Raw genomic sequence first — 576,716 nt, 5'->3', positions numbered from 1 at the left:
GAACCTACAATCCTTTTGAAGGCTTGCCAAGTTCCTTTGCTTTAACTGTATTAGGGAGGGAATAAGAAGAACCAGTGGAATTTGCACCACCGGGGCCTCTTCCTGGAGGAGTCTGGTGATCTTGCCTGTTGGTTTGAAATAAATGCACACTGCAGAAACCTACAGCTGTTTCTCAAGTTTTCTTTTTACACAATCATCTAGGGAGGGTTTTAGACATGTAGGCACAATAGGCAATTTTTTTCTCTCTATGGGCTGGCACCATGAGGTGTGACTATTGGTTCCACCCTAGAACACTGGTTGGCACAGGAAGCATCAGGCCACTTTGAGCCAACAAAAAGAGCTTGATGAGCTTGTTTTTTAGATGAGTCTAGGTGAGCAGAACAGACTTTGGGCTTCAAAAGCTCATGGACAGAAAGTTAAATGAACTCTTTCAGGGTGCCAGGTTATCGGCAAGTCCTTTGAAAGAGGTGTTTTACAAAATGGTGCCCTGTGACAACAGGTTATTTATGCTCTCTGGGCGGAGTACTTTATACTTAGTATGATCCTGGCCTGAGCTCATCATAGAATCAAGTTCAATAATAATACCTATTACACTCTCCTGCAAGGGCTGTAACTCCTTCTACATTTTGTAGCATGCCTCATGTGTGGCAGGGCACAATAAACAGTCAATAATAATGTTCACTGTGATAATGATCTTCCAAATGTCTTTCATCTAAGGCTCTCAAAGTGTTTTGGAGATACTAATTAGTTAAACCTCACAGTAGCTGTCTGTTTTTATAAAAGACATCTTCCCATTTTACAGAATTTTAAATTGAGACCCAGCAAACATAAGTGGCTTGCCCAAAGTCCTATAGCATGTCTAAATGAATCTTAATGATGATGCTTTGCATTTACATAGCAGATGTTTTCTAAGGCAGTAAAAGTATGTTGCAAAGATAATTTTCATGCTATCCTGGAGGAAGGTGGGTAGCAAGTAGCTTTTGACTAGATTGGCTGAACTGTGGCAGAGAGGGCAAGGAACTCAGGAGGATTTGACTGAGGATGTAAGTCTATTCCTCTGACTCTCTAAACAGACTGTGGCATCCAGACAACCCTCAGTTCTCTTAACTGTGGGATGCATGGTTGCTTTCATGGTTGCAAAAAAGATAGGTAATATTTTTGGGAGCAGAGGCACGTTGCAGAACAGCAGCCATATTGACATCCAGAAATAGGTTTGTTCATATCCCCATTGAGGAAGGCAAAAGGGATGAGAGGAGTCACTTCAAGAAAGGATAGTTAGGACATAAAGGAATTGGGAAGTGGGGGTGCCAGCTCTGCTCTCTTGCAGAGCATCTTTCTAGCCCAGGTCCTGCCTGAACACAGGAGCCCTTGAGTTTCAGCCTCGCGACGGGACTTGGTCCAGAGCAGCTTGGAGGGTGGGCACAGACGATAGTCTGATGTTATAAGTCCCTGCAAAAGAATTCCAGAGAGACCCAGTATCTTAATGGCTGTCTCTTATGTACAACCAGCTCTCACCTCAATTCCCTGTGCCAGAAGGGCCCTGGGAATCCTCTATATTTCAAAAACTTGGTAGCTGTGGATCCATTCATCGCTACCTGTCCTTTGCAACACAGTCACATTGAGAAAGATGTAAACCACAACAAAAATATTCCAAGCTGATAAGGGAACTGCCTCCTCCCAGTGTGACACCGTTTCCTGAGTAAGTGATGATACTCCGCTGAAAGGCAGGTCAGACTTCTGCAAGGTGGGGAAGGGAAGAGATTGCTAGGTCTTAGGAATTCAAGGGGGATTTGCTGACCCAGAGATAGAGCTCTTTTCTCTACAAACAAGGCATGTTTGAGAACAATTTGCTTCCCCACCGCTACTCTGCCATTTCCAGACCTGTGGATTCTGATTGATGACTAGACCAGGGGTAGTGGAGGGACTTAAAAAGAGTTCCAAACCCTTTTCTGGAATGTGTCACTTACAAGCACAATGGCAATAAAAAGCCTACAGTGGAGAAATCAAGAGTGTACAGTGAAAAAATGTCCTGCTTCTTCCCACCCTCATTGTTGAATGTTTACACATGCCCCATGGGTGGTTTAAAGATGCAGTGAACCCAGGAAGTGGTAGCTCTTAGAAGGAAAATTTCGGAAAGTTGTTCCAAATGCGTATCACAAGCCACTCCTCACTCCTGAGTAAGGAAGCAGTCCTGCAAGACCCTCCCACACGTTATTCCTCTTCAGAGCAGGGAGATGTGGGACACTGCTGCCAGCATTTAGACTCTAACGCTTGCTCTAGGTAAGACTTCAAGGAATGTAGCTTTGATTTTCTAAGTATGCCAATGGCCCAAGCCACAGCTTTCCGTGTCCACTTTTTTACACTGACTCCAGGGGTGACAGTGCAAATAATTCTGCTGGACTCACAAGGACCATGTCCTTCTTTCCAGATGTGCCCTTACACATTATCCCACAACAAGGTTCATAGCCAGGTCAGATGAAGTCCTCGGGGTGTGCTTTCAGCGCTGGACAGAGCGATTCCCATTATCCAAACATGAAAAGCATTAATCTCCTGTGAGGCGTAACTGGGTCTGTTTGGTTTTTTAATTGCAGCCCCTGCTGTGTATCTTCTCTGTATTTCATTCATTTTGCAAAATGAGACACATCTGCAGAGCTCCTATACACAGCTGAAGTACTTCACAGCCCAGCCTTTGCTATCAATCAGTCCACCCACATAGATGCTTCCCTCCTGCACTATCTCCCGCGTCAAGTATCTTGATAGCTTGGAACAGATTATGAATGAGTATTGCCATAATAGCACTTTATGACTAGGGGTGGGAAGATGGATTTGGGTAAAATTCAAACAAAACCTGACATTTGGAAATTTCTGAGAGATCTCAAAAGCAACAAGCAGTTGGATTTGTTTTCTCTCTTTTGTTTCTCCCCACCCTCCGTGCATTTCCCAGGCACTAGTTTGGCCTCAGAACAGCAGAAGTGAAACACCAAAAATATAATCTAAAAGGCTTTCCTTGTTCTACTACTTTCTGGACGAGAGGAAAGGAGAACCTAGGAAGCTTTAATAGTTCTAAAGAGAATTCTTAGATGGATTAGATAGGCTCGGGTTTTCACTGTATTTGAGTAAAACGATCACTGCCCACAGAAACTTATCACTGGGAAATCAACAGCGGCACTCTGGAATGTAACTAAAAGAAGATAATCTCTAGCTCCTTGTATACACAAATCCAACCTCTATGTGGACATGATATTAGCAAATAAGATCTCTCTTACCCCATCCATGTGGATTCTGACATTAGGCACTAGCCGGAAAGGACTGGCCTGCAGACGTCTGGGGTTGGTCCTGCTTTTCCTGCCATCCTGCAAGGTCATCGTGCCAGGCCTGCGGAAGGAGCCCCCTCTCCCGGAGCTCTGCCCTGAGCGCACTCCATCCAGAAGGCGCACGAGCAGCAGGTTGGCCGGCAGCGCCTCAATGTTGGAAAACACAGGCGTCCTGCATTCGGGGCACCGCAGCTCTTTGTGGGCCTTGAAAACCCTCTGTAGACATGGTTTGCAGAAGGTGTGCTGGCAAGGGAGGACTTTGGCTGTGACATCGAGCTTCTCAAAGCACACAGGGCACTCCAGAAGATCAAGTAACGTCAAATCATCCATTTTATTTCAAAACTCCAGTTCCCACCTGGAGGAGCAGCGTCCACATGGTAGGGTCAGTTGAGCCACGGGGGCAGAGCTGGTCTCTTGAGAACGTCAGAATTTTTGCCTGCTTGAAGGAGGGAGAGGAGAGAAAAAAAATGTGACTGCTCCGAGAGGTATATCCCACCTACATTGAGGCAGTGTCTCATAAGGCAGTTTGCAAGTACTTTGTTCCGGCACCCAAGTTTCAAATGACTCATTCTGATTCAATGCTAGCAGGTATAAGACTCAACTCGTGCTTGCTGTGAGGATCAGAGGGAACATTCAGCACAAGACTGACTGCTTATTGCCTATGTGGACAGGAAAGCAGGGAAATAAACTGGCCTGCTGAAGTGGCCCCCCAACCCCTCTCTACCAGCCAGGGCGGGAAGAGGTCCTTTACCCCCTGCCCGGGGAAAGCTCCTGGACAGTCTCAATTCTTACAACAAAGCCCCCTTCGAACGCAATTTCTGTGAAGCTATCCCCTCCTCCTCCTTCCCCTAAATCTAAATGTATCTATTATCTGCACCACATGCAGATTAGTTTAGGTGGGTAAGTTTATCTGAATCTCATGCAGATGTAGAATTATTTCCTTCACAATATACCTTCCCACATGATTCTAGCAATGTACAAGAAAAATTTCCACTAGAAACCCATTTCCAAAAATTGTTTTGCCTTAACCACAGGTCAGGGTGCTTGGAAGCTTTGTTTCTTTTCTTTTTTCATCTTTTTTTTTTTTTCTCTCCTCATCCCGATTACCTTAGGCTCAGAGACAATATTCCTCCCACAAGGTAAAGTAGTGCAGCTTGTTTAGTTACTTTGACATTGTTCTCAATTTCAAATGAAGCAGATAGGAATTCTGGATTGTGGTCACGACCTGTAAAAACCGTACTGGGGCAGCATATACAGGTAGGGGTCGTGTGTGTGTGTGTGTGTGTGTGTGTGTGTGTGTGTGCTCTGAAAACAGTACTTGTTCCAGAAACAAGTTAGTTTCCTTTTGGATGTATGAAAAGAAGCCTCCAGTTTAGAAAAGTCTGGAAGAAGTCAGCTGTCCCTCACAAGTGCCAGGGCTTCGGTAAGCACCGATCCCAGAGGTTTGGCGAGAAGGCCAGTGGCCCCACTAGCGACTAGTAAGCAGGACAGACACGACGCGAGAATGAGCGATGGCGCCTCGCCTTCCTAAGCCTCCTCTCCAAAGATGTCAGCGCGGCAGCGGGCTGGGGAGGCGTGTGGGGGCCACTAACCTTGTGCGTGTAACTTCTGCTGAGTTCAGCTCAGCCCCCTCCTCCGCGCAGCAGGGGTGCGCTGCGCCCTCCAACCGGCTTCCTTTCCTCCAAGCGCCGCTGCTGCCACCGCTTTGAAAACTTTAACCACTCAGTCTTACTCATTTCAAGGGATCGCCTTACCCAGCCCTGTTAACGCTTTCACTGCCAGGGCGCTGCCTACTTACCACGCTTTTGTTGTTGCAGTTGTTAACTTTATGTCTTTCCTTCAGTTTACTGAATTGTTTCTGGGAAAAGATTGTAAGAGGTAAAATATAAGCCAGTCCCTAAGGCCAAGTATTTACAAAGTTCCTATTTTCACCTTTCCCGTTTTCTGTAGTATCCAAGGAGTCAGAACCTGCTCCATTATAAACATACCGAAGTGATTGTGTTTATTTTAAATCTTCATAAGGATTTCCTGGGAAGGTCAAAAGTAAAAATGGTCAAGCTATGAAAACAAGGATAAGTCGGACACCTAGAAAATATTGCTCTTTGAAAATCATAGTCAATCTCTGAATTTAGAGACAAGAGGGACTTTAGTGATCTTTTTGCTCAATCTGTTTAAATTAAAAAACTAGTGTCACGTATATACACATACGTGAAAAATCAAAGCACAGAGAAGCTTTTTCAAAAAAGGAAAAGCAGTGGCCTCCAAGCTCTCCTCCTGCCTGTTATCCACTGTAGTCTTTTCATATCCTCAGATTATGCCTATATTTCTATTTTTTGATTTATCGATAATACATTTCATGTAAAATTACAAAGGTATCCGATTAAGTGAATAATAACAATCTTACTTAATGCCAGGGTAGTCCTTATCTGTGTCAACCACTGTTCTAAATACCTTACCTGTGTTAGCCCTTTAACCCCTTAACAACCCAAGGAGACACTAAATTATTCTTTACTTTCATTTTGCAGATGAGGGAACTTGAGACACAGAGAGGATAAATAACTCATCTCGGGAGTCACAGCTAGCAGAAGGCAAGTGGGCTGTGCTCTTAACAATGTCATGGAGTGATATAACTTTAAGAGGCTGGCCAGGCGCAGTGGCTCATGCCTGTAATCCCAACACTTTGGGAGGCCGACGTGGGCAGATCACAAGGTCAGGAGATCAAGACCATCCTGGCCAACATGGTGAAACCTCATTTCTACTAAAAATACAAAAATTAGCTGGGCATGGTGGTGCGCACCTGAAGTCCCAGCTACTCAGAAGGCTGAGGCAGGAGAATCGCTTGAACCTGGGAGGCGGAGGTTGGAGTGAGCTGAGATCGTGCCACTGCACTCCAGCCAGGGCGACAAAAAAAAAAAAAAAAAAAGAAAGAAAGAAAGAAAAAAGAGGTGAAGAGGTGGTTCAAGGGAGCTAAGCCTCCCCTAAGAGGGCAAGAGGTCAAAAGATAATGGCCAAAACTGGCTACTCACTTTCTCTTACAGATGAGGCAGCTGTGCCCAGAAAGATCAAGGGATTCTTTGAAGTTGTCCAGTGAGTTAGGGGCAGAATTGGGACTAGAAACTAGGTGTTTGAGGCCAGGCGCGGTGACTCACGCCTGTAATCCCAGCACTTTGGAAGGCTGAGGTGTGGGTGGATTGCTTGAGGTCAGGAGTTTGAGACCAGCCTGGCCAACATGGTGAAGCCCGATCTCTACTAAAAATACAAAAATTAGCTGGGTGTGTTGGCTGGGAGTGCTTGGGAGGCTGAAGCACAAGAATCACTTGAACCTGGGAGGTGGAGGCTGCAGTGAGCTGAGATTGTGCCATTGCACTCCAGCCTGGGCGACTAAGACTCCGTCTCAAAAAAAAGAAAGAAAGAAACTGGGTGTTCTTTTTAAAATTATTGTTATTACTATATCTTCTCTCTAGACGTAAGGATGACAATTATTTATTATGCAGAGAGTGTTCAGACACAGCTCAATGGGAAAATCTTAAGAGGAGACCAGGAGGTCTGAAAACATTGTTTACATGTTTTTCCACGTTCTTTCATGTTAGTTCCAAAACATCAAACATGCATGCGGCCCAGAACTTTAGGATGGAGCAGATGGTTATCTATTTTCTGAGCACGGAGGCCTAATTTTGATGTAGGTCAATTTCCGAGACCACTTTCAACTATTACTTTTTTAACGTCACTTTTGAGCTTTGATAACATCACATCCCATTCTGCTTGCCTGTCCCCTTCTATTAATTTCTACTCTTGAGTCTGTGCCACTAAGGAAGCTCTTGAGGTTTACTGTCCTCTTACTCTGTTTCCCACTTAGTAAAGCTGAGTCAGTTTCCTTTGTGCCCTGCAGTGGTCTCACTCCGTAAAAAGGGCCACTCCTATGCTGGAACTCCTGTTGCAGAGATTGGCGATATTTTTCATTATTCTTTCTCTTGTTCTTAAACACACTCTATCTCCCTTACATACTCATATCTGCACCTATATGCAGATGCATGCATACACTTGTGTAAGGGTGCACACATACATAATCTTAATAATAGTAACACCTATGGAGCACTTGCTGTATGCCACTGACCAATCCTAAGATTTTAAACATATTATCTCATTGAATTCTCCCAACCACCCCGTAAGATACTGTAACTTTCCCAGGGTTACAAACCTTGTGATCTGAACTCAGGTTGGTCTAATCCCGGGGCCTGTGTTTCTTTTCATTTTATAAAGTCATGTACATATCATAAGTACACCCATGTATCTTTACTATTTAAATCTGCACATGTTTACACATATACCCATATTGTACACACCAGCTGATCTCAGAGCCAACCCAAGACAAAATATTGATGTCAGAAAAGGAGATTGGGCCCCTCTGGGTTGTAGTCTACCCATCTCATGGCCCCTCCACACCCCTGTATGGTCAATGGTCTTAAAAGCTTCAAACCTTCCCATCCCTGAGAAAATGCAGTCAAACCAGCTCAGTCCCAGGAAGGCAGACTAGATCCAGTGGGTTACTCTTGTAGCAAATCTGGCAATTGAAAATCCAGCCAAATAGAATCATGATGGTAGAATTTTAGGTTCTAATGGAGGACAGAGAAAAGGTACACTGAAGCGAGGGGTGGTCTTTCAGCACCTCTCAAATGACGCCCTGTAGGTGGTCCCCAACACCACCCACATGAGGTTAGTCTTGAAGAGAAAATTTCTTGAAACTTTTAAAGAAGAGCGAGAGTTTTAAATGGGGATTTGTTCTGGCTTACCCAAATACTACCTTGGCATCAAATCAGATGAACATGTAGTCTTTAAAAACAAACAAAAAGGTGAACTATGCATACCTCTTCAGACTCCAGGCCACCTCCCTTCTCCCGCTGTTCCCACCCCACCAACACTCCTGTTTCTATCTGTATAGTTATGGGGTGATGATTGGCTGCATTCTTTTAAAAAATCTGTATGACATGTCTGACCTTCTGCTGTGCATATTTATGAGTACATTTAGATTTATGTATGTAAAACACACAAACAAGCAAACCTGGTCTTATTGTTTCCCTAGTCAAAACTCTTCAGTAGGTTTCCATGACCTTAGGATAAAATCAAATCCTTCTTCCGAGCTGTCAGGCCCTGCGTGATCTGGCTCATGCCCACCTCTCCTGCTTCAACTTATACCCCCATCACCCCCTCACTCAGCACACTCTTGACCCACTGGGTTTCTCTTCACTCTTAGGATAGCGTTTTTGTCATCAAGTATTTGTTCATGATCTTCTTTCTGTCTTCAACACACCCTCTTCCCCTTCCTCTCTTCCTAGTTACTCTCTTCCTCCCTGCTTTGCTTTTTTAATGCCCTTCTCTGCAAATTTGAGCTTTAAAAAATGTCAGTTCCTCCAGGAAGACTTCTTTGATTTTCATGAGTAGAAAGTTTGTCATCCTACACTTCTCCTTTATAACAGCTATCACAGCTGTAACTCAGTAATTATTTTATAATGATTTATTTAATGCCCAACTCCCGCAAATAGACGGTAAACTCCAAGAGAGGAAGGACCTTATGTGTCTTGTTGCTCTTCTGTTCCCCTGTATCTAACACAGTGGCTGGCATGTGGTTGATACTCACTAAATGTTGAATGGGTTTATTGATGACTACATGAATGAATGATGTTTTTAAAAATTTGTGTTTGAGCAGGTGTACCCCAAATGGTTGATAATGGTTTTATATTAGACACCTCTTGAGTGTCACTTTGAATGTTCTCAACCACACCTCTTATTTAAGCTAAGAAGTTTTCCCAGATTCAGGCCACATGCAGAGATTCTACTTGGCAGTGTCTATCCTCAAGATCTAGCCACATACTTCTTGCCTCCTGCCTTGGAGCTTCTCTGATGTTGCAGCATGGGACACACATGAGAACTTGCTTCACACACACATGTACATGATCCAGAAGTGTGGACCGTCTTTGACTAATGGAAAGTCTGTGGATACATTTTCCCCTTTTATCCTCTGGGCAGGCAGTCTTGAGATGTTATAAAGTTCTTCAGAAGGTCTCGTGGGATGAGTACCTTTCATCCATAGGGGGCTAACACAATAATGCATCTTTGTGCTAGCTTTCTCTCATTCCGTTTCACTCCCCTATCCTAACTCCTGCTCCCGAATAAATCACTTTCAAGGAAACAAGCCTTTGTCTCAGGCTAAGACAATTTCTTTCCAATTAAAAATTAAATCACAAACAAGTGTGCAGATAAGTTTTGTCAATCAAATTTACTTATTGGAATTATGATTTTAGAGGTGTACTATTTTCATTTGACTGGCTCTTAGCCACTTGGTCGCAGGCTCTCTGCCATAAAGTTACTCATTTGTAAGGCACTCCTTAAATCCATCAAAGGAGTTGAGGTATTTGGAAATCTAAAGTTTTAGAGCTGCAGGGTCATGAAACCTCTCTTGACCATCACTGGACCCTTGTTGCTGAAGGCCATGTTTTGTACATCTTTGCTCTCTTCGCTTAGTACCTAGTATAAATCTAGATATGTTTTAAATATTTAAATAGACCTATGTTATCTGTTTCTGTGATGTTGACCTTGCTCATATGATTTGATTTTTCTAGTGATACTGAGAAACCTTTGGGACAATTCAAGAGGAGGCATGACTGGAGGACAGCAGTAGAAATGTGAAGAAAATCAGACTGACAGGGTTGAGTGGCTATTAACACTCTTTCTTTAAAGGATACAGACCCAGGATGAAGTCAGATGTGAGATATCCTCTCCAATTGAGGGGATGTTTGCAGGTGAGGAGTGTACTTTAAAATATTCTCATGCAATCACCAGGCCCACAGTAAAGTGACCCAGACTGCTGGCCAGGACAAAGAGGCATTATAAATTTTCTGGAGGTGACTTATTGTTCTTAAATTTAATAGGAAACAGTTGGAACCAGCAGTCAAGAGCATGGTTTTGGGCCAGGTGCAGTGGCTCATGCCTGTAATTCCAGCACTTTGGGAGGCTAAGGCAGGTGGATGGCTTGAGTTCAGGGGTTCAAGACCAGCCTGGGCAACATAGCAAAATCCTGTCTCTACAAAAAATACAAAAATTAACTGAGTATGGTGGCACATGCCTATAGTCCCAGCTACTAGGGAGGCTGAGGTGGGAGGATCACTTGAGCCCAGGAGGTTGAGGCTGCCGTGAACTGAGATCGCACCACCGCACTCCAGCCTGGGTGACAAAGTGAGACCCTGTCTAAAACAAAACAAAACAAACAGACAAAAAGCCCTATGGTTTTGGAGTCTAACAGACCCGGTTTGAATCCCAGCTCTGCCAGTTGCTAGATAGACAGATAGATCACTTAGGCGAATTACTCTCTTCCTCTGTTCCTTGGATTCCTCATGGATAAAGTGAGGATGCTAGTAGCACCTACTTCATTGAGATGTTCTGAAGAGTCAGTTGAGATGATGTATATAATAGTGCTTAATAGATGTAGGTTTCTTATCTTCTTTCTTCTTTTTCTGTAAGTAGATCTCATAAAAGAACCAGATGCCAGATGGTTCTCATTCTAACGCAGACTAATCCAAAGAAAAACATGCTAGGCCATGTGATTGCTCAGTTCTTTATTGATCAAAATGCTCTTACACAATGTATCCCTAACCTCCATCATTTGCATTTTATCTTTATGCCTTTTGCCATAATCATGTACTTTTTTAAAATGTCGAATCAGTTTTTAATTGAAATAATTTATTTTAAAGGGAAATTTAAAAAATACTACTATAAATGGGAAACCAGTTTCATTTGCTGCAATTTGAAGGTGAAAGTAAAGGCACATTTGATTAAAATAATAAAATATCACTGAATCCCAGTTAAATGCTATTGCCTGCCTAGATCTGAACTTGAGACCTGAGCAATTTGTGTTAAAAAGAGAGTAGTGGCTCATGCTTATAATCCTAGCACTTTGGGAGGCCAAGGTGGGCGAATCACTTGAGGCCGGGAGTTTGGGACCAGCCTGGGCAACGTGGCAAAACCTCATCTCTACTAAAAATACAAAGATTAGCTGGGTGTGGTGGCACATGCCTGTAATCCCAGCTACTTGGGAGGCTGAGGCAGGAGAATCAGTTGAATCCGGGAGGCAGAGGCTGCAGTGAGCTGAGATTGCACCACTGCACTCCAGCCTGGGTGACAAAGCAAGACTCTGTCTCAAAAAAAATTGTTTTTAAATAATAAATAAATAAATAAATAAAGACTAGCCCAAAACTGAGGCTTTCTCCTTGGTGTTATCAGAAAAGTGAAGGAAAAATGAAAAGAGAATAACTTTCTCCTGGTGTGATTCAGTGTTATTCCTTTTGGGTTAGGGTACCCCAGGCTATAGGAGACTCTGATCTAGTGTATCATAAAGAAACGGAAGTGATTGTGAAGAACCAAAAGACAGAAATCTCCCCATTTCTGTGCCATAAATGGGGATTTACCCACTCTACATCTGGTGAGAGATTCTTAAGTGCATTTCTTCCTCTTGATTGTCAATAAAAAAGAATAGTCTACCAAGCATGTTTGTATTCTTTCCTCTACAGATTAGAAGGAAGTTCTAAAGGCAGATTTGTGAGAGGGGAAAGTAGGAAAGTAAGAATGCATCTTTCCGTTCTATTATTACTAGAAAATAATTCTGCTGGTAAAATCCAAGTAACTGGTAAAATCCAAGTAATTGGTAAAACTGTAACTGTATTCTAGTTAATTGTATTGTGCCAAAGCCAGTTTCCTAGTTTTTATAATCTATTATGGTTATATGAAAACTTATGATTGGGGGAAGTTGTGTGACAGGTACAAGGGACTTCTCTGTAACATTTTTGCAATGTCTTATGAGTCTGTAATTATTTCAAAATGAAAAGTAAAAAAAAGTTTAAGTCTAAAGCCTTAAAAATATGGTCTCACTTCTCACCTTTTGATCCTAAAATACCACTTCTATAAATTTATGTAACATAACGGATACGTATCCAAGTGTGTTCCTTATAGCATTACTTATAAAAGTGAAAAGTTAAAGAAAAACAGCCTAATGTCCAAAAATAGGGGAGTGGGTAAATAAATGGTGATATATATATATATATATATATAGGGGGGAATATTATACAACTATTAAAAATGATAAGGAGATGCATATTTAATGATGTGAAGGATCATTCACAATTAAGTGAATATTGAAACTTAAGTTATATGAGTTCAGGTTATTTAAAAATGATACACACACATACATATATATAATATAAAGACTAGGAGAATGTATGCCAAAATGTTAGCAATGGTTATTTCTAGCCACTGGGCTTATTAGTTGATTTTTATTTTTAAAAATTTTGCTCATGTATGTTTGTAATTGTTCTATAATGAATGTATATTCTAGTGTAATACTTTTTTTATTATACTTTAAGTTTTAGGGTACATGTGCACAACATGTGCAGGTTAGTTACCTATGTATACATGTGCCATGTTGGTGTGCTGCACCCATTAACTTGTCATTTAACACTAGGTATATCTCCTAATGCTATCCTTCCCCCCTCCCCCCACCCCACAACAGGCCCCGGTGTGTGATGTTCCCCTTCCTGTGTCCATGTGTTCTCATTGTTCAATTCCCACCTGTGAGTGAGAACATGTGGTGTTTGGTTTTTTGTCCTTGCGATAGTTTGCTAAGAATGACGGTTTCCAGCTTCATCCGTGTCCTACAAAGGACATGAACTCATCATTTTTTATGGCTGCATAGTATTCCACAGTGTATATGTGCCACATTTTCTTAATCCAGTCTATCATTTTTGGACATTTGACTTGGTTCCAAGTCTTTGCTATTGTGAATAGTGCCGCAATAAACATACGTGTGCATGTGTCTTTATAGCAGCATGATTTATAATCCTTTGGGTATATACCCAGTAATGGGATGGCTGGGTCAAATGGTATTTCTAGTTCTAGATCCCTGAGGAATCACCACACTGACTTCCACAGTGGTTGAACTAGTTTACAGTCACACCGACAGTGTAAAAGTGTTCCTATTTCTCCACATCCTCTCCAGCACCTGTTGTTTCCTGACTTTTTAATGATTGCCATTCTAACTGGTGTGAGATGGTATCTCATTATGGTTTTGATTTGCATTTCTCTGATGGCCAGTGATGATGAGCATTTTTTCATGTGTTTGTTGGCTGCATAAATGTCTTCTTTTGAGAAGTGTCTGTTCATATCCTTTGCCCACTTTCTGATGGGGTTGTTTGTTTTTTTCTTGTAAATTTGTTTGAGTTCATTGTAGATTCTGGATATTAGCCCTTTGTCAGATGAGTAGATTGCAAAATTTTTCTCCCATTCTGTAGGTTGCCTGTTTACTCTGATGGTAGTTTCTTTTGCTGTGCAGAAGCTCTTTAGTTTAGTTAGATCCCATTTGTCACTTTTGGCTTTTGTTGCCATTGCTTTTGGTGTTTTAGACATGAAGTGCTTCCCCATGCCTATGTCCTGAATGGTATTGCCTAGGTTTTCTTCTAGGGTGTTTATGGTTTTAGGTCTAACATTTAAGAGGGAATCCTTCCTAACTCATTTTATGAGGCCAGCATCATCCTGATACCAAAGCCAGGCAGAGACACAACAAAAAAAGAGAATTTTAGACCAATATCCCTGATGAACATCAATGCAAAAATCCTCAATAAAATACTGCCAAAGCGAATCCAGCAGCACATCAAAGAGCTTATCTACCATGATCAAGTGGGCTTCATCCCTGAGATGCAAGGCTGGTTCAACATACGCAAATCAATAAACGTAATCCAGCATATAAACAGAACCAATGGCAAAAACCATATGATTATCTCAATAGACGCAGAAAAGGCCTTTGACAAAATTCAACAACCCTTCATGCTAAAAACTCTCAATAAATTAGTTATTGATGGGACATATCTCAAAATAATAAGAGCTATTTATGACAAACCCACAGCCAATATCATACTGAATGGGCAAAAACAGGAAGCATTCCCTTTGAAAACTGGCACAAGACAGGGATGCCCTCTCTCACCACTCCTATTCAACATAGTGTTGAAAGTTCTGGCCAGGGCAACTAGGCAGGAGAAGGAAATAAAGGGTATTCAATTAGGAAAAGAGGAAGTCAAATTGTCCCTGTTTGCAGATGACATGATTGTATATGTAGAAAACCCCATCGTCTCAGCTCAAAATCTCCTTAAGCTGATAGGCAACTTCAGCAAAGTCTCAGGATACAAAATCAATGTGCAGAAATCACAAGCATTCTTATACACCAATAACAGACAAACAGAGAGCCAAATCATGAGTGAACTCCCACTCACAATTGCTTCAAAGAGAATAAAATACCTAGGAATCCAACTTACAAGGGATGTGAAGGACCTCTTCAAGGAGAACTACAAACCACTGCTCAATGAAATAAAAGAGGATACAAACAAATGGAAGAATATTCCATGCTCATGGGTAGGAAGAATCAATATTGTGAAAATGGCCATACTTCCCAAGGTAATTTATAGATTCAATGGCATCCCCATCAAGCTACCAATGACTTTCTTCACCGAATTGCTAAAAACTACTTTGAAGTTCATATGGAACCAAAAAAGAGCCTGCATTGCCAAGTCAATCGTAAGCCAAAAGAACAAAGCTGGAGGCATCATGCTACCTGACTTCAAACTATGCTACAAGGCTACAGTAACCAAAACAGCATGGTACTGGTACCAAAACAGAGATATAGACCAATGGAACAGAACAGAGCCCTCGAAATAATGCCGCGTTTCTACAACCATCTGATCTTTGACAAACCTGACAAAGACAAGAAATGGGGAAACAATTCCCTATTTAATAAATGGTACTGGGAAAACTGGCTAGCCATATGTAGAAAGCTGAAACTGGATCCCTTCCTTACGCCTTATACAAAAATTAATTCAAGATGGATTAAAGTGTAATACATTTTTAAAAGATATTAAAAATGCTTAAATCATTACAGATTTACTAAAACATCTGCAACAGGGGGAGTTAAATCCTATAACCCTAATAGCTTATGCATTACAGTTGATAAGATAGCCATTAAAAAAATAATAAACTTCACAGCTCTGAAACTGCTGTAATTAGACGTTAATCCATGACAGATACTGTGCCTTACTAAAGAAAAGTAAGTGATAAATCATTTCACTCCTAACCTGTCTTTCTCCCTTTCTTTCACTGTTTCCTTTCTGATGAAATCAGTAAATGTTTTGATTCAAAACCAGGAGCAGGATGCAACCTTAATTCTTATTAAACTCAGGGCAAGTCTGTGCAAAAGCTGACAGTTTGCTCAGACAATTGGGTAACCACAATCTTGTTTTTTTTTTTTGTCACACAAGTGAGAAAGTTGCAAAATTCAGTAATTCCCCAAGTGCTCTGATTAGTGCAAGATGTCTCTTTTTATGAGTAGGCCTTCCAGGATAATGTGAAATACAGGAGAAATAAATTTTTTTTCCCTTATTAAAAAAGAATTAGAATGATTTTCTATAACTGACTGTAAATAACATCTGTCAAAGCAATTAGACATTTTTTAGGGTGCCATGTGATGGTGCTAATTATGTATTAGTTATATGATATTCATTATTTACTCACTTGTCCTTATAAATTGTGTCTCTCTTTCACACAATCTACATCCCATGGTGCAGGAACCATGTCTGTGTCATTAATTTGTGTCTGACACAAGTAGGTGCTTAAAAAATATTTGCTGAGTGATAAGGATGACTCATTTGTGTTTGGAATTCTTATTGCATTCCTAGGGAGAAAGCTTGCGACTTGGAACCTGGAGACATGCTTTAGAAACTTAGCTTCACCAGTAACAGCTCTGTGACCCTTTGTGTTCAAAAGCTCTAGGCCCCATCCATAAAAATGCAATCAGTAACAAGTACTTCCCAGGCTTGTCATAAGGAATAAATTTCCTAATACATGTTGGTAAAACAATGTCTGGTACATAGAAAGTGCTCAAAAGATATAGATATTAATTGACAATATCTGAATTCTTTCTGTTTTAGCTATAGTTTATCTTTTTCTGGCATCATTTCTAACTTATGGTAGTTATGAACATACACTCTGGAGTCAGATGGCCATTGCCATCTTATTAAATAAGAGTGTGACCTACAGCAAATTACTTAAACATGCTGTGCTTGGTTTTCTCGTCTGTGAGACCGGAATGGTAATAATAGCACTTGCTCCATAGGATTATTGTGAGCACACACTGAGAAGATGCTTGTAAATGCTTCAAAGAGTGTGACAGGAGTAAGTGCTCAGTAAAGGTTAGCCATTTTCTCCTTATCAGGCCTCTTATCTATTGTGTTGCATCTAAAGCACAGTTTAAAATTGAGCCCAACTGCTGGCTTCTCTTCCTGAAGCAGTTATTTATTCTGATTTGGCCATTTCATGACTGTCAACTCACAGAATGGCTGCCTGAAGGTTTATGTGGTCTGGGCATTGCCACACCCTGTAAAACTTTTAAGAGGGGGTGGGATTGGCTACTGTGCTAGAATAAATAATAACAATTAACATTGTTTTGTGCAAGATTCTGTGCAAAGAACCATAGCCCTTTAATTACCCCCATCTTACAGATGAGGAAACAGAGGGTGAGATAGGTTATGTATTATCCCAGCCAGTGCATGAGGAACTCGGAACTTACACTCAGGCAGGCTGTGCTCTTAATCTTCGTGTCATCCCATTTGCCACATTTATTAAATAAAAACGTCAATACTTTATTGCAACTTTGATCTTAGACTTTTATTTTTGGTTCCATTCAGTAGAGTTCAAAACTTGGCAACATACAGAGCCTTCTCACAGTAACATCAGGTTAATCTCCAAGAAACACAAAGGGAGATAAGCCTGAAACAGAAAGGGAGAGAGCATAGGGGGAATTAGTATTATTATTGAGATAAAATAGTGAGAGAAATGTCAACAAACCAGACATAAACATTTTGATAAAAATCCCTTTGGTTTTCAGTAACAAATGGAGACTTTTGTAATGTAACCAGAATTATCTCATTTCGTTTTTATGCTCAATTTATGATGATTAATTAACTGTTCAACTAGGATTCTAAAATAGATTTGCCTTGCTAGATCTAGCTCTGCCATTTGAGATATTGCCTTTGTGGCAATCAACTGTAGGTACACTAGGAGTACAGGAGTGTGGTTGCTGAAGAAGAGGCTCAGATCATGGGCAGTTCATCTCTCCATGCCACTCTCCAAACTCAACCATTCCTTGCCCCCTGCTTGGTACTAAACATGGCTTGTATCCTAACTAACTTCAGCATTTTGGCATTATCTATCAAAATTGTAAGTATCATTCCATTTCACTCAGTAATTCTACATCTAGAAGTTCATTCAAAAGAAATGCTCACAAAGTATGCAAAGGGATATATACAAGGACATTCACTGTTTTGTTGTTTGTAATGGAGAATAAATAGCACTAACTTAAATATCCACCAGGAAGGGATTGGTTATATATACTATAAGGTAATCATACAGAGGAATACCTAGGTAAATTAGTATATATCAATATGGATATAATGGAAAAAAGAAGATGGTAGGCAGTGCTCATAATACTCATAACATTATAGAAGGATTTTGTAAGGATACATACCAGTGATACACAAACTTAAGTGCATGCAGGGGATCAGATTTTGGCTTATTGAGTAGGGACTGTGACAACCTTGAGAGCATGCCTCATATTAAGCAACTAGCACCGCTCAATTTCAGCAAATCATTGCTAACCTGGTGGCAGGTCTTTGGATTTTCCAAGAAAAGCTGGGAGTCAAAGTACTTTTTATGCTGGTTTGTGGCATCTATTTACTTCTCTGTCACTTCCAAAGCTGGGAGCTCCATGAAAGTATTCCAGTCATGTGAAACCACTTGATTTTCATTTTGAGACAACAAATAAAAATATTTTAGAAATATGTTGCATATAGTCATCTGTTAGCTGCATTTTTTCTTGCAGGCTCATTGCTTATCACCCTCTAAAATACTCTTAGCAAGGGCTATCTCTGGAGAATCTTATTATAGGCCAATATCAGGGTATGACACTTATTATATGTAAAGTAGACAGTTCTCAAGTGTAGTCCCGGACCACCATATCAGTGTACCTGGAAACCAGTTAGAAGTGCATAGGCCCCATCCAGACTTATTGAATCAGAAACCCTGGGGATGGCACCAGCAATCTGTGTTTCCCCAGGTGCTTCAGGTGATTCTGATGCATTCTAAAATTTGAGATTGAGTGGGGCTTATGCATTTTCAACTAGTTTCCAGGTGGCACTGATGTGGTGATCCAGGGCCACCTTTTGAGAACTGTCTATTTTATACATTGCTTTATGTTTGAAGGTCCTGCAATGCTTGCACCGCTTTTATAATTGCAAACCCCACAGGTACACGGGACATACTTACACTGGCCTTACATTAGGCAGGTCGGAACTAAAGTGAGTTTCCAGACCATTACAGACTAGGGCTAGTTCTGGGAGTTTGGCCTAGCTTTGGTTTCGTTACCAGTCTTCTGGGCTCAGCTAGACTATGTTTTAGACTAAGGTTTCTGTAGCCTTGAAATGCTTCTGGCTATACTGGACCATATGAGTCCCTGGGTGTAGAAACAGCTTTTTAAGGGTGTTGAGAGAGAAAAATTACATCTCTCATTTCCATGGTATACCTGGAGCCTGTGGGGAAAATAAATACCTAGGTGATAACCATTCATTCTTTGATTCATTCACTCATTCATTCAACAACGATGTTGTGAGTGCTTACTATGTGCCTGGCATTGTGCTAAGCCTGATGACACTGAAATACCTTCATGGAGCTCCCAGCTTAGGAGGTGACACAGAAGTAAATAGACCATCATGAACCAGTGTTAAAAATAATGTAATGAGGGTCAGCACATGATGCCTTGGAAATCCCCACTGGATATGAGGGAAGACTTTCCTGAAGAGGTGGCATCTGGCTGAGGTTTGAGAGATGAGCAGGAGCAGAAGAGATGAGGAGGAGTCAGCTTGGTAAAGAAAGGGAGGGGATATTCCAGGCTGAGAGCCAAACAGATGCAGAGACACAAAGGGTGGGAGGACCCAGGACTTTCTGGGAAATGCCTGTACTCTGCCTAACCTGGGCAGAGGGTGTGTGGCAGGAGTGTCAGGCTTTGGGGCTGGAGTATGGGCAGCCGCATGATCACAAAATGCTTGGCAAAGCAGTCTGGGATGCCTGGGCTCCATCCAAAAAGCAACTGAGAGAGACAATGGCAAGCTGTAACTTAGGGAGTGACAGAGATTCCCTTTAGATTTGGGGGCTGTTTATATATTTTTGACAACAAATGTTTTCACCCAGAGTTTTTCATTTATCATTTTATGTCTCCTTGAATCTATAAATTAAGGTTTAAAAATACCATGCCTTTAAGTGAAAATAAATAGCAACTTATTTAAAAAAATAAAATCTACAAAATGATGGCTGGGAAACTTAATACAAACATGGATTTAAGTTTTGTACTTTCCTTTGCTACTTGGTTTTAGAGATGTTTCATGACATGTCATACACAGCTTGGGGGTTAATTAAGCTATTGATTTGGAAGGTTCCTGGTAAATCCCAAGCCAGTTTCAAGGGTGTGTATGTATTTTGGGTGAGGAGCTGGTTAAAGGCATTCATAACATTATTATAATCCTCATTGAATGTTGCTAGGTCTCCAACTGGCAATGCATCCCATTCCTGGCATCATTACCCACTAAGGGCTTTGCTTCTCCGGAAAGTTGGGTGAATACTCAGTTAATAGGAATTGAATCAACGTGTTCAGTTTGGTAAGAACTTGTCTTCCTTTATCTCACAGGGAGAAAGGGAAAAGTCAGTGGTTTTTCAAGAGGGAAGGAAGGAGGGGAGGGAGGAGCAGACTGGGGTGACTGGTGATGCTGTCAAAGTCCCACAATTGCTGTAGAGGTGGATTTTCAGCCCTGGAGCAGGGTGACCTCATTTGCTGCTACATGTGCATTCACCCTTGGTTTCCTGGCCTTTTTGCCATGAGCACATATATATCTGCTGAATGTGTAAATGTGCCCCAGAGAGGCTGTGAGGACTTTAAAGACAGACTAAACAGGATTTAAATACTACCCTGCAACTTACTGAGTGTTGACAGCTTAGAAAAATTGCTTACCTACCTGATATGTGATTCAGAATGCCTACCTGACATGGGTTTTTGTTGAGAATTAAATGAGATAAGATATTTATGCTTAGTGTCTTAGTCTGTTTGGGATGCTATAACAAATCCCCAACACTGGGTGGCTTATAAAGAACAGAAATTTATTGCTCATAGTTCTGGAGGCTGGGAAGTCCAAGATCAGCGGGCTGACAGATTTGGTGTCTGGTGAGGGCCTGCTCTCTGGTTCATAGATGGCATCTTTACCTTGTGTCCTCACATGACGAGAAGGGTGAGGGGTTTCTCTTGGGCCTTTTTTATAAGGTCTCTGCCCTCATGGCCTAATGGCTTCCCAAAGGCCCTGCCTCCTAATAACATCACCTTGGGGGTTAGTATTGCTACATATCAGTTTTAAGGAGACAGAAACATTCAGACCATAGCACATGGTGACTAACCTGTAACTGATGTTCAGCATGTCTTTCCTGACCTGGAACTGAAGCTACCTTTTCTGGTTTCCATAGGAACGATTGTTTGTCACCCCCACCCTCTGTCATGCTTGGTTTTCACCAGTAAGGAAACATGTTTGGGGAAGAGGGAACTTGAGTGGCAGAATGACCTGCATTCCAATCCTGGTATAAGTACTCATTTCAGACCATCACTCAATATTTTTGAGACTCAGGTTCCTTCTCTATAAAATGAAAACAATAATGCCCAATAATTTCCATACCTTCCACAGTCATTGTGAGTATTCAGTGAGGTAAGGCAAGGGTGCTCAAACTTTAGAGAGCATCAGAATCACCTGAAGGGCTGGTTAAGACACAGATTGCTGGGCCCATCCCCACAGTTTCTAGTTCAATCTGGGCAGGGCCTATGCATCTCTAACTAGTTTTCAGGCGATGCTGATGTGGATCCAGGACCACACGTTGAGGACAGTGCCTGGCAACAGTAAACACCAGGCAGATGTGAGTTACTATCACTTTTATATTTTGGAGCAGGAGTAATAGTGTAGACACCCCCACCTGGCTGCAATTCTAATTTTAGGGTCCTTATTTTGACTACATCAATAATTGCTTGATTTTCAATTTTTGTAGCACTACTCTAAACAGTGAGGAGGAGAGACTCAGTGTTCTAGGGGGTTAGGATCCACAAGTCATCGCTGCCGCACATCCAAGTGACCCAAGTACAGGAATCAGGGCCCTGGGTGCCTCGGTTTCAATGTAGTTTTGTCAGCCTAGAACAGACTAAAAAACAAATTTCTGGAACATTCTCCTACCTCACAAGACCCTGTACTATGTGTTGAGGACATGTTTTGGGGAGGTTGGGGCAGAAAACAAGTGACTTCCACAGCCCAGAGTCTTCTCCTCTGTTGCCTTCTTTGGTCCTGCCCTCCCTAGGGGTTTTAAGCATGCAAAGGATGGATCTTCCTCCTGCGGAAATCACAGGCCCTGACCCTTATTTTAGAAGGCGGATGACAAAGATAAGGGGCACGGTGACACCTCTGTCACCTAATGATCAGTCTGAATTACACATCTAAAATTAACAGGGCTTCTCCTCCTCCCTCCTACTCACCCGCCTACCCAATACTTAAACCCTTCTTTGTCATTGTTTCTCCGAGCAGTTGATTCGCAAGAAATACCACCTGGATCTGCAAACCCTTGAAACTCGGGGAGTGGGACTCAGCATTGCACTGGGGTTAAGAGTGGAGGGGCTGGGGTCATCTCCTCACTTGTTAGCTTGGAGAATGAGGCTACCATTTTCTTATGTAAATTGAAGGAAGTAAGGCTACTTGCATCACAGCGTTCTTGTGAGGGTTAATTAGATATGCATGCAAGGTCTCAATAAATAACAATTGTGGTTTCTATGGAGGATTTTTAAGAGTTCCTCATTGGGATCCTCTTCTGCATGCCCTCCCAGGGCTGTCACTTTTCCAGAATTATCCAGCAATGTTCAGTTGGTTTTGGGGGTCCAGATTCTCCACTTTCCCTGATTTGTCTATGTGACTTTGGACTGAAGGAGAAAGGAGGGGGCTTTGGAGTGGGACCTGGGGAAAGAAATGAGGAGACAGGGACAGTGCAAGCTCTAATGAGGAGTCTGCCCCCACTTGACCGCAAGAACAGATGCTCAGTCCCTGTGAAGCAGGAGCCATAAACTGGATGATCTGTTCTCCCTAGGTGATGCGGGAAACTTAGTAGCTCAGAGTCCAAGCGGACAAAATACAATGCAGCATTTGGGGAGGGGCTCACACACAGCACTAGGCATGCACTGAGCACAGAAGGGAACCGAGTCTGTTTGGCTTTTCCAGGGTGTGAGGTCCCAGGCACGAAGGTAGTGTTTTAATGGAGGCCATTGTATCACAGGGATGCCAAGGTAATTCCCATAAGGACTTGTAAATGGGCAGTAAATATTAATGGAGAGCATGAGGGGGCTTGTTCCTGAGCTTCTTCCTCTAGATGGGGGGAAATCCCTAAGTAATGGGGTGGGAGGGACTACAGTTACACAGGTGGGAGCAGGTGAAGTCAGGGACATTCAGGTGACACAGCTGAAGCCTGCTTGCAGCACAGTGCTGGGCATATGGGAAGCACCCAGGAACTGGTCATAATTACCAGCTTTTCCTGGACACTTTGACCTTTCCCCATGCCCACAGGACTGGGCAGTCTCTGCTGTGAGTATCGAAGGATGTGAGAACTCTCAGTCCTTCCTTCTGTGGAACTACAAAATATTTACTTTTAAGAGGAAAGAGTAACTTACGTCTAAGTTACTAGGGGATAGCAATGATCTTTGGCTGGCTTTGCTGAGCTGTAGACTTGGAGTCAAAAGACCCCGTTCACCTCCCAGCTATTTTGCCTTTGAGCTGTGAGACCACAGGCTAATTATTTAGCTTCCTCCTCTGTAAAGTGGGAATGAAATTGCCTGCCCTACTACCAGATCATAAACATGAAAATGTTTTGTAAGTTGTAAAGTTCTGTTAAAGGAGTTAGGGAAAGGGAGTTTGTCATGGCTGATAACGAGGTCTTCTAGGAATACCAGCATTCAACCGAAAAGTGGCAATCACGGGAACTGGCATTCCCTTCTTCTGAAATAATGAGGACTAATGAGTTCAGCCGGCCGGGCACAGTGGCTCACGCCTATAATCCCACCACTTTGGGAGGCCGAGGTGGGCAGATCACGAGGTCAGGAGATCAAGACCATCCTGGCCAACATGGTGAAGCCCCGTCTCTACTAGAAATACAAAAATTAGCTGTGCATGGTGGTGCGCACCTGTAGTCCCAGCTACTTGGGAGGCTGAGGCAGGAGAATCACTTGAACCCAGGAGGCGGAGGTTGCAGTGAGCCAAGATTGCACTACTGCCCTCCAGCCTGGTGACAAAGTGAGACTCCATCTCAAAACAGAACAAAACAAAACAGAGTTCAGCCATGGAGACAGGTGAGGGGTGGGGAGGTATTTGGGTTATTCCTGGGTGTTCACCACCTACTCTTGAGGCTGGTCCATGGCACCTGAACCTAATAATCTCATTAGAAGGTGTCAGTGGGACAATCTTGAGGATGTGACAGGTGCCGCTCCCTGCTCCACACCCCTGGGGTCATTCCTCACTGTCTTCCAGGCTGTGAACTTCTAGATGAAGGTCTGCATTCTCTTCTCCTTGTTGTCCAGCACTGAGCACAGGACCTGGCACTCAGCAGACATTCTGATGGTGTTTACAGAATGATTCAGTGAGTGGGAGGGTGTGTTTTCTTTTTTTGGATCATGGTCCTTGTCTATATTCTGCGCACTTACTCTCATTCTCACACTTCTTCTATTTCTGAAATGTCCTTACACTGATCCCCAACTGTGGGGAGACCAGAACATGAAAGTTCATATATTTGGGTCTAAAACACAGGAAAGCCTGAGAAAGAACAAGAATTGCTTTCCTTCCTGAGCCGTGTGTGCCTTTGGAATCCACTTTGGGGAAGAAAGAAGACTTGCAAATTAATCTCGGGGGGCGAGTGGGAGTAACAGGCAAATACTGTGGAGAACGTGTCCATCTTGACATAATGCTGTTTTGTATCTTAAAAGGAGATGTGGATTCTGGAGGTTTCCCACCCTGGAAATAACTGCTTTTTAAAAAAAAAAAAGATGCTTGGGAAATAAATCTGGCAATGGCTCCCATTGTTATTAGGGTTGAAATGCATGATCTGTATGTTTTCTGTATGTGGCTATGATTTTAAGTCAGGGAACTTCTTGATTTTAAGTTAGTTTCCACGCTTGCTCCTATAACCTCTTAGCTGTGTGACAACAATGACAATGACAAAAAAGGTGATGACAGTGGTCAAGGGCTTGCTCTAGACCACCATTCATGCTTGTTTCCTATCTCACAATGACCCTCTAAAGTTGATCATAATCTCAATTTTACTTTACAGATTGAGAGACTAAGGTTTTGAGGGTTCAGTGATTTCCTCAAGTTAATATAGGAAGTCACCTTAATTTGAACCTTGTTTGAATCCAGGCCTGATAGCTATGTCTATATCCTTCTTTGCCTCCTTTGAAAAGTATAAGGTTGAATTTATGATGAGATTATATAGATCTGTCTCTGAAGTATTTTCTAGGCAATTCAAATGAAACTCTTCAAAATACAAATTGCCCCCTGTGACAAGGAGGACTTTCCCTTCCCAATGCCTTCCTTCAAGAGCTTTTTCATAGACTCCCCTCAGGGTTCAGCCTGGGGCCTGGTGGAGAAAATGGGGCAACAGAACAATAAAACAAAAGAAAGCAGCAGACCCTAATGCCTGTAACTGATCATGAATGAAATAACACTTCCCCAGCCTGGAAAAATGTCAGTTTGATGTTCTTTGTTCTAAAAGCTCTGGTTCCACAGAGCATCAATTTCCCCTAATAATAAGCTTTTTTATTCCTCATCTAATGATGCAGCCTTGTCTTGAGGATTCTTATCATCTTTATTGCTCATCCACGATGACAGACACATGTACAGTCAGTTTGTCACTTCCCTTCTTTTCTTTTTCTTTCTCGTCACACATGATTTCCACCCCAGCAGAAGCAGGGGCTCTGAGCAGCGCCCCCACCTTCCTCCACCTCCTCGCCTCCCACACAACCATGCACAGCTCCTTGAATTCTCTGCAGAGCATCATCTGCTTCCCCATGAATAAGCTTGTCTTTCTTTTCTTCCCTCCCTGCATGGTGACTCTGTGTCAGCTGGGTGTGCATGGGTACCCTGCATTGTTGACCAGTTGTGCATTTGAGCTAATATTTACCATGCATTAATTCTGTTCCAGGCCCGTGCTGAAAGCTCTGAATAGGTTATCTCATTTGGTACCCATGAGCTGAGTCTTAGAGGTGAACCCACTGTGCAGATGAGAAAAACTGAGGCACAAGGAAATGTCCAAAGACACACAGCCGTCTAATGTGCAGATCCTAGAGCCTACCTTCTTCTTTTTTTTTTTTTTTTTTTTTTTGAGATGAAGTGTTGCTCTGTCACCCAGGCTGGAATGCAGTGGTATGATCTGGGCTCACTGCAACCTCCACCTCCTGGGTTCAAGTGATTTCAAGGTAATTTTTTTTATTTTTAGTAGAGTCGGGGTTTCACCATATTGGCCAGGCTGGTCTCGAACATCTGACCTCAAGTGATCCACCCACGTCGGCCTCCCAAAGTGTTAGGATTACAGGCGTGAGCCACTGTGCCCGGCCTGAGCCTACATTTGTAACCAGCAGGATTCAGTGGCTTGAGGTTGTTCTGGAATCTACCACATGAAAGTTGGAGAATGTGGAGAATAATCTCTGGGTTTTGAAGTTCTCAGCCCAAAGGGCCCTACAGAATCAAGGTGGACAATAGCCTCAGGAAAGGTCAGGCCAAGCAGGAACAATAACTAGAAGGGTTTGCAAAACATCCACAGACTGATTAACGCTACCCAAAAATAACCATTCTCTACCTGTAATGAGTGCACAGGAATGGCCTAATAGGACATGGCCCCCTGCACCTGCTCCATCCTTCACCTTCTGTAGAACCTTCTCCCAGATCATTTGCATATTCCCCACCCTTCACTCTCACCACAGCCATCCATAGATGGGTGGGGAGCCTGTGGGACAGCAGCTCTCAAGGTTTCAGGTAGGTTAAGATCACTTAACGGACTTACTTAAAGTACAGATGCTGGATATTCCACTTCAGGACGCCTGGAAGAGAGATCCAGGATTTTTCATTCTTACCAAGAACCTCTGGTGATCCTAATGCAAGTCCCAATGCCACTCTTTGAAAGTAACCTCTGCTTCTAAGACTATAGCATTAGGAAAAGGAAGTAAAAAGCTCCATTGTCGGGTGGCCTGACGTTGCCTCTGGCAGTCTCTCACAGATGCCCAAGGACATAATTCCACAACCCCAGCATTACTCAATTGCAGTGGCCTTTTTCTCTTGACCACTCTGCTGCTGGTGAGAAGGCAGTGGAGGTACTGCCCATCTTTATCTGCTGTGCTTATTGTAGAAACTCAATCAGATTTCTTTCTTTTTTTTTTTTTTTTTTTGAGATGGAGTCTTGTTCGATCACCCAGGCTGGAGTGCGATGACACCATCTCAGCTCACTGCAACCTTCACCTCCAGGGTTCAAGTGATTCTCCTGTCTCTGCCTCCTGAGTAGCTGAGATTATAAGCGCACACCACCATGCCTGGCTAATTTTTGTATTTTTAGTAGAGCCAGAGTTTCACCATGTTGGTCAGGCTGGTCTCAAACTCCTGACCTCAGGTGATCCACCTGCCTCGGCTTCCCAAAGTGCTGAGATTACAGACATGAGGTACCATGCCTGGCCAGATTTGTTATTTTTTTTTAATCTTCTTAATGAGGATCAAGATTTGTATCATTTGCCCTAAGATTTCCTACCAAAGGATCCCAACTTAGACCAAGTGAAATGATAAGGAAGAAGTAGGGAAGAGATACTACCATAAAGACAGCTGCTTGTTGAGGTGTAGACACAACTGAAGTTGCTCTGAAACTTGGTTTCCTCTGACTAAATTATACTGGAAGCCCCAACTTTGATAGGAGGCTTTTTTTCAATAAGAAGAGGAGTGGCCAGCCGTCCCATCCCAGGGATGATCTCCTGTGCAGCACTCCTTAATTGCTGCGCTCATCTTACAGCCAACACAGAAATGTTGAGTTGCCTTTACTCACCAGCTCCACCAGCTTTGTAACAAATCTCCTCTGCTATTAGACATTTGATTTTCTTTGGTCTGCAGCATGATTCTAAAATCAAAACTCCTGAGTGTGTTTCATAGTGTTTGACACATAGAAGGTGCTCAGTCAGTATTTGCTGATTAAGCAGTTGTAATTCTGCGAATCCACTTTTTATTTTATTTTTTTAAAGATTATTGTCCCCAGCTAGGCATGGTCTCATGCCTGCCTGTAATCCCAGCACTTTGGGAGGCTGAGGCAGACGGATCACTTGAGCCCAGGAGTTCCTAACCAGCCCGGGCGACATGATGAAACGGTGTCTCTATTTATTTAAAAAAATTTTTAAAATTAAATGAAAAGATCTTTGTCCCCAGAAAAGCTTCTGTGGGCTGGACCAATGTAAGTTCATATAAATTTTCATTCTTCTCAGAAAAAGGAGAAAATTTCCGGCAATGTATTAAGTTTTTCATAAAGCTAAATTTATCCAGCATAAAAGACTTTTATTTTGAGGCTGTTCTTTCTAATTTGGGGTATTAAAATACCTTTATTTTATAGTAATTGATGTGACTGTATAAACTAAATTGACTTCCCACCCCGTTTTTTTGAGTGGGCCCTCTCATCTCTTGCCTAGTTCCTGAGCCCACTCTTTCCCCCTTATCTATCAGGACTTTTAGTTACAAGAAAGAGAAGTGGATCCTAGATGATGCAGGCCTTTCCTCAAATATAGAAAAACTATTTGGAAGACCATGGGTCTAAATGCAATGTGCTGTCCTGAGTTGGATCCTGGAACCAAAAAAGGACATTAGTAGAAAAACAGGTGAAGTCCACAGTTTGTCTTTTGGTTGGTGGTAATCTACCCACGTTAATGTTGCAGTTATGATGAATGTACCATGTAGATGTTAACGATGGCAGAAATTGGGTGAGAGGCATGGGAAGTCTCTACTGTACTACTTTTGTCACTTTTCTGTAAATCTAAAATTACTCTGAAATAAAATTTTGTTAAAAAAGGATAGATGCTAACAATCTATGCACTCAACAATCCATTTGACCAGGGTTACAGTTTAAAAATGTAAATCAGAGCGTTTCCATATCCTTCTTAAAACCTTTCAATGGATTTCCATTGCACTGTGGATTAAATCCAAAACCTGTACCAGGCCCCCATGAGCTGGCCCTACTTCTGTCTCTGAGTTCATCTCTGCTTGTCCAAGCTGCCCTTGGTGAGTGACTGGTCACTTTACTCAGGTCACACTGGCCTTCCTACAGTTGACAAGGCCAGGCTGGTGCCACCTTAGGCCTTTCCACAGCACTCCGCCTCATACCTCCTCTTCATAGGCCTCATCTTGCTATTTAGAGCTCTTCTATGGCGTCTCCACTGCCCACCCACTCCACAGTAGCTCTCCTGCTCTGTCGCTCTCCTTCGCTTTGTTTTGTGTTCTTCAAAACACTTACCACCATCTATCAAATGGTTTACACTATTTATTTGCTTATTACGTATCTGTGTGTGGTCTTTCCCCTGTCCCTGGGATGTCAGCTCCACGAGGGCAGGGGTTTTGTTGCTCATTGCTGTAACTCCAGCACCCGGAGCAGTGTCTGGCACATAACAGGGGTACTGTAGTTATTTGCTGAATGAATGAAAGAGGGGTCATTTCATCCAGGAAGCCTTCCTGATCTCTGGTCAGGGCTAATAACCCCCTTTTTAGCTCTCATGGCCTCCCGAACCTCCCTCTCCCACAGCTCCTGCCCCACAAGCTGTAACTGCTGGTTGACCCACTGTATTCTCCACTGGACTCTGGGCTCTGTGGGGTGAAATGATATTATGACCTTTGTCCGCCCAGCACTGGCAGAACACCTGGAGCAAAGCTGGCATTCAGTGCCTGGGAACTCATCAGGGCTGCTGCCTGGACACTTGCTGATTGCCTTCTGGGTGTCAGGTGAACCTGAATTAATTAATTATTTTTGAGATAGGGTCTCACTCTGTCTCTCAGGATGGAGTGCAGTGGCACAATCACAGCTCACTGCAGCTTCAATCTCCTGGGCTCATGTAATCCTCTCACCTCAGCTACCTGAGTAGCTGTGACCACAGGGGTGTGCCACCATACTTGGCTAATTTTTTTGTTGTTGTATTTTTTGTACAGATGGGGTCTCACTATATTTCCCAGGCTAGTCTCGAACTTCTAGACTCAAGTGATCCTCCCAAATTGGCCTCCCAAACTGTTGGGATTACAGGTGTGAGCCACAGTGCCTGGTCAGGTGAACCTATTTAGAGGAGGCCAGTCACTGGCCACTTCATTCTCTTTGTGCTGTCAGTGCCAGGAGTAGAATACATTCTATGTGTCCCTTCTGAACGAATTAAAGGAGGAAATGGGAAAAGTAATCTGGCTATGGGATCTGAAGGGGATTTCAGAAATGGACTTTGAAATCTGACCAATATCTGAGTTCCACCTGCTCAGTGGACCCAAAGGAAGTGTGAATTTGGGGACTCAAGTTCATCTGTCTTGGCTTCGGGTCAGTTCTTCCAAAGTTTTCACCTCCTAGATATTTTCTTGGACCACTTGTCAGCCACATTTTCTACAAGTAGTGTTCTCGGCTTTGCTGCTTTCCTTTCATTTCAGTACCTTTCACCCCTTCTCCCTCTGTGGCAGAGCAAGAGCCTTTTCCACTCTGCAGACCCATAGCTGCAACTGCAGCTGCCCTGGGAACCTTGCTCAGCCATCACTGCAATGCACAGGGGACGCCAGACTGTGACACCTGACCTCTTTCTCTGACTAAGCACCAGTCCTCTATCTTCTCTGATTTAAGCAAGAAACAGCATAGAACTGTGGAAAGGGTGTGTAATTCAGAGTTTGACCAAACTAGTTCCTAAAATGTTAACTCGAGGTGCTGATAGATGTGTTCATTAATTTGTGGTGATCAGTACACAACATATACCAAATCATCACGCTGTACACCTTGAACATACAAAATTTTAATTCGCCAATTAAGTATTTTCAATAAAAATAATATAACCCCTTTTTAAAAATGAAAATAAAAGTAAATGACACATTTAAATTTGCTTCAAAAAAAAAAATACAAAAGAAGCCCTGCCTCATAACATGGGAGTGATCTTGGGCAAGAAATTTAACTTTTCAGGGCCTTGGTGTCCTCATCCACAGAGTGGGGATGTGCCTGTAGTTGTACACACATGTGCGTGCATGCACGGGTACACACACACACACACTTCACATAGTTCCCCTTCTTATCTACCCTTTGATTTTAGCTTAAATCTTATCTGCTTCATCTAAAGTAGATTTCCTCCTTCAGTCTCAACCCTGTATGAGTTTTCTTCATAGCACTTACCACAATGTATAATTAATTGATTTATATATCTTTTATGTTGTCTTCCCCATGAGACTGCAGATAGGAGGTACAGCTATGTGTCACTACTGTATCTCAGACATTGAAATAGTGGATAGTATGTAATCATGTGTACTACGAAAGTATATACAAAGTAGAAGTAGCTATACTTATACTATTATAAGTATATACTTATTCATTATAATTATGAATAATTTTAAAAGGTTAACAGTTGGTATATAATTATATTACTATTAATGCTCTCATTATTTTTATGAACAGTGGGGAAATTACTGAAAAGAAGGAAAAAGAAAGTCTCTGGGCAAGAAGGTCCCTTTTTGTTGGTTAATGGGGAAGGGTAATGCAGATTCGCAAAGGTCAAACTGGTCTTTGGTCCTGGCCAAGAGACTCTTAGCTTCCAATGAGAGGTGGCATGTGTTTCAGAGGTTGTCAGTTTATGACTGGACCCCGAGTTTCAGAAGTTAAAGTGTCTTAGAAATCTCTTCCATTTCAGCCTACTCATGTAGTTTCGATTTATTTTAGTAATGAATTCAGTTGGCATTTTCCCTCTGGAACCCTGGTATTAAAACAAACGTGACAGAGACTCTGCTTGCAGGTACAATAGCGTGGGAACAAAATGAACTTCGATGTACAATATGACTCCCAATATTGGTTCAGCCACAGCGTGACTGTTCCAATGAGTAAGAGCAATGGGAATCTCGTTAAGCCTCACAGTTTAGCGCCAGCCTTCAGGAGAGGAGAAATCATGTCTGATCGTACTGTCCTGTTAGCCTTGTAAATGTGCAGGAGAGAGGAATTGGGAAGCGAGGGGTGAGGGCGGGGGGTAGAATATATAAATCAAGAGAGCAGCAATATTTATCCCAACTTTTTGATTGTTTTCTGATGGATCTGAAGAAAGACTAATTGATTAAAAAGGATTTATAAGAGAAGTAAAATGAGGTCATGGTCAGAAGGCTCAGACAGGTGGTGAGAGAATTGTTACTAGTCAGTAATCATTCTATTATTGAACATCTACTATGTGCCAGGCACTGTTCTAGGCATTGATGAAGAAGCCAAAGTCCATGCTTATATTCTGGCAGGAGGAGACAGACCACAACCAAACAAGCAAGCTAATGGATACCTTCTGTAAAGAATATAAAACAGGGTAACATTACAGGCAGTTACACTGAGGGGGACAATAGAGACTGCTTTAGTTTGATGGTCAGGAAAGTCTTCTCTGAAAGTGTGACATGTGAGTGATAACTGGATACTTGGATAGAGGCAACTGCAGAGAGATGGAAGTTAATAGCATCTCAGCTGAGAAACAGAATGAGCAAAAGCTGAAATCAGCTCAACATTAGGGAAAAATAGAAAGATTGACGAATCCTTCTAAATACAAAAATACAAATAATTACCACTTCTACATTCTTTACTATTTACTAGTGATGTTTATTATTTACCAGCTAAGTGCTTGGGACAAGTTATTTGATCATTCTAACTCAACAGCTATAATATGGCAGTAGTAATGACTGCGCGCCTCATAGCCTGTTATGAATTACATATAATAGCAATAAATGCCAATAGCTGTTGAGTGAGTATGATGTGCTGTGTACTATGTTAAGTGCTTCACATATAATAGCTCATTTATTTTTTTGATAATGTCCTTAAGAAGACAAGAAGTGTTATAATCCCCATTTTGTGGATGAGGTGATTGAGTACAGAGAGGATGAATAATTTGCTTAAGCTCACCCAGCAAATGAGTGGCAGAGATGGGATTTGAACCCAGATCTTCTTCCAAAGTCCTCAACCTTAACCCGCATCTTCCAGATGCAGAAGTCTTGGGTCAGTGCCCATCAGTTACCTAGCCCGGTGCCTGCAGTGGTAGCCGTCAATGCTTTTAGCTCTATCATTACTACGTACATTGCCTTTCTTCTACCTCCCAGCAGCCTTGAGTAATCTTGGAATCTGCATTTTAGAATGTGACATTCAGAAGTCAATGATTGCCAAAGAACTGGAGCTGGAAGCCAGATCTTCTGATTCCAAATCCCCAGGGTCTTTTTCCTACAGTGAGCATCCCTGGAGTTTTTGCTTATTATAATTGAGCATATTTTGAAAGGAATCCTCAGAAATACACACTGAATTTGCTTCAGTAGATCCAGCTGTTTGCAAAACAATAGGTCCAATTTTCTTCCTTAATACTGCTTCTATTAACATTTAAAAGATCCCTCCATATTCATAGTTCCTATTTTAAGCCAGAAATAAAATTGTCAGAGCCTTTCAGTATTCATCAGCTGATGAAACCCACCAGGATTCTGAATCAACACCTCATCTGCCACCTGTCAGCCCCAGCATCACTCTCTTTGCCTGCCTTGCTCCTCCTTGTGTACATCCTAGGAATTTCCAGATTTTCTTGAGACTTCATAGGTAGGACTCTTTGTTCCTGGGGAGTTTGCTTTTATTTTCTTGTACATGGTCATTCCTGTTCTCTTGGATTCCTAGAGCTGAACTTTAAACTTGAAAACTGTTTTTTAAAAATAGTCTTTTTGGTTAGGATTGTCGGAATTTAGAATCGACTTCTGAGATTGGAGGAAAGTGCATCTCATCTCATTGTCTTACAAGGCAATTACAGTTGGAAATAGGACAAAGAAGACATGACATTGGGGAGGTAAAACAGCTAGAGCATCTTCCTCATAGAACTGATAAGGCTGGAGCTTCCTCTGATCTTTCTCTGAGGTTGGTGCAGACTTACAGCTGCAGTCCAGACCTTTTCTTTTAATGTGAGACTCTGATATTCAACCACCTACTCCGTGTCTCCACTTAGAAGTCTAGCAGGCACCTCAAATCTAACATGATAGAAACAAACACCGGAACTTCATCCTTAAATTTGCTCCTGTCTGTCTTCCCCACATCTGCTAATAACAACTCTATCCTTTGAGGCACTCAAGCAAAAATGTTGCTCAAGTAAAAAATGCCTAGCTCCTCCATCACTCTGTCCCCAGTACCTATTCTTCTTCCCCAACACTTCTCTCTTTCTTCCAGGACCCCGTGTCGGATTCACCAGGAACTCCTATTGGCTTTTACCTTCAAAACAGATCCAGAGGCTGACCATCTCTCCCACCACAGGCCGAGTCACCACCCTCTCTCTTGGTTTCTGTGGTCTCCCTTCTTTATGCTCGATGTGGCAGCCAGAGTGATCATTTTATTATTATTATTACTTTTTTTTTTTTGAGAGGGAGTCTCACTCCATCGCTCAGACTGGAGTGCAGTGGCACGATCTCAGCTCACTGCAACCTCCGCCTCCTGGGTTCCAGCGATTCTCCTGCTTTGGCCTCCCAAGCAGCTGGGCTTACAGTTGCCCGCCACCATGCCTGGCTAATTTTTGTATTTTTAGTAGAGATGGGGTTTCCCCATGTTGGCCAGGCTGGTCTCGAACTCCTGACCTCAAAATATCCTCCTGCCTTGGCCTCCCAAAGTGCTGGGATTACAGGTGTGAACCACTGCATTCTGCCAGGGCGATTGTTTTAAACCTGCATCAGTACATGCCCCTCCTCTGCTCAAAACTCTCCGATAGCTTCTGTATCTCAGGATGAAAGGCAAATTCTTAAAAAGGCTTCCAAGATCCCCACCTTCCCCTATTATCACTCTGATCTTATCTGACCTACCCCCTGTCCTCTATGCCTTAGCCACCCCGGCCTCCTTGCTGCTCCACGGACCTTCCAGGCACGGTCCTGCCTTGGCAACAGAAGTTCTCTTTGCTGGAAAGCTTTTCCTCTCCACAAGGCTGACCCCCTCACCAACTGCAAGTCCCTTCTCAGCCAAGCCTCCCATGATAACTTTATATAAAATTGCAAACTTGCTTCCAGCCCATGCTTCCAGTTCCCTCCCCTGTTTCATTTCGGATCACTATCTTGCATACTATACATTTAACTCACTGATTTTGTTTATTGTCTGTCCCCCACAACTTCAACTAAAATGTAGGCTCCATGAGGGAAGGAACTTTTGTCTATTTTTTCACTCTATTTCCAGTGCCCAGAAGAGTAGCTGGCAGCTGGCAGACACTGAAACATATTTATTAGGTGAGTGAATGACTGTTTAGGGATTAACACAGTGCCCAACTCTATCTAATCAGGAATCATTCCATGACAAAAAGGCAGAAAAGCAATTCAAGCCAGAAAGGAATGTGATTGGATTACTTCCAATGCTGTTGGAAATTCAGGGAAATGTTACTTTCAGGGCAGCTCTACCCAGGAACTCAAATGAAGCCATCAGTCAGGGACTTCCTTTCTCTGCTGTCTCTAATTTCTGCCCTGTTAGCTTCATTCTCAGGCAGGTTTTTATTGTCCCCATCAACTTCAGACATACATGCTATCGGATAAGCAATGCCAGTGAGGGAAGATAAGCACCCCCTTTTTTTTTTTAACATTTTCCCCTAAAGTCCAAGGACACCATCTCACTGGCCTGGCTCAAGTCAGGTGCCCATCCCTGGACCAATCCCTGTGATGCAGAGGAATGAAATACTCCCCTTGGCCAGTCGAATCATCTGATCATCCCCAGAGGAGAGTGAGAGAGTGGGGGTATCAGGCCCACCCACACTCCACAGACTGAGAAGGGAAGGAGGGATGCCTCTGTAGGGAGAAACATACATAGGTGCCATTACCAGGCTCATCCTGCGTTACCAACAGAGTGATTTCTGTAAAATATGGTTATGATCTTGTGACTGTTATGCTCCAGAATCCTCAATGGCTCCCGATTAAAATAAATGCTGAAATTCTTGGTCTGGCATTCAAAACTCATCATAATGTAGCCCCAATCTATTCCTCTGGTTTTCTCTCTCACCAAGCACTCCCACATTCTCTTTGCTATGGAAACGCTGGACTGTGTGCTATTCTTGGACCACTATTTGTTCATTCATTTATTTATTTATTCATACATCTATAACACTTATTAAGCACTTACTATATGCCTCCCAGCCTTTGTTCATTTAGTGACTGCTCTCCTGAATGCATTTCGCCTCCTCTATGCATATAAAAGCCAACACACTCTTTATGTCTCAGGTTAAGTGCCACATTCTTGAAGATGTCCTCATTCCTCTCCTACCCCCTCCATGCAACCCGGAATTATTTATTCCCTCCATCTCTCTCCATAATACTTTATTTCCTCTCTTGAAGCAGCATTTTTGAAGGTGCCTTGGTTTAATGTTATATATGTAAATACCAATTTCCTCTATTGGACTCTAAATTCTTTGAGGGCTTAGGCATCCCCTCTACACCATACAGGCAGTTAAAATATATTGTGTACATCGTACATCTCTAATTAAAATGAATGAATAACAAACCAAATTGCCTTAAACTTACAGTTTCTCTCTTCGTCACTGTGGTATGTTTATTTGTATAGCACACATTTGGATTTATAAAGTGTTTTCAGGCCTTACATGTTATTTACTTTTCAGAACAGTATTACTGGGTATTATCTCTATTTTAAGGATAAAGAAACAGAATCTCTGATAAGCGAGGCAACTTTTGGGCTGCATAGCTAATAAGTGGTAAGGATAAGAATTGAATTCAGATCCAATATTGACTCTATATCAGTCAAGGGTATTTTGGTGACTGTGTAAGCACAAAAAGTAATTTATTGGTGATTGGTGGTAGTCAAAGAACCATGCTTTTTGGTAATCACTCTCTTGGGTCGTTCCCTCTCTCAGTGGCTCTGAGCATGGATGTGTGACTTGTTTTGACCAATAGGACTTTAGCCAGCATGATGTAAGCAGAAGCTGGATAAGTCACGGTGCATGCGGACTTGCTTGTTTGGACTGCTTCCTTTTGGACCTAGCTGTTACACCCTAAAAAGCCCAAGCCACGGAGGGGAGAAGAACCTGTGCCCTTCAAGAGCCCCAGTTAAGTCCTCAGCTGCTACCAGCACCAACAGAGCATGTGAGGCTCATCCCATCTGGAGGCAACTGGTCCAGCCTCTAGATGGCTGAAACTCCAGCTGCAGAACCATGAGAGGGAATACAATGATTGTCATTTAAAGTCATTAGGTTTTAGAGCAGTGTGATACTCAAAAATAGGTAACAGAAACATCAGGCCAGCGTCTGACTTACTCTGTCCAACCCCGAACCAATCACTGTGGCTGTGACTGTGGGGTCTTCTGGCTCCTGCCAGGACCACACGGAGCAGGGGAAGAGATTCTCAAGGAAGGGGTATGAGGATTTGTGTGTGACAAATAAAACTGGTGGCTCCAGAGCCAAGTCCAGGCTGCAGGAAGGCAACCTACCTCCTCAGTGGGTTAGGAAGGTGTTCATCTCATTAAGGAACCGTAGATTGTCAGAGGTTAAAAACTTCAAGTCCAAGTCTTTCATTTTACAGATAGTAAAATTAAGGCCTAGGGAAAACCATTTCCAGGGACAAGATCCCATCAACCATCAGGCCAGATCCGGGTTACTGTGGGCCCTACTCTGGATCTACCATCCCATGTTTCCTCAGCGATGCTGGTTCTCAGGAGAGGGTGGAGGTGGGGTGTGAGGATGTACGTGTGTGCACATTTGTGTGTTTCCTAGTGTCTGCCCTGGGGTGGGATGGAGGATCCTTGGCGTGAGGGATGTCATCCTCCCAGAGCTCTGTTTTCACACCCTTCTGGGCAGAGACCCACATTCACACACAAATCTGGGGTTAGTCAGACCCCACTCAGCTCCATTTAGGAGTCCTCCTCAGCCTTTCCTGACACAACTGATTGTTAAACCACTTCAGGGCATGTCTCTAAAGTGTTGTGAAATTTTCATCAGAGAGGAGTATTTACAGTCAACATTTGGGACCTCAGGCTTCATGTAACACCCTGCTTGGTGTGAATTTGTGGCTCTTTAGATAATTCAAAAGCAATTTTTGTGAAATTTCCCAGAACATTTTGTTTCCTCAGGCAAAAAATGACTTTCACTGCATCAGCAACAGTTGTGTGCCTGCTCCAGAAAAAGACAATCAATTGTGGCCTCTGACACATCAATAAATATTGGTAGGGGCCAGATTCTTTGTCTTCACTGTATCCATCGTTCTCTTCCTTCCCATAACTTCCAGAGTTAGAGTTGTAGGATGTTCATCCTCGATACAGAATTCAGAGTTTATTTACTCAAACCCATGATTTTAGAGATGAAGAAACAGAGGCCCAGAGATGGCTAGAGGTTTGTTTTAGTCACACAGTAATTCTCATGAACTAAGTTGGGATCTGAGCTCTTTTTTTTTTTTTTTTGACTCTGAATCAAATCTTCTTTCCACAGCGCTGCAATGTTTTGGTGACTTCAGTGGCAGCTCTGATGAAGGATAGGGAGTAAGTTTTGAGGAAGACAGATAGGGAAGCAACTGAGTTTCAGAGGAAACTGCCTCTTAGCAGGGAGGCCCCAGAGAGTGAAGAGAATGATCTAGATGTCTCCAATAGAGACTGGGGACTGCACTACCCGTCTTCAGCCACCAGCAGGACACTTGGATATGACATCTTGAAGAAGTTTTTAAACAAGTCTCCATAGGAAACTAGCCGTGCTATGTCTCATTTTCTCAGGGCCCTGATATGTGTCTCTGAGATTCAGAGAGGTTAAGCACGTTACCCAAGATCACACAGCTAAAAGTTGATTTCAAAGCCTGTGACCTTTGCATTACCCTGTACTGTCTTTTAGGGGGCTAGGCACAATCTTTGCTGTCAATGCAACTGAAAGTATTTAGTCAGTGCTTATTTGTTCTAAGGCAAAAAATCATAGGGATATGTAGGAGTTGATTTTTATTTAAAAGCTGCATAATGCATCTGGTTGAGGATGTGAGCTCTATAAGGTTAGAGTGTCTAAGTGCAAATCCAAGTTCAGTCGCTTATGCCTTTGTGACCTTGGGGGCGCACTCAACCCCTCCAAGGTCTCCTTTTACTTCTTATCTATACAATGGACATAATTTTAGCATATGCCTTATAGTGTGGTCATGAGGGTAAAAGGGAGATAATGCTTACAAATCACTGAACATCATGCCTGACACTTAAATGCTCAAAAATGTTTGCTGTTATTTGATTTTGTAATGCACAGTGTAATTGGTGAGCAGGATGAATCAGGAAGGGAAAATGTAAAAGAGAAAAGACAACCTCTTCTTCATGTTTAACTTGGCGTCACTCACTGATTCCTTTGCATGTCTTGAGCACACATCTACCCCCTCTGGTTGGTTTGATTAGATCAGCTCAGTTCATTCATTCCAGAGGAGAGAGACAGGTGAAATTGTTTAGTGGGAAACCCAATCAGATGTGCACAAAGATGCATATAAGAGTATAGTTTTTGCAGAATTAGTCATAGTAGAGAAAACCCAGAGGTCATCTATATGTTAGTTTATAAAGAACTAGTTTGGCCGGGCACATTGGATCACATTCTATAATCTCAGCACTTTGGGAAATCAAGGCAGGAGAATCACTTGAGGCCAGGAGTTTGAGACCAGCCTGGAAAACATAGTGAGACACTGTATCTACAAAAAATAATGAATAAATAAAAATTAGACAGGTATGGTGGCATGCACCTGTAGTCCTAGCTACTTGGGAGGCTGAGGTGGGAGGATTGCTTGAGTCAGAGTTCAAGGCTGCAGAGAGCTATAATCACAGCACTGCACTCCAGCCTGAGTGATAGAGCAAGACCCTGTCTCTCTAAAAAAAAAGAAAACTGGTTATGTCAGCTATGGTGTATCTCAGTAATGCAGCACAGTGCTTTCAACTGTTAGGACAAAAACCTCCGAATCATCTTCAATTCTTTTCTTCTCTCACTCCCTCCATGAATACCATGAGTAAATCTTGTTGACTACCTGCAAAATGTGTTTAGAATCTGCCTACTTCTCATTACCTCCACAGCTCCCTTCCTGATCTTGAGACACTGTCGTTTCTGCAGCAGATGTTTGCAATCATCTTCCACCTGGTTCCCTTGTATCCACTCTTGCTCCTTCCAGCTACAGTGGCATCCTTGCTGTTCCATGAACCTATTAGTTACATTCCTGCCACAGGGCCTTTGTTCTTACTGTTCCTGCTGCCTGAAACATTCTTCCCTCCATGTTCTCCTAGATCCCTCCCTCATCTACTCAAGGGTGCTTCTCAGTGAGACCTGCTCTATCCACCTCATTTTTAGTTGCAATTTACCCCACTCTGAGTTTAGTACTCCCAATCCCCTTTACCCTGCTCTGTTTTTATGATTTATTTAACATATTGTGTTTCCCTCCACTAGAATATAAGCTCCACAAATGCAAGAATCTCTGCGTTTTTACCTCTGCTTTTGTTGTTTAGTGCTGTATTCCTAACACCTACCATAGTTTCAAGCACATAGTAGGTACTTAATAAATATTTTCTAAAAGTATAAATAAATGAATGAATTCTTTATAATGGGTTAGTAAACAAACCTTAAAATCAATGAAGGAGATCTATATATATTAACATGGAAAACTCTTCAAGACTTTTTTTTTTCATTTCAACTTTTTTAGATTCAGTGAGTACATGTGCATAATATACTTGGGTATATTATGTGATGCTGATGTCAGGGGTATAAATGATCCTGTCACCCAGGTACTGAACATAGTACACAATAGTTATTTTTTCAACTCTTGCCCCCCTCCCTCCTTCCCCCCTCTAGTAGTCCCCAGTGTCTGTTGTTGCCATCTTTATGCCCATGAATATCTGATATTTACCTTCCACTTACAAGTGAAAACATGTGGGATTTGGTTTTCTGTTTCTGTTTCTGTGTTAATTTGCTTAGGATAATGGCCACCAGCTGCATCCATATTGCTGCAAAGGACATGCTTTGGTTCTTTTTTATGGCTGCATAGTGTTCCACAGTATATATGTACCACCTTTAAAAAATACAATCCACCATTGATGGGCACCTAGGTTGAATCCATGACTTTGTTATTGTGAATAGCCCTGCACTGAGTGTGAGGAAGTGCATGTGTCTTTTGGTAGAATGATTTGTTTTCTTTTGGATATATACCCAGTGATGGGATTGCCAGGTCCAATGGCAGCTCTGATTTAAGTTCTTTGAGAAATCTCCAAACTGCTTTCCACAGTGGCTGAACTCATTTACATTCCCACCAACAGTGTATAAGCATTCCCTTTTCTCTGCAGCCTTGCCAATATCTGTTGTTATTTGACTTTTTAATAATTGCCATTCTGACTGGTGTGAGATGGCATCTCACTGTGGTTTTGATTTGCATTTCTCTCATGATTAGTGAGAATGAGCATTTTTTCACATGTTTGCTGGCTGCTTGTATGTCTTCTTTTGGGAAGTGTCTGTTTGTATCTGTATTAGTCTGTTTTCACATTGCTGTAAAGAACTACCTGAGATTGGGTACTTTATAAAGAAAAGAGGTTTAATTGGCTCACAGTTCCTCAGGCTGTACAGAAAGCATGACTGGGGAGACCTCAGGAAACTTACAATCATGGTGGAAGGCAAAGAGGAAACAGGCACATCTTACATGGCCAGAACAGGAGGAAGAGAGTGAATCAACACTTTTAATCAACCAGATCTTGTAAGAACTCACTATCAGGAGAACAGCAAGAGGGAAATCCGCCCCCATGATCCAATCACCTCCCACCAGACCCCCTCCTCCAACATTGGGGATTACAATTCAACATGAGATTAGGGCAGGGACACAAACCCAAACCATATCAATATCTGTTGCCCATTTTTAATGGGGTTGTTTTTTGCTTGCTCCATTGTTTAGGTTTCTTATAGATTCTGGTTGTTAAAACTTTGTCGGATGCAGAGTTTGTGAATATTTCCTCCCATTCTGTGGGGCTGTCTGTTTACTCTATTGATAGTTTCTTTGGCTGTTCAGAGCTGTTTAATTTAATTAGGTCCCATTTATCAGTTTTTGTTTTTGTTGCAATTGCTTTTGAGGATTTAGTCATAAATTCTTTCCCAAGGCCCATGTCCAGAATGGTGTTTCCTAGGTGTTCTTCTAGGATTCTTATAGTTTGAGGTTTTACATTTAAGTCTTCATCTTGAGTTAATTTTTGTATATGGTAAAAGGTAAAGGTCCAATTTCATTCTTCTGCATATGGCTAGCAAGCTATCCCAGCACTATTTATTGAATAGGGAGTCTTTTTCATGTTGCTTATTTTTGTCAACTTTGTTGAAGATTATTAGATGGCTGTAGACGCGCTGCTTTATTTCTGGGCTCTTTATTTTGTTCCATAGGTTTATGTATCTGTTTTTGTATCAGTACCTACTGTTTTGGTTACTGCAGCCTTATAGTATAGTTTGAAGTCAGGTGATGTGATGCCTCTGGCTTTGTTCTTTTTGCTTAGAATTGCTTTGGCTATTTGAGCTCTTTTTTTATTCCATATGAATTTTAGAATAGTTTTTTCCAATTCTGTGAAAAATTATGTTGGTAGTTTGTTATAAATAGTGTTGAATCTGTAGATTGCTTTGGGCAATAGGGTCATTTTAGTGATATTGATTTTTTCAATCCATGAGTATGGAATGTTTTTACACTTGCTTGTGTCATTTATGATTTCTCTTGGCAGTGTTTTTAGTTCTTTTTGCAGAGGTCTTTTACCTCCTAGGTTAGATGTATTCCTAGGTGTTTTATTTTTTGTGTGGCTATTGTAAATGGGATTGTGTTCTTAATTTGGCTCTCAGCATGAACATTACTGGTGCATAGAAATGCATAGTACTGACTTTTGTACATTGATTTTGTATCCTGAAACTTTGCTGAAGTCAGTTGCAAGAGCCTTTTGGTGGTGTCTTTAGGATTTTCAAGGTCTAGAATTGTATTGTCCACAAAAAGAGATAATTTGACTTTCTGTCTTCCTATTTCGATGCCTTTTATCTCTCTCTTTTGTCTGATTTCTCTGGCTAGGACTTCCAGTACTGTGTTGAATAGGAGTTGTGAGTGTGGACATCTTCCAGTTCAAGGGGAATGCTTCCAGTTTCTGCCTATTTAGTATGATATTGGCTGTGAGTTTGTCATAGATGGCTCTTATTATTTTGAGGTATGTTCCTATGATGCCTAGTTTCTTGAGAGTTTTTACCATGAAAAGATGTTGAATTTTATTGTCCTTCCTGTCTATTGAGATAATATGGTTTTTGTTTTTAATTTTTTTATGTGGTGAATTACATTTATTACTTGTGTATGTTGAACCAACCTTGCATCCCAGGAATGAAGCCTACTTGATCATGGTGGATTAACTTTTTAACATGTTAATGAATTTAGTTTGCTAGTATTTTTTAAACGATTTTTGTATGTATATTCATCAGGGATATTGGCCTATAGTTTTCTTTTGTCTGCCAGGTTTTTGTATCAGGGTGATCCTGGCTTTGTAGAATGCATTAAGGAAGAGTCCCTTCTCCTTGATGTTTTGAAATAGTTTCAGTAGAATTGATGTGGTGCCAGCTCTTCCTTGAACATTTGGTAGATTTGGCTGTGAATCCATCTGGTCCAGGGCTTTTCTTGGTTGGTAGGCTTTTTTTTTTTTTTTTTGATTACTGATTCAATTTCAGAACTGATTCAATCTTGGGAGATTGTGTGTTTCCAGGAATTTATCCCTTTGCTCTACATTTTCTAGTTTATGTGTGTAGAGGTGTTCATAATAGCCTCTGAGGATCTTTTGTATTTCTGTGAGATCAGTTGTAATGTCACCTTTGCCATTTCTGATTGTGCTTATTTGGATCTTCTCTCTCTTTCTCTCTGTCAACCTAGCTAGTAGTGTCTATCAGTCTTGTTTATCCTTTCAAAAAGCAAACTTTTGGTTTCCTTGATTCTTTGTAAGAATGTTTGGGTCTCAATTTCATTCAGTTCTGCTCTGATTTTAGTTTTTTCTTCCTCTACCTTTGGGGTTAGTTTTATCTTGTTTTTCTAATTCCTCTAGGTGTGATGTTAGATTGTTAATTTGAGATTTTTCTAACTTTTTGAGTAGGCATTTAGTGCTATAAACTTTCTTCTTAACACTGCCTTTGCTGCATCCCAGAGATTTTGGTATGTTATGTCTCTGTTTTCAGTTATTTCAAATAATTTTTTGATTTCTGCCTTGATTTTGTTGCTTACCAAAAGTAATTTACTAGCAAGTTGTTTAATTTCCATATTATTATGTGGTTTTGAGATATCTTCTTGGTATTGATTTGTATTTTTATTCCACTGTGGTCTGAGTGTATGGTTAGTATAATTGTGATTTTTTTGGAATTGATTGAGACTTGCTTTATGGCTGAGAATATGGTCAATCTTGAAGTATGTTCCATGAACAGATTAGAAGAATGTATATTCTGTGATTAATGGGTGAAGTATTCTGCAGATATCTATTGGGTCCAGTTGGTCAAGTGTTGAGCTTAAGTCCAGAATTTCTTTGTTAGTTTTTTGCCTTCATTATCTGTCTAATGCTGTCAGTGGTGTGTTATAGTTCTCCACTATTAAGTGTGGCTGTTTAAGTCTTTTAGGTTTTTTTTTATTATACTTTAAGTTTTAGGGTACATGTGCACAACGTTTGTATGTATGTATGTATGTATGTAACAAACAACAGGTTTGTTACATATGTATACGTGTGCCATGTTGGTGTGCTGCACCCATTAACTCATCATTTAACATTAGGTGTATCTCCTAATGCTGTCCCTCCCCCAACCCCACAACAGGCCCCAGTGTATGATGTTCCCCTTCCTGTGTCCATGTGTTCTCATTGTTCAATTCCCACCTATGAGTGAGAACATGTGGTGTTTGGTTTTTTGTCCTTGCGATAGTTTGCTGAGATTGATGGTTTCCAGCTCATCCATGTCCCTACAAAGGACATAAACTCATCCTTTTTTATGGCTGCATAGTATTCCATGGTGTATATGTGCCACATTTTCTGAATCCAGTCTATCATTCTTGGACATTTGGCTTGGTTCCAAGTCTTTGCTATTGTGAATAGTGCCACAATAAACATACGTGTGCATGTGTCTTTATAGCAGCGTGATTCATAATCCTTTGGGTATATAACCAGTAATGGGATTGCTGGGTCAAATGGTATTTCTAGTTCTAGATCCCTGAGGAATCGCCACACTGACTTCCACAAGGGTTGAACTAGTTTACAGTCCCACCAACAGTATAAAAGTGTTCCTATTTCTCCACATCCTCTCCAGCACCTGTTGTTTCCTGACTTTTTAATGTTTGCCATTCTAACTGCTGTGAGATGGTATCTCATTGTGGTTTTGATTTGCATTTCTCTGATGACCAGTGATGATGAGCATTTTTTCATGTGCCTTTTGGCTGCATAAATGTCTTCTTTTGAGAAGTGTCTGTTCATATCCTTCACCCGTTTTCTGATGGGGTTGTTTGTTTTTTTCTTGTAAATTTGTTTGAGTTCATTATAGATTCTGGATATTAGCCCTTTGTCAGATGAGTAGATTGCAAAAATTTTCTCCCATTCTGTAGGTTGCCTGTGCACTCTGATGGTAGTTTCCTTTGCTGTGCAGAAGCTCTTCAGTTTAATTAGATCCCATTTGTCAATTTTGGCTTTTGTTGCCATTGCTTTTGGTGTTTTAGACATGAAGTCCTTGCCCATGCCTGTGTCCTGAATGGTAATGCCTAGGTTTTCTTCTAGGGTTTTTATGGTTTTAGGTCTAACATTTAAGTCTTTAATCCATCTTGAATTAATTTTTGTATAAGGTGTAAGGAAGGGATCCAGTTTCAGCTTTCTACATATGGCTAGCCAGTTTTCCCAGCACCATTTATTAAATAGGGAATCATTTCCCCATTGCTTGTTTTTGTCGGGTTTGTCAAAGATCAGATGGTTGTAGATATGTGGCATTATTTCTGAGGGCTCTGTTCTGTTCCATTGGTCTATATCTCTGTATTGGTACAAGAACCATGCTGTTTTGGTTACTGTAGCCTTGTAGTATAGTTTGAAGTCAGGTAGCGTGATGCCTCCAGCTTTGTTCTTTTGGCTTACGATTGACTTGGCAATGCAGGCTCTTTTTTGGTTCCATATGAACTTTAAAGTAGTTTTTTCCAATTCTGTGAAGAAAGTCATTGGTAGCTTGATGGGGATGGCATTGAATCTATAAATTAGCTTGGGCAGTATGGCCATTTTGACGATACTGATTCTTCCTACCCATGAGCAGGGAATATTCTTCCATTTGTTTGTATCCTCTTTTATTTCATTGAGCAGTGGTTTGTAGTTCTCCTTGAAGAGGTCCTTCACGTCCCTTGTGAGTTGGATTCCTAGGTATTTTATTCTCTTTGAAGCAATTGTGAATGGGAGTTCACTCATGATTTGGCTCTCTGTCTGTTATTGGTGTTTAAGAATGCTTGTGATTTTTGCACATTGATTTTGTATCCTGAGACTTTGCTAAAGTTGCCTATCAGCTTATGGAGATTTTGGGCTGAGACAATGGGGTTTTCTACATATACAATCATGTCGTCTGCAAACAGGGACAATTTGACTTCCTCTTTTCCTAGTCAAATACTCTTTATTTCCTTCTCCTGCTTGATTGCCCTGGCCAGAACTTCCAACACTATATTGAATAGGAGTGGTGAGAGAGGGCATCCCTGTCTTGTGCCAATTTTCAAAGGGAATGCTTCCAGTTTTTGCCCATTCAGTATGATATTGTCTGTGGGTTTGTCATAGATAGCTCTTATGATTTTGAGATACGTCCCATCAATAACTAATTTATTGAGAGTTTTTAGCATGAAGCGTTGTTGAATTTTGTCAAAGGTTTTTCTGCATCTGTTGAGATAATCATGTGGTTTTTGTCGTTGGTTTTGTTTATTTGTTGGATTACATTTATTGATTTGTGTATGTTGAACCAGCCTTGCATCCCAGGGATGAAGCCGACTTGATCATGGTGAATAAGCTTTTTGGTGGGCTGCTGGATTCAGTTTGCCAGTATTTTATTGAGGATTTTTGCATCGATGTTCATCAGGGATATTGGTCTAAAGTTCTCTTTTTTTTTGTTGGGTCTCTGCCAGGCTTTGGTATGATGATGATGCTGTCCTCATAAAATGAGTTAGGGAGGATTCCCTCTTTTTCTATTGATTGGAATAGTTTCAGAAGGAATGGTACCAGCTCCTCCTTGTATTTCTGGTAGAATTCGGCTGTGAATCCATCTAGTCCTGGACTTTTTTTGGTTGGTAAGCTATTAATTATTGCCTCAATTTCAGAGCCTGTTATTGGGCTATTCAGAGATTGAACTTCTTCCTGGTTTAGTCTTGGGAGGGTGTATGTGTCCAGGAATTTATGCATTTCTTCTAGATTTTCTAGTTTATTTGCATAGAAATGTTTATAGTATTCTCTGATGGTAGTTTGTGTTTCTGTGGGATCATTGGTGATATCCCCTTTATCATTTTTCATTGCGTCTATTTGATTCTTCTCTCTTTTCTTCTTTATTAGTCTTGCTAGCGGTCTATCAATTTTGTTGATCTTTTCAAAAAACCAGCTCCTGGATTCATTGATTTTTTGAAGCGTTTTTGTGTCTCTATTTCCTTCAGTTCTGCTCTGATCTTAGTTATTTCTTGCCTTCTGCTAGCTTTTGAATGTGTTTGCTCTTGCTTCTCTAGTTCTTTTAATTGTGATGTTAGGGTGTCAATTTTGGATCTTTCCTGCTTTCTCTTGTGGGCATTGAGTGCTATAAATTTCCCTCCACACACTGCTTTGAATGTGTCCCAGAGATTCTGGTATGTTGTGTCTTTGTTCTCGTTGGTTTCAAAGAACATCTTTATTTCTGCCTTCATTTCATTATGTACCCAGTGGTCATTCAGGAGCAGATTGTTCAGTTTCCATGTAGTTGAGCGGTTTTGAGTGAGTTTCTTAATCCTGAGTTCTAGTTTGATTGCACTGTGGTCTGAGAGACAGTTTGTTATAATTTCTGTTCTTTTACATTTGCTGAGGAGTGCTTTACTTCCAACTATGTGGTCAGTTTTGGAATAGGTGTGGTGTGGTGCTGAAAAGAATGCATGTTCTCTTGATTTGGGGTGGAGAGTTCTATAGATGTCTGTTAGGTCCGCTTGGTGCAGAGCTGAGTTCAATTCCTGGATATTGTTGTTAACTTTCTGTCTGGTTGATCTGTCTAATGTTGACAGCGGGGTGTTAAAGTCTCCCATTATTATTGTGTGGGAGTCTAAGTCTCTTTGTAGGTCACTCAGGACTTGCTTTATGAATCTGGGTGCTCCTGTATTGGGTGCATATATATTTAGGATAGTTAGCTCTTCCTGTTGAATTGATCCCTTTACCATTATGTAATGGCCTTCTTTGTCTCTTTTGATCTTTGTTGGTTTAAAGTCTGTTTTATCAGAGACTAGGATTGCAACCCCTGTCTTTTTTTGTTTTCCATTTGCTTGGTAGTTCTTCCTCCATCCCTTTATTTTGAGCCTATGTGTGTCTCTGCACGTGAGATGGGTTTCCTGAATACAGCGCACTGATGGATCTTGACTCTTTATCCAATTTGCCAGTCTGTGTCTTTTAATTGGAGCATTTAGCCCATTTACATTTAAGATTAATATTGTTATGTGTGAATCTGATCCTGTCATTACGATTTTAGCTGGTTATTTTGCTCATTAGCTGATGCAGTTTCTTCCTAGCCTTGATGGTCTTTACAATTTGGCATGTTTTTTCAGTGGCTGGTACCGGTTGTTCCTTTCCACGTTTAGTGCTTCCTTCAGGAGCTCTTGTAGGGCAGGCCTGGTGGTGACAAAATCTCTCAGCATTTGCTTGTCTGTAAAGGATTTTATTTCTCCTTCACTTATGAAGCTTAGTTTGGCTGGATATGAAATTGTGGGCTGAAAATTCTTTTCTTTAAGAATGTTGAATATTGGCCCCCACTCTCTTCTGGCTTGTAGAGTTTCTGCTGAGAGATCTACTGTTAGTCTGATGCACTTCCCTTTGTGGATAAGCCAACCTTTCTCTCTGGCTGCCCTTAACATTTTTTCCTTCATTTTAACTTTGGTGAATCTGACAATTATGTGTCTTGGAGTTGCTCTTCTCGAGGAGTATCTTTGTGGCATTCTTTGTATTTCCTGAATGTGAATGTTGGCCTGCCTTGCTAGATTGGGGAAGTTTTCCTGGATAATATCCTGCAGAGTGTTTTCCAACTTGGTTCCATTCTCCCCATCACTTTCAGGTACACCAATCAGACGTAGATTTGGTCTTTTTACATAGTCCCATATTTCTTGGAGGCTTTGTTCATTTCTTTTTATTCTTTTTTCTCTAAACTTCTCTTCTCGCTTCATTTCATTCATTGTTCTTCCATCACTGATACCCTTTCTTCCAGTTGATTGAATCGGCTACTGAGACTTGTGCATTCGTCATGTAGTTCTCGTGCCACAGTTTTCAGCTCCATCAGGTCCTTTAAGGACTTCTCTGCATTGGTTATTCTAGTTAGCCATTCATCTAATTTTTTTTCAAGGTTTTTAACTTCTTTGCCATGGGTTCGAACTTCCTTCTTTAGCTCAGAGTAGTTTGATTGTCTGAAGCCTTCTTCTCTCAACTCGTTAAAGTCATTCTCCATGTAGCTTTGTTCTGTTGCTGGTGAGGAGCTGCGTTCCTTTGGAGGAGGAGAGGCGCCCTGATTTTTAGAGTTTCCAGTTTTTCTGCTCTGTTTTTTCCCTATCTTTGTGGTTTTATCTACCTTTGGTCTTTGATGATGGTGACGTACAGATGGGGTTTTGGTGTGGATGTCCTTTCTGTTTGTTAGTTTTCCTTCTAACAGTCAGGACCCTCAGCTGCAGGTCTGTTGGAGTTTGCTGGAGGTCCACTCCAGACCCTGTTTGCCTGGGTATCAGCAGCGGAGGCTGCAGAACAGTGGATATTGGTGAACAGCAAATGTTGCTGCCTCATTGTTCCTCTGGAAGTTTTGTCTCAGAGGAGTACCCGGCCATGTGAGGTGTCAATCTGCCCCTACTGTGGGATGCCTCCCAGTTAGGCTGCTCGGGGGTCAGGGACCAACTTGAGGAGGCAGTCTGTCCTTTCTCAGATCTCCAGCTGCGTGCTGGGAGAACCACCACTCTCTTCAAAGCTGTCAGACAGGGACATTTAGTTCTGCAGAGGTGTCTACTGCCTTTTGTTTGGCTATGCCCTGCCCCCAGAGTTGGAGTCTACAGAGGCAGGCAGGCCTCCTTGAGCTGCAGTGGGCTCCACCGAGTTCGAGCTTCCTGGCCGCTTTGTTTACCTACTCAAGCCTCAGCAATGGCGGGCGCCCCTCCCCCAGCCTTGCTGCTGCCTTGCAGTTTGATCTCAGACTGCTGTGCTAGCAGTGAGCAAGGCTCCGTGGGCGTAGGAGCCTCCGAGCCAGGCACAGGATATAATCTCCTGGTGTGCCGTTTGCTAAGATTGTTGGAAAAGCACAGTATTAGGGTGGGAGTGACCCAATTTTCCAGGTGCTGTCTGTCACCCCTTTCTTTGACTAGGAAAGGGAATTCCCTGACTCCTTGCACTTCCTGGGTGAGGCGATGCCTCACCCTGCTTTGGCTCATGCTCGGTGCGCTGAACCCACTGTCCTGCACCCACTGTCTGACATTCCCCAGTGAGTTGAACCTGGTACCTCAGTTGGAAATGCAGAAATCACCCATCTTCTGCATCGCTCACACTGGGAGCTCTAGACTGGAGCTGTTCCTATTCGGCCATCTTGGCTCCTCCCCCTTAAGTCTTTTCATAGGTCTGGAAGTACTTGTTTTATGAATCTGGGTGCTCTAATGTTGGGTGTGTATATATTTAGGGTAATTAAGTCTTCTTGTTGAATTGAACCCTTTGTCATTTACCCATTGTCCTGTTTTACTGTTGTTAGTTTAAAGTCTCTTTTATCTGCTATAAGAATAGTGACTCCTGCTTTTTCTTGATTTCTATTTGTGTGGCAGATCTTTTCTCAGCCCTTTATTTTGAGCCTATGGGTGTCATTATGTGTGAGATAGGTCTTTTGAAGACAGCAAGTCGATGAGTCTTTTTTTTTTTTTAATTCAACTTGCCCTTCTGTGACTTTTAAATGGGGTGTTTAGACCATCTGCATTCAAAATTAATATTAACATGTGAAATTTTGAGCATATCATGAAGTTGTTAGTTGTCTGCTTTGTATTTCTATGGTGTTTTTGCTCTACAGGGTCTGCAGGCTATGTGTTTAGCTGTGTTTTTGTGGTAACAGTTATCATTCTTTTGCTTCCATGTTTAAAACTCCCTTAAAGGTCTCTTATAAGACTGGTCTAGTGGTAACAAATTCCCTCAGTGCTTGCTTGACTGGAAAATATTTTATTTCTCCTTCACTTCTCTTGAATTATTTTTTCAAATATACTTTCCAGGTTGTTTTCTTTTTCTGCTTCTCTCTCAGGAATGCCAGTAATTTATAGATTTGGTGACTTCACATAATCCCATATTTCTCGAAGTCTTTGCTCATTTAAAAAAATTCCTGCCAGGTGCAGTGGCTCACACCTGTAATCTCAGCACTTTGGGAGGCTGAGGTGGGCAGATTACTTGAGGTCAGAAGTTCAAGACAAGCCTGGCCAACATGATGAAACTCCATCTCTACTAAAAATACAAAAATTAGCTAGGCATGGTGGCACGTGCCTGTAATCCCAGGTATTCAGGAGGTTGAGGGCAGGAGAAATGCTTGAACCTGGGAGGCAGAGGTTGTAGTGAGCCACAATTATGTCACTGCACTCCAGCCTGGCAACAGAACAAGACGCTGTCTTTTTAAAAAACAAACAAACAAACAAAACAAACAAACAAAAACTTTTGTCTTTATTTTTGTCAGATTGGTTTAGTTCAAAAGTCTGGTCTTTAATCTCTGAAATTATTTCTTCTGCTTAGTCCAGTCTATTGACAAAGCTTTCAATTGTATTTTGAAACTCCTTACATGAGTATTTTAATTCCAGAAGCTCAGATTGCTTTCTTTTTGAGATGTTTATCTCTTCCTTCATTTTCTGGACTGCTTTGGAAGTTTCTTTCTGTTGATTTTCAACCTTGTCTTGGATCTCAGTGAGCTTTCTTGCAATCCATGCTTTGAATTCTTTACCTGTCATTTCTGAGTTTCCATTTTGTGTAGGGACCATTGCTAGAAAGCTAATGCAATGCTTTGGTGGTATTGCCACATTCAGATTTTTCATGGTGGCAGAATTCTTGTGCCAGTTCCTTCTCATCTGGAGACACTGGTACTTCTAATTTTTGTATTTATTTTTCTATGGGTAGATTTTTTCCTCTTCTTTCTTTCCTTCAAAAAGTGAGTGATGTGGAGAGCAAAACATGCCCAGAAGTTCCCAAAAGCTTGGAGATGCAACAGCAGATGACAGCTGGGAGTTCTAAGACATATTTTTATTTTTATTTATGTACTGTATTTGCATAGGTTATTGGGGCACAGGTGGTATTTGGTTACATGAGCAAGTTCTTTAGTGGTGATTTGTGAGATTTTAGTGCACCCATCACCCAAGCAGTATACATTGTTCCCTATTTGTAGTCTTTTATCCCTTGCCCCCTGACCCCAACACTTCCCCCCAAGTCCCCAGAGTCCATTGCATAATTCTTTCTTTCTTTCTTTCTTTCTTTCTTTTTTTTGAGACAGAGTCTCGGTCTGTCACCCAGCTTAAGCTGGAGTGCAGTGGTGCGATCTCGGCTCACTGCAACCTCTGCCTCCACCTTCCAGGTTCAGGCGATTCTCCTGCCTCAGAATTACAGGCGCCTGCCACCACGCCCGGCTAGTTTTTATATTTTTAGTAGAGACGGGGTTTCACCACGTTGGCTAGGCTGGTCTCAAACTCCTGGCCTCAAGTGATCTGCCCACCTCGGCCTCCCAAAGTGCTGGGATTACAGGCGTGAGCCACTGCACCCGGCCCATTGTGTCATTCTTATGCCTTTGTGCCAAGACCTATTTTTCAATAAAAGGAAAAATGAAGTTGTAAAGCTATACACACACAGAGTGTATAACTTCACTTATGTTTTTAAGAAAAACCCAATAAAATTATTTGTGTCTTGCATACATATGTATATAAATGCATAAAATGTTGAGAAGGACGTATTCTAGATTTATAGTAATAGTTTTTTTTTTTTTTAGGAAAAATGAAGACTTTTTTGTTCTTTACCTGCATCTCTAGTTTTTGAATTTATACAAAACACTGTATTCGTGTATTACTTTTATATTTTTATGTAGATTTTCTAAGCTGGTGTAAATTTTGAAAAAAATTAAGCATATGTGCCAAAACCTTGACACCCTTGTTACATTCTCCTAGATCAAGTAACCTGCACAGGTTGTTAGCAGAGAGGTTTGAAATGGATTGAGGGTCTCTGACCAGTGGATTGTTCTCGCCCACTTGGCCCAATCCCTACTTCCCCAGACCCACGTATTTTTGTACGCTCCACCGTGAGCACCTCGGGAGAAGGCTTACATTGTTTGGGTTGCTGCTGTAGCCCTGTCTTCCAGGACCCCATGCTTTAGACTTAGTAGATACGAAGTATGTATTTGTTTAATTGAAACAGCTCTTTCCTGTCCTCTGGAGCCACACAATCACATCCTTTCCTAGTGCATTCCGTGATGCAGCCTGAGTTCCCTCTCCTCCCTGCAGGTGGCAGAGTCTTCATCAGCTTTAACTAGCCATGGTTACTAGAGCAGTGGCTCTTAATCCATCAGACATAATGCATGCTTTCAGTAACACTTACTTCCTAACCCTCTGCACTATTCTGGAATAAAATTAATAAATTAAACAATTACCTGCAAATATAACTTTAAAAAACCAATATAATGCCCTTGCTCGAATATAAAGAGAAATAAAAGGAAAGTAATTGATATAAAATACTACATATTTTAAAAACAAATGCTTGGATGTGATTTCCCTAGAAGTTATTGTAAAATAGGCGCTCTGTGTATGTCTAGGATTCCTGTGATTGGGATGGCTACAAACGCTTTCTGAAACAGTTATGATATTTCAACCAGTGAAATACTTTTACAAAATGGTGGACAACTCTTGGTAGAACTGAACAAGACAAAGTACAAAATGTCTTTAATTTATGTGCATTTTCAGTTCCCCCAAATGTGCTGTATATCAAAGCTAAGTTCCCCACTCCCACTAATAAAATAAAATAAATAGAGAAACAGCTATGTTCTAGGCACAGATAATTATAAACAGGTGTTTTATCTTCTCAGAAGTCTGAGGTGAGGGACAATTTTTGTTGTGTAGGATTGCTCTTCATGTTGGAGAATGTCTAACATCCCTAGCCTCTCACCCACGAAATATCTGTGGTGTTCATTCATTTTGAGTACAGTACTAAAAAATAAATGTTTCCACAAAGTTCTATAATGTCCTCTAGGGGGCACTACTGGCCTCATCAAGAACGTTTGACTAGCTGTCTAATAGGGTAGTGACAAGTAATAAGCGACTACTGGCCTTGAAATGTAGCTAGTGGGACTAAATAACTAGAATTTTAATTTAAACCTGGACAACAGGGAGACACTATGTCTATAAAAAAATTTTAAAAATAGCCAGGTTTAGTGGCAGACACCTGTGGTCCCATCTCCTCAGGAGGCTGAAGCAGGAGATTGCTTGAGCCTAGGAGTTCAGGGCTGCAAGTGAGCTACGATCGTGCTACTGCACTCCAGCCTGGACAACAGAGTGAGATCCTGTCTCAAAGAAAAAATTAAAATAAAATTTTGATTTGATTTACATATAAATTTTAAAATTGATGATCAGTTCAGTTATTGAAAAACTTTTAAATATGATTGGAACAACTTGGGCATGTGAATCTACTGTGTCAATATAAATTTTATGAAATCTGAATAGAGATCAAATACTTCTAACAGAAAGTCTAGTAAACGAATTGAGATGCTAAGTAAAATACACATAGGAATTAAAGGGTTTAGTAGGAAAAAAAGAACCTAAAATAGCTAATGAATATCTTATACTGGATTACATGTTGCGTTGATAACATTTTGGATATACTGGATTAGGTAAATATTAATAAAATTAATTTCTTCTGTATATTTTTGCTTTCTCAATGTTACTACTGGCAAATCTAAAAATACGTATGTGGCTTACGTTATAATATTATTGGAGAGTGCTGGAATAGAGAAAACTCAGGGCCATTTTTCAGCCTCTGAGATCTCTTTTTGCTTTTCTGTGTGATAGGAATGCATGGTAAGTTAGAAATGAAGGAGGAGTTAGAAAAATTTGTCCCTTGTTCTCTAGTGGGCAAACCAGGGGCCCCCAGGACAGGGTTTTTGAATAGTAGAATAATCTCAAGTGATGATTATTTTTTAATGAAGTCCCAGATTTTGGCCTGTGGTTTCTGGCAGGGTGGATGTTTTTCCACCACACTCCTCGTCTACCGGGTCCTCTGGTAACCTTCCCTTTACATTCCGACGTGGGGAGTTTGGCCTGTGATGCAAAGACCCCTGCCAGCTCTGCTCAGAGGCAGTGAGGAAAAGGCATTTCAAGGTACAAGGAAACTGGCCTATCTCTCCATTCTGGAGATTTACAGATATTCCAGGTGCTACCGTTCAAAGCAAACTATGGGTTATCCCCTGAGGCAGAGCTTAGAGAACCAACACCATGGGTAGCTAAGTGACACCCAGCCACCAAGAGGCTGCACTGCTGGTATATTCAGAAGCCTGTTATGGATTCTAGAATATGATGAAACTAGTTAAAATCATTTTCTGCCTCATTTTAAAAGAATTATCTTTTGTTTTCCAAGTGGTCAATTTCATGATGTGAGATAGAAGCATTAATGATGAGAAGCATGAACTTTGGGCTCAGATGACTGACATTTCATGACTGTGGGATGCCTGGCAGATAACTTAACCTCTCTGCACTTCGGTTTTCAGTTTTCCTGACTGTGAAATACCTTTTTCTTATGTAGAACATGCCCAGTAAGCAGTAGCTGTTTTTCATTATGAAGGGGTATGAATGGGAGGTGGAGGGAATTTTTAAAGAGGGAAGCCTTTCAGAACAGCATCTCCTAGACTATTTTCCTCAGAATACTGACCTCATGAAATCAAATTCCAAAAAGAAGAAAAGTTTTATGTGCACTGCATTTTGGAAATGGTGTATTCCTCAGTGGAGATTGACAAAGTAGATTAGTATCTTAAACATTCTAAGAAGTCCTGCAGTAAAGAAACCAGTTTAATGTGGCTTAACTCAGCATTTTCCAAACTTATATTATTAGCATTTTCACCCCAAAATAACTACTAGCTCTGTAAGTTGTACTTTGAGAAAATGTCTTACTTTCTAAGCAGAGCCCCTTGATCCTACACTTTAGATGGGCTGGACTCCTCATCAGAGGGAGAAACGTGGAACAAGCCAGCAGACTCTCTCCCATGACACCCAGGACCACAATGGAACACCCACTCTGGAGGGAGCTTAGACAACCTTGGGAGAAAAAAAAGTGGTGGTGAAATATAATAGTCTCTTGAAACGTTGCCCTAGAAATTTCTAAGTGGTGGTGGTGGAATAGAGGCAGACTATAAACTTAGATTTTGTTCTTCATATTTTAATAAAGTCCTATGAACTCTTACAGCTCTCTACAAATGATCAATAACTATAATAACCTTCTGCCATTTTCAAAGAAAAATGCCATGCTGGAGTTTAAATACACACAGACAGACAGACACACACACACACACACACACACAGACACAGACACACACACATGCTGTATGATAATGTATGAGCAGATTAAAAAGATATGTTTAATTTATAAGCCCTACTCTGATTAGAAATGTTAGATGTGGAAAGATCGCTGAAGGATAATGTTCATACTCAATTTGCAATAATTGCACATTTCTTTCATCAAGACACATATCTAATATAATCTCCTAAATCCCAAAATACACATAAAAATAACGTCCAGTAAATGACATCAGATAGATAGGATATAAATTCTACTCCTAAAAAGATTCAGAATACACTAGGGTCTAAGTGAAGATGCAAAAAAGCAAACCTAGGTGTCTGTGAATATTTTTTTTCCCAACTCCCAAGTGCTTGGAATGTAAATTTTTTAAAAGAGCATAATTTCTCTTCAATTTTTATTATAAACATTTCAAACATACAAAAATTGGAGGAATAGTCAAATAAGCAGCCATCAAGCATTGTGAACATTTTTTTTTCATTTTTACTTTGTGTATCATATATGCATACCTTATTTAAATAGGCATATATATTGAGGGGATAAACTTTTTAATAATAAATTACAGACATAGATATTTCACCTTAAATATTTCAGCATGTATGTCCTACAAAAGGACAGTCTCCCATATAATTACATAACATTATCTTGCCTAAGAAAACTAACAATAATTCTCTAGTTCCTTCTGATATTAATACCAACCCTAGAGTAAAATTTCCCCAGGAAGAAATCTAGGTTGATATACTGCACGTGGTTATGTTTCCTTATTCTCTTTAAATCTAGAATGCTTCTTCTATCTGCAACATTTTTTCATTGATATATTGACTTTTTGATGAGACCTGTGTCTTGTAGGATGTCCCACAGAGTGGTTTTGTGTGGTTGCTTCCTTCTGGGCCACTTAACCATTCCTCTATTCTCTATACTTCTTGTAAACCAAAACCTAAGCTTGCTTAAATATTGAAGATTTTTGTCCAGAATACTTCATAGGTGGGGTTTATTCCACTTTGCTTCCTGTCCTGCTGTAATTGTAAATAGCACCCCTCTCACCATCAAGATTTTTATGTGTTTGTAAATGAAGCATCACATCAGGAGACATAATACGTTTGTCCCACCATTAGTGATGTCAAGTTTAATCACTTGCTTAAATGTCCATCAGAGTTTTACAAAAGTATTGTGCTCCATACTGAGATTTTATGATGAGGGATTTTACTACTACATAAGCCAACTTTGGGTCTCACTCTGTCGCCCAGGCTGGAGTGCAGTGGTGCGATCTCGGCTGACTACAGCTGTGACCTCCTGGGCTCAGGTGATCCTTTCACTCCACCTCAGCCTCCTGAATAGCTGGGACTACAGGCATGATAGGCTAATTTTTATATTTTGCATAGAGATGGGGTTTTACCAACTTGCCCAGGCTGGTCTTGAACTCCTGGGCTCAAGCAAGCCACCTGCCTCGGCCTCCCAAAGTGCTAGGATTACAGGCATGAGCCACTGTGCCTGGCTGTCACCTCTACTTTCAATAACCCATTGAATTTTTTTGCAGCTGGGTACAATCCTGAGTAATCAGTTCCTCTATGAGTTTGGCTTAAGTTAAAGTCATTTCTTTTCGCATTAAAATGGCACCCAAAATATATCTTTTACAATAAAATTACATGATTTCCTATTATTGAATTCAGCCAAAGTAAAAATGCAAAATGTTGAGGATTTAAGTATTTCCCACCAATTGCATAAGTTTTAGGTACAGTTTACTTAACAAAAACCATTATTTTAATATTAAAATTAGTACTTGCTCATTATGGAAAATTTAGAAAAATACAGAAAAATGTGAAAAAGCATAAAAATCACCCCTAATCTCCCTTTTAAATAGAACCACTGTTAGCACTTCAGTATATTTACTTTTAGTCTCTTTTCTATACAGGTTTTTTTTCTTTTTCTTTTTTTTTTATTATACTTTAAGTTCTAGGGGACAAGTGCACAACATGCAGGTTTGATACATATGTATACATGTGCCATGTTGGCTTGCTGCACCCATTAACTCGTCATTTACACTAGGTATCTCTCCTAATGCTATCCCTCCCCCCTCCCCCTACCCCACAACAGGCCCTGGTGTGTGATGTTCCCCGCCCTGTGTCCAAATGTTCTCATTGTTCAATTCCCAACTATGAGTGAGAACATATGGTGTTTGGTTTTCTGTCTTTGTGATAGTTTGCTGAGAATGATGGTTTCCAGCTTCATCCATGTCCCTGCAAAGGACATGAACTCATCCCTTTTTATGGCTGCATAGTATTACATGGTGTATATGTGCCACATTTTCTTAATCCAGTCTATCACTGATGGACATTTGGGTTCGTTCCAAGTCTTAGCTATTGTGAATAGTGCCACAATAAACATACGTGTGCATGTGTCTTTACAGCAGCATGATTTATAATCCTTTGGGTATATACCCAGTAATGGGATGGCTGGGTCAAATGGTAATTCCAGTTCTAGATCCTTGAGGAATCGCCACACTGTCTTCCACAGTGGTTGAACTAATTTACAGTCCCACCAACAGTGTAAAAGTGTTCCTATTTCTCCACATCCTCTCCAGCATCTGTTGTTTCCTGACTTTTTCATGATCGCCATTCTAATTGGTGTGAGATGGTATCTCATTGTGGTTTTGATTTGCATTTCTCCAATGACCAGTGATGATGAGCATTCTTTCATGTGTCTGTTGGCTGCATAAATGTCTTCTTTTGAGAAGTGTCTGTTCATATCCTTAGCCCACTTTTTGATGGGGTTGTTTGTTTTTTTCTTGTACATTTGTTTGCGTTCTGTGTAGATTCTGGATATTAGCCCTTTGTCAGATGGGTAGATTGCAAAAATTTTCTCCCATTCTGTAGGTTGCCTGTTCACTCTGACAGTAGTTTCTTTTGCCGTGCAGGAGCTCTTTAGTTTAAATAGATCCCATTTGTCTATTTTGGCTTTCGTTGTCTTTGCTTTTGGTGTTTTAGTCATGAAGTCCTTGCCCATGCCTATGTCCTGAATGGTATTGCCTGGGTTTTCTTCTAGGGGTTTTATGGTTTTAAGTCTAACATTTAAGTCTTTAATCCAACTTGAATTAATTTTTGTATAAGGTGTAAGGAAGGGATCCAGTTTCAGTTTTCTAGATATGGCTAGCCAGTTTCCTCAGCACCATTTATGAAATAGGGAATCCTTTCCCCATTTCTTGTTTTTGTCAAGTTTGTCAAAGATCAGATGGTTGTAGATGTGTGGTGTTATTTCTGAGGCCTCTATTCTGTTCCATTGGTCTATATATCTCTTTAGGTACCAGTGCCATGCTGTTTTGGTTACTGTAGACTTGTAGTATAGTTTGAAGTCAGGTAGCATGATGCCTCCAGTTTTGTTCTTTTTGCTTACGATTGTCTTGACAATGTGGGGTCTTTTTTGGTTCCATATGAACTTTAAAGTAGTTTTTTCCAATTCTGTGAAGAAGGTCATTGGTAGCGGATGGCATTGAATCTATAAATTACCTTGGACAGCATGGCCATTTTCACAATATTGATTCTTCCTATCCATGAGCATGGAATGTTCTTCCATTTGTTTGTATCCTCTTTTATTTCGTTGAGCAATGGTTTGTAGTTCTCCTTGAAGAGGTCCTTCACATCCCTTGTAAGTTGGATTCCTAGGTATTTTATTCTCTTTGTAGGAATTGTGAATGGGAGTTCACTCATGATTTGGCTCTCTGTCTGTTGTTGGTGTATAAGAATGCTTGTGATTTTTGCATATTGATTTTGTATCCTGAGACTTTGCTGAAGTTGCTTATCAGCTTAAGGAGATTTTGGGCTGAGACAATAGGGTTTTCTAAATATACAATCACGTCATCTGCAAACAGGGACAATTTGACCTCCTCTTTTCCTAATTGAATACCCTTTATTTCTTTCTCTTGTCTGATTGCCCTGGCCAGAACTTCCAACACTATGTTGAATAGGAGTGGTGAGAGAGGGCATTCTTGGCTTGTGCCAGTATTCAAAGGGAATGCTTCCAGTTTTTGCCCATTCAGTATGATATTGGCTGTGGGTTTGTCATAAATAGCTCTTATTATTTTGAGATACATTGAATCCATACCTAGTTTATTGAGAGTTTTTAGCATGAAGTGCTGTTGAATTTTGTCAAAGGCCTTTCTTGCATCTATTGAGATAATCATGTATCTTTTGTCATTGGTTCTGTTTATGTGATGGATTACATTTATTGATTTGCATATGTTCAACCAGTCTTGTATCCCAGGGATGAAGCCGACTTGATCATGGTGGATAAGATTTTTGAGGTGCTACTGGATTTGGTTTGCCAGTATGTTATTGAGAATTTTCACTGTCATGTTCATCAGGGATATTGGTCTAAAATTCTCTTTTCTTGTTGTGTCTCTGCCAGCCTTTGATATCAGGATGATGCTGGCCTAATGAAGTTAGGGAGGATTCCCTCTTTTTCTATTGATTGGAATAGTTTCAGAAGGAATGGTACCAGCTCCTCCTTGTACCTCTGGTAGAATTCGGCTGTGAATCCTTCAGGTCCTGGACTTTTTTTGGTTGGTAGGCTATTAATTATTGCCTCAATTTCAGAGTCTGTTATTGGTCTATTCAGAGATTCTTCCGTCTTGGGAGGGTGAATGTGTCCAGAAATTTATCCATTTCTTCTAGATTTTCTAGTTTATTTGCATAGACGTGTTTATGGTATTCTCTGATGATAGCTTGTATTTCTGTGGGATTGGTGGTGACATCCCTTTTATCATTTTTTATTGCATCTATTTGATTCTTCTCCCTTTTCTTCTTTATTAGTCTTGCTAGCGGTCTATCAATTTTGTTGATCTTTTCGAAAAAACAGCTCCTGGATTCATTGATTTTTTGAAGGGTTTTTTTTGTGTCTCTATCTCTCTCAGTTCTGCTCTGATCTTAGTTATTTCTTGCCTTCTGGTAGCTTTTGAATTTGTTTGCTCTTTCTTCTCTAGTTCTTTCAATTGTGATGTAAGGGTGTTGATTTTAGATCTTTCCTGCTTTCTCTTGTGGGCATTGAGTGCTATAAATTTCCCTCTACACACTGCTTTAAATGTGTCCCAGAGATTCTGGTACGTTGTGTCTTTGCTCTCATTGATTTCAAAGAACATCTTTATTTCTGCCTTCATTTCGTTATTTACCCAGTAGTTGTTCAGGAGCAGGTTGTTCAGTTTCCATGTAGTTGTGCGGTTTTGAGTGAGTTTCTTAATCCTGAGTTCAAATTTGATTGCACTGTGATCTGAGAGACAGTTTGTGATTTCTGTTCTTTTATGTTTGCTGAGGAGTGCTTTAGTTATGTGGTCAATTTTAGAATAAGTGCAATGTGGTGCTGAGAAGAATGTATATTCTGTTGATTTGGGGTGGAGAGTTCTGTAGATGTCTATTAGGCCCGCTTGGTGCAGAGCTGAGTTCAAGTCCTGGATATCCTTGTTAACCTTCTGTCTCATTAATCTGTCTAATATTGACAGTGGGGTGTTAAAATCTCCCATTATTATTGTGTGGGAATCTAAGTCTCTTTGTAGGTCTCTAAGGACTTGCTTTATCAATCTGGTTGTTCCTGTATTGGGTGCATATATATTTAGGATAGTTAGCTCTTCTTGTTGAATTGATCCCTTTACCATTATGTAATGGCCTTCTTTGTCTCTTTTGATCTTTGTAGGTTTAAAGTCTATTTTGTCAGAGACTAGGATTGCAACCCCTGCTTTTTTTTTTTTGCTGTGCATTTGCTCGGTAGATCTTCCGCCATCCCTTTATTTTGAGCCTATGTGTGTCTCTGCACGTGAGATGGGTCTCCTGAATACAGCACACTGATGGGTCTTGACTCTTTATCGAATTTGCCAGTCTGTGTCTTTTAATTTGGGCATTTAGCCTATTTACATTTAAGGTTGATATTGTTTTGTGTGAATCTGATCCTGTCATTATGATGTTAGCTGGTTATTTTGCCTGTTAATTGATGCAGTTTCTTCATAGCATTGATGGTCTTTACAATTTGGCATGTTTTTGCAGTGGCTGGTACTGGTTATTTCTTTCCATGTTTAGTGCTTCCTTCTGGAGTTCTTGTAAGGCAGGCTTGGTAGTGACAAAATCTCTCAGCATTTGCTTGTCTGTAAAGATTTTATTTCTCCTTCACTTATGAAGCTTAGTTTGGCTGGATATGAAATTCTGGGTTGAAAATTTTCTTTAAGAATGTTGAATATTGGCCCCCACTCTCTTCTGGCTTGTAGGGTTTCTGCCAAGAGATCCACTGTTTGTCTGATGGGCTTCCCTTTATGGGTAACCTGACCTTTCTGTCTGGCTGCCCTTACCATTCTTTCCTTCATTTCTGCCTTGGTGTATCTGACAATTATGTGTTTTGAGGTTGCTCTTCTCGAGGAGTATCTTTGTGTTATTCTCTGTATTTCCTGAATTTGAATGTTGGCCTGCCTTGCTAGGTTGGGGAAGTTCTCCTGGATAATATCCTGCAGAGTGTTTTCCAACTTGGTTCTATTCTCCCCATCAATTTCAGGTACACCTATCAAATGTCGATTTGGTCTTTTCACATAGTCCCATATTTCTCGGAGGCTTTGTTCATTTCTTTCTACTCTTTTTTCTCTAACCTTGTCTTGTCACTTCTTTTCATTAATTTGATCTTCAATCACTGATACCCTTTCCTTCACTTGATTGAATCAAGTACTGAAGCTTGTGCATGTGTCATGAAGTTCTCATGCCATGGTTTTCAGCTCCATCAGGTCATTTAAGGTCTTCTCTACAGTGTTTATTCTAGTTAACCATTCGTCTAACCTTTTTTCAAGGTTTTTATCTTCCTTGCAATGGGTTTGAGCATGTTCCTTTAGCTCGGAGAAGTTTGTTATTACCAACCTTCTAAAGCCTACTTCTGTCAACTCATCAAAGTCATTCTCCATCCAGCTTTGATCCGTTGCTGGTGAGAAGGTGTGATCCTTTGGAGGAGAAGAGCACTGTGGTTTTTGGAATTTTCAGCTTTTCTGCTCTGGTTTCTCCCCATCTTTGTGGTTTTATCTACCTTTGGTCTTTGATGTTCGTGACCTACAGATGGGGTTTTGGTGTAGACGACGTCCTTTTTGTTGATGTTGGTGCTATTTCTTTCTGTTTGTTAGTTTTCCTTCTAACAGTCAGGTCTCTCAGCTGCAGGTCGGTTGGAGTTTGCTGGAGGTCCACTCCAGACCCTGTTTGCCTGGGTATCACCAGCAGATGCTGCAGAACAGCAAAGATTGCAGAACAGCAAATATTGCTGCCTGATCCTTCCTCTGGAAGCTTCATCCCAGAGGGGCACCCACCTATATGAGGTGTCTGTCGGCCCCTACTGGGAATGCCTCGCCCTGCTTTGGCTCACCCTCCATGGGCTGCACCCACTGTCCAGCCAGTCCCAATGAGATGAACCAGGTACCTCAGTTTGAAATGCAGAAATCACATGTCTTCTGCGTTGATCACTTTGGGAGCTGCAGACTGGAGCTGTTCCTATTCGGCCATCTTGGAACAGATCTCTTCTATACAGTTTTATAATATAAATTCTATGTCACAGAACATAAAATCTGTTATATCTTTTCCTACTTAATTTGTATCATAAATCTGTTTCCATATTATTTTCTTATTATTTCCATATGAGGCAGGAGAATCACTTTAACCTGGGAGGCAGAGGTTGCAGTGAGCCAAGATTGCACCACTGCATTCCAGCCTGGCAACAGGGTGAGACTCTGTCTGAAAAAAAAAAAAAGAATAGTGAAGAGGTAGTATCAGAAGATTTTTTTTTTAATCGACCTTTCTACTAAGGACAAGTGTCTCCTCTCCTTTTTTTTGTTAACCTTTTAAAAATGTCTACATAATTTTTCATATTGTGACATTCCTATTGTTGAACATTTAAGTTGTTTTCAATTTTTTTCCCAGTATGAATAATATTTAGGGGAGTATCTTTAAATAAATATCTTTCTTTCTTTAAAATGATTTTCTGAAGAGAAATAATTGGGTAGAAAACAATGGATTTTTTTCATTTATTTTATTCTTGCTTATCAAAGTAAGACAAACTTATCACAGACAAGTAAAATATGATTAAACTGGGAAAGAAAAAAAAAACACTCAAAATCCTCCACCCAGTTGCCAGAGTCAACTGATATTAGCATTTTGCCATGATTTCTTTGGATATATGGAGCTACAGTATTTTCTTTCTTAGGAGGTTTCAAGGATATAAATATTTTTAAGGCTTTTGATAATACTGCCAAAACTGCTTTCGATTTATCAATTTGTTCTTCTTCTTGAAGTGTATTTGTGACTATTCTGGAAACACCAACATCTGAAAATTTTCAGATGAACATGGTTGTTTCAAAACTTCCCATGATTTTAGGTTGGCTCACTGAAAATCTGTCTGTGAACATGGGAAATGGCATAAAAAAGTGTTGAAGAAATGTTACTTGGAAAACTCACCTCCAGCTTTGTTTTTGTTGTTGTTACTGACATTCATTTTGGGGCAATTGAAAATGTTTACTTGACAAGTAGTTGTGGAAGTCAGCTCACTGGTTTTTCTAGATGAAGATAGGCTATTGGTTATTTATTAATATTTGTTTCCTGGGAGAGATAGAAGAAAATATTCTTCTAGTTAGGAGTTCCCAATCTTTTTCATGGCATGGCACACATAGAAAATAATAATTGTTGCATGACTTGGTCTCAGCTACTCAGGAGGCTGAGGAGGGAGGATTGCTTGAGCCCAGGAGGCAGAGGTTGCAGTGAGCTAAGGTTGCACCACTGCACTCCAACCTGGGCGACAGAGCAAGACCCTGTCTCACACACAAAAAAAAGGAAAATAATAATTGTTACATTTATATGTGTGTGTTTGTGTGTGTGTGTGTGTGTGTGTATATATATATATATATATATATATACATACAATTTTTTAAGAGATAGGGTCTCACTTTGTCAACCAGGCTGGAGTGCAGTGGCATAATTGTAGCCAGCTTTAGCCTCAAACTCCTGGGCTCAAGCAATCCTCTTGCCTCAGCCTCCTGAGTAGCTGGGACTACAGACACACACCACCATGCCCAGATAATTTTTAAAAAACATTTTGTAGAGGCAAAGTCTCATTTTGTTGCCCAGGCTGGTCTCAAACTCTTTGGCTCAAGCAACCCATCTACCTCAGCCTCCTGAGTAGCTGGGATTACAGATGTGGGCCACCATGCCCAGCTTGATATTGTTCTATACAGTGAAGTAAATGAATAAGGCTAATGTAGTCCTGGGGGACACCTGGCTGCCATGAGGGCTGAGAGTTCAAGGTCTCAGTCTCCTGTGATTCATTGATGGTATGTCCCAGACAACTCTGCATCCTGGGGGAGTTACAATGTTATGAAAAGTGTATCTTTCTTTTTCTTTAAACATTGTTTCCCTAGTTCTTCTCTCCCACCTATTTCTGTACCAGTTACACAGGGAATTTACAACTGTGACACCTCTCCTTAGTAGAAAGGTAGATTAAAAAAAAAATTTTCTGATCCTACCTCTTCACTATTCTTTTTTTTTTTTTTTTGATGGAGTCTCGCTCTGTCACCAGGCTGGAGTGCAGTGGTGCAATCCTGGCTCACTGCAACCTCTGCCTCCTGGCTTCAAGTGATTCTCCTGCCCTAGCCTCCCGAGTAGCTGGGACTATAAGTGCCTGCCACCACGCCCGGCTAATTTTTGTATTTTTGGTAGAGATGAGGTTTCACTCTCTTGGCCAGGATGGTCTTGATCTCTTGACCTCGTGATCCACCTGCCTCGGCCCTTCCAAAGTGCTGGGATTACAGGCATGAGCCACCGCGCCCAGCCACCTCTTCACTATTCTATACAAAATATGCTCAATTCCTTTTTGAAAAGCTTTGTGTATTTGGTTTCTCTCACTTGAAGTCATTCATTCAACAATTACTGAGTTCTATTATGTACTGGGCACTTTGATAAACACTGGGAATAGACAGATGGTAAGGACAACTTCTGACTGCAAGATGTTCACAGTTGAATGGAGGGAAAAATAGGAAGGGCAAGGGAAAGTGAGAAGCACCTGAATGGCGGTAGGTCCGAAAGTCCCATGGCACTCTCCCTGGGGAAAGTGGGAAGGCTGCCCAGAAGCAGTGACATTTGAGGTGTGACTTGAAGGAGGAATGGAAGTTTGACACTCTAAATCAGGAGACAGAGTACTGGATAAGAGACAGAAACTTGTGGGTTTGAGAAATGGGTAAGCTTGTTGGTGTAACTGGAACACCAATCCCAGGCAGCCCCTGGAAGAGTGACAGAGGGCAAGGCTGGAAAGGAAGGAAGGTGAGGCTGGTTTTTGAGGGGCTTTGCCTGTCACATGGAACAGTTAAGACTTAAGCCCTGATGCACTAGAAAAGATTTTTCAGCAAGAGACTGACACCTGTGGATTTGTTGTTTTGGACTATTGCTCTCACATCAATATGGAGAATGGAATTGGGGGTGAGTAGGGAAGTCCTTGGGAGACAGCTGCAACTTTAAAAATCAAAGTGATGAGGGTTTGCCCTAGGGCCAGGGTGATAGGGGTAGAAGAAAGAAGGCAGTGGTGAAAGAATCCATGTGAATGGGCTGGGTGCGGTGGCTCATGCCTGTAGTCCCAGCACTTTGGGAGGTCAAGGCAAGCGGATCACGAGGTCAAGAGATTGAGACCATCCTGGCCAACATGGTGAAACTCCATCTCTACTAAAAATACAAAAATTAGCTGGGCATGGTGGCGTGTGCCTGTAGTCCCAGCTACTCGGGAGGCTGAGGCATGAGAATTGCTCGAACTCAGGAGGTGGAGGTTGCAGTGAGCCGAGATCGTACCACTGCACTCCAGCCTGGCAACAGAGTGAGACTCCGTCTCAAAAAAAAAAAAAAAAAAAGAATCCAAGCGAATGGCTGTAGGGGAATAGGAGGGGTCAATTTGGGTAACTCAGTAAATGGTGATGCTGGTAGCAAAGACAGGGAGAAAGGCTTTACTCCACTTTCAGCTCCTCACATCCAACCTACCATTTTCTACCCAGCCCAAGGGCCCTTTTCTTTACAAACCTTCTTCCATCCTTGTCTCCTTAGAGACCACTTCCTTCCCAGAGTGGCTATTCTGGGATTCAGCTGTGGGCAGTTTGCTCTCTAAGCATGAGGTTATTATTTCACCTGTGTTAGGTCTGTATGGGATTGTAGGACTGTTCTCAGGCCCAGGTCACACGCTTCTGTGCTATTCACCCCAGCCACTAGTTCAGTGTCAGGCATTTACGAAGTCCAACAGGCAATGGGGACTTGTGCTTGCAAATGAAATCTTAAATATAAAATACATACCAAGTGGAGGTGCTCTGGTTAGCGTAGGGGGAGAAGGCCCAGAATCCAGGACCCTCGGCCTTCTCCTGTTCTTAGCAGCAGCCCCCAAGAACCTCCACTGTATCTGGGACCTCATTCCCTCTTCTAGAACCAGAACTGGAAAACTTCTGGTTATGTGGGCTGATCTTGAGTTTTGGAGTCAGATAGATCTGGGTTCAAATCCCTGCTCTGTCACTTACTTAGGTGTAATAGAGCAGACAAATGATGAAGATAAATGACAAGTGGCTCTAAGCCTCACTTTCCCCTGTGTAAAACAAAGATAAGATTTTCTTTGTAGGGTTATTGTGAGGATGAAATAAAATAATGCATGTAACAATCTTTGGTACTTATGAAATGCTCACTAGATTTTAATTGTCATTGCTAACAATAAGAAGACACTTGTTAACTAATTGAGTGTCTGATCCTTATTGAATTGGCACATGTTCAGTCTAAATAAACTTCTTCATCCTCAGGTTAAGAAAGGTTAGGGTTGGGGTGAAGTCATGGTGAGCTTGGGATTATGAGAAGAATCAATCTTGTCTTATATTCCATCCACTCCATCAAACCAGAATCACCTGCCTTTTCATGAAGGTCTATCAATATTTAATGTATGGGTGTCAGTTGCTGTAAACTGACCATACCCCAGCAACAACTTGAATTAATTATATGCAGGAGGAGAGAAAATAAAATGCCTTTTTCTCAGAGGCCCAAGTTTCACCAGCTGCACGGAAGGCTGGAGACCACAGGGTCAACTTTCTGCTGATGGAGGACCCTGAGAAAAAGCTGAATCAGAAGAGTGATGGCAAACCCCGGAAAGTACGATTTAAAATCTCCTCCTCCTACAGCGGTCGAGTATTGAAGCAGGTCTTTGAGGATGGGCAGGAATTAGAGTCACCAAAGGAGGAATACCCTCACAGTTTTCTGCAAGAGTCTCTTGAACCAATGGATGGTGTTTATGGGTCTGGGGAAGTCCCCAGGCCCCAGCTGTGTTCCCCTAAGCTGACTGCTCAGAGGATCAGTGTGTTTAGAGAGGGTAATGCCTACACCTTGGCAGGCGGCCAGCCTCGGTTCAACGATTACAAGGCGAATGACCATAAGGTTGGTATTGTGCATGGCATATAGGCTTTAAGGGTAGGGCTTCCTAAACGTGTTTAGAGAAACTCCTAAATGGTTCAGATTTGTGTCTTGCTCCCCCTCCTGTACCAACCAGAACTGTTGGTGCACCAAATGGGAAGCTGTTATTAGACGAATATTTCTGGGGTAAAAATAACACGCTTGTTGACTACTAATTGCAAAGTGCAATGAGCATATATAGTATTCAAATTCCATCCAAGGTAATACATTGTAATTGGATCTTTGACTGAGTTTTCCTGGAATGTAAATTAAATAGAGGTGCAGTGGTTTTCAGGTTGTCAGACTGCGGTTTTAGACAATTATGCAGTCGTTTTGTTTCCTGAAAGAGCTGAGTATTTGAAAGTGCTCATTGTACTCCAGCCAACTACTCAGCTTGGAGTTTATCCATGTCTTGTTTTTTACCCCTATTGCCTTCCTCCTACTGCCTGCTTTGTCTATGTATTTTTCCTTTCCATTGCTCCTTAGCATAAGCTCTGGGTAGTTGGAGTCCTGGGAAGGGATGGTGAAACGCAAATCAGCCAGAGGATATGTTATGTGAGGAAGAAGTTTGAGCTAATGGTTTGATTGAAAAATGTGTTTAATCTATGAATTTCAATTACTTCCCAGTACCATGGATAATCAAAAGTCCATACATGATTTTCTTTTAAGGTGGAACCTGGAAAACATTCACTGGTATCCAAAAATTCATAGGAGATGTATATATGCTGTCAGTGGGACCATGAATGCCTTTTTAAAAAAGATAAAATACAATTATATAATGTATCCACGTTATTAATGAATAGCACACCAGGATGTGTTCTCATCTTTAAAGTGTGAAAGCCAGATAATTACTCTTGAATTATCTTTATTGTTAGTTTCCTAAGGGAATAGATAACACATCTATTGCAGACAAATGTATTACTGGCTTTACTGGCATTGGTAAAAGTATAATTATGGGCATGTTCACAATTACCAAAGATAACACTAGGCTTGTTTTTGATATTAAAAGGGGCTGTAATGAATGACCTCTTATCTTAATGGGGTGATGTATGCATTACAAAGTGTCCTCACATACTATCTCTGTCTATATCTATGGCATTGGGTCTTTACTATAACCTTGGGGAGAAAGGCCAAAGTATGGTCATTCCCATTTTGCAGAGAGAAAAATTGAGTGCCAAGTTGTTAAGGGATCCATCTGATACTACAGGGTTATTGGGTACAGAGTCAGAATAAGAATCCAGATCTTCTGATTCTACAAATGTTTTGCTTTAGGGCATGTTCCTTTTTTTAGAGAACCATATTATTACATAATAATAATAGCTACCATTTGTTGAGTGCTTATTAGGTCCTAGGCACTTGGCTAGTCTTGTACTTATACTATTTCTTTTTAACTATGTCTTATTTGTAGATTTAGAATTTACAAAGTCACAGTTCATGCAAACCTTATACAAGGCCACAGTAGATAAATTTTGGGTTGCTTGATCTTCATAAGTCATGTGCTAAATTTAGCATTTAGGAAAATGTATAATTTTTTTTTTTTTTTTAGAGACAGAGTCTCATCTGTCAACCAGGCTGGAGTGCAGTGGTATGATCATAACTCACAACAATCTCAAACTCCTGGGCTCAAGGGATCCTCCTGCCTCAGCCTCTCTGGTAGCTAGGACTATAGAATTTATATATCTAGGTAAATGAGTCTTCATGGCAGCATGGCTCAGTTGGTTAAAACACAGTACTCTATGTGTTTTAGAGGCCACGTTGAAGGTCTGATTCCTGCTTGGCCTCATTATCTCTGTTTTCTTTGTTTCCTGATCAAGTGCCCCATCCCAATCATAGCCAGCTTCTGAGCATGAGAGTGGCCAGGATGGATTCATGTAGCTGCACACCCTGGAATCATTTGTCAATGTGGTATTTATGAAAAAGAAGAAAATGAGAGCTAATGTCATGACTTTTCAATAACGAATCCAAATGTAAAACACTTCCTAGTAAATATTGGCTATGAGACCACATTGGGTAGCAATTAAGTGCAATAATTCAAAGCAAGGGCTCTGAACTCAAACAGACATATGTACAACATTGTTCATAGCAGCATTATTCTCAATTGCCTAAAGGTGGAAAGAACCCAAATGTCCATAGACTGACGAATGGATAAACAAGATGCGGTATGTACATACAACACAATATTATTCAGTCTTGAAAAGGAAGGCCATTTTGACACATGCACAACATGGTTGACCCTTGAAGACATTATACTAAATGAAATAAGCCAGTCACGAAAACACAAATACTGTATGATTGCACTTATTTGAGGTACCTAGAGTAGTCAAAATCATAGAGACAGCAAGTAGAATGGTGGTTGGCAGGGGCTGGGGGCAGGGGAGAAGAAGAGTCATTGTTTAATGGATACAGAGTTTCAATTTGGGAAGAAGAAAACGTTCTGGAGATGAATGGTGGTCATGGCTGCACAGTGATGTGAATGCACTTAATGTCACTGAGTTATACACTTAGAAAGGGTTAAAATGGTAAATTCTATGTTATGTACAGATTACCATGATAAGATATATATATCTTTTTAAAAAACAAGGACTTTGATACCTGTCAAACCTGAGCTTCATGTTCAGTCCTACCCATTTACTGCGTAAGCTCGAACAAGCTAGTTAACCCTGTTGACCTTCAACGTCATTGTGATATGAGGGTAATCAAAGGAGTTGCTTAAGAGTTGTTGTGATGATTTTGAAAGATAACACATAAGAAGCTCAGGCCAGGCACGGTGGCCCACACCTGTAATCCCAGCACTTGGGGAGACCGAGGAGGGCAGGTCACGAGGTCAGGAGATGGAGACCATCCTGGCTAACACGGTGAAACCCTGTCTCTACTAAAAATACAAAAAATTAGCCAGGTGTGGTGGCGGCCGCCTGTAGTCCCAGCTACTCGGGAGGCTGAGGCAGGAGAATGGCGTGAACCCGTGAGGCGGAGCTTGCAGTGAGCTGAGATTGCACCACTGCACTCCAGCCTGGGTGACAGAGCAAGACTCTGCCTCAAAAAAAAAAAAAAAAAAAAAAAAAGAGAGAGAGAGAAAAAGAAGCTCTTAGCATTGTGCCTGGCACATTTTATGTGCTTAGCGAATGTTACCCACCATTGTAATAACGAGCAGGTTCTTATCAAAGAAATGTTGAGTCTTTTAAATTTTATGTGATGGGTAGAGAAAAAGGTTATAAATAATAAAAATATTTTAAGCAATTAAAACTGAAGTTTATAAGGTTCAAAGAAAATGGAAGGGAAAAGGAAGGGAGGTAACATTTACTGAACACCTACTTTATACATATTGCATAATTTCATCTTCACAACATTTCTATGAGAGTTTTACAGATTGGAAAAACGGAAGTTCATAAGGATTAACTAACTTGCAAATCTCATACAGTCGTCAAACAACATTTTAATACAATCTGAACTCAGGTCTGTCTATCTCCAAAGCCCACTGAATTTCTAGTACCCAATAAGGCATTTCTGCATTTAAAAACAGAGCAGTGGAAAGATTTAATAGTGCCTGATCAATAATCTCTAGTCATGTTGCCACAGACAAAAGAGTATTTACAAGTGCTCAATCACACAGGTTGCCATTCTGTGCACTAGAAAGGAAATGAAAAATTCTTGGCTTTGTCCTGGCCCTCTATCATGTAAGAGTGGGTGTTCCCCATTGACATTTGATGTAACCGCATAACGTGAACTTTCATTACATCCAGAGAGTTTTCTTAGACACAAGGAAGAATTTGCCTATCAGGGTAACTAAAACTTAAACACACCTTAAAAGTGACTTGAGACCCTCCATCTTTGGGGTACATCAAAAAATAAACTTGCTATCTTGGGTGTCTCAGACATTGAGCAGCTCAGAAACAGGGGTTTGGAGTAGGTGATCTCAGATTCTCTTAGCATATTGAGAGTTTTGTTTTGAAAAAAATCAGCTCTAGAGATGAAAAGCTTCCTAGTAACTGAACCTCATTGGCTATTACTGGAAGTAGAAATGGAACCTTCGAAAAGTACCACCATCCTTATCTTCTGATATTCAGAAACTGATAGTCCAGAGTGTGAAATAAGAATCCAGCCTGCATAAAACAATAGGAAATGGAAGCTGCTACACGATCCCTTGAAGAAAGGGAGAGAAAATCGGGCCAGATAGGAAGCTTGTGGCTTAATAAATAATTATTGAAAACTCCATGGGTGTTTCAAGAAAGAGAGCCTGAATATTGAAGTCTTGCTCAAGCCAGGTTTTGGCTGAATATCTTTTAAATACAAGACTGCTTAACTGTAGCGTATAAATAGATTTGGTTTATACAGTCCTATAAGCAGGGCAGAATACTTCATGCTGAGGTATTGAGTTGTGTAGTATGATTGTGCATGCACTACCGAAGAATAATTTTAAATAATAACAATGGCAACAGTTCTCACAATCTGCATAGTGTGCAGATTGTGACAATCAACATATAAAATAAAAACACTATTTTATATGTTTTTCGTGGTACCTCCCACCCCCAGAAGTTGATATAATTAGCCTCAGGGATGAAAGTAAACATATTTAACCACAGGAACATTGCTCAATCAGCAGAGAAGCCAATAGAGTGTTGGAGAAGAGTACTGAGACTTGGGTCCCTAAGTATTAACTCTTACATCACTAGGTTTAGGGATGTTAGAGGCCCTGAAGGGAGGCTGGGGTAATTGGAGGGCACTCAGGAGTCTCAGGACAACACATGTTTACCACTCAGTATGGAAGCATTTCTGTATTTTAATCACTAGCTTGATTGTGGTGATGCCTACCAGCTGGATATCAGCCCCTTTGCAAATGAGCAAACTGAAGTTGAGAGGTTACATGACTTTCCCGTATGTCACAATCACACTACACAACTAAATATCTCAGCATGAAATACTCTGCCCTGCTTACAGAACTGTATAAACCAAATCTGTTTAGATGCTGCAGTCAGGCAGTCTTCTATTTAAAGTAATTTCTAAACAGTTACCCTCCAGTCCTCTCTACTGCATTGTGGTATTGTCCAGGTTTATTCCTGAGCAAATGATTAAGTAACACATGACAAATCCATGCAAGAGAACAAAAGCTATTAATAATGATGCTTTAGAAGTCTATTTATTGGCATAGATGATTTTCATATTATATAGCTAATGAAAAAATAGGTTGCAACAGAGTATATATTATGATCGTATTTTTTTAGGGGGGAAAATACTTTTAAATAGTGTGATATAGGTAGTAAAAATATGGGCTTTAGGGTGACAGACTTGGGTTCCAATTCTAGTTACAATGCCCGAGTAACTCTGTCACCTTGGTGGGGCACTTAACCCCACTGAGTCTCAGTCTCCTCACCTTAAAATGTGGAAACTATAGCATCTGCCTCATAGGGATGTTTGGGGAGAAACTGAGGCAATGTTGGTAAAATGCTTAGCATGATGCCTGAGACACAAATAGTGCTCAGTAAATGGTATCTACTAATATTATTATTTATGCTGATAAAAAATTGGAGAGATATTTATATAAAACGAAAAAGTGTCCCTCTGTATTTATTAAACACTCATTGTACCCAGCCCTGCATTGGCTGTTGGGGTATGCAGTACAAATAGAAGCTCTAGCCCCTGCCCTCCAGACTCTCATACTCTGAGTAGTTCAGCTTTGATTGGTCACCATCAACAGGAAGAAGGAAACTGGCTTTCATGGCTTTTAGAGAGAGCAAACAGACCAGGGAATGAACTGTGACTTTGGGGTCTGATGGGATCAAAAATGCTGGGTGGTAGAAGTTCCTTCTCTGCTGTTTCCTGGTATGTTGGACAGGTTCTGCAGCCCTCTACTTGGTGATTGGTGGTAAAGTTTCCATGCTCATTCTCCATTTCTCTAGCCCCTACCTATTATAGATTTTGGAAAGATAATCATCTACACTAATAACCTGAAAATCATTCGAACCCCAATGGACAAAAGAGATTTTGTGAGGAAAATTCTCCAGAAGGAAGAGGAGGCTGAGGAAGAGTCTCTGATGAACAAAGAAGAAAGCTATGGAGGCAGGGACCAGCACGACAGACCTTTGGTGGAGGCAGAAAGCACATTCCCCCAAAACCGGTATACACAGGTGCGTTGGGGAGCTTGACTGTCCTGCTCAGAGCTGGCCCTACAGCAATGGTCTCCAAGCTGGCTTGACTGTGCACTGCTTAAGTAAAACCTTTTGAATATGAATACTTAAGATACCTAAACTTGAAGATATGAGGAATTTTAACATTTGTTATATTTTAATGGTACATTGTTAGCAATAGCAGTTGTAAGTCCATATTTCAGATACTCTAAATTTTTAATTTTTTGGCTGACTTCTTTTTAGATCTGATTAAATATTTATTGTTTTCACTGTGCAGTGTGGTTTATGAACAGCTGGTTCTAGAGGTGGAAAAAAATATCAGCCCTATATTTTCTTTTTTCTTTCTTTCTTTTTTTTTTTTTTTGAGAAGGAGTTTCACTCTTTTTGCCTGGGCTGGATTGCAATGGCGTGATCTTGGCTCACTGCAACCTCTGTCTCCTGGATAAGTGATTCTCCTGCCTCAGCCTCCTGAGTAGCTGGGATTTCAGGCACCCACCACCATGCCTGTCTAATTTTTTTTTAATTTTTAATAGAGATGGGGTTTCATCATGTTGTCCAGGCTGGTCCCGAACTCCTGTCTTCAAGTGCTCCAACTGCCTCGGCCTCCCAAAGTGCTGGGATTACAAGCATGAGCCACCGTGCCTGGCCTGGCCCTATCTTTTCTTATGGGTTCACTTGTTCTTCTATTATTGGTGTTATCCTTGATCCATAGTCTCCTGGAAGACATCATGTAAAGTCATGATTCCATTTGGCAGATTAGTTTAGCTAAAACTAAGGAGTATCCTTTGTAAATCCACTAGACCAGGCACAAGTAAACTGCAACATGTTGCAATGTGCTGAAAGTGAACAAGTGAGCTGGACGCTATTGTCAGCAACATTTGAACATCACTCTTACTCCAGGGTCCCTTGGGTACCACACTTGTCTAGTGACTGCCTGACCTAATATGGCTGTTAGTGTCCACAAGTTTATTAAAAGTTAGTATAAAAATTCTTTTAAAAATGTTAATAAGGCTTAATATCTGCCTAATTGTAGATAAAAAGTAAATATAAATATTCCAATGTTTTCCTCTCATACCCCTTAGAAGTGTGCACACACCACCTTGGAAACCATAGCTCAGACATGCTCAGACCAGGGGGAGGAGGGCTGATATTCATTAATTCACAGTGTGAGGTTGGGGGTGGAGGAAGCAATTTTGATGCATTTAAGCCAAAAGATTAAAAGCTTGGGTAGCTGGATAAATGAATTTTCTCTCTCTTAGATTCCATCTCCTGGGACTTGATGTTTTCTGTGGGATTCACTGTAATCTCCTGGGATTGCTATGAAAAAATTGGTCAGAGGCTTTCTGGAACTTGAGTGATGTCTCTACTCTGGGAGGGTTCAATTGATGAGAACAAGAAGGTCATGACTGGGCTTTGAGTAATGGCCTTAGACAAGAGGCACCAAAGGCTCCTTCTTATCTCATTTCTCCCATATCATAAGTCTATCTACCTCTCTACAGTTTCTCTAAAATCTACTTTTTTCTCTCTTCCTTTCTACCTCTCCTTCCCTTCCCCTAGAGCATAAGCAACTGGGACTCTAGCAAAAGGTTCTGAAAGTTCCACTCACATCCATTCAGGTACCTTTCCAACCTGCCCCCACACTCAAAAAGATATTTTTAAATGTAATCTGATTAGGTCACCCCCTTTGTCACTGTATTAGTCCATTTTCACACTGCTCTAAAGATAGTACTTGAGACTGAGTAATACATAAACAAAGGAGGTTTAATTGACTCACAGTTCCAAATGGCTGGGGAGGCCTCAGGAAACTTACAATCTTGGTGGAAGGTGAAGGGGAAGCAAGGCACATCTTACATGGCAGCAGGGGAGAGAAAGAGAGAGAGAGAGCTTGAGAAAGTGCCATGCTTTAAAACCACCAGCTCTGGTGAGAACTCACTTATCACGAGAACAGCATGAGGGAAACCGCCCCCATGATCCAATCACCTTCCACCAGGTTCCCCCCTTGACACATGGAGATTACAATTCAAGATGAGATTTGGGTAGGGACACAGAGCCAAACCATATCAGTCACCCCCTCTAAGCTTTCAGTGTCTTTTCATTGCTTGGGATAAAACCGCAAACTCCTTACTTGTCCTAGAAAGCTCTGTGTAGCCTGGCCTCTGCTGGCCCCTCCAGCATCATCTCTTACACATCTTTTCTCATGCTCTTGGCCCCAGGCACACTGCCCATCTCCCTATCTCCATACCTCATATATTATTTTCTCTTTCCTACCAGAGGCCAATCCCCTCTGCCTGGAATGTCCCCAGACTCCCACCACCTTGCCTTCAGCTTCTGAGATCTCAGAGGAGGCATCACTTCCTCAGAGGGATCTTCCCTGGCTTCCATGAGGAAAAAAATCCTCTAGGATTGACCTGTCAGGGCACCTTACACCCCTCATCACAGTTGCAATCTTACTTTAATTTGTGTGATTATTTGGTTGGTGTTTGCTCTTACCAATTAGGTCTCCATGAGGTCAGGCCTGGCCATGTTTATGCTGGGTGCAACATTGTAGTTCCAGTATCAGAAAAATACAGCCTGGCATATAACAGGTAATCAGTGAATATTAGTTAAATGTTTGTGGAAAGAATACTGGAATTTGAGACCAAAGTGCCAGCTGGTAAGAAGTCTTTGGCCATTACCTTCTCTCATGTTCTATGCAGAACTATTAAGAACCTAGCCTGGGCCGGGTGTGGTAGTTCATGCTTGTAATCCCAGGCAGAGGAGGGAAGATCCCTTGAGCCCAGGAGCTCAAAACTAGCCTGGGCAACATAATGAGACCTGTCTTTACAAAAAAATTTTTAAAAAAGAACCTAACCTGGCAGCAGGCAGATGACCGAACATGTTGATCCAAAGCGCTACCTTCCCACTATAAAATTTTTTAATTCTATTATCTATCTTACTATATTGTAAGTTGTAGGAACATGTATTTTCAGAAGAGGACCAGAAATGATAAAAGGCAGGTCATACTGCAGGCCTGAATAAAAAAGCAAGAGTAAGCCTGATATGACAATTACCTTTAAGTTCAATTTGGAGAGATCTGCTAGGACAGAGGTGTGCAGCAGAAGTTTGCTGTGAAAGGTTATACTTCACTTGTCTGTCCTTTAAACTCTGTTTTAAATTGCTATTTGTTTGCCCAATCCCTCATGCAGTAAATGCCCAGACAAGTTTTATTTTAAAAGAGAAGGTCAAAGAACATCAAGGAGCCCCTTCTGACCAAGAGCCTCTTTGTTCTGTTAGATGGAACGGGGCAGCAGTGAGAATCTGATGAAAGAGTAGGGCAAGGCTGAAAGCCCGGCCAGGTTTGAGCTTCTGTATTAACTATCAAAGAAGTGGATAGGAATAATTGAATCGAGCCACAGCAAAAGGTGGAAAGGGAAAAATTTGGCTTTGTGCTCAGTGAATTTGAGGCCATAAATCATTTGGGCTTCTTTATGCTTTATGTGATCTCACTTTGAAATAATAGCAATAATCATCTCATCATAATCATAATCATAATAGCTGCCATTTATTGAGGACTCATGATAGCCAGGCACCATGACCAATGCTCCATGCAACAGTTCATTTAACTTTTTCAAGAACCCTGTGAGGTAGATATTATTAATAGTCACATTCTGCAGCTAGGGAAACTGAGGCTCAGGTTAAGTAACTTGCCAGAGATCATTAGAGCCAGTAGTCAAATCTAGGTCCATTTGTTGAACAGTCTCTTGACCATAACCACCCTATTATGCAGTCTCAATTGGCACTGGTTACCATCTTCAGGGCTCTACAAGCCTTGGAGTCTGCAGTAAAAGATCAGGCCCCTCTTCTTGGTCATGGAGCTAGTGGAGGTGGATTGGTGGGTCTGTTGGGTTCTAGAACCTAAGCTATGCTGTGCAACTATGTTCTATATCCTGCTAAATATTTTCTGAGAATAATTTTAAAAGATACAGAGAAAGGAAGAAAGAGGCTTATAGTATACAAGTCTTGTATAGAGTGGTGCTTATTAAATACTTGCTGAATTAGTTGAATGATTAAAAAGAGCATGTTGAGGGTACGTGGTCAGAGAGTGGTAACCCAGAATAAGAATGGAAACTCCAGTGAAACTTCTAACAATGTAGTGCACCCTAGAACTATATGACATTAGATATAATTTGATGGAAGACGTGTTCTTATTCTCTACAGAAGGCTTACTAGGTCATTTCATTAATCTTTCAATATCTGATCTGGCGTTTTATGCAAATGAATTTTTGGATCACATGTATAGCATTATGGTAGGATTTTACTGTACTTTCCCTCGCAGTGTGGACTTATGTTATTAAAATCTCACTGGGATGAAGTACAAAACATAAAACCTAATGGATTTGGCAGGAAATGAATCGTGGCAATTTGCTTTAAGAATATTTTTGCAAATATGTATTATTTTGAATACTTTAAGAAAACAAATTCTCCATTGTTAATATACTAAAATATGGTAGCAATCAATAAAATATTAACGAAAGGGTACATAGACCTGATTTGAGTTTTTGTCAATTGGGTAATTACTTTCATTCCTTAAATCTAGAATAAATAAAATTTAGTATCTTCTTAGGCAATTTGCAGCATGATGGAGCTATTTTCAAAACTTATGCCTCCCTTTTCAGGGATTATTTTTATTCTTAGGTTATAAAAGAAAGCTGAATGAGTTGGGTAGAGCTACCCAGTGGACTCCTGCTGTCTTGTTGGTCCCTAGAATTTAAGAAAAGGAAGGGTTCTCCAGATATTATTGTTCATTTGTTTATTCATTTGACATAAGTAGCATGCCAGGCACTGCACTAGATGTTTGGGAAGTGATCATGAAATGGTACAAGTCCAGAGAGCTCCCTGTCTAATCAACAGGAACTTTCATTGGAGTATGGGATACCTGTCATGCGAGGGGCAGTACAGGTGGCCATGGGGGTGGGGGAACTCCTGGTTCAGAGCTGTGGGTGGGCAAGCCTTCTTGGAGGAAGAGCTGCTAAGCTGACTTCTGGGGACAAGCAGGAGTTGGCTGCGTTGGGATTGGGGAAAGGTCCCTGGAGACCAAGTACAGAGAGGCCCATGAACAAGATCCTGATGAAAGAAGTGACAAAAAATTTAAATCGGCTAAGGAGACTGGGTTTTATCCTGAGGTTTTATCTGGAGGGCAAGTGTTCATTAAAAAGGTTTCCTGATTGCTTTCTATGTGACAATCACTACTGCAGGCAACTTAATAAGCTTGGCATCAGTGGGAAGAACATACCACAAGACCAGAGGCATGGGTCCACACTCAGTTCATGCCAGAGTCAGTGGGCAATTGGGCTGGGATTGCAGTTGTGGGATGAAGAAAGCAGGATGGATTTGAGATTTTCAGAAGCTGAAATGGCCAGGACTTGGTACTGAATTTAGCAGGTTTCCATCTAGTATCTCCCCTTATTTCTGGGAAGGTTCATAGTCTATAAGGAGTACCAAGATCACCAATTTCCTTAAGATAGCTTTAAGGGGGAGAGCAAGAAAATAGCCAAGGAACATTTTCTGAAGAGTGGGAGTCAAGAACTGGAGATTTGTTAGCAAGGCTTAGGAGAAGGTGCACCTATGATCTGACAGATAATATTGCATTACATATATTCTCTCATTTAATGTTCCAGCTACTCAGAAGGGTAAGCATTATTATTCAATTCTATAAATAAAGAAACAGATTGGGAGAGGCTAAGGGAACTATTCAAGTTGCACAGCTGATGGCAGACAATAGCCTCAGTCCTAGTCTATTAACTCCAAAGTACAGAGCTCTTAATCACTGGGCCTTAGCTCTCAAAGAGAATAAAGATATAAGTACTGCAAGCATTCAGAGCTAAGCTTTGAAGGATTGTAACATTTATCGATTCATTCATTTCTCCACTCAGTCTCTCAGTCACACAGAACAGTCTTGGGCATTTACTATGGACAACTACAATGAGGGGCTGTGTACATAGGCATTAGGAGCATGAATTCTGGTGCTCAAATCGCTGAGATGAGAACCCACCTCTTCCTTTTTCAAGCTGTGTGTGTGACCATTGGCAAACAACTTCTCAGTATCTCATTTTCCCATCTGCAACACAAGGATAATAATACTTACACTATCTCACTGGGATTTTGTGAGGATTAGATGGATGATATATAGGAAGCACTTAGAACAGCACCTGGCACCTATCAGGCATGCTACAAGGGTTCACTTGTAGTATTTGGCAATAAGGAAAATAAAGTCCTTGCCCTTTATGGAGCTTACAGAAAAAACAGGTCAGAGATAGTGACAAGGGCAATGAAGATCATGAAGTCTCGGAATGCGAAGTGTGGTGGCACTGGATGCTGTCTTAGAGGTGTCCACCAGGGGAATCCTCTCTGATAAAATTGCTGTGACTATTCTGGGTCCCAGATGATTCTCTCACTGACATTCGTGGGAAGCATTTTCCTCTATTGTGCCCCAGCCTTTGCTGTAGTCTAGTGCTGTTTTGACCTGCATGTGAACAACGGACTTGAACTGCTGCTTTGACTAAACCCTAACCTGTCTCTTGCAGGAAGGGGATATTCCCGAGGACAGCTGTTTTCACTGCCGAGGGTCGGGCAGTGCCACCTGCTCTCTGTGCCACGGCAGCAAGTTCTCGATGCTGGCCAACAGATTTAAGGAGTCCTATCGGGCCCTGAGGTGCCCTGCCTGCAATGAGAATGGCCTACAGCCTTGCCAGATTTGCAATCAATAGCCCATGGCTTTTGCATGTCCACTGTTATCTTACCCTCCCTAAAGTTATTTCTAATAAACCGCCCCCTTCTCCTCCTCCTGCCTCTCCCAACAAGGAGGCCACAGTGGCTGCAGTCACTCCCACTGCTGGCAAAACTCATTTATCTGATGACATTTTGTGAGGCCGGTAACATCTCTGTGTGGGTCTAAGTGGCAGGGGCATTTCTGAATTATAGTCTGCTTTGAAACTGGTTCTAAAGTTATCCTTCCAGGATGGTGTGAGTGTATCTCACTTGACTTAGCTCAGTTTTCTCCTTGCTTCAGTGAGCAAATACATGTACACTTCAGGCATCAGGTTGGGAGTTATTTTGCAAAATTATGTGGTGAGAAAGGAGTAAAAAAGGCAGGTTTCTGATGAACTGATTTCTTGTTGCTTATAATGCATCTCATGTGATTATTAGTCAAACTGAATTTCTGATTAAGCAGAAGAGGAAAGGGACAGCCAACGCTGAACGCACTAGCAGGCCACAGCAAGCAAAATGGGATGTTCACTGTGGAGACAGGCAAGCCAAGGAGCCTTCCCTTTCAAAGTCCTGAACCTCTTCCATGTGGTGTGTTTGGATAATATTTATGCAGACAGTGAGCAATACTATTTCTTAAGTCAAGATGAGATAAGACATTTTTGTGTGCCTCTAGCTACTGAGGTTATAAGCCAAGTCAAAGTTATTTATGATAAATTTGGTGCTCAAATATGTGTGTATGATATAACTTCTTCGAGCCCCTGAATTACTACCAAATAAATAAATCCACTTTAAGTCTAGAACCTAGCCATGATCTCTTCATAAAGGACTGCAGGTATTTTATAGATTACCTACTGGAAATCTCTAAAAGAAAAAAATTAACCAAGGCTGATTTTTAGCAGTAATGTTTCTACTATCCATGAATATGCATAGTAAGGATGATTCTTTCCTCTTGAGGTTGGTTATAAAATTAGAACATACTTTTGTTAATGAACTTTTATAGCTCTAACACCCACTCCCCAAGCCCCTTAAGAATAACACTGCAAAATTTATCTCTTGAGACCTGCTGCGTTCTGTGATAATAATTTTGATTTCATAACTTAATAATTTCTCAAGATTTGTTTGTTATTCTCTAATATTCAGTGTTTAACATAATTTAACAATGGAATGCTTTTCAGGCAATATAAATAATTCTAATAAAAAAGACTAAAATATTTTTGAAGCCATGATAGTTTTGCCTGTCCTTTCATACTCAGGAGTTACCATATTGCTCACCAGCTTTCTTTGCTTCTGTCCGTAACTGTTATACCTCCTGCCTCTGTTTATGTTTTCTCACAGCTGTTGGCTCTTCTGACTTTTCAGAATACTAGAGGAAGGAGGGATGTTGAGAGTGTATTCTGCTTTTTTTTTTTTTTTTTTTGTGGGAGACAGAGTCCGCTCTGTTGCTCAGGCTGGAGTGCAGTGGTGCAATCTTGGTTCATTGCAACCTCTGCCTCCCGGGTTCAAGTGATTCTCCTGCTTCCGCCTCCTGAGTAGCTGGGATCACAGGCACACGCCACCACTCCCAGCTAATTTTTGTGTTTTTAGTAGAGACGGGGTTTCGTCATGTTGGCCAGGCTGGTCTCCAACTCCTGACCTCAGGTGATCTGCCCATCTCGGCCTCCCAAAGTGCTGGGATTACAGGCATGAACCACCACGCCTGGCCCTATTCTGCTTTTCGACAGGAATATTCCATCACAAATATTGTTTGAGCCCCGCTGCATACAGGACAGTATTCCAAAGTGCTTGATGTATCATGTTACCCAGAGAGGCATCATCCCTTTGGTATCTCATGGAACTTAGTTTTAGAGGAGGAGATAGATACATAAATGGATAATTGCAATGCACTGTGACAAGTGCTGGGATAGGATAATTACAGGGAGCATTTGGAGCATGCAGAAGGGGCATCTAATTTAAGCCTTAGTGGGGTTATGCAGGTTGCCCAGAGGAAGAAGTGTGAGCAACCTCAGCTTCTGTAAAGAGCCTTTAATGTTTTTCATCACATAATAAATAACCTACTAATGATCACATTTATTGTGTTCATTTCACAAGTATTCATTTATTATTGTGGTAGGAACACTTAACATGAGAACTACCCTCTTAATGAATTTTTAAGTGTACAGTATGTTATTGTTGACTATCCACAAGTATTTATGGAGCACCTAGGACGTATCAGTAGACAAAACAAACTAAATGCTCCTACGAGCTTAAATTTTGGTGAAGGAATACAGACAACTAAATATATAGATTTATGGGAATAATATATATGTTTATGCAATAAATATAGCCTATAGAACAAAATATATACAATTATATATAGTAAGCTATATATATAACACATACATTACATATATACACACACATGTATGTAACGTATAGTGGTGTTAAAAAGGATAAAAGGCTGGGCGCGGTGGCTCGCACCGTAATCCCAGCACTTTGGGAGGCTGAGGCGGGCGGATCACCTAAGGTCGGGAGATCAAGACCAGCCTGATCAGCATGGTGAAACCCCCCTCTCTACTAAATACAAAAAATTAGCCAGACGTGGTGGCACATGCCTGTAATACCAGCTACTTGGGAGGCTGAGGCAGGAGAATCGCTTGAACCCGGGAGGCGGAGGTTGCAGTGAGCCAAGATTGTGCCACTGCACTCCAGCCTGGGCAACAAAAGCGAAACTCCGTGTAAAAAAAAAAAAATAGGTTGCAATTTTTAAATTAGCGTGCAGGGAGGCTCCTTGAAAAGGTGCCATTTATCAGCTTGAGACTGATGTCTAGGAATATAAATTAAAAATTAAGAAATAAGAAAAGGTGTCATTTAAAGAAAGGCCTAAAGGAGTTGAGGGAGTGAGCTGGGAAGGTGTCTGGAGTAAGACTATCCCAGGCAGAGGAAACAGCAAATGCTAGAGTCGGGAAGAAGAGCGCCTGCACCTTTGAAGAACAGGGAAGGAGCCCGCGTGGCTGGTCTGGGTGAGCATGAGGACAGCAGCGGGGATGACGTCTGAAGGGAAAGTTCGTTCTTGTGTGTCACGGCGGGGGCGCCTCCCTCAGATGCCACGATGAGAACTCGGGTTTTACTCTGAGTGAGGGCCTGCTGTGGATAGAGCCTGCTTTCTGTTACCGCCCTCCCCACTCCCTTTCAACCCCCCGCCCCCTTGCTGCTGGGGCAGGAGACGTGCAAACTACACTTTCCGGACCCCCGTGCCCGCTGGCTTCCTGTTAGGTGCGCCAGGACACTGGGAGAGGAGAGGGAGGAAGAGCCTTCCTTTTTCTGAATCGGGTTCCCGGCAGCCTTCCCATAGGGCAGCTGCAGGAGCAGCAGCAGCAGCAGCTAGGAATGCTGGCCGGCTGCTTGCTTCCACCAGTAGCTGCTTTACTGGCTCTGGTTGTGGGCTCGCTGAAACACCATTTTCCCTTTTGTTCCTCCTTCCTAGGGGTGGTAGTGGCTACCTGCAGTCACTAATCTTTGTAACCAATTCCCTATATTTCCTCTCTTGGAAATATCTGGAATGGTTTCTGTTTTCTTGATTGGGCACCGACTGGAACAGAGGAGGGTCATGGTCTGATGATTTATGTTTTAACAGGCCACTCGGGCTGCTGTGTTGAGAGGAGACACCACTGGCAAGGGCAGAAATGGGAGGCCAGCTAGGAGACTATTGCAATAATCTTGGTGGCAGCTAATAGTGCCAGTGTGGTATCAGTGGATGTGGTAAAAAGTGGTCAGACAATGGATGTATTGTGAAGATAGAACCACAAGCTCTATTTACCATCCTTTGAACTCAGGAATATTGCTATGACCCCTTGTATGCAAAACATACATACTTGAGTTATTTGCCTATTACTGGAGACAAGTTTGCACCAAAACATCCACTTCCTGATTTGTGAACTGTAAGTATTTGCCAGTGGGTTGGGCAGGGTTAGGAATAAGTTTAAACAAGGTTAGCCAACTGGTACTCCACTAAGACTACAAGAATCCCTTCAGAGCTAGAAACAAACACGAAGGTTAAAAAATATCATCATAATGATGCTGTGATTAAAATAATACTATATCCTTAGAAAGCTCAAAAAAGTTTTTAATAAATACATGTCTTAAAAATGTAACATTTATCCATTCATTTATTCATTGAATAATTTTTTGTTAGATTTCTAGTATGTTCTGGACATTCGTACTAGGTCCTCAGAAGACAAAGATGAAAAAGGATTTAGTATTTATCGTTAATGAAATTACAGTCTTGGGCCTCTAGTTCACATAGTAACTGAATTTCGGCCCACAGTTTGGGGAGGACACTATAGCTACCCTTTGCTACTTACTCTAGTAACTTTCATTTGTCTGCTTGAGGTCAAGTTAGATCGGCCTGGTTTGGGGGCTGTGTTTGTTAAAGAATGTTATGTATGCATTTATTTAAATTAACAAGCACATATTAGCCTTAACTGCACGTAAGGCATTGCTCTAAGCAGTTCACACTTAATCAGCTCCTAAATCGTCTTAAAGTTGAATTAATTCAGTTTATTGACCATCTCTTAGTCTCACTCATACTGTTCCTTTCCATGCCGTGCTCACCCAGAATAAATACACAGGCCCTTTCTGTGATCCTCACAAACATCTTGCCTTACTAGGCCTTTGTGGGTGCAACAAACTGTACTGAAACTGGGGATCTACCTAGGGGACTGACACTGCATCATAGTAATGAGAGGACTTCACAAGACTTCTGCAGACTGTGCCAGCCACTTAGCACCCTTCTGCTGGTTCCTCCTTCCCTCTCTGCCTTCCCATCCCAGCTGACCCTTATTCTTCTTACTCTGTTGCCAGAATGACTCATCTTTATGGCTCCTATTTCCAACTGTGGCTCAGCCTCAAGGCTTATCTACTCTTCACACACAAAGATCTGCAGAGACCAGGAAGCTTCTTTTTCACAGACTCCACCCTCCTTGAAGGACACTTGTGGTTTGAAATGGCAATATGTTCCCCTCCCTACCTGTCTAAGGGGCTCTGTGCAGCGGGAAGGGCAGAGTCCACAGGCCTTAAACCTTTGCCCCTATAGCAACTCTACTTTTTCTTCCTTGTTTTCATGTTGGTTTCCAGGTAAGATCCCTGCTAAAGAGCGCATAGTACATTTAAAAATTTTTGAAAACAGAGTTAACTATTTACTTTGTGATCCATACTTTACTTTTCCAAATTTAACTGGCCAAAGACATCATTTAAGCTTCAGTTCATAGGTAAGATGATATTTTCCTAGTCTAACTCTTCCACAAATATAAATTGCTCTGGTAATATATTCATTTAGATGAGTGCTGGCAACATTTATAAAAAAAATTCTGTGGTTCACTAGAGCTTATGCTAAATTTTATGCTAAAGTGGAGTGAATTTTATGCTAAAGGTAAATTTGAAAGAGATGTTCGCAGTTGTTTTTTAATCACCTGTCCTCATTAGTCGCATGTCCTCATTTTCTAATTAAACACAGTAATTATAGAGAGTCACATTCATGCAATTATGTGAGAGAGAAATGGAGTTATGTCAGTGTCAAAATTATGGCATATAATTATTGCGTGTGTTAAAGAACACATAAAACCAAGAGAAGAAAAGACCTAGAAACATAATACAGTAGAACTTCCTTATTGCTTGAGAGTTGGGGAAAGGAGGGAGGAAAGGGGCAGTTAAATCAGACCTTGACAAAATGAAAATCTATGTTTATCTCCTTTTACACTATGAGTTTCCTCTGTGTATAGTCCCCTTAGCATCCCTATTATCCAGCTCCCAGACACATTTTCCTCCATCAGTGATTATTTCCCAGAAGATTAGGGCCATTAATTCACACTAAGGCATAGATGACTAATAGATAATTGACCGTGCCTGCTTTCTTAGGTTCAAAGTGTTATAATTTTTGAAGGCCTCCTATGTGTCAGGCCATGTGTAAGTCACAAGCAGTCACACAGATGAAAGAGACATAGTATCTTCTCTCAAGGACATCATGGTCTCACAGGGAATTAGAGAATTAAACGAACATTTGCAAAATAAAATAATACATGCCATAGGAGGGGAAGAGAATAAAGATTGGTTAACTCTCCTTTCATTGTTGGTCTCCCTCATTCAGCTGTGAGCTTCTTGAGGGCAGGAACTGTGGCCATGCATCATTGTATCCCCAGCATCTACACTGTGCTTGGTGCATAGAAGGTGTTCTATAAATATGTGGTGGTTTGGTGTTTGCAGAGACATGATACTTAATTGCACATACAGAGCCCTCAGTGTATTGTTGTCTTATGGGCCAATGCCTTGTGAAAATTTCACCAGTGGGCAGCTTCTAAAATGCCTCCCAATGATCCCCACCTCCTGGTATTCCTGGCCTGTGTAATCCCTTCCCCTTGAGTGTGGACTGGACCAAGTGACTTACTTTTAACAATAGGCTATGGCAAAAGTGATGCGATGTCACTTCAAAGATGAGGTTGTCAAAGATCATGACTCTTTCTCTGGCTATTTGCTTGCTCACCTGTTGAGGCCAACTGCCATGTTGCAAGGTGCCTTATGGAGAGGTCCACGTGGCAAGGAGCAGAAGGTGGCTTCCAACCAACAGCCAGCAAGGAACTGAGGCCCTCAGTCAGCCGCCTGCTGGGAAGGGAATCCTGACAACAGCCACATGAGTGAGCTTGGAACAGGGTCTTTCCCAGTTGAGCTTGAGATGACTGCAACCACAGCTGACAACTTAATTGCAGCCCATCAGAGACCTAGAGTCAGAACCATTCAGCTAAGCTGTGCCCAAATCTCTGACCTGTGGGATACAAAACTGTGAGATAATATATGCTGTTTTGAGCCAATAAATTTTGGGATGATTTATTACATAAGAAAAGATAACCAGTACAAGGTAAGACCATCTTCGGTCCAGGTCTTTGTTGATGTAGCCTTATATATCTGAAGGTTTTTCTCTTGGAGAAGAATACTAGCAACCATTTGTTCTTTGTTTAATGCTCAGTTTATTAAGCTCATAAATCTAACACCAAAAACTAACAACCAATTTTTCTTGGGGCCTTTAAATACTGATCACAAATTTATTAAGCAAACCACTGTAAACAATTTAAACAAACTGCAATTATATATTTGGAATGGCTAACCCTTTTAAACACTTCAAAACCGTAATTCACAAATGTATAGAAACAAAGACTACAGAATATATTGCTATAGTTTCACATAAATCTACTTTAGGGCATCAATATCATGGGTTTGATGCTTTTCTTATTTCTGTGCTTGTTTTTCTATGCTTGTTTTGATATACCCTCAGGATTTCAGTATTGTTATTTTTATTTCTTTCTGGGGTCACACGATTGTTAGAAGGCCCAAAGGAAAGATTATCTTATCAGAACAGCCTAGATTGCAAGACTTGGTTTATTGACTGATTAATTCTTGGTTAGATTTGTTGCTTCTCCCAAGGTGATTCTAACCTAAACCACCTTTTTATAGTAAGCTTTTCTATAGTTCAATGATATCTGTTATGTCAGCAAGAGTATTTCAGGCCTTATCTTATGCCTAGGGTTTAATTTTGCAACCTACTATCTACCCCTGAAATTGTTTTTGTAATTATCACTTGGCTGTTCTTACATAACTGATTCTCCTGTCATAATCAAATATCGATTTGGTCTCTTAGCATTAAAAACTGACAACTTCCTTATTAGCACTGCGATTTAATCTCCTAGGAGTTGAGGATTGAGTGAGTAGTTAGCCTTCCTCTAGAGGTCGTCTGGTAATTCATTACATTGGCAAACACTGCAAAACCTTCTTTCTGGTGGGTTATTGTCAGTGTTCACTCCAACTGAATAGTCTTTTTGGCTTACAGTTCCCAACATTTATTCTCCTTAAACAGACATAGAGAGACAGATGACTATGTGTCATAAACACATAAAATTAATGGAAGAAATATCAAGCCCTCTTCATTGTTAAAATCAGTAAGAAAATAAGTATGCTCTATTATATTAACTGTTTTCTATTACAATGACCTTTTGCACAGACTTCATATTAACGTTTCTGTTTTGAGTTATTTTGAACTCATGGCCTTTGATAAGACTCACCTTTTTCCTATAATTCATGATGATGATGGTGGTGGTAATGATGATGGTGGTGGGAATAGTGATTTTGATGCTCACGTTGTAACTTAATCTTAAAAGGCGTATTATTGTTTTAAAAAAATTGGAGAGACTAAACTGCAGTGTTTAGGAGTGCACATTTGGGTGATAATACTATAAAAACGACAATGAAGTCATTACTATTTGAGTGACGATATGCAGAAAGAAATGGGGATGTGGTTGGGATGAGGCTCAGGGAAGGGGCTTATGGGGTGGGCAGCAAAGTTCTATATTTTTGACCTGGGCCTACATTTGACTTTTTTGGGGGCATATGTGCTTTCTTTTTATAATACAAATTTTATTTTTAAAAATTGTCACCATATAGTTAGTGAGGGGCCCTGTATGCTGGCTCCCTTTTTCTTTAACCATTGTCCCTGATGTTCTTGAAAACATTCTTGCTTTTTGGCAACAATAGAAGATTGAAGAAATGTTCTGATTTCTTTCCATCTTAAATAATGAAATTCGCTATTCTCCAAGGAATTCTTTTTCCTTTTAGCAGGAAATAATTGTAAAGTCCAGGAGCTGGGCTCTGGGAGTTGCACATGAGAATGTGTGCTGAGCCAGAATGCTATTGATGTGGCTGTTAGGCCACTCAGAGCTGAAAAAATACTTCTTAAGCTTATTATTTCACACTGATATTTCCAATTTAACTTACTATGTTGCTATTCCATACTTTTTTATACTTTATAAGGTTTCATCAACTACAGATCTTTCTCCTGAATTGACAATCTTTTCAGTATGATGAAACTCCTGGATTGAGCTAAGACATGACTTCTATCAATTCTCCTCTTTGGTATAGTAATTCATAAACTGCTGTCATTCACATAATTCATATTTTTTTGCCATATTTGCCAAATTTCTAATTTTGTACCACCTGTATTGTTGTTTTCTTAATATTTTTATTTAATCAATTAAATTGAACCTCTTAAAATACTTAGCTTCCTATTAAGCAATAATCTCTGTGAAATTGCAGGGTTTAATTAACTGGTCATATATTGTTCCAGTGCACATTAAGATGAATATATAAGTATTGAGATTTGAATAGACTCAATAAATGTTACTTTCCCTCACTCAAGCTCTGCACCATCTGACAGATAGATGAGAATCAGGAAGGTGGAGCTCAAAATAGTAGCTTCATTACTAGTGAAAGTTGGATTGGGGGATGCGGCTTAGGTGCTGGACAATTATGGGCTCCTTAAGAGTAAACCCCAGGTGTGGACAGACATGTACACCCGTAGGTCTTCCCTGAAGTGGAGTGCTATTGATTTCACAGCCAAGAACAGTGCGGAATTTGTTCTTCCTGAAGGAGATATAGAGTCAAAAAGTACAGGGAGTGAATGACTGACTACTATACTCAATTTTGTTATTATTATCAATTAATTAACTTATTTTAATTGTCAAATAAAAATGATATATGTTTATGGTGTACTATATGTTATTTTGAAATATGCATACGTGGTGGAATGGCTAAATCAAGCTAATTAACATATGTATTACCTCGTGTATTTATCATTTATTTGTGGTGGTGAACACTTAAAATCTATCCTCAGCAATTTTCAAGTATACAATACAGTGTTATTAACTACAGTCACCTTGTTGTACAATAGATCTCCTGAACTTATTTCTCTTGTTTAACTAAAATTTTGCATTAAAAAAAATTGAGACAGGATCTCACTCTGTTGCCATGGCTGGAGTACAGTGGTGGGATCATGGCTCACTACAACCTTGAGTTTCTTGGCTCAAGTGATCCTCTTGCCTCAGCCTCCCGAGTAGCTGGGACTACAGCCATGCACCACCATGCCAGGCTAATTTTAAAAATTTTTTGTAGAGATGGGGTTTTACCATGTTGCCAAATTTTGTACTTTTTGACCAACATCTCCCTAATCCTTACCTTCACTCCTAGCCCCTGCTAGCCACCATTCTACTCTGCTATGAATTCAACTTTTTTAGATTCCACATATAAGTGTGATCATGCAGCATTTATGTTCCTATCCCTGGATTGTTTCACTTAATATATTGTCCCCCAGTTTCATTTATGTTGTTGCAAATGACAGGATTTCCTTCTTTTTTTAAGGCTGAATAGTATTCCATTGTGTACATATACCACATTTTCTTTATCTATTCATCCACTGATGGCCACATCTAGTTATTCCTTCAAACTCACCAACTGGGCAGGTGTGACATTAAGCTAATGAACATTCCAGTAGTTAAAATGCAAAATCAGGGAATAACTACCAAGAATACATGTTTGTTCATTTATTGTGTCAAAACACCTCAAGCATACTTTTTGGGAATTTCTGCTATAGTGAACAGTGCTATGATAAAGTGCCTGTGAAGTTCACCTTGTCAAATATTGTTGGGTACCTTTTCTGCATCTCAGATTGCTATATATAGAGGAACAGATCTGATGTAGAAGAGTCTGTCTGAATCCAAGTCAGAGTGAGTCACATTGACAATGTGTCACATATACCATCTTGGCCATTTTCCAGACGCTTTTGTTAAAGAAACCACCACTACAAAATCATAATCAAAAGCTTCTAGTCCTCATGTCAGTGAGTGTTATTTTACTCTCTTCATTCACAAATTGACTAGACTATGGCAAGGTCTTGTGGGTTATCATTCCTGTATTTCCCTAATTGAGTCAGGAACATGTATCCCATTCAACTGTTTTGATGTGGTAGCTTCCTATGATTAGCCTCCATAGAATGTCAGTGCTTAAAGGAAAAGGAGAGACACCTCTAAAGTTGGGGGAGTTAAGTTCCCCCTTGCTCACAGAGCTGAAGAAGTGAAGGTCTGAGCAGGCAAAAGACTTGTCCAAGGTCACATCCTACTTATTAAGCAACTTAGTCCCAGAACTGGAGTCTCCTTATTCACAGCTTATGCCTTTTCCATTCTGCCCCCTGACCTTTTAACATAAAGTCAAAGTGAGAAACAATGGGTTTTGGCAGAGAAAAATAATTTCCTATCATTTTCTTTCTCTAAAATAAAATTTGAATCTATCCATTCTTTTCTATGTTTCCTAACACTATAGACATAATCAACACCACCTGGACCACTGCAATAGCCTCAAAACAGGTCTTCTCCATTTCAACCTCCAATTCCATTTCTTCCTCCAATTCAGTTGCTTCCCTTCACATAAGTTCTTCACTGGAATGCTTTCTCTTTTATTTTTCACCACTTTCCTTGTACTCATTATATGAGTTAGGGCTTTTTCTGCTTCAAAAGGCAGAAAAACAATTGAAACTGGTAAATATAAGTCAGGATGAGCTAGGTTATGTTGTGGTAAAGAACAACTCTAAAATGTCAGTGCTTTCATTTCTGCATCTTGGTTGATGGGGAACTCTGCTCCATGTCACGCTCAGTCAGGATCTTTAGGTTGACTGAATCCCCACCATTTGGAATCTATTTGATTGCCATGGCAGGGGTGGAAAACATGGTGGAGTGTGCCCCAGCTCTTAAAGGCTTCTGCCCCAAAGTGACACATATTACATCTGCTCACATTTCATTGGCCAAACCAAGTCCCACGTCTACCTTCAAGGACTGAGGAAGTGCAGTCCTACCATATGTCCAGAGGAGCAGAACCAGAAGAAAAAAAAAAAAATGACTAGCACTAATGACCACCATGCTTTACGCATAAGGGAATGTGTGGTGACTCATGACTGAACAGTTCATGGGTGGATATGGTCAGGCAGAACTTAAATCAGAGTTTAAATGATGGCAAGAGGATATATTTCTTGACTAAGGTGTCCTTCAGTTACATGTCATTCTTTTCTTTTAGTGTCAAGGTTGTATCTTTACAAGACTCAGTGCAGTGAAGAAGATAATCTGCTTCCCTGATAGATTAGATCAAAGATTCTAAATGGAACCTTGCTGCTGTTAGTGGCCTAACAGAGGTCATATGGTCATCCCTGAATCAACGGAATCATTACTGTGGCTAGGGAGAGGAAATACACTGATTGGCTGAGCCTAGGTCTTGGCCCCACCCTAGCAGCCAGAGATGGAAGAAATAGCTCCAAAACACTGAGGCTGAGAATGTGGTAGAGTATTTTCTCCAGGAAGACTTGGGCTATGGTTATAGAAGAATGTGAATGGCTGTTGGATAAGACAAAACACAAGACATCTATGGGTCTTTTTTTTCAAGTCTCTGTTTAGTGTCACTTCCTCAGGTGTCCTCCTTGGGCACACACGGAAACTGAATTAGATACACCTTTTATTCTCTCTCAGCATTCCTTTTATTTTTCTTTCAAGGCAAAATATGTAATTTTGTATTTACCTGTGTGATGATTTGTTTAGTGTCTGTTTCCCTCACTAGAAGGTAAGCTCCTTAAGGGCAATAACTCTACCTGTTTTGTTCATTGATGTTTGTTCAGCATCTAGAAAAATGCCTAGAAGGGGGTAGGCTCCCAGGAAATATTTATTGAAAGAAGCAACAGTAAATACTACCTATTTTGGATATCTACTGGTTTTAAGATAAAGATGGGAACATGTGATGGTTAATTTTATGTGTCAACTTAAATGGATTAAGAGATGCTCATAGCTGCAGATAGCAGGTCATTGGGCGTCTTGGCCTTCATAACCATATGAGCCTATTCCTAAAATAAATCCCTGTTATGTATCTCTCTATATATCCTACTAATTCTGTTTTTCTGGGGAACCCTGACTAATACAGATTTGAATATTGGGGGTTTTAGCTCAAAGATACATGGCATAGTATGTCTAGGTTAACAAGTAGATAAATTTTAGTAAGACAGTAAAGATAACAGATTCGGCTAATAAAAGTATGTATTATTAAATGCTTCTACAATAACCTTTAGACTGCAGCAAAATGAAAAAAATAGGTTTCCAAGAATCTATAAATCAACATGACATATTAAAATGTTGTAAAAAACTAAGCACATCTATATTTTTCACCCTCTTATTTTGTCTAGAAGATGAAACACAATCTTGTTTTGAACTGGCTTAAATAAGACCTACTGGTTGAGGCATGAGACTTTAAAATTCTATTTTTGTAAGTCATTAGTTATCTAACTACTGAGACCTTTTATCTTAAACAAGCAAACTGTTCTATATCTTAGTAAATGTGTTGTACCTCAGCTTCCCAACCTGTAAACTATGGATAATAACTATACCTGGCAATTGTGGTAAGAGTTAAATGAACTAATACACATAAATTACTCAAAGCAATTACACAAATAACAGTGCCTGCCACATATTAAGTGCCCAATAAATTTTAGCTGTTATTATTAAGAGCTTATTTCCTTTATTATTTTATTTGAGTAGCAGCTTCTACTGCCAGAACACTTACTTTCACATTATCTTATCTGAATTGCATGAGGTGTTAAGCATTTAGTATTTGTTGAGTGCTAGATATACAAAGAAACATGAGACCGAACAAAGAACATGAGACCGAGTTCCGTCTTTCAGAAATTTGCAACATAGTTCCAACAGTATTTCCTGCTATGGCTTGATTTTAGAAAATACATCTCCAGGGGAGCTAAATATAGACTGCTAGCTTTTTACCAATTAGCAAGTAACAGAATCCAACTCAAAGTAGCTTAAACAACAAAGTGGACTTGTTAGTATGGGGCAATGGAAAGAGTGTGTCTTTTAGGAATGGTGGGTCCAGGATCTCCACAGTGTTCACTGAAAGCCCAACTTTTCCCCAGCTATTGGCTTCTCTCATCATAGGGATGACATCAAACCAAGGCTATCTACCCATAGGATGTCTACTAGCCTCAGCTTGGGGCATTTCCTTGTTCATATCTAGGGGAGGGGAGCTAATTTCCAGAATCCCCCAGTAAACCTCTCTTCATGTCTCATTGGTCCAATCTGTGCCATATGCCTGTTCTATTGCCAGTTCCTAGGAGTGGAGATTATCCTTGGATCAATCAGGCCCACCTTGGAAACTGGGAGTGAGTCAACCTCCTTTCAGGTCCCTGTGCTAGTGCTTATTAGGGCTACGATAAAAACTTGAAGGCAGAATGAATGGTGACCAGATAATCAACAATTCCCAGTCTACTCTTTGAGGGGAGAATGATCTCTTACTTTTATGTTCTAACATGTTCTGAGCCAAGTGTACAGAAAATGCTTAATAAATACTACAGAAAGAGTGGAGAGTAAATAGACCTACCAAAGAATTATTTATCCACCTTACATAAGTCTCTGAATCCCAGAAATATTTGTCCTAGGAATTGGCACTACCAGTTTTTTTCTTGTTTAAGTGCCCTCTCTCTCAGCAACATGACCGTAGACTCCATCTAGTCCCAAGAGTGCTGGAGGGGCAGTTGGGATTGCCCTTTTCTTCTGGAGTCCCCCTTGTTGATTGATCATAAGCTGTGATATTTGTAATTCATTCCCAAGTCAAGGGGCACATTTTGGCTGCTTGGTATCATATGTTGTAGTAGATGAATGAATCTTTTAAGATTTGTGCCCAGAAAAATTGGCATTTAAGCTTTCTCTTTATTCCAGCTCCGAGGTTAGGGAAACAGCTATTGACGGACTAATTAGCATTTTAGGGGGACTAAGAATGATCTCCTATCCTTTAACAGTTGAATAAGCAGTTGTCTCAGGGAGATTCTTAGAGCATCACTGGAATATTATTTCATGCAGAACTACAGGCTGGCCTGACTCCTGGTCACCATATATAACACAATGGCAATAGCTATAGTAAAGAAAAGCAAGTTTGTCATGTCTGGTCATGGTAGGATGATAATGGTAGGGTGCATTTGACACAGGAAAGTTGTAACTTCTCAGAAGTTAACCCTTCGACTGTCATGCTCAGCATCTGTTTTTTCTCACTTCTAAGAGAGGGTCTATGTCTTAGGAGTAGATGCAGGAAAACCAAGTGCATACAATCAATGCATAATATCACACACAATAGCCATTCAGGATATTGGGAAGCTGAAGCAAAATCAGGAACCACTTTATTCATTCTGAGGCATTACTACTGTACCAATTACCAGTTAGCAACATTCTTATTGATAAGAACATTTGTTTTTGTGAGCTGACCAAGACAGGAATCAGGCGGTTGCTTGAGGTAAATCTTTAAAAAAAATTTTGTTTTATCTCAAGCTCCAAACGATGAATGAGGTTAATCTTATGTATTCACTTATTTGTTTTACTGCTCTGAAGGCACATCCGCATGGGTCAATCTTTTTTTTTTTTTAAGACATGGTCTCACTCTGTCGCCCAGGCTGGAGTGCAGTGGCACAGTCACAGCCACTGCAGCCTTGACCTCTCCAGGCCCAGGTGATCCTCCCACTTCAACCTCCTGAGTAGCTGGGACTACAGGTGCACACCACTATGTCTAGCTAATTTTTCTATTTTTTGTAGAGACCGGGTTTCACCATGTTGCCTAGGTCAGTATGAAACTCCCGAGTTCCTCTGCCCTCCTCAGTTTCCCAAAGTGCTAGGATTATGGGTGTGAGCCACCAAGCTCGCCTGGTTAATCTTTTATTATTATTATTATTTTAATTCTGGAACAGATTAAGATGAGAATGGCTTCATTAATCTTGATGTGACCATTTTAGGAAAATAATTTTTTTTTCAATGGGAAAATAATGAAAGTCCTTACCTGAATCTTCTATTTCTAGGTATAATTTCCCCAATATCCATGTTTACCTATTGAATGTTATTTTCCCATTATTTCATAGTGGCCAGCACCTCTCCTGACTGCCTTTTCTTTTTTAAGGAAACATCAGTGTCTTTAATCTGGATACTCTTGTGTGTTGTGGTTTCAAATAATTCCAGTTTTCATGTACTGACTTTGAATCTATTAGTTTACATCTTTGCAAATAAAAGTTTAGTGAAATGGGAGTCTATCCCTTTGGATGAGTTAATTAGCCCCTCCATGCTTCAGTTTATTCATCTGTGAACTGTGGATAATAATGGTAATGAATGTGGCAGTGCTTCACTAATGCCCCCTCTTTAGGGCCTGTGCTCCCCACCCTCCTCAAAGCTGTGCTCTTTTCTGAGGCTTGTCACCCAGCCTCCTTACCTCATTGGGGGCCACCCAGCTCCAGGGATTTCTATAGGATTGGTTGAGGACTCAACTGGCACCAAATTTTGGAGCAGATTGTCTTGTTGTCCAACACTCCATTCTTCACTTCCTCAGGGGTGTATCGCTCTAAAGTACCCCCATCCTCATCCCTGTATATAAATCCTTGTCTCATAGTCTGTTTCCAAGGAACCCAATCTGAGACAAATACCTGCTTCTTCAGATTGTTGTAAAGATTGAGTGTCTATATAAAGCCCTTCAGACAGCACTTGGGTTTGGGAATAATTTATCATTTGATAGCTGTCATTATTCTTGGGTTGTACTTCACTGATTGATAACATTACCATTTCTGCTTATCTCATCAATCAGATAGTCCTTTGGAAAAATAATGTAATAACTAGCCCAAGGAAAGTTGTTAAGTTTGCTATTTTTCTGTTAGTTTACTCTTCCTTTGCCCTGGGGCCCTTCATGGCTGCCGCCTTCCCTGCCCCTTCTCTCCTTTCCCCTTCTCCTACCCATTCCAACCCTTCAGTGTCTGCTCATGGCCTCCCCCACTGGAAAAATATGTAGGAAAGGAAAGGACTTGTTAAACTTACTCACATTGGAGTTTCAATGTGTTATCCCTTAACTTTCTAAGTTATACTTCATCTGAAATTCTCTCTGTATGCCTTTGATTTTATTATTACTATTATTATTATTATCTGCAGTACCACAACTGCCCTTCTGTAATTTTTGGCCTTCAGTCTGTTGTGAGATCATTTTTTAAAAATTGGTCTTCCCAGATAAGAAGCATCTTAAACAGATGCTTTTAAAATGCATGCCATTATGAGCTTCAAGTCAGTGAAATTTAAAAAAAAGAAATAAAATGCATGCCATTAAGATAAAATAAAATGCATGCCACTAATTGCTACCTGCTATTACAAAGAAAATTTCCCCTTTTGTACTCATATGGTGAGGTGAATTGGCCTTAAAGGATGCAATTTTACCAAACAAACAAGATGAATAAAATTCTTATTGGATTTCTAAACAATCAAGGTGAAGAGGGTAAATATGGAGAGTTGAAAACATCAATGTAAAAGGCAGCTCAACTTTCAAAGATCTCAAGAGCTGGGCTGATTTGGAGATGGAAAAAGAGTGGGCAATAAAGAATCTTTTTTCTTTCCTTTTCTCTTCTTTTTCTTTGGGCACATGAACTCAACAGCAGCTAAATTTTTCTTCCACATCATACTAGATAGGAGTCTCAGTTCAAAGTGCTAGAAAACTCAACTCAAATTAAGCTAAGCACAAAAGGAGATTGCCTGGAAGGATCCTGACCAAGTTCAGATAATCCAAGAAGGAGCTGCAGGAAACATGGCAATTCATGGGATTCAGGGACCAGAACTGGAGGTCCAGTGCCTCCAGAATCTCTCTTCATCTTTCGTCTCTGCTTGTGTCTGATATTATTGGTTAAATTGTGTCCTTCAAAAAGATGTTGAAGTCCTAACCCCCAGTGCCTATGAATGTGGTCTCATTTGGAAAGAAAGTTTTATCAGATGATCAAGTTAAAATGATGTATTAGCTTGCTAGGACTTCCATAACAAAGTACCACAGACTGTTTGGCTTAAATAACAGATATTCATTTCCTCACAGTTCTGGAGCCCAGAAGTCTGAGATGAAGGCATCAGCAGGATTGATTTCTCCTTGCCTTGTTGGTGGCCTTCGTCTCTCTCTTTCTTCACATGGTCTTCCCTCTGCGCATGTTTGTGTCCTAAGCTCTTCTTCTGATAAGGGCACCAATCATATGGGTTATTAGGGCCCCACAATATGACCTCATTTTATGTTAGTTACCTAGTTACCCTTTCAAAGCTCCTGTCTTTGAATACAGTCACATCCTGAGGTACAGGGTGTTAGTATTTCAACATATAAATTTTAGGGACACAATTTTGTGTATAACAGTTGAGGTCATTAGGGTGGCTCTTAATCTAAAGTTCTTATAAAAATTTGGACACAAAAACAGACAAGTGTAGAGAGAAGACAATGTGAAGTCACAAGAAGACCATCCACAAGCTAAGAAATGCCCGGGGCTATTAGAAGCTAGGGGAGAGGCATGGGACAGATTCTCCCTCTGAACCCTCAGAAGGAATCCATCTTGCCAACAACACCTTGATTTATGACTTCTGGAATCCAAAGCTGTGAGACAATAAATTTCTGTTTTTCAAGCCATCCATTTGTGGCACTTTGAAAATGAACACATCTGGCTTTATTTCCCTCTACAGTCAGACAGGCTTTCTCCAGATGGTGGCCAGACTGGGCCTTGGCTCTTCTTCTTCCCACTTCTGATCTTTCAGCACACCTTTCCAGCTCTACCTTCACAAGGGATCCAGAACCTAAAAACTGATCACCACCGATACCACTGTGGTCTCAGCCATCATTTCCTCTTATCTAGATTATGGCAATCACCTCTTGAGGGGAGAACAAGCTCAAATCATGTTTTTTTCCTGTGCTCTCACATCACAAAAATCATCAACACAGAAGACGTTCTATTTTTTGTAGAGACCAGGTTTCACCATGTTGCCTAGGTCAGTATGAAACTCCCGAGATCCTCTGCCCTCCTTCAGTAATGGCAATTGTGGTGAGAGTCAAATAAACTAATACATAATATTATTAATAATGTTATCTGCAGTACCATCACAACTGCAATTTTTGGCCCTCATGTATGATGAAATATCTTTGTAAGATATTTGCTATCTTAAAGACCAAATAAGGTCATGAAATTCTAAGGTTTGCCAGCACACATACAAATGTGTGTGTGGTTTCTCCCCACACAGCAAGCAAGCACTCAGGTCTGCAGTGGACACCAGCCAGGTGTCCTCCAATTCAATTCTGACACTACCTGGAGATAATTCAGATCCCACAAGTTGAGGACTCAGTCCCACAAGATCACTCCGCTGTCCCCACCATCCCCCATTCAGATGTTAGTTGCAAGTCTTGGCCTCCAGAACTTCTGACTGACCCACTTCAAGATGGGCTTCCCATGATCCTCTCTTTGGATTCAGTTAATTTACTAGAGCAGCTCATAGAACTCAGGGAAACACTTACTTCCATTTACCAGTTTATTATAAAGGATAGTACAAAGGATGTAGCTGAAGAGATGCATAGGGCAAGGTATAGGGGAAGAGGCATGGAGCTTCCATGCCCTCCCTGGGTGCACCATCCTCCAGGAATCTCCATATGTTTGGCTAGCTGGGAGCTCTCTGAACCCTGTTCTTTTGGGTCTCTTAGTAAGACTCCATTGGATAGACATGATTGAAGATAACCAGGTAGAAATACGATTAGGCAAAAAAGGATATGATATAATACTAACAGACGGAGTCAGGAAACCTAGTAAGGCCCGCCTGTCTAGATTCTTCTTGGCCTTCCTGTGCAGCATTTCTTCCTGCAGGGTATGGGGTGGGACACTCTCTGGAATGAGAAATCAATCAGAAAAGCCAGGGAAGATTAGAGTCCTGCCTTGGGCAGGTGAAGGGAAGTCAGGAGAAGGTCGGAGAGAGAAAAGCCTGCTTCTGAGGCCTAAAGTGTCCCAATATTATAGCAAAAGACTGTAGCAAGGGCTATGGGAGTTATCAGCCAGGAACCATGAATCTATATTTATACATGGAGGAGTGGAGTGTAGTGAGGAGTGGGAGTTGGGGAGGAAATTTTACATATATATATATGTAAAATATCATACCTCTTAATTGGTCTCTTTCTTTGCTTTGCCTCCCCATAGTCACTTCTCCAAACTGTAAGTAGCCAGAGTGATTCTGTTAAAATATACAGTTGAGATCATGTCTCTCCTCTGCTCAAAACTCTCAATGGCTTCCCATCTCATACAGATAAAGCCAACATTTTTACCATGGCCTGGAGGACCCTATGTGACCTAGATTCATGTTTTCTGACCTTATATCTCAGGAACTCTGCAACAGCCATACTGGCCTCCTTGTAGTTCTGAAATGTATCAGGAGAATGCCTGTTTCAGGTCTTGGAACCTGCCATTCCTTCTACCTGGAATGATCCTCCTCCAAATACGAGCATGACTTGACCTCCTCTTCTTGCGACTTTTCTACTTTAATGTCATTTTCTCAGAGAGGTCTTCCTTAGCTCTTTTAAAAAATTTTAACACTGCTCCTCTCTCCCCTGCCCTGCCATCACTTCTCATCCTTCTTCTCCAGTTTTTGTCTCCTTAGTACCCACACTTACTTATCATACATGATATTTTACATATTTGAATCTATTCTGATATTTTGCTTTGTTTTCCTTGCAAATTCTCATTCTGTACCCTGGTTTCAATAACTATATCCCTGTTCCCTGCCTTGGCTTGTGTCTCTAGCTCACATCTCAAATGTCAGGTTGCTGGATTTTAGAGACAGTCTTGGCCCACTCAGTTTCTGCCCCTGCATTTCAGTTTTTGTTGACGGAAAAACTGAGCTGCAGGGGCAGGAAGGATTTTGTTCAAGGTCATATTGTATATTAAGTACATTCGTGAGTTTATTCAACATATACTAGGTGCCAAGCATTTTACTAGGCACTGGATAGAGAGGAGTGAATAATATATGCAGTTCCTCCAGTCTTGAGAATGTCACAGTAACAGTGATTTATATATACAGATAATTATAAGACTGGATACAAAAAATCAGTGATAGAGAGATGGTCAGGATGGTCAGAAGAGGGAATTGAACCAACATGAAGAAGGTGAGAAAAGCAGAGAGACAGGGTCAGGGCTGGAGTTCTGTGTCACTTAAATCTTGCAGCATTTACAATCATTCATTCATTCATTCATTCAACCTAAATGTATTGGATGTCTACCATGTTTAAACTATTGTGCCTCCCTGTGAAGATACAAAAGGTATTTTATATCTTATGAAAGTTCTTTAGTAAGATATTTGGTATCTTAAAGACCAAATAAGGTCATGAACTTCTAAGGTTTGCCAGCAAATTTCCATCCTCAAGTCCCTGCCCAGTTAAGCCAACCAATTTCAAAGCAATGGAAATTTGTTTCAGTTCCTTCTCGCTCCCTCAGAGGACCCAGCAAGTAAGATTACTGTTGTGCAAACTGGCTGTGATTCAGAGCTACAAGATAATAGGCTCATGTTGTGAAGTCTGGCACACGTTTCAGAAAGCCCCAACGTCCTTGGAATGGGCAGGTCACATTTGTTCTTACACAAGTCACTCAGCCAACCAGCCCCAAGTAGAGGTTGCAGGTGGTGGGGCCTTTAATCTTTCAGGACACACCATTGGCCTTTCATGGTTACTTAATCCGGAGATTAAGCCCTGCTTAAAGATACACTCTGGGAGAAACTGATGGTCAGAGTGGATTGAGGATACAGGGCCCAGGACCTACGCTAGCAGGGGGTTTGTATGTCACATCTGGTCTCCAGCTACTCTGGTAAAAGAGGCAGATACAAAATACCATAAATTCTGCAGGTAATTGATCTCTCCTTTGTGGACCTGTGTAGTCTCCCTGGAAGACTGCTTTTTGTTTTCCTGTAAGGAGGGATTGGTGATATAGTGGAGTGGCTTTTAAACATGCATCCAACACATATAAGAGCGTTTGCATCTCATTCTCCTCTCCACTCCTCCTTCTGTATTTCAAGGAAATGCTGCTTACAGGCTTAGTAAGGTGGGGATTAAGAATTAATTATTGGATTTAGCAATTTGGTCATTGGTGACCTTGAAAACAGTCGTTTCAGTGAAGTGGTGGGGACAAATACTGATTGGAATGGGCTCAAGAGATTACAGGCAGCTCTTTTGAGGAGCATCAGTGGACCAGAGACTTGGAATACAGCTGGAGGAAGATAGGGGGTTAAGAGTTGTTTTTTTTGTATTGTTTTTGTTTTAGATGGAAGAAATTACAGTGTACTTGTTGTGCTGGCTGGAATGGCCCAGTAGAGACAAAAGCTGATGATACAGAAAGGAAGGGGGATATTGCTAGAGAGATGGCCTTGAACAAGAAAGAGGACAGGAACTTTTAGTGATGTACTAGAGCTGGCCATTCAACACAGCTATTATTAAAGTATATAAATTTACAATCACATATAAAAATTAATAAATATTTATTTATTTGAGATGGGTCTCACTCTGTGGCCCAGGCTGGAGTGCATGGCACGATCATAGTTCACTACAGCCTTGAACTTCTGGATTTAATAGAGCCTCTGGCCTTAGCCTCTCAAGTAGCTAGGACTACAGGTGTGCACTGCCACACCTGGCTAATTTTTTATTTTATTTTTTGTAGAGATGGGGTTTCACTATGTTGCCTACACTGGCCTCAAACTCTTGGCCTCAAGTGATCCTTCTGCCTTGGCCTCCCAAAGTGCTGAGGTTACAGGCATGAACCATAGGAGCCTGGCCAAAGAGTAATAAACATTGAAAACTCATCCCTTCCTGCTACATTTTCCATTATTTATGTTCTTGGTTCTTTATGGCTGTCGTATGTGGGTGGTGGAAATACTATGTGATGGTGTGCTTCTGTGCTTCCCTCCCCAACTCCCACTCCTCACTCAACTCCATGTTGCTAAATCCCCAACTTGTGTTTAGTGACATCGAGTTGGCATCTTTAAACATGGTAGGAGTATTTACACCACGGGAATCAGCAACCTTTGGAAATCAGGGCCTTGCTTGATTTATACTTTAAAGGACAGCTATTTGTTAAACATTTTTCAGTTCACCTCAGGATTCAGTGGACAAATGGAGACACTGGTGCTAAAACAAAGTGCTGACAGTTCACCCACAGGAACAAGAGTGAAGGTAAGGCATTTGGTCTGGTGGGTAGAGAGGTGGCAGAGCGATGTGACCTATTGACTAAGTGAAAATGGAAGTAAGGTAATGACTGGAGTATAAGGCTGGGAACAAAGGTGTCAGAGGTGTGGAGGAATGCGGGAGAGTAAGTGGATTTGAGAAATTCAGTACTCTCTGTCTTTTTTTTTTTTTTTTTTTTTGAGATGGAGTCTTGCTCTTGTCGCCTAGGCTGGAGTGCAATGGGCGATCTCTGCTCACTGCAACCTCCGTCTCCCGGGTTCAAGCGATTCTCCTGCCTCAGCCTCCTGAGTAGCTGGGACTACAGGCGCCCGCCATCACGCCTGGCTAATTTTTGTGTTTTTAGTAGGGACAGGGTTTCACCATGTTGGCCAGGCTGGTCTGGAACTCCGGACCTCAGGCGATCCGCCCACCTTGGCCTCCCAAAGTGCTGGGATTACAGGCGTGAGTCACCGCACCCAGCCAGAAATTCAGTACTTTCATAGTGTATTTGTCTGGCACCATTAAAAGGTGCCATAGGGTTAGTGGTTATGAACTTAAAAGATGCCTGTCACAGTGGGTGTGTATTTTCCTCCAGCCCCTTCTGGTGGCTTGGGTAGAGACAGTCAGAGGAGACCTAGATTTACACAAGGCTAGGGTTTTGCCAGACCAGTGTGACTGCGTATGGCAGGGGCGAGCGAGATGGCAAAATCGTAAAAGTCATCACCTCAGAGACCCTCCATAATCACCCTCACTAAAATCATGTCCGCGCCCGTGTCACTTTAACCGATTATTGTTTTTATTTTCCCAGCTTGTTGATTGGGTGTGAAATCAGCCGGCTCATCAGCAGAGCTGGTGTTTCCTCCCTGCGGAATCCGCCGTGCCCACTACAGCGCTGGGGCATAGGAGGCCTCAGAACCGTGCTGAATACACGGATTAACGTGCTGGTTCTCCTAACATCTGTTGGTTGCAGTAAATAATAATACTCGCAACTCTTTTGTATCCTCTAGTTCCTTGCTCCGTGGTGTTTAACCTTAGCGAGGAAAGGAACTTACCTGCAGGGTTTGGTGCACTAAAACGCGGTTCTTATTCCCGAGGCAATCTTTACCTTACACGAGGCCCAAACCCAAGCCTCAGAGGCAGCTGCCTGGTGGCATGAGTAATGCTGGCCTTTGTCACACCAGGCCTTCCTTATTAATACTTTTTTCCCGTGCTGCCAACCACGGCTTATTCTGTGACTCCAGGCGGTGATACCATAAACGCATAAGCCCAAGGTCCAGGTTTCCTGGGGCGGGGCGTGATGGCTCCCAGGCAGAGAAGCTTTTCTCGGCAGGCGCGGCCGCGGGAGGGCACCAGGGCCGCTCTGGCGCCGCCAGCGTGGAGACGGCGGGGCCCCGGGTGCTCTGGGAGCGCTCCAGGGCCTCCCGCGCTCTGTAACCCCAGGCCCCGGACTCTGGCAGTAGGGGCGTGGGCGTGGCCGACTGCGTGTTTCTCCGAGTGGCCAATAAAGTTTCGAAAGTTTGAAAAGCGGAGGAAAAAGGCCACGCCCATGTGGCTGTCCGAGTGTGGGCGCCTCCGGGCCTCTGCGGAGCCCTGGGCGGCTCTGAGCTCGCGGAGGCGTGGCCGGTGCGCGGGGCCCGCGGCGCGCGGGGATGGGGGTCTCGGTGGATGTGCACCAGGTGTACAAGTACCCCTTCGAGCAGGTGGTCGCCAGCTTTCTCCGAAAGGTACCGCCCCGCTTCCACCTTCCGTATCCCGCGCTGCCTCCGCTGCTTGCCCCTCTCTCCTCTCCTTCATCCACGCGGAAGCTGGCACCGCCAGTGTCTCTTTCCAGCTGCGGGCTTTGCTTCAGGGATGTGTGGGTCGAGAGGGATTTCCTCGAAGACTCCCCTTACAGGGAGCGGGAAAAGGAGCCGTGCTTGGCATCACGTTCACACCTGCCCCAGCTGAAAGAAGAGGCTTTCCTTTTAGGAAGAGCCTCCGGGAATCCCAGCTCGTGAGCTCCGTGGAGTTGCAGATGACCGACGTGTGGAGCTTTCCGGTTCATCACTGACCCCTTAAAAGCGAGGGGAGGCCATTGGGCAGTCATCCTGGTTTACTCAGCATGATGGTTCTGCTGCCCCATCCACTGCCCCTTATTAAACAGCTGTGGGACATCGTGCAGGTTGCTTACTCTCTTTGTGCCTTAGTTTGCTAATCTGTAAAATGGGGAAAATAATAGTACCGACTCATAGAGTTGTTGTGAGGATCCAAATGAGGTAACTTGTGTAAAGTGCTTAGCACAGTTGTGACCTAAATGAAGAAACTGAGGCAAAATCAATATAAAAAGAGAGTTCATTCGAGCCAAGTTTGAGGGCTGCATCCTGGGAGTGAAGGTGCCCTGAGTATACATTCTGATGAGCAGAAGTCGAAAGTGGGTTTTTAAAGGAGAATAAGAAGCACTTCCTAAGTTGTTTACCAAGAATTTATATTAAAATAACATAAACTATTGATTGTCTGTACATTGTTCTTTGTATCACAAATTCCAGGAACTTGAAGATAATGGGTAAGGCAGCTGGTCAGGAACAAAATGCCTTTAACCAGTTGCTCCCAGGAATGGGTTGGGTGAGGAGGGGACCACTAAAGTCCTATACTCTTGTCTCTCTGGGCTTGATTGATTTTGCATATTTCACTGTAACTCACACAATCTGCTCTGAGCTATTTTTCTTTTTCTCACTGCTACTGATGTTTAGTTAGGGCTCTAAAATGTTACTGTTGTTTGTATTACTACAACCGATTTCAATACAGATAATGAACTCTTCCTCAATACTGAGGGGCCCTGAATCCCAAAGACTGTTTCTAGGATTGTGGGTCCTGATAATAGGAAAATGGGAAATGTCTTTGAAAAATCGAAAGCGCCCAGGCCTGGGAGGCGGGACTCCTGGACTCTGATCTGGTTCTATGCGTGGTTAGTTCTCTGGGTGACCTTGGCTGAGGGTCTTTTCTCTAGGCCTTAGTTTCCACATCTATAAGATGAAGGGGTTGTACCAGATGATCTTTGAAGGTCCCCTTCGGTTTTCATAAGCAAAATTTGCAACAGTTGCAATTTGCCTTGGTTAGCAGCCACAGGACATTGAACTCCATATGCAACCCGGAAGCCAAACTAAGGGAGATGCTGGGAAGATGAAGGTCATTTGTTAAACGATAAGGTGTAGCCTCCGTTAGAGGAGGTGACATGGTGGCCCTGGTCACAGAGGAGTGAGGAGAACACTGGTTAACACTTTGTTGCTATAGGGGGCCTCTTTGGAAGGAATGTCAGCTTGCTGATATGTTCGTTGATTTTCAGTATCTAGACTAGTGCCTAGCACCTACTAGGTATTTAATAAAAACCTGAGCAATGAACAAATGAATGAAAGAATGATTTACAGACCTGTTGTAGACTTTGCCTTAGGCCAGGCTTCTGGGCCCAAAAAGTAACAGCCAACACCCAATTTTTTTGTTAGAACTGGCACTTTGGAGTCTGGGTACCCTTAAGCCACTGCTCCTTTGTAGTCTTTTTGGATTGTCATCATCAAGAGTCAGTTGATCTCCACCTTCTCAGAACTCACAGGGCACTCTGTCTAGGCGTTGCTGACCGTCTGCAGTGTCAGATGGTGACTTCTGTATGTGTTGTGTTTCCCGTTAGACTCTAAGGTTTTTAAAGGCGAGACTCACTCCTGCAGAAGCACATAACACAATGCCAAACTCTTATTTACAGAGGTCCTGGCGCATTGTGAGCTTTTGGTAAATGCTTTTCTTTTGTTGAATACTTATCTTCTGTGTGCCAAGCTTTGTGTTAAGTGCTAGAAAAATGTGGGAGGTCACCGCAGACCCTGTTCTCATGGAACTGATGGTGTGTAGTGGGTGAGATTAACATAAATAAATGATGCGCAAATGAACACAAAATTCAAATTGATGATGTGTACTTATGAAAGGAAAATACATGGTGCTTGAATATAGCAGGGAGGCCTGCTGAAGTCAGAGAGGGTGATCTTTAGGAAAGGCTTTCCTGAAGAAGTGGCACTTGTGAAATGATGGCTGAAGCATGAATAGAAGTTTCCTAGGAAGGCTGGGTGTGTGGTGTGTAGTGTGGTGTGTGTGGTGTGATGTGGTGCGTGTATGTGCGCTCATGTGTGCTTTCCATACTTTATCATGTTTACTGCTGCCAGCACCCTCAGGAAGTAGTTATGATTAATTTCCATTTTACAATATAGAGAAACTGAGGACCAGAGAAGTCCAAGTGCCTTCCTCAAGTTCCCACAGCTAGCAGGTAGGACAGCCAGGATTTTAACACATGGATCCGAAACTCACACCCTTAGCCACCCGGCTGTGCTGCATTGCATATAATAGGCACTTCAACGATTATTGAGGTAATACAGGGTTTCAGAATCAACTTTGCCGGCTGGGCACGGCAGCTCACTCCTGTAATCCCAGCACTTTGGGAGGCCGAGGCGGGCGGATCACTTGAGGTCAGGAGTTTAAGACCAGCCTGGCTAACATGGTGAAATACCATCTCTACCAAAAATACAAAAAATTAGCCAGGTGTGGTGCCCTATGCCTGTAATCCCAGCTACTCGGGAGGCTAAGATGAGAATCACTTGAACCCAAGAGATGGAGGTTGCAGTGAGCCGAGATCATGCCATTGCACTCCAGCCTGGGTGACAGAGCAAGACTTCATCTCAAAAACAAAAACAAACAAAAAAACCCAAAAAACTTTGCTGTGCTCAATCTGTTTTCTTTTGTTCACAGTCTTCTCTCAGGGTTTGCTCAGCTAAGTGGACCTGTTGACCCTGATATAAAGATATAACTTTGATGTGTGTTAGGGTGAGAACACAGAATGTTTAAGTTATCTATTGGTATGTAACAAACCACTCCAAAACGTAGTGACTTAAACCAATGACAGGCTTTTAATTTTCACAACTCTGTGAGTTGACTAAACTCATGTGGTTGATTTTTGTGTGCTGTGTGGTATAGCTGAGGTCACTTATGTAGCTGTATTCAGTTAGAACCTGTTGTAATTCTTATAAAATATTTAGCAAAGTACCTGGTACATAGTGAATAAGTACTATGAAAAGGCAGAACTGGGAAAGGCAGAACTGGGAAACAGAACTGGGTATGTCAGAACTGGGAAATGGAAGGCAGAACTGGGGAAATGAGAGACAAACATTTGGAGACTAAAGGTCTAGTGATGGGACAGTGTTAACATCATGCATGTCACTGTACTTCCTTTCTTTCTATTCATTCATAAAGGAATCCTTCAGAGATTCCTTGGGAGGAACTATGTGACTATTTCTAAGATGTCAGTAAACCCATTTGCTGGGTGAATTTTCCCCTTATGTTATTCAAAGCCATGAACTGGAAGTCAGTAGACCTGGATCTTGATCATTATGCTTTCACTGTTAGGTTGGGTGGCCATGGGAAACAATTTTCACCATCCTATACTGTGTCCTTGTGCAAATTAGAAAAGGCATCTTTTAGGGGTCCACTCCATAAGCTCACAGTTCATAGGGCTAGGGGAAAGCAAATGAGACTATTTATGCAAATTAGAAAAAGTTACTCCTTCCTTTAGGTGGATGCAGTCCTGTGCCCACAGGCCCACTTGACCAGGAGCCCTTGTGTAGTCAGCAGCATCACAACTGTGTAAGCCCTAGTTTCTCCTCTGTGAAAATGGTAATGCCACCTACCCCACCTACCTTCCAGGGTTGTTGTGAGGATGTCACATGTGTTAACAGTTTGAAAAGCATAAGCTTTTTTATAAGCCTAAGGTAGTAAGAATTATCTTTTTGGCAAAATACACTTTTATTTTTCTTTCAGTCTTTATGATTTTTTTTTTCAAAGGAAAGCACTTGGCAGAAGGGACAATCATATGAGGAACGCTGGGAAGCATTTAATCTGATTTTGCACAATGGTATGTTTGAAGCTGCTTTAGCACTGAGGAAGTTCTATTTTAAATCAGATCTACTGATCTATGGCTTTTGGTTTGTTAGGAGTTGCCTTCCAAGATATAATATACTACTGTTTTTAAAACCTGAAGAATGTTTGCTCTTCTTACATCTGCCTGTTGAATACCACAGGCAAAATATTAGCTGCATGCTTTCAAAGCTAAGTGACACTGTGAAAACAAACAATATGATACTCTTTGTTCGTAAAATACAGTATTTCTCAATAAACTCTTCATGGAGGAATGTTATGAAACCCAAAATAGTTTATTCATTGGATGCTGAACTGTATGTACTTTCCAAGAACTATAGTGTCAATGCACTTAACAGTTTTTTTTTGGTTTCTTTCTTTGTGTGATTCTTAGCTTTCTAGCTCTTATCACTTACCACTGTTTCCTTCCTTTTACTTAAAATCATCTACAAAGAGAACACAAAGTTGCATAGATGAATGTAGCAGTGTAGAAAATGGGTCTTCTCTGGAATCTCACTTAGACCTTTTTAATGGGCTTGCCTTTCATGAGCTGGATTCAGAGAACTTCTTAAATTTCATCTGCCTGAAATTTAAAGTCATTAAAAAGGATCCAGAGAGCTATTATATTGACTGGGTTTTCTTGTTTATATCTAAATGAGGCCAGAGAAGTAAAGATTTTTCTTACCTTCAGAAGGTTGACTTTCTTTTTATGCTGTGGTCAAAAGAGTCATAGTGAATAGAATATCACCTTCATAGGTGGTGATTTTTGTCATTTGTTTCTGATGTATCCCAATTACCCAAAGAGATCCTGGAACATAGTAGGTACTCAGCAAATCCTTGTTGAATGAATGAATGAACTGACTTTTGGGGATTAGCCCTGTGCAATTTTAGATTGAAGTCAGTATGGGATTCAGAAACATGTCCTTACTTTGGATACTGTAATAAAATGGACAGATTAAAATATTGATAATTTCTTTGCTTTGACAGAATGACCCTGGGTGTTATTTATTTTGGCTGGGAGCCTGGTGTGCTGAACAAAATGGTTTGAATGTTTACTCTTAAGCTCATAAAGGGGATTTATGAATGGCTATTTCCATTTAGAGTAGAAAGTTGATTGGGTAATTAATAATGTTTCCATTTCTGATCCTATCTTTTCTCCCTTGCAAATCTGACACTTACATGTTATCTTTTGTCACATGCTGTACTAGTCTTTCTTCACTTTTATCTTCCTGTCCTCAGTTCCACTAGAAGATTAGGCATGATGTAAAGGAGAATGGTGCAGATGTGCAGAACGTGGGCTCTGACATTGGATGGGGTGGGGAAGACAGGGATGGAGCGCTGTTAGCCCTGTGAGCTTGGACAGGTCAGTTCATTTTTCTGTGCCTCGATTTCCTCATCTGCAAAATGAGAATAATAATCACTGTCTTCTGGAGTTGTTGGAGAAATTAAATTGGATAGTGCTTACAGTTATATGTAATATACCTAGCTTAATTTCAGCACACAGCAGGCTCCTTTAAAGTACTTGTTGAATAATGATAACAACAACAATAATTTGTTGCATTTATTTCATGAGCCTGAAAATAAAAAGCTGAGAGAAGTGGCCTCAGAAATCATTACTAACTTAGAGTAATAAAGGAGAGAGTGAGCATGAATAAAGGTACACATTTGAATTAGGAATATTTTCTAAATGCCATTTGAACAATTGTAAAGTACACTTAGAAACTTATCTAATGGAGATTGTGGCTTAATCAGTGTATAAAAGACAGAAGATATTGGCCAGGCATGGTGGCTCATGCCTATAATCCAAGCACTTTGCAAGGCCTAGTTGGGTTGATCACTTGAGCCTAGGAGTTCAAGACCAGCCTGGGCAACAGGGCAAAAACCCCATCTCTACCACCACCACCACCACCACCACCACCACCACCACCACCACCACCACCAAAACCCCAAACCACACAGACACAAAAACAAAAAACCCCCAAAATTAGCCGGGGCATGGTGGCACACACCTGTAGTCCCAGGTACTCGGAAGGCTGAGTTAGGAGGATCGCTTGAGCCGGGAGGCAGAGGTTGCAGTGAGCTGTAATTGCATCACTGCACTCCAGCCTGGGTGACAAAGTGAGACCCAGTCTCAAAAAAAAAAAAAAAAAAAAAAAAAAGATTTTTTTCACTATCTAAGTACATGGACCTGTCTTCAAGGAGTTCACTGTCAAAAGGGACAGAGGAGGATATATTAATTTTCATGATAAAGGCTTTCTTGGGGGCATATGGCAGACATTACATTATAGTATGGGGCAAGATTTATATTTTAATTATAAATCCATGAAAGCATTTAAACTATTTAGAAACAGTTGTCTTTTTAAAAACAAGTAAATATTCTCTCCAGAACTCTTACTTCTCTGGTGCAGCCCTTTCCCTAATGCTAGTGTGGAGTGAAGTGTCAGGGAGGCCTTGTATCTTACACAAATTCCGAACTGGTAAAGCACGAGCTTGTGAGTTTTTTATTAGTCTAGGAAAATCAGATATATTATCTTCTAATCATTTTAAAATCATTGTGTAAGTATTTTTGGATTGCAGATAGATGCCAGCAATGTATTTAATGCCACACCACAGTAAATTGCAAGATAAAAACCAAAATCTTGAAACTTTTTAAGTTTTCAAAAGTGTTGATTCATTTGTTAGTAGCAAAACCAGCTACATTTATTTTCTACTTGCACAGTGCTAGGTATTATACTGTAATTAAATTGTTTCCTTTAATTCTTATAACAACTCTTTGAGGTAAGTATTTATTCTCATTTTACAGATGAAGAAACTAGGGCAGATTAAAGTGATTTGTCCAAGCTTCTCACAGATAGGATTCCAATTCAGATCTCTTGGGCTCTAAAATTCACTGTTTTCTAACATCGTGTCTTTAATTTTGTTTTTTATTTCTTTTCATTTATAAATAATTTGACTTATAAAACATTTCAAAAACAATATTGCAGAAACAAAGAATTCCCACATACTTTTTTCCAGCTTCCCCAAACCACAGTATACTTTTTAAAACCAGGAAATTAACACTGATACAATGCTATTAACTAACCTATAGACCCTATTTAGATTTTGTCAATTGTCCACTAATATCGTTTTTCCAGTCTAGCATCCAATTCAGGACCCCACATTGCATTTAGCTGCCAGTGTCCTGCAGTGTAGGACAGTTCCTCAGTCTTTCCTTGCATTTCCGGACCATGGTGATTTTGAAGAGTGCTGGGCAGTTATTTGTAGTGTATCTTTAGCTGCACTGGGTTTATGCATACATTTGATGTTGTGATAAGAGGATTTTCCTCTGTGTTACAATGAAAAACTGTCTTTTCAAAACCTTCACTATGTCATTGCTGATTATTGGGTCATTTTTGAAAGAAAGAGGCTGATGTGCTGTTGGTTGGCCTTTGTTTGGAACCATAGCTTTTCCTGGCCAGAAGGATCTTGGATGATCACCTGGTGGTTCATCACCCCGACCTCACAGATGGCAGCGTTGTAGTCTGCATGTCTTGGCTCGTTGCCCTTTGTCCTTTCTATTTCATCATCCTATTGAAAGACCAATGAACAGCCATTCCAAATACTTTTCAACTTAAGTATGTTTTGTCCTCGATCATTGAAATTTTGATTAATTTATAACTTGTTTCGTCTTGGTATAAAATCAACTTTGCTTTTCTTCTGAGATAGACTATGGTGTGGAGCTCTTAAAAGGAGTTTGGCATAGCTCATGGTGATTTCTTTCTGCTGCTAAACACCAAATCTCTTTTCAGCAGCCCCATCTCTTTGCATGTACATGTTTGGCAGCAGCCTAGATGACAGATTCCCTTAATGCTTATAACACGGGTATGTTAATATACCAGACTTACTGTAAGTCTTCTTTGCCTTCTTTGAAGGACTCTTCAGACAGATCTGTCACTCACCTGCTTCCTTGTACTCTCTCCGGTAACCTCATTTGTAAATTGGTAGACAGTGACTCCTTTGGATGTCATTGACTGTTTCTGAGAGGGGAAGCAAATGTTATTAAAAAAAGGCATTGGCTTTTGAGCTTTTTGGAAAGTTCATATTTTAATAACTCTTTTAAGAGTAGGCTTTCTGAAAGCTTATGGGTTTTTTTTTTCCCTCGGCAAATATGAATGCAAAATGTTATATCTTCATGAAGCTTCTCCCAGAAACATATTGAATATTCTGTAATTAGATGGGTTCAGTTTCTTGCCTCTAACTTTTTATATGTATGTGTTTGCTTTAATGCATATTCCCCCCCAATGTTATGGAGTTCTTGGCTTATCTTTTAATATGTAAAAAATAAAGCAAGCAGATACAACAGCTTTAGGCACGTCTACATTTTACCCTTGTTAGACTGTTACATACATATGATATATACAGTGGTATTTGTAATAGTTTCATGTCTTGGGGAAAGGAAAAGGAGTTAGTTTACACGTTCTGTGAAGAAATTAAAAATTATAAGGAAATGCAAAATGAAGTCAAATATACCTTTAAAAATCCCTTAAATCATCCATAAAGTAGTATAGCATACATGGCATATGTATGCAGCCTGTGGGATCGTTCTCATGCACACTGCAGTTTGTGATCAGCTAAGCCAGGCTCAAGAAAGACAAGGGCTTTTGGCAGATATCTGGGTCTTCAGATCACATTGCTTTCATGAGAGTCTCTAGTATGAAATGGGGATTGAAGAATCCCATGTGAACCTGCTTGTCTGCGGGCTTTACACTATTATATTTATAGCAGAAATACTCTGTATATTAATACTTGATAGGTTTCCACGCTTTGAGAAGGACTGAATGAGATCATGTGCATGGCAGCTTCTCTAGGATAGCACCCTGCATGAACACAGTAGCTGCTCAGTTCAGTCTTTGATGGGTGTGATCCTGATTTAGCTTGATCAATTCTGCAGTCATACTGGATTGTGTTTGAAAAGGTGTCCAGAAAAACCTGGCCATCTGCCTCCTGTCTTCCCAGGTAAGTGTTCCTGGTATTGACCTCTGAGAAGCCTTCCCTCTTTCAACTTTTTCTCATGGGAGTTTTGGTAAATTTTCATGAATTAAAACATGAATATTCAAGTTACCACAAGATGGCGTCAGATCATTTCAAGTAATGCCAGGTAGGGGGAGCCTCAGTTCAATAAATCTTTAAAGAGGTTGAAATATGTGCCTTTCATAGTATGGTAGTTAGCTATTGCAAATAAACCCCTACTTTCTTCTACTGTTCTTCTATGGAAACTTGAGGCTCTTGGCTGTTCAACTCCAAAAATTATGTAAGTGTGAAGTATTGGAGTTTATAATGTTTAAGAATTTCTCCGATAGCTTAGTGAAGTAATCAGAACTTGAAAAATTTGATCATCATGTCTCCCTGGTGATTACATTTTCAACGTCTTTTATAGTTTAGTTATCTTTCTACAACTTATGTTGAATTTATAATATTCAGTCAATATATATTTATGGGTATGTAATGAACAAACTAGAACTGTAGTAAACGAGATAAGCACATTTTACTTTAGTGTACAAGTTATAATTTATACACATATAATCACAATTCAGAGGACCTGTGTGAGTCTCAAATATCTCCCTTGCTTTAGGGGTACTGTGTAAGCGAAAGTCTCCTTTGCTGAGGAGCAGAGTATCTAAACCTGACCCTCTGTCATGGGCATGTAACTCGGAAGGGCTGAACTTCAAGAAAGCAATCACTGTAGTTCCAAGTATTGTTTTTTTTTTGAGACAGAGTCTCACTCTGTCACCGAGGCTGGAGTGCAGTGGCATGATCTCGGCTCACTGCAACCTCCGCCTCCCAGGTTCAAGCAATTCTCCTGCCTCAGCATCCTGAGTAGCTGGGACTACAGGCCTGCACCACCACATCTGGCTAATTTTTGTATTTTTAGTAGAGACAGGGTTTCACTATTTTGGGCAGGCTGGCCTCAAACTCCTAACCTCAAGTGATCCACCCGCCTCAGCCTCCCAAAGTGCTGGGATTACAGGCATGAACCTCCATGCCCAGCCAAGCATTTTTTTTTCTAGGACTAAAATGAATGAATGAATGAATATATAAATAAATAGATTTTTAAAAACCAAGTTTTTCATCAGTTATCAAGATTTCAGTTTCCAGGATGGAAGTGTGAATGACAGAGTTTACCAACATGAAACATGAAGAGATATTGAGGTTTCTGAAAGCTGAGCCACTGCTCTCTTCATAGATTGGTTTCTGACTGAAGGCAGGCTCAATTTCCAAATTGATCCCTGAGGTCATTGAGGTTTATATTCCCAATTTTTTATTTATCCAGAAAATATTGACTGAGTGCTTTTTATGTGCCAGGCATTATGCTGGCTGTTGGAGATACAGGAGTAACTGAAATAGACAGTATTCCTGCCCTCAGAGAGCCTGTGTTCTAATCTACTGTCTTTTTGGGTCATAGATATCTTTAAGAATGTGTTAAAATGATGAACCCCTTTCCCTGAAAAATCCATTAATAAATCAATATCACACACACACACACACACACACACACACACACACACACACACACACATATACACACGCCTGCTGTGGGTGGAGACCCACAGTCAGAGTTTCGTATTTCACTTCCTAGGGTTCGGAAAACTTAAAGCTCAAGTTTGCAAAGTGAGGGGCCTTTCTTCTTTCTCCCCTCAGCCTGCCTGCTGCTTTTGCCTTCTGCTCAGCACTTTGTGATGTCATGGATAAGACTTCCTGCCAATTTTCTTTTCAGATTTGATCACATGATACATTGGTAAACCTCAGGGAAGAGAGTCCAAGGGGGCTCAGTAGGCTCGGGTCAGCAGCTACCTTGTCCTGTGGCTTCTAGGAGGTCACTTCTGCTCCCAGTGTCTCTCTTTTCACATCTGAGTAGTGGGAAGGATTGTGTTAATTTAACTCTTAGGTGATTTGGTGGTAGGTTAGGTGGGCAGGCTTTGTAGGCTGGCAGAAAGTATCGGGGGTAAATTATGTCACCTCCCAGATACACTATTCATTAGCTGGACAACTTGAGCAAATTATCTAATTTGTCTAAGCCTTATTTTTCATATATGAAGTGGAAAAAATAACACATACCTTATAGAATGGTTTTGTGAATTAACTGAGCTAATGTATCTAAAGTATGAAAATTGCCTAAGAGAAAAGCAGTGGCTATTATCAACCTTGTCACAGCCAAATTGCTTTTCAGGGGAATTAAATTAACATGTTAAATATTTATTGAGTATTTACTATGTGCCTAGCAAAGCATACTTCTATGAGTATGCTACTGTGATGCTAACCCAGCCACCAGACAATGATATTAGACCACAGTGAAGAGGTCCACTCTGTATTAAACAGGCCTGGTTTAATTCCCTGGCTCCACCAGGAGCCAGCTGGGTGGCCCTAAGCAATCCAGTCTTCATTCAGTTTCCGTATCTGAAAGATGGGGATGGTGGTATCACATAAATCAGTTATAACAGAGAGGCTGTTGGATTTAGACAAGATTGTGCAAGGAAAGCATTTAGTACAGTGCCTAGCACAAAGAACACTCTTGATTTATGTTAGGCTGGTTCAATATTAATAGTATTATTATTTACTGATTAGCTTAACCTCATCCCCCTCAGGGCTAGTTGGATCTAAAGAAGGTTTTCCCCAGATTTCATGTAAGTCAAGATGATGATAGCATCTCACTTATCTAGGCCCAAGTTATAAAATTAAGATCCATGATTCAAAACTGGGCTTTGTTTAGAAGTTTCTTGGAAAATATTTGCTAGTCCTGCAAACAGCTGTGGTTACTTCTAAATAATTCACCTTGGTAGAAGATTAATGGTAATTCTTTTTTATATATTTTTGTTTAGTACCCCAACCCCATGGATAAAAATGTCATCTCAGTAAAAATCATGGAGGAAAAAAGAGGTAAGTTCTCTACAGTTTTTTCAGTAATGATCATTAAATGATAGTGATTTTTGTAAAGATGTGTGTATGTGTGTGTGTGGCCTATTAGGTTTTTTTTTTTTAAAATTGTTCACCTGCAGTTTCTTCCATTATTAGTTTTTAAACAGGTATATTTCTGTACTTGAGGTGACTTAGAAAGGTGTGGCAGGATTTATGATAGTAAAAGGCCTGCTGATGCTTTTTGTCACTTTCTAACTAATAATTGATGACAACACTGAGCTATATATAATTGTAACTGCTAACATTTTTGAGCACTTAATATGTGGCAGGTACTCTTACTTTTATTAATTCATTTAATATTCAGAACAATGTTTGGGATAGGTGTTAGACTACTCATTTAATGAATGGAGAAACTGAGATACAGAGAAGTTAAGTGACTTGCTCAAGGTCACATGGCTGTAGCCTATTATATCATTTTGTAGATGGCAAAATGCATATGATTAAATACGAGATATGACTATAAAGTGATGGTTTATGGAATCACAACTACTTGGCAGTGTGGTTTAGCATTGACTAAATCAGGAGTTGACAAGCTATGGCTCATGCTGCCTGTTTTAGTAAATAAAGTTTGACTGGAACATAGTCACATTTGTTTACATGTCATCTATGACTGCTTCCTTACTACAACAGCAGAGTTGACCAGTTGCCACAGAGACTTTATTGCCCACAAAACTTAAATTATTTAGCATCTCATTCTTTGCAGAAAATGTTTACTGATTCCTGGTCTAGAGCATAGGAATCTCTTCTGTTCTGTGTTATCCCCATCTCCAGCAAAAACCATTATCAGTGTCAGTGTTTAAACTTGAGAACTGGGCAATGCAGGAAGCTGTGACAATGCACATAGTCAATGTACAAAGCTTTGGGGACACTGGGGCCTAGGTCCAGCATGCTCTTTACCCTTCTTAGGAATCATGAGATGCTACTGTTCATTGTGTGTGACTCTGAAGCCCTCTCTGTGCTTGGTAAACATAACTGCCTTTTGCTTGTGTATGCATTTTCTGTAATTCTATAACCATATAGATATATTAAAAATATTTTCTTATGTACCTGCAGTGTGAGAGAAACTTGTTATTTGTCATGAGACAAACTGGATTCAAATCTTGATTTCATTACTACCTTGGTGACCTAACTTTTTGGAGCCTCAGTTTCTTCATCTGTCAAATGGGAAAATAATCTTGTTTTTAGGTTGTTATGAAGATCAAATGAGAGAACACTGTGCATATTCTAAATTGAAATGTTAATTATAATTTCTGTCATTGTCAGGGGCATCTTTGCCTTTGGGAGTGGCTAATCCATTTCGAGTATGTGTGCAGCAAACACCGGATGAGATGGCCAAAGGGAGGGCCAATGGGCAGAGGGGTTTGCACCCTATCAACAGCTTCTGGGCAGTCAGGGTTTTTACATCAAGGGTTGGGACTACTATAGCCAGAGCTTTGAGAAAACCTGTAACAGCATGGCTAAGTCACAGTGATTCACAAAGCAGAAGACTGCACTTCAGAGTTTATTCTTTTCTCTGCCTTTCTTTTTCTTAACTAACATTGTTTTTTTACATCCCTGGCTTAATTCTGGAAACTTTACCGCCGAACAAAATGGTTGCAGTCCTAGTGTTACAGTAGGTAGCTAGTCAGGTATGAGCAGGACAGAAGAGGGCTTACACACACACAAACACACACACAAACACGAGGGCTTACACACACATACACAGAAGAGGGCTTACACACACATACACACACAGAAGAGAGCTTAAACACACAGAAGAGGACTTACACACACATACACACAGAAGAGGGCTTACACACACATACACACAGAAGAGGACTTACACACACACACACACAGAAGAGGACTTACACACACACACACACGGAAGAGGACACACACACACACACACACACACACACACACACACACACCCAGGAGAGTTGGATGACCATCAGGTAATGGTCAGGCGGTTGTTAACTGTCTCTCTAAAGTAATAATTGGTCACAGCTGGCACCAGGCAAAGGCACGCTCCTAATAGATAGAAAACACCTGAAACTGATGATCAGCAGCTTCCTGATAAGATCTCAGGAGTTGGGAGACGTGATGTAAGATCCCGGATATATGCCAACGCGCGTAAAACCCCAAGTCGAAAGGTCAGACCACACGCTTGCCTTTCAGGTTGCCCGCTTGGCTATCTTCTAACTGGTACTTTCCTTCCTTTCATTCCCATTCTAAAGGAAGCAGAATAGCTTTTTCCTGTTTAGGAAAGTTTATAAAAAGAACAGGAATAGCCATTTCCTATTCTTTTTTAATAAACTTTCACTCCTGCTCTAAAACTTGTCTTGGTCCCTCCTTCTGCCTTATGCCCCTCAGTCGAATTCCTTCTTCTTCTGAGGAGGCCATAATTGAGGTTGCTGCAGAACCGTACAGGTTTGCTGCCGGTAACAATAGGAAGTCTACTCCCTTATGAGAGAGAAATGTGGCTAATATAATTAATTATGGGTTTAAATTTTGTAGCCAGAAATCTGTGCTTGAAAGTTTGCTACAAAAGGTAGCAGCATCAGGTTCTCCCCCTTTTTGTTGAAACATTCGCTTTGGAGTTGAGCAGGAGTCCCATTGGTCATCGTCATTGGAGTACTGACACGGATAGTCCAGAGCAGCGAAAGGTTGTGATTCTTTCATCCTTGACATTGGAGTGTGCATTCTGAGTTACTGTTGTACCTTTATTCCTTCATCCCAGATAAGGAATACCTGATTCGGCCCTGAAAAGTGTCAGGGAAACTGAATTTTGAGTTAAACATTTTCTGTAGGAATCTTGCAAATAGAAAATTGATACTGACTTTAAAAGATTCATTGCGGGAGGCTGAGGCAGGAGAATCCCTTGAACCCAGGAGGTAGAAGTTGCAGTGAGCCGAGACCGTGCCATTGCACTCCAGCCTGGGTGTCTCAAAAAAAAAAAACAAAAACAAAAACAAAAAAAACCTCACCCCCGCAAGATTTATTGACACTAAGAAAAGAACACATTTCTTTAATTTTTTTTGTGTAAAAAAATTTCTTTTTTAGATGAATCAACAGGGGTCATCTACAGAAAGAGGATTGCAATCTGTCAGAACGTGGTTCCAGAAATTTTAAGGAAGGTAAGTTCATTTTAAAATGTAATCACAGTTGTAACATTGAGTAATTTTTAATAGTCATGAAAAGGAACAGCATTTTCTGATGTAAAGGAGCATTAGAAACTTCCTACTCCTTTTACCTCAGAACCTTCTGAGGAAGAAAGCTCTTTCTTATCCAACCTGACTTTTAGCAGATGCCACTGGAGATACTTTGTCTCTCTGTCTTGTGAAGAACTCTTAATGGACATAGAGATATTGTGCAGTTACTTTAAAGATACTTTTGGCATTTTGCATGAAGTGACTATCCAATCTGTTCATGATTAGAAATTACTCTTAGGTGAGAATGATCAGAAATGGGAAGAATGTAAATATTTAGTCTCATCTTTAATAAGAAAGAGAAAAACTTCAGTTTCTAATTCACTATCAGAGATAACAGTTATTTCCCAGAGTATAATGTTCTCCACACCCTCTGTAAGTCTTTATGTGTATTTCTCTAAAGTAATATCATTGATGATGAAATCTTCATGATAGCAAATTGTTTTCTCTCTTTGAAGTCCTTAAGCACTCTGGTGATTCTTTGTTGGAAAAAGGTGAGTGGAAATTTTTAATCACATTGCTTGACCCATAGAGGGATTTTCAGTGGGAGTCCTTTTAGAGCTATGAGGAAGTCAGAGGAAAGCATCTGGATACGCCCTTTAAACAGGTCTCAGAGGGTAGTTTCAACCTGAGAGAGATTCTGTGTGTGATGTTGTGTTAGTCCCTTCTCAGGCTACTAATAAAGACATACCTGAGACTGAGTAATTTATAAATAAAAAGAGTTTTAATGGACTCACAGTTCCACATGGTTGGGGAGGCCTCACAATCATGGTGGAAGGTGAAGGAGGAGCCCAGACACATGCTACATGGCAGCAGGCAAGAGAGCGTGTGCAGGGGAACTGCCCTTTATAAAACCATCAGATCTGGTGAGACTTATTCACTATCATGGGAACAGCACAGGAAAACCCGCCCCCGTGATTCAATTACCTCCCACTGAGTCTCTCCCATGACGTGGGGATTATGGGAGCTACAATTCAAGATGAGATTTGGGAGGGGACACAGCCAAACCATATCAGATGTGGAACCCAGCTTGGCTCCTGCTGATTAGCTTGCAAATTGCTGTGCTGTATGTGGAACAAATGGCAGCTTCCATCACTTCCTTATCATGAATTAAAAGACTGTCACATTCTTCAGTGTAATAAAGCTGATATGACAATGAAAATGAACTTTCTTTTATTTTCCAGATGGTAAAACTTGTTGCAGTGTAGCAGCAAATTATTACTGGCTTTTTCCAGAGTGTGTACCCTGCCTTTGCCCTATATACTCACTCTGAATCTATTATTTAAAAAGGCATTCAACTTTGTCTTGTATCTCAATTCTTAAATAATTTAAGGACACCTCTGACTTGTACAATTCTGCCTTTGTAGTTTTCCATGTCTTCACCTAGGAAACCATACATTTCTAGGTATTGGACAGAGTTTAAAATGAAGAAAATATTTTACCTGATATTGTTCTGCATGTGAGCTTGTAAGTGGGCTCGATTAGAATCCATCAATTTAAGAAGGCCATAACCAGCCTTAGAGGAGACGCAAAGGAGGCTGATAATTTGCTTAGTGTTTAGCAGTTAGGTAAATTAGGCCAGAGACTGTATAGCCTACAGAAATCCTGGGTCATTTGCATGTCCTCACCAGCACTTAGTAAGGTCATAGTATGTTTGATTATCAAAAACGTACAGCCACTGGTGAGCCATCATCCATGTATCAGGATTATTTGTCCTCTTGGTTATCCAAGACTGAGAGTAACTCTGGATGCAGTCATTATGTTGCCTGCTCTTCCTAAATTGAAAAAGCCATTTTCTTTCTGTTGGACAGGTGAGCATTTTGAAAGTACCCAATATTCAATTAGAAGAGGAGTCATGGCTCAATCCTCGGGAAAGAAACATGGCCATACGGAGTCACTGCCTTACGTGGACACAGTATGCATCCATGAAGGAAGAGTCTGTCTTCCGGGAAAGTATGGAAAACCCAAATTGGTAAGACTCGTGTGTGTATGTGTGTGTGTTTTGGTTGCAGGGATGGACACATGAGTACATACATTAAAAATCTGTGGTTCTATACTTACGACCACTGTTTATAACTCATACAAATTCCACATTATTAATTTTTTAATCACAGTAATTAATGAATTTTTTGCAAGGGAGGTCAGGAAATGATAGAGTTCACCTTCTGTCTCACCATCTCCCCCAATCCTGTTGTCTTTTTCACCCTCTTGAGAAGTAGTGAGTGTTATCAGTTTGCTGAATATTCTTCCAGACCTTAAAGAGATACCTTTAGATCCTTATATATATACTCATAGAGGCTGTATAGTATGGTTTTGTATATATTTTAAAACATATATTGTAAGTTATAAATTAGTTTGTAAATTGTGAGTTTTTAAATTGTGCACTTCTTTTTTTTTACTTAATGGAATGTTTCTGAGCTTAAACCATGTGATATATATATATATATATATAAAACTAGCTTATTCCTTTATTGCATATAATTCAATCCTGTGACTATATGACATTTTATGTAGCTACTACTTTTTTGATAGACAGATGGTATCTAAGTTCTTTTTTACAAACAATATTACAATATTTGTGAAGCATATCTTCCTTGTATATGATCCTTTATGTTATATATGAGTTGTTTATCTAAAGTATATATATATACATTTTTTTTTTTTGAAATGCAGTCTTGCTCTGTCACCTAGGCTGGAGTGCAGTGGTGTAATCATGGCTCGGTGCAGCCTCAACCTCCTGGGCTCAAGTGATCCTCCCACCTCAGCCTCCTGAGAAGCAGGGACTACAGGCATGTGCTTCAGGAGATGAAGGTTTCAGGCATGTGTCACCATGCCTTGTTAATTAAAAAATTTGTTTTGTAGATACGGGGTCTCACTATGTTGCCCAGGCTGGTCTCAAACTCCTGGCTCAAGTGATTCTCCTATATCAGCCTCCCAAAGTGCTAGGATTCCAGGCGTGATCCACTGTGCCTGGCCTAGAGTAGAATTTTTTAATATCAGGTTTATTGAGATATTATTTGCATACAATAAAACTTACTTTTCTTAGTGTATAGTTCTTTGATTTTTGACAAATATATAGTTGTGCCACCACTGCCACAATTAAACTATAGAACATTTTAGATAGATTTAAAACAGTTAATATTACAAGACCAATCAATGGGGAAAGAATATTTCTTTCAACAAATGGTGCTGAGATAACTGGATATCCACATATGAAAGAATGAATTTAGATCCCTACTTCATGTAGAATACAAAATTAACTCAAAATAGATCAAATACCTAAATGAAAGAGTTAAAACTATAAGACACTTAGAAATAAACATGGGTATAAATCTTTGTCATCTTGGGTTAGGTAGTAATTTCTTAGATATGATAGCAAAAATTTAAGCAGCAAAATTAAAAATAGATAAAATTGATGTCATCAATTAGAAACTTTTGTGTTTCAAGGGACACTATCAAGAAGGTGAAAAACAGGCTGGGCGTGGTGGCTCATGCCTGTAATCCTAGCACTTTGGGAGGCCAAGGCGGGCTGATCACTTGAGTCCAGGAGTTTGAGACCACCCTAGTCACATGGCAAAATCCCGTCTCTAAAAATTACAATTAGCCGGGTGTGGTGGCGCACGCCTATGGTTTCAACTATATGGGTGGCTGAGGCACGAGAATAGCTTGAACCCAGGAGACGAAGGTTTCAGTGAGTCGAGATCGCACCACGGCACTCTAGCCTGGGCAACAGAGCGAGAGTGTCCCAAAAAAAAAAAAAAAAAAAAAAAAGACATACAATAACAAGGGTTGGTTGTGGATATGTGGAGAAATTAGAACCCTTACATGCTTCTTATGGGAATATAAAATGGTGCAGCTGCTTTGGAGAACAGTTTTTCAGATCCTCAAAAAGTTAAACGTAGAATTACCACTTGACCCAGCAATTTCACTCCTAGATACTACAAGAAAAATGAGAAAATATATGTCCACACAAAAACTTGTACAAAACTTTCATAGCATTATAATAGCCAGAATGTAGAAAAAAGCCAATGTCCATCAACTGATAAATATGTAGCCCAATGTAATGTATCCACAAAATGGAATATTATTTAGCTACAAAAAGGAATGGAGTGCTGATTCATGGTTAAACATGGACAAATTTTGAAAATATGCTAAATGAAAGAAGGCAGTTACAAAAGGCCACATATTGTATGGGTCCATTTATTTGAAAAGTCCAGAATGTGTAAATCCATAGCGACAGAATGTAGATTATTAGTTTCCATGGGTTACAGGGAGAGGAGAGTGATGAGTGACTGCCAGTGGGTACGGAGTTTCTTTTTTGGGGTGATGAAAATGTCCTGGAATTAGTGTTGATGGTTGCAGAACTCTGCGAATATACTAAACCTCACTGAATTGTGTACCTTAAAAGGGTGAATTTTATGGTAAGTGAATTATATCTCAATACAGAAAACGATATAGCTGATTCTCAAGACATGCATACTTTTATTAGTTTATATAGTGTTTTAGTTTGCCTGCTATAACAAGAATACCATAGACTGTGTGGTTTACACAGTAAACATTAATTTCTCACAGACCTGGAGGCTGGGAAATCCACCATCTAGGCACTGGCCTTTCCAGTGTCTGGTGAAGGCCATATTTTTGGTTTGCAGATGCTGCCTCCTCATCATTGCCTCACATGGTGGATAGAGTGAGTTCTAGTCTTGGTTTCTTTTTATAAGGACACCAATCCCAAAATGCAGTCTCTAACTCATGACCTCATGAAAACCTAATTACCTCCCAAAGTCTCAGTCTCCTAGTACCATCCCGTTGTAGGTTAAAGTTTCAGCACACGAATTGGGGGTGGCAGGGGAGGGCACCGACATGCAGTCGTAACGTACAGATTCTGTCACTTTGCCTTCCAATGTGTTAATATGCACATTTTACACTGATCAACAACGCATGAGCGTATTCATTCCCTTACAACAGCGTCAGCACTTATTCACATGCTTTTTAACTTTTGCCAGTATAATGGGTGAAAAATGATTAATTTTTTTGAGATACATTTAAAAACAAGTAAAATATAAGCACTAAATATTAATAGTGATTATTGCTGTGAACTGTGGTTGCTGTGAACTGGATAATTATCTGTGTTTTTTGTTATTATTCTGTGTGGTTTGAATTTTTTATTATATACGTATCATTTTATGGAAATAGTAAAGCCCTCAAGCCCAAACAACTATAAACCAAAAATTTAAAATCCATTCTTAAGCCCAAACCCTTGTCCAAATCATTACTGCTCTCCATAACTTTGGTCCTGTAGTGATAATTTTAGGATGCTGCAGCAGCCCGCTGAGTGGGTGTGAAAGCCATGTCTTATTGGCATCAGAGGTGGGCTTGCTCTGAACCACCCGCTAGTTTTTCTTTCTTAGTCTCTCTCATGATAAGAGTTTCACATAGGGCATAGATGTTTGGGATTAAGTGTAAAGGCTGTGGCCAGAGAATAGAGCTCCTTTCTTTGTATGTAGAAATAGCAAAAGGATGGAATTGGCTGATTTTGTGCAAAAAAAATCATTTCATCTACTTCGTGTTAGCCTTAATTTTTGCACATATTTGAGCTATTAGCTAGTCTTAAAAGGTGAACTAAACTTTCATCTGTGATACGTAAAATGACAATTAGCTCTGAAAATCCAGGGAGGACATCCTTTAGGAACAATTTTCCTTTGAGTGTTTTTCAAAAATTATTTTAAAATAGTCATTCTGATTCTAGAAACAATAATGCATGTGTCTTGTAAGAAAACCAGTTCTGAGAAAAAAAGGAAAATTAATCATACCTGGAGATATTGTTTGTTTACATGATTTTCTTGGTCTGTTCCTAATTGAAACTTAGGTTGTTTGTTTTTGCTCTTACAAACAGTGTTGTGATGAAAGTCTCTATGATTACATATTTTCCCACTTATTCTGTTACCATTTAAGGTAGATTGAGCAAAGTGAGATTTCTTGGTCAAAGGTTGTATGCATTTTATATTTTGGTACATATGACCAGACTTCTGTATAAGAAGGTTTGACCAGTTAAATTTTTTTTTTCTTTCTTTGGTTTGTTATGTTCCAGTCCTCTCCAAAACACTACCTTTTCTATCATTGACACAGCAGGCTAACATTTATTGATGCCTACTATGTCAAGGTCAAAGCTATATCCTTCATGTGTATTCTTTGGAGGCTTAGGTTAAATAACTTGCCCAAGGTGATACAGTCAGTAGATTGCTAAGCCAAGATACGAATGCAGATACTGTAGACTCCACCTTCAGCACAGTGGTGAGGCAGGAATATGAACATTTACAAAGGATGGGTTTATCTTGTTCTGTAGAGTGCTTTGGATCCCAGGTATGAAGAATGGGTTTTGTCCCTTCAGCAACAAGCAGCCACAAAAAGGTTTCTGATTAGGGGTTGATATGCTGAAAGCTGGGATCCACATTCCAGAGAACTTATGTTTCCTTAGCTCTTGACATGGATTTAGAAAGGCATTTAGGCAGACATTCTAAATAAATGGGTAATGGGATGGGGGGGGGAATCTAAGAAAGATTCATTATTACTTTAATTTCTTCCCTTTGCTAAGGAAATATGAGAGTAATGGCTAGCCACTGCACCCAGAATAGGGACAAGTTTTTTTTAAAGGGAATAAAAAAGCTGTCAGGGCTACTAAGTGTAAAATTAGACTTTCAAGCTGTGTGTTGGTTAGCAGGTGTGGGTGTGTGACTAGAAACCAGATGTCACTCTGTCCCTGTGCATGGCCTGTTGGCTCAATTCAGAGATGGGCTCAGAATAAGTTTCCTTTAGAAACTAAGCCTTGCTCTATGTCCTCTTTACATAGATCTGATTTTGGCTTCCCACTGACATCTCTACAGTTGTGGCATCTTCTTGGGTGAGAGAACTACATTGGGCTTTCCCCCATCTGTACTGTCACACAACTGGATAGCTCTAATATGCTTTCTTCCTTCACTGATTTTATCCGACATTGTCTTCCTGTAGTTTTTTATGGAATGGAATTTCTATTCTCTCCATAATAGGTATGGGAAGATAGGGTGATGTCCTGTTTCTCACTCATCTGACTCTCCCAGAACCCAGATTGGCACTCCATGCCTCAGGGAAGCCCTCCTGTACTTACTTTATCCCTCCTCCTGTATCAGTTAGGCTGCCTTGTGCTGCAAGTAGCAGAAACCCTGACTCAGACAATACCAGCCATCCCTTACATGTGTTTACTATGTGCAGGCTCTGCTCTAAGTGCTTGATGTATGTATGTATATGTGTGTGTGTAAATGTGTGTCTATATTTAATCCTCATAATAACCATGTGAGGTTGGAACTATTATCTTTGTTTTACAGACTGAGGCTAGAGATGTCAAGTGACTTGTATGAAGTAAGATGGCCAGTAAGTGGCAGCACCAGATTCAAACATGGGCTGATTAGCTTTAGAATCTGAGCGGTTGGCAGTGACACTGCCCTTCCTCTCACTAAGGAACTGAATTATCTCATAGCCAAGTGGGCAGTATTTCCATAGCTCTTATTTTTTTTGGCTCTACCTTTCTCTGTATGTCCACTTTTTTTTTTTTTCAAGTTTGGATTCCTCATGACTGTCAACATCATCTAGGATCAGCATACTAATTTGTCCACATTTAATGAGAGAAAGAGCTATGTAGAGGAGGGAACCTGTCTCCTAGCCGTGAGGAAAAAAGCCCTTCACCTGATGGTGATTGAGTCAACTTAGAACACCTGCTCCCCCAGACCAATCAGCGTGTTCAGAGGAATGATATAGGTGTATTGGCAGATCCAGTCAAGATCTGCCCTTGGAGCTGGGGATGAGGTCATCTCCCTCTGAAGCACATGGGCTGCATGGGGGATGGGTAGGCACCTGAACAGAAATAATTGGGACATAGTAGAAGGGGACTCAGCACACCTTTTTTCCTCTTCATGTTTTCTTGGCACTATGTTGCCCATTGTCTTTATTTTGCTTTGGAAGTAATGGAAACTCACTACTGCAGATGATTACAGGGATATTTCTGTACCAGTGATCAGGCCTCCTAAGGGATAGGAACCAGGAATTGGAAAGCCAGCAAGGCCTAAGGCAGCCTCATAGTCTCTTATTTTTCTGTGTCTGGCTATTTTGTCTAGTAATTTACAGATCTGCTTTATTTACACAGCCAACCTGACTCCCTCCAGGCCTGCACAGGGTCTCTCCTCTCATGTCCTATGCCACAGTAACTGAGTAGGCATCTGCGTTTAGAATCCTACCTCTGCTCCAGGCATGGCTCAATACCTATGATCCCCGTACTTTGGGAGGCCAAAGTGGGAGTATCTTGTGGCCAGGGGTTCGAGACCAGCCTGGTGACATACCAAGACTTTGTCTCTACAAATAATAAAATAATTAGCCGAGCATGGTGCCACATGCCCGTAGTCCAGCTACTCAGGAGGCTGAGGTAGGGGGATCGCTTGAGCCTGGGTGGTCAAGGTTACGGTGAACTGTGATCCTGCCATTGAATTCCAACCTGGGCAACAGAGCAAGACCCCTGATATGGTTTTGCTGTGTCCCCACCCAAATCTCATCTTGAGTTGTAGCTCACACAATTCCCATATGTCATGGAAAGGACCCAGTGGGAGGCAATTAAATCGTGGGGGCAGGTCTTTCCCATGCTGTTCTTGTGATAGTGAATAAGTTTCACGAGATCTGATGGTTTTATAAAGGGGGGTTCCCTGGCACAAGTTGTTTTTTTTTTTTTTTTTTTTTTTTGCCTGCTGCCATGTAAGACGTGCCTTTTGCCTTCCACCATGATTGTGAGGCCTCCTCAGCCGTGTGGAACTGTGAGTCCATTAAACTGCTTTCCTTTATAAATTACCCAGTCTCAGGTATGTCTTTATCAGCAGCATGAAAATGGACTAATACAACCTCTGTCTCAAACAAAAAAAGAGGAAAAAGAAGAATTCTGCCTCTGAAACTGTAACTATGTGCCCTTGTACAATTTGTGTCACTTCTCTACTCCTCGGTTTCTTCATCTGTATGATGGGAATGTTAACCCTTTCCCAGAGGGTGGTTGTATGAATTAAATGAAGTCGTACATAGAGAAAGCTTAAAATAGTGCCAGCCCATAGTGGTCAGCAGATATTAGTGTTTTGTATTGTTACTTTTACAGTTGTTATTTTCAAATAAAAATTCTGATAACTTTTGATTCTAATTCTCAGAATGTATTTAATATAGAAACAGTGTTTGTAATGATTTACTGTTACACTGCAGAAATATGTTCATTTTGGAGTTTTGCATTCCCTCAGTACACATCTTTGGGGCTATGAGTGCCTCAATTTGAGAGGCATGGGACTGGGAAACTTGTATTTTAGTTTCGGAGTGAAATTTAAGCTCTGGAGAGAATAGTATTCAGGGTCAATGCAAGCAATTGGCGTGGACTGAATCTGCTCACATTTCTGGTTTTCTTCTAGGTTCATGCAGTGATCTTGGCAGTTGTAGATTCAGGGGCATCACATAGGGTCCTCTGATGCACTGCTTGAATGTGTAGAATGAGAGATGCCATGCTCATGCTCTATTTTGCCTTAAGACACTTGGGCCAAATCAGAAAAAAGAAAAGTGAATCTTAAGCTGAAAAGAGGAAAAAATTAAAGTCAGCTTTTGTGGGAATATGCTTTATTATGTAGAGCAGGACACACGCATTTACTTTGGAAAATGGAGACTGAAGTGTATTGTTTTAGACTTTTCAGAAGGAAGAAAAAAGTCATGGTTTTTACCCTCCAAAACCTTATGTTCTGAGATAGGTTTGTTAATTTCTTATCTTGTGTTTGTGTCTGTTCTTTAAAATATATGTATTTGTGAGTTTCTGGTTCTTATTTATTACCCTTTTCCTCTTAATAGGTATTTGTTATGCCATGTGGGAATATAATTGACATGCATTTGATTTGGTTTTAGTAATTGACATTTGCTTTATCCGAGTACTGCAATGTAATTCTGGAAGATAATCACCTAGTAAAAGCATTTTCTTCAGCTTTACTCTTCCAGCATATGTGTTTTTATGCTAAGTAAAAACTTTCTGGTATCTTCAAGTTACTACCATCAATGGAGACCTATTCACGATGTTGTCAAACCGGGTTTTTCCTGCATTTGAGTAACAAGATTATTCTTCTACACTTAGCACAGCATCTCAATGGCCATGTCTTCAGCTTTCTATGTCTAAAAGCTTCTGCTTATCCTCTGCTGCTTATTTTTGACATTAAAAACGCTCAGCCAGGCTGGGCACAGTGGCTCATGCCTGTAATCCCAGCACTACGGGAGGCCGGGAAAGGTGGAAAAGCAAAAGCTCTCCCAGGGCCCTGCATAGGCCCATGGCCAGGTTGGAGGCTGGCTCTTTGTCTCCAGGTGCTTATAGCCTCATTGCATGAAAACCATTTTAGGGCCCCATTTGGCCCACCCTCTCCTGGGCAGAGTGGTCGGGCATAGCTGGGCCATGGCAGTGTGTCAAGACTTGATGAAGGGGCCGGGCACGGTGGCTCATGCCGGTAATCCTGGCACTTTGGGAGGCTAAGGCAGGCAGATTGCTTGAGCCCAGGAGTTCCAGACCAGCCTGGGCAACATGGAGAAACCCTGTCTCTACTAAAAATACAAAAATTAGCTGGGTGTGGTGGTGTGTGCCTGTGGTCCTAACTACTTGGTGGGGCTGACTGAGGTGGAAGAATTGCTTGAGCCTGGGAGGCGGAGATTACAGTGAACCCAGATCGCACCACTGCATACTCCAGCCTGGGTGACAGAGAGTAAGACCATGTCTCAAAAAAAAAAAAAAAAAAAAAAAAAAAAAAGCAAAAACAAGCTCAGCCTAGTGAAGTGTGTGTTAATAATTTGAATATATCCCTCGTGGAATATAGTAAAAAACAAGTCAAAATCAAACTTAAACACAGATTACATTAATAAGATGAGAAACTGTTCTTTTTTTTTTCTTTTCCTTTTTTTTTTAGACAGGGTCCCTCTGTTGCCCAGGCTGGAGTGCAGTAACACAATCACAGCTTACTGCAGCCTTGAACTTCGGGGCTCGAGCAATTCTGCCACCTCAGCCTCTGAGTAGCTGAGATATAGGTGTGTGCTACTATGCCTGGCTAATTTTTTTTTCTTTTTTGTAGAGACAGGGTGTCACTGTGTTGTCCAGCCGGTCTTGAACTCCTGGCCTCAAGTGACCCTCTTGCCTTGACCTCCTAAAGTGCTGGGATTCCTGGCGTGAGTCTCTGCGCCTGACCACCACTATTGTTGGGTCAATACATTTTCATTACTACTGAAATTACTCATGAATATTCTTCACTCTCTAATAGACATGGATACAACTTTTTAAATGTTTTATTTTTGAATTTCTGGATTAAAACATCCTAAGTCTCAAGTGTTCATCTGAAAAATCACAAATAGTATAATTTGCATGTGCTGAGGGCTAATTGGGCATATTTTTTGGTGTGTCCCATTTTTTCACCCTGCTCTAGAGTCTTTTTGGTTTTTTTTCCATGAGTAAATTTGGTAGTCTGGTGACTTCTGTGTGTTTTTAAGATTGGCACTGGCATTTTTGATTGACCTCCATACCTGCTTTTACTGAAGTATTAAAACACTCTGGCTCTGCTGACTTAGGAATTATTTCTAAGCCCAGTCCTGGAGCTAAAGGGCTTGAGGGTGTAGTTAACTAATAGCCTAAATAAATACTACTGTATTCGTCCCAAAACATGACTCCCTCTGCTCATATTGACCTTGATTTCCAGTGCACCAGTGGATAATCAAACAATTAGCAGAAAGCACCACCAATTATGAAGAGCCAAGCAGTGAGGCCTTTTCTATACAAATATAATGATCTGGGCTGGAGCTTTATTTTTGGCTTAATAAGACTGCCCTCCAAAAGATACTCATTTGCCATTTGATGTTTGTGTTCATATAATCAGAGTCTCCTCTGTTTTTGTATCCTGTACTAATTGTTTTGTGGTGGCTGTGCACTGAGGTCACAGTTTACCACTGTATCCCCTGTATGTAGCACAGTGCTTGGCTCCCAGAAGATGCTTCATCACCATCTGTCTAATGAATGATAAATGAAAATCTGTAAAGGGGATGCAGACAGTACTTGTGGGGTGAAATGGGAATGGCAGGGTCAGGGGGTTGTGGGTAGGAAAGGAAAAGAGAAGGAATTTGCTGCAGGGTAAGTGCAGGGGGGAAGCCCAGTAGGATTTGGTAGGAAATGCCATGTAGAGAGAATCTCTACATTGAGCCAGTAATATGGGAGCTTCTCTTCTTGTTTCTGCTTGGTCATTTTATGTGCTCTTTGACTCTGGGAAAAGGGATAAAGCTGGCCTGAGTTCCCTCACAGAGTGATGTGAAGACTTAATAAGATAAAAAATAGACATGCTCTGTGCATTTATGAAGCACCGAATAAATGTAAGTTGTTAGAACTAATGGGATTAAATGTTGTTTTCAAAGTGTGGTGACTGTTTAAAGTTACTAATTTTGAAAAGTAGAGTAAGCTGTTTTGTTGAAAAGGGAAATGATAATTGAGCTAGAAACAATCATGTTTAGCCAAGAGAGCATTCGATGACATAAGTAGGAGCTTTTGAGATACAGTCCGACACTGCCTACAACATTTCAGTCTATGGCAGACCGCATATATTAAGGTGGTACCATAAGATTATATTGGAGCTGAAAAAGTCCTGTTGGCTAGTAAAGTCATAGTCATCTTAATATCATAGCGTGATGCATTACTCATGTGTTTGTGGTGATGGCAGTGTAAACAAACCTACTGTGCTGCCAGTTGTGTAAATGTGTAGTGTATACAATACATAATACTTGATAATGGTGTATTAGTACATAATACTTGATAATGGTGTATTAGTCCATTTTCATACTGTTATCAAGAAATAACTGAGACAGGGTAATTTATAAAGGAAAGAGGTTTAGTTGACTCACAGTTCCACATGGCTGGGGAGGCCTCAGGAAACTTACAATTATGGCGGAAGGTGAAGAAGAAGCAAGCACCTTCTTCACAAGGTGGCAGGAGAGAGATAGAGTGCAGGGGAAACTGCCACTTTTAAAACCATCAGATCTCGTGAGAACTCTCTCACTGTCAGGAGAACAGCATGGGGGAAACCACTCCCATGATCCAATCACCTCCCACCAGGTCCCTCCCTTGACACATGGGAATTACAATTTGAGATGAGATTTGGTGGGGACACAGAGCCAAACCATATAAATGGTAATAAATGACTGTGTTACTGGTTTATGTAATTACAATACCATTTATTGTTGTTTTAAAGTGTACTCCTAACTTATAAAATATTTTAAAAAGTTAACTGTAAAACAGCCTTAGGCAGGTACTTTAAGTGGTATTCTGGAAAGCATTGTTATCATAGGAGATGGCAGCTTCATGTGTGTTATTGCCCCTGAAGACTTTCCAGTGGGATAAGATATGGAGGTGGGAGACAGTGATATTGATGATCATGACCCTGTGTAGTCCTAGGCTAATGTGTGTGTTTTTGTGTTTTTAACAAAAACATTTTAAAAGTAAAAAATTAAAAATTGAAAAAAGTTAATAGAATAAGAATATAAAAGACAATATTTTTGTACAGTTATGCAATGTGTTTGTGTTTTAAGCTAAGTGTGATTGCAAAAGAGTGAAAAAGTTAAAAATGAAAACTTTTGTAAAGTAGAAAAGTTACAATAAGCTAAGGTTAATTTATTATTGAAAAAAGAAAAATTTTAAAAATAAATTTAGTGTAGCCTAGGTGTACAGTATTTATAAAGTCTACAGCAGTGTACGGTAATATCCTAGACCTTTGCATTGACTCACCACTCACTCACTGACTTATGCAGAGTGACCTCAGTACTGCAGGCTCCATCATTCATGGTAACTGTGTATCATTTTGTATAAACATGGTATATATCTTTTATACTGTACTTTTACTGTTCCTTTTCTATGTCTAGATATGTTTAGATACACAAATACCACTGTTGAAGTTGCATACAGTATGCGGTATAGTGACATGATGTGCAGGTTTGTAGTCTAGGAACAATAGGCTATACCATCTAGCCTATGTGTGTAGTAAGCTATACCATCTAGGTTTATGCAAGTACACTCTATGATGTTTGCACAACGATGAAGTTGCCTAATAATGCATTTCTCAGAACATATCTTCATTGTTAGGTGATACACAATTGTATCTTAGTGGATGCCTGCTGACATTGTTTTTCATCCTCCTTTTCCTTTGAGTTGTTTTGAGTTGTATATTGGCCCAAGATTCAGGGGCGGAGTTAAAAATGTAGATTCACCTTGGTAATTCTAGTTTTGTATCCCTGGGCTGGCTCATGAAAATCGACATTTTTAAAGTTCTCCTGATGAATCTGTTGAGTAGCTAGATTTGGAATCCCTGATAAATAGTAAGTATCCCATGGTCCCAGCGGTAAGCAAACATACAGCTGGCAGCCCTTTTGGAACTTCATTTTTTGCAAAATTCTTGTTAATCTTATAAAGCATGATCGGTTAATATTCTGGCTATCTAGCAAACACTAAACACTTTTCAGTGGAAACACCTGCTGAAAAGTCAAAATTCATATGAAGGCTCTACTGAATTTATGCAAGAAGAATGGAAATAAGGGATGAGGAGGGGAGACTTCAGTAAGTATGATTAGTGTCAAAACTATATTGCATTTTCTGCTCTTAGGAAACACAGATGCCAGTTAAATTTTTTTCTTTTGTTTGGTTAGCTTTTGTAGCTATAGGAAATAAAGAATTTTGGTATTAAAAATTATGATACTTTATTAACCAGGCATTGAGATAATGCAGAATAACCTAAAGATCTCGAGACAATAGAGAGGAACCTGGTGACAATCTAGACTCAGGGTCTACCTCCTCCACTGGGCAGACAATCAGCACCAGCTGTGAGTGGGATGCATGCACTGTTGGGCCTGATATCCCAAGACAAGCCTCCACCTAAGCTAGTTTACAAACCATTGTGTAATTTGAAGCTTCGCCATCAACTCAGGATGCCCGTAAGCTTTCACTGAATAGACACTTTTCTAGGTAACAGGGTTGTGGGAAGGGACATGGGATCTGAGGTTAACTGTGTTAATAGTGGCCCTGTCACTTATTTTTATATGACCATAAGTAAGTTTGCCTCTTGGAACCTCAGTTTTTTTAATCTGTAAACTCGGGTTAATATTATATACCTTATAAGGCTGTTGTGAGAATTAACTGAAAAGCATGTATATAAAAAACTTAATACAATGCTTTACCAAAATAGGCTATGAAAATATGTTAACTGTTATTATTAATAATCAGTTCTTTTCTTTTTTGAGACAGGGTCTAGCTCTGCTGCCCAGACTGGAGTGCAATGGCGTGATCTCGGCTCACCACAACCTCCGCCTCCTGGGTTCAAGCAATTCTCCTGCCTCAGCCTCCCGAGTAGCTGGGTTTATAGGTGTATGCCACCACACCCAGCTAATTTTTTATATTTTTGGTAGACATGGGGTTTCATCATGTTGGCCAGGCTGGTCTCAAACTCCTGACCTCATGATATGCCTGCCTCAGCCTCCCAAAGTGCTGGGATTTCAGGCGTGAGGCATATTAATGATCAATTATTAAATACCATGTTTTAAGGGACAGAGCCAGACTGTCCTGAAATGTATACTTGTACTAACCTGCTGAGCCTCTGAGATTCTATAATTTATTTCTTAGTGTTATGGCATACCCTGTTGATACTCATTGTTAATAATTTAGGTAACAACCTGTTGGTTTCTGGGATGGGTTAGAAGAACAGCTCAGAGGGAAAGCGCTTAGGAGAGGAGGTCAGAGAAGGATGGTAGAATGTTTGGTTTCACAGTGCAGAGTGTGGGGTAGCAGGGTGGGACAGGAGTCTGGGAAGTTGGGAGGCTTCTGTTCCAAGAGCTTTGAATGTTAAAACTGGGGTGGGGAAGGGGTTCATTCCCTTAATTGCCAAGTGGTTTATGGTGATTGAGTTCCACCTAGAAGTTAATGAATTACAGAGTCTTGGAGTTGCCTCGGGCTGGATTTTCACAGTGGTTATTTGACTTCTCAGCCACTGTGCTTTTTGTTTTTTTTTTTACTTTAAATTGGAATAATAATGGTGGTTGTAGTAGAACAGCATAATTATTACTAATGTTAGTACTGTTTACTCACATTTGTTGAGTGCTTACACATAGTACTTTGAGTGCTTTCCGCATATTGCCTTATTCAACCTTGTGAGAACTCATGAAATAGGTATTATTAACCCCATTTTAGAGAAGAGCAAACTTCACAGAGCTTCAGGAACTTACTACGTGGGTGGGTAGGCAAGCTAAAACAAGATGTGAATGTAAATGGTCTAATTCCAGGAGCCGCGCCTTCGTTCCCTGTCTTAAAGGCATGTATATGTATATATAGTGTGTGTGTGTGTGTGATTTTACACGTATAAATACACATGTTCGTGTTAAGGCTGAAACTACATAGCGTGTATTGAGAGCTCTGCAAATTGCATTGGTTTTCTGTGGAGGCAGTTATGTAAATGGGTTCAGACAGACAGCATGGGAGAGACTACATAGTCTGCCATCCTGGAGCAGCAGTGAGTCAAGAAGTCTCTGCAGCAGCAGCAGAGCCAGGGAGTTGGTCAGGAGTGAGTGAGCAGTCTGACTTGAAGACCCCGTGTTTCCTTTGGGACCCTTATTTCTGTGTGCTTACAGGAGAATGCTAAAAACATGATTAGAACTGAGGTCATCACAACAAGAGTATCTGCGGAACCTTTTTATCCCCCTCAAAGACACTTTAATTAGATTCCCATCATGAAAACAATTAGGCAAGATTTGCCATACCTAACCAGTCAATAATTCAAGGACAGGATCTCATTAAGAGCTTTTGCTTTCCCGGAAACTGCCGTTTTGAGGATTCAGCACTGGTGACTGCGTGCTCTGGGGATTAATTCCTGATCCATATTTCCCCTGAACTTTTTTATTTTCTCAAATCCAGAAGAAAACAAATTTTTAAATGACTGTATAAGCTGCCCTTCATTTTCACAAAGGTGTTCTGGGATTTGAGTTGTGCTTGCTCTGTCACAGTTCCATTGGTTTTTGTCTTGAATTATACCCACTAAGTGGACAAAGCAAGAGATGGGACTCAGATACAGGCACTGCTTGAGTGGGTGAGCCTCACTCTCAGATTTTGTAGGTGGCTCATCCCACAGTCAGGTGAAGGTTGTCTTCTGTTGACCTGAGCCGGTGGAACTCCTATGATATCTGGTTCATTTTCCATGACACAAGTATTGAGATGTATTATATATTTCTTGCCTTTGCTTCTTCACTTTCTCTTCCCTATACTCCCTCCATCTCTTCATTCTTTCCTTCCTAAATGCATTATTGATTTCCTACCATGCGCTAGTCTTTGCAATTGAAATTGAGGATTCAATGAAGAAAAAATAGATACAACCATTTAGAAAAACATTTGGCCTGATCTGTTAAAGTTGAAACTGTGCATGTGCTATGGCCCAGGTAATTGACTGCTGGATACTCCAGAGATACTTGTGCACATATATATCTGGTTACATTATAAGCATTTTCATAACAGCACTGTTGATAATAGCCATAAACTGAGTCCATTCTAAATATCTTCTGTAGAGTGGATAATTTGGAGTGTTTTCAATCAGTAGAACACTATGTAGCAATGAAAATGAACAAACAACAACTACATGCAACATTGTGGATGAGTCTTATACACATAGGACTGAGCACATGGGCATTATTCACCCTGCCTTATTAGGCAGTGACATGATCAGTGTGTGCTTAGGAAGTTGACTTTTGTCAGTACGGAGTTTAGGGAATTCATGCTGGAGACAGGGACCCCATTGGGAGGCACTTTGCAATGGTCCTGGAGAGAGAAAATTCTATGCCAAGCCCAGGCAGTAGCAGTAGCAAGGAAGAGAGTAACATGGATTGTTGAGGGACATTACAAGCGAAATAAGCACAATCAGGTGACTTACTGGATGTTTAGATTGATTCTAGAGAGGGGACCATCTAACATGTTGCTAAGATTTCTAATCTCGTGGACTAGAAGAACAGTTGTGTCATTCACTAAGAACAGAGGAAGACTAGGATTTTGAGGTGATAGCTAATGAATCCTCATGACATTAAGCTATGTGACCTTGGGCAAATTATTTAACATCTCTTTACCATAGTTTCTTCATGTATAAAAGAGAGAAAATAATTTTCAAAGCATAGCAACCTCAGAAGGTAATACAATGTCTGATATAGAATGTACACTGTTACGATACGGGGTTTCCAGGAGTAAGTATGACCCTGAATTTGTAATATCATAAATGTGATGGAGAGTCCTCTCTGTAGGCTTCTCAGAGATGAAAGACAGGTGAAGGAAAACTTGAGTCATCCTTATATGTCTTGAGGATGATGAAACACTATGTACTTCAAGTACAGGGTGGGGAGAAAGTCTTAAGACACAAGCTACAAAGAAACGAGATTACATAACGTGGGAAAACGAAAGCCAAGAGGTGATTTAACAAGACTTTAAATGAAGAGCAAGCCAGAAGTTAGCAGGTACTGTTGCTGAAAATGGTTTAAAAGGCACAGCCATTTATAAAATGCTTTATTTATTTATATAAAAGTGATACTCAGGGTCTTATTACTCAATAGACTTTTTGGTGATGGCCAAAGGAATACATATTTTTTAAATAGAAAATTTATAAACCACTAAAAAGAACAAAGCAAGTAAATAACATATAATTCTAATGCCCTAATGTTAACATTTTAGCTCTGTTCACTTACTCATCTGTCCATCTGTCCGTCTGTTCATCCGTCCGTCTGTCCATCCATCCATCCATCCATCCGTCTTTTTTTTTTTTAAATTAAGCTGAAATTAAACCATGTGTTGTGTAAACTGCTGTGTTTTGCACAGAACTTAGATGGAGATTAATTCCAGTGTGAGGGATTTAGTTTAGCTGTTTGTAGTAAGAAGAGTGTCTGATGTGCTTTATCAATGAGTTATTGAGGGAAAGTGCAATATTTTCTTCTCTGGCACTCTTAAAATATAATAGGATAAACTCTCATCTCGTTGATGGCAAGGGCATGACCCTGCTTTACTGCTCTGTTATTCTCTGATATGTGGACAAAACCCAAGAGTGCTTTTCTGAGGACTTACTTCTCCCAAAAGTGGCAGAAAGAAATATTGGTTAGAATATGATGTAAGAGACTCTTATTAATCCCTCACCTACATTTGCCTTCAGGACTGAGGACTGAAGAGTTCATCTCTCCCAAGAGTGTGAGACTGCTCAACTTTTCATTTCTCAATATTAAAATCACTGTAAAATTCTATTCTGACTAATCCAGAATAAAGACAGGCAAGATTAGTGTCACCAGGATATAGTTTTACATGAGCAAATCATTTTAAATAGGCTTAAATCTAAGGGGTGAAAACTGCTTAGACGGAAGGTATTTATGTCAGAGTGGATGGGATAACTCGCTTGTGTGTGTGCGTGTGTGTGTGCGTGTGTGTGTGTGTGTGTAAGAGAAGGGGAGGAAAGGGAAGGGGGAGAGGGAGAGAGGAATTCTGAAGTCTTCCTTTTATTGTATGCATGATCTAAATATAGAGGCTACTGCTATTAGTGAGGTCTAATTAAGAGGTTTTAATAACCATTTTGACCAAAATGACAGTTTGTTGGATCCAGTATTTTCTCAGATTTTTTTGATTGTTTCAGTGCATGTGCTCATGTATGCATGTATATAAACACATGCCAACTATACATACAGGAGACGTGGCTCTCATTTCCTTTCCACAGAGATGTAAGGTTGAGAAAATGTTTTCTGTTTTGAATATTTTTTATTACAAAGAAATTGAATTAGTTCATTTAACAAATGCTCATTGAACTCATTCAGTGTAAGCACTATGGTGAAAATGGGGAATAGGAGATTGCCTAAAAGCATTAAGGAATGGCAATGAGCGTTTTAGTCAGTGGCACAGATGTGACTATTAATCTATACCGGGTACTTGGTGTCCTCAGAAGACAAGCCACCATTACCTTCAGGGGAAAGCCTAAACTTCTCAGCCTGAGGCCATTTGCAATCTTGTCTTCAATTATCCTTTCAGCCTCATACCCTAACATCTCCCACACCCACTTTATGCTCCAGTCATTCCTGTGGGAAGAATTTATCAAGCCCCATACCATGTACTGGGCATTTTTAGATAACTTGTGGCTCCTCAGACATCTCTCTTCCTTCACGCCTCCTTACCTGGGTCCTTGTGGTTTTCCTCTGATGGAATGCTTCACCTCCAATTGCTGACACTCTCCCACTTGCCTATGTGTCTTTTCCACCAGCCAGTGAGATCCTGGAGGAGAGAGACCATCTCCTTTTCTGTGGGCCTCTAGCAGTCAGTATGGCACTTAGCATATAGTAGCCATGCAGTCAGTGTGTTGAACAAATGAATGAATGAGGCAAAGTTAAGTGTAATCCAAATCTGTAGTGGTGATGAGCTGCCTTAGCTTTTGTTTATTTAGGAACATCTTAATTTCTCTTTCATTTTTGAAGGATAGTTTTGCTGGATGTAGTATTTATGTCTTGTAGGTTTTTTTTTTTTTAATTTTAGTATTTTGAACATGTCATTCCATTCACTTCTTGCCTGCAAAGTTTCTGCCAAGTAATCTACTGAAAATCTTATAGGAGCTTAATGTGATGAGTTGCTTTTCTCTTACTGCTTTCAAGATTCTCCCTTTTTCTGTGACTTTTGACGGTTTGATTATAATGTGTCTTGGTGTGAGTCTTTTATATATATATTTATATATTATTATACTTTAAGTTCTAGGGTACATGTGCACAACGTGCAGGTTTGATGCATAGGTATACATGTGCCATGTTGGTTTGCTGCACCCATCAACTCATCATTTACATTAGGTATTTCTCCTAATGCTATCCCTCCCCTAGGCCCCCACCCACTGACAGGCCCTGGTGTGTGATGTTCCCCACTCTGTGACCAAGTGATCTCATTGTTCAGTTCCCATCTATGAGTGAGAACATGTGGTGTTTGGTTTTCTGTCCTTATGATAGTTTGCTGAGAATGATGGTTTCCAGCTTCATCCATGTCCCTGCAAAGGACATGAACTAATCCTTTGTTATGGCTGCATACTATTCCATGGTGTATATGTGCCACATTTTCTGAATCCAGTCTATCATTGATGGACATTTGGGTTGGTTCCAGGTCTTTGCTATTGTGAATAGTGCTGCAATAAGCATATGTGTGCACATGTCTTTATAGTAGCATGATTTATAATCCTTTGGGTATATACCCAGTAATGGGATGGCTGGGTCAAATGGTAATTCTAGTTCTAGGTCCTTGAGGAATCACCACACTGTCTTCCACAATGGTTGAACTAATTTGCACAGATGTGAGTCTTTTTGTATTTATCCTAGTTGAAGTTCATTGAGCTTTCTCAATTTGTATGCCAATTTCCTCCCTCAAATTTGGGGAATTTTCAGCCATTATTTCTTCAAATAGGCATTCACTCTGCTTCTTTCTCACTCTCTTCTCATTCTGAGATTCCTATAATGTGGATAATGATCTGTTTGATGATGTCTTATAAGTCCCTTAGGCTCTCTTGACTTTTCTTTATTCTTTTTATTTATTTTTTGGTTCCTGACTCAATAATTTCAAATAACCTATCTTTAAGTTTGCTGATTCTTCTGCTTGATCAAGTTTGCTATTGAATGAGCCACTCTAGTGAATTGTGTTTTAGTTCCATTATTGTATTCTTCAACTCTGGAATTTCTGCTTGGTTCTCATTTTTCTCATAGTTTCTTTTTGTTGATAGTCTCATTTTATTCTTGCACTTTATTTTTCCTGATTCATTTAGTTGTCTATTTTAGTTCATGGAGCATTTTAAGATGGTTATTTCAAGTTCTTTGTGAGGTAATTCATAGATCTCTGTTTCTTTAGTGCTGGTTTCTAGAGATTAATTTTGTTTCTTTGATTGGGCCATGTTTCCTTGTTTCTTTGCATGCATTGTGATCTTTTGTTGAGGTTTGGGTATATAAAAAAACAGCCACTTCTCCCAGTCTTATGGACTGGCTTCATACAGGGAAGACCTTCACTAGTCAGCCTAGCTTGAGATTCTGGGGGCCTCTCAAACCTTTTTGAGGGATGCATCTTCTCTGGACTTGTGTGTAATTTCCCAGTCACAGAGGACTGCCCCTGTTCTCAAGAGCCCATGATCTTTTGTTACCCTTGTTGTCTGTCTGAGGTACTGCAGGCTCTCTAGTGTAACAAGCCACCATGCTTGCTTTTGAAAGTATATTGCCATTTCCTTTAGCACTCTGAGTCATGCCCCTCTTAAAGACAGGATGTTGGATGCACAGTTAGCACTTTTCTATCCCTACTGAGGGAGAAGCCAGAAGCTGGGAGTTTTTTCTTGACTGCGTTACATTATGCTGGGTGGGAGGGAGCTATCATAGGTAAAAGCAACAAAGTTTCTTATCTGCTTTGATGTGGCTCTTCTTGGCTTTGCACCTACCTGGGGTGCTGCTAATTCTTGAGGGAGTTCTCATAAAGGCAATTTGGTTTGTATATTGTTCTTAAGTCATTGTCTCTCAGGGTAATGAAGGCTTGGGACTTCCTATTCAGCCATCTTACTTCTATCACTCTTAAGTGTAATCTAGATCTCTGTTTTATGACATGAAGATAATTAATATTGATATAATTTTGGTAATTAAAATTGGTAGAGATGGTGACATATCTCTTCTGTCTCACCCCCTTCTCCAATCGAGGATTGAAAAAGTCATTCCAGGTGTTTGGCTTTCCAATCTTGTCTCTATCTGACTCTCTTTAGTAATAGTAGCTAACATTTAGTAAATGCTTATGTGTTAGGAACTCTTCATATTCCTGTGATGTGTGATAACTCATTTACTTGCCACAGTAGTTGTAAAAGAAAGATACTATGGTCGTTCCCATTTTACATGTGAGGAAACCGAGTTATAGAGAGTCTAAATAATTTACCTAAGGTCATATCATTGATAATTACCTCAGACTCAATTTTAAAAAGAGATTTTGCAGCATGAAATGAATATTCTTTAATTTGAATAAGACTGTTGTTAATATTATATAAACTATAAATTACTTTTAACAAAATCTTCTTATAACAGGTAGTTATTGAATTATTAAGGATATTATTTTTTATTGATTATAAGTGGTAATTATGCAGCTAGAAATGTCTGTCGTTTACATATCCAAGCATAGAATGACATCAAAGATGTGTTTTTTGTTTTTTTTGCAGGACAGAGTTCATTCAAAGAGGCAGGATTTCAATCACAGGAGTTGGATTTCTCAACTGTGTTTTAGAAACTTTTGCCAGCACATTCTTAAGACAGGGAGCCCAGAAGGTAACCATATTTCTGCTTTGAACCAACATTAATTTTAAAAAACAATAGGAGTTCCAATAGGGTTATTGAATAAGACTCATGAGCAGACATAATGAGAAAAACATATAGTTAATAAACAAATATATGCAAAAATAATCACCCTCAAAATTATTACATAAATTCAAATCAAAGTAAAACTAAAGTGGCATTTATGGCTCATTAAATTAAAAATATGCCAATGAAGAGTATGTGAAAATTTGGAGCATACTTATAATCTAATTAAAAGAAATAATCAGAATGAATAATAATGTATAGTATGATGACAACTATTTAATAAAGATAATGATAGTTAATATTTATTGAGCACTTACTATGTACAACTGACTGCTAAAAGAATTTGTATTATTAACTCATTGAATCCTCACAAACCTTTGCAGGAGCTGTTATTGTTGTCCTAATATTGTGGATGAGGAAAATACAGAGACCCCAATTGTCCATTCTTATAGTTTTCAAACTCTATTCTCAAGGGAGCTTAGGCTTCCATGAAAGTGATTCAGAAGCCACGTTGGAGTTCTAAGGTCCTGTGTGCTCTATTTTAAGTAGAGCTTTTCCATTTTAATCTGTCCTCTATGGTATTCCATATAACATTTATATCGTCTATTTTCTTTCTTAATAGCATTATTTTTAAAACTTCATGTCAAAACCCATTGCTTATGCATCTTTATGTGCTTATTGCAGTGCTCAGTATAAAGCAGTTGCTCCAAAGTGTTTTATTACTGTTATTAATTACGATGATAATTATACTCATTTATTTCCAGATTTTACTCAGGACTTTTTGTATAAGTTTACCTCATTTTGTTTTGTGGGATAGAATTAACCGCTGGTGTAAAGAACCATTGTTATGACCCTCAGAGACTTCCTGGCAATGGACCCTTGTTTTCATTTTTGCATGTCTAGGTTCAAGGATGAACCTGTACTAGGAGGTGTTCATCTGGGAGGCTGAGGGTGGTGAATGAATATTCAGTACTGTTCTGTACACCATAGACATACTGTTGTGATTGATGATGTGTTCTTGCTCCAGTTGAGGTGGTTCCTGGCATATATTCAGACTGGTCCAGCCTCTTTAAACCTGGACTTGAAGGGAGTAGTTGAACTTCCGGAAGATCTTATGTCACCTTTACTCACTCAGACATTATTGCAATTTTTTCTGCTATATTGCAATTTATGCATTTGTAAAAACTCCCATGTTCTGCAGCATTGCACTCTAAAAATAGTGGAACTGATGAGAAAAGTAATTTCATTGCCATGTTTCTTACTGAGTTGACTTCTTGTGCATCCTTTAAACTCTGTATGATGATAATAGTAATAATAAATTGAATTTTTTTATAATACAGGTATATTCACTAGAAGAATGGGATTTTTCTGAGGGAGAGGGATAACATTTAGGTGAAGCAGTGTTCAAAATTCATGTTCCCTATTATCAAATTGATTGCAAATGTTCATTTATAAAAACCATTCTTGCAGGCCATATAAATACAGGTGGTGGGCTGGATTTGGCTTGTAGGGTGTAGCTAACCCCTATTTCAGATAAATATTATTTCATTAACTGAGGTTGGTCTGTATTTGATGCATCGATTAATCTGATGAACCTAATAATGACTTTTAATCGCACAGTGGTTATGTGCATTCTGATCCTGTGAGACACATAAAGTGAAATTTTTATTCCCATTTTATTAATGAGAATGAGAATTCCCATTTCATTAATGAGAAATGACTTGACTTAAAAGATAAGCATACCCGATATGTGGTAACTGCTTTCCCTGCTTCCTTCCTCTTACAGATATATATTGAGTACCTGCTTTGCACTAGGCACTGTGCTAAGTGTAGGCTAAATGTGTTTCTTCAAGGTCACAGAACTAGCAAAGGGTGGAGTCTGGACTTAAATCCCTATCTTTTGCCAGTAAGAGTTCCCTCTTGCCACTTTACTGTGCAGCCCTCAGATGAATGAACTGAAATCCTTGCCTACCTAGCATCACGAACTTCACTAATACTTGTGTTCGTTAGATGAATTTGTGTTGTGGTCTTACTCCCTTTGGATTTATTAGTACTATTTGGTTGCAAGTAACAGAAACCACTTCAGGCTAGCTCATTCTAAGTGTACAAGGGTGGTGAGGCTGGCAGCCTTCAGAAAGGTCTTCACTGGGAACTGAACACTGCCAGGAACCAAGTGGTATTCCTTCTTCAGCTCTTGTCTGTAAGACTATGTGTCTATTTTATTCCACTCTTTCTGTGTAGTCTGGTTTTCTCTGCTCCCCAGGCTATATAATGGGACATGGGCCTCCACTGTCAAGCATACATATTATATATTAATAGAATTCTCACTAATAATAAAATAGCTTATTTCTTTTCTTTATTAATTCTTTGGGAGGGACTCTCGGCCTCCTATAGGTCAGGCACCACCAGGAAGGTGGAAGTCAAGTTGTCCAGTTATGGCTCATTCTCTGCCATGACCACATGGACCAGGGTTAGGGGCCACTTCTCAGGGAAAGGGGTTGTGGGGCGGATATATACTCCCCAAAGTTTCTATCATGATCCCACATTTGATTTTATGTTCCTTGATGGCAGAAGTGGTTTCATTCACCTTAATTCTTATTCCCTTCTCCCAACCTATAGTACCTTGGACAGTGTTCCATCCATTCGTGTGGGAATGAGTAGAAAGGAAATGCCCAGGGAGGTTCACAGTTGGTTTCTGATGAGTATTATCTGGAAATAATTAGGTGACTTCAACTTCTTAAAGTGATTCCTTTTTATTCTCATTTATTATGCTTAGAAGTAAGAATATATTTTTCCTGCTAGCTTTTGCCTTTTCTGACTTACTTTTTCTTTTTGAAGAGGCCACGTTTAATTAGCTTTTTGATTTTAGGAGCCATTTATGCTTGAGTGTCTTTTTTGTTTTATCCAAGTGGTCATTTTTTCTGGTATCAGCCTGACTTCCTGATAAACCTTCACAGCTGAGCCTGCATAAATGGTTTCTGTGGAAGTCACCATAAGAGTGTTTTAGGTGACTTTATTTTCACTTTAGGACTTATTGCTGAGTCTGTTTAGTAGTGGTAATGATGGGATCTGATATCTATTTTTTTCCAGAAAAATCAAAACTAGGTACTCACAAACTTTATATTTTTATGTTTGTAAATTAAAAGCTGGCTTTAGCCATGGATCCCCAAGCTGAGGTCATACGTATTCTGTGCCTCTGGGGACTGGCTCAATTGCTTTTTTCTCCTTCCTTCATCACTCTTAAAGGGACGTAACTTGGAATTTGGGAGCCTTTGTGTCACAAATGCTGACTTTTCACACACCAGTCAGACCCCTCCTTCCTCCTGGAGTGGAAATCTGTGGGCAGGAGAACTGGGATTTCCCTTTGGGAGTCAAGTTGACAGATGTATCCTTGAAACAGGAGTGGTTCTGAACTTACAGTCCTCTGGACTCGCTCTCCTCACCTTTGTGACCCAGCACAAATCACTTTGGCCCTCCCTATTCTCAGTTTAATTGTCTGCAAAATGGGGATTTTAATGTGTTCCCACAGGTACATGTGAAAACTAAGTTTGATAACTTTCTGTAACTTAGTAAACACAGGTCAAATATACAAAATATGTTTTAGTTTTCAAGAATTAAAAAAAATCACTGCCACATACTTCTTTAACATATTTTCTTTTTATGGTTATATGTTTTTTTTCTCTCCCTCAAATTCATGTAAACACATACAGTCTAGACAACTAGATTTTAAGTTCAATTCCACCAGCACTTTTTGGGTGTCACCTATGTGCCAGGCATTGGGTAGAATGCTGGAGACACAAGTAAGAATTAAGACATAATTCACAAGATAGAGATTGTGCCTTAAGCAGCTTTACTTCTGGGACATCTAGCTCAGGGTGGAAAGCAGGACAGACAATGAATAAACATCTGCTGATGCAGAAAATTTATTGAGCCTTGTTTGGTGTTCAGTGCCAGCACTATGATCAGTGCTGAGAAGCATATTAAAATAACAGCCAGTGCTTGCAAGAGCTTAGTAGATGCCAAGCACTGTCCTTGGCACGCATTACCTTATCTGATTTTCTGGACAACATAATGAAATAGGAATTGTTATTTTCATTTTATGCATAGGGAAACTGAGGTCCCAAGTGGCAAAGTAGTTTTCTCAAGGTCACAGAATTAGTAAATGGTGAACCGGGGATTTGAACCCAAGCTTGTCTGACCCCAGAGTGCTCTTGATTTCTGCATCACAGTGCTGCATCCATGATCTGTGCACTTAAGCCACTTGCGCGGGGCAAGCTGGGTGTTCTTGATATAACCAGAGTGAGGCGATGTGATACACGGTAATGATGGAGGAATGCAAACGTAGGGAGCTCAGTTACAAAAGAGGAGCTTGGAATGGGCCAGAGGAATGGGGCCATGCTACTTGAAACGGCCTATGAGGGGCAAGTGAATATCTTCCCTTCTGTTCAGAGGCCTCAGCATCTGTCGTCTACACTACAGCTGACCTAAACTCCACAGTGCCATGCAGGTTGACAGTGTGTTAGCTGACGTTTCTCCCATTTTTACTGTAATGACGTATCCTCTTTTCTGCTTTTCTGTGTACTGCAGATGTATTGTTATTTGCTTTGAAAATACCTTTGTATTAAAAATAATGTTAAAAGTTTGTTTTTTATTGTGGCAAAATATACGTAGCATAAAATTTACCATTTTAACCATTTTTAAGTGTACAGTTCAGTGGCATTAAGTACACTCACATTGTTGTGCAGCCATCACCATCATCCATCTCCAGAACTTTGTTTCTCTTCCCAAACAGGAACTCCTTAGCCATTAAACAATAACTTCCTATCCCATTCACCTCCTAGCCCCTGGCAACCACCATTCTACTTTTTGTCTCTATGAACTTGGCTAGTTTGGTTATGTCATATAAGTGGACTCATACAGTATTTGTCTTTTTGTGACTGGCATTATTTTACTGAGCATATGTTTTCAGTGTTCATCTGCATTGTAGCATGTGTCAGACTTACCTTTCTTTTTATGGCTAATATTTCATTGTTTGTATATATCACATTTTGTTTGTCTAGTCATCTGATATGGTTTGGCTATGTTCCCACCCAAATCTTACGTGAATTGTAATAATCCCCACGTGTCAAGGTGGGGCCAGGTGGAGATAATTGAATCATGGGGGCTGTTTCCTCCATCCTGTTCTCTTGGTAGTGATGGGAGTTCCCCTGCACAAGCTTTCTTGCCTGCCACCATGTAAGACGTGACTTGCTCCTCATTCGCCTTCTGCCATGATTGTGAGGCCTCCCTAGCCATGTGGAACTGTGAGTCAATTAAAACTCTTTCCTTTATAAATTACTCAGTGGCTGGTATGTCTTTATTAGCAGTGTGAAAACAGACATTATCCATTGGTGGATTCTTGGGTTGCTTCTGCCTTTTGGCTATTGTGAATAATACTGCTATAAACATGGGTATATAAATATCTGTTTGAGTCCCTGCTTTCAATTCTTTTTGGTATATATATATATATATATATATATATATATATATATATCCAGAAGTGAAATTGCTGGATTAATTATATGTTTAATATTTTGAGGACTCATTTAAAAGGTTTTTTAAATGTTTAAGTTAATTTTTTATTTTTAATTGACAAATTATAATTGTATATATTTACGGGATACAATGTGGCATTTTGATACATATATATATATATATATATACACACACACACACAATGTGGAATTATTAATTAATTCAAGCTTATTAAAATATCTATCACCTCACATATTTAACATTTTTTTTGGTGAGATCGTTTGGAGTTTACTCTTAGCAATTTTGAAATTTACAATATATTCTCATTAACTATAGTCAATATGCTATACAATAGATCTCAAAAACTTATTCCTCCTGTCTAACCGAAACTTTTTGCCTTTTCGCCAACATCTCCTTATTCTCTCCCACCTCCCCCAGCCTCAGATAACCACCATTCTACTCTCTACTTCTATGAATTTAACTTTTTTAGATTTTACATATGAGGTATTTGTCCTTCTGTGCCTTATTTCACTTAACATAATGTTCTCCAGGTTTATCCATGTTGTCATAAATGACAGAACTTGCTTCTTTTTAAGGCTGACTAGTACTCCACTGTGTACATATACCACATTTTCTTTGTCCATTCATCCATTGTTGAACACTTAGGTTGATTCTATATCTTGGCTACTGTGAATAATGCTGCAATGAACATGAGAGTTCAGTTGTCTCTTTGACATACTGCTTCCCAATTCTTTGGATAAATACCCAGAAGTGGAATTGCTGGATCATATGGTAGTTCTATTTTGTGTTTTTTGAGGAACTTTCATATAGTTTTCCATAATGGGTATACCAATTTACATTTCCACCAACAGTGTACAAGGGCATCCTTTTCTCCTCATTCTTGCCAACACTTTTTATCTTTCATCTTTTTGATATCAGCCATTGTAACAAGTATGAGGTGATATCTCATTGTGGTTTTAATTTACATTTCTCTAATGATTGGTGCTGTTGAGCCTTCTTTTTTTCATATACCTGTTGGCCATTTGTATATTTTCTTGTGGGAAATAGCTATCTGGTTCTTTGCCCATTTCTTAATTGGGTTATTTGTTTTCTTGCAATTGAGTTGTTTGAATCCCTTGTATATTTTGGATATTAACCCCATATCAGATGTGTGATTTGTAGATATTTTCTTCCAACTTGCAGGTTGTCTCTTCACTCCATTAATTGTTTCCTTTGCTGTGCATAAGCTGTTTAGTTTGATGCAATCTTATTTGTCTGTTTTTGTTCCCTGTGCTTTTGAGGCCAAATCCAAAAAATCATTGCCCAGACCAATGTCATGGATTTTTTCCCTTGTATTTCCTTCTAGTAATTTTATAGTTTCAGTTCTTATGTTTAAGTCTTTAGTTCATTTTGAGTTGATTTTTGTGTATGGTGTGAGATACAGGTCCAATTTTATTATTCTATGTGGATATTCAGTTTTCCCAGCACCATTTATTGAAGAGACTGTTTTTTTTCCCATTGTGTGTTCTTGGCATCTTCCGTGAAAATCAATTGACTGTAAATGCGCAGGTTCATTTCTGGTCTCTCTATTCTATTCCATTATTCAATGTGTCTGTTTTTATGCCAGTATTGTGCCATTTTGATTACTATAGGTTTGTAATGTATTTTGAAAAGAGGTAGTGTGATGCTTCCAGTTTTGTTCTTTTTACTCAAGATTACTGTGGTTATTTGAGGTCTTTTGTGGTTCCATGTGAATTTTAGAATTGCTTATTCTATTTTTGTGGAAAGTGTTGTTGGAATATTGATAGAGATTGCATTGAATCTGTAGATTGCTTTGGGTATTATGGATAAGTTAGCAATATTTATTCTTTCAAGCTATGATCGTGGGATGTCTTTCCATTTATTTGTGTCTTCAGTTTTGTCCATGTTTTATACTTTTCAGTGTAGAGATCTTTTACTGCGTTGGTTAAATTTATTCCTAAGTATTTCTTTGGTAACTACTATAAATGAGATTGATTTCTTAATTTTTTCGGATAGTCTGTTGTTAGTATATAGAAATGATACTGATTTTTGTATGTTGATTTTTGTATCCTGCAACTTAACTGAATTCATTTATCAGTTCCATTTTTTGGTGGTGTCTTTAGGGTTTTATATATATATATATAAAATCATGTTACCAGCAAACAGAGATGATTTTACTTCTTCCTTTTCTACATGGGTGCCTTTTATTTCTTTCTCTTGCCTAATTGCTCTAGCAAAACTCCCAGTATTATATTGAATAGAAGTGGTGAGAGTGGGCCACTTCTTTTGAGATAGTTGTCTATCTGTGTGCATGACAGCAATGGGGTATACCATTTCTGTGAATTTTTCTCAATTCTATACAGAAGAATGAATATATACCATCAGCCAGTGAGCACTGGTGGGTGTGCCATACAGTGTGTTCCTCAATCTGGGAGGCATTCACTCATCTCTTGACCGTGCCATAGTCTCTCTCAGCCTAGATTTCATGTGCTGGTGGACACTTTTGACCCATGGTGGCCAATAGAAGATAGTATGTTGGAAGTGCCAAAAACATGCTGAAGACAAGTATTTGCTTATCTCAAGTCATGCTAAAATATGTAGTTAGCTTTTAATAGGCCTTGAGATAAGTAAGTACATTCAGAAAGCTGATCAAAAAGATAGATCTGAAGGAAAATAGTGGTTGGTGGAAATCTGGGACACATGAAAGGCTTCATATACATTTCTACAGCCTTGGGAGATGGCCCAACCACTGTGTGAAGCAGAGCTGGAAGACACCCAGGCCAGAGTCAAGTCATGATCTCAGACCTCAGGGACCCAAAGAGGAGGAAACAGAGACATCACTGATGCTCTGCAGGTGCTCACCAGTTTGGGAGGGCTTTCCTTAGGTCAGTGTTTCTCAACCCTTTTTTCATTATTACTCCCTTCAGGAGCCTTTTTAGACAATTTCCCCCTAATTGCTCTTTTCACCATGAAATTTTAAGACCATAGATAGACTGATTATTTGTTCATATACTATATTATGTTCAATTTATACATAAAAAGTGAAGATATCAGGGTGTGGTGGCTCATGCCTGGAATCCCAGCACTTTGGGAGGCTGAAGTGGGAGGATCACTTGAGCTCAGGAGTTTGAGACCAGCATAGGCAACATAGGGAGATCTCGTCTCTACAGAAAACCAAAACAATTATCTGGGCATGTTGTTGCGTGCCTATAATCCCAGCTGCTCCGGGGGCTGAGGTGGGAGGATTGCTTGAGCTGGGAGGTAAAGGCTGCAGTGAACTGTGATGGCACCACTGCACCCTAGCCTGGGTGACAGTGAGACCCTATGTCAAAAAAAAAAAATTGTTGCCTCTTTTCAATATTGCCCTGTTGAGACAGCATGCCATTTACTATTTTGGGCATACTATTTAGGGAGCTTTTGTCTCTACTCCTCCAAATTGACATCTTCCGTGTGAAGTGAAAAAATTGCTAGCTTCCCACTCCCCAAAAATCTCAAACCAAAAATTTCCAAACGCAAAGCAAAAGAACGTTTTGGTGAACCCCCACATAGTTGCTTACAAATTCCACATTTTGCTTCTCTGGGGAGGCTTAGGAGATAACATGGGTGATAACAGTCTTGTTATGCAAGCATTCTTTTTTTAGCGTAGTTTTTCTGAATCTTTAGAGAGTACTACAAATGCTGTGGAAATGCAGAGCTCTCATTATGCAATCGCATAGACGTGTTTTTTGTTTTGTTTTGTTTTGTTTTTTGTTTTTGAGTTTGTGAAATACATTTTCAATGTGTGATGAAATAATTTGTTATTTCAGCCACTCTCCTGGCAAGGCCCCATTATTAGTTCCATCATTATTCTTATTGTGATCAGGAGGCTGAAGCAGAGAACGATTGAATTCAACAGTGTGTGAAATATTTGTCACTGAAACAATGCGGGCAAGTCAAACAATTTGAACATCGCTTTGAAGAAGGTCTGGCCTAGACATGCTACAGCTAAAGAAATCAGAATATGCGGTTTCCTTGGGGTGTATGCTTGTTATTTTAGCCTTATAGAAATCCATTTTAGTAGTGGGAGATAATTTCCTGGGACTCAAGAAAAAAGTGGAGATAGTACAAATGTAGTTCAAGTAGGCATTTGAAAAACCTTGAGACATTTGGTGGCATTATTTTTGTAAAGTAACTGTATTAGTTATTTATTGCTGTGTAACAAATTGCCCCAACTTTGCAGCTTGAAACAACACATATGTATTACCTCTGTTTCTGTAGATTAGGAGTCTAGGCACAGCTTAGTTGGATCTGTTTCAAGGTTTCACAGGGATGTAATCAAGGTTTTAGCTGGGGCTGCAAACTCATCTGAAGGCTCAGTGGGGAAGCTTCATCTCCAAACTCACATGGTTGCTGGTAGGATTCAGCGGGCCTCCCTTGGTTCCTTGCCACATGGGCCTCTGTATAGATGATCTCAGAATGTGGCAGTGAGCGTGAGAGCAAGAGAGTGCTACCAAGGTGAAATATCACAGTTTTTTATAAACTAATTGAAGTGACATCCTTTTATTTTCTGTATTCTTTTCATTAGAAGAAAGTCACAGCCCACACTAAAAAGAAGGAGATTACACAGGGGCATAAATACCAGGAGGCACAGGTCACTAGGAGCCACATCAGAAGCTGCCTGCCACACTGACCTTATCCAACCTGTATGCTGAGTTGTAGGCAGAAGTATTAAGTTCTTTTTGATATATACTGGGTATTGATTATAATGAGAGGTTGCTGAGGGTCAGCTGCATCCCAGAAACCTCATTAACAGTTTATGGAAATTTCTGTGACACATATATTGTGACATTTATTAGTTATTTATTTATAAGTAGGCACAAAATAGTTGACCTGTTCTGTAAGTTTGATTAAGTCCTCATCCTTTTGGGTGCTCAGGCCATGAATTGCATGAACAGCTCACTGAAGGCAGAGCAGACAATATTCCAAGGCAGGATTCAGCTATTTTATAGAGAGCATCAGGTAACCAGAATCTTCTGATGTAGTAGCTGGCCCTGGGACCATTTAGGCATAAACTGTGGATGCCATCCCTAAAGTTGGAGGGTGAAGGGCTTGCTAGATAGAGACTTACACCCTGATGGCACAAGGATGGGTGCTCATTTAGAATTTTGAGCTAATCCACGTATCTTAAGTTCCATTCATTGAGTTAATGACAGTCCATTTCTAATATCCATTATGCTAGTTAACAAGCCATTATTTTTACTGGTGAAAATTTGCAATTTTAACATTCCTTGTGCTAATAATCAAAGCCTTTGGTGTCTGACTGAAGTTTCTGGAGAGCGAGGTTGCTGATTAGAATGCTCACAGACAGCCTCTGGCATGTGAGGCCTGCATTAGGGCATCTAGCTGTACCTAGTGTATAACTTGAACTAACACTCATACTATCATAGTATACATTATGTGCTGAAGTATTTTAAAGCAAATTATAGACATCTTAACAATCGTATACCAAATATCAACTTCTGAACTAAAAGCATAGTATGCTGTGCCTTTAGAAAGATTGTTCAGTGTGAAACAAAGTTTTGTCTGTATGTTTAACATAGGGATTGTGTATGAAGCTTTAGAGAAAAGCTTCTTGGCCCTTGATTAGGCTTTCTCACTTCCCACAAGTCACACTTTTCTCTCTCAGACCCTAAACTTTCTCTCTCTAGAATGAAGTGATCATAAACCACATTTTACAGGATTTTTAAAGGATTAACTGAGGTTACATATGTGAAATATGCCTGGCACATAGTAAAACCTCAATCATTGTTAGCTTTAAGAGACATTCTCTGCTAAGAAGTATATTTTTATAGGTAATAGCCTTTTAAATACAAACATTTTAGATATACCATGGTACAGGGCAAGTTTGTGGTATTTCTTTTAAAAATGATATATTTTTATCATTTTCTTGAATTATAAAATTACTAAATATTCATTTTCAATTTTTAATTAAAGTGCAAGTAAGATAAAATCATTCATAATTCTAATACTCAGTGTATTCACATTTAACATTTTGACGTAGATCTTTTTATATGTCTGTTCATGTTTGCATATGTATGTATATGTATGTTTTTTTTAAAAAAAAAACCAAAGTTGGTATTATTTAGCCCAACTATTTCATTTGTGGACGTATTTATAAACATTTTTTTCTGTGTCATTACGTATTCCTTGAAAACATGATATTTGATGCCTGCATAATATTCCATCAGCATAATAGCTGTTATTGTTGGTTTCTATTTTTCTTCACTATTATGAATAATATTGGAATAAATTTTTGAATATAAATGCCATAGAAATATTTGTGTGCATTTCTTGTTGCTTTCTGAGCTAAGACCTTTCATGCTTATTGCCAAATTTTCTCCCAAGAGAATTCCTCAAATTTGGCACTGGATATCATCCATATTCTGGCTGTATAACTTGAATGAAAGACTTAACTTCTTAAAACTTCCATTTATCATTAATAAATTAGGCTAATCTCACTTCATAAAATTGTTGAGAAGAAAACAAAATTGTTAGGTCTTGTCTTCTGATATCTACTTTGAAGACTACTGAAAGTTAATGATTCTGCCATTAACTAGTTGTTTGACCTTAGTCCACCTCCATGAATTTTTTTTCCTTTTCTTTTCTTTTTTTTTTTTTTTTTAAGCTCACCACAACCTCTGCCTTTCAGATTCAAACAATTCTTGTGCCTCAACCTCCCAAGTAGCTGAGACTACAGGTGTGCACCACCATGCCTGGCTAATTTTTTTGTATTTTTAGTAAAGACCAGGTTTTGCCATGTTGGCCAGGCTGGTATCGGACCTGTGGCCTCAAGTGATCTGCCCACCTCAGCCTCCCAAAATGCTGGGATTACAGGTGTGAACCACCATGCCCCAGCCCCCCTCCAAGCTTTTCATATATCCTACCTTGGACCAGTTGCTCTGAGGTGCTCAATTCTTTATCTGTGAACTTACTGTTCAGGAAACACACATACACGGGTAGTCACAATTCTAAAAAACAGTGGATATTTCAAAATTCAGTAATTCCAAGACAGAGGAAAAGAGCATAAAACCGTCATTCAAAAGAATAAGGAGAAGTCACAAGTGTGATATAAGAACAGGGTGTGATAGTATACTGACTATATATCGGAGACTTGCATTTCCTGCTTGTTCATGTGAACCCTTTCAAGATTCTTTGTTACTTGAACCACATGAAAAAACTGATGAAATGTTTTTTCCCTATTCCAGAGGGTTTATTTCCCAGTTCAAATTTACCTCTGTTGACAATACTTTTTAATCCCACCCTTGAGTGCTCAGATAGATTGATTTAGTTGATATTTATTCATTAGCTGTCCTGAGAATATTACCAAGAATTCTGATTTTTAACAGCTTATTTCTAGACCAGGTATATCATAGTAGCTGCTGCATTCTTACACATCTCCTTCCCCATCAGCCCTGCTACTACTATTACCTCTAGAGTTTTCGTCTGATGAAACATAGCTTTTGCAGGGAAAACAGCTTTGTGGAAATGAGTATTCTGTAAGTGATACATTTTTTTGTTCCTTCTACTGAGTTTAAATCAATGCCTTTACCTTGACTGTGAAACCTGGGAATCCACAATCCCTTGATGGCTCATTTGAATTCATCCTGGTTGTAACAGACTTTGCTCAGTGGTAAAGCTTTTGGGAATTCTTGGTTGGTTTACCAGCTGAAATTCTGGGACGTTGCCTTCTATGAAACTAGATGAAATCTCGGAAGTCAAGCTCTTGCCTGAAATGAAGTAAGTGGTTTCCTGAGCTCCAGATGTGTTACAGCACAGTGATGGGAGAAAGGGCCTCTCCACACAGTGCGGTGAGGAGCCTGTCAACCCAGCCAGGAGTCAGGAGACTTGGGCTCTGGCCCTGTCTTGGCCGCTCTCTGAGGGCTGTGTTGCTTGAGCTAGTTGCTCTGAGCTTCACTAACATCTTCTGTAAAATCAGACTTAACTGGGTAGGTCATTTTCAATTAGGCAATTGTATGACTTTTTAAAAAAAATTCTCTCTCCCTTCCTTCAGTGTCTAACCAAGATTTTTCTGTCTGACAAATAGTCTTTAAGCCCTGCATCAAAATGCAGTAGTTTAAGCTAACTAGGGATTTAAGAGCATCAGAGGTAATTCAAACAAGTTTGTAGTCAAGGGTTGAGATGGCAATAAAATATTTAAAAATAAGAAACATAATTTTATAAAATGCTAATTAGCAGAAGCCATGGTAAGCATGTGGTAGGGTTGTTAAAATTTCATTTTATAATTCTATTAACATAAATATGTTGGCTTATTTTTAATCTATACCTTCTATAAACACAGCCTTTGGAAACTTTGGGGAAGACCAGATATAATATAATAGTAGCTGTAATTTATTGAGTGTTTACCATGAGCCAAGTGCTACACTGTTGTATGAACATTTAGTTTTCCCAGTTACCTTCTGGAACAGAGACTGTGGTTACTCCCACCTTTCTGTTTTACAGATGAGGAAATAGAAGCACACAAAGGTCCAATTCCTTGCACAAAGTCATCAGCCAGTAAGTGGTAGAGCTGGAATTTGAATCCAGGTGGTCTGACCTCAGAGCCCATCCTCTCAACCGCCATTCACTTTGATTCCCTGACAAGGGAGGTCAGAGTCCCAAAGAGTTCAGATGAAGGAGACAAGACAAATGCATGGCTTGTCTCTATCAGCACTGGGTGTACATATGACTTTGAAGTAGATACTTGTTAGACTATAGGGAAAAATGTCCTCATCTTCAAAACACTTAATACGAGACTTGCTTTCTTAGTGTTCCTCTACTCTCACACCCACTAGTTCCTCTAATCTCTCCAAAGAGATTTGGGAGCTGTGTTCTCTCCGCTGTGCTGGATGGAATTTCCAACCAATCTTAGTTTTCTGAACCTGTTCTCTCACTCTTTTGTGCTAAATTCAAAGACAAAGACAATGAGAAAATAGGAATTTGTGGCCACTATAAATCTTCATGTACCTCGTATAAACCTATGGCAGGCATAGAATTGAAAGCTGCTACAGCTCTGGCCAGGCTGCATTGAAATATCAAAAAACAAATTGTGTATTTGTATGTGTGTATATAGATATAGTGTGTGTGTATATATATATATAGTGTATATATATAGTATATATATAGTATATATATATAGTGTGTGTATATATATAGTATATATAGTGTATATATATAAGTGTATATATATAGTGTGTATATATAGTATATATATAGTGTGTATATATAGTATATATAGTATATATATAGTGTGTATATATATAGTATATATAGTGTGTATATAGATATATAGTATATCTGTATACACACACACATACATATATAAAAATATAAATATAGGGGCTGCATCTGCACATTGTGTGGACTAAGTGCCTTTAGGAACACATCTGTTGTAAATCAAGAAAAGGCATCATTACTTACAGGATTGGGCTTGGATTTTCCTAGGCTCTTTGTGTTGAATTAAGTTTTTTAGTTTGACTAAAAAGACCAGGAAAATGTCATTCAGACATATCAGCTGAGGGACTAATACAGAATTCTGGGCAGAGCTACTTGAATTGTAAATGTAATTTCATTTAAGGATACATCTACTAGTTTAGCAACAGCTGTGTCCTTCAGCCCTGCAGCATGCTACTTCAGTGCTCCTTGAGCTCTCTGAGGTGTCCAGCTGTTCCCCTGGAGCATTCTTCCTCCCTTTGTCTATTGTGATTTCTCATCCTGGCTCCCCACTCTAAGGTAGAATTTCATCCTTCCTGAAAGACCCCTTTGGTTGTAGCCACCCCTAATGGGCAGCAGGCAGTGACCCAGGAAGGCGGTGGGGAGGAGGCTGCAGTGTCTGCCTGTTGTTAGGAGAAAAGGAAGCATTGTGTCTAGTGAAGCGGGATTTGTTGGAGTGACATTTCTTTGTCACTTTCAGTTTTTTTGAATTCCATTTGCTGTCTGAGATTTGACTCCTTTTTCCTTGGCTAGCTTCTTTCCTTAGATTCCAGCTCACCATCTCTGAATTTCCAAAGGAAAATGGTGGCTTTTTGAGAGTTAAGTAACTCCTTTCTTATTGAGTCCCAATTTAAGTAGAATTTAAAGGCTATAATTAAAATTTCCTCAATCAGGGGCCTTTAGTGGAGTGTAGCTTTTGTTATTTTTAGACATTAACATTTGTTAAAACCTATTGGTTTTTCTATTATTCTCTGAACTTCCTGATACATTTGAAATAGTTCAAAATTTAAAAACTTATCATACTCCTCCTAAAAAGACTTTTAAAATCTTTAAACAAAATTAAAAAAACTTATTTAACAACGTTTTAAATAGGTACTACCTGCATGTAAATATTTTAAATTATATTTCCAGTAGAGCCATTTATGTTCTTTTTCCTCAGCTCCCTTTGAAGCCAGCAGAATACTCTACCCTGACCAGCTGTATGACCTTGGCTGAGCTATTTAATTTTCTGTGTCTCATGTTCCTCATCTATAAAAGGAGGACAATATTGGAACCTACTTTGTAGAGTATTGTGAGGAGTAAATGAGCTATATACATGAAGCTCTTAGGATAGGATGTGGCAACAACAAATGATCAGTTGTTATTGTTGTCGTTTTGAGGCGGAGTCTCACTTTGTTGCCCAGCTGGATCTTGGCTCACTGCAACCTCCACCTCCTGGGTTCAAGTGATTCTCCTGCCTCAGCCTCCTGAGTAGCTGAGATTACAGGCACCTGCCACCACACCTGGCTAATTTTTATATTTTTAGTAGAGATGGGGTTTTGCCATGATGGCCAGTCTGGTCTTGAACTCCGGACCTCAGGTGATCCACCTGCCTCGGCCTCCCAAAGTGCTGGGATTATGGGCGAGAGCCACCATGCCCGGCCCCTGTTGTTATTTTAAGAGACGAGGTCTCACCATGTTGCCCAGGCTGGTCTCGAACTCCTGGGCTCAAGCTAGTTGTTGTTATTAACATTACTTAAAAAGTAAAATGCAAGATAGTTAAAAACAATAACTTATTTTTCCCATTATGACATTATAAATAATTGTTTAGTGGTTATGATGAGCCTGTCTTTGGAATCAACCCAATGTGCATTTAAATCAGAGTGCCCTCCCTCATAGAGTATGGATGAACTTAACCTCTCTCTGGGTGAAATATGAATAATGCTATCTATCTTATGAGTATGAGAGTGAAGGAGATAGTATAAGGAAGTACTTAAAATACCTTGGCACACAATAAATACTTCATAAATGATAACTGTTTTCTTTTCATTATTACCCAAATTGGCGTATTTCCTTCTAGTCTCATACGCAAATTTTAAACACAGTCATAATTAAACAGTGTTAGTACAATTTCATTTCTTGCTTTTTTCAAGTAATATGTTATAATAAATCCCTTTCACAGTAACTACATAAACTTCAAATTCATCATTTTAATGATTATATAATATTTCATTAAATAGTTATATAATAATTTATATTGCCCTTTAGTATTGAACATTCAGGTTATTTCCACTTTTACCATTATAAATGACACCATGTGAAACAACTTTATACATATAACCTTTCATATTTTTGTACCATTGCCTTAGAAAAGATTCCCTGAAGCACTCTTAACTGTATGTGACTACTTTCATGATCCTTTGAATATGGTTTTTATCTCTCTCACTGAAAGATAGGCTTCTGTTTAAGGCTTACCACTTTATCCTTAGTACCTAGCACATCATCAATGCTCAATAAATATTTATTGAATTAATGAACAAATGAACATATTATAATATTATTTTCCAAAAGGGTTAGACTTTATGTTTTCATTCTATTATCTTTTAACAAAACTCTTAAAAACAGAGGCGCTTTCTATATGACACAGGAGTAATCAGAAAGGTAACAGTAACAGGTCGTATTTTTTGAGTACTTTTTATGCCCCAGACATCAATCATCCTGAGTATGTTGCATGTATTACCTCATCCAATTTGCTTAGCATCCACCATACAATTCACTATGGTGAGTACTATTGTTACAGGATCTTTGGGGTATCATTTTTCTGGCTGGAAACCTGTGGCTGGTGACACCTTTGCCTGAGTTTTACTTGGGCCTGCTGGGCTCATTCCACCCAGTCGGCCTGGCAGGCTGTGCTTAGTTCACACTACCGCCCTGGCTTCCACGCCTCCAAGGGAGACTGTGAGTCAGGCGTGGAGCAGCGAGGGGTGTGTGAGCAAGCGTGGAGTACAGCCACTAAGCAGTTGGACACACCAGCTGCTGCCGTGGGACAGGCAGCTCTAGGTGCTGGCATGGGTGCCAGTTCTCTGCAAAGCTGTGGCTGGGCCAGGCGCACTACAAGCAGCTTCCCCAGTTGGCACTGTTTGTGTTGTAGCTGTTTCAGCTTGGCGGGTACTGAGTTCTTGTTCTGTGATCAGGAAGATTGAGATGCATGGACAAATGGAGGATGAGTAAGACAAAAAGGAGCTTTACTGAGTGATAGAACAGCTCAGAGGGAACTCACAGTGTGTAGCCCCTTTCCACATCCAGGGTGTCCCGTAGAGTGTGCAGCCCCTAGCAGAGAGGAGACCCTGGAGTGAGAAGCTCCTCTCTGCAGGCAGGTCGTCCAGTCGTCCCTGTATCTCTCAGCAGAGAGGAGGCTCTGGAGTGGGTTGCTCCCCTCTGCAGCTGATAATCCTATTTCTAGAGCTGTCAGCAGAGAGGAGGCCCTGGAGTGGGTAGCTCTTCTCTGTGGCTGGTTGTCCCAACATCTGCTCAGCTCTGATTGAGCCTGGGTCTTTTATGGGCCTCAGAGGGGAGAAAGTGTGCACCAGTTGGGTGGCCATAGGCAGGCCCAGAAAAGGCACACAAATTCCCACTCTGGTGGGACTGGCAGCCCCGCCCCCAGCCTTCAGGCCCTCCCTGGCCTGAAGATGGGGCTTCGTCGAGGACCTGCTCCCTTCCATCCAGGAACCTGTCTGCCTCCTGCTGCCATTCATGGTGTCCAGATTCGGCCCTGATGTTGCTCTGAGTTTGGAGCAGTTCCTGACAGCTGAGAGAAGCCAGGCAGCAGGGACAGGCACTTCCAAGCCTGTGAGTGCACAGGGGCCCTTCCCACCCCCCGGCCCCCAAGAGTGTAGGGAAGCCTTGGTTTGCAGTGTGCTTTGGGCAGTTGCAGCTGTGCCCATGGGGGCAGGGTTTCTACCTGCTCCGTGGAGCAGGAGGCCTGGGTCTGCAGCTGCCGTTTGCATGGCTGTAGCTGCGCGCAGGCAGGCGGGGCTCCCACCTGCCCCTGGGCTCCTGCCAGCTTCATGGAGTGTGCAGCCCTGGCCTTGCCTCCCTGTTGCAGCCAGCAGTGATGGCAGTGGCAGGCCATTTGGAGCAGCTGCTGCCATCACTATCATTACCATTTTATAGTTGAGGAGGCATAGAGAAGTGAGTTGACTTGCCCAAGATCGCACAGGTGGTGAGTGGTAGAATCCAGATTTAAACTAGACAGTGGGACTCAGATTGAGCACATAATTACTAGGCTGCCTGGCTTTAAGGTACTGAAAATTTCCTCTCATGCTAGGTGCAGTGGCTCATGCATGCCTGTAATCCCACCTACTCAAGAGGCTAAGGTGGGAGGATTGCCTGAGCCCAGGAGTTCAAGGCCTCAGTGAGCTACAATTGAACTGCTGCACTCCAGCCTGGGCAACAGAGTGTGAGACCCCATCTCTAAAACAAAAAAGGAAATTCCCCCTCATTTTACTTTTCCAGCAGCTTACTTCTTTACTTTAGCCACTGTAACAAACTATTTTCTAGAGAACCTGAATTTGTTGGCCAAATTCCACATAAGATGTGAATCAGAGCTGTCCCTCAGTCTTGGGAATTTTGCATCAGTCTCCAAACAAGAGCCAGAATTGCTTTTACAGCACTTGGTCTTTTAAAACAATCCCACCCTTGCAGTTCGCCAAGTGAAGGATTTGTGAATTTTTTAAAAATACAAGCCTTAATTTTTTTATTGAAAGGAATAATTTTATTAGACTGTTTAACATTAAAGACAGATGGTAGATTTGGAACATCATCCATGTGGGAGATAATAATCCATGCAGGGATATCTCAACCAAATCATACAACGAATATCCTAGGGATTAACCAAGAACACTCCCCACTTAGTTAGCAACTGAAATAGTAGAGCAACTTTAAAGAAGTATCAACATTATGACATCTATTTCTTCAGTGTCTCCTTCCCCTTACCAGTTTATTACAGGGTTTAGGAGCTTGAAAGAGCATTTGTATATACAGTAGTCCCCCTTATCTTTGGTGGATATGTTCCAAGACCCCCAGTGGGTGCCTGAAATGGTGGATAGTATGGAACTCTACATACACTATGTACAAATTTCTTTTTCCTTCTTCACAGTTTCATGGATAGAAGACTTGTTCTTACCATAGATCTTAGCAACCTCAGCATATGATTTTTTTTCTTTCTTTCTTCATTTGAGAACTTTCACCTTTTCACTTACAGGAAACACATTGTGGCTTCTCTTCAACATAGCTGAATTGCCAGCATCACTACTTTTGCACTTTGGTGCCCTTATGAAGTAAAATAAGAGTTACTTGAACACAGGCACAGTGATACTGCAACGGTTGATCTGAGAGCTCAGAGGGCTACAGAGTGACTAATAGGCCAGCAGTGTCTACAGTGTGGATATTCTGGACAAAGAGATGATTCATGTGCCAGGACAGAAGATTTCATCACATGTCTCAGAATGTCATGCACTTAAAAACTTATGAATTTTTTATTTCTGGAATTTTCCACTTAATATTTTTGGACCACAGTTGACTGTGGGTAACTGAAACTGTGGAAAACAAAACTACAGATAAGGGGTGACTATAAGCACTGCAGGCATTTTTTTTCTTTGCAAATAGTTGACTTAAAAACAGCCCATGGTTTATTTTTAGGCTATTATCTGCATATAGATATTTTATTTTTTAATCATTTAGTAGCTTTCCTGTATGTAGCTTTTTTTTTTTCTGATTACTCTTTTTAATTTGTAATGTTAAGTGTGTGGAATTAAAACACAAACGTCACTTCCTAAACTTGCCATGGACTTACTGTTCCTTCACTCCACAGGCAGTGCAAAGGATGAGGAGTGAAGTCAAGCTATCATATTTATGTTGCTTTTGTTAATGACAGCACTCTGGCTAACCTTGTACTTCATTCACCCACTGTGGGTCTTGTCCCAAGAAATGATGACCTTGTTCAGTACTGAAAGGCTTTTAGTGGGAAGTGAAGGGCCCTCCATGTTGGCATTACACAATGGGCTTCTAATAGGCAGATATTGTGTTAAAGCAGAAATGCTTCCCTGTGGAATGTTTCTCTTCTGGCTTCTCCAGAGTGCACAAGGGAGCTTCACTTAGTGTCAGCTCAAAACAAAATTCATTTGCATACATGGGGAGGTGCTTTTTTTCTTATGGCAATTTCAAGAACTACATGTTCCCTGCCTCTTCTAAATTAATAAAATTAAAACCACGCAGATGTAGATGGAAATTATTTTTTGATTGTAGGAAGGAATGTGCCGAAGCTGACATGTCATTTTTTGGTAATTTGAGAAAACCCTATAAACACATCTTTTCAAGGAGATAGTATACGGAAGGCTCAGAGTCACAAAAATCAGGATGTGAAGCTGGATTATGCTACTTTTTCTTTTTTTTTTTTTTGAGATGGAGTCTCATTCTGTTGCTCAGGCTGGAGTGCAGTGGCTTGATTTCAGCTCACTGCAACCTCCACCTCTCAGGTTCAAGTGATTCTCCAACCTCAGCCTCCTGACTAGCTGGGGCCACAGGCGTACATCACCATGCCTGGCTAAGTTTTGTATTTTTTGTGGAGATGGGGTTTCACCATGTTGGCCAGGCTGGTCTCAAACTCCTGACTTCAAGTGATCCACCCACCTCAGCCTCCCAAAGTGCTGGGTTTATAGGTGTCAGCCATTGTGCCTGGCCTGATTTTGCCATTTATTAATTAAGTGTCTTTGGTCACCTTTTTTAACCTAGCTGAACTTCATTTTTCTTATGTAATTGACTTGTAGGTAGGATGTGAGGGTGAAGGCATGTAATGTGCTCAGCACAGACTAGTAGATAGAGGCCTTAGCTTGCTTGCTAATTAGTTCTTTCCCTGGAACTGGATCCTAGTTCTGTCTTTGATGACCACTATGACCTGAGGAAACCTGGTTTACCCTGCTGGGCCTAATAGTGTGAAACAGAAGTGTTAGTGACTCTTAGAGGTGATGTGAAGGGCGAGGAAAATGTGAGCAAGCATGAGGTGAGCCCCTGCTGGTATTTCCTATAGGTCATCAGCCTCTAGCTGAATGTGGGGAGGTGCCTCACTGCGGGAGGCCCATTATGAGGGGCTCCTAGTCAGATAGAGTCCATATATAAATCAGTAGCTACTTTTTAGGACATGGGAAGAATGGGAGGTAATGGTTAACAAAAGTCTGTTGTGTGCCAGTAGCTTTATATGTTGCCTCATTTAATCTTCAGGAGTGATCCTGCAGGGAAGTGTACTTATTCTCTTCCCTCTACACATTTTCAGGCACAGAAACACATTCAGTGAGGTAAGTAAGCACTCGTTGTGGAATGAGGTGGAGAAATCCAGATTTAAATCCTAGGTCTGCCACTTGCTAGCTACATGACTTTGAACAAGTCATTTACCTCTCCGAGGCTGAGTTTTCTTACCTGGAAATGGTGAGAGCAGAACTGTCTTACCTCACGGGACTATTGAGAGGGTTAAATGAGATAATGTAAGTAAAATGTCAGCATACAGTAACCCCATAATAAATTATCATTAGATTCAATATTGAGGTTTGGTGAGATTGGTTTTTGACTGAAATATGGCTTTGAAAAATTCTATTTTGTTGAAAGGAAACACCTGACTTTAAGACACAGTAGACTGACCTTTTATGTAAAGAAGATCATTGACTTATAGAATTGCATGAACCTGTGGGGAAGGAGAAGGGTAGAGATACAAGATAAAAGCAGAATTATCTGGGCAGCTGTTAGATTTATTTATTATTTGAGCGTCAATTGGATTCATTTATTCTGTTAAAGACAATTTGTTGATAAAATGTACAAGCATGCTGGTAACCACTTTATCTCAGAATAGGGAAGAAAAAAGGGAAAATTATGACTGAGCTTAAGTCTGATGAATAGTGAAAAAATGGCTGATAAAGGGGAAATAATAGGAACCTTGTTGCTTTTCACTTGGGCACAGTTGAGAGTACAGGAGTTGGTACTGGGATGCTCTGGTGCCAGCCACTAAAACAGTTCTTTACTCTTCAATGTGAGGAAGCACTGTCTCATAATTAAGCACAGATGGACTAAGGAACAGTATGCTTCCCATGAATGGAGGTTTCCAGCAGGTAACAGATGATCAACTGTTACAAATGTCATGGATGGACATGGCACTGGGGGAGAGGCCATATTTTGCATGAAGTGCAAGTGAGGAAAAATAAAATTATATGCAGGTCAAATTTTTAAAATTCAAAATGAAAATAGATTAATTGAGTCACATTGGAAGGTGGCGGAAGTAACTTTGTAAAATAGAAAAACACCAGCGACTTAAATCTTCATGTTAGGTTAGGGTTTATTTGAAAATCAGCAACATGATTTATTAATTGATCTTCTGTTATTTGATTGCAGGAAATCTCTTTAAATCAGATGGACCATTTTTGATTCTTTGCTTAGAGTTTCCTATCCAGACTAGAAAATAAAAGGTCCTTTCCAATTTTTAGACTTTATTATTTGAGGATATATTCTTTTCCATTATAAATTGTGAAAATTAAATATTCTCTTTAAGGAGAGAGAAAGCTTTATAATGTGAAGCAAAGACATCTGAATTATTGTATCAGTTTAATGTTCTGCAGTTACACCTAAAGATTTTGGGTTACTTATAAAAATAAAAATGAATCTTACTCAAGAGTTTATTAGCTACTATGGGAAAATTGTATTGAAGCCATACATTCTATCAGGCTATTTCTAATTGAAAAAACATTGTCTTTAAAACAGTTTGTAGATGGGATTAGATATTGATTCATATATTAAGATTCATGTTATTTTGTTTGGGAGCAGGACTAAAATACCTGACTTATTTATTAGGCTCTTTGAATACAGCCAATAAAGAAAGGAAGAAAAGCTCTTGCTATGTACCTGCTATGGTTTGCATGTGTCCCCCCAAGGCACGTGTTGGAAACTTAATCCTTGGTGCAATGGTGTTGGAAGTGACCTAATGAGAAGCGTTTAGATAGTGAGGGCTCCACTCCTTTGAATGGATTCATGCCAATTATAAAAGGGCTTGAAACTGTGAGTTCAGTCTCTTGGTTTCTTGTAATGCTCTCTTGCCAAGTAGTGCCTTCTGTCATGTTATAACACAGCAAGAAGGCCCTCACCAGATGCACTCCCTCAATCTTAGGCTTCCCAGCCTCCAGCACTGTAAGCCAAATAAACTTTTTTTTTGTTTACAGATCACTCAGCCTATAGTATTCTGTTACAGCAGCACAACACAGACTAGTTCCAACAGTGTGTTGGGGTTTTTCACTTTTGCATTCTCATTTAAACTTCCCATCCCCACAGTGTAGTAAGATTCAGGGTCCTGGATTCTTGAGCCTGATTGCCTCCTGTCAAATTGAGGTTTAGTTACTGTGTGATTTTGAACAGGTTGTTTAATTTCTCTGAGCCTTGGTATCATCCAAAAAAAAAAAAGGGGAGATGGGAGGGTAAAATAAGTGATTGCAGGCAAAGTGCTTGGCACACTGTATGTGCCAATGAATTTTAACTGTTTATTTTAGATTATTATTAGGTGTTATTCCACTTTCTAGATAAAGTTCTGCATCTAAAAGGATTAGACAGCATCAGATTAAAAGTTGCATAAAAGTTGCTTTATTGTGGTAGAAGATCTCTTCATGGAGAAGTGTCATGCAGTATTCTCTTACCTTTTGATGAGAAAACTGGATGTAGATCTCTTCCCCCTTTCCTCCCTTCATCTCTTCCTTCCTCCCATGCAGTTCCCACTCCCATCCATTTTCTTTCTTGCTTTTTTTTGAGATGGAGTCTTGCTCTTATTGCCCAGGCTGGAGTGCAGGGGCGCGATCTCGGCTCACCGCAATCTTCGCCTCCCACGTTCAAGCAATTCTCCTGCCTCAGCCTCCCAAGTAGCTGGGATTACAGGCATGTGTCACCACACCTGGCTAATTTTGTATTTTTAGTAGAGACGGCGTTTCTCCATGTTGGTCAGGCTGGTCTTGAACTCCTGACCTCAGGTGATCCACCTGCCTCAGCCTCCCAAAGTGCTGGGATTATAGGCATGAGCCACTGCGCCCGGCCACTCCCATCCATTTTCTTAAGCCTCCTTCTGCTTGGTCTTTCCCTTTATCTCAGTGTGTCATACTTACGACTAGACTTTGGGTCTTACTCAAATCCCTCTTCTTCAAGTGGCTTCTGCAAGTCCTTCCTTCCTGCAACATTAGTTTCTACTTCCTTTCTTCTATTATACAGTCACTTAGCAACAGGGATACATTCTGAGAAATATATTATTAGACGATTTTGTCATTGTACAAACCTCATAGAGTGCACATCCACAAACCTAGATGGTAGAGCCTACAACATACCCAGGCTATATGGTACAGCCAGTTGTTCCTAGGCTATAAATCTGTACTCATGTACTGTACTGAATACTGTAGGCAATTGTAACACGATAACTATTTGTGTATCCAAACATAGCTAAATATAGGAAACAGTAGAGTAAACATATGGTATAAAAGATTAAAAAAAGGGTATACCTGTATAGGACACTTACTGTGAATGAAACTTGCAGGACTGGAAGTTGCTCTGGGTGGGCGAGTCAGTAAGTGGTGAGTAGGAAGGCATGGGACTTTACTGGATATTACTGTGCATTACTACAGATTTATAAACCCTTTGCACTTAGGCTACACTACATTTATAAACAAATACTTTTGTTTCTTCAATAACAAAATAACCTTAGCTTGCTTTAACATTTTTTACTCTATAAAATTGTGAATTTTAACTTTTTGACTATTTTGTTATAACCCTTAGCTTAAAACGCAAACACATTGCACAGGTATGCAAAAGTATTTTTTCTTTATATCCTTATTCTAGAAACTTTTTTCTATTTAAAAAATTTTTAATTTTAATTTTTACTTTTTAAACTTTTTTGTTAAAAGCAAAGGCATATACATTCACACATTAGCCTAGGCCTACACAGAATCAGGATCATCAATCTCATTGTCTTTCACCTTCACATCTTGTCCCATTGGAAAGTCTTCAGGGGCAGTAACATGGAGCTGTCATCTGCTGTGATAACAATGCCTTCTTCTGGTATACCTCCTGAAGGACCTGCCTGAGGCTGTTTTACAGTTAACTTTTTTTTCAGAGACAGGGTCTCTCACTTTGTTGCCCAGGCTGTAGTGCAGTGGCATAATGGTGCAGTGGCATAATCATAGTTCACTGCAGCCTCAAACTCCTGAACTCAAGTGATCCTAAGTAGGTAAGACTACAGGCTCATGTCACTGCACTGGCTAATTAAATTTTTTTTTTTTAATAGAGAAGGGGTCTTACTATGTTGCCAAAGCTGATCTCGAACTCCTGGCCTTAAGCAATCCTCCCACCTCAGCCTCTCCCAAAGTGCCACCATGCCTGGCCCTATAGTTAATTTTTTTTCATAAGTAGAAGTACATTCTAAAATGATAAAAAGTACAACATAATAAATATGTAAACCAGTAGTATAGTCATTTACCATCGTTATCAAGTATTATGATATTATAATTATATGTGCTATACTTTTATACAACTGGCAGTGCAGTAGTTTTGTTCACACCAACGTCATCACAAACACATGAGGAATGTATTGGGCTATGACAGCTACAAGGTCACCAGGTGATAGGATTTTTTTAGCTCCTATACTGTCCTGTGGGACCACCATCATATATATCATCTGTCATTGACTGAAATGTCATCAAGCAGCACATTACTGAACTTTTTTCTTTTAAAAGTCATAGTGTTTTTCAGAGGCTGTGTTGCCTTTCAGTTATTTTTAATTCCTCTATTTCCTCTGAAGAGGCCAATGGTCCATTGAGTAGAGGCTTCTTGTCTTATCTGCATCCCTGTTCCACGTAGCTTCCCTGCCCTTCCTTACACACAGTGGGCGCATCAGTTCATGGCGTTTACTCCAAAGCCATGACCCACAAGAAAGCATTATTTCCAGTGGGGGTCTTTAACACCAATCTTTTATCACTGATAATTGAATGAGCAATTCTGTTTTGTTAAGAGCTCCCTGTGGATGCACCTTTTGAGAACTGCTTTAGAAAATTTTTGTTTGGTCTAATATTACTCTCTTCCAAGCCTCGTACATAAATCAGAGCTTCTTAAGGAAGGATCAGTTTTATAGTAAAGTAAATATACTGTTTGAATTTAGCCACCTTTAGTTTCAACTTATTCCTGCTCCTCTTAAGACAAGTTTGTGTTTTTAGTAATAATCAGCTATTTCTCAGAGACTCTTAGAGTGGAGAATTTGTGAAGTGTTTTGAATCTGACTCTGAGACTCCTTTGTGGGGATACATTTGGCCAGCACAGCTCTGGTATTAGGGAAATGAACCTGCGAGATAGCTCACTTATCTGTACATTGGCAAATAGAGAAAGATAGCCTTGTAATAGAGAAAAAAAAATCTCAGAGGGGAAAGAAATAATAAAATCAAGCTGGCTTATGGTTTGTCAGTCCAAAAAGCTTTTAAGCCTTATCTATAAAGGTAGATCCACTTAATGTTTGTTCTGCATTTCAGGCATCATTGTGTGATAAGTGGTATAAATTTAGCCCCTTTAAGCCTGATCTCCTGGGGGTTGAGATTTAAGCGTTGGAACTTTATTTGAAAGGACTCTATTGATTGGGCTTTGATTTGGTCCTTCTTTACCAAAGAGAGGTACTAAATCATGGCTTAGCTTCCCTGTTAGGTGTTTTTTTTCTTTTTTGTTTATTTTATAGGCCTCTCTCTCCCTGCCCCCATTCTCCATGTTCCATTTCTAACTGTTCTGCTTAAAAAGACTAAAGTGGTATGGGGGGGGCGGAAGGGAAAGAAAAATCAACTGTCACCCTGTGAACTTAATTGATTCAATAAATAACATCTTTCAATTCCCAAGGAAAACCTCAGTCTTCACTTATGTCAATTAGTGTTCAGTTCAATAAGTGGTGGAGGTCTTAATTTAGATGGATGGGAAAGTTTGCAGGTCCTCACCTCCTAGGGAAGGAGTGTGCTTTTCTTATTTTAAAGTCATACCGTCTGGATTTATGCTCTACTCTGTAAATAGAAGCTTGAAAGAGAATTAATGTGATAGTTTTTATTCTTCCTGAAAATAGAAAGAAGACATTTAATTATTGTCCAGAGATTTGTTAGAATAAAAAAGTGAAGTGAGGGAATGAAAATTTTCTGGAATCTACTAGACTGTAAACTCCATGGGGGCAGGAACTATCTTGTTCATTCACCATTTAATCCCCAGTGCACGTAGTAGGTGCATAGTACATATTTGTTAACTGGATCTGTTGTTAAGGGAATAAGAACAAAAAGGGGCACAATGCAGGTTTTCTGTTAAGAATTCAGTTAAATTTCATTTCACTGGTTGTTTCGTCCCTTGTCCCCAATCCTCTTTCCCCTAATTCTTTTTTTTTTTGAGACGGAGTCTCGCTCTATCACCAGGCTGGAGTGCAGTGGCGTGCTCTTGGCTCACTGCAACCTTTGCCTCCCTGGTTCAAGCAATTCTCCTGTCTTAGCCTCCTGAGTAGCTGGGACTACAGGCACCCACCACCACGCCCAAGCTAACTTTTGTATTTTTAGTAGAGACGGGGTTTCACCATGTTGGGCCAGGATGGTCTCCATGTCTTGACCTCGTGATGCACCTGCCTCGGCTTCCCAAAGTACTGGGATTACAGGCATGAGCCACTGTGCCTGGCCTCCCCTAATTCTTTAAATGGCAGGTACCTCTTAAGAGTGCAGTATATACTATATCTTCAGAAATGATTAAGGATAACCTGTTTCATCAATTCCAAGACTGTCAGAGTTGGAAGAGATGGTGTAAAGCTGCTATTTACAAGTTCTAGTAAATGAACTGGTTGTGTTTCAGAATCACATTGAAATGGGATAGTTCCCTGACCCCTTCCCATGACTTATGAAGGGGTTGCCTCATTTACTCAGCAAGCAGCTCTCAAACCCTTGCAAAAGGGGGAGCACACAGGTGAGCAGGTGCAGATGCCAGGATGAGTGCTTTTGGGCAACCAGCAGGAGCAGAACTCTGTGCGGGCCTATGGAAGCATCTAGAGGTTGCCTTTGACCCTCAGAACCCCAGAGAGTGTGTGTTACAGTGTGCTCTTTTAGCTTTGTCATTCGTAGATGGCTTAAGTGTTAAACAGCTCAGTGGAGGGTCAGTGTGACAGCCTCTTGCACTTGCACCCGGCTCCTTGTCCTGCATCCAGGAAGAATCAGGTGGCGTGAACGAACTGAAGGGTGGTGAATGTGGAGGATTTTACTGAGCAGTGGAAGTGGCTCTCAGCGGGATGGGGAGCTGGAAAGGGGATGGAGTGGAAAGGTGATTGTCCCCTGGAGTTTGGCTGTCCTTGGCTGAATTCCTCTCTGAGGTCCTGCCATCAAGCCATCCCTCTGAAGTCAAGCTGCTTCTCTCCAATGTTCAGCTGCTTCTTCTCCTCTCTCCTCTGCAGCTCTGCCACTCCACCAGTGGGGACTGGGGTTTTTATGGGTACAGGATGGGGGGTGGGGTGGGCCAGGGTGGTTTTGGAAAAGGCAACATTCATATGGGTAAACAGGAATGTATATTCTGACTTTGGGCCACAGGTCCAGGCTTGAGGGTGTGGCCCTCACCAGGGACTGCCCTTTTCTACCCAGTATTTTCCTGCCACCTGTCCTTATCAACATGAAGTATGTTACACACATACAGACTCAGGCCTGAGCCTTGAAATTTCTGACTGAGTCAAACACACTCTTGGGTAGACTCTTGGGAGTCTGTTTTCTTTTGTGACTCCCCTTAGTAATGCTAGAGTGCAGCTGGGTATAGAAAGCACTAATCCCATCTAGCTCTCAGTGCCCTGACCTCTGTGGTCTATGTTACTCCTTAGTAAAAGTGATCAGCCTGAGGTACCTAGCAGAATGATTGGTGGAGCTGTGACTAGAACTCAGGTCTCCTACCTCTGACAGTGGTGCTCCTGGTCCTGTGGTTTGCTGCTTTGGTTTAGCAAACACTCCTTACTACTCAGCATTCTCTCAAGATCCAGTAATACTTCTTCCTTCCAAGATAACGGTAGTATTTGTGGTGATGGCCAGGCAGAATCTGAAGGACCTTCTGAATCCTCAAGGAAACACTAACTTTAGTTTAGTCTACTTTGATGTTAAATATATTTTATTGTCTTCTCTAGCGATGCCTTTGATTACCCTCCGTCCCCATCCCTGGGCTTAGATCCCAAGTAGGAAGTCCCTGCCTTTTTCCTGCAGGCCCACGTGGTGTTCACAGCCCTGCATAATCATAAGAGGATCATATGGGTGCCTCTTAAGGGCATAGAGCTCTGGTGCCTGCTTGAGTCCCATTAAATCAGAATTTTCCTGGGAGGGGCCTGGGGATCTGTATTTTAAGTTCCCCTTATCATTATTCTTCTCTGCAATAATTCTCAGGCTCAGGTCTCTGAAAATAGCAGCTCCCTTTCCCATGGATCCAACTTTGATGTCCTGGAGACCTCAGTTTATAATTGCATCATAACCCTGTCTTCCCACTTGAAGGTTTATCCTCTGGTCTGTAAAACTTGTCCTTTAAGGAGGAAAGGAATTTATGCTTTCTTCTTTCTTCCAAGGTAGAATTTTTCTGGACAGGATGCCGAGTAGACAGGTGGGTATGGACAGTAGCAGAATGAACATTGCAAGAAGGTTCATGGAGGCCTTTGAAAAGGAAGAGGGTGCCTGTGCTGTTTCCCTGGCTTTATTATTTAATAGTTGTGTAACTTCGGGGAAATTATTTAAACCTCTTTGAGTTTCTGTTTCCTCGTCAGTAAAATGTGGGTAAGGATAGTACTTATTTGGAGGTTTTATGTGTATTAAGGTGTCCTAGGTCAGCTCTTGGGGCACAGACTTAGTTTGAGATTTGCCTGCAGGCGGTATTGGAGAGCGCACTCAGGAACAACTCTTGTCATGGGGTACGGGAAGGGATTTTTGAACTGCAATGCACTTGCAACAAAGGTCTTAGCTGATCCCTTGGGGAGCTGAGGGTTGGATGCTCCTCCGAGTTGTCCCAAATTAAGGGAAGGGGGCCAGGTCTTTATACCCCTGTACATACCAGTCATCCAATGATGTATGCTGCCCCTGGAGGGACATGACTTCAGGTAAGGCAGCTCCCTTTGGCAGAGGGTGGCTGTGTGCCAGCAGCAGCCTACAGTCTTGGTGGAAAGGGAAGGAGTGCTTTAGTTCTGGGAGGGGTCTCAGTGGTACTCCATAGCACTCGCTACCCCCAGGTAATGCACATAAAACCCCAGCAGTGAATCTAGCATATTTGTAAATGTTCAATGAATATTAACTACTGCCATTATCATTCTAGCTCTGGCAGGGCCACTTTCAAGAAGTTATTTAACTACTCTTGGGCTGTTTTCTTATGTTTAAAATGGAGATCATAAGCTCCGTTCTGCCTATGTCCCTGAGTAGTTCTGAGCACATGCGGAGATAATGTATGTGAAATTGCTGAGTAAAATATTATAAAAATGTCAGGTATGGCTATGAGCCTACTTTGTTGAAATGAATATATGGCCATGACCTGGATTCTTTGAAGGGAAAAGGTTGTGATAAATGTAAAAGTACTTGTCTGTGAAATAGGGCATTTTAATTTTTTTTTCCTTCTTTCTATAGGGAATTAGAATCATGGAGATGCTGCTAAAGGAACAGTGTGGTGCCCCCTTAGCTGAATAAAGAATCATCAGTGAGTACCAAAAGCAAAGTCAGAATTATTTACGCAAGCCATATTTTCATGCTTATCAGCCTGGTATTCTACAGCAGCCTCCCTGGGCTATTCGCGCTGCACATTTCCCAGTTATATGCACAGAATACTATTTCACAGGTGTTTTATCTCTTCAGTACTTTTATTTACTTGGCTCTTTGATTTTCAGAGCAGTTTTGTATTACATGCTGGGTTACAACTCTATTCAAATTGTTAAAACTGTTGCACAATCTACCATGATTGAGAGCCTCAAGGTGTCATAGATTTGTAAAGACTGCAGCTCAGATTAACTGAGGCTTAATGTTTTTGTTCTGAAAATAATCAAAGGAAGGCTTTAAAAGTGTAATTGGAGCAGGAAGAGAAACAAGGAAGGGGCATGTTGATTGGCCAGTGAAACAAATATCTCTTATTAGTCATATGTATTTCCACTGATTGTGGGTAACTGCCTGAAATGCTATTGAAAGGGATTCTGAAGTCTTGAGAGTAATTCCCAGGCTCTGGGTAAGAGTGCCTTGGTGGTTAACAGTGTCTGCCATGGGCACAGGATGGAAGGAGGACAGCACTCATGCTGAAGCACGTGCCACATCTAGTTTAGGGCAAATGGTATAGGGTTAACAGATAGTGGGGGATTGCAGAACTACTCAACTCCCTACCCCCACCTCCTAAATTTCTATTGTCTGAATCAGGGAGAATGGTCTTTATAGTGGAAAGGGCAGGGCAGAGTTATTTAAGAAAGAATCAAAGCCCAAAATAAATGAGTATGATATGTTTACATCTTACAGAATTTATAGGCCTTAGGTTTTTTTGTTTTTGTTTGTTTGAGATGGAGTCTTGCTCTGTTGCCCAGGCTGGAGTGCAGTGGTGTGATCTCGGCTCACTGCAGCCCCCACCTCCCTGCAACCTCCGCCTCCCGGGTTCAAGCCATTCTCCTGCTTCAGTCTCCCGAGAGGCAGGAACTACAGGTGTGCACCATCATGCCCGGCTAATTTTTGTATTTTTAGTAGAGATGGGGTTTCACCATGCTGGCCAGGCTGGTCTTGAACTCCTGACTTCATGATCCACCTGCCTCAGCCTCCCAAAGTGCTAGGATTACAGGTGTGAGCCACTGTGCCTGGTCAGGCCTTAGGTTTTTAACATCTGAGAGTTGAAACCTTTGAATAAAACAAACTTTACCTTGGGTAATGTAGAATTACCTCAGGTTTTCTTGTGTTGGTTTAAAAGTTGAGACACGTGGTCTTGTGTAAGCAACCTGGTATTCTAATTGTGATAAACAATAAAGTGTGAGAGCAGTTAACCAAAAAGAAGCAAAAGGAACATCATATACAAGCACCTTGGCGTGTAAAGCATGCTGTCCAGACCTGTGAATGAACATCATTTGGAGAATTGTAAAGTCTTTCTGCTTATTTGCAGGTTGGACTCCATTTTGATTAATATTAAACCTCTGTATACTTAATACATATTAATAGACTCCTTTATTACTGGAAAAGCTAAACAAGATAATTTCATTTAGCATAGGCATACACATAGCAGGTGCTCATAAATGTTGGAATTGAATCTAAATATGGTTTACTCCTACACCCACCCTGTTCCTTAAAAAATTATAGAGAACAACTTGGCCACATCTCCCTGTTTTTCTCGGCTAGCATATTTGTGAGGCTCACTAAGCACCTCTTGTACTTGCATGCTTAGGCACAGATCCCATCTTACTCTGGAGGGTGGGATCTCGAGTCAGCTCCAAGGTAAATGAGGGAATGAGGGGTCTCCATTTCCATGGGAAAGGTATACACCTATTGGTCTTCAAACTTCAAATTCGTGTTTTTGAAACTTTCTTGAGCATCAGAGTCATCTGGAGGATTTGTTAACACAGATTGGTGGGCCCCACTCCCCAAGTTCTGATTCAGTAGGTCTGAGATGGGGCCTGAGCATTTGTGTTTCTAACAGATTTCCAGGTGATGGTGATCCTGGTCCTGGGGCCACACTTTGAGAATGGCAGTTTTAAATGAGTTCACTTCTTTGGGTGGAGACAGATGAAATGCCAGGGCACTGAGAAAACTAATAGCTAAGAGTTAGATATTGTCATGTATTCGGTCAACTTTTGATTAATAGGAAGGATGATATTCTTTGTATGGCTTTTCCCTGATTTTAGCATCTCAGCTTCTTGTTTGCCCCCTTTTTTGTTGCTTAAATGTGGCCAGGCTCTACCCTGGAGCAAATGCAGTTGAAAAGAGGGGAAGTGAGATTCACATCAACTCGTACTTTAAATCAGTTTGCATTTAAATTGTTGGTAGTGAAGATGAGCAAATTAAACAAGTTTACAGCATTACCTATTGTCTTGTTACCCATGTTCTGTGTTTTGTTTTGTTTTATTTTGAGACAGGGTCTCACTGTTCTGTCGCCCAGGCTGGGGTGCAGTAGCGCAATCACAGCTCACCATAGCCTTGACCTCTGGGGTTCAAGCAATCCTCACACCTCAGCCCCCTTAGTAGCTGGGACCATAGGCGTGCACCACCACACCTGGCTAATTTTTTCCTTTTTTATAGAGGTGAAGTCTCCCTATGTTGCCCAGGCTGGTGTGTTTTTTATGTTTGTTTGTTTGTGTTTTTGTCCTGTGGTTGAGGGCTAAGCCATGAACTCAGGGCATCGTATTTGTGAAAAGCAACTTACTCTCCTCTCTTAAGTGAAATGGTCGAGGTCTGAATATAACCAGGAGTTTAGTACAGGACAGTTGCATTTAATGCATTCAATGCAATGAAATTTCCTGAAGGATTTATATAATTCAAACTCTCAAAATTCATGACCAGTTTTCTCAGAGGAGTAACTGTAAAGTAGGGGATATATGTATATGTATGTATGTACTCTTACCACATAAATCTACAATTTGATGTTGCATCGAATGCTGCCAGCTTATTCCTTTCCTTTTCTCCCATTTTCTTGACTATTTTTACAAAGTTTGTCAAGTTTGAAATATGCCTATTTTAATGGAACTTTTTAATTTCTCAGAATTAACTGTATGGAAAATGGAGGGGGTGGTTGTAGGTGGGGGTACTACTGTTTTCATTCGTTGTAAAATGCTACATTAAAAGAAGTGGGGGAAATTAGCTCTATAGCTATAATAAAGTAGAGGTCATAAAACTACAGCCTGTAAACCAAATTTAGCTGGCTGCCTGCTTTTATACACGAAGTTTTATTGGAACACAACTATGCTTCTAACTATGTTCAAAGCTACAACTGCAGAGTTGAATAGTTATAACAGTGACCTTATAGCTACAAAGCCTATAATATTTACTGTCTGGTCCTTGAAGAAAATTTTTGCCTACTGATTGAGTGTCCTAAATTAACATCAAGGAGTGTTGTGGTGCTTGTTTGGCCTTTCAAAATATAGTGTTTGATCACGTCTTACCCCTAAAGTTTATAGTTTGACAGTTTGTTTTTCTTGCATTAGCTCTAACGTCAACACTTTGTGAAGACTTGGCTGATTTTGTATTAAGACATAAAAAGGTATTAAAATGATAATAACAGGAAGTTAAAATACCAGCAACAGTGGTCACTAAAATTGCTCATAAAGTTCCAGTGCGCGTACACAATGGAGTAGACATATAGGCATTTAGTTTGGCACATAAAGTGGCACTGTGATGAGGCTAGAGGGTAGGTGCTATTTATAATTTACTCAATTTTTTCAGCTTTGGAATTTTGCAATTTTTAATACTTAAAAGACGTTTTGTGGGATTTGCAGAAATCTGCATAAGGAGACAGTATTTAATATTTTTATATCATACCACATTTTAAATTTGCATAATTTAAATTCACCTAGAAAGTGACTACGTTCTACATTGTACCTAACATTAAAGATACTTCACAGAACTCTCTGACCTGTATGTCCAAGTGGGCATTTGAAAATGAGAAAGCTTAGAAGGTGACTTTTGTCATGAGCCAAAATGGAGACACATAAATCTCACTAACCAATATGCTTGTGGCATTGCTGTTGACATATCCCTTTGATAGATTTTTGATTTCCTGTCATTTTTGAATAAAACAAATAACCCTGACAGCTGTCTGTTCTTGCCACTGGCAGTTGGGAGATCAGACTTGGTGAGATTTGACAACATAGCAGAGTTCTATCACACTGGAATGATTAAGACCTCAATTTTAGCTATATCTTAACTCTTCTCTGAACCAGCTCCTTTGGGTAGTTGGACTTAATAAAATGAGGTGCTTGCCTTGTTCGAAGATCATTAGGAGGGAGAAATGCAATTTCAAGAATTATCCGTAGTGATAGAATTCAAGTGGACTCTGAAGAGTTGCTTCAGAAAAGAGGGCAAATAAGTATTGATTGGTGAGACATGTTTATGAGGTGATAAAGCCTGTTTGCTTTCTCTTGCAGGAGAGCTGTATCCGTGTCTACTTTTTTATTTATTTTTATTTTTTTGAGAATCACTTCTTGGCCACAGCATATCACAGACACAGTTTCTGGAATACAGGTTTGAGGATACAGTGTTGGCAGCTTCAAGAAGAGAAGACCTTCTTGCCAGGACATAAAATGATACCCTCCTCTGGGAGCCTGCTTCGAATAGTGGGACTCAGGGAGATAAGACCTTCTTGCTGGATTTTTATGACACAATCTCTTTATAATTTTACAAATAAAGGAAAAAAGACCCATGTAAGATATGTGTGCCCTTCCTCAGGGTGTTCTGCTGGTTGTCTGGTGATGGTGTCAGGGCAGCTAAGGACAGGATAAAGGCCGGAGAGGGTGCTTGTGCCCTTATGTTATCAGCACCGTTGTTCATAGGATTTGTGAGGGGATTCTGGAACCAATAAGGGAGTTGAACTGGTACCTGATTCACGGGTGGACTGGAACAAACAGGAATCTACCAGACCTATGTTGAAGCTAAGCCGTATTTATAACAATGTTTAAGATTCTCAGAAATCAGGAGATTTTTATCCTATCCATAAGTAATATGTAACTGCCATAAGTATAGCTTTTAGAATGTAATATGTAAACTGTGATTTGGTCCTCTGAAAAAAAAAATGAAATGAAGAGTGGGAAGGCAGTTTCTTTTCTGCTAATTCGTTCTGTGATGGTGAGCAAGCAAATCATTAACCTCTCTGTTTTTTATTGGGCAAATGGGGATAATCAGGCACAGGTCTTTCCGCCAATGCGTTATGATGATTAAAGAAGGTAATTTTGTGCAGGGTTTTAAGTCAACAGACAGACCTGGGTTTGAATCCAAGTGCTGGCACCTACTTGCTCAGTGATCATGAACACAATTTTAAATCTTTCTGAATCTCATTTAAAAAAATTTGTGAAACAAGATGATAGAATTAATTTTGTGAGATTGTTGGACTGATTTGAGATCATGCCTATGAAGTACCTAGCACGCTGCCTAGTACATAGTAGAAGTCCAGGAAATGGAAGCCATTATTATGTAAAACATTTTGCAAAGGTACTTTTTAACTGTAACGTAAAGTGGTACTACTGTTTGAAACTTAGATGGCAGTAGTTTGCATTTCTCGTGATCAGAAGCCAAAATATAAATACATACTACCTAAAAAATCTTGAAGAGAGGTAATAATTTGAAATTCATCTTCTTAAGATAAAAATCAGGGCAGGGTGTGGTGGCTCATACCTGTAATCCCAGTACTTTGGGAGGCCGAGGCGGGTGGATCACAAGGTCAGGAGTTCGAGACCAGCCTGGCCAATATGGTGAAACCCCGTCTCTACTAAAAATACAAAAAAATTAGCTGGGCATGGTGGCGCATGCCTGTAATCCTAGCTACTTGGGAGTCTGAGGCAGGAGAATTGCTTGAACTCAGGAGGTGAAGGTTGCAGTAAGCCGAGATTGTGCCACTGCACCCCAGCCTGGGTGACAGAGCAAGACTCCATCACAAAAAAAAAAAAAAAAATTCAGGCCGTTACTGGAGAGTCTTTGGGAAATTTTTTTTAAAAATGTCTGAAAAATTTTCCACTTAATCCGTTGATGAATTTCAAAGCAATTATATTTTTTCATACAAGCCTGCCACTGTGAGTCTGTTCTTATTGTATCTGAGCTCTTCGTCCTGCCTGAATTTTGTCTCTTAATTTCTTTTCAGCTTCATAGTGTTTCATTCTTCAATTGTGTTGGAGGGAAAAATAATGGTAGAAACTAAAACACACTTTGACCTTTTTTTTCCAATTTGTAAGTGGCATTTGGTAGGCTTTTGGAGTAATAGCCTATTTCAAAAAATAAGGGGTGATGCAAATTATTGTGGAAGTGAGAGGCAAGAAATTTGTATTTGGAGGTTGACATTAGAGTAAGTTTAACCCTTCACACTCAACAACTCCCATCCTCTGAAGGCAGGAGTTCTCAACCTCGGCTGTCTGTTAGGATTGCTTGGGGAGCTTTCTGCAATTCTGATGCCTGGGTTGCTTCTCAGACCAAAAATCAGAATCTCAGGTAGTGGAACCAAGGCATCAGCTTTTAAAAAACCTCCTTTGGTAGTTCCAGTGGGCAGCTAAGAACACTACAGTGACTTTTAGGTATTTGCAGACATTATCTAATTTTTTTCTTAATATCTCTGTGGTTGGAAAGGATCTTTGTAGCAGGAATTTTTTTTATTAGAAATAGACTGAGGCACAGAGAGGTTGAATTTCTGCCTTGTGTGCCCGGTTCCAGCACAGTGCGGTTGTGTCGTTGGTCTTTTTTAGTATTTCCTATTTCCAATTTTCTAAGAAAAGACAGAATTAAAAAAAAAAATCTCCTAGTTTTTTATTGGCAACCAATTCAGAATTGTTTAAAACATTGTGCTGGCCAAAACAAAAAACATGTTTGCCAGCCAGTAGTTTTTAGCCTCTGCTTCCAGAGTGTTAAGGACAGGCCTGAACATCCTGGCCAAGCTTTAATAGATTTGCATTTTTGTACTCTGGATGTACGTTGTATTCTGCCTCTCCTCTAAGACTACCTTTAGATGTATCTTCCTCCTCATTCCTAAATAATCCTCAGGGATTACTTTTCCTCACTCAGTAATTTTCCCCCTGCAGGCAGCTATTGCTTCCAGCTTCACATACATGGCTTAGAAATTTTATGGTCTTTTTTTTTTTTCATTTACTTTTTTTTGAGATAGGGTCTCACTATGTTGATCAGGCTGGTCTTGAACTTCTGGCCTCAAATGATCCTCCTGCCTCTGCCTCCCAAAGTGCTGGGATTACAGGCTTGAGCCACTGTGTCTGTCCTCTTTTTGGAATTAATTAGGGCTTGTTAATTTTTTTTAATTATATGTTTTGTGATAGAACATTTAGAAGTCCATGTTTTTTATTCTGTACTGTGTAGCTTAAGAAATGTCAAAACCAGGAGTACAGCCTTATTGGGCACACTAGAAACAAGAGTGGGAAAGGGTTAATTCACAGACCTGGCTAGTCTCCTCCTGTCTTCAAGGCGATGATTTACCCTGTGATTCTCAGACTTCACATGTACCAGAAATCTTTAGGGCAATGTGCTAACGTGCAGGTTCTCAGTCCCTTTCCCCAGCGATTCTGATTCGTGGAATTTCAGTTGATCATTCAGGACACAGTATAAAGTTCTTATGCAGAGAGAAGCTGACTTGAACTATCCCTATATGATTGAGGTGCTTTTACCAGGAAGGGGCTTTTATAGTTTCAGTCATATATGGATGAAAAAGGTGCTGTATTCTTTTTCTATGAACTACTTTGTGTATTTTATAAGCAGTATATATGTACTGATACTCGTTTATCAGACATTGTGCGGTGCATGGTGTAGAAAACTCAAGGTTATTCTTTTAACTTGCACATCTTTTTTACTTTATTTCAATCATTTACATCAAACTATTTCTTAATTTAGTATACATTTCTCTGCTTTTGCAAACACAGTCTACTGGGGATAATTAAATCTTTTCAGAGTCGTCATATATGTTTTTAATTCTTTCAGGTCCTACTTAGTTTTGTTAAAGTCCCTACACTGAAGGCTCCAGATACATTTGCTCTTTGAGTTCTACCATGGTTTTTAGAGTTTTTCTTTTCCCTCACTTTTATCTGTCATTTATCTCTCCCATTACTGTGCCTACCTCTAGGAAGCTTTCTCTAATTTGCCCTGGGGTTGGGAAATTGTGTAACTGCATACTATATGTTGAATAAGAGTAGAGAGGATTTGAATGAGGTTTTGAGAGGCTGTTCTAGCAATAAAAATGAATGTACTTTGCTACATTGACTTGGTGACATTATTTCAGTGGCTCAACTCTCTTCCTCTAACTTACTTCTTTATCCTCATCTGCAGTTGTCATATTTGTGACCTCGCGGCAAGTGAGATATTGCTAGAAATAATTTCTCTTGATCAATAAACCATTGTCTCCCCCAGCTGTGTTAGTGTTTTTGTGTATTCAGTTCTATAATGTGAAACTTTAGAGGATTAAAACTCAAAAAATGATCAGGCCAAATTTTTATGTGGGATGAAGTGTTTCTGATTCAGTGTTATTGTGATATAGAGCTATAAATTAGTTGTTTACCTATGAAATTCCTTCCTGCAGTCATTCTGAAATAAAGTTGTTACAGCTGATATTTATGTGTGCATTCTAATTTTGGGGGGTATCCCATCTCTCAGCCAAGCTTGTGGTTATCGTTTATAGTAATAATCCTAGTCCTTTTCAGCTGGCCCAGATGAGGGTGTTATCCTGACCATACGATGTTAGCTCCCTGCCTTCCCTCAAGGTGAGACATTAGAGTTTCTTCCAGAAATAAGCAGAGGCCACCATTATTGAGTAACCTGGGTGGGCCAGGTGCTAATGGAACGAAGGACCAGGACCTGCAGAGGGAGAAGTAATGAAGCCCAACATGGACAAACAGAATGAAGCCAGGTGTTTCCAAAGGGTGAAGGAGAGAGAGTGTAGCTTCTTGTTGGCCTGTGAGGCTCAGCTCTATTTTCTGTACTTTGTTTCTATGTTTCGTATTTATCCTTTCATTGGTCCTCATTTTACTTGAATGTGTTTGGGTGGGTTTCTGTGCCTTGTTACCAGAATGTCTTGTCCACACCCTGTTAATGCCCTTCCTTTGCTAGAGCCCAGGTATGGTGATGATCCTTCCTTTAGGGGTAGAGCCCTAAGTTCAGCCAGCATTTATTGAGCATCTGCTGTGTGCAGGAATACGGCAGGATTTGTTTTCTCTTTTGACTTGATCCAGTGTGTCACTAGAAGGCATGTATCATTATATGAGGGAGCTTTAAAAAGTTCATAGGAAAATGGGATTAAAAGATAAAAATATAAACTTTATTTCTCAGAATAAGTTCTATCAAATTCAAGAGACTTTTTAAAGCAATGATACCAGCCATTTAGTCCATCCCTAAAGAACTGAGGGTCTTGGGAATTTAACCAGGTCAATGCAGTCTTTTTTACATTATTAACTGAAGAAAAATTGGTTGCCTTTAAAGGTTTCTTTTAAGATTAGAAAACAAAAAAAGTCAGAAGGATCCAAGTCAGGACTGTAAGGTAGATGCCTAATGATTTCCCATGAAAAATCTCACAAAATTGTTTTTAATGAGAGGAATGAGCAGGAGCATTATTGTGGAGAAGGCCTCTGAGGAAGCTTTCCTGTGTGTCTTTCTGCTAAAGCTTTGGCTGACTTTCTCAAAATACCCTCATAATAAGCAGATGTTGTTGTTTGCCCTCCAGAAAGTCAACAAGCAAAATGCCCTGAGCATCCCAAAACACGGTTGCCATGACCTTTGCTCTGGACCAGTCGGCTTGTGCTTTGACTGGACCACTTCTACCTCTTGGTAGCCATTGGTATGATTGTAGTTTGTCTTCAAGATTGTACTAATAAAGCCATGTTTCATCTCCTTGTGCAATTCTTTGAAGAAATGCTTCAGGATCTTGATCTTACCTGTTTAAAATTTCCATAGAAAGCTCCACTCTTGTCTGCACCTGATCTGGGTGCAATGATTTTTACACTTATTGAGTGTAGAGTTTGTTCAACATTAATTTTTCAGTCAGAATTGTATAAGTTAAACCAACTGAGATGTCTGTGGTGTTGGTTATTGCTTCTGCTAATTGCCATCCTCTTCAACTGGGGCACAAACAAGATTAATTTTTTTCTTAGAAATTGACGTGGATGGCCTGCCACTGTAGGGTTCATCTTCAGCATCATCTGGTCCCTTCTTAAAATGAGCTATGCATTTGTAAACTGCTGATTTCTTTGCAGAATTGTAAGACATCAATGATTTCATCATTCATCCCAAGCTTCACCATAGATTTGATGTTTTTGTTTCAATCTTAGCAAAATTTATGTTGTTCTGGTAGGGGCTCTTTTCAAACTAATGTTTTAGCTTCCTTAGTACCTCAAACCAGATCCTGTTTAGACATATTATAACAACTTAGTATGAGTTTATTTTGGTGAAAAAAATTGAAATTCATGCATAGTTTTTCATCATATGCATTTTCCATGAATTTTTAAAAGATTCCGTGCACTGACAGATGGCAGTAGTGGGAACCAATTGATGGTAAGACCAGACACAGTTACCTCTTGGGTATATCAAACAATGATTACTTATTTAAAGGATGCAGAAGAAAAATTAGCATAGGATGCACAGTGGAGAGATCAGCAGAAACACATAGGTTTGTGGCCCCAAAGCTCACCAGCAAATGCACGGTTGTGAATGATAATGTCTGAGTGAGAGAAGGGCATGTTATACCTTTGGTGAGATAATAGCTTCTCTCTAGCCCAGCCTTATATACAGAAGGGTGGAGCTGGCTGCATGAGACCACCTCATCTGAGTCAGGTAGGAGCTCTGCAGTACACAAATTGCAAGGTACAGGACATTGAGGTGTAAATGTTTACCTTCAAGCTGTTCTGATGGTTACAGCCTGGTTTGAGGACATCCTTGAATTCAGGCTGCAGTGTCAGCACAGTGTTTCCCTGATGTCTCAGGGCAGGAGGGTAGCATGCTGACTTGTGTGGGCTAGTCCTGCGAGCCTGAGAACCTCAACACAAGCCTTGGAAAGACTGAGGAAGGTGGAAAGGGAGAGTCCTAAGAATGGCAAAGTCACTGTGGTAGCGACTCAGGACAGAAGTTAACTGAAAGAAGCTTAACTTACAGAATTTTGAAATGCTGTCTTCAAAATTTTAAATGCAGTATTTTATACCTTAGCTGCCAATTGGTAAAACCTGGGGAACTTTAAAAAACACCGATGCCAGGGTCTCACCCTCAGAGATTCTTTCTGGTTTATTGGTCAGTGTTGCTGGCCCGATGCAGGCCCCAGCATCAGGGTTGCATGTAGCTCCCAAGGTGATCCTGAAGCCATGGGCAGTTATTCCTACCAAAGCCAGAAGTCATGATGTTCTCTTATCAGTAGTAACCTTTAGGAAGCTTGCTGGAGAAGGAAGTTTGAGACAAAAGATCTCTCCTTTCTAGTGTTTTACCTCAAGTCCTTCAGAAAAATACAATTCACTGTCCTAGAAAAAAGTGCCTCAGTGCCTCTTAAATGCTAATAGAAGAAAAGAGATTCTAAAAATACTACTTCGTGCACAGCCTGTTTGGTTATGATCAAAAGTTTAAGTTGCATTTGTTGGAACAACCCCTTGCAGAAAAAGGATCCCACAGTAACTCCAGACACTTGATTGTCTTGAAGGGTTAACCTGAGTAACTGCAGGGCCGGACCTTAAGATGTAGCTGTGGACTGCATGCTGTGCCAGAGGCAGCAGAGAGAAAATAGCGGCCACTATCCTGTTAAATTAAACTCCACGGAGCTATTCTCCAGCATTCTCAGAGAAGGTTAGAGCCATTTCGTGCCTGCCATCTGTTAGGCTGCTGATGGAATCATTACTTCTTTGTGCCGGTGCCAGGATAAACTTTTAGATCCGATGACAAAGGAGAAAATGCGAACTTGTCCAGTTGCATGTTTTTGTTTTTCCATTTTAAGTTTAGGTGTCTCCCTACATTTGAAAACTCATCAATTGTTTAAACTTTAAAATTACTGCACTGCCAGTTTCTTCAGTGGTTTGTAGGGAAATTATTTTCTGGGCTGAAGCCCCTTCTTTCATTTGTGTTTATTTAAGAAGGTAGTCATTAGTCTTGCAGAAACCAAAGTCATTCTTGTCAATCAGAGAAAAAAATCCAAAAAACAAAAAACAATTCCCTGGGCCCCAGGACAGGAGGCTTACAGAAAGCAGGCAGGAAGGGTTTAATGAATGAATCACCCCAAAATATAGTTATTGTAAATGGCGACAGGATGTGGGGTGAGGAGAGGAAGAAAGAAACTAAGAACCCTACCAAGGTCATAGCTGTCACTGACTAGATGAGGGTGATGGAGGAAAACCTCTATTGTCTGATATTTTCTTTCACAAATGACATTTTGGAGAATTGGAAGATGTAGCATGGAGGTCTATAGTGTTCAATTCAATCCGTCTCCCGAACCCTGCCCCCAACATATCTTTAGGTATGGCAAGAAAGTTTAATGACGCTTTTCTGCTAGTTTCTTGGTGATTGGACATAAAGACCTTAAAAATCTTGGAGTCGCATTGGTGGCACTAGATGGCCACAATTTTATGGTTTCAGATTGCATTAAACAGTATGCATCAGATTACTATTGGAGCTATTCCAGTATGGAAAGTAGTCTTTCTGTACGTGTCAACTCAGAAGCCAGCATTGTAACTTGTTTCTTTAGGTGTTAATTGTTCTGTCAAGTGCTATGAGAACCATTTCTTCTTGGAAAAATAAATGGTAACAATGTTTTTTTGAGCCTTATTAAAGGAAAGGGTTTTGCAGAGAAGTATTGGGGAAGAGCGAGGAGTCAGCTAGACATTTAGTTTTCTGCTGGTCTACCTCTGAAACCTCCTTCTGGGGGGTATTGCATGCAATTCTCAAAACAGGATATTTGTTCTCTTAGGGATCTGCAGTCATCTCTGTGAGGGGTGTGTTAAGCTACAGCATAGGCCAACAAAAACTTTTCTTTTTTGAGATGCAGTTTCACTCTTGTCACCCAGGCTGGAGAGCAATGGCACGATCTCAGCTCACTGCAACCTCTGCTTCCTGGGTTCAAGCAATTTTCCTGCCTCAGCCTCCCGCGTAGCTGGGATTACAGGCACCCGCCACCACGCCTAGCTAATTTTTGTATTTTTAGTAGAGACGGGGTTTCACCATGTTGGCCAGGCTGGTTTTAAACTCCTGACCTCAGGTGATCCACCCGCCTTGGCCTCCCAAAGTGCTGGGATTACAGGCGTGAGCCACCGTGCCTGGCCCAAAAACTCTTCTTTTGGAGCATTAATTTTTCTCAAAGCTTTGTGGAAAAATGGTATTTTTATATTACAACAGGCAAATAACTTTGTAGAAAGTAAAATTGGAATGGATTGTTAATTTTTAAAAAGTGAGACTTAATTGTGTTTGGGGCACTGGAAATGCTTGGAATGCTGCCTAACACACAGTAAGTGTTATAGTTGGTTGAATGTAACGGAGATACCAAAGAATGGCAATTGCATATGGTTCAGCCTAATACAATTACTTGCGATCAGTACATTGCCAAATGCTCCAGAGCCCTGTTCTGCTGGTAGGGATCTGGGGTCTCTTGGAAAAGTTAGAGAAGCCGTGATTGAGGCCACCCCCAATCACTGGAACTCCTAGAATTTCCATGTTCTGCAGAATCAGCCTATGTTCTTGCAGCATATCCGGGAAGCCTGGGTAAGCCTTGCCATCAGCAGCATCATGGGTTATTTTGAATACTGAGTTAATATAGAGCTCTTAGTTACTAAAGCTCTTAGTTGAGAAAGAAGTCCTATATATCAATATAATGAGCATTTATCGAACATTAAATTCTAGATGATTTTCCCTGTAGTGTATGTGTTTGGGAAACGCTGTTTCCTCTTTTGTTTTCCTGGTCAGAAAAAAATGTAATTTGTCAATATAATGCTTGTAACATACCAGTTTTTCCTAAATGGAGGCAGTTCAGATATACCTATATACCGCAACATCTCTAACCAGTCAGTCTACAGTGTTTAATCCAGGGTGCTTGTTAAAATCAATGGGAATTGGTATAATTAATCTTGAAGGGGTAAAGTAACAAACACAATGGAAAAAACTAATGAAGCTGTGTTGTGATTCTTGATTCTTGTAATTATATTGGTGCAGCTGGTTCTGCTTTAGTGATGCTCTTACCATTTCCAATAACACCTCTTTTCTGGTTTATTCTCTCAGATATATTTTAACTGTTATCTGAAATGGGAATTGTATGGCAGTTGCCAGCAGGAATAACCTTTTAAAAAATGTACAAAATGCACATATTTCTATTAAGAATGGCAAATATGGTAGTATCCCAACTTTGTTGAAATAGTATATCCTGGTCAGATCTGAATTTCATGTTATAAAAGTGAAATTTGAAAATTTGGCAATAGATTAAGATGAAAACTTAAGAAATCTTAGCATCTGATTTGATTCCAATATTTTTTGAGCAATGGCCATAAACCAAGCTCTGTGAAATTTAGGGATTGCATAATGTGGTGGGTGAGAATAAGGGCTTAGGAGCCAGCAGCTAAACTGGAATCCTGGAAGTGCTGTGTACTAGCTGTGTTATTTAAGCTGTTTGGATTTCATTTTCCTCATATGTGAGGGAGTAACAATAGTGCCTACTTTATGGGGTTGTTGAAAGGATTAAATGAGTTGAGACATGTAAAACAATTGGAGCAGTTCCTGGCACATAGTTAAACACTCAGCAATCTCTAGAAGGATTGCAGAGTTGGTATAGATTCTTAAATGTTTAGTAGAATTCTCCAGTGACACCATCTCGGCTTGGCGATTTCGGTTTTGGGGAGATTTTAAATTATAAATGGAATATTTTTCTTTTTTTTAATTTAATTTTTTTAGTTCTGGGATACATGTGCAGAATGTGCAGGCTTGTTACATATGTATACATGTGCCATGGTGGTTTGCTGCACGTATCAACCCATCCTCTTAAGTTCCCTCCCCTTGCCCCCCACCACACAACAGGCCCTGGTGTGTGTTGTTCCCCTCTCTGTGTCCATGTGTTCTCATTGTTCAACTCCCACTTATGAGTGAGAACATACGGTGTTTAGTTTTCTGTTCCTGTGTTAGTTTGCTGAGAATGATGGCTTCCAGCTTCAACCATGTCTCTGCAAAGGACAAGATCTCATTCTTTTTTATGGCTGTGTAGTATTCCATAGTGTATATGTACCACATTTTCTTTATCCAGTCTATCATTGATAGGCATTTGAGTTGGTTCCATGACTTTGCTATTGTGAGCAGTGCTTCAGTAAACATACATGTGCCTGTGTCTTTATAGTAGAATGATTTATATTCCTTTGGGTATATACCCAGTAATGGGATTGCTGGGTCAAGTGGTATTTCTGATTCTAGATCTTTGGGGAATCGCCATACTGTCTTCCACAATGGTTGAACTAATTTACATTCCCACCAACACTGTAAAATTGTTCCTATTTCTCCACAGCCTCACCAGCATCTATTGTTTCTTGACTTTTTAATAGTCACCATTCTGACTGGTGTGAGATGGTATCTCATTGTGGTTTTGATTTGCATTTCTCTAATAATCAGTGATGATGAGATTTTTTTCTGTTTGTTGGCTGCATAAATGTCTTCTTTTGAGAAGTATCTGTTCATATCCTTTGCCCACTTTTTGATGGGGTTGTTTTTTTCTTGTAAATTTGTTTAAGTTCCTTGTAAATTCTAGATATTAGACCTTTGTCAGATGGGTAGATTTCAAAAATTTTATCCCATTTTGCAGGTTGCCTCTTCACTCTGATGATAGTTTCTTTTGCTGTGCAGAAGCTCTTTAATTAGATCCCATTTGTCAATTTTGGCTTTTGTTGCAATTGATTTTGCTGTTTTCGTCATGAAGTCTCTGCCCACTCCTATGTCCTGAATAGTATTGCCTAGGTTTTCTTCTGGAGTTTTTCTTGTTTGGGGTTTTACATTTAAGTCTTTAATCCATCTTGAGTTAATTTTTGCATAAGGTGTAAAGAAGGGGTCCAGTTTCTGTTTTCTGTATATGGCTAGCCAGTTTTCCTAGCACCATTTATTAAATAGGAGATCCTTTCCCCATTGCTTGTTTTTGTCAGGTTTGTCAAAGGGCAGATGGTTGTAGATATGTGGTGTTATTTCTGAGGTCTCCGTTTTGTTCCATTGGTCTGTATACCTGTTTTGGTACCAGTGCCATGCTGTTTTGGTTATTGTAGCCTTGTAGTATAGTTTGAAGTCAGGTAGTGTGTTGCCTCCAGCTTTGTTCTTTTTGCTTAGGATTGTGTTGGCCATACAGGGTCTTCTTTGATTCTGTATGAAATTTAAAGTAGTTTTTTCTAATTCTGTGAAGAATGTCAATGGTAGTTTGATGGGAATAGCATTGAATCTATAAATTACTTGGGGCAGTATGGCCATTTTCAGGACATTGATTCTTCCTATCCATGAGAATGGAATGTTTCTTCATTTGTTTGTGTCCTCTCTTATATCCTTGAGCAGTGGTTTGTAGTTCTCCTTGAAGAGGTTCTTCACATCCCTTGTTAGCTATATTCCTAGGTATTTTATTCTCTTTGTAGCATTTGTGAATGGGAGTTCATTCATGATTTGGCTCTCTGTCTATTGTTAATGTAAAGCAATGCTTGTGATTTTTGCTGAAGTTGCTTATCAGTTTAAGAAGTTTTTGGGCTGAGATGATGGGTTCGCTAAACATAAAATCATGTCGTCTGCAAACGGAGACAATTTGACTTCCTCTCTTCCTATTTGAATACGCTTTATTTCTTTCTCTTGCCTGATTGCCCTGGCCAGAACTTCCAATACTATGTTGAATAGGAGTGGTGAGAGAGGGCATCCTTGTCTTTACCAGTTTTCAAAGGGAATGCTTCCAGCTTTTGTCCCTTCAATATGATATTGGCTTTGGGTTTGTCATAAATGGCTCTTATTATTTTGAGATATGTTCCATCAATACCTAGTTTATTGAGAGTTTTTAACATGAAGGGATGTTGAATTTTATCAAAGGCCTTTTCTGTATCTATTGAGATAATCAAGTGATTTTTGTCTTTGGTTCTGTTTATGTGATGGATTTTGTTTATTGATTTGCATATGTTAAGCCAGCCTTGCATCCCAGGAAGGAAGCCCACTTGATCATGGCGGATAAGTTTTTTGATGTGCTGCTGGATTTGGTTTGCCAGTATTTTATTGAGGATTTTTGCATTGATGTTTATCAGGGATATTGGCCTGAAGTTTTCTTTTTTTGTTGTATCTCTTCCTGGTTTTGGTATCAGGATGATGCTGGCTTCATGAAATGAGTTAGGGAGGAGTCCTTCCTTTTTAATTGTTTGGAATATTTTCAGAAGGAATGGTACCAGCTCCTCTTTGTACCTCTGGTAGAATTCGGCTGTGAATCAATCTGGTCCTGGGCTTTTTTTGGTTAGTAGGCCATTTATTACTGCCTCAATTTCAGAACTTGTTATTGGTCTATTCAGGGATTCAACTTCTTCCTGATTTAGTCTTGGGAGGGCATATGTGTCCAGGAATGTATCCATATCTTCTAGATTTTCTAGTTTATTTGCATAGAGGTGTTTTTAGTATTCTCTGATGGTAATTTATATTTCTGTGGTGTCAGTGGTGATATCCCCTTTATCATTTTTTATTGTGTCTATTTGATTCTTCTCTTTTCTTTATTAGTCTAGCTGCTATTTTGTTAATTTTTTTTTTTAAACAGCTCCTGGAGTCATCGATTTTTTTTAGAGGGTTTTTGATGTCTCTATCTTCTTCAACTCTGCTCTGATCTTAGTTATTTCTTGTCTTCTGCTAGCTTTTGGATTAGTTTGCTCCTGCCTCTGTAGCTCTTTTAACTGTGATGTTAGGGTGTTGATTTGAGATCTTTCTAGCTTTCTAATGTGGGCATTTAGTGCTATAAATTTCCCTCTTAACACTGTGTTAGCTGTGTCCCAGAGATTCTGGTTCATTGTCTCTTTGTTCTCATTGGTTTCAAAGAACTTCTTGGTTTCTGCCTTAATTTTGTAATTTACCCAGGAGTCATTCAGGAGCAGGTCATTCAATTTCCATGTAATTGTGTGGTTTTGAGGGAGTTTCTTAATCCTAGGTTTAATTTGATTGCACTGTGGTCTGAGAGACAGTTTGTTATGATTTCCATTCTTTTGCATTTGCTCAGGAGTTTTTTACTTCCAATTATGTGATCTATTTTAGAATAAGTGCCATGTGGCAGTAAGAAAAATGTATATTCTGTTGATTTGGGGTGGAGAGTTCTGTAGATGTCTGTTAAGTCCACTTGATTCAGAGCTGAGTTCAAGTCCTGAATATCGTTGTTAATTTTCTGTCTTGTTGATCTGTCTAATATTGACAGTGGGGTGTTAAAGGCTCCCACTACTATTGTGTGGGAGTCTAAGTCTCTTTGCAGGTCTCTAATAACTTGTTTTATGAATCTGGGTGCTCCTGTATTGGGTACATATATATATTTAGAACAGTTAGCACTTCTTGTTGAATTGTTCCCTTTACCATTGTGTAATGCCCTTCTTTGTCTCTTTTGATCTTTGTTGGTTTAAAGTCTGTTTTGTCAGAGACTAGGAATTCAATCCCTGTTTTGTTTTTGTGTTTGTTTTTTTGCTTTCCATTTTCTTGGTAAATTTTCCTCCATCCCTTTATTTTGAGCCCATGTGTGACTTTGCATGCGAGATTGGTCTCTTGAATACAGCACACCGACGGGTCTTGACTCTTTATCTAATTTGCCAGTCTGTGTCTTTTAATTGGGGTATTTAGCCCATTTACATTTAAGGTTAGTATTGTTATATATGAATTTGATCTGGTCATCATGATGCTAGCTGGTTATTTTGCACACTAGTTGATGCGGTTTCTTCATGGTGTCATTGGTCTTTATATTTTGGTGTGTTTTTGCAGTGGATTGTACCAGTTTTTCCTTTCCATATTTAGTGCTTCTTTCAGGATCTCTTGCAAGGCAGGCCTGGTGGTAACTAAATCCCTTAGCATTTGCTTGTCTGGAAAGGATTTTATTTTCCTTTGCTGATGAAGCTTAGTTTGGCTGGATATGAAATTCTAGATTGAAAAATCTTTTCATTTTTTTCATTTTTTTTTTTGAGATGAAGTTTCACTCTTATCACCCAGGGTGGAGTGCAATGGTGTGATCTTGGCTCACTGGAACCTTGCCTCCTGGGTTCAAGTGATTCTCCTGCCTCAGCCTCCTGAGTAGCTGGGATTATAGGTGCCCACCACAATATCCAGCTAATTGTTTGTATTTTTAGTAGAGACGGGATTTCACCATGTTGGCTAGGCTGATCTCAAACTCCAAACCTCAGGTGATCTGCCCTCCTCAGCCTCCCAAAGTGCTGGGATTACAGACATGAGCCACCGTACCTGGCCCAATTCTTTTCTTTAGGAATGTTGACTATTGGCCCCAAGTATCTTCTGGCTTGTAGAGTTTCTGCTGAGATATCTGCTGTTAGTCTGATGGGCTTCCCTTTGTAGGTGACCTGGCTTTTCTTTCTGGCCACCTTTAACATTTTTTCCTTCATTTCAACCTTGGAGAATCTGATAATTATGTGTCTTGAGGTTGATCTGCTATGGAATATCTTAGTGGTGTTCTCTCTATTTCCTGAATTTCATGTTGGCCTGTCTTGCTAGGTTGGGGAAGGTCTCCTGGATAATATCCTGAAGTGTGTTTTCCAGCTTGTTTCCATTCTCCGCATCTCCTTCAGATACTCCAATCTATCATAGGTTTGGTCTTTTTATGGAGTCCCATATTTCTTGGAGGCTTTGTTCATTCCTTTTAATTATTTTTTCTCTAGTTTTGTGTGCATGCCTTATTTCAGCAAGATGGTCTTCAAACTCTGATATCCTTTCTTCTGCTTGGTCGATTCAGCTATTGATACTTGCATATGCTTTACAAAGTTCTCATGCTGTGTTTTTAGCTCCATCAGATCATTTATGTTCCTTTCTAAACTGGTTTTTCTAGTTAGCAGCTCCTCTAACCTTTTATCAAGGTTCTTAGCTTCTTTGCATTGGGTTAGAACATGCTCCTTGAGCTCAGCACAGTTTTTTCTTACCCATTTTTTGAAACCTACTTCTGTCAATTCTTCCATCTCATCCCCTGTCCAATTATGCGCCCTTGCTGGAGAAACGTTGCAATCATTTGGAGGAGAACAGGGACTCTGGCCTTTTGGATTTTTGGTGTTTTTTTGTTGATGCTTTCTCATCTCTGTGAGTTTGTCTAGTTTCGATCTTTGAGGATGCTGACCCTTGGATAGGGTTTTTGTGCGGCCTTTCTGTTGTTGTTGTTGATACTGTTGTTGTTGCTTTCTGTTTGTTTTTCTTTAAATGGTGAGGTCCCTCTTCTGTAGGGTTGCTGTGGTTTGCTGGGGGTTCACTTCAGGCCCTATTCATCTGGTTCACTACCGCGCCTGGCGATGTCACTCAAGAAGGCTGGAAAATGTCACAGATGGGTGCTGCTTTTTCTTCTGGGATCTCTGACCTCAAGGGGCACCAACCTGATGCCAGTAGGATTCCTTCTGTACCGGGTGTCTCACAACCCCTGTTGGAGGGTCTCACCCAGTTGAGTGGCACAGGGAACGGGACCCATTTAATGAAGCACTTTGTCCTTTGGCGGAGTGGATGTGCTTCACTGGGGGGAAACCCCTCGTCTGGTCTGCCCAGATTCCTCAGAACTAAGTCTGAGGAAAGACTAAGTCTGCTGGTCCGCAGGAGAAAAGGCTAAGTCTCCTGGTCTGCAGAGACTGCGGCCACCCCTCCCCTGAGGGGCTCAGGCCCAGGGAGATCTGGGTTCTGTCCCTGAGCCTCTGGATGGAGTTACTGGAGTTCCTGCAGGGAAGCCCTGCCCAATGAGGAAGGATGAGTCAGGGTCAGGCCTGAAGAGGCACTCTGGCCACAGTCTGCCACAGCTGGTGTGTTGGGCTATGGGGGATACATCTTGGGACCAAGCTGTCCAGCCTCCCTGGCTGCAGCAGGGAAAAGCATGGCCTGGGGCTATGGAGATGGGCGCTGCCCTTCCCCGGCCCAGGGAGCTTAGTGTGTTAGGCAGTTGTGAGTCCCAATGCTGGCCACTGCTCCTCCCCCAAGGAGCTCAAATGGCTTAGACAGCAGGCAGCTGCAGCTATGATGCTGGTTGTCCCTCCCCCTGGGAGCTGGGTAGGCTTAAGCAGATTCCAGCTGAGTGGCTGAGAGGCTGTTGAGAATCTGCATGGCTCCAGGGTTGGGACCCCAGGCTTCTGTAGCGTGGTTTCGCCAGTGGGATCTTCCGACCCACGGGTTGCACAGTTTTGTGGAAAAAGCCTGGTTTCCACACTGGGTAGCATGCTCACTCACTACCTCCCTTGGCTGGGGGGGTGGGGATTCCCCGTGTGGCTTTCTGGTGGTCCGCCACACCACCCTGCTCTTCCTTGCTCTCCATGGATCCTGCCAGCCTCCTAGTCAGTTCTGATGAGAGAACCTGGATACCTTGGTTGCCAGTGAAGGATTCACATGCCTATTATGGTTGTTTTCTTTTCTCTTTTTCTTTTTTTTTTTTTTTTGCCGCAGAGTTTCATTCTCATTGCCCAGTCTGGAGTACAATGGTGCAATCTTAGCTCACTGCAGCCTCCGCCTCTTGGGTTCAAGCAATTCTCCTGCCTCAGCCTCCCGAGTAGCTGGGATTACAGGCATGCACCATCATGCCTGGGTAATTTTTTGTATTTTTGTTAGAGACAAGGTTTCACCATGTTGGCCAGGCTGGTCTTGAACTCCTGACCTCAGGTGATCTGCCCGTCTCGGCTCCCCAAAGTGCTAGGATTACAGGTGTGAGCCACCGCGCCCGGCCAGATTCTTTTGCATAGGAGCCTCTATCACCCCCCGTTTCTAGTCTGTCATTTTAGCCCCGCCCCCTAATTTTGTTAATACTTGAAAGGGCTATTCAAATGTTCTATTTCATATTGGATAAGTTGAAGTAATTTATATTTTTTGAGAAATTTGTCAATTTCATCTAAGTTGTCAAGTTTTGGTCAAATAGTACTTCCTTATTATCCATTTGGTATCTGCCTGGTTTTTAGTGATAACCCATTTTATTCCTGATATTGGCAATTTGTATCTTCTGTCTTTGTTCTTTGTCAGTCTTGCTAGAAGTTTAATTTCATTGATCTTTTCAAATAAGCAGTTCTTAGTTTTATTTTCTCTATGGCTTTTCTGCTATATCTCATTGATTTCTGCTCTTATCTTTATTATTTCTGTCTTCTGCTTGCTTTGGGCTTAATTTTCTCTTCTTTTTCGAGATCTTGAGGTGGGAACTTAGATTATTGTTTTGAGACTTTTTTCTGTTATAATGTATGCATATAGTGCTATAAATTCTCTTTCTAACTGCTTTAATTCTGTTCCACACATTATGATATGGTATATTTTCTTTTAAATTTAGTTCTTCTTTTTTTTTTTGGTATCCCTTGAGACTTCTTTGGCTCCTAGATTAATGAGAAGTTTGTTGTTTAATTTCCAAATGTTTGGAGATTTCCCAACTGTCTTTCTGTTATTGATTTCTGGTTTGATTCTACTGAGTTAGAAAAAACTCTGTACTATTTCAAGTCTTTAAATTTGTTGAGCTTTGTTTTCTGGCATAGGATGTAGCCAGAAAAACATATATTTATATCTATTTTTATTTATATATAAATATTTATATAAAAATATATATTTTATTTATATAAAAATATATTTTATTTATATATATAAAAATGTATATTTCATTTATATATAATTATTTATATATAAATTTATTTATAACTAATAAATTTTATTTATATATAATTATAAATATTTATAAATATACAATTATATATAATTATAATTATATATAATTATATATAATTATAAATAATTATAATTATATATAATTATATATAATTATAAATATTTAATTATATATTTATATATAAATATGTAATTATAAATATATAATTATAATTATAAATATAATATAAATATATAATTATAATTATAAATATGTAACTATATATAATTATAATTATAATTATAAATATATAATTATAATTATAATTATAAATATATAATTATAATTATAAATATATAATTATAATTATAATTATATATATATAATTATAATTATAATTATAAATATATAATTATAATTATAATTATATATATATAATTATAATTATAATTATAAATATATAATTATAATTATAATTATATATATATAATTATAATTATAATTATAAATATATAATTATAATTATAATTATAAATATATAATTATAATTATAATTATAAATACATAATTATAATTATAATTATAAATACATAATTATAATTATAATTATAAATACATAATTATAATTATAATTATAAATACATAATTATAATTATAATTATAAATACATAATTATAATTATAATTATAAATACATAATTATAATTATAATTATAAATACATAATTATAATTATAATTATAAATACATAATTATAATTATAAATACATAATTATAATTATAAATACATAATTATAATTATAAATACATAATTATAATTATAATTATAAATACATAATTATAATTATAATTATAAATATATTATTATAATTATAATTATAAATATATTATTATAATTATAATTATAAATATATTATTATAATTATAATTATAAATATATTATTATAATTATAATTATAAATATATTATTATAATTATAATTATAAATATATTATTATAATTATAATTATAAATATATTATTATAATTATAAATATATTATTATAATTATAAATATATAATTATAATTATATAATAATATATAATTATAATTATATTATATATAATTATATAATTATAATTATAATTATATATGATTATAATTATAATTATATATAATTATATAATTATAAATAATTATATATAATTATATAATTATAAATAATTATATATAATTATATGATTATAAATAATTATATATAATTATATAATTATAAATAAATTAATTAAATTTATTTATTAATAAATAAATTTATGTACTTATAATTAATAAATTTATTTATTTATAAGAAATAAATTTATTTATTTATAATAAATTTATTTGTTGATTATAATAAATTTATTTGTTTATTTATATATAAATTTAAATTAAATTATTTATTTGTTAAATTTATTTATTAAATTAAATTAAAATTATTTATACAAAATTTTTATATATTATATAAATATTTGTATATTTATAAATAAATTATTTATATGTAATAAATTATTTATAAATAATTTATTTATGTATAAATAAATTATTTAGAAATAAATTTTATTTATGTATAAATTATTTATACATAAATAAAATATAAATATACATTTATATCTATATATTATATATTATATATAAATAAAATATATATTATATATAAATAAAATATATATTATATATTTTATATATTTATGTATTATATATTTATATATTATATATACTTATATATAAAATATAAAAAATATATATTTTGTTTATACATAAATACATAATATATATATTTTATTTGTACACAAATATATAATGTATATTTTATTTGTACACAAATATATAATATATATTTTATTTATACACAAATATATAATATATATTTATTTTATTTATACATAAATGTATATTTATACATATATTTATAGATAAATATATTTATATTTGTATATATGTATAATGTGTATACATATATGTAGAAATATATGTATGAATATATTAATACATAAATATATAATATATTGATATATTTATATATAATACTTAATGTAATATATTTATATTATATTTAATATAAATAATATGTTAAATATAAAATATATATTTATTTTATTTATATATAAAATATATATATTTATATATAATATATATATTTCATGGGTACTTGAATGTTTATTCTCATGTTGTTGGGTAAAATGTTTTATAAATGCTAGTTAGATGTTTTTCAATAGTGTTATTGCATTCTTCTATATCCTAGTTGATGTTCTATCTAGGTGTTGTACCAATTGTTGAGAGAATGTTATTGTAGTCACCACCTATAATGATTTCTGTATTTCTCCTTTCAGTTCTATAAATTTTTGCTGCACATATTTTGCAGCTCTGTTGTTTGGTGCATACACATTTAGAATTTATATAGATAGAGATATATATATTTGATAAATCCTCTGATTATTATATAATGACTCTATCCCTAGTACTTTTCTTTGCACTAAATCTACTTTAACTGTATTAATATAGCCACTCCTACTTCCTTTATGAGTGTTTGCATGATATATACACTTAAATCTTTTTACTTTCAACCTGCCTGTGTGATTATATTTGATGTGAGTTTCTTGTTAATAGCATATGATTGAGTCATGGTTTTTAAGCCACTCTTCCAGTTTCTGACTTTTAATTTGTGTATTTTGGCCATTTACATTTAATGTAATTATTGACATAGGGCTTATGTTTTTTATTTTTCTATTTGTCCTATTTTTTTCTTTGTTTTCTTTTTTAAAAACTTTCTTTAGGTATTTGGATACATTTTATAATTTGATTAATTTACATAATGTTTTTGAGTAAATTGTTTTGTACAGTTTTTTAAAAAAATTAGGTGGTTGCTCTGTATATTACATTATATATACATAACTTTAAACAGCCTATTGATATGGTTGTTTTATCACTCGCAGTGAAATGTAGAAACCTTACCTCCCTTTGCATTACTACCCTCTCCTGTTTATAATCAATTATTTAAATATTTCTTGTACATTCATCTGGGACCACATCAGAGAATGTTGTAACTTTTTTCTACAATTATTAAACATAATTTAGAAGACTCAAGAAGAGAAAGTTTATTATATTTATTTATATTTTGTGTACCTTATTCTTTTCTTTCTTGTTGATGTTCCAAAATTTCTTTTTATTTTTTGAGGTGGAGTCTCACACTGTTGCCCAGGCTAGAGTGCAGTGGTGCAATCTCGGCTCACTGCAACCTCCACCTCCCAGGTTCAAGCGCTTCTCCTGCCTTACCCTCCTGAGTAGCTGGGATTACAGGCGCCCACCACCATGCCCAGCTATTCTTTCGTATTTTTAGTAGAGATGAGGTTTCACCATGTTGGCCGGGGTAGTCTCAAATTCCTGAGCTCATGATTCCCTTGCCTCAGCCTCCCAAAGTGCTGGGATTACAGGCGTGAGCCACTGCACCCAGCCCCTCTCAAAATTTCTTATTTAAATTGTTTTTATGTTTAGAGAATCTACTTCAGCCATTCTTTTAGGGTAGTCTGCTGGTGACTAATTTTTTCAGTTTTTCATCATCTGAAAGTGTCTTGATTTCCTCTTAACTCCTGAAGGATATTTTTACTGGATATTTAGGATTCTGGGTTGATAATTCTTTTCTTTCAGCACTTGAAAATTTGCCACTTCCTGTAGCCTCCATAGTTTCTGATGATAAATCCACTGTTTTTCCCTTATAGGAAAAGTGATGTTTCCCTCTCACAGTTTTTTAAGATTTTTTTGTTTGTCTTTACTTTTGTTGAAGTTTGACTATGATGTGTTTTGATATGCACTTCTTTGGGTTTTTCCTGTTTAGAAACACTCATCTTCTTGAATCTGTAAAGGTATGTGTTTTGCCAAATTTGGGAAGTTTTCAGCTATTGTTTCTTTGAGTACTCACTCAAAGAGCCTCACCCTTTTTCTTCTCTCTTGGAATTATGATGACAGGAGTTAGATCTTTTATTTTAGTCCCACATATCTTGAAGCTCTGTCTACTTTTTTCTTTCAGTTTATTTTCTCTCTGTTGTTCAGATTGAGTAATTTCTATTGTTGTATCTTCCAGTTTACCAGTTCTTTCCTTTCCCCATTCTGATGTTCAGCCCATCTCTTGCGTTTTTAAAAATTTTGGCTGTCTTTTTTCAGTTCTAATTTTCCATTTGGCTCTTTATATCTTCTATTTTTTTGCTCAGATTTTCTACTTTCATTTGTTTCAAGTGTGTTTGTAATTGCTTACCAAAGCATTTTTGTGATGGCTGCTTAAAAATGTTTGCCACATAATTCTAACGTGTCTGTCATCTTAATGTTGGCATCCATTGCTTGCCTTTTTTCTTTCAGGTTGAGATCTTTCTGGTTCTTGATATGAGTGATATTTTTATTGAAACTTGGATATTTTGGGTATTATGTTATGAATCTTATTTAAATGACCTGTTTTAGCTCGGTTATTGTGACATTACTCCAGCTGGGGAAGGGTGGGCAATACGTTGTTACTGAGATGTGGAGATAAAGGTTCCCACGCAGTCTCTGTTGACATCTGAGGCAGTGGGTTCTCCTTTTACCACTTGATGGGAGTGGGAGTTCTGGTTTCCCACTAGACTCCACTGATATCACCCTGGGAAGGGTAGAAGTGTCTTATTATTGCTCCCTATCTGGCCTCCACTGTCAGTATGGGTTTGGGGAAAGTCTTAACTCTTCACTAGGCTTTTCCCAGAACTACCTCAGTGGGGCAGGAAAGAGGTATCTCCTTCTGCCAGGTGGGGTGGAAGTCCAGGCTCCTCACAGAGTCTCCAGTGGGGCTCATTACCTGCTGGTGGGATGACACTTCCAACTGCCTACTAGGTCTTCTCTGGCAACACCCTGGCAGGAGGATTGGCCCCCTGCCCTCCCCGACGTTACATCCTGGTGAGGGTGAAAGTCTAGGCTCCCCACTCAGCCCTTGCCAGTGTGGGTTATGGTGAGTCAGTTTTTTTCTATGGTATTTAGCTGGAGTACAGAGGTTATCTTCTAAACATTTCTGCCTTGCAAGACTGCTCCTTTCCTGGTCTTTTGCCTGGAGAGACCATCCTTTTTAAAAAATTATCTGTGCTTGTTGCTGTTTTCAGGCTGCCAGCTTCTCTAGTACCTGGGATATGTGAGGCAAAAATAAAACTCAAGGAACTTACAGCAGTGTTGTTCTTTGGGTCCCAAGTTTCCTAGCTTCTTCACTCCACATTTCACAGTCTTCTTTTTTTTTTTTTTTTTTTTAAATAAATAACACCCAGGGATTTTAGTTGTACCACCACTGACTTTTTGTAAGTTGAAATCTTTGTGTGCATTCCTCTATTTAAGTTCCACTTTTCCTTTATTTCTCAGCGGAAGCATTGCTTCTTCTGAGATGCTCATTCTGAGCCAGCACACGAGTCTGGGTCCCCTGTTATACTCCCCCCTAGCACCCTATACTTCTTCTTGTAATAACTGTTCAGAGCCTGTCTCGTCTGCTTGCCTGTAAACTCCTTGAGGGCAAGAATTGGTCCCAACTTGAATAAATGAGTGACACCTTCATTTGTAAAGTAAGACAATTGAAATAGATGAACTCAAAGTCTCGGTCTCTCTTTCTCTCCTCTTTTCCTTCTCTCTTCCTTTTATCTCTTCCTCTCTCCCATGTATCCTCTTTCAATTCTCTTCTCTTTTTCTCCACCACCCTCTAAATAATTCCCAAAATAAAATTGTTCCTGAAGTCTTCTCCTGAGCTCTGACATTAGATTTTATCATGAAAAGCAAAATTGAAATTTTGATCATCTGTTAGATGAATAAAGACATCTAATTATGGTTTTATCTTGCACTTATTTGAATACTAGGAATGTTTATTCATCTTATCCACAACGATTGAGCATCTCCTATGTGCCAAGCTCTCTGGGTTCACAAAACAAAGTCTGTTTTCCCATGAAGCTGATGAAGAGTTTTTCATCTATTTATTGATCATTTACATATTTTTTTTGGGAATTACCTTCCACATCAGTTGCTCATCTATCTGCTGCCCTCTGTCCCTTTACAGGGTTTAACAAATATTTTGCTCAGAAGTATGGAAGATGAAAAATTTTAAAAATCCTCTCCCCTATTCAGTTAGCATGTATTCTGGCTCACCAGATAGATCATAGAGTCAAACAAAAACCTCTTCATCAAAGAACAAGTCTGAATAGTCTACTCATTATGACTAATTTTATATAATCTTAAGTAATTCAGATTTGAATTCAAATAGTCACTTGAGACTAATAGTCACTTGAGGCTAGTAGTCACTGTCTTAGATAGAGCTGTGTGTTCTTGGGAAAGTTACTTACCCTCTGTGAGTCTTTGATTCCTCATCATTCTGACAATGAAGAATAAATAAGACAGGCTGACAAATGCAAAGAACTCAATTGAAACATTAAAGAGCACAAAGACCAAAGGCTTGTGATTTTTAGCACTTTATTTTTATAACAAATATGTGATCCCACTGTATAGCAACAGTTAAATACTATACATTGCAAGAGGGAATTGAAGAGCTGGATTTAATGAAACCATTTTAACAAGAACCAGTTGCAGTGTTAGGTTGTAATTGCAAAGGAACCTGCCCAGACTTTAATTTGTCATCTTGTTTTATTTTAAAATGATGCTCAATTTGCATTTCCCAGATGTCAGAGGCAGTGATGAGAGGTCCTGGGTGACAAACCTTTAATATCAGCAAGGTTTTAAACAAAATCTGGCATTTCTCTGATGAGCTAAAATTCTACTCACTTCAGAGAGAGCGCCGAGTAAGATTGTTTTAGTCTCACAATGTGGTCGGTCATGCTGATCATCCATTTCACTTAGTTCACACGTAATTGCAATCCCTTACATCTGTAGAGGGTGCTTTGGTTGATTAAGCACTTCCACATGCCTTATCTCATTTAATCCCCGAAGCAACCGTGTGAAGATGGTAGCAGGTGATTTAAGATGAAGGATCAAAGGCTCACAGTGGGTAAGTGACTTGTCCAGGAGCACACAGGTACTAAGTGGCTAAAGAGGAATCACTACATGGCCACATATTTATCACGCCTTAAATGTAATTGCATAGTAATGTCATGTAATGCTAAATACACCAAAGATAAATGTCTTTATACTTCTTTCTTTTTCTTTTTTTCTCCAGTCATGAAATATCTGTATACTTCTTGATTTATGCTTCCTTATCACAAACTATGTTCTTTACACTATGTCATGTCATTGTCACAAATCTTATTTTCCCTCTTTCTCTGAGGTGGAGTAAACTATGTTATGACTCACTTGTGTTTCTGAGTGTGTATAAAAATGCATCTTTGTAAAAGCCCTTTATTAAACTCCTTCCCAATTATCTGGTATGGCTATTCTATTTCTTGCTGTGATCTTGACTACTACATTGTTGGAGTTAAGATGAGTTAGACTAATTGTAGCTTTTTTTTTTTTTTTTGAGATGGAGTCTCACACTGTCGCCGGGCTGGAGTGCAATGGCGCAATCTCAACTCACTGCAACCTCTGCCTCCTGGGTTCAAGCAATTGTCCTGCTTCAGCCTCCCGAATAGGTGGGATTACAGGTGCCCGCCACCATGCCTGGCTAATTTTTTGTATTTTTAGTAGAGATAGGGTTTCATCATGTTGGCCAGGCTGGTCTCGAACTCCTGACTTCATGATCTGCCTGCCTTATCCTCCCAAAGTGCTGGGATTACAGGCATGAGCCACTGCGCCCAGCTGTAGCTTTTTATCTGTGAAATGAAACATTTCCGTTAGCTTCTGGGAAATAGAGAAACTCAGATTCAGCAGGAGCCTTAAAAGCCTAAGCTTTCACATTAGTGGATCATAGTTCATGTGTTCCTTAGTTAGTCTGCCATTTACTAACTATGTGATGAGACAAGTTATTTAATCACTCTGAATTTAAGTTTCCTCATTGGTAAAATATAATTGATAATGGTATATATTTATAGAGTCATTGTAAAAATAATTAGCATAGTCGCTGGCAGGTAGTGATTCAATAAAAGTTAGCCATGAAAATAAATGGTCTCTTTCTGGATTAAGAGATTGGCTGGCTGGATTAGTGAGTAATCTCAATTTTTTCATAAAACATGCTAATTAATATCCACAGCATCCTGAATAATCACTGCTAGTACACCTCACTTATTCATTGGTAGACTTTTGGTCTCAAAAGTTGAGTTATATGTTTCCCAAGGATAATTTGCATTAGTTCCCAAACCAGTTGATGCTCGTTGCATTTATAATAATTTGATTTAATCACCTATTATGTAAACTGGTGCACTAGTTTTCTGTTGCTGCTTTAACAAAGCACCACACACTTAGTGGCTTAAAACAACACAAATGTAATACCTTACCAAAGTACTGGAGTCTGAAATGGGCTTCACTGGACTAAAATCAAGTTTTTGAGCCAGGTGCAGTGGCTCATACCTGTGGTCCCAGCTACTCAGGAGGCTGAGGTGGGAGGATTGCTTCAACCTAGGAGTTCAAGGCTGCAGTGAGTTATGATCATGCCACTGCACTCCAGCCTGGGTGACAGAGTGAGACTCCATCTTTAAAAAAATTAAAAAAAATCAAGATGTTGGCAGGGATGCATTCTTCCAGAAGCTCTAAGGGAGAGAGATCTGTCCCCTTTCTTTTTTCAACTTCAAGAGGCCACCTGCATTCCTTGGCTTGTTGCTGGCCCCTACCTCCATCTTCAGTCCTTCCCCATAGCATCTTTAAATTATAGTCTGGCTCTCCACTTCTCTTTTATAAGGGCCCCTGTGATTGGGCCTGCTGGATAATCTAGCATAGTATCTTCATGTTAAGATTCCCAACTTCATTATAACTGCGAAGTCCCTTCTGCCATGTGAGGTAAAAGGCTCACAGGTTCCAAGGATTAGGGCATGGACATCTTTCAGGGACCACTATTCTGCTCACCACAACTGGTGACATTTGAGAGGAGAGAGAGGATATTTTTATGAACCCTACTTTCTTGCTTTTGAAAAACTAATTAAGTTAAATTGAAAAAAGATTGCTTTTGAGTTAGATGTGGGCTGGCTAAGTGTAAAATTTTAGGACACTTGTGAAAATCTAGAAGGATTCTGTACTCAGATTGCTTCAGAAATATGTTAATGTCCTTGCTTCATCTAGAGAAACAAATGGTAAATCAGAAGGTACAGTATGGTTTTGATTTATGGAAGGAAGATAATGCAGAGTAATATGAGTGCGGTTTTTTAAAGCTTTTCCACTTTAGATAAAATTATTCACTTTCTCAGTTAACCAGCCAACTGCCAATCTTAATTGTGCAGATTTTATATTATTTAATCCAACCCACATCCATTCCCATCCCTTTTGTTTCTGAGGCTAGAGAATGGATTTATGTTGGTGATTCTTCACGTGCTGGTGGAGTCTTGGATTTCATTGAGATTTTTTTTCTTTTTGAGACAAGATCTCACTCTGTCTTCCAGGCTGGAGTGCCATGGCATGATCACAGCTCACTGCAGCCTTGACCTTCTGGGCTCAAGTGATCCTCCCACCTCAGCCTCTCGAGTAGCGAGTAGCTGGGACTACAGGTGTACGCCACCATGCACAGCTGTTTTTCTTTCTTTCTTTTTTTTTTTGTAGAGACAGGGTCTGAGTGTGTTGCCCAGGCTGATCTCAAACTCCTGGGCTCAACCATTCTTCCACCGAGAATTTGATGAAAGCTAAGACTGACCTTGAAAAACACCTATACAAATAATGTGTTCCTTTATTTTTAGTGCCTTGGATAATGAAGAGTTGAGTTATTATTCTCTTCAATTCTTGGTCCACTGTCACTTTTAGTCCTTGTATTTATTATATTTTAATCTTCACTTCCCATCCCCATTTCCACTCCTACCCCTGTACTATCCTCCCCATAGATACCCACTGTTTTATTTAATACTTGCTCTTGGATAGTTATGTATCATTGAAAGACAATTAGTATTGTTTTGCATACTCAACATTTCATCTACAATTTTGGTAATTTTATGCATCTCTGAAGGTTATTTTTGGATACTAGAGGATCTATAGGCCTCAGGTCAAGAAACTTTGCCATAAATCTGAATTATCCAGTACAGTGAATGTCAGGCTCATGTGACTATTTAAATTCAAATTAAAATTACTTAACATTATATCCAATTAAAATTTTGGTTTCTAGGTCTCACTAGTCACATTTCAAGTGCTCAGTAGTTGTACGTGTCTAGTGGCACATTTGTGCAGGACAGTGCAGATATAGAACATGTCCATCAATGTAGAAAGTTCTATTGGACAACACTGTGCTAGTGATCTATATGAACTCTTCCACCTCTAGCACTAATGATTAGTTTTGGTTGGAAAACTTTTCTCTATCTGTCATGCCTTTTTACATGTGTGGAGTAACTCATTTCTCAAAAGTGTGTTAGGGAGTCTCTGATAAAGTAGATGGGAGACAGGCTCAGGACATGAAAACTGTAAGCAATGGTTCTAGATTCAGCAAGATAAAGGACTGCAAAATGTGTTCCTAATCAGTTGCTCTCTGGTGGAATTCTACAGTGACATAAACTGTAATCAAGGAGGCCACAAGTATAATCCCCAAAATTTAAATATAACACTTCAGATTTCGAGCACCTATTTATTTATAGCTACCTTTAGTGATAGTGTTATTATTGTAATTATTGTAACCATTGTCACAGAATGTCCAGACTGGTATGCAGGTATAGCTCATTACCAGGAGGAAAACACAGAAGGTGATATATAGCAGCTTTTTACTTTCCTCATTGAACTATCCTTCGGTCTACAAAAGTGTACTCTAGGAGATAATTCAGAGGCTTCTGCTGTCTTTAATCTCCTTATCTCCCTTCTACTCCTGAGGGTTCAGATTTCCCCCTGGAATCAGGGACATGAAGTCCTCTATTCTGGTCCCTGCTGAGAGGGAAAGGTAGATCTTTATGGCCTGTGCCTCCTTTTATAGAAAGAGGCGCAGGTATTTCTGATTCATCGTAATGGAGACAAAAACTCTTTTCTTTGCTAAATTTGACAACTTCTCATAGCATAATTTCAAAAGTAGTGAGGGGTAGAAGGAACAAAGTATAGTGAGGAAGGGAGAAATGACCTGCCATGTTGTAATTAGCCTCATTTTACTAACGAAGACAGTAAGGCTAAGAATGGTTTAATGTCATGCCCCAGATTATTCAGATAGTAAGTGTTTGGCTCCAAATCCAGTGCTTTTTCCCATGTCGTACTCTCTAACAATTTGGAACGAAGAGTTCCACAGTGTTCAGACCACTTTGATGGGTGAATACCTCTCTGACACATTGGACTCACTGGATTCCCTGTCAGTATGCATCTTAGTCACTCTGCATTTTAGGAATGGAGCAGGATTATGGCTGAGAATAGAAGCCGATATTAACATTTGCCTTGGTCCATAGCTGTGATCAATGGATCAATGAAAGGATCCTTATGTTCAAAACTGAGTGTGTTCCAAGAACTCTGGGAATCCCAGCAGATAATTTCCCCTGTGAAATGCAAATATATGCTTTAAACATTAGTACACATGCAACAATGTAGAACATGTAAGAGTTAAAGAGGAAAGAAACACGAAATGCAGCTGGCAGTTAAAGACAGGTTTTCTTTAGTTAAAACCTGAGAGACACTCCTGGCCAATTTCTATCAGGAGTGCTTTCTCTTACAGATTAAGAGTATGTATTAGTTTTAGGGTGAGGGGGCTTATCAGAAGCTTCGAATGTTCCTGTTTGAGGGAGAAGTTTTATGGTGGGGTTGGATTGTCTCTGGGTGGAGGGGAGTTTGCCTTGGGGCAGGCATCTTTCCAGCCAGAGGGATGTCATCTCGAGACTGGCATCTTCCCAGCTGGAGGGGGTTTATCTCGGGGCTAGCCTGTCTCTGGCTGGGGAGGAGTTTGGAATGTTTCTGGTTAGAGATGTTATTTGTGGTTTATGGTCATGCCGACCTTAGTCATTAGACTGATGCCCTTTGGATTTAGGCAGTTTTTTTTTTATTAAGGTGAACTTTAGAATGAGGGGCTTGTCCAAGATGGCGATGCTCCTGCTCTGTCGGAACAAAGTTGCGATGTGATATGATGTGATGTGGATGCTGAGTAGTTATCTAGGCTCACTCATAGGTAACAAACTTGCTTTTGTACTTCTTCCAACCAACCTCATCCTCATTAGCATGGGTGATTCAAATTTATGCCTCAGCAAAATTACAAATGACTCCTGGTCATGGATCTTCATGCCATGCATGAATAGTCAAAATCACCTTAGTTCGGCATTTTGAGAGTGTGCTAGTTATTAGTGCTGCTTGTTAAATATTACCTGCTTTCTACATTACGGGCATGGGGTAGAATTACACTTCTCTTCTCTTCTTTGAAATTGGGCATGGCTATGAGAATTACTTTGGCCAGTGTGTTGGGAGAAAAGCTGAGTGTTGGGAGAAGCTGAGGCAGGGCTTGCATGTCTGACATAATGTAAAAGAGTCTTGGAACATGTCCAGGGTCCAGGGTCTAAAACTCCTCATGGCCTTTGGAACACTAAGCTCTGTGCTAAAGGGTGGAAAGCTACCCTGACGCACCATAATCTAAACCCAGGGCATAAATCCCCTTGTGGCTCTGGAATGTGTCTAGACTTGCTGGCTCCTTGCTTCTAGCCCTCTCAGGCTCCTAGATTGATTATGTCTTAGAATTGGCCATATAAAGGCTAAACCATCACAACTGTAAATCTTGTGCTTAATGCAACGCTCCCTTTCAACCCCACATTCTCACCACCTGTTTCTTTGATCACCAATAAATAGTCTGGGCTTGCAGAGCTCAGGGCCTTCACAGCCTCCATACTCACATTGGCCCCCTGGACCCACGTTATCTCTCAAACTGTCTTTTCTCATTCTTTTGACTCCACCGGACTTCATTGCCCCCACGACCTGGTGTTGGGTCTGATCACCCCAACATTCCTGGCTGCCCAACATGGGGCAAGAAAGACCCCGGTGAAGGAATGCTAGAGCGTGTAAAGGCAGAGGACGCATCGTCAACGGACACCCGAGGATGACTGAAAGAAGCTCAGTGGGAAAGCTGAGTACTCGGAAGAACCAGGGTAACAATGGGACAAAGTGAAAGCAAACATTCTGTTTACTTGAATTTCTTAAGGCATTTATTATGTAGAGGGTGAGGCATGGGGTGTAAGACCCAGTGGAATCTGAGGCTTGTTTATTCAGAGGGCCCCACTTAGAGAAAAAGAAGACAAAGTGAGGACTTAGAAGGAACCTGGGCAAGTAAAGTCATCTTGAAGCTTCAGTTTCATGGGTAACCTGCCTCTGCTAGAGAAAAACAGATTTAATGAGAACAGAGGCATGATATGGGCTAAATGTAAAGAAATTTGGACTCAAGGCCCCAAGGAATATTTGTTTGAGTTGTGGAATATGCTTGATTTTGGTATGTTAGCAATTTTTGCAGCATCATTCATTGTAAGATTCAGGGCATTCTGGCATGCTTCCGAAACCCAGAGCATCACTGATACAAATGATACTTTGAAGGACTTGACAAAAGTAACATTGGGAGATAATGTGAAATACTACAATTTGGCCAGGAGGGAGTGGGACCCCTCTGATCCTCAGCTTGTGTCTAAAGGTCTTTGTGCAGATGCTGTGGTTTTGAGTTTCTCTGGGATAGCTTGTATTTTGCCAGCAAATGAAAGCTTTGGACCTCTGCAGATGTCACTTGGAGGAGCAGTCAAAGACATCTTCAGGTTCGTGGTCATATTCATTATGGTGTTTGTGGCCTTTATGATTGGAACATTCAACTTCTACTCCTACTACATTGGTGCAAAACAAAATGAAGCCTTCACAACAGTTGAAGAGAGTTTTAAGACACTGTTCTGGGCTATATTTGGACTTGCTGAAGTGAAATCAGTGGTCATCAGCTATAACCACAAATTCATTGAAAATATTGGTTATGTTCGTTATGGAGTCTATAATGTTACAGTGGTCATTGTTTTGCTAAATGTGTTAATTGCCATGATCAACAATTCATTCCAGGAAATTGAGGATGATGCTGATGTGGAGTAGAAATTTGCAAGGGCCAAACTCTGGTTTTCCTGCTTTGGGAGGGGAGAACACTTCCTGCTCCCTTCAATCTGGTTCCAGATCCGGGGTCCCTGTTTTGTCTCTTGCTGAAGCTTAAAGTGTGGATTTCTGAGCTCTACCCAGGGCCATAAAAAAGGTTTCCAGGAAGATGTAGAGATAAGTAAGTAGAGATAGAGATAAATAGAGATAGATAGACAGGGACTTGCAGGAACTCACAGGAACTAACAGGTATCATAGGGACAGACAGGGACAGGCAGGGATAGATGAAGACTAACAATATAAGGTCAGTGCCCTAAAGAGATACTGATCAGTGCCCTAAAGATGTACAAAAGCAAAGACTAGCAATATACGGTCAGTGCCCTAGAGAGGTACTGGTCAGTGCCCTAAAGAGGTACAAATGTAGAGACTAGCAAAGACTACCAGAGATTTGCAGGGGCAGACAGGAATATTCTGAATTATGGAAATTAGCTATGGCTCAAAGTCCAGTCAAAATCTGAGAGGGAAAATATAAAATGAACAGGGGAGCGAGGTAAGGATAAAAATGCTCTTTCTTTTCTCTCCAATGGAACCTTTTGGATTCAAAGTTGTGCTAGCAATAAGAAATGTTACTCTTTATATAAATACACACTTTATTACATGCCCTGAATGTTGCTTGTTTACCTGCCTTGATTCAACCTTTGATAAGAATCAAACTGTCTTGATAATTAAAGCCAGGGAAGGAGTTTGGATCCCTGTGTCTCTAAATAGACCATGGGAGACATCACCATCTATTTGTATTGTAACTGAGATCCTTAAAAAACTCTTATCCCGTTCCAAAAGATTTACAGTTGAAGGCCATTGGAGCCTCTACATTTGTGGATTTTGTTCTGGTGGTTGTGTGCTTGTGCTGTCTCCTTTTAGTCTACAGACGCAGAAGCCACCTCTGAAGAGGAAGCTGCCTCTGAAGAGAAAGCCGTCATCAAGAACAAGCAATGATAGCTGTGGCGGTTTTATGAAAAAGAAAAGGGGGGCATGTTGAGAGGAAAGCTGAGTATTGGGAGAAGCTGAGGCAGGGCTTGCATGTCTGACATAATGTAAAAGAGTCTTGGAACATGTCCAGGGTCCAGGGTCTAAAACCCCTCGTGGCCTTTGGAACACCAAACTCTGTGCTAAAGGGTGGAAGGCTACCCTGATGCACCATAATCTAAGCCCAGGGCATAAAACCTCTCGTGGGTTGGATAGAATCCAGGGCTCAGGGCATGAACCCCCTCATGGCTTTGGAATGTGTCTAGACTTGCTGGCTCCTTACTTCTAGCCCTCCCAGTCTCCTAGATTGATTGTGTCTTGGAATTGGCCATATAAATGCTAAACCATCACAACTGTAAATCAGGTGCTTAACGCAGTGCTCCCTTTCAACCCCACATTCTCACCACCTGTTTCTTTGTTTGATCACCAATAAATAGTCTGGGCTTCCAGAACTCTGGGCCTTCACAGCCTCCATACTCACGTTGGCCCCCTGGACCCACTTTATCTCTCAAACTGTCTTTTCTCATTCCTTTGACTCCACTGGACTTCATCACCCCAATGACCTGGTGTTGGGTCTGATCACCCTACCACAATGAAATGTTATAATTTACTTCCAGACAGAAGCTTCAAGAGCTAGTGTACAATTTGTGTGGGCAGAGCAAGCTCCCACAGTTTGAGTGAAAGTTCAAAGTGTGAAAAGTTAATAGACATGCTACAGAAGGTTGAGGTGGAAAGCTGTCAGTGTGAAAAGCTACAGCTGGTGTCAGAACTGGGCTGAGGGAACTGATGCAAGGCAATTTATATTTAACCTGCATAATTGTATATCCATCATACTTTGCCTATCCATTCTCCCAGAGATAGGCACCTTGGTGGACTCCAACTTCCTGCTCCTGGTCCTAAAAATAGTGCCAGTGAACATACTTGTACATATTCACCTACCTGTCTACATATCTATCCATCCATGTGTTAATCATCTACTTATCCATCTATTCATCCATCTCCAGGAATGAAATTGCTAATAGGCATTGACCAAGACAGACTTAATGTTCTTCTCAGCTTGACTAAAATTTAGACTGATTTCTCCCTGACCTCCTTTTGCTTAGAGCATTTACTTGAGAAAATACGCAATTGTAAAATCTTTCTTTCCCTTTTTTTTCTTTCTTTCTTTTTCTTTCTCTCTCTCTCTTTCTTTTTCTTTCTTTCTCTCTCTTTCTCTCTTTCCCCCTCCCTCCCTCCCTCCCTCCCCTCCCTCCTTCCTTCCTTCCTTTCTTCTCTCTTTTGCTCTTTCTTTCTCTCTTTTGCTCTTTCTTTCTCTTCTGAGATAGTGTCTTGCTCTGTCAGCTAGGCTAGAGTGCAGTGGCAGGATCAGGGTTCACTGCAACCTCCATCTTGTAGGCTCAAGCAATCCTCCCACCTCAGCCTCTGGAGTAGCTGAGACTACTCTGGCTATCAAAAAAAAATTTTTTTTGCAGACACAGGGTCTCACTATGTTGCCCTAGCTGGTCTCAAACTCCTGGGCTCAAGTGATCTACCTGTCTTGGCCTCCCAAAGTGCTGGAATTACAGGCATAAGCTACTGCACCCACGTGTAAATTCTTTCTGTTTAAATTCTTAATTCTAATTATCAAGTTTTTCCCTATAGAATATGTAAATCTTCTACAACCCAGAAAAGTCTTGCTCAAGGATCTTGGAGTCAGCCTGTTGAGATATAATCATTGAAGGCAATAGAACCACATTTCTCAGTCTCTATGGGAGGGTAGAAGCCTACTCTTGAAAAGCCTACCCTTGGAAAGTGACAATTAGCAAACACAGATGACCTAATCACATTGGCCACCCTCCCTACACTCATGTCCTTTAGTACTCTCTAGTAGTTTTCTATTAGCTCCTCCCAGCGTTTAAGAATCTTACTGCCTTTTGTTTCAGTGGAGTTGAATTCAGTCTCTCTCTGCTATTGCAATAGTCTTGAATAAGGTCTTTCTTGCCATTTTAAATATATCCAGTGACTTTTTTATTTTTTAACAGCAGACATATATTTAAGTTAATGAAGTAGTGCTCATTTGTTATCTGGAATGGCTATACTGGTTTCTATTCCATGTATACCTGTTAGCAATGCTTAAAGGTTTACATCCCTACATTTCTACCAACTCCAAGAATTATTCAGACTTCTAATGTTTGTGAGTTAGAGGTGAAGTGCTGTCTCATTGTTTTTTAAATGTGAATTTATCAAATTAATGATGATTCTGAGCACCTTATTATGTTTGATAACTTTTGGGGTTTCCTCCTCTGTAAATTGCTTTTGTCTTTTATTCTACTGGGATTGCTCTTTTCTTGTTGCTTTGAATTCCTTTCACATACAGTCAATAACTTATGAATTTTAGACATTTCAAGTACTTTACTTTGTTCATATTATTGTCAAACAGAGATCCACATTTAAAAAGTATTTGTTGGCTGGGAGTGGTGGTTCATACCTCTAATCCCAGCACTTTGGGAGGCTGATGTGGGAGGATCATTTTGGTCCAGGGGTTAGTTAGGCTTAGTGGTGTGCATCTGTGGTCTCAGCTACTCTGGAGGCTGAGGTGGGAGGATTGCTTGAGCCTGGAGGTCAAGGCTATGGTGTACCATGATCATGCCACTTCACTCCAGCCTGAGTGACAAAACAAGACCCTGTCACATATATATATAATATATAATATTTTATATTATATATATTATATATGTAATATGTATACACATACATTCATTTTTTATACTTTTAAAGAACTGTTTGCAAGTAAGTTACAGGCATTATATATATATATATATATATATATTTATTTATTTATTTACTTCTTGTTATTTCAGTGTTTTCCCTAAAAACATCAACGAGGAGTAACAAAAGTATAAGTATGGAATCAGGATGTTTAACATTGATTCAGTATTATTATCTAATCCACTATCTATGTTCAACTTTTGCCAATCACCTTAATATTGGTATTATAGATTGATATTTCTCCCTTCAATTCAGGATTCTGCTTAAGCCTCTTTTGTTTCCTTTCATTATCTCAGACCCTCAGGATTCTTTATTTTTCATGTCTTTAATGTTTTATTTTGTAGATGGCTTCTAAGTTTAGGTTTGTCTGATTTTTTTATGATCATAATTTTTTGGCAGAAATATAAAGATAATATTGTGGTCTCAGAACATCATATCAAGGGGACCATGATACCAATTTATACCGTTACTGAAGCTGTTAACCTAGGTCACTTGGTTAAGGCGAGTCTGCCGATAACCATTTTTCCCTTTGTAATTAACTACTTTTACATAGACATGTTCGAAATATATGTATATTTGCATGTTGCATTTGTCACTTATCAATATATGCTGAACTTATATTAGCTCATAGAGCTATCCTTTATTCTTTATTACAAATGCATAGCATTCCATTGTGTGTATGCATCAGAATTTACTTGATCAATCTTTTATATATAGATATTTAGGTCACTTCCAATATTTTGCATTTATAAATAAGGCTGCTATGAATAACCTAATGCAAATGTCTTTTCTTATTGTTGGAGATATATATTCAGGGTAAGTTTCTAGATTTGAGATTGCTGAGTTGTAAGAAAAATGCACATACAATTTGTTAGAGATTGCCAAATTCCCCCAACGTAAGAGTTGTGTCATTTACATTCCCACCAGCAATGAATGAGAGTGCCTCACAAGCCTTGCCAACAGAATGTGTTGCCAAGCTTTTAAACTTTTTGCCAATGTGATAGAAGAGAAATGGTATCTCAGTGTCATTTTATTTGCATTTCTCTTATTATGAGTAAAATTAAAATAGTTTCATATGATTAAGGACTATTGTATGCCTTTTTAATGAATTTTTGGCTTGTGCCTTTAACTCATTGTTTTATTAAGGCTTTAGTTATTTCCCCCTTTTAAGTTGTTAAATATATTAAAGATAATAGCTTTTTATCTGTGATACGTTTTGCAAACGTTCAAAAATGGTCTCAATAATCCCATCTCCATGTAATTACTCCTTTGTATAGACCTCTCTACATTGAATAGTCCTGGTCTGTGCACCCAATAGGATATTTGGTACAAGTCTTGCACGTTTCTGTAGTGTTTTTGTATAAAATAAAACTGTGGCTACAGAATCATGGTGTGTTTGTGTGCTTACTTTATATTCATGAATTTCTTATATTTATGATACATTGCATTCCCGGAATAAACTCTGCTTGGTCATTATGTATTATTTTCACAGTATGGTGATGAATTCTATTTGCTTGTAAATATTTACTATTTTTGCATTAGTATTTATAAGCTATATTGGTCTGTAATTTTATTTAAATTTTTGACAATCAAATTTAGGTATCAATATTATACTTGCTTCATACAATGATTTTTGACAATTTTCCTTCATGTTTTATGTTTTGAAACAATTTTTGTAACATCGGGTCTCTCTGGTTATTGATAGTTTGGTCAAATTTCCTTGTGAAAACTTCTGCTCCTGGTACCTTTTTGGGGGTTATAGCCTTGATACAATGTTTTTTCTATAAAAGTTGGTTTAAGTTTTCTAAACTCTACTTTAGTCAATGTTGGTAAACTGTATTTTTTAAAATAAATTATTAATTTGGGGCCGGGTGTGGTGGCTCACACCTGTAATCCCAGCACTTTGGGAGGCCGAGGTGGGCGGATCAGCTTAGAACAGGAGATCAAGATCAGCTTGGCCAACATGGTGAAACCCCGTCTCTAATAAAAATACAAAAATTAGCTGGGCATTGTAGTGCTGTGCCTGTAGTCCCAGCTACTCAGGAGGCTGAGGCAGGAGAATCGCTTGAACCCAGGAGGTGGAGGCTGCAGTGAGCAGAGATTGTGCCACTGCACTCCAGCCTGGGTGACACAGAGTGAGACTCTGTCTCAAAAAAAAAATTATTAATTTGATACTGGTTTCTACTAAAACTACAAAAATTAGCTAGGTGTGGTGGCACACGCCTGTAATCCCAGCTAGTCTGGAGACTGAGACAGGAGAATCGCTATAACCTGTGAGGCGGAGGTTGCAGTGAGCTGAGATTGTGCTACTGCACTCCAGCCTGGGAGACAGAGCGAGACTCTGTCTCAGAAAAAATCCCAAATTATTTTCAGTTGAGTTTTTAAATTTTGAATTATCATATTCCTTATTTTATTGTATTATAATCAGAGAGTGTTGTCGGTAATATTTCTTCTTGTGACTTACCGATTTTTTTTTACCTAATACTTGATCAATTTTGTAAATGCTCCATGTGTGCTAAAGAGGAAAATGTATTTTCTATTATCAGGGTTTAATGTTTGATACATTTCTATAAGATCTGTAAGATCTGTCTTATTGAGAATGCTGTTTAAGTCTATCAGTGTTTTGTCTACTTGACCTGGTGTAGGATACTAAAGTCTATTTTTAGCGTGCTTCTGTATATTTCTGCTTGCTTCTCCTACAGTTTCTGCTTTATGCAGGTGGTTGCTCTATTATTTGGTGCATAAATATTCCTAAATGTTTTATCTCTATTTTGAATTACAGATTTTAACATTAAAGTGCTTTTTTGTTACATTAAAAGGTTTTTCTGGTTGGCATTCTACCTTGTCTTATGTCAGGATTGCAAACCCTGCCTTCTTATTAATTCTATTTCCTGTTAAGTCTGTGTCCATCCCTTTAGATTTAGCTCTTCTGAATCACTGTTTTTAGGTGTGGGTCTTATATACATCCTGGCTTTGATACCTGTTGGTGAGTTGATTCAGAAATATTTTTATTTTAGAAGATGAGTTAAGCCAATCCACAATTAACTAATATCCTTGTTATGTTTGATCTATACTCTGTCACTTTATTTCAGTTGTAGTTTTTATAAAATTACTATGTGATTTTATTACATTTTCTGTTCCTGTATATGATGTGTTTGCTTTGCTCTTTAATTTTTAAAATTTCTTTTGGTATTAGGATTAGGTATTTAGTGATAACATTTGTATTTACACCTTTTAAAAATTCCCTTGTCTGCTGGTTAGCCTTTATTCTCTGGTTTGTCAGTTTCTGACATACCCTTGACTCCTCCCCTTGATCTATACAATAGCTGTTCTCAAAATGTTCAGTAGGGGATCCTTGAAACGCTTTCATGGAATCTGCGAGATCAAAACTATTTTCATAATAATACTAAGACATCATTTCACTTTTCTACTCTCCTTTTCTCATGAATGCGTGTGAAAGTTTTCCAGAGGCTATATGGTAAGTGATGATATCATTGCTCTGATGGCTAATGAAAGTGTGAAACACATATGAAAATCTAGCTGTCTTCTATTAAGGCAGACCTTAAAGGGATTTGCAAAAATATGAAATAATTCTTGCTGCTATATTTTTTGGAAAAAGTTTTATATTATGTAATGGGTTTATTATTTTAAAATAAAAAATATTTTAAAACCTTTCAAATTTAATTTCTAATATGGCAGATATATCTACTTCATAATAGATATAACTCACCTAAACAAAAACTTTCTGAGGTCCTCAAAAACTTAGAAGTGTAAAAGATTTCAGAGGCCAAAACATTTGAGAACTGCTTCTATACAACAATCAATGCATTTATTCTCCTTTCCAATTCCCCTCTCCCTTTTCTTTCACATTTTTTTCAGATTATTTTTATTTTATGGGAGCATTTGACATTTTATGTTATTTTTCTACCTTTGTCTCTATTTCTGTTTTAGTCTTAAATCTAAAATTATATGTATTAAGTCCTCACTATTAACCCTTTTACTTAAATTTTCACAGTGATAACATGGATGGATGAAACTAGTCCTTTAGTAGTTTCTTCAAGAAGGAGTCATGAATACAGGACTCTCCAAGTTTTTACATATGTAAAACTAGTTTTTATTTATTTATCTTTTTAGACCTTGATCTTGAAGAACAGCTTAGCTGAATATAAAATCTTTGGTTCACATTTTTTTTCCTCTTGAATTTCTTGCAAATACTGCTTGCTTCTTGCCTTGATCTGTATGTTGCTCTTGAGAAGTCTGATGCTAACAATTCTGTTGCCGTTGTAAGATTTTTTTTCCCTTCTGGGAGACCTGAGGTTTTTTTTTTTTTAAATTATCTTTAATGTCTCATAATTTTACTGGAATATATCTGAGGGTTGACTACTGAGGGTGAATTTTCTCAAGTATCTGGTGGGCCCATTTAGTATGTGGATTTAGATTTTCTGTAATTTCCTGAACATTTTCTGAAATTATATTTTAAAATATTAGTTCTATTACATTCTTTTTTCTTTTTCAGAGAGTTCAATTACATGTAACTGGATCTTCTTTGCTTGTCCTTCATTTAAATCACTTCCTTTTAGACCCTTTTAATGTTTTATTTTTATTGTCTCATTTTTCTGCTTTTCTTCATTTCCTCTTATCACATGTTCATTTGCATATAATATTCCTTGGGTAATTTGTAATTTAATTTTTCATTTTTCTGAGAAGATTTCTTTTTTTCAATCAACTCTTACTTAATTTCTTTCTGTTTTATGTACATTTCTGTTCTTAGATTTTGATGATCTGATTTAAGGTGTTTTTCATATTCCTACATACTTGTTTGAAGACACTGGATTTAGTTTGGGGTATTGCACTATAGTTTCTTTGGCTTTGTAGTTGTTTTGGAGGTTGGAGGGGGAGGAATTGTATCATTTTGAATGTTTCAATTTTAAGTTTCCATTTTATCCTTCCGGTAGGTTTGTATAAATGTAGATTCTTTTTCAGTCTTTATTTTGTGTATCAGGTTGGCAATCCGGGGAGATTATAAGCATTTAATTCAAGAGATCCCTCTTCTATCTGTGTAATGAAGTGGAGCTTCTTCAATGGATATCGATCTGTCATTATGTATAAATATATATATGCATGCACATATGTATGTATTCCCTCTCTCTCTCTCTCTCGTAATGGGAAAGTTACCATTTATCTCCCAATATTTTTACTACCTTTTGTCTTGTAGGATTTTGTTTCTTTTACATGCTTCTCTTCACCATCAAGACTCCGAAGTGTTTTTCTTTATACTGTCTTTTTCTCAAGTTATTGTGCCCTTCTGAGGCCGCCACCTTGAGTCCTACACATCTTAAAGCCTGCAGTCACTCTTCTTGTTAAATTTTTTCATGATTAGTGTAGGCCTTCTCTTTCTCAGGGTGATTTTAATTTAATCTTAGACATGCTACTCCCCCTTTTCTCTTCCCACAGTTTTCCTGGACTTCCCACATTCTCTACAAATGCTTTCAGGGGGAGCTAGTGTTCTCTATCTTCCAGTTATCCTGAAGGTTTGTGTCTCCTGTGGTTTTATTTGTACTTTTGTTAATCTTTATGGTTTGGAAATGTTGTCAAGTGATTCAGATTTAGATGGCCATCATTATCCTCAGGATACCCCGAAAGCAGAACTCTTTAAATTTGATGCCATCAAATCAGTCACCTTCTTTTTCCCATATAGTGTATGCTTTTATTTTATTTATTTATAAAGTCCAAGACATTTTCCTCAGTTAACTTTATGGTTCTACCTGTTACCCTCACATCTTACACTTATCAAGAGTGGCCCTTTTCATGTAATATTGTGGAGGAAACCAGTTCTATTTTTCTCCATGTAATAAACATTTTTTCCAATACCTTCTCTTAAACAATCAAATCTTTTCTTAATTATTTGCATTTTGTCGTATGTCAAATATTCAAACACACTAGTGTGTTTCTCTGCTATTTATTCTGTTCCGTTGGTCTATTTGTTAATTTTTATGGCTTAATAAATATATCTTAATATCTAGAAGCTTGCTTTTTAGTTTTTTGTTTTATGATTTACTTAGCTAAGCATGGGTCTTTATTCTTCCATGTAAATTTTAGAGCAAATATGATAAATTTCTCAAATGCATTCCAGTTGAAATTTGACTGGGAATTTATATATTAGTTATGGGAAAATTTATGTCTTTAAAATTATTATTAATTTTATTCAAGTCATGGAAGATCTTTCCATTTATTCTAATCATCTTTTACATTCTTTATTAGATTTTAGGATTGTTTTCTGGAGAGATATTCAGTTTTGTCACTTAGGTTAATTCCTAGATATTTCATAGTTTGTTGCTTATTTTATTCTTTATTATATTTTCTAATTAGTTATTGCTGGTGTTGAGGAATACTATTGATTTTTGTAGGTCAATCATATATCAGCATCATTGCTAAGCTCTTATTTTTTCTAATAGCTTGTCTCTAGATTCTGAGTAGATCATCTAAGTAGATGACCATATGTAATCTACAGATAATGCCTCTACTTTTTCACTGTTGCATTTGAGCATTTTATTTTGCATTCTTGGATGGAACAAAAATAAAATATAGCAGTGTCAGATTTGTTCTTTGCTTTCCACGAACTTCAATTATCCTTACTGTCACTCTCCAGGGTGACTATTTAAGAGTCGACAGTAGCTATATATATTTTTAATGTAGTATAATGTCAAAACCCATTATGAATCCAGAAAAGTTATTCTTACCATGGAGAAGAAAATACTCAGCCTCTGAAGGACAAATGAACTAAGAAGGAGAAACACTACCCTGCAATCCTCTCATTTATATTACATCTGTTGATAGTATTGATCTTAGCACTTTGGTTAGTTAACAAAAATTAAATATTAGGGCCCATTTTACTTACTTGATTTTAATTTATAATATTTTATTATAATTTTACTTACTTGATTTGAAGTTTTAAATTTTATTATAATTATTTTAAATCTAATTTATTATATTAAATAATACAAGAAATAAAATTGTAATTGTATTCAAATCATATGATTCAAATGAAATAGAACTAGGCAGAAAGAAACTCCCTTTATTGTCTTACATATTTCCACCTCATCTTTCTTCTACCACTACCAATTTTCTGTGCATCGTTTTATACCCTTTCTTTACTCAAATACATGCGTATATATGATAAGACTTTTTTCTTCAGTTATTTTAAAAACATATTATTTATTGAAACATAACTCACATACCATAAAATTCACCATTTTAAAGTGTACAGCTGAGTGGGTTTTAGTATATTCACAAAGTTGAGCAACCAGCCATAACTACTGTCTAATTTTCAGACATCTTTATCACCCTCAAAGAAACCTCATGCCTGTTAGTAGTCACTCTCCATTTCCCCTTCTCCCCAGCCTCTGTCAACCATTAATAGGGATTTGTGTGGGCCAGACATTTCAGAGAAATAGAATAAAATGATATGTGACTTTCTTTAATGTAGGTATGCATGATTTATTAAAATAAGCATTAATGGGATCATAATAAGCATATTTTTCTGATTCTCTTTTCACTTAATATTTTTTCCATATCTTCTTATATAGTTTCACATACTTATTTTTAATAGCAGTATAGTGCACACCGACTAGATGTATCATACTTTATTCACACATTCCATTATTGATGGGTATATGAGTTGTGTCAGTCAATATCAACAATCAACTTTGTGTTCATACATATAGTGTGCGGGTGCAAGTGCCTTGTCCAGAAGAGAAAATAGAACAAAATGGAAATAATAATAGGACACACTCTAAAAAGTTATTGTGCAGATAAAACAAGACAATACCAGTGTTGAGAGCAATGCCAGGCACATAGCAAACTCTCAATAAATGCTAGCTGTTATTAATATTACAAAAATATTCAGATCTTCAGTAGCATAGAAAATGGTTATAATAGTAAGTGTAAAAATCAAGCCAGTAAAATAGCATATATACTTTGGTTGCAACTGTGTGAAAACTATGTCTGCTTGTGAATAAAAACTCGAAGGAAAGATTAATACATGAAAGCTGCTTTGTTATGATGGTATCATAGATTGCCTTTTTATGTTTTCAAAATGTCTTTAATGTTATAACAGTAAAAAATTAAAAAGAAATATATAGATAGAAGAAGAAATCTTGACTTGCCTTTGAAGATGAGAAAGAGGTTTCTGAGCACCCACCCCAAAACAAGGTGGCTCTGATATAGAAGTGTCAAGACATGGTAGCTCACCACGATTTCTTCTCAGTGAAGGATTCCTGGTGGTTTTCTCTTCCTTTATGATAAACATCTTTGCTTTGTCTCCTTGGTTATTCATCGACTGATCCTTTCAGTAGACATTTGTTGAGAGCCCACCATGTGCTGGGCACTATTCTAGTCGCTACATATACAATGACGAACAAGACAGGATAGGTTTTGGATTTTACATTCTAACAGAAGACTTAGACCAGGGGTGTCCAATCTTTTGGCTTCTCTGGGCCACATTGGAAGAAGAATCATTGTCTTGGGCTACACATAAAGTACATTAATACTACCAATAGCTGATGAGCTAAAAAAAAATCGCCAAAAAAAAATCTCATCATGTTTTAAGAAAGTTTACAAATTTGGGTTGGGCCACATTCAAAGCCATCCTGGGCCACACGCAGCCAGAGGGCCATGGGTTGGACAAGCTTGGTTAGACCTAAACAAATAAATAAACAAGAAAATAGACAATGATACTTGCCATGGAGATAATTAAAATACAATGATGTGATGATATTTTACTTGGTGACTACTCTAGATCGATGGTCAAGAAAGCCTTCTCTGCAGAAGTAACAGTTTATCTACTGGGCCTAAATGACAAGAAGAAGCCATCCATGGGACACTCATAGGGAGAAACATTTCTGGAGCATGACTAGCACACGCAAAGGCTTTAAGGTGGAAGCCAGTGTGGTGGGTGTGAAGTACAGAAACCAGTGTGGATGGGCAGTGGTGAGTGAAGTGGGAGCAGAATGAGGTCAGAGAAGAAGACAGGCATCCAATCATGTGGGTGGTTGTAAGCTGGGGTGGGAAGTTTGGATTTCATTCTAAGTGGGATGGAAGCATTGGATGATTTTTAAGTAGGAGAGTAACTTGATTGGATTTAAGTTCCAAAAAGTTCACTGGGTATTCTGCAGAAAATGGATTTTAGTAAGATTGGAATCAGGGAGATCAGTTAGAAAGTATAGCAATGGTCTAGGCAAGAGGTGATGGCAGCTCAGATTAGGGTAGTAGAAGTAAAGAGGAGAAATGGCTGTTGGGATTCATTTGAAGACAAGTTAACTAGATTTGCTATTGCATTGATTTTGGGGGATAAAGAAAGAAAGGGACTGAAGATAACCTCTAGATTTTTGTCTTGAGTAATTCGGTGAGTGGAGGTGCTATTTATTCTGAAGATGACTGAAGAATTCCTGGGGAATAGAAAAGTTCTGTTTCGATAATAAAAAAGCAAACATTTCTATCAGAAGTACAAACAGAAATGACAAATAAAGGGTTGATTTTATGAGTGTGGATTTCCAGGAGAGATTTTGAAGTCTTCAATACAGATGTGGTATTTAAATCCATGGCATTGGGAAGGCTTGCCTAGATGGAGTATGTAGATAAAATGGAGAAAGAGGTCCAGGATTAAGTTATCGACATACTCCTAGATGGAGTATGTAGATAAAATAGAGAAAGAGGCCCAGGATTAGCTGCTGAGTGGTTAGGAATAAGTAGCGGAGCCCAGCAAAAAGACTGAGAGAAGATAATGAAGTAGAAAGAAGAGCAGGAAAGAGGGATGGCACAGAAGCAACAAGAAGAAAGTGCTTCAAGAGTGCAGGCGAGTTAACTGTTAAGTGCTTATTGAAAGGCCTGGTAAAATGAAAGGAGAGAAAGGGAGTTTGGATTTGGCAACAAGGAGACTTGTGAACTTATGACACAGATATTAGAATCAGACAAAATTGGATTTGAATTTGAACTTCAAAGATCAGTTATAAAGGTTAAATGAGGTAAAATATATGAAATTACTTAGCACTTAATAGGAACTTAACACATATTATTTCCTGGAAAGGCAGAATTCTTGAAATATTCTAGGGAAGAGGTCCTAGCTTCCTGGTGTTTTGTTTTTGAAGCTCCGGCTTCAAAAACGATTTGATTCTTATTTTCAAAGCAGGGAATAGGGTTTATTGACCTGGAGGGAAGATACTTCAGGGAAGTTACTTCTGTCCAAGAAGGATATTAATACAAGCTTATTCCCTTGAAGTCCCATGGGGAGTTCTTCTTAGCTCTTGTTTGGTTCCTTGGGCATTTGTGCCTGTTAAATCTCGGTCATGAAGTTTCATGCCAATCTGTCACACTTATTTAATTCTAACATAAACAGAGTGGATTGAGGCTAAAAGTGGTTGGTGTTGTGCCTAAAACTTGACCAAACACCACAGAGGAGCCTATTTCATTACTATATTCATGCTCTCTTCCTGAGGACATCTTGCTGGGAGTTGGAGGGGGGGGACGAGAGTGTAAAAATAAAGGTTTATTGTTTACAGGTGCAGTCATCAGGAGCTCAGTTCAGTTCTTGTCCTAAAATGTTGGCTCTAGAGTTAGCCAGTTCTTAGTCTGCTATAGACTTTTTTTTTTTAGTTTTTGTTTATATGAAAATGTGCTTATTCCCCATGCATATTTGAAGAACAATTTCACTGAATATAGAACACATATTTGAAGAACAATTTCACTGAATATAGACAGGTTTTCTCCCCCTCTTTCAGCACTTTGAAATGTAATTCCATTGTTTTCTGGCATATATATATGTGCCAGAAGAACTCTCATACAAGCAAACTCTAAGAATGATATCTGACTTTATAGATATATAGTGTGTGTATATATATATACAGTGTGTATATATATATAGTGTATATATATACACACTATATATACTTTATATATAGTATATATAATATATAAATATATATTATATATTTATATACTATATATATTTTTGTATATAAAGTATATACTTTAGTGTATATATATATAAAGTATATATAAAAAGTATATATATATAAAGCACTTTAAAAATGTAATTCCATTGTCTTCTGGCATATATATATAGTATATATATAGTGTGTGTATATATATATAAAGTATACATATATATGTATATATATAAAGTCAGATATATATATAAAGTATATATGAAAGTCAGATATCATTATATATATAATGTAAAGTATATATATATAATATATATTATATATATATATATATATAAAGTCAGATATCATTCTTAGAGTTCTCTTGTATGCAATGTTCCCCTTCTCACTTACCACCTTGGCTGCTTTTAAGATTTTTCTCTATATCTTTGGCATTTAGTAGTTTAACTATAATGTGTCTAGGTATGTTTTTTATTTTTGTTCAGCTTGTTTAGGGTTAGGTAAGCTTCTTGGATCTGTAGTTGATTTGTCATTAATTTTGGAAGATTGTAATCATTATATTAATTTCTTTTGCTTCATTCTCTCTGTCTGGAACTCCAGTTACATGTTTGTTAATCTAATATTGTCCTGCAGTTCTATGTTGTTCTTCTTTATTTCCCCTCATTCTTTTTTCTGTATGTATTTCAATTTAGACAGTTTCTATTGACCTATCTTTAGCTTGACTGACCTTTTCCTCTGCTTTGATCAGTCTTTTGATAACCCTATCAAATATTTTCTTCATCTCTGATATTTCATTTTTCACTTTTCATGTTTCCATTTTTTCATATATGTGTTGAATTTATATATATAAGTAATAACTTTCATCTCTGCTGAAATAGCCCACTGTTGTCTACCTTTTCCACTAGGTCCTTTGACATATTTATATCGGCTCTTTCAAATTTACTGTCTTATATTTTCAACATGTAAGCCATATCTGGGTCTGCTTCCATATACTATATTCTCTCTTGATGGGCTACATTTTGTTGCTTTTTCACATGCCTTGTATTTTTTAAAATTGTATGCTGGATATTATATATAAAAGAACAGTAGCAGCTGAAATAAATGCTATTTATCCTTAAAAAAGGGTATTGCTTCTTTGTATGCTAGGCTGCTAGTGTAGAGGGCTGGTCAATCTAATTTATCAGTGGCGTGCTAGTTGATGTTTAACACCTGGATCTTTGGAAAGAAAAGTCTTGGCTTACAGCGTTTACTGATTTCTACCCTTGCCAATTTCAAACTATCAACATGATGTCACAGAACAGAGAGTTGGGAGAAGCACAGTAATATATTATTATGTAATATTTCTAATATACAAATACAATAGCTGTAACTTCAAGAATATATATAAAATTATAAAATACCGTAAAATCATTAGGAAGTGATGAGTTTTAAGTGTTTGTTACCTTTTAAAATGTAATTCATTTATTTAAGTGTATATAATTTAATAGTGCAAGTATGTAACATTGACTCACAAAATTGCTGAACATTTGACAATCAGCTCTTTCAAGCCAGTACCTGATGGCTCCAGCACACCAGCGTTAGCTGATTGTATCAGGGCTTTGCTGTTTTAGTTAGATTTAGTTCACCACTGGATTCAGATGATCTATGGGCAGCATCAGGAGTCTCCCTTCAGTAGGGTTTGGGATTTGAGTAGGGGGAATTTCTGGAGATATCTTTGTGTTTTGTAGTGCAGCTACCAGCATTCTGAACCACTGGAGAGCTCACTTTGCTTTGCAGTCTGGCTGCCAACTTACTGGGTCACTGGGGCGTTCTCCTTGGTCTTCAGTCCTGCCCCTGGCTCTCTGTGCCCCACTGTGCTACCCTGCCTCTGCCTGTGGTAGTGCACTCAGTGAAGCCCAGAGTGCCTGTGAGCAATTTCTCTCAGTCCTCTTGCCCCCGCCCCCCAACCCACCCAACACACAGCTGTAAGTACTCAGGGACTGGAGTGCATTGGAGGGATTCTCTCAGTTCTCCTACTCTGCCCTCAGCCTTCAGCAAACACTACACACCTGCAAACTCAGGGAAAGTCTCTCACAGCTCTCCACTCTGTCCCCAGATTTCCATGTAAGCACCAAGTGAAGGTCTGTGGGAGAGACTTGGCAGGTGGCTGCAGATTTGTGGCTGGGGCTCCTGGAGATACTAAGCAGTCATGATAGCACTCACTTAGCCTTTCACAACTTAAAATGGTTCAGATGGTCTTATCCAAATCAATGGCAGCTTCCTCCTCATTTCACCACTTCACCAAGGATGAAAGCAGCCATGGGTATGTTCTCTCCTAGCAGGAGCTCACTATTTTCTGGACTTTGGTTCTTCTGGATTTCTTTGCAACCCAAGATTTTTAATGGCCTCCACAAAACTGCGATTTTGTAGGTCACTGTCCTATTCTTTTTGTTAGAATGGCAACAACACTCTTCTATGACCTCCTACTTTCTAAGTGAAAATGAAATTTTTTTAATTCAAATTCTAAGCATGATTTTTGTTCTGTTAAATTGTGTACTGGTAGTTGGAAAATTACTTCTAAAAGCGGGCAGATAGTAGACATCGATCCTCTTGAATGCTTGGGTTCAGGAAATTAAAAGGGTTTGAGCTGAGGGTCAAGGGGTGTAAACAAAGATAAGTGAAATTGCAGAGTATAGCTTCATGGTATGTGTGGCAGAGATTACTTATTGTCTATTCTAATATTATCCTCTTAGAAACAGAACCCTGTGTGCTTAGCTGAATGCATGGCCACCTGAATAAATTCTCTGTTCCTCAACCTGCCTTGCAGAGAGGTACAGCAATGTGTTTAAGTTCTGGTCTATGAGTTGTAAGCAGAGATGTCTTATGACAGCTTCTGGGAAACCTCTGTAAAGAACCTTCTTTTTTATCCCTTATTCATTTCTGCTACTTGGCACGCAGATGAAATGGCGTGAGCCTCAGCGACATTTTGGACCAGGCAGTGATGTTAAGAGTGAGTGTCACTCTCGTAGAACAGTAAGAACAAAAGTGTCTGAGCCCTGGCATCATGGACACTTACGCTATGTCTGGATTGCCTGCCTCCTGACTTCTTTCATGGGAGAGAATAGTTCATTCTCTGTTTTAGCCATAGTTCAGGGGAGAAGAATTCCTCTGACATGAAGCTAAACCTATGTCTGACTGATTTGATAGGTAAACTAGAATCATGCAATCAGAATCTTAGAGCTAGAAGAATCTTTTAATAGCACTTAATTCCATTTCCTACTTTTTTAAAAAAGGGAAAAATTGAGGCCCAGAAAGGTTAATTGTTTTCCCAAGGTTAATGACAGTTTGCTTTAGATAGCACTTGGGAAAATATCCCACATAGACCTAGGATTCATTAGTACAGCTATGTAACACAATTTTCTTCTTATAGAAACATAAGTAGTACTAAAGATAGTAAGTATTTTTATACTTATCATATATATAACATATTTATGTATATCAGAGATAAGTAAAATGTTATGCCTTAAGCAAAGTAGACAGTGTCTTGGCACATGTCCAAACCTTCATGAAGGAAAAATTAATAGTACCTACTAATTGCTTGGAAAAAGTTCCTTTGGATTAGAAATCCTCTTCCATCATCCTTTTAGTAAGTATAGATTCTGAAATAGATTGGCAAGAAATTTGTCCCTTTCCCCAAAAAAGCAATTAAAAAACCCCATAAATAGATTTAAATATTAGATCTCGCTTCTCCAGGGACAGAAATTAAATGGGTTGGAATAATCCCTCTTTATTAGAAGAAAACTGGAATTGACCTCCAGAAGTTTTATTGCAAGATCACATTCAATTCCTCTGATCTCATCTGCTCCAGTCTCTAAGGGAGTGACCACAGCTTTGGGATCTGGGGCCTTCTGAATGAGGAGCTAAAAATGGGGTTGGCAATGGTTAATATCTACATACTATTTGAGCATTGTATTTGAAAGAGAATAAGAAGTATGAAAATCTTTAGTTTGATGATTGGCTCCTATCTCTTGATGTTCTAAAATTCCTGTCTTGTTATTATTAAAAAATTGAAAAATGGTCTAGCCCAAACAGAGCAGACACACTTCATTTTGTTTTTTTTTTTTTTAAATACAGATCAAGGACTAGAACCTGCTTTTTCTTATTCCCATCAGAATGTTCATTCCACCTGATGGAATCCAACAACGCGATTAGCAAAGGCCAGTCTTGCACTTGCATGATGAAGCAATTCTGATGTATAACTGCAGATGGATCTGGAAGCTCCCCCTGCTCCTGCTGTCTCCCACCAATCTCACCAAAGTCAGAAACTCCACAAGTAGAAAACTATTCCTTGGTTTCCATTAAAGTGTAATCACCTGGGGGAGATAGCACAGAAAGCCACTTAATTATTTGCACTTTGAAATGATTGTGGCTATGGGTCCCTTCCTAAGAGAGGTGTTGGTGAAGAAGCAAGAAGAGAGGATTAACTGTAGGTCCCTGGGGAAGGGAAGCTGAGCACTACTGAGATAATCAGTGGGTGGGCTTCGGTAGGGTTTTGTAGGCGGTCCAGGAAAAGACGCAAGAATAGCAACTGTAGGTCTTGTCCTATGCTAGTTTTGCTCAAGGTGGTCTTGCAATCAGGTCTAGGGCTGTCAGCCATGTTTACGCCATAGGATCAGGGCTGGAGCAGCTTTCTCACCCAGGTGCTTGCCACAGCAAAGCTCATGCATCTCACAACCTTTGTGTAGTTTTCTGGCCATATATAGAGGCAGCTGTAGACAGTGTCTTTGATGCCAGCTTGCTGGGGGAATTTTCCACAAAAGCACACGAGGATTTGTCCCACCCGACTGAGAATGCTGTTTTTCTGGATGGATCTCTATTTATGCATGAGGAAGCTTGGCACTGGCATAGCGGTAGCTTATTTTTCTTTTTTGTTTGGTTTTATTTTGTGCTTCAGAAATAGAACAGATTAAGCATTACTTGCTTTTGAAGGCTCAGCTCTCCCTACAGCATGACTTCAAATGTTGTTCTCCCCAGGCAAGAATGGGGGAAAACACATCTTCTAGCTTTTGTTAAAAGCAATGCAAATGTAGAGAATAGTTGAAAAAAATTTTCTGTTTAATTTATATGTCTTTGAAAATAAATCTTTTTTCCTACAAAAATAATGCTTATTGTAAAGAAATTAGAATAAATCAGAAAACATACATACAAGAAAAAACAATACAATTGGATGACAATTAAAATGATGTAATAAAATTACATTAGAGCTGGAAGGGACCTTAGAAATAATCTAACTCAATAAACTATTTTATTTTATAAATGATCAAACTGGTTCCCAGAGAGGTTAAGCAACTTGCTTAAGGTCACACAGCCAATAATAGTTAGAATCTATCCTTTTTTTTTCTTGATTCATCATTTTCTTACTGTACTACTGGTTTTCCAAAATTTATTTTTTCCTTTTTAGTGATGAGACTGTTTCTTTAGGTCAAATATTACTCTGAAGCCCAACATATAAAACAGGGATGTTCCAGTTGGATGGAAGCTGGTGGGGAGGGGAAGAGTGGGCCTGTTCTCTCTACCCCCAACCACCCCAAGAATGCTTTGGAGACACCTCAATAGCACATCTCAAATTTCCTAGAGCAACATCAGATACATGGAATAATCATTGCATTATATTATTCAGTCATTTATTTATTCAACAGGTATTTATTGAGTGTTTGCTATGTGCCAGGCATCTTTTGAGGTGAAAAGAATACAGCTTTGAACAAGGCAAGATTGTGTGGGGTGGGGGCTGAGGTCACGCAGCATGCTGGGTGTCTCCCAGGCTCTCTCTCCTTCTTGTCTGTGGCAGCCTTTTGCATGCTCTCCTTGTGGTTTTGGGTATACAGTACTTCATAATTTGAATAGGGACAACACAATGTAAACAATCCCAGGAACTTCCAAATCAGGAAGATTTGGATTTGACTTGATCTGAGTAATTTTTTTTGTCTGTCTTTATTTTGAAAAGATCCAATATTTCTCAGTGTTTGTTCAGAGCCTTTTATTTCTGCTCAGCTGGTAGTGGACTTGGTAGTTGCCCTGAGACTAATTTCTATTTCCAGTTGAATCAGAGAGGAGAAAATTGTCAATTCTAAAGGCCACCATTTCAGTACCTTATGGATAAGCTTCTTAAGGAAACTAAACATACTAACTTAGCGGAGATGTTTTTAAAAGTCTCATTCCTGGTGGACACACTTAAGGATCCTATACCTTATTCTCTATTGTGGTTTATTATAAGCTTGGAGCTCATAATACAGAAATTATCTTCTTTCCGACATTACTGGCGCACTCAGATTCCAAAGGTCAGCTGAGCCTTTTGCAGGTTGGCCACTTGGCCCTTCAACTTCCTTCAGTCCTGACACAAAATCAAGAGGGAGAGTGCAGTCACGATCATTGGGGTCACATCCTGACTCTGCCTCTCACTGCAACTTGCTTGCTAGGGGTCCTGGGCAAATTATTTAGCTTCCCTGAGCCTCAACTTCTTCACCAATATATTAATAAAATGAGTATAAAATCAGAGTCATTGTGGAGATTAAAAGAAAAATAATCGTATCACAGTGGCACAGTGCCTCACCCACAGATGCTTAATAAATTTTTTCACGTCCTCATTTCCTTTGAATCTGAAGGACACTCGAGTGACTTAAGGATTGTGTCAAATGCAGATTCAGAATGAGCAGGCCTGAAGATGAGGCCTGAGACACTGCATTTCCAACCGGCTTCCAAGTGTTAACTTGCATGCAAGGTCCTAGGAAAGGATGTTTAGTCACTGTGAAGTCCAGGCATGTGATTGAATCTCGGCTTTGCCAGCTGCCAGGTGGATGATCTTCATTAAGACACTGAGTCTTTCTGAGCCTCATTTCTCAACTGGGGTTATTTATGTTTCATAGGTAACATGAAGACTTAAAATGAGACAATATTTTAATGGTGCCACAAGTATAACACTGTTATTATTATTTTATTTTATATTTCAGTCATATTAGACTGAACAATGCTGACACTGAGATAGTGAACTGCAGCTATTGGCAGAGTGAGCAAATCTTTCGAACATCACCTAGCATAGTGCCTAGTGCACAGGAGGTGACCCATAGACATTGAATTGTGTTTCCCCTATGAAGTTCATATGGGTGGAGGCTAGATGAAGACCGGGCAGAGCTGCTCCATAGAAATATTCAGGCCGTGGTTACAGTTTGAGTGGGCGCTCCCTTGAACTCCCTTCTATAAAGGAAAACCAACTATCCATCGATCAACTGGGTCCTAAAAAAAGGAGTTATGCTCATCAATTTTTGTTTCTTTCTTTCTGGAAAACACCGTGGTTCTTATTATAACTTCTGGAATTAGATGCTGGGTTCCTTCGTAAGGTGGTTCTGTGATGATACAGACAGTATTCCTGCTTTGTGCCAGTGGCGTAGTTGTGGCTTCCAGTGCGACCCGGAGCTAGCTTAGCTTGCAGGAAGAATGCTAGAGTTCCAGGGGACCTTGGTGGAGTTGTGCACTCCAACTTTGCCCTTTTCCTGCCTCCTTCTTTGTCTTTCATCTACACTTTATGACTTAACCTTTTTTTTCCCATTTAATTAAAAATAATTCCATAAGTAATATATGTCTATGCTACAAAAACAAGAAAATAAGTATCTCTGAAATCCACTACCTTAAGATAAACTTTTTTTCTTTCTAACATTTTGAATCAAAGTTGTGGGGAGTGTGTGTGTGTGTGTGTGTGTGTAGGCGCACATGTGTGCATGGGTGGTGTATGGCCCACAGCTAAGATTGGATTTTATACTTCATATTTTTTTGATGGTGAGAAAAAAATCACAAGAAGGATATTATTTGGTGACATGTAAAATTTATATGAAATTCACATTTCAATGTTCATAAATAAAATATTATTGGAACACAAGCAAGTCTATTTTGTTTTCGCATATTATCTATAGCTGCTTCCTCAAAACAACAGTAAAATGGATTAGTTGTGACAGGTATCATATGGCCCACAAAACCTAAAATATTTACTATCTGATTCTTTACCGAAAGTATTTGTTGACCCCGGTATAAACAATTTCTATTTTGGTAGCCTAACTATTTGCTTATTGATAAACATCTTTCTATGTCAATAAATATCATCTCCAAAATCATCTTTCTTAGTCTTTCATTAAAAATGGTACTTTTAGCTGGGCAGGTGGCTCATGCCTGTAATCCCAGCACTTTTGGAGGCCGAGGCGGGCAAATCACTAGGTCAGGAGTTCAAGACCAGCCTGGCCAATATGGTCAAACCCCGTCTGTACTAAAAATACAAAAAAAAAAAAAAAAAAAAAAATTAGCTGGGCATAGTAGCAGGCACCTGTAATCCCAGCTATTTGGGAGACTGAGGCAGAAGAATTGCTTGAACCCAGGTGGTGGAGGTTGCAGTGAGCTGAGATTGCACCACTGCACTCTAGCCTGGGTGACAGAGCAAGACTCCATCTCAAAAAAAAAAAAAAAGGTACTTTTTGGGTTCAGATCTGTTGTTTTTTTTTTTTTTATCAGTTGTTAGAGTGCTTTCCATTTGTAAAGCATCGTTATTTTATTTAATTCTCAGACCCTCCGAGTGAGTTAGACATTATATGTTCATAAATACTCTTAGCTTGCAAGTAACGGAAACCACCTTGAGTGTCTTACACAAGAAAATGGAATTGAGAAAGACTGACTTTAAAAATAGGGGATTTGCCCTGCAACCCCTGGGCTCAGCTGGGCTTCTGAAAGGGACTGGAAAGCAGCCATGACTCTCAGCTCCTTCCTGTGTGTGCTTTTTAATCTCTTTGCACAGCTCATCTGCCTCTGCCTGTCAGTACAAGTGCATCTGGCTGCTAACAGCCCAATTCTCTGTTTTACTGGTCCCACCACTCTGAAGGAGACTATATTCCCTTTCGGGCCCAATTCTAAATTTTATCTAGGAGAGAAACATAGGTGGCCCAGCTTTCTCCAGATTTCACTCCTGGTTCAATCAACTGCAGCCATTGTCAAAAATGGCTCCTGCAGAAAACTATTTACAAAATGGCTCCTCTATACACTGGGGGACATTAAGAGGAACAGTTGTGGCTTAGGCAGATATTTCAAAAGTTATCTATTTCATTATATTGTTTCCTATTTTACAGAGGAAGAAATTAAACCTTAGTAACACCAAGTGATTCTCAAGTAGTACTTTGTCAAATATGAGTATGCAGACTCCAGATTTCAAGTGTGTTTTGAGTACACCAGACTGTTGCTCACGGATTGCTGTGGACTTGGGATGTTACCCCAGTAACACCATATTTGGGCTGCAGATCGTGTTTTGCTCATTTCTCATCTCATTGCTTGGTATATCATTGGAAGTTGGGAATTTCCTCTGTGTCTTTTACTTTGTTTCCAGGTTGCAGCTGGAAGCTGGATGGACAGATGCAAATTTTGGAATTTTCTCCTGGTTGACTGCTGTGCTTAGAGTTTTGATCCATCAGTGGAGGGAAATTGAGTGAAAATGATCCACATGCCAATCTGGGCTGGCATCTCATCGCTTAGCCCAGCGTTTGTCTCACATCTTGTGTGTAATGCCAGCAACTAAATCTCCAAGCTCGATTAGCAATTGTTACAGCCCAGTGAGCTCAAATCCAGAAACCCCCTTGACATGATGTTTCATCAGGGAGAACTTTAGCCACAAAACCTGCTTCTGAACCAACTGAGGAAGACACCTCAGGTACTGTGACTCTAATTCTGGGGCAGTTGTTGAATAAAATATGCCATGACTTTATGGATTTATTTTCTCTCTAAGTTGCATGAGTAAAATGAGTCATGTGATTTTGTAAAATGTAGCTGTGAAAGAGACCTGAAAATTTGAGGCTTGCTGGGAAGAGTTCTTTATGCACTCAGGTGTGGAGGACAGGTGCAGGGGAAATTTGTTGTATGATGCTCCAGTACCCATTCCTGTCTTCTCCCTTTCTCCCTCTAACTATATCTTGAACATCTCTCTTTTCTATGTGATTTTGGTGTGGAGTTGATCTGTCACAAAGTTCAAGGATTAGACTGTAACGGACCTAAGCCAAATTATATCTTCTTTCCCTAGCTGCAGTTATTAGTTTGGGTTTAGTCAAATGTCCCATTTCAAGACAATGAAAGGGATCCCAAGACCTGGCTATGTGCTATTGGAACTGACATTTTCTTTTCCCTGGAGCATTTAGGGTTAGCATGTGTGGCTTGAAACTGGGGCAGCTATTTGGTTGTCATAAGAGTAAAGCTGAAGCTACTGTGTGTATTTGGGGGCATGTCTACCACATGGAATCTGATGATGGAACAATCCCTATGGAAGGGAGAGCTAAGAGACAGAAGGAAGATGAGACATCAAGGGTATTTGGTAATAATGTCTAAACTGCTGAATCGACAAAGTTCATTTAAAGCCCACTCTGACTCTGGATCAATTGCTTAAGGCATTTCAGCTGAGTTTTAAATAATTTGCATAAAAATTCCTATCTGATACAATTAATATTATTAACTCTCTGCTCTGAATAGGTTGTGTTTGCTTGGTAACTTGTCTGGCTTCTTCCAAAGACTTAGTATACTTGACACTTGATGGCCAATGGGTGCTGCACAGACCAGTAAATGGTGAATCTAGCTTCCAACTTGGACCCAGCTTTCTGTTTGCATGTCTAGTGTACATTTTTGTTAGGGTTGAGAGTTGAGTAATTGCTTTATTTGATAGTATTTGCTGTGTTTTAATAGAAAGGGAAATAATTATATATCAATCTGCTAGATGACTTTCTTTCCTCCTTAAGATCTACCTTTAACATTTTTTTCTAGTGATTGTGGAACTCAAGCCCACATAGAAGTGGTATCTTCTCTGACTTTTGGCTGCTGAAGTTTTATTAGGGGTGCCCTGGTAGGTAGGGAGTCTTGATTAGTCTGTATCACTTAAGATAATTCCTTTCCCTATGTACTCCTTGGTTTAGAAGCAGCCAAATTTTTGTGACCTCATTTTGGCCAATTGACACAAAACATGAATTGGAAGTCTGCTGGGCATGGGGGTGCTTCAGGCAAGTTTCTTAACTAGTTAGAAAACAGGAGACCCGAATGTCATTGAATTGCTTTACCTCTTGCCTTCTTGTGTGAGATTTTCAGCTAGTTGTCAGAGTTTTTTTCTTTCTTTCTTAATTTATGTCAAAGAAAGCATCCTGATGCATTTTGCTAGGACCACATGAAGTAGGGAATTGTTGATTTCCCCAAGGAGGGATCCAAGAGCCAAAACAAGAAAAAAGAAACAGAGAAAAGAAAAACACATTTAACCCATCTACTATAGTTCCTTTACTTTTATCTTGATGTCCTATTTCTCTGTGCATGATTCTACCTTCAGACACAGATGAGACAAGGAGTGGTCTGTGTGATTACTAGATTTGAAGGGCTGTTTTGTGCGAAGTAGTGGTGCTTGAACACCATACTCAGATGATCATAAATTTGCTAGCTCACTCTCATACATACTTATGAAAATATCCTTTTTATAAGTGTTTATAGGGATGGCATTAAAAATACTTAATACGCGTTACAGTAATATGCTAATGTATAAATCAATATATTAATAAAAACATTAAATATATATATATATGTGTGTGTGTGTATATATATATCTATATATTTTTTTTTTTTTCCTGAGACAGAGTTTTGCTCGTTGCCCAGACTGGAGTGCAATGGCATGATCTCAGCTCACCACAACCTCCACCTCCCAGGTTTAAGCATTTCTCCTGTCTTAGCCTCCCGAGTACCTGGGATTACAGGCATGTGCCACCACGCCCGGCTAATTTTGTATTTTTAGTAGAGACAGGGTTTCACCACATTGGTCAGGCTGGTCTTGAACTCCTGACCTCAGGTGATCTGCCCATCTTGGCCTCCCAAAGTGCTGGGATTACAGGGGTGAGCCACTGCGCCCGGCCTTCAATGTATATTTTATAATTCTCTAATCTAAATTATTAAACTGCTTACCAAGTGATACAAGCTGAAATGCACATAGTTCATTAAAAAGATAATGATTTACAGGTCATTTATTGATTTTTAGAAATTGTTGCTGTGATTTGTTGATGGCATAGTTGTCAAATGCTAAGTGACACTTTGTGGTTTGACACAGGGAATTACATCAAACTCCTCCACCAACCTCTTTGCTCATTTGTTGGTCGATAGTCATTAGGAGACTTGCATTCTCAAAAAATAGAGAATTTCTTTTTAAAATCAATACTATTGTTCAGGGTCCTGAGGCCTTTTTCAGCTTCTGCTGAACTAAGCAATTACATTAATTTTTTTCTAGATTTTATAATGTTGTCTAAAATTTTTATATGGTCAAATTCTCTCTTATCAACTATGCCATGAAAATCATTTACTGGAATGTCATTTTTAATTAAGTTGAAAGTATACTTTGGGTCAAATGAGAGGCAGTGCAGTCGGTGTGAAGGTTAAGCATGCTTCCTCTGTTGCCAAGGTGCCTGGGTTTGGATTCAGACTCTGTCACCTACATTTTAAATAATCCTTTGTTCCTCAGTTTCTTAGTCTGTGAGATGGGGAGAATCACAGTAATTATAGGACTCTCAAAAAGTACTCTTCTCTCTTGGAATTGCCATCCATGGAGTTGAAGCCTTCGGCCACTGGCCTGAGCCTGCAGTGGCACCTAATATCTCCTGACTTGACCATCTGCTGTCCTCATCTTTCTCTGGTCCTCTCAGAGCCTGGCTCCCAGTGGCTGTAATTTCCACAAGTGGTCACACAGAGATAATTCTATGGCATGCTGGCCTGAGATGGGCAGCCATAGTCTCTGTGGTCTGTATGGCCATGGAGGGGCTTGCTCACCTGGGTGTTAGATGCACTGCCAAAGGTATTCCCCATACTGCTTTTGCCAGATTAGGACACACTCTGGCAGGTGGAACCGATATTGGTGTTTGTGAGCTACAGTGAGTTGGATGCTCCCATATAGTCTGATAGTGTTCACTCAGGGATCCCCAGGGCCGAGAGGAATACATAGAGGGAGCGTGGCTGGTCCTTGGGGACCCCTGGGAGAACCTGTGGTGGGCAGCAAGGACAGATACTTTTGGGTACTTTGACTGTCTTGGGCATCTACCAATAAGAAATGATACCAGCTGTGGGTCCTAGAGGTCCCAGATGTGCCAGTTATTAACCGTTTTGTTGCTAGATTATGGAGAGATTCTGGTGATATTGGCAGTGGCTATTTATGAAAACTACAGATAATATTTAATATTTTTATAAATGCTTCTACCTTGCTGGTGAAAACCAGCAGCATATCAATCTTCCATGTTGAGAGTGGTGGGGGGGAAAGGGGGATTTAGGAAAGTAAGTTAATATTTTTTTGAGTACATGGATTTGGTAAACTGAGATTCACATACATCACTGAAGTTGCCCGAGGTCATGTAGTTCATGTGTTGAGGATTGGGGATTTGAATCTAGGTCTGTGGGTCCTAAAATCATTACAGGTTGATGTCTAGAGGAGATGGAAAGTTGGGGATGCTGTTGATGACCAGAAAAACCACTGGGTTCTGATGACACTTTGAGAATATAGTCTAAATGTCTGTTAGGCTTGCAGAGGTTACATCACTCCACTCCAACCATTTTTCCTCACCTATTAAGAGGGAATTAAGTGACCACAGAGAGATATGTGACTGTGCTTATCCATGTCTGTGGTTGCTCTAAAAGGAAAATTGTTTTTCAGTTGGGAAATTTCAGGAAGTTGCAGAACTTATATTCAGCTTTCCGAACTTGGTGTTACATCCCCAGGAAGTTAGTGACCCCTTTGGGACCAGGAAACCAAAAGAAGCGAGAAACACCAAACACCAGGGTCTGTTTTTGGAATCCCCAAGAATACAAAGGATTGATGGTGATGTTTTCTTTCCAGAAAAGAAATTTGTGCGGCAGCTGTGCTATTAAGGGTAGGGTGAGTGGGTTGCTGGAGAGCTGGAGAGTCTGGGGCCACGCTTAGTTTCAATGACAGCTTTTGACATTTCTTCTCTTTGAATTTGGAAATCTTAAAGCAAAATCATATGGCTCTGAAATCAGTTTCTTTTAAAAATACCCCAGTGTCACACAAACTGAAATGGGAAGAAGGCTGTGGTGCAAGGGTTTTCCTATTTCATCAATGTCAATGAGCAGGGAAGAGATGCAAATCATGGGTCAGTGGAAAGCTCTGGCCCCTGGAGTTAGCCTAGGTATGACCCTCAGATTTGTCATTTACCTGGCAAATGGATGACTCTGCAGTTCTCCTACCCTTAGTTTGCCCATTTGTAAATTGGGATGTGTGTGCGTGTGTGATGTGTGTGTGTACAGAAGTGTAATAATAATACTAATATCCAACTTGGAAATGTTAGGTATTATACACTGGTCCCAGTTTTCCCAAATCCTCAGCGTTCTGACATGTGAACATTGCAGCAAGGCTCCTCTTCCTCAAATGATTCACATAGCTTTTCCCTGCTCCGTCTCTGGGTCCCACCTCAGATGTCTCTTACCCCAGGAAGCATTCCCAGTCTTCCAAAAGGAACTAGGTATGCTGTTACTATCTTTCTTAGAACTCTATTCTTCACACATTCTGCTGGTATGGACTGAATGTTTGTGTTTCTCCCAAGATTCTTATGTTGAATTGCTAAACCCCAAGGTGATGATGGTATAAAGAGGTGGGGCTGGCCAGGTGCGGTGGCTCACGCCTATAATCCCAGCACTTTGGGAGGCTGAGGCGGGTGGATCACCTGAGGTCAGGAGTTCGAGACCAGCCTGGCCAACATGGCGAAACCTCGTCTCTACTAAAAATAAAAAAATTAGCCGGGCATGGTGGCGCATGCCTGTAATCCCAGCTACTTGGAAGGCTGAGGCAGGAGAATTGTTTGAACCCAGGAGGCAGAGGTTACAGTCAGCTGAGATCACACCATTGCACTCCAGCCTGGGTGAGAAGAGTGAAACTCCATCTCAACAAACAAACAAACAAACAAACAACAAACAGGTGGGGCCTTTGGGAGGTGATTAGATCATTAGAATGAAACTCCTTTGAATGGGATACATGCCATCATAAAAGAACGCTCAGACAGCTGCATTGCCCCTTCTACCAGGTGAGGACACAGCGAAACGGCACTGTTCTATGAGCCGGGAAGTGGGCCCTTAACAGACATAAATTGGCTGGCACCTTGATCTTGGACTTCCCAGCCTCCAGCACTGTGAGAAATAAGATTCTGTTGCTTGTTAGCCACCCAGTCATCTCTAGTACTTGTTATAGCAGCCCAAGCTGACTAAGACAATTTTGTAATGATATATTTAGTTACTTGTGTTTATTTGAGTTCTCTCTTCTCCTGTAGACTACAAGCACCAAGATAAGAGGGACATAGCTGTTCTTAAATCTCATTTAAAAGTTAAAATATCATTGGTGATGAATGTATACTACAGGTAAGGCAATTGGTACCTGACAAATAACCATTCTGTAAACAATAGCATTGCCTGATATATAGTAGGTCCTCAGTCAGAATTTTCTGAATGAATAAATATATGAGGTTTTATGAATTGGAATTGAAATCTAAACTTTCTATAGCTTTATAATAGAAATTCATATTTTGGAGCTTGCAAAGAGGACTGAATGATATTTTTAGTTAATAATAATACCAAAGATCTTGCATTTATGTTTTGAATTGCCTTGCAAACCATAACTTCATGTATATATATATATATATTTTTTTTTTTTGAGGGACATTAGGACAATCACAGTTCTCATATGTAAGCTTTGAAGTAAGTAGGCTGCAAATTTTTAGTGATTTTATTTTGGAGTGTCAGATAACAGGCAGCTGAAATCGAAACAGCTTCAAATGTCACAAAATGTCTTCTTGTAATTCTCAAGCATTAAATGCTTTAAACCTTAAAGGCACAGTCTCCATTTCCCAACTGACCATAGATTTAAACTGTGTAAGGAGACACAACCACACCTAAGAGACTTTTCTTATTGAAATGGACTGCATTTATGACAATTTCCCCCAAATCTTCAAGTTAGTTTTTCAGATAAGATGATGATAAAGAGTAGAGGGTCAGGAAACTTTTTCTGTAATGAAGCAGAAAGTAAATATTTTAGGCTTTGCAGTCCATAGAGTCTCTGTTGTCACTACTGACCTCTACTCTGCTAGCATAAAAGCAGCATAAACACGGCGTAGAGAAATGCTGTTGGCTTGTTGCAACTGAACTTTATTTATAAAAGCAGGCAGCAGAGAGAATTGGCCCATAGGTGGTTAGTTTGCTGACCCCTGCTGGTACACATAGGCTTTGGAGCCAGACATATATGGGTTCAAATCCAAGCTGTAAGACCTTCAGCAAGTTTCTTAGCCTCATTGAGTTTGCTCACCTGTGAATGCACTGACTCCCAGGGTTGCTGTGAGATTAAATGAGGAGAAGCATGAATAGCACTCCAGGCAAGACTTGCACACAGGGATGCCTGTATCTATGTCTCTATCTATCTACATATATCACACATATGTATACCATACCAGTCAAATATATGTCTTATATTATTGATCAGGTATTTATTTATATTGTATGTGTGCCTATGTGTGTGTATATATATATGTCAGGTATATGTACACATATATATATGTGTGTGTGTGTGTGTGTATATATATATATATATATAATTTTCCTCTCTTTCCTACATCCACTTTGTTGCTTAATCAGTACCCCCTGCCTCCATCATTTGCTTACTCTGATTTATTCTTCCTGTCTTGGCTTCTTCCAGCCTTTATTACCAAAAGTGGTCTGAATATATACTATTTTTTAGTACATACTGTATGCATTCTATTTTTAAAATTAAAGAATTAATTCTTTTATTGATGAGTCTTGGAGTTCTCAACAAATTGCTGGGAATATTAAGAACTGTAATGATTTTTTCAAATATTTTAGAGATGGCTGGGTGTGGTGGTTCACACCTGTAATCCCAGCACTTTGGGAGGCCAAGGTGGGCAGATCACTTGAGCTCAAGAGTTCCAGACCAGCCTGGGCGACATGGTGCAACTCCGTCTCTACAAAAAATACAAAAAAATTAACCAGGTGTGGTGGCATGCCCCTGTGGTCCCTGCTACTCAAGAGGCTGAGGTGGAAAGATCACTTGAGACTGGGAGATCGAGGGTTCAGTAAGCAGAGATCACTGCAATACAGCCTTGGTGACAGAGTGAGACCCTATCTCAAAAAGATATTGTAGAGATAAGGAAGTAATTCTGGAATGTTTAGGTAGGTCAAAGACATATTGGTGAATAAATTAATGAATGAATGAACGAATGAAAGGTGTCTCTGAGGGGTATGTGCTTGGAAGGGACCATAATTCCTGAATCTTGGAATTGTGAAATTTTCACCATTAGATGTGTGATATTTTTGTGTCAAGCAGTGCCTGTCTCAGGAGCCCTCTTAAAGAGGTGAAATACTTTGAGAAGGGAGAGGCACAGAAGTGGCTGCTAAACTGGCAAATGGCTATTTTATGAGCAACACTGGTAAAAAAAAAAAAAAATAGCTATTATTTATTGCTCACTATGTGCCAGAAACTATACTAAGCCATATATACATGATTTTCAAGTTTTAGATATATATAGAGTTATATTTATATATGCATATTTAGAAAGAGTTATATCGAGATACACATACACACACATACATATAAGCTTGAAGATTAAACTTTCACATATGTTAACATAGTTAATTAGCTAGCCAGGGTCTAAAATGGACCCCAGTGATTCTCCCCCCTCTGATATTTATGCTTTTGTGTGGTCCCCTCCCATATTATATCAGAGTCAGTCTATGTGATCAGTTGACTGTGGTAGAAGTGATGATATGTTACTTCTGAGGCTACGTTATAAAACACATTGCAGCTTCCTCCTTGCTCACTCTGGGTCATTCATTCTGGGGAGAAGCCAGCTGCCATCTTGTGAGGGTCCTGTGGAAGGGCCCACCTAAGCAGGGACAGAGACTTTGTGCCCCCAGCTGTGTAAACGAGCCATTTTGCAAGCAGATGCCCAAGACCCCGTGAAGCCTTCAGATCATTGCAGCCTACCTGCAAGCTTCACTGCAATTCTACAAGAGACTCTGAGCCAGAACCTGAATTCTCCTGGGCAAGGGTGATGTCATGGGACAACTCAAGGAAGAAGAGCAGGTTGGAGGTGGCACTGGAAATTGACCAAGACCACATTTCTCTTCTAAAAAAGTGATATAGTCTGATTTTGTGCATTAGCTGGCTTCTCTCTACCTTATTCTCCCTTCCCTACCAATTGCTTCCTAGTCCACTAGCCTCTAGTCATTCAGGCCTCCTTCAGGGCTTTGAATGCACCAAGCTCTTTTCTGCCTCAGGGCTTTTGCACATGCTCTTTGCTGTACTTAAGCAGCTCTTCTTCTGGCTCTTGATGTGACTGACTTATTCTCATCTTTCAGGTCTTGGCATTCACGTCACCTCTACAGAGAGAGCATCTCCAACTGCTCTAAAGGGGTAGCTCCCCTCCCTGTACCTGTTTGTTTCCTTCAACATGCTTAGGATAATCTGTAATTATTTATATCTTTTTCTTTACTTGTTAGTGATGTTTGACCATAAGATTTTATACTTTGCAAAGTAAGGCATGACCCATGACTTTTTGGGACACTACTGAATCCGTAGTAACCAGCCGAGGACCTGACATGTTCTAAGTGTCCAATAACTATGTGGGGGGTGATGGAATACTTGTCTTTGTGTTTCTCAAAGGGCTTTTCATCAGTTCTGGCGTTAGTGAGTACTCACTGAGGCTTAGCATGACTACCCTTTAAACATTGTAGCTGGCTCTTCTCTGTTCCCCTTTGTCCCTCTGCCCAATTCCTGCCACTCTTTCCTTTTTTTTTTTCCCTTTGGACCCAATTATTGTCTTCTAGTATGTTACATAATATGAAAGCGTGATTTTTGTGCATTCTATTCACACAGTAGTCACTAAAAATATTTGTGAAGTGAACAAACGAATGACATTTCTGAATGTCATATAGGAAAGTTGAATCCATGAAATAAATTATTAAAAAACAAAACAAAACAACAGTCAAAAACTACAGTCATACCTTACATCATACCGTGGACTTCAAATTCTTCAAATACAATAAATTTGTACTTAATTTCCAGCAAAGTCTGAAGCTGTACATTATATTTTATTGTAATACATTATACATCTTTTTAAACATGGTGTTTTATTAATAACATATTTTAAAAGCAAAAGCACATAAGAAAAATAAATTTCATTAAAAATTATCAACATTAAAATATTTTAAAAATCATGCATCTTTATTTTAGAAAAGTGAAAAATAAACATAAAGACCGCCCCCTCCCCCAAATTACCCTTAATCCCATTGAGACAATCTTGGCTAATATTTTGAGGCATATACTTCCAACATATTTTTCTTATGTACAATATGTTCATACACTGTGTTTAAAAACAGAAATATACTGTAAATGTTAACAGGAACCAAAGTTTTGTTGCACTTACTATGTTTCGGGTACTAAGTACTTTATTTGTGTGTATTTATTTATATTGATTTAATTCTCACAACAAATTTATGCTCTAGGTCCTAGTATTTGCCCTCATTTTACAGAGGAGGAAACAGAGGCACTAGAAGATTAACTACCTTGCCTGATGTCATACAGCTAGTGAGTGATAGGACTGGGATTTCAACCAAGGCAGTGTGGCTTGAGAATCCATGCTCATAATCATGGTTTTTGCTGCCTCAAAATATTGCTTGTGATTTGCTCCCTCCCTATCACTATATCAAGACCATCTTCCCAACTGTTATATATTCTTCTCCAACATCATTTGTAAAGTCTATATAGTGTTTCAGTACATAGATACTCTAATTTTTCAATTTTTATAATTTTAATTTAAGTTTTTTGGAGATAGAGTCTCACTCTTTCAACTGGGCTGGAGTGAAGTGGTATGATCAGAGCTCTCTCCAGCCCCAAACTCCTGGGTTTAAGCCATTCTCTCACCTCAGCCTCCTGAGTAGCTAGGACTACAGGTGCACACCACCATGGCCTGGCAAATTTTTAAAATTTTTTATTTTGGAGACAGGATCTTTCTATGTTGTCCAGGCTGGTTTCAAATTCCTGGCCTCAAGTGATCCTTTAGCTTTGACCTCCCAAAATGTTGGGATTATAGGTATGAGCCACTGCACCTGGCTAATTTGTCTATTTTTTTTTTTAATTTTAAGAATTATTTCTGGTTGGGTGCAGTGGCTCATGCTTGCAATCCCAGCACTTTGGGAGGCCGAGGCAGGTGGATTGCTTGAGCTCAGGAGTTTGAGACCAGCCTGGGCAACGTGGTAAAACCCGATCTCTACCAAACATACAAAAATTAACTGGGTGTCGTGGCACACATCTGTGGTCTCAGCTACTTGGGAGGCTGAGATGGAAGGATCACTTAAGCCCAGGAGGTAGAGGTTGCAGTGAGCTGAGATCACACCACTGGACTCCAGACTGGGCAAAAGAGCCAGACCCTGTCTCAAAAAAAAAAAAAAAGATTTATGTATTTTTTTTCCCTAGGAACAAAGTTCAACAAAAGTAGGTAATTTAAGGAATTTATGAGGAACAATTTTTAAAAGTGCATAATTTTTTAGTCCTGTACAGCTGTAGTTTGAGGCAGTACCTTCATGAATTTCTTTAGGTGACGTACACCTGTATTTTCTCTTCTTATTTTCAAATGGTTGCTTCTGCTAGAAATCCACTTGGTAACCGTGTATGAGTGAAAATGTGTTCCTAAACTGAGGCATTTTGACTGTGGGAAGAGCTATAAATAATGATGGAAAATTCAGGAGAAAAATTCAGGCAAAAACTGAGCAAGTAAAATAAAGCAAATCTGTATACTTAACATTAAAGAAACTGGAGTGCATTTGAAGCCAAACAAAGATCTTGATTTATGAAGACACAGAGCTAATTAATCTATGTCAAATTGTTTTTTAAATACTTGTCTTTTGGTATAATTCAAGTTCACTCTCAGAGGAATTAATCTCTCCTTTGCCATTTGTAATTGTCGACCTGACAGGCATTTACTTTGATTTTTTTTGTAGTATAAAAAGTGTTTATGGTGCAAAATTAACATCATTAGACAAAATGTCACCTTTTGGGTGAAAACACTGAGCATTTTTACCTCTTGGTGTCAACTCAGACTCTTCTGATTGATGCATGGAGCTATTCCTGGAGAAAGGCTCCAGCTGGTCAAGTATTCCCTTTGCTAATATTCAGAAACACACAGCAGGGTTACACATGAGGCCTAGGGGGTATGTGTGTGTTTGTGTGTTTGTGTGTACCTCCATGTACACATAAGCTTGTAGAATTGGCTGGACAAAAATACATATAAACCTTTCCTGTCCCATCGACTGCAACTCTCAAAAACATTCAAGTACGATCAGTTTAAAATCTATTTACCAATCAACTCAATAAGCATTTATTGAGCATACTATGTGCTCAGCACTGTTCTAAATGCCGGCATAGAAAGATGAATGAGAACCTCAAGGAGTGTGTGGCATTGTGAAAATATGAGCCAGGTAAATGAGTATTTGGAATCATGAGATAGTGTCACAGATAACGATAAGAGCAGGTAACAGCATCAACTGCAATCAGGGAGGGAGGGGATTCAAGCAAGCATCATAGAGAAGGACTCGCTTGTGATAGGTCTTGAAGGATGCATTCATCAGGTGGCCAGGGTGGTATTCCAGACAAAAGAAGAAAGTGGCCAAAGGCACAGAGGCATGAAACAGCGTGGAGTGTTCAGGGTATTCAGTAGGGTGTTCTGTGCTGCTGGAGACAGAGGATCCTGAGGTGCTAGAGAAGTAGCCCTTCTTCTGGTCAATCTTGGGCTCCATGAACGGACAACTGAGGCCAACCACTGGCTGTCTTTTGATTAAGATTTTTGGATTCTGTGAAAACCCAGGAGTCTTAGGTAATTTTTTTTTGAGATGGAGTCTCACTCTGTTGCCCAGGCTGGAGTGCAGTGGCGTAATCTCGGCTTACTGCAAGCTTCGCCTCCCAGGTTTAAGCAATTCTCCTGCCTCAGCCTCCCGAGTAGCTGGGACTACAGGCACGTGCCACCATGCCTGGAATTTTTTGTTTGTTTGTATTTTTAGTAGAGACCGGGTTTCACTGTGTTACCCAGGATGGTCTCGATCTCCTGACTTCGTGATCCCCCTGCCTTGGCCTCCCAAAGTGCTGGGATTACAGGTGTGAGCCATCACGCCCGGCCGAGTCTTAGATAATTACTGAAGCTGTGTGGGATTCTACAGTTAGGCTTGATTGATTCATTTGTGGCTAGCCTTGGCTCTACTTCTCATTCCTTTAAGTGTATATATTCCCAGCAAGACCACCAGCAAATGTGCTTGGTCCTATGTTAGCTGCTATGCATAGTTTCCACTTTCTAGTTGGTGGTAAATATTTGTTGGCTGAAATGTTGTTGAATGGTTATAAAAATGAGAGCTTCCAGGAACTTCCTGTCTTTTTGGGGAGATGAGCTAAAAACATGTAAAGAACTCACAGTGCAAGATTTAAGTAACAGTTATAGGCAAAAGAGAGTTGACAAGATTATTATAAACAATTTCCAAAATAGGTGTCACAATTTACACCATCACATGCAGTGCATAAATGTACCTATTTCATCATAACTTTGTTGGAGTTGGCTATTATAATTTTTAAAGTTTTTTTTTTAGGGAGGCAATCTAATCAGGATGAGATCATTGTAATTTGCATTTCTTTGATTGCTAGTGAGGCTGAACAATTTTCATTTGCTTAATATTGTTATTTCCTATTGCATGAAGTCATGTTCCTGCTAGCACTGTGATCTAAAAGCAGGGCAAGAAAAGGTTATCTTGCACATAGGGAAAGAGCAGAGAGACAAGTGCAAGAAACAGGGGATATATCTTTTTGGACTGCATCTTTTCATAGTGAGTGAAAGAAAATCTCACTTCACGTGGCTTAAATAAAAAAGGAAATGCAGTAATCACCCTACTGAAAAGGCCTGACAGTACGTTTGGCTTCAGTTACAGCTTGGAGTTCAAATGACGGCACCAGGACCCATTTCTGGATTTTGTGCTCTCCATGTTGATGTAGCATCCCTATATTCAAACAAGCTTGCCTCTTGTGGTTGTCATGTAGCTGCAGGAGTTCCCCTACTCTTTAATGCCAGTTTAAGTTTCAGATGGAGAACAGTCCCTTTCTTAGTCTCATTGGGTTTCATTGGATCACCTAAACACCCTGAACCAATCACGGTGGCCAGAAACACGTGGCGTTCTGATTGGCTCAAGGCTGTCATATATTCCACTGCTAAACTGAATTGGAACTTCACCCTAAGCATGAAGGGTTAGGGAAGAGGATCCCCTCACCAGATGTGGTGGCTCTGGCCTGTTATCCCAGCACTTTGGGAAGCCAAGGTGGGTGGATCACTTGAGCTCAGGAGTTCAAGACCGGCCGGGGGCACCATGGTGAAATCCCATCTCTACTAAAAATACAAAAAGTAGCCGGGCGTTGTTGGGTGTGCACCTGTAATCTCAGCTACTCAAGAGGCTGAGGCACGAAAATTGCTTGAGCTCGGGAGGTGGAGGTTGCAGTGAGTGGAGATTGTGCCATTGCACTCCAGCCTGGGCCATGAAGCTAGACTTTGTCTCAAAAAAAAAAAAAAAAAAAAAAAAGACCCCCACAGAAGGAAACTGGAAGTAAGGTGAACGGCACTTAAAAGTATTCCAGGATTACCAAAGAGCCATTGTTTAGAAAAGCTGGAGTTCGGTAAGGGGCCCCACACTGGGAGTTGTAAATGGAGATGCAAGGCCCTGAGGATAAATTGTCCTTTGCTCTATGTGGCCTCAGGCTGCCCCCGATTGGGCTATGCCCTTCCAGTGGGCAGTAGAAATAGGGCTGCCATGATCTTCTGAATGCTCAGATTCCTCCCTCTTATTCTGACTGTTGGGTGGGCTTCATCTCCTTTTTTTGCTCCCCTCTCCCTGGAGCTTGCTTAAATCCATGGCTCTCAGTTTGGTCCTATCCCCAGAGCTGTCAGGAAGGTATTTATGGAGACAGAAGCCTGCAAACCTCTGATGAGATGAATACTAAACTATTGTTTCTCAGCTCAAAGTCATCTTTGTTACTTGGCTTTTTGATACTGGGGCTGGAACTCTGCAAACCACATTTCTCCTTTGCTGGTTGGCTCCCCGGTAGGCTTTGCCAATGAGAGAGAGGAAGCTGGAAGAAGATGTGAAACTAGAGGAGGAACAGGGCCTTGTTCCTTTCTGTTTCTGTAACGTAGCAATGCTTCTTCTCCTTGGCAGTGTCACTTGCTTCTAGTAGTAGCAGTTGGTTCCTATTTGCAGTTTTTTTTTTTTAGCACTCTAAGGACCTGCCTCACGGAGGTCTCTTGGAGACATCAGCTCTTGCCAACTGGCCTCTCCTGGGAAGCCTAAATCCCAGCTTTGCTGGACCCTCTGAACTCCTGGGAAATAAGCACCAGCCAGGCAGCTTCCTCTCCTCAGAGGTTTGGGCTCGATCTCTCCAGCGGCCCTTTTCCAAATTTGTACTTTTTAATAATACCAACCTCTTCTCTTTGTTTTCCCAGCCATTGAAGTAGTAGCTGCTTCCTGTAGTTGCTATGCTTATGATATCTCAGTATCTCCTTTTGGATCTCCCAGTTGTCCAATACCTGGCTAACAATTCTTTACATTCAATTATTTTTGTTAAAATAACTGGTGCAGTTTTTATTTCTTGACTAGACTGATTGAAACAGTCTCAGTCTACCTGAATTGTCTTGCCATTATTCCAATGAAGCCTGAAGATCATTCTGATAGAAAATTAATATTGGCTTCCCATTGCCTTTAGAAGAAGGTCCATACCTTTGCCTCCTGCCTGATTTTATAGTTGCGTCGTTTGCAAGTTTGCACCTTATGCTCTAGGTACATGGGTCTTCCTTAAGTTCTTCCAATGTGTAATGCTCTGTCATGATCAGGCCATTAAACGTACAGTTTCTTTTGCTAAGAACATTGACATCTTCTACCCTTTTAACTGGGTAACTCTGTATTATTTATGCATCAGCAGAGATGTCATGTCCCAAACCTTTTTTGGCTTCTCCCCCTTTCCTGTGGTATGCTGTACTTGCTTTCTGATGGCATATATTGTTTGATTATCTGTTTCTGTCACTGGACTGCAAGCTGCTTGAGAGCAATGCCTAGAACTCAATAGGTAGCTGAATAAATATTTGACGAGGACTTCCTTAGAAAATTTCCATGCTTTCTTTTTACTTTTATGAAGTAAGGACAAAACTCCAGCTACCATTACTGCTGATGCAAGTCACGCCCTAAGTGACTACCGAGGGTTTTATCTTTCATCCAAAGGACAAGTTAATGTTGTGAAAATTGCCAAAGTCAGACTGGAGGGCAACAAACAAGATGCCTTAAAGACCTGAGATGTCTCTGAGGCTGCCATGTGTCACACCACTGATGAAGGTGGACAGGGATCAGCTACTGATTCACCAGGTTAAAAGCCTTCCCATCACCCACAGCAGCTGAAGGCATCGTGTCAAAGACAAGTGGCAGAAGAAAATGAAACCTTGTCAAGCCCTTGCATATATGATTTCAGGATGCCAATGAGAGGCATTGGATCAGAGGAGAAGATTGTGAATGTGAGTACTTTTCTGAGGCTGCACCATGCAATGAAGAAACAAAGACTTGGGAGTCTGAACTTGATTTAAATCTTGGCTTTGCCTCTAGTTTCACTGAGAGATAGAAACCTTGATAAGATTCTTAGTTTATTATTCTGTAAAATGGGACTAATAGCACTGACTTTATTTATTTAAATGAGGTAATTGATTTAAAGCATCTAAATATTTAATTGATTTAAGGTTAGGAAATACTGGTAGTTTGTGGACAATGATTGGATTGACAGATCTGATTCTACTCATTTATTCATTTAGTCATTAAAAAAATCATTGAGCATCCCCTAAATGCTAGTGATACATAAGCAAATACATTAGAAAATGTCCATGCTGTCATGGAGTTTCTACTGGAAAGAGACAATCTAAGAGGTAACACATCGATAAACAAAAGAATGACAATTTTGTTAGTTGATTTAATCATGTCCTTTATAGCACTTTTATTTTCTGATCCAGGATCCAGTCCAGGATCACATGTTGCATTTTAGTGGTCATATTTCTTTATTTGTCTTTATTCAAGAATAAGTTCCTAGGCCTTTCCTTGACTTTCATGACATTGATATTTTTGAAGAGTCCAGGCCAGTTATCTTGTAGATTGAATCTCAACCTGGGTTTGTCTGATTGTCTTTTGACGATGTGCTTTTTAAGGCCATGCAGGAAGCAAATGGCAGAGCTAAGACTGGGACCCGGCTTTCCTGACCGCATGTCTTGTGCATTTTTCTCTTAAAAGCTGCCAAGAGACTTGGAGGTCAGAAGACCCCCCATAGCTTCATCCCCAGAAGAAGAGTCCCATTAACACTGCCAGGTTGTTAAATAACAGCAGTATTGACATGGTAATAACCAGAGAGAACACCTTCTTCCAGGTTAACCTGGTGATCTTCTTGGTCATCATTTAGCATCTCCAAGTCTGAATGACAAATTAAAAAAAACCTGTAATTATTTTCGTACTTTTTTGTCATCATCTCTCTAGATGACAATTTGTCCTGCTTTAATAGAAGAGCTGGAAAAATCATTAGGGAAATTAGATCAAATGTGGGTAAAATGCCATAAGATCATTTCAGTTCTATTATGATGCATTTTTCAAAACTATAGGACATTGAACAAAATGCATTAAAATTAAAGAAAAAATTTTTTATTTGGAAAATTCTTTTTAAAAGCTGAACAATTACTGCAGCTAATCTATAATTTACCCAGATGTTGGGTACTTTATTATATTGACATGCTGCAAGTTAGCTCACTAAATTTTCTCCAAGAAATGGTGGAAACAAAAGGGCAAGTAATTGGTGCTCTGAGCCCATGGTCTGCTTCCCGTTTCATGAATGGGACCACAAGTACATTTTAAAATTTGTCCAGATGTTGTTTTAAAAAAACACGCACACAAATAGTCTTCAAACTAACCCTAAATGACTCTGCCTTTTCACAGCTTTCTTATTTCTGGTTGAATGTTTCTTCTGCTGTTCCAAAAGTGGGATTAGAAGACGTTTTTAGGTGGGGCTGGGGAAAGACCCTTCCCCTGTTTAGATCTTGTTGCTAAGGGCATGGTGGGGCTGGGTGGTGAGGGGAAATTTCATCTATTATGCATCTTATTAATGAGAAGGCATACATATTGTTAGACTGTTTATTTATATTATAAATATTCATTCAAATTTAGTTATTGAAAATCCCCCTTATAAGCCAGGCACTGTGCTAGGCAGTGGATTTAAAATGAATAACTCAGATGTGGTCCCTACCTACAGGGAGTTTATAATCTTGTGTATGTAGGGTTTGGGTGAGGCAATTCTATTGGCTGAGCACAGGATGCTACAGGAAGGCATGTAACAGACTTAGGAGGGAGGTAAAGTGAGTGGGTTTACATGTGTAATTTCCTCTGTAACAGACACTTTTACCTATGATGAAGAACAAAGGCAGAAGAGAAAAGCTTGATTTGGTGAACAATTTATACATCACCATGCTGTTCATTCCCATGTAACATGGGAAACCCATGACAAAGGGCTTTTCAAAGAATGGCGATATCAGGGACCAGGGTGAACAGAGAAGTCAAGCAGCTTTTTTGGATCCTTCCTCAGAAAATCTTGGAGGAGATTCCTCACAGAACTCAGAGACAGAAACTGTCCAGGATAGGGAAGCTGAAGAGCTTGAAGTTTGTTTACCTTCTCTTCTAGGTGACCCTCTGCAGAGGAAGGCTACTTTCTCCTGTGGGTCAGCGGCTTTCTACCTCTTTTCTCTATACACTGGGATTCCTGCATTTTACAGTGGTACTGACTTAATATTTACTACAGGCAATTGTTTTCTGGTCTCTCTGTCTCTCTCTCTGATTAATATATAGAACTTCCTTCTCTACACTCATAGACAATGTTTTATAGCACTCCTGAAACAGATGTGGGACTGCAATGAAGCATTATACTTGCTTTTGTAATGAGTGTTGAGGGTAGAAAAAAAATGGTCATGGAGGAACTTCAATGTGATGAGGTTTAGGTTTGTCCTCTAAATTCTTATCTATGCCAGAGAAGGCTTCTGCAAAGAAGCAATGTCCAAGCTGAGACTTGAAAACATTAGGGTAGAAACTGGGCTCTAGAGAGCAAGAATAACATTTGCAAAGACCTAGCGACTGGAGAGAACATGGCGTATTACATCAGAGAAACCGAAAGTTGTTCAGTATGCCTTATGGAAGAGTGAAAACAGGGAGGTAAGAGGTGGCTTTGGTAATTGAAAGCTTTGGAAGCCTTTGAGGCCATGGGAAGCTACTGAAGCCACATAAGTGGGGAAGTGGTAGGATTAGATTTATATTTCAGAGTAAGAATTCTGACTGCAGTGGAATAAAAGGTTTAGGGGCAAAGCTGAAAACAGAGAGACCAACTGGTTCTCTCAATGTATTGGGATAGTGGCAGTCAGGATGGGGACAGGCAGAAGAATGGCAGAAATATTTTGGAAGTAGAAGCAACAAGACTTGATGATTAATTGGATGTGGACAGTGAGGGAGGAAGAGAAATCAGAGACCAACAGCCCAACTTTCTTCATATCTGTCTTATACCCCAACCTTGGTCTGGACTTTGAAGCCTCCCTCCATCTTCAGTTTTTCCTAAAGCTGTGACCTCAAATCCTGGCATTGACCTTAGACTCCATGATGACTGTTATTGCCTTAGTGGTGCCAACAGCACCCATGACTACAATCTGTACTCCAAATGCTGGTGCTGGTCATTACCTGCCCCCAGGATTGGTTCATCCATGTGTTTGCTTCCTGAATATACAGCCACAGGATGATAATGGTGGTTAAGAGCAGGGACTTTAAGTGGGATGGATTTAAGTTCAAGTCCCAGCTCTTCACTTACTCTTAGTTTGACCTTTGGCAAGTCACTAAACATCTCTGAACCTCACATTTTCTCATCTGTGAAATAATAACAGAACAACTATGAGGATTAAATGAAAGCGTGAATGTGAACCACAGTGCCTGCACATGGGCAAGCACAAAATGAAAGCTAACCAAAGAGAGGAACAAGGAAACACTAAGAAGAGATTGATAGGTTTTAGTGGGGTTTTTTTCCTTTCCCTCCCACGACCTACAGTCTGAAACAACACAGGATAGCAAAAGCATCCATTTGGATAGAGAGGAAGAGGAAGAATCTCTTTTAGCAGGATTTCATGAAGGAGGTCCGCAAAGAAGAGTTTATTCTGATTGCGTAAAAGTTCAGATTGGTTTGTTGAGCCTGGACTAGAACCAAAGCTAGGGCCCAGCCCATCGAGGCTTCTTTCACCCCTGGACTATTGACTCTTTTCATGTCATTTTTCTCCTCTACATACATGTTCTTCCTCATTGTCTTTGTTCAAATCTCAGTCACCATTAACTCTCTTATCCTTCCCCCTCCTGCTCTTCCCCTTTTGTCTCTTTTCACAAGGTAGCTCTAAAGCATCTCTGTATTTGTCCGGTTCCAGGCATGGCAGGATGTAGAAGTTAACATTTGTTGGAGACTGTTTTGCTTCCTGGAATCTCCCCTCTAGAAAACTTTGTGTCGCTCTGCTTACAAACCTGGTATATCCCTGAGTAGAGGCAGTGCTATTAAAACTCAGTAATAATAATAATACCAATAAGCAATGTGCATCAGTGCACTCTGCTCTTCTGTACAATCAGCAGCTTGTTCTACTGGCCAGTGACCAAGCAGCCCCCTTTGTGATTGGTCAGCTCCATGCCATACTGGTCGTTATGGGTTGAATTGTGTTCTCCCTCTCTCCTACAATTCATGTGTTGAAGCCCTAACCTCCAGTATCTGAGAGTGTGACTGTATTTGGAGATAAGGCTTTTTAAGAGTGATAAAGGTAAAATAAGGGCATTAGGGTGGGCCCTAATCCAATGTGACTAGTGTGCTTTTAACAAGAGGAAATGTAGATATGCAGAGAGATACTAGGGATGCATGCACACAGAGGAGAGGCCATGTGAGGACATAGCAAGAAGGTGGCCATCTGAAAGTCTAGGAGAGAGTCCTCAGAAGAAACCAAACATCCTGACATCTTGGTTTTGGACTTCTAGCCTTCAGAACTATGAGAAGATAAAGTTTTATTATTTAAGCCATCCAGTTTGTAGTATTTGGTGCAGTAGCCCTAGCACACTAGTATACTGGTTATGATATTTTTTGGACTATCATGTTCAATAATAACAGTTTTGTTGATTGCTGAATCTATTCTAGGGGTAGTATAGAACACATCATTACATCTTTAGTTACTATCTAGGTATTATCCTTATTTTGCAAATGGGAGAACTCAGGCTTGAAGAAGAAAATGACTTACCTAAAGTCAAAGTCACAGAGCTAGTAAAGGACAAATTCAGGCTCAAATCTAAATCTTTCTGACACCAGTACCTAGGTTCTTAACTGTTCTATACTACCTAGAAATACTGGTCTTCTCTGACTGCTTTCACCCAATATAAACAATGCTCTGTATTTTTCTCTATGGCTCTCTGGTCTTTTTTCCCCTTTGGAGCATGAGCTACAATTTAGAATCATAAATTAATTATGTGATTATTTTCTCAATGCCTTCCTCCCCTGCTAGTCCCATGATGTAACACTGTGCTTATAATCATGAAGATGATGTTAGTTTTGGAACCAGCGGTGTTGAAAAGCTTCTTGATTTTTATGCCAAGTGAAAGCCAGCCAGCCCTTTGCATATGGTGAAATGATCAACCTCGATGGTCATTGGCAAGTAACAGGAACCGCTGCTGGGCTCTTTAATTTATACCTTGATATTGTACACATGTGGCCTCAGGAAGGGAGCGTGTCACCTAACCTTCCCACATGGTGAATACCAGCATTTCCCTCCTCATGGCTGCTGTCATGAAGAGCCCTGCCTGGTCTGGCATTCTCGGACTTGTTTTTCCATTTAGAAATGCACTTCAAGGCAGGAAGCTGTGAGCCACTGGGTGCACCCTTGGTGGCTTTTCTCTGCTTTTCCTGACCTTCTACCCTGTTAATACATCTGGGCGAAGTGGCAGCAGCTTATTTTGGATATAACGGAGCCTACAAAAAATGAAGCCAGGTCTGTTATACCAGATTGTGACTCCTCAAAGAACAAGATCCCAGCAGATACTTATTGTAGACGTCACACTGTGCTAATCACCTACTTCAGCCAATGTCGTATTATGATGATAGTGGTTATTATTTTCCCAATGAGGTTCCCCCATCAGAGGTGGAAACTGTACATTTTCCTCCCAACCAAAACTAATAGAAAAATTCTATCTACTTCCCAAGGACTGAATTTTGTAAAGACAGATTATTTTTCTCTTTGTGGCTTTTTATTTTTAGGTTTCCTCCTCCCTCTCCCTACTTTTTTCCATTTAATGCTTTCATACAGAATGAATAGTATTCTACATTTTTATATTCTAAACACCACTCCTGCATAATTTTATTCAATTCTTTGTTGGTCTTTTTTTTTCTCCAAGTTATGGTTTTAAAAATAATCTAGAACTAATTTGTCTAATGAATATGCAATTATTGCAAGAGTCTTTTGAAGTTTTTGAAAACCTTCAGTCAGCATCTTTCTGGGACATGGTGATGAATGTAGCATCAGGCACTTGAAAGCCATTTCTAATTTGGCATGAGCAGGTATAATTTTTTGCACATTTCAAAGCTGGGTATGATGCAATATTTACTGTGTACTTATGGTTCACTTAGTGTAGTTACTTTCTAGCCTAGCTCCCTCTGCTGGATGAATGGATGCACTATTGCTACTGGGGCACACTGGGGTTGAAACAGAAGCCAGATAGGATAGTCAAGGCAGAAGAGAAGGGGGTGCAGTTTGGTTTTGCCACTGCTCATGCCCAGAGCTTACAAATAATAGCTACCGTTTATGGTGTGCTTATCCCATGCAAGACACTTTACGGATGTCTTAATCTTCACTTACACATAATCCAGAAAGCAAAGGAATATTATCACTATTTTATAAGTAAGGAAAATAAGACTTGAAGAGGTTAAGAAAGTTTCCCAAGATCACACAGGTAGTAAGTGGCAGAGCCTTCATAAACATTTATCCTGGAGCACATTTTCTGTGTGAGGCACTGTGTAAGTCTAGAAATGAAGTTGACCTGGATTTTACTCTCAGAGTGTTTATCTTCCTGTAGAAGAGAGAGAAGACAAACAACCATATCATGTAGCCAAGATAATTCAGAAAAAAGAAAAATAGAGGGCCATTCCATGGTAGCAGAAGCAAAGGAAAGGGAGAAAAATTTCCATCTCAGTAGAGAGAAAATTTTATCCTCAGAGGAGCACTGGTTTCCATTTTCGCTCTTGCCTCCCTGTTTCCTGCCTACTGTGGACATTATGATTTTGGAAGTGGCCCCTGGATAGCATTTTTCAAGGATCATTTTTGACCTGGGAAGCAGCTTCCCCCGAGTACTTTTTTCCAGTACCGGAGTGAAGAGGCCATTGCCGAAGCTGACAGAAGCATCCCAACCCCAGCTGTGGGGTTCATTATCCTCTGCTGTCAAATTGCCATGGTCGTGAGGGTGTGAAAGTCACAGCGCCTTCCCAGCCCTGGCTGGATACAGGCTGTCAGAACTCCTCATAAAGACAGCACAGGGCCTTCTGCTGAGTGTCGGAACGTGACATCCCATGAACCATAGCCTTCCTCGGCGATGGAACAAAGTACTTTCTCCCATACCAAGTCTTGTTATACGCTTTTTTTTTTTCCCTTCTGGCCTCCTGAAAATGTATTTTGGTTGCAGGTAGCAGAAGCACTAAAACTATCTTAAGCAAATAAAAGGGAATTTATTATAAGAATCTCAGGGGCTACACCCAGGAACCAAAAACATCAGAAGCCAAGGCAATTAATTACCCTCTTGGCAATTCTCTCTCTTAATTACATGGACTTGTGTTTCTGATTGTTTTTGCATCTCTGTCTACTTTTCCCTATTAACAAATTGTCTGTTCTCACAGATTCATGCCAGAATACGGCTTTCCATAGCGCCCAAATACCCGTCTTCTCAGTTTGAGCTAACAAAAGAAATTCACACTGGATCCCAATTCTACTGCTGGGAGAGAGAAGCCTGATTTATTCCAGGCTGGGTCCAATCAGCTGTGGTTGTGGCAGGGATCAGGTAGTAGAGAAAGGCCCTTATTCTTTCCCCAGCCCCTAGGGGGCACAGTGTTTGAGCTGAAGTTCTACATCATCCACAAAGATATCCCTCTTTAAATTCACTTTCCTTTTCTTTCCTTTCCATAGACTTTTCACATAAATCACTGGCTCCCAAGTTTGGTTAAGAAGCAGAATCATCTAGAGATTCTTTTTTAAAAACACAAATTTCTGAGTCTCATCCCAGTTCTACAGAACCAGGACCTCTATGGGTAGTGCCCTCGATTCTATATTTTTTAAATGCTCCAGTGATTCAGGTGGAGTTAGCTCACGACTCACTGTGGCACTAAAATTTAAACCAATATTGCTCAAGCTTTTATAATCCATGTCCCCTTTTGCTAAACATAAATATATTATATCTACCTTTGATATTATTAATACAAACATTGGAACTTTAAGAACTTTTTCTAACTATATAGAAAGCTTCTATTTTATACATATTTATAAGTAATGTGTACAGTATACATTTTACATATTTTATATATTATTTGTATAAAATTAGTTGTATAAATGTATTATGAATTTGTATAAATGAATATATAAATATATATATATATATTTATTCTAACTACCTCACCTCTCCAAACTCTCCACTCAAGCATTGGGTCAGCCTTCAAATTATTTCTTGATTATTAACTCAAAATAGTTTAAGCAACCTTAAAATAAGTACTATGTCATATTTCTTTCATCAACTTCATCACCATTAGCTTCACAATTTGGCAGGATAATTAATTATTTTATTTAAGAAGTATTTACTGAGCATCTGATATGTGCCAGACATAGTGCTAAGGATACAATGGTGAATAAGATATCCACCCCTTGGAAGACTATATCCTAGCATGCAAAGACAATTAATGATTATGATAAGTCAAGATAGTGATGAACTCTATGAAAATAATAAAATAGAGTGATGTAATTGGCTGGGATTGAGTGTGGACTCTACTTTACAAGGGATATTCTAGAAAGATCTCTACAAAGAGATAACATTTGAGCTAAGACTCAATGACATCTCAACTTTTGAGTTTCAGAGACTAAAGCAGAAGTTTCCAGATTCCTACATGACAACCCTCCCACCTGGCCTCAGGCTTCTATAGTTAGGGAGTGGGGGCAGAAAAGTTCAAACTAAGGGAGTGGAAGATTCCTCAGCCCAAGGGGAATAGGGAACATAGAAATTATGGTTCTGGAACCAAAGATAGAGAGTTTCAATCCCAAGGGGCCAAGAAGGGCTTGGAAGAGTTTATTAGTGATAAGCAGAGTAGACTGAAGTCCAGAGAGCCTTTCCCAAATGCAGAGGACTGCATAAAACACATGGAGACTTTCCACATCTTTGGACTGTTTAGAGATCTCTAGAATACAACTGAAATTCAATTTCTGTCCAAGGAAAGTGGAGAGATCAGCGAGGACAACATGAATTTCATGAGCAATGAAGAAATGTGAATTTTCTCGCACTTGAGAGTTATGCCTGAAAATTCATACCCACCACAATGAATAATAACTACAATTAAACAGAAAAGATTACTCTGTACTTGCTCTTTTCTACATATAATTTCTAACTCCTATAATCATCTTACAAAGGAAGTATTATTACTCCTCCTCGACCCCCCAGTTTGCAGATAGGACATTGAGGCTCGGTGTAAGGTTTCCCAAGGTCTTAGCAAATGAATTTTAAAATCATTTACCTAGTGGTACTAAACACTGTGCTGGGTATATTGACAGTACTAGTACATTTATTTTATTTATTAGTTGGCCAGTTGAAAAACCTCTGGCTCAAAGAGTTTTGAACTCATAATAAGTTGGTCTGGTTTACTATGGGTCACTGAATGACTTACATATTTAGCGTTATGATTTAGGAATTTACTGTGTATAGGGAAAGCACTATAATCAGTCTTAGGAGCAATAAAATAAGACAGATACTGTCCTGTGCAAGCAACAATCTACCAGTAGATAAAAGCATGCAAACAAATATAAGGAAGTTAAATAAACTAGAAGAGAAGTACGAAGCATTTCTTTGGATGTTTGTAGGAGGGAAAGATCACTTCTGCCTTGGGATACCAAAGAGGCATCTGTACAGAAAAGGCATGGGACAGGGAGGTAGTTTTATGTTCTCAATGCCAGTGAGAACCGCCCAAATCTTACTCATACTTTCACGAGGATGCCTAAGCAATTATCTTGTGTATTTGAACAATATTAGCTGGCCTAATTAGTTCAGAACAACCCAAGCCTCTTTACCCTCAGCATCAAGTTTTTGCCTGGATTATATGGATAGTTTCATTAGTCCTCTTTACACAGCACAAGTGAATTCCATTTGTTTCAAGAAGCAAGAATGAACTTCTACAGACATTGCCCTCACATAGATAGTTAGCATGTTGCACTGACTCTCAAGAAAAGATAAAACCATGTCACAGCATTGATTTACAAATATATGGTTACCTATGTGAATGCCTGTCCCACAACTTCTCCTTTTCTGTAAAATGCACCCCACCCACTGCGGCCTCCCAAAGTACTGGGATTACAGGCATGAGCCACTGTGCCTGGCCTCAGTGGTGAATTTTTAATGAAACCACAGACAGTTGCTGACCCCAAAATTCATAATTCACACTTTATCCCCAGTGCTTGAGGTGAATGGTGGTGCTTCAGTTTTTTATTTCCTTTTTCTCTGGTTTTATTTAAACATAATACTTTTATTATGAAAAAGTTCAATTATATACGAAGAAAGCACAATGAACCCCTGTGCCTGTTTGGATGAATATGTCACCCAGCTTCAATAATGGTCAATTCTTGGCCGACTTCATCTGTGCCGCACTTGCTAACCCCTCTAACTCTAGATTATTTTGAAGAAAATCCAAGACTTGATATCATTTCTTCCATTAATATTTCAATCTGAAAAATAACAATTCCTAAAAAACATAATTTCAGCCAGGCATGGTGGCTCAGGCCCATAATCCCAACACTTTGGGAGGCCGAGGTAGGTGGATCACTTGAGGTCCATAGTTGGAGACCAGCCTGGCCAACATGGTGAAACCCTGTCTCTACTAAAAATACAAAAATTAGCTGGGCATGGTGGCACACGGCAGTAGTCCCAGCGACTCAGGAGGCTGAGGCATGAGAATTGCTTGAACCCGGAGGCAGAGATTGCAGTGAGCCAAGATTGCACCACTGCACTCCAGCCTGGATGACAGAGCGAGAATCTGTCTCAAAAAAAAAAAAAAAAAAACAAAACCAAAACCAAAAAACAAAAACATAAAAAACATAATCTCAATACAATCATTATACTAAAATAATTAATAATTTCTTAAGTTTTTTCAAATATTACACCGTGTTAAAATTTTCTCAGCTGCTACAGAAATGCTTTCTCACAATTTGTTTTCAAAATTAGTTTGACTTGTAATGAAAATAAGACTCATATATTTTAATTGTTTAATAGGTCTCTTAAGCCTCCTTCGATCTAAGGTTTTCTTTCTTTCTTTGCAACTTATTTGTTGAAAAATCTGGTCACTTTGTCAGTAGAGTTTCTTGTAGTCTAAATTTTGCTAATTTTATTCCTGTGGTGTTATTAAAAGTATTTTTTTCTGTCCTCTGTATATTCTATAAATTGATAACCAGATTTAAGAGCTTACTCAGATTAAGATTGGATTTGTTTTCCACATTATTTCATGGATGGTGGTGTTTATTTATATCAAGGAGCCATATCCCTTATTGTCCCTCTTTCTGTCATGATAGTAGCAACTGGTTTCTCAAGAAAAGTGGGGTTAAATGCTCAATTCTTTCATTTTATTTGCCTTTTTCTTGGAATTCTCCAAAAGTGAGCAATGAGTTGTGTTGTTGTTGTTGTTGTTTTGAGACAGAGTCTCCCTCTGTTGCCCAGGCTGGAGTGCAGTGGTGTGGCCTTGGCTCACTGCAACCTCCACCTCCTGGGTTCAAGTGATTCTCCTGCCTCAGCCTCCCGAGTGGCTAGGATTATAGGCACTAGCCACCAAGCCTTGATAATTTTTTGTATTTTTAGTAGAGACAGGGTTTCACCATGTTGGCCAGGCTGGTCTTGAACTCCTGACCTCATGATCTGCCCGCCTTGGCTGCCCAAAGTGCTGGAATTACAGGCGTGAGCCACATTATTGTTTTTTTGTTTTGTTTTTTTTTGAGATGGAGTTTCGCTCTTGTTGCCCAGGGTGGAGTGCAATGGTGCGATCTGGGCTCACCGCAACCTCCGCCTCCCAAGTTCAAGCGATTCTCCTACCTCAGCCTCTCTAGTAGCTGGGATTACAGGCATGTGCCACCACGCCCAGCTAATTTTGTATTTTTAGTAGAGACGGGGTTTCTCTGTGTTAGTCAGGCTGGTCTCAAATTCCTGACCTCAGGTGATCCAACCGCCTTGGCCTCCCAAAGTGCTGGGATTACAGGCGTGAGCCACTGCGCCCAGCCCCACATTATTGTTTTTAATATTGGTATCAACTCACATATTTGTTGTGTTTCAATCTATTGCAGTTGTTATTTTTAGTTCTTATTTTTCTTTACAGTTGTGTAGTTCTTCATTGTGTGGATGTACCTTGCTGGTTCATAGCCGAGTTCAGCAAACATTTTCTGTAAAGAACCAGATAATAACATATTTGTCACATTTTTTTTCTATAATCCTTTAAAAATGTAAAACCACTCTCAACTTCTAGGCTGTATAGAAACAGGCCTGGAGATTTGGCCTGTGCACTGTGGTTTGCAGACCACTAAACCAGTTCTCTTTTGGTAGCTATTTGGTGTGTTTGCAGACTTTTACTGTAATAAATTGTGCTGTAACAGATAATTTTCTGCATACATCTTTTTCTATTTTTGCCATTGGGATGGACTTCTAGAAGTGAGATTACTGAGTCAAAGGGTAAATGCTTATTAGTTTTGCTAGATAGTGTCAATCTCTTCTCAATGGGTTTGTTCTGTTTTGTACCAGCAGTGTATGAGAATGTTTCCTCCAACCTTGCCAAAAGAGTGGATTATTGAACTTTTAGATTTTTTGTCATTCTGAGTGAATAGCGTATATAATCTTAATTTGCATTTATTTTATTATTAGTAAGATTAAGTCTCTTTTCATATGGACTAAGAGCCATTTACATTACTTTTTGGTGAAATATCTCTTTATATCTCTTGCCCAGTTTACTATAATTAATCGATTTATTCTTTCCTCTATTTTTATAATATTAACTCATTATTCCTGCAGAAAGTGGCAAGTGTTTTTTTCTGGGTTTAAAAAATTTTAAATTAAGAATTTTTTGCTGTATAGTTTTTATAATTTTAATTTGTATGTCAAGTTTATCTAACTTTTCTCTTATTGCATCTAGATTTTGAGTCATAGGAAAGTGTTTCCTACTCCCAAGTTCAAACATTTTTTAATAGTACTGATATAGTGGTAGTCTTACATTTATTGTATCTTTTTTTTTTTTTGATACTGAATCTCACTCTGTTGTTCAGGCTGGAGTGCAGTGGTGAAATCATGGTTCACTGAAACCCCCACCTCCTGGGTTCAAGTGATCCTCCTGCTTCAGCTGGGACTACAGGTGTGCACCACCACACCTGGCTAATTTGTGTATTTTTAGTAGAGACAGGGTTTCAGCATATTGGCCAGGCTTTTGGTCTCAAATTCCTAGCCTCAAGCGATCTGCCTGCATCTGCCTCCCAAAGTTATGGGATTACAGGCATGAGCCACTGTGCCTGGCCATAGTCTTACATTTAAATCTGACACATTTGGAATTTATATTGGTATATGGAGTGAGGAATAGATCCAGTTTTATCATTTTCCATATGACTTACCAGGTGTCTCAATACCACTTATTAAAACATTCATCTTTTCCCAACTAATTTCAGATGCTGAATCTGAATTAATAAAAATATTAATTTTACACTTTTCAGTTATTAAATGCTAAATTTTCATATGTGATCAGATCTATTTCTGGATTTTCTATTTGTTCCATTTGTCCTTCTGTCTGTTCAAATACCAATACCACATTTTACACTTGGACACACGGTGGGGAACATCACACACCCGGGCCTGTCATGGGGTAGAGGGAGCGGGGAGGGATAACATTAGGAGATATACCTGATGTAAATGACAAGTTAATGGGTACAGCATGCCAACATGGCACATGTATACATATGTAACAAACCTGAACGTTGTGCACATGTACCCTAGAACTTAAAGTATAATAAAAAAATACCAAAACCACATTTTAAAAGTTTTATAGGTTTGAAAAACCATCTTAATACCAAGCAGGGCTAGGATTCCCCCTTGTATTTCTTATATTTTTTGGTGTTTTTCCAAATTAATGGTACAATCAACTTTATATTTAGGAAAATAAAAACCTGATGACATTTTATTGGCACTCACTAAGTATGAAAGTTAACTTTGTGTGCACTGCCAACTTTATGATGTTGTTACTTCCTTGCCTAGAATATGGAAAGAAAGCCTTCTTATTTGTTCAAGTCTGCTTCTGTGTTTTTCAGAAATATTTTATACTTTTTCTCATGTGGATTTTACTTGGGTGTTATTATTACTGTAATAATAATAATAGTTATTGTCCTTGTAAACAGGCATTTCCCCTTCCAATGATGCCTTTAAATTGGATTTTGCTTATGTATGGATCCATTTTTTACTTTTAATCTTTCATAATTTGTTTGTTTTGCATGTGTGTCTCAGATGTGTTGAATTTTGGTTTGCTAGCAAATCAAAAATTTTTTTAATAGATTTATTATGCCCATTTATATTTATTGATATGATTGAGAGCTTTGATCTCAGTTGTGTTATGTTGTTTTATTTTATGTGATGTGGGGTGTGTGTACTTCAATAGTGTTTCACTATGGGTTTATTTTATTGCTTTCTTTTTTTCTTTTTCTTTTCTTTCCTTTTTCTTCTTGGTATATCAGCATTTAGGAAGATCTGGATGCTCTGTCTAATGGTTACCCTTATTATACCTTTATACAAAACATTTATCTGTTTTGAATAGTGCCTGATACTTCCATACACTTATGAAGTTGGCCAGCAATCCCTTCTTTCCCTTCCCTCCTCTCTCTCAGAACATCTAATGTAATTTGATGCTGATGGGATATCATTTTGCTGCAGTTAATACCTAAAAGCCATCTCCTGAGGTGCTGGAGTGTAGCCATAGGGGCTTTTGGTTGGCTGCCTTCAACCCTGGGTTGGAAGAGGCATACTGGGCACTTTGCTGATTTGAATATATGTCTTTTCTAAGTAGGCCTGGTGGACTTCAGAATCTCTGACTCAGGTGGTTCTCTCTCTTCTAAAGACTTGCTTCTGACCTTCTGTGAGCTTTTCTGGCACTCTATTTCCTCCAGACTTTTGTCTTATTCATCCCTCATAGAATCAGAACATAGGTGCTTGGTTGTCCTGAGCTACAGAGGGCCCTAGGGAAAGCTGTGCTATCCTGGGTTTCATAGCTGTGTGAGGTATATATTCTAAAAAAGTTTTATAATTCAAATAAAATTGGATGTCAGTAATGAAAATTTATATGACTCAAAGCTAGAAGAAAAATTCTGCATTCAGTGGAAAGATCAAGATTCCTTTAAAGTTAGGGAATTGATGGTGATGGGTCGCATTTTCTGTCAGTCCTTTTTTGTGTTTTTATTGGATCTTTTATTGCTCAGGGCCTTTATGTTTTGAGATGAGGTAGAAGCCAATGAAGTTGTTACTTGTTTCTAATTTTTGGTTCTTTTAATGAATGAAATCAAGGCTGTCTCCTTCTTAGCAGTCTCCTCTCATTTCACATTTTCTGTTACATGATGAAGAGATGAGAGAGACAGAAGGTGGCTATACAGGAGGAAATAGGCTCTCATCATTTGAAGTGGCTGTTTTTTTTTTTTTTTTTTTTCACAAGCTCCGTGGGGAATTCTGAGCATTAGCTTCAAAAAAGCCATTCCTTATGTCAAAGCTGCACTTAGATTTGGCTTGTTGGGATCCTTTTTGCGAATGCCGGCACTGGTAATGGGGACTGTTGATTCCCAAGATGGAGGAAGGGTGAAGTAATGGCCCCCAAATTACAGCCTAGGTCTATCCAAACATTTCTAATGTGTGAGAATTCTGAATCCTCTCTTTAACCCTGCTGTGAAAGATGACGCTGATATGACCCTTTTCACTATTTCCCCCTTCTATATCATTCCAGACTAGCTTTTTGTGCTTCAGTGATACAAATTTAGAGAAAATTGGGAGCAGAACAAGGGCAAGAGGGGATGTTATAGGGCTTGGTGACAAATATTTTGAGGATTTTGACACGTGAGCCATGGAAGAAGTGTGTAAAGGAAGTGGAGAAGAAAGAAAAGTGAAAATTTAAAATAGAGTATGTCCGAGCTCATTGGTATTCCATTCAAGGCGTTTGAAAATAAAGTAAAGCACTTGGGCAATTTTACCATTATTATAATTTTTTGTTTCTGAATTGCAGTTCTTTTTTATTTCTACGCTGTAGTTCTTTGATTGCAATAACATTCCAAAGCTATTCCTCATGGGTGATACCTTTATAAGGTTACACTTGCATTTCTTGGTATGATAACTAGATTTCTGGTTTCTTGTAGAACATTTTCCTAAGTCCAGCATGGAGAATAGGTTATATCTTACATATCAACTCTAATTAAGTGGTGCAGCTTCTGTAGTTTGGCATTAAAAAGGAATAAGAAACTCCATGTGGGTTTTAGTGGGAAAGAACATTCTAATTGATTAATGATGTCTGCTGTGGATGTCGAATGCTGGTGAATTGTTTATATGCCATAGACTCTGCCACAGCTGCTGGAAAACATTCTTCTTGCCTTTTCTTTTGACATACAGCTAAAGTGACAGAGAAGACAACTAGAATATGCAAACATTCAAAACTGCTGTTGACAACTGCTCTTTGTTGTCAAAACTAAGTGGCAGAATAATACCAAGTTTAACAGAGCAGAAGGGAGTGAGTTAATTAATACAGAAAAAATTTTAATTCAGAGAATCTAATCTAGGATTGGACTCTGGGAAACAGAACAATTGACCTGGATTTCAGTACTCTATTGGACCTAAAAGTTTTGTTGGGATTCTGAGCACAGCATGGACTAACTGGGTTCAAAAAGTCAAGCACTTTGCCTTGTGAATAATTTATATTAACTATATCCATTGCCTGAAATCTGTATAGCGATAGTTTTTAACCCCCTTTTCCTTAATTCATTCCATCATTTTATTAAAGAGTTTTGCTCTTTATAAAGACAAATTTTCTGAGAGGAACATTTTTGTCATTATAGGAAATTCGGTTTGTTAACAATAGCTCCCATTTCTGGGCTAAATGTTTGCATACATTAGCTTATTGAATACCTATGAAAATCTTGTGAAATCAATATCATTATCCCCATTTTATGCTGAAACAATTGATGCTCAGAGAGGTTATGTAGCTAACCTGGGTATACATTTAGTATATTAAGATCTCTCACTGTTGTAAGTTGCAAAGCTTGGGCTTTTAATCATACGCTGTACTGCTAATTTATTTACTTGTTTGCTTATTCATTTTAAGAACTTGAGAACATTTTAGTTGTTTTCTAGATCCAGCTACTGAGATCAGGCTACACCATGCATCAGTTATAAAGATCCTGGAGGTGAGTCCAACTCCTTAGAGTTTGCAGAGCCAAAAAAGACAGAGAGAGATTGGGAGTGAGGAGGTTGGGGTCAAGATGTGAATCTGCTTAGGTGGAAGTGGAGAGGGAGAATGAATGGAGATGAATTACAGTAGTGAAGAGGCTAAGGCAATAGAGAGTGGGACTGTTAGGTTCTCTAGTTTGTTTTTAGTTTAACCAGTATATCTTGAGCACTCACTGTATGCCAGGCAATGTGCTAGAAACCAGGGATACAAATGAGCAAACACAGAATCCATCCCTGCCTTCATGGGTGATATGGTTTGATGTTTGTGCCTTCCAAATCTCATGTGGAAATTTCATCCCCAATGTTAAAGGTGGGGCCAAGTGGGGAGGTGTTTGTGTCATGGGGATGGATCCCTCATGAATGATTTGGTGCCATTCTTATAAGATTGGGTGAGTTCTCACTCTTTGTCTCTGTGAAATCTGACTGTTAAAAAGAGCCTGGCACTCTCCTCCCCTTGCTGTCTTGTTCCCTTTCTTGCCACATGACACACCTGCTCTCTCTTTGCCTTCTGCTGTGATTGGAAGTTTCCTAAGGCCCTCACCAGAAGCAGATGCTAATGCCATGTTTCTTGGACAGCTGGCAGAAGTGCAAGCCAAATAAACCTCTTTTGTTTATAAATTACCCACCCTCAGATATTTCTTTATAGTGACGCAAAATGGACTAAGACAGTGGGCTTATAGACTAATGGACACATATGATTAATCAATTAACCTCTCAAATAAATAGAAAATGAAACTGGTAAGTGAGTATAATAGTTCACGCTGAGTGTAGTAAGTTCGCTGCAGGTGAACGTGGTGCTATGAGAGGCTCTAAGATGGCGATTTGATATTATCAAGGGTCAGGAAAGGCTTCTCTGAGGAAGAGATGGTTTATCCCAGATCAGAAGAATGAGTTGATTTGCTAAAGAGAGTAGAAGAAGAATTCCCAAGAAAGTGACTAGCATGTGAAAATCATGAGAGGATGGTGTGAAAGAAGCCAATGTGGCCAGAGCACAGAGAGAGGCTACTGGAGAGAAAGGCAGGAGGCAAACATGCATGGTTGTGGGCCACGTTCAAGGTGTTGGCCGTTATCCCAATAACTATAGATATCTGCTGAGGATTTTAAACATAAAATGGCATGACTTGGTTTATATTTGAATCAGATCCCTTGAGCCATGATGAGAAACAAACTGGAAGGTGGCAAGAACAGAAGCAAGTAGTTCAGTTTGAAGGCTAACACAGTCGGATCTATGTCTAGAAGCACTGATTGCCTCCCAAGATGACCAGTTAACAGGAGTTTTGCAGTGTCTCTGGGTTGATAGTACTGGGATAAAGACCCCTGGTTTATCTGGACAGTGGAACATAAACCAACCATATGGTAGAATTCACTAATTAAGAACACCTACTTTGGACACACCTGTGTTTGCCTTTTATTGATATCTTGGTTGCAATGACCATTACTGTTCATTTATAGCCAACAACCAGAGGAAAACAAAGAGCCAATCTGCTATTTGTTTTCCTATCCAATATTGTTTCCTATCCAATAATCTGAAACCAATATTTTTTCAGCATCATCCTGCCTCCATGCGGCCCAATTAGTTTAACGATAATTCTCTATCTTTTCCTAAGTAATTGGTTTAGGAATGGCTATGTGACATATTCTGAGTCCAGAAGACATGAAGGGAAGCTGGGGAGCACGGGGATGTGTGTCTGAGGAAAGTTGCTGTCTCATAAAAGAAATCCACAGGAAGTGACTCTAGATATGATACCTGAAACCACTGCAGCCTGTGAAAGGGGGAGCTGAGAAATAGAAAAGAACTTTGGACCTGACCTTAACAGGACGATTAAGCTATTAGTCAAGCAAATCAATCATCTCCAGGGCTCACTCTGCCTCTAATAACCTTCCTGTTACATGGGATAATAAAGTCTTTAGTTTGAACTTAGGTTTTTCTGATTTGTAGATGAAAGTATTGAAACCAATAGACCAGCTGTGTGGACCTGAGAAAGCTGATTACAGTCTTCGAGCCACTTTCCTTATCTGTAATGTAGGTAATAGTTATACTTGTTCCATTGAAATAGGGTTGTGAGGATTATATTATATAATATACCTTATGTGCTTAGCCCAGTGCCCAACAAAGAGTTGTTCAATAAATTGTTGCTATGGAGATGAATAATAATTCTTTCTCATATTTTATATCAGCGAGGATGGACTGTGATTACATATGGCTATGTGTCTACAGGTCATATACTAGCCAACTGTTTGGAAGCAAATAAACAGCTATACTGTCTTTTTTTTTTTAAATCTAGATTTATATTGGGTATCCATAGGGACATGCAAAGGTACCCCTAGACTGCCTGGATATCTTTTTTTTTTAACCACCTTCATAATCCATTTCTATATAATCAATTAGATTGGTTATGCAGATGATTCAATTTGGTCATTAGGTTGTCAGAAAACACCAGCTGGGTGGTTACTGGAGACAGAATCTTCTCTTTGGCTGTGGTCTCCCTGTCTTTTGTTGAAGGATTTCACACATATGACACCACTGTGTAGGGATTGTTTTGGTAGTACACATTCACTTATTCTGTCACAGGGGAACACTAAATCTTTGATATTTCTTGAATGTGCAGATCAATAGCCTAGTTCTTCTTTCCTGAAATTCTAATGTGACTTTTGGACCACTGACAACATTTCACAAGTTAGGTTGACACTCCCAAAATGAATTGGATGATTCAAAGCCAAAACTTGCTTTTGTGCATCAAGCCTGAAATACTTGTTTTTTTCTTTTTGTCTCTACCCGAACTCACTGGGTGACTTCTAGAATTGTGCTTTCTTTTGAATATTCTGCTATAGCCACATACACACAGTGGCTGAGGTTAGACACTAAGCCAGTCTACAATTGGCATATGTGTCTGGAGGAAGAAAGCTAACATTTGAGTGCAAGGTGTGGTGCTAGTGGGTTTATATTGATATTATTATCTTCATTTAACAGATGTAGACCTAGGATTAGAGAGTTGAAATAACTTGCCTAAGTGACTGGTTAGCAGGTAGTAGAGATGGAGTTTGATCCTAGACCTGTCTTACTCCCAAGCCATACTGGAGAAGCCATTCAACATAGTAAATAGCAGCATACTGCATGGTCAAAAGCATGAACTGCAGTATCAACTGCCTGTGTCAAATTGATGACTCTGTCACTCTATGAGCGTGCAATCCTAGGCAAGTTACTTAACTACCTTGTGCCTCAGTGTCTTCACCTGTATAATGGGAAGTACCTGCATCAAAAACTTGTTGTAAGGATTAAATGAGTAAATATATATAAAGCACATAGAACAATGCATTTGAATTTGTCTTGATTTCCTTTCCTTTGTTATCAAAATATACAACTGTGTATTTTGACAATAGAGCCAGAATATTGCAGGCAGAAACTTGAATGCAGGTCTTTAAAACTATAAAGCCAGTGTGTTTCCTACTATATCAAGCACAGAATGGGAGACTTTGGGGAGTTACAGAAGAAAAAAATACCCACTAAAGGTATTATAACCCACTCAAAGGCTAATATTCATACAATCTTCTTAGACTTTTCCAGATTAGCCATGAGTGACTAGGATTTTTCTCTGCATAGAGACTTAAAAATCAAATATGATTTCAAATAAATGTTCAGATAAAATGCAAATGTATCTGTATTCACTAGAGACCTCTCATTCCCTGTTTTGTCTTTTGCCAGTAACAAAAACTTCTCTTTCCTTATTCATTTTAACTCCCTTATCTTTTGTCACTACAATAAGAGGTTTTAAATATCTTAAATTGGTCACGTATAAGCCATTCTCTAATGATTGCATCAGTTCTGAATTGGTGTGCTATAAATAAACACAAAAACTGGGATAAATTTCATTAGCAAGTAAACATAATACATATCACAGTACAACACATAAATTTCCTTCTGTGCTTGTCAAGCAAGGACTCGAGAAATGCTTGTCTCTGCAAGCTGCACCAAGACTCATAAATTGCTTCACAGAATGAGGAAATATTCAGTAAACACAGACAATTAATAACCATGTTCTCAAGGGACTAAATGGAGCTACTACACATTCCCAAACAGCTAAGGAAAAGTGCTTGTCCTTCTATTGTCCTTGAGCGCTGTGCCACAGGGTACTATGAATGAGTGAGATGGGCTCAGTTTGGTGGGGAAAAGATGCATATAAACTCAAAACTCACCATTTTGTGTGTATGTACAGTTGTTATTGTTATATTTTACCTGTCTGGAATAGATCCTCACTTTTCTGAAAAAGAACACTCCCAGTCTTCCTTTGGTGAAGCTAGTCTTTCCCATTGTAGCTCTGTATGGCTTGGGTGGAGTTGTTGATTTACCCTTCCTGCTTCAGAGGTGGAAGCTGACCCATATCTTGAGAATCAGAAAATTCACTTTTCTTGGTCACAGTGATTGTTTCAAGGGTGGGCAAATAATCCAAGACAGACAAGTAAGACTCACATCTGGACCTTCTATTGAAACAATTAGGAAAGAAATCTCTTTTTGCAGACCTGCTGCTGGAGTGTTCTGTAAGTAGAAACCAGCCATTTAGAATTAAGTCAACATAAAGGAGAGAAATACCTGGATTGGAAGGAGCCAGCTGTGAAGACACAATTTGAGCGTCTTGATCCAGTTATGTCTGAAGACTCTATCTCCAAATTTTTGTTAACATAAGAGAATAAATAGTACTTTCTTTCTTTTTTTTTTTTTAAAAAAAAAAAACAAATTTGCTATTTTTTTCTTAAGGCAGTTTGAATTGGTTTCTATTACTTACAAAAAAAGTTTCTCATTAATATGACTATGATATAAAAAGTGCCATAATAGTCATATGAACAAAAAGTCCTGGCATCCAGGATGGAGAGACTAAGGAGTGCCATTTGAATTGAGCTTTGAAAGATGTATAGAATTTCACAAGTGGAGTAAGTAGGGAAAGCCACTTCAGAGAAGAACAGCATGTGAAAAAAGAATCAACATTTCAGGGAATATGAGAAATTTGGGGTGACCAGGACATAGTGTTATGGTGGGGAGTGATAAGAGGAATGGCTGGAGAGGTGGGCTAGAGCCCAATTATACATTACATCATGCTAGGCATTATATACCATGCTAGGGAACATACTCATAAGAGTAATGTGAGCCATAGGAGAAATGATGTGATTAGATGTGAGTGTTAAATTACTGACTATGGTGGCAGAATGGGGAATGGGTTGAAGTATGGAGACGTGTAAGCAGAAAAGTTGACTTAGAGGCTATGGCATTGAGTAAAGTCAGTAAATATATGGCATAATTGCTGTCTTTTCCTAATCCTGGATCTAAAGCAGACTGCTAATTGACCACCCCCCTTTCCAATTTAGCATTCTCAGCACAGTGTTCCAGACAGCGATTGCCAATGATTTGTCAATTCTGCTGCTCACATTGAAATCTACCTGCTCTTCCAGACCATTCAGTAAGTAGTTGATATGGATGCCGTAATGGGACTGAAACTCTCTTGTGTTGACTCTTGCTTTAGATTCTTAGGTTGTATTGTAGAGTTAAAACTCTTCTTTTTTTAACTTGTAGAAGTAAATAGGTGAGTGTTTGCTGAGCAGAAAAAAAATATTTTGGGTGAAATCTCAGTCTCTAAGAGAGACTGCAACTTTCCTTCTTCTCTCAATGCAAGCAGCAGCCCTAATCCAGCAACCAAAACAAAGTTGATGGACTCCATGGGGGCCAGTGTCTAGCTCAAGCTACTTTTAATGGGATAGGAAGCATGTGCATCTCCTTGAGGTCACAGCTTTAAATCTGACCTGTGGCCATAAGAACCAGCTTCTGACAGCTCCTTGGCAGCTGCTGTGAAATGAGATATGGATCTCAGGACCATTCCTTGTAGCAGGAGTCCACTTCAGCAAAGCCGTGCTGGAGTTACTGCTGGAGAGGCAGTGCTACACTGAAAGGAAAAGGTATAAATGGAGACAGAGCTACTCTATGCACCTGTCAAAGTGGTTTTGCCAGAGCCACCTTGAAGCCCATTGGGTTAAAGGCTACAGTGAGAGCTTTCACTGCAGAAAGGACAATGTTGGGCAGTGGGGGGCGGGGTGCATTCCTTTGCTGGCTCAAAGAGTTAGATTAAAAAAGCAGGAGCTTTAGAGTTAAGAGAAGTGGCCCACCCCACAGATAGCAGAGAAGAGCTGTGTTCCTCAGATCTGTCAGATAAAGGATCTTTAGAGTCATATACAATTTGCATTTCAATTCAAGAAGAGAAAATCCTCATTTGGAGGGCAACAGGAGCCAGGAAGAAAGAAACCTTGGGTGCTAAGGTTCTGATGGCCTTCTTCATTCTGCTTCTTAGTATAGTCTTGTTCTTGCTTGCTCAAATGGAAAGGAGAAAGCACAATTATTTTTTAGAATCCAAGGTTTTACAACAAATAAAAGCAGATCTAAAGCAGAGAAACAATTGAGGATTTCAAATTTCAAAAGCCTGTCAATATCTGTTTTCAAAAATTCAGAGAAGAAAACCTGGACACAATAATGTATATAAAAAGAATTACCATGTACCAAGGAACAACAATTTACCAGCACTTCCTCTATATGACTTATTTACATTCTTCAATATTTCCTTCATTTTACAAATGAAGTAGTAGAGTTTACAGAAGTAACTTACTCAGCTTACACATCTAGCAAATGATGAGGCCTGGATTTAATGACACATCTGTCTAATTTCTAGACCATTGTTGTTTCATTCTACCTTGATGTATTCTGGTATGGAAAATGCCTTGAGGAACAGATGTCCCTAGCCAGGATAAAATAGAATGACCTAAAAATCTCTAAAAATAATGATAATGGGCGCACTGCTGAGCACATTATAGGAATCTCTTCAGTTAGTCCTCGGAATAACACTATGCATTGGGTTCTGTTACTTGCCAATTTTACAAATGAGGAAATTTAGAGATGCTGGTTAACTGGCCCAAGGTCTCCCAGACATTCAGTGATGAAGTCGGGGTTAGGATTCAGATCTACCTTGCTTTCAAGACCCATCCTCCTAATCACTAATGCTGGTGTGGCACATATTAATAAAGACTTATTAATGGAGACACATTAGATTATTTTAGGGGGTGTATAAATAAATACTTTTTAAAAGTAGTTGTTTCACTACCAAATTCACTATTTCTCTTTTAAATTCTGCGTGAATGTCCATAGCCAGTATAAGTCCCTTCCTCCGTGAAGCTTCCCCTGAATTCCTGCTGCCTTACTGCTTGTACCACAAAACTGGGCTTTTTACATGAATATCTGGTGGTAATATGCAGTTACTGTTTCTCTTCAATTGTGACCAGAGATGGCAAATATATCTCAAATCATGTTCTAACTTTGAAAGATGGATAGCAACTATTGAAGTGCTATGCTGGAAAGGAATTTGAGGTTGCATGTGAGCTTGGTAGGAAAGGACACCATGATCAATAGTATTGTCTGTCATGGGGCAGGTGAGGTGAGAAGAGGCCTGTGTGCTGCACATTTGTCATTCTTGCATCTTGGTTCTCTAGCTAGAAGGTAACTCTTTGAGAAAATGATCCATGGCTTCTTCATACATTGCACTTCCCTCAGCATGTCACATATCTATAGATTTACTGATTCTCTCATTTCTTTTGAAGACCATTTCTGAAATTCCATGAGAATCAGAAGCCATTCAATGAGTCTTCTGTGAATAATAATAATTTAGAAAACCTAAAAAAGAATGAGAAGCCATTATATTTTCACTGTCGATTACAGGTGTAGAATCTGTACTTCTGGTTTGAAGACTGTCTTGGTCTGTCTTCTGTTGCTTATCACAGAATACCTGAAACTGGGCAATTTATAAAGAAAAGGAAATTTATTTCTAAAGTTATGGAGGCTGAGAAGTCAAAGGGTGAAGGGCCGCATCTCGTAAGAGCCTTTTTGCTGGTGGTGACTCTCTGTAGAGTCCCAAGGTGGCTCAGAGAATTACAGACAATGGGGCTGAGCCTGTTCACATGCTAGCTCAGATTTCTCTTCTTTTTCTCATAAAGCCACCAATTCCCCTCCTATGACAACCCATTAATCCATTAACCCATTAATCCATGAGTGAATTAATCCATTAATGAGGACAAAGCCCTCATGATCCAATTGCCTCTTCACAGCCCTACCTCTCAATACTGCCACATTGAGGTTGAAGTTTCAACATGAGTTTTGAAGGGGGCATTCAAACTATAGCAAAGACAAAATAGCTGCTTACCAAAGAGCATTGCCCTTTTCTTTCTCCCTGCACTGTAATCCAGCAAGTACTGAACAGGAGACTTAAGGGTGTGGGAGAGAAGCCAAGAAATGGAATGGATCAGTAAAGCAATGCATTTGGCCAAAATGAGCTTCCACAATAACATTTGGGAGACAGTTTTTCTCTTATGCGAATCCAGTCTTAGTCAATCATTTTGCTCCTTTGATCTCATGTCTCTCTGGTTTTCTGTATGATTTCTTTACTTGTTGCCAAAGAACGGATGGCTGATAGCTAGGAATGGTTGGCCCATGTCTCTGCTTGAGATTTCACCAGCATCATGTTAGGGTGAAAAACAGCAGCTGTCAAGATCTGTTCACAGTGGGCTATTGATCTAGACAAGTGCCTGCATTGGACCCCGAGATATTAAATTATAGCTGGGGAAAAATGATTTGGAAACAGAATCCTGTATATTCAACTAGCTTAGGCATTTCTTGACAAAACTATGTACTAAGCAGAGTGCCAATTCAGGCTCTGCTCATCTGTCCTTTGGCCATGCTCTGTTTATTCTTTACACTGTTCTGAGATGTTTATTATCTCCAGGGCAGGGCCCTCTTTTCTTGAGAAAATATAATCTATTTTTTTATATTATTTCCTCAATCCTAACTCACCCAGCAGCATCCTGGGTCACATTCTTGCAGAACCTTTTCTCTTAGCTTGTTGACTACATGCTGTTTAGAATAACTTATTCTCAGGTGGCTAATGTATTTTCCCTTCTAAATGGCACTTGCAAGCATAACATGTTTTTTTTTTTTTTTTTTTTTTTTTAAATGGCTTGTTTGTTTTTAACGTCCTGGAATCATGTCCACGGTGTGAATCCCAGGCATTGTGACAGGCCAGTGGAGGAAGTACCTTTGGTTTAGAGGTTTCCACTGAATCATACAGTGACAGGGTCCATTCTTCTATTTGAATACTTCCAGGCAGTGGATCTCAACCAGCATCCCTAGCAGAAGTGAGCTGTCAAATGATTGATAATAATGTGTGAACTGATTTTTGCTGTAACTGAGGCTTCATGTGGGTAAAGTCACATCTGTTCTAATTTATAGTTAAGTGGGTCATGCAGTGCTGCACAGAGTTGAGTAAGACTTGGCGCAAATAAAAGATACATAGCATACCATTAAGCTGGTGCCAAAAGAGACCGTATGCTTACTGAAACGTAAGGAAAAGCAGGCATTGTATACATATATGAAAGTCAAAGTTAAGGCAGACAATGCTTTTACTCAAACATTTGCTGGAAATCACTATTCTAGAGTGTTTTGTACCTTTTTCTATTTCCAGAAACTAGCTTGATGCCTGACATAAGGAAGGCATTCAAGAACAGTTTTGTAACCTAAGCAGTAAGATTGAGGCTAGCACCTGCTATTTTACCTCATATGCCCCAATGTAAGGCAATCTTGAATTAGGTGATGCTGCACTTTCTCCAAAAAGAATAAGATTTTTAAAACAAAGTTTTGGTTCAATTGAACATATATACTTCTAAGTCTGTAGACGAAATACTATAGTTGCCGATCTACAAATAGTGTTTATTTAGTTCATTACACATACATACTTCAAGAGGTAATATATTAATTTAGAAATACTGCTTTTTTCCCAGTTTTATATTTTTTGAGACAATTTTATTCAAACTCTTCAGATGCATTTTTGATATCTTCTTTCGTATAGTGCTTTTGACACTGTTCTCCCTTCTCCTGTTCCTATTTCTTCTGAAGATTCATGTTGTTCAAAGGAAATGTAGGCTGTTGCCCAAAGATATTTCATAGTTGAGAGTATAACACTAAATTATGCATGCAGAACCCCATTGGCACCAATAGGCCTGATGCTTGTTCTGGCGTCCATTAATTCTTTATTTCAAGAGTCCTTTTGGTGGCTTAGAAAGCACTGCTGTTACTGCTGGAGCCATTGAGTGAGTGCATTTTTTCTCAGTCTTCCCTGTCAGTAATAGAATATAGGAATAAGCTGTCTCCTTGAATTTACTTTTGGGCTTTATTCTGCCTAGAGGGTTAGGAGGAGGAGCCAGGAGCTGATGTAGGAGGATGAGAATAAGAAAGAAAGACACAGTAGTGTGGTCCTGCCTTGGGCTGGATTGTGACAATTTGGAGCATTGAGCTAGAAAGGGCTGTGGAGATGATGGAATTCAACACCTTCATAATTTAGAAAAGAAACACAAAAAGATTAGGGAAGGCATGTTTCCCAGGATGTCTCTTCTGTTGACTCCAAAGGCCATACTTGTAACCACTGTGCTGTCCTCCAGAGAAACCTGTGATTCCTGACCTTGCTCATCCTTCACTATGAATCCTTAGGCAAAAGACAGCCTCCATGAACCTGAGTTTCCCATTACCTTCAAAATGGAGTAATCATCCTCATGGCAATTTTATAAGCAGAGGTGAAAATGATAAAGTGCTCAATCCCTTTGACACTGTAGCTCAATATACGGTAGCCACTGTTACTATTATTAATATTAGAGTTGTGATGATTATTATTTTGCATTGTAGGTCTTTTTCTAGGCATTAAGTACTCCCCTGCTACCCTTTTCTATCCCTTCCCACATAGACTCACCATATTTCAATACTAAATATACAATTTAAAAAAATTGTAAGTATTCAATTACAATGTTAAATGAAGTTGTATTACGCTATTCATAACAGTAAAAATGTATTTTTCCTTTTCTTTGAATTGCTCTTTCTGGAAAAATCAATAGTGCATTTACATGAGGCTGGGTGGCCAGAGGCCACATTCTGAGGTCCATATCTCCCTCCACAAAGCTTAAGGGTAAGTACAAGTGACGGAAGCAATTCAAAGAAGCAAACAGGGAAGGCATGCCAGTGAGTCCCTTTCCCACCACGCCTTCCCCACATCCCATTCTAAGCTAGGAGAGTCCTTTACTTCTTGACTCCTACCAGCCTACAGTTTTGAATATTCCAACTTTCCAGCTGCTAGGTCCATGTCTGCTTTTGATAATCAACTTAGCTAACATTTGTTGAACACCTACTGTGTGTAGAGCACTGTGATAGTTTTTGTGGAGTCTGCCTTAAAATGGAATTATAGTCCGATATGGTGAAATAAATGTACACACAGGGTATGAAAGGGGAAAATGGGGACAAGGAAGTTTCTGACTGTGAACTGAAGTGAAAAGGAACCAGCTGCCAAGTTCCAGATGGAATCAATGAGATAATGGTGCTGGACTTGATTCTGCCCCAGTGCCTGGGCTATTGGTGAGTAGTCTCTGTGATCTAGAGAATAACAGTATGTTATTACCAGCTGGAGAGTGAGATGGGCACCAGCTTGCTGACCTTGAAGTCTGTGCCATAGCCCTACCACTTTGCGTGTGATCCGACCCTTCCCTAACTCCAGCCTCCTCTTAGGTCAGACTCTCCTTTGCTCCCTCTGCTGTAGGTTCATTTTCCCAGTGTGCTGAGCTCTTTCTGTCTTGAGTTCTCATGCATCTGCCTCGAACTTCCCATCTTCCCAATTTCAGCTTAAATGCCACATCTTCATGGAGGCTTTTCTGAAACACAGTACCTAAAGTACCCCCTTTCCAGTTACTCTGTGTCCCACTACTCTGTTTTATTTTTTCTTAGCCCTTACTCTGTAACTATCTAGCTTATTTATTGATTTATATGTTGTGTTAGTTTGCATTGTGATGAAGGAATGCCTGAGACTGGGTAATTTATAAGGAAAATAGGTTTATTTTGGCTCGTGGTTCTGCGGACTGTACAGGAATCATGGCAGCAGCATCGGCTCTGCTTCTGGTGAGGTCTTAGGAAGCTTTCAGTCATGACGGAAGGCAAAGGAGGAGCTGACATATCCCGTGGCGAGAGAGGGAGCTAGAGAGAGAGAGAGTGAGAGAGAGGTCCCAGATTCTTTTAAACAACCAGATCTCATGTGAACTAACTGAGCAAGTACTCACTCATCACCAAGGGGATGGCACTAAGTCATTCATGAGAGATCTGCCCCAGTCATCTAATACTTTCCACTAGGCCCCACCTCCAAAACTGGGAATCACATTTCAGCATGAGATTTGGAGGGACACACATCCAGATCCTATCACATGTTGCATCTCAATGGAAATGCATGCTCCATTAAGTGCAGAACTGAGTATGAATTTCAGGAGGGGTCTAGGGCTGGGTCTATGCAGGGAATGGACCTTGGTGGGGTACAAGGCTACTCTTTGACCACATTTTCTGCCTTATGGTTTTGCTTTCACTCTTCCTCCTTTAACATTTTTTTCTTCATAGTCCTAACACTTGTCACATTAACATCTTATAATAAAAGGAGATGATTTTAGAGCGTGGCCATTGGCTTATCTTTTTTGCAGAGACATGTTTTGTTCACTATTGTAGCCTCAGGGCCTAACACATTGCCAGGCACACAAGAGGTACTCAATATGTTAACTGAATTGTCTGTAGCACACTGACTATGTGATTTGGTAAGTTATATGACATCTATGAGCATGTTATTTATATGACTCATAGAATACGGGATGAGATGGGGGAATAATGATACCTCTACTATTGAGATTTTGAGAGGATGCAGAAAGATAATGACTGTGGAATGCTTAACCCATCATAGAGAATTCATGAGCAAAAATTAGTCTTTTTGAGTCTTTGTCTCCCTTTTGGAGAAGTAACCTTGGATGCCTGTCCCTGAGGCAGAGTCAACATTTGAGGAGTCCAGAGTTTGTGCCTGATGTATTCGTTAGCACTTAAGGGCTCATTTCACTTTCTTTCTTTTTTTTGAGACGGAGTCTTGCTCCGTTGCCCAGGCTGGAGTGCAGTTGTGCGATCTTGGCTCACTGCAACCTCTGTCTCCCGGGTTCAAGCGATTCTCTTGCCTCAACCTCCCGAGTAGCTAGGACCGCAGGTGCGTGCCACCATGCCCGGCTAATTTTTTGTATTTTAAGTGAAGACAGGCTTTCTCCATGTTAGCCAGGATCGTCTCGAACTCCTGACCTCGTGATCTGCCCACCTCAGCCTCCCAAAGTGCTGGGATTACAGGCATGAGCCACGATCCTCATTTCACTTTCAGCTAATGTATCCTTGTTGAGGCCAGCAGGTAGAGTCATCCAGTAATTTTCACATCTGAGCATGCCTATTTATTTATTTTTTTGAAAACTTTTCTTCTCACGTTGATTTTCTATTTTAACAAAATTCACAATTGGATCCATTTTAAGGGAAAGAATAGTGTAATTATGTACCAGAATCCTTAAACTAACACTAAATCCTTTCATGCATGCTGAGAATTCTATTGAATCAGCTATTATTATTATTATTATTATTATTATCTGTTTGACCCCTTTCCTTCCAGCAAGTCCAGCAATAAAATTTTGAATAGCAAAATAAAAAATGAATACTTTCTTATTTCTACAAATTATAATTAAACTAATATTTATGAAGTAATGAGCATGTTCCAGGCACTGTACTAGATGCTTTTGTCTATGTGTTCTAATTAATCTTCCAAATAAACATGTAAGATAGGCTAAGGAGACTAAGAACAGAGAGTCTGTGTCATTCTATTTATTTATTTATTTTTTATCATACTTTAAGTTCTAGGGTACATGTGCACAATGTGCAGGTTTGTTACTTATGTATACATGTACCATGTTGGTGTGCTGCACCCATTAACTCGTCATTTACATTAGATATATCTCCTAATGCTATCCCTCCCCCCTCCCCCCACCCCACGACAGGCCCTGGTGTGTGATGTTCCCCTTCCTGTGTCCAGGTGTTCTCATTGTTCAATTTCCACCTATGAATGAGAACATGCGGTGTTTGGTTTTTTGTCCTTGCGATAGTTTGCTGAGAATGATGGTTTCCAGCTTCATCCATGTCCCTACAAAGGACATGAACTTATGATTTTTTATGGCTGCATAGTATTCCATGGTGTATATGTGCCACATTTTCTGAATCCAGTCTATTATTGATGGACATTTGGGTTGATTCCAAGTCTTTGCTACTGTGAATAGTGCCGCAATGAACATACGTGTGCATGGGTCTTTATAGTAACATGATTTATAATCCTTTGGGTATATACCCAGTAATGGGATGGCTGGGTCAAATGATATTTCTAGTTCTAGATCCTTGAGGAATCGCCACACTGTCTTCCACAATGATTGAGCTAGTTTACAGTCTGACCAACAGTGTAAAAGCATTCCTATTTCTCCACATCCTCTCCAGCACCTGTTGTTTCCTGACTTTTTAATGATTGCCATTCTAACTGGTGTGAGATGTTATCTCACTGTGGTTTTGATGTGCATTTCTCTGACGGCCAGTGATGATGAGCATTTTTTCATGTGTCTGTTGGCTGCATAAATGTCTTCTTTTGAGAAGTGTCTGTTCATCTCCTTCGCCCACTTTGTGATGGGGTTGTTTGTTTTTTTCTTGTAAATTTGTTTGAGTTCTTTGTAGATTCTGGATATTAGCCTTTTGTCAGTTGAGTAGATTGCAAAATTTTTCTCCCATTCTGTAGGTTGCCTGTTCACTCTGATGGTAGTTTTCTTTTGCTGTGCAGAAGCTCTTTAATTTAATTAGATCCCATTTATCAATTTTGTCTTTTGTTGCCATTGCTTTTGGTGTTTTATACATGAAGTCCTTGGCCATGCCTATGTCCTGAATGGTATTGCCTAGGTTTTCTTCTAGGGTTTTTATGGTTTTAGGTCTAAGATTTAAGTCTTTAATGCATCTTGAATTAATTTTTGTATAAGGTGTAAGGAAGGGATTCAGCATCAGCTTTCTACATATGGCTTGCCAGTTTTCCCAGCACCATTTATTAAATATGGAATCCTTTCCCCATTTCTTGTTTGTGTCAGGTTTGTCAAAGATCAGATGGTTGTAGATGTGTGGTATTATTTCTGAGGGCTGTATTCTGTTCCATTGGTCTATATCTCTGTTTTGGTACCAGTACCATGCTGTTTTGGTTACTGTAGCCTTGTAGTATAGTTTGAAGTCAGGTAGCATGATGCCTCCAGCTTTGTTCTTTTGGCTTAGAATTGTCTTGGCAATGCGGGCTCTTTTTTGTTCCACATGAACTTTAAAGTAGTTTTTTCCAATTCTGTGAAGAAAGTCATTGGTAGCTTGATGGGGATGGCATTGCATCTATAAATTACCTTGGGCAGTACGGCCATTTTCATGATATTGATTCTTCCTATCCATGAGCATGGAATGTTCTTCCATTTATTTGTGTCCTCTTTTATTTCATTGAGCAGTGGTTTGTAGTTCTCCTTGAAGAGGTCCTTCACATCCCTTGTAAGTTGGATTCCTAGGTATTTTATTCTCTTTGAAGCAATTGTGAATGGGAGTTCACTCATGATTTGGCTCTCTGTTTGTCTGTTATTGGTGTTTAAGAATGCTTGTGATTTTTGCATACTGACTTTGTATCCTGATACTTTGCTGAAGTTGCCTATCAGCTTAAGGAGATTTTGGGCTGAGACGATGGGGTTTTCTACATATACAATCATGTCTTCTGCAAACAGGCACAATTTGACTTCCTCTTTTCCTAATTGAATACCCTTTATTTCCTTCTCCTGCCTGATTGCCCTGGCCAGAATTTCCAACACTATGTTGAATAGGAGTGGTGAGAGAGGGCATCCCTGTCTTGTGCCAGTTTTCAAAGGGAATGCTTCCAGTTTTTGCCCATTCAGTATGATATTGGCTGTGGGTTTGTCATAAATAGCTCTTATTATTTTGAGATACCTCCCATCAATACCTAATTTATGGAGAGTTTTTAGCCTGAAGTGGTGTTGAATTTTGTCAAAGGCCTTTTCTGCATCTATTGAGATAATCATGTGGTTTTTGTCTTTGTTTCTGCTTATATGCTGGATTACATTTATTGATTTGCGTATGTTGAACCAGTCTTGCATCCCAGGGCTGAAGCCCGGTTGATCATGGTGGATAAGCTTTTTGAAGTGCTGCTGGATTTGGTTTGCCAGTATTTTATTGAGGATTTTTGCATCAATGTTCATCAGGGATATTGGTCTAAAATTCTCTTTTTTTGTTGTGTCTCTTCCAGGTTTTGTTATCAGGATGATGCTGGCCCCATAAAATGAGTTAGGGAGGATTCCCTGTTTTTCTGTTGATTGGAATATTTTCAGAAGGAATGGTACCAGCTCCTCCTTGTACATCTGGTAGAATTCGGCTGTGAATCCATCTATCCTGGACTTTTTTTGGCTGGTAAGCTATCAATTATTGCCTCAATTTCAGAGCCTGTTATTGGTCTATTCAGGGATTCGAGTTCTTCCTGGTTTAGTCTTGGGAGGGTGTATGTGTCCAGGAATTTATCCATTTCTTCTAGATTTTCTAGTTTATTTGCTAGAGGTGTTTGTAGTATTCTCTGATGGTAGTTTGTATTTTTGTGGGATCGGTGGTGATATCCCCTTTATCATTTTTTATTGCATCTGTTTGATTCTTCTCTCTTTTTTTCTTTATTAGTCTTGCTAGCGGTCTATCAATTTTGTTGATCCTTTCAAAAAACCAGCTCCTGGATCCAGTGATTTTTTGAAGGGTTTTTTGTGTCTCTATTTCCTTCAGTTCTGCTCTGATTTTAGTTATTTCTTGCCTTCTGCTAGCTTTTGAATGTGTTTGCTCTTGCTCTTCTAGTTCTTTTAATTGTGATGTTAGGGTGTCAATTTTGGATCTTTCCTGCTTTCTCTTGTGGGCATTTAGTGCTATAAATTTCCCTCTACACACTGCTTTGAATGTGTCCCAGAGATTCTGGTATGTTGTGTCTTTGTTCTCGTTGGTTTCAAAGAACATCTTTATTTCTGCCTTCATTTCATTATGTACCCAATAGTCATTCAGGAGCAGGTTGTTCAATTTCCATGTAGTTGAGCGGTTTTGAGTGAGATTCTTAATCCTGAGTTCTAGTTTGATTACACTGTGGTCTGAGAGATAGTTTGTTATAATTTCTGTTCTTTTACATTTGCTGAGGAGAGCTTTACTTCCAACTATGTGGTCAATTTTGGAATAGGTGTGGTGTGGTGCTGAAAAAAATGTATATTCTGTTGGTTTGGGGTGGAGGGTTCTGTAGATGTCTATTAGGTCCGCTTGGTGCAGAGCTGAGTTCAATTCCTGGGTATCCTTGTTGACTTTCTGTCTCGTTGATCTGTCTAATATTGACAGTGGGGTGTTAAAGTCTCCCATTATTATTGTGTGGGAGTCTAAGTCTCTTTGTAGGTCACTCAGGACTTGCTTTATGAATCTGGGTGCTCCTGTATTGGGTGCATATATATTTAGGATAGTTAGCTCTTCTTGTTGAATTGATCCCTTTACCATTATGTAATGGCCTTCTTTGTCTCTTTTGATCTTTGTTGGTTTAAAGTCTGTTTTATCAGAGACTAGGATTGCAACCCCTGCCTTTTTTTGTTTTCCATTGGCTTGGTAGATCTTCCTCCATGCTTTTATTTTGAGCCTATGTGTGTCTCTGCACGTGAGATGGGTTTCCTGAATACAGCACACTGATGGGTCTTGACTCGTTATCCAGTTTGCCAGTCTGTGTCTTTTAATTGGAGCATTTAGTCCATTTACATTTAAAGTTAATAGTGTTATGTGTGAATTTGATCCTGTCATTATGATGTTAGCTGGTTATTTTGCTCGTTAGTTGATGCAGTTTCTTCCTAGTCTCGATGATCTTTACATTTTGGCCTGTTATTGCAGCTGCTGATACCAGTTGTTCCTTTCCATGTTTAGTGCTTCCTTCAGGAGCTCTTTTAGGGCAGGCCTGGTGGTGACAAAATCTCTCAGCATTTGCTTGTCTGTAAAGTATTTTATTTCTCCTTCACTTATGAAGCTTAGTTTGGCTGGATATGAAATTCTGGGTTGAAAATTCTTTTCTTTAAGAATGTTGAATATTGGTCCCCACTCTCTTCTGGCTTGTAGGGTTTCTGCCGAGAGATCTGCTGTTAGTCTGATGGGTTTCCCTTTGAGGGTAACCCGACCTTTCTCTCTGGCTGCCCTTAACATTTTTTCCTTCATTTCAACTTTGGTGAATCTGACAATTATGTGTCTTGGAGTTGCTCTTCTCGAGGAGTATCTTTGTGGCATTCTCTGTATTTCCTGAATCTGAACATTGGCCTGCCTTGCTAGATTGGGGAAATTCTCCTGGATAATATGCTGCAGAGTGTTTTCCAACTTGGTTCCATTCTCCCCATCACTTTCAGGTACACCAATCAGACGTAGATTTGGTCTTTTCACATAGTCCCATATTTCTTGGAGGCTTTGCTCGTTTCTTTTTATTCTTTTTTCTCTAAACTTTCCTTCTCGCTTCATTTCATTCATTTCATCTTCCATTGCTGATACCCTTTCTTCCAGTTGATCACATCGGCTCCTGAGGCTTCTGCATTCTTCACGTAGTTCTCGAGCCTTGGTTTTCAGCTCCATCAGCTCCTTTAAGCACTTCTCTGTATTGGTTATTCTAGTTATACATTCTTCTAAATTTTTTTCAAAGTTTTCAACTTCTTTGCCTTTGGTTTGAATGTCCTCCTGTAGCTCAGAGTAATTTGATCGTCTGAAGCCTTCTTCTCTCAGCTCGTCAAAGTCATTCTCCGTCCAGCTTCGTTCCGTTGCTGGTGAGGAGCTGCGTTCCTTTGGAGGAGGAGAGGCGCTCTGATTTTTAGAGTCTCCAGTTTTTCTGTTCTGTTTTTTCCCCATCCTTTTGGTTTTATCTACTTTTAGTCTTTGATGATGGTGATGTACAGATGGGTTTTTGGTGTGGATGTCCTTTCTGTTTGTTAGTTTTCCTTCTAACAGACAGGACCCTCAGCTGCAGGTCTGTTGGAGTACCCTGCAGTGTGAGGTGTCAGTGTGACCCTGCTGGAGGGTGCCTCCCAGTTAGGCTGCTCGGGGGTCAGGGGTCAGGGACCCACTTGAGGAGGCAGTCTGCCCGTTCTCAGATCTCCAGCTGCATGCTGGGAGAACCACTGCTCTCTTCAAAGCTGTCAGACAGGGACATTTAAGTCTGCAGAGGTTACTGCTGTCTTTTTGTTTGTCTGTGCCCTGCCCCCAGAGGTGGAGCCTACAGAGGCAGGCAGGTCTCCTTGAGCTGTGGTGGGCTCCACCCAGTTCGAGCTTCCCAGCTGCTTTGTTTACCTAAGCAAACCTGGGCAATGGTGGGCGCCCCTCCCCAAGCCTCGCTGCTGCCTTGCAGTTTGATCTCAGACTGCTGTGCTAGCAATCAGCAAGACTCCGTGGGGTAGGACCCTCCGAGCCAGGTGGGGCATATAATCTCGTGGTGTGCCGTTTTTTAAGCCCGTCAGAAAAGCGCAGTATTCGGGTGGGAGTGACCCGACTTTCCCGATTTTCCAGGTGCCGTCTGTCACCCCTTTCTTTGATTAGGAAAGGGAACTCCCTGACCCCTTGCGCTTCCCGAGTGAGGCAATGCCTCGCCCTGCTTCGGCTCGCGCACGGTGCGCGCACCCACTGACCTGCGCCCACTGTCTGGCACTCCCTAGTGAGATGAACCCGGTACCTCAGATGGAAATGCAGAAATCACCCGTCTTCTGCGGAGCTCAGGCTGGGAGCTGTAGACCGGAGCTGTTCCTATTCGGCCATCTTGGCTCCTCCCCCTCCTTCATTTCAACTTTGGTGAATCTGACAGTTATGTGTCTTGGAGTCTCTCTTCTCAAGGAGTATCTTTGTGGTGTTCTCTGTATTTCCTGAATTTGAATGTTGGCCTGCCTTGCTAGGTTGTGGAAGTTCTGGATAATATCCTGCAGAGTGTTTTCCAACTTGGTTCCATTTTCCCTGTCACTTTCAGGTATGCCAATCAGACATAGATTTGGTCTTTTCACATAGTCCCATATTTCTTGGAGGCTTTGTTCATTTCTTTTTATTCTTTTTTCCTAAACTTCTCTTCTTGCTTCATTTCCTTCATTTGATCTTCAGTCCCTGATACCCTTTCTTCCAGTTGATTGATTCTGCTACTGAAGCTTGTGCATTCATCACGTAGTTCTCGTGCCATGGTTTTCAGCTCCATCAGGTCTTTTAAGGACTTCTCAACACTGGTTATTTTGGTTAGCCATCTGTCTAAACTTTTTCCATGGTTTTTAGCTTCTTTGCGATGGGTTCAAACTTCCTCCTTTAGCTCTTAGAAGTTTGATCTTCTGAAGCCTTCTTCTCTCAACTCGTCAAAGTCATTCTCCATCCAGCTTTGTTCCATTGCTGGTGAGGAGCTGCGTTCCTTTGGAGGGGGAGAGGCAGTCTGATTTTTAGAATTTTCAGCTTTTCTGCTCTGTTTTTCCCCCATCTTTGTGGTTTTATCTACCTTGGTCTTTGATGTTGGTGACGTGCAGATGGGGTTTTGGTGTGGATGTCCTTTCTGTTTGTTAGTTTTCCTTTTAACAGTCAGGACCCTCAGCTGCAGGTCTGTTGGAGTTTGTGAAGGTCCACTCCAGACCCTGTTTGCCTGGGTATCAGCAGCAGAGGCTGCAGAACAGCGAATATTGCTGAACAACAAATGTTGCTGCCTGATCATTCCTCTGGAAGCTTCATCTCAGAGGGGTACCTGGCCGTGTGAGCTGTCAGTCTGCCCCTACTGGGGGATGCCTCCCAGTTAGGCTACTCGGGGATCAGGGACCCACTTGAAGAGGCATTCTGACTGTTCTCCAATCTCAGACTCCGTGCTGGGAGAACCACTACTCTATTCAAAGCTGTCAGATGGGGACATTTATGTCTGCAGAGGTTTCTGCTGCCTTTTGTTCGGCTATGCCTTGCCCCCAGAGGTGGAGTCTACAGAGGCAGGCAGGCCTCCTTGACCTGCAGTGGGCTCCACCCGGTTCGAGCTTCCAGGCCGCTTTGTTTACCTACTCAAGCCTCAGCAATGGCAGGCACCTCTCCCCCAGCCTCACTGCCGTCTTGCAGTTCGATCTCAGACTGCTGTGCTAGTAATGAATGAGGCTCCGTGGGCGTGGGACCCTCCGAGCCAGGCGCGGGATATCATCTCCTGGTGTGCCGTTTGCTAATACCATTGGAAAAGCACAGTATTAGAGTGAGAGTGACCCGATTTTCCAGGTGCCATCTGTCACAGCTTCCCTTGGCTAGGAAAGCGAATTCCCTGACCCCTTGTGCTTCCCAGGTGAGGCGATGCCTTGCCCTGCTTTGGCTCACGCTCGGTGGGCCGCACCCACTGTCCTGCACCCACTGTCTGACAAGCCCCAGTGAGATGAACCCAGTACCTCAGTTGGAAATGCAGAAATTACCCGTCTTCTGTGTCGCTCACGCTGGGAGCTGTAGACTGAAGCTGTTCCTATTCAGCCATCTTGGAACCAAGTCTGTGTCATTTTCATGAGGTATCACAGAAAATAAGTTAAAACTAAGACATGATAGATTTCAGGTTCTAGGTTTTTTTTCCCGTGAAGAGCCTCTATAAGAATATAAGTAAAATTACTTTTTTTTCTGTTTGCTTGTTGTTATATTGTGTGAAAATGACTGAATAGATTTTAACCAAATTAAAAAAATATATTTGAGTCTCTCTCTATATATATGCATGATTCAATATGCTCAAAATTCACCTTAGCAGTATTCTGCTTCTGGTGATGCCAAACCAGATTGTCTCTGACCAAAACTCTGGATGAGAACAACTAAACAGGTGGAATGATACATTTAAAAATTCTGAATGAAGGAAACAGAAAGCCATGAAGAAAGAGAGGATCGGGCAAAGATCTGAGGGAGCAGAGAATCCCGTAGAGGTGATCCTGGCATTCAGTGCTACTCGTCTCCTTGAGATGATTGTTGATTTCAAAAGTAGTAGCTCAGGGACTGAGAAGCTGAATTTAGCATTAAGAATCCTCCTCAGGCAGAATGGTGAAAATAGAATTCAGGGCATGCTAAGGAAGAGGGTCCTTAGTAAAACTTTAAAGTTTCATTTCAGATCTTAGGAGTGAAGGTGAATTAAAAATAGATTAGTTCTTGGAGAAATTCAAGTCCAACTTTGAATGATCTCACTCTGTGATTGGATCAATATAATTTGAAACACTGCAGGAAGATAACATCCTTCAGAGTCTTAGATATTTTCTACATTTCTCATGTGTAATATATAATACTCAATAAAATATTTCCTCCATAGAAGATTTGACCCAAACAACAAGAAACAAACAAGAGATAAAAACAGACAATAAAACAAGCAAGATATAAAAACAGACAATAAAACAAGCAAGAGATAAAAACAGACAGTGAAAACCACCACACAGCAGATCCAGATATTAGTGTTAAAACAATTGCAATTAATATGTTAAAGGAATTAAAAGACAGGATATAGAAGTTTGATGGAAAATTGGAAACTATGAAAAAATCTAAATACAAAATTTGGAGCCTTGAAATGCAATCACTGAAATAAAGAATTAAATGGACAGTTTAAACAGTTTAGATGCAGCTGATAAGTGAATTAGTAAACTGAAGGACAGAAGAGAACAACCAGACTCAAGTGTGGAGAAAGAAAAGGATGGAAAATAGAGAAGAGAGTACGGATGCTCCTTGACTTATGTTGAGGTTATGTCCTGATAACCTCATCATAAGTTAAAAATATCATAAATTAAAAATGCGTTTAATACACCTCACCTATTGAACATCATAACTTAGACTGGTCTACCTTAAATGTGTTTAGAACACTTAACATTAGCTTACAGCTGGGCAAAATTATCTAACGCAGAGCCTATTTTATAATAAAGTATTAAATAGGTAATGTAATTTATTGAATACTGTCATCTCTCTATATCTGTAGGGGATTGGTTCCAGACCCCGCCCCTCCACTGCAAGGCTACCAAGATTTGTGGATGCTCAAGTCCCTTATATAAAATGCATAGTATTTGCATATAACCTACACACATTTTCCCTCCTGCTTGTCATCTCTAGCTTACTTATAATAGCTAATACTACAGGAATAGTTGCTATACTGTATTGTTTTTATTTGTATTATTTTTTATTTTTGCCTTCTCTTTTATCGCTTCTTTCTGAAATATTTTTGATCTGTGATTGATTGAATGCAAAAATACGGAAACCTATGGATTTGGAGGCCTGATTGTACTGCATGAAAAGTGAAAAACAAAATGGTTTTATAGGTACTCAAAGTATGGTTTCTACTGCATGAAAATTGAAAAACAAAATGGTTTTATAGGTACTCAAAGTATGGTTTCTACTGCATGGTTATCACTCACAGCATCATAAAGTGGAAAAATCATAAATTGAACCATTGTTAAGTTGGGGACTATCTGTATAAAAAACAAATAAAACACGATGAAAGGTTTAAAATGTATATGTATATTATGTATTTATATGTATATTATGTTATATATATTTATGTATATTATTATTTATTTCTATAAGGGGTGGCTCAGAGAAAGAGTAAAGGATATTGCAGAAGTATTTTAAAATGTAATAATCAAGTATTTTTCTAAATTTTCAAAAAATCTTAATCTATTAATTTACAGAGAGCCTCAAACCCCAGGGAGGATAATAGAAAAAAGACCACCTAAACTATCTAAATAAAACTGAGGTAAACCAGGAGCTAAGAAGAAATCTTAATAGCAGAGAGAAAAAAATTACTTTCATGAACCAACAATAAAACTGACAACTGACTTTTTAACAAAAAATGAAAACTCAATCCTTATAATCTCCTTCCCTCACCAAAGATAACTATTAACTTGAAGATAAAGTTTTGTTATTTTATTATTTATTATTTAAAAACTTTTTTTGTCTTATATGCATGGACCTGCTAACAAAATGCAGTACTGTTTGCATCCTTTCAAACATTATTTAGTGTTTAACTCTATAAATGACACTGTAGTCCACTTTAAAAACTTCCAGCATTTTATTTAGGGATGTATTCATGTTGATATGCACAGTGTTAGTTCATTCTTGGACATGTCTCCTTAGCGTATATGTGTGAGTTTCAGAAGGAACTCTTTTGTTTAGGGACTTACTGAACTAAAAGGTATACACATCTTCTTTACTACAATAAATTCTTAAAAAATATATACATCTTCAACTTTACTAGTTATACTCATTCCTTACCAAAATGGGCAGTGAAGCAGTGTCTGTCTTCCCTAGTCGTGTATAAAAATCTCCATTTCTCAGACTGCTGGCAAGATGGCCAAATAGGAACAGCTCTGGTCTGCAGCTCCCGGTGAGACTGCCGCACAAGCTGGGTGATTTCTGCATTTCCAACTGAGGTACCCAGTTCATCTCATTGGGACTTGTTGGACAGTGGGTGCAGCCCACGGAGGGCAAGCCAAAGTAGGGTGGGGAATCACATAACCCGGGAAGCACAAGGGGTGGGGGAATTCTCACCCCTACCCAGGGGAAGCCATGAGGGACTGAGCCTGAGAAACTGTGCCCTCTGGCCCAGATACTGCACTTTTCCCACAGTCTTCGCAACCCACAGAGCAGGAGATTCCCTCCGGTGCCTTTGCCACCAGGGCCTTGGGTTTCAAGCACAAAACTGGGCAGCCATTTGGGCAGACACTGAACTAGCTGCAGGAGTTTTTATTTATTTATTTTCCATATGCCAGTGGCACCTGGAATGCCAGTGAGACAGAACCATTCACTCTGCTGGAAAGGGGGCTAAAGCCAGGGACCCAAGTGGTCTGGCTTGGTGGGTCCCACCCCCACAGAGCCCAGCAAACTAAGATCCACTGGCTTGAAATTCTCACTACCAGCACAGCAGCAGTCTGAGATCAACCTGGGATGGTTGAGGTTGGTGGTGGGAGGTGTGTCGACTGTTGCTGAGGCTTGAGTACGTGGTTTTACTCTCATAAGGTAAATAAACAAAGCTGCCAGGAAGTTCAAACTGGGCAGAGCCCACCACAGCTCAGCAAGGCTGCTGTGGCCAGACTGCCTCCCTAGATTTATCCTCTCTGGGCAGGGCATCTCTGAAAAAAAGGCAGCAGCCCCAGTCGGGACTTACAGATAAAACCCCCATCTCCCTGGGAAAGAGCACCTGGAGAAAGGGGTGGCTGTGGATGCAGCTTCAGCAGACTCAAACGTCCCAGCCTGATGGCTCTGAAGAGAGCAGTGGACCTCCAAGCACAGCGTTCGAGCTCTACTAAGGGTCAGATTGCCTCCTCAAGTAGGTCCCTGACTCCTGTGTAACCTGACTGGGAGACACCTCCCAGTGGGGGCTGACAGACACCTCATACAGGAGAGCTCTGGCTGGCATCTGGCAGGTGCCATTCCGGACAAAGCTTCCAGAGGAATGAACAGGCAGCAGTCTATGCTGTACTGCAGCCTCCGCTGGTGATACGCAGGTAAACAGGGTCTGGAGTGGACCTCCAGCAAACTCCAGCAGACCTGCAGCAGAGGGGCCTGACTGTTAGAAGGAAAACTAACAAACAGAAAGGAATAGAACATCCACTCAGAGACCCCATCCGAAGGTCACCAACATCAAAGACCAAAGGTAGATAAATCCACAAAGATGAGGAGAAACTAGTGCAAAAAGGCTGAAAATTCCAAAAACCAGAATGGCTTTTTTCCTCCAAAGGATCAAAACTCCTCAACAGCAAGGGAGCAAAACTGGATGGAGAATGAATTTGACAAATTGACAGAAGTAGGCTTCAGAAGGCGGGTAATAACAAACTCCTCCAAGCTAAAGGAGTATGTTCTAACCAAATGCAAGGAAGCTAAGAACCTTGAAAAAAGGTTAGACGAATTGCTAACCAGAATAACCAGTTTAGGGAAGAACATAAATGACCTGATGGAGCTGAAAAACACAGCACGAGAACTTCGTGAAGCATACACAAGTATCAATAGCCGAACAGATCAAGAGGAAGAAAGGATATCAGAGATTGAAGATCAACTTAATGATATAAAGTGAGAAGAAAAGATTAGAGAAAAAACAATGAAAAGGAACAAACAAAGCCTCCAAGAAGTATGAGACTATGTGAAAAGACCAAATCTACATTTGAATGGTGTACCTAAAAGTGACTGGGAGTATGGAACCAAGTTGGAAAATGCTCTTCAGGATATTATCCAGGAGAACTTCCCCAACCTAGCAAGACAGGCCAACATTCAAATTCAGGAAATACAGAGAAGACCACAAAGATACACTTCAAGAAGAGCAACCCCAAGAAACATAATTGTCAGATTCACCAAGGTTGAAATGAAGGAGAAAATGTTAAGGGCAGCCAGAGAAAAAGGTCGGGTTACCCACAAAGGGAAGCCCGTCAGATTAACAGCGGATCTTTTCTGCAGAAACCCTACAAGCCGGAAGAGAGTGGGGCCAATATTCAACATTCTTAAAGAAAAGGACTTTCAACCCAGAATTTCATATCCAGCCAAACTAAGCTTCATAAGTGGAGGAGAAATAAAATCCTTTACAGACAAACAAATTCTGAGAGATTGTGTCATCACCAGGCCTGACAGAAGAGCTCCTGAAGGAAGCACTAAACATGGAAAGGAACAACTGGTATCAGCCACTGCAAAAGCATATCAAATTGTAAAGAACGTTGACACTATGAAGAAACTGCATCAACTAACGGGCAAAATAACCAGCTAGCATCATAATGACAAGATCAAATTCACACATAACAATATTAACCTTAAATGTAAATGGGCTAAATGCTCCAGTTAAAAGACACAGACTGGCAAATTGGATAGAGTCAAGACCCTTTGGTGTCCTGTATTCAGGAGACCATCTCATGTATAAAGACACACATAGGCTCAAAATAAAGGGATGGAGGGATATTTACCAAGCAAATGGAAAGAAAAAAGCAAAAAAAAAAAAAAAAAAAGCAGGAGTTGCAATCCTAATCTCTGATAAAACAGACTTTAAACCAACAACGATCAAAAGAGACAAAGAAGGCATCACATAATGGTAAAGGGATCAATGCAACAAGAAGAGCTAATTATCCTAAATATATGCACCCAATAGAGGTGCACCCAGATTCATAAAGCAAGTTCTTAGAGACTTACAAAGAGTCTTAGACTCCCACACAGTAACAGTGGGAGGCTTTAGCATCCCACTGTCAATATTAGACAGATCAACGAGACAGAAAATTAACAAGGATATTCAGGACTTGAACTCAACTCTGGACCAAGTGGACTTAATAGACATCTACAGAACTCTCCACCCCAAATCAACAGAATATACATGCTTTTTAGCACCTCATCACACTTATTCTAAAATTGACCACATAATTGGAAGTAAAGCACTCCTCAGCAAATGCAAAAGAACAGAAATCATAACAAACAGTCTCTCAGACCACAGCACAATCAAATTAGAACTCAGGATTAAGAAACTCACTCAAAACCACACAACTATATGGAAACTGAACAACCTGCTCCTGAATGACTACTGGGTAAGTAATGAAATATAGGCAGAAATAAAGATGTTCTTTGAAACCAATAAGAACAAAGATACAACATACCAGAATCTCTGGGACACATTTAAAGCAACGCATAAAGGGAAATTTATAGCACTAAATGCCCACAAGAGAAAGCAGGAAAGAACTAAAATTGATGCCCTAACATCAAAATTAAAGAACCAGAGAAGCAAGAGCAAACAAATTCAAAAGCTAGCAGAAGACAAGAAATAACTAAAATCAGAGCAGAACTGAAGGAGATAGAGACATGAAAAACCCTTCCAAAAAATCACTGAATCCAGGAGCTGTTTTTTTTTGAAAAGTTCAACAAAATAGATAAACTGCTAGCCAGACTAATAAAGAAGAAAAGAGAGAAGAATCAAATAGATGCAATAAAAAATGATAAAGGGAATATCACCACTGATCCCACAGAAACGCAAACTACCATCGGAGAATACTATAAATACCTCTATGCCAATAAACTGGAAAATCTAGAAGAAATGGATAAATTCCTGGACACATACACCCTCCCAAGACTAAATCAGGAAGGAGTCGAATCCTTGAATAGACCAATAACAAGTTCTGAAATTGAGGCAGTAATTAATAGCCTACCAACCAAAAAAAGTTCAGGACCAGATGGATTCACAGCCGAATTCTACCAGAGGTACAAAGAGGAGCTGGTACCATTCCTTCTGAAACTATTCCAAACAAAAGAAAAAGAGAGACTCCTCCCTAACTCATTTTATGAGGCCAGCATCATCCTGATACCAAAACCTGGCAGAGACACAACAAAAAAAGAAAATTTCAGGCCAATATCCCTGATGAATATAGATGCAAAAATCCTCAATAAAATACTGGCAAACAAAGTCCAGCAGCACATCAAAAAGCTTATCCACCATGATCAAATCGGCTTCATCCCTGAGATGCAAGGCTGGTCCAACATACACAAGTCAATAAACTTAATCCATCACATAAAGAGAACCAATGACAAAAACCACGTGATTATCTCAATAGATACAGAAAATGTCTTTGACAAAATTCAACACCCCTTCATGCTAAAAACTCTCAAAAAACTAGGTATTGATGGAACATATCTCAAAACAATAAGATCTATTTATGACAAACCCACAGTCAATATCATACTGGATGGGAAAAAACTGGAAGCATTCCCTTTGAAATCCTGCACAAGACAAGAATGCCCTCTCTCACCACTCCTATTGAACATAGTATTGGAAGTTCTGGCCAGGGCAATCAGGCAAGAGAAAGAAATAAAAGGTATTCAAATAGGAAAAGAGGAAGTCAAATTATCTCTGTTTGCAGATGACATGATTTTATATTTAGAAAACCCGATCTTCTCAGCCCAAAATCTCCTTAAGCTGATAAGCAAATTCAGCAAAGTCTCAGAATACAAAATCAATGTGCAGAAATCACAAGCATTCCTACACACCAATAACAGACAAAGAGCCAAATCATGAGTGAACTCCCATTTACAATTGCTACTAAGAGAATAAAGTACCTAGGAATCCAACTTACAAGGGATATGAAGGACCTCTTCAGGGAGAACTACAAACTACTGCTCAAGGAAATAAGAGAGGACACAAACAAATGGAAAAACATTCCATGCTCATGTATAGGAAGAATCAACATTATGAAAATGGCCATACTGCCCAAAGTAATTTATAGGTTCAATGCTATCCCCATCAAGCTACCATTGACTTTCTTCACAGAATTGGAAAAAACTACTTTAAAGTTCATGTGGAACCAAAAAAGAGCTTGCATAGCCAAGACAATCCTAAGCCAAAAGAACAAAGCTGGAGGCATCATGCTACCTTGCTTCAAACTATACTACAAGGCTATAGTAACCAAAACAGCATGGTACTGGTACCAAAACAGGTATATTGACCAATGGAACAGAACAGAGGTGTCAGAAATAACACCACACATCTACAACCATCTGATCTTTGACAAACCTGACACAAACAAGCAATGGGGAAAGGATGCCCTATTTAATAAAAGGTGTTGAAAAAGCTGGCTAGCCATATGCAGAAAACTGAAACTGGACCCCTTCCTTACACCTTATACAAAAATCAACTCAAGATGGATTAAAGACTTAAACGTAAGACCTAAAACCATAAAAATCCTAGAAGAAAACCTAGGCAATACCATTCACGACATAGGCATGGGCAAAGACTTCATGGCTAAATCACCAAAAGCAATGGCAACAAAAGCCAAAATTGACAAATGAGATCTAATTAAATTAAAGAGCTTCTGCACAGCAAAAGAAACTATCACCAGAGTGAACAGGCAACCTACAGAATGGGAGAAAAATTTTGCAATCTATCCATCTGACAAAGGGCTAATATCCAGAATCTACAAAGAACTTAAATAAATTTACAAGTAAAAAACAAACAACCCCTTCAAAAAGTGGGCAAAGGATATGAACAGACACTTCTCTAAAGAAGATATTTATTCAGTCAATAAGCAAATGAAAAAAACCTCATCATCACTGGTCATTAGAGAAATGCAAATCAAAAACACAATGAGATACTATCTCACGCCAGTTATAATGCCAATCATTAAAAAATCAGGAAACAACAGGTGCTGGAGAGGATGTGGAGAAATAGGAACACTTTTACACTGTTGGTGGGGGTGTAAATTAGTTCAACCATTGCGGAAGACAGAGTGGTGATTCCTCAAGGATCTAGAACTAGAAATACCATTTGACCCAGCCATCCCATTTCTGGGTATATACCCAAAGGATTATAAATCATTCTACTATACAGATACATGCACACGTATGTATATTGCGGCACTATTCACAATAGCAAAGACTTGGAACCAACCCAAATGTCCATCAAGGATAGATTGGATAAAGAAAATGTGGCACATACTCACCATGGAATACTATGCAGCCATAAAAAGGATGAGTTCATGTCCTTTGCAAGGACGTAGATGAAGCTGGAAACCGTCATTCTCAGCAAACTAACACAGAAACAGAAAACCAAACACCCCATGTTCTCACTCATAAGTGGGAGTTGAACAATGAGAACACAGGAACACAGGGAGGGGAACATCACACACCAGGGCCTGTCAGGGCCCCCCTGGGGGGCTTGGGGAGGGATAGCATTAGAAGAAATACCTGATGTAGGAGATTGGTTGATGGGTGCAGCAAACCACCATGGCAAGTGTATACCTATGTAACAAAACTGCATGTTCTGCACATATACCCCAGAACTTAAAGTATAATAATAATAAAAGAAAATATCCACTTCTCTGTATCCTAACACTGTTATTGTCAATTTTACATTTTTTTGTCATCAGTGTTTGCGAAATGGCATCTCATGGTTGTTTTAACTTTCGTGTTTCTGATATCTTAACAAAGTTTACCATCTCTTTATGGTATTAATGGCCATTTAGATTTTCTCTCTTTAAGACCTGTCTGCTAATATCTTTTACCTATTTCTCTCTTTTTTTTTTCTGATTGATTTATAGTAGTTTTGGATACTAATCCTTTTCCAGTTAGGTATATTACAAATATCTTCTTCCATATTGTAATTTATGTTTTAACTTATTGATGGTGTCTTTTTGTTGAGAGGAACTGTTAGGTTTTAAATAGTCAAATTTACCTCACTTTTTCCTGTGGCTTGCACTTTATATACATTATTTAAACAAATCCTTTTCTACCCCAATATTGTAAGTGTATTGCTCTATGTTCTGTCAAGTTTTTAAATTTTGTTTTTTCTTTAAATTCGGGGTATTAACCCACTAGGGCCTGGTATAAAATATGGTTATATGTTAATTTATTTTACAACATTGAGATCAATTAAATAATTGTTCTACCACTATTTATTGAGCAGGCCTTCTTCCTCCCTTGATTTGTAATGCCACACTCATCATATATCATGTTGTCATATATATGAGTTTGCATCTGTTCTGTTCTGTTGATTGTTTATTGTTCACGTGCCAATATCATGCTGTCTTCATTACTATAGTTTTGTAATATGTTTTGTTATTGGGGGGTTGGTGAATCCTCCAACTTGTACTTCAAAGCTGTCTTGATGACACTTGGCCTTGCCTTTTCCAAGTGAATTTTCTTTTCTTTTTTTTTTCTTTTTTTTTTTTCTATTTTTTTTTGAGACAGAGTCTCGCTCTGTAGCCCAGGCTGGAGTGCAGTGGCGTGATCTCGGATCACTGCAAGCTCCGCCTCCTGGGTTCACACCATTCTCCTGCCTCAGACTCTGGAGCAGCCGGAAGCACAGGCGCCCGCCACCATGGCCGGCCAATTTTTTTGTATTTTTTCAGTACAGATGGGGTTTCACCTTTCCAAGTGAATTTCCTTGAACCATCACAGCTCTCTTCATCTTGTGATTTCACATGTTTGATAGAGACACTGATTCCAAGAAACATTTGTATACTGCATATTAAAAAAAAACCCACCAATGTGAATGTAATGACAAATGCCAATATACAGACCTTAAAGGTAAGAGACAATAGAGGGTGGTGGGGAACTGTGCAAAACTGAAAAACACGTGCCCTTTTCCAAGGGGGCACTTCTCATCAGCTTCAACTGCTTTTGGCCATCTGGGAGTATAGGCTAAGTTAAAGAGAAAAAACAAAATTCAGGAGAATCTGGGAAGTTGTATTTTGTTTTTCAATATGAATTTTTCTATTTATTAAATCTTTTTTTCTTTCTGTACCTCTCAGCTCGCACCTACTTTTGTTAAATCTTATTTCAATTCTTTATAAAATGTGTGGACTTAAGAAAATATCCCTGAGGCCCAACCCAACGCACTTTCCCAACATTGGATTTGAATAGTTTCCAGATCCCATTGAATAGGAAAAAGGCAGATAGAAGCGTAAGTTTGAAGCAAAGAATCTTGGGGCTGTAATGTGACATTGAGGTACTATGTTTGTAAGCTCATCAGTGGATCCAGAGTATAGTCCTATGAGCCCAAAGACTCCAAAGTAATTATTTCAATGCTAGATGTTTTAGCTCTAAATGTTTGAGACAGTTTTCAGGGAATTATAGCATGGGGCATTTTAATAAGAGGATTCTAGATGGCAAAAACAATGCATTCTACTATGCTTAGACCTCTGTGATCCCACCCACCCTCTTGCCCTTCTCCCTCTGGTTTTCAAGCTGTGTTCTTTCTTCTTAGAAGTGAGTTTTATTATAATTATGTCACTTTCCTCCACATCTTTATTATGATCTGTATATGATATTTATGCTCTGAGATTGCTCTTAACAAAATAATAGGGCCCAAAGTTGTCTTCTTAGAATTATATATGTGATAGGTTTTCCTTCTAACTATTAGCTACAGTTTGAAACCTGCTGTGTAGGGACCTTTGTAAGTGGTCTTCTAAAGCTAGAGTTATATGTTTTGGGAAAGGCCAATCTACTTCTGTCATATTTTGCTTTTTATTTGACTACTGATTATCTTGAAGAATAGACTCTTAGGTCCAAAATACCTAATCCAGGTCTAAAACACCATTTAAGATCTAAAACACTATTTTACTCTAGCTGGCCCACAAAATCATATGGGCAACCAAAGCTGGCATAAGCTCCTATACCAAGAAGTAGCAAGTATTGAAAAATGTCTACACCAATTTTCATTACAGAACAAGATAGGACAACACGCCATTTTTCTTCTCTCTGCTTCTTGGGTGCTGAAGGAGATGTATGCTACTTAAAAGCTTTATTTTTTACAAATGATGATGCCAGAGATCATATCATGATAATACATAAAATATAGAAATGTTCTATGTTTCTTCCATCTTTCTGTTTTTTTGGTCATAGAATCTATCTTGCTCCAGACAGATCTGCTTAAAAGGAAACATTCATGTACTTGAACTGACCCATGCCAATGGCACTGTCCTTCACTCACTCAACAAACACTGTTAAGGCTCTATGTATATAGTGACACCCAAGAGAGACATGGCTTATGCTCTTCTAGTACTTGCATTGAATAGCAAGGGTAAGATATAGACAGTTAACATCTAAATTAATAAAAAATAATTTTAGATAATAATAAGTACTTCGAAAAAATTAAACAAAGGAATGGAGTTGAGGGTGACTGTGTGTGGGGGGGAAGGGGGTGAGGAGGCCATGTTGTCAGGATAAAAGCAGCTTTGAGTATGCTGTAGTAGTGTATATCATTATCACATAAATAAAGCACAAGTGCCAGAATATATTGTAATGCCCGTTTAGTGGGGAACACAGCATGGAACAGCTTAAGTTAGGCATCTCCTAGGTTTTCTTGTAAAATCACAGTGGTTGTATTAATAGTACTGGTAGTAGTAGTAGTACTAATATCAATAATAGTACTAGCAATGAGGAAACTGACAGTCGTGAAGTATATTAAGAATGGTTGGCTGGGAGCGGTGGCTCAGGCCTGTTATCCCAGCACTTTGGGAGGCCAAGGCAGGGGCATCACCTGAGGTCAGGAGTTTGAGCCCAGCCTGGCCAACATGGTGAAACCCCATCTCTACTGAAAATACAAAAATTAGCTGGATGTGGTGGTGTGCGCCTGTAATCCCAGCTATTTGGGAGGCAGAGGCAGCAGAATCGCTTGAACCCAGGAGCCAGAGGTTGCAGTGAGCTGAGATCGTGCCATTGCACTCCAGCCTGGGAGACAGAGCAAGACTCCATCTCAAAAAAAAAAAAAGAATGGTTTTGTGTTTGTATCACTGTGACATTAACATTAAGACTTTGAAAAAGTGGTCTTCCCGCTTCCCATGTGTGTGTTCAAAGAGGCAGTTAGGAATGATGACCTCTGTGTTTCCTCCCACACTCTTACTAAATGAAAAAAGTGTTTAAATTCTCTTGGTCCTCATGTGCCTTCTTCTTATACTGTTTTTTTCTTCCCACTGGTTATTCATTATTCATTTCACCTTCATCTTCAAGTTTTCTTCTGACAGTTAACCGTATGATTCAGTTCTGAGAAATGCTTTTCTTTTTTTTTTTTTTTTTTTGACAGAGAAGTCCCAATTCTGGGCAAGACCTTAGAACTATTCCAAGGAGAAAACAGAGTTTGAAAATGTATGGACATAGCACAGTGTAGAAATGAGGGGACTAGGTTCTAGTTTCCTGATTCTACCATTCCCAGGTAGGGGGCACTGGACGTATGGCTTCACCTTTCTCATGTTTTCTTTGCTGGCATATGAAATGGAGGCAATGACAGTATCTCCTTCATTGGATTTTTATGAGGTTATAATGAAATAATGCATGTAAAATGTCTGTTATGCAGTGCCCAATAAACGTTGGTTGTTAATACTATCACTATTTCAGTATACCTGAAGACCTTTAGAACTGTTTTTTTTTCATGGTCAGTTTCTGATATGAATTGAATGTAAGATAATTCCAGTTGGAAGAGTCTTTGGGTCTAACCTCCCGTCTGAGGCAAATGACCTTTATTTAGACCCCATAAATGATGGATGTCTATTCTCTGCTTGACTGTGTTCTGCCTTGAGCAGTTCACTTCATCTTTCCATTGGTAGAATAGCTTTGATAAAAAGATAAGTTTTGAAAATAGTGGAAATAGCCTGGAAAGGGAGAAAGGATGATTATCTCACCTCCAGAGGAATTATTTGCTTTAAAAAATGTAATAATTCAGTAATGCTTCTCTAAGGCTACAGTTTGATCACTGGGTTAATCCTTTAAGAGTGCACACCTTCAAAGTTTGGAACCTATGCCCCCAAAAGAAATCCCAGGCAATTTTCTGTTGTTTAAGTGGTGAAACTCTGAAAGAATATTTTCATTCCCTTTAGATATGTATCTACTTCTGGTGGATAGAAACAGCTGTTTAATGGCTGCCTAGCAACATTGCCTAGTGGCTGAGAACTGGCTGTGCCATGGTTTCACACAGTGGAATACCCAAGGGCAATTAGGAAGACAATATAATTACCAAGTTAGAAATAGGTCAGGATTTGGGACAAATACCCAGATGCTTGAGAAAGTAGCTTTGGGATTTGAAGGCCCCTGGAGTGAGAAGTTATTTGGGTTGATGTGCCTGGGGCTCTCTTTGTTTTGTTCTAAGCACTTATGCAGAAAGAGAGCAATTCTGAGCACACTCTTTAGATACAAGCTTGGATAATGCTTGTCAGTATATTATACAGACTGAGATGGATAGATGTCAGAAGCAGTATATCAGAATGGCATTGAGCATGTGCTATGGAGTTAGACAGATTTGTGTTTGATTACTGCTCTTCTACTTAGCTGAGTGACCTAAGCGATATAATTTAACTACTTTGTCAGTTTTGTCATCTCTACATTGGGTATAACAATAGCGCCCATCATAGGAAGTTGTATGGATGAAACACAGTAATGAATGTAAAGTGCTTAGAATAGTGCTAGGCAACTGGAAAATAATTCAGCAGGATGTGGTAATATGCTGTGCCTCACTTCTCAGCTGCTACCATGTTGCCTTCAATGGTCTTCCCTCCCACTCCTTGACTTTCCCTGCAAAGAGTCCACACTCATGGTTCAGCTGCCACAAATGCAGAAGTATTTATTTTATCACAGGTATATGAATTTGTAAATGTGTAAGCCAGATCCAGGATTGAAGAGCAGGTAGAGACGAGTGTTGTCCAGCTTATGTGTATCACCTATGGATATGCCCTAGGGAGTAAAGCTCTCAGTAAAAGATCATTAACAGCCTGTGGCCAGCAAGACAGAGTAGGCAAAAGGTTTGTGAAACTTTGTAGGTCTGATTTATTTCAAACATCGAAGGACCTTGTGGAAAGCCAGGCTGCACTTTAGAGGCTTATGCTGTTGAAATGATGCAAACATTTAGAGTCATGCTGCACACTCAAAGTGGCCAAAGACAGAATGTTAGAGGCAAGAGCTCAGGCACTGGTGCCAGACAGGCTTGAGTGCCATTTATTCACTGTGTGATCTCTGTCAGCTTACATAAATTAAATTTCAGTTTCTTCTTCAAGTGGGGATGCTAATATCCACCATGTAATATTGAATAGATCACAAGTAATGAATATAAAGTATTCAACCAGAGCTCGGTGTATGAAGTTAATACCTAGTATATATTATATTAAATATTATTATTGCTATTATTTAATCCTAAAACCACATTAAGGCACAGAATCATCTTGTATAAAGTGAACTCTATATTATATAATACTATAAATATTTATTAAGAACCATTTTAGATTCTGTGATGACTAAACCCATTTTAGATTCTGTGATGAAGGCATATAAAAACTGTTGTCCTTAAGGAATTTATGTTTCAGTTGAAGAGACAGACACAAACAATCCTAGACAAAAACCCCAAAGTGCTAAACAGAAGGTAGAAGCACCATACTTTAAGGACAAGAGGGATGCAGAGATCAAATCTGCATCAGGGAAACCAACTAAGTCTTTAAAGAGGAAGTGTTTTGATAGTAGCATTCTGGTGTGTGCACATTGTTGTTGAGTGAGCAGTGTGAACAAAGCCTCAGAGGTAGGACTGTGTGGAGCATGGGTTGGAAATAGGGGATGGTTAACTGTGACTGGCTGCTACAGAGTGTTGATAGATGTTGTATAAGACGTTGGAAGACTGGGCTAAGCTTTGATCCTAGAGGGCCTTGAATACGCAAATAAAATTTTAGCAAAAATATATTTTAAAAGAATGACTTCATTCGCTGATTCCTTTCTTCCTTTATTCAACATTTATTTAGTGCCTGAATTCTGCCAGGTACTGTTATGGAGATAAAGCAGTGAACTAGATAAAGCTGATGAGTTTCTAGTGAGGAAGAAAGACTATTACATAAGTGATTCTATTAGAGTATGTTGAATGCCTCAACAGCCAGGGAGGGAGGGAAGCATCTTGTTAGATGTCCTAGCCCACCACTGGGGTAGGGGCATCAGAGAGGGCTTTTAGGGGAAATGACTCTAAGCTGAAATCTAAGGAACTGACTTGGAGTTAATCAGGTGAAAAGAATAGAGGGAGAATATTCTGAGTGAGTGGAAGAAATAGCAACTTATAACTTAGAGGTGAGAATGATTTTGGTGGGTCTCAAGAATGGCAAGTTAGTTCAATACTTGTTGAGCATTGAATGCGAGGTGTTTGGAGGGATAAGGGGATCATAGAACATGGTGTCTCATGCTGAAGAGTCTGGATTTTTATCCTGAAGGCCTGAGAGAATTTGCAGCAGTGTTTACTTTGGGAGTGGAGAGGCAGAGTGTTTGCATGACCCAGTGAGGTTTGTATTTTGGAAAGATAACTCTCAGCAGATTGAAATACAGGGATTGCAAGAAGCAAGACCAGAAGGAAGAAGACTAACTTTGAGACTATTGCAGTTGTTTCAGCAAATGTGTCTGTGTTTACATTGCCACAAAATGTACCACCCTGGAAGAAAGAAAGAGCAACTATTTTCTGGGATTATCTCCTCACCCTGCTGATGTGCTGAATGTACTTGGTTGCCTGTGGGAGCTGGGGCACATGGGGCTTATATCATGTTGAGCAATGTTTCTAGCAATTATCTAACATGAGGCATCTGTGCTCTCCCAGTGGGAGGAGGAAAGGATCCTGTCTCCTGCCATGGGAATGCAGGGAACATGGCTTTTGCATCCTTGTGGCAGAGTTTGCTGGACATCAGGAAGTATTTCACAAAATTACATGGAAATGGTTGCATTGCTTTCTAAGAGATCCACATTTGCCTATAGAGGTGAGAATCAGGGAAAATCATGCCCATTTACTCTAATGAGACGTAAAGCCAGCAGCAGCAGCTCCAGAGAAACACAAGTAGGGCGGCTGATTTGACAGCAATTGAGTGCACTTGTGAAATTTTTCTTTCTCCCCTAGGAAATCAAAATAGCAAACAGCATGATATTGGAGTATGCTGATGCAAAGCTTCCCAACTCAGAGCTTGTCTGATTCCCTTGTCAAATGGAGCAGTCCTGTAGGATCATTGGAGATAATTGGAGCTGCTTTTCTTGGTCCTGCAGACATGTAGCTTATTCTCTCTGTTGCTGGCCATTTGCCTCTGCTGTGGTTGACGAGAGAGAGCCAGGAAAATGTGAACTAAAGTTTACTATTCATGCAAAGGCCGATTCAGACCTTAGACCTGGGGAACTGGAGGTACATGAAACACATTGGACTTGAAAATCAGTCTCTAGCTGGTGAGTAACTTGATTCTAGAACATGTCTCTTTACTATATTAGGTTTTTAAAAAATTTGCTGCATAACAAATTATTATGGATTTAATGGCTTACAACAACAAGAATTTATTGTCTCCAAGTGTCTGTGGGTCAGGAGACCAGGCATGGATTCACTGGTCCTTTGTTCAGCATTTTACAGGGCTCAAATCAAGGTGTTAGTCAGCTGTGTCCTCATTTGGAGGCTTGACTGGGGAAAAATCCACTTCCACACTCCCTTGAGTTGTTGCCAGAATTTATTTTCTTTCAGCTGTAGGACTGAGGTCTCTGCTTTCTTGATGGCTTTCAAATGGGGCTAATCTTTGCTTCTAGATACTGCTTGTCACACGGCGCCACATGGCCCTCTCCATACCATGGGAACTTTCTCCTTCATGACGGAGCAGATTTCTGTCTCACTTTAATTCTGACTGGATTTGAGAGCTTGCCTAATTAGGTCAGGCCCACTTAGGATAGGCTTCTTTTTTATTAACTCAAAGTTAACTGATTATGGACCTTAATTTTATCTGAAAAATCCCTTCTGTCATATAATGTAACATAATCATGGAGGGTTATCTTACATACATAAGTCTAACTCACACTCAAGGGAGATGATTACAGAGGATGCGTACACCAGGGTGTGGGATTCTTGAGGGCTGCCTTAGAATTTTTCCAGTCACAACTACCTACCAGGTTCTTTCTACAGGCAGACTTTCTAAACTTATGGAGAATATTTCAAAATTTGCAAAATGGGTACATTCTCAGTCCTACCTTTCCCTGAGCAGGTAGAGTCACAAGTGATATGATATTTGTGGTTTATAAATTATTAAATTCTCTATATACAAGAAGAACTGTGTCCACTGAAACCACCAAGCAGCTTTCTGAATGTGATTTTTTCTAATATTCACCATTTAAAAATAATTAGTTTTAAAAATTATCAACTTCTTATTGTTAGATCGTTAAGTGATTTGTAATTTTTGTTATTACAATTAACCAGGTGAAAGGGTATGAACAATGTTAAAGTTCGGTGATTTTTTTGATAAATATTGTTAAATTCTGCTCTAGGAAGGGTGTCAATGGTAGCCATTTTGAAGTATTTACAATTACCCTAAGAAAGAGAGAAATATAGACCTCCGAGGCTTGTTTACCTAAGGATGAGAGAGAGGTTTCGCAGAATGGTTTGAGGCAGAACAATGGATTTGGGAGCTACAATTATAACCAGTCTCCAAAGACCTAGCGTCTCAGTTCCTGCTTAGGTAGGCCTTAAGGGGTTATTATTTATTTTACCTTGGCATTCCCATTAATAGTGGATCAGATGTTATTTTAAACAGTGCAATTAGTTAATTATTTCAGAAAATATCTAGAGCCAGATTTTCAAAGACTGATTTCCCTGTTTGCAGGTGCAATGGTCACTGTGGAGCCTGAGGTACAGTTTTTTATGTTCTCTTTCTCTTATGTATTTTAGAGGAGAATCTGTTCTCTAGTATGTAATGTACATTGTAGAGTTAAACTACAAATAAATGAATATGTACACAAAATGGGTGCTTTAAGTTTTGGACTTTAAATTTTAAATGAACATTTGGAAGAATAATATTGGTGACAATATAGAGTTACTGCCTTTATTAGTTATTCGTTCATTGACAAATGTTTATTGAATGCCCATTATGTGCCAGGTATTATTCTGGATGCTGAGGATCCAGATGCTGAGGATGTGTCAGTGAATAAAACAGTCCAAACCCCTTGAACTCATGGTGTTTACATTTCAATAGGGGCAGACAATGTATATGATGAGAATAACTTTTTGTGATGACCTATTGTCTTATTGATTCATACCCTACGAGCCTGTAGGATAAGGAAGAAAGATATTACGATTCCCACTTTGTAAATGTAAATTTGAGGATCAGGTAGGTTGGAGGACTCTCCCAGGGTCACATGGCTTATAACTGGGAGTGAGACAAGACCTTTAGTTATGGTATTTCTGAGAATGAGGCAGGCACACAGCCACACAGATTCTTGGCTGACTGATATTCTGAAGCAGTGACTTGCCAACTGGTGCACCTAATAAGGTCTTCCAGGTGCTTAGTTTCCTAGAAGAGACTTTGTTGTGTGATAACATTCCACAGAAAGCTGGTGTGGTTGGGGGATCACTGGACTCAACATTTTCTCGAGAAGTTCAATAAATGGGGGCTGGGTGCATACTGGGAAAGGAATAGTTGTGCTCTTATATTTGTGTGTGGAGCTTCATTTACAAAGTACATTCACAATCACTTCTTTTGATTATCTCCATGATCCTTTGAAAGCAGAATTAGTGGTTTATCCCCATTTCACATATGAGGAAAGTTGAGTCCTAGAGAAATTAATTGATTTGGCCCAAACTGCATGGTACTCAGTGGCAGAACATCTAATGAAGATAGGTAAGCACCAAGAGTTCATATTTTCTGTTTATATATTCTCTTCAAAAATGTGTTAGACTGCAGAATTCTAGTAGTCACAGGAATAATGAGAATGCCAGGAGTTTTATGTATATGTTCACCTAAAAGATGAGCAGTAGTTTCTTTTTCAGTCGTAGGTGCACATACTTTCTAAATCAGGCAGCCAATGGTATGCCACCAAGGCCTTCCCCGTAGTCTCATGGTAGTTCTTTGGGTGAATAGTACCTCTTTTCATTCATCCAAATATTTTAGAAGGTCTTGCATCCTAAAAGTTATTTGGACTCTGGCTTTTCTTATCTTGGCTAACAACCAGACACAAGGAAGAACATGTTTTAAGGAAAGAAAAGACAAAAGACAGCTTTTACAGTTAATGGGATGTTGCTGATACAGTTTACTCAGACTCACTCAAGGCAGGCTTGTGCAATGGAGAATGTTTGTCTTACAGTTCTTCCTTGTCCTTTTATGTACCAAATTAAAGCAAATTAATTTTTGGAATAGGTAAGGCATACCCAAGGGCACAAAAAGGTATACATTAAAAAAGGAAGCTTTTTTTCTACCACTTTTTCCAGTCACCCAGTTCCCCTCCCATAGTCACCCAGTGCTGTTTCTTCCCAATTATGGAATCACCTCATTGCTCCATTGCCCTCCACTTACCTGCTGACTGCTCATGAAACCCAGTGGTCTTTAGAGAGAATAACTCATTCATCCATCCACCTATCCACAGATCCACCTATCCACCCACTCATCCATCCATCCATCCATCCATCCATCCATCCATCCATGCATCCAAACATTTTTTTGAGTACACACTTTTCACTCAGTAGCATAATAGAGTCTGAATATGCTAAAACAGAAGTCTACCCCTTGACCTCAAGGAGCAGACATTTTCCAGAAATGTCTTGAATCTTTCATCCCCATTAAAGCTTAAATGCCTTGTTTTCCTTCACAGTTAGGGCCCTGCTCCTTGCAAGCTAATGTGATAAATTAATTTGTGTTAAGATTTTAATGGCTGATTATGTGCTGTGTTTTCCAGATAATACCTATAGTTCATAGGGGTTTTCATTTCAAAGGGTATATTTATTGCAAGAATTTTAAAAAGCATTATGAAGGAGGCATTTTAAAAGGATGGTGCAAGATGGGTTTTTATCCTTCTGAAGGAGACAGTAGAGTGTAGATGTTTTAAAGCCCTCTATGCCTCAGTTTCCTCATTTATAAAAAGGGGCAGGTAACACAGCAATATTTTTTCCCATAGAGTTTTTATGAGGATCAAGTTTAGATAATTCCTCTAAAGAATTTAGCAAAGTGCCTGGCACATATTAAGCCTCCATACTTGTTATAATTGTTATTATCATCATTGTGGTTTTCACATAGTTGGTTTCTAAATCTACCTGTCATAGACCTGCCTGTTTAATGGGCCACTTTACTTCCAAATTCCCACAGGCAGGCATGCTCCTCTCAACAGTGATAGGTACACAAAGGGAGGTCAGGACCCAGCACTCCTTATCTGTCATTAAGTAGAAACCACGAGTACTGACAAAATGTCAAGATGCTCCTTGAAAAGAAAAAGGACTTGAACGAAACTGCCTTTGGGCTGGGAGACAAATGTAGATGTGCACACCAGGCTACTCATACTCTCTCCTCATAGAGTGCGACCTTTCTGCTCTAGAATCTCTTCTTGACACTTGTTTCAAGGACCTGTAGGGCCCAGTCACAACCCTGTTCTCCCAGAGCTCCAGGGCCTAGGAGGCAGGTGTTAGGAGCAGTTCCTAAGCTCCACTTGTCTGTTGAACAGCCACGTGCAGCTAAGGCTATCAAAGCTGGGCTGACTTAGTGGTTCTGGTAGATTAGACTTGAAAACACTAATTTTTACTCTTCTGGGACCAGGAATAAATTCAGCCAGCTCAGGCGAAGCAAATTTTCAAACCACCTTCCTTGCCCATTTTCTGAATTTCTTTTGACTTTCTGTATGTGCTACAAGCTGTGCTGGTCTAAAAGCATTTTTTATCTTGCTTTCTGGAAAGGAAGTCCCCTCATTCTGCAACCGTTTTCCACGTGGGCTGTGGTGGAAAATTATACTGCTTTTTAATATCATTTTAATTGAGAGGCCAGATCAGGATTTATATCATGGTTCTCTTGTCTTTAATTTCCATTTTCTGCCCATAAAATGCTCAGTTAATAACCACAGATCATAGTTCTTCCTGAAAGAACAGGAGGAGCTGGCTGTGATAAAGGGGTTATTCCTTCCAGTTCAAGTTATTATTCAAAATCTCATTAAGAATACATTTCTCAGCTGGGTGCGGTGGCTCATGCCTATAATCCCAGCACTTTGAGAGGCTGAGGTGGGTGGATCACCTGAGATCAGGAGTTCAAAACCAGGCTGGCCAACGTGGCAAAACCGCATCTCTACTAAAAATACAAAAATTAGCCAGGCATGGTGGCATACACCTGTAGTCCCAGCTACTCAGGAGGCTGAGGCAGGAGAATTGCTTGAACCCGGGAGGCGGAGGTTGCAGTGAACTGAGATGGCGCCACTGCATTCCAGCCTGGATGACAGAGTGAGAATCCGTCTAAAAAATAAAAATAAAAAAGAATGCATTTTTCAAGAATCCTTCAGATTTCTCCAGAAAGCATTCAATAATGAAAACACATTTCTTCTTGTGAGGGGTGGGCAGATGGGTTTGGGAGTTGGGGAGGTGAGGAGAGAGGAGATGATATATATGTATGCTTAATAGAACCTGTATAGATTGCCTAATTGCCTTATAGAGAGAGTATATTTTGGGCAATTAGACAGTTCTGTGTAAAATACAATGTGTAAATAGTTCCCAAGTCATGTGTGTAAAATATTCCCAAAATTCTTCAAAAGGAAGACACCACTTCCTCCATATCAGGCCTAATAAAGATGTTTTTTATTGGGTCACAGGTGTGTAGAATTGGATAAATAATAAACATTGAAGCATGGCACACTTTCACCATTTGTACATCCAGGACATATTTATATTTAGCTAGCTATTTAACAGTAATTTCCAAGGCCCTGCTTAGCACATATAAGGAAATGGAAAGGGGTCAGCATGATGAGTTGAGTGAATATTATAAGATCAAGTCGGTGAAGTAGCCTGGGGCCATGATCATACAGAACTTGGATTTTATTCTATGTGAGATGAGAAGCCACTGGTAGTGGTTGTGGATGGGTTGATTAGAGTTGTTATGTAGTAGAAATTAAGTTTTCAAACAGTAATTGCTACTTTGAGAAGAGCTTTGTTATGTGACAGAGGTAGTCCAGGGTTGATGTAGGGAGATCAGGTAATGAGCTTTTCCCATGGTTTTGCTGAGAAATGGTGGTGGTGTGGTATGGACTAGGAAAGTAGTGTTGGCAGTTGTGAGAGATGGTTAGTTCTGGATATTTATTTTATTTTAAATTTTTATGGATTTAAGGGTGTAAGTGCAGTTGTGTTATGTGAATATATTCCATAGTGGGGCAGTCTGGACTTTTAATGTACCCATCATCTGAATAGGGTACATTGTACCCACCCCCTTCTACTGTTCTACCTTTTGAAGTTTCCCATGTCCATTATTCCACTCTGTATAGGTATGTATACCCATTGTTTACCACCCATTTGTAAGTGAGAACATGTGGTTTTTGACTTTATGTTTCTGAATCATTTCATTAAGGATAATGGCCTCCAGTTCCATTCATGTTGTTGTAAAATATATGATTTCATTCTTTTTTATGGCTGAGTTGTATTCCACGGTATATATACACGATTTTTTTTTTTCTGGAGAGTCTTACTCTGTCACCCAGGCTGGAGTGCTGTGGCACAATCTCAGCTTATTGCAAACCTCTGCCTCCCAGGTTTGAGCAATTCTCCTGCCTCAGCCTCTAGAATAGCTGGGACTACAGGCATCTGCCACCACGCCTAGCTGATTTTTGTATTTTTAGTAGAGACAGGGTTTCACCATGTTAGCCAGGCTGGTCTCAAACTCCTGACCTCAGGTGATCCACCCGCCTTGGCCTCCCAAAGTGTTGGGATTTACAGGCATGAGCCACTGCATCCGGCCTATACATGACATTTTAAATCCATTCATCTGTTGATGGATACTTAGGTTGATTCCATGACTTTGCTATTGTGAATAGTGCTGCAATAAACATACAAGCGCAGGTATCTTTTTTTGATAAAATGATTTATTTTCCTTTGGGTAGATACCCAGTAGTGGGATTGCTGGATTGTAGGGTAATTCCATTTTTAGTTATTTGAGAAATCTCCATACTGTTTTCCATAGAAGTTGTATTAACTGACATTCCCACCAAGAGTGTATAAGCATTCCCATTTCTCTGCATCCTTGCCAATATCTACATTTTTTTACTTTTTAATAATAGCCATACTGACTGATGTAAGATGGTATCTCATTGTGGTTTTAATTTACATTTCTCTGGTGATTAGCGACGTTGTGTATTTTTTCACGTTTGTTGGCTGCTGGTATGCTTTCTTTTGAAAAATAGCTCTTCTTTGCCCACTTTTAAATAGGATTATTATGTTTTTCTTATTGAGTTGTTTGAGTTCCTTGTAGATTCTGGATATTAGCCCTTTGTTACAAGCATTATTTGCAAATATTTTCTCCAATTCTGTAGGTTATCTGCTTACTCTGTTGGTTATTTCTTTTGTTATGCAGAAGCTTTTAAGTTTAATTAAGTCCCATTTGTCTATTTTTGGTTTTGTTGTGTTTCTTTTGAAGACCTAGTCATAAATTATTTGCCTAGGCCAAAGTTCACAGGAGTTTTTTTCTAGGTTTTCTTCTAGGAGTTTTATACTTTCAGGTCTTATTTTTAAGTCTTTAATCCATCTGAAGTTAATTTTGGTATATGATGGGAGATAGAGGTCCAGTTTCAATCTTCTGCATATGGCCTTCCATTTTCCAAGTACCATTTATTGAATAGGGTATTCTTTCCCCAGTGTATATTTTTGCCAACTTTGTCAAAGATCAGTTGGTTATTTTGAAAGTAGAGCCAACAATAGTTGTTGGTAAGATGGAGGGAAGTCAAGAATTATAGTACATTTATAGTCCTTTTTAACTTTGTAATCCACATATGGTTTTAGTGGTCACTCTATTTAAAGTATACATTTTCAGTAACCACAGTTTTCCATTTTCTGACAGTGCCAGAGGCTTACAGTGCTATTTGGTTCTTCCTTCAGTACAGTAATTGGCTCACTCTAAAGATTTGCTTAACCAAGCAAGAGAATTACAGTTACATACATTATGTTTTCTCCACACAGTCAATTCCAATAATTCTGATTAGAGAAACAAAAGATGTTGGATTTTTATTGGAATTAAAAAAAATGACTATTTGCTTTCTGCATTTGAAGAGAATAAATAAGTTTTATAAAAATGTTAGCATATACTGCCTGTGGTCTACTGTGACCTGTTTTTTAATTCATTATTTTGTTTCTAAGGTTTATTCATGATGATATGCACAGCTACAGTTCATTCATTTTCATTGCTATATAACAATTCATTATATAAATATGTAGTAAATAATTTATTTATTTTCCTCTCAATAGTCAGTGAGTTGTTTGTAGATTTTTGCTGTAAGAAGCAAATGTTATGAATGGCTTTGTACATGTGTTCTGGACAAGAGATTCTGTATGTATGATTGGTGGTATAATTGCTAGTTCATAGACTATAAAAATATGAGAAAGTTCATCTTTGAAGGGTAATGACAAATTATTTTCCAGAAATAGTTGTACCAATTTATACTACTGCAAGCAGAGTTTAAGAGATCCTTACATATTAGCCAACACTTGGTATCATCAATATCATATTATCAAATTTTGTGTTTCTGATAAGTATAAAATGGTATCTTTGTATGCATTTCCTGACTACTAATGAGGTTGATTGTTGTCTTATCATTATGGGACATTTGCTCCTCTCTTCTATAAAATTACTATTGATATATTTTGACAATTTTTCCATTGTATTGTTTAATTTTTTATCATTGGTTTATAGGAACTCTGGATATAATGGCTATTAATTTTTTGTTGATTACACATGTTGCAAATTCTTAGTTTGTGGCTTGATGCTTCACATTCTTTCTGGGGTCTTTTGATGAACAGAAGCTGTTAATGTTTAATGTAGCCAAATTTATAAATCTCTTTTATAATTAGTGCTTTTAGTGTGTTGTTTTGAAATAATTTTTTATTGTGATTTTATACATATATTCTCTATTTTCTTATAAAAGCTTTACAGTTTTGTTTCTTACTTCAAGCCTTTAATCCAATTGGATTTTATTTTTGTGTATGGGATAAGAAAAGGTACATAGTTTCAGTTTTTCCCTTATGGCATAAGAAATATATATTTGGTCTTTGACCTTAGTTCTTGGAACATATTTCCAAATCCTTTTGGAATCTCCAGGACAGTAAGAGTGTCTTTTGTATGCAAACAAGATGACTGGTGACTGGGGGTCCATAGATAGTTTCAGGATAGGGGCTGGTTGCCAGAAAGACCAAGACATGATTAGAAGACTGGAACTTTCAGTCCCATCCCTCTCCTTCACCTTCAGGGAAGTGAGGGGGACTGGAGATTAAGTTAATCAACCATAGCCAATAGCTTAATCAATCATACTTATATAATCAAACTGCCATAAAAACTCCTGAATGATGGGGTTTGGAGACTTTCTGAGTTGGTGAACATATCAAGGTTCTGGGAAGGTGGTATGCTCTGAGAAGCCATGGAGGATCAGCACACTTCCCCACTATTGCCTTATGTGTGTGCCCTCCATTTGGATGTCCCCAGGTTATATCCTTTATAATAAAGTGGTAATAATAAGTAAAGCACATTTGTGAGTTATTTGGGCTGTTCTAGTGAGTTATTAAATCTGAGTGGAGGCATGAGAATCCCTGAACTTACAGCTGGTCATCTGACGTACTGGCAACAACTTGGTACTTGCAACTGGCATCTGAAATGAAGGCAGTCTTGTGGGACTGAGGCCTTAACTTGTGGGATCTGATGCTAACTCCCGGCAGACACTGTCAGAATTGAATTGAATTGTAGACCACCCAGCTGGTGTTGGAGAGTTGGAGATCGCTGTTGGAAAAGCTGTATGCATTTGGTGTCAGAAGTATGAGAAAAAACAGTTCAGATCCTTATATGGGGAAATGCTTATTTTAACACTATTTATTGAATAACCTTTGCTTTCCACAATGATCCACAAGGTGTGGATATCTACCTACATACCTACCTATCTACCTACCTACCTATCTACCTACCTGTCTATTTATCTATCTGTCTGTCTATCTCAAGTTTCCACAGATACATGTATCAGTTTTTTGGCTTTATATACTACTTCACTTCAGTTTGTCTAAGTCTGTGTCAATGCCACTACATTGTTTTTATTACTGTGGCTTTAGTTTTTGTTTTTGTTTTTTTTTTTTTTTTTTTTTTTGAGAAGGAGTTTCACTCTATCACCCGGGCTGGAGTGCAGTGGCATGATCTTGGCTCACTGCAACCTCTGCCTCCTGGGTTCAAGTGATTCTCCTGTCTCAGCCTCCTGAGTAGCTGGGATTACAGGTGCGTGCCACCACACCTGGCTAATTTTTGTATTTTTAGTAGAGACGGGGTTTCGCCATGTTGGCCAGGCTGGTCTCGATCTCATGACCTCATGATCTGCCCACCGTGGCCTCCCAAAGTGCTGGGATTACAGGCATGAGCCACCGCTCCTGGCCTGTGGCTTTAGTTTAAATGAGGTCTTATACCTAGTAGCAGAAGCGATTCTTCTTCCTGACCACCAAACTATCTTATTATTTTCTTAAGGAAAGTCTTTACCATTCTAAAATACCTGTATATTACATTAAAATTCTGCCAAATATACAGATAAATTTGTGGAAAAGGGATATTTTAATAATATATAATTTTTTAAAAAAATTGTGATTTAACCTTTTATTACTGCTATGTTAGAATAAAATAAATTTTTATATGTCTTATATCTAGCCACTTTGTTAAACATTTATAGTAAATAATGTGTTCATAGATTCTTTTGGATTTTAAATACAGATAATTTGTCTAGCTTTTTATATGCTGCTTTTCCTACTGTCTTTTTTTGTTTTTCTTAAATTACTTATTCCATTTTTCTCTATTTATACTTTCAGAACTTAGGCCAAATTATTTATAATTTTTAGTAGTTACTTTTGAAACTTTCTATTTAACTAAAGAAAGTTCAAATATCTTAATAACCTTCTTGAACAATACAAGGAAATCATAATACTTTAACTCCAATGATCCCTCCCAAGTTTATGCTATTTTTGCCCAGTAGGTTAATTTATTAACGAATACACAATAAATATTATTATTATCTCACATGCATATAATTGTTTTGGTTCATCTATATTTCCAACAGTTTCTTTGCTCACTAATCATTGTATCTCAGATTTGTTCCTGGAGAATATAATTTAGGATTTCCTTTAGCATAAGTAGTTACTGCTAAAGTCTGTTAGTTTTCATCTTAAAATGACTTTATTTCACTACTATTCTTTTTGAACAACAGCTTTATAGGGATATAAGTCACATATCATACAATTTACCTATTTAAAGTATGCAATTAAACAGTCTTTAATATGTTCACATAGTTGTGCAACTATTACCACCTTAAAGTTTAGATCATTTTATTTACCACTTGAAAAAAAATTTTGTTCTTATTAGCAGTTATTCCCCAGATTTCCTCAACTCCCAGCCCTAGACAATGGCAAATCTGTTTTCTGTCTCTAAAGCTTTGTTTATTCTGGACAGTTAACATAAATGGAATCATATAATAGGTGGTTTTATTGGACTGGCTTCTTTCACTTAGCGTAATGTTTTCCAGGTTTATCCATGTTGTAGCATGTATCAGTAGTTTTTTTTCTCTTTCTTTTACTTTTAGTTGACATGTAATAACTGTACATATTTATGAAATGCAAAGTGATATTTTAATACATTCATGCAATGTGTGATGACCAAATAGAGTTATGAGTGTATTCATCTCATTCATCATTTCTTTGTGTTATGAACATCTGAAATTCTCTCTTCTAACTTCTTGAAAATATGCAGTAAATTCCTGCTAACCATATTTATCCAACAGTGCCATAGAATACTAGAAATTATTCCTCCAATCTAGCTATAATTCTCTATCCATTAACTAACCTCTTTATCCTCCATTCCCCCTACCCTTTGCAGCCCCTAATAGCTACAATCCTACTGTCTTCTTCCAGGATCTCATTTAATTAATTTATTCATTTTTGCCTCCCACATATCAGTGAGAACATGTGTATCAGCTGTTCATTCCTTTTTACTGTAGAATAATATTTCATTGTATGAGTATGCCACATTTGATTTATCTATTCAGCAGTTGATGGGATTTGGGGTTGTGTCTACTTTTTTGGCTATTATGACTAATGTTGCTACAAACACTGGTGTGTACAAGTTTTTGTGTAGATATAGAATGTCAAATCTCTTTGTATACAGCTAGAATTGCTAGGGCACATGGTAACTCCTTTTTGCCAAGTTGTGGCTGCACATTTTACATTCCTACCAGCAATGTATGAGTGCTCTAATTTCTCAATATCTTTGCTAGGATTTGCTGTTGTTATTATTATTATAATTTTATGATAGCCATCCTAGTCAGTGTGATGGGTTTGATTCACCTTGCTTAATGACTTAATGATGTTAAACAATTTTTCATGTGCTTCTTAGCCATTTGTATATCTACTTTGGAGAAATGTCTATTCAGATACTTTGCCAAATTTTTAAATTGTCTTATCAGTCTTTTTACTGAGTAGTAAGAGTTATTTAAATATTCTGGATACAAGTTCCTATCAAATATATTATTTTTATTTTTGGCAGTTAGTTTTTCTGGTATGCAACTCTTCTTTAGGCTGACAATTATTTTCTCACTACTTTGATGATGTTATTCAGATGTCTTCTGGCTTTCATTGTGGCATTTGAGAAGTCAGATGTCAGCCTAATGTTATTCTTTTGTAAGTTATTTATTTTTCCCCTGGCTATCTTTAATTTTTTTTGTGTGTGTGTGTAACAGAGTCTTACTCCGACACCCAAAGCTGTGCCATGGCTCACTGTAGTCTCGACTTCCTGGGATCAGGTGATTCTCCCACCTTAGCCACCCACATAGCTGGGACTACAGGTGTGCACTAACACTGCATTTTGCCATGTTACCCAGGCTGTTCTCAAACTCCTGGGCTCAAGTAATCTGCCTGCATTGGCCTCCCAAATTGTTGGCATTACAGGCATGAGCCACTACACCTGGACGTTTTTAAAAAAAATTTAGTTTTAGAGAAGTTTTATATTTAAAGTAAAATTGAGAGGAGGGTACAAAGATTTCCCCTATACCGAGTGTTCCCTCACATGCATAGCTTCCCCCATTTTCAATATCCCCCACAAAAGTGCTACTTTTCTAACAGTTGGTGAATCTACATGGATCATCATTATCAGCCAAAGTCCAAAGTTTACATTAGAGTTAACTCTTAGTGTTGCACATTCTGTAGGCTCGGACAAATGTATACTGATATGTATTTACCATTCTCTGGCTGCTTGTAGATCTCTTTGCTTTTGGTGTTTTACTGGAGTTATGCTTTGGTGTTTCACTATGATATTTGTAAATGTAGATTTTTCTTTAATTTATGTTGTTCAGCATTCAACATGTTTCCTCTCTTTTTGGACTGTAGTAATTTAGGGCGACTACAAATAATGCTGCTATGAATAGTATGAATGTGTTCAGGTGTACATATGCACATGGCTAGGAGCAGAATCACTGCCACAAAATATGTGTACTTTCAGTTTTACCAGAGAATGATAAACTATTTTCTGAAGAGCTTAAAATAATTTACAGTAGTCTTTGATGATTTTCATTGCTTCTCATTCCATCAATACTTAAAATTTTCAGACTGTTTAAATTTAGCCCATCTGGTGGGTATGTTGTAACCTCATTGTGGTTTCAGTTGGAATTTCTCTATTATTATTTGATTTTCATATATTTACTGATTGTCTTGATTGATAATGGGTTTTCATATGCTTTATGACCATTTTCCTATCCTATTTTCAAGTTGCCTGTACAGGTATTTTACCTATTTTTTAAAATTGAATTGTCGGATGTTGAGGAGGCATCATGGTGGATGCGAGGCAGGGCTAGATTGCAGCTCCAACTCAGATGGACAGAGCAGCAGGGGGAGGCTCACATCATGAATTTTAGCTCCAGAATGACGCAGGAATAAATCAGGAAACCGAGAGGACCCACAGACTCTCTGAAGGAAGCAGACTGCTCCTACAGGACCTGGGAGACACTCCAAATACTGTGAGTGCCCAAACTGTGGAAGTGGGAAAGGGAGATCCTCTGACCCCAGACACACACTCCTGCTGGGGAAACTGAAGGTCTAGTTTGAGGGAGAAGATTCTGACCTTACCTGGAGCTGAGTCAATTTAGACAGCCGAGTGAAATACAGGGGTAGAGGAAGCAGTGGAAAAGGCCCTGGGAGCTTCCTGGGTCCCCACACAGGCCATTCCTGCCTAACATCACAGGTCCTTTGGGAGCATGGCCACAGGCAGGGGGAATATGCCACAGGGAGAAGGAAGCCTCCAGCTGAATCTTGTAGCTTTTGAACTTTGAACTTTTGAACTTTGAACCAGTGGAGAAACCTCCTGGCCAGAAGTTGGGAGAGGGCACGAATCTGGTGTGCAGACTCCACACGTGGGGGAAGAACTAAGGCCTTTTTCTTTCACAGCTGGGAGGCGGGTAGCCTGGGACAAGGTCTCAGCCCTGCTTGCCCACTGCCTGGAAACAGGCTCAGTGCTGTTAGCGGGGGTATGGTGGGAGTGAGATTGGCTCTACAGATTGCATGGAAGCTGGGTGAGGCCTGTGACTGCCAGCTTTTCCCCACTTACCCTGACAACCTGCATGACTCAGCAGAGGTGGCCATAATCCTCCTAGGTACATAACTCCATTGACCTGGGAACCTCATGCCTATCCCCCAGAGCAGCCACAGCAAGACCCACCCAAGGAGGGTCTGAGCTGAGACATGCCTAGCCCTGTCCCCACCTGATGGTCCTTCCCTACCCACCCTGGTATCTGAACACAAAGGGCATATATACTTGAGAGTTCTAGGGCCTGGCCCCCTGTTGGTTCCTCTCCATGCTACCACAGCTGATGCTCCCTGGAAAGCATCACCTCCTGGCAGGAGGCCAACCAGCACAAAAATAGAGCATTAAAATCACCAAAGCTAGGTACCCTTACACAGCCCTTTTCACCTTCCTGTCACCTCCACTGGAACAGGTGCTGGTATCCATGGCTGAGAAACCCATAGATGGTTCATATCACAGGACTCTGTGCAGATAAGCCCCAGTACCAGTCTAGAGCCTGGTAGACTTGCTGGGTGGCTAGACCCTGAGGAGAGATAACAATCAATACAGCTTGGCTCTCAGGAAGCCACATCCATAGGAAAAGAGGGAGAATACTACCTCAAGGGAACAAATTGTGGGACAAAAGAATCTGAACAACAGCCTTCAGCCCTAGACCTTCCCTCTAACAGAGCCTATCCAAATGAGAAGGAACCAGAAAATCAACTCAGGTAACATGACAAAACAAAGCTCTTTAACACTCCCCAAATATCACACTAGTTCACCAGCAATGGATCCAAACAAGAAGAAATCCCTGATTTACCTGAAGAAGAATTCAGGAGGTTGGTTATTAGGCTAATCAGGGAGGCACCAGAGAAAGGTGAAGCCTAATGCAAGGATATCCAAAAAACAATACAAGAAGTGAAGGGAGAAATATTCAATGAAATAGATAACATAAAGAAAAAACAATCGGTCAGGCATGGTGGCTCACATCTGTAATCCCAGCACTTTGGGAGGCCAAGATGGATGGATCACCTGAGGTCAGGAGATCAAGACTAGCCTCACCAACATAGTGAAACTCCATCTCTACTAAAAATACAAAATTAGCTGGGCGTGGTGGTGCATGTCTGTAATCCCAGCTGCTTGGGAGGCTGAGGCAGGAGAATTGCTTGAACCTGGGAGGTGGAGGTTGCAGTGAGCAAAGATAGCGCCATTTCACTCCAGCCTGGGCAATAAGAGCAAAACTCTGTCTCAATAAAAAAAAAAAAAAAAAGAAAAAACAACCAAAACTTCAGGAAACATTGGACACACTTATAGAAATGCAAAATGCTCTGGAAAATCTCATCGATAGAATTAAATAAGTAGAAGAAAGAAATTCAGCGCTTGAAGACAAGGTCTTTGAATTAACTCAATCCAACAAAGACAAAGAAAAAGGAATAAGAAAATATGAACAAAGCCTCCAAGATGTCTGGTATTATGATAAATGACCCAACCTGTTGATGGAAGTCAGGAACCCCGAACGGAGGGAGCAGCTGAAGCCATGGCAGAAGACTATAAATTGTGAAGATTTCATGGACATTTATTAGTTCCCCAAATTAATACTTTTATAATTTCTTATGCCTGTCTTTACTGCAATCTCTGAACATAAATTGTGAAGATTTCATGGACACTTACCACTTCCCCAATCAATACTCTTGTGATTTCCTATGCCTGTCTTTACTTTAATATCTTAATCCTGTCATCTTCGTAAACTGAGGAGGATGTATGTCACCTCAGGACCCTGTGATGATTGCGTTAACTGCACAAATTGTTTGTAGAGCATGTGTGTTTGAACAATATGAAATCTGGGCATCTTGAAAAAAGAACGGGATAACAGCAATGTTCAGGGAACAAGAGAGATAACCTTAAACTCTGACCGCCAGTAAGCCGGGCGGAACAGAGCCATATTTCTCTTTTTTCAGAAGCAAATGGGAGAAATACCACTGAATTCTTTTCCTCAGCAAGGAACATCCCTGAGAAAGTGAATGCATCCCTGAGGGTAGGCCTCTAAAATGGCCGCTTCGGGGGGCGGCCATCTTTTATGGTCAAAGCTGTAGGGATGAAATAAGCCCCAGTCTCCCATAACGCTCCCAGGCTTACTAGGACGAGGAAATTCCCACCTAATAAATTTTGGTCAGACTGGTTGTCTGCTCTCAAACCCTGTCTCCTGGTAAGATGTTATCAATGACAATGCCTGCCTGAAACTTCATTGTAATTTTAATTTCACCCTGGTCCTGTGGTCCTGTGATCTCGCCCGGCCTCCATTTGCCTTGTGACATTCTATTACCTTGTGAAGCACATGATCTCTGTGACCCACACCCTATTTGTACACTCCCTCCCCTTTTGAAAATCACTAATAAAAACTTGCTGGTTTTACGGCTTGGGGGGCATCACAGAACCTGCCAACATGTGATGTCTCCCCCGGACACCCAGCTTTAAAATTTCTCTCTTTTGTACCTTGTCCCTTTATTTCTCAGACCGGCCGACACTTAGGGAGTATAGAAAAGAACCTACGTGAAATATCGGGGGTGAATTTCGCCCAATATCTGGCTGAATTTCCCCTGATACCAACCTAAGAATAATCGGCATTCCTGAGGCAGAAGAGCAATCTAAAAGTTTGGAAAACATATTTAGGGGAATAATTGAGGAAAACTTCCCTGGCCTTGCTGGAGACCTAGACATTCAAATACAAGAAGCACAAAGGACACCTGGGGAATCCATCACAAAAAGATCATCACCTAGGCACATTGTCATCAGGTTATGTAAAGTTAAGACGAAGGAAAGAATCTTAAGAGCTGTGAGACAACACCACCAGGTAACTTATGAAGGAAAACCTATCAGATTAACAGCAGACTTCTCAACAGAAACCCTACAAGCTAGAAAGGATTGGGGCCCTATCTTCAGCCTCCTCAAACAAAACAATTATCAGTCAAGAATTTTGTATCCAGTGAAACTAAGCATTATATATGAAGGAAAGATATAGTCTTTTTCAGACAAACAAAATGCTGAGGTAATTTGCCATTACCAAGCCACCACTACAAGAACTGCTAAATGGAGCTCTAAATCTTGAAACATATCCTGGAAGCAGATAAAATCAGAACCTCTTTAAAGCATAAATCTCACAGGACTTGTAAAATGAAAATAAAATTTAAAAAGCAAAAAGATAAAAACAATGTACACAGACAGCAAATAGCCTAATGAATGGAAGGGTATCTCACATCTCAATACTAACATTGAATGTAAATGGCCTAAATGCTCCACTTAAAAGATACAGAACTGCAGAATGGATAAGAATTCACCAACCAACTATCTGCCACCTATAAGAGACTCACATAACACATAAGGACTCACATAAACTTAAAGTAAAGGGGTGGAAGAAGGCATTTTATACAAATGGAGACCAAAAGCGAGCAGGGGTAGTTATTCTTACATCAGACAAAACAAACTTTAAAGCAATAGCAGTTAAAAGAGACAAAGAGGGACATTTTATAATGGTAAAAGGCCTTGTTCAACAGAAAAATATCACAGTCCTAAACATATATGCATCTAACACTGGAGCTCCCAAATTCATAAAACAATTACTAATAGACCTAAGAAATGAAACAGACAGCAACACAATAATAGTGGGGGACTTCAATACTCCACTGACAGCACTAGACAGGTCATCAAGACAGAAAATCAACAAAGAAACAATGGATTTAAACTATACATTGGGAAGCTTTCCCTCTGAGAACTGGAACAAGACAAGGCTGCCCATTCTCACCACTCCTCTTCAACATAGTATTGGAAGTCCTAGCCAGAGCAACCAGACAAGAGAAAGAAATAAAGGGTATCCAAATTGGTAAGGGCAAAGTCAAATTGTCACTGTTTGCTGATGATATGATTGTTTATCTTGAAAACCCTAACAACTCCTCCAGAGAGCTTTTAGAACGTATAAAATAATTCAGCAAAGTTTCTGGATACAAGATTAATGTACACAAATCAGTAGCTCTTCTATACACCAACAGCAACCAAGCAGAGAATGAAATCAAGAACTCAACACCTTTTACAATAGCTGCAAAAAAAAGTAATAAAAATAAAATACTTAGGAATACCCCTAACCAAGGAGCTGAAAGACCTCTACAAGGAAAACTATAAAGCACTGCTGAAAGAAATCATAGACAACACGAGCAAATGGAAATGCATCCCATGCTCATGGATGGGTAGAATCAATACTGTGACAATGACCATACTGCCAAAGGCAATCTACAAATTCAGTGCAATCCCCATCAAAATACCACCATCACTCTTCATAGAATTAGAAAACACAATTCTAAAATCCATATGGAACCAAAAAGGAGTCCGCATAGCCAAAGCAAGACTAAGCAAAAGGAACAAATTTGGAGGCATCACACTACCTGATTTCAAACTACACAATAAGGCCATAGTTGCCAAAACAGCATGGTACTGGTACAAAAACAGGCACAAAGACCAGTGGAACAGAATAGAGAACCCAGAAATAAACCCAAATACTTACAGCCAACTGATCTTCGACAAAGCAAACAAAAACATAAAGTGGGGAAAGGACATCCTTTTCAACAAATGGTGCTGGGATAATTGGCTAGCCATATGTGGGAGAATGAAACTGGATCCTCATCTCTCACCTTACACAAAAATCAACTCAAGATGGATTAAGGACTTAAATCTAATACCTGAAACTATAAAAATTCTAGAAGATAACATTGGAAAAACCCTTCTAGACATTGGCTTAGGCAAGGATTTCATGACCAAGAACCCAAAAGCAAATGCAATAAAAACAAAGATAAATAGCTAAACCTCATTAAACTGAAGAGCTTTTGCACAGCAAAAGAAACAGCAGAGTAAATGGACAACCCACAGAATGGGAGAAAATCTTCATAATATATACATCTGACAAGACTAATATCCAAAATCTACAATGAACTCAAACAAATCAGCAAGAAAAGTACAAACAATCCTGTCAAGAAGTGGGTTAAGAATAGACAATTCTCAAAAGAAGATATACAAATGTTCTCATTGTTCAATTCCCACCTGTGAGTGAGAACATGCGGTGTTTGGTTTTTTGTCCTTACAATAGTTTGCTGAGAATGATGGTTTCCAGCTTCATCAAGGAACAATGAGAACACTTGGACACAGGAAGGGGAACATCACATAGCGGGGCCTGTTGTGGGGTGGGGGGAGGGGGGAGGGATAGCATTAGGAGATATACCTAATGTAAATGATGAGTTAATGGGTGCAGCACACCAACATGGCACATGTATACATATGTAACAAATCTGCATGTTGTGCACATGTACCATAGAACTTAAAGTATAATAAAAGAAATAAATAAAAAAAAAGAAGATATAGAAATAGCCAGCAAACATATGAAAAAATACTCAACACAAATAATGATCAGGGAAATGCAAATCAAAACCACAATGCGATAGTACCTCACTCCTGCAAGCATGACTATAATAAAAAATCAAAAACCAGTAGATGCTGGCATGTATGCAGTGATCAGGGGACACTTTTACCTTTCAGTGATCAGGGAATGCAACTAGTACAGCTGTTAGGGAAAACAGTGTGGAGATTCCTTAAAGAACTAAAAATAGAACTACCAATTCTATTTTTATACCAATTGCTGGATTGATCTAGCAATCCCACTACTGGGTATCTGCCCAGGGGAAAATAAGTCATTACTCGAAAAAGATACTTGCACATGCATGTTTATAGCAGCACAATTGTAAAATCATGGAACCAACCCAAATGTCCATCAATCAACAAGTGGATAAAGAAACTGTGGTATGTATTTATGATTGAATACTACTCAGCCATAAAAAGAAATGAATCAACCGCATTAGCAGTGACCTGGATGAGTTGGAGACTATTATTCTAAGTGAAGTAACTCAGGAATGGAAAACAAAACATCCTATGTTCTCACTGATATGTGGGAGCTAAGCTTTGAGGATACAAAGGCATAAGAATGATGCAATGGACTTTGGGGGCTTGGGGGGAAGGGTGGAAGGAGGGCGAGGGATAAAAGGCTACTAATAGAGTTCAGTGTATACTGCTTGGGTGATGGGTGCACCAAAATCTCAAAAATTGCCACTAAAGAACTTGCTCATGTAACCAAACACCACCTGTACCCCAATAACCTATGGAAAAATAAAATTAAAAAAATAAAGTTGAATTGTGTTTTACTTATTTGTAGGATTTTATAATATGCTATGAATATGATTCCTCTGTAATCATACTTGTTGCCAATGTTTTCTCCTATTCTGTGGTTTGTTGTTTGTGTTTTGGATGGAAAAGTGTTTAATTGAAATGATTTCAAATTTGCCAATCTTTTCCTTTAAGATTATATAAGTCTTTCCCTTACCTAAGTACATGAATATATTTACTTACATTGTGTATTGTTTTATCTTTGTTTATTTTTTGGAAGAAATTAATTTTCTTCCTCTTATATTTAGGTTTATAATTCACCTGGAATCAATTTTTATATATTTTATGAAGTAAGGATCAAGTTACAAATTTTTTTACATATGGATGTCCAATTGTCCTAATATCAGTTGGTAAAACACCTGGTTTTCACACTGCTCTGCATTATCATCTTAGATACAAAGTGTTATTTGTTCATGGGTCTGTTTTTTTCTGAGTTGTTCCATTGGTCTATTTGTCAATGTTTGTATCAATATGACATTTTCATAATAACTGTAGCTTTTAAGTAAGTCTTGATTTCTCATAGAGCTAGATCTACTATATTTTACCATTCTTCAAGTATGTTTTGGCTATTTTTGGCCTATTGCAATTTCATACACGTGTTAGGATTAGTATTTCATTTACCACAACAAACAATCAAACAAGCAAAAAATATCTGTTGGGATTTTGAAAGGGATTGTTTTGAAATTATAGATCAACTTGTGGAAAATTAATTTTAAAAAAGTTGTGTCTTTGTGTATCTGATAATGGTATATTCTTTCATTTAATTAAGTATTGTTTAATCCAATAATACAATGTTTCTGTTTTGAGTAGAGTTATACCCATTTTGCTAGGTTTGTCCTATATATTGGTAATTTTGTAGCTATTATGAAAGGTCTTAGAAGAATTTTTAATTTTCTATTAGTTGCTGGGTTATGGTATTGTAAGTAATTTTTAAAATTTGAGGCTGGTTGTGGTGGCTCATGCCTGTAATCCCAGGACTTTGGGAGGCCAAGGCAGTTGGATCACTCGAGGTCAGGAGTTGGAGATCAGCCTGGCCAACATGGTGAAACCCTGTCTTCCCTAAAAATACAAAAATTAGCCAGTCGTGTTGGTGCATGCCTGTAATCTCAGCTACTTGGGAGGGTGAGGCAGGAGAATCACTTGAACCTGGGAGGAGGAGGTTGAAGTGAGCCAAGATTGTGCCACTGCACTCCAGCCTGGGCAACAGAACAAGACCCCATATAAAAAAAAATTGACCTTGCTAAATTCATTTCTCAGTTCTAATAATTTATCTGTACAGTCTTTGGATCTTCACTGTACAGAAACATTATCTGCCAGAATTTTAATGATGATTTTACTTCTTCATTTACAATTCTTCTCTCTCTATATATTTCATATTACAATTTTAATATTTATTTATTATATATTATATATTATAAATATATAAAGAAATATATTTCTTTATTTTGTTTACTGTAGTTTAGGGTCTTTTGTTCACTGCTAAATACATTATATGAGAGTGGTTTCTTATCTCTTCCTGATTTCAAAAAGAAGAATTTTGACCTGTTGTGATTAACTTTGATATTTTCTCTGTATTTTTGTAGTTAACCCTTATCAACTTAAACAAGATCCTTCTATTCTGATTTGGCCACTTTTGAAGAGAAAGTAGGAGAAAATACTTGTCTTAGAGGCTGAATAGATGTTACAGTTGTTTTTCTACACCTGCCACTCAGTCTCAAAGCCAGTATTACATCATGGCAGCACTTTACATCTAGGTACTAATTTCTGTCTCAGCCAGATTTTGGTGCATAACAAGAAGACAAAATATCAATGGCACTCAACAATTAGTCAGGATCTCTCATAAGCTTATGGATTGGCTAGGTGGCTCTGCTTCAGGCTGGGTCCTGTGTCCTTGTGTTCTACATACTTATTTTGAATTATCTTTTTTTTTTTTTAATTGAGAATGATGATCTTTTCTCTTAACCTGAAGATAGTTCCAGGGGATGGGTCAAGATGGTGGACTAGAAGCAGCTCATGAGCACTGCTCTCACAGAGAGGAAACAAAGGGGCCAGTGAACACTAACCCTGCAGGCGGATTATCCAAGAAACCATGTTGGGATCCATCAAGGAAGCAGGGGGACACAGAGAGCAGGGAGGAGCAAAGCTGGCCACTAGCCTGTCTGGGCTCAGTGTGGAGTCAGTAGAACCTCTTCAACGTGGGAAAGGGTGTGAGTGAGAGCCCCCCAGGGTATTCACACCCTCCACAGAGACCCATGCAAGACTGTGAATGAGAGAATTTCCTTGGGCCCCCTGCACCCTATCACTGCACTTCTATACTGAGGCAGAGAGCTACCTGGGCATTTTATAGGGTCATCTCTCCAGTCCAGCAGGACCTCTATAAGCCTTGGGATCTGGAGCAGACCAGCACCAGCACCATAGCCCTAATAAGGCTGCAGTCGTAGTTCCTGGGAGCAGTTAGATTGCTCTACCCTCCTTTGCCAGACAAGGCCCTGTGCCAGCTTCCAGACCAGTGATCTCACTTTGTCTGAACTCATCAGGTGGCTGCAGCCTTCTGTTGTCCTGGGAAGCACCTGGACTGCAGGGTGGGTGACCCCATTCATCCCTGCCACTGGTAGCCAGGCAGGAAATGCCCGCTAGAGTTCCTAGCCCAGTGGTTCCACTTCTGTGTGAACTCAGCTGGTGGGCACAGCCTCCTGTTCTTCTGGGAAGCACTTGGATGGCAAGGTGGGTGACCCCACTGAGCCCCTCCTCTAGTAGCCAGACATACCACAGCTGCTAGAGCTTTCAACCCAGCAGTCCCACTTATGCCTAAACTTTGCAGGCAGGTGCAACCCCATCTTCTCCCAGGAAGCACTCAGACAGCGGATTAGGGCTGACCCAGCAAGAATATGGCCTCTCTGCCAACTGCTGCCCCTGCTTAAGGGAGACCTGTGGATCAGAACATCTAACAAAGGAAATGAAGGTACAGAGACAGTAATCAGCAGGGGTTCCTCCAAGACCCAGGAGCGACTAGAGGAGAAAGAACCAGCACGGGAACTTAGGCAACTCAAAAAGCAGAGAATATTTTCTTACCTCCAAAAAACCACACTAGTCCCCCAGCAATGGTTCTTAACCAGTCTGAAATGGCTGAATTGTCAGAAATGTAATTCAGAATATGGATAAGAACGAAGATCATCAACATTTGGGAGAAAGTCGAAACCCAAAAGCAAGGACTCTAAGGAAGACTACAAAAGGACACGGGAGATAAAAGATGAAATGATCATTTTAGGAAAGAACCAAAATGAACTGATAGAGCTGAAAAACTCATTTCAAGAATTTCATAATATAATTGCAAGTATTAACAGCAGAATTGACCAAGCTGAGGGGAGAATCTCAGAGCTTGAAGATCAGTTCTCCAAAATAACTCCGTCAGACAAAGATAAAGAGAAAAAATTAAAGAAGAATGAACAAATAAAGAAGAATGAACAAAACCTTGGAGAAATATGAGATTATGTAAATAGACCAAATCTGTGACTCATTGATGTCCCTGAAAGGGAAGCAGAGAAATCAAGCAATTTGAAAACCGTATTTCAGGATATCATCCTTGAAAACTTCCCTAACCTCACCAGAGAGGCCAACATTCAAATTCAGGAAATGCAGATAACCCCTATGAGATACTATACAAGATGACCATCCCCAAGACACATAGTCGTCAGATTCTCCAAGGTTGAAATGAAAGAAAAAATATTAAAGGGAGCTAGGGAGAAGGGGCAGATCATCTACAAAGGGAATCTCATCAGGCTAACAGCAGACATTTCAGCTGAAACCCTAAAATTGGAAGATTGGGGCCTATATTCAGCATTCTTAAGGAAAAGAAATTCCAACCAAGAATTTCATATCTAGCCAAACTAAACTTCGTAAGTGATGGAGAAATAAGATCCTTTTCAGACAAGCAAATGCTAAGAGAATTCATTACCACCAGACCAGCCTTACAAGAGTTCCTTAAGGGAGTGCTAAATATGGAGAAGAAAGACTGTTACCAGCCATCACAAAGACACACTTGAGTATGGAGACCACTGACATTATAAAGCAACCACACAATCAAGTCTGCATAATAACCAGCTAACAACATGATGACAGGATCAAATCTGCACAAATCAATATTAACCTTGAATGTTAATGAGCAATTAAAAGGCACAGAGTGGCAAATTGGATAAAGAAGCAAGACTCACTTGTATGCTGTCTTTAAGCGACTCACTTCACATGCAATGATGATCATAGGCTCAAAGTAAAGAGATGGAGAAAAATCTACCAAGCAATTGGGAAACAGAACAAAGCAGGGGTTACTATTTTAATTTCAGAAAAAAAAAAACGGGCTTTAAATCAACAACGATGGAAAAAGACAAAGCAGGGCATTATATAATGGTAAAGTGTTCAGTTCAACAAGAAGACCTAACTATTCTGAATACATATGCACCCAACACAGGGAACACCTAGATTCATAAGGCAAGTTCTTAGACACTTATGAAGAGACTTAAATAGGCATACAATAATAATGGGGGACTTCAATACCCCACTGACAGTATTAGACAAATCATCGAAGCAGAAAACTAACAAACACATTCGGGACCTGAACTTGACATTTGACTAAATAGGCCTAACAGACATATACATAATTCTCTACCTTAAATCATCAGAATATACATTCTTCCCATCTGCATGTGGCATACACTCTAAAAATGATCACACAATCAGCCATAAAACAACCCTCAGCAAAATCAAAAAACCCGAAAATGTACCAAACACACTCTTGGACAACAGTGCAATAAAAATAGAAATCGATACTAAAAAATTCCCAAAACCATATAATTACGTGAAATTAAGCAACCTGTTCCTGAATGACTTTTAGATAAACAATAAAATTAAAGCAGAAATCAATAAATTATTTGAAGCTAATGAGAACAACGATACAACATGCCAGAATCTCTGGGACACAGCTAAAGCAGTGGTAAGAGCAAATTTATGGCACTAAAAGCCCACATCAAAAAGTTAGAAAGATCTCAAATTAGCAATCTAACATCACACCTAGGGGAACTAGAGAAACAAGTGCAAATCAACCTCAAAGTTAGCAGAAGACAAGAAATAACAAAAATCAGAGCTGGACTGAAGGAAATTGAGACACACACAAAAATCATACAAAAGATCAATCAATCCAGGATTTTGTTCTTTGAAAGAATAAATAAGATTGATAGGCTGCTATCTGGTCTAATAAAGTAAAAAAGAGGGGAGATCCAAATAAACACTATCAGAAATGACAAAGGTTACATTATCACTGACCCCACAGAAATATAAAAATCTCTCAGTGACTACTACAAACACCTCTATTGCACACAAACTAGAAAACCTAGAAGAAATGGTATATTCCTGGAAGCATATGACCTCCCAAGATTGATCCAGGAAGAAACTGAATCCCTGAAAGGCCACTAATGAGTTCCAAAATTGAATCAGTAATAAAAAATCTACCAACCAGAAAAAGCGCAGCCAAATTCTACCAGATGTAAAAGGAGTGCTGGTAAAATTCCTACTAAAGCTATTCCAAAAGAGTTGAGAAGGAGCAACTTCTCACTAATTCCATAAGGCCAGCATCATCCTGATAGCAAAACCTGGCCGATACACAATAAATAAAGAAAAATTCAGGCCAATATCCTTGATGAACATCGATGCAAAAATTCTTACCAAAATACTAGCAAGTTGAATCCAGCAGCACATCAAAAACTTAATCCACCATGATCAAGTAGGTTTTATCCATGGCATGCAAGGTTAGTTCAAAATATGTAAATCAAGAAATATGATTAATCACATAAACAGAACTAAAATCAAAAACCACATTATCTCAATAGAGGCAGAAAAGCCTTTGTTTAAAATTCAACATCCCTTCATGTGAAAAACCTTCAACAGACTAGGCACTGAAGGAATATACCTCAAAATAATAAGAGCCATCCATGACAAACCCACAGCCAATATCATACTGAATGGGTAAAAGCTGGAAGCATTACTCCTGAAAACTGGAACAAGACAAGGATTCACATTCTCACCACTTGTATTCAACATGGGACTGGAAATCCTAGCCAGAGCAATCAGGCAAGAGAAAGAGATAAAAGGCATCCAAATAGGAAGACAGGATGTAAAACTATCTCTGTTTGTAGATGATGTGATTCTATACCTAGACAACCCCATAGTCTTGGCCCTAAAGCTACTAAATCTGACAAATAACTTCAGCAAAATTTCAGGATGCAAAAACAATGTTCAAAAATCAGTAGCATTTGTGTATATCAACAATGTCCAAGCTGAGGGCCACAGCAAAAATGCAATCCCATTAATAATAACCACAAAAAGAATAAAATACCTAGGAATACAGCTAACCAAGGAGGTGAAATATCCCTGAAATGAGAATTAAAAAAATCTGCTGAAAGAAATCAGAGATGACACAAACAAATGGAAATACATTCCATACTCATGGATGGGAAGAATTAATATTTTAAAAATGGCCATCCTGCTCAAAGCAAAATACAGATTCAATGCTATTGCTATTAAACTATCAATGACATTCTTCAATTGTATTCATCATTCTTCATTCTTCAAATTTACATATATAAATTATATGTATAAAAATTTATTTCCATTATTTTTCAAGGTTCTAGTATGGCAACTAATTAGAAAAAAGTATTTTAAAATTCATATGGAGCCATAAAAGAGCTTGAATAGCCAAGGCAATCCTAAGCAAAAAGAACAAAGCTAGAGCCATCATGTTACCCAACTTCAAACTAAACTACAAGCCTACAGAAACCACAGCAGCATGCTACTGCTACAAAAACAGACACATAGACCAACAGAACAGAATACGGAGTCCAGAGATAAAGCTGCATGCCTACAACCATCTGATCTTTGACAAAGTTGACAAAAACAAACAATGAGGAAACAACTCCTTATTTAATAAATGGTGCTGGGATAAGTGCCTAGCCATATGCAGAAGATTTTTGCCTGACCCCTTCCTTACACCGTATACAAAAATTAAATCAAGATGGGTTAAAGATATAGATGTAAAACCTAAAGCTATAAAAACCCTGGAAGATACCCTAGGAAATACCATTCTGACAAAAGGACCTGGAAAATATTTTATGAGGAAGACATCAAAAGCAAGAGCAACAAATACAAAAATTGACAAATGAGACCTAATTAAATGAAAGGGCTTCTGCACAGCAAAAGAAACTCTCAACAGAGTAAACTGACAACCCATAAAATGGGAGCAAATATTTGTAAACTATGCACCTAACAAAGGTCAAATATCCAGAATCCCTTTAAAGCTTAAATAAATTAACAAGCAAAAACCAAACAACCCCATTAAAAAGTGGGCAAAGTACCATGAACAGACACTTTTCAAAAGAATATATATATATTCAAAAGAAAATATATATATATACAGAAGAATATATATATAATTCAATAAAATATATATATATAATTCAATAGAATATATATATATATATATGGCCAACAAGCATATTAAAATACAGTCAACATCGCTAATTATTAGAGAAATGCAAATCAAAACCACAATGAGATACCATCTCACACCAGTTAGAATAGCTTTTACTAAAAAGTAAAAAAAAAAAAAAAAAAAAAAACCAAAAAAACAGATGCTGGTGAGGTTGTGGAGATAAGAGAATGCTTATACACTGCTGGTAGGAATGTAAATTAGTTTAGCCATTGTGAAAAGTAGTGTGGTGATTTCTCAAAGAACTTAGAACTACCACTTGACCCAGCAATTTCATTACTGTGAATATACCTAAAGGAATATAAATTATTCTACCATAAAGACGTATACACATCTATGTTCATTGCAGCACTGTTCACAATGGCAAAGACATGGAATCAACCCAAATGTCTATCAGTGATAGACTGGATAAAGAAAATGTGGTATATATACTCCATGAAATACTACACAGCCATAAGAAAGAACAAGATCATATCCTTTGCAACTGGAGGCCATTATCCTAAGCGAACTAGTGCAGAGACAGAAAACCAGGCACTGCATATTCTCACTTATGAATGGAAGCTAAACCTTGAGTACCTATGGACACAAAGAAAGGAACAACAGACACTAGGGCCTACTTGAGGGTGGAGGGTGGAAGGAGGGAGTAGGTAAAAAATCTATCTATTGGGTATGCTTATTACCTGGGTGATAAAATAATCTGTACATCAGACCCTCGTGACACACAATTTATCTATATTACAAACCTGCACATGTACCCCTGAACCTAAAAGTTAATAATAAAGAGAAAAATATAAATATAATTTAAAAATCTGACCTAATTACTAAAAAAAAGATATTTATATATAGTGTCATTACTGATATCTGAAACCTGTCTTATTAGTATTTTTAATTTCCTTTCACCTGCTGTATATCATCTTTTCTCTAATTTATTTTTCTAGATTGACTATTCTATTTAATCATTCTGTTTATATTCCTTGAGTACACTCAAAGTTACTTAGTCTTTGTCTAATTTTTTAAAGTTTATCCTAGAAATTATAACTTGTATTCTTCACTTATGAAAATATTTTAATAATTGACACTTTTATTCTCTTCCTAAAATCAGTCCACTTCAGAATACATATTTACCCCCTCCCAAATTAAATGCTAACGTGTGTGTATAGGTATGTTTGTGTAAAACCTAAAGTCAGTATTATTATTATTTTTAAAAGTCAATACTTATTTAAGCATTCCTGTATATTTATCCTTTTTCCCTCTACCTTTTTCTGCATCTCTAATTTTTCATTTGTAATGAGTATTCTTCTGCCCGAGATCACCCTTGGTAATTGTCTTATTTTGTAAGTCTTCTGGCGGTGAACTATCAGTTCTTTGTTTGAAAAATGTCTTTGTTTTGCTTCCATGTTTAAAGCATACATTCACTTGGTAGAACATTTTAGGTTGTCAATCATTTTACTTCACTACATTGAAGAAATCATTCAAGCAGTGTGCTGCTGAGAAGTTAGCCCCTGGTTTACATTTTACTTCTTTGTCGATAGTAATCATTTTTTTGGTCTCATTCAAAGATTTTTCTTTTTTTTTTCTAGCTGCTCTGATTTAATTATGTTCTTTTCTTTTTATTTATTCTATTTAGCTTTTATTTATCTTGAATATGTTATGATGTATTTCATCAGTTCTGTAAAATTCGCAGAACTTACTTCTTTTAATAGTAGTATCTGTTTGTTCTCTCCTTTTCTTTCAGGACTCCAATTACATGTATGTGAGGTCTTCTCATCATGTTCTCCATGTCTCTAACTGAAAAAAAAATATCGAGTTATTTTTCACGTTTTTTGAGATGGAGTTTTGCTCTTGTCACCCAGGCTGGAGTGCAATGGCGCGGTCTTGGCTTACTGCAACCTCCGCCTCCCGGGTTCAAGCAATTCTCATGCCTCAGCCTCCCAAATAGCTGGGATTACAGATGCCTGCTACCACGCCTGGCAAATTTTTGTATTTTTAGTAGAGACGGGGTTTCACCTTGTTGGCTAGGCTCATCTCGAACTCCTGACCTCAGGTGATTCACCCGCATTTTGTTGCTTCCTGCTTGATTCTGATTTTTTTCTTTTACGTATTTTTCAGTTCATTGATTCTGTTTTCACCTGTGTTTAATCTGGTCTTAAACCTATCCATTGAGTTCTCAATTACAGATTTATATGTTTATTCATATAAATTTATATGTATAAAAATTTATTTCCATTTATTTTTCAAGTTTCTAGTATGGCAACTTTTATGGTTTCTGGTTTCCTGTTAAAATAGTAATTCTTGGCTTTTATTTCCTTTACTGTGATAAACATAGCTGGTCTGCATCTGCTACTTCCATTACCTGAAGTCTTGTGTGTCTATTTCTGTTGTCTGTTGTCTTCCCAGTTCTTCCTCATGATGTCTACCTCCTGTTCACACATTGCTTTATTGTTTCCTAAAAGTCATATTTTAAAATTTATGTGTAGAAGTAACTTTAGTTCTAAAATGGAATTCCTTTTGTCCAATGCAGATTTTTATTTTTATTTTCCTCACTGTTACTTTTAGCATTAATTCCTTCCAGATGCTAGCACAAAGTAAAAGATATTTTACTAAGGTCCCTATGTGCTATCTGTCTTGGGCTTGGACTTTTCTCTCTACCTTTGTGAGGTCACCTAAAGCAGGTGCTTGAGTTATTTTACCCATAACTCCTTGGGCTTTACTATTATATTTTATATACCAGCCTTCTGACTACCAGAATCTGCATATCTTTGCCTCAGGGCTTTCTGCAGTACCCAGAGCCCACTCTCTTCAATACATGACAGGTCAGCAGTGCCAGAAAATAAAAACTTTCCTTGGAGTAACACTAAAGCAATGACTGGTGAAAGTTGGTGGATAAATATTCCAACTCCCTTTCTCCTAGGGTGAAATGGATTTTAGTCACGTACTCTGCACTACTTCCCAAAGTTTCATAGTAGGAATGAGCTTTAGTTACTTGCAGTGGGAACTTGCTAATAATATCATTATTTGTTGATACTGTTTTCCAAACTAACTTCCTCACTACCCTAATTGTGTTTTCTAGGATTATCTCTCAATAAGTTACTTATATTCACATCCTTGCCTTAGGAAACTCAAAGTTACTGTGTCAAAGGTACACATCAGTCTCCCAGCTACCTTGCCTGGATCAGCAAACTCTCTCAGTGCCAAAGTGGACCTGCTTATTAGACCCACTTGTCTAGATTCATGTCTTATTTTGGATCACAGTTCAGTAATTTCTCACTCTCTTATTAACTCTTCAATATGATTTAAAAGTTCTTCTAAGAATATATATTTTTAAATGTTTCAGTTGTTTTCAGTGGAAGAGTTAGTCCAAATTATCTAGCTCCCCATTAACAGATGTAGAAACTTCAAATCTTATTGCTTGAAATATTTTTTTCTGTTCAGTCTTTCATTCTCTTCTTTTGGATTCTAATTAGACATATTTTTAACATTTCTAAAACCATCAACGGGGCTGGTGATTTTAGACCTTATTATTCTTCCTTTAACCTCTTCTCTGCAATTTCCATTTTTTTCTCTCTGTATTTCAGGCTAAGCAATTTATTTATTTCAGTTTTTTCATCAACTGTTTCTAATCTGCTGTGAAAATCCTCTAAATTTTTATTTCACAATTATATTTTCATTATTTTTCCAAAATATTTCTGGTGCTTATTTTTATCTATTTATTTACTTACTTTTTTGAGACAGTCTTCCTCTGTCATCACAGCCGGAGTACAGTGACACAATCATAGTTCACTGTAACCTCAAACTCCCAGGCTAAAGTGATCCTCCCACCTCAGTATCCCCAGTAGTTAGGACTACAGGCATGCTTCACTATGCCAGATTTATTTTTTTAAATTTTATTGTTGTACAGTGCTTTGCTCTTGCCCAAGCTGGTCTTGAACTCCTGGGCTCAAGTGATTCTCCTGCCTTGGCTGCCCAAAGCACTGGGATTAAAGGAATAAGCCATCACACCAGCCTGGGCTTATTTTTTGATATTTTATTTTTGTTTCTTTAAACATTTCATACATACATGTTTATAATATTTCATATGCTGATTTCAGTATCTGAAGTCCTTATTGGTCTATTTTTTATTGTTTCTGATGATTCTCACTGATTTTGGTTTATTTCCTTGTGTAATTCCTGATCTTTGATTGTTAACACAAATTTGATTGCCATTAATCTGTAGGAAACTTGAAGTCTAAATCGAGAGTTTTTCCTCCAATGAGAAATTATTTTTGCTGAAAATTTTCCTAAAAGCCAAAGAGTGCTACTGAGCAGTGATCACTCTATTCCAAATCTTGGGTCCTTGGCTTAATATTTGAGTTTCATATTCAGTTTTTCTACCTTGCTACTGGCTCAAGGCATGGTGTCCCCCATCACACCTGTGAGATATATATATATATATATATATATATATATATATATATATATATATATATATTTTTTTTTTTTTTTTTTTTTTTTCCCCCCCTGAGAGAAGCTCATGCCTTTTGGATGCACTTACTGCTCATCACTCTGGTTTCAGCAGAGATTTTCCTTCTTATTAAAGATTGCTATCCCAGCAATGCAATAAAAAGATTTTACTCGGGATCTCGCTGTTTTATCATGCAGAAGGCATTTGGAATACCTAATGTGCCATACTCAAAGAAGCAGAAACTTCATTTAAAATGTTTAATTCTACTTCATTGATGGTCCATGATAAAAATAAGAATTATTGAATAAAAATGTTAACTTTGTTAGCTTTTTAGAAAGCTAAACTTCAATTGAGATTCTTTTTCTTCTGGCTATTTAGATCTTGTGTTTGTAACAACTTTTAAAAATGTCACAGATAACATAGAACATATTTCTTTGTAAGCCTTTAAAGCTTTTCATAATAGGCCCACATTCTGTTGGTGCTCTCTTTGGTTTTTGTTATTGAAATTATTGGATTAGAAATACCTTGGAAGATGTTTTAAAATAAAAGTTTCTTAAACCTAACCCAGATTTGCTCAGATTCTTGGGTGTTGAGGGGCTAGGAAAATGGAGCCCAGGGATTTGCATTTTGAGTAAGCTATCAAGTGATTCTGATGTACAACTAGGTTTAGGAATCACAGATCTAGAAAATATCTGATTTGCTTTTGCCTATGAAAGACATTTTCAGGGATCTTATCTGAAATTTATTTTAATACTTCATTCATTGCTCATTCTTCCCCCACCCAGAAATATTTATTAAGTACATGTCAAATGCTACGGAGGTCATTAAGGAGCAGTCTAACACACATTCATGGAGTTTATCATCTATATGGTAAGTTTAGTCATGCATTCAAGTATCTTGAGCGTAAGACAGAAAGAGTCCAGTGCTGAAAAGGGGGTAGCCATGAGAATTCCTCCAGTAGTCATCACGGCTATTGGCCGAGATAGGAAGTTGAGACCTTCATGGATACTAAAAGCCTTAAGAAAGAAGAATTAGAAGAAACAGAAAAACAGAGTCTTCTAAGGCTTTCCAAGCCTCCTAAGGGTTTGTGGTCAGTTGAGCCTGGATTTAGTGAACACAACAAGATTATTCTTTCTGCTGATTTAACCAAATGTTTGAATTCTTTGGAAGTGTAAGAGTGTAACAAGTTACTCTGTCTTTCTAGACTTTGCTAAATAGCTGCCAAAAATAGACTTTCAGCCTTGAATGGCTGTGTGGTAATAGAACTGTCATGGGCAGAAATATGACTTTCTGTCAATAAATATTTACTACTAAGGTGTAGATTTATGGCAGCAATTACTGTCTCCATGTTGCCTCTCTGCTAGCAAGTTAATGACCACCTTCGCAGCTCTTTCGGTCCCACAACTATTGGGGTCCATCATTAGTTGAAAGGGTAACAACCTATAGGCTGAATCAAGTTTTGACATAGAGGGGGATAAAAAAGGAAGGAAAAACCATGTTGCCTTTGAAATATATGGTTGGTATGTTTGCACCAGTGGAACCAGAACTCTAATAATTCTTTGAGTATTTAGCTTAACAGTCATCTCTTTAGCAAACTCTTTCTTACCATTCTTATGAAGAAGATCTGTTATTTTCTATTATTGCACCTGGTTTGTTTTCTTTATAACACTTATTACAAATTGTGATATATATTCTTCTTTTTTCTTGTTTACTGTTTCTCTCACTGGAATGTGGCTCTTTGAGACCATAGATTGTGTGTGCTTACTTCATCCTCTATCCCCAGAGCCAAGAAATGTCTGGAACAGAGTACTCATTACATTTCTGTTGAATAAATGAAATGCTACTGTGCCACAACAGTGAGGAGTGCTGAATGAGTGTTTGGTGAATTGAATCCAAATTCATACCAAAATTACGTATTCTTTTATTTCACTTCATAATAGTCTTTTATATGTTTAGGGTGCAATTTAGTAAGCACATTTTAGATTTATCTATTTTTTTGTTATGGCAACATCATCTGTTAGCTGGCTTCTGGTTGTCTCTACCTGCAATTCATCCTAAACATAGATGCTAGACCGGTTTTTCGAGAACAATCCATCTTGTCATGCTTCTGCTCAAAGCGTTCAGCAGCACCCTATTACTTAGAGAATACTATTATATTGCTTAGACTGCTTTCTCCACTCTAAATTTTGACTTTGTTCTCCAACTTTATCTCTCATCCTCCCTTGGTAAAACTTCGACTTCACTGGTACTGGTCTATTTAATAGACTTCTCTTTTCTTACCACCCCTTGCTTCATTCACACATATCATGAACATTCCCTCCGGATCACAAGGTTCTTTCTATTTGATATGCCATCTTTTTTTCACTTTGTCTATTGAAAGCCTACCTATCTAAATATTGAACTTTTAATGAAGCCTTCCAGGCCAATCTAACCCATGGGATTGTTCCTTTCTTCTTGTGCTGAAGCCCAAGTATTGCTTTATTTTCTCCAATAGCATCTTACGTTTACTATCTGATTTTGATGCATAGTTTTTATGTGTATATTCTGCACAGAAAATAGCTTATAAATCTCCATGTATAGACACTTCTGTATTCACCCAGCTCCTTACTCAATGCAATTCATTGAGCAAATATTTAAAAAGTAATTACCGGATGAATAGTGAATAAATTAATAAATAAATCTTGCAGGTGCAGTATGTTAGCAAAGAAATCTAGATCTGGGATTTTCAACAAGATTCACCTGCCCTTCTGATAGCGATTATTATTTGATTGATATTGGATAGCTTGAACATAGAGTTAAGAATTCTTGACTTAACATGTAGAATGCCATATCAGTATGTTTGTCTGGGTGAGAAAGAGAAAGTGGCAGGATGCATGCCATAAGTTCATTTGATGTATCTGAAATTGCCTTCATAGGTTAAAAATGGTCAAATATTGGCAGTATTGTATTGTTCAACCCAATACTCATTTATCTCGAATTTTAAATTATTCTGAACTAATTTTTTCTACTCTGTGAAATGCTTTGATACCCCTGTCAGAATTCATGCCAATGGATTAGTTCAGTGTGCATCTATCATCAGATAGTTGGCAAAATTTCCAGATCTGTTATGTCATGTACCTTTGGCTAGATATGGCTTGAAGTCTACAGATAGATAAGACTGGGTACTACCTTTTCTAGGGAGAGCAAATGAAAATAAAATATTCGGGCACTAAATAGTACAGTTACTACATTTAGTTGCTAATACATAGGATAATTTATTTCCATGCTCTTTGTAGAAGCCTTATAATTAAGGAAATAGTGTCATAAATTTTCTCAGATCTAGAAATCTTTGCTAAAAATTCAGTTAATTTTCATATCAATATTTGAGCTTGTAATAGTAACAGTTTCTAATTACTTATGTTCAGCAAGGTTAACTCTACTGATGTGCTTATGTTTTCTGCTATGTAGTATTTTTTGACCATATGGAGCCCCTAATTTGCATTTCGTGTTTGCCATTCATCTTCTCAATGGACTATGGAACAGTGACAAATGACTAATCACTGAGGGAAGAAATGTTGGGGGTCAAATCAGGACAAGCCATTAGTGAGCAGTTTCTTTAGCATAAAATATTTTAATTCTGCTTCTCAAGTTATATTTAAGATATGCAAACAAATTCATCCATTGTCCAGGGTCTTATACTATATATTTTCTTTGAATCTCTATTTTGAAGACTGACTTCTCTTAAAGTCAAGACACAAAGTGAGTTTATCTCATGTACGAAATCTGATATTTAGGTTCTGATTGTGCAGGGGTCCCCACTGAGAATAAATCACAGGGTTTGTTGTGGGGAAGTACTCTGCATTTTTTGATCCTTCTAAATAGTCAGTGACTTATTGTAGGCAAGAAGGCTTAGTCTTAGAGTTTGATGAGCAGGAACAACAACAAGAACCTGGTTTTCAAATGAGAAGAATTTGATATTCTTCTCATTTGAAACAAGAACAAGAATCACCCAATGTTTTGGCTGATTTTTCGTCTAGTAGAACCACTCCCGTAAGCTGTGGTACTGAGACCTCATTTCCAGAATAAATGCCAGGTCTAATTAGTATGTCTTTATGCTTCTTGTCTGTAAAATAGAGATAAAATTGTATTACCTTTTTCTTTGTACACTAATAACCTCCCTTCTGATAAACTTAATTGGAGAGGAGAGTCAGAGCTAGCTGAATAAATAAAGTCATTAAGTAATTTAAATCTTTTGAGTATATTAACATAAGTTCTCCCTCCTTCCATTTCTTCTTTCTTTCATTTTTTGCTCTTTCTCTTTGTTTTGTTTTGCTCCGAGCCTAAATAGACTTTTTTTTTTTTTTTTTTTTTTGAGACAGGCTCTCACTCTGTCACCCAGGCTGGAGTGCAATGTGCAGTGGTGCCATCTCGGCTCACTGCAGCCTTTACTTCCTGAGCTCACCTCCTGGGCTCCCATCTCAGCCTTCCAAGTTCCTGGAACTATCGGTGTGTGCTACCATACCTGGCTAAGGCTTTTGAATAGATATGAGTGAAGAAATATTTGGAAAGGGTAACTAACTGTTGGTTTCATTTTATCTGAATTAATTTTTTAGACATACTGAATAACCCAGAGTGATATGATGGAAATGAATTTTAAAAGTAGACATGTAACCATTAAAAAATGAAGGGGAGGTACTCAAACAACTTATTCAAAAGAGGAATACAACTTTTGATGATGCTACTTTTAGGGAGGGCACAGACTTTGAGAGTCTGATTTACAGTCTACTCTGGAAGGGCTAGGTTAACTTGAAAAACCTGAGAGTCCAAGCAGGTTTCAGTAGTCTGAAGTTTTGTTTTTCTAATAGACATGGAATTCATTAAGGGCCAGAGTATGGCATACACCACAATACTGACATCTTCGTCCAGTGCCTGGCACACTGAGGTGTTAAACGAGAATTTGTTGAATTAATCAGTGGATGCATGAATGTATAGAACTTGCAAAGGTGGAGCTTTGCCAGTTTCTGCAATTTTATTTATATTGTCTGTGATAATTTTGAGCTCTTTGATTTGGTGCTTCCAAACTACAACCCACCTTTACCTCTTCTTTTTGAACACAAAGGCTTAAAAGACTTTGCTTTCTCTCTTGGTATTACTATAGATTAACCTGTCATAGAAAGGCCGTGCCAAAAAAATAAATAGTGCAGGGTAATCGATAGTAAATAACATGGCTGACATGTGGTGTGCCATTTACTGACTCTGGCTTTGAACTAGTGTGTGTGTGTGTGTGTGTGTGTGTATGTGTGTGTGTGTGTCTATTATGACTCTTCTTCTTCTTCTTCTTTTTTTTCTTTTTGAGATGGCTCTGTCGCCCAGGCTGGAGTGCAGTGGTACGATCTTGGCTCACTGCAACCTCTGCCTCCTGGGTTCAAGCAATTCTCCTGCCTCAGCCACCTGAGTAGCTGGGAATATAGGCACCCGCCACCACACCCAGCTAATTTTTGTATTTTTAGTAGAGATGGGGTTTCACCATGTTGGCCAGGCTGGTCTTGAACTTCTGACCTCAAGCGATCTGCCCACCTCGGCCTCCCAAAGTGCTGGGATTTATAGGCGTGAGCCACCGCGCCTGGTCTATTATGACTCTTCTTAAACTTTAGTCTTTGTTAAACTAACATGAGTTCATTGCTTAAAAAATAGAAAATACGATAAGCAAAACCTCAAATTACTGACAATCTGACCACCTAGGGACAATCACTCTTAATATTTTATGGACTTATATGTTTTTTATAAGTTTTAACTTGATGAGTTATAAATATTCTTGTCAATAAATATACATCTATATAATTACTTTTGTGGCTACATAAGTTGGACATTTAGGTCATTTCCAATTTTTGGTTTTATGTGTAATACTGTGATGAGGATCTTCATGCATACATCAATGAACATGTTACAGAATATTTCCTTTTAATACGTTTTTTGAAGTGAGCGTAATTCTTCAAAGCAAATTGAGATGAAAGTCAGGAAGATCAGAAAAACAATAAGATGTAAGCCACATTTCTATAATTAGTAAAAAAAGTTAATGTTATTTATTATTAATGTGTCATGGACTAGATATACACTGACTCAAAACAAAAAAACACCAAACAAACTGATAGTTTTTATCAGTTGGCACAAATGATAAAAGATAAACTCATTGCCAGTATGGGTGTGGGGAAATAGGCATACCCACGTTCTATTACACAAACGTTTTGGAAATTATTTTTAATTTATAAATGCAACTTTTATTATGAAAAAATTCAAACATATACAAAAGTAGAGAATATCATAGTAAGCCTCTATGGATGCTTATCAAGTGTTAAAAATCAGAATCTCACAGCCCATCTTTCCTATATACCCCATTCACTAAACAATACCCCAATTAATTTGAAACAAATACTATGCATACAATTTCATTCATATTTAAGTATTATATCCAAAAGACAAAAGATATTCCTTAAAAATACTATCACAATACCACTATCAAATCTAAAAATTTTAACAGTAATTTCTTAATATCATTAGTATTCAAGGTTCCCAGATTGTCTCATTTTGTTTTCTACAGTTTGTGTGAGTCTGGATCCAAATAAGGTCATAGTTCATGATTAAATGATATATCACTTGAGTCTCTTTTAATCAATGAGTTCATCTACCACATCTTTTTTCTTCTGATTTTTTGGTTGAAGAACTCAGGTGTTTTTCCTACAAGGTTTTCATATTTTGAATTCTGCTGATTCCAACCCAAGTTGTTGAACTGTTTGATGACCCTGTGGTACAGTTCATGTGGTAAAGGCAGGATTTATACTTTCTCTTTGCCTTTCCTCTTCCTCTGCCTTTTCTTCCCTTTCTTTTTCATTAGTTTTCTGTCTAATGAGTTGATTCCTTAGCATTCAAAAGTTGCCTATAATGTTTTTGTTAGTCATACTATAAATTCATATTTTAAAACTGCTGGATGTTTTAACTGATTGCAATGGACTCCAGTTGCCCCAATTTTTGCCAATAGCTGGCTGTTCGGATTAACTCTTGGGTCTTCTTGAAATGACCCTAGAAACCTTTCATAGATTCCTTGATCACAAGATGTTCAGGTTCATTTTACAGATTTCCTACCACAGACTTGTATTTGGCCACTTCTCTAAGGAGCCCTGGTTCCTTTAAATGGGAAATGGTATTTAGGGGCCACAATTTTGGTATTAGAAGTGTCCTTTGCTACTGAGTCCTTCCTTGTTTCTGTGCCTTTTCAATAGACAAGACTAGGACGTATGATTTTTTTTAAAAAACAAAATATATCATGAATTTTACTGATACTTCCAATCCATATTCAGGACTACAGGCTTTTTATTTTACTTTACTGATCTTACATCCATTTTCTTTCTCCCATCCTGGATACCTCAGCTCTCAAGAACACTAACATAATTACTTTTCTGCTTAGTCACATTCACAGTAGTCTCAGAATAAAAATATCGGCATTATTGCCAACAACATGATTACTAAAAATAGTTTTTATTTTCAATTCTTTCTTTTCTTGAGGTATATATTCCGATAGGAAGGTGTAGTCAAATTATTGGTGCCTATTGGTGACTTGAAATAGTTACTTTCTCCGTCATTACATAGTTAGCTTAATATGTTTCATTTTATCTTCAATGTCTGTCGGTTGCATTTTTACATTAAATGTTATTTTATAATTATTAAAACATCATGTTTTAATGTTAATTACCTGTTATGCAACAAAGTAATTAAGTCTAGCTTGAATTCTTAACTCTCAGCTCTATTTACTTTGTCTTCTTGAAAGAATCAATTCAAAAAATTTTATGATTGGATTTTCACTTTTTAAAAAATATAAGCAATGATGTAAATACATTTGTTTCCTCTTTTTTAGATGTAGAGTAGCAGATTTTGCACACTTGTCTACAACTTGCACTTTCTATTCTACTGTGGTCATCACTCCATAGCAATGTGTGTGTGTGTGTATGTATGTGTGTGTATATTTATATAGAAATATACATATATACAATTTTTTTTTTGAGACAGAGTCTCGCTCTGTTGCCCAGGCTGGAGTGCAGTGGCGTGATCTTGGCTCACTGCAGCCTCCGCCTCCCAGCATCCCTTCCTCAGCATCATTCTCCTTCCTCAGCATCCCGAGTAGAGAATACAGGCACCACCACCACGCCCAGCTAATTTTTGTATTTTTAGTAGAAACGGGGTTTCGCCATATTGGCCAGTCTGGTCTCAAACTCCTGACCTTGTGATCCACCCTCCTCAGCCTCCCAAAGTGGTGGGATTACAGGCGTGAGCCACCATGCCTGGCTGATTTAACAAGTTTTCTAATGATGCGCAAGATGGTTGTTTCAGCTCATTTGCTGTTACAACTCATGCTGCATTTAAGTTATGAGCTACTCTTGAGCCAGCTTAAATGTATAGAGAAATTTTCCTCTCTCTCAGCACATTCATGGATAGTGTATGGAATGTAGGATGAGGTAGAGGTGAAGAATGTACATGAAGCAGTGAGACTGATATAGTAGGTTTAGACGATAGCACAGCAGCACTCATCACCAAGTGGCCATTAACATCAAGCTGAGGAAGTTTCATTTTTATTTCAGAATCAAATCAGATCCAGGGAAAGGTTTTAAGTATGCAAGTCAAATGCTGATATGAGCATTAGCAAAGTTAGTCAGTGGCTCCAGCCCAATTCCTCTGGTAAAGAATGGGTTTCCTGGGAGGGTCCCTCACATAGCAGGGATGTTCAGCTTTTCTATCATGGCAGCTTTGATTTAGTGTGGGATATTTGTGCTTTTTTATGAAAAAAATTCTCAAGAGCTTTTGAGTAATCAGTGAGGCCTGAACATTTTTGTCAGCTAAAGTGCCCTGAAATCAATGCCATGGCACTGCCATGAACATACAAAGTTCATCCTAACATTCAAAATTACATAGATTGTTACTCTCCACAGTCCACTTCATCCAGAGATTTCTGAATTATCACTTCCTTTTGTACTATGAAATGGTCTATTCTCCAAAGTAGAAAAATATTAAAAATTTTGCTTTACTATTTTCATCCATTATTTTGAAATAGATACTTAAAAAATAAAGCCAGTGCTAGATGTGATGTTATGGCCAAATCAATGTGGGTCTCAATTTTTTTTTTTTTTTTTGAGACACAGTCTCGCTCTATCACTCAGGCTGGAGTGCAGTGGCATAAACATGGCTCACTGTAGCCCAACCTCCAGGGCTCAAGCAGTCCTCCTACCTCTGTCTCTTGAGTAGCTGGGACCCCAGGCATGCGCTACCATGCCCAGCTAATATTTTTATGTTTCGTAGAGACAGGGTCTCGCCATGTTGCAAAGGCTGTTCTTGAACTCCTGGGCTCAAGCAATCCTCCTACCTCAGCCTCCTGAAGTGCTGGGATTACAGGCATGAGCCACCATGCCTAGCCAAGGAACTTAAATTCTTATTTGGTAAGGAAGCAAGTTAATCTTTTTAGATTGAAGAATCCATGTGTTTCCTTGAGTTCGGGCATCAGGTGGTCTTATGAAAATACTGAACAATTCAATATTCCCATCAGTCTAGACAGTGTCCATTCTATCTTACTGTATTCATGGGTTTTAATTAATGTCAGTGGGGGGCATAGGCAAACTCTGGGGGCCAGAGTTTTCCTCGGGATGGGACATAAAATGGAGTATATGTGAGACAGATAATCTGACAAACTGATTCTAGATATTATCTGGACTAATAGACAAAGGTAAGTTTGAAAAGAAATAGGATGAGGAGAATTTGCCCCCAAATACTAAGATGCATTTTAGATTTATAATAATTTAGTAAGACTGGTACTAATACAAGTATAAATTGACATATTGATGAAATTCCTAAAATTCTTTATTATTGTAGTAGATGATTTTTGGTTATCTGTCATGTTTCAGGCATGTTCTAGGCTCAGAGAATATTTATAACGCTGAACAAGACAGTCAAGGTCCCAAGGTTCCTCTTGTTGAGCCTACATATTAGTGGGAGAGATAAACAATAAATAAATAAATAAGCAAACACATACATAAATAAATAAGAAAATGTTAGATTGTAATAAACGCTATGAAGATAATAAAATTGCATGAAAGAACAGAGAACACTTGAGTATCTAAGGGATATTTCTCATTTGGGTGATCAGAAAAGACCTCTCACAGAAGTGGATTTTAGAACAGACACCAGAATGAGACAAAGGAACCATCTAATAATCTGGGGGAGGACCAGAACAGAAAGAAGAAACAAACTCTGGTGAAAGCACTGGGGCTAGAAATAGCTTAGTTTTTAAGAATAAGAAAAAGCCAGTGAGCTCTAAATGTAGGGAGAAAGGAGGTAAAGTTGGAAAGATAAGCAGAGAATATGTAGGAATTTGGAGGTCTGGTAAGTGCAATTCAAACTCCCTTCGTAATCCTAGTACATAATTCATATGTAGTACATATAAGAATATCATGCATATTAAAGAATGCATCTCAAGCCAATGAGGAGCTGATGGGCTATTCAAAAAGTGGTGTTGGATGCATTTGTTGTTTGTGCAAAAACATAATATTCTTACATCAAACCATACAACAAAATAAATTACAAGTGGATTTACAAACTTAACATAAAAACCCAAACCATAAAATACTAGAAGGAAACATGGAAAAATATGTATATGAGTTTAGTGTAGGAAAGAATTTTCTAAACATGAAATCAGTATAAGAAATCACAAAAGAAAACAGTTAGAAAAATGTCTTCAATAAATGTGGCAATGCATATAAAGCTAATCAATGAGGCCAGAAAAGCACTGAGGCTACAATTAATGAAATAACAAAAGACATAAATGGGTAATTCACATAAGAATAAATGCAAAAACCTTCTGAACTTATGAAAAAAATTCAGCCTTACTAGAAATAAAATACAGTTTATTGAAAACAAAGAAAGTGATGTGACTTTTGCCTGTTATGGTGGCAAAGAAAAAAAATGATGATATTCAATTCTACCGATAGTGTGGTGGTATGGACATGTTCAGATACTTTTCATGTAAATTACACTCTTTTAACCATTAACCTTTACTTTTTGGGAATGTATATCAAAAGTATTAAAATTAAAATTCACCTTGTGTAGAGTAATTGAACATGTAAGAGCCTTTCTAACGTGAGTAATCAGAGATGTGAATAAAGATTTGAATGCAAGGACAGTTACCAGAGCCTGGTTTATAAAGTAAAACATGAGTAATAACCTAATGCTCAACAGTAAGGGAAGGTTGATGCAAAAATACAGTTATGCACCCACTGAAAATTAAGGTTAGGCACACAAAGAGAATTTTAAACTGTTTGTGCAGTAGGTATTTTGTGCAAAAAAATGCTACATTTTATTTATATAGCCAGCCACTAGCTTTCTCTTTCTCCCTCTCTCTGGAAGAAAATACAACAAACAGTTGAGGTGGTAATAAACTAGAGGTAAGATTATAGATACTTATTTTCTTATTTATCTTCTCTAGTTTCTGAATGCTTTACTACTAACATGTATCACTCCTATAATCAGGAGAAAATGACGATTTTTTTTTTTTTTTACCAATAAAAAGCATACCCTAAAACACAGTGTGTGGATTTTAAACAGTCATTGCAGGGCTTCACTTCCTTTCTGCACCTGGCTCCTGCTGGTGCTGCCTTCCAAGGGAGGATGGGAAGGGATCATCATCACTATTTTTGAGAGAATCCAGGGGTCTCAGATTGGGCAAAGGCATGAGTGTAATTGTGAGCAAGGGTAAATGCTTCAGGAGAGCATAAGGTAGGACTGACCTGCCAAGTCAGTTCATTTTTGACACATGTGCACCCTCTCTCAATTATCTTAATGCCACCTTATTGTACTACTTAAAATTCTAAGAGTTAAAAATTAATTTGGGACAATAGTCTTCTACATATAGATGTGAGTATGAATATAAGAACAATAATCTCTGGGTGGATTACAGGTCTATTCATTCATTCATACTTAAGTACGATTTGGGACAAAAGCAGTCAGATTGATTACACTAGAGGGAATAGGAGTTTTCTTTATGGGAAAGGAAAGGTAGGGCTTTTGGCGTATGGCGTTCTTTGCTGAGTAGGAGCCTGCAGGGAGATGTGCTGCTCAGGAGGAATTAGGGCAACGTGAACAGTCTGGATGGTTTCCAGTCTCTAAGCTTTGGTGTCCTTACTTGTATCATAAGAAAAATATCTATGTATAGGATAAATATACTATAGCATAAATAAGATAGTGCCTAGAATATCTGAGCATACCATAAATGGTAGAAATGGAAATGATGATGTTGATGACAGTGATGTTCGTTAGGGGAGTAGTTCTAAATGAATGAAACAGTATTAAACATCAGTGGGGCTGCTGGAAGGGAAATGGAATTTTCCTCTTGCTTCATCTGGCGGCATGAGGCTTCTTGTACCTAAATCCTAGTAAGCAGGCAAAAATGATTAATTAAGAAATTTCTACTCCCTCTTTCTAAGTGGTGGCTGCCAGAATGGCAGAAATGAAATTTTCCTTCTTACTCATTTGCTGTCATACTTCAAAGTAAGTTACTCAGAGGTACCCCAGTGGCCTGAAAAAAGTTATCTTCAAAGCTTGTTTTCAGCCTGGGAGTAGCTGAGTCATCCAGGGAAAATCTGAGTCAAATACCAGTGAATCAAGGAAATAGAAATGATATTTTACAGTTTGGTTGCAGCTGAATAAGGAGGACATGATTGGGCTGTTTGTAAAGTTTGCTTGGTGTACCTTATTATAATGCAATGGAAGCCCATAAGGAATAGCTAATAAAATTGAGTATAAAGTATTATGCTTTCTCAAAGTGCGATAGAAAAGCCAAATTTTACTATTTATGCTCCTATGTAAACATCATTAGGACTAGGTTCTCTATTGCCCCCAAAGATATATTTTAGTATCTCCTGCAAAGTTAGAGCTGAATTTTATGACTCTGTTTTCATGTGGGTATATGCCCTGTCAGCAGATGTTAACTGAAGATGCATGAAGAGGAGAAAGTCAATTCGACATCGGCATCTTTCTAATGCTTGCTGATGTATAAAACATCCCAGCCACCAGGGCCCGAAGGCTAGAAGTAAACTGCTTTGCCACAAAGGATAACGTAAGTCTCTGTGTTCTCCAAGCTCGAGGACTGTTTTTACAGAAATATCACACACCAAATAGGATACTTTTTCACACTTTTTTCCCAACTCCATGGCATCTGGGAGTGGCCAAGTTTAGCCAGCCACGAATTGGTGATAATGAATGGTGATGAGGCTTGATCTATATGTTTTCCAGATGTTCCCTGGCTTGATGCTGTATCTTCATTTCATTGGCCACAATTACCCAGTTGTGGGTAATAATTCAGCAGTCATTCACAGCATTAGTCTGATAGCAGGCCAGATAGACTCTTGGCATATTTGGCCTTTACAATAACCAATTAGTTTCACTGAATTGTGTGTGTGCGTGTGTGTATATTTTATATTTAGTTCCTCCCCTGTCTCTTTCTTTGTCATATTTCCTTTCCTTGGAATTAGGGATAACAAGAATTGTTGAGAAACACTGGATAATGGGTCTAAAGGTCATAGTTATAATCCTGGCTTTATAACCATCTATATATTTGAACTCAAACAAATTATGTAAGTTCTCTGGGCCTGAGATTTCTCATCAGTACTATTAGGAGGTTGGATTTAATAATCTCAAACTTTCCTTTTCTAAAATCTAGCGAGTCTGACCTACCTCATGCTCAGAGATGTCGGATATATGGGGACTTCTGTGGGGTGGAAGAGAAGCATGAGTCTATGCCCATAGGAGCTTATGTTCTTATTGAGGGAATAAGGGAATAAATAACAAAATGAGCTGGTATGTGATTAAAACAAGCTGACAGCTAATAAGTTAGCAGCAGTTATAAAACTATGTGTTAGGTACTGAGTTAAGGGCTCTTAAGCAATGTTATTAATTTTTCTTTTTTAGGGTTGGGATCTCACTGTATTGCCCAGGCTGGTTGTGAACTCCTGATCTCAGGCGATCCACCTGCCTCAGCCTCCCAAACTGCTAGGATTACATGTGTGAGCCACTGCACCCGGCCTTTATGTTATTAATGAATATTGAGTTGTTAGGGAAGGACAGGTTATTGTGAACTGCACTGATGGGAGAAGTTTTATGCAGAAATTAGGACTTATGTAAGTAGAGATAATGGGTGTGGAAATGCAAAGTACAGCAATAAAGGGCATTTCTGGCAGGGGAATTCGTGGGAGGAAAGGGGAGGACACAGGGTGAGCACTGTCAATTTGGCTTCTGTCTGCCCTTCTGTCCCCTGCATTTTTTCAATATGACTTTTTCTTATAAGAAATCTGCTTTTGTGGATCAACTCTCAGTTTTCTTTCACTTGCTTCACAGTTCTAAGAAAGGGTTATTAAGAGCCTGGAACAATAGACTCGAAATCTCTGGATGATCCAGGGATTTCTCTAGGTTTCAAGAGCACGGATTTATGGCATGATCTACAGCAGTGATTCATGGACTCACAGTCTTTCATCTGTGATGATACCAAAGAGGAGAGGTCCACACATGTGGTGTACTCTGTTCTCATGGATGTGCCAAGGCTTTTCAGTATCTCTGGCCCCCAGACTGACACCCCACCCCATTCTGTCCCACTGAAGAAAGTATACTAGAATGCAAATAAGCAGGGGAGACATTGTTATAGTCATTACTTTTGCTCACTCTATTAAAAAAAGGTCCCTTTGCAGACTTGGTTAACCTGTTTTTAGTTAATAGTAGACTTCGTTTATTGTTTAGTATGTGCTTGGCATTAGGCCAAGCACTTTAAGATGACTATCATTTAAGTATCAAAATAACCCTGTGAGGTATGGACGATTATTATACTCAACTTTTCTGGGTGTCTGACTCTTTATCATTACATAGATTACCTTATGTAATTCTAACCATAGCACTATAAAATTAACTATTAATTATTGTTATCATTTTAAAAATCTTCAACTTTTTAAGTTCAGGGGTACATGTGCAGGAGGTGCATATTTGTTACATAGGTAAACATGTGCCATGATGGTTTGCTGTACAGATCATCCCATCACCTAGGTATTAAGCCCAGCATCCATTAGCTATTCTTCCTGAAGCTCTCCCTTCTTCGCCACCCCACCACGACAGGCCCTAGTGTGTGTTGTTCTCCACCATGTGTCCATGTGTTCTCATCGTTCAGCTCCCACTTGTAAGTGAGAACATGTGGTGTTTGGTTTTCTTTTCCTGTGTTAGTTTGCTGAGGATAATGGCTTCCACCTCCATTCATGTCCCTGCAAAGGACTTGATCACATTCCTTTTTATGGCTGCATAGTATCCCATTGTGTATATATACCACATTTTCTTTATCCAGTCTATCACTGACAGATATTTGGGTTGATTCCATGTCTTTTCTATTGTGAATAGTGCTGCAGTGAACATACACATGCATGTATCTTTATAATAGAATGATTTATATTACTTTGGGTATATATCCAGTAATGGGATTGCTTAGTCAAATGATATTTCTGTCTCTAGATCTTTGAAGAGTTTCCACACTGTCTTCCACCACGGTTGAACTAATTCACACTTCCACCAACAGTGTAAAAGTGTTCCCTTTTTTCTGCAAACTTGCTAGCATCTGCTGGTGATGATTACTTTTTAATAATCACCATTCTGACTGGTGGGAGATGGTATCTCATTGTAGTTTTGATTTGCATTTCTCTAATGATCAGTGATGTTGAGCTTTTTTCCATGTTTGTTGAATGCGTGAATGTCTTCTTTTGAGAAGCATATGTTCATGTCCTTTGCCCACTTTTTAGTGGGGTTGTTTGTTTTTTTTCTTGTAAATTTGTTTAAATTCCATGTAGACTCTGGATATTAGACCTTTGTCAGATGGATGGATTGCAAAAATTTTCTCCTATGCTGTAGGTTGTCTGTTCACTCTGATGCTAGTTTCTTTTGCTGTGTAGAAGCTCTTTAATTAGATCCCATTTGACAAGTTTTGCTTTTGTTGCACTTTATTTTTGTGTTTTTGTCATGAAATTTTTACCTGTGCCTAGGTCCTGAATGGTATTAGCTAGATTTTCTTCTAGGGTCTTTCTAGTTTTGAGTTTAATGTGTAAGTCTTTAATCTGTCTTGAGTTAATTTTTGTATAAGGTGTAAGAAAGGGGTCCAGCTTCAATTTTCTGCATATGGTTAGCCAGTTCTCCTAGCATCACTTATTAAATAGGGAATCCTTTCCCTATTGCTTGTTTTTGTCAGGTTTGTCAAAGATCAGATGGTTGTAGGTGTGTGGTCTTATTTCTGAACTCTCTATTCTGTTCCGTTGGTCTATGTGTCTGTTTTTGTACCAGCACCATGCTGTTTTGGTTACTGTAGCCTTGCAGTATAGTTTGAAGTTGGGTAGTGTGATGCCTCCAGCTTTGTTCTTTTTGCTTAGGATTTTCTTGGCTATTCAGGGTCTTTTTTGGTTCCAGATGAATTTTAAAATAGAATTTTCTAATTCTGTGATGACTGCAATGGTAGTTTAATGGGCATAGCATTGAATCTATAAATTACTTTGAGCAGTATGGCCATTTTCACAATATTGATTCTTTTTACCCATGAGTATGGAATGTTTTTCCATATGTTTGTGTCCTTTCTGATTTCTTGGAGCAATGGTTTGTGTTCTCCTTGAAGAGATCCTTCATTTCTCTTGTTAGCTGTATTCATAGGTATCTTACTCTTTTTGTAGCAATCGTGAATGGGAGTTAATTCATAATTTGGCTCTCTGCTTGCCTGTTGCTAGTGTATAGGAATGCTAGCAATTTTGCACATTCATTTTGTATCCTGAGACTTTACCTAAGCTGCTTATCTGCTTAAGAAGCTTTTGGGCTGAGATGATGGGGTTTTCTAGATATAGAATCATGTCATCTGCAAACAAAGATAATTTGATGTCCTCTCTTTCTATTCGAATATGCTTTATTTCTTTTTCTTGCCTAATTGCTCTGGCCAGAACTTCCAACACTATGTTGAATAGGAATGGTGAGAGAGGGCATCCTTGTCTTGTGCTGGTTTTCAAGGGGAATGCTCCAAGTTTTTGCCCATCGGTAGGATATTGGCTGTGGGTTTGTTATATATGGCTCCTATTATTTTGACGTGTGTTCCTTTGATACCTAGTTTATTGAGAGCTTTTAACATGAAGGGATGTTAAATTTTATCAAAGGACTTTTCTACATCTATTGAGATAATCATGTGGTTTTTGTCTTTAGTTCTGTTTTTGTGATGAATCACATTTATTGGTTTATATATGTTGAAGCAACCTTGCATCCCAGGGATGAAGCCCACTTGATCATGGTGGATAAGCTTTTTGATGTGCTGCTGGATTTTGTTTACCAGTATTTTATTGAGAATTTTTGCGTCGATACTCATTAGGGATATTGGTGTGAAGTTTTCTTTTATAAATTGCATCTCTGCTAGGTGCTGGTATCAGGATTAAGCTGGCCTCATAAAATAGGGAGGAGTCCCTCCTTTCAACTTTTTGGTATAGTTTCAGTAGAAATGGTACCAGCTCTTCTTTGTATCTCTGGTAGAATTCAGCTATAAATCTGTCTGGTCCTGGGGTTTTTTTGGTTGGTAAGCTATTTATTACTGCTTTAATTTCAGAACTTGTTATTGGTCTATTCAGGGATTCATTTTCTTCCTGGTTCAGTCTTGGGAGAGTGTGTGTGTCTGGTAATTTATCCATTTCTTCTGTATTTGCTAGTTTCTGTGCATAGAGGTGTTTATAGTATTCTCTGATGGTTGTTTGTATTTCTGTGGGATCAGTGGTGATATCCTCATTATTTCTGATTGTATCACCGTTTTATAGGTGAGGAAACAGACTCTGAGACAGTGCTTTGATTTGGCTCTGTGTCCCCACCCAAATCTCATCTTGATTTGTAATCCCCGTGTGTTGGGGGAGGGGTCTGGTAGGAGGTGATTGAATCATGGGGGCCGACTTCCCCCTTGCTGTTCTTGTGATAGTGAGTAAATTCTCATGAGATCTGGTTGTTTGAAGATGTGTGGAACTTCCCTGTTTGCTCTCTGTCTCTCCTGCCGCTGTGTAAGATGTGCCTTGCTTTTCCTTTACCGTCTGCCATGATTATAAATTTACTGGGGCCTTCCCTTAGCCCTGCAGAACTGTGAGTCAATAAACCTCTTTTCTTTATAAATTATCCAGTCTCAGCTGGTTCTTTATAGCAGTGTGAAAACGGACTAATACAGACAAGAAGGGACTTGTATAAGTCCTTCCTTGACAGTAGGTGATAGAGTGGGGATCTGAACCAAGATTTTGTGACCCCAGAGACTGTGTTCTTAACCACAATAATATGAATAGAAAGTTATCTGTAGCACCGCCCACAACTCATTATAACACAAAATTAGGACTGTCCCTGTGGTTGAGCAATACTCATGTACAGGATTATTTTCTGTGATTTCTTTTAAGTTGCACTGAATATGGCTAATTTGAATCAGTTGATTTGGAACGAAAAAAGATAACTGGTAACACTAGGACACTCATGCCTTGCTGAACAACAGCATTTACTGTTTGAAGTAATGACTAGAATAAGGATGTTTTCCCTCACTATGTGGTGCATGACTGGTCCTCAATTTATCTTGTGCAGTACACAGGTGATGCACTCAGGTTTCCTGAAAGCTCTTAGGCTAATGTAAAATCGCAAGAGGCTCATTCCCAAGTGACCTCAGGCTTCAACGTCTGGTTAGGTGCCATGTACCATGCAGGCCAAATAATTAATACACCTTTTGACTAAGCACTTTCACCCTAAATGTTCACATGGATGGAATTAAAGATTTTAACTCCTAACAATGCATCAACTCAGAGATAGGAAAGGATATGACCTGGCAGGCACCAAGTATCCAGTTGTGCAAAAAAGGAGTCACAGAATGGATGTGGGGAGATTAAAAACCTGCAAGAGACTTGTCTTACTGCATTAATGCAAATCTCAACTGTCCCAAGAATGAAGATGCAAACCTCCCACATATATCCTTGCATGTCTGCGCAATACCAGACATTGTGCCAGACAGTAGGAAAGCAGAGGAGAAGACATAAAAACCACTTTAAGCTTATGGTGTGGCCTGAACAAATGTGTGATGATATTGACAACACATGGCTTCTATGAAAGGCAGAGGACAGGCTGTTATGACAGCACTTTGTGGGGAGTAGAAGATGGTTTGGGAATGCCACTCTCAGGAAGGGATATCTAAATACAGACTGAAACCTGAATGGGAGTTGGCCAAGCAAGAGAGAGTTGGGGCTTCTGTACTAGGAAGAGGCAAGAGCTATTTTAAGGCCAACAGAGACAAAAGTCTGGTGTTTTCCTCTTGGTGGAGGTAAATGGTAGGAAGGGAATAAAAGGAGAAAGGGAATGACAAGATACAAAGTAGGTGAGGTAGGTGGGATGCAGATTATAGAAGGCTTTGTAATTCATACTCAGAATATTGAGATTTTATTCTAAGGTCAATGGAAAGTCATTGAAAGGTTTCAAGCAGGCATCTTGCTAAGCAAATTTCAACTGGTGGTAGGAGAAATACAGTAATGCTAATAGCTAGCTCCAGTAATTCAAGTTCAACATTATTTATCTTCGGGTGGATATCCTGGATTGTTTGCCTGCATTACCTTTCCTCTGCAATTGCAGAACACTCCATGTTTAGGATGGCACCTGGGTTCTCAGGATATTCATGAACACAGGGGCCTGGCTAATTCAGAAGAGCAGGACAAAAATAAGATTGAAGGCTTGGTTCACATAAGGCTTAGCTGTTTTCAACTCTGCCCCTTGGTTACAGAATTAACAGTCTTACAAATGCATTCTCTTGAGGAGAGATGGGAGTGTGTTATGGCTCTACTCAACTCAGCACTAGACAAAGGGTAGTCAGTGGACAGTGTGTGGCCTAAGAAACTTAGCTTAGGCCTCTGAGCCACATGTTAGGGAATGGTATAGAAAAATCATGATCCAGAATTGGGGATATTCATCAAGTCAGAGTGACTGAATATCTCAGAATCTCAAATTGACATCCATGAACACTGAAGTGAGTTTCTCTCCTGCTATTAAATAAACCAGTTGAATATTAACCTCAATATTAGGGGGTGGCTTCTGTTTACCACATAACTCTCCTTCTGACAACATTTTATAACTTGGTTTTCTTGTTCCCTGATTGCTTTTGGTTATCTATAGCCCATTGTGACATTATCCAAGAATGTATGGCCTTGCCACCTATATTAGTTAAGGCAACACAAGTTATTGTAACAGATTCTTGGATTGTTACAGTGTTGGTCTGAAGGCTTGCCAAAATCATAAATTGACTCTCAGCCTACCATAAAATATTTCTGGAATGGTCAATAGATTGAATTCTATAGAGGAATAGAATCTTATTTGGAAAGTTATTTGGTCTTATTTGGAAAGTTATTCATTCATCTTGGCTAAGTATTAATGATTTACCAAATACTCGTTGTATACAGAGCTGTCTTCTAGTTGAAATATAGGATTAAAGATGAACCTGGCAAGGTTGTGCCCTTAAACACTGGGGGAGCCAATGGGAGATAGTATAAGAGAGATGACATGCTACTAAAATGTGAATGTGTGTTCATTTCCTTTCTATTGGATAAGACCCAATAACTTAAAAAGTGTCAAGTATCACAAAACTTGCCAACACCCCTCCTCAGACAAAGGGGGGCTCAGCCTCGATCCAAAATGCATACATATGAGAACTTTAAAAGTCTTTTTTGTATTTATTTAGCATCAAAAAATGATATGCAGGTGACTCAATGATTCACTCCAACCAGTGTCTGCAGACAACTCTATTTACTTTTTCTGATTTTTAATGGATGCAGGCCACATAGTTAAATTATGTATTCAATAAACCTGAAACTTGACTCCTCTTGTCATGGCTTTACAGTATCCTTAAACTTCAATGGGCCAGAAAATACAATTACACAATTATTGCTCTGCCCAAGGGCAATAAAACTGATGAATTAAATGATAAAGATTAGCTAAGATGACATAACCAGAACCATATAGTATCTGCGAATACTAGCTCTTTCTTACCAAAATGTTAACAGCAAACTCTCCCCATCCAGGCTAATAATTTACAATTTACAAGAATTATATGTATGAATGTTGATGTTTTCCTCTGGGAAGTTTCTAAATTATCAATTAGTGAAGATTTTATGCATAATAATCATGTTATATACATTTCCTTGGGTTTCTCTAGTGTTTTCACACTCTTCATAATGTTCCCAAGTGTATTTTATGTCAGCCTGATCTTCAGACCCCTGTAAGACTTAACAGGGTATTCAGGGTATTCTCCTATTTTACAAGTGAACAAGTAGAGGCACAGAGTTATTAAATGCATCACTCATGGCCCATACAACTGATGAGTATCAGGACAGAGCTAGAACCCAGTGATCTGACTGATACATTTTTAGCATGGTGACTAAGAATACAGATCTTATTCATGGATCAAGTACCAGCTCTACCACTACCAACTATAAACTGTTCAAAGTTCATAATGACCCTGCTAACTCTGTTTACTCATTTATAAAATTGGGTTAATTATAAAATCTACTTAATGGCATCATTGTAAGAATCCAGCAAACTGATGTGTATTCAGTGCATAGTATTGTGCCCATCATACAGTAAGCACTCACAAATAAATAGGTACCACTAAGACTAATTCCCAGTCTGCATTACACTGTGTTGTACTGTGATCTATTAGTATGAAGCATTAGAACGTCAGCAATAAAAAGTATAGTGAAAGATTACCATCATAAAACTATATCTGTATTTAACAGCAGGACATTCTCAGTCACCCAAAATGCTTTCTCCAGCAGGGACTGCCCAGGACAGACTACTTTTCTGCCGGCAATGGTTTTGCTCTTCACACATTTTTCAGTACAACAGACTGTGATGGTTCTCCAAAAATGGCCATATTTACCTTTGACCCAGGGAAAAAAAAAGGGAGCTAGACATATCTGAGCATGCCTGAAATGCTGGCAGCCTGGGACTCAAATCATACTTTCTTTGCACTCCCACCACTTGCAGCTCTACTAAGTTATTTTAAAAGCTTCACACATTTTCTAAGTGAAAGTTGGGATGTTGGGGAGCACATGTGTTTTGTAGGAGGTAGAATGGGTGGTTGCTTTTGCCTGTTTCGTCGCAGGTACTCATGGTCAATAAAGATGGGCTAGAAATGCTTGCTTTCAGCATGTGGCAAGATGGGAGATATCTTCCTCGGGATTTTGTTCTCCTTGGATGAAGTTTCTAGTGGTAGTAAGGTCAAATTGTCCAGATATCAGCTAAGCTGATGTAGCAACTGGCATGTATTATGCCAAAAGTTGAAACTGCAGAATGTTGGGGAAATTAGTAAGAAAAATTTTCTGGATGGATTGAGAGGAGGATCCCTACACTGAGAAGAAATGTCATTCGTCATTGATTAGTTCCATTTGTTTCAATGTGCTATAGTTAACTTATTCATTTATGCATTTGTTTATTTTTTATTCAGCTAATATTTGTTGATGATAGGGATATAATGATAAGCAAAAAGTACATATGATACTTGCCTTTAAGAGGCCTATTAGTGTGGGAGACAGATGTTAAAGAAATAATCGCATCACATATAGTTACCCGCTGTTAAATTCAAAGTTCCATTAAAAAGAACCCATATATTCATCAAATGATGATAATAAATCTTGGGGTAGTTTTATTTGGATAGAATCTGTTGGAGACCTTTTATTTTTCTCTTCTCCTTCTTGAACTTCTAAGACTTGAAAAATTGCTTTTTTGATGCTGTCCTATAAATCCTGTAAGATTTTTTTCATTCCTTTTCATTATTTTTCTTTTTCTTCTGACTGTATTTTCAAGTAAACTGTCTAAGTTCACAGATTTTTTTCTTCTGCTAGACCTATGTTACTATTGATTTTCTCTGTTGCATTTTTTATTTTCTTCATTGTATTTTTCAGCTCTGGAATTTCTGTTTGATTTTCTAAACTTTAATCTCTCTGTTAAATTTCTTGTTCTGATCATTTATTGTTTTCTTCATTTCATTGAATTGTTTCTCTGTATTTTATTGCAGTTTGTTGAGCTTACTTAAAACAGTTGTTTTGAATTATTTGCCAGGTAGTTCATGCATCTCCATTTCTTTAGGGCTGATTACTGGTAATTTATTTTGTCTGTTTGATGCTGTCATGTTTCTTTGATTGCTTTTGATACTCTGGCTATGCACTGATGTATGTGCACTTAAAGAAGTAGGTATTTATTCCAGTCTTTGCAAGCTAGTTTTGTCTGAGATGCTCTGTAACAGGAAACCTGTCTAGAGATTCTGTGAAGGCTGGCTGGCAGGGTCCCTAAGCCTGGAACCACTGTGTCTGTTGTGGTGCTGGGAAGTGCCTTAAATTCAGGAACGCTGCAACCAGCATAATGCTGGACAGAATTTTATGGCCTCTGAGACTGGCATGGATATAATTGTACATGTTTTAGGGGTACATGTAATATTTTGATACCGTTTTACAATGCATAATGATCAAATCAAGTTAATTGGGATATCTATCAACTCAAACATTACTATTTTATTTGTAGTGGGAATATTACAATTCTTCCAGCTTTTTTGAAATATATAATAAATTGTTGTTAACTAGAATTATCCTACTATACTACTACTGTTTGAACTTATTCCTTCTATCTATTTTTGTACAATTTAACAAACTGCATCTTTTTTTTTTTACTATTGTGCTATAACCATGTAGTGTGATCTCTCACCTTATTTTCTTAGCTCCTGTGAAAGATTTTTTGCATGTAGATATTGTTCAAGTTGATGTTTCTGTAGGAGGCCATCCCTGGAGAGTTCTATTCTGCCATATTATTTTCCCTCTCATCCATCAAGTAAGGAGTGGATAAATAAAATGTGGTATGTCTGTACAATAACATATTATTCAGCTATAAAGAAGAGCAAAGTACTGATACATGCTGCAACATGGATGAGCCTTGAAAACATGGTAAGCAAAGGAAGCCAGACACAAAAGACTGCATGTTGTATGAGTCCATTAATATAAACTGTCCAGAATAGGCAAGCCCATAGAGACAGAAGACAGATTAGTGGTTAGCAGGGACTAGAGTGGTTGGTGGGAATGGGGAGTGACTGCTAATATGGGGTTTCTTTTTGGGGTGATGAAACTGTTTTAAAGTTTAACATAGTCATGATTGCAAATTTCTGTGAATGTACCAAAAAACATTGACTTGCACACTTTAAATGGTTGAATTAAATAGTACTTGAATTATATACTAATAAAGCTGTTATAGTTACAAAAAGGCCCATGAGAGCACATAAATAGGCAACCTGATCTATTCTTCAGAGCTAGAGAAGTAGGCTTCCCTGAAGAAGTGATGTCTAGATGGAGATTTTCAAGATGGGCAGGAATAATTTAGGTAAAATGTGGTTGGGAGGATGGAGAAGAGTGTTCCCAACATAAGAAGGTCTGTGGAGCATAGAAGGAGTAGAGAGAATGCCAGGACAGCTGGAGCTTTGAGAGCAAGAAAAGGAGTGATGCAAGGTGGGCTGGAGAGGTCAAAAGGGTGACTACTTACTGCAGGCAGTCTCTGTTCCAGATGCAATATATGCAAGGTCTAAAGTAATCTTCCTCATGCTCCCTTGAGGTAGCAACAGTTATAGTCAGAGACCAGTAATGAAGGGCTACTTTTATAGATTATTTTCAATATATTTTTCTTGGTTCTAAGATTGGAGAATAGTGAAGAGAACATGGGCAAGATGTGATTAGGTATATATTTTAAAAATCCCTCTGGCTGTTGTGTGAAGCAATGCTAGGACTGTAGAGGTCATAAACTTTAAGTCTTGAAAGAGGAAACTATAGAAAGGTCCCTTTACATTCTAATTTCTGCTATCTATCTTGTGTTTATTTTTGAAGAATCAGTGGATGGACAGCATGGAGAAATGACACTATTCAGAAAGCTAGGCACGGTGTCCTGCACATAATCTAAGAGCAATTCATCAAATGCATGAATCATAGCTCCTTTATTCAATCAATTTTAGATAAATTAGCTCTCTCCAGCAGGTTAGAGCATTGAGTCCCTCAGGCATCTTCCTGTAGATGTCAGGTTAATGAGAAAAGATTTGTATCATTTGACTTTATTGACCTGAGTATCAGCAGGTAGTAAATAAAGTGTAGGGGTTCAAGACATGGGTTTTTGAGTCAGACAAACCCCGATTCTGGAATCATAGAAGAAGCATTTGCCCTGAGCCAGGCCTAATGAGTCAGCAGCAGAAAAGAGTTCAAGGGATGATTCAGAGCATCACTACAACAGGGTCCCATAACATTTCCTATCACTCAAAGGTCTCAGTCATTAAGCATGATATGTATCATAATTCATTGTGAGTATAGTCAATCCTTTGTGTCCATGGGTTCCACTTTCATGGATTGAACCAATTGTGGGTTGAAAATATTTGAAAAAATACATGGTTACACCTATGCTGAACAGGTACACATCTTTTTCCTTGTGATTTTTCTAAACAATACAGCTGTATGACAGCTGCTTACATAGCATTTACATTGTATTATGTATTATAAGTGATCTAGAGATGATTTATAGTATACAGGAGGATATACATAGGTTATATGCGAATGTGACAGCATTTTATATAAGGGACTTGAGCATCCACAGATTTTGACATCCTCAGGGGTCCTGGAACCTCTCCCCAACAGATACCAAGGGATGAATGTATAGCATGATGGCACTAGGTGAAGAGTGCTGTAATGGATGGACAAGGCTCTCAGTTGAAAACAAAAGTCGGTAAGGACCCCAAAACATAAGTTTATAAAACTGCCTTTTGGTGAGGACAGCCACCTTCTCTTCATGCTGACAAGATGACTAATTTCACTAGCACCAGTGCCACCACCTCAGAGTGGGGCAGCAAGGTAGATAGAGGGTTACATTTGGAGGGTGTATTAGTTTTCTATTGCTGCTGTAAGAAATTATTACAAACTTTGTGGCTTATAACAAGACAAATTTCATAAATATTATCTTACGATTATGGAGGTCAGAAGTCTGACATGGATCTCGCTAAACTAAAATCACATATCAGCAGAGCTGCATTAATTTCTGGAGTCTCTAGGGAAGAGTCTGTTTCCTTGCTTTTTCAGACTTCTAGAGACTGCACTGCCTGCATTTCTTGATTCATGGCTCTTTTCCTACATCTTTATAGCTAACGAAGTTGGGTTGAGTTGTTCCCAAGAGCAGCAATCTTTCTATTTCTGTCTTTTCTGCCTCCCTGTTCCACTGTTTAGGATCCTGTGATTGCATTGGGTCCACTCAGATAATCCATGAGAATCTTCGTATTTTAAGGTCAGCTGATTAATAACATTAATTCCATCTGCAACCTTATTTCCCCCTTGCCATGTAACATAACATATCCATTGTTTCCAGGGATAAAAGACACCTCTGGTGACCCCTTTTTCTGCCCACACAGAATGCAGAGTTTATAAAATGGTAATCATATCTACCCTCTCCTCTTTTCTTGGAGGCAAAAATTTGGTGTGGGTTCCTCCACTCCCCTTCTAAAAGATTGAAGTGCTACGTATGTTTATTGCAGCACTATTCACAGTAGCAAAGTCTTGGAACCAACCAAAATGCCCATCAGTGATAGACTGGATAAAGAAAATGTGGCACATATACATCATGGAACACTATGCAGCCATAAAAGGGAATGAGTTCATGTCCTTTGCAGGGACATGGATGAAGCTGGAAATCATCATCCTCAGCAAGCTAACACAGGAACAGAAAACCAAACATCGCATGTTCTCACTCATAATTGGGAGTTGAACAATGAGAACACATGGACACAAGGGTGGGGAACATCGCACATGGGGGCCTGTTGCGCGGGCAGAGGAAAGGGGAGGGGGAGCATTAGGACAAATACCTGATGCATGTGGGGCTTAAAAGGTAGATGACGGGTTGACAGGTGCAGCAAACCACCATAGCACATGTGTACCTATATAAGAAACCTGCACGTTCTGCACATGTATCCCAGAACTTAAAGTAAAAAAAAAAAAAAGAAAAGAAAAAGAAAGATTGAGGGTGCTGAAACATTCTCTTCCAATTATTTGGGGACTAGTTATTATATTCTGTCTGAATGTTGCTAGAAGCCTAGACTAGTAGAGTACTGAGGTTGCTAGAATGTAGAAGACGGTGGTGGAGAGATTGCATAAAGATACAAAAAGTTATGTGTATATGAGGGGGAAAAGGGTCAGGAGAAGGCAGCCCCTATTCTCATTATTTGGTATGAAAGAATATGTGAACTTACCTTGGGTTAAGTAGAGACCTCAGAAGGTAGCCTGCTTCTCCCTCTATATCCTATTGCCTAAGGGAGGGTAGCTTGTTGGGCTATGTATACTAGAGCAATAAAAGGTTATGGGTTGGACTATCCAGGAGAGGGCTGGTGGTGGGGTGAGAATTTGAGCCAGATGGGTCTCTCATGCCAGAAGAGTAATCACCAAGTATACCCCACAAGAGTTTGAAACTCTGCTAAGAGAGGAACTAACTTCCAGACAGCCTCAGTGAAGACCAAGAACCAGACCGAATGGGAATACCTCACTCAGAGCAATTACACTGGATATAAGTTCTACTTTCTGCCCAGCACTAATGTGTATACACCTTATAAAGGAGGCAGGTACAGGGATGGACTGCATCCTTCCCTACATATGAAACTGGGAGAGACATAATTTATTTAGCTGTGGAAATGTTAATCAGGGTGCCAAAGGCTTTGATGGAGTACAGTCAGTAGCAGTTATTGGGAAAAATAAAATTATTTGATGTTTGTATCAATTAAAAATGTTGTCTTCTCATAACTAAAATAATTATGATAATGATAGTTAACATTTATATAGCACACAGATGCTGTACATTAAGTGCTTTATATGTATTAATTTAGGTAATCCTTAAAAAATCCTATGAGTTAGGATTATATGAGATATCAACAAAAAGAATAGAACTCTGTGAAATATTTTAAGAGATTTATTCTGAGGAAGTTATGAATGACCAATTGCCAGTGACACAGCCCCAGGAGATCCTGGGAACATACACCCAAGGTCATCAGAGTACAGGTTAGATTTATACATTTTATGGAGACATAAGACATCAATCAATATATGTAAGATGTTCAGTCTGGAAAGACAGGACAACTAGTAGTGGGGGTGTCCAGGTCACTGGAGAAGCCAAAATTTTCTGATTGGCAATTGGTTTTTTCAACCAATTTATCTAAAGATCTGGAATCCATAGAAGAGAGTGTGTGGGTTAAGACAAGGCATTGTGGAGACCAAGGTTCTTATTATACAGATAAAGTCTCCAGGTAGCGTGCTTAAAAAAATAGATTGTAAATACTTCTTTTTTTTCTTTTTTCTTTTTCTTTTTTTTTTTTTTGAGACGGAGTCTCACTCTGTTGCCCAGGCTGGAGTGCAGTGGTGCAATCTCGGCTCACAGCAAGCTCCGCCTCCTGGGTTCACGCCATTCTCCTGCCTCAGACTCCCAGAGTAGCTGGGACTACAGACATCTGCCACCAAGCGTGGCTAATTTGTTGTATTATTAGTTGAGACAGGGTTTCACCGTGTTAGCCAGGGTGGTCTCGATCTCCTGATCTTGTGATCCACCTGCCTCAGCTTCCCAAAGTGTTGGGATTACAGGCGTGAACCACCGCACCTGGCCAAAAAAATAGATTGTAAATATTTCTTATCAAACTTAAAAAGGTGCCAGACTCTTAGTTAATTCTCTCCTGGATCAAGGAAAAGTCTGGAAAGGGAGGGGGATTCTCTACAGAAAGTAGATTTTCCCAGGAAGAGATAGCTTTTCAGGACCATTTGAAAATATGTCAAATAAATATATATTAGGGTAAAATACTTTAATTTCTTTCATTGCCTGCTATCTGTCATGTGATGCTGGATAAGAATCAGTCTGGAATGTGGTATCTTAGTGCTGCAAAAAGTCTTAAGGTCTCTGTTTTAATGTTAATGCTGGTCAGTTGTGCCTGAATTCCAAAGGGAGGCAGATATAATGAGGCATGTTTGGCCCCCACTTCCTGTCCTAGCCTGAACTCATTTTTCAGGTTAACTTTGGAATGCCCTTGGCCAAGAGGAAGCGCCCATTCTGACAGTTGCAGGGCTTAGAATTTTATTTTGGTTTACTTGAGGCACAAAGAGAGTAGATAACGTGTCCAGCACCATACAGATATAGGTGGTAGAATTAAAATTTGAACCTGGGAAATTAAGCTGAAATCTTAATGTTTTCAAATAATTAAGTTTTTAAAAAACATCAGAGTACATTTATGTGTAATTAGTATAAAAATGCTTTTTCAAGTCACTAGAATTATGTTCTGCCATTTGGATTCATTCATTCAGCAGACATTTATTAAGAGCCCAGCATGTTAAAAATGGCTGGATTACGGTAAGCAAGAGAGAGAACTGTAGAAGCTAAAGGAAGAGTGGTAATGGACCAGCTTATGTAATGTCTTGGTTTCTGTATGGACTTTAGTTTCATTCTCAATAAGATGGGGAGCTTTGGGAAGGTATTTAGTAGAGGAGTGTTATGACTTGACTTATGCTGTAAAAGAATTGTGTGTTACATTTAAAATAAGTTAGGGGACAATGGGAGGACAATGACACAAGCATGGCCAGTTAGGAGGCTGTTGTAAGAGTGCATGAAAGAGATAGTGATAGCTGGACAAGTGGGTAGCAGAGGAGGGGATGAGACATGGATAGATTCTGGATATATTTTGAAGGTGGAGCTAATATGATTAATCCATGGATTGGTTCTGAGATCTGATACAGAGGAAAGAAGTTACTGCTAATTCTGAGAGTTACTTATAAACTGAAGCTCATAGCATCAGCACCACAGCCTTTACTGGTTGAGGCTGTCCTCATTATTATAATGCTTGTAAAATGTAGTTTTATTGTGTTTAAAAAACTACTCATGCAAATTTTTTTTTTTCATAAATGAGAGGACAAAGATAGAGTTCAAGTGAGTGGAAATGAGATTTGTGAAAATATCCCAAGGAGTATGTTCTTCATGTGAATGCTGTATTCACGTCATAGTGGAAAACCTCTGATGTGAGTACCTCTGTTCTGGAGGCTTGTTATGGGTTGGATTGTGTCCCTTAATAAAAGATATATTGATGTCCTAACCCCCAGTGCCATAGACTGAAAGAGGTAATCTAGTTAAGATGAGGTCATTAGGGTGGGTACTAATCAATATGACTGGTATACTTATAAAAAGAGAAAATTTGGACACAGACATGCACACAGGGAGAACACCATATGAACATGAAGGCAGAGATCTGGATGATGATGCCAATGCGAACAACCAGAAGCTGGGAGAGAGGCATGTGATAGCCCTCACAGCCCTCTGAAGGACTCCACCTGGCCAACACCTTGATCTCAGACTCCTCCCCTTCAGAATAGTGTGGCAATACATTTCTTTTGTTTAAGCCACCCAGTTTGCTATACTCTGTTATAGCAGCCCTGGCAAACTAACACAAGCTTTCTGAGCAAAGACTTACAAAATTCACAATCGACTGTGATGGACAACTGGCAAAAACATTGGGAGGTACCATCACTACATCACCTAGTACAGTGTCGGGCACACAGTAAATCCTCAATGAACATTTGTTGCCTGACAGAATGTCTAATTTATGTAAATACCTAATACATAATAAATATTCAACAAATACTTTCTTTCTCCCTTAACTTGAGCAATGAAAACGATTGCAAACTGTCATAGGTTTTTTGAGATCTTGCAGAGGAAATCACATATTCCAATGTCAGCCCAGTCAGGTCTTGCTGCCCAGAAGCATTCTGGTTTTCTCTTAAACCATATCACTGCATCAAGATTCCATAATGCAGGGTAATATTAGTAGCTTTTAGGAAGTCAAAAGCCAAGCCTCTATCTTCATGGACCATGATAATGAGAAGAAAAGAGAAGGCAGAAATGAAAAATAAAAATCCTAGCAACATAATTATGTTATATTCCTTTAAAAATTACAATTAAGGGCTGGATCTACCCAGACATGTTACATTAAAAATAGTTTAAGTTTAGAATATATTCTGTAGAAAAACCAGGTTTTCTTTTGACTGCCAATCAAGTAATAAGTTCCTTCTTTATTAATTCATCTGTAAGAATGAGATGAACATTTGAGACACTTTGATTGTTTTGCCCTCTCTCTATTTTGAATTTTATTTAACAAGATTTCATTGCTTAGACACAAACTATTCCTGACAGTTTTTCAGTCTGTGCTTTTCATCACTCAATGGGTCTTAACTGGTGAGGATGCTATCTGATGTTCTAGGTGATGATGTAATTGATAACCTCTGTAAAATCTTTACAGTGTTTCTTTGAAACAGCATGAAGGAAGCATGCAAATAGGAAAGTTTCAAACAGCAATAGACCAGAAGGAGCAGACTGCCATGTTTCTTTATGATGGCAGCAATAAAATATATGCCAATTCCAGTGGGCTGAATAAATCTTTGCTCTGAGATGGTGGTGGGGTGGCAGGCACAGTGTGTAACATCCTGTCCCAGGTTTTCCCAGTAACCTGATGCCTTCACTTTGAGAGTAGTATTGTGCTAGCATGCAGGAAATGATTGGCTGCCCAAATTATTCATAAATAAAAGCAGCTGGCTGCAACAGAAATCTAAGTAGCTAAGATTTCATCATTATTTATGAGGCAGGCCAGGGAGAAGAAGACCTAAAAGTGCAATAGCAAACATTATCTTTCTCCTGAGAAGATGGCTGACTGGGAGAGAAATTCTAAAAGAGAAAGAAGTCAGTGTCACATTTATTTTCATGTCATCATCTTCTTAATCTTATAGATAGTAAATAATATAAAACCATTATCATAATACAGTCCTTGCAAGTTCCTCCTGAAGCAAGTTTATCCATTATGATCGCTGATCTAATTAGTTGGTTGATTTAGAAAAAAGGATTCTTATTGACTTCCGGTAATTGAGAATAGTCGTGGATAACCAAATATTGAATAACATTTTTTATTTATCTTAATTCCACTGATAGGGATAAGAGTTAATATATGGTGGCTGGCTTACAATAGACGCTAACATCTGCCGGGGGAGGTTGGGGGAGAATTCTGTCCCCTGGCAGTGGATTCCATGTGGAGGGGTCTCTATTAGAGTGCACTTGGCCTCTTCCTCACTCCCTCTTTCATGCTTTCCCAGGAAATTGAGTAGTTTGATTGGTGAGTTTAGGAGAAGTATCTAAGCACGCATGGCTAAACGCTTTTCTTTCTTTTTGGTCTTTGGGAGGAACTCTACCAGCAGAAACATTCCTTCTGTGCTTCTCCTTTCTGCCGTATAATAGGAGCAGGCCTCCAAGGGAGAAGGCCCAGTATTATCCAGAATTACCAGTAGCTATGATTGGGCAAGTCTGTCTAAATGAGAGGCTGAAATATCAGTGAGCCTAATTGTCTTGAAAATAGCATTTTATTTATCCAACATCAGATTTATCGGTGTATTAGTCTGTTTTCACACTGCTCTGAAGAAATACCTGAGATTACACAATTTAGAAAGGAAAGAAGTTTAATCGACTCGCAGTTCCACATGGCTGGGGAGGCCTCAGGAAACTTACAATCATGGTGGAAGGCAAAGGGGTAGTAAGAACCTTCTTCACATGGCAGCAGGAAAGAGAAGTGCCAGCAGGAGAAGTGCCAGACACATAAAACCATCAGATCAGCTGGGCTTGGTGGCTCACACCTGTAATCCCAGCACTTTGGGAGGCTGAGGTGGGTAGATCGCTTGAGGTCGGGAGTTTGAGACTAGCCTGGTCAACATGGTGAAACCCCATCTCTTCTAAAAGTACAAAAACTAGCCAGATGTGGTGGTGCGTGCCTGTAATTTCAGCTACTTGGGAGGCTGAGGCAGGAGAATCACTTGAACCTAGGAGGCAGAGCTTGTAGTGAGCTGAGATCACACCACTGCACCCCAGCCTTGGTGACAGAGTGAGACCTTGTTTCAAAACCAAACCAAACCAAACCAAACCAAACCAAACCAAACCAAACCAAACCATCAGATCTCATGATAACTCACTGTCATGGGAAAAGCAAAGGGGAAACCACCCTCATGATTCAGTCACTTTCTTCTCTCGACACATGGGGATTACAATTTGAGATTTGGGTGGGGACACAAACCCTAACCATATCAATAGGTAATAAAGCTAATATTTTAATCTTTCTTGGCTTCACTCCTGCATTTATCTCTGAAATGGATGTGAATTTTGGTGGGGAAAATAAAGAGATAATTTATTTATTGTTATTTATTATCCTCCTTGTTAAAACTCCAACATCATATATGAAAATGATATATATACTCTGGCCATAGAAGGATATAATTGGAAGAAATTCTTTTATTTATTAGAAACACATTTAGTGTAAATAATACATGTTTATTATAGAAAAATTAGATAAGCAAAATAAATAGAAAAAGAAAACTGTTCCCACTTTCACCCCTCAGAGATATTTTTCATCTTTTCTTTCTCTTGCTCTCTCTCTCTTTTTTTTTTTTTTTTTTTTTTGAGATGGAGTCTCACTCTCTCACCCAGGCTGGAGTGCAGTGGTGTGATCTTGGTTCACTGCAACCTCCGCCTCCCAGGTTCAGGAGATTCTCCTGCGTCACCCTCCCGAGCAGCTGGGATTACGGGTGCACACCAACACACCTGGCTAATTTTTGTATTTTTAGTAGAGACAGAATTTCACCATGTTGACCAGGCTTGTCTAGAACTCATGACATCAAGTGATCTGCCTGCGTTGGCCTCCCAAAGTGCTGGGATTACAGGCATGAACCACCATGTGGGGCCTTTTTCACTTTTTCTTTACCTTTACAGATTATTCTCCTTGTATCTTTTCTTCCTCCTTCCCTTTTTATACTATCACCTTTCTTTTCCTCTTCTCTTTTCATTTTTGTGTCTCTTTATTGCTTCTCAGAGGTGTATATAAATGGAATGGCAAAATGCTGGTGTTGGAGACATTCCCTTTGTGTTTCAGTCCAAACCCTGGGTTGGTTGTTACTCTTGATGGTGTTGGAAGAGTGGATGTGTGGTGTACTTGGCAAAAAATAAGAGAAGTAGGTAGATGGGTTTTGGTTTGTAAAGAATTTAGAATATGTCAGTTATACAGTCCTCTGTATCCCATTGTCTCTTGCCCCTGTTTCTCTTTGGTTGACCCAGGCATCATAGGGATACAGGGGCTATTTGGAAGTTGTCACCATTGCAAGAACACTTCTGAGGCTTAGTAACCTGCGTGGTATAGCAGAAGTCCATTATTATTATTGCCAAGCTTTCATTCACTTTTCTACTTGTAACAGCACTCTGATCTACCCCAGAGGAATAATCCACTTCTTAGTCCTTAACCATGAGCTTCAAGTAGAGTTGACTCCACTTCAAAGCTCTAGATGTGTCCATGTGGTCATTCTATCTACGTTAAGAGATTATATTGCCTTAGACATTTTTCAGAATAATCTGATTATTTTAGAAATGAACATATGGCCTCATATGAGTCAATGAAACTTACAGAAATGTTTGCTTAGACTTACACCTACTGGCATGGAGGCCTGGAGAATGGCTGTCCATCTCGCCACCATGAGGAGCCTGCAAAGGAAGTGTGTGAATGAGCCGAGTTGAGAATGACATGATTTGAAATCCTAAATCCAGGCACAGATTTACTACTGGAGTTTTCAGTTAAGTGACCCAGTAAATTTCTATTTTTGCTTAAAACGTTTATTTTTGTCTGCAAACCAAAAGGATCATAACAAGGTGAGCATGAGCTGTAGAGTTGACATGTCTGCCAGCTGACTACAAGTGACCAAGCTTCTCGGCTTACAGTGGCCTGCATTACTGCATTACAATTGTCTGCAATCCATGTGAGGTTAAATACACCTTTTCTCAAGGCTTAGTTTATGAGATTTACAGTTGAATTGGATGAAAATACAATATTTACCTATTCAAGTTGGCAGCAAAGACACTTGGTTTGATGCAGCAAGCGGTGCCAATGTCAGAATTAATATAATGGTTCCATGTCAAAACAATAACAGGGCAAATCACCTGGAAGGGCAATTCAGTCACTTAGGCCTGATCGCCACTGGCAAATGGAGCAGTAAGCCACCTGCCTTCCTTTGCTGGACACAGGCTTGGATGAAGCTAAGCTGCCCAGCAATTTAGGTTTAGAAAATGGCTTTGGGAAATCACTGCTGTTTAAATGGCAAAAATGCTCTTATAAGGGTTTTCTAAGAAGAAGACTTCTGGGTGGCTGGCAAGATGGCCGAATAGGAACAGCTCTGGTCTGCAGCTCCCAGCAAGATCAACACAGAAGGCGGGTGATTTCTGCATTTCCAACTGAGGTACCTGGCTCATCTCATTAGGACTGGTTAGACAGTGGGTGCAGCCCACGGAGGGTGAGCCGAAGCAGGGTGGGGTGTCACTTCATCCGGGAAGCGCAGGAAGCCTGAAGGGTTGGGGAACTCCCTCCTCTAGCCAAGGGAAGCCATAATGGAAGTCTCCTGAAGCTTTCTCATGTTGGGAATAAAGAAGATGAAGCCTTGTTTGGAAAAAGTTGGAAAGGCTGTGAGCTCAAGTTAGGAAAGGGGGGTTATCTTTTATTTATTTCTTCCATCAATTGGAATATTTATTCAATGCATTCTAAATGCTGGGCACTGGGGTTTCACAGTAGTCTGTAGAGCTGTGCTTCTGCTCACATGAAGTCCAGGAGAGAGGAAGACAACAAACATGTAAATAATGGATAAAATGGCAATATAAATAGATAAAATTTAAAACAGTGTTCTGAGTTCAAGAGTTATAAGGAGAGTGTTCTGCTTTGATGAAAGACTTCCAAGATGGGGGTGACACTGAAACTGAAACCTGGAGATGAGAAGGAGCCAGCTGTACCAAGAGTTCAGGACAAGCATCCTAGCCAGAGGGATGAGCACATGCAAAAGTGAGTGGGACAAGAGTGAGGGACATTCAAGGCTGTGAAAGAAAACCAGAGTGGCTGGAGCATAGTGGCAGAAGGAAAGCACTGCATGAGATGAGGTTGCAAGAAAGTCAGGGGCCCAATCAGTCAAGTGTGTGAGGACTTCAGAAAGGAGTTTGAATTTCATTCTAATAACAGTGTGAAGCCATTGGATGTTTGCTGATCCTTGATGATTTTTGGTGCTTTGAGAGAAAACATGTAATTTTCAGAGGCAGGTACACCAAAGTTTCTCTTTAAAAGCTTTGGCTTATGGGTGACATTTTAACTTTGGATGTCTAATTGTTTCCAAAATGAGTCTTTTTCAAAAAGTAAAATCAGTGCGTTTTGAGCTTTGTTTTTGAATAAAAATTGCTTATATTTTACTTGCACAACATGATGTTTTGACGTACATATACATAGTGAAAAGATTATGACAGTCAGTAGATTAATATATCCATCTCTTCTTATAGTTACTTTTTTTGGTGAGAGCACTTGAAATCTACTTTCATGGGGGAATTTCTAGCATTCTCACAGTATTATTAACTGTAGCACTCACGCTGTACATTAAATGTCTAGACTTACTCATTGTATGTAACTATAACTTTATACTCTTTGACCAACATCTCCTCATTTGTTCTACCTCCCTAACCCTGGTAACCACCATTCTCTCAGCTTGTGTCTATTTAACTTTTGTAGATTTTACACATAAATGAGATCATGCAGTATTTTTCTTTTTGTGTCTGGCTTACTTCACTTACCAAAATGAATCTTTAGTGACAGTGTCGAGAAAAGGCAGTGGACTAAAATCTAAGCTGTCTGCATTTTTGCCTAGGTTCTGCTGTTGGTTACTGTGCAACCATTAGCAACTTCATACTCCTCTCTGGACCTCAGTTCCTCATCTGGAAACTTTAAGGTTGAGCAGGATGTTGCATTTATCATGACTTTTTATTGAAATTGACAGAAACATGGTTCAAAATGGCTTAAACAGAAAGAAATATATTCATTCATCTATCCGAACAATCCAAGGGCAGTGGCTCCAGTTATGTGTGGATCCAGGAGCTCACATTTAGTCACCAGGAATCTGATTCTCCATTTCTTGGCTCTTTATTGACTTCACTCTCCAGGAGGTCCCATCTGTGGGTGGTTCCCCACCGTTCCTGGCTAGCATCATTCAAAGAATTAGAAATCCTTGTACAAAAGGATATTTCTCTCCTAAACGGTGATATCAAAAGTTCCAGAATTGCATGCTGACTTGGGGCACATGACCATGGCTGTGGCCAGGGTGTGAGGATAAGATCATTGGCCAAGCCTGGATCATGTGCCCACCCCTGGAGTCAGCATGAGCCACATTAACAAAGAATGGTGATGGTGTGATTTCCCACGTGAAAAGGGAAGAGCAGGAAATGGATTCTGAATAGGCAAACGGGAAATGTCCATGAATGCTCTTTTGGGCTTTAATAGTCCCATAAATCCTGAGATAAAGAGTCAGTTCTTTGAAACCTCTTCCTTGTTGAAATTAGTCATTGGCTCTAGAAAAAAACTCTACTTTGGCCTAAAGTGCCAGAATTATGTATTTATTTTGTTTAAATTTATGGTATAATCACCCATCTTCTCCTTCCATTTTTTTTCTGTGTCTGTAAACTCTGTTAACGCACATCTAGATTTTCTCCTATGGTTCTTTTTCATGATTTATAAAACTTGTGTGTACCTTTGAAGCATTTTGCCTCAGTGCAAATGCTTACTCACCTACTCTGGTACCTTTTCCCACAAAGAACATGAAGACAATCTTTTAACAGAATCTATCTTTATTTCCTTACCTACATTCCTGCCCTTATTCATGTTATTGCCACCAAATTTTGACTCCACATGCTTGCACAGCCAGGAAGGCAATGGGTGCACCAAAGCAAACCACTTCAAATGTACAAACACATTTTATGAATCATGAAAATGAACCGTAATAGATCATCTAGATGTACATTAACTGAGTTTAGATACACAGAGCAAAAATTGAAGGAGAGATTGATGTTTACGCCATAAATTTATGCAAAATAAATATATAATCCTGGTATTTTAGGCGAAACGAGGTTTTTTTCTGGAGTCAAGGACTAATTTCAACAAGGAAGAAATTGTAAAAGACTGCCATCATTACAGGATTTATGGGATTATGAAAGCCCAATGTATATTTCCTTAAGTTCTTGCTTTTACATGAAGTATTTGGCACTTGCTAGTCAGCCTTTCTGATTTTCACTTAATGCCACAAGCCATCTTTTGCCACTAGATTCTGATTCATTACTAATTACCTGAACTGCATGACTTTAAAAAAATAAGATCTAATCCACAAACTATAAAATTTGCCATTGTACATACAATTCAGTGGGAGTGTATGTGCAAGATTAAACAACCATCACCACTATCTAATTCCAGAACATTTTCATCATCCTAAAAAGAAAACCTATACCCATTAGTGGTCACCTCCTATTTGCCCCTCCAAAATGCATGACTTTCGTCTCTGAAATTAGGTCCTTAAGGGCAGTGGCTGAGACTTATACTTTTTTTTGACTTATACCTTTTTATATGTCTCTCACAGAAGTCTAGCCTAATTCTGGGGCCATAAGAGGCATTCATGCAAATGTATTGAATTTAAATCTTATTATATTGTTGGTGGTCTCAGTTCAAGGTGAGAGGCTATGTGATAGTGAAAAGAATACTGAGCAGTGAGTTAGTTTTAGTTTTTCTTTTTGCCTGACACCAGCTGAGACTTTAGGTAATGCTCTCCCTTTCTTTTCATCTAAAAAATTGTCCTAATTGTCCTCTGTCAAGGAGACGCATGGACTCAATGACTTATATAGTGCCTTCCTGTTCAAACTGGCACTTAGTACTGTTAATTTTGAAGTCAAAACTCACTTAAGGCATAAGACAATTTATTGAATGAAAACAGCAGGATTTCTTTCCATTTTCATTGGTGTATCTAGAATACATGAAATAATAAAGCCCCTGTCTGGGAGCCGTGCTTAGGGGATGTAATGTGATCTTGCTCATTCTTGTCTGCACTCACTTGAACCAAGATGGCATGCACCAATACAGAAAAAAAAAAAGGAAGAAAAAAGTGCTGCTCTTGGTCAAGGGCCCAACTTTCGCCTTAGTTATTTTATTGGAAGTTAATATGTATTTGCATTCAAAGAATTTTCTCTGGAAATTATGAGTCAAAATACTAAGTAGAAGTCATGGTACAGAAAGACAAAAATATACAGATTGTGTGTTGTACTTTATTCATAACTTGGAGGCTAAATATCTTTCCCTTTCCACCTAACAAATCTTTGTGGCATGCAGTTTCAATCATTTTGTAGCTTACCCACGGCCTAGTGTCTTCAAGAACATTTTAGGAAAAAAAAAAAAAAAGTGAAACACTCCTATTTTTCATGATTCCCAAATGAGTGGTTCAACGTCATGGAAATGAGGTCGGGATGGTAAACAGACAGCTGTTCTGTATTTCTCCTTCCAGGGAGATGAAGGTCAAAGATGCTTTCCTTCTGCTTATAGGTCCCTCCCAAATGGATTGTAAACAAGTGTGCATTATAGCCCTAACTGCACTGGGAAAGAAGAGAGGCATTTTGGAACAGCCTTTAGAAGTGTTGAACATACATGTCTTTGATTCTGTTTTCTCATCTCTTTGCAGTGTCTTTCTTTCACAACATAAAGCCATTGATTGAATGAAGTTAGAATAACTTTTGACATATCTAACCAAAATAGATAGCAAAGGGACTGGTTGCTAAGCACAGCTCCACTGGGTTCCTTGGCTGACAGGCTGCATTAGCATGCCAGACTTTGTAGAAGCAAGTTCTTAGTTATTGGCAGTTGGTTGTTTAAAGCTGTTAAAAGCCTCTCAGGTAATAGTGGGTCAGCAGCACATGTGATATTAAGGATAAATTACTTAATTTACCAATTACAAGCCTTCCTTAACAGGATGTAAGCTGCTTAAGGGCATTACTTGTTCAACCATATACTCAACAAACATTATTGAGCACCTACTATGTGCTGGGTAAGTGATAGGTTCTGACGATATAATAATGAAACTACAGTTTCTGTTTTTGTGGCACTTGAGCTTAGTGGTTGAGAGAGAGGGGAGAATAAGTATGATGGAACAGCACTTATTAGTACACAGTCCTCAACTTACAATGGTTCCACTTGTGATCTCTGATTTTACAATGGTGCAAAAGTGACACGTTCAGTAGAAGCTGTACTTCGAGTACCCATATAATCATTCTGTTTTTCACTTTCAGGACAGTATTCAATAAATTACAGGAGATATTCAACACTTTGCTATAAAATAGGCTTTGTGTTAGATGATTTGCCTAACTGTAGACTAATATAAGTGTTCTGAGCATGTTTAAGGTAGGCTAGGCTAACCTATGTTTGGTAAGTTAAATGTATTAAATGCATCTTATAATGGGTTTATTGGAACATGACCCCACCATAAGTCGAGGAGCATCTGTATGTTAGTGTCTTTCTTCTCCTATACAATAAAGAGGGTATTCTTTTTCTTCTTTTTTTTTTTTTTTTTACCTCTTTTTACCAAGGAAAATATATTCAGTATCTTCTCTTTCCATTCCCCTTGAGAAATGTTCCACATTGACTGCTTGGTTTTTGGGGTTGGTGATGCAGAATTGGGAAAAAGAGAAGAGGTAGACAAAACAGGAGAAGCAAGAAGATAGGCTAAGAAAGACAAAAGGCTCTCATGCTGGGCACTCATGCTAGATCCAGACTTTTCCTAGAAATAAGGAGGAGGGGGCAATAGAGGAGTCATGGGATAAGAAAGAAGTGGATGAAAGTGGAAAGAAGATTTCAAGATGCATTGCTGTAGATTTTGTTTATACATGTGTTTTGTTTATGCATGTGTATGTGCACATATATGACACATATTTTAAACAAAAAAGACTACATTATGTATTTTTGATGTTCTGCAGCCTTTTAAGCTTAGTATAACAGAATATTTTCAGGTCAGTAGACATATATCTATCTTTTTCTTTTTTTTATTAGCCCCATAGCATTTTACTTAATGTAGATACCCTAATTTATAAAATCATTTCTCTTTTGATGGACATTTATTACAGTATTTTCCAAAACGCTTTTTTTTTTGTTTTTTCTTTTGAGATGAAGTCTCGCTCAGTCGCCCAGGCTGGAGTGCAGTGCGGAATCTCGGCTCACTGCCAGCTCCGCCTCCCGGGTTCATGCCATTCTCCTGCCTCAGCCTCCTGAGTAGCTGGCACTACAGGCGCCTGCCACTACACCCGGCTAATTTTTTTGTATTTTTAGTAGAGACGGGGTTTCACCATGTTAGCCAGGATGGTCTCAATCTCCTGACCTTGTGATCCGCCTGTCTCAGCCTCCCAAAATGCTGGGATTACAGGCGTGAGCCACCGCGCCCGGCCCCAAAACACTTTTTTACGTATATTTATTTTCATGGTTGTGCAAACATTTTTATAGAATAAATTCTTAGGAGTTGGTTTGCTGGATTATAGAAAATGTGCATCACATTTTTTTCATAGATTTTGCCAAATTGCCCTCCAAAAATGTGCCAAGTCTATCAAAAGGTTTGAGGATGAATGCTTTTCATATTTTCATTAGCTCCATCTTCCAAGTCAAGAGCTGCAATGTCACTGGTGAGTCTGCCTCAAAATCCTCAGACTCTTCAGTTTTTTAAAGATAAGCATGATAGTCTTGCAAAGCCAGATTCACTGCTTTATGGAAGAGTAGCTCTTATGGGTATGCTCTAAGGCATGGCTTGAAAATGGAAGCCTTAAAGCTTTTGACTCTCAGACATAGTTCTAAAGCCAATTCTAAAGCTGCTTGGAGAATTCTGAGTGTCACGTAAGGTGAGTTCACTTTAGCTGTCAGCATTTCTTAGGGCAAATTGTATCTACAGAGTTATCAGCTCCATTCAACAGCCTTCATTGTGGAATTTTTAGTCTTCCCACAGGAGACATTTAGCTAATAAGAAGGTTATCCATGCACATATGTGTATCTGTCAAATCACTGGTAATGAACCATTTGGTTCATGGGTATAACAACAATGAAGTTTCATATTCCCCCTTCAACAACCTCTACAAATATCTCAGTTCTGTAAAATATCTTTTCTGATTAATTATCGAGTGCATCCTTTAGTTCTGTACTAATGACTTTCAAATACGTTATCTCATTTCTTTTAAACAACTTTATGAGCCAGGTTTTAATAGTCCCATTAAGAACAGAAACCAAATGTCGGAGAGTTTAAGTAACAGCCACACATCTAGGTCAGTATTTGAAACCAGATTTATATGATTCTATACTGTTAAAAACTATGACTTAGTACTCATTAAATGACATGACATTAAATAATTTCATTTCTCGATCTATTTAGGGACCTCTGATTCTATTTTATAAGAAGCTTCTCCCATCTTACTTTTGTTCTCACAAACTTTTTTTCTGATCTCGTTTTGTAGCCAAGGCAAGAGCCAACTTCATCAATAAGCCATTTTGGTCCCAAATTTTAAAAAGAAAGAGCATACTATAGTAGGTAAAAGTATAGAGTCAGCCTCTCTGAGTTCAAACTTTGGTGCTGCCATTTACTAAGTGTTGACCTTGGGCAGGCCTCAGTTTTCTCATTTGTAAAATTGGTACACTTAGCTTGCTTACCTCATTGGATTAGTGTGAGAATTAAAATGAAATAGTGCCTTCAAGCATTTAGACAGTTACCTGGCACATACTAAGTATAGATTAAGATCTGACTCCCCCTGCAGCTATTCCTTTCTACCGTTTCTCATCTTGCTCCACCAGCAGCATCTCCTCTGGTGTTCTGTCTGGCTCCTTGACAACCCAGGTCATTCACTTCATTCTCACTCAATTGTCTGTATCCTCACCCAGACATTTTCTCTTAGTCAGAAGTCTTGTTGTAGTCCTGCTCTGGCTCCTGATCCAGATTGCCTGTCATGTGGATTGTCAGCTGTTTGTCATTAGATTGCTATTTTACCTCAAGTTTCTAAATGATTTTGGTCCATAACCTAACAAAGTCCCAACTAACTCAAGCTCCCTGTTGTCTCTACCTCATTCATATCAGTACCTTTCATAAGCATGCCTGACTTTTCCATCTTCTACTTTCCTCATCTGGTCTCCAGCTTGGGCAAACTTACGCTTTGGTTAATACAAATTTGGTTGTCAAGCACTGTTTCTGATTTTTTTCTTACCAATTCTAGTCATTCAAAATTTATTTAACAAGTATTTCAGAGAACTCACTATGTATCAGGTAGCGTGCTGGGTGTTGGGGACATACTGGTGAACAAAACAGACACTGGGTAGCCTACTGGGTAATTATTAGATGATTAGATTATCACACAACTTTAAAGTTGCAATCGTGATAAGTGCTAAAAAGTTAAGTCACACGGTGTCATGACAGTTTACACTAGAGGTATTGGGCCTTGTCAGAGAGATGAGAAAAGGCTTCCCTGAAAAAAGAAAAAATGCCTGAGATGAGGTCCAGAGGATGAGTAGGAGGAGTTACCTAGGCATATAGGGAGACAGGAGTGTTAGAGACTGAGGAAGTGCATTCAAAGAGGTGCTGTGGTGAAAAGAAGCATGGGAAGTGTTATCCCCTGGGAGAAGGCCAGTGAGGGTTGAACAGAGAATACAAGGTTCAAGATAAGAGTAGGGTCAGGTGAGACCACATTGGGCCTTGTCGGCTCTGTTGAGGATGTTGATCTTTATACCAAATGCAATGGGGAACCATTGGATGATGGTTGGTGTGGCAATAGGGTACTGGGGATATGATCAGATTTTCAGATGTATTTTGGAGATATCTACCTGAGCAGGACAAAGAGTGGGTTATGGGTAGACCAGAATGTGCCTGAGGCAGGGACTTAGGTAGCCTAATCTAGGATAACAGATAACAGTTATGGAAAGAAATAAATAGCACTGAGAGATACCAGAGCTGAAATCAGTAATTTTTGGTGATATTGGATGTGAGAGATGAGGGAGTGAAATGATATCAAGATTTCTGGCTCACACAACTAGCCAGAAAGTGATTCCCTTTTACTGTGATGGGGAAGAAGAATGGAATTGCACGTGCTTAATTTATTCAATTACACATTAGGTGCTCCACATAAGGCTCTTATAATCTCTGACAGCAGAAAACCAATCAAACTAGTTTGAGTAAAAGTTTTCTTTTCTTTCTTTTTTTTTTTTTTTTTGAGATAGAGTCTCGCTCTGTTGCTCAGGCTGGAGTGCAGTGGCGTGATCTTGGCTCACTGCAACTTCCGCCTCCCGAGTTCAAGCAATTCTCCTGCCTCAGCCTCCAGAGTAGCTAGGACTACAGGCGCACGCCACCACACCTGGCTAATTTTTTGTATTTTAGTAGAGACGGGGTTTCACTGTGTTGCCCAGGCTAGTCTCAAACTCCTGAGCTCAGGCAATCGGCTTCCCAAAGTTCTATGATTACAATCATGAGCCACCATGTCTGGCCTGAGCACAAGTTTTAATGTAAGGATATAGGGAATCTCATGGAAGCAGTGGCAGTAAGGCCTTGGGGAAACTGGAAAGTTATCAGGAACTAAGACCTTTTTCCCTGGCTCTCAAGGACTGCTTCTCTTTGTGAGTTTCCTCCATCCTTCTCTTTTTCTTGATTTGATACTCTTGCTGGCTCCCTTCGCATATGGCTCACCACAGCCACTAACCAAAAATCTATTCCTAATCGATCAGCTTCAGCATTCATCACCAATCACCTACAGTTTCTGTGTCCTATTTCAAATTATTGATACACAGAGAGAATTGTTGGTCAGCTGTCCAGTTGTATTCCTGGTCCAATCAGCTGGGCTGTGTGATAATGCTACCCCAAATCTAGGGGTTATGAACAGGGAAGACAATAATACTCAACTGTAGTAAAACTACTTTAGGCTAGGAAAAATGTTATATGTATTGACATTGTTTGAAGTGACTAGCAAATAACTGGCATTTAGTAGATGCTCAATAAGTACTCTGTCCTTGTTGAGTCACTGGAGATCTTTAAATACTTTTGAACTGCTGAGATACATCAGAATCTCCTGTGACATTTTTTAAAAATTCAGAGTTCAAGGTATGCCTTCAGAGAAGGAGATCAGTGATCAGGGACCTCAGGAATATGCATTTCTAAAAAAAGGGACCTAACCTAAATTTGATACAAGTGGTTCATGGATCACACTTTGATGGACACTGCTCTAATGCTTCAATAATCATGCCCAGAAATCTCTATTGTAAACTCTGGACACTGAGTTCCTTCTGGATCTTCTGAAATTCTACTTTTCTATTTATATATTGCGGCAAATATTTATCTCTTTCTTATATCCAAAGATGGATTTGAAGGTTAACAAGGTAACTTTGGAAATAAGCTTTGACCTCTCTTTTCCAGAGCCATAATAAATATGAAAGAAGGTGTTAATATATATACGGACAGCTTCTATATTGCTTGAATTGCCTAAAACGCTTCTTAGCATTCACTATTTCCTGATGATGACCCATGAAGGAATAAGACCTTATTAGTGTTTTATTGTCTGCCTTCAGGAACTGGAAATGTAACTGTTAAATCACTGCTACTTGTCCTGAGTAAAATTCTTACAAGGGGAATAGAGGAAAAGTTCTTGAAAAGTCAAACAAAATGCTGTCTGTAACTGCCTGGCTTTTCAAAAACAAGCCTTTCTGATTATAAAAGATCCATTTTGAGGAGTGCCAGCCAACAACACAGCCCTATTACACACATTGTGTGGTTATAATATGGTCTGACACTAAGGTCAGTGGAATTTCAAAGTGAGGGAAGCCTGGGAGAGTTGCCAACCAGCTCTTTGAAAGAGTGGATCCTTCAACCTGGTCCAGGTCCTCACTTTTCTCTTTGCCATTAGCCACTGCAGTCTGAGTGCAGCTTCTATCACATCTCTGAAACTTCTCTCTGGGTTTAAAAATGATTCCTGTTAGCAGTGGTGTCCTTCTGTCATTATGCATCTTAAGTGCCATCTCTGTAAACCCTTAATTTCCAAAGGTTGCTCCTTGAAGCTTTTTCCTCCCTTGCTTTTGAGATCACGACTCTCTTCCACTTCACATTCTCCCACACTGGTGGTTACTTTTAAGTCTTTGCTGACTCTTCTTTCTATTTGCGTTAGTGTTTTTTGGGGTTCTAGCCTCGTTGTTGGGCAGGCACATCATCTCCCTTTCTTTAGCTGTAATGTATTTGTAGTTGATTCTCATCTATCAGTCTACAGCCTGGGACTCCCTCTTGAACTCATTTTTCCAACAGCTTCTAGAATTTTTCATTTGTTTGGCATATAGACAACTAACATCTAGCAGGTCCAAAACTTGGGCTTATTGTTTCCTCCTCCAGCCCTCTTCCTTCTTTTCTGATCTTTATTTATTAAAGGTGTTATCTTCCACCAGAAACTTTGCCACCATGCTCGATCCTTCACTTTTGAATTTCTGTCACTTCTTCTCCACCTCTCCTATCACAGTCCTGATTCAGGCTGCATCCTTTATCATCTAAGGGCTGTTGTAATATTCCAGTTTCCCTGCTTTCAATTTCTCCGCATCCAATTTCAAGAGTCACCCTGTCACAATTCTTCTTCTAAAATACAAACCTCTTCATGTCTATTTAAAATCTTTGATGTCTGGTGCATACATTATATGATCTAAAACCCACTATATTATATAAAACTACATTATATAAAATCTATTATTTAGCAGAGTTCATAAGAATTTTCACAGTCTGGCACCAGTCTTCCTTTCCAGCCTAATCAATGATCTCCCTCCGAGTAATAGCATTTTTTGAGTGATGGGTACTTTAATTGTAATAGAACTTACTTAAATGAACTGTGGGACAAGTATGAACAAGAAACTATTATTAGTCTTGTTTTGCACATGAGGAAAGTGATACAAAGAAAAAGTTAAATGACTTGCCTGAGATCACGTAGCTAGCTAAGGATGGAGTGCCAGGGTGGAACTAAACACTCCTTAGTCACTTTGCTACTCTGCCTTTACAGAAGTCACACTGAACCGCCTCAGGTGACTGTGCCTTTGTTCATGCTACCTCTGTGGCTTGCATTGTCACTTCCTTGTCAAAGATCCTGTGTGTACTTGAAGGTTCTGCTTACAAGGCACCATGTCTATAAAGCCTTACCAGACTTCTTGCAATTAATAGCTCCCTTTTTTTGGGAGGGGGGTCCTCTAGCATCTGGTATATATTTCAATTATAATATTATATCACTTTTGTAAAGTGAGCTTCGTGATGTGTCTCTGCTTAATTCAAGTGAACTCTCTGATGACTTTATATCTTAATCATTTTTAAGTCCCCATTGTCCAGTACATAGCAACACCTTGGGAAATATCTGCAAAATGTAGAAGGAGTAATATTTTCATAATCTCATTAGATTATTATTGGCTAATCCAAACATTTCTTCTAAGTAAACTAATTTCAGATATTAACATATAAACATTGAGGATTCTCAGTAAGCTGCTCAAAGTTTATTAATGACATGCTATGAGCAGATGTTTTCAATAACTTTAATTGAGAATACCTAGAAAGTAGTTACTTCTTTGGGAAGCACCAAGAGGCCTTGACAGAGGTGTGATACAGTCAATTGTGTTGATAAGACGTTTCTCAGTGATGAACAACAGAAAAGCAGACTCAAACAATAAAGAGCACTTTTTACCTCATTTTTTAAAAAAAGAACGGTGGCAGGAATAACTTGATTTTGTAAGGATAAGATGTTTTTCTTTTTTCCTTTTTGGTTCTAATTTCTTGGTGTTGCTTCTATTTTCAGCAAGCATCTCCTCTTGTATCCCCGAGGCTTGCTCATTCAAACTGAGGCGGGGGTTGGGGTGGAAGGTGAGGCGGGGGAGACAGTGTGTGTCTCTTTACCCAGTAGTCAATAGGATTCAGTCTGTTTGGATCAGTTAGACCAGACGTATCCCTAAAAGTCAACTGTAGTTGAAGGATGTGATTATAATAATCAAAGTCCTATGCCATACCCCACCCAAAGTCTTGTGTGGCAGCAGCTGTTCCCAAACAAATAGGCTGCAGGGGGAGAAGGTGGACATTTTAACAAAGGCCTGGTGGCTGATACCAAGCAAAGAGCACATGGATGATGAATGACCAAAATCAGTAAAATGACTCATGAATGATCACTATGAAAATGGATCAAAAAGACAGGGAAAATGTGTGATCCGGAGGCTGTTGTCTTGCCTCCCAAGAAAGACAACCCGGTCCTATTTCTGTGGAAGAGTAGGGCACACTATGTAATGTAAGAAAAGTTCTTATCATTCTGATCTTTGGGAAGGGAGCTGAATTGGATATTCTCTGCTCTTTGTCATGGAAGGCTGAGCTGCATGGTGTGTTTCAGTGAGCTCTCCAGTTTCAGGAGAGGTTCAGTCCATGGGGAGACAGAAGGCGGGAGGAGAATGAGGTTGGGGTATGTATTGCCCTGGTACCTCCCTGCTGGGCTGTGGGTTGGCTGTGTCCCTGCTCCTGCCAGACACACCTACTTTCTCTGGATTCTAAACCACTTCCTCCCTTTGCCTTCTCAGATCTTGAAGATGTTGCTCTTCCTGGGGTTCTGTATTGCTGATTTTGCTAAACTCTGCCCACACTTTTGTAAAGAGTCTCTTTATTAAACTGATCCCAAATCACTCAGTTGGAGTATGCCATCTGTTTTCTGCCAAGACCCTTACTGATACAGTGGGTAATCATTTCTCTCGTAACATGTTTTCAATCACTGCAGTGACACTTTTCCAAAATAGAATGATCATGACAATCAGTCAAAGGTAAATTTTTTTAATTGAAAGAAGGCAACATTTCTCCAGTCAATTTTGGTCATCACTTGTGATTGGGTTGCCAGGTCAAAGGATTTTCAACCTGAGGACAAAAGAGTTGTTAGAGAGTTTTTCTAATAGTTGTTAAGCAGGTTTATTTATTTATTTATTTATTTATTTATTTAGAGACTGAGTCTTGCTTTGTCGCCCAGGCTGGAGTGCAGTGGCGCAATCTCGGCTCACTGCAACCTCTGCCTCCTGGGTTCAAGCGATTCTCCTGCCTCAGCCTCCCGAGTAGCTGGAATTACAGACACGCGCCACCACACCCAGCTAATTTTTGTATTTTTAGTAGAGACAAGGTTTCACCATGTTGGCCAGGCTGGTCTTGAACTCCTGACCTTGTGATCCGCCCCCCTCGGCCTCCCAATAAGCAGGTTCTTTTAGTTTGCATGTTCCTATGCAAATTGATTAAGATTTCTCTTGGCTCCTCTAACTACAAATAATAAATAAATGCAAATGTTAGTTTAGAAACTTTAGTTTTTATAATATTTTATCAGGAACATTTATTCTCGATAATATTAGTATAGTTTTGAACTGCTAAAGGAAGAATGTTTGTAGAGTTATGTAGTCATGACAATGGTATTTACCATTCAAATTACTGATATAAACTTTTCTATCTATACAACTTAGTATAAATAGCAACCCCAAGAGCAGATTATCTAGAATTATGTTAATATTCTTTTAAGAAAAAAATAGTAAACTTTTTATTTCTTTTCTGCTGGGATTTAAATCCTTGAAAATGGCTCTACAACGGAAAACACCAATGATCAAGAATCGCTAGCTTGTGCCATTCCATTTAATGCTGACTGAATTCAATTTATTCCCCTTGGTTTCCTAGTTTCTTATTTACATTATTTCTGATGTCATTAAAGTTAGAAATATTAATTGTGTTAATATTTTAAGGTCCTTCTTTAGTATAGGAAACTGTACATTTAAAAATTATTATTACTATATTAGAGATGAGGTCTCACTCTGTTGCCCAGGTTAGAGGGCAGTGGCACAATCATAGCTCACTGCAGCCTTGATCTCCTGGTCTCAAGTGATCCTCCTGCCTCAGCCTCCGTAGCAACTGAGTTCTAGGCACGTGCCACCACACCTGGCTAATCTTACATTTTTAAGTGCTTAAAAATAACTTGTGAAATAAATTCTTGGTTTCATTTACTGAGAGTCTGGTTTAATAGGTCCTGGTAAACTCCAGACTTCATTTTCTTTCTACTCTCCGCCTTGCTCATTATGTTCTGGCCACAAAGGCTCTCCTGTTGTTTCTCAAACCTGCAAAGTTGTTCCTGTCCCAGAGTTTTATATTGAAAACCATGAGTTTACAGTGATATCTCTAGGTCTAGTTCATACCACAGGGTTCATTCTCATCCCCTCCTTCTTTCTTCCCTTCTTCAGCAGTAATTTGGCTCCCATTATCTTTAATATGTTTACTTATTTGCCTAAACCCTGCTCATAGTCAAACACCTAACCCCATTGGTCTGCTGGCCCATTTGAAATCCCTCCTTGTCAGGTCCCAGTCCCTGCCTTCCCACCTTCCTCAATGCCTCCCTTGTGGCAGGACTTTCCAACTGAATTGGAAGGAAAGAAAGAAGGAAGGAAACAATTTCATCTTTTAAAATGAGGTTATAAAGTTGCTAATGTTTAGGATAGGATTTTGGATTAAGGAGTGACGTGTTTTATAAGCTCTAAAGTTATATTCAATGGTTATTTGTACTCTTTTTTTTTTTTTTTTTTGAGACTGAATCTCGCTCTGTCACCCAGGCTGGAGTGCAGTGGCGCCATCTTGGCTCACTGGAAGCTCTGCTTCCTGGGTTCATGCCATTCTCCTGCCTCAGCCTCCCGAGTAGCTGGGGCTACAGGCAGCCGCCACCATGCCCGGCTAATTTTTTGTATTTTTAGTAGAGACGGGGTTTCACTGTGTTAGCCAGGATGATCTCGATCTCCTGACCTCGTGATCCGTCCGCCTCGGCCTGTAATCCCAAAGTGCTGGGATTACAGCACTTTGTGAGGCGTGAGCCACTGCACCTGGCCTGTACTCTTACACTTAATATATCATTCACTGAATAAATTAATAGCATGAAATTAGTAAGTAAACACCTCTGAACTGTGGTAGAGCATAAATACTAGTTTGGTATCTAATTCTAAATATACTACCTAGATCACTAAGAATTTGAAAAATTATTTAAGTTCATTCATTCATTTATTCAAGAAACACAATTTAAATACACTTTTTGTCCCAGAAACTATCCTAAGAGGTAGGGATATTAAAATTAATAAAATAGACTTGATCTCTCCTGTCATAATGATGTGGGCTAGCTGAGAAGCAGACACCTAATGAGCAACAGCAATAACATAGGGCAAGTGCTTTGTGACAGCTCTAGAGAGAGCTCTGAGAGCACACTAGAGGGGTGCACAATCACATCTGCAGGGGAGCTCAGGACTTTCTGGAGAAGATGAGCATTAGGCTGCAACCTCATGTAAGTAAGAGTTAGTGAGGTGACAGGAGAAAAGTATTGGGGGCAGAAGGAGCAGAATGTGGGAATGGGAGAGAGAGCATGTTGTTTTTGAGGAATTAAATGGAACTTTAGGTGGTGGGTACAAATGAGTGGCAGATGTGGAATAAATTTGATTGGGGTTATCAGGGGTCTTGTGAGTCTGTTAGGAGCCTTGGGCCTTATTCAGAGAGTCATGAAAAGTCAGTAAAGAGTATGGAAGAGATGCAGTTAGCTCTTTGTAAGCATTTCTCTGACTTCCCCACTGAGAAGAGAGTATGGATTAGGGCAAGATGGCAAGACTGAAGGTGCAGCAAGAGCTCAGATGCAATCACAGCCATCTAGGGGAGAGATAGTGAAGGCATGGCCTGGGTAGACACCACAAGGATGGACAGAAGTGGCTATCAACCTCAGAGATTTAGAAGTGGGCTCAACAGAAATGATGCCCAGATCTCTGGCACTGGCAAATTCTCTTTAATATAGTAGAGGACATGAGTAGGTTGAGGTAGGTTGAAACTGGGGGCAATGAGAAAGGGGAGATGAGAAAATAATTCCCAAACATTTGTAAAATCAGAAGTTTAAACTTATAGCAATAAAATTATATGATTTTATTTTGTTTTCATGTGGCCAAAGACAGAGCAATTTTAAAGCTGTTGGGGAATTCTCTTAAATATTTCCCCTTTCCTCTTGTGATTCAGGCAGCTAACCAATCTAGACTTTAGTTACTAATTAAGCCCAGGGAACAGGAAATATTTGTATTCCTCAATATTTAAATTGGAACAAAAGAAGGGGAGGTGGGGTGCTGGCAGAGCCTAGTAAATATGTTAGCTTTCATAAGCATGAAATAACACAAGATTTATCATTCCACATTTTATAACTTGGGTGATTTTAGATCTTCTGTGGCCAGGCTGATTTTATTGTCCTATAATTCTCAATTCTGTGATTTGTGCTTTCTCTTAGCTTGAGCAACTCTCTCAATTGGTTATGACTTTACAGTTGCTGCAAGGGAGTCGTTATACACAGATAGCTTTTAGGAGGGGAGTCAATTTGGTAGGCATTTTCCTTGATTACGATGCCTCCTCTCTGCACTGATCATTATAAGAGTGAAGATTCTTGCATGTCAAATGGTGAAAATGTTTCCAGGGTCTTGAAAAAGAAAAGAACATTGCATTTGGCAGATGATCTCTGTATGACTATACTCTGATGAAAAAGCTGGCTGGTTCCTTTAATTTATTCAGATAAATTTTTATAAGCCATGATAAAGCCAAACCAACATTGAGACACCAAAGGGAAAAGACTGAGCAGGATTTGTAGCAGTAAGTAGATATTGACTTGAGCATATAATTATATCCACCTTGTTATATGGTTTCATTTTCTTCTGTTGCAACCTTGCAAATAAGTACAAAAATCTTATCAGACATCACTTGTACCCGCTTTTTTTTTAGTTAGTTCAACTGCGCTTGCAAGAGAACACAGGCTGAAAAAGAAATAAATACTTTTTTATTTGAAGCCAATTTTATTTCTTTTCTTATATTAACTTTTAAATCAACCTTTTATTGCACAGTTGGTGTAAGTTTATTTTAGAAATATCAAGAAATGCAAGCCAGTGTTTTTCACCTAAATTTGTCTGAGTCTGAGGAAAGGCCTGGTCCATGTGGATAATCTTTGAGTACAGAGCTACAGAAGATAAAATGGACACCACCGACCAACCTGGTTATTTTACATTCAGATCTTACATTTTGTGATCTATAATAACAGAAAAGCTGTGCCACTGTCCCTGGGTGGACTTTTTCATGAAGATTAAGGGAAAAAATTTGGTTATAATGAATAGTTCCTCCAGTTTGACTCCAATCAAGCAATGTTTTCTAATTAGCTGTCAAAAGCAGACTTTGCTGCCAAATTTTGAGAACCTAGAGCAAAAAAAAGTATATTCTTGTTTGAAGAAGTCTCCTTCTTGAGGTATACATATAATACCAAGTATTGAGCATTTACTACATATCAGACATTGTGCTAAGCATTTCACGTGTATTTTATTTAATCCTCATGTAAAGCCTCTGAGGTAGGTATTACCGCTTTAACAGAAGGGAAATTTAACTACCAAAAGATGAACTTGCTCCAGATCACAAAACTTGTCCTCTTAACCATGAAGCTAAGCTGTTTTCCCTCTTCTCTTTCCTCTGTGTTACTTTCCTCTACAGTATGAGAATGGGTCCATCTTGTCTAAATTAGAATAGGCATTTTTTGTTTTCAAATTTCAGTGAAAAATAGCTGAGATAAAGATATTCACTTCCTGAACACCTGAACATAACCAGTTAAAGATCCTGTAGTTAAGGGAATCATGGCAGGAGAGAAAGAGATAAAGCATTCCATCTCTGCTCTACCTGAGGTGGAGCCAATTTAGGGTTCCTATCTGGAAGAGATAATTGATTTTGTCCCTCTGGCCAGACAGTCTCTGGTATGTTCATACAATGAATGTTCTACTTGCCTGTCTTTTCATTTACTCCCCACTGTGATTTTACTTCAGGTTCATGAATTTCCACATAGCCTTGTTTCCCTTTTTACAAGTGTACATCTTGGAAGGGGGCATATGTATCCTTTCATCTCCACATTGATATATGCAGTGTCCTTCCTCCAAATCTTGTTCAAATCTTGAAGATGATATTTAATTACTTATAGTTTAATTTTGAGTTTTCTCTGATGACTGCATTTTATTTTTGCATGTATTAGAGATAATGAGTATTAAAATGATTATTTTCAGATTATTTTCTGTTTCCCTGTTAATTTTTCAGAGAAATCATTTTTTTCTCTTGCTCCTATGTTATTCCCTTGACCTCATGCTAAAATAACAATTATAGAGTGCCTTCAAAAATGATAAATATAATGATAATAATGTCATACACTTTACAAGTTTTTATGTTTTATAGTATGTGAGGCCTGGAAATCTGCATATTTAGCAAGCATTGCAGATAATTCTGATCCAGGAATCTGTGGACCATATTTTGAGAAACACTGTTCTAATGGACCTTATTTCCATTTCCTATCCTGCCATTTAGACCTCAGATTATCTATAGATTTGGATCCTTGCTATGCCACTTTCCACTTCTATGTCACTTTTCACTTCTATGTACGTGAATAGCCTTGAACAATTTTAAGGAAAAGGAAAACCACCAAATGCATGTTAAAAAAGTTATTTACCATGATATTGAAGCTTATGTTCCTCCCATGCAAATAATCAATCATCTGGAGAAAGTATCTCATTTGAGCGTGAGAACCAGAGTAGCTTCTGAACCTAAATTCAGAAGAGCCTGCTGGACTGCAATAAAGCACATTGGACAGATGGGTTCCATTCTTGATTCGTTTACGAATGCTGGTTTCATGACCGAGGCCAAGGCCCTTTCCTTCCCTGAGCCTGTTTAAAAATGGTCCTAGATCGAGGTTTGTTAAATTCTTCCACAAAAATAGAGTGGAGGAATGTGTTCAAGTCCTCAAAGAATTTGACCACAGCTGGAAGGAGCCTACGACTAGATAAAATTTCTTTGAAGTATCATGTTTTACTTTGAAAATTAGGGTGTTTTTTTTTTTTTTTGCCTTCTACTCCATCATATATACATGGTTGCTTCAGTGTAAAAGTAATGTTTAAAATTAAATAGCATTGAGTAAAACTGAAACTCCCATGGCTTCATCTCCCACTGCCTCACGTCCCAGGAGTCTCTATAGTTGAGTTCGAAAATAGACTAGATGATCCTAAAATTTCTTTCCAGGTCTCTGATTTTATGATTTAAGAAAACCCTTTAAGTAAATTTGTCATTTGATGCACTGACCTCTACCTCCAAATCAGATGTTCTCTGATGTCTAGGGATTGAGAAAGTGTTCTAAAGGAAAAAAATACTCACCTATAAGGTAACTGTCATTTTGAGGTAAAGGACCCAGTGCTAAATTTATTGACCTGATTTACAAAAGATTTTGTGATTCTCTAAACTCTCTTTGAGCTCTATATGAATTCATTGGCCTCAAATTGAACTTGTACTTGCAAATAGTTATCAGAGTGTGGGTTTGAAGAAAAAAATTCGACTTGACATGAACACCCGTGCTGGAATTGAATGCAACTAAAGTTTGTTGAGGATACTTTGTCACATTCATTAAATGTATTGATCTTTCTGTGTCTCAAATCACCTCTCTGTGAACTCCTTGGCCACTAATGATCCCTCCAAATTGGACATTTCTTGACCTCTTTGCTCTTAGAGAGAAAGATGATTTGATAAAAATTCTAAACAATTTGAATTCTGTTATCTTCCATAATAAGAGCTCATTATAGTTCTAGTGTACAACAGTGAACTTAAAATGAACTGTATTTAATTTTATGGGGAGCCAAAGAGACACACACCACCACAGAGGGACATGTATTATCTTTAAGAAGCCAGCTGGTCCCTCAGACACTTCTCCAAAGGGTGGCAATAAATAGCTGTGATCCTAAGCTAGATCCTGGTGAGATGCCAAGTCTCCAGAATGGACTCCACTGAACTAAATTCACAAGCAACTGATCTATAATAGAATGTCAATTTATTAATTTATGTTAAGAAATATAACTGATATGGTGGCTAGGTATATATGTCTTTTGACCAGCACATTTGTACCTCGCCATACAAATGTATGCAAAAGCCAATTTATTATCAGCAGTTTGTTTGCTTGGTGAGTATGAAATTAAAGCATAAGTTTAGTTGAAAGATCTTGGTGGTTTCTAGGCATTACATTATGATAGAATTATGATAGTGTGGTGCATTCAACTCTCCCATAGGCAGAGAGTGAGCTTGATTCATGTACTTAATGGGTCCTTATCATAGTGGACATGGGCGTGAACTCTGTACACAGGCTTTCCGGGATCAAAGTCTGCCTCTACAGCTTACAACTGTGTGACTTTTGATGCTTTCTGACTCACTGACCCTCACCTTCCTCTTCTGTAAAATTCTGCTTCACTCTGTCCTATTATTTTTTATAGGTTTTAACTTGTGGTAGAAAATCCAGTTTTCCTTACTTCCTGATTTTTGGAGTCGATCTCACTGTCACCTCCCTGCAGCCACTCAAACCTCAGATTGAAATTTCACTGCCCTACCTATTCTCAGAAAGAAAAGTTGACTGAAAGAAAATTCTTTATCTTATAAAAAAACCCAGTGACAAGCTTTATGAACTGTTTGACTTCTGGGAGAAAAGTGAAGCCTTAGAGCCCAATTTCTTTCTAGATGGCCTCCAAATGCGACAATTACTGATAGTCAAGGTTTCCTAGAGAAAGGTTGTTGGAGGGGAAAAGAAATGCCAATTTCTACTCAGTGACTGATCTTAAGCCCTCATTAATCCCTCCATATTTCCCACAAATGCCACATGAAGCCATTGGCACTCTAAATTGGAATTTTACTGGCTACTGTTCTTTCAGAGAAAGAAAGTTTGAGAAGGAAAATACTTCAGTTCTCTCAAGTTATCTTAGTGATCACTTAAATTTGAATAAGACAATGAAAATCATTGACCAGCAACAAATAAGTCTCAATAAACATTTAGGAATCAAAAAAAGGGCTTGCCAATCAGGATTTACACCATTAGATAAAGAGCCACAACTTAAAAATCCATGTACAATATATTGATTGATTAAATTCTCTTAGGCCCATATAGAACACACTAAAATTTTGGAAGAAAGAAACAAATAAATAAAATAAATGCCTTTGCTGTCTTAATACATTTAACAAATATGTGTGGAATAGCTATTAAGTGCTGGCAATATGGCAGGCACTGGAGATAACAATGATGAACAGAAATTGACTTGTCCTCATGGAGAGTACATCCTAGCAGAAGAATCAGGTATTATTCAATGATAACTCAAGCAAATGTGAAATTTCAAATGGGATACATGTTGTAAGGAAGGCAGCTAGTAGGAATATTTGACCTAGAGAAGGGCAAGGAAAGCTGTCCCTGAGGAGGTCAACAATGAGCTGAAATCTAACATGAATGGAAGTGAATGAAGCAAAGAGCAGGAAGAAAAAGCTAACAGCTTGTACACAGCTTGCTTGGTAAGTACTGGATGAAGTGAGTTCAGGAGACTAAAAGCAGGTGAGTAGGGCTGCAGGCCAGAGATCTTTGTTCTTAATCTGATAGGATTCATACCACCAATACAGAGATAACAAAAGGGTGCATTAACAAAAGCGTACCATGTATAATAGAAAGAAAGAAAAAGGTAGAAAGAAAAAGAAAAGAAAAAGAAAGAAAGAAAGAAATTACAATGTATATTTATCATTTATAAAGTTTCAGTTTTTAATGGAGGAGAGCAAAAATAGTTTCCAAACTGTAAGAAGAGGTCAGTTTCAACAAATCAAAATTGTCTAGCATACTGCTTTCCAGTATAGAGGCTTACTTTCATTCCTCATATGATCCTTAGGCAAAGCTGTCAAAATCTTTATTGATTCTTTGGTTTCCAAATTACTTTGAGATTAAAGAACTACTTTTTTCTCCCAATAGTGAAGTACCATGAGCGCAATGTTGGGGTAAATTGCATTCACTGCTAAAGTCCTTATGTCTACTAAGTGCCTGTCACACAGTAGGTGATCCATAATATCTGCTGAATAAAAGATCTGAAAAACATAAACTCCATCTTTCTGTTCTAATCCCCACCACTTTTGCACTCTTAAACTGGAAATACAATTGTAACTAGGAGCCTCCCTTCTCTTTCTGTTTGCTATTGGAAGCATTTAATACCAGCCCGTTATGTCTGCTGGGAGCACACTGCAGTCAGGGTGGCCACACTGGAAAGCTGTTTGGGGAAAGGATTCAGGAAAGCAGAGGAGACCGAAAGGTGGGCTCAGCCTATTTAGGGCATGACTGGAGGTGACAGATTAGGGGAAGTAAAAGAGGGACAACTACTTCCAGGGTTAACCACTGTTACCCACTTGGTATATGTCCTTCCAGACTGTTTACAAAATGCAGATATAAATTTTGTATTTCTGTATTAATTTTCCCCAAACCCCAAAATATATTCTTTTTTTACTTATCATGAATTTCTTCTCATGTAGAACATAAAGATCAGTCTCATTCTTCTGTTCTACTTACATATATTTACATATAATTTAAAATTTTTGTTTACTTATAAATATTGCAGTAACATTTCAGGGGCTTTGTTTTTAGTTAGGAAATTATAAACAGGAAAATGAAAATGGCCCATTATCTCAAAACCCAAATTATCCTTTTTGACATAAAAAAGCCATTCATGCTTATGGTGAAAAAAATCAAAGCAATAAAGAAAAGAATTCATAAAAACTGAATGCCTTCCATCCCCAGGTTCTCTCCCCCAATTAAACTACCTTTATAGTTTCTTGTGCATATTTACAGAAATAAAACTATACAATGCATATGTGGGATATACTTAGCAAAAGTAGAGCATACTATATACAACAGTCTACACCCTGATTATTTTCCTTAATAAAACATCATGGAATCATTCTGCATCTGTGAGAAGCAAGGATTGTGTAATGGTTCAGTATATGAACTGTGGTTCCATGTAGCCTGGGTTTAAATCCCAGCTCTACTACTTACTAGCTTACTATGACCTTAGGTGATTTAACTATGAGCGCCTCCATGTTCCTATTTCTATTAATAAAATGAGGACGTAAAATTTCCTACATTATAATGTTGCTATAAGGATTAAGTGAGCTAGTCCACAAAATATATTTTCAACAGTGCTTTGCACATACTAAACTATATATATTAGTTAACCTTATAGCAACATACACTATTACATCACCTTATTATATTAGCTATTCCTGTTTTTGCTGTTCTGTCAAAACGTAGAGCTCTACATCATTCTTTTGTATTTTGCATAAAAAACTTTCATTATAAAAAATTTTAACAAACAGAAATGGAGAGAATAGTACAAAGAATCCTCATATACCTACCACCCTGCTTCAGAAATTATCTACGCTTTTGACAACTTGGTTCATTTGTCTCCTCCACTTTCTTTAATGGAATATATTAAAGCCTGTCCCAAGTAATGTTTTATTTTACTTGTAAATACTTTTCAGTTTAAAAACTGAAAATGTAGCCTCTATGCCATTATCCCATCACATGCCATTATCACATGTAATATAATTCCTTGATATTTTCGAAAACCTGATATATATTCATATTTCTCTGGTTGTCTCAAAAATGCCTTTTTATAGTTGATTTATTCTGGTTTCAAGCATAATCCATACATTGCATTTGATTGTTATTCCCTTTCTTTTTTCCCCAAAACAGTCTCCTGTCTTCCCTTTCCTGATCCCCCACCTTTTTTTTTTTTTTTCTGCCATTGACTTCTTAGAAAAAATGGGTCTTAAATAATCCCTCATATTTGGGGCTTGGCTGGTGATTTCCTTCTGAGTCATTTAACTTGTCTGTCTGTTCCCATATTTCCTGTATCTTGGTAGTTATATCTAGAGTTTTGGTTACTCGTACTTCCTAGGTGCCACATTCTGTTGTCCCATGGTAAGACTCATCTTTCTAACCATTAAATGCTGTTACATTGGATGGACACACCATAATTTATTTAGTTGTTCCTTTATGGATAGTACCACAAGAAACTGCTGTGAGCAGATATCTTTGTATACTAGTGTAAGTATTACTGGGAGTGAAATTCTGTATCAAATTGTTGGCTCTAGATATTGTTTATAAGGCTTATCAGTCTGAAGCCTCTTATCTTCCCCTTATTAGGTTTCTAATTCTTTTTTTGTTATTATGGATAGATGGAGGAACATATAAGTAAATTCAGTTGAATAGACTATGGCTAGAACTCAAATTGCAGCATTTTAAAGCAAGGAGTCTAATTCCAACAATTGCAAATAGAATACATACAAACAGGTTAGAAGGGTTAGGGTTGAGATGCAAGTCAGCATGGTCCAAATGCACAGTGCAATCAAAGAGAAGGCACTATAAACTCTTAAAGAGGTATATTTTCACTTACTTTTTTTCCTAATTATATATATTTTTACATATTAGTTGTATAATTGAAAATAAAAAAATAAGAAGAAAAGCGACAATCATAATTTCATTACTTAGAGGCACATTTTGGCTTATTTCTAGTTGTTTTTCATTTAATACTAACATTTTTCATAGTTCCAATCATACCTTGTAAAAATGCTATAAAATGTTCTTTTCACTTAACAGTATAGTTTCTCCCAAATTATTAAGAACTTTCTGGAAACGTAATATTTAATAAATACTTAAAACACCACAGAGTGGGCTTATCATAATTAACTATATTACAATTATGAGATATTTATTTATTATTTACTAGATATTCAGTATTATAAATACTTTTGGAAATACAATTATGATTCAATAAATATTTATTGCTTTAATTTTTATAATGTATTTGTGCCAGACATAAAAGTTTACGTGTGTTTTTGAGTATATTTTTTATAATACAAAAAGAGGAGGAGGAGAAAGAGGTAGAGAAGGAAAAAAACAGGGTGAGATAGTGTAGGAGGAGACAAATTATTCTCCTGGTCCAACAGTTCTCAAATTTCAATGTGCATAAGAATCACCTGCAGTGCTTATAGAATACAGATTCTTGGGCTCCACTCCCAGATTCTGATGTAATAGGTCTGGATGGGGCCAAGAGCTTGATTTTGTTTTTAAATCCCTGGTTGTGTCTGATGTAAATGGCGTGTTGCACACATTTGGGGAAAGTGACCAAAGTCAGTTGTTCAGGTACTGAAGCTGGTGATTCTCTGCTACATATGTAACTCAAAATGGAAACCAGTTAATAGCTAGTAATAAATTCTCCATTTTTGGTGTGTTTACTCCTCATACCCCATGTGTTATATAAACACTGCAGATTGTTCACCATGGCAGTTAGCCTGGTTGTATTTTATTCTCTGATGAAGGCTCCTTGTTTCGGCTGTCTTAGGTTTTCTTATCTCATTGCCTTTCTACTCCTTGGAAGACCAGCATTCAGCAATTTGGATTCTTCCAAGTCAGGTTGCTATTTGGCTCTCTTACCTGATTGGTCAAGATGATTTGTGGTGATGCCGTCAGGTATTCTGAGTTATGCAGTGAGGCTTTCTGCTGATTGAGTATGTGCTTTTGAGCAGAAAATGGCCTTTATAAATCTTTTCTTTAACAAGGGCTTCAAAAATTTGCTTCATTCATTGAAGTTCATAACTGTGTCCTCATATCAATAAACTTTGTGCAGGAAAGATTGGTTGCTTGAAGCACTCCTCTGTCTTTGGATGCCACTGAGCACAGTACAATCTATCCATTCAGGCAAGGGGGTTTTCACATTTCTCCAGGATGAATGAAAGCAGGAAAAATAAAATGCCAACTATTTCCAGAGTTAAAAAGTCTCATGACTGATGGCAGACAGGTAACACACAGCTAGACACCTTCTGATACTATAGATATTTTAGTAGCAGAATGCTTAAAGCTAGTGCTGTCTAATAGAACCTTCTGTGATGATGGAAACCTTCTATAATCTGCCATAGCCACTTGCCACATGTGGCCATTGAGTGCTTGAAATGCAGCTGGTGTGACTTAGGAATTACAATTTTAATTCATACTACTCAACAATCTATATATTTAATGCAATCCCTATTAAAATTTAGAGAACATTCTTCACAGAGATTTTTTAAAAATCATAAAATTTATGTGGAAACACAAAGGACCCCAAGTATGCAAAGCAATCCTGGGCAAAAAGAACAAATCTGGAGGCATTACATGAATTGACTTTAGAATATACTGCAAAGCTATAGTAACCAGAACAGTATGGTACTGGCATAAAAAAGGACATAAGGACATAGTGGACAATGAAACAGAACAGAGAGCCCAGAAATAAATTCACTCACCTATGTCCAACTGATTTTTGATAGAGATACCAAGAACACACATTGAGGAAAAGGCAGTCTTTTTAATAAATGGTGCTGGGAAAATTGGATATCCACATGCAGAAAATTGAGACTAGATGGTTACATCTCACCATATACAAAAATCAAATCAAAATGTATTAAAAACTTACATGTAAAACTGGAAACTATAAAATTCCTGGAAGAAAACATAGGGGAAATGCTCTGTGGTACTGGGCTGGGAAGGATTTTAAAAATAAGACTTCAAAAACATAGACAACTAAGAAAAAGTAGGCAAATGGGATTACATCAAACTAAAAAAAGCTTTTGCACAGCAAAGAAAACTATTAACAGAATTAAGAGACAACTTACATAATGGGAGAAAATATTTGCAAACTATACATCTAACTAGGGGTTGATCTCTAGAATGAATATATAATGAACTTAAACAACTCAACAGTAAAACAAAACAAAACAAAAAACAAATAGCCCAATTAAAAAAAACAGGCAAAAGATTTTAATAGAATTTCCTCAAAACAAGACAACACAAATGACAAATAATATGGAAAAAGATGCTCAATGTCACTAATCATCAGGGAAATGTAAGTCAGAACCACAAGATACTACCTAGTTCCTGTTAGAATGGCTACTATCAAAAAGACAGAAGAAAACAAGTGTTGGTGAGGATGTAGATAAAAGGGAAAACTTACATACTGTTTAGTGGGATTGTAAACTAGTATAGTTATGGAAAACATCGTGGAGGTTCCTGAAAATATCAAAAATAGAACTACCATATAACTGACAATCCCATTACTGGGCATATATCTAAAGGAAAGGAAATCAGTATGTTCTTTGTTTTTCCATTTTATCACCTACTAGTCTATACAGCCCATATTTTTTGGTTCCCTTTCTTCATTTCTTCTCCCACAAGGTACTTGGGGTCCTTTGCGTTTCCACATTTATGCCTCTCTATTCCCCTAGGATCAAAATATATTATTGAGTGAAACATGCAGTTTACAAAATCATATGTATGCCCTTTTGATAAGTAAAAACTATGCATAGAAAACGTTCTTTTACAAGATGGGATTCTAGTTGATTTAAAATTTTTAAACTTCTCTTTGTTTTATCAGTTTTCTAGTATGTAGATAATACTTGCTTATTTAATAATTTTTTAAAAATTAAAGAAAACTTAAAATTTTTAAAATTCTCTCTTCCACAACAAAGTTCTTGTAACTTCTACTTTCTTCCTTGTAACTTCTACTTTCTTCTGTTTAATTTAGACTTCCTGTGAATGTGCTCAGGACCCCTCCATGCACCTACACCCTTATGAAATATACACCAAAAGGACCTGAAAAAGACATAGAAAGTATAACAAATTTTCTTTTATTCACCCTTTGAGTCACTTTATTAGGCCTTGAAAAAATACTATGTCCTTATTTTCACATGGGCCTTAAAACCAATATTTCATTACAGCCTCTAAGGGGCCAGGACTAAGTTAACTGCCTTGAACTACATGGAAGTATCCTGGCCCCTATGGACTCCGAGGGAGGGACATTGTATCTTTTCCTGTCTTCCCTTGTCTTTTAAAGATGCAAAACACGAACTCCAGCTTTCCCTCCACATAGGAAATAAATAAAAGAGTGCCTTAGAACATTTTGCAAGATCATGGAGAAATACAGACTTTTACCCAGTAGTGCAAGGTTGAGAGTTCTTGGCAGCTGCATTTCGAACTCGTTGCACAAAGTCCGTGAAATGATTTACTTCCCGTTGTATACAAATGAGCAAAATCACATACTTAATTTTAGATTCTTCAGCAGTGATATCATTTCTATTCTAGTTCTACTGCTCGTAATTTAAAATGGAGAAGGCTTATCTGCATTCATTTCTTAGATCATTGCTTTGGCACTTTCAAGATTTTATCCAACCATGACTTTTATAACCTTGTGGAAATTGCAGTGATAAAGGATGCATCAGCAATTTTCAAACCCATTTCTTTTTGTGAAGCCATCCCTCAGCCTCCCTTAACAGAGTAATGGAGAGAACCACAGGTCTTTTTTACTGTCTTCATTTTTAAAGAGCTTTGTTTTGGTCAATGAGACGTACACTGTGGAAACAAGTCCAACACAAACTTTGTAGTATTTTTTTCATTGCACTTCTAACTAACCTTGATTAGTTAAGGCAAGGGGCTGCTCTGCCATTTTATCCCCTAAAATTGGTTTCAGAGGAATTGGTTGTAATGGAAATGTCAAATCATTTAAATATCAACCTTTAAATACCATACAGACATATGTATGTGAACATTACTTTGCCCATTCTTTGATTCTAGTATGTGACATGTCAGAACTAAAGGAAGAAGTGAAAAAGAGAAATAAACTATTGTTCTAGAATAAATGACTTAAAACACTTGGATATGGACATGATGAATGGATGAGGACAATTGGCTCATCTTTAGAGCAAGACCTTCTTTTCTCTGAAAGTTGGAGCCAAAACGGGATCTGCAGAACATAGGCAGCTATGAAATTATACACGTGCCTCCTTGTTCCTTCCATCCCACTTCTTCTCATGCCCTAGAGGACTCATTTTCCTTGAAAGTAAGCAATTGTGAGTATAGCACTTTGCAAATGACTTCAGGAAACTTGCATTTTGAAATATAGTAATAATAAAAAAAAACTCCTTATCTTGGTGAGAGCAATAAAACCTACTGTTATGTGCCTAATGTATATATAGTAAATAAATATTGAATTGAATTGAATTCTGACTGCTGGGAAATGGACTAGGCCAGGAAGAAGTGGGCTCAAGTCTCACTGTGTTCTTAATTAGCTGTGTGACTCTAAGAAAATCACTTAAACTCTCTGGGCTACAGTATAGTAGTGATAAAAATATCTATTTTGTGGGAGTCTAAGGACGTAATCTCCAAAAATTCTCTGAAATTATAAGGTGTAAATGAAAAAGATGAAACAGTGCATAGAGAGCCATTTAAATGAAGAGCAAAGTGTAATTTTTAACAAGTTTAAGTATGATTTAATCAATTGCATCTAAAGGAGATACATAGGGGGAAAAGGCACATATGTCTATATTACAAATATGGCTCCTGGGAGTCCTAAACCTATGCAAGGTCTATAATTCTGTGGAATGGCAGAGATGAACTTGTTAAATTCTGCCTAGAAAAGAAATCTAATGGCAAAGGGCTCTGTCAGACAAATAAGATCTTAGAAGAATATCAAATATTAGTCTTAGATCAGCGAAATAGCAAAATACTGTTGAAATGACATTTGCTATAGGGAGAAAGTCATTTAAAGCCACCTCATACAATGAGCTGGCTCTAGTTACAGTCTGGAGGTATTTTGTCACCCAGCAGAGACTTTCTCTATATGTGAAATTATAGGTTGTTAGATGTTCAACCATTTCTGTGATACGTATCAGCTTGGTTTTCCCAACACTGTGAGCACAGAAAAAAAAGAAACTAACATTTAATAGGCAACTACCATGATAAGCCAGATAAATTGCATTTATTATGTTGTTTAATTTAGGTAGGTTGACTGAGTTAATTACTTGTCATTTTGTGAATGAGGAAAAAGGGACTCAGGCTTAGTAGTTTACTGGTGAGGAGGGAGCCAGGTTCAGTCTGCCTTACTCCACAGCCCATGCACTTTTTAGTTGCACCAGTTTTTTCTCAAAGTATGCTCTGTTGAAAAGTTCTGTGATCAAATAATTTGTGTAAATGGTGCATGCTGTAGCCCCTTTTTAGACATTTGCAATACCTATTAAAAGGTAAAAGGCTCAGCAAAGTCAAATAGTTAAGACTGTTAAAATATTTTTTACTTAGTTTTTAAAATTATCATAAAATACACATTTCCTGTGTTTCTCAAGAAACACAATAACACTCAAGAAACACTGTTGAAGAAAAGATACTTGTGCACCGTAGAACACAATATAAAAAATGCTTGCCTGTTCCTGTCTTGAGTGTAAGCTTGTTTAGTGAAGTCTTATCACCTGAGAGTAATTGTGGATGGGTCAAAGGACCTAAATAGGGACCACTTGTTTTCTAACTATATAACTTTGTTCATGACCATGAAATTTGCCATTTCCTTTTACTACAATAAAGACTTTTATCTATTAGAAGGGAAATAAAAATTGGAGTCCAAATTCCTATCTAATATAGAATCTGCTCAGTCATATTATCCACCAATTTCAACTTCTATCACAGATACTTCTGTGGCTGATAAGTTTACCAGCTGACAGCCTCTACAAGGCAATCTGAAAGATTTTTGTGCATCTAAGACATGTAAATGAAAAGAGAAACATCCAATCAGTTGGTCACCTGAATTCTTGCTTTGACTAGCAATAGGCTGCTCAGATACTGTCCAATATACAAATATTTGGAATCCTAACTACAGAATTTCAGGAGGCATGACTGACTGAATCTGTCACTATGTTATTGATAATATGTAACTTGAACAAACATATCAAAAAGAGGGAATACAGTATTTAAGAGGGAAATATATATGCCGGCTCTGCTTCCTACAACTGGGAAAACTTAGATAAGTCACTAATCCCTGTAAGCTCCAGTCACACATGGGACTAACAATTGTGTGTTACTCTTAGAGCTATGGTGAGGAATAAATGAGATAATGCACATAAAACATTGAGCAAAGCATGTAATACCCAGTAAAGTGTCTATTTTTGGTCTGCTCAAAGAGAGTTATTCCACCTTGATTTTTAGTATTCAGAATACTAGAGAAAACAGCAACAATAACTTTGATATTCTCTTTCATGCTATCCCAATTATTATGTGGGGTTCTTTCATTTGAGTTCAAGATATTGAACCTAAATGTATGGTATAAAGTCTCCTTCTGTCTATACTGTTTTGGTGCTAGCATCAGGACTGAGAAATAGAACTCCTCATCGGCCCCAGATCTCCCCAAGTCATTAGGAACAGAGGAAAATAGGAGTGATGCCTTTTACATTGTCCCATTCCCACATTTTATACATGTCACTGGTGTATTGGCACTTAAGTTGGGGTGTTGTTGGAAATAGTGGTGATAAGGATAATAGTAATAACATATATTTAGTGTGAACCATGTGGTCGAGACCCATTCTAAGAGCCATTCTAACCGTACAGCTGTTATGAAAACCAGCATGGAGGTCTCTCAAACAATTAAATATAGAATTGCCATATGACCTAGAAATCCCATTTCTGGGTGTTTATTCAGAAGAAATGAAATGAGTATGTTGAAGAGACATCTGCAATTCTATGTTTAATGCACCATTATTCAAAGTAGCCAAGATATGGAATCAACCCAAGTGTGCGTCGACAGGTGAATGGATAAAGAAAATGTCATATATACACAATGGAATACTCTTCAGTCTATAAACAGAAGAAAATCCTGTCATTTGCAACAATATGGATTAACCCAGAGGAAATTATGCTTAGTGAAATGAGCCAGGCACAGAAAGACAAATACTACACGATCTCACTTGTATGTGGAATCTAAAAAAATTCAAACTTGTAGAAGCAGAGACTAGAATAGTGGTTACCAGGGGCTGGGGTCAGGATGGGGAATGGGAAGACATTGGTTAAATGGTAGAAAGTTTCAGTTAAACAGGAGGAATAAGTTCTGCAGATCTATTGTACAACAAGGTCACTATAGTTAAGTTTTTGTATACTTGAAAGTCACTAAGAGCAGATTGTAAATATTCTCATCACAGAAAATGATAAGGATGTGAGGTAACTGATTTGTTAATGAGCTTGATATAGTCATTCTACAACGTATATGTTTACTAAAGGATCACATTGTACACTCTAAATATGTACAATTTTTGTGTCAATTGTACCCAATAAAACTGGGGAGAAAAAAAGAAAAAAGAGTCTTACATCGATGATCTTATTTAATACTTTTCCAAGCCCTATGAGTAAGTATTGTTATTCATATCTCTGTTTGGTGATGAAGAAGAGTTAATCACACACCTAATGAATGGTCTGGGTGGGATTAGAATACTTGTCCTTCTCACTTCAAAACTCATGCTTTTAACCACCACATTACAGACGTAAGGCAAGACAGAGAAGGATAATGATGATGACGATGATAATGATAATCATGCCAACAGACATTTATTGAGCTGTTACTACAAGCCAGACATTATACTGCTTTGCATATATTTTGTCATCTAATTTCTACAACACTCCTGTGTGATAGTTTCTATTAGTATCACCATTTTACTTAGGAGCAAACCAACTTAAAGACACGAAATAACTTTCTCAAGTCTACATGGCTAGCAAGTGACAGAGCTAGGATTTGAATCAAGGTTCTTTGTGGATTAGCTATTTTTCTTAATAGTATAAATGATTTAATGGTAGAAACAGGGCAGTAGATATTGGTTAGCAGGTTGGGGCAGGTATTTACACTTATTCTATGCCTAGATAAAATGTTTGTGGATCTAGGTCCTGATGATCCTTCTCTGCATGAGAGCAAGGAATCTGTACATTCAAACCCAGCAGAGAGGCCTTGCAGAGCCTAGGGAAATGGCCTTGCCGATGCGCAGTCTGCAGAGGCTGCACATTTTAACGAGCAGTGGGCCTTCCAGATTCCTTGTCTTTCCTGTTCTACTGGCCTAAGCTGAGCGAGGAGTCCTGTGAGGTGAATCATACTCTCAGTGAAGGATGAGACGATGGCCACTTGCCAAACAGTTTTCCAGCCTTTTCTTCAATTATCAAGGTTAGAGTTCTTAACTTTCACCCTTCGGAGGAAGTGCCTCAGCCACATGTGTCCAGCAAAACGCAGCTTTTGACACTAGCCAGAAGTAAACAACAATTACCTCTCACTTGTCAAAACAGTCTCTTTTAGGGGAGAGAAAGTAATGAAATGGACAAGATTTTTTAGTCTGTGTCAGAACAGTCAAGGCCAGAGACACAGCATAACAACTCAAGGGGGGAATCAAGAGGTGTCCTTCCCCCACTTCCTCAATATACACAAGATCAGACAATGCACACGGGCTGCGTGTATTAATGCCATGGAGGCATGCAACAAATGACTAGCACCCATATAGTGAGATAGATCAAAGAGCCCTCTCAGGGGTTGACTATACATACATACATGTATATATATATATATATATATATATAGACTTTCAAACAACAGCAGAATTAAAGCCCAAGGCTTCACTTTTCTTTCAAAGAATTTACTTCCAATTAAAAAACAAAACCAAAATGAAAGAACTTTTGAACTATACCAGGACCTGGAGAGGACTTTGAAAAAGCTAAGACTTTCTACATATTTGCTCTCTCCTCTTGCCATGGTTTCTCCACTCAAGATGGAGTATTAGCGGCCTACTTACATGGCACGGTTCTAGTTCAGGATGTCTGTGCTTCTCCTTGGGCGATTATGACTATTACAGCTGCTCTCCTGCCCCCACCCACGACTAGCTTCCACTCACTTTTTACCTCCAGAAGGCTTTTTCTAAGTTAGTGATTGTGTTGTTGTTCACCAGCTCTCAATGCTTCAGTGACCTCTACTTCAGACAAGAAAAAGTCCTGATTTCTTAGCCTACTGTTTGGTACCATTGCCAACCGGTTCCTGCATTCATTACCAGAGTCTTGGCCTGTCTCTCCCTCCTTATTCTTTCTTCTCCATCTCAGCCACAAGAGTCTGGTTGCTGCTCTCCTTACTCATCATCGTCCTTCCTGTCTCTCTCTACTTCACCAATTTCCTTTGGACTAACTCCTCTTGACTTATTTTCTATTTGGTAAACTCCTACTCATTCTTCAAGGCCCAGGTTAAACAATGCCCCTGTGGAACTCCTCCTCTGATTCTCCAAGGTGTTATACTTTTCTCATGAGTTTGTAATGAATTATTTAAATGTGATCCCAATGTGACTGGGAGCATCATAAGGTCAAATGTTGTATTTTTCTCACCATGAGCAATCACTATCAACTGGCAATGAATGAAACAATTTTATGTTAATACTTGTTGAGTAAATTGAATGGCGTTCTCTATCTACTGTAAATGTATTCTGGAGAGGGCATTGGACTAGGAGTCAGTAGTCTTGAATTTTGAGTTACTCACTTGCTGTATGATCTGCGGCAAGCCCCGGCTTTCTCACCTGAAAAACAGGGATAATAGTATCCTCTTCTGAAAATCAGAGGAAAAATAGATGTGAAGTTATCTGAGACATAAAGCAATATTCTAGTGCAAATAATCTGCTTTCAGTAAAGCAGATCATTGTATAAAGCACTTGCTCTGGTCACAATATGAGCAGGAAGAAGATTGAAATAAATGGTCATCTCAGGCATTTTGATTATTACATAAAACATGTGCTAATAGTTTAATCAAGACAGCACTAAGTAGGTAGGGATTAGACATTTCTCAGATATACTAACATAGACTTCAGGGCTTATGCTCAAATATCTCGTCAGAGAGTCGTTTAGTGAACACCCAATCTAAAGCAGACACATTTTGTATCTTAACATTATTTTGCTTTTTTTATAGTTTGTGTGTGTTTACTGTTTGTATCTGTCACTACAATGTCAGCCTCATTAGAATAGGAACATTGTCTTGTTCACAGCTGTTTCCTAGTGCTTGGAACAGTGTGAGACATAGTAGGCACTCAGTCAATATTCCTTAAATAAATGAATTGTCATTCTCTGAGGGCAAGTGACAGTATTGTTAAATTTCACACACAATCACGATTCTCAAGATAATTCAAATGGGATAATGTACATTAAAGTACTTTATAAACCATGAAGTTGTAATAACAGATTCATAATTGTGGCCCATTGAAAAATCCTGGTCTGATTGTTCTTATGCCGTCTTAACAACCCAAGAAAAATGAGAAAGACTGAGTTAGTTGTCTGTTTAGTGTTTGCTCATGTGTTCTCATTTCTTTGGAATTAGAGAAAGACTTTAGAACTAGTTTAAATGCTTTGACAAATTCAGTATGATTGCCTTTGGTTAGCACAGAGCGGTAATTAAGTCTGCAATTATATGTTCAGATTTTCATATTTTTCTTGTATGTGCATTTTGACAGTAATTGAACAAGGCAGTATTTGCTTCTGAAACTGTTTCACAATATTTCATTATATGCCAAATTAATTTGTTAAACTCAAGTAGCAAATGAAAACTTCAGCATTGATCCAATTAATCCAACTGTGGGACCTTACTGCTAATATGCCCTAGCAGGGAAAATGGAGGGAGATGTTGGGTAAAATGTCTGGAAAGATTAGGGATATAGTTGGGGGATGGAGGAGAGCCTGATAGTAAGCTTTATTTTTTATTCTTCTAAGTTACTCTTTTTTCTCATTAAACATCATTTGCTTCCTTGAGAATCAGCACAGTGGGAAGTTGAATAAACATTGATGAGGTATGCATCTGATTTTTTAAAAGACCTGGGGAAATTTAATTTTCCCTTTTGGTGTCTCTTGTGTGTGAGTGAGAGTGACTTACTCTGTGTGTGTGTGTGTGTGTGTGTGTGTGTGTGTGTGTGTGTGTGTAGTTTAGAATGAAGTGAAATGGCCCAAAGCAGAATGGCATTTTGATTGTCTATGGCTCTTTTATTTGTCAAGTATACCAGTATGCCTTACAAAAAGTAAGTGAATTAGAATCCCTTTCACTGTGATAAAAACTTGAGATGAGAGGTATGGAAATTCTCAGTGGAATATAAAATCCCTTTGCATGTATGTGCTCTCTCTCTCTCGTGAGCTAATGATAGGAAAAGAAACCTTCTCTCTGTTGGGTGAACAGCTCCTTTATAAAGTTGGGCCTGTCTGCCAGCTTCCGTCATTATAGATTTATTTATTCGTTTAAGCATTTAGTCATTCAACAAATAGTTACTGAGGATCTATAGTGAGCCTAGGACTGTGATAAGTACTGAGGATACTATGAAGAGCAAAATCAAATCCAGTTTTCATCTCAAAGAGGTTAAAATCTAGTGGAGCAGCATATGACAATCACATAGCTCTCCAGATGTATACTGAAACTGCAACTCAGGTAAATGCTATGAGGTGTTGAGCTATCTATGAGCTTAAAAATAGAACATTTGACCTTACCAATGAGGTCTAAGAAGTCTTCCTTGAGAAAGTGATGCTTGCATTGAGATTAGGATGGAGGAGCTGAAGGGTTAGCGTGTTGAATGAGGGTGAGTAGGTGATAGGTGGTCGCTGGGAGATGGGACATAATATGCAAAGGTTCTGAAATGAGAGTAATTATGGTTAAAGCAGATGATGGTAATGGGACGACAGGGCAAGAAGAAGCTGGAGAGATTGGAAGGAAATGATACATGGCAGCCTTATAGATAATAAAGTTAACACTTTTGGGGTGCTTATTTTGTTCTAGTCACTTTTCTAAGTGTTTTACCATATTAACTCATTTAATTATTATGAAATCCCATGAGGTATGTAAAATTATAAATTGCATTTCACTCACTAGGAATCAGAGGCATAGCGAAGTTAAACAACTTGCTGAAGGTGAGTGGTAGAGTTTTGGAAGTAGTGGAGTCAGGATTTGCACTGTTTTGCTCTACAGTAAAAGCTCTTAATACAATATTACCCTTGAGGGCAAAGCACAAACTTTCTGGCTGTCTCTCTCTGGATTTGTATAATGACAATGTATAGAAATTCAGAATTTCAGAGGCTTTAAAAACTTCAAGAAATTGCTTGAAAAATTCTGCATGTGCAATAAGTAAGATTATTTTGTTTTTTAAAACCTTTTTATTTTGAGATAACTGTAGATTTATATGCAATTATAAGAAATGATACACAGAGATCCTATGTGTGCTTAACCCAGGTTCCCCGACTGGTAACCTCTTGCATAAATTTAGTATAATATCACAATCAGGAAATTGATGTTGGTATAATCCACCAACCTTATCCAAATTTCATAAGTTTTATATGTATTGATGTGTGTATTTGCATATTTATGTGTATGTATATATGTGTGAATTTAGTTTTATATGATTTTATCATGTGTGGGTTTATATAACCACCATCATAATGAAGATAATAGAACAGTTTCATCAGAAGGATTGCTGGTGCCACCCTTTTATAGACACAGCCATTTCCTTCCCCCACCAATACCTATCTAGATTATTTTTAAGGCAAACAACTTATATGTTATTCCATCATTGTTTGTCATATAAATCTAATCTAATTCTCTCATTATCGTAGCCCTGGCTGCACCATCTGGTGAGTATTCTTTTTCATCCTTGACATTGTTCAGAATTAAATGGTTAACTTAATGTATAAAGAGTGACTAATGAACAAGATACCTCAGTTGGCTTTTGATGAGCTATTACTATATAAAAATTGCACTGCAAATAAATGGGTAAAGACTTCTCCCAAAGAGAAAATCTTATTTTTCAAAAAACAGAAGTCATCTTTCCTGCTCCTGCCTTTACTGCTATGTACTCATTACACTCTACATAGCCTCTCAGGCTCTGATCACGCCTTCTGGAGTCATTGCAATGCTGAATACTACTTGCTGTTTTTATCATTGGTATTGTTATTAGCCTGACATGTCTCCCATGATCTAGTTTTTCCATCCTCTAGAACATTTCCCACAGAGAAGCCAGAGTGATCATTATAAAAATAAAATCTAGACATCTAATTTTCCTGCTTGAAATTCCTCAGTGGCTTCCCATGACTTTCCAGACCAAGTCCCATCTTAGCCTGCCATACTGGGCTCTTCATGGCCTGGCCCAGCTTGCTCTCCAGTCTCTCCATGTACAAATATAGGAAGCAGCTTGCCATCTTTTTCCCCTGGGCCATTGTGTATACATTCCAGACCCCGATGACGCCTCCTCTGGAAAGACCTCCCTAATTGCCCTTCACTACAGGTTTTGTGTCCCTTCATTATGCTCTCTTGACAGTGTTACAGAGTAGTTAAGAGGTTGGGTTCTGAAATCAGGTTGCTCTAGACTTAAATCCCATCTCTGCTACTTAGCACACGTGTGACCTTGGATGAGTCCCATCACCTGCGTTTTGGTTTCTACGTTTGTAATAATAAGGACTTTGTCATGTTGTAAAGATTGAAGAAAAGAACACATGTAAAAGCATCATGGCTGGCACAGAGCAGAGCTCAGTTAATGACTGGCTTTTATAGCTATGATGGTGCTCTGGGTTTCCCTGCGGCATAGCACTAGCTGCACCATCTTGTGAGCAACTTACTCGTAAGGCCTATGCTTTAGTGCTTTGACTCCCAGCCCCTTGCACAGTGTGGGTGCTTAGAAGTAGATGAATGAAAGAAGTAGACCCAGAAAGAAAAGAAAATGGATCAGGTTTCCAGTTGCTGCAGTGTCTGCTCTTTTTCAGAGTTTGGCCTTCATTGTTTGGCCTCAAGTCAGTTTTTAGAATGTCAGATATATCCACCTTTAAATGCAAGCCCCAAATTTATTCCAAACCCCAGTATAAACGGTTATTGGTTTCTCGCAGTTGTTGATGTGTGTTTTTTTGAAAAACATTCACATGCTTGTTCTTCAATCTTTGAGAGTAAACCGAATCCTCTGAGTCTGAACAAAAGCTTAATTTTTGCCTGAGGAGAGAAGCACTGGGTTTAAAAGACAGAGAGAAAGCCAAAAAGAAAAAGAACCCAAAAACTGTCTCATGGTAACTGCTGATCAGATTTGGAGACTTTGCAATCAAGTCCGAGAACAAGAAAGTTCGTAGTGGGCTTTCCCTGTTGCATCTGTAGAGGCGAAGTGAAGAGATGAGGTGAATCAGCCACCAAAGACTTCAGGTGAGAAAAACCCTCAACTCCATATTATTTAGAAATTTTAAAAGGCTATATCATTAAGGACTTTAAATTTTGTCCCATTCTTGGAGAACAAGGGTGTGTGTGTATATATATCAGATTCTCCTAGAGATTTCTTTCACCCCAATTTACCTGCAAATTGCAAGGAGAAACTTTGCAAAGGGGATCCATCATGGTGAAGAAAGGAGCTGTGAGATTGGCCGAATTTAGTTTGAGTTCTATTTCTGCCTGTCACTCACTGTCTGATGTTGGGCAAATCACTTAACCTTCTGAGTCTTGGTTTCTTCATTTGTAATGTGAACATATTGAAATAATACAACCTGACTGTGAAGGTTGAATGAGATAACACAGCCCAATGGCATAGAATAAATGTTCACTGACTAATCTCATTAGTGTTTGTATTAGTATTAGTATTGATATTAGCATTAGGATTGGTTCTGGTTACTTTTAAAGTGAAGAGAGGAAAATATAATTAGCTAACTTGCGTCAAACTCTTCCTATGTAACAGAGGCCATGGTAGGGGTCCGATGTGCACTATGACACTTAGTCTCACAGTAAACCCGTGAGATAGGTATTATTGCTGTTTTATAGAGGAGGAAACTGAGGCTCACAGCCACCTTGTTCCACAGCCGTCCAGAAGGAGAATTGCTGCTCAAATCCTATGACTGTAACCCAGAATGGTTGGTTGGTTCCGAGTTATTCCAGGAAACTTGGATTGGAGCTTTTTCTGAGGGGACCTAGTTTTGTGGGTTTATGCACTTCCCATTGCATTGAATGAAGTCACTGGGACATGAAACACATCAGCTTATCAAACACATCAGCTTTTGAGCTTCCACGTTAGCAAGGGACAAACTTACAGAATTACCACATAGAGAACAAAACCACGTTTTCCCTCTTTGCTTTGCTTCTGGATCCACGGCTTCTCTGAGTTACTAATGGTTTCTATTGTTTCTCAAATCTCCAGTTAGTTTCACTCTTTAGCTTAATTAGGGGAGAGTTTACCTTCATCTAGGGCCATCCTCTTGAGGCCTCTCTGTACCCTGGAAATGGCCAAATCCTAGCGCTCTGGCTGGAGTGCCCAGAGGCCACGCACGGATTCTTGTTCTGGGATCTGCACTCCATACTAATGAGGGGGGATGGCTGCTCTGCAGAGATGGGCTGAAAGCAAGTGGCAGAATCTCTTGGGGCCAACCCATGACCCATTCCTGTGAATGCCACTTTGAGACTGCGACTCTGCCCAGTCCCTAATACACAAATGGTGGGTGAGGGAGCCAGCCAGGGAGGATCATCTCGGCTGGCACAGAGTGGTGTGCTTCAAAGGGCTCTGCTATTAGAGAGACTTCTGAGAGGAGCTGACCTGGGATTTCAGCCTATTTTGCAGTGGCTCCTTGACCCCTGAAAAACAAAAAAATCCTTTGAGAAGCAGCACAGATTTCTAAAGACGTTAGCAGAATAAGAAAGAAATGTGAAATTCTCCTTCTAGGCATATACACCAGAAAAACTTTTGTATTTCAAACAAAAGTGGCCATGTGCATGTGCAAACTAGTACAAGGATGTTTGTTGCTACATTATTTATAATAAAGAAAAGTTTAAAGTAATTTATCATATGGCTAAATATAAGATAACTAAAAATATGCAGTGACACCTTCAATGAGTTGAATATTTGTGTTCTCCCAAAATTGGTATGAGGAAGCCCTAACTTCCCAGTGTTGCTAATACTGGGAGTGTTTGGAGAGAGGGCCTTTATGGAAATACTTAAGGTTAAATGAGACCATAGCAGCGGACCCTGATAGAGCTTGCTTTCCTGCCCCTCCCCAACCCAACCCCTGCACAGAAAGTAGGGGCCACAGCGAGATGGTGGCCACCTACCAGCTAAGAAGAGACCTCAGAATAAAACCTGCCATGCCTACACTTTGATCTTCCCAAACTTCAGAAGGATTGTGAGAAATAAATTTTTGTTGTTTAAGTCTTCCAGTGTGTGGTATTTGTTACAGTGGCCTGAGCTAATACTCTCCCCTTCCTTTTTAAAATGAGAAGATCAAAAAGTGGTTTGGAGCCAAATTGAATATATGAACTTTGTTAGGGATGTGAAAAGTCAACTGTTTATTTAAAATATTAGTGATACCTATTTAAAATTACATGTTGTACAAAATAATAACTTAGAAGTGTTTTTTCCTCCGATTGCATCTGTTAGATGATGATTTGACTTACGTTTCTCCCATGTGCCTTTGACATCATGTTTCTCATCTAAAAAGAACCACTTTCTGAGTCATATAAATCGTATCCCAGGGCACGTGATACTCAGTAGTTTACAAATCAGTCTATAACACTTTGTCTAGAAATTTTACCCCAACTACAAGGATCCATGTCTTAATATTAAGATGGCTGGCTTATTCATTTGTCTTGCTATATATTTGCTCTCCACAACCTGACCAATTACTGTATTGTTTTAAGGTGGTCTTTAAAGGGTTTATACATAATGGCACACAACACTTGCAATTACTTATAAGTGATTACCTAGTCTATATTAAATTCCTTCCTTCCTTCTTTCTTTTCTCTCCTCTTGTTTTTCTTCTCCTTTTTCTTTTTCTCTTCCTCCTCCTTCTTCTTCTCCTACTCCTCCTCCCCCTCTCATCCTCCTCCTCTTCTTCCTTCTCTTCCTCCTCCTCCTCCTCCTCCTTTTTCTTCCAAAGATAACATTGCTTCAAGTTATTTCTGGTAATGTATCTTCCCCAGCAATGTCGTGTGGTTTGAAATAAAGTAAATGCAAGATTGCACTGTAATATGAAAGACTTTGTGAAGTCTAGTGTATGGGTACTTCTTTATCTGAGTGATAATTTTGGGGGCAACGTTGCATCATGTTCTGGCATACACGCCATCATTTGGGAAAAGAAAAAGAAAGTATATTCATATAATGAAATACTATACAGAAGTGAAAACATGAACTCTTCTCTGTCTCTCTGTGCCTCTCTCATTTTCTCTCTCTCTGTCTCTCTCTCTCTCTTTCTCTCTCTCGTGGGTGTGTGTGTGTGTGTGTGTGTATGTGTCTCTGTATCTATAGATAGATACACAGTGATAACCAATAAAACACATTGCAGAAGCTACATGTAGTATGACATTTATGCAAATAAAATACCTAAAATAATATAATACAGCTGCTGTTTGATGTATTTATATGCATGTAAAAATGCAAAAGGGACTGGATAGATATAGTTCAAATAAATGGTCTTGAAGAAAGGAGAGATGAAGAGACTAGGAATTGGGACAAAGAAATTTTATCTTAATTTGTAATGTTTTATTTCATTTATTTAAAGAAAAAACTTGAAGCAAATATGACAACATTTTAATAGTTTTATCTTTTGATGGGAGGTACATGTTTTAGTCTATTTTTTGTTATACTTTTAAAATTTCTCAACAAATGAATGAATTAAAGAAATGAAAAGCAGCACGGCAATTTTCTTTCACTGGTAGAGAAACAGGCTGTATTAGAAGGAACATAAATTGAATGATGTTAAAATTTTTTCTAGCAGGGCACCTTTCTATGGTCAAATACAAGTTGGAACTGGTGCTTTCTATCCATATGGTAAATTAAGACTGTGTTTGTCACCAACCAGGTTTCAGAGAGAGGAGGAGTGATCTGGTGTTGGCATTGGGGAAGTAAAGCAGTATTCTTTGAACTTTGAGCCAAGAGGATACCTGGCTGTGACTAGTTTATCTGCCCTACACAGTGTGTGGGTCTGCTCCAGGCTGCATTTCTTGCCACAGACAGCTACCTGTTCCTTGAAGAACAAAGATAGGGATTATGAGGCAGATCTGGCAACCTTGGTCCTTGAATGTATCCATTCCAGATATACCTTATATATATGTATAATATATATGTGTGTGTGTGTAATGTATACAGTATACACAGTGATTTTAAAAACGACTCATTTAAAAATGGGAATATTTTACAACCACACTGGATCCCCATGTTGTACATGGCAGGAATTGATTGCAGCTAATTGGAGTCTGCTCCAGTTTTCCACAGAGCCCCTTCTACAATCAGCTTCATTCAAGCATTAACAGGCCCCTGCAGGAATTTGAGCATGCTGCCCCATGTAGAGTAACCATGTGACAGGCAATAGCTAAGACTCTGGGATAGATGGTGCCAATCTTTCACAGAAATGCTGGCAAAGCTTATACGGGAAAGTTCATTTTAGCTCCCCACTGTGCCTCATTATAAATAAATGGTCGGAACATTTAAATATGCCACAAAAGAATGACTAGGATCTCAGCAACTGGCAATTCTTCTTTCTCTCCAGCCTGAGATTAACTAACTGACATTCCTCATCTTTAATTTCTGTGAATTAAACACTGTCCTTACCCATGAAAGCCGTAGATTTGTTAACTCACTGTCAACTTAGAATCTATATACACATTAGCTAATTATGTCCCTTGGGATATAGCGGGGTGGGGAGCGGGACTCTTTTGCCTGTCAAATGGGAGCACGTTTAATGCAAATTGTGCTCAATTATATATACTCAGAAAAGAAACAAATGAGTAAAATAAGAATGTGGTCCAGGTTAATAGAAAGTTTATTTTTATGTATTCATTCAACATATATTGAGTACTATGTTCCCGGCATTGTGCTAGTTTCTAGGGATGAGATGATAATATGAAAACAGGCAATCCTTGTCTGCTTGAGGTTTAAATTCTAGTAGGAGAAGGATACTAAAACATATTTATACAGTTAATAATTAATTAATTACAACACATTGTATTTATAGGAAACCCAGAATGTCAAGGGAGGGTATAAAATTGGGAATCAGCGCCGTGCCAGGTGGCTGGGCAGGTTCCTGAGAAAGACATGGGATGGGTGTATGGGAAGCTGGCTGCCTGAAGAGAGAGAGGGGGCAGCACATTAAGGGGATGAGAACTGCAGGTGAACGGATGAGGCACAACACTGTGTGTTGGGAAACTGAAGAAGGCTTGTGTGTGCTGTGGTTCAGCGTGGGAAGGGGAGAGAGGTGCAAGATGAGACCTGACGGATACTTTGAGGGAAGCTTGGCAAGTGCAAGGATTTAAGCTTGTCATTGTTACCTCTTTGTTGCAGATGCTTTTATTTATAGAGAGGATTTCCTACTTTTCCCTGCCTTTACCACCAGTTCAGAAGACACAGGAATGGCTGCTATTGAAGTCACTTTAGACACTTCAGGGGAAATGCCTCCAAATGTTATGTCCTGTATGCCAGGAACAATAAAGAAGAATGCAGAATTCAACAAAATAACATAGTCTTGGTTTAGCGGGAAAATGTTCCTTTACAGAATTTTTTTGTACCCCAAAGAAAGAAAAAGCTCACCTAAATAGGTGGCTTTGCACTGGTAAGATATTCTAGGTTCTCACTAGGTGCTCAAATTGATCGGAATCCTGACTACTTGCTCACCATTGAGAGCCAAGTTATTTCTAAATGAGGGTAGCTCATTATTAAATTACAAAGAGCATAAGTATGATTTGGAAACCTAATATATATCTTAATGAGTTTCACAATAACACCATTTGAGATGTTTCAATTGTAATTTTAGACTAATTCTTTAGGGCAGAGGCTAACCTAGCACCTCCCGTTTTATTTAATTTTTTTGTAATATAAAATAAATCAATCTTGAAATGGTTCAGCACTTTCAATTAATTTTAATGGTCTGCTGGTCTCCACGTCATTGGATCAGAGCCTATGAATTCAGACATGTTGTTGAGCTTTTTAATAGGTCCTTAAGAATAGTACATTTCCTGTACTAGATTCTTGCTAAAATAAAAAAGCTCCTACTCAATTGGTTTATCATGACAGTGAATCTCTAAAATAAATATGGCTAATAAAGCCTCATCGGAAGCAACTGTATGGCTTTTATAGGTAAGGCAAGTTAATGTTTTTCAAGTGGATAATCAGAAAAGTGTAAGAAAGTGACTATCAGAGGAAAACCAAGTAATGGTTTATAGGGTATGTGGCTGTTATTGACATCATCCTCAAAAACTTAGGATGTATCTCAAATATCTTCAGATTTCCATTTTAAGCAATTTTCTCTATACTTTTAGCCTAGGTTACCGCTTGGGATAAAACATTGTGTCTAACACAGCAATTATTTATACACATCCTAAAGGTTACCTTCAGCACATTCAAGATACCGCTTAAATTCAGTGTCTTATGGGTAGTGATTGAATTTATTTATAAGGACAAGTTTTTCTTTATCTCGGTGTTTGGGAGACTCTTCAATTGTGAATTATAAAAGAAGTCAGGCTCCTGGTGCTAGATAACTTTAAACATAACTTTTGTCAAGTCAACAATAATATCTCTGTCCATGCAGCTCCACCAGAGAAGTCTTGGTGCTGAGGGCAGGTTATGATATGAAAAGCCATTGTAAAATGATGTCATGGCAAGTTAAAGACAGTGGCAACATCAGAATAGTGGGAAGTTATGGGATACAAAAATGGAACATTCAGGAACCCTGTGGATCAGGGAAATATTAAGGTCAAAATTGAGTTTACCATAGAGCAAGTTTCTCAACCTCAGAACTATTGACAATTTGGACTGGATAAACCTTCGTTGTAAGGGATTGTTCTGTGTACTTCAAAATGTTTAGCAGCATACCTGGCCTCTGTCTGCTAGATGCCAGTAGCAACCCCTTCCCTGAGTTGAGACACCAAAAATGTCTTTAGCTATTGCCAGGTATCTCCTCGTGGAAAAAATTGCACCTGCTTGAGAACAACTGGTATAGGAAATTCCACACAGCAGAGATATCACTAAAGGATTGATTGATGCAAATGACCGATAACCATAAATGTTAATCCTCTATATTGTTAGCCTAGACAACTTCTCTTACTTCCAATCTTTGTATTTAACTGGCAACATCTGTATTTAGATGTCTGAAAGACACTTTATTCTTTATTCTGAATAGGTACAAACGTGCACTCATGGCCGGGCGTGGTGGTTCACACCTGTAATCCCAGCCCTTTGGGAGGCCGAGGTGGGAGGATCACGAGGTCAGGAACTCGAGACCAGCCTGGCCAATATGGTAAAACCCCATCTCTACTAAAAATACAAAAATTAGCTGGGCTTGGTGGTGCACACCTGTAGTCCCAGCTACTTGGGAGGGTGAGGCAGAAGAATCACTTGAACCTGGGAGGCAGAGGTTGCAGTGAGCTGAGATCGTGCCACTGCACTCCAACCTGGGTGACAGAGAGAGACTCTGTCTCAAACACACAAACAAACAAAACCAAGAGTGCACTCATGACTTTATTATTATTATTATTATTATTATTATTATTATACTTCAAGTTCTGGGACACAGTTGCAAAATGTGCAGGTTTGTTACACAGGGATACATGTGCCGTGGTGGTTTGCTGCACCCATTAACCCACCATCTACATTAAGTATTTCTCCTAATGCTATCGGTCCCCTAGCCCACCACCCACTGACAGGCCCCAGTGTGTGATGTTCCCAACCCTGTGTCCATGTGTTCTCATAGTTCAACACCCACTTATGAGTGAGAACATGCAATGTTTGGTTTTCTGTTCCTGTGTTAGTTTGCTGAGAATGATGGTTTCCAACTTCATCCATGTCCCTGCAAAGGACATGAATTCATCCTTTTTTATGGCTGCATAGTATTCCATGGTGTATATGTGCCACATTTTCTTTATCCAGTCTATCACTGATGGGCATTTGGGTTGGTTTCAAGCCTTTGCTATTGTGAACAGTGCTACAATAAACATACATGTGCATGTGTCTTTATAGTAGAATAATTTATAATCCTTTGGGTATATACCTGGTAATGGGATGGCTGAGTCAAACGGTACTTCTGGTTCTAGATCCTTGAGGAATTGCCACACTGTCTTCCACAGTGATTGAATTAATTTCCACTCCCACCAACAGTGTAAAATTGTTCCTATATATATCTCCACATGTCCAGAATCTGTTGTTTCCTGACTTTTTAGTAATCACCATTTTAACTGGCATGAAGTGGTATCTCATTGTGGTTTTGATTTGCATTTCTGTAATGACCAGTGATAATGAGCTTTTTTTTTCATGTTTTTCTGCCCACATAAATGTCTTCTTTTGAGAAGTGTCTGTTCATATCTTTCACCCATATTTTGATGGGATTGTTCGTTTTTTTTTTCTCATAAATTTCTTTAATTTCCTTGTAGATTCTGGATATTAGCCCTTTGTCAGATTTATAGATTGCAAAAATTTTCTCCTATTCTGTAGGTTGCCTGTTCACTCTGATGATAATTTCTTTTGCTGTGCAGAAGCTCTTTAGTTTAATTAGATCCCATTTGTCAATTTTGGCTTTTGTTACCATTGCTTTTGGTGTTTTAGTCATGAAGTCTTTGCTCATGCCTGTGTCCTGAATGGTATTGCCTAGGTTTTCTTCTGGGTTTTTATGGTTTTAGGTCTTACTTTTAAGTCTTTAATCCATCTTGGGTTAACTTTTGTATAAAGTGTAAGGAAAGGGTCCAGTTTCAGTTTTCTGTGTATAGCTAGCCAGTTTTCCCAACACCATTTATTAAATAGGGAATCCTTTCCCAATTGCATGTTTTTGTCAGGTTTGTCAAAGATCAGATGGGTGTAGATGTGTGGCATTACTTCTGAGTGCTCTGTTCTGTTCCATTGGTCTATATATCTGTTTTGGTACCAGTACCATGCTGTTTTGGTTACTGGAGCCTTGTAGTATAGTTTAACATTAGGTCGTGTGGTGCCTTCAGCTTTATTCTTATTGCTTAAGATTGTCTTCACTATATGGGGTCTTTTTTGGTTCCATATAAAATTTAAAGTAGTTTTTTTCTACTCTGTAAAGAAAGTCAATGGTAGCCTGATGGGGATAGCATTGAATCTATAAATTACTTTGGGCAATATGGCCATTTTCATGATATTGATTCTTCCTGTCCATGAGCATAGAATGTTTCTCCATTTGTTTTTATCCTCTCTTATTGCCTTGAGCAGTGGTTTGTAGTTCTCCCTGAAGAGGTCCTTCACATCCCTTGTAATTTGTATTGCTAGGCATTTTATTCCCTTTGTAGTAATTGTGAATGGGAGTTCACTCATGATTTGGCTCTGTGTCTTTTATTGGTGTATAGAAACGTTTGTGATTTTTGCACATTGTTTTTGTATCCTGAGACTTTGCTGAAGTTGCTTATCAGCTTGAGGAGATTTTGGGCTGAGACGATGGGGTTTTCTAAATACGCAATCATGTCATCTGCAAGCAGAGACAATTTGACTTCCTCTCTTCCCATTTGAATAGCCTTTATTTCTTTCTCTTGCCTGATTGCCCTGGACAGAACTTCCAATACTATGTTGAATAGGAGTGGTGAGAGAGGGCATCCTTGTTTTGTGCCAGTTTTCAAAGGGAATGCTTCCAGTTTTTGCCCATTCAGTATGATATTGGCTGTGGCTTTGTCATAAATAGCTCTTATTATTTTGAGATACACTCCATCAATACCTAGTTTATTGAGAGTTTTTAGCATAAAGAGTTGTTGAATTTTGTCAAAGGCCTTTTCTGCATCTATTGAGATAATCATGTGGTTTTTGTCATTGGTTCTGTTTATGTGATGGATTACATTTATTGTTTTAGGTATGCTGAACCAGGCTTGCGTCCCAGGGATGAAGGCGACTTGATCGTGGTGGATAAGCTTCTTGATGTGCTGCTGCATTTGGTTTGCTAGTATTTTATTGAGGAGTTTTGCATTGATGTTCATCAGGTATATTGGCCTGAAATTTTTGTTGTTTTTATGTCTCTGCCAAGTTTGGTATCAGGATGATGCTGGCCTCATAAAATGAGTTAGGAGGAGTAACCTCTTTTTCTATTGTTTGGAATAGTTTCAGAAGGAATGGTACCAGCTTCTCTTTGTACCTCTGGTAGAATTCAGCTGTGAATGTGTCTGGTCCTGGGCTTTTTTGTTTGGTAGGCTATTAATTATTGCCTCAATTTCAGAACTTGTCATTGTTTTATTCAGGGATTTGACTTTTTCCTGGTTTAGTCTTGGGAGGGTGTATGCATCCAGGAATTTATCTTCTAGATTTTCTCGTTTATTTGCATAGATGTGTTTAAAGTATTCTCTGATGGCACTTTGTATTTCCGTGGGATCAGTGGTGATATCCCCTATATCATTTTTTATTGTGTCTATTTGATTCTTCTCTCTTTTATTCTTTATTAGTCTAGCTAGTGGTCTATTTTAGTCTTTTCAAAAAACCAGCTCCAGGATTCATTAATTTTTTGAAGGGCTTTTCGTGTCTCTATCTCCTTCAGTTCTGTTCTCATCTTAGTTATTTCTTGTCTCTGCTAGCTTTTGAATTTGTTTGCTCTTGCTTCTCTAGTTGTTTTAATTTTGATGTTAGAGTGTTGACTTTAGATCTTTCCTGCTTTCTCCTGTGGCCATTTAGTGCTATAAATTTCCCTCTAAACATTGCTTCAGCTATGTCCTAGAGATTCTGGAACGTTGTATCTTTGTTCTCATTGGTTTCAAAGAACTTATTTATTTCTGCCTTAATTTCATTATTTACCCAGTAGTCATTCAGGAGCAGGTTGTTCAGTTTCCATGTAGTTGTGCGGTTTTGAATGAGTTTCCTAATCACGAGTTCTAATTTGATTGCACTGTGGTCTGAGACTGTTTGTTATGATTTCCTTTTCTTTCTTTCTTTTTTGCATTTGCTAAGGAGTGTTTTACTTCCAATTATATGGTAAATTTTAGAATAAGTGTGATGTGATGCTGAGAAGAATGAATATGCTATTGATTTGGGGTGGAGAGTTCTGTAGATGTCTATTAGGTCCACTTGGTCCAGAGCTGAGTTAAAGTCCTGAATATCCTTGTTAATTTTCTATCTTGTTGATCTGTCTAATATTGACAGTGGAGTGTTAAAGTCTCCCACTATTATTGTGTGGGAGTCTAAGTCTATTTGTAGGTCTTATGAACTTGCTTTATCAATCTGGGCGCACCTTTATTGGGTGCATTTACATTTAGGATAGTTAGCTCTTCTTGTTGCACTGATCCCTTTACCATTATGTAATGCCCTTCTTTGTCTTTTTTGATCTTTGCTGGTTTAAAGTCTGTTTAATCAGAGACTAGGATTGCAACCCATGCTTTTTTTTTTTTTTTTTTTTTTTGCTTTCCATTTGCTTGGTAAATATTCCTCCATCCCTTTGTTTTGAGCCTATGTGTGTCTGTGCACATGAAATGGGTCTCCCGAATACAGCACACTGATGGGTCTTGACTATCCAATTTGCCAGTCTGTGTCTTTCAATTGGGGCATTTAACCCATTTACATTTAAGGTTAATATTGTTATGTGTGAATTTGATTCTGTCATTATGATGCTAGCTGGTAATTTTGCCCGTTAGTTCATGCAGTTTCTTCATAGTGTCGATGGTCTTTATAATTTGGTATGTTTTTGCAGTGGCTGGTACTGGTTTTTCCTTTCCATATTTAGTGCTTCCTTCAGGAGCTCTTGTAAGACAGGTCTGGTGGTGACAAAATCTCTTAGCATTTGCCTGTCTGTAAGGGATTTTATTTTTCCCTCGCTTATGAAGCTTAGTTTGGCTGGATATGAAATTCTGGGTTGAAAATTCTTTTCTCCAAGAATGTTGTATGTTGGCTCCCACTCTCTCCTGGCTTGTAGGGTTTTGGCAGAGAGATCCACCGTTAATCTGATGGGCTTCCCTTTGTGAGTAATCCGACCTTCCTCTGTGACTGTCCTTAACATTTTTTCCTTAATTCTAAGCTTGGCAAATCTGACAATTATGTGTCTTGGAGTTGCTCTTCTTGAAGAGTATCTTCGTGGTGTTCTCTGTATTTCCTGAATTTGAATGTTGGCCTGTCTTGCTAGGTTGGGGAATTGGGGAAGTTCTGCTGGATGTTATCCTGAAGAGTGTTTTCCCACTGGGTTTCATTCTCCCCATCACTTTCAGTACACCAATCAAACGTAGATTCGGTCTTTTCACATAGTCGCATATTTCTTGGAGGCTTTGTTCGTTCATTTTCATTCTTTTTTCTCTAAGCTTGTCTTCACACTTATTTCATTAAGTTGATCTTCAATCTCTGATGTCCTTTCTTCTGCTTGATCTGTTCGGCTATTGATACTTGTGTATGCTTCCCGAAGTTCTTGTGTTGTGTTTTTCAGCTCCTTCAGGTCATTTGTGTTTTTTTCTAAACTGGTTATTCTAGGTAGCAATTCATCTAACCTTTTTTCAAGGTTCTTAGCTTCCTTCCATTGGGTTAGAACATGCTCCTTTAGCTCAGTAGAGTTTGTTATTATTCACCTTCTGAAGCCTACTTCTATCAACTCGTCAAACTCATTCTCCGTCCAGTTTTGTTCCCTTGCTGGCGAGGAGTCGTGATCCTTTGGATGAGAAGAGGCATTCTGGTTTTTGGAATTTTTGGCCTTTTTGAGCTGTTTTTTCCTCATTTTTGTGGATTTATCTATCTTTGGTCTTTGATGCTGGTGACCTTCGGATGGGGTTTTTGTGTGGATGTCCTTTTTGTTGATGTTGATGCTATTCCTTTCTGTTTGTTAGTTTTCCTTCTAACAGTCAGTCCTCTCTGCTGCAGGTCTGCTGGAGTTTGCTGAAGGTCCACTCCACACCCTGTTTGCCTGGGTATCACCAGCAGAGGCTGCAGAACAGCAAAGTTTGCTTCCTGTTCCTTCCTTTGGAAGCTTCTTCCCAGAGGGGCACCCACCAGATGCCAACCAGTGCTCTTCTGTATGAGGTGTCGGTTGACCCCTGCTGGGAAGTGTCTCTCAGTCAGGAGGCATGGGGTCAGGGACCCACTTGAGGAGGCAGTCTGTCCCTTAGCAGAGTTAGAGCACTGTGCTGGGACATCTGCTGCTCTCTTCAGAGCTGGCAGGCAAGAACATTTAGGTCTGCTGAAGCTGCACCTCCTTCCCCAGGTACTTTGTCCCAGGGAGATGGGAGTTTAATCTATAAGCCCCTTACTGGGGCTGCTGCCTTTCTTTCAGAGATGCCCTGCCCAGAGAGGAAGAATCTAGAGAGGAGTCTGGCTACAGCAGCGTTGCCAAGCTGTGGAGGGCTCTTTCCAGTTTAAACTTCCAGGTGGATTTGTTTACACTGTGAGGGGAAAACCGCCTACTCAAGCCTCAGTAATGGCAGACTCCCCTCCCCTCACCAGCTCGAGCATCACAGGTCGACTTCAGACTGCTGTGCTGGCAGTGAGAATTTCAAGCCAGTGGACCTTAGCTTGCTGGGCTCCGTGGGGGTGGGATCCGCTGAGGTGGACCACTTGGCTCCCTGGCTTCAGCCCCCTTTCCAGAGGATTGAATGGTTCTGTCTCGCTGGCGTTCCAGGCTCCACAGGGGTATGGAAAAACCTCCTGTAGCTAATTTGGTGTCTGCTAAAATGGCTGCCCAGTTTTGTGCTTGAAACCCAGGGCCCTGGTGGTGTATTCACCCGAGGGAATCACCTGGTCTTTGGGTTGCGAAGACCATGGGAAAAGCATATTATCTGGGCCAGATAGCACCATTTCTCACGGCACGGTCCCTCAGGGCTTCCCTTGACTAGGGGTAGAAGTTCCCTGACCCCTCGCACTTCGCAAGTGAGGCGACTCCCCACCCTGCTTTGGCTTGCACTCTGGGGGCTGCACCCACTGTCTAACCAGTCCCAATTAGATTAACTGGTTACCTCAGTTAGAAGTGTAGAAATCACCTGCCTTCTGTGTTGATCTCGCTGGGAGCTACAGCCTGGAGCTGTTTCTATTTGGCCATCTTGCTAGCCACCAGCTTCTTCTCATGAGTTTTCATCTACAAAATTTATTCCTTCTTGATGACTCCTGATCTCAGTGAATGTACCAAGTTAGAGACCTAGGATTCATTGCTGATTCCCTCTTCTTGCTCATTTTCCACATGCAATCAGTCTACAAGATTTGCCTTTTGATTTTTTACCACAAAATATCTCTTGAGGCCATCTACTTCTCACTAATTTTACTGCCACTGCAGCCCCAGTCCAAGCTAGCATAATCTCTCTCTCGTCAGCTTCCACTATGGAGGCTAGAAAGGCAAAATACTTTATTTTCCAGTTTCTCTTGCAGATAGAGGATGTTCATGTGATTTATTTCTGACCATTGAGTTGTTACCAGGGGGTCTTCAGGAAGTTCCTGGAAGATATTGTTTTCCTAATAGAATGTACAGAGATGCTGGCATTGTCCCTTGATATCTTTCAGCCATTTTGAATGCAGACTTCATGCCCAGAGTTGAAACAGTCATTCTGTAACCATGAAGGAAAGGCCACTGAAATCCACAAAGATGCTGGCTGGACATTTTTGAACCACGAAATGAATGGCCATAGCTGCCTGTCTCTCATCATACTGTCACGTAAGAACAGCACAATCCCCACTTGTGGAATTCACTGTCTGTTGGGTATTCTGTCAGATGCTTTCCTAGTGAATACATTAGCTTTTCAGTCGCGAAGAAGGTATTTAAGAGTGCTCTCCATTCCTTGATTTTTCCGTTTGTATAATGAGGATAACTTTGTAATGACTGGGCTGATATAATAGTGTGACATTTAGAAGAGAATGCTAGACATGTAATAAATATATAATGGTACTATTTTTTAATTAAAACATTTGAACTCTTTGGCCTTTGTAGGTCTCAATTAAAGCTATGCATGTGCATTTCTTGAAGATCATCACATCACTAACAGCAGATGAAAAAATAGCTTCCCGTGTTCCTATGAAGACAGGCACTGTGGTTAGTGATAGCTTTCACTGAACTGGATTTCAGGACAGCAGTTAGAGATTGACATCATTACCCTTCTGAATCAAGAGGCGACATGACTGACATCACCTTTGAGTTTCCAGCCTCCTGGTGATATTGTTTGCTGCATCTTACACCACATACCTCAGTCAGCTTACTTTGCCCTGCTTCCAGGCATCTGTGAACCATCTGGCCTCTTGACGGATCTGGCATATTTCATGTAGAGATGCTGAATTCCAAAACTGGGCACCTGAAGGCTGAGCATGAGGGAACAGGTCTTCTAATCAGGTATGCTGATTTGGAGAGAAGACATTGCAAAAGGCAGCTACAACCTCAGGCTGAAGATTAGATGACAGGACACCCAGAGTTTCCTTAGTTAAATTTGTGAGGCTTTTCCCAGCATGCCCAGTAAGAGGACATAGGTAGGGGGATAGGTAGGGGGAGCAAAAAGATAGAAAAGCAAATGCATAAAATTGGCTTGCAGGAGACTGCTGGTTTATCAACAGTTCCAGGAGATAGCTAGCATCACCTCTGCTTTGCCTCTAGCCTTCTGAAATTATTTCTAGCCATGGGTGAGAGGGATTCTTTCTTCCTCCCCTTCACATCAAATGCTGTACTGGAAATCAATCAAGCATGTGGCCAGAGCCAAGAATTGCATCATCAGTGTTTCTGAATAAGATCCAGGCAAGAATGCCTCCTCCTCTGAGGCCTCTTACTGCAGGCCGCTAGGAAGAGCCCTCCATGACTTGAAGGATGAGAAAAAAAAGCTGGAGCCTGTTGTAAGGCTGTCTAGTCCCATTAAAAAACAATGTCAACGGAGAGAAAAAAGTCTCATTTAATATTCTATATATTTCTAAAGAGTCTGGGAAAAAGTGTGGTGAGGGAAGAGCAAAGAAAGCAAAGATGTTGCTTTCAAACATGATAGATCAAGTTCATGGAGTTCTATAGGTGAACACATGTCAACAGCATTCTTTTTTATGGAGATGATTATTTATTGAGGTTTGAGTGTGAACCAGTCACTAGCGTAGCTATTTTATGTAGAGCATTTATTTCATTCAGTCCTCAAAATAGCCAAGCAAGTTGAATGATAATACTCCCCTTGGACAAAAAGGTGTTCCGATAAGTTATGTAACTTGCTCAAGGTCATGCATGTTGTATGCAGCTTCACACAATGGTATCACATTAAGTAATATAATTACTTAACAACGAGAGCAGGTGCAGTTTATCAAATGCCTACTTTCTGCTCTGAACTTTGGAAATATGATCTCAGCCACTCTAAGGGTTAGATATTATCTCCAACTTATCAGTGAAAAAACAGATTCTGAGAGGTTAGGTAATTTGTTAACTAACTTTGGGCAAGATGCTTGATGTGTCAGAGCAACCATTTCCTCAATATTAAAAGGAAGAAAACAGCATCTGCTTTACAGTGTTACATTGTTTTAAAGAACAAAATGAAGGAGGATGAAGAAAAGCAAAAGTTTGTTTTTATCCTAAGAGCTGGAGAAAACCAAAGTAGCTTGGGAAATTATCAACACAGTAATGACTGTGCACTTTGTGAATCATTATTACTTATGGTTCTGGCAGAACTCCTCTTTCAGAGATGGCAAAAGGAAAGGCAGGGTGGCCCTTGCCCTGAGTCTTGGCCCAGGCAGCCTGGATAATGGGTGCTCAGACATGTGAAATTTTCTGCTGTTGTGCAGGGCAGCCTGGGTGACCTTGCCTCTCTAAAAAGCCACTTAGAATTCCAGGGCAATTCTAAATAAAAGCATCTTGTCATAGAGTAGTTGAGAGCATGGGTTTGGAAAATCAGGCCAATGTAGTTTTATTCCTGGCTCTACCACTTATAAACTGTAGGACTAAGTATTTAATCTGTAAAATAAACCTGATAAATCTGTTGCAGCTTTCGATGAGAAAGTGTATGTAGCATGCTTAGCATAATGGCTGACTCACAGTACATATTCAACACATAGCAGTTGTCATTGCTGTTGTAATTATTAACCCATATCACGGATGCTCACAGCCAATTTTCCTGTGACATGCACTTCATTTTTTCAGCCCAGGTTGCAAATACCTACTCTATCTCTTACCTCTTGCAGGAACCCTCTCAATTAAAACCACTGAATTCCAGTGTTTGACTTTGACAAGGTGACCCTCATTTCAGTTTTTTACAGATTATGATTATGAATTTGGACTCATTAGACCAGTATTTCAATTCTGCTCTACTACTTTCAACATGGAGAGTCAAGCCTCAGTTCAGAAAAGATCCAAAGGGCATCCCTGATTCCCTGTCACAGGATGATGTTGCCTGCTGGTTATGCCAGGCCGGTTATTTTTGGCCCACCATTCTGTTCCCACCCCTCAAGCCAGCGACTTCCTGCATGTTTGTTTTCTCCTTTGCCTTGCATCATTTGAGGGAGAACTCTTGAGATGTAAACAATTCTCTTATTTTAGTAAGAATGTGTATCCTGTCTCTTATTTAGGAGCAAGTGAGTCAGGAACATGAGCAAGAGGAGAAGATAGGTGCCCTATAATATCTAGATCCCAAAATCCTGTAGGGACAGACACAATGTATGTTTTCTTTCTTTTTAATTTTATTAATTAAATATTTAAAAATAAAAATAAAATATACTAATCTTTAATGAATTCAGTCACCATCCCATTAAATGGGGGAAATAAAAGCTTTTTCTTTCTACTTGGTGTTTACTCACTCTCTGTCACTTTGGCTTTTTTACCTCCATTAACCATTCTGAGTAGTTTTTTGTGCAGCCTTCTAAAACTTTTCTAAGCATATACAACTATATGTCTGTTTATTTCAACTTCAACAATGTGGAGAAAAAAGATTTATTAATAGATAATCTTTACATTTTTTTATCTATCTATCTATCTATCTATCTATCTATCTATCTATCTATCTATCTATGCAAAAGTAACTGCAGCCTAAATCCTTGAAATTGATTTTTTCAGCCAATGTGAATGTGCATTTTAAATATGGAATAGATAGAAATGCCAAATTTCTCTTGGGAAAGATTATAGATTCGCACTATCGCTAAACAAGAGTGACTGTTTTCTTATACTATTGCCACAAAAGCATTATTAAACTACTAAATTTTGGTAATCTTTATGAACACGGGAGGACAATACTAATGCAAAGTTAATGCTAAAATAAGAGAATTAACTACATATTAGCTCAACTAGGAGAACTAACATTAGGGTGAGTTGTTACTCTTTCCCTTAATTTACCCTTCTAACAAAATGCTAATTCTTCAAGTTAGTTTCTTACCTACCTCATGGGAAAATTAATTGATTAATACAGTTTTTCAAGGAAGGAGAATGCTCAGAAATGATAGCAATAAAAGGACTCAATCTGGCCCCATGTCTCCAAAACAGAATTTTATTAGGGTCTGATAGAAAGGTGTGGCCATATCATTTAGGGTTAATTTGGAGACAGTCTTGTCGGCTTGAAGCAATTCTTGTGGAAACAGAAGCCAGTGAAAAAGGCCACCAAAAGTCCCTCAGCACTTGCAAACACTAGAGGGCCATGGGGGAATGCAGCCATCCACAGCCCCAGCAGAATGACCTGGGTGACAATGGGGACTGGCAATCTGTGGATCCACTTATACTAGAAAAAACACAGGGGAAATCTGTTTGAAAAACTGGAAAACACATGTCCCTTCTGAATCATCCATTAAGAGACTCTACATTGGCTCCACTAACTGGGTTGTGTCTACCTTTCCCATCTTACTACATGCTACTCTCTCCAACTTCAGGAAAGTGTTATACAGGCATCACCTAGTTTAATCCTTATGGCCAAATCTGCAGTTTCCCCCCCCCCGCATTTTATAGATAATAACACTAAGGCTTAGGTCATACACTGCTAGAACTCGATTCCAAATCCTTTATTTTTGACTATATGACATAGTACATAGTCTTCCTCCCTGACCCTCCCACCCCGCATTCAGACATTTATTTATATTTGACAAAGAATAACTGAAAATATGCTGAGGGACTAACATTGGAATGAAAAGCAAAAATGCAAGTGTACATAAGAATGCAGGTTTCTAGAATGTATTTATCTTTAAGGATTTATTGAGCCCTTACTGTATGCTAAGTGATGCTCTAGTTGCAGTTTAAATAGTGAATAGGACAGAGAAAATCCTTGTGTATATTTCCAGAGGAGGGAGACAATGAATAAGTGAGCCAACAAACAAATGAGTTAATTGAAATTTATGCATACAATAAACAAAACAAAAATGGATAATGAATTAGAGAGCCATTGAGGGTGACGTGAGCACAGGTGGTCATAGAGGGCCTCTCTGAGGAGGTGGCATTGAAACCAAAGATAGAGCCAGCCACGAATAAATGTGGGAACAGAAAATTCTAGTTGCTGGTAGTAGCAGGGGCCTGGTAGATGGAATTATTGGTCTTAATCCTTCATTGTCCTTAATAGGATTGTATATCTACCCCATTTGCCAGATAACTTTGCAGTATCCTCCCATTGTGGGCAGAGTGTCATTTCCTGCCCCATTAATGTTGGGCTTGATTGAACGGCTTGTTTTGGCCAATGGGAAGTTCTTCAAGGTTTTAAATTCAGTGCTTTCACAGTTCAGCTTGGTCTCTTGTACTCCTACTACGCACAATGAAAGGAGCATGGCCTGGGTAGCACTGGTTAAGCAGAATTGGGCACACACAAGGCAGATATGAACTGAACTCATAGTTTGAAGCCAAGCTGAGCTGACCTATGGCCTGAAGCAGAGCTGGTCCTTGCAAATCTAGAACTGACCAGCAGACCCATGCACAAATATGCACAAAAGGCTTATTGTAGCAAGCTACTCATTCGGGGAGTGGTTTGTTATGTATCTTAGTTGACTAAAAGAAGGAACAAAATCTCTGAACTGGGAATAAACTTGGAATGTCCCAGAAACAGAAAGAAAGCCATTCTGATGGGAGCAGAGTGAGCAAAAGGGGCAGGATTTGAAGTAATGAAGAGAGGGGCCAAATAATACAGGCTCTTGTGGGTCAATAATTTTCTTTTAAATTTAATTTTTCTAATTGTAGCAAGAACATTTAGCATGAGATCTACTCTCTTAAATTTTAAAAATGCAACATAGCATTGTTATCTATAGGCGCAATGTTGTACATCAGACCTCGAGAATCCTCCTGGTAACTCCACATTTTCTCTCCTCCCAGCCCCTGGAAACCGCCATTCTATTTTCCATTTCTATGAGTTTGACTTTTTAGATATTTCATGTAAGTGGAATCCTACAGTATTTGTCCTTCTGTGACTGGCTTATTTCACATACATAGTGTTCTCAAGGTTCATCCATATTGTCACATATTGCAGGATTTTCTTTTTAAGGCTGAATAATATTCCATTGGATGTATACACCACATTTTCTTTATCCATTCTTCTGTTGATGGGAATTTATGCTTTTTCCACATCTTGGCTATTGTGAATAATGCAACAATGAACATGGGAATGCAAATATCTCTTCGAGATCCTGATTTCAATTCTTTTGGATAAATATCCAGGAGTGGTATTGCTGGGTCATGTGGTAGTTCTTGCATTTTATTCCAAGTATGAGGATTTCGAGCTGGAGAGTCATATGATCTGATTTATATTTTGAAAAGATCAAAATGTTGAGAATAAAATATAGTTTGTCAAGAACAAAAAAGAAGGAAGATCAGATGAGAGGTTATTATAGTAATCAAGAAAAAGATGTTCAGGGCTACCATGTATAGTTATTTGGGATTTGTGCTGCTGAGAGTGTCCAGAAAAGTGGAAAAATGAGAGCTACAGTCCAACTCAGATGTTCCCTATTGTAAATTTTGTCACAAGGCCATAGCTACTCAGAGGGAGTGTATTTTTCTAATTTGTAAGAAACCACCATATGGACTAGTGGTGGCATTGATGATGGCTTGCACTTGGATGGTAGTAAATGTGTTTTTTCTCTTTGCTGACTATTTGATAAATAGTATTGCTCAGAATGGAAATCTACTGAATCATAGAAGAAAATGTATAAGTTTAAATATAAGTGTATACAGTATGTATAGAGCTAGTGTGCTTGCAAAGGTATACTTCTGCGGTCATGTATGCTTGGAAACATTCTGTACGCTGTGTTATTGAATGAGAATATATCAAATTAGTGGATTAAGGAGAATAGGATGTGCTTGCTTAAGTATGTGAAGACAGAGGCCAGTTAGGGCCAAAGAGACTGCAGAGTATTTATAGTCCTGTGTCCAAAATGTGAAGTGAACAAGAATATATTGGTGTTCAACCATTTGGAGAAAGTCTGTGTGGTTCTCAGCTGGGTAGGCACCATCCCAGGAAACTAGGTTACAGGGACGTACTAGGTAACAATATAATTAGATAAGTTATATGCAAATGAAGTAGACAATAATCAAGGGTAGAATGAAGTATGCATGAAGAGAGCTGCCTCTTCTATGAAGGAAAATCTAAATGGAATTTTGAAAAGGTGATTAGAAGACAACAAATGAGATCAGATGAGGAAGGGTTCAGTTACTAAATAAAAGGGAGGTACTTAGCTGATGAGTTCAGGTATGTCTCTCTGTGGCAATTATCCTAACCAGATAGATGAATCAAGTGTTCATGACTCCACGTTGCCTTACCTGTTCTGCCTGTGGTCATCTGTCCACTGAAAGAAATTTCAAGGAAAACAACATGATCTGGAACATGAAAGATAAAATGTTTCTAGAAAATGTTATGTGTATCGCTTCTCAGCCTTTTGGCCAAGATCAAATGAAAATACTATGTGCTCTGTTTGGAGTTAAGAAAATTAGTAGCTTCTGTTTATTAAGCATTTACTATGGGCCAGTTACCCTAATAAAAGTCCTTTACATGCCTTATCTACTTCAATCTTCATATCAACCTCTGGAATGTGGGTTCTATTACCTCCATTTTAAGGGTGTAAAAACGGGTTTGGTGAGGTTAAGTTGATCCAGCCCAAGGTCACAGCCAGGCACTGCCCTGCGAGCTTGTGCTGTTCCATGGTCATGTGCTGCTGCTCAGAGATTCTTGGTTGCTCACCAGTCTGAGTGGCATTATAGTCTAGCACTTTAAAGTGTTGCTTCTGAGGTCAGCCTGGCTGAATTTTAATTCTGACTCCAGCACTTGGGCAAATTGGGCAAGCCTCTTTGAGCCTCAGTTTCTTCATTTTACATATGTGAATAAGAACTTACTACAGAGCCTGGTCCAGTGTAAATGGAAGGTAATTTTTCTTACTTTTCACAATGTGCTGTGAGGTTCCCAGTTCCTTCTTTAGAAGCATCAAATAGCTTTCCAGAGACTTTGAATTCAAGATAAAGGGTAAACCTATGGTATATTTCCCAATGTAATACAAATGATTCATGATCGAATGAGTTTAGAAAACAACTCTCACAGAATCCCAATGCAAACCAGCATATTAAAAGCTGCAAAGTCCTGTACTAAAGAACTGTTGTTTAGATAATGATTTCCTAAATTGATTTGATCATGGAAACAATTAATATGGTGATTCAATGCACAGGACCAGCAAACTCCTGGGGTCACACAGTAGCCCATTGTGCTTTTATCTTCTTCAAGCCTCTTAACCTCTCTATACCTTAGTTTTCTCATCTGTAAAATGAAAATGATAATAGTGATTTTTTCATAGGGCAGTTTGGAGGATGAAATGCATAGAAAATGACTGATATCTAGTAGGAGCTTAATAAATGTGAGCTCATATTATCATGACTATTGTTTTAAACGTCTGAACACTGATATCAAGTTCTGTGGTCCAAATATTTGTTTTTCTCTTAATTTTATCACCATTGTTTTAGTGTGTACTCTTTCACTCTATGTGGCTTTAAACTGTGGAATTAAGTGGATGAGGTGTGGAGACATGGGGTAGGAAAGAGAGTCTTACAGTTGCTCAGAGGATTAGAATAGCTCATGAACTTTGCAAAGTAGACAGAACCACAGCGATGAAATAGTTATGATCAGTCCTCATGGAGCTTTCAGACCCTAGGGGATGGGAGAGTTAGGTTCTGTGGTACATCTTCTGACAAGGGCCCTGCTATCACTAATCTCCCAGCTTTGACAACCCCAGGCCTCCACCCCCTGTGAATACTCTCCCAGCCATCCACTCCATTGCTTCTAAAAGCTACTGCCAGAGGCAAGGAAATTAATTCTCATTTTTAAAAAGTGTATGCTGTGTGGTTCATAGCTGCCCTTCTTTCAGTGAAAGATCAAAATGGGTTTTGGGATCCTAGTAGTCAGCCTATCTTTCAGATAGCCCTCATTTATTTGAAGTCCTTATTAGTGATATCTATACAGACATGGCAGAAAAAAAAAACTTCTGGGGATCAAGAGCTAGGAAATCATTAATTTGCTTTCTTGCATAACTATTGGGCAGCATAGCCATGGCTACTGGAGGCCTGTAATTAATTAACTAATTAATGTGCTCATTAATTCATTATATGCATATCGAGTGGTTGCTATGTATCAGGTACTGGGCTAAGCTCCGAGGGCAAAAGAGATGAATGAGATGTGGTCTCTGCCCTCAAAGATCTCAACATTCAGTTGGGAAGAAAATGCATGTATACAAATAATTTTAATTCAAAGTAATTTTCCATATGAGTAATGGAAATGTGGCAGACAAAATTTATTAACCTGGCCATCATTATAACACCTCCTCCCCTTTCATATAGCTTCTGTTATCTCTACCTTAATTTCTGTTCTTTCATCTTGATACAGATTGGATCTGTGTCCCCACTCAAATCTCATATTCAATTGTAATCCCTCGTGTTGGAGGTGGGGCCTGGTAGAAGGTGATTAGATTATGAGGGTGGTTTATCATGAATGGGTTAGCACAATTCTCTCAGTGCTGTTCTCATGATAGGGAGTGAGTTATCATGAGATCTGGTTGTTCAAAAGTAGGTAGCACCTCTCCTCTCTCTCTCTCTTCCTCCTGCTCCAGCCGTGTGAAGTGCCATTTCCCCTTTGTCTTTCACTATGACTGTATGTTCCCTGAGGCCTCCCCAGATGCAGATGCCATTATGCTTCCTGTAGAGCCTGCAGAACTGTGAGCCAATTAAACCTCTTTTCTTTATAAATTACTCAGTCTCAGGTAGTTTTTTATAGCAGTGTGAGAATGAACTAATAAACATCCCCTGGAAAGTCTGCCTCTGCTAGACAGTTTCTAGGGGTGTGTGTGAGAGAGAGAAAGAAAGAGAGAGTGAGAGAGATTAATACAGACGCAGAATCAGCAATACATAGAGGACAAAAGGAATATTTTTCCAAAGTAGCATCACTCTGGAGGTGAACCACTGAGTCATGGCCTTCAGAGGGTTATGGACATAGAATCTCATGGGAGTTCAGAAGAGGCAGAGAGCTGCTCCAACAGGGATGGCCAAGGAAAATGTCACAGAGGTGACACTTATGAATTAGGTCTGTATTAGTCTGTTTTCATGCTGCTGATACATAACCGAGACTGGGTAATTTATAAAGAAAAAGAGGTTTAATGGATTCACTGTTCCACATGGCTGGGGAGGACTCACAATCATGGTGGAAGGCAAAAGATATTTCATACCTGGAGGCAGCAAGAGAGAATGAGAACCAAGTGAAAGGGGTTTCCCCTTATAAAACCATTAGCTCTCATGAGACTTATTCACACCACAAGAACAGTATGGGGGAAACTGCCCACATGATTCAATTACTTCCCACTGGGTCTCTCCCCCAACACATGAGAATTGTGGGATCTACAATTCAAGATGAGATTTGGGTGGGGACACAGCCAAACCATATCAAGCCCCTACAGAATAGACAGATTTTGATACACAGTAAAAGTTAGTAGAGGTATTGTGTTTTGGGTAAGGGACACCTTTTAAATCAAGTAGCAGAGTGGAACTATTGTCTTTAGGACATACTGTTGCAAGTAGTCTGGGTTTTATAGGGCAGTAATGAAATAAGACCAGAAAAGCTAGTTGAGGTCAGAATTCCGTGAACCAGATCTTAACACAACATTGATTTTTGTCACAATATTTCGTTCTTCAGTTGAATTGTTGGTGGGGTGGCCTGGACTATGAGTTTGGCTTTCTATATTGTGAGAAAGAGACATGCCCAGATTAAGGGGAATTACCTTTCCGTCACCATAATTGGGACTATTGGAAGGGTAATTCCAGGAAACCACTTTGCACTGCAGCTTCCAGGAGGCCAGGTCCTCCCTCTGCTTGCAGTCATAAAATCATCAGACAGGCACATGATCTATGCTTGGTCACCCGGAGCATTGTAACTTGAGCGAATGACCCAAGGACAAGAGGGAATGTTAGAGATGATTTATTGCAGCAGCAGTGGTGCTGGCATCAGCAGCAGCAGTGAAATTAGTCTCACCTGATAGCTGTCCTAGCTACAAGGCAGTTGCCATCCTTCTTGGACATCTAAACTTAACACAATCCATGCTGCTTTTGATGCCTCGTGCCCAAGCTACTCTTCCCTCTCTTTCCTACACTGGTAATTTTCCAATGCATCATGCTTATCTTAAATTAACCAAAATCAATTTCTGTTACTTGCAACCAAAAACCTTAACTGACCCTTGGGTCAAAAGCTCTCCATCATTCTGTGGGCTGATGAATGTCAGCTCAGATTTTTTTTCTGGAGAAAGCCCTTTCTTACAGAGCTCAGAAAGTTGACTAGGCCTGAGACAATGTATTAGTCCATTCTCACACTGCTGTAAAGAAATACTTGAAACTGGGTAAGTGATAAAGAGGTTTAATTGGCTCACTGTTCTACAGGCTATACAGGCTTCTGCTTCCGGGGAGGCCTCAGGAAACTTACAATCATGGTGGAAGGCAAAGGCGAAGGAGGCATGTCTTACATGGCCAGAGAAGAAGGAAGAAAGTGAAGGGGGAGGTGCTACACACTTCTAAACAACCAGGTCTAATGAGAACACACTCACTATCATGAGAACAGCAAGGGGAAATTCATCCCCATGATCCAATCACCTCCCACCAGGCCCCTCCTCCAACACTGGGGATTATAATTCCATATGAGATTTTGGTGGGGACACAGATCCAGACCATATCAGACAGTTCTACATTTTGCAGCTATGTTTCCACCTTGCGACACAACTTCTCCAAGAGCAAGGGCAGAATAATTGCCGGACTTTTCCAAACATCACATTGGAAAGCACCAGGAGGTTAAATGACTAGCTCAAAGCACCAAGCCTGACAGCTCTTAATCCAAATTAAAGCCAAGTGTGGGGTTTACAGGTAGGTGTGCGCAAAGCTCAGCTTCTGGAATTTCACATTTGTTTGTGGAGTAACAGCACAAAGCCTTTGTTTATATGACTTTAAAAGAATTAATCTCATTCATTCTGAAGAATGTGTCAGCGGAGCTGACTGGAATCTTTCTCTGCTGTCCTTTCATTTCGGGGTCAGGGGTTTACATCAGCTCCCTTTAGCAGATTTGTTTCTCCTAGAACACAGAAGGTACTTGATGATCCCTTGCATCTGTCACAAATTCTTCTATCGCTGGGCAGAGTAACCACAGCTTCCCTCAGGCCCTGCAGATGTCAGGACACAGAAAGGAAATGCTAATGAAACCTCTCTCCTTTGGCTTCTCTGGCGTAGGTGCCTGACCCCTGGCTCCAGGCCCCACCTCACCCCATCCAGATCAAAGTCATGTCAGTTGTCTTTGGAGCACATTGAGAATTTCTTTCTCTTCTCTTAAACTAGTATTTGTCCATTTTTACTGCCTTATGTTGAAAGAATCATATTCATCATCAAAAAATTGAGAACTTCAGAAAAAGATAGAGAGGAAAATCACTAAGAGTTCTACAACTTAGAAATAACTATTTGTGATATCCTTCTAGTCTTTTCTTTCTCCATATGCAGAAATAAACATGCAGATATATAACTATATAATATGCTTTTAACATTTAATTTATTTTACGAGATGGAGTCTCACTCTGTTGTCTAGGCTGGAGTGCAGTAGCATGATCATAGGTCACTGCATCCTTAGCCTCCTGGGCTCAAGAGATCCTTCCACCTTAGCCTCCCAAGTAGCTAGAACTACAAGGTAACACCACCACACCTGGCTAATTTTTTAGCTTTTCCTAGTGATGGAGTCTTGCTATGTTGCCCAGGCTGGTCTCAAACTCCTGGCCTCTATATAATATACTTTAAAAGATATTTTCCTTAGAATTCTATTTATATTTTGTCTTTTTTTTTTAACTCAGTAGTATATAATGAATATTATTTCATGTTTTCAATAATGGTGTAGTATTTTTTTCTCATTTTTGTTTTTTTAAGAGACAAGTTCTCAGGCCGGGTGCGGTGGCTCATACCTGTAATCTCAGCACTTTGGGAGGCGGAGGCAGGGAGATCACTTGAGGTCAAGAGCTTGAGACCAGCAGATCACTTGAGGTCAGGAGTTTGGCCAACATGGTGAAACCTTATCTCTACTAAAAATACAAAAAACAAAACAAAACAAAAAACAAAAATACATAGCTGGGCGTGGTGGTGCATGCCTCTAGTCCCAGCTACTCAGGAGGCTGAGGCAGGAGAATCGCTTGAACCCGGGAGGCAGAGGTTACAGTGAGCTGAGATCGCGCCACTGAACTCCATCCTAGGCAACAGAGCGAGACTTTGTCTCAAAACAACAACAACAACAACAACAACAAAACAAAGCAAACAAACAAACAAAAAAACAGAGAGAGAGACAAGTTCTCACTGCATTGTCCAAACTGGATTCAAACTCCTGGAATCAGGTGATCCTTTTGCCACAGCCTCCAGGGTAGTTGGGACTACAGATGCATGCCACCATGCTTGACTGTGTAGAATTTTAATCATTTGGCTATATAATAATTTAATTAACATGTATCATATTTTTAAGCATTTATGTTGCCCTTTCTTGCTATACAAATAATATTGACCTTCCTTGATTCTATTGTCTTTACATAAATTCTTAGAAGTAGAATTGCTGAGTTCTTAAGAAGATTTAGCTTCCTAATTTAGTTTTTTTTGACCTTGTTTTAAATTATTTTATAGTTTAACAAGGGACCCAAGATGGAGCTGGGTGGTATGAGAAAGTTTCTCTCTCTGGAGAATGCATGGTTGGATTATGAAGAGCTGATTAAAACTCAGGGTCTTAGAGAGTTATCAGTGGTGCCCCAGAGGGAGGCTTTTGAATCCTAGTTTAACCTAACAGTGGATTGAGAGTATTAGTGAAGGGCAAGTGTTGACAAACAAGAGCACAGGGTCTAAGGCTAGGCCAAAACTTTTAGAAACAGGGGACTTCCACAGATGCCTTGTGGGAAAGTTACAACAATCCTCAATTCTTTGACAACAGTAATAACCCTCTTGATCCATGCCCAGCTGTCCAAAGCTTCCATCCAGATGTGCACTCCAGCATTAGGTTCACTTGCTAACCTTTTTTTCATTAACTGCACAGTCTCTGTAGGTAAATAAACCTTAAAATATTTTAGCCATCTGTTGTTCCAATGGCTCCTGGGATTGGAAACATGGAAATCTCTGAAACTACTTGAGTGAGCACAGGTAACTTTATGGCTATGTGGATCAGTGGCCATTAGAAATTTCCACTTACTTGTCTAATGGCTAGTATGCAGGCATTTCTACTTACCTGGAACCCTGAAAACAATAACACTCCTAAGTTACTGCTGAAAAATACTGTAAACATTTTGATCATTATTCTTTCTGTAATATCTTAGTAGAAATTTCCCCAGAGACAAAGTTTTAAATGCAAGAAGTTTATTGGAAGGCACAAAGGAAATGGGTAGTTAAGGGGGAAGTGATATGGAAAAGGGAAGAGATCATTAATAAAGACATATAGCCATAACGTTACATGTGGTAGTTCTTGCATTTTATTCCTACTATGAGGATTTCAAGCTGGAAAGTCTTATGATCTGATTTATATTTTGAAAAGATCATGACCCAGCAATACTGTACTACAAAAGCACAGTGGATGACTGGAACGGAATCCCCTGGGAAATCTCTAAAATATAATGCAAAACACAAGCCTTCAAATTATCCTAGACTGAGCCGGGCATGGTGGCTCATGCCTGTAATCCCAGAGCTTTGGGAGGTTGAGGTGGGAGGATCACTTGAGGCCAGGAGTTTTAGACCAGCCTGTGCAATGTAGTGAGACCCTGTATGTATAAAAATTAAAAACAAAAAACTGAGCATGGTGGCACACACCTGTAGTCCTAGCTACTCAGGAGGCTGAGGTGGGAGGATCACTTGAGGCCAGGAATTTGAGGTTACAGTGAGCCATGGTCATGCCACTGTACTCCAGCTCAGGCAACAGAGTGAGGCCCTGACTCTAAAAAAATGAACAAAACCAAATTATTGGGTCTGGTCTGAAAAGCATGAAAAGCAGACACCAAGACAGGCCAACACCTATGAAGGACCAAGGGGGAGTGAACAGGAGTAGTAAGAAAGAACTTTCAGACCACGAGGTAGGTTTGGCACTTGTGAAAGGAGAAAGGAAGGAGAAACCTCAGACCATAGCGCAGTTCAGAGAAAATCTCAGCTAGACCAATGGAGAGTCTTCAAGCAAGAGTAGGCTATTCAGGCAGGATGATTGGTGGTCACAAGTGGAGCCTTGTCCATGCCCAATCATTGGCTGGGTGCAGTCCAGGCAAAGCTTGTCCTTGACTGGCAACATGTTTTTCCTCCTAACTTGCTGGCCAATCCCTCTTGGTTCCTTTTGCTGGTTTATCTCTTACTTTCAGATCTCCAAGTATTGGATTTCCCAGGTTATCTCTTTTTTTCTGTATATACTTACCTCCTAATTTTCCTACTACTGTCGTAGCTTTAAATGTTATGTATATATTTGTGACCTACAAGTTTGTATCTCTTGTCCAGACTTTGCCTCTGAGCTCTTCAGCCACTTCTGCTCATCAGTTCAGATATCTAACTGCCTATTTGGATGTCTAGTGGGCACTTCAAATTTAACAAGTCTAAAATAGAGCCAGAACACGAGTCAAATTTGTATATTGTCCTCATTTGTGTTTTTAATTGTCTTTCTTCTCTATATGCATGTAAGCTCCTATAAAGACATAAAGGTAGATTTTTGTCTGTCTTTTTTCATGCTTCTAATTTCTAAGAATAGCACATAGTATTACTATAGTATGTAATAAAGAATATTTCTTAGCCCTTGAGACAGACAAACTTTTGTGAGATTGACCAGTATCTGAGCTAAAACTGTGAAGGAACTTAGCATTATATAAAGGGCACATGGTAATGGAACACCTGACTCATTCTCTGGTGACTCACACTCTGAGCTAAGCTAATGGACACAGACAATTTTTATTCAATGAGGTAGAGCAAAGAACTGGTGTAAAACCCAGGGGAATTGAAGAGTTTAGAGCTTTAAAGAACATGTACTACCTTAAAAGAGATAACTAACCTACCATTCCAGCAAAGTCTAATGAGTACAATTAAATCTAGCATTATTAATGCCTTAAGCTAAATGCTTTATATAAATCACTGTATATAATCTTCACAACAGTTATATGAAAGACATGCTAACATTATCCCTGTTTTCTAGCTGAGGAAACTAGGGGGCTGTGAGAATTTATAAAGAATCTTCTAAGATGTAAGTGAAAATCTAGGAGACTAATATGAAACATTTTTAAATTCTGAAAGTCAGGCTGGGTGTATTCATGATGGAATTGTTTCCTTGAGGGAAGCCAAAAAGAAAAGGGGTTTAGCACTTAGGTTATTTAATGCCAAGATGAGACCAAGTTAGAGATGTCAGTCTTGGAACAATTTTGTGTTGGAAGAAAGCTTGGATGGACTAAATGCAAAATTCTGTTGCCTTTTGCCTAAATGATTCCATCCAAAAATAGTTCTAGCAGATTCTGCTGATGCTCAATTCATACTGTGTTATATCCTTGCATCATTCTCTTGCATACCAGCCTGATATTCAATGTCCAGCCTGCCAGAAGAGGCAGGGGCAGAGTGCCTGATAATGGTGATGCTGAGAGACTGTGCCCATAAGTACAGAGAGGCCAGGTTAGTTGAGAAGTGAGAAATGACTACTGGATTGAGCAACATGGCTTTGGTGGCATGGTGGAGGCAAACATTTGATTGAAATGAGTTAAGGAGATAGTGGGAGGAAGGAAACGAGAGACAGTGAGCATAGACCACTTCTGTGAATGATTTGATAGCTACCTTCATCACTTAAAAAATGCAAACAGCTTACATCACATCTTTTTCTACTGCTGAAGACATATTGTCATTGGCACACTTAACATATAGGAATATCAGAGAGGAACAGCAGCATGACAGCTGAATTAGGAATCGTAAAACTTGCATTTTAGGCTGAGCTTAAAATGTGACTAGATTTTTGCCCCTAAACAAGTTATCTCCCATTTTCTCATTCTCTTATCTATTCAATGAGATTTGCAGCTTTAGATTTCATTATTTCCCCAAGGAAACTAATTTGAATTGTCTCAAGTAAGATCTAATATTCTTTTCTTCTCATGGTACATAATACATATCCATTTATTGTCAATATCTTTAATAAGAATATATACTTAAAATGTTTTATTCTCTCCTTTTATTTTTTTTAACCTGTTACAAGATCTTTTCTTTAATGACCTCTGGAGACTTGATGAGGGAACTCCCTTATTACTTGGATATGACATGTCAGTTACCATTAACTTAAATGTGTGATCTTGTCAAGATTTGCATCTATAGGATGGCTTTTCATTTAAGCTACCAATTAACTAGCTATGACATAAATGTTGACCTTAAAGTTGAAACGTTTTATTAATCCTATATTGCTTTCAGTTAGAAAATTGTCCAACATACAGAAAATATTTCAAAGAAGTATTTTTTCAAGACTGAATACTGATTTGTGCCTATTTTCACACTTGTTTAGTGCCTATTTGACACTTTGGTCAAAGTTATATTTATATTTAAATGAACTAATTCTTTTTCAGCGTAGCACAGAATGTAGTTTAGTGGGCATAGTCTTTGGATTAGGAAAATCTGATTTTCAATCTTTGTTCTGCGCAGACATCTGCTAATGTTAGGACATTTTGCTAGTTAATAGACATCTCAAAGCCTCATTTTCCTTTTCTGTAAAATAAGAGACCCTGAGCTTTGTGAAGGACAAATGAGATATGCTTGTAAAATATTATGCACAGTGTGTGAATCTAAGTAAATGTTCAGGAATCTATTATCACTGTGAACAAGCAACTTACGAAGTTTTAAAAGAATTAAAACATGTTATGATATGGTGCCTAGCCTCAAGGAATTTACACTCCAATGAAAGCATCTGACATATAGTTTAAGTGCAAGGAAATTCTTAAGTCATTTAAAAATATAAAAGCTAAGAACTGTAGGAATACAAAAGCAGAAATACTTCCAGAAGAAGAAATACTTCCAGCTTGGGATTTTAGGAAAAGCCTCATCATGGATATGATATTCTAGGAAGGAGTAACGATTTTGTCTGGTGGGGAAGGAAAAGGAAAAGAGAGGAAGTGGAAGAGGCGGAGAAGGAAAGAAAAAGACTTTTCAGGTAGCGAGAGCAGGTAGAGTAGCTTGAGCAAGGAGGGATGACTCATTCACACAGCTGGAGCAGAGTGATGGGAGCAGAGACTAGGGAGGTGAGAGCTGACAGATGAATTGGGGGTACAGGTAGGAAGACCATGTAAGATTTTAAAAGCCATGCTACAGTGTTTATCATAAGCAATGGTGGAAGCACAATTTTAGGCAAGAGAATCACACAATCAGGACACTGAAGCAATAGATCAGAGGTTGCAGGGAAACCTGAAAATCACGTTTAGTTGGTGGTCTGTGAAAGCCATTTAGATGAGCAAAGTGAAAAAACTGGATGGGGACTTTGGAGATAAAGGAAGGACAGAAATAGAGATTTGTTTTAGAGGTGGGCCTGAAATGATCTGATGATCATCTGGACATAGGCAGCGAAGGAGAAGGAAGTATTTATTAAAGCTGACTTCAGGGACAATCTGGGAGCAAGATGGTGGAGTAGAACTCTCCAGGGCTCATCCCACCATAGAAATATCAATTTGAACAACTACCCACATATGAAAATACCTTCACAAGAGCTATGAAAATGTGGCTGTAGCCCAATAAAAGGCACATGGAAGAGGGTCCGAAGAACAATTTTATATTACCCAAGACACCCCTCCCCAACCCTAGGCAGCATAGTGGCTGAGAGAGATACCATCAGCTTGGGGCAAAGAGAGGGAAGTGAATACAGAACATTGACTTTTACCCCAACACTGGGCTTACCCCCCAGCACCAGGCAGATCCCCACAGTCCACACTACAGACCAGTATCCATGGATTGAGCCTCTAGACTGACCCTGGTGCCAGGTGGGACCATATAACCCTAAGGCTTCAGCCTTGTGTGGTGGACTCAATCTCTGGCCTGCACCACTGCTGGGCCGACAACAGCAGCCCTAGATTCTGGACAGCCCTTAGCTATAGGCAGCCCTCCAGCAGCCCAGACTTCTGAACCCTCTCTCACACTATATTCAGAAATCAACTCAAAATGGATTAAAGACCTAAATGTAAGACTCAAAACTGTGAAACTTTAGAAGAAAACATAGTGAAAAAGCTCTATGACATTGACCTAGGCAATGAATTTTTGGATATAACCTCAAAAGCACAAGTAATAAAAACAAAAATAGACAAATGGGATTATATCATACTAAAAAGCTTCTATAAAACAAAGGTAACAACCAACAGAATGAAGAGATAACCTACAGAATGGAGAAAATATTTGCAAACTATACATCTGATAAGGGGTCAATATCCAAAATATATAAGGAATTTATTAGCAAGAAAACAAAATGACTCGATTAAAAATTTTGCAAAGGACCTGAATAGACATTTTGCAAAAGAAGACATATAAATGGCCAACAGGTATATATGAAAAAATTCTCAACATGACTAATCATCAGGGGATTGCAAATCAAAACTACAATGAGATACCACCTCACATCTTGTATCAAAGTGACAAAAGATAACAAGTGTTGGAGATAATGTGGAGAAAAGGAAACCCTTGCACACTGTTGGTGGCAATGTAAATTAGTCCAGTCATTATGGAAATAGTATGGCGGTTTCTCAAAAAATTAAAAATAGAACTACTATAAGATCCAGCAATTCCACTACTGGGATCCAAAGGAAGTGAAATCAGTATGTCAAATGATATCTGCACTCCCATGTTCATTACAGCACTATTCACAATAGCCAAACATGGAATCAACCTAAGGGTCCATCAACAGATGAATGGGTAAAGGAATGTGGTATATATACAAACTGGAGTACTATTCAGCCTTAAAAAGAAAGAAAGCCTGTCATTGTGACAACATGGATGAACCTGGAGAACATTACATTAAGTGAAATAAGCCAAACACAGAAAGACAAATACCACATGATCTCATTATATGAGAATCTAAAAATGTTGATCTCATAGAAGTAGAAAATAGAATAGTGGTTACCAGGGGCAGGGGGTACTGGGGGGGTTACAGAGATATTTGTCAAATGATACAAAATTTCAGTTAGATAGGAGAAATATGTTTAAGAGATCTATTGTACAATATGATAACTATAGTTAATAATATATTGTATATATTATATTCTTGAAAAGCACTAAGAGAGTGTATGTTAAGTGTTACCACAAAAATGATAACTATGTAAGGTAATGCATATGTTAATTAGCTAGATTTAGTCATTCCACAATGTTCATATACTTCAAAATATTTGTACACAGTAAATACAATTTTATCTGTCAATTAAAACATATAAATTAAGGGAATAAAGGGGCAGAGCCTTTCAGAAGTGATTTGTCATGAAGGCAGAGCCCTCCTGACTGGGACTAGTGCCCTGATATAAGAGGCCCAAGGGAGCTCCTTGGCCCTTCCACCATGTGAGAGTGGAGACAGAACACACCATCTATGAGAAAGCATAGCCTTACCAGGCACCAAATCTGTTTGCACCTTGATCTTGGACTTTCCAGCCCCCAGAACTATAAGAAATAAATTCTTGTTTTTAGTATGTTAAGAAATATATTAAAAATAAAATATTGAGAATTTATTGTGCATGGTCTTTTTGGTTACAGATTCATTTTAACCTAAATCTTATCAGTTTAATACATTAAATTGTAATTGTTAAAAAAAAAAAAGCTGTCATCAAGATTTCAAAATATAGGAGATACAGAAGAAGTTTTGAAGACAGGTGTTGGTAGGAACAGAAAAATCTCATGCTTATAGGGACCAGGCAAGTAAGGGGAATGAATGAGGTAGGTTAGATTAGGGGTTTGATGGGGGGGTGGGGACTGTGGAAACTGTCCCGTATACCAAAGGAAGCATCTATTCAGCTTTAGTTAGTCATTGTCATGGAGAATTCGTGTCAAATAATACCAGATCTTTCTGTTTTCAAGAGAAACTGAATTTTCAAATTTTAAAGTAATTTATCCTGTTTTATTTTCTTTAGGTTTAATTATATTTAAACACTGTATAGGTGAAACAAAACAAGAGATGAGAATTGAAAACTTATGATAAATTTATAATTTTTTATAATTGCCTGATATTTTCATCTATACATTTGCTTAAAGTACTGTTTATGTTTCCCTTTAGCATTTACACACATTTTTTAAACTGCCTTAGAATGGATATGATTCATACTTAACTGATTACTGTTACTACATATTCCAAGTAGTGGTTCTTTTCTTCTTTTCCTTTTGTGCTCTTTTCCACAATGGTGTTTCTTCTACAACATATACTAGTTTCAAGAGAGCTTGAGAAGAAGTAATCAATACATCCATAATATAAATTCTAAAATAAGCGGATGAGGTTTTAGACAGGGGAATATGTGTGTGCACAGGTGTGTTTGTGTGTTCAGTTTCAGGTACAAGAGAAAGTGTGGACAAAGCATTTTTAAATAGACTGAGCTTCTGGGACTTAAAATGCAAGAGTACAAAAAAGGAAATTTTAAAAAGTCTAGATAAGAGCACAAAGAAAGAAATAAGATCCAGGTAAAAGAGCTTTTAAATGAATATTAACAAGCTGATTTATCAATCAAATCATACAAAATTTCTATGTCTTCTATATGGAGGTGTGATGATAGCTCAGTTGATTTTATTTTAAGCAACATCTTTTAACAAATACTGAGAAAGAAATTGGTGTAAGATAGCACAGATGTATCATCTGCAAAAATTCAAACTAATCTTTCAATATAAGAATTCACATCAAATTTATGCAAAGTCGTTCTTTATATAGCAAGTTTTGATGCCATTGAAATAATGGATAATTTTTTTGGTGGAAATATAATCTTTTAAGGTTTTGGAAAAAATAAATGTATGTATTTCATGACTGAAAGAAAGCTAACAACAGAGAGCAAAGTCTGAGGCATAATTCTGAAGATAAAAGAGATCAGTTAATTCTCCCTCCAATCATTTTATCTTCCCAATGTGCTATTCATCTTACAGCTTGTTGCCTGGTAACCTGGTGATTATGAGGAATAATCATGGCATACCAACACTGAAGGTACAGGTGATTTTGTATTATGATCCCTGCTCGCTTTTAAGCTAGTAGGCAATAGTGGGTGGCTCAGTTCTAAGAGAAAGGGCTTTGTTGTTACAGGGAAAGAATGCCGGATATAAGATGACAATTTCGTTTCTACCAGGTACTGATTGTGGCTCTTGGAAAGTTCCTTGAATTCAGACAGCCTCAGTTCCCTCATCTGTATAATGGAGATAAACTTAGTACCCAACTATTTAAGTTGTCAGGAATCTTACATAAGATCATGCATGTAAAATACACAAATACAACTATTTTTAATATTAACCATATTACTATCACTAAAATGGATAAAGTTTGCTGTTATTGGAGGCTAATTGGAAATATTGAAGTTATTTGTTATTGAAAGCTGAATCAAATAGCTAATGATGATGCTTCATTTATCCGGTGGAATCCTTTAGTTGAAATTAAGATAAACTGACTCTGGCCAATTAAAGCCAAAAGGAATTTATAGAAAGGATATTCATGGTATACATATTCAATGGATGGCTGGCGAGCCAGGCTTGGGAATTGGAAGAAACCAGGATAGTCTGGGAGAATGATGCCATCACTCTTAGATAGGGTACTGTAGCTGAATTGCTAGGCTCCATCTTTTTTGAACTCTCTTTTCCTCTTTATTTTTGAGATTCAAATTCCTGGTATGAATGCATGTCAAACTAGTCGCCCCTGGATCACATGCTACCTCTTTTAACAATGTTGTTACCAAAAGGAAATCAGGACTGTATTAGAAATGGTAAATGGACACTCACAGCCTAAAAATTCTGAAAACAAACAGGTTTCCTAACTCCCCAAAATAAAAACAACAAAAAATGTCCTTTATACCAACTGTCATAAATGTGTGAATAAAAAACTACTAGGTCGTAAGAGGCCATGAACTTGATTGTATAGAGGCTTAAAAACTATTACTACCTAGTATTTATTCAGTGTTTACTATGTGCTAGGACTTGTGCTAAACCCACCAAGCAGATTACACAATGTGCATAAATATATTACTTATATAATACTGAATGCCAGATAATGGACAAATTGTAAATTTATTGAATTAGGGTCTTGTTTTTATTTGATTTTTATGAATAATTGTGGCTTCTTTTTTTCTATCTTAATCCTCATAGTAGGAAGTTGTTATGATTATCGAATTAATCAGGAGTCTTTGGGTTTATAAGTGACAGAAACTCAACTCTAACTGAACTAAACAAAAACAGTAAATTGACTAGTTTATGCCGGTGGGAAAAACACGGGAGTGGCCCTCAAATTCCACGGAGTTGCTGCAGGAATGAGGGCCTTGCAGTCAACACTGCCAGGTCAATCTTTCTCTCCATCAGGCTTTCCCTTTGCTTGTATCTGATAATCTTAATTCTCTCCTACTGCAGACAGGTCTTCTCCATATGGTGGAGAAATAGTCACTAGCTCACTAGCATCTTGAACTTTCCAGTCTTCCCAGCACCCCGTCTCCAAATCAGAACAGAAAGGATGGAAAGGTGGGTTTAGTTTAGTTTTTCCAATTCCTTTTTTTTTTTTTTTTTGAGACAGAGTCTCACTCTGTTGCCCAGGCTGGAGTGCAGTGGTGTGATCTCGGCTCACTGCAACCTCTGCCTCCTGGGTTCAAGCGATTCTCCTGCCTCAGCCTCTTAAGTAGCTGGGTCTACAGGTATGCACCACCACGCCCGGCTAATTTTTTGTATTTTTAGTAGAGATGAGTTTTCACCCTGTTAGCCAGGATGGTCTCGATCTCCTGACCTCGTGATCCACCCACCTCAGCCTCCCAAAGTGCTGGGATTACAGGCATGAGCCACGCGCCCGGCCTCCAATTCCATTTCTTGATTTTTATGTCTGCTGTTGGAAAAGAAAAAAAACAAAAATAGTTTTAAAATCCTATTTCTATTAGCTTACTAAACCTGATACCCTTCCTTCCTCCATTTCTAAAAAATGGGGAAGACAGAGAAATGGAATGAAAAATCTTCAAAGCTGGAAGGACAAAGGGAGTTTCCTGTTCTAGGATGTGATGTGAAAGGAAATTAGAAGATGGACTGTCCTGAAGCCTAGACATGACCCTCTCCAGCTCATCATCTGAGATCAGCTGTCCTGGTAGGAACCCCTCCAGCCAACCCCTCCTCAAGTTATTTACTTCTATCTACTGGAAAATTGACATTCTATGCTGATTTTATTGGATGAAGATACTACTCGCATCAGTATTAAAATTGTCCTAATGGACACAGAAATCTATGACATCTACAAAGTGAGTAGTGCCCCTGGGATCAGATAGTTTCCACCTTTACAACTTTACAGAGTTCTATACACTTCATAACTCTCCTGAATACAGTGGGAATCCCGTATGCTCTGTTTGGGTACTGTGGCCTGAAGAAAGACTGTGGCCCCCTGACGACTTAGTCTTGACCACAACTGGTAGAAACTACCACTATGACTAAGGTAGTAGAAGATGTATTCTGTTGATGCTTATGATTTTCTTTGCTTTCCAATCCCTTATTTCCTTAATTTTATGAAATACGTACTGACAGCACATGCCACCTTACATTCTACATGTGCCCGGACTGAATTTTCCCCAAAAGCGGTCTTACAGAAAAATGCACCAAGATACAACTGGTGTTCTTACATGGAGGTTGTGGGGTGTGGTGGCCAGAACTGTGATTGGCAGGAAGAGTTTAAGAGCACTGGACTCATTGCATGAATTTTGTTTTACATTGAAAAAGTGTTTCTGAGGAATAGCCTCATTTATTCATTAATTTAACAAATTATGAATATAAATATGCCAGACATTGGCTAGACACTGGGGATAACGTGATGAACAAGATGGGTAAGATTCTTACCCTTACTGACTCTAATAAGAAAAGTATAGACCCCCATGCAAACTATAACAATTAAGTGTGGTAAATGCTGTGATAGAAAAATGACAGACATTTATGGAAATGAGCAGAATGAACATCTAATTTTAGGGTTCTGGGAAGATGTTATAATCTGGCTTTTGACTTGGCTCCATCCCCCTATAGTGAAGTCATTGGCTTTTTGGCACAGTGCTTTAATAGGCTCCTAAACTAATTTCTAGGTGAAAACAATGAGAGAACTCACAGAAGAACATAGGTCCTCCTATTTCCACTTTAAACTTTATATCTGTGTTAATAGGTGTACGTATGAAAGTTGGAAATGTGTCTGACAATGAAAGCATGCATCCCTGTGTTCTTGTTATAGGTGAAGATATATAGACCTATATACATAATTTTTCATGGATAACATAAAAGTTTCAATTAAGATCTCAGTAGGCATTTAATACATAACTCCTAAATGAAGTTCTTTGCATTTGTCTTGATCAACAAATTACTTCCCTGGGTGAAAACCATAAACAGCTTAATTTGGCAGGAGAATGAGCATGTACCTTATGTTTATGGATAAAAGGGTGCTTGCTACCTGATGACTCACGTGCTGAGGAGTCTCTGGTCAGGGACAGACATTGGAGGGAGTGGAATGGATGGGTGGGTTGCAGCGGTTAAGACTGCCATTTTAGCACAGGCATGCAGAAGTGCCAAGAACTTGAAAGCATGACAGATAGTGAGCGAGGAAGCCAAGCCAGTTAAGGATGGCCTCCAATTCATGGTTGACAGCCAAGAGTAACTTGTGGTTAACAGAGCAGGCAAACACGCTCTACATACGTGCACTCATTCTGAATGTGCTCTAGGCAAGATTATCTCAAGTTCTGTGGCTAGCTTTGAACTGGAATCACTGACTAGTAGTATGCCAATATCTCTTTGTATGTTCTTTGGAAGTACTTACCTCACTTTAAATAGTCAGCTATACATATGTGATACCAAATTTATTCCAGACTTAAGGCCTTGGCAGTTGCCACTTGCACTGCCTAGAACCCTGTCCTCAGATTGTCCTGTGGCTGACACTTATTTTGTCAATCTCTTCTCAGTGTCACTATTAGTTCTTCCAGAATTCTTTCTTGAATTCATTTTAAAAAGACAAACCAGAGCTTTCTGTTATATTTTAGTTTTATTATCTTGTAGCATGTATGATTGTTTGAAGTTATCTTAAAGATTTTATAATTGACTATTTCTTTATTATAGGCATGTTTGGATATTGCTATGTTGCAGGTATTCTTCCTTCTGGTCTGGAAGCTCTATGACAACGAGGAATTTCTCTATCTCATTCACCTTTGTACCCTCAGAAGCTAGAAGAGCCCCTGGTAGTAGCTCCTCTCTGTTGCTTGAGGGCAAAAATTGTATCTCAGACAAAGTCCTGAACTTGATGTCTAGCACAGTCAATGAACATAAAGATGCTCATTAATATTTAGATTTCTCTAATGGGAAATACAATAAAACCTTATAGAAGTAACAGATAATGAACATTAAGTGAACTCCTTGTTGGCTAAAAGAGGTAGTTTTTTCTTAACTTTTAAGTTAATTTAAAATCAGCTTTTTGTGTGTGTATTTGTGTGTTTAGTGTCCAGTTGAGTACCATTATATGACAGGTGCTTTTAGAAGTGAAGACAGGTAAAAGTGTCCTTGCCTTTTAAGATCTTATACTCTGTTTTAAAATGAGCCAATGAAATGCTTTCTCCTTTCTAGTATTTGTAAATGGAGGCTACCTGTGTTCTTAGACATAATGATATTTGTTGAAGAATGAATCAATGAATCAATGAATAAGGAATCAATGAACCAATAAGAAATAGAAGAGCTAAGGGAACAAAACACAGCCAATTTGTCTATGAGTCAGTCTATGAGTCAGAGCAGGAGGATCTGCTTACATGAAGTCTTTGACTCATGAAATAGGCTACATTGATTTTTTAACCCAATGGAAGTCACTGTTTCCTTGTGCTCATAGCATTGTTTCTTACCCCATGGGATGCTTACGGTGTCCCTGTGCCTGTAATGCCCCTTCCTCATAGTCTCCATATGTTCAAAGTCCAGGCACTAAGGATAAAATTAAACATCATCACTTCAGTGAAATATTTTATTGCCTCCCTTGTAGTAAGTAATTTCTCCTGCCTCTGAATTCCGAGAATGCTCTACTGATTCCTTGCCTGTGGCACTTAACCTTCCCATGTTAAATTACCATTATTTATGTCTGCATTTGATTTTCTCTTTTAGACTCTCAGCTCTTCAAGGGCAGGCTTCATTGATGATTTATCTGAGTAGCCAACCTTCAGTAATTTATTCAATAAATCTTTACTGAAGAGTTATTACATGTCAGGTACAGTGGTCATTTTGGAGAAACAGTTGTGAGCAACTGACACAGACAAGGGAAACACTCACTTGCCCTGTATTATAGGGTTTAATAATAGAGAATAGTATTAATGGCTTTTATATGTTAAGCACTTCGGCCAATTTAAGACAATTATCTTAGCATATTGTGATAGGTAAGGACATAGGTTTTCAACTCCGTAGATTGTGATTTAGTTCCTGGCTCTATCACTTGTTGGATGTGTGGTCTTGAAGGACATAGGTTTTCAACTCCATAGATTATGATTTAGTTCCTGGCTCTATCACTTGTTGGATGTGTGGTCTTAAGTTGGTAATACAACCTCTTGGAGTTTATGCCTCAGTTATTACCACAGATAATGCTGTATAACCAAGCCAAAGCAGATAAAAGCAGAATTTATTAGGCTCATGAGTCTGTGGATTGATTGGATGGCTTTTCTGGTCTGGACTAGACTAGGCTGGTCTTACTGTGGCTAGCTCATGTGTCTGTCTGTGATGAGCTAATGAGTCAGCCAGGACAATGGTGCAGTCTAGAATAGCCTCACCCTCTGCATAGCAAGCCTGCACTTCCACACATGGTGGCTCTGGGGATCCAAAACAGCTAGTAGAAATATGCTATTTGTAATGTAGGCTCAGAATGGTCAGAGTGTCACTTTTGTCTAATTCTACTGCTTGAGCAAGTCCCAGGGCCAGCCCAGATTCATGAGGTGGGAAACAGACTCTATATTTTGATGGGCATTGCTGCAAAGTCACATTGTACAGGGTGTGAACACAAGGAGACATCAACAATTGTGGGCGATTTTTGGACTTCATCTACTACAACCTCAGTCTATAAAATAGAGATGATAGTAATAGTCCCCATTTTATAGGTGAATTGTGAAAACTGTTCGACAGGTGTCCTCAACCCGCAGGCCACACAGCAGGAGGTGAGTGGCAGGTGAGCCAGCGAAACTTCATCTGTATTTACAGTTGCTCCCCATTTCATGCATTACTGCCTGAGCTCTGCCTCCTGTCAGATCAGCAGCACATTACATTCTCATAGGAGCATGAACCCTATTGTGAACTGTGCCTGTGAGGGATCTAGGTTGCATAAGTCTTATGAGAATCTAATACCTGATGATCTGTCACTGTCTCCCATCACCCCCAAATGGGGCCATCTAGTTGCAGGAAAACAAGCTCAGGGCTCCTACTGATTCTACATTATGGTGAGTTGTATAATTATTTCATAATAGCTTACAGTGTAATAATAATTAGAAATAAACTACACCATAAATGTAATGCACTTGAATCATACCAAAACCATCCCCTTCCCAACAACCCAGTTCGTGGAAAAGTTGTGATCCAGAAAACCAGTTCGTGGTGCCAAAAAAGTTGGGGACTGCTGCTGTGTGAGATAATGTGGAAAAAGCTGGATTGTTACCTGGCACTTAAGAATAACTGTAAATGTTGGAAGTTTGTTATTATTATATCATGTATCCTCACAGCCAACCATATGGAGATATTATTATATCCTCATCTTACAAAGGAAGATTATGGAGCCAGGATTCAAATGACAGTTTGTTGCACCTTAAAGCTTGTAGCACAGATTTCTTTCCTGTTTTGTTTTGTTTTTCCTTTCTGAACACATAAGGAGACATTTTTCATTCTCCCTTGCTGTTAGGTGTGACTATGTGATAAGATTCCAAATGGGGAACAGATTACTATGAGGTGCTTCCCTGCTGGCTCACAAAATCCTTCTGTGTGGGATCTTACATGTTCTTTCCCCTTTCATGGCTTGAAGCACATAGCACAACAGCTACATGAACCTTAGAAGTTATGTGATAAAGATGACAGGGCCACGGAATGAAAGGAGTCCACGTCCCTGAATCTCCATGTGGAAGAGAAATCCCTGCAGAACTGGAATTCTGATTTTGGATTTTAGTGAGCCAGAAGTTAAGTTTTATTGTGAATATCCAATGAAGTGTTGGAGTTTGTTACATCAATAACTAATACAGTTTAGTTGTAACAAACTAATACCAACTGTAACAAATTCATTAATTGCAGTTAGGTTTTACTAGCTATTACAAACGAACCAATACAGAATTTAATTTCTAAAATACTGTGCTATACAATTTAGAATAGTTAAACCTTTCCTAGACAGTATTTTGTATATATGAGGCATTCTGATGTTTGTTGAAATGAGAGGATTCCAGAGCCAAGCATAAGCTTTCCAGTCACTTAATTCTATTGGTACTTCCTTTCTGCCTATGATTTCCTTTCTTTCTTTTTTTCTTTTTCTTTTTCTTTTTTTTTTGATTTCCTTGCTTTCTTATCACCCAGAGAAACTTGTTCCTTTTTGTTCAAAGTGGACTTAACAGGATGAGGGACAGCTAATTTGGACCAGAAGATCCAATTCTCTAGAGTACCATTATTAGAATCCATTTTATCTACATAAACAAGATCAAATAATATTTTCAGGCAAAATGAAAAAAAATTGAAGACCTTTTCTATAGATTGAAAATATTTGTTTTAGGGTCTCTGTGTTCAATTCTGAGGACAACTGGGGTCAGGGAGATTCTAAGAGGATTGAAAGTAGGTTTTAAGCACTCTTTAGTGGGAGGAGAGGAGTTAAGAATTAAAAGTTAAAAGAAAAAAGGTAGGAAAAAAGCTACTGAAGACAAACCAAATAAACCAAAGGTAATGCAGCCCTATTTGAAGCCAATGAGCAAAAAATTTACACTACATTCCCATTGGCCCAGAAAGAGGAATTCGTACTAATTGGTACGATTATAGAAGCTCTAGGTGAAAAGTATGGCTTTTATCTTACGATAATTATATGAAACCTCTGCTGTTGACCCCACTCAAATAATGTAACTTCTGCCTTACAGGACCAAAGAATTATAGAGGCTGACTATAAAAATTTAGAGCCATGGAGTAAGAGGTCTAGTTACATCCCTTAGAAGGAGAACAATTAGCATACAATGGCATCTCAGTGAAATAGAACTTAACTTTTAAAACATTTCCATTTCTATTCGGTAACCTCGCTTTGAAAGAAAAATAATATAGTTGACATTTAATGAATACTTACTATTTGCCAAGCAGTCTGAGTTGAATTAGAAAGAGGCAATTAATAAAATCAAGTTGAAATCAGAAATTTTATGAAAGCAAATTTTCCTCTTTTTTATTTTTTAAATGTAGCAGATCTCAGGGAGGCTTTGAGTAGAGGAAAAAATCACTTAACAAAGTCTTAGGTGGAGTCTTGGTTCTGGCACTTGGTCAAACAGTCCTTTTTATTCATCTGTAAACTGGAAATAATGATATCCTCCATTGAAGATCAATGAAATAAAATATGTAAGGGCATTTTTCAAGCCACAAAATGTAGGGTAAATGTAATTTAACTGTAATTTTACACTTACGTACACATATTTAATTATTTTATTTACAGTGGATTCTGGCAGGAACAAATAGCACAATGAAGGTTTTGAGAAAACTTAAAAAAATTTTGCACGTGGTTAATATCTAGGAAACACCCTGTATATCAACGATATTCCTTTGTTACCCAATAAGCAAGCAAAAACCCACAACCCAATAAATATATTACAACAAAAACCCACTCCAAAACACAGCAAGGTACAATAAGCAAATACATCTGCAGGTGATTGCTATATGATGGAAACTAGTAAATGACATAATTCACTAATATTTTTTATTTCTTCCAGTAAGTCATTAGATGCTTAAGAGAAGTGGCTTATGACAGTTTTCATTTTCATTAAATATTTATATTTACTAATGGCAATTGTTCTGACAAACTGGGTAAATTGAGCAACTTAGAAATTTATGCTTCAAAAATAGAAGTTCTGGAATTCCTAATGAGCAAGCTAATGCTTGAGTCATTAACACGCCATTGATTTTATAGTTAAAAAGCTGGAAAGGAAATATAGTGAGTATTTTAAATGTTGTGATAGTTGTTTATCTTGATACTTAAATCACAAGTCTTTTGATTGTAGATATCCATTAGCTATGAAACATGCTCCTGTGGATTTTTCAGAGGATCCTCTTTCAGTTCTCTGGGGATATCTTACCCCCCTTTTTTGTCATCTATGAGGAAGAAAATGACAATGAACCATTCTTGCCATGTAGCAGCTAAGGAAAGGATCATAAGTTTCAGAAAATTGGAAGACCAGAAATTTGAATACAGGACACAATTTCTGTTTCTGGAAGGCAAAAGACCTGAGTTTCTGGGGGAACTATAAGAGAGTAACTTAACCATAATTATTCAACATTAGTCCAATACATATTTACTGAGCACTTACTATGTACCAGGCGCAGTGCTCAGGATGCAGTAATGAACAAGAAAACACTGTGTCTGAACTCAGGGTACTTAAGGCAGACAATTAAGTGAATGGTAATAACACAATGTGAGGAATGCGATGACAGGAAGCTGTGAGCACACATACACAGGGGCCGTAAGTTCAGGGACTGTCTTCCTGATGAGTGATGTATGCTGGGCTCTGCAGGATGAACAGGAGGTAGCAGTGTTCCAGGCCATGGAAACAAAGTGTGCAATGGCCAGGAAATTAGAAAGAGTATGGTATGTGTTGTCAAGCAAATGGGCTCGCTGCCTGATGCACACAGAAGCCAATAACTATGGCACCAACTTTTGAGAAAAGAAAGCTTTCTTTCAGCAAAGAGACAGAAGCAGGCTCAAATCTGTCTCTCTGATTTGGGATCTGGGGCAAGTTTTAAGGGATCAGAGAGCAAGGGAAAGGATTTAGGAACGTTGGTTTGGCAGGGTCTGATTGGAGGGCTTCAGATTTGAGCATTTACAGTAAAGTATGTTGAGGCAGATTTTAGCCTTGGATCTTCCTGGCCAATGGAGTCCTTACTTCTTAAAGAGTTCTGATGTTCAGGTTCTGGTCAAGTCTCAATCTTCTTGATTCTGAAGGCAGAGGGGAAGAATTGTGAGTTCTGGGTATTGTTAGAGGTCAAAGCTTTTTCTATTGCACATGCCCAGGCTATACAACTTGCAGTTTTTGGCTCTGTTATGGCTAAAAGGTAACCTGATATTTTGTTATCAACAGAGTAGGTCCAGTTTGGGCTGGTCCCACAGTTACACATGTTCCAGCCATCAAAAGACAGCGTGGGTAAAATAGTTGTCGAATAAAACCTAACATGAGCTACAAATGTGAGTCATACAAGTAAACATAACATTTATAATTCTAAACTTTATAGCAGTCACATTAAAAAAGTAAGAGGAGGCAGATAAAATTAATTTCAATAATATGTTTTATTCAGCCACAAATGTCCCAGAAACTGTCATTTCAATGTGTAATCAGTATAAAATATTAAGAAGACACTTTATATTTTTTTTCTTTTTCTTTATTTTTTGGAGATGGGGTCTTGCTCTGTTGCCCAAGCTGGAGAGTAGTGGCGTGATCTTGGCTCACTGCAACCTCTGCCTCCTTGGTTCAAGCGATTCTCCTGCCTCAGGAGGATCCCCCAGTAGCTGAGATTACAGGTGTGCACCACCATGCCCGGCTAACCTTTTGTAGTTTTAGTAGAGACGGGATTTCACCATGTTGGCCAGGCTGGTCTCGAACTCCTGGCCTCATGATCTGCCCACTTCTGCCTCCCAAAGTGCTGGGATTACAGGTGTGAGCCACTGCACCCGACCTATATTATTTTTTTCATACTAAGTCTTTGAAGTTCTGTGTGTTTTTCACGTGAGCACAGCTCTATTTGAACTAGCCACATCCAAGTGTCCAAAGTCAAATGGCTACTACCCTGGACAATACAGGGCCTAGACAGTAGAACAAGGGCTCGAGTGGTGAGAGATGGAAATGAACAAGTAGAAAGGAACCAAATCTTGAAATTTATTTCTTTATTTGCAACCCATTTAATTAGACAAAGTGGTCTTTAAGGTTCTTCTAGCCCTAAAATTCAGTGAACCACTAGCCTATCTTAATGTAGGAGTGGTAAGAAATAGCCCAAACTGCCTGTTCTCACCTTAACATCTCAAATTTCTCTTCCTCCCCACTTCCCCCTTTCCCTCCTATTCCTCTTCCTCCTCTTTTCCTTCCCTTTCTCCTCCTCCTTCTCTTTCTTATTCTTTTTATTCTTTTGACTAAAAAGGTATTTATACATGCCACTGACCCAGGAATGCCGCAATGCATATACTTGCTCTCACATAAAATTTTATTTAAAGCTAATTTCTCTTGGTTCATTTTGTAGGGCTTCCATTTGACAGTATTTATAGTAGAATTTTATATAGTAGATTTTACCTTCTGGTGATAGCACTTTCAGTTTTCTTTGGGAACTGTGATTCATTCCTCCATTTTAAGTCAATGTTGTCCAGGTGTGGCTAGCCATGCTCCAAGTCCAGGGAGAGGTGTGTCTTAGGCCTATGCATGCATTCTTGGCCATAGCCATTGGTTCACTGATGGGCCTGTTGCATAAATCATATGAATCAGGGCCAAACAGAGCTCATTTGGGGAATTTTTCTTGAGCTATTGGGATATAAGTATATACTATTCTTTCTATTGGTAAAATTATTCGTAGGATAGGATAGGATGTGGACTGCAGTGGATGGCAGCCATCTTGTCTCTATGAGGAGAGAGCTTGCTTGAGAATGAGCAAACACAGAGAAATGTAGAGCAGTGAGATGGGAGAAGCAGAGCTTTGAGAAAAAGTCTTTTGTGCTCCTGGATCCAGCTGTACCTGAAGTCCAAAGATCCAATCTTGGTCTTTCCAGTTTTATAAATCTCTGTATCCTCTCTCTCTCTTATTCGGATAAAGCCTCTTTGAGTTGGAGGTAGAGCTGGAGTTTCTACCACTTGCCATGAAAAGATTACTGGATAAATCTTCAATAAGATTATTGTCAACTGAAACAGTTTACAGAATGGGCTCCAGAACTATATTATAGAAAAACATCATTGAATACAAATTCTAATGCCTGAAAAATATGTTTTTTCTATGAGCTACTATTAATTATTAACGAATTAAGGCATTTGCTCATTTTATTCAGTGTTTATTACAAATATATGATCTATCAGGCACTGTGTTCTGCCTTATGTGTTATATTGTGTCAATTATTTTCCTGATTGTTTTTCTCATTCCTCTGTGAGCTTTTGGGGACAGAATACTCCTGCCCAACACCACATAAAAAGGAGAATTTATAAATAAAAATAGAAGCAAGATCTATGCATGTGAAAGGTGTTTCATTCTTTTTTAAAATTGCAAGTCTCATACTCTTTGAGAAGGAACAATTAATACTTTTTTTTTTTTTTTAAGATGGAGTTTTTTCTTTTCACTCTTGTTGCCCAGGCTGGAGTGCAGTGGCGCAATCTCGGCTCACTGTAACCTCCACCTCCGGGGTTCAGGCGATTCTCCTGCCTCAGCCTCCCAAGTAGCTAGGATTATAGGTGCATGCCACCACACCCAGCTAATTTTTGTATGTTTAGTAGAGACAGAGTTTCACCCTGTTGGCCAGGCTGGTCTTGAACTCCTGGACTTAGGTGATCCACCAGCCTTGGCCTCCCAAAATGCTGGAATTACAGGCGTGAGCCACCACTCCTGGCCTGGAACAATTAATTCTTTCAAATTTATCTTCTTCTACTTTACATATGTCACATAATTTTCTGCGTATTTTTCTAACTATAATTTTGGAGAACTTTAGAATTGATTGTCTCCCAAAATTGTGACTAGAATAAATGGGCACTTCAAAAATAAATACACATCTAGACCTTACCCCCAGTGCATCAGAATCACTTGGGATGATTATTTGAAATGAAAATTCCTGGGCTCCTTTTGTTCAGAGATACTAAATTGGAGTCTTTTTGGTAGAGTCCTTAATTTATATTTTAACCAGATGCTTTAGAGAATCACATGCGCAGTTAAGTTTTAGAATTACTTGGTTGCTTAGGAAAACAATCCATAAGCATTGCAGGATAGAGTGAGAACATGGACTGGCTTTGAGACTTTGATCATTAGCATTTAAATATTATTTATCTACTTTAGTCCACCTGACAGCAAATAATTATTTTTAATGATTATAAACATTTCACATGGGAAAATATTTTATAAATATTATTCACCTATTAACGTATGAACAGAATTTTATTAGTCACAGGTAAATACTATAGATCATAGAGACTATTTATTAAATTTAATTATAGCATGTGAACTCTGTCTAATGAGAGATTAGCTGACCAATATTAACTTAAGCTGGAAAAGCTGGGCTAATACTATTCTTTTCAAACAAGAAATAAATCTTGTTCCTAAACTCTATTCTTACATATTTTACACAAACTCTTAAAACATCTTGGTCAATTTTTTTTACATTAGCCTGTGTTGTGAGTTTTGACATTTATTTTAAATTTTGTATTTCCTTGCAAAAATGGTTGGTACAATGCATTCATGTAGTAAGAACTGCGTTTGAGAATGAGATCTTGCAAAATAGAAATAGCCACCTGAAATTGAGATTTGGAGAGGGGACTGAAAGAGAAGCTCAGATCACAGTGGATGTTTAGGCTGCTTATTTTTTCAGTTTCATAAGCTAAGTGGAAGTCTTATCATGCCCACAATATTTTCTGGGCCCTGGTAACATTCCCACATAGTTTATACTTGGATAAAATATTAAAACCGAATAAAGCAACTGGGAAGAGTTTCTGTTTCAAGAAATGTTAGATCACTCGAATATTGGCCTCTAATTCTGGCTAGCTAACTTATTAAGTTCATTCATTCATTCCTTCATTCATTCAACAAGTGTTCGTAAAGTGCCTGCAATATGCCAGCCACTCTACTAAGCATTTGAGATGGAATAACATGCAGATAACCCTGTCCTCATGTGTCTTATCATCTGGTGACTCTACTTATCCATGTGTCTTGTCCTATGTGGAGGAACCCAGAGAATAGTCTTTCATAATTTTCAGAAGAACTTTATTTTAGTTTCCATAAATAACAGACCTATTGGCTTAGTAAATAGTTCATTTAATATGCATGGTGATATCTCCTTTTATACACTAAATCCTGCCCATCTCAGTCCAGTGTACCCCATGAGGAATAAATGAGTTAATCTATTGATTATCACCACTAGACTATTTTTTTTGCCAATGATCCTGCCACAGATAGAGTACAAGATGATTGTACTTTTTACTAAGTTACTACTACAATCTGTAGCATGCACATCCCAACTTACTTCTTTAGAAAGAAGTGTAACATTCACACTGACCCCCCGAATAACTATATAATCAGGAAATCTGTCTTGAGGGGCCAGCTGTGACTTGAACCCATTTGTTGGGTTCTATCAGCCAATGTAGCAATTATGATCAGGACTGCTTAGGAGGATAATTGGACCAGGCCAAACAGGTGTTAGTAATTGCCTGCCACTCCACAGCATGGGTTCTGAAGGTGTGAGTGCTAACACAGAACTCTTCAATGATTTGCAGGGCTGCCAAATGACTGTCATCATGGCTAACCAAGGCCTGATAAATCTCCCTTAATCCCCAGATTTCTATGTAATAATATTTCCATGGAAAAGAAGATTCAGTTTCAGGGATCAGTGCCTGGGAGAGTTCTCTTTGTCTTTTCTAGTTTTATAAAATGATTATGGCAAGAGATAATTGGTGGTAATGTTGAGGCCATGAGAACACTGTAAGGAGTTGCGTGTAACGAATGTTTTAATAAAATAATACAAAACTGATCACGTCTACATTCTACATTGTTCTTTCTGGATCCTCTGATCTTGGGAGATAGATTTATTCAGCCATTTATTGTTGTCACTTATTAGTATTCTCACAGGTATTGGAATCACATCCTGCCCATGTGGGTGTAACACTCTGGACTGAGTACTTTTCTTTGCTATCAACATTGGGTTGAAGTTGATATTGGTTTTTCCTTTAGTGGAGCCAAAAACACTTTTCTTCACTGTTCTTGCATCTGTTACAAACTAAGGCAGCTTCCATAGATTTAACTGTAACTTAGCTCCTGGTAATTGCAATAGCATCAACAAAATTAACATAAGTATGCTCACTGAATATTTTACACTATGTAAACTGTTGTTGTATATATTTTTATATTCGATCTTTGAAGCCATCCCAAGGGGTGATTGTTATTAAACTTATTTTACAGATAAGAAAATTAAGGCTTATCTGAAGACTTAAGGTCACATGACCTGGAAGATATTGACCTAAATTCAGAACTGGTTCCTCTTAATTTAAGATCCTGTTCCTTTCCCGTGGCACTGAATGCCATTCACAGAGATGGCTGCTGTGTCATGTGCCCTCCAAATTTTACTCTGCATTGTCTTTGAAGATATATAATAATAAAGATAGTAAAACGCAAGAGTAATAGTAATAATGATAGCATAATTTGGTGTTAACAGTGTTGCTCTAACCTTAATAAGTGATTTAAATTCTCTCTAAGATTCACTCTACACATCTGTGAAAACAGTAAGCATCTCTTAATATTGTGAGGATTAATGACATCATCCGTATAATAATAAGATGATGATGATGATGACAACTACTGCTTTGGAATCCTATGTGTTTACTAAATCCCAGCTATTTTATATGTATTAGCTATAAGCCTTGCAATAATGTTGTAAAATATGAATTTTAATTCCCAGCTTATAAGTGGGGAAATAAAGACTGGAAAATGTATGTGATTTGTTCAACATCAAACAGTCATCAAGAGCCTGTGTTAACATCTGGCGTGGATCCAAAACCCATGTTCTTTACCGTGGTAAGTTGTTGCAAAGCATTCTTTGAAAAAGATGGAAGACTTCTTCACTCAAAATCGCTTAATTTCTTCAAACACTTGACCTCCCATGAATACCAAGTCCATGTTATACTCATGGTATATTTTAGTGTACTTAAGGTACACACAGTAAAAGAAATTTGAATTTCACAATTTAGCACAGATAGTTGGTTGCTGTGAATGAAAATGTTTCTTTTTGTGCTAATGAGTTTATATGTGTTATCCTAGGTTCCTTAAAAAAAGGTAGGTCAGATTCTAAAGAAACTGTATTCTAGAAAATAATAGTTTAATGAAAATCTAGGTTGTGGCCCACAGAATTGTGACTCTGTACTTATCAGACCAGAGAATGATGATTCAGGCTTATAACTAAAGATCTTTGAGTGTTTTTGAGGGATTTACACCTGGGTTCTTATATTGTGTCTCCTCTGTAAATCTAGCAGGAAGACAAGGAAATTGTTCTGTACCATTTCACCACTGAGGAAACTGAGTCTAGAGGAGTTACATTTTCTGCTGAAGATCACATAACTAGGGGAACTTGTTTCTACCTCCAGACAATTTTCTGCTGTGACCCTAAGGTAGTAGGCATGAAGGGCTGGGGGCTATTCCTCAAGCTAATTTGTGGATAAAGATTTATTTTTCTTCTAGGCCTTAGGATTATAATAGGAAAGCTTTCTCCTCCTGTATTCATCTTTAATGTAATGAGTATAAACTGTGAGTCAGAAGGCTTGGTTTCAGTCCTGCTCTGTCACATACCAACTGATAAACTAGGTCACTTAGCCTATCTGGGGCTGTGTTTCCTCTTGTGAAAAATGAAGATAATAGTGCTTATCATTCTTGTCCTATGGGGCTGTGGAGAGCATCTAACCAGAGACTGTAGGTGGTAAGAAAGTGGTCTCAGCATTCAAGTCCTGGACAAGCTCTAGCCACCCAGCATAACCTCTTCTTTCTTAATCATACCATAATTTTCTTTTGAAGAATTGCTTATCTTCCATTATGTGTGATCTTGGAGGGGCTGTGAATCACGGTCTTTCTGCCTTCCTACTACAGTCGTCAAAAATGTTCTGGAGGCCATTGCAAGCTTCTCCCTCCAGACCCCTCCTCACCCTCTGGCATAGTCACAGGGCAAACACTGGATCTAAGCCACTCAGATGGGCTCTTTCTTCTGGAACTGAATCCTCAGCAGAATGACAAAGAAAGACTAAACAACGATGACTCAAATGAATTGATCCTTTGATTCCACATCAGCTCCTTCATGAGACTGGGAAGCAGTTCCTTTACCTTCTTTGTTGTCCCATTGTGGAGCTGGCTCCTCCAGCTTTCCCAGCAATTCTATGGGAGTCATTCTCCAGTGATTTCTCTTTTTGGATGGCCTAAGTTGGATTATGTTGATTGCAATCACAGAATTGTATTACATATGTCAGTTTTTAATGTATTTCCTTAACCTTAAAATGCCACAAATTTAATATGCATCATTAAGTTTTTCAGGGAAAAAGGAAGAAGCAGTCACACTATATTCAATATATACACCGATAGGCAAGAGGCATACTGGTTTGAGAAATGTGAAACATGAGAAGTAGAATGTAAAAAAAAATGTGTGTGTTAGAATTAAAGAATTATGGTACCCATATTATCATTATTAATAAATTATATTAGAATAGTAGTTATGACAACTGAGTATTTTATGTACCTAGAACCCACAAGGAGTCAGGGAAGTAGGCCAAAGGACAAAGGAGTTGATTCTAAAATTCTCTTGATTGCTTCTCTGAGAACTTCTCAATTTATTCCCCTTTTGGTATAAGAAATATCTGGTTTTGACTGCCAGCTAATTTCCAGAAGTTGAAGGCAGTTATGGTTTATTGTGAGTGGAGGTTTGTAAGAAAATAGCAGTGCAGCAGTAAGGAGAAGCTCTCTGAAGTTGTTCTGAATGTACAGCTAATGGGCAGTTATCTATGAGAGAGATTTTTATAGCTTCCTCCATATAGCTGGTGAAAAATTAGCCTGGATGTTGGGGGAGGAGCCTGTCAATTTGGCTTCTTATCAAACTCAACTTTGTTAAGCAGTTAATTCTAAGGTGTTTTATCCATTTATTACTAAGACATGTAAGTCTGAGCTGGCAGCCTTGATTAATAGATTAATGATCACTGCTCCCTACAATGTAATTGTCATTGTGTCCCTAGAAGAACTACAAATTTACCTCCGGGGTTAGGATTAGGTGAGGGTGACACTCAAGCAGCCACAGAAGGTGTGAGGATTTGGGACTGTTTAAATGAAGACAAAGACATGCCTTCAAGAAACAATTTTCCAAGCTGCTGTTTTGACTTGACAGTAGCAGAGACTTCATTGGAAGATGTTGTGAAAATGAAATGCAGCAGGATCAAGAGGAGAGGGTCTATTAGTCACTCAAAACTGACTTGTGCAGATCTTGCAATTCCATTTGTATTTCTGTCTCCCTATCTGTAAAGCAAGAGCAATTATTCATAATTTGACTGTCATTCGTATCATGCTAAGTGATTTAGGGCTGCATCTTCACATGACCCAGCTTATAACAGATGGGCTGTTGATTTAATGAGGTGGTGTATCCCTGCTCTATCATTTCCCAGCTCCATAAGCAAGGGCAGTTATGCAACTCTTTATGTCTCATTTCCTCATGTGGAAAATGAAAATAGTGATAACCCATCTCATCATCATTTTGTTATAAAAATTACTCTAGTGTCTGACAGGCTTAGCAGGTTACAGAGTAAGTATTCGGTAAATGTTAGCTACCATTACTTAGTAGATGGGCCTGAAGATATTTGTCGATGGGTGCAATGTAGATGTTTTATGATTCCTGTTAGCATGAGTTTGACAAACTACAGCCCTGAGTCAAATCTAGCCTGTCACATGTTTTTGTAGAGAAAGTCTTATTGGACCACAGCCATGCTCTCTTGTTTATATATTGTCTATGGCTTCTTTTTTGCTACAGAAGGAGAGTTAAGTAGTTAAGACAGAGATCCTAAAATATTTACTATCTGGCCCTTTAGACGAAAAGTCAGCCAATCTCTGGGGATCATCAAGAAAACAGACAACTGTCCCACCCTTCATGTAAGTTACGTTTAGTAATAGATTGGATGTGTTATAGTTTACTTAACTTTTCCCCTTTGGGTGATTAATAGACATTTAGCAGGTTTTCATTATTTTCATTCACAAATAATTCCACAATAAATGACATAATATATATGTGAATATATCTGTAGGATAGATTCCTACATGTGAAACACTTAGGGGAATTATTTGGGACACCTCAGCTGATGTCTTGCAGATTTACTGATGGGACATTGTGAAATTTCTCAATACCAAAGATGTCAGAACTAAGTACAGAATTAAGCTGTCAGTTCTAATTCCCTATAACAGAGTTTATCAGTAATTAGCTTCTTTGATCGAGCCAGAGGTTGCAGTCCCTAAAGAGAAAAACACAGCACTGAATCTCAAGAAATTGACTACTTGTCAGATGAAGTTAACTATCAAGATTCCTACCCATCACAAGTAATCTTATGGCTGGTCATTGCTTCCATCTATCAGTTCGGTGTCGCTGCCTTTTTGCTTTGGAATAGATTGTGTGGATAGAGTCATCAAGCTTAATGGAAGTTTCCATCTGGATCATGGCATCTGTTAACCTTAAAAAGGCTTATGAACTCTGAGTAAGGGAGCAGTTACATTATTCTTTCATATAAGGTGATATTATTCCTAAAGCCACTCCTTTGTGAAACAGGCCTCAATCAGAAGATCTGATGGTAGAAACAAACATTTTATCCTTTGGTAAAGGACCCTTCTGTTTTTTACTTTTGACACGCCTCAAATTGTTGCACCTGCAAAGACATGGCTCAGGATTTACTACTAGTATACAAAATTATGATATATTGGTTAGTAGATTGTGGAGATTAGCTGACTATATCTAGATAGTATTTTAAGATAATAAAATGTTATATTGAATCAGGGCACCTAAAACGCAAAAGTCTAAGGGGCGAAGGAGATAATATTAATGGTGAACTTGAAAGCTTGTTTTTCATTTGAAGAGAGGGGCTGCTACTTAGTCCCAGCCAATTGCTGCCACACCTTACTTTTCTAAAAGAAGGTGGACATACACTTCTGTAGGTAAAACTGTCCCAAGATTTAGAAGTCTGCAACTAAAAATAAATTAACTTAAAAATAAAATAAGGACTTCATGTCTAAAACACCAGAAGCAATGACAACAAAAGCCAAAATTGACAAATGGGATCTAATTAAACTAAAGAGCTTCTGCACAGCAAAAGAAACTACCATCAGAGTGAGCAGGCAACCTACAGAATGGGAGAAAATTTTTGCAATCTACCCATCTGACAAATGGCTAATATCCAGAATCTACAAAGAACTCAAACAAATTTACAAGAAAAAAACAAACAACCCCATCAAGTGAGCAAAGGATATGAACAGACACTTCTCAAAAGAAGACATTTATGCAGCCAACAGACACATGAAAAAATGCTCATCATCACTGGCCATCAGAGAAATGCAAATCAAAACCACAATGAGATGCCATCTCACACCAGTTAGAATGGCGATCATTAAAAAGTCAGGAAACAGCAGGTGCTGTAGAGGATGTGGAGAAATAGGAAACACTTTTATACTATTGGTGGGACTGTAAATTAGACCAACCATTGTGGAAGACAGTGTGGCAATTCCTCAAGGATCTAGAACTAGAAATACCATTTGACCCAGCCATCCAATTACTGGGTATATACCCAAAGGATTATAAATCATGCTGCTATAAAGACACATGCACACGTATGTTTATTGTAGCACTATTCACAATAGCAAAGACTTGGAACCAAGCCAAATGTCCAACAATGATAGACTGGATTAAGAAAATGTGGCACATATATACCATGGAATACTATGCAGCCATAAAAAGTGATGAGTTCATGTCCTTTGTAGGGACATGGATGAAGCTGGAAACCACCATTCTCAGCAAACTATCGCAAGGACAAAAAACCAAACACCACATGTTCTCACTCATAGGTGGGAATTGAACAATGAGAACACTTGGACACAGGAAGAGGAACATCACACACTGGGGCCTGTTGTGGGGTTGGGAGAGTGGGGAGGGATAGCATTAGGAGATATACCTAATGTAAATGACGAGTTAATGACTGCAGCACACCAACATAGCACATGTATACATATATAACAAACCTGCACATTGTGCACATGTGCCCTAGAACTTAAAGTATAATAAAAAATATATATATAAAACAAAACAAAATGAAACAAAGTAAATAAATTAACTTTAAAATAAACTTAAAATAAATAACTTAAAAATAAAAAAGCATATATGGCATGACAGTTGAAATATATCTGCTGGTTTGATACCACCTGTAAGCCAAAAAAAAAAAAAATCTGTAAAGTCAGGCAGTAGAATGATTGAGAATAGAAATGGCTCAGGATGAGATGCTCACAATTAAGGCCATGAATTGCTAGGAATTCCCCTTAAGAAACAGTGCTTTGTCATCAGACTTATCTACCAGCAGGGTAACTTCTGTTTCCTTCTTGAGGACTAAATGATAAAATGTATGTAAAGTACTTTGCACGGTCTCTGATATGTGGTAGATACTAAATATATATTAGCTAATGTAACATAAAATGTAAAATGGACCTACATTTTATTTTAAAAATATGAAATATACTTTAGGTCTAGAATCCTTTCATTCTTTTTTTTAGGATTAGCATATATGTAGACTTGGAATGGTTTGCCATATCCCTATTTCCTGGAGAGCCACTATGAAATCCTTCAGTGTTGTCGTTTTATGACTGGACTTGTGAAGGGCCCAGAAAACTCTGTGTGGTGTATCAGGTGCCAGAGCACTGGGAATTCCATGATGCAGATGGAGGCTTCCAGTGCTGGTGGGCTAGTGTTGTGTTCTGTCCCTAAGGACAAATACTCTTGGTTATAACAGTGATTCTCCAGATTTTTATAAGTTATGGATTGTCATGATAACCACTGGGATAGTGGACTGAACCAGAAGGACTGTGAAGTATGTTTTAATGTGGAAAGGGTCTTCCTGGGTTTTACAAACTTCTGGGAAGATACTCCTGGGAGATGCTGGTGGGCATTATATAGGTTGAGTGTGGCTTGCTAAATGGGAGTGGGTTGGCGTTAAGAAGGCCTGGGCGGCCCTGAAATAAGTATTGGACTTCGTTATTTTAGTGGCCTGCTTAGACAGAAAACTATCATTTCCTGGAAAAAGCCCTATATCTGTTTGTTACCAAAATGTTTGTCCCAGCTTGTCAAGGGACAATGTGTTCTTGGATTTTCTACTCAGTGGTTTAATTACCAGCCAATATCAAAATAAAATGGAAATTTTACATTCTTACTTAGTGGATAAACTATTTATCTATTGCCTTATCCAAGCATTTTACATAGTTATAGATAGATATATGATATGTAGGTAAATAGATAGACATACAAAAACATACATTATATATCATGTAATATGTATTCTAATTTGACTTTAATTACCAGCACATAATTTAAATTCATGTTAGTTTGATCACTATTTCCAAGTAGTAAACTAAATGCATAATTGTTCATTTAAATTGTCACAAAGCCACCTGTTTTTCAAGACCTTTTATTACTCATAATGAAAAATGGTATTAATTATTATCATTTGTATCAAGATATTAATCTTGCCAAACTGGTATGCTTATGTTTGTATTCATACTTTTGGTTTCTATAGTAAAGTGAATTTCCTATGGAGAGTATCTTTTTAGATGTTCTTATTTGTTTTTCTCATTCATTTTATTAATCATTGCCAACTGTTAAACTGTTCAGCTTCCAAGGACTTTTTTTTTCCTCCATGTCTTTAATGACTAACTTATTTGGAACAGCAGCAGAAAGAAAAATCTCTGAGACAGAATCTGCTCACACACATTCTGACACGTCTCAGCTTAGGGAAAATTTCCAAAGGATAATTATAGATGTCACTAAAGCTGAATTCATGATGGTCAGATTGTCAGAAATCTTATTTATAAATGCTATCATAATACTGGAGGGGAATATATCTTACTTTGGAAAAGGAAAAGTCTGAAACCTTCGAGGCTGCCTGGGTTTGCCTGCATCTCTGGCTCTGGGATCTAGTTTTGTGTTAGAATCACCTGTGGAGCTTTTGAATGCTAAAATTTAATTCAGCCACGAACAAAAGTTTTCTCGGATATATTTACTATTATACTAACTAGCGCAGCACTCACTCACTGTTTGGCACTGTTCTATCCACTTTAGATCTATCATTAACTCAGAGTTCTTCCAACAAGTCTATGAGGTAGTCACGATTAGGACGGTTATTTTACCAATGACCGTTTTACCATGGAGACACGGAGAAGTTAAGTAGCTTGCCCCGGGGTTACATCGGTAGTAAGGGTAGAGTCGGAGTTAACCCAGGCAGCTTAATTCCTGAGTTAATGCTTTCAATTACTGTATCTTCCTACTGCTCATCTTCAGCATGACTATGACCAGAGAAAAAGATCTGGGTTTATTAGGATAATATCACACAATGGAATTCATTGCCTGGTTCTCAACTCTTACTCATTTAATTTGAATACCTTACTTGTATCATTATTGACTTTCGGATATAGTGACTGATTACTCTCTAATGAGCACACACATAAAAATTTGTCTCCAATAATAATAAGTAAGGGTTACTTACTTATTATTACTTATTAAAGTTAGATCATCCTGCCACTAAGAATACATTTCTAGTTGCATATAAAACATCTTTGAAATAGTTTATTTAAGTAAACACATATTATTGTTATCCCTAAAATTATATCATGGAGCTGCCAACAGTGTAATCTTAGGAGGCAGTATAGCACAATAGAAAACATGGACTTTGGGCTCAGGATATGAATTAAATCCTTGTTATACTTCTAGTATCTATATGACTGTGTGAAATTTATTTAAATTCCTGTGACCTTAGTTTTCTCATCTGTAAAATGACTTAATGCCTACCTTATATTTTTTGTGAAGATTAAAGAAGTATAGCACAGGGTAGGTGCCCCAAGTATTTGTGAAGTGAATGAATAAATGGTGTCCAGAATACACTAAGCAAGTCTTGATACAGAGAAGTTAGTAAATGATTGTAAAGTTGGATCTAGGGCCAGGGTAGAGTATGTTAGGAAAAGAAAGTCAGCAAGTGAAGCCAAGTATGGAAATTAATAAGTGTGTTTCAACCCAAATGAATTATTGTTTTGTGTCGTAGGTTTATATGATAATAGAATAGAGGATAATTTATTTTGGAATCTACCCACTAAAAATACATGTTCTATGTCTTACTACTATAGCAACTAAAAACAATCTGCTGTAATAAGATGGTGTGCATGGTGGCAGTGTGATTAGCCAGCATATGAAGAACTCTTTATTGAAATAACTGGCCCAACCTGAGACGTATGGCCAGATGGCATGAAAAATAAAAGATAATTGCAGTTGGGTTGTAGCAGTCTCACTAGTTAATGACATGAATTGTGATAACTCTTGGTCATTTTTTATGTTGCTGAACTAACAGGCTGGGCACAGTGGCTCATGCCTGTAATCCCAGCACTTTGGGAGGCCGAGGCAGGAGGATCACGAGGTCAGGAGTTCAAGACCAGTCTGGCCAATATGGTGAAACCCAGTCTCTACTAAAAATACAAAAATTAGCTGGGAGTGGTGGCATGCCCCCTGTAGTCCTAGCTACTTGGGAGGCTGAGGCAGGAGAATTGCTTGAACCTGGGAGATGGAGGTTGTGGTGAGCCAAGATCACATCACTGCACTCCAGCCTGGGCAACAGAGAAAGACTCTGTCAAAAAAAAATTAAATTGTAATTATTCAAATGTTTTCTATAAATTCTATTTAGGAAACTATAGATAATAAAGAAAAAGTAAGAAGATATAGTTGAGGCATTTTTGGGGGGACATGATTGTGCCTTTTCTTTTTGTTTCAATCATTGTACATTTCAGAATGAAGATTATTTTAAATCTGGAAATATATTTAGTAGGGGAAATTTTATAATATGAAAAAATAAAGTAAATATGTTAAAATAATATGTGTCTGTGACTTAAATTGTTAATTAAGTAGCCTTAAATTGTTCATTGGGAATCATACTTCATGTACATATAAATGGTAGATTATGTGGAAGAATAGATTCTATGGGGAAAGAAAATATAACACATTTTTTTTTTACTTTTCTAGGTATACTATATGCAAGTTTTTTCTGGGTCAGCTTAAGAAATCTAACCAATTGAAAATAAAAAAGGCAATTGCTCAGGTGAAAAGGGAAATTCTAGTATCTCAAGAGGTTTCAGTTATGATGTAGCATCTAGAGAAAAATGGATAAAGAACGTATAATTTGAAAATTATATGTACTTCAAATTGTTGAGTGTGTAGTGACTCCAGGACACAAGATTCCAGGATACAGCTCCCAGGGGACATCAGAATTTTCTGGGGGATATTTTAGATATTCATTCAAAGCAGCCTGGCAGTCCTTGTTCCTATTTTTCTTGTGATTGCCTGTGCTTGACTCAAGATGAAGATCAGTCGGAATCACATAATAGCACACTGCTTTTTATTCCTAGCACCCTAGGTGGCTGATGGCATTTCCCCTTTTATTCCCCAAGGAGTTTCAGAGCAGAAATAAAACTCCAGTGATAATTTATATTCATGCTCTGTTGATCCTCCCTCTTCTTTTGATGCTCTGATCAATTTTTCAACCCGTTTCTAAGCTGACCCCATTACTTATTGACTTATTTCAAAAATGAATAAAAACAAATCAGATTTTTTTCTTTAATTGATTTTTTCAGATAATAAAAGAAAAAAATGCCCATTGTAGAACATTTGTAAATTATGTACCAAAATGCATGAAATCAATAAATCAAATCATTGATAACCCTATTACAATTGGAGTATAATTTCTTCCAGTATTTTCTCTACCTGTCAGGGTTTCTACTCAACCTCAGCACAAGTGACATTTTAGATAGAATAATTCTTTGTTTCTGGAGGATGTCCTATGAATTCTAGAACATATACAGCATCCCTGGTTTCTACTCACTAGATACTGGCAGAATAGAGCCTCCCTTCCTCAGCACCCAATCATCACAAAAAAGTCTCCAGACATTGCCAAATATTCCCTTGTGAGCAAAATTGCACCCAGTCGAAAACCACTACTAAGTATTATAACGAAATTGGAATTTTACTGTCTGCACAATTTTACATTATTTTTAAGCTATTTATATGCTTCTTAAACTAACAATACATAGTGGAAATTTTCCCGTTTTATTAAACAGCATTGAAATGATGGTTTTTACTAGCTGAATTCCAATGTAAAGATCAAATATAATTAACTATTTTCTCATTGTTGACCAGTTACATTGTTCATACCTTTTTAAATAAATAAAAGTTTAAGGAGTATCCTTATACATAAATGTTTGACCCTATCACTGATTAGAAAATTTTTTGTATCTTACTAAAGTCAGAAAATTATTTTCAAAGTAGCAAAGTATCTTTGAACTAATGCATAATTGTTCAGAACTTTGGTGGTGTTAGTAGAGTGATAGATGTCTTTCACCCAAAACAAGTTGGTGGCTAAAATCTCTAAATCTGCTCTGAACCTCTTTTGAATAATGTTTCAAAGGGTTGAGAATCTAATGAAAGCTAAGGACTAAATAAAAATACACACTATTATACACACACACAATTCCATATACAATTTTGGAAGGTGGAGGTTTGTGGATCTGTTAAGAACAGCCATAGGCCTTAAGGAGTCCTGCTATAAAGACCCCTGGTTTCTACTGCAACTTTTACAAATATGTAACCCCAATAGAGAGCTAAGCAAACCAAGGTTAAGGGGCATGTCCATGACAGAACCAGAAGACTTTTGTCCACTGAGCCTTTATGAATTTATAAATGTCCAAAATGAATCATATTACAGAAAAGCTTTGGAGGTAGAAAAGTGAGACACTCTTCTGGTCCTTTAGAACTGTGGCAGTATTTGTCTAGTGGGGTCTCAGTTTCCTGAATTGACCTAGCCCATCAGGTCACCAGCATTATCTCATGAAGATAAAAACAATACCAGGCACTAGGCTTCAGAAAGCTCTTATCTGTCCTCACCGCGAGGCTGAATATAATTTACTCCCCAGTGTAGACTCATACGTAATCATGTCTTTGAAAAATGTTCCCTGGAATGAATTATAATGCAATGACTATGGCCACAATCATTGCTTTCCAACATAGAGGGTGGGGGAGAAAAAGGGAAGTTGAATAGCATTTACCAAGATGAAGCACCTGCTCCCTTGCCAAAGACGGTTCAAGGATCTTTGCTTCCATACTTTTATTTAGTCCTCACAATGACTCTGTGAGATGATTGATATGATCATTTTATGGATAATAATTCAGATGGGTTAAGCCACTGTCTTAGTGTCACATGGAGAGTAAGTGACATGTAAACTTGAAGTAAGCTCATGCTCTTTTTATTACACTGTGTTACTCAAGAGGAAAAGAATCAAGACTTTCCCCACCTTCCCTCAGCACCCCACTACCCCCATTTCCAAAAAAGCTTTGCCCTGGCACACTCTATCCCCTTAAAAATAAAGTATTTCACTTTTTGGAGGGCCTTCTGAGGCACTCTTAGATGATTATATTATCTACTTTATTAGACATTAATCTTGCATTTAGAAGACCTGACTTTGTTTTCTTGCCCTTTATCATTTGCTTTTGATTGATGATGGGCAAGTCACTAATTCTCTTTGAATGTCAGTTTTCTCACCACAGCTGCTGCACTACTTGATGCATAGTATTAAGAGCTCATAACTCGAAGTAAAAGAAAACTGTAAAAGATTGTTACTTTAAAAAAACATTTAAATTCCCTTAGCTTTAATTTCCACATTTGTAAATTTGAAATTATAATTCCTATTTCACAGGGTTGTTAATTTGTTCATTCAACAAATACTGTGCATCTATTAGCATTATCACTTATTTATTGTTAGGGGAGAGGTGGTGGTGGTAGACATATGATAAACAAGTAGAAAAAGCAAATTTGATAGTTGCCCATTGTGATAAGTACTGTGAAAACAATAAACAAGCATTTTGGGTAGCAGGTTGAGAGTAAAAGGGTCGGAGATTAAGGGTGCAAGGGCAGTCAGGGGAAGCCTCTCTAAGGACATGATGGAGACTTGAAAGCTAAAGGATGAGAAGGCACCAAAAATGGCTGGGTAAGTGCTATCCAGAGGCTCTAAAGTGTGAAAACCAGGGTTACTAAAAGATAACGATAAAGAGCAAGAAGACTATAGGCGTCACAACACAAAATATTCTGCAGACCAGTGGTCATCTTCACATTCTTTGTTACTGGTCTGCGACAAGATTAGAAGCCTGAACAGAAATGTAAATCAATGCAATGCCCCTGTCATTAAGAAAGTCTTGTGTTTTTTGGCTGCATAAATGTCTTCTTTTGAGAAGTGTCTGTTCATGTCCTTCGCCCACTTTTTGATGGGTTGTTTGTTTTTTTCTTGTAAATTTGTTTGAGTTTATTGTAGATTCTGGATATTAGCCCTTTGTCAGAAGAGTAGGTTGCAAAAATTTTCTCCCAATCTGTAGGTTGCCTGTTCACTCTGATGGTAGTTTCTTTTGCTGTGCAGAAGCTCTTTAGTTTAATTAGATCCCATTTGTCAATTTTGTCTTTTGTTGCCATTGCTTTTGGTGTTTTAGACATGAAGTCCTTGCCCATGCCTATGTCCTGAATGGTAATGCCTAGGTTTTCTTCTAGGGTTTTTATGGTTTTAGGTCTAACATTTAACTCTTTAATCCATCTTGAATTGATTTTTGTATAAAGTGTAAGGAAGGGATCCAGTTTCAGCCTTCTACATATGGTTAGCAAGTTTCCCCAGCACCATTTATTAAATAGGGAATCCTTTCCCCATTGCTTGTTTTTCTCAGGTTTGTCAAAGATCAGATAGTTGTAGATATGCAGCGTTACTTCTGAGGGCTCTGTTCTGTTCCATTGATCTATATCTCTGTTTTGGTACCAGTACCATGCTGTTTTGGTTACTGTAGCCTTGTAGTATAGTTTGAAGTCAGGTAGTGTGATGCCTCCAGCTTTGTTCTTTTGGCTTAGGATTGACTTGGCGATGTGGGCTCTTTTTTGGTTCCATATGAACTTTAAAGTAGTTTTTTCCAATTCTGTGAAGAAAGTCATTGGTAGCTTGATGGGGATGGCATTGAATCTGTAAATTACCTTGGTCAGTATGGCCATTTTCATTATATTGATTCTTCCTACCCATGAGCATGGAATGTTCTTCCATTTGTTTGTATCCTCTTTTATTTCCTGGAGCAGTGGTTTGTAGTTCTCCTTGAAGAGGTCCTTCACATCTCTTGTAAGTTGGATTCCTAGGTATTTTATTCTCTTTGAAGCAATTGTGAATGGGATTTCACTCATGATTTGGCTCTCTGTTTGTCTGTTGTTGGTGTATAAGAATGCTTGTGATTTTTGTACATTGATTTTGTATCCTGAGACTTTGCTGAAGTTGCTTATCAGCTTAAGGAGATTTTGGGCTGAGACAATGGGGTTTTCTAGATATACAATCATGTCATCTGCAAACAGGGACAATTTGACTTCCTCTTTTCCTAATTGAATACCCTTTATTTCCTTCTCCTGCCTGATTGCCCTGGCCAGAACTTCCAACACTATGTTGAATAGGAGTGGTGAGAGAGGGCATCCCTGTCTTGTGCCAGTTTTCAAAGGGAATGCTTCCAGTTTTTGCCCATTCAGTATGATATTGGCTGTGGGTTTGTCATATATAGCTCTTATTATTTTGAAATACGTCCCATCAATACCTAATTTATTGAGAGTTTTTAGCATGAAGGGTTGTTGAATTTTGTCAAAGGCTTTTTCTGCATCTGTTGAGAGAATCATGTGGTTTTTGTCTTTGGCTCTGTTTATATGCTGGATTACATTTATTGATTTGCATATATTGAACCAGCCTTGCATCCCAGGGATGAAGCCTACTTGATCGTGGTGGATAAGCTTTTTGATGTGCTGCTGGATTCGTTTTGCCAGTATTTTATTGAGGATTTTTGCATCAATGTTCATCAAGGATATTGGTCTAAAATTCTCTTTTTTGGTTGTGTCTCTGCCCAGCTTTGGTATCAGAATGATGCTGGCCTCATAACTCCCTAAAATGAGTTAGGGAGGATTCCCTCTTTTTCTATCGATTGGAATAGTTTCAGAAGGAATGGTACCAGTTCCTCCTTGTACCTCTGGTAGAATTCGGCTGTGAATCCATCTGGTCCTGCACTCTTTTTGGTTGGTAAGCCATTGATTATTGCCACAATTTCAGATCCTGTTATTGGTCTATTCAGAGATTCAACTTCTTCCTGGTTTAGTCTTGGGAGAGTGTATGTGTCGAGGAATTTATCCATTTCTTCTTGATTTTCTAGTTTATTTGCGTAGAGGTGTTTGTAGTATTCTCTGATGGTAGTTTGTATTTCTGTGGGATCGGTGGTGATATCCCCTTTATCATTTTTTATTGCATCTATTTGATTCTTCTCTCTTTTTTTCTTTATTAGTCTTGCTAGCGGTCTATCAATTTTGTTGATCCTTTCAAAAAACCAGCTCCTGGATTCATTAATTTTTTCAAGGGTTTTTTTGAAAAAATGCTCATCATCACTGGCCATCAGAGAAATGCAAATCAAAACCACAATGAGATACCATCTCACACCAGTTAGAATGGCAATCATTAAAAAGTCAGGAAACAACAGGTGCTGGAGAGGATGTGGAGTAATAGGAACACTTTTACACTGTTGGTGGGACTGTAAACTAGTTCAACCATTGTGGAAGTCAGTGTGGCGATTCCTCAGGGATCTAGAACTAGAAATACCATTTGACCCAGCCATCCCATTACTGGGTATATACCCAAAGGACTATAAATCATGCTGTATAAAGACACATGCACACGTATGTTTATTGCGGCATTATTCACAATAGCAAAGACTTGGAACCAAGCCAAATGTCCAACAATGATAGACTGGATTAAGAAAATGTGGCACATATACACCATGGAATACTATGCAGCCATAAAAAATGATGAGTTAATGTCCTTTGTAGGGACATGGATGAAATTGGAAATCATCATTCTCAGTAAACTATCGCAAGAACAAAAAACCAAACACCACATATTCTCACTCATAGGTGGGAACTGAACAATGAGATCACATGGACACAGGAAGGGGAATATCACACTCTGGGGACTGTTGTGGGGTGGGGGGAGGGGGGAGGGATAGCATTGGGAGATATACCTAATGCTAGATGACGAGTTAGTGGGTGCAGCGCACCAGCATGGCACATGTATACATATTTAACTAACCTGCACAATGTGCACATGTACCCAAAAACTTAAAGTATAATAAAAAAAGGAAAAAAAAAAGAAAGTCTTGTTAGAAAAACAAAAGTCAGCTGAATTAAGCAGTATGCCTAGTTACATAGTTGGTGTAAAGTCTGATGTCCATAACTCCTTATATCTCAGTAACAATTTGCGACCAGTCACCTTTAGTAGCATTCGTAAGCCAAAATTAGAGAAGTCAGGGGTCAGGCCCTGCAGAACCTTGAGACCAAGGTAAGATATCTGAGTTTTATCTTAAGTGCAGTCGGAGAGGTGGCTGGCAAGATGGCCGAATAGGAGCGGCTGCAGTCTGCAGCTCCCAGTGAGATCAACACAGAAGGCGAGTAATTTCTGCATTTCCAACTGAGGTACCTGGCTCATCTCACTGGGACTGGTTAGACAGTGGGTGCAGCCCATGGAGGGCGAGCCAAAACAGGGAGGGGTGTCGCCTCACCGAGGAAGTTCAAGGGGTCAGGGAGCTCCCTCCCCTAGCCAAAATCACAAGCATTCCTATACAACAATAACAGACAAACAGAAAACCAAATCATGAGTGAACTCCCATTCACAATTGCTACAAACAGAATAAAATACCTAGGAATACAACTTACAAGGGATGTAAAGAACCTCTTCAAAGAGAACTACAAACCAGTGCTCAAGGAAATAGGAGAGGACACAAACAAATGGAGAAACATTTCATGCTCATGGATAGGAAAAATCAATATCATGAAAATGGCCATACTGCCCAAATTAATTTATAGATTCAATGCTATCCCCACCAAGCTACCATTGACTTTCTTCACAGAGTTAGAAATAACTTTTAAATTTCATATGGAACCAAAAAAGAGCCCATATAGCCAAGACAATCCTAAGCAAAAAGAACAAAGCTGGAGACATCATGCTATACTATACTACAAGGCTACAGTAACCAAAACAGATATATAGAACAATGGAACAGAACAGAGGCCTCAGAAATAATGCCACATATCTACAACCATCTGATCTTTGACAAACCTGACAAAAACATGCAATGGGGAAAGGATTCCCTATTTAATAAATGGTGTTGGAAAACTGAAACTGGACCCCTTCCTTACACCTTATACAAAAATTAACTCAAGATGGATTAGACTTAAACATAAGACCTAAAACCATAAAGCAGCAGAAGAAAACCTAGGCAGTACCATTCAGGACATAGGCATGGGCAAAGACTTCATGACTAAAACACCAAAAGCGATGGCAACAAAAGCCAAAATTGACAAATGGAATCTAATTAAACTAAAGAGCTTCTGCACAGCAAAAGAAACTATCATCAGAGTGAACAGGCAACCTACAGAATGGGAGAAAATTTTTGCAATCTATCCATCTGACAAAGGGCTAATATCCAGAATCTACAAGGAACTTAAACAAATTTACAAGAAAAAAGCAAACAATCCCATCGAAAAGTGGGCAAAGGATATGAACAGATACTTCTCAAAAGAAGACATTTATGTGACCAACAAACATGAAAAAAGCTTATAAGCACTGGCCATTAGAGGAATGCAAATCCTAGGTATTTTATTCTCTTTGAAGCAATTGTGAATGGGAGTTCACTCATGATTTGGCTCTCTGTTTGTCTGTTATTGGTGTATAAGAATGCTTGTGATTTTTGTACCTTGATTTTGTATCCTGAGACTTTGCTGAAATTGCTTATCAGCTTAAAGAGATTTTGGGCTGAGACAAGGGGGTTTTCTAGATACACAATCATGTCATCTGCAAACAGGGACAATTTGACTTCCTCTTTTCCTAATTGAATACCCTTTATTTCCTTCTCCTGCCTAATTGCCCTGGCCAGAACTTCCAACACTACGTTGAATAGGAGTGGTGAGAGAGGGCATCCTTGTCTTGTGCCAGTTTTCAAAGGGAATGCTTCCAGTTTTTTGCCCATTCAGTATGATATTGGCTGTGGGTTTGTCATAGATAGCTCTTATTATTTTGAGATACGTCCCATCAATACCTAATTTATTGAGAATTTTTAGCTTGAAGCGCTGTTGAATTTTGTCAAAGGCCTTTTCTGCATCAAATTCAAACCATAATGAGATACCATCTCACACCAGTTAGAATGGGGATCATTAAAAAGTCAGGAAACAGAAGATGCCGGAGAGGATGTGGAGAAATAGGAACGCTTTTACACAGTTGGTCAGAATGTACATTAGTTCAACCATTGTGGAAAACAATGTGGTGATTCCTCAAGGATCTAGAATGAGAAATACCATTTGACCCAGGAATCCCATTACTGGTTATATACCCAAAGGATTATAAATCATTCTACTGTAAAGACATATGTACACGTATGTTTATTGCAGCACTATTCACAATAGTAAAGACTTGGAACCAACCCAAATGCCCATCAATGATAGACTGGATAAAGAAAATGTGGCATATATACACCATGGAATACTATGCAGCCATAAAAAGGATGAGTTCATGTCCTTTGCAGGGGCATGGATGAAGCTGGAAACCATCATTCTCAGCAAACTAACACAGGAACAGAAAACCAAACACCGCATGTTCTCATTCATAAGTGGGAGTGGAACAGTGTGAACATATGGGCACAGGGAGGGGAACATCACACACTGGGGCCTGTCAGGGGTGGGGGTCTAGGGGTGGGATAGCATTGGGGAAATATTTAATGTAGATAGATGATGGTTTGATGGGTGCAGCAAACCACCATGGCACTGTATACCTATGTAACAAACCTGCACGTTCTGCACATGTATCCCAACACTTAAAGTAGAATAAAAATATAAATAAAAGAAATAAAAAAGAGCAATGGGAAACCATTGGTGGTTCTCAGCAGGAGAGTAGAGTGAACTGCTTTTGAGATAAACAGATGCTCTAATGCACTGGAAAACATTTTATAAAGTCTGATGAATGTGAGTTTTGACTCAATAGTCTCATTTAATCAGGGCTTGCCTAGCCATTTTGCCAACAGCTTCCTCCTGGACTTCTAATTAACATATGTCATGAATCTCTTGAGGCCATATTGCATCATAATTTTTTATGTGGCAAAATATATGTCATATGATATTGAGGTTCTCTCTTTCTAATACAAATAAAATTTCATGCTTGGGAATTAAATAAGTCATATGCCTATTGCTCAGGGATTTCAGATATCAAAATAAATCCCCCCCATTTTGGGGCAGCATTAGGATTCCATGTTCACACCTACAGAGCTTATTACTAACATATTATCCATTTGTACATCCTTTGCTAGAAATAGCATCTGCTTTGAATCTAGGAACTTCATAGCTGTACTTCATTCCTGGAGGAAGTTTTAGAGTTTTCAGCAAGAGGAACTGGTGAGTTCACTCTCTTGTCACCCAGGAAATGGCCCCTTATATCTTATGGAAAAGCAATGGCATTGATGTGTTTGCCCCAGAAATGATAATTTCCCTTTCTCTCTTCCCTTCCTTCCTTCTTTTTTTGCTTTTTTTCTGACTCCCCCTTTCCTTCTCACCTCTCTTTCTTCCTTGCTTCCCTTCACAACGACTTACTAATTATCTATACCATGGGCTAAGAACTATGCTAGAATCTGGAAATAGCACCATTAAAAAGATACACACAGACCCTAACCAAAAGACGTTTAGTCTTGAAGGGTTACAGAAAAGTGACTGGGAAATTATAATCCAGTGTGATCTGTGCTACAGTGGGGGAAATAAAGAGTGCATATTGGAGAACAAAAACTGGGAAGCTAACATGAAATTGGAGTCAGGACAGCTTCAGGGAGGAAAGGATGTCTAAGTTGAGGTCCAAAAAATAAGAAGTTATGCTGAAGATTTGGAGATGAGCAGAGCGTTCTTGCTAGAGATACCGTGTGTGGAAGCTTGGAGAAGAGACAGTGCAATGTAAGTTGCAATAAATAAAAGATGTTGAGTCTTGGGGGACAGGAGAAGGAAGAGGTAGAAGTAAGTGGAAACAGATCATAAAAAGCCTTATAAAACTATGCTAATGAGTATGGACTATAAAGTGACGACAAGTCATTGAGGGATTTCAACAGGCAGATGATGTGCCATGTGGGCCTTTTAGAGAAATGATGCTGGTTTCAGGAAGAAAAATGGGTTAAAGGGGCAAGGTTGGAGTCAGGAGACCACATAGAAGGTTATGTCTGGGAATTGTACTGTAGAGTGAACAAGTTACAACAGTATGCATGCATATAGCAAGATATTATATTTCATTGGACACTCAGAAAACTGCTGACTGATTTTCTTGGGGTCATGGGACAATTTGGAAAAGCAAGAACAAGGGCCAGGTCTTCCAATCTGGGGTTGGCTTTTTCAGTGAGAGCTGTTTTGAGAGCAACCATCACTCATTATTCTCCCGGCCCCTTATCTACCCCACATAATTCAGGCTTTTTTAAGTCTTAAAGTGAGGAGTTTCTCTTTGATGACAATTTTATTTTTGGGAGCTGTCCAATATTCTATTGCTGCATTAAAATATAAACTGACTTTAAAAAATAATGAAGGGGATATTATGCAGGCAGCTGTCAAGGGAATGATTGGAACTTACTCCTGAAATTCTATTGTATCAAACCCTGCAGATTTTAATCTGTCCCCCTAAGGTTTTTTCTCAACATATACCCATGATACAAAGAAGGGGGATTAATCAAAGAACAAGTGTGTTCAGCACTATTGTGAGCTTGACACAGAATGAAGCACCCTGGAGGATCATGAAGAGAGGTAGGGCGCGATCTCTGCCCTGAAGTTGTCTAGTTTAAAAAGCAAAAGCAAACACACAGGAATACATGAAGCCATTTAAAACAATATCTAGGCATGTGTTCTGGTTATATGCTTAAAAGGCTAGTGTTCTAGTTGTTCAGAAAACAAAGATGACCGGTAAGGATGAAGCAGTCAGACAACCTTTCTGGAAGAAATGGTATTTGAGCAAAGTCTTGGGTGAAGAGAGGTGACAGAGTGGTAGGCTAGGGGGTTGGAGTGGTGAGGACGCATGTGTGAATGACTGTGGAGCGATTGTGGCACTTTGGTATGGAGCCTAGAAAAGTGGTGGGGAAGTACCAAGAAACAGTGGGAAAGAAGCTGAGCCAGATGGCATGTGGGCAATAATGAATTACTTTGAAGTCAACACTCAGAAATTTTGAGAAGTGGGGATGCAGTGAAGGCTCTACAGTAAAGGTATATTAAGAAATGATTATAAGATGTCCATATGAATGGAGGAAAATGGTCATTCCCAGCTCCCAATATACTTCAACTTGCCAATACATCTTGGCCAAGTCAAGTGACTCAATGCATGTCCATGCTTCCTCTCATCTCTGAGGCATCTTGAGGGTTAAATGAGATAGCTGATGTGAAAGTGCTCTGTGGATCCTATGTAATTACCATAAATGTTGTTGCCACCTTTGCAATTTTTCTATGCCTTTGACAAGTCTCTGTTTCAAAATTCAGTCTCAGTAGCTGACTCGGTGCCTTCCCTTGCTACTCTGGCTAGGCAGACTGTCTTGCAGAATTATCTGTCCAGCATTAATCAATTGTGTCCTTTGGTATGCATTCATTTCTAGCATCTTAGACACATCTGCTTTGACAGAATCCAGTCTGGTTAGACAATCTGAAAAAATAAACAGTAAACCGAATTCAGCATTTATAACAGTGAAGTGGTTTGATCTAAATTAATATTTAATTTTTGATCTCAGTTTGCGGATTTTGTGGTCATGGCCTGGGTCTTCTTTCTTTTAGAGTTCCCTACAGGACATTGCATAGCCTCAGTGACTAATGGCTTTTCTACACAAGTCACTGACCGGCTGCCCAGGAGGTAGATTGTTGCTTCGCCTTGTGCTGAAAATTGCCGGCTTAGCAGCTTTTCCACCATGGCTTTCTGCTAATATTTTTAGATTGCCAAGATGTTATAAAAAATTGTATTTAGTTGGGTGGCTTCGATTATTGCCTCTCATTGACAACAGGATTGTAACTTCTTGAGTTCAGTTGTGTCTGTTTAAATTATCAATTTCTGGAAATTCTTTACAAGGGACTGCTCTGTGTTTTGCAATGAGGGACTGTGCATTTTTCTGTGGTTTCCCATGTAATGAAGATCCACAAAGACATGACTTTTGATTGATGACTGTATTTAAGAAGCTATTTAAGGAGTATTAGGTTTCCATGTTCTTTTGCTCAGGCGCAGCTTTTTAAACTGCTCTTTCTCAGCAGCTTCATTCTGACAAGGAACATTCTGTTTGCATTTCGTTTTTATTTTTAGGCATTTGCAAATGAGGCTACCCTGAAACAGCAATCTGCTCTATCCAGAGGGGGGCAGAACAGTGTCAAAAATTTAAGTATTTATTGCACAAATATTCATCCAGCAAGTGGAGCACGGCAGGCCCTGTTCTAGGCATTGCAGATACAGGGATGTGTTAAGAAAACCCAGTCCTTACCCTCAGGAAGTTTATAGGCTTGTGAAGGAGTTATTTTTCAATTATAATGACAATAATCACTGTGAAGGGGAAATGCTAGGAGCTATTGGAGCCTTCAGAGTATGCAGCAGGAATAGACTTAAGCAGTAGAGTAACATGTTGATATAGACAGGAGACAGGGAAATACTGGGTAGAAGAGGGTGGTTCCTTGGCAAAGGTACCACCCTCAAGGCTGGAAACCTGTGGTCCTAAATGGGAACAGCATTCCGATTTTTGCACACAAAAGTTGCATTTTGGCTCACCACGTACCCCTGTTATGTACCCATATAAACCCCAAGCTCCAGGCTCCATGAGCTGATGAACAGAAGAGCAGAAGAGCAGCAGAGAAGGAGAGAAGAGAAGGAGCATCTGAACATTGAGGGGAGTTCAACTGGGGACAGTTGGAGAGATCAGACACTGGACAGCTAAACTCCAGGAAAAGATCATCCTCCCATTCCATCTCCTATCCAGCTCCCCATCCATCCCAGTGAGAGTCACCTCCACCACTCAATAAAACCCCCTCATTCACCATCCTTTAAGTCCGTTTATGACCTGAGTTTTGCCGGGAAGCCCTTCCCACCTGGCCATCTCATTAGAATGAACATGTGCTAACACGTGGGACTCAGCCTCAGCACTTTAATTAGAATTATTGAGAAAGAGATGTTCTCCTTCCTCTGGGGCTTTCAGAACCAATAGTCATTTTGGAGGGGTTGCTGGCCATTTTGTTACTTAATACGAGGGGATAAACTTAAGAAGGGAGCAACACACCAGGCAGCAGATGGTGTTCTTTGAGCTTCTGGGCAATCTGATCTATATGTCCCTAGCTTTTTCAGTTGCATGATCCAGTATATTTCCTTCTATTTAAGTGAGTTTGAGTTTGTTTTCTGTCACTTGCAACTGAGAGCCCTTTCAAATACAGTACTCTATGATTTGAGATCAGTAGCCAGAGTTAGAATGATGATGAATATTTATTTAGCTCTTACTATGTGTAAGTTACTATGACCCTTGACACACTTTATCTAAATTTAACCTTCCCAACAACCATATGACATAGGTATTATTTTCCCAATTACAGATGAGATAACAGATTTAGAGTGGTGGCCTCAGGTCACACAGTTAGGATTCAAATCTAGGCAGCCTAACTCCAGAGCCCATGCTCCACTACCTCTTAACAATAAAATAGTTAGTTCTTCTTGTTGAACTGATCCCTTTACCATTATGTAATGGCCCTCTTTGTCTCTTTTGATCTTTGTTGGTTTAAAGTCTGTTTTATCAGAGACTAGGATTGCAACCCCTGCCTTCAATGGCAACAAAAGACAAAATTGACAAATGGGATCTAATTAAACTAAAGAGCTTCTGCACAGCAAAAGAAACTATCATCAGAGTGAACAGGCAACCTACAGAATGGGAGAAAATTTTCGCAACCTCCTCATCTGACAAAGGGCTAATATCCAGAATCTACAATGAACTCAAACAAATTTACAAGAAAAAAACAAACAACCCCATCAACAAGTAGGCGAAGGACATGAACAGACACTTCTCAAAAGAAGACATTTATGCAGCCAAAAAACACATGAAAAAATGCTCATCATCACTGGCCATCAGAGAAATGCAAATCAAAACCACAATGAGATACCATCTCACACCAGTTAGAATGGCAATCATTAAAAAGTCAGGAAACAACAGGTGCTGGAGAGGATGTGGAGAAATAGGAACACTTTTACACTGTTGGTGGGACTGTAAACTAGTTCAACCATTGTGGAAGTCAGTGTGGTGATTCCTCAGGGATCTAGAACTAGAAATACCATTTGACCCAGCCATCCCGTTACTGGGTATATACCCAAAGGGCTATAAATCTTGCTGCTATAAAGACACATGCACACGTATGTTTATTGCAGCATTATTCACAATAGCAAAGACTTGGAACCAAGCCAAATGTCCAACAATGATAGACTGGATTAAGAAAATGTGGCACATATACACCATGGAATACTATGCAGCCATAAAAAATGATGAGTTAATGTCCTTTGTAGGGACATGGATGAAATTGGAAATCATCATTCTCAGTAAACTATCGCAAGAACAAAAAACCAAACACCGCATATTCTCACTCATAGGTGGGAATTGAACAATGAGATCACATGGACACAGGAAGGGGAATATCACACTCTGGGGACTGTTGTGGGGTGGGGGGAGGGGGAGGGATAGCATTGGGAGATATACCTAATGCTAGATGACGAGTTAGTGGGTGCAGCACACCAGCATGGCACATGTATACATATGTAACTAACCTGCACAATGTGCACATGTACCCTAAAACTTAAAGTATAATAAAAAAAAAGAAAATTTCAGTGTTCTAACCAAAAAAAAAAAAAAATAAGAAAAGATTTCATTAAAACAGATACTAAAGAAGCTCAAGTGAGAATTATAATCAGTTTCTCTCTTTGTTCAGTATCTTTCATGTAACGGAGAAGAAAAAGCAGCAACAGAAGCCATTATTCATATATCCTCGGTTAAGCCAGGTGAATTATCAGCACTTAAGGCCCTAACTAACACTGATGGATTTTGACTGTTATAAAAACATCTTTCAACGTCATGCGGTACTGAAAACTCAATGAAGACAGAGATCTCTCCTTTTGGCTCCAGGCCTATATAACCAACAAGCATCTGAAATTAACTGTGTCAGGACTATATCAAAAAATGTGGTCTCTGATTTTCTTTTTCTTTTTAAATATTTATTTATTTATTTATTTATTTATTTATTTATTTATTTATTTATATATTTTGAGACGGAGTTTCGCTTTTGTTGCCCAGGCTGGAGTGCAATGCTGGGATCTCAGCTCACTGCAACCTCTACCTCCCAGGTTCAAGTGATTCTCTTGTCTCAGCCTCCCAAGTAGCTGGGATTACTACAGGCATGCACCACCATGCCTAGCTAATTTTGTATTTTTAGTAGAGACGAGGTTTCACTATGTTGGCCAGGCTGGTCTCAAACTCCTGATCTCAGGTGATCCACTTGCCTCAGCCTCCCAAAGTGCTGATATTACAGGTGTGAGCCACTGCTCCTGGCCTCAGATTTTCAAATGGCACAGCAATCTGTTCCTCTTGCTGTATTTCCATTTTAATCGATGGAAGCTCCAGGTATGTGGCTCATCAAGATGATAATACGGGATAATTTGTTAATCTCTCCCTTTCCCTGTTGGTCTATGTCCGATCGATTGGCAAATTGCCAGTTCTATATCCAAACTATATCTGAAAACCATCCACCAGCCACATTAAACTTACATAGGTTCTTGGAACATACCAGGATCTTTTGCACATGAGGACATTTATTCTTAAGGTTTCTACTACTCCCCATACTGTTTTCCTGGCTCCTCCTATGGCTAGCTCTTTCTCATATTTCAGTTCCCAGCTTTAACATCTGTCTTCCTAGAGTCCTTTCTTGACTACCTTGTCTGAGTAATCACTTCTCCCCAACCCATCACTTTTTTTCACATAATTGTCTTTATAGATCTTATTTCAAACTGAGATGTATTTTATTTGTTAATGAACTTTTTTTCATTTTTTAATGAACATATAACAATTGTACACATTGATGGGGTACATAGTGATGTTTCCATACATATTATATATAGTGATCAGAGCAGGATAATTAGCATATCCATTATCTCAAACTTTTATCATTTCTTTGTGTTGGGAGCATTCAATATCCTCCTTTTAGCTATTTGAAACTCTATAATATATTATTGTTAACTATAGTCATCCCACTTTGACAGAGAAGGTCAGAATTTATTTTTCCTTTCTAGCTATAATTTTGTATCATTTAACAAATTTCTCCCTATGTCCCCTTCCCTCACCCTTCTCAGCTTCTAGTATCCTCTATTCTACTGTTTACCACTGTAAAATCACGATTTTTAGCTTCCATATATGAGTGTAGAAGAGTTCCCCTTCTCCATATCCCCACCAGCATTTGCTAATATTTCTATTTTTGATAATAGCCATTCTATCTGGAGATGATACTCCACAGCGGTTTTGATTTACATTTCCCTGATGATTAGTGATGTTGATGTGTGTGTGTGTGTGTGTGTGTGTGTTTTGTGAGACACCTGTTCGGATCGTTTGCCCATCTTTCAGTTGGATTATTTATTTATTAATTTTTTTGCTGTTGAGTTGCTTGAGCACCTTATATAACCTGGATATTAATCCCCTGTTGGATAGCTTGCAAATATTTTCTTCCATTTTTGATATTGTATTTTCACTCTGTTCATTGTCCCCTTTGCTGCACAGAGGTTTTTAATATGATAAAATTCCTTTTGTTTATTTTTGTTTTTGTTGTCTGTGCTTTTGAGGTCTTATTCATAAAATCTGTCCAGATCCATATCCTGAAGAATTTTTCCTGTTTTCTTCTAGTAGTTTCACAGTTTCAGTTCTTACATATAGGTCTTTGATTCATTTTGAGTTGATTTTTGAATAGGGTGAGAAGTGGGGGTATAGTTTTATTCTTCTGCATATGAATAGCCAGTTTTCTCAGCACCGTTTATTGAAGACTGTCCTTTACCCAGTGAGTGTTCTTGGCAACTTCATCAAAAATCAGTTGGCTGTGGATACTTGGATTCATTTCTGGGTTCTCTATTTTGTTCTATTAGTCTATGTGTCTGTTTTTATACCAGTGTCATGCTCTTTTGTTTACTACAAATTTGTAGTACATTTTGAAGGCCGGTAGTGTGATACCTCCGGCTTTCTTCTTTTTGCTCAGGATTGCTTTGGCCTTTCACTGTCTTTTGTGGTTCCATACAAGTTTTAAGATTTTAAAAATCTATTTCTGTGAAGAATGTCATTGGTATTTTGATAGGGGTTGTACTGAATCTATATATTGCTTGGGTAATATGGTCATTTTCATAATATTAATTCTTTTATATTATTAATTTGCTTACTTATTTTCTGTGTTTCCCACCACGATATAAGCTTCCCGAAAGTAGATTCTTTATCTCTTTAGTTGAACTTTGTATTTACATACATAATCTAATGCTTGGCATATTATAGGCACTTAATATGAAATAAGTGGACGAACGGGCACTCAGTGATAGGGATGATATAGTTAGAGACTCAGGTAACCTTCTCTCTCATTGTGTAGCTGTATATCATTAGCTAAATATCTGTGTGTCTTTGAGTTTTATTCTCTTAGTTAGTCAAAAAAGGGAGGGGGCTAATGGCAACCACTTTGCCCTCCTGAACCAGCAGGTTCACGAGTCTTCTAACTGGAAAGAGCAGTGGCAGTGCAAATATCCAGAGAAAATCATTAATTCATGACCCATGACTCAGGAGGCAGGCACTCAGAGCTATAGAAAAATGGCAAAAAAGACAGTGTGGGGACCAAAAAAAGAGCCCACTTATAACTGCTAGAGGGTAATTAGTATCACACAGAGCAAAACATCTACATTTGTTGCAGAAATACCCTTGGCCATGGGGAATTCTCTTCAAGCATGGGAATGAATGTTCGGAATCCAGTGCTCATGCTAATATCTATCTTTCGAGTCCAGGGTTCACTGTTCAGGGGCTTTCTACTCAGCATAACTTTTATGCCCAACAAGATTAAATTCTTGGGCAGAATAATTACATGTAAATGCTGCTGGGCTATTAGTCTCAAGGGGCCAATTTTCTAGCCATTTGTTGCCATCTGAAATGTCAAATTTATTACACAGAGGGCATGGTAATACATATGACATCCTCTCCTAAATAGGATATGAAAGGCACTAATCAGCACTGTGGCTGTGAATGTTGAAGTCAGTAAGATGTTGCTTTAGTTAATAAGGTGATCTAAATTAATGACATGGATTATTTTAAGGAAAATAAAACATTTCATAATAAATGTGCTACCTAAATACAGTTTCCTTAGTTCAAAGACTATTTGCTCTTAAGAGGGCTAATAATTTCCCACTCTCTCATATTTTCATAGATTCCCAGGGTCCAGGAAAAAAGACACTGGGCAAAAATAGGGGCTCCAACTTTAATTTCTGGCTCTGCTATTGTCTTAACTATGTGAGCCTGGGAAAGTCACTTACCCTCTCTGATCTTCAGTTTTCTTGCCTGTAAAGATAAAGCTGTGTTGTGCTGACGGCATTTTTGAGAGCTCAAAGGAGGGAATTTGTTTTCAAGCACTTTGGAATCCTGAAAATGCTGTACAGAGGTGGAACTGTGCTCTACATTATAGGCATTTGTTAACTTTGCATGCCCAATGTTATTTCTACTGCTTTTATTCTTAGCAAAGGACCCTAGGCTTCATTTTTAGAATGTTTCTTCCTTTATTTAAGTCAATACAGCTCAGTTGTCTTTTTCTAAAATTCCAGAAGTAGTCATATGACCCAGGCTTGGCCAATTGAGCGTTCTATCATGTTGGCCTCATTGATTGTTTCAGAGATAGGTATATGACTTGGGCCAAGACAATGAGACTTATTTCTTCTATATATGGAGGGAGGTGATGGGAAAGGAAAGTTTTTTGCCTTTGGGAATGTAATCTGTCAGGGTATAAAACATGAAGCAGAGCACAGAGATATAGGGAGACCCCCTGAAACTATTGCTATGGAATAAAAGATGAAATGCACCTGATTATTGTAAATGAAAAATTGCATGCAGGATTGTGTAAAGACAATGCCAGGTTGGACTGCCAGAACGAGCCAACAGTGCGTAATGTGTTTCCTCCTGCAGAGAGCCTATGAATGGATGTGCAGTCAGGGAGGTTTCACATCATCAAGATTCCTATCCCAGAAAAGCAGATGTTCATAGCTCTGGGAATGGAATGCGACCCTTGTGGAGAGCCTATAAACGGACACATTGGGGGCGCCTGTCCATATGGATAAGATAAGGCTATAAATGCCCTCATCTTGCCACGGCTCTTCTAGGCCTCTTTAGGGTTAAGGCATAATCCCTTCTGAGAATTTCTGGTCTAACCGGTTGTCTAGCTTCATGTCCTGTTTCCATGGATTGCTTGTTACCAGCTTTTGTTGCAACTGTTACTGCTGATTAATATCTTGCTAATCATAGGTTATGGAAATATTGTGTTTCTGTTTTAAGGCTCTGTTAGAAATTACTGATGCACACGCTATATTGTAAATTCTTATCTCTGTATACTGTACTTCTACATACAAATGCACTGTACTTGTACATACGAATGTTATGTTAAAGAATTACTTCATCCCCATGCAACCATCTCACCTCATAATCAAATGATCCTAAATCCCTCACTAACCTACCCCCACCCTCACTAAACTTAATAATAAATGCTGGTATATCCAGTGCACTGTTGGCACTGCGAGACCAAAAGGCGGTGACACCCCTGGACCCAGCTTTCACTATCTTGTGTGTGTCTATTATTTCTCAACCTGCCGATCCACCTGGGAACAAAGAGAGAGCCCTATTGCATTGTGGGCTGCTGGCCAGATCCTGCAATAGAGAGATAGGGTGATGCAGAATTGTAATGACATCTTTTGAGCCCCTGGATCAAGCTTGCTGGCTGGATGCTTTATTGAATTCCTGATCTGTACCAGGCACAACTAAAGGTATTCAGAATTTATCTTTGTATGAGAGAAATAAGTCTTGCTCTCATACAACTCACATTTCAATTGCATGAACCAACACATTTCCAGTTTCAGTCATCATCATTTGTTTGTGTTCTGTCTTGATCCTGAAAGTTCAGGATTGTATAAAATGGACAAAAATATCTATTTTGCTGAAATATTGTAGAGATAATATATATGAAGTCTTTGGGATATAGTAGGTGCTAAATAAATGGTATTAAAGTAGACATCAATTATTCTTCCTGGCTACTGTTTCCTTTGTTGGAGAGTCTCCTATCTTTTGAGTCAGAGTCCATTTTAAAGGTTGGCAATGCCATCTCCTATGAAGCAAAGTTATAGACATTTAGCTAAGAATTCACTAATTGGATGCATCAGACTTTGTCTGAATCACATTATGCAATGAAGAACCAACCATGCAGACTTCTTTCTGGGGAGGTTGGTTCTAGTGGTGGCAGCTGCATGTGATTCTTAGAGTCAGCAGAGGCAGTGGTTCTAGCAGTAACATCTGAAGCCCTATCTCAAAATGCTAACAGAGCAAACTGCAGAGGCAATGTGTGGCGGTGGAGGCTGTGTGCCTTCACCATACATCCCTGAAAAGAAGGGATTCCTGGATGTGTAGCTTCTGAAATAGTTCTCTGGACTTCCTAGGAATTATGGAAATCAGCCCATATCCATTAAGTTCATTATTTCTGCTTTAATTAGCCAGAGTTTATTTTTTTGCTTACAGTTAAGACCTGACTTATGATAATTATGATAATATAATTTCAATAATGACAATGGCGATGATAAGAACTGTGTTGTAGGAAGCAAAACAATCACTCAGTTTGTAATGTGGAAAATAGATAAGAGAGGAGTGAGATGGGAAACTGAGATAAGTGTGAGACTAATTATATTACAAATGATGTATGGTGGCAAGAGATGGCATGGCTGATGGTTAGTATCTAACTGTGTAGATGGACAGAAAGGAAGAGATTCAAGAGAGACATTGGAGGTGAGATGAATTTGAGTTTTTTCAGCTGTTGGACCATTCACAGTACAGAAACTTTGAGAGTTGTTGGCCTTAGGTGCTAATGTTCTTTGTTCAACCAGAGATATTTGGGCTGCAGAGAGTACAGCTCAGCTTCACATCATTTAAACTGAGTCAAAGAACAACTAGGCGTCATGTTCAGATTGGGTTCCCTCAACTGGGTAGAAAGACTCAGCCTTTTCCATTTTTGTCTTTGCAAGAAGGTGCGATTTCTTCTGGACTCTCATATGCTGATGACATCCAATATTTTGCAAATGCTAAATATGCAAGAAAGGTGCTCATGAATAGATAATGAACACTGCTCATCATGATTTTCTGTGGAGCTTTCTCGTTGTCCCAAGTGCTGTTTTTAAGGCCAGCCTAATGAGCCTCTTGTGACCACAGGAGGAACATGGTTCAGAGAGGGTAAGCGCTTTCTATTGAGATGTATAATTTTCCCCTTAAATTCATTAAAAGTTTCTGAAACAAATAAATAAAACATAATTGACACAGATCCAGCATCCTTTTCTTCCATAGATCATTAAGAAGTTGTAATTGTTTCCCAGCCCCCAGGAAGCTCTCATCTCTAAGAATAGAGTGTTGGTTGTGACTCCCTGGCAATTGTTATTATTCTGAGGAATTAATTTACTCTAATTAGTTTTGAGCCCATTAACAGAAATAGAAAGCCGAGCAAAGGAAGGGAGGTCTGAAAACAACATTTTCCTCAGCCCATTGTAAGAACTTTCCATGTGCTTAATAATTTGGCCAGTGGAAATCAAACCTTGTTAAAAACCAAACAAAACACATATAAATCAAGATATAACTGGTATGGCTCCTAAAAGGCGCATTGGCTATTATTCGGTTTTCTGAAAGTAAGAAATAAACTATAATTTTTCTGTCCCACTGGAAATCTTCAAATTGAGTCCCAAGGATACCAAATCAGAGAAATGATTGATAGTGAGGTTCACAAGGGGTTGGTTTTACTCAGGCAAAATCGATTTCTGTTTGCGATGGTTCAAGATGTTTGGGGAAGGCTCTATCCTCTCAGGAAGTAGCCTCCCCATACTGGGTCACTGTGGCTGGAATCTGGTCATGACAGAGAAAAAAGTCACTTATTTGAGTTCTTTTCTCCAGGTCTTATTTAAACAGTTCATCCATGCAGGAGGGGCAATGCATTTTCCCAAGTCTCATGGAAGGGTTTCACAGCTTAGAGCTCAGCTTCAGAGTGGACTAGCACACAGCTGTTTTGGAGACTGGAGGATAGCCTGCTGGGATAGAGGTTTCCCTGGAAGATACAGAGCTGGTAAGGCTATCAAGGTAAATTGGGCACAAATGGTGGAGTCCATGGAGTTCAGAAAGGTTTTCAGGCAACAGGGAGATTTTGGAGTTTTTTGTTGTGTTTGTTTTGTTTTGGAACAGAGAAGTAACAGAATCAGATCTGTGCTCCTTGATAAAATGTAAAGAATGAATTTGAAGACCAGAGATTGAAGGATAGAAGGCAAGTTAGGAGATCCAGGTAAGGAGTACAGAAGGCCAGAAAGCAGGGCAGTAGATATGGAAAGGAGGAGACAGAGTTTGAAAATGTGTTGGAGTGGAATATGTAGGATTTAGTGAGGGATAGGATGGAGATAGAGAAACCCAGAGGCTTTAGGTCTGGGTAACTAGAACAGTGAGGCCAGCAGTCAAGATAGGGAGGCATCAAAAACACAGAACATTCCCAGAGTCTGAGACAATGGATTTGGTTTTAGATAAAATAGGTAGTGCTGATTTTAAAGATGATAGGCTTTGGGGGAGAATAATCTGAATCTCCTGTAAAGCAGACACTGACTGGTCAGACTTATAAACTTTTGACCCAGGCAGAGGTATATGAAATTTATAATAAATAAATGAAGCTGACTGGAATTGAGGGCCACTAGATTTAGAGAACATGACCCATGTGAAAGCCACTTAGCTCCTCTGAGTTGCTGATGCGCCAGAATGGGGGCCAGTATTGCCAAATCATCCGATTCCTAAAGACAGGCCAGAAATCAGAATGTTACCTGAAGTCTCCTGATTCTTAAATGTTGGCAACCAATTCTTTCTTTGCTGAAACTTGAAGTGAGCCAATCCCAGGCAATTCTGCAGAGCATCCCATCTGATCCCACACATTTGAGAATGGATGGACTAACCTGAAGTATCACAGAGCAGCAGTGCAGAAGTGGGGACACAAGTAAAGGAGGATCACCAAGGAAGTGTTTTTGAGCAACTGCAACATTGCTGGCCTATGCTAGATGCTGTGGGAGATATAAGCTATGGCTGCTGCTCTCAAGAAGCTGACAGCATTGCTGCATCAGAGAAAAAGGCAGCACACTGTGTGATTATGGGTGGTAAGTCTCAAGAAAGGGAGAAATCAGCATGCAACAGACAAGTGAAGAGAGGCAATATAAAAGCTCTGGGTCTTAAATAGCTTTAAAGAGGAGGCAGAAGGTGCACAAAGAACTAGAGATTTTCCTCCAAATTCAATTTCCAAGTCAATAGCTGCAATTCAACAGGTTTTGTGATTTCTGCAGGAAGATAGGCATGAGGTTTCCGAGAGCAGGTGGAAATGAGTAAATTATAGGTAGAACCTGCTTTCACACTAATGATCACTAACAGAAAAGTTTGTGCTATTTATTTTATTTTTTAAACAGTTTTCTCTGTTCCAATTGCTAGGCCCTTGGCATCTAACTTAAGAATTATCAATAAATAATAAAAATCCTGACAGTTTATATTCGGAGATGACACAACTCTGTAAAATAGTGAGATAATCCCCAAAGCTGGAGCATCTTATTCAAGGTTGGTTTATTTAGGATTGCCCATGGAGTGGGAAAAGAGGTTAAGAGAACACTGAAATTCTCAGGATAGGGGAGGGTAGTACAAAAGAGAGGATTTGTCATGTTGTTTATAACTAGGCTTTGGGGATGCAGCAGAAAGTCAAACAGAGTTTTGCTTGATAATATACTCTATTTGCTTCTTGATTTCTTGTCTTTCTTCTTTTTTTCTTTTCTATTTTTTCCCCAAATCTCTGATGTTAACAGTGAGGAGTGATTTATTTGTTGGGGGAAAAAGAAAATAGTGTCTCTGTCCTGAGTTTGTATCTATCATTGTATTTAAATGAGCTTTTTTTCTGATAGGCAGAATCAATTTGTGAACCACATTTGATCCCCTCAGTCCAATTATTGCAGAAGCTGCTTCCTGGCTCAGGTGAGGAAAAATAAGAATATATTTTTGCATTTTCCCTTCTGCAAGGGAGGACATGAGAGTATAACAACCTCTCAGGAAACAGCATGACATTTGTCTGACTGTTCTGCTTTGGGGATGGGTGGCTCTAGGGGAAAGAAGCATTTTCAGAGCTAAGATGCACTGTTTTTCATAAATAGGTAGAGATATACATCTCCTGCCTTTTTGACCAGTTTCAATTATGTTTGGGCGAAAATGCCAGACCATATTTCTTTAATAGCAGCATGAGTTCTCACACCTGATGCAGTTTTGAGATTATTAGGTTCTTATCTCTAAAAACAGAGGGAGAGGGAAGGAATGAACCAAGGAAAGAAGGGCCTCCGTGCAAAACTCCAGAGAGCATCAGGCCTCCCAGATTTTTCTGGGACTGTCAGCTACACGGAGAGTCATGTGGTCAGTTGAATCCAAGGTTCCCATATGTGTCCTTTGAGCTAAAGTAAGATCCCTCCCACGAAATACTGTCTTCTATTGTAGTGGGGACTATTTTAGTTGTGCACAGAGGCTACTTCAGAAAGGAGTTAGAGGTCTCATTTTAGAGAAGGTTAATATACTAAAGACATTTAATTGCTTTCTGGCTGACTTTGAAAACTCAGATTTCCAGCATTCTTTGGGAATTAGGTAAATTCTTTCTTTTCAATATTCTGTTTGGATTCTGTTTCCTCCTTCAGTGATTGGAGCATTGGAACAATAACAGGATTATTGCTTTCAGTTAGCACTAACAGCTAATGTCACACAAATTAGAAAACTGCACTTATATGCATGCCTTGAGTTACAAACAACAGATGACAACCATCACTTACCAGAGATGGTAAAGTTTTCTTTTTCTTTTCTCAACGCCTCCTCAGCAAGGCTGCTCTCTCTACACAGCCACTGAGATGTCCAAGTCAGAGACAGTTTATCAGTGGCTGGTGTCTGGTCTAACATAATTCACAGTTGAATTTATCAATCACATTGGGAATTTATTATGCGGAGGATATTGGGTTCTGTGGTTGGTGTGCAAAGATGAGTGAAGCACATTACTTGCTGTCAAGAAGCTAATAGTAAAAGAGAAGAATAGACGTGAAACACATTCCATATGATGTGTTAGGTGGTAAGATTTAAGGTAACGGGAGACCTTGATTCAGCCTGGATATCTAAGGAAGGCATGCTGCAGAAGATGACATCAAACCTGAGTCTTGAAGTAACAGCAGGAAGTTAGTAGAGAAGAGTTAGGAAGAAGGAGGAAATGCCAATGCACAGGAACACCTACAGTTAGTCTCAGTGAGTGCTTTCTGTGAGCTAGCCTCTATGCCTTACACACATTCAGGATTCTCACAGATGACATAAACACAGCCAGCAAACATATGAAAAAATGCTCAGCATCACTAATTACTGGATAAATGCAAATCAAAAGCAAATGAGTATTATTAAAACGTAAAAACAAAAACAAAAACAAAAAACAAATGCTGGCGAGGTAGAGGAGAAAAGGGAATGCTTATACACTGCTGGTGGGAATGTAAATTAATCCAGCCATTGTGGAAAGCTGCTTAGCAATTTCTAAAGAAATTAGAACTACTATTCTACCCAGCAATCCCATTTTGGGGGCATATATCCAAAGGAATGTAAATGTTTCTACCATAAAGACATATGCATGCATATGTTCATCACAGCACCATTCACAATAGTAAAGACATGGAATCAACCTAAAAGCCCATCAACAATAGACTGGATAAATAAAATGTGATACATGTATACATTGAATATTACACAGCCATAAATAACAATAAGATCATGTCTTTTGCAGCAACCTGAATGGAGCTGGAGGCCATTATCCTAAGTAAACTAACACAAGAACTGAAAACAAAATGCCACATGTCACTTATAAGTGGGAGCTAAAAATTGAGTGCGCATGGACACAAAGAAGGAAAAAACAGACAATAGGGCTTACTTGAAGGTGGAGGTTGGGAGGAGGGTGAGGGTTGAAAAATTACCTATTAGGTTCTATGCTTGTTACATGGGTGACAAAATCTGTACACTAAACCCCTGTGACACACAATTTTCCCATATAACAAACCTGCACATGTACCCTTGAATCTAAAATAAAAACAAAAAATTTAAAAATCTTTTAAGTTAGGTATCTTTCAGTCTATATGTGAAAAAAATGAAGTCTTAGAGAAACTAATTAACTTGCGCAGATTAACATTGCTACTGTGTGGTAGACACAAGTTTTAAACCAAGACCTGATTTCAAAACTCAACTGCTTGCCTATCATAGTACACTGCCTTTCTGGCCCACAAGACATAAATTGGTGTGATTATTTCCACCAAATGGGAAAAATATTATAAAGTCCCTTTATATAAAACTTGTATGACCCTATTTGGCAAAGAACGAGGAAGAGCACACAGAAAACAAAGTAGAAGTCCTAGGAAGTCATTGACTGTTGAAAATGAACAAGAAGTTATGCAACAAAAGGCTGAAATGATAAAGTAGGCTAATGAGAACAGGACAATTTATTTCACACAATGCTTAAAGCATGTACAAATACCAGCTGTGGAAAGTGTTGTTTCTTTAGAGTCAACGGGACCCCACTCTCCCCATCACTCCCTTGGGCCCAGCTACACTTGGTCCTTCTTTCTGTTCCTCAAAACATCAAACTTGCTCTGGCTTGTGGGCCTTTGCACTCACTCCTCCCACTGTTTGGAATGTTCTCTACCTAGATCATCTCTTTTTCCTTCCCTTATGAGTCAGCTCAAGTGTCACCTCCTCAAAGACGCCCTCCCTGACCTCCTGACCAAGTGAGTTCAACCACTCTTTGTCAAGTTACTCTAATTTTTCTATTGCATTTGTCACTCTCTAAAATGTCATCTTTATTTATAAGTTTATTTGTATACTGCCTATCTTCCTCTACAAGGGCATACGTTCCAGGATGGTGAAGGTTTTGTCTTGCCCACTGCTGTGTTCCCAGCTGCTACAGCAGTGCTTAGCCCACATATTGGAAGAACAAGGATATTTAATTAGAATAAATTTGAAAGGAGAATAGGCATTTGTTTTCATCGTCATTTAACAGAAAATAGAATGGGACTCTTAGCAGTAAAATAATACGTCAAAAATGAGTAAGTGGAAGAGCCAGGGATTGAACCTGAGTCTTCTTCCCCCACTGCATACACCTCTCATCTAGCTCAGAATAGTGTTTGCTGGTTTCTTACTTTTCTTCCCTTCTGACTTTCACATATAAAGATGGATTTGCCTGAGGTTAGAAACTTTCTGTAATGACTAGGGTTATATATTCTTCTATTCACTACCCAGTGCCCCCCACTTCTGCATCTTCCTTGGATTCCCTAAGATAGAGATGCCAGGTTGACCAGGTGGCAGTGGGATGGGGTCAACTGTGCCCCAGAAGCCAGTGTCATGGCCATGACTCTTTCATTGCTTGCTATATGGCCTTGGGCCCATCTCCTCTTTTCTCTAGACCTGGTTAGTGAAGGGAATGAACTCATTAATCTATGAACTAATGATTCCTCGATGGCTGTTTCAATATGAGCCTGGCAATGCTGAGACTGAGCATGGTGTGTCTGTGTCTCTGTACATGTGTACGTGTCAGGGGTTGTTATTTGGAGGACATCAGAAACTAATGATACAGTTATCCAGTTTCTTGAAGCCTGAACATAAAGTACTCAGGTCACCTAGAGTTGACTTCATTTGTCCCAAGTGTTCTGTTCAATGAATACTCATGGATTGAAAGATGGAATGAATGAGGATGTTTGCTCAAACCTTCCTGCTTAATGATTTAGTAGCAGTGTGTGCTCTTAGTCACAATTCACTGAAACTAATTTTAACTGAACTAAGCAAGAGGAATGTTTGGATGGTTTTCATGGGCCTACAGAATGCAAAGGAGGGTGGAGAATTGCATGAGGATGAGGGAAACTAAAAGAGGAGAGGAGGACTTGGAAAGAAGCAGCATGGCAATGGTTCTGTCATGGGAAAAACCTCAAGACCCTCTCTACAGCCATGTCCATTTTGTAATGAAAATATGCAATCTATGCCTCCCTTCCTTATTAACCCATGTGGGAGTCAACATCCTGAGACTGCCTGCGGTGGTCAGAGGCTAGTGAGGAAAACAAAACTGTGGCATTTATTTTAATGGAGAGAATTAAACATAGGGAAATGGTTGCACAGAAGTTGGAAATTGCAATCGTAAAAATGATCCTCAAGACAACATAGATACAGTACCAGCAGGAAGAAGCTACCATGCCTAGGGCTGGGAAACAAAGAGAAGTTGCTGTTGTCAGAGTCCAAAAGCTTGGCAAAGAGGCATGAAGGAGCTGAATCCTAGACCTTTGAGGGGAGGATGCTGGCCAACCTCTGCTGGTGTCTCGGGAGTTGGAAGAGGATTCTGCCAAGGCTGGGGCTCAGACCTCTGAGGAGAGAGTACCTGGCTGGTACCTCTGAGGGACTGAGGCAAGGATGATTCTAGGACTGTGGAAAGAAGCTGATAAAGGACCAGTTGTTGTTGGAAAGAACTGACGATGCCCAGGTGAAGAGCAGCAGCTGGCTGATGCTGAAGGCAGAGGAGCAAGTCGCTTCTCTCCTCCTGCCTTCCAGTTTCCCTATTGACACAATGAATCGGGAAGCCACCTGGCCCTGAGAAATACAATCCACAAGGCCCCAGGTCTGGCAAAACAAAGCTGGGTAGCAAAGGTGAATTTTGAGCTGAGAGACAGTGGTTTAATCACCTGCAGCGCACCTCACCCTCACATACTCCAAGGCAGAGGTTAGGTCATGTGCTCACCCTCTGGCTGTATTGGGCAGGGATAGGGAGGATCTGATCTTTTCCTTTTGTCATTAAAAATAATCAGCTGGAATTGGTTTTCTAATACTACACATCCTGGAGGAGAAATTAATTATCAATGTGGAAATACAGGTGACACTAGACAGAGGGAATGGATGTTGGGGAGACAAAATGCCAAATATCTGCTGTGGCATCTTAGTAAGTAATGTCTTGGTGGAGTGCTGAATGTTGGTATCATTTTCCCTTCTGTATAAAGATATGGAGTTGACCCTTCTCGTCCCTTTATTATAGCATTAAAGCTGGATATTTACGTCAGGCTACCAATTGAAGATGCCCTGTTTAGATGGGGATTATAAATCCCCTACATTGAACTTTAATTGGGGACAAATAAAGAGAGTAAGTTTGGGGTTATTTTCTTCCATGGTTCAGAGATTTATGTAGGGCACTTAGAACCTGTTTATCTCAGCAGGCAGAAAGAGGTTTCTTAAATGGATTTTCATGCTTATGGCTTCAAAACACAAAGCCCTATGCAGCTTGGTGTTTGTTTTGCAAATCCTTTTCACACCAAAATTATTCTTTTGTGGAAGGAGGGAGGAAAACAGCTTACAGTAGTGCCCCCCGCCATCTCCCCCAGTTTCTCTATGTTATGCCTAAAGAGAGATACACACAAACATGTAATGGATCAGATTTTGGAGGAATTCAATGCATGGTAATTAGTCCATGGCAGCTTTGAATTTCTTGAAATTAGGAACATTGATTCTTTACTGAAATGTAAGTTACTTGGAGATACTTTATTCCTCTTATTCTAGGTTTTGCTTTTTTTTTTTTTAAACAACTTGAGCTTATTTGCTAAGTAAAGTTTTTCATTTATGCTTTATGCTGCTTGACTCAGAAGACTGAATTGGGAAGTTCCTTAAAATTAAAAGCTCTCATAAATTTCTTCAAGGGTGGTTACAAAAAAATTATTGACTGGCTAAACTACAACAGCCAAAAGGAAGGTCAATTGTCAATCTTGCATAAAAGTTTATTTCTTGAAAAATACTGAAAAATAAAAAGTTAAAATTCCTAATAGACTACCTTAAAAGTTATGTGTATGTCATATAAGAAGCGAAATTTCTTTTATCCTCAGAAGCAATCATTTTACTACTACAAGCTTTTTATATACATATATGCATTTATTAAAAATAGAACCATGATGTATGTATTAGTCTGAAATATATATATTTTCAAATAATAATATGTCAGATATATTCTAGGTAATTACATGTGATTGCTCTCTATTTTACACAGCATGACTTCTTATAATTCATCTCTTCCCTGTTGATGGATATTTAGTTTGTATTCTTACTTTTCTTGCTACCAGAAACAATGCCGTTGTGAACATCCCTGTATATCTGTCTTTGCATGTATCTGCTATTGTTTCTCTAAGATAGATATGACATCATTATCCTTTTGCAAAAAGATCCTGTTCAGAATCATGTGTTGCATTTAGTTGTCTTATCTCTTTAGTCCCTTTCAGTCTGAAGTAGTTCTTCAGACTTTAATTTCATGAACTGGATACATTGGAAACTACAGTTATTTTGTAGAACGTTTCTTAATTTGTCTTTGCCTGAATTTTCCTTATGATTAGATTGAAGTTGTACATTTTTGGCAGAAATATTACAGAGCTGATGCTGTGTCTTTCTTGCTGCATCCTATCAGGTGGTGCATGATTTGTCCCTTTACTGATGATGATGTTCACTTTGATCACATGATTAAGGTGTTGTCAGTCAGACTTCTTCATTGTGCAGTTACACTTTTTCCTTTGAAATTCGTAAGTATTTGATGGGGAAAAACTTTCAAACTATGTAAATATCCAGTTTATCATCAAACTTTCAGTTTATCCGTTTATTTATTTAAATCAGTATGGACTCAGAGTTTCCTAGTTTATTCAATATGTTATAATCCATTACTATATCTTTTAATTTTGATATTCAAATTGTCTATGCTGAAACATGTTTCTAGAATATTACTACTTAAAAACTGTTCACAATTATTTCATTTGGGAAGAAAGACTAGTGATTGCGAGTGGATAAAAAAGAAATTTTACCTTTTAAATACCTTTCTATTATCTTTGATTTTTAAAAAATTCTATTTCCCACCGTATTTTGTTTTAAGAAAATGTCAGAAGAGGTTCTCTGGGCCATAATATTAGGGCTGTGATGCTCAACTCTGACAAAATGTTATAATTTGTAAAAAACAAACAAACAAACAAACAAAACCATTGCCAGGGCCTCATTCCCAGAGTTTGATGTAATTTGTTCTCAGGTGGGGCTTGGGTATCTATATTTTAAAAAATTCCTCCAGTGAGCACTCTGGGTTGAGAATGACTAGATTAGGTATGAACAAGATCAGCTATATAATTTGCAGGGTTCAGGACAAAGTGAAAATGAGAGGCTTCCTGTTGAAACTCATTAAGAATTTCAAAATGGTGATATCAAATTATTAAACTAAGAGTTTTAAGCATGGGGGCCCTGTGAGAATGCACAGCATGCATGTTCATGAAACGAGTCCTGGGCGAGGATATATACCACATTCGGTATAAGAAAGAAAACTACGCAAATCAAAGGTATACAGGCATAAAGAAATGGTACCATGAGAAACAATGGCATAGACATGGACAAGTATCCATGTGCTTTCCCTGATTTTCCAGCTGTCTTGCAGTTAGATGAGGACACATGACCAGGCCTAGACAATGGGCAGTGGGCAGAAGTGACGAAGAGCAGGTTTGAGTTCTTCATGATTTGTCTGAGGTCTAGATCTGAGACAGTGTTTCCAAGAAGGTGCCGCTTGCCTCAGTGTGGTAGCCTGAGAGAATGTGTGAAGCAGAACTCCCTGGCAATTCTCATAAGTTGTGTACCATAAGCAAGAAATAAATCTTTTTTATACAAAGCCAAAGAAATTTGTTACAGCAGCATAGTTTTAACCTATTCTGACAAATACCAAAAGATACAGATTAAATGCTGTAGGGTGTCAGAGGAAAAAGAGCTGACTTCTTGCTGTAGGTATCAAGCAATACTTCATGGAGGATGGTATATTTGAAATGGAATGGGTAGAATTTGCACATGTAGAGTTGGGAAGACAAAAGTTGGATTAATTAACTATTACTTCATCGAAAACCACTCCACATGTTAGTGGCAGCAAACAACCACCATCTACTATTTCTCATGAGACTAAGGACCCAATAGGTGGTTCTGCTCTTCTGGGCTGCATTCAGGTAATACAGACTGGCCTTTCTCATGCATCTGTGTTCAGCTGCTGGGATGGCTGAGGGCTGGCTGGTTTAGGTTGGCCTCACTCACATGTCTGGAGGTTGGCTGGCTGTCATCCTCCAGCAGGCTAACATATGTGGTGGTGGCAGGACCCTAAGAGACAGAATGGAAGCATGCCAGGCCTCTCTAGGCTTAGGCCCAGAATGAGCACATTGTGACTTGCACTACATTCTATTGGTCAAAGCAAGTCATAACACCAGCCTAGAATCAAAGTGTGGGGAAAGAGTCTCCACTTCTTGATATCATATTTCTGGTACTTGGGAGATATTCAACATTTGTGAAATAAATACATAATGAACTAGGTTCCCTGGATATTAGCTTTTTGGATCTCAGTCCTTGGACTTCCACACTTCCCTGTCTACATGACCTACCTATGTAATCTCATCCTGTATTCCCAATTGTATGTATCTCTTCCCTGAAATATCAATCTCTTTCCATAAAACCAACTGCCTACTCCATATCTCACTAACTCTGTAATAGGCAGCTTTTGCTTAACATGTGCAAACCTAGACTCCTCATATTCCTCTCCCCCAGATGGTTTCCTCCCATAGTTTCAATTTCAGTTCATGGTAGCTACATTGTTCTAGTTGCTCAGACCACAAACCTCAAAGTCATCTTGGCCTCGTTTCTTTCTCTCATACCCCATGACCAATCCATTAGCCAATCTTGTTAACCCTACCTTCCTTTCATGGCCAGGGTACAATTACTTTCACCCTCTCTACCACTATCATCAGGTTCAAACCATCCTAATCTGTTTGCCTTCATTATTGCAATAGCCTTCTATCCCATCTCTATCCTTGCTTCTGCTCTGACCTCTGCTGTTAATGTTTTCACACAGTCTCCAAAGTGCTCTTTTAAATATCAGAGTCATTTAATGTCACCCCCTGCTTAAGGGCTCCCAGGAGTTTCCCATCTCATGGAAAGCAGAAGTCCATTTACAAAGGCTTCCAAGGCCCCACATGAACTGTTTTCCTATTCCCACTTTGCACTCCTTCCCTACTCCTCTTTGGACTTTGTTCACTCAGCCCCAGCCACACTGGCCTCCTTATTGCCCCTAGAACACAGTAGCATGCACCTGCCTGGGGACTTCACTTTTGTTCTTTCCTCTGCCTGGAATGCTCTTCCTCCTGATAGCTGCATGCCTCCCTTGCTTGTTTCTTTCAAATTTCTACCCCAGTGACTTCTTCATACCAATAAGGACTTTCTAGACCTCTGTATTTAAATAGCCCCCAATAAACTATCTCTGCATCTCACTCTGTTTTTCTTTATTATTATTATTATTATTATATTTTAAGTTCTAGGGTACATGTGCACAAAGTGCAGGTTTGTTACATGTGTATACATGTGCCATGTTGGTGTGCTGCACCCATTAACTCGTCATTTACATTAGGTATATCTCCCCCTCCCTCCCCCCACCCCACAACTTCTCCGTAGCCCTTCCAGCCTTTGACATATTCTATATTTACCTGTTGTTTGTTTGTTGTCTGATTCTTTGTACTAGAACATTAATTTCAGGCAGGCAGGAACAGTTTTTTTTTCTACTTGAATATCTCCAGAGCCTAGAAAAGCTTAGAAGTGTTTTATAAACGAATGAATAAATAGAGGTAGAGATTCTTACAATGGGTGAGAGACTAGGTGAGGTAATCTGGAAGATCATTGCAACTCAAATAGCCTGTGGCACCAATAGAAGTAGAAATTGAATTGTTTGGCCCGGCATGGTGACTCGGGCCTGCAATCCCAGCACTTTGGGAGGCTGAGATGGATGGAACACCTGAGGTCAAGAGTTTGAGACCAGTTTGACCAACACGGTGAAACCCCATCTCTAGTAAAAATATGAAAATTAGCCAGGTGTGGTGGCAGGCACCTGTAATCCCAGCTACTCGGGATGCTGAGGCAGGAGAATCGCTTGAACCCAGGAGGCAGAGATTGCAGTGATCTGGGATTGCACCATTGCACTCCAGCCTGGGTGAAACGAGCAAAACTCCGTCTCAAAAAAAGAAAGAAAGAAAGAAATTGAACTGTTTTCATACAAGATTTACTTGAGATCCACTGGCATCTATTATCACTATTGCCCTTCCAATCTGTTCTCTCCATTAGTGCCTAAATATCCTGGTTTTCTGTCCCTCTTCTCATAATTAATATCGTCTAATCTAAACTTCATGATTACATCCCTGAACTTTCTGCCCAAATTCTCTTTGCACTATCTCATAGCACCATTCACTATTTCCTTATACCATTTATCACAACAAAACTGTATTATACCTTTAATGGTGCGATTGTTTTCATAGATTATAAACTCTATGAGGGCAAGGACTATGGTTCGTTCCTTTTGTCAGTATATCAACAGCATCCTGCACAAGTGCCTGGTTCACAGCAGGGACTAAATACCCCTCCTGACACCTGACTATGAGGTTGAATAAGCGAATCTCTCTCACCCAGATGGTACTGTCTCTGATCACTGATTCTGCGCTCTCCACTAGTTAATTCCAAGGGGTATATTTAAAAATAGATGCCATCTTTCAAATCCAATTTTAGATTCTTGTCTGAATAAAAAAATATTAAGGCTGGGATACAGAGTTGAGGGGAGAGGAGAGTCTTAAATCTGATTAATAAATACACTGTGTCACAGGGCTCTTTTGGTAACACACTACATTAGAGGGTTAAAATTCATAGCCAGACCTCTGAAATACTCTTAGTGTTCTTCTCTGGGGACTGTTTTTGAGGTTGTCTAAAACCAAGACTTAGGGATTTTCTTGCAAAACAATATTGCACAGCAGCTCCAATCTTGGCAGATTCTGCCTGGAAGGCAGTGTCATCTGTTAACACTCCAGGAGCAATTAGATGTATTTAACAAAAACAGGATGATATTTGTAAATTAGCTTGAAAGAGTCTATGGGGTACAACAAAATTGATTCTAAAGTAGGTCAGATCCGTTCTGTACCTTGTCCAATTATGATGTGTAGGCAAGTGAATTCAGTTACTCAGAGATTTGACTCAGTTGCAGAACAAAAAAGCCTATTGGTGGGTAAACTGCTTGTCTTTGGAAGCCTCCATGCGTGGGATCCTACAAGACCATCTCAACCAGGGTACTAGAATCCTGGGTAGGAAAGAAATGCCAAATTTATTTTCTTCCCTCTCATTCTTTTCTTTCTCCATATTCTTTCTATTCAAGGTGGTACAGTGGACTTGCAGCTCTGGAATCAACAGATCTGAGTTCACATCTCAGCTTAGTAGCTGTATGATCTTGGGTGTGCAACTTTACCTCTGTGAGTTGTTGTTTTCTCACCTGTAAAATAGCAATCCCAACAATAGGAAAAGTCACACAAGATTATGTAGAATTAAATAAATAATGAATGCAAATAACTTAGGAGTCTGCCTGACATATAGGCAATGTACCATAAATGTTGACTATTGTTATTATTTAGAATATCCCCTTTATATTATACTTGGTAAAGAAATGAATAACCCAGATCCTTCCTCTTAGTTGGACCTTCATGGGGAATTTACCTCAAAAGTTAGATGTAGATTCTGCAGCTCTTTAGACATTTGATTCATGTCAGAGTCTTTGCCATTTAAGATGTAGCTGAAAGTCAGTTTTACTCCAGGAATTCTTGACCTCACTCCCCATTCCTCATTCCTTGTCTTTTCCTCACCGAGATGAAAATTTAATGTCTGAAGGAAATGTCAGTTATTTCTATATTGATCTTGAGGGGACAACTTATTTCTGTTTTAGAGAATATAGATATTTGGGCTGGACATCAATGAGAAACATGAGGAAAGCAGCAAAAACCCTGCAGGCAAACCACAGGATCACTTTAAAGATGGATTTTATTTCTGTCCTCTCATCTGCCAGCTCTCAGCTGCCAGAAGGGTCCTGACTGAGGCCCCTTCTTTTCCCGGTAGGATATTTGGGGAAAACAATCACCACGTTTAATTCAGAGAGGGAAGGGAGGAGGAGTAAGTGAGACTTGAGCTGAGTTAAAGATAAAATAATAATAATGATGATGAGGGGGCTCCCAGGCAGGTGCCTTGTGTTTCTACCTCTGATCTCTAAGGGAAGGCTGTGTGGGAGTGGGAAGGCATAGTTGGTTTTTTAAACTTTTGCTGAATTATTTTTTTTTCTTCAACTTTTAAGTTTAGGCATATATGTGCAGGATGTGCAGGTTTGTTACATAGTTAAATGTGTGCCATCGTCGTTCCCGCCCCAGAACAACCCACAACAGGCCCCAGTGTGTATTATTTCCCACCATGTGTCCATATGTTTTCATCATTCAGCTCCCCCTTATAAGTGAGAATGTGAGGTGGTTGGTTTTCTGTTCCTGAATTAGTTTGCTGAGGATAATGGCTTCCAGCTCCATCCACATCCCAACAAAGGACGTAATCCTGTTCTTTTTTATGGCTGCATAGTATTCCATGGTGTATGTTTACCACACTTTGTGTATTCAGTCTATCATTGATGGGCATTTAGATCGATTTTATGTTTTTGCTATTGTGAATAGTGCTGCAGTTAACGTATTCATGCATGTATCTTTATAATAGAATGATTTATATTCCTTTGTGTATATACTCAGTCATGGGATTGTTGGGGCAAATGGTATTCCTGTCTCTAGCTCTTTGAGGAATCACCATACTGTCTTCTATAATAGTTGAATAAATTTACACTTCCACCAACAGTGTAAAAGGATTCATTTTTCTCCACAACCTAACCAGCATGTTATTTTTTGACTTTTTAGTAATAGCCATTCTGACTGGCATGAGATGGTATCTCTTTGTGGTTTTGATTTGCATTTCTTTAATGATCAGTGATGCTGAGCATTTTTTCATGTTTCTTGGCCATATGTATGTCTTCTTTCGAGAAGTGTCTGTTCATGTCTTTTGCCTACTTTTTAATGTTTTTTTTTTCTTGTACATTGGTTTAAGTTCCTTGTAGACTCTGGATATTAGATTTTTGTTAAATGGATAGATTGCAAAAGTTTTCTCTCTGTAGGTTGTCTCTTCACTCTGATGATAGTTTCTTTTGCTGTGCAGAAGGTCTTTAGTTTAAATAGGTCCCATTTGTCAATTTTGGCTTCTGTTGCAATTGCTTTTGGCATTTTTATCATGAAATGTTTGCCTGTGCCTATGTCCTGAATGGTATTGCCTAGATTTTCTTCTAGGGTTTTTATAGTTTTGGGTTTTACATTTAACTCTTAAATCCATCTGGAGTTAATTTTTGTATATGGATGGGGAGGAGCCAAGATGGCCGAATAGGAACAGCTCCGGTCTACAGCTCCCAGCGTGAGCAACACAGAAGACGGGTGATTTCTGCATTTCCATCTGAGGTACCGGGTTCATCTCACTAGGGAGTGCCAGATAATGGGCGCAGGTCAGTGGGTGTGCGCACCGTGCGCGAGCCGAAGCAGGGCGAGGCATTGCCTCACTTGGGAAGCGCAAGGGGTCAGGGAGTTCCCTTTCTGAGTCAAAGAAAGCGGTGACGGATGGCACCTGGAAAATCGGGTCACTCCCACCCGAATACTGCGCATTTCCGACGGGCTTAAAAAACGGTGCACCACGAGATTATATCCCGCACCTGGCTCGGAGGGTCCTACGCCCACGGAGTCTCGCTGATTGCTAGCACAGCAGTCTGAGATCAAACTGCAAGGCGGCAGCGAGGCTGAGGGAGGGGTGCCCGCCATTGCCCAGGCTTGATTAGGTAAATAAAGCAGCTGGGAAGCTCGAACTGGGTGGAGCCCACCACAGCTCAAGGAGGCCTGCCTGCCTCTGTAGGCTGCACCTCTGGGGGCAGGGCACAGACAAACAAAAAGACAGCAGTAACCTCTGCAGACTTAAATGTCCCTGTCTGACAGCTTTGAAGAGAGCAGTGGTTCTCCCAGCACACAGCTGGAGATCTGAGAACAGGCAGACTGCCTCCTCAAGTGGGTCCCTGACCCCTGACCCCCGAGCAGCCTAACTGGGAGGCACCCCCCAGCAGGGTCACACTGACACCTCACACGGCAGGGTACTCCAACAGACCTGCAGCTGAGGGTCCTCTCTGTTAGAAGGAAAACTAACAAACAGAAAGGACATCCACACCAAAAACCCATCTGTACATCACCAACATCAAAGACCAAAAGTAGATAAAACCACAAAGATGGGGAAAAAACAGAACAGAAAAACTGGAAACTCTAAAAAGCAGAGTGCCTCTCCTCCTCCAAAGGAACGCAGTTCCTCACCAGCAACGGAACAAAGCTGGATGGAGAATGACTTTGACGAGCTGAGAGAAGAAGGCTTCAGACAATCAAATTACTCTGAGCTACGGGAGGACATTCAAACCAAAGGCAAAGAAGTTGAAAACTTTGAAAAAAATTTAGAAGAATGTATAACTAGAATAACCAATACAGAGAAGTGCTTAAAGGAGCGGATGGAGCTGAAAACCAAGGCTCGAGAACTACATGAAGAATGCAGAAGCCTCAGGAGCCGATGAGATCAACTGGAAGAAAGGGTATCAGTGATGGAAGATGAAATGAATGAAATGAAGTGAGAAGGGAAGTCTAGAGAAAAAAGAATAAAAAGAAATGAGCAAAGCCTCCAAGAAATATGGGACTATGTGAAAAGACCAAATCTATGCCTGATTGGTGTACCTGAAAGTGATGGGGAGAATGGAACCAAGTTGGAAAACACTCTGCAGGATATTATCCAGGAGAACTTCCCCAATCTAGCAAGGCAGGCCAACGTTCAGATTCAGGAAATACAGAGAACGCCACAAAGATACTCCTCGAGAAGAGCAACTCCAAGACACATAATTGTCAGATTCACCAAAGTTGAAATGAAGGAAAAAATGTTAAGGGCAGCCAGAGAGAAAGGTCGGGTTACCCTCACAGGGAAGCCCATCAGACTAACAGCGGATCTCTCAGCAGAAACCCTAAAAGCCAGAAGAGAGTGGGGGCCAATATTCAACATTCTTAAAGAAAAGAATTTTCAACCCAGAATTTCATATCCAGCCAAACTAAGCTTCATAAGTGAAGGAGAAATAAAATACTTTACAGACAAGCAAATGCTGAGAGATTTTGTCACCACCAGGCCTGCCTTACAAGAGCTCTTGAAGGAAGCACTAAACATGGAAAGGAACAACCGGTACCAGCCACTGCAAAATCATGCCAAAATGTAAACACCATCGAGACTAGGAAGAAACTGCATCAACCAACGAGCAAAATAACCAGCTAACATCATAATGACAGGATCAAATTCATACATAACAATATTAACTTTAAATGTAAATGGACTAAATGCTCCAATTAAAAGACACAGACTGGCAAATTGGATAAAGAGTCAAGACCCATCAGTGTGCTGTATTCAGGAAACCCATCTCACATGCAGAGACACACATAGGCTCAAAATAAAAGGATGGAGGAAGATCTACCAAGCCAATGGAAAACAAAAAAAAGGCAGGGGTTGCAATCCTAGTCTCTGATAAAACAGACTTTAAACCAACAAAGATCAAAAGAGAAAAAGAAGGCCATTACATAATGGTAAAGGGATCAATTCAACAAGAAGAGCTAACTATCCTAAAAATATATGCACCCAATACAGGAGCACCAAGATTCACAAAGCAAGTCCTGAGTGACCTACAAAGAGACTTAGACTCCCACACATTAATAATGGGAGACTTTAACACCCCACTGTCAACATTAGACAGATCAACGAGACAGAAAGTCAACAAGGATACCCAGGAATTGAACTCAGCTCTGCACCAAGCAGACCTAATAGACATCTACAGAACTCTCCACTCCAAATCAACAGAATATACATTTTTTTCAGCACCACACCACACCTAGTCCAAAATTGACCACATAGTTGAAAGTAAAGCTCTCCTCAGCAAATGTAAAAGAACAGAAATTATAACAAACTATCTCTCAGACCACAGTGCAATCAAACTAGAACTCAGGATTAAGAATCTCACTCAAAACCACTCAACTACATGGAAACTGAACAACCTGCTCCTGAATGACTACTGGGTACCTAACGAAGTGAAGGCAGAAATAAAGATGTTCTTTGAAACCAATGAGAACAAAGACACAACATACCAGAATCTCTGGGACGCATTCAAAGCAGTGTGTAGAGGGAAATTTATAGCACTAAATGCCCACAAGAGAAAGCAGGAAAGATCCAAAATTGACACTCTAACATCACAATTAAAAGAACTAGAAAAGCAAGAGCAAACACATTCAAAAGCTAGCAGAAGGCAAGAAATAACTAAAATCAGAGCAGAACTGAAGGAAATAGAGACAAAAAAACCCTTCAAAAAATTAATGAATCCAGGAGCTGGTTTTTTGAAAGGATCAACAAAATTGATAGATCGCTAGCAAGACTAATAAAGAAAAAAAGAGAGAAGAATCAAATAGACGCAATAAAAAATGATAAAAGGGATATCACCACCGATCCCACAGAAATACAAACTACCATCAGGGAATACTACAAACACCTCTATGCAAATAAACTAGAAAATCTAGAAGAAATGGATAAATTCCTGGACACATACACTCTCCCAAGACTAAACCAGGAAGAAGTTGAATCCCTGAATAGACCAATAACAGGATCTGAAATTGTGGCAATAATCAATGGCTTACCAACCAAAAAGAGTCCAGGACCAGATGGATTCACAGCTGAAATCTACCAGAGGTACAAGGAGGAACTGGTACCATTCCTTCTGAAACTATTCCAATCAATAGAAAAAGAGGGAATCCTCCCTAACTCATTTTAGGGAGTTATGAGGCCAGCATCATTCTGATACCAAAGCTGGGCAGAGACACAACAAAAACAGAGAATTTTAGACCAATATCCTTGATGAACATTGATGCAAAAATCCTCAATAAAATACTGGCAAAACGAATCCAGCAGCACATCAAAAAGCTTATCCACCACGATCAAGTAGGCTTCATCCCTGGGATGCAAGGCTGGTTCAACATACGCAAATCAATAAATGTAATCCACCATATAAACAGAACCAAAGACAAAAACCACATGATTCTCTCAACAGATGCAGAAAAAGCCTTTGACAAAATTCAACAACCCTTCATGCTAAAAACTCTCAATAAATTAGGTATTGATGGGACGTATTTCAAAATAATAAGAGCTATCTATGACAAACCCACAGCCAATATCATACTGAATGGGCAAAAACTGGAAGCATTCCCTTTGAAAACTGGCACAAGACAGGGATGCCCTCTCTCACCACTCCTATTCAACATAGTGTTGGAAGTTCTGGCCAGGGCAATTAGGCAGGAGAAGGAAATAAAGGGTATTCAATTAGGAAAAGAGGAAGCCAAATTGTCCCTGTTTGCAGACGACATGATTGTATATCTAGAAAACCCCATGTCTCAGCCCAAAATCTCCGTAAGCTGATACGCAACTTCAGCAAAGTCTCAGGATACAAAATCAATGTACAAAAATCACAAGCATTCTTATACACCAACAACAGACAGAGAGCCAAATCATGAGTGAAATCCCATTCATAATTGCTTCAAAGACAATAAAATACCTAGGAATCCAACCTACAAGGGATGTCAAGGACCTCTTGAAGGAGAACTACAAACCACTGCTCAAGGAAATAAAAGAGGATACAAACAAATGGAAGAACATTCCATGCTCATGGGTAGGAAGAATCAATATCATGAAAATGGCCATACTGCCGAAGGGAATTTACAGATTCAATGCCATCCCCATCAAGCTACCAATGACTTTCTTCACAGAATTGGAAAAAACTACTTTAAAGTTCATATGGAACCAAAAAAGAGCCCGCATCGCCAAGTCAATCCTAAGCCAAAAGAACAAAGCTGGAGGCATCACACTACCTGACTTCAAACTATACTACAAGGCTACAGTAACCAAAACAGCATGGTACTGGTACCAAAACAGAGATATAGATCAATGGAACAGAACAGAGTCCTCAGAAATAACGCCGCATATCTACAACTATCTGATCTTTGACAAACCTGAGAAAAACAAGCAATGGGGAAAGGATTCCCTATTTAATAAATGGTGCTGGGGAAACTGGCTAGCCATATGTAGAAAGCTGAAACTGGATCACTTCCTTACACCTTATACAAAAATCAATTCAAGATGGATTAAAGAGTTAAATGTTAGACCTAAAACCGTAAAAACCCTAGAAGCAAACCTAGGCATTACCATTCAGGATATAGGCATGGGCAAGGACTTCATGTCTAAAACACCAAAAGCAATGGCAACAAAAGACAAAATTGACAAATGGGATCTAATTAAACTAAAGAGCTTCTGCACAGCAAAACAAACTACCATCAGAGTGAACAGGCAACCTACAAAATGGGAGAAAATTTTCGCAACCTACTCATCTGACAAAGGGCTAATATCCAGAATCTACAATGAACTCAAACAAATTTACAAGAAAAAAACAACCCCATCAAAAAGTGGGCGAAGGACATGAACAGACACTTCTCAAAAGAAGACATTTATGCAGCCAAAAAACACATGAAAAAATGGTCATCATCACTGGCCATCAGAGAAATGCAAATCAAAACCACAATGAGATACCATCTCACACCAGTTAGAATGGCAATCATTAAAAAGTCAGGAAACAACAGGTGCTGGAGAGGATGTGGAGAAATAGGAACACTTTTACACTGTTGGTGGGACTGTAAACTAGTTCAACCATTGTGGAAGTCAGTGTGGCGATTCCTCAGGGATCTAGAACTAGAAATACCATTTGACCCAGCCATCCCATTACTGGGTATATACCCAAAGGACTATATATCATGCTGCTATAAAGACACATGCACACGTATGCTTATTGCGGCATTATTCACAATAGCAAAGACTTGGAACCAACCCAAATGTCCAACAATGATAGACTGGATTAAGAAAATGTGGCACATATACACCATGGAATACTATGCAGCCATAAAAAATGATGAGTTAATGTCCTTTGTAGGGACATGGATGAAATTGGAAATCATCATTCTCAGTAAACTATCGCAAGAAGAAAAAACCAAACACTGCAAATTCTCACTCATAGGTGGGAATTGAACAATGAGATCACATGGACACAAGAAGGGTAATATCACACTCTGGGGACTGTTGTGGGGTCGGGGGAGGGGGTGAGGGATAGCATCAGGAGATATACCTAATGCTAGATGACGAGTTAGTGGGTGCAGCACACCAGCATGGCACATGTATACATATGTAACTAACCTGCACAATGTGCACATGTACCCTAAACTTAAAGTATAATAAAAAAAATGTATATGGTATAAGGAAGGGGTTCAGTTTCAATTTTCTGCATATGGCTAACCAGTTCTCCCAGCACCATTTATTGCGTAGGGAATTCTTTCCCCATTGGTTGTTTTTGTCAGGTTTGTGGAAGATAAGATGGTTGTAGGTGTGCAGTATTATTTCTGAGTATTCTTTTCCATTTGTCTATGCATCTGTTCTTATACCACTGTTCTTATACCATGCTGTTTTGGTTACTGTAGCCCTGTAGTATAGTTTGAAGTTGGTTAACATGATGCCTCCAGTTTTATTTTTGCTTAGGATTGTCTTGGCTATCTGGGCTCTTTTTTGGTTCTCTATGAATTTTAAAATAGTTTTTTTTCTAATTCTGTGAAGAATATAAATGGTAGTTCAATGAAAATAGTATTGAAGCTACAAATTACTTTGTACTGGATGGCCATTTTCATGATATTGGTTCTTCCTAATCATGTGGTTGGTTGGTTTTTCCATTTGTTTATGTCCTTTCTTATTTCTTTGAAAAGTGCTTTATAGTTCTCCTTGAAATGATCATTCACTTTCCTTGTTAGCTGTAGTCCTAGGTATTTTTTTTTTCTGTAGCAATTGTGAATGGGAGTTCATTCATGATTTGGCTCTTGCCTGTTATTGGTGTATAAAAATGGTAGCAATTTCTGTGCATTGACTTTATGTCCTGAGACTTTGCTGAAGTTGCTTTTCTCAGCTTAAGAAAATTTTGTGCTGAGATGATGGAGTTTTCTAAATATAGAATCATGTCATCTGCAAAGATAATTTGACTCCCTCACTTCCTATTTGAATACCCTTTATTTCTTTCTCTTGCTTGATTTCCCTGTCCAGAACTTCCAATACTATGTTGAATAGAAATGGTGAGAATCCTTGCCTTATGCTGGTTTTCAAGAGGAATGCCTCCAGCTTTTGCCCATCCATTATGATAATGGCTGTGGATTTATCATATATGGCTCTTATTATTTTGAGATATGTCCCTTCAATATCCAGTTTATTGAGAGTTTTTAACGTGAAGGGATGTTGAATTTTGTCAAAGGCTTTTTCTGCATCTATTGATATAATCATGTGGTTTTGTCATTAGTTCTGTTTATATGGTGAATCACATTTATTGATTTGCCTATGTTGAACCAAACTTGCATCCTGGGGATGAAGCCAACTTGATCATGGTGGATAAGCTTTTTGATGTACTGCTGGTTTGGTGTGCCAGTATTTTATTGAGAAGTTTTGCATTGATGTTCATCAAGGATATTGGTCTGATATTTTCTTTTTTTCTTGTATCTCTGCCAGGTTTTGGTATCAGGATGATGCTGGCCTCATAGAATGAGTTACAGAGGAGTTCCTTCTTTTCAATTGTTTGGAATCATTTCAGTAGAAATGGCACCAGCTGTTCTTTGTACCTTTGGTAGAATTCAGCTGTGAATTCATCTGGTCTTGGGCTTTTATTTGTTCCTAGGCTATTTATTACTGCCTCAGTTTCAGAACTCATTATCAATCTGTTTGGGGATTCAGTTTCTTCCTGGTTCAGACTTGGGAGGGTGTATGTGTCTAGGAATTTATCCACTTCTAGATTTTCTAGTTTATGTGCATAGAGGTATTTATAATATTCCCTAATGGTTGTATTTCTGTGGGGTCAGTGGTGATATCTCCCTTATCATTTCTGATTGTCTTTATTTAGCTCTTCTCTTCTTCTTTATGTGTCTAGCTTGCAGTCTGTTTTATTAATTTTTTCAAAAAACTAATTTTTTGAAAACTAGTTTTATCTAGGATGTAACTAACTTGCTTTTGCTTTTTAAGGGCTCATAGGCAGAAGGGACTTTCTTTTACTCAGATGAGACTTTGGGCTTGGACTTTTGGGTTAAAGCTGGATTCACTGATTTTCTTGAAGGATTTTTCATATCTTTGTCTACTTCAGTTCAGCTCTTTTGTTGGTTATTTCTTGTATTCTGCTAGCTTTGGGGTTTGTTTGCTTTTCTAGTTCTTTTAGCTGTGATGTTAGGTTGCTAACTTGAGATCTTTCTAGCTTTTTGATGTGGGCATTTAATGCTATAAATTTTCCTCTTAATGCTGCTTTAGCTGTGTCCCAGAGATTCAGGTACATTGTCTCTTTGTTCTCATTAGTTTCAAAGAACTTCCTGATTTCTGCCTTAAATTCATTATTTACCCAAGAGTCATTCAGGATATTTGCCCTTTGTCAGATGAGTAGGTTGCGAAAGTTTTCTCCCATTTTGTAGGTTGCCTGTTCACTCTGATGGTAGTTTGTTTTGCTGTGCAGAAGCTCTTTAGTTTAATTAGATCCCATTTGTCAATTTTGTCTTTTGTTGCCATTGCTTTTGGTGTTTTAGACATGAAGTCCTTGCCCATGCCTATGTCCTGAATGGTAATGCCTAGGTTTTCTTCTAGGGTTTTTATGGTTTTAGGTCTAACGTTTAAGTCTTTAATCCATCTTGAATTAATTTTTGTATAAGGTGTAAGGAAGGGATCCAGTTTCAGCTTTCTACATATGGGTAGCCAACCTACTCATCTGACAAAGGGCTAATATCCAGAATCTACAATGAACTCAAACAAATTTACAAGAAAAAAATAAACAACCCCATCAAAAAGTAGGCAAAGGATATGAACAGACACTTCTCAAAAGAAGACATTTATGCAGCCAAAAGACACATGAAAAAATGGTCATCATCACTGGCCATCAGAGAAATGCAAATCAAAACCATAATGAGATACCATCTCACACCAGTTAGAATGGCAATCATTAAAAAGTCAGGAAACAACAGGTGCTGGAGAGGATGTGGAGAAATAGGAACACTTTTACACTGTTGGTGGGACCATAAACTAGTTCAACCATTGTGGAAGTCAGTGTGGCGATTCCTCAGGGATCTAGAACTAGAAATACCATTTGACCCAGCCATCTCATTACTGGGTATATACCCAAAGGACTATAAATCATGCTGCTATAAAGACACATGCACACATATGTTTATTGTGGCACTATACACAATAGCAAAGACTTGGAACCAACCGAAATGTCCAACAATGATAGACTGGATTAAGAAAATGTGGCACATATACACCATGGAATACTATGCAGCCATAAAAAATGATGAGTTAATGTCCTTTGTAGGGACATGGATGAAATTGGAAATCATCATTCTCTGTAGACTATCGCAAGGACAAAAAACCAAACACCGCATGTTCTCGCTCATAGATGGGAATTGAACAATGAGATCACATGGACACAGGAAGGGGAACATCACACTCTGGGGACTGTTGTGGGGTGGGGGTGGGGGAGGGATAGAATTAGGTGATATACCTAATGCCAAATGATGGGTTAATGGGTGCAGCACACCAGCATGGCAGATGTATACATATGTAACTAACCTGCACATTGTGCACATGTACCCTAAAACTCAAAGTATAATAATAATAAAAAAAAGAAAAAAATAAAATAAAAAACAAAACAAAACCAACAACAAAAAAAGAGTCATTCAGGAACAGGTTGTTCAATTTCCATTTAGTTGTGTGTTATGAGTAAATTTTTCAATCTAATTTGATCAATCTAATTTGATTGTGCTCTAATCTGAGAGACTGTTATTATTTCAGTTCTTTTGCATTTGCTGAGGATTGTTTTACTTCCAATTATGTGATCAATTTTAGAGGAAGTGCTGTGTGGTGATAAGAAAGTATATTCTGTTATTTTGGGGTGGAGAGTTCTATAGATATCTATCAGATCCACTTGATCCAGAGCTGAGTTCAGGTCTTAGAACCATTGCTTTTTCTCACTGCAGCCTAGAGTTATTGCTGGTGATGATTTTCCAAATCTATTTTATGAGACATATAAATGGTAAACAGAATCCTCCCATGTGGACATATTCAAATGAAATCATTCTGCCTATGCCATTGTGCTGCATATTATTTCAAGACTCAGGTATTGAGTGCTGAGATGCCCAAGTAAATACTTATATGGTGGTTGAAATTGCACTCATTTGAGAGAATTAATTCAGCAAAAGTTTAAAATAGGAGAACACTACTCTGATTCACAATTCTGCCAGGTCAGTTTTGGATGCATTGTGTATTTATTGTTTCATTCATTAGTTCAACAAATATTTATTGAAGGCCTACTATATATCTACCACTCTTCTAGTTACTTAAACATATTGGAAATAAGAAGACAATTTTACTTCTTAATTGAAAAAGAAAGAAAAGTTTTCTGTCCTCACAGACTGAGAATAATAATAGCAGGAAATAATAATAAATAAGTAAAGAGGGTAACTACACATTCTGAGGGGTTCTATTACAGAGATATGCTGGACAATGGGACAGATTTTCAGCAGGCCTGGGGGGTTACTTTCGTTGTGGTGGTTATGGAAGGGCATCACCTTTGGCTACAACAAGAGCAGCCAATCAAATGTAAACCAAGATTCTGTAGAAAACACCTATTAGGAAACATCTGCCAAGTAGTTCAATTTCATGTGGCCAGAGATTTTGAATTGTGGATAACTCTTTCTTTCTTTAACAAACAGTCAATTTCTCTGGTCCTGTTCTCTACCGGTTGCTGGACCAACTACGGAGGAAGGGATATGATATATTGCTGATGTTTCAAGAGAGTTCCCATATCCTGAAAAGGGTCAGATAACAGTAGGGGCAAAGACAAATTAGAAATAAGAGGCTTAATTCTACCTCTAAAAATAAGAAATATTTTCTTCTCCCTTTTCTTAGAGCAATTACTTTTTAGAAATTGATAATTTTATTCACAATAGCTAAGATGTGGAACCAAGTGTTCATCAACAGATGAATAAAGATGTGTTATATAGACACAATAAAATATGATTCAGTCTTAAAAAAAGAAAATCCTGTTATATGCAGCAACATGAAGGGAACTGCAGGTCATTAGGTTATATAAAACAAAAGTAAAACAGAAAGACAAACAGTGCATGATCTCATTTATGTATGGAACCTAAAAAAGTTGAACTCATAGAAGAAGAGAGTAGAATAGTGATTACCAGGGTCTGAGGGAAGGGGGTGGGGGATGAGTAAATGTGTTTCCCCATCTATTGACATAATAAATAATGTGTGTGTGTGTGTGTGTTTGTGTGTGTGTGTGTGTGTGTATTTTCTTCATCCACTTGTTGGTTGATGGGGATTTAGGCTGGTTCCATATTTTTCCAATTACAAATTGTGCTGCTATAAACATGCATATGAAAGTATCTTTCTCATATAATGACTTATTTTCCTTTTAGATACTCAGTAGTGGGATTCTGGATCAAATGGTAGTTCTACTTTTAGTTCTTCAAGGAATCTCCATACTGTTTTCCATATTGGTTGTACTAGGTTACATTCCCACCAGCAGTGTAAAAGTGTTCCCTTTTCACCACATTCATGTCAACTTCTATTATATTTTATCTTTTAATCATGGTCATTCTTGCAAGAGTAAGGTGGCATCACATTTTGGTTATGATTTGCATTTCCTTGATCATTAGTGATGTTGAGCATTTTTCATATTTTTTATTGGTACATCTTGTTTTGAGAATTGTCTATTTATGTCCTTTGCCCAGTTTTTGATGAGATTATTATTATTTTTTATCTCTGATTTGTTTGAGTTCTTTGTGGGTTCTGGATATTAGTCTTTTGTTGGATGCATAGTGATATGGTTTGGCTATGTCCCCACCTAAAATCTCATCTTGAATTGTAATAATCCCAATGTGTCAAGGGGGGACAGGTCAAGATAATTGAATCATGGAGATGGTTTCCCCCATGCTGTTCTCATGATAGTGAGTGATTTCTCATGAGATCTGATGGTTTTATAAGGGGATAAGTGGCTTGCCCCTTTGCTCAGCACTCATTCTGTCTCCTGCCACCCTGTGAAGACGTGCCTTCTGCCATGATTGTAAGTTTCCTGAGGCCTCCCCAGCCATACAGAACTGTGTGTCAATTGAATGTCTTTCCTTTATAAATAACTGAGTCTCAGATATTTCTTCATAGCAGTGTGAGGACGAACTAATGTAGTAAATTGGTACCAGGAGTGGGGAGCTGCTACAAAGACACCTGAAATGTGTAAACAGTTTTAGAACTGGGTAACAGGGAGAGGTTGGAACAGTTTGGAGGACTCAGAATAAGACAGGAAAATGTGAGAAGGTTTGAAACTTCCTAGAGACTTGAAGAAATTAGAAGGTAGGAAGATGTGGGAAAGTTTGGAATGTCCTAGAGACTTGTTAAATGACTTTGACCAAAATGCTATAGTGATGTGAACAATGAAGTCCAGGCTGAGGTGGTCAGATGGTGAAGAAGAACTTGTTGGGAACTGGAATAAAGGCTATTCTTGCTATGCAAAGAGACTGGTGGCATTTTGCCCCTGCCGTAGGGATCTGTGGATCTGTGGAAATTTGAACTTGAGATAAATGATTTAGGGTATCTGGTAAAAGAATTTCCTAAGCAGCAAAGTGTTCAAGAGGTGATATAGCATAAAAATTTGGAAAAATTGCAGCCTGGTGACGCAGGAAAAAAGAAAAACCCATTTTTGGGGGAGAAATTCAAGACGGCTGCAGAAAGTTGCAGACGTAATGAGGAACCAAATATTAATCACCAAGACAATGGGGAAAATGTCTCCAGGGCGTGTCAGAGACCTTCACAGCAGCCCCTCCCATCATAGTCCTGGAAGCCTAGCCTAGGAGAGAAAAATGGTTTTCTGGCCTGGGCCCAGGGACCCCCTGCTGTGTGCAGCCTCAGGACTTGGTACCCTGCATCCCAGCTGCTCCAGCTATGGCTAAAAGGGGCCAAGGTACAGCTCAGGATATTGCTTCAGAGGGTGCAAAGCCCATATTTGGCAGCTTCCACGTGGTATTGAGCCTGCAGGTGTGCAGAAGACAAGAACTGAGGTTTGGGAACCTCCACCTAGATTTCAGAGGATGTATGGGAATGTCTAGATGTCCAGGCCAAAGTTTGATACAGGGACGGAGCCCTCATGGAGAACCTCCTCTAGTGCACTACAGAAGGGAAATGTGGGATTAGAGGCCCCACACAGAGTCTCCACTGGAGCACTGCCTAGTAGAGCGTGAGAAGGAGGCCACCATCCTCTAGACACCAGAATGGTAGATCCACTGACAGCTTGCACTGTGTGCCTGGAAAAGCTGCAGACACTCAATGTCAGCCCATGAAAGCAGCTGGTAGGGGGGTTGTACTCACAAAGCCACAAAGGCAGAGTTGCCCAAGGGTGTGGGAGCTCAATTGTTGCATCAGTGTGTCTTGGATATAAAACATAGAGTCAAAGAAAATTATTATGGAACTTTAAGGTTTAATGACAGATATTGTTTGACTGTGTCCCCACCCAAATCTCATCTTGAATTCCCGCATGTTGTGGGAGGTGCCCAGTGGGAGGTAATTGAATCATGGGGGCATGTCTTTCCTGTACTGTTCTCATGATAGTGAATATGTCTCATGAGATCTGATGGCTTTATGAGGCAGTTTCCCTGCACAAGCTCTCTCTTTGCCTGCTGTCATCCATGTAAGATGTGACTTGCTCCTCCTTGCCTTCTGTCATGATTGTCAGGCTTCCCCAGCCACGTGGAACTGTAAGTTCAATAAACCCTTCTTTCTGTATAAATTACCCAATCTCGGGTATGTCTTTATCAGCAGCATGAAAACAGACTAATACAATGACTGACCTGTTACAGTTCACACTTGCATGGAGACTGTAGGCCCTTTATTTTGGCCAATTTCTCCCATTTGGAATGGGTGTATTTACCCAATGCCTGTACCACCATTGTATCTAGGATGTAACTAACTTGCTTTTGCTTTGATGGGCTCATAGGCAGAAGAGATTTGCTTTGACTCAGATGAGACTTTGGATTTGGGCTTTTGGGTTAAAGCTGAAATGAGTTAAGACTTTCAGAGATGGTTGAAAAGGTATGACTGTGTTTTTAAATGTAAGGACATGAGATTCGGGAGTGCAGTGGCAGAATGATATGGTTTGGCTGTGTCCCCACCCAAAATCTCATCTTGAATTGTGATAATTCCCATGTGTCAAGGGCAGGACCAGGTAGAGATAACTGAATCATGGGGGCAGTTTCCCCCATGCTGTTCTTATGATAGTGAGTGAGTTCTCATGAGATCTGATGGTTTTATAAAGGGACTCCTCCTTCAATCAGAACTCATTCTCTCTCCTACCACTCTGTGAAAAAGTGCTTTCTGCCATGATTGTAAGTTTCCTGAGGTCTCCCAAACCATGCAGAACAGTAAGTCAATTAAACGTTTTTTAAAATAAATTATCCCGTCTCTGGTATTTCTCCATAACAGCATGATAATGGACTAATACACATAGTTTGCAAAGATTTTCTTTCTCCCACTCTCTGGGTTGTCTTTAACACTGCTGATTATTTCTTTTGCTGTGCAGAAGCTTTATAGTTTAATTAAGTCCCATTGATTTATTTTTGTTTTTGTTGCATTTGCTTTTGGATTCTTGGTCATAAACTATTTGCCTAAGCCAATATCTAGAAGAGATTTTCTCATGTTATTTTCTAGAATTTTTATGGTTTCAAGTCTTAAAGTCTTTGATCCATCTTGACTTGATTTATGTATAAGGTGAGAGATGAGAATCCAGTTTCATTTTTCTACATGTGGCTTACCAAGTATCCCAGCACCATTTTTTGAATAGGGTGTCTTTTTGCCACCTTACATTTTTGTTTACTTTGTCAAAGATCAGTTGGCTGTAAGTATTTGGCTTTATTTCTGGGTTCTGTATTCTGTTCCATTGGTCTATGTGCCTACTTTTATACCAGTACCATGCTGTTTTGGTAATTATAGCCTTGTAGTATAGTTTGAAATCAAATAATGTGAAGCCTCCAGATTTGTTCTTTTTGCTTAGTCTTGCTTTGGCTATGCAGGCACTTTTTTGGTTTCATGTGATAGTTTCCTGTTGGATGAATCTTTTAATCATTATATAATGTCTCTCTTTGTCTTTTTTTTTTTTTTCAGTAGAGATGGGGTTTCACCTTGTTAGCCAGGATGGTCTTGATCTCCTGACCTCGTGTTCCACCCACCTTGCCCTTCCAAACTGCTGGGATTATAGGCGTGAGCCACCACACCTGGCCCACTCTTTGTCTTTTTTAACTGTTATTGCTTTACAGTCTCTTTAGTCTGATATAAGAATAGCTACTATTGCTTGTTTTTTGTTTCCATTTTCATGGAATATCTTTTTCCACCCCTTTGCCTTAAGTTTATGTGAGGCCTTATGTGTTAGGCGAGTCTCTTGATGACAGCAGATACTTGGTTGGTGGAGTTTTATCCATTCTGCAATTCTGTATCTTTTAAGTGGAGCATTTAGGCCATTTACATTCAACGTTAGTATTGAGATATGAGGTACTATTCTATTCATCATGCTAGTTGTTACCTGAATACATTGTTTTTTTCCCATTGTGTTATTGTTTTCTAGGCCTTGTGAGATTTATGCTTTAAGGAGGTTCTATTTTGGTGAATTTTAAGGTTTGTTTCAAAGTTTTGAACTCCTTTTTGCACTTCTTGTAGTCCTGGCTTGGTAGTGGCATATTGTCTCAGCATTTGTTTGTCTGAAAAAGACCTTATATTTCCTTCATTTATGAAGCTTAGTTTTGCTGGATACAAAACTCCTGGCTGACAATTATTTTCTTTAAGGAGGCTAAGGATAGGACCCCAATCCTTTCTGGCTTGTAGGGTTTCTGCTGAGAAATCTGCTGTTAATCTGATAGGTTTTTCTGTATAGGTTACCTGATGATTTTGCCTCACAGCTCTTAAGATTATTTCCTTTGTCTTGATTTTAGATAACCTGATGACTGTGTGCCTAGGTGAGGATCTTTGTTTAATGAATTTTTGAGTTGTTCTTTGAGCTTCTTGTATTTGGATGTCTAACTCTCTAGCAAGATCAGGAAGGTTTTCCTCAATTTTTCCCTCAAGTATGTTTTCCAAAGTTTTAGATTTCTCTTCTTTCCCACAAATGCCAATTATTCTTACATCTGATCGTTAAACATAATCCCAAATTTCTTGAAGGCTTTGTTCATTTTTACAATTGCTTTTTTCTTTGTCTTTTTCTCATTGGGTTAATTTGAAAGCCTTTTCTTCAAGCTCTGAATCTCTTTCTTCCACTTGATCTATTCTATCCCGTGTATTTTGCATTTCTCTAAGTTGTTATTTAGTTCCAGAAGTTGTGATTGTCTTTTCTTTAATATATCTATTTATCTAGAGACTTTTTCATTAATCCCCTATATATATTATACATATATATTATACATATTATACATATATATTATACATATATATATATAAATTTCTTTAAGTTGGTTTTCATCTTTCTCTGCTACCTCCTTGAGTAGCTTAATCATCAACCTTCTGAATTATTTACCTGGCAATTTAGAAATTTCTTCTTAGTTTGTATCCATTGCTGGAGAGCTAGTGTGATCTTTTAAGGGTGTTATGAAACCTTGTTTTGTCATATTACCAGAAATACTTTCCTGGTTCCTTCTCATTTGCATAGACTGTTTCAGTGGAAAGATCTAAACCTCAAGGGCTGCGGTTCAGATTTTTTTTTCTGCCATGGGGTAATTCCTCAATGTGGTGCTCTCTTTCTTCCCCTAGAGATGGGGCTTTCTGAGAGCCAGACTGCAGTAATTGTTGTAGCCCTTCTGGGTGTAGCCACCTAGTAGGGCTACTGGGCTCTGGGCTGGTGCTGGGGAATGTCTACAGAGTCCTGTGATGTGATTCATCTTCAGGTCTTTCAGCCATGGATACTCACACCTGTGCTGGCATAGGTGGCAGAGGATTGAAGTGTACTCTGTGGGAGTCCTTGGCTGTAGTTTTGTTTAGTGGATTGGTTTTCTTGAATGCTCTTTAGGGTAGCAGTGAAATCGTCATGTTGACAGACTCACGACCTCTGGTTATCCATTTGTTGTTGTTGGTGGAATTAGCTGTTGTTTTCTCCTTTGTTGGAGCAGAGTTGTCCGTTATGAGTTGCTGTAATGGCTTTAGTTGGTTGACCTACATCTAAGAGGTGACTCTTTCAAGAGAGCAGCAGCTACAGGAGTTAAAGGGGAATTTAGGTTTGCCCTATGTTGGTCAAGAAAAGTACTGGGGTTTTTTAGGCAATGGGTGGAGCCATAGGGCTTCTAAGAATTTATGTCTTTTGTATTCAGCTACCAGGGCAGGTAGAGAAAAACCACCAGTTAAGGGCAGGGTTAGGCATGTCTGAGCTCAGACTCACCTTAGGTGAGACTTGTTGTGGCCACTGTGGGAGACAGAGGGTGGTTCTCATGTCAATGGAGTTATGTTCCCAGGGGGATTATGGCTGCCTCTGCCCCATCATATAGGTTGCCACAGAAGTGGGGATAAGCCAGAAGTGACAGGCCTTATCCAGAGCCAGCAAGGCCAGTCTCCAGTCTCACTCCCACCATGCCCCACACATAGCACCAAGTTTATATCCAGACAGCTGATGCACAGGGCTGAGTTCTTGCTCCAGGCTACAAGCCTTCCTGCTGAGAAAGCAAGAAGGGCTCTTCAGAACTCACCCTTCCATACCTATCTGCACTATCAGCTATAGCTTCTGTGCTCATATCTGTACTTCCCATTTGCTCCCCAATCCTGGCTTCAGCTCAGGAAAATTTGTGCTCAATCAAAATTATTACAAAGTTTAGGTAGAAGCTTCCTTCAACCTGTGACCCCACCCTAATTCTGCTGGCTGCCTTCCTCAAGGAACCCCATGAGATAAGGCCAGGAATGGCTTCCCTGGGTTTGAGCTGGGGACTGGGAGTGCTCACAGGGCTCTTCTCACTGCTTTTTCTACTTTTATATTTCACTCAGCTCCCTAAACCCATTTCAGCTCTAGGTAAGGTTAAATCTTTCTCCTGTGGTCTGGATTTTCAGATTCTCCAGTGGGAATGTGTGTTCAGAGGCAGACTTTACCCCCTCTCACAATGTATGAACTCACAGTTGTTCAGCTCATGGAGTATGCAGCAGCAAGCCACTTCTTTCAAAGGATCTGTGAATTCTTTTGGTTTTCCTGGTATGTTCTTGCAGTGGTTCTTGGAGCAAAAGTTCACAATGTGAGTCTCCACATGCTGTTCTGTCTGTCCAAGTGGGAGCTCCACATTAGTTCTGTCTCCAATCTGCCATTTTCCTCACAATGTATGCATATTTTCCAACATTGTTGTACACAAAAATATATACAATTTTCATTAAGTAACAAAACAAAACAAAAACTTGTTAATTCTTTCTCTGCCCTTTGAGATGTAAATCTTTCTAAAAGACTGTTGATAGTTTTACAACCCAGTAATGTCTTTTTCAGAGACATGAGAGCCATCCTTTTGAAATGTAAATATTATGTAAACATTAAAGACATAAAAACCTTATTTCCCAGTTTCTGTAGAAGGGTAAAAGACTAACTTCATGGGTACTCTGACAAATTGCAAAACTACCACCTGTTATACAAATATGCGAAGTTTATCTTTCCTTTATATGATGCCAATTGATATAGTTTGGATCTGTGTCCCCCCCTAAATCTCATGTTGAATTTTAATCCCCAGTGTTGGAGGTAGGGCCTGGTGGGAGGTGATTAGATCATAGGATTAGATTGCTCATAAATGGTTTAACAACATCCCCATGGTGTTGTTCTTGTGATCCTGAGGGAGTTCTTGTAAGATCTGGTTGTTTAAAAGTTTGTGGTACCAGCTGGCTGTGGTGGCTCACACCTGTAACCCCAGCACTTTGGGAGGCTGAGGTGAGTGGATCACAAGGTTAGGAGATTGAGACCCTCCTGGCTAAAATGGTGAAACCCCGTCTCTACTAAAAATACAAAAAATTAGCCAGGCGTGGTGGCAGGTGCCTGTAGTCCCAGCTACTCAGGAGGCTGAGTCAGGAGATTGGCGTGAACCTGGGAGGCGGAGCTTGCAGTGAGCTGAGATTGCACCACTGCACTCCAGCCTCAGCAACAGAGGAAGACTACACCAAAAAAAAAAATAATAATAACTATGTGGTACCTCCATTCTTGCTGTCTCTTGCTTGTGCTTTCACCTTGTAACATGCCTGCTCCCCCTTCACTTTCTGCCATGATTCTAAGCTTCCTGAGGCCTCCCCAGAAGCTAAGCAGATGTTGTCACCATGCTTCCTACAATTTGCACCCACATGAAGGGAACTGGAGGTCATTATGTTAAGTGAAACAGAAAGAAAAATACTGCATGATCTCACTTATATGTGGACTCTAAAAAAGTTGAACTAATAAAGCCTGCAGAACGATGAGCCAATTAAACCTCTTTTCTTTATAAATTACATAGTCTCAGGTATTTCTTTATAGTAATGTAAGAACAGCTTAACACAGCAATTAACTAACATAGGTGGGGACCCAGATTACCAGGTGAGTTTAGGATAAACTGTGTGAAAAAACAGTGCTGTTAAGTCCTTCTACTTGTATGTAATAGGTTTTATCTACTTGGCTACATTTTCTCTTTTCTGCCATTGTGGAGAAATTTTCTTTTTGGGGAATATTTTGTTTTTAATTATATTTTCTAACAATAGCAAAGATACCCCCCTTATTGGGAGTTCCCCAATCAGGATATTATTACACATTTTTGGAGTTTGGGATAACGTGGCACTTGAAGTTTTTTCATTTTATTTTTTTAAGTTGTGAAACCCTTTCTTTAAATGAAATCTGATTTGGAGCCCCAGTGTATAAAACCATGAAAATATGAGCTGAATATGTGCAGCGGGGCCTCCATCCAGTTACCTGCCCACATCCTGCCTTCACTCTGCATCCCCCCAGAGCCAATTCAGAGAAACCTTGGAGGTTAACATAACAGTGTCTAATCTCACCATGCAGATATCTTTCTTCCTCTTTTGCCTTGAACCTCCTCTACATTTCCATCTTGCTTCACTTTCATTAGGTTTCTCACTTTAAACTGGACCATAGACAGTCAAAACCACAATTTGTGTGACTCTTGCCAGATTATAGACACCTTCTACCCAATATCAGTTAATCTTCACCCCAGCCTTGTGAAATAGGTGTTCATTATTCTTTCCATTTTACAGATGAGGAGAGGTTTAAAGATGCTGAAAGATATGCAAGTGACTGTGCATGGATCTTTCTTCCTGCACTCTCCACACTGTATTATAATTGTTGGTCATTTGGTCAGTCTCTCCCACTACTCTGTGGGCTCCTTGAGAGCAGGGACATATTTCCTTCACCTTGGTGTTCACTCTGCCTAACATAGTGCTGGACACACACTATATATTCATAAAATGAATAAATGCAAATAATGCCACACAGCTGGGGAAGAGGCAAAGCTGTTATGGGAATCCCTGTCTCTATTTGATCCCACAGTCTCTGTTGCTTGTGTTGTCCTTCTGAAGGACAGCTCTGCAGCTGATACATGAGCTAATGGAGGTGCACAGAGTGTGCGGAAAGGAAAATAAGCCATCTTTCTTGCATAAGCTAAAGCTTCCAATATATCATACATTTTCACTGTTCCGTGTTTGCTCTATTACTCAGAGTGAACAAATACACCATTCGGTAGTGGTGAAGGATGGTACAGAGAATGTTACGCTTAATTTATCCTGCCAGCCTTCAGAGATCATAGAAGTCACAAGTGCCGTTGTTGATATTTAATCCGCTTCAAATCAGGGTGGCTGCCATCTACTAATGAGATGGTTTGGTACACACGTTTCTCTTGGCGTTAGTGCTTTGGCAGTTTAAAAGACCAACCTTGTTCCCAGAAAAGATGCACTGTCCTAATAAAAAGAATCTAGATAGATTTGGCTTTCCTGGGAGCTAACATTGGCTGTTATGAAGATGCAGTCTCTTGAGGAGTTTCTCTTCAGGGTGAGACAGTACTATATTACATATAGATTTTGAGTCTGATAGACCTGGTTTTGGAGCTAGGATCCCCCAATTCTCATTTGAATGACACTGGAGATGTACCCAATCCTGCTGACTTCAGTTTCCCAATCTGTAAATCAGGGATAATAACACCCATGTCGTAGGATTTGTGAGAGGATTAAATAAAATGGCACATGTTAAGTGTTAGTATAGCTCCTGGTACATAGCAAACCCAATATAAACTTTCCTTCTTTTACCCAGTAGGTCTGAGTGAAGGTGTTTTGGGCCTGGGAAGGGGAATTGAGTTCTGTTCTTCATGGGAGGAGGAACAGGCTTAGAAGGGATAGGGCCAGCATGGGGAGACCTCCGAACCAGGCCCCATTCTTCATACTGGCTACTGTGCATGGGGGAAGCAGGCATTCAAGCATTTGCCCCCGTCTTCTTTTACAATTTTTTTCTAAAATTTTTAATTATTTTTAATAAGGAAATGGGGTCTCACTATGTTGCCCAGGCTGGCCTTGAACTCCTGGGCTCAAGCTATCTTCCCACCTCAGTCTCCCAAAGTGCTGGGGTTACAGACGTGAGCCATCACACCTGGCACTGGTCCCTTTTAAAACTACTTTCAAAGCTATGGGCTTTTCCTTATAATCAGAAAAAGGAGATTGGACACTCTGGATCCACCTTAGAAGAGTTTGGTTCCCCAGTGACTCCTCACAGTGTTTGGACCTTTTGAGGTTTCTTCTCATTTGCAGTTCCCTAGGAAAGCTCTACCTTCTAAGGGAAGAAGTTTACATTAAAAAGAGCATGTGTGGGTCTAGTGGCTCAAGGAAGTGGGTCCAAATCCTAGTTCTACCACCTAATCCCAAGGCAAGCACTGAGGAGTTGGTCTCTGGACTCTAATTTCCCTTTGACAAAACCCCTTCCTCAGTGTATAGTATCTGGATGGCTCAGCAAGGTCATTTTGAATCCTTTGCTGCTCATTCATACGTCCTTGAAAAGACTTACCTGAAAGAAACCAGGATCAAACATATGACATCTATTCAGTTTGTTGTGCCTGCTCCTCCTCACATTGTGATCCTCACTATCAGGCATCTGACTTTCAGTATCAACTCACATATGGCAGACACTATGCTAAACCCATTAAATGCATTATTGCATATAATCCTATCTGTAGGCTCATCAGGTGCACACTAATATATCTATTGTGAAGATAAGAAAACTTATCTTGTAGAGACTCAGAGAGGTTAAACATTTTTTCAAGGTCACACACCCAGTGAGAATTGGAAAAGGGATTCCAAACAAGGAGACCTGCTCTACAGCACAGATTTTGGTACAGTGAGCATTTTAATTTTCCTTTACAATTTTCCTGGATCTGATTCAAACCAAATCTATAATGTGTCCCTGGCATAAATTCAGTTTTTGCCCTAAATCCAAGGGCACATGTTTCATATATAAACAATCCTAAAGTTTCAGAAGTATCTGGTCACCTTTGTAGTATGAGTGCTTAAGTATCTCTGCTTAAGATAAAATGTGCTGAGTCTTGATGAATCTACCAGTCCAAGGAGCATACAGCTTCCCTTAGCTTTTACCCACTCAAGAAAAGCCAGTTTTGCTTAGGACACTTGAGAAAAAGTCTCTGCATCTTTGGGAAAATCACTTTTCCTTTCTGAGTCTATGTCCAATTCTTCTAACAATGTGAATGGTCATATCTGTCCCATCCATGTGTTAAAATAAAGCATGTGAAAATGATTTGTAAACTCTTCTGTTTTTCACAAATTTTATGGATGAAAGGTGATGAATAAGGCACCTCACATGGAAGAAGCAGATAACTAAACAAATAATATGAATAATCAAGTATGGTTGTGGCTATAACTTAGAAGCAATGGGGGTGGGTGGGTGATGTTAGGAAAGACTTTTCTGAATAAGATCATACAACTGATAGTAGTTACCCAGGCAAATAGTGTTCGAAGTAGCGAGAGGGAAAGAGCTTCAGTTTCCTCCTCTGTCTGTGAGAATAATAGCACTGTCTCACATTACTAAATTTAGCAGAATGCCATGCATAGACTAAATGTTCGAGAGACAGTGCAAAAATCAAACACATACATAACAAAAACACAAATTGCTACTTTAGATAAATGTGCACATCAAGTCCATAGTCTGAGCAATCATTTGACCAAAGTGTCTCATCTGTAATGGTGGGATGGGCTGAGCAGGAGGTGGAGGATATATATGAGTAGAGAAGGCAAAGAGGGAGTCCTCACACAAGCTAACATTCTCCGGGGATGGTGGCTGCTAGCGGAAAGAGGTGAGCTTGTTACACTAAAGGAAAAATCTTCATCATAGAGCTGTTATAAGGATCTAATGCATTTCAAAATCTATATCACAGTCTTGACATATGGTAGGAGTTCACTAATTGAAATTATTATTTGAACACTGGATTAATAGATGATTCTATGAAAATACTGCAGAGGAAGTTCTTCATTTACCTTAGGGAAAATTCCATACTCTCCTTCTTAACTTGATTAATTTTATTTGATTGTGGTAAGAACACTTAACATGAGATCTACCCTCTTTATTCATATTTTACCAAGGATAATGGGCTAGGGGTCTAAATGGAAAAGAAAAAAGAAAAAAGAAATCCTAGATTCTAGAACTTGCAAAATCTCAGTTCAAAAATTCACATTTTTACGTCCTTGAAATTTCAACTGCGTGATTTAAGTTTCTAGTTCTTGGCTGTATCCCTTCAAGCACGTGACAACGGCAGTAGGGCTTCTGTCTGGGGATGGATAACTAAGAAGTGATCCTTGGATATCTGTATTTTCTGGCTCTTTTCAGAGTCTAAGTGGTGGGAGGGAGGCTGTCTGGTGGTAATTACACCCACCAGACAGTGGTGAGTCCCTGGGAGGCATCCTTTGCTGCTGCCTTTCCTATTATTGGGAAAAATGGCACTGGCTTTAGACATGGCCTCATTAGGTTCCTCATAGCCCTAATGTTTTCTTTGATTATCCCAGGAAGGAATGCTTTGAAATTCTGTCCCAGGTCATGGTTGATGGTAGGGTAGTGAGTTTCAGAGTCTCAATGTGTTTCCTTGCTTTGGAAGAGAAAGGCTTGGAAAATATACCTCTTCTCTAGCATCAGATGGTCCAAAGAAACAAAGCCAGACACCCTCCTTCCCACAGACTGGGGGATAAAACCAAATGTGTGTGCTGAGGAGAAAAATGAAAAATGCCTGTTATTTTCTGCATGCTGGAAAATGATGTATGTTCCTGGGGGTAACCTGCTACCTCGGAATTAGTCATTCGACATCGTGTTCTCTCTGCTGCTTGAATTGCCTCATTTTAAAAATGTTAGATTTTTTTCCCCTCTCACTTAACAGTAGGAACATTAAATGCACAACTTTATCAAAATGACACAAGATATATGTTTCTGCCAACAGCAACAGTAGAGGATTAACAATTCAAATGGGAATGAGGAAAAGTTTCTCTCAGACGATGGGAAGAAGAAAAGTTTGATTGGGGATCCTGAACTTTCCTCAGCCTGAAGCACACTATTACACACTTGGCGTCTCTGAGGTCTGGATGGGAGAAAAATTTTAAAAGGAAAAGGATTTATTTTATATTATTTTGGTCTGTCTCTCTGAGATCAGGACTAGTTGTACACATTTGTAGAATATACAACTATGTACGGATATCTCAAAAAATAGTCATCACTTGCATAATGACTGATGCTTGAATTTGATCAGGGCTAACACTTCTAGCCATTATCCAATAAAGGTCCAGAAACCCAGTATTAAATAAAATTGGGGAAAGGAAGGACAGTGTGAGGGTGTGGAGATAATATGGTTTGGCTGTGTCCCCACCCAAATCTCATTTTGAATTCCTATGTGTTATCGGAGGTACCGAGTGGGAGGTAATTGAATAATGGGAGCAGGTCTTTCCTGTGCTGTTCTGTTACAGTGAAAAAGTCTCATGAGGTACGTTGGTTCTACCAGGGGGAATTTCTCTGCACAATCTCTCTCTCTTTGCCTGCCACCATCTATGTAAGATGTGACTTGCTCCTCCTTGCCTTCTGCCATGATTGTGAGGCCTCACCAGCCATGTGCAACTGTAAGTCCAATAAACCTCTTTCTTTTGTAAATGGGCCAGTCTTGGGTATGTCTTTCTCAGCAGCATGAAAACGGAGTAATTAATGCAGGAGCCCTGGGAGATGAGGGGATGAGAGGGAAAAAGATCTCTGTAGGGTTAGTTATTACAAATAAGAAATAGAATTCTATATCGATATAGAGGGTAAATGGTCCATTGTACCGTTTTGCTGATAAAAGGAGGTATTTATGTTAGATTCAGTTGGAATTTTTGAGAAAGTGAAGATTCTGGATGGAGTGACAGAATTTCCTTGTTCTTAAGAAGAAGAGCATATAATTTTGCATGAGCTCTGGTATTGTTTTAGCAGGATATAGAAATGAACCTTTGAACTTCTCAGAATCCTTTTCTGATATGTGATTTATATATATTAATTTATTTTCTATGACTGTTTTCTGTGTACCACCTTCTTAACCAGGAGTGGCTTTGATGCTGGATTTCCAACCCCCATGTAATCAACTCCATCTCATTTTCTATCACCACATTGAGGAAACTCATAGTGAGGGCTCCACAGACTATCCTCTAGATAACGAGTAAGAAGAAAACTCCTCCCAGAGGAAGAGCACAGAAATGATAAACTTGACCCAGTAAGAATATATGGGAGATTTGAGAGGAGGAGTAATTCTGGGTACAGTCTGGTGTTGGCCACTTGGGTTAGCCCTCCACTTCTCCAATCTCAGGACATGTGAATCTCTCACTTGCTCAATGGATCCCAGGCACATCTCCAGAATATATCAAGTTTTTTCTTCACTCAAAGATTCCATAATTACTGCTCCTTTTCCCTGAAACCTTTTTCTATATGATCCTCTCAAGACTAATTCTTGAAGTTTAGGGTGGAGCTAAAATGTCCCCTCTTGAGGAAAGACTTCCTTCCTTCCTTCTAAAAAGCCACACTCCTCTCACGCATTCTTCTCCCTATCACATTCACATGTTCTGTTTTCTTCTTGGTTTCGTCATTCTCTGAAATGTCCTCGTTTACTCTTTTACTTGCTTACTATTTGTCTCTCCCACTTGGATGCAAGCTCCACGTGAACAGGAACATTGTTTGTTGCTATGTCCTCACCACCTAGAAAAGGGCCAGGTGCATAGTAGAAACAGAGTAAGTATATGTTGAATTAATAAATAAACTAAGAGTCCTGTGGATCACAACTCCAAAATGGCCCCTGTCTTATCCTCTCATGCTTCCCCTGAAGGCAGAGACTGGGGGAAAACTGGTATGCAGAGGGTTTAGGGATGTGATCATAGAAGGCAGGCATGAGAGACAGGAGTGAAAACAGGGGAGGTAGGGGAGGCCTTCAGAAAGGTATGTTACTGATTTGGCCACTGCTACAATCAACTGGTAATTGACTCTGAAAAAGTTTCTGAGGAGCTGGATAAAATAAAACTCAGAAATGTTCATCTAAAAGAGGCGAGGGGAAATAATGATACGTGGGCAATTGTGCCCCATTCTTTGGCCAACAGTTGCCCCAGGGGACATGAAATCTGTATTTTGCATGGCATGTGAGTGAGTGCCCAGTGGTTCCCTGAGGGATCCCAGGGAGTAGAAGGTGGGCAATACAGACTGAGTTGAAGTACTGCCAGGTGACACTGTTTGAAGCTGGTTGAAGCTTGCCTGATTCTGGTCCCTGCCATGGCTAGAGAAAAGATGAGGCCATGGGGATTTAAGTAATGCACAAGAGGTATGCAAAGTTCATTTCAAACTCTAGCCCCTTTGAGAAGTAATTGACTCATTAAATTATTTCACCAGCCATCGCCTCACACCATAGCATTCTTGCTCATCTGAAGGGATCAGGCATGATGTATCCTTCAGTTTCATTCCCTAATATATTCCTGCCACAACTACATTTGGTGGTTCTCAGACATCCTTGCTGCTTTGGCTCCCATAGGGCATGGAAACTCAGTTTTCGCTTCTCTGACCATTTTAACCAATGGCAGGCACAATTCATAACTTTGGACCTACTATTTCTTGGCATCTGGCACCAGAATCCAGGCTCATGATTTCCTAAAGGCTTTCACAAAAGTGCAGGTGGGTGTCTTCTTGTCTCTCTCTTTTCCTATCTTCTCTCCCAGGGTCCCTGCAGAGCTTTGTAGATGACTAGTTAGCTCTCAGAGCAGAATGATGCATTTTGCAGAGGAGTTTGCAGAAGCATTGTCAAAACAGGTGTTTATTCTACAATCTGGAAGAAAATTGCAACATGCAAGATGCAATATATTTTGACCCTGCAGTTTGTTGAGTAAAGTTTTTTTTTTTATTTCCCCCTACCTAGACACATGATAAGTGAGATAACTTATTTCTTCTGGTCCCTCAGTGGACAATATGATAACCATTCCTTGACAGCAAGCAACATGCTATTTCTTTTGGCGTGTGTTTTGTCAAAATATGTTACCCTGGGAGATTCTCCTGAGTCTCAGATTTTTATTTTCAGAGTACTTTTTACTGATATCCCTAATTCTACCTGAAATGTCTGAAGTCATCTGGGGGCCTTCGGAACATGTAGAGGGAAATGGATGCTTTATAGATCTTAGAATTCTTGTGGACCTGAGATCTAATAACATCCCCTGTTCTCCACTCAATAACTTCCATTATAGTCTCACATTCAGGATAGGGGTCTGACTCATTTGTCTGGAGGGTGCTCTGGGCTTAGTGGTAGGTATTAAGAATAGCAGTGGACTATCATTGCAGTTGCTCCCCAGTGCCCTTAGTATAATATCTAGACATTTTTCTGTGTATAAGTTCTTTCATTTCTAACCTGTATTTACTTATGTAGCCTTAATTTTTCTTATTACTCACTTTGCACTCTGACCTTTAGCTGGACCATGTGGTTTTTTTCAAATTCCCTGTGTTCTGTCTCCTGAGAATTTTCTTCTGCTTCTCTTCACCTTAGTAATTAGTCTTCATCCTCCACCCGTGTTATTGAGTCTCCAATCTGAATTTTCCTATTGTGTCTTGCTTCCATAGCATTTATTCTTTCTGTGTTTCAAGACAGAATCTCAGGGAACTTTACCTTAAGGGGGATATTTTAGTTATCTGCTCAGAAATTAGGGTGAAGTATAAAAGAAGTCCCTAGCTTTTTATCTATTAAGGTTTAAGTAATGGAAGTCTCATATTTAGTCTAGTTCAAGGCTTGGCAAACTTTTTTTTACTGCAAAGAACCAGAGAGTAAATATTTTAGGCTTTATAGGACAAATACTATCTCTGTCTCTCTGTCACTTTTTTTTTTTTTTTTTTTTTTTTTACAATCTGTGAAAAATGTAAATGTCATTCTTACATTTTAGGCTTTGGGACACCTTTGGTTCACAGGCAAATTACAGCCTGAAAGCTAAGAGTTCATCCCCTAACTGTTAGGACTCTAGTTACTAGTACTGTAGATAATAAAACATCAAAATATTGCCAAGGATCCTATGAGACTATGAAGAACAAATAGGTCTGCTGAACAATGAACCTGCATTTTCAGGCTCAATTATCTTCACATCTAATAATGTCCCAGTAGCTTATTAGAGGATGTTGGTTGTTATTACAATGCTGAGGAAAATTTGATGAAAGTGTGCTTAATTATATATAAAGCTTCATAAACATTTGTTCCTTTGAACTAGTATTAAGCGGTCTTGTAAATCTGCCCGTAATGTTGGTGGACATCACGTGGTTGATATACTTAACCAAGTTTCTGTTTTCCAGAATCATTTCTGCTTTTGTTTCTTATTCTGGCTCCCAAGAAGACACGACAATTCAGGCAAGTGAAGAAGAGGTAGTACTTTGAAGCCCAGAAGGTAGTAAGGGAGATATATGACTGTGGCAAAGATTGATAAGCTAGTCATTGAATGTCAGCACCAGAAGGTAACTTAGTGACTATCTGATTGGAGGAAATGAAGCTCAAATTTTAACATGAGTGGCTGGCTGAGCTGGAACTGGGGTCCAGGCTCCATGACTCCCAGCCATGGGTTCTTTACACCTCATTGCATTGCCTCTTCTGTCTTTTTTTTTTTTTGTGGTTTTCCAATAAAATGTATGAAATTTATTATCAGAAAAATAACAACAAATGTGGAGAAAATTATGTTGCATAACATCAGATTATTATTACTTCCAAACGTGTTCGTCCTTTATAGCATCTTTTACTTAATACCACGCAACAAGGTTGTCAGAAAGCAAATGGAGTGGCTGGACTTTGTAATAAATTAAAAGTCTGGTTGATTCCTTTGCACTACTCCCGGCTTGTTCTCAGGTGAGTTACTTGGTTTCACTGTTTTTCCAGCTACCCTTCTGAAGAGGACTTGGAGGTAATTGACACATCCCTGAGGAAAAGTAAGTTGGGATAGAGCCGAAATTCCTTTCAACAACCACTATTCTCGGTAGCACCAGTTGGTGGACAGTTCCCAATCTTTTTAGTGTCAAACTCCTGGAGCATTGAATTTCCTGCAGGCAATTCCTGTCTTTTTCATGGATGCCTTTTTGGAGTTCCGAAGTCAGTTGGCAGTCAGGGTGGTGGGCAGGAAAAGGGGAAGTGAAATCAGCAATGTCCAGTTCTAGGCGAGTTCTGTATCTAACTATAAATTATAGATGACACCAGTATTTATCTCGTGGAGGGGTTGTAAAGATTGAATGAGATAATGTACTAAAAGCACTTGGCATGTAGTAAGTGTACAATAAATATTTACTATTAGCAGCATAGTAGTACATTGTAGCCATCTCTTAATCTAAGGGTTTAAGGGGAATAACATGGCAATTTCAGGTAGGAGAAAAAATTAAGATGAGAAAACCCAAAGTACATAATAACCATGATGATGATGGCAAAGACAGAGAGGCCCTAAGAGATTAAGTGTTCTCTACATCTTGATATTTGAGGACGTTGTAAATCTCAGAGGAGTTAGATACATTTCCCAAATTCACAACTGATAAACGACAGAGCCAGAATCAAAATGGACTCTTCTAACACTTACATTTGCTCTCCTAACCACCACACTTTTCTGCCACTTCTCCATAAAATGGAAATAATCTTTGTTCTTAATCCACAGAGTTATTTACAGGTTCAAATGGGATTAACACAAGTTCCAGAGTCAGATGATCTAGGCTCCATTCCTAGTGCCAGTATTTACTATAGGTATAATTTGGAACATATATTTATTTTATTTTATTTTATTATTATTATACTTTAAGTTTTAGGGTACATGTGCATAACATGCAGGTTTGTTACATATGTATACATGTGCCATGTTGGTGTGCTGCACCCATTAACTTGTCATTTAGCATCAGGTATATCACCTAATGCTATCCCTCCCCCTCCCCCCACCCTACAACAGTCCCCGGTGTGTGATGTTCCCCCTCCTGTGTCCATGTGTTCTCATTGTTCAATTCCCACCTATGAGTGAGAACATGCGGTGTTTGGTTTTTTTGTCCTTGTGATATTTTGCTGAGAATGATGGTTTCCAGTTTCATCCATGTCCCTACAAAGGACGTGAACTCATCATTTTTTTATGGCTGCATAGTATTCCATGGTTTATATGTGCCAAATTTTCTTAATCCAGTCTATCATTGTTGGACGTTTAGGTTGGTTCCAAGTCTTTGCTATTGTGAATAGTGCTGCTATAAACATACATGTACATGTGTTTTTATAGCAGCATGATTTATAATCCTTTGGGTATATACCCAGTAATGGGATGGCTGGGTCAAATGGTATTTCTAGTTCTAGATCCCTGAGGAATCGCCACACTGTCTTCCACAATGGTTGAACTAGTTTACAGTCCCACCAACAGTGTAAAAGTGTCCTGACTGTCTTAAGTATTTTAGACAATATTATTAAATCTGGTGGTTTTTAATGTATGTCTGCAAATGTTTTAGCCTGGTTTACCAACAAACACCATGCACAGAATTTCACTTCTTCCTCATGCAGTCTCCCCAAGACAGACTTAACCCTGTTAAATTGAATTAAATTTGGCCTAAAATTTTCTCCACACGTATTTTAAGTTTAAAGATTTCTCTGTACACAGTGAACTGAAACCTAACTTGATGTGTAAATAGATTGTTATATACTCTCAGCCAATCACAGCAGCTGAGTTTCAGTCAATTACAGGCAGCTAACTGTTCAAACCAGGTTCAAATAAGGCAAACGCCAGCTGTCAGCAATCCAGCTGTTTCTGCAATTCATTTCCATTTTCTGTAGTTTGCTTTCCCTTTTCTGTCCATAAATGTTACCAGACCATGTGTCAACCCTACAGCCTCTCTGAACCTATTCTTGTTCTGGAGGCTGCCCGATGCTTGAATCATTCTTTGCTCAATTAAACTCTGCTAAATTTAATTTGCCTAGAGTTTTTTCTTTTAAAAACCCAAAGCCAGGCTACTCAGTTCCCACACCGAGGTGCTTCACTGACACTTGTCCTGACAGAGTGGACCCCGCCAAGTTATATTTCCCCTGAAGAGCATGACATTTGGGCTTTAGTTCTGAAATCAAAGGATCTACACATGGCTCCTCATGGTGTTGGCCTTTACTCGGCTATGTGCCTGCTCCATCTTATTCTCACTTGATGGATAATGTCATTCTCTATTATACATTCATTAAGAGAAGGCCAGCATCTGATTGTGTGATGGATTATACCAGATTCACAGAACACTACACATTAATCTCACATATTAGTAGAAATCAAATAACTGAAGCTCCTCTTGGTGAGAAGTTTGGGTTTGGTGCTTCTCCAGGTAAAGTAGCAAGGTGCAATGGGGAGAAGGGGATGGAGCAGGAGATTAAAGCCCTCAGCTGGACAAATGAGCTTTGACACAGAAACAAAGTATTTGAGGACAAAATAGAGTCAGACTATGTCACTGGACAATGTGGATTCATGCCATTGGCTGCATTAGAATGCAGGACAAGATGGAAAGGAGAATATTTAAATAGTTTACTTGGAAGAACATTCGTGTTCATGTTTTCTGGATACTGTTATTTGATTGGCTAGAGAGCATGTAGATTCCTTCCTTCCTTCCTTTCTTCCTTCTTTCCCTCTCTCTTTCTTTCTCTCTCTCTCCTCCCTCTCTCTTTCTTTCTCTTTCATTATGTGATGTCTATTTTTGGTATGTCCTATTAAAGCTAGTTACAATTACAGATCAAATTGTGACTGTTTTCAGAGTGCATCGTGTCCTCTGCAATTCTGTTATATTATTTATTTAAATGCCCTTTTTACTACATACGCTCTCTGTGTCCAGGCGATATGGTTTGTCTGTATCCTCACCCAAATCTCATCTTGATTTGTAGTTACCATAATCCTCACATTTCCTGAGAGAGACCCGGTGGGAGGTAATTGAATCATGGAGGTGGTTACTCTCATGCTGTTCTCTTGATAGTGAGTTCTCCCAAGAGCTGATGGTTTTATAACTGGCTTCCCTCCTTCACTCAGTACTTCTCTCTCCTGCTGCCTTGTGAAGAAAGACATGTTTGCTTCCCTTTCTGTCATGATTGTAAGTTTCCTGAGGCCTCCCCAGCCATGCCGAACTGTGAATCAATTAAACCTTTTTTCTTTATAAATTACCCAGTCTCAATTATGTCTTTATTGGCAGCGTGAGAATGGGCTAATACAGTAAATTGGTACCACAGAGAGTGGGGTGCTGCTATAAAGATACCTGAAAATGTGGAAGCAACTTTGGAGCTGGGTAACAGGCAGAGGTCGGAACAGTTTGAAGGGCCCAGAAGAAGACAGGAAAATGTGGGAAAGTTTGAAACCTCTAGAGACTTGTTAGATGGCAATGACCAAAGTGCTGATAGTGATATGGACAATGAAATCCAGGCTGAGGTGGGCTCAGATGGAGATGAGGAACTTCTTGGGAACTTGAGCAAAGATGAGTCTTGCTATGTTTTAGCAAAGAGACTGGTGGCATTTTGCCCCTGCCCTAGAGATCTGTGGAACTTTGAACTTGAGAGAGATGATTTAGGGTATCTGGTGGAAAAAATTTGTAAGCAGCAAAGTGTTCAAGAAGAAGCAGAGCATAAAGGTTTGAAAAATCTGCAGCCTGATGATGCAATAGAAAAAAAAAAACAAAACATTTTCTAGGGAGAAATGTAAGCCCGCTACAGAAATTTGCATAAGTAATGAGGAGTTGAATGTTAATCACCAAGACAATGGGGAAAATATCTCCAGGGCATGTCAGAGACCTTCACAGCAGCCCCTTCCATCATAAAACTGGAAGCCTAGGTGGAAAAAATGGTTTCCAGGGCCAGGCCATGCGATCCTTCTGCTCTATGCAGCCTTGGGATATGGCCAGGCTACGGGCCTCTCTGCTCTATGCAGCCCCGAGTCCCAGCTGCTTCAGCTCTAGCAGTGGCTAAAAGGGGCCAACATACAGCTCAGGCCATTGCTTCAGAGGGTGCAAACCCCAAGCCTTGGGGAATTTCATGTTATATTCAGCTTGTGGGTGCACAGAAGTCAAGAATTGAGGTTTGGGAACCTCCATTTAGATTTCAGAGAATGTATGGAAATGCCTGGATGTCTAGGCAAAAGTCTGCTACAGAGGTGGAGCCATGATGGAGAACCTCAGAATTTTGAGAAGAGGGCCACCGTCCTCCAGACCGCAGAATGGTAGATTCACTTACAGCTTCTGTTGTGCACCTAGAAAAGCCACAGACACTCAACATCAGCCCATGAAAGTAGGCGGGAGGGGGGCTGTACCCTGCAAAGCCACAGGGGTGGCACTTCCCAAGGCCATAGGAGCCCATTTCTTGCATCAGTGTGATGTGGATGTGAGACATGGAGTCAATGGAGATTATTTTGAGACTTTAAGGTTTAAGGCTGCCCTATTGGATTTTGGACTTGCATGGGGCCTGTAGCCCTTTTGTTTTGGCTAATTTCTCTCATTTGGAATGGGTGAATTTACCCAATGTCTGTAGCCCCATTGTATCTAGGAAGTAACTAACTTGCTTTTGATTTTATAGGCTCATAGATGGAAGGGAATTGCCTGGTATCAGATGAGACTTTGGATGTGGACTTCTCGGTTAATGCTGGAATGAACTAAGACTTTGGGAGCTTGTTAGAAAGGGATGACGGTGTTTTGAAATGTGAAGACATGAAATTTGAGAGGGGCTGGGGCAGAATGATATGGTTTGGCTCTGTCCCCACCCAAATCTCATCCTGAATTGTAGTTCCAATAATCCCCACCTGTGGTGGGAGGATCCCAGTGGGAGGTAATTGAATCATGGGGGCAGTTACCCTTATGCTGTTCTCAAATTCTCATGATATCTGATGGTTTTATAAGGGGCTTCCTCGCTTCACTTGGCACTTCTCTCTCCTGCCAGCTTGTGAAGAGAGGTATGTTTGCTTCCTTGTCCACCATGATTTTAAGTTTTCTGAGGCCTCCGTAGCCATGCTGAACTGTGAGTCAATTAAACCTCTTTCCTCTATAAATTACGTAGTCTCTGGTATATATTTATTAGAAGAGCGAGAATGGACTAATACACTAGGCCTATGTAAATTTTGTTCTTTGGGTCTGAAACTTCTATTAATCTGGCAGTGTTCTTCTAATCCTTCATGCTTCAACTGAGATATTATATCCTTGAAGAGCCTTTTCTGATCTTCTAGAACAGGATTAGGTGTCTTTCCTATGTACTTCCACTGTCCTTACCTCCATCAGAATTCTGTTTACTGTATTGCAATAATTTTTTATGCAGCTATCTTCCTAATCAAACTGTGAAGGCAGATTTGTTTCAAGATTTCATGGTTATAGCCTGGCATTTACATAGTAGGTGCTCAGTAAATGTTTGTTGAATATTTGAATAAACTATATAACTTCTTCCCACACAATTACTAGCATTGTTTACTTGGGTAATTTTAAGAAAGTATTTTTCACTTTGGTCTGATATAAATTTTTGTCTTTCTCAGTAGAGTAAGTGTGAACCCCTGTGGCAGAAATGAAGGCATTGTTCGTATACCACCTTAGCCTCTCCTCTGGACTACTGAGAATTTAAATTTCAGAGACAAAGTGAGCAACCTAACTTTCATTTCCAATAACTGTATTCTCTTTTTTTCCTTCCAAATTTGTATGCCGTGCTGCCAAGAGAGATTTTTAGAACAACTCCCACGAGTTTTAATTTCAATTCATTTGGACTGTGTGAGATGTATACTGTATTTTATGTTAAATAGAGTTGTTACCACTTATTTGAGCTCCTTGGAAGAAAGATGTTCCCTAAATGCAAAGCAGCCAGAATAGCAAAATTTACATTTTAGTGCATTACTTTATCCCTTTAGTAAAAACTCTCTGGAGAACTATGCAACCTCAGATATTAACTGGTATTGACATTTGGTCTTTGGTGGGTACTGCAGAGGAAAGGTGTTTACTGCCTCTGTGTCAGGTGATGAGTTGCCTCATTACCAATTCTAGACTTGTGAAGGCTGTTACATTACAGCATTCACAAGCCCCTCTAAGATCATGTTTGTATTTCTCTTCCATCTACTATCTTGTGTAACAGCCATAATCTGAATCAATCAATGAGTCATTTTTGAGTGCAGATCTGCCTAGATCTTTGCTACAAGCAGTAGGGGAGGCAGACAGAATATGTAGCATGGTTCTTAGCCATAGGAAAGTTGCAATTTAGTTTGAGAGATAAGGAATGAAATAATCAGCAAGTAGTTCAAGGCAGAATGTAATTCAGGATATTCATTTGGTAAATATTTATCAAGAATCTATTATGTGCTGGTCACAATATTAGGAGCTAGCACTACAGTGGTGAGTAAGATACATTGTGCTTATGGTACATCATGCTTATGGTAGAAAAAAACAAAATAAATAAGTACATGCAGATGTTATAAAGATAATTTCAGGTAGTGAGTCCTAAAAGGAAAATAAAACAGAGAAATATGATATTGATGGAAAAATCATGATGGAGAATGATGGGAGAAATGTTACTTTAAATTGGGTGGTCCAGATAGTCTTGCCAAAGTGGTAATATTTGAGCTTTGCCCTGAGTCAAGAAGGAGCCAGCCATGTGGAGATGTGGAAAGACAGATTTAACACCGAGGGAAAATTAAGGACCAATCCCTGAGATGGAAATGAGCCAAGCTCATTTGTAAAACAGAAAAAAGCCAATGTGCTTAAAGGAGAATAAAGAAAAAGGAATGATGTTTGAGTGTAGGAAAGAGCCAATTGTGTATGGTGCACACTTCAAGGTCTGTTGGAATTTAGAGAAATAAGTTTTCATGAGAACTGGAGGAATCATCAAAGACATGAATGTGGTGAAGATTAAACTAGGGTTTGTAAAGTGGGCCCAATTGATGGGAGTGGGAAAAAGAAAAGCATTAATGGACAAAGAAATATCATTATCAAATGCCTAGATACTTGTTAGTTGTGTTAGATACAGTGTTTCCATATTTTCACTTGCTACCTAGTCCAGACCAAGATGCAGTTAATTATTGTAGATTTTCAGGGACAAGTTACACAGTTATTCATTTAAAAATACTTAAAATGCTAATTAATTTTGACTTTTATGTTTTAAATAGATAATACTAGCATACAGAATTCAAGGTAGAAAAGAAACATGAGAGATCTTATTTTTACCCCATTTTTCAAACACTCAATTCCCTACTTTACTGGTCATTACTGCTAAGTGATAGGTTCTTGTAATGTTTCTACCATCCTCATCCTTTATCTCTTGAATGTTCTTTTCTGATTTTTACTAACTGTTTGGAATTCTGTTTTATCTTTGTATTAATGATAAGCCTCTTTAAATATTTTTTAACAGAGTACTTTGCCACTTTAAAGTTTGCAATTTTAGTGTCTTTTTTTTTTTTGGTTCTGTTTTGAGACAGGGTCTTTCTCTCTTGCCTAGGCTGGAGTGCAGTGGTGCAATCTGGGCTTACTGCAACCTCCCATGCTCAAGCAATCCTCCCACCTCAGCCTCCAGAATAGCTGGGACTACAGATGTGCTCCACCATGCCCAGCTAATTTTTGTATTTTTTGTACAGACAGGGTCTCCTTATGTTGCTCAGGTGGGTCTGAAATTCCTGGGCTGAAGCAATCCTCCCACCTTGGCCTCCCAAAGTGCTGCTATTACAGATGTGAGCCACCATGCTCAGCCTAGATTGTCTTTAAACCAATGTCCAGGTGATTAGAAGCCATGTATGGTCAAAAAAGTACAATCATAAGTAAAACAACTTCAGTTTTTAAGTGCGTAGACATTTTACTGGTTAATTGATGGTAAGTATAAATTCTTTATAAAGAAACAGAATGTGAACAAGTTCTAACATCCCTGGGTCAAGTGTCAAAGATATAAGTTCTAGATGAGGCTCTTTTCTTAACTAATGTAATGACATTGCCCACATTACCCTCACTTCTTCTGGCATACTTCTCACATCTGTTAAATGGAAGAGGTCATCCCTTCCATTATTATATTCTCACTTTAGCTGAAAACCACATTTTTGCTCCTTGAATACCCTACTATGCATATGTAATTTCACTAGCCCAACATAACCATGCATCTACATTCCCATTTAAAAAAATAAAAGGCTTTTTGACATATCTAAGAGCAATATTCAGGTTATATTTGTTCAGGTTTGATGGTATCACAAATTGAACCATTTAGTAAGTATACCTGGTCATGTACATTACCTGAGTGTTATTTGCAAAATGAATGCTATGTAAATATCTATTGATTTATTGACTACTATTAATTTATGTAAAATGAACCTTTTTGGAAAATCATACATAATAAAGCTATGTCACTGATCTTTAGAAACAGAAGAGGGCTTCTCACTTAGGATAAAGTGGCTTGTTGAGTTCAGTAAGGAAAATAACCAGCCGTTCAATTTTATTTGGGCTGCTCCCAGGAGAATTAATGTTATAAAGTGATGTAGAACAAGTAATTTCTTGAAATGCAACATTATGATTCCAGAGGTTGAAGCTCCTCTATAAAAATGACCATATCAAGTGCTCATTTATTATTTCAACAAGTGTTAAGAATTTATTCTATGAGATATTTGTGTAAGAGAGATATTATTAAGCTATAATTTCTGTCCTGTGGTAGTATATGTAAACAATACAAATAATGCCAACAAAAGACAGAAAATAATAAGGGCCATGTATTAGTCTGTTTTCACACTGCTATAAAGACATACCTGAGACTGGTTAATTTATAAAGTGAAGAGGTTTGATTGACTCACAGTTCTGCATGGCTGGGGAGGCCTCAGGAAACTTACAATCATGATGGAAGGGGAAGGGGCATGTCTTACATAATGGCAGGCAAGAGAGATCAGGCAAGAGCAGGGAAAACTGCCTATGAAACCATCAGATCTCATGAGATCTCACTCATTATCCTGAGAACAGCATGGGAGAAACTGCCCCTGATATGATTTGGCTGTGTCTTCATCCGTATCTCATCTTGAACTGTGGTTCTCATAATCCACCTGTGTCATGGGAGGGACCTGGTGGAAGGTAATTGAATCATGGGGGTGGTTACCTCCACCTCCATGCTGTTCTCATGAGAGTGGGTGAGTTCTCATGAGATCTGATAGTTTTATAAGGGTTATTTTCCCCCTTCACTCTGCACTTATCCTTGCTGCCACCACGTGAAGAAGAACGTGTTTGCTTCCCTTTCTGCCATGATTGTAAGTTTCTTGAGGACTCCCCAGCCATGCTGAACTGTTAGTCAATTAAACCTCTTTCCTTTATAAATTACCTAGTCTTGGGTATGCCTTTATAGCACCCTGGGAATAGACTAATACAGCCCCCGTGATCCAATCACCTCCCACGTTGTCCCTCCCTTGACACAGAAGGATTATGGGGATTACAATTCAAGACGAGATCTGGGTGGGGACACAGAGCCAAACCCTATGAGAACACAAAACAGAGGTGTTCAGTGAAAGAAAATATGTTTTCAGTTTGTTAAGGTACTGGAAAGGCTTTATGAAGAATTCATAAAGGTGGCATTTTAGTTGGGCCTTGAAGGATGCAATGTCATTTATGATCTAAATATAAATAATTCCACTTCTAAAGAACATCACAATTGGCTGAATTTCCATGAATGGAAATACAAAATGCAATAATTCTCTGGTGCTATCTGTACTTATAGGCCAAAAGTTCTTGGTAAAAGAGGAAACAGTCCTACATTATTTACTACCATGTGTTACAGTAGTGAAAAATGTATGAGTTGCAAAAATTTGATGGTTAGGATTTCTCATTACTGAAGTTAAATTGGTTTCCAGACTAGATCCTATCAGACAGAGTGGTCAGTTTGCATTTTTCCTCCACACAGTGTTGCCCAGGCAACTATCGCTTCTGATGGAAGACACCATCTGAGCGGCACTTCCAAAGGCATTTTCTGCAGACTATTTGTACTTCAAAATGCTATGGAAGGACAAAAAATTTTATAGACAAATAACTCAGGGCAATGATAAAGACTAGATTTTTTTCACAGACACTTAACCATGTTTATTTGTCTTTTTGAAGGTACTGAAAAGTCCTTCGGGAAAGGAACATGCTTAACTTTGGAAGATCTGGCATTTTCAATTCCAATTTTTATAAAAGATACATTTAAAAAATTTTAAATACTTTTATGGAAGTACATTTTACATGCAGTATAACACGCAGACTATAAGTGTATAATTTAGTAAGTTTTGATACATATATACACTTGTGTAATCACCACCCAAATCAAGATGTAACACATTCCTATCGACCCTCTAAAATTCACTCTTACACTGTACCTACCAGTCATCAGAAACTACTGTTCTGGTTTCTATTATGATATAGTTTGTGTATTTGTCCCCACCCAAAATCTCATGTTGAAATGTCATTACCAGTATTAGAGGTGGGGCCTGGTGGAAGGTGAATGGATCATGAAGATGGATTTCTCATGAATGGTTTACAACCATACTGTTGGTGCTCTCCTCGTGGCAGAGTGACTTCTCGTGAGAGCCTGCTGTTTAAAAGTGTATGGCACCTCCCTGTCTTTCTCTGCCTCCTGCTTTTGCCATGTGACATGCAAAATCCTACTTCACCTTCCGCCATGATTGTAAACTTCTAGAGGCATGCCCAGAAGCTGATGCTGGAGCTATGCTTTCTATACAGCCTGCAAAACTGGGAGCCAATTAAGGCTCTTTTCTTACAAATTACCCAGTCTCACGTATTTCATTATAGTAATGCAAGAACAGCCTAATACGATTACCACAGATTATTTTGCCTGTTCTTATATTTTATGTAAATGGAATCATACAGTATGAAACCTTTCATTTCTGTTTTCTTTTATTCAATATATGTTTTGAATATTCATATATATTGTTGCATGTATTTATATATCATTCATTTATGTTGCTAGAAAAACATTCCATTGTATGAATATATTAGAGTTTGTATCCATTCTCCTGTTGATGAACATTTGCATTGTTTTCAGTTTTGGATATTATGAATAAAGTCATTTTGAATATATTGTGGAACTATTTTTATGGATTTATGCTGTCATTAATCTTGGATAAATGCCTATGTGAAATAGGTTGGTAAGTGGATGACCAATTTTACATTCTCTCTTTAGCGAAGTATGAAATGCCCAGTTCTTCCACACTCTCACTCACATCTGGTATTGTCAGTCTCGTGAAGCTTATCTATTCTTGAGTTTAAAATGGTGCATCATTGTGGTTTTCACTTTCACTTACTCAAAGGTTAATGATCTTGAGTATCTTCTCATGTGCATACTGGCCGTTAGTATACCTTCTTTTATGAAATGTGTTCAAAGTTTTAAATTGAATTGTTTGTGCTTTTATTAATGATTTGTAAAAATGTATTATGTATCCTATACTCATATATATACACACACATACATACATATATACACACACATATATATATACACATACATAGTTAAATATACACACTCAAATGTGTGTGTGTGTATGTGTGTGTGTATGTGCATGTGTGTGCCAATCTGTGGTCCTCTTTGGGTCTTCTTTTTAAGAAATGTTTGCTTACCCTAAGATCAAAAGGATATTTCTAATTTTTCTCACATTTTCTTCTAGAAGATTTTTACACTTAACTTTAACTTGTAGGTCTACAATCCACCTAAAATTAATTTTTGTGCATGGTGTGAGCTAAAAATTGAGATTTTTTTTTTTTTTTTGCGTGCTGACATTTAGTTATTTCACATCATTTGTTAAAAAGATTTTTTCCCTATTGAAGTGCATTGGCTTCTTTGATGAAAATCATCTGACTGTAGTTTTTATATGGGTTTATTTCTGGTTTCTCTATTTTATTATATTTATCTATTTGATTATGAGTTTACTAGTTTTATACTAGATCTTAGAAAAGGTAATGTATTTCAGCTTTCTCATTTGTACACACACACATACACACACACATATGTGTGTGTGTATATATATATATGGATGTGTGTATGTGTGTGTGTGTATAAATGAAATAGCTGTATATCCGTACATATATGTGTGTATATATGTACGTATGTGTGTATATATGTATATATGAATGCATATATAGTTATTTGAGTATATATATATTTGAGTGTAAGATATATATACACACATGTATATGGATGTGTGTGTGTATTTCTGTGCTAGATTTTGGGTTTGCTTTTTTTTCCCACATGTTTTAGAATCAGTGTAAATTTTTTATTTTTAAAAAATTTATTGGGAAGTTGATTGAGATTGCATTGAGTCTACAGATCAATCTGGAGGAAATGATATCTTAACAATGTTGAGTCTTTCAATCTATGAATATAGTACACCTCTCCATTTATTTAGGTATTTTAAAATTCTCTCAGTAGTGTTTCAGAGGTTTTAATATAGATCATTGTTATATATTTTGGTAAAGTTTACACTATTTCATTTTTTATATTATTTTATTTTTAAAATTTCAAATTTTTATTTTAGATTCTGGAGGTATATGTACAAGTTTGTTACATGGATATATTGTGTGATGCTGAGGTTTGAAGGAAAAATGAAATATTTTTCAGACAAGTAAATGCTAAGGGAATGTGTTGCCACTAGACCAGCCTCATAAGAGATCCTTAAGAGACAGCATTTTTTGTAGTATGGGTCTGCTGGTAATTAGTTCTCTGGTTTTGTGTACTAGAAAATATCTTTGTCTTATCTTTCATTTTATTTTTGCTAGAAAAAATGCTGGATGGATATTTAATATTCATACTTTTACTTGAAAGACCATTTTATTGCCTTCTTGACTCTTGTTTTTGACAAAAAGTTATCTGCCATTTTTATTATTATCTTGTATATAATGTATTATTCTCTGGCTTCTGTCAAGATTTTCTTATTATCTTTTTCAGAAATTTTACTATAAAATGTTTCATTTGCTGAGATTTTTGAATCTCAAAATTAATATTTTTCCAACAAATTTTGAAACATTTGGTTTATTAATTGATTAACTATTTTTGTTCTATTATCACTTTTATTTTTTTGGAACTTCAATTTTATGTACGCTAGACTGCTTAACATTATTCACACAGGTTACTGAAGATGTGTTAATCTTTTTTCAGTCTTTTACTATCTGTTCTTTAGCTTGTATACTTTTTATTGCTCTGTCTTCAAGTTAACTAATTCTTTCTGTGCTGTGTCTCATTTGTTAATAATTCATCCAGTGACTTTTAAGTTTCTGGTATAGTTTTTAAGTGTTAGAATTTCTATATTTTAAGGGTCTCAATTTCTCTTCTGAGATTTCCCATTCATCCTTTTGTTTTAATTATGACTACCCCCCACTTTAAAGTTAGTCAACGTATTTTGTCATTTTTTCTGCTAAATTAAAAAAAAAAAAACTAAGTAATCCCAGGGTCTATTTCAATAGATTTTTTTTCCTCTTGACTATGCATCCCAGTTTTCTGGGTTTTAAAATATGTGTCTTATAATTTTAATGAACACAGTAGATGATACTTTACAGAGATAATATGTTCTGTTATGCTCCTCTGTAGAATTATTTTTGTTATAGAAGGTTGATTATCTTGAACTTGTGGTATTCTTATCTTACTCTTATAAGAATGTCTTGCTTTGTTCGCAGAAAAATCTCTCAGTTCTGGATCATACCATTTACTTCTGAGGTATGGCTGTTTTTGAGTTTCAGTGGAAGACTCTGACGTTTCAAATACCAAGGCTCTTTACGTTGTTGGGACCCAATTTGTTCTCCTCTATGGTGAGTAGCAGCTAAAATACCTTCTAAACTTTTTCAAGTTTTTGGCTGTTGATTTCCACTGAACTTCATATAATGTCATCCACACATGCACAATACAGACATCAGCTGAGAATTAAAGTTTGTTTTAGATTGGTGAAAAACTAATTGTGGTTTTTGCCATTAAAAGTAATAACAAAAAACTGCATTTAATTTTGCACCAACCCAATATGTAGATTTTTGGGGCTCCCCACTCTGTGCCATTCTCTTTTTCAGGATTTCCCTCCTCATTTTCAAGCCTCTCTGAAAGTTCTGAAGTTTTTCTCTCACAATTTAATTCAGAAAGACTGCATCGTTTTGCTTGAGTTTCAGGTGTTTTGATGGAAAGTGCCCTGCATGGGATAGATGCATAAACATGGAACTGACTTTGGTTTTTATCTTTTAAGAGTTGAATTTATTTAACTTTGTCTGTGTTTAATCACTCTTAGGGCCTTTAAATTATTGCTTTTTAGAGACAACTTGTTCAGAATTTGTAGTTTTTAACTGAAAAGGTGAATTCTATGCAAAATACATGCTACGATGAACCAGAATTTCCAGTGGATCATTCTTTCAACATTTAACACCTATTTTATTATGTTCCATGGAACTAATGTTCTATGTTACATAGTTTTTGTTGTTCTAGAACATGCATAAAACCTGTGTCCCATAGTTTTTAGGTCACTGATTGGATTTATTTTATTTATATAACACTTATCAAGACCCTTTGTTATGGATGACAATATTTTAGGCATGTGTGGGGGCCAAGTAAAAGAAAAGCTCATCAAAGCCTTCAAGGATCTCATATTCATTCTTTCATTCATTATTTCATTCAACTGAAACATATTTAATGCCATTATAGTGAGGGAATCCAAAAATAGCTCTACTGTAAAAACTGGATGAAGGCTAAAGAGCAAACCAGTAGGTACTAAAATAAAAACAATATTCTGTAACAAAAAGAAAAAATATGTAAAATATAATAAAACATACTTACTATGAATGTGTAAAATCAGAAGTGCTGATTTAGAGTGGAAACTACAGAAGACTTTGTTGAGAAGTTATATTTGAGCTGAAATTTTAAGTTAATCATGCCACATGGGGGCATTTAGAAAATAACTTTTGGAGGAGGACAAGGTGGCCGATTAGAGCAGCCAGGTGAAACAGCTCCCATCAAGGGACCATAAGAACTGGCGTGCTCCTAACAGATCTTCAGAGGGAAGGCACCAAGAGTGGATAAAGGGAAGACACAAAAGCTGGGCTGAAGGGGGAGAAATCTGGGAACGCTGCATGGGGCTACCAAGTACTGGGACTTATTTCTGGCCCCCAATGGCTCTGGAGGAATAATTGAGTTAAACTGGCAAGGAGCAACCCACTGTTGCCATGGGCCTCTGGGACCCCGGCAGGAGGAGACCCCTCAACCACCATGGACACTTAAATTAGCAGGGAGAGCAGCCTAGAGAAGTGGTAGGGGCAGCAAGGCAGCTGATGTAGAGCCCAGAGGGTTTGGTGCAGGAGCATGGCCATAGCAGACCATGGCCAGAAAGGGCCGTCCCCCTAGCATTGACTTGCTCCCATAGCCTTTAGCCCTAAAGGAACTGTTGGACCTGAACTCTGTAGGGTAGTCTTGCCCATCAGACATGGCTGGTCTGACCTGACCACCTGTTGGTCTCCTGGTCTCTCCTGGGGATCTAGCCTGGACATGCTTGCTTGAAGGGCAGTCTTGAGTGCTCTCGGGGCCCACACCATAGCTTCTGCTTCATAAAACATGCCTGACTTGCGAAGCTTCTGCTGGTTGGCTCCTGTGACCATGTACCAGCCTTCATGCTCCCTCCTTATGCTGTAGCTTCCCCTTGGCCCACAGCAACTCCCCACATTGCTTTGCTGTCTGTATGTCTGTGTGGTATATATGTATGTCTGTGCTCCATCCCTGCTCCCTGCTCCAAATTCCATTGCAGGTGAAGCCTTGGTGAGCAGAGCCAGCCATCTCTGCCACCACCAGCACCATACTCTGTGTTAACATTGCACAGAGAACGGTGGATCCTACCTCACCCTGAGTGACCACTCTTGCTTGCTGGGCACAGAGAAGCCATCTAGAACTGTGCCCACAAGCACCCTGCCTCCAAGCCAACACCACCTCCAGTACAACCATGCACATAATCACCAGAAGGAGCCCCTCACCCCTTATTCCAGCTGCATTGCCTCTGCCATTGTGGTGAATACTGACAGGGTGTCAGGCAGTCCAGCACCTACTAGGACTCTGCCACAGCTGCTACTATGAGACTAGATCCACTGTCACTGCACTATGAAACACTTGGCTGACACCACCCATTGGAGTGCAGTGACCAGCAGTCTGGGAGCACCTCCTTGGCCCCTTCCCCAGTGAAGTGGATTCCTATCATTAAGAAACCAGAGAACAAAGTTGGGACCCAGTACAAATCTTCCAGAATTAAAACATGCAGTCTAGGAGTTGGGGGCTGTGCATTGGCCCCCTAAAATCTTCCGGAAATAAGTCCAGCTGGCTGAATCAACCTTATACCAGAATCAAACCCTCAAATTCATCTAATAGAAAAAAAAGAAAAATAATCCAAACTTCATCTAATAGAAAAAAAGAAAAATAATCCAAAGGTTGACACTCTCAAAGATTGAAGGTAGATAAGCCCACAAAGATGAAAAAGAATCAGCAAAGGAACCCTGACAACTTAAAGAGCCAGAATGTCTTCTTTTCTTCAAATAACTGCATCACCTCTCTAGCAAGGGTTCCGAACCAGGCTGAGATGGCTGAAATGACAGAAATAGAATTCAAAATATGAGTAGAAATGTAGATTGTTGAATTACAGGAGTACCTTGGAACCCAATCCAAGGAAGCTAAAAAGTATAATAAAACAATGCAGAAACTGACTGACAAAATAGCCAGTATAGAAAATAATGTAACTGACCTAATAGAGCCAAAAAATACACTACAAGAATTTCATAGTGCAATTACAAGTATTAGTGGCAGAACAGACCAAGCAAAGAAAAGAATCTCAGGGTTTGAATACTGGCTTTCTGAAATAAGACAGTCAGACAATAATAGAGAAAAAAGAATGACAAGAAATGAACAAAACCTCTGAGAAATGTGGGATTATGTAAAGATACCAAATCTATGATTCACTGGTATGTCTGAAAGAGATAGGGAGAATGAAACCAACTTGGAAAACATATTTCAGGATATCATCCATGAGAAATTCCCCAACCTAGATAGAGAGCCCAACATTCAAATTCAGGAAATTCAGAGAACCCTGTAAGATACTTCAAAAAAGATCCTCCGCAAGACACACAATCAGCAAATTTTCTGAGGTTGAAATGAAAGAAAAAATGTTAAAGGCAGCTAGAAAGAAAGGTCAGGTCATTTGCAAAGGGAAGCTCATCAGACTAACAGCAGACCACTCAGCTGAAACCCTGGAAGACAGAAGAGATTGGGAGCCTATAGCCAACTTTCTTAAAAGAAATTCCAATCCAGAATTTTATATCTGGTCAAACTAAGCTTCATAAATGAGGAGAAATAACATCCTTTTCAGACAAACAAATGCAGAGGGAATTTGTTATCACCAGAACTGCCTTACAAGAGTTGTTGAAGGAAGACCAGTGATACTATAAAGCAACCACATAAACAATTCTGCAAAATAACCAGCCAACAACATGATGACAGGATCAAATCCACACATATCAATACTAGCCTTGAATGTAAATGGGCTAAATTTCCCAATTAAAAGACACAGAGTGGCAAGCTGAATAATGAACCAAGACCCATTGGTATGCTGCTTTCAAGAGACCCATTTCTTGATGGGTGAAATGACACACATAGGCTCAAAATAAAGGGATGGAGAAAAATTTACCAAGAAAACGGGGTTGCAATCCTAGTTTCTGACAAAACAGTCTTTAAGTGAACAAAAATTAAAAAAAGACAAAGAAGGACATTGCATAACAGTAAAGGGTTTAACACAACAAGAAGATTTAACTGTCTTAAATATATATGCAACCAACACAGGAGCACCCAGATTCATAAAGCAAGTTCTTAGAGACCTTAAAAAAGACTTAGACTTGCACACAATAGTAGTGAGAGACTTTAATTCCCCACTGACAGTAGTAGACAGATCACAAAGATATTCAGGACCTGAACTCAGCACTAGATCAAATGGACCTGGTAAACATCTACAGAACTCTTCACCAAAAGCCAACAGAACACACATTCTTCTTATCTGCACATACTCTAAAACTGATCATGTAATTGGAAGTAAAACACTTCAGAGCCAGTGCAAAAGAACTGAAATCATAACAAACAATCTGTCAGACCACAGTGCAATTAAACTAGAAATCAAGAGTAATAAATTTACTTAAAACTATGCAATTACATGGAAATTGAATAACCTTCTCTTGAATGACTTTTAGGTAAATAATGAAATTAAAGCAGAAGTCAAGAAGTTCTTTCAAACTAATGACAACAAATATACATCAGACCAGAATCTCTGGGACACATCTAAGGCAGAGTGTTAAGAGGGAAATTTATAGCACTAAATGTCCACATCAAAAGTTAGAAAGATCTCACATTAACAACCTAATATCACAATTAAAAGAACTAGATAACCAAGAGCAAACACAACCAAAACTAGCAGAAGACAAGAAATAACCAAAATCAGAGACGAACTAAAAGAGATTAAGGGAGAAGAAAACATTCAAAAAATCCACAAACCCAGACACCTGTCTTTCAAAAAAAATTATAAAATAGATAGACTGCTATCTAGACTAATAAAGAAGAAAAGAGAAAATTCAAATAAACGCAATCAGAAACAAGGGAGATATTACCATTGATCCTACAGAAATACAAACAACCTCATCAGAGAATATTATGAACATCTATGCACATAAAATAAAAACTCTAGAAGAAATGGATAAATTGCTGGATTCATACAGCCTCTTAAGACTGAACCAGGAAGAACTGAATCCCTAAACAGACCAATAACAAGCTCTGAAATTGAGTCAGTAATAGCCTACAAACTAAAAAAAGCCCAGGAACAGATGGATTCACAGGTGAATTCTACCAGATGTACAAAGAAGAGCTGGTACCATTCTTGCTGAAGCTATTACAAAAAAATTGAGGAGAAGGGACTCCTTCCCACCTCATTCTATGAGGTCAGTATCATTCTGATATCAAAACCTGGCAAAGACACAACAGAAAAAGAGAAAACTTTAGGCCAATATTCTTGATGAACTTTGATGCAAAAATCTTCAATGAAATACTGGCAAACTAAATCCAGCAGCATATCAAAGAGCTTATCCATCAAGATCAAGTAGGCTTTATCCCTGGAATGCAAGGATAGTTCAACATACACAAGTCAATAAATGTGATTCATCACGTAAAGAGAACTAAGGACAAAAAATACATGATTTCACAATACATGCAGAAAAGTCTTCTGATAAATTTTAACACCACTGCATGTTAAAAACTCCTAGTAACTAGGTATTAAAGGCAAATACCTCAAAATAATAAGAGCCATCTATGACAAACCCACAGCCCATATCATACTGAACGGCAAAAGCTGGAAGCATTTCCAGTGAAAACTGGCACAAGAAAAGAATGCCCTCTTTCACCACTTCTATTCAACATAGCAGCCAGCACTGGCACTCACAACTGCCTAACACATTAGCTCTCTGGGTTGGGGAAGGGCAGCATGCATCTCTATAGCTCCAGGCTGTGCTTTTCCCCTGCTGGAGCCAAGGGGCTGGATGGCTTGGCCCCAAGATGTGTCGCCAAGAGCCCACCAAACCAGCTGTGGCAGATTACAGCCAGAGTGCCTTTTCAGGCCTGACCATGACTCATCCTTCCTCACTGCACAGGCCTTCCCTGAAGGAACTCCATTAACTTCAGCTAGAGGCTCAGGGACAGAACCCAGATCTCCCTGGGCCTGAGCCCCTAGGGAGAGGGCTGGCCCCAGTCTCTGCTGATCAGCAGACTTCGCCTTTCCTCCTTCTAGTTCTGAGGAATCTGGGAAGCCCAGATGAGCGAGTTTATCCCCAGCAAAGCACACCCTCTCCACCAAGGGACAAAGTGCTTCATTAAACGGGTCCTATTCCCCTGGACACCCAACTGGGTGAGACCCTCCAACAAGGATTGTCAGACACCCTATACAGGAATGATTCTACTGGTATCAGATTGGTGCCCCTTGAGGTCAGAGATTCCTGAAGAAGGAGTAGGCACTCATCTTTGCTATTATCCAGCCTCCTTGAGTGACATTTTCAGATGCAGGTACAAACCAGATGAAGAGGTCCTGAAGTGAAACCCCAGCAAACCACAGCAGCCCTACAGAAGTGGGACCTGATTATTGAAAGAAAAACAAACAAGCAGAACATGACAACAATAAAAAAGCCCCCACAAAAACTCCATTCAAGGATCAGCATCCTCAAACATTGAAACTAGACAAACTCACAAAGGTGAGAAAGAATCAAAGAAAATATGCTGAAAACCTGAAATGCCAGAGTGCCTCTTCTCCTCCAAATGATCACAGTGTCTCTCCAGCAAGGGCACAGAACTGGATGGAGGATGAGATGGATGAATTGAACGAAGAAGGGTTGGGAAGATGGGTAATAAAAAACAATGCTGAGCTAAAGTAGCATGTTCTAACCCAATGCAAAGAAGCTAAGAACCCTAATAAAAGGATAGAGGAGATGCTGATTAGAATAACCAGTTTAAATAGGAACATAAATGACCTGATGGAGCTGAAAAACACAGAACAAGAACTTCATGAAACATATACAAGTATCAAAAGCCAAATTGACTAAGTGGAAGAAAGGATGTCAGAGTTTGAAGGCCACCTTGCTGAAATAAGGCATGCAGACAAGATTAGAGAAAAAAGAATGAAAAGAAATGAACAAAGCCTCCAAGAAATATGAGACTTCATAAAAAGACCAAAGCTGTGATTGATTGGAGTACCTGAAGGAGATGGAGAGAATGGAAACAAGCTGGGAAACACACTTCAGGATATTAACCAGGAAAACTTCCCCAACCTAGCAAGACAAGCCAACCTGAAAATTCAAGAAATACAGAGAAAACCACTAAGATACTCCATGAGAAGATCAACCCAACACACATAATTATCAGATTCTATAAGGCCAAAATGAAGGAAAAACTGTTAAGGACAGCCAGAGCGAAAGGCCAGGTCACCTACAAAGGGAAACCCATCAGACTAACAGCAGACTTCTCAGCAGAAACTCTACAAGCCAGAAGAGATTGGGAACCAATATTCAACATTCTTAAAAAAGAATTTTCAACCCAGAATTTCATATCCAGCCAAACTGAGCTTCATAAGTGATGGAAAAATAAAATCCTTCCCAGACAAGCGAATGCTGAGGGATTTTGTTACCACCAGGCCTGCCTTACAAGAGCTCCTGAAAGAAGCACTAAATATGGAAAGGAAAAACCAGTACCAGCCATTGCAAAAACACACCAAAATATAAAGACCAATGACACTATGAAGAAACTGCATCAACTAGTGTGAAAAATAACCAGATGGCATCATGGTGACAGGATCAGATTCACACATAATAATACTAACCTTATTAATATAATATATATTATATGTTATAATTATATTATATTATATATATAATATATATTATATTATAATATTATATATTATATTATATATTATAACATATAATATATATTATATATTATATTATATATTATAACATATAATATATATTATATATTATATTATAACATAATATATATTATATATTATAACATATAATATATAATATATATTATATTATAACATAATATATATTATATATTATAACATATAATATATAATATATATTATATTATAACATATAATATATATTATATATTATATTATAACATATAATATATATTATATATTATATTATAACATATATTATATATTATAACATATATTATATATTATAACATATAATATATATTATATATTATATTATAACATATAATATATATTATATGTTATATTATATATTATAACATATAATATATATTATATATTATAATATATAATATAACATATAATATATATTATATGTTATAATATATATTATAATATATAATATATATATTATATATGTTGTAATATATATCATGTATAATATATGTTGTAATATATAATATCATATATGTTATATATGTTGTAATATATAATATCATATATATTATATATGTTGTAATATATAATATATATGTTGTAATATATATCATATATAATATATGTTGTAATATATATCATATATATTATATATGTTGTTATATATCATATATAATATATGTTGTAATATATATCATATATATTATATATGTTGTAATATATATCATATATAATATATGTTGTAATATATCATATATTATATATGTTGTAATATGTCATATATAATATATGTTGTTATATATCATATATTATATATGTTGTAATATATATCATATATATTATATACATTGTAATATAATATCATATATATTATATATGTTGTAATATATAATATCATATATATTATATATTAATATAATAATATATAACCTTATGTAAATGAGCTGAATGCGCCAATTAAAAGGTACAGACTGGCAAATTAAGAGTCAAGACCCATTGGTATGCCATATTCAGGAGACTCATCCCACATGCAAAGACACACCTAGGCTAAAAATAAAGGGATGGATGAGAATTTACCAAGCAAATGAAAAGCAAAAGGAAGCAGGAGTTGCAATCCTATTGTCTGACAAAACAGACTTTAAACCAACAAAGATCAAGAAAGACAAAGAAGGGCATTATACAATGGTAAAGGGAACAATTCACCAAGAAGAGCTAATTATTCTAAATATATATGCACCCAATACAAGAGCACCCAGATTCATAAAACAAGTTCTTAGAGACCTACGAAGAGACTTAGACTCCCACACAAAAATAATGGGAGATTTTAACACCCCACTGTCAATATTAGACAGAAAATTAACAAGGATATTCTTCTCAGTGCCACATGGCACTTATTCTAAAATTGACCACGTAATTGGAAGTAAAACACTCCTCAGCAAATGCAAAATAATGGAAACTGTAACAAACAGTCTCTTAGACCACAGTGCAATAAAATTAGAACTCAGGATTAAGAAACTCACTCAAAACAAATCAATTACATGGACATTGAACAACCTGCTCCTGAATGACTCCTGTGTAAATTATGAAATTAAGGCAGAAATCATTAAGTTCTTTGATACCAGTGAGAACAAAGAGACAACATTCCAGAATCTCTGGGACACCCTAAAGCAGTGTTAAGAGGGAAATTTATAGCACTAAATGCCCAAATGAGAAACTAGAAAGATCTCTAATTGGCACACTAACATCACAATTAAAAGAGCTAGAGAGGCAAGAACAAACTAATCTCAAAGCTAGCAGAAGACAAGAAATAACTAAGAGCAGAATTGAAGGAGACAGAGACACAAAAAACTCTCCAAAAATCAATGAATCCAGGAGCTGTTTTTTTTTTAAATTAACAAAATAGACCACTAGCTAGACTAATAAAGAAGAAAAGAGAGAAGAATCAAATAGACACAATAAAAAATGGTAACAGGGATATCACCACTGACCCCACAGAGACACAAACTACCATCACAGATGCTATAAACATCTCTAGGCAAAAATGGATTCACAGCTGAATTCTACCAGAGGTACAAGGAGGAGCTGGTACCATTCCTTCTGAAACTATTCCAAAGAGTTGAAAAGAAGGGACTCCTCCCTAACTCATTTTATGAAGCCAGTGTCATCCTGATAACAAAACCGGGAAGAGACATAACAAAAAAAGAAAATTTTAGCCCAATATTCCTGATGAACATTGGTATGAAAATCCTCAATAAAATACTAGCAAACCAAATCCAGCAGCACATCAAAAATGTAATCAACCATGATAAATTGGCTTCATTCCTGGGATGCAAGCCTGGTTCAACATACACTAGTCAATAAACATAATCCATCACATAAATAAAACCAAGACAAAAATCACATGATTATCTCAATAGATGCAGAAAAGACCTTTGATAAAATTCAATATCCCTTCATGTTAAAAACTCTCAATAAACTAGGTATTAATGGAAGACATTTTAAAATAGTAAGAGCTATTTATGACAAACACACAGACAATATCATATTGAATGGGCAAAAGCTGGAAGCATTGCCTTTGAAAACCGGCCCAAGACAAGGCTGCCCTTTATCACCACTGCTATTCAATATAGTATTGGAAGTTCTGGCCAGAGCAATCAGGCAAGAGAAAGAAATAAAGGGTATTCAGATAGGCAGAGAGGAAGTCAAATTGTCTCTGTTAGCAGATGACATGATTGTATATTTAGAAAACCCCATCTCAGTTCCAAAACTCCTTAAACTGGTAAGCAACTTCAGCAAAGTCTGAAGATTCAAAATCAATGTGCAAAAATCACAAGCATTCCTATACACCAACAATAGACAAGCAGATAGCCAAATCATGAATAAACTCCCATTCGCAATTGCTACGAAGAGAATAAAATACCTAGGAATACAGCTAACAGGGATGTGAAGGACCTCTTCAAGGAGAACTACAAACCACTGCTCAAGGAGATAAGAGAGGAAACAAATGAGAAAACATTCCATCCTCATGGACAGGAAGAATCAATATTATGTAAATGGTCATTTTGCCCAAACTAACTTACAGATTCAATGCTATTCCCATTAAACTACCATTGACATTCTTCACAGAGTTAGAAAAACTACTTTAAATTTCATAGGGAATCAAAGAAGACCCCATATAGCCAAGACAATTCTAAGAAAAAAGAACAAAGCTGGAGGTATCATGCTACCTGACTTCAAACTGTACTACAAGGATACAGTAACCAAAACGGCATGGTACTGGTACCAAAGCAGACATATAGACCAATGAAACAGAACAGAGACCTCAGAAATATTACCACACTCTACAACCATCTGATCTTTGACAAACCTGACAAAAACCAGCAATGGGGAAAGGATCTCCTATTCAATAAATGGTGCTGGGAAAACTGGCTAGCCATATGCAGAAAAAAAAAAAAAAACAACTAGACCCCTTCCTTAGACCCTATGCAAAAATTAACTCAAGATGGATAAAGACTTAATGTAAAACCCCAAACTAAAAAAACCCTAGAAGGAAACCTTGGCAGTACCATTCAGGACATAGGCATGGGCAAAGGCTTCATGACTACAACATGAAAAGCAATTGCAACAAAACCCAAAATTGACAAATGGGATCTAATTAAACTAAAGACTTTCTGCTCAGCAAAAGAAACCAGCATCAGACTGAACAGACAACTACTGAATGGGAGAAAACTTTTGCAATCTATCTATCTGACAAAGGTCTCATATCCAGAATTTACAAGAAAAGATAATTTACAAGAAAACAAATTTACAAAAAAAAACCCATTAAAACGTGGGCAAAGTATATGAACAGATACTTCTCAAAAGAAGACATGCAGCGAACAAACGTGAAAAAAAGCTCAACATCACTGGTCATGAGAGGAATGCAAATCAAAACCACAATAAGATACTGTCTCATACCAGTTAGAATGGCAATTATTAAAAAGTCAAGAAACAATAGATGCTGGTGAGGCTGTGGAGAGATAGGAGCACTTTTACACTGTTGGTGGGAATGTAAATTAGTTCAACCATTGTGGAAGACAGTATGGTGATTCCTCAAGGATCTAGAATCAGAAATACCATTTGACCCAGCAATCTCATTACTGGGTATATACCCAAAGAAATATAAATCATTATACTATAAAGATGCATTCACATATATGTTTAGTGCAGCGCTATTTACAATAGCAAAGTCATGGGACCAACAGAAATGCCCAACAATTATAAACTGGATAAAGAAAATGTGGTACATATACACCATGGAATACTACACGGCCATAAAAAGGAATGAGATCATGTCCTTTGCAGGAACATGGATGAAGTTGGAAGCCATCATTCTCAGCAAACTAACACAAACAGGAAACCAAACACCACATGGTCTCACTCATAAGTGGGATTTGAGCAATGAGAACACATGGACACAGTGAGGGAAACAACACGCACCAGGGCCTGTTGGGTGTTGAGGGGCTAGGGAAGGGAACTTAGAAGATGGGTTAATAGGTGCAGCAAACTACTGTGTAACATGTATGCATATGTAACAAACCTGTATGTTCTGCATATGTATTCCAGAACTTAAAATATTTTTTTAAAGAACAAAATCATGTTCATTACAGGAATATGGATGGAGCTAAATGCCATTAACTTTAGCAAATTAACACAGGAACAGAAACCCCAAATACTGTATGTTTTCACTTATAAGTGGGAGATCAATGATGAAAATACACGGACACATAGAGGGGAACAACACACACTGGGGCCTATCAGAGGGTTGAGGGTGTGAAGAGGGAGATGATCAGGAAAAATAACTAATGGGTACTAGGCTTAATACTTGGGTGATGAAATGATCTATATAACAACCCCTCCGTAACACTAGCTTCTCTGTAAAACAAACCTGCACATGTACCCCTGAATTTAAAATAAAAATTAAATAATTTAAAAAAAAAACAACAAAAAAAATGAAAGAGACTGCATTAAAACCTTACCATTGAAAGAATAAACTTAACCAGAAAAGAAAGCCTATTATTAAGAAATAAAAATCTGTTATGGGTGACTACATCTTTTCAGTGGGAATAAAAGATAAATAAAAATTGGAAGAAAATGAAAACCAACAAGAAAATAACTTTTATATGAGAGGGAACCGTATGTGTAAAGGCCATGAGAGACCAGAAGTAAATGATCTTTCAGACATACTAAGTATATATTAGGGAGAGGAGAAAGTTAAGGATGATGTTCAGGGTTTGGCATTTCCAAGGCATTAGGTGTGGTTCCATTTTCAGTGACATGGGGTATGGGCTTAAATGCATCAGTTTGGTTTGGACATGGTGACTTTGAGGTGTCTCGAAGATGCCAAACTGAAGACATTAACTGAAGTTAGGTGTACCATTTTGGAGCTAAAAATTGGCATTTTGCCATTCTCCCTCCCTTTTTTTCAGCCAACCAGAAAAATTGGTGGCTTTAGAGCCGTAACACTATTTTGAGCATCCCATTTAAAACATTCAATCATTTAATATTTGTTAATAGTACCATGTACATTCTAGGCATTGGACTAGTTGTTGAAAACAGATTTGGATAAGACAGACAAAGTTATTATCCTCAAGAAACTCATGTTCCAGTTGGGGAAGACAGGCAATAAATATATAAACAAATAAAACAAATAACCAAATAATAAAATTTCAGACAACATCGACAACCCCGAATGACAGAATGTGGAGCAACAGGAACTCTTATTAATTGATGGTGGTGGCTTCTTACAAAACCAAACATAATTGTATCATATGATTAAGCAATGTGGCTCCTTATTATTTACCCAAAGAAGTTGAAAACTTATCTCACATGAAAACTTGCAAAAGAATGTTTATAGTAGCTTTATTCATAAAGCAATCAAGATGTAGGTTGCAGGTGAGTGGATAGATAAAAATGTGGTTCATCCAGGCAATGAAATATTATTCAAAAGACATGAGCTATCAAGCCATGAAAAGATATGGAGAAGATATAAATGTATATTACTAAGTGAAAGAAGTCAATTCAAAAAGGCTACACACTGTATTATTCCAATTACTTGATGTTACGGAAAAGGCAAAACTGTGAAGACAGTAAAAAGATCAGTGGTTGCCAGGGATTAGCAGAAAGGGAGGATGCATTGGCTGAACACAGAAGATTTTAGTGCAATAAAACTGCTCTGTCTGATACCATAATGGTGGCTACATGTCATTATAAATTTGTCCAAACCTATAGAATGTACGACACCAAGAATGAATCCTAATGTCAACTGTAGACTCTGGGTAATTATGATGTATCAGTGTAAGTTCATCAGTTGAAATAAATGAATAGCTGTTGTGGGGAATGTTAAAAATAGAAGAGACTGTACATCTGTGCAGACAGTGAGTATATTAGAAATCTTGGTACCTTCTGCTCAGTTTTACTGTGAACTGAAAACTGGTCTAAAAAATAAAGTCTACTTAAAAATTCAGACAGTGCTTTGAGGAAAACTAAATTAGAACAATAGTATTTTGGGTTGAAAGGATGTGAAACTTTATATAGAGTGGTCAAAGAAGGCTTTTCTGAGGAGTCAACATTTCATCAGAAACCTAAAAGATGAGAGAAAAGAATCATATGACAATTTTTAAGGAAAAGTGCAGACAGAGGAAACATCTAGAGGAAAGCTTTGAGGTAAGAAGAAGCTAATTATCCTGTGTGACTGGATTTCACTAGATGAGGGAAAAAATGCTAGAAACCTGTTTATGTACGGCCTTCTGGATAAAATATCCTAATCAGACCAGCTTACCTATTGATGGCTTTTAGAAGCCTTTTAACTCCTTATTCCTACTCCAATATGATAAATCAGAAAAACATTTCAGAAGAGCAAACAATGGCAGGAGTGTCACTTTTTGAGTATTTCCTTGAGATTGTAGAAAATTTAGAAAATGGAGCATCTATGGATATCTCTCATCCTGTGTCATCCACTTGTTTTTGTTTGAGGAAACAGAAGACAAGATTGGTGGCTTAAAGTATGGTGTGATGCTGTATGGAGCACAGAGATACGCTTTGGTTTGTGAGAACACAGACAATTTCAACAGAAATAGTCAAAGTATTTCAACAGTAAAAGCTATGTGGAAAAAAGAAGATGAGAAAATAAATTATAATATAACATTATCTGTCCTGTTACTTCAACCCGACGTGATTTAAAAGGGCAATCTTACTACCAGGAGCTGTCTAATCCTCTAAACAATGCTTGGCGACAATTGAAATACCCTGTATCCTTCTGGACTGTCATTTAGCTTATTTGGGGGGATTTGACAAATCACATGTTTGCCATATAAGCAATACTCCAAATTCCTGTTATTTTCTCTTTTCATTCAAATGTTTCCAAGTGTCAGAATCTTCCATGGGAAATAATCGGCCCTTTTTGGAAGGTATAAACGTGCATGCAAATCAGAGTTGCAGAGACATGAATATGGAGCTATTAGTGTCATGCTGCAACTGCTCAGGTTATTTATGCTCAGATTACTGCTTGAAAACAAGAATAAACTGAGAGAATTTGTGGATGGAGAACATCAACAAAACCTTGTCTAGTAATTGTGAAACATGTGTCCTCTATGGCTTTCATTAAAATCCTTTTCTCCCTATTCTGTCCCCAACATACCCACTTAAGTTAATTTAAGTAAAGTCTGCACAGGCAGATTGAGGTAGGGAGGTGAACTAAATCATACAGATATCTATTTTAGAAATAGAAAATTGCTATTTAGAAAAAAAGACCCATTTTTGCCAGGATGTCTAGAGAGCCTTTTTTATACCACTTATATTTATCAGAGAACCACTTACTCACTTTCTACTTTGTCAGTCTTATTTTTTATGTCTTATTTATTCTGGAGACTAGGGAGGCCTAATGAAATCAGTTCTGCCCTGTGGATTTTTAGGGGCTCCAGAAAATTAACCCTAGAAAGATTCTGAAAGATCATCTTGTCCTACAGTCTTGTTAAGACCCAAACACTGAAACATTTGATCTAGGCCACTCCATCAGTTAGTGGTTGAGGGAGGCATATTATTTATAGACCATGATCTGTCTCTCTGCCAGACCAGAATAACTCCATGGAATGTTTCTATCCGGTCCAATTGGTTCAGTTATTTCAATACATTATTGCTGCTGCACACTGAGCCCAAGCACAGTGAATGCTCTTTGTGGCAGGTACATACGCCAAAATTAGGTTAAATTTTCCCTTCAGAAATTTCTTTTTAAATACCCACACATGAACAAATGGACAGTTGGCTCCACGTGTAAGTCACAATCTTTTACATAGATTAAATTAAATTTATAAAATTTTATTTTTAATTGACAAGCAATATTCATATTTATCATATATTTATGAGGTACAATGTGATGTTTTGATATATGTTTGCATTGTAGGATGATGAAATCAAGCTAAATAATAAATCTATTACCTAAAATACTTATCTTTTTTGTGGTGAAAAACATGTAAAATCCAATCCTTCAGTAATTTTAAAACACACAATGTATTATTATTTATTATGGTTACCACTCTGTGCAATAGACCATTAAAGCTTATTTTTCATTTCTAACTGAAATTTCGTACCCTTTGATCAACATCTCCATCTCCATTTCCCCATTCACTTGAATCCCCCAGTTTCTGGTAACTACCATTCTACTCTCTACTTCTATGAGTTCCTATAAGACATCATTATATGGAGAAGTCTCAATTCAGTTTTCTCTAGAAAGAGAGCAAGAGTCAGTCAATAAAAATCCTTTCTGACTACTTTGTGTAGTCCAGCACTTTTACATTAAATTTCCTATATTTATTTACCACTGGTAGGTCTTAGATTAATATTTCCTTTTGGGAATTTTCAGAAATCCTTTTCGATAGGACTTTGAGTTTGAGTGGGCTGCAGCGAGTTGTCAGGATATGCAGGGAATCAAAGAAGTGGCAGTGCTTTTTACCACCCAGCAATCAATATGTGTAAGATACTATGTAATTTGGTGAAATCCAAGTGTTGTCTGCATATACCATAGAATTTTATTTTTAGGCAAATACCTGAAATGCTTAAGTTTACTCTCCGGGAGCTACTCCTCTCCCCTTATCTAATGTCTTTCTGTTGTAGTAGCCTGGTCATTTAATCCACAGCACCCCACTTCATTTATTTGATATCTAACAAACATTTGTTAAGTACTGGTGTGTATTTGACACTCTTTTAAAAGCTGAGGATCTATGAGTAGATAAAACAAATGTTCTCTCCTTAGGGAGCTTACATTCTAATGGAGGAACAGGACAATAAAGCAGGAAAATATGACAGATGATTTAAAGGTAAATTAATTCAACA

General features: G+C 39.0%; 3 protein-coding genes across 14 annotated transcripts in view; 2 read left to right on the top strand and 1 right to left on the bottom strand.

The window, feature by feature from the left end:
* Nucleotides 1-5,065, bottom strand: part of SH3RF2 (SH3 domain containing ring finger 2) — a 145,585-nt gene extending 140,520 nt beyond the window's left edge. For 4 of the 6 annotated variants that reach the window (XM_063604663.1, XM_034960717.3, XM_034960719.3 and 1 more), the window contains exons 1-2: nucleotides 4,907-5,056; nucleotides 3,267-3,750 (exon numbers count right to left, since the gene is read on the bottom strand). In XM_063604663.1, coding sequence (XP_063460733.1) covers nucleotides 3,267-3,644 — 378 coding nt within the window. In that variant the 5' untranslated portion in view covers nucleotides 3,645-3,750; nucleotides 4,907-5,056. Of the gene's footprint in view, nucleotides 1-3,266; nucleotides 3,754-4,906 lie in introns of all 6 variants that reach the window. The other 2 variants (XM_055112745.2, XM_008954496.4) reach the window with 2 other exon arrangements.
* Nucleotides 5,066-68,526: 63,461 nt separating this feature from the next.
* GRXCR2 (glutaredoxin and cysteine rich domain containing 2) lies at nucleotides 68,527-83,639 on the top strand. Its single transcript, XM_003829089.4, has 3 exons — nucleotides 68,527-68,908; nucleotides 74,818-75,045; nucleotides 81,609-83,639. The coding sequence occupies exons 1-3, from the start codon at nucleotides 68,573-68,575 to the stop codon at nucleotides 81,789-81,791; spliced, it is 747 nt and encodes a 248-aa protein (XP_003829137.1). The 5' UTR covers nucleotides 68,527-68,572; the 3' UTR covers nucleotides 81,792-83,639.
* A 22,557-nt stretch (nucleotides 83,640-106,196) lies between these two features.
* On the top strand, nucleotides 106,197-565,095 carry PRELID2 (PRELI domain containing 2). 7 transcript variants are annotated; one of them, XR_010112232.1, is made up of 10 exons: nucleotides 106,197-106,403; nucleotides 118,461-118,518; nucleotides 121,603-121,676; nucleotides 123,560-123,720; nucleotides 145,046-145,151; nucleotides 176,642-176,711; nucleotides 237,613-237,933; nucleotides 287,435-287,595; nucleotides 431,563-431,713; nucleotides 431,987-432,900. XR_010112232.1 is itself a non-coding variant. In XM_055112743.2 (8 exons), the coding sequence occupies exons 1-7, from the start codon at nucleotides 106,329-106,331 to the stop codon at nucleotides 176,699-176,701; spliced, it is 570 nt and encodes a 189-aa protein (XP_054968718.1). In that variant the 5' UTR covers nucleotides 106,197-106,328; the 3' UTR covers nucleotides 176,702-176,711; nucleotides 237,613-239,683. The 7 variants fall into 7 exon arrangements, 5 of the variants coding, with proteins under 5 accessions (XP_054968718.1, XP_034816606.1, XP_003829139.1 ...); XR_010112231.1 differs by lacking the exons at nucleotides 287,435-287,595; nucleotides 431,563-431,713; nucleotides 431,987-432,900 and adding an exon at nucleotides 559,552-565,095; XM_055112743.2 differs by lacking the exons at nucleotides 287,435-287,595; nucleotides 431,563-431,713; nucleotides 431,987-432,900 and adding an exon at nucleotides 122,207-122,242 and having other exon boundaries at nucleotides 237,613-239,683.
* The last annotated feature ends 11,621 nt before the right edge of the window (nucleotides 565,096-576,716 follow it).

This window comes from Pan paniscus, chromosome 4 (assembly GCF_029289425.2).
Source record: "Pan paniscus chromosome 4, NHGRI_mPanPan1-v2.0_pri, whole genome shotgun sequence".
In the NCBI taxonomy this organism is placed as follows: domain Eukaryota; kingdom Metazoa; phylum Chordata; class Mammalia; order Primates; family Hominidae; genus Pan; species Pan paniscus.
This window is presented reverse-complemented; position numbering and strand designations above follow the sequence as displayed.

Coding starts and splice junctions, on each gene's coding strand:
- PRELID2 (XM_055112743.2), top strand. CDS start 106,329: ATGGGGGTCTCGGTGGATGTGCACCAGGTGTACAAGTACCCCTTCGAG. Junction 122,243..123,559: donor TGATTCTTTGTTGGAAAAAG/GTGAGTGGAAAT, acceptor TCTGTTGGACAG/GTGAGCATTTTGAAAGTACC. Junction 123,721..145,045: donor AGTATGGAAAACCCAAATTG/GTAAGACTCGTG, acceptor TTTTTTTTGCAG/GACAGAGTTCATTCAAAGAG.
- GRXCR2 (XM_003829089.4), top strand. CDS start 68,573: ATGGAGGACCCTGAGAAAAAGCTGAATCAGAAGAGTGATGGCAAACCC. Junction 68,909..74,817: donor ACAAGGCGAATGACCATAAG/GTTGGTATTGTG, acceptor CCATTTCTCTAG/CCCCTACCTATTATAGATTT. Junction 75,046..81,608: donor CCCAAAACCGGTATACACAG/GTGCGTTGGGGA, acceptor TGTCTCTTGCAG/GAAGGGGATATTCCCGAGGA.